A 576,716-nucleotide genomic window follows, 5' to 3' on the forward strand; every position below is an offset into this window, starting at 1 on the left:
TTCACTGTGGCTCACATCACAGTACATGTTGCTGGAGCATGGGCTACCTGATGTGAGTAGGCTTGCTTAGTCATTGTAGGCCATGAGCAGGGTAGTAGGTTAGTCAGCAGATGGATACAAAAGTGTGGAGTTATGTCCCTTTACTTATTGCCATGTGTGCTTTACACTTGTGGTGTGTTGATAAATGTTTGCTTTGTGTTTCTGACGCATGCAACACAATCATTTTGGCCAAAATGTGTGATTATAATCGCTTGATTTGTCTCTTGCATCCATACAGGTAAACGGCTATCAGAAGAAAGAGATATGGTGAGCCATCGTCTGGAAGGTGCGGACCCTGGGGGTCCACAGTCGGCGAAGCGTCCACTGTCGTAAGAGGTGGATGAACCTGGTACCCGGCAGATCGCAGAGGTCCAGCTGGGGGTGTCCTCCCAACGTGGGCTGGGTGCAAGTTGGACCATGACTCCCCTAAAGGCCCACATTCTGGCAGTGGCATACCCAGACCTTGATGGCCGTTTGACAGGGACACAGCAGCTACAAGGGGGTGAGTGCAGGGCATATAGCTGCCTGTCACATATCCAAGTTTATGTGTTAGTTTCTGACATCTCACCCTGATGATTGGGGATGATCCATGTGTGACACAGTCGATGAGTAACTGTTTGTGTAGACAGTAAGTAATGCATATTGATGTGCCTTACCTATTGGCCCAGGGACCTAGGACACAACTGTGTGCACTCCAAAAACAATTTGCTCTCCAGAGACAACACATTGTTGCGTACATTGATCAATCAAGTAATGTTTGTTGTTGTTGTGGGTGTCAATTCTATGCTACAGACCACTACTCATCAATGTTACAGGTTAAAGAAAAAGAAGTGATGGGTCATTGTCTTCAGCCATGTGTCTGGTCAAGTGAGTAAATTGGCATCTGCTCCCCAGAGGCCACTTGTCTTCAGTGTGTGACAAATGCTGGTGGCTCACTACTGTCAGTCATGTGAGGGTGGCCATTATACATGTGACAGAGCATACATTGTTCTTTGGGTCAGCTCCAGATCAGAACTTTCCCCTGGTACATGGGTAATGTTCATTGACATGATTTATGTGCCATCACTGTTGCCAATATTCCTTGTGCCTACATGTTAGCATGCGTCCCTTACTTATTTGACAAAATGTGTGCACTGCTGTTTCATGCATGGTCTACCTGTGTTCATGGGATAATTTCTGTATTCCCTCACATATATGTGCATGCCCACCTGTGTTTGGAATAGGACATTTACAATGGGGCTACATTTCATGTGGTGCCACAGACATGAGTGTGTCACCATTGATTGTTGGCTTGCACATATCATCACCCATCATAGCATGTTATTTGACCTGTACAACTGCAGTAGCAATAAGGGACATGATGATTAGGATTAGAGTTTATACCCACAATGTGCATGTCAATGCCATTGATGTGGCATCATGTGGAAAATTGCACTGCACACATGTAATGGGGAAGGTTTGTTACTTGACTGTTTTGCATGCATCATGGAGTGACTTGCAGTCATGTTGGAATCATATGTGGTTGGGTACAACCATTCATCTACAGACATCTGGGTTTGCAGGACCAAAATGGAAACAGTGATGTAGCTTTCCATTAGCAAAACATGTTAAGGGCCTTTTACAAGTACTTCCACATCTCTGGACCTCTCCAGCATATGAAGGACTAATGGCGTCTTCTGATGCAATCAGAGTATGTCATTGTAAGGGGTTCTAGACATCAATGGTTGATTTCCCTCGGGCTTGCTGATTCATTGTGTTGGGGACTTTAGAGATATCTTCCAGGCATTTTGCAAATTTTGTCTCCTGTGTACATTTCCATGCCAAATGCGTAGCATATCTGAGCAACATTAGTACTACCTCCATGACTCCATTAGGACAGATTTCACATGGTGAAATGTGCATTGTTGATATGTTTCCAGTGTGACATGAGTATCTACATGTTACCTTTCCCAGGCTACTGTACTGTTGTCAGCGACATGTCAGGTTTTAGGAGCATCATTTCTTATTATTGTGTTATTGTGTATGTGGCAAATAGATGTCTGCATGAACTTGTGTGGGATCTGTGGAAATGAAGTTGGCATTGGCCTACTATAGTATGACAACATGTAACTGAAGTATGCTCCATGAGGCAAAGCATTGAAGGCGAAGTGGTCTCCTACTTGTTCAATAGTTACTGTGATTGTACAACTTCAGACATGCAAGTGTAGTTGTCTGAGATCCTAATTTTCCTGTGGGCAACTGTTGACAGTTCAGATGGCATATTTAGAAGGCACTTTGGTGTATTTTGTAGCTGGGGCCCACTTCACGTCATGGTAATGTTTGCTAATCAAAGCTGCTGTTTGTATTTTCAGCATCAGCCCAGGCAAGCGAAGGAGATAGGGCGCAACCAAGTGGGGAAGAATCTGGCCACACTACCTACAGTCATGAGACCATCTTCACAGAGGGACCCAGTGGCCCATAGGTTGAAGGGAGTCCCACGGAGGAGACCGGCTCTAGATCATTATCAGATTCTACCTCCAGTGGCCACTCCCTAGTGGAGGTAGATCCATCAAGACCTACTCCTTTACCCTCCTTGTTTGCCATCCCCAGTTCTATCGCCACCCTCCCTGTTGCTCCCTACCCAGTTGGCTGTGCCCGCTCACCCAAGAGTGTGGGCGTCTCCTTTGCTGCAGGCAACTCCGCCTCAGCCCCTGTTACCCTTGTTGCCCTGAGTGAGAAAGCTATTGACCTCCTGAGGAGCATCTCTGTGGGTCAGACTGCCATTGTGAATGCCTCCCAGGGGTTGGCCAACCAACATCAGCATTCATAGTGCCATGTCTGGCCTACAGAGATCTTTTCAGGTTCTTGCCTCCCCAATGATGACAGCCAAGTCACCCCCCACATTCCGCCCCCTCCACATCCACCTTCACGTCCCTCTTCCTAATCCAAATCCCCTATTCCACTAGCTATCCCAAGCACACAGACATATCTGCATGCACCCACCTCAACACACACAAGGAGCATACATCAACACAAACATCACAAGACACACCAACATGCAGGCACTCAACATATACCCACAAACACAACATCAGCCACCACTTCACCAGACACCCCCATCGACCCACACACCAAATCAGGCATACCCACAGACACCACCACAACAGCCAGTGACACATCCACCATACCCGCAGACACCAGCACAACACCCACAGACACAGCCACCACATCCACCATAGCCACAGGCACCACCCCAACAGACACACAAACATCCACAACATCCAGCATATCCACAGAAACTTCCCCAACAGATGCACATACATCCACCAGTCCATCACCTAGCACCTCCACCTCCTAGCCCCCAAGACACGCATACGCTCACACTCACACACGCAACAGACACCACCCAAACAAAAGCATGCCTCACACATGCACACACCCAAGACATCTACCTACACACCTGACAACCACTCCCTCAACCTCCAAATCCCCAACCCCTTCTGCATACCGTCCCTGTGTTCCCAAGAAGAGTTACCTTTTCGAGCTTGCCCATTCCCCTGTTACCTCCAAACTCCCCCCAAACCCATGAGGTCCCCACCCACATCCCAACCCATTCCTTCCAAATCCAAGTCCTCCCCGTCACACCTGCCCTCTCCCCCCAAGAAGAAGCCCACCCCTCCAAAGAAGAAGACCTCTCCTCCCAAACCCAAACCCAAGCCCACCTATCCAAAATCCGACCCCACTCCACCCAAGGATGATCCCTGAGGTGCCTGTCTGCCCACTTGATGCTCCTTCCTGTGGAGGTTCTCTGGCAGAGACTGGAGTCAAGTGTTGGCACAACCATGTGCATGGACATTAATTGGACTGGCAATGGCCTTTGCTCTGATGCATTTTACAATAATAAACCCAAGTAGTTGGGTTTTATTCGGGGTATAGATTAGTTTTGCAATTCCTTTTCTACCTTTTATGTTGTTCCTGAGTAACTTGTGTTTTATGCCTACAGTCATGTGTGTTTCACCCTGATTACTTGTCCATTTGCTGTTGTTTGCAATATCTGACTTTGTGGGCAGTGCTGGTGTCACCCATCACAAGGGTAGATGTTGACTGTATGGATATGTGTTTGTTTATGCAATTGTGGTGTCATTGCATTGTGTTATGTTTTGTAAGGTAAGTATTCCATCTTGTGTTGCCCAATGTCAGCATGTATGGTGTTAGACTTGTCCCACTGATATGGATTGTACATTTGTCTCATAAGTGGAAGCTAGAGTTCTGTTTGTCCTCACATGGCGGGTGTTCAATTGTGATAGCTTCCTTTGCATTTGACTGTGCATGTGTCCGTTGTGATGTGTGTACCTTGCAGCTACTTCATCTAGATGTATGGCCTATGCTATTGAAGTTGTATGTGCTTTCTTGACTTGCACTTTCACATTCTGTAGATGGGCATGTCACTTGGCTCTACTATTTGTCCCAGAGATACCTGAAGGGCCAGTTACTGTGCAAATGTTGTTTTAGGGACATGTGCAAAGTGTAATGTGTCCCAGTGCAGCATCCTTTCCGGAGTGCACCTGATGCCCCCATCCATATTGTGCATGTATTGTTTGCCTAGTGAGCTTTGTATATTTGTCTCTCAAACTATTATGCATCCCCTTGTCCTTCCATTGTGCTGTATGTGGGTGATGTGTCGGTCCATTGCAGGGTGTTTGTGTTCTATAATACATCCATACATATGTGTGTTCAATCTGACGACAGTCCATGGCATGTGTGCAATGTGAGGGTGTCAGTTGTATTGGTAGATATGATGTTGCTGTGTTGTTGCTGTTGTGTGACACAGTTTTGTGTACACTTCACTGTCCCTGTGCCTGAAATGGGAAGACGTGTGTTTTTGTGTAGTGTTGCAGTGTAGTGACCTGCCCACAGAGGGTGTTAAATGGCTGTGAATATGTCACTTGTTGTGAATGACTCTGACTGTGTACACAATGACACGTGTACTTGGTGCCTGTAGCGTGAGCCCCGTATCATGTGAACAGCGGCGCGACCATCTGTTGGTGAGCGTAATGACACAAGTAGGTGCGTGTACTTATTGTCGGTTGCATCCATGGCGTTCTGGAATTGTCCATCTTCGATGAGCAACAGCAGAAGCAGGAATGTGTTGATAGGCTCCATGCCAGCAAAGGACGTGTAACGCTGCCTGCAGGTAAGTTGCTCCCTTTATACTCTCCGTTTCACCATGTTGAGATTTGGTGGTTGGACTGCCCTGGTCACATTGGCAGTGTGCGACCTCATAATGTGTCCAGCCGAAACACAGGCTTCACTGGCCTGTTTGTCCTGCCTCGTCACCATGGTGGGCTGCGCTCCCTGGTGGTGCTGGCAGAACCGCAGAAGTCTTTGCTGCATAGGCTGGCATGTATTGTAACACAGTGGTCCGACCCCCAAGCCAATGACGGTCGTACTGCCACCACCACCTGGACCGCCAAACTCGTAATGAGGCCCTAAGAGTTATTTCTGAATGTGTCAGAGAGTTCAAATGTTAATACAAAACTAAATTGGCACCAGTGCAATCTATGTAGTCTGAAAATATGAAGAAAAACGAAATTGTTACTAATTTCTTAGATGCAGTTTGAAAATGTTCATGCCGACCTGTAATGGTACACTGCAAGAGTACTCAAAATGGTAGCAGTTGACGTCCCATTTTACACTGTTGACAAGTACCTTTTTATCACCTAATGTTTATGATTATGCACGAACATCACTTTGTATTTTAAGAACATAAACTGTCAGATTCATAGAGCATTAGATCACACCATGAGCAGTTTGTGTTTTGTGTGAGCTGGAGTAGACCCAGACAGTGAGAGAATGAAAGCACTCTCATACAGAATTTAGAAATTAATTGCTTTATTAGGTATATCACAGTTAATCAGGGTAGGAATGTTATTAAAATCAACGCTGCGTTGCTATTTCATAAATCTACCTATTGCTAATAGAAAGTACATATTTACTATGCATTAGTTGAAAGACTGTTGAGTGAGTATTTGTAGCTTGAGTAAATCTACGGGGCCTATTTACAAACTGAATTCTGTAGTATGCTTAGAAGTACTTCAATGGTGCTATTAATTTACTACAAAATGCTATTCATTAATCTAAATGTGGAGTTCTACACCTCTATCTCTCCTATTTATTATGTGCAGGACCTCCACCCTGACTGCTGAAATCTCCACACACATAAGCATAGGTTTTAGTAGGAAATATGGGAGGGATGAAGGAGTGGCTGAAAATTGGAAATATTTATGACTAACTGGGAAGGTTTATGGAGGAATAAGGAGGTGTAAAGGGGGGCTAGGGAGAGGTTTAGGGAGGGTCATTAATCCACCCAAAAAAAACAAGTAAGCCCATTGCTATTCACAAACTGCATGTCTGTAGTTACTACAGCTGCAAAAGTCCCAAAACAGTTGTATATGTACTCCAATGCAGAGCTGGAGTAAATCCAGGTCCATTCATTCCCACTCTCTGGTACAACAATACAATTCCCTAGAAAATAATGGAGCAAGGGATTTAAAATGAAAACGCATAGGAAATAAAGTTACAATATTTTAATGAATTTTAACTTTTTAAAAATGTATGTAAATATAATAAATCAGGCTACTGGTTGAAGTGGGTAAAACCCTTCTCAAGCAGCAACCCCAATTCTCAGGGTGAAGTCACAAGCAAGCCCTAACTTAACCTGTGCTCAACCTTCGGGTAGCTGGCACAGAGCAGTCAGATGTAACTCAGAGGCAGTGTGTAAAGTGGTTGTGCAACACTTCAAACAGTAACACAGCAAAAACACACCACAAAAGGATCCCACACTAGATTATAAAAATAGAGTAATTTTAATAAATAAAACAAGACCAGAATTAAGTTTAATGATTTCAGTGAAAATAGCACCAAAAAGCACAAAGCACCAACTGTGGATATCTAGTTGCGCCAGACCGGGACAAAGTCACAAGTTAAAAATACCTTAAATCCTGGTTTGTGGAGCATTGCGCTAGTCAGTGCTGAAGATGCCTTTTGCAACTGAAGCAATGCATCGGTTCAGAAGGGCAGCAAGGCTGCGGTGGGAAGGTCTGCATCATTGCTGAGGATCCAGTTGATGGGAGATTGCAATGTGAAGTCTGGCGGCAAAGATTTGGTGAGCAGTCGGGTGATGCATTGATTATGATGAGCTGTGAGGCTGCTTTCTAAATTCATGTTTGTCACATGATGCTCCCTTTAGTACTGAGCTTGTGCAAAATGGACCAACTTGTGCACTTTCCCACAGTTTCTGAAAAACTTACCTGATTGACATTTCCTCAACAGGAACATTATGATTCTGCCTTAGCATTCTTTAAGACTGATTTATGCTCAGAAAACCGTTCAGCTTCTCATACAAAGCAGCTTGTGAGCCATTACAATGTGTATTCATCATTCTTCATGTTGACTCAGTTACTGCCGAGGTGCCTCCAGCTGTGACACAAGCTGAGTAAAGAGCATCTCAGTGTGTGTGCTTCAGGATCAGGTAGGGCACACCCTTGCACAGCCCCTCCTATCCTCTGAAGTCCAGGACCGCACATGTACATCTTGCTTCTGGCTAGAGGCTCTCCAGCCATGTCTGAGACAAAAAAGGAGGCCATGGTCTCTGCCTTGTCTCTGACTTCACAAATTTCCATCTTGTTACTGGCTGGGATGAGGTAATTGAGGTTTGCTTACTCCTCCTGAACCCAGTTAAGGCAGAAAAGTGTGGAGTCAGATGAGGAGACTACAACCCCACTCTTTTCGTGATTCTCTATGAGCACAATTGAGTGGGTAGTTATTTTGTAAAAGAGGAATACAATTCATCCATTAGCTCTATTTCAGGGCAGTGCTTTCAAAGGGGAGATGATGACATAACTAGTGTGTTCTGTACATTGCCTTTGAGACTTTTTTTTGTCCTAAATATAGCCATATACTGACAAGATCAACCACATCAAATTCAGAACCAGGGTCTCGGCCTGGTGGACCACCTGGGCTCAGACAGCAAAAGGCCCCTATCAGCCTTAGAGGGGGAGGGCAGAGCTAATCCGCCCCCAACTTCCAGGTTATTGGATCTTAAAGGGTTAATCATTGGACTCATACAAAAACAAAAACTCAAGCCTTCCGAGATGGTTCTATAAAAAACAAAAAATGGCTCCCTAGTTCTAAGGGACCTGTCTGAGCTGTTACTACAGTCTAAATCAGAGATTCTCTTAACTGACAACAACCAATCCCTATGAGTGGGGGGGGAGACTAGCGATCCACTTGATACATATTTCCCGCCGGGCTATCAGAACCAAATAGAAAAAAAGATGCATCAAGGGCCTATCACACAAACTCCTCTCCGCGGTTTCAAATAACCTAAATACCACCATTGGAAGAGTTATCTCAATACGCCTATTTATAATAGATGAAACTGAGTAACCCACTTGTTCCCAAAAAGTATGAATCCCTGGGCACTGCCACCAAAGATGTATATCATCTGCCCCCTCTAAATCACACTTTGGGCAGCCGCTCTTACCTTGGGAAGTTATTTTAGCAAACACTTTAGGGGTCCAGTAGGCCCGATACATGGTGAACAAGTGGTTCCGCCGCAAAGGGGCAGATTTAACCACAGACCAGAGAATCTTCATAGAAGTCCACCAGAGATAAGGGAGATCAAGTGCAGGAAACGCCAAGTCCCATCCCTTTGCAGAGGGTGGGCAAGATGCCTCTTCGGCTTGTATAAGTGCCCAATACCACTTGGAAACCTATTTCTTTTGGCTTAATAGACCGGTAATTTCCTTCTCCCATCCTGTAGAACACCGAGTCTCAGGTTCTCCTGGCAACCATCCTTTAATTTGCAGGTATTTAAACCTAGATAATTTAGCGTTAGTTACTTCAGATAGGGATTCCCAAGAGCTAACCAAGCCCCCACTGACTAATTGTCCCCACTGCACAATTCCTCCCTCTATCAGAGGTTTAGCTAGTACATCCTGGAGACACATGGGAGTACCAGGAGAATTCCAGATTGGGACCAACTCACTGTAATATGGGATACCCAATGTTCTTCTTACTACATACCAGATACTACAAGCATTAACAAGAGTTTTAAGTCTAACTTTCTTGTAATACTTGGGAAGCCGGTTTGGAATACTGGGGGGATCTTATACAGGATGCGGTGCTACTCTCCTGGGAAGAACTGAGAGATATGACAGGAGGCACTTTGTCCAGATTTAAATATTTCCAACTGGCAGCCTGGGCACAGTCTACTCGACGAAGCCGGTTGGGGGAAAATCCCCTATCAGAAGACCTTTTTATTGGCTCCCCCAATGGCAGTAAGGTTGCAAAGTGGAATTGGGAGATTCTGGAGTTGATCGATGGTGATTTTAAGTTGCCGGAGCAGTTGTGGCAGGGCACTATGATGAAAGAAATAGCCCAGTCGGGGTGGCAAAAATCCATGAAAATGTGTTTTGAGGTAGTTAAGGCTGCCCCGCTGAGGAAGAACCACCTGCACCCCAGCAAAACTTATGAAAATAAAGAAAGGGGAAGTGGTGGATTGTGTTAAATGTGGAGCTCCAAACACCTCAGACGTTCATATGTTTATGGAGTGCCCAGGAGTCATCTCTTTTTGGTCGGAGGTGGTGGGAATGTTGTCGCAGATTAATGGGAAGGAATTGACTGTAAATCTCCCTCTTATTATTTTCAGCAAACCCGATGACTCGGTGGGGTGGTCGAGAAATAGTAGGAACTTGTTGTTTTTTGCTATTTTATTAGCCAGAAGGGAGATTTGTTTGAAGTGGGTGATGGCAGCCCCCCCTTGTATAGGAGCTGGCTGGATATGTTTGTGAATACAGCCACATTAGATCTTAAGGTGGGTGGCCCTGAACAGAGGTGGAAAAAAAGGAAACTATGGGCTCCGCTCCTGAAATGGGCCCCTTCCTAGGGGTATATTGTCCAATAATTAAAATAAAAAAACTCTTACATCTGTGCCAGCCACAGGGGGCGACCCCAGGCAGGCTGAGCAGGTGATACGGGGTCCTCCTTGGGTGGAATGTCCATTTTTGTTTCTGAAACAGAAGTGAGAACCAGGTGGAAATAAGGTGTGACTTACCTGTGAGGTGTATGAGGACAAAAAAATAATAATACTTGGGATGACCAAATTTATAAAGAAACTGCGTACCCTGGTCTCGGAAGCATCTTATCAAAGCCTGGAATCGGGGGGGAGAGGTGTTCCTTATAAAGAAGTGATCTAACATTTTTCAGCTGGAATGCCCAGTAGTAGAGTTGAAAATCCATAAGTGCAATTCCCCCATCAAGCTTTTTCTTTCTCAGTTTTTTCCATGCTATTCTGGGGTTTTTATAGGACCAAATGAAGCTAACATCCCCTGCAATCGCCTTAGCCATTCCTTTTTGAAAGACAGAGGGATAGCATTAAAGATAAAAGTGAATTTTGGTAGTATCACCCTCTTTATTAAGTTAGTTCTGCCTAGGATAGAGAGACGTAGATGAGACCATTGAAGGAGTAGCTTCTTTGTTTCCCTTAAATGATGCTGAAAGTTCACCCGGGCCATCTCTGCTAAATTCTTGACCACTTTGACCCCTAGATATCTAATTTCGTCTTTTTCCAATGGATTGTCCAAAGGGCCATTCCAAGTCGTTACTTCAGATTTATCTGCGTTAATTAAGTAACCTGAAATTTCTCCAAAGCTGGCAATGATTTCCAAGAGTGCTGGGAGAGCACATTGGGGGTTTTGTGTGTATATCAGAAGATCCTCCGCATAGAGAGCTTCCTTCAGGACCCAGCCGTGATAATGAAAAGGTGCAATTCTCTGGTATGCCCTGATTCTCCTGGCCAGAGGCTCAATATAAAGATTAAAGAGAAGAGGGGAGAGAGGGCAACCCTGTTGTGCCCCCTGTTCGATCTTAAAGTGTGGGGATAAGATACCATTAACCAGAACCCGAGCTGAAGGGGCCTTATATATATTTTTAATTGCATTAAGAAAATTGTCACCCAGGTTATTACGGTCCATAACCGCCTGCAAAAAGAGCCAGTTCACTCAGTCAAAAGCCTTGGCAGCATCGATTGTGGAGATGGTTAAAGGCATATTATAGGTGGATGCAATGTCAATTGCAGCAACTAGATCATGGGTCACATCCCCTAAATGTCAATTTCTCATAAAGCCCTTCTGATTAACATAGACTAGATCACTGATCACTTTATCTAACCTCCTTGCCAACAGTTGCACAAAAATGTTATAATCCTTATTATGGAGAGAAATAGGTCGGTAGGACTCACATTTCCTAGTATCTTTCTGTGGCTTTAGTATTAAAGTTATAATAGCTTCATTCAAGGAGGACGGAACCAGTGAAGAATCTATAAAAATCGAGTTCATTAGCTGAATCAGGACTGGCGCAAGCTCATCTTTCAGGAGTTTATATACTTCAGCAGGTATTCCATCTTGACCGGGAGCCTTCCCATTTTTCAAACCAGCCATAACACTGTCTATCTCACAAGGAAGAAAGCATTGATTGAGGCTCAGCTTCTTAAGTGAATCTAGCTTGGGAAGTGTGTCTCCCTTCAACCATTCTTCAATCGCCTCTGCTGAAATCACTGAGTCGTCTTTATATAGTTGAGAAAACAACTTGACAAATTCTCCTATAATGTCTTGGTCTTCTGAGGAGGGTCTGCCAGTTTCGCCTAGTATCAATCCTTTAATCCTATTCCTAATGTTATCAGACCTAGTCTTCCAAGCTAATAACTTGCCACAGGCTTCGCCATACTCAAAATGTGCCAGCTTGCTAGCTTCCCATCTACTCTTCACAATTGATTCTAGCAAGACCTCGAGTGAATTTTGGGCTTCCTGGATCTGATACTGTACATCTGCCTGCGTTGTTGGGTCCTGAGGGGATAGCCTTTGGGCTTGCAGAGTGTGAAATTTATCCTTAAGAGTCTTTATTGTTATTCTGGCTCTCTTGGCTCTAAAAGCAGCAAAGCAAATCAGTTTTCCACGGATAAAGGCCTTATATGTTTCCCAAACCGTGGCTATTGGAGCAGAGCCTAAGTTGATCTAAAAAAAATCCTTGGAGTCCCTTTTCAACTTTAAAACAATATCTTCTTCTCTCAAAAGGGAGTGATCTAGTGTCCATCTAGTACAAGTACGAGAGACGGATAGACTTATAGTCAGCTGAACAGCAGAGTGGTCCGAGAGATGGCTTGGCTGGTGTGAGACTGCCATTAGGTTTTTTCAAAGCTTAATGTCTATCAGAAAGAAGTCGATTTTGGAAGCATGCCCAAGCTTCTTATTCCAGAAAAGTGAACTCCTTGGTTTGACCCACTCTGCTTCGCCAAGGGTCAATCAGGCCAAAATTTTCAATCATATTGTGTAAGCAAGCTCTCATGCTAGGTGTACTAAAAGCCGGCGTAGACCTATCTAGGACAGGATTAAGCAAAACAGTAAAGTCTCCGCCAGTAATTATTATGTTCTGCGCTCTTCCAGTCAATTGCTCGTAAAGATCCCTAAGTGGGCCTGGATCATCCACGTTGGGACCATAATAGGATATTAAAGTGTATTGAAGCCCTCTTAGCTTAATATTTGCTAAGACCCATCTCCCCCTAGAATCAGCACTGATGTTTGTCAGTTGACTTCCAATGCTATTCTTTACTATAATCGCAACCTCTTTCATATTGCAAGATTGATTAGTACAAGCAAAGTGGGCGATCCTCTTTGTGACTTAAGAATCCTCATCCACTCCTCATATCTTAAATGGGTCTCCTGCAGGAGAATGATCTGGCTATCGGACAATCTTAGGAATTCCAAAATTCTCCTTCTTCTACTTCTCACTCTAAGGCCATTCACTTTCCAGGTCAAAATTTTGAGTTTAACTAAATCACCAGGGTGCACCATCATGTCTTACCCAGTTAATAAAAATAAAAAATGTGTCTGACCTCAACAGTTATACAATTGTGCAAGGACTCAATTTCTTTTCCTTTTTTCCCCATCAGATCCCCACCCATTCTGACCTAAATCGAATCATTACGGCAAATAGTGCGCTGCCCTTCCCCAAACCCTCCCTGGGGAACCCTCCTTGAAACCTTATTGGGTGTGTCGTACTACCCTTAGGCCCCAACCCTCCGCAAACCGCTATCTCTCTCTTTTATCTGATCAATCAGAACCTTAGCTTCTTGGGGATCACAAAAATTATAAATTTAGTTTTTCCACATTACCCTCAAGGTGGCAGGAAACCTTAATTGTGGAGTAGCACCCAAAGACTTAAACTCCTGCATAGCCTCCCCCAGCTCCCAGCGTCAATCTGACTTTGCCCTAGACATATTGGATCTTATTAGGAATGACCAGCCCTCATGCCAAAAACCCTGGACTATGAGAGCTTCTGCCAGAATCAGTTATTTTATTCGGTATGAGGCAAAATTAACCAGGACCTTTCTAGGTTTCTCCTTATTAGGGTTCCTCTTGAAAGGGTCTCGGAGGACTCTCGGAATTTCCGAGGCCAGATCGTGGGTGGACACCGCCAGGATATGGTCTTTAATAAAGGATATTATAAAGTCTTTAATGTTGTAGAGCTTCTGCCAAGTTAGACATACTTGCAGGTTTGTTTACCAAAGAGGTGGGTGTTGTCTGAGAAGCACAGGACTGGTCTAATATTTTAAAGAAAGACCCAAGGGAGGAGGTAACTTTTTGCCGGCCGGAAACAAACTTGCAGTGATTTTAGCCAAAGGGGCTTGAGAGTCTAAAAAAGCCCCCCCTCCCTCGATTCGCAAGTCTGAAGGTATAGAAATGTTAGAAGGTTTACCTTTTGCCACATGTTTACTTCTTGCCCCCGTTCCCAAAAGGTGTAGTGCTGATGGGACTGCAGAGGGAGCTGGGGGGTCCAAACCAGCCTTCAAGAGGGGCAACGTCTGCCCTCATAGCCGTGTTCTGGCCCCGGGCCCAGATGGGCGCCTGGGGGTCATGCAGGATGGCTGGTAGGGAGAGGCCTGAGACGAGGGCAGTTCCCAGACGCCGAAATCACCAAAAAGTGCTGCTCCGGGGCTGGCTTGCATCCTGGATCCTGATGCAAGCAGGGCAGATCCGGAAGCAAGCCTGTGCTGGCTCTGCCTCTGCTACCCTGGAAATGTAATCTGGCCGCCGCCCCTCTATACTTGTGGAGGGACCAGGCTGTCCGAATCCAGAGTGGGCACAACTGTAGATCTGCCCCAATGCAAGGAGCGCCCATCCGCCGTACTTCAGGTAGGTATGAGGGAGAAAAAATAAATGCGACCGAGGCTCGTTCCCTGCAGCGGGAGAGCCGGCGGCGTGTAGAGCAGAGGGCGGGGACCACGGACGGCACTCTAGCGATCTGCCATGTTCCCCACTCCCAGCACAGTTGGATTATGCCTTTGAGACTTTTGTGCATTGCCTAGGCATGCACCCATTTCTGAGTCTTCAGTGCACAAAAATAACTGTTGTTTTCATAGAAGTGCAACACTGATATGAATTATGTGATGGCTCTACGATCAGCTTTCCTTCTAATACTTGGTCTAAGTTGTGGAATGGGGTACTTCACGCAGACAGTTCTGCTCACAAATGTGTTTGTTTGTCATCTCCCCCCACAACTATGAGTGTTCATGCAGCTCAAATAGTGCACACACTCCTGGAGCTCTTACACTTACCCTCTGAAAGGTGAGGGGGCACTAGCTGTGTGGGTTGGGTCTGCTTGTTTGACTGCTAGTTTAAGTGTTCATTGTTAATTTAGTAAATCTGCAATCATCTAAAATGTGTGGTGCTCTGTTTTTCCTGCTTCTGTCAACAAATATGTATAGGTTTAATATGTATACCAAGTTCATATTTTGTAAAATAAAATACGATAAATTAAAAGAAAGTAAGTGTAAGGTCCAAAGAATTCTTAGGTGCCCACCACTGACGCGGCTGGATTGCCTGGGCTGCCCAACTCCTTGACTCTGCCTTTTTATGTCTCTGCCTTACACTTCTTGTGTCTTTGTGTTAATGCTGCAGATTCTTTCTCATCCCGCTTTCTGACATTCTCACTATTTTCTTTTCTTTCTCTGCCCCATTCTTTTCCCTTTTGCTGCCTTTCTCTCTCTTGCTCAGAGTCAAAATTTTCTGATGAAAGGTAAGTCCTGGCCCATTAAAATGAGTGCTGAAGCCCAGCACGTGCAAACACTGACCTAAATTAAACACTGGGCAGTATAAAATGAGCTGAGCTCCCTTTACAGGATTGCACTTATGTAGAACTCACATTGAGTAGACATGTTTTGTAACAGGAATGTCCACTGCATATGAAAACGGTGCCCACCACTGCCCTGAGTAATCCAAAGTATGTGAAACTGGTATGCTGAATTTTGTTGTCAGCCTAGTCAACACACTAATCTAGCATGCACACTGTAGCCTTGGCATATGCCTGATGTTTCCAAGTCTATCCTGTTTCCAAGTCTATCCTTTTCTGACATGGGACTACCGTCCATGTCCTGAGTTCTTGAAATGAAGGATGGTGGCAGCATATTTAGATTTTTCTGAAGTGATAAAACTGAAAAGACCTTTTTCTGTTTCAGGAGGAGTGCAGCCTACTGACCCCACTCATGTAAAATTCTGCTCAAGTGGGACACCTGTTTTCTTGCAATGACATTCCATGCGTGTGTTGGGTGCATGTGTATTCAGTGTGAATGGTAGTAGGCCTTTGTGTTGTGCTGACAGAGTGATTGCCGGGATCAGTGGGATCTATTTTGGATGGCTCCTGGTTTGAATAACACAAAATGGATGAAGCGATACAGTTTCTCAGACAGTGTACGTGCATTGCCTGTGCTTCTGAAGCAGCGAGAGACAGACAATAAAGTGAGGGAGGAATGAGACATGGTTATCCTCAGATATTCTATGGGGATTATTAAGGAATTGGTGATTAGTCTTTCCTGTGCAGTACTATTTGTGGATGTTGGTGAGCCAGCAGATTCTGTTGTTAAGGATGGAGAAGTTTCTAGACAGGGCCTGCCCTTTTGTTTTTACCTGGCTCGTATTTTAGGAAGGCTGATGAAAGCCAGGTTCAAAGTCTTCATACTTCTCCATGTCTTGGAATACTCTTTCTTGGAACCAGCATCATCACTACCTGCTGTGAGAGACATCAAGTTGCAGCCATAAAATTACATTTCTAATTAAACTACCTGTTCTAGGGCATTAAACATTGGATCCATATCCCCTGTCTTGAAAATGAGTAGATGGGTGGGATCCAAACCTTCCCACTTTGTTACAGTACCAAGTTCTTCTTGTCCAAGAAAGGAAGCGCTCTGCCAAGTACTGAAAAAGCTTCTGAAACATAGAGCTTGTGTCCGCATGACAGCCAGTCTCCCAGAGAAGAGTGGACATCATCTGAAACCTGAACTAGTCGAGTTAGAAGATGTAAAGCTGCCTTATACATAGAGGCCTGCCTGCAAGCCTGCTCACGGAGGAAAGGAGAGCTATCAGGAGCGGAAACTGAGATGTGTTCCCAGTGCATGGACACCCAAATCAAGCCTGCTTGTGTTTAGGATTGTGCCTAGCACTCACCCAAGGCGAGAGCACCTGGCCTCCCCTGCCGGGTTCATGTAGTGAACTGTGTGAAGTAACAACTACCCCAAAAGTACCATTGTGCCATCCGTCAATTACACTGTGGGGACCTGTTCTGCGACTGCCAACAAAGCTGAAACTTTTTCACGGCCATAATAGAAGGACCCCACCAGCTTGGAGGCCACACCTGCAGAAGATGGACAGCCGCTGAACCAGGTCTGCCATGCTAATTTCTTCAGTGACATGATCCGAGTGGTGGGAACACCACCGCAACCCTGCTCTCATTCACAGGGACACCCTGAGTCTATGAAGGGTGCACCTGGATCAGCGCAACACTCAAAACTAACACACAAGTTCATGTGAGAGACTGAGGGATTGTGTCTTGTGTTAGAACTGTTTATTGAAAGGCATAACAAATGCCAAATCAAACTTCGTGTCAAGATACAAACTGAACTGACCTACCAATCCCTATATTGGGAGATTGCCACATAAAACCAAATAACGAAGTCTCATTCGAGCCAATTCGAGCCTTAAAATTCCCTGCATTACTTGGACATTGAACGAGGCCAGGAGCTGCAGCTACTGCACTAGACTAATGTAGCATAGTGGGAACTGCCACAGCTGAACCAGGAAGCTTCGGATGGGCCTTTAAGTACTGTTTTTTTCCTTTAGTGTTGTAGAATCCTGTAGTTAATCCATATTACTATGTAGCATTTCATGTTTAACAATATTAAAATACTTTTCCAAAGACAAATACTGGGCCAGACATTATGGTTTTGTGCGTTTTGGTTGAATTTTGAGTTCTGAAATCCTATTCCCACACTACATCCCTGAGAAGCATTTCACTGTTCAACTTCACTAACCTAAAAGTCAAGTGTGAGAGGGTTTACTCGGCCCAGTTTGCAGAACCATTGTAGAACAAATTCAGGGCCACCAGAACAGCCAACCTCAATCATCATGGTTGTGGCCCAATAGTCCGCCTGCCCTCTGGCCTCCCACATGGGATGTGACAGCAAGGAAATGTACCCTCGTGGAAACTTTTCCCAGAGAAACCACTCAGACAATCCATGAATGATCTGATTTGTGGAGCCTAGTCCTTCGTCAGACTCTAGTAGCTAGTCCATAAATTACAAAGTGCGGGTGCACCAAGGATCAAAAGAACACACATTGCAAGTGGCAGAAGAATTGTTATAATGGAATCGTGGTTATCAAGAGGTCACGGTACCCTACACTTCCTCCTTTCAGCATGACAACATCAGTCAGCAAAATACATTGAGGTGTCTTGCAATATAAAACACTGATTAGGCACTTAAATTATATGTAATAATGCAGCCACCGGGACGTCCGATTGTTGTGGCACACCAAATCTGCGCTGGCACATAACTAAATAAAAAAATTAACACAATTGTCGTTTTTAAGGTCAGAAAATGTCACACAAGGCACATTTACTATATCATTTTATCCTAATTCGCGCATGACGTATTTTGCTCTCTACCTATTCCTTGTCTCCAGGATTTTAAAACAACTTTGCTGGCCATCAGGGTATTTTCATCTATAATAAGCGTGCACTTGCAGTGCACTCTTACCATCACAGATAAAGTGTGCCCTAGGGTTGGCTGTCACGGTCTGGGGAGCATTCGGTAACCTGAATACCGTCCCAACAAGCATGTGAGCTGCAAGTGATATGGAACGCAGGATTCATTAATGCCTTGAGCGTCTGCTTTTTTGTATTACTTTGAAGTGTGTTGTCTAGTTTTCGATTGATTGTAGACCATAAATGAGCTGAAGCTATTAGAATATTTAATGAGAGAACTTTGAGAACTGCCTGTAAAACCTGTAGCTATTCAGCGCAGTTATATAAAAATATACTTAAAAATGCACCATTTGGTCCAATTTTTTCCATAATTGTATTGGCAGGAAATAACCCCAAACCTCACTAGGGTGAAGTTGTGTCTTTCTAGCTTTGCTTGTGCGCTGCAAGTCAGAGTGGCTATTCCCGTCCCATCGTTTTCATAGACCAGAAACTGCCACTGACTTACAACTAATCCACTAGAGTGACAGTTTGGTGCCTGGCTAAATGTGGAAAGTACTTTCTCATATACTTGTAAGTAGCGAAAAATGTGCTATTTTGTTGGTATTTGCTTAATTTATGTTGTATTCTCTAGCCCCTCGCAGAGCCGAAGTATTTTTTTGATTTATGTGTAAAGTATGCATGCAGATATTAAGACTTTCCCAAAGTGTATTTTGAGTTATGTCTGGCAATAGCTTTGTGAACAGGCCTTAGTCCGTCTGCATGCACCCCCACAGCAGGCAACCCGTGCAATATTCTGTAATGCTGATGTCAGATGTTACTCCGCAATCCTTTACCCCACTCATTCTTTTCTTCGTAGTTTTTATTCTACATAGTTTTACTCTGCAGTTGCATTTAAAATTATAGTGAATGAATGGCTCTACTCTGCAAGTTTTTACTCTGTGTTTTTAGTCAAAAATTTTCTCCTAATATGTATGATGGTATGATGTGCGAAATATGTTTATAATAACTTAAATATTAAATACATATTTCAAATAATTGTTGTTGTCAATTTTTATTAAAGTGTTCACCCGAAGATTGTGGGCATTAAACACATCATATGTACAGTTGAGCTTCACATTTATTTTTTTACATTTGAAAATAATTATAGGTTCAGTCACTTATCACTGTTATACACGACACAGATTCTAACAGTGATTATGGGAAAATTAAAGTTAAGATGTCAAAAATCTATAAAAGAAACTCTCCCCCATTTTGTGGACACTGGTGTGTGCTTCAGAGGTAAACAGAGGTACTACATGGAGCACAGAGTACAGAGCCATCTGCTTGACTGGAAAAGACAAGACCAATCAAATAAAACACGTAGATAAACATACATACTGCAGCATTTAATACCTAGCAGTATTTTTAAACATATGTTTTTGCTTTCCAGATATTTAACTAGTAATAAGTTAAAAAAAAATAGGTGTTTTTGTCTTCAATTCAAAAACAACATTCAGGAGTTAATGTCTTGCTAATTAAGTTAACTAAGAACTTGTTCTTAGTTCCTAAGATAAATATTATTTTGAATTACATTTTCTAAATAATAACACAATAATCAAATTTTCTTCAAACAATGGGTACAATGCAATAATAAAACAAATAACTGATCAAGGGTCAGATAATACAAATAAAGTGCATGAACCGTGTTATTTCAACTGGATAACTTTCCTTTTTTACTTCCAACAACTAAACTAACATTTCATAGTATCTTCTGCAGATTATATGAAAAACAAGTTTTGAAATAACTCAAATAAATATTTCTTAAACTATTATTTTCCTCAGATTACAAGACACCAGCCATCTCAGCTTCAAAACAACTGAATTAAAACACAAAACAAGAAAGAAAATAATCATACTTCGACACCAAACAAAGTAAATATTTTAATAAACACAGTAAACAATAGAAGCCCATCACATTTACAACATTTTTCAGGGAATAATATTCTTTTTCTTTTTCAAATCTAACTTAAAAAAAAAAATGCATCCTTTTTTAGAGGAATCGGCAAACATACAGATTTTACATTTTTTTTTAACTATGCATTAATATCTTTTCATTTCTTTGTTTACTCCAATAGTTTGAATCACTTCAGAACTACAGAGAACATGCCTTAAAGCAACGTTATCTCAACACTTGGAAAAATTATAATAAAAAGTAACAAATATGTTTTTTGTAAGGACAGGAATACTGAAACAAGGACTCAAGTGAGGTGTGTAAATTGCTACTCAACCTTTTACTGAGACAGATTTATTACACTAGTTGATCAAATTGAACAATATACAGAAAAGAATCACTCTGCCTTTGCAGCAGAGTTAGAAGTAAGGAACACCGTTCAGCAAATAAAATCATTAGCTAGCACCTCCAGTAAGCCCTCTGGTTCTTGTTAGGTTTCAACAAACATTCCTACGGATCACTGACATAATATCGGAATGCAAAACCAAAATAAAATGATAGACCGAGTGTTGAAACTTTTCAAACACTCCTCACAGATCTGGGTTTAATCCATTGTAATTTTGCTCGCCACATAATCCTAGTTTGGACCCAGGCATATGCAAATCAGTCTTCACCCTGCTCCCCACGGGAACAGTCCAGCCCGAACTGCCAAGCCAGGTCCTCCCTGGACTGGATACAGGCATCCTGGGACCAGTTTCGGGGTATCTGCCTCAACTATTATTTCTTAATAATGTTAAAGCTTAATATTAAAATTACTTATTTTAAAATACCAGAGTATTGAAATATGTCTCACCTATTTCCCATATAAACCTAGCACCCTGTTCCTTAAAATTATATTTCTATAGTATTCCTCCTTTTATATTGCGCGTTTAAACCCCCATAACGCCCTTTTAATATAATGATTTTTAAATTAATTTGTATTTTTATAAATTAAAATACCCAAATATGAAAATACTTCTCACCTATTTCCCATATAGCCCTGGCATTCCATTCCTTAAAATTATATTTCTATTGTGTTTTTCCTTTATATGATGGCGTAAACTCCCCATTTATTAATTAATATTTATGAATAACATTAATTCTAAATATTACAATTAATTGTTAAAAAAGCCCACTCATCCCCCCTTAACCATAGCACCCCAGTCTTTAAAATTATAGTTCTATTGTATTTTCACTTTTTATATTGGGGTAAACCTCCCAAAGCCCACTTTTTATACATTAATTTGAAAATTAACTACATGTTATTTTTTAATGCAAAATCTGCAAGTATTAAAATACTTCTCACCCAATTCCCCTATAAACATAGCACTTTGGTACTTAAAATTCAATTTAAATATTAATATTCCTTTTTATAATGAAGGGTAAACCCCCAAAATCTCCCTTTTTAAAATAAAGTTAATAATAAATATTAAAATAATTTAATTTAAAATACCATAGTATTAAAATATACCCCACCCATTTTCCCCACAACCCTAGAATGCCGTTCCTTTGAATTCAATTTATATAGTATTTTTTATTTTTACCTTTTTACATCATCTCCCCATATATATGTAACCCTTACATACCATTCCTAATTTTTATCTTTTTATTTACATTCTAAATATTTAAAATACTGGTCAATGTGTATCAATAAGTGCAATACAATAACTCTTACAAATATATCCCATGCACCAACATTCGGGGTAAAGTTTTTCAGGGTAAATGTGTGTGTGGTAAACGATTGTGCGGTGTAAAGGCTGCAGAGTAAAGACAATGCTGGATTAAAGCTGCAGAGTAAAAGTAACATACCTTACTTCTTTCTGCTGATTCACAGCATGGTGATATTGCAGTCTATGTAAAGTTGTCGTTGCTGCACATACTGTGTTTACTGTGTTGTTGGGCTACCATAAAAACACACATTGGAAAAGCTAATAGGTCCTGCTTTGGATCAAGTGCATTTTTTTAATTCACTTTTGTGCAAACTTGTAAAATTATCACAACAAAAGAGTGGCCCAGCAGTCCAGGCAATGCAGCCCTGGCCCACAGCACTGTTAAAAGAGGCTTGAAGACACGTTAGTGGGTTGTACTATGGTACAGGGGTCCACAGGTAAGCAAAGACCCTGCCCATTAGAGTCTATGCATAGTGCAGTGGATCTTGAATCTAACCCTTTCCTTTACTAGGAGCCAGTGAGTCAGACCTGGAGATCAACAAAGCAAAGCAGTCACTTCCACCTGCTTCCCCACTCTTTGCATTCGCTGTAAAATCTCCAAAAGGCGCCCTTTCAACACCAGACGAATCGTCACTCAATCCCTAGTCACCAGCCGCCTAGATTATAGCAACGCACTCTATGTAGGAATCAGCACGCACCTCCTAAAGAGAGTACATACCATACAGAATTCAGTCGCCAAACTCATCCTCGACCTCCACAGATGGACTCACACCACCCACCACCTTAAGGAGCTCCACTGGCTTCCCATTCAGAAAGATGTCAATTTAAGATGCTGATCTACACCTACAAAGCCCTTCACAATAAAGGACCAGACTACATCAACCACTGCCTGAACTTCCACCAACCCTCCAGACACCTGCGCTCTGCTTCTGTCTCCCTCGCACACACAGTTCTGGAAAGGAGTCAAGACCTGGCTGTTCAACTGAACCCCCATACCAGCAAGATTCTCCGCACCTTAATACTCTTGTGTGATGATCTGCACTCTATCAATCCTGATTGATTGATTGAAAGGGAACCGTTTACCTTCTCTAGTACAAACGTGGATTACAGGGTTGGTGGTGGAAGAGACTAGGAATGTACCTGCATGGGGCACATCCCAACACGAAAGCTCTAGAAAGGACAAATTCTTGTGTTTAAAACCCACCAGAAGATGAAATCCAAGAAGAGTGTTTTTCATAATGGAAGAAGATTCATTTTGGATAGGTCCCATCCATTTTTGCCTAAACTTGAAAAAGGTCATTAGGGATGAACACCACATTTTTGGGTATGTGTGCTGATGGCATCCCCGCCTTTTTCCCTTTCTCCAACAGCAGTTCTATTCCAGTCTGTATGTTTTTCTTTTTAGACCAGTAGGATTGCGCCAGGAAACTCTTACGAGTAGCTGTGCTCGCTATAAGTTGCTCCATCATCATTATCAGTCTTGCAAGAAAGAAACACAGTATAGAGTTGTTAAACTCATTTAGTAATGCGAGGAATCATAAAGTAGCAAGGCATTTAGGCAGGACTGTGTTAGATTCAAAGCTGCAAGGTTTGATTTCTTAGAGAAATAGTCATAAAACCAGGAAATCTCTGACATGGATTTCTAGGAGGAGGTATCCTTAGCCTAACCATAAGTCAAATGGATCGTCTGCTGCTTGACAATTTGCCAGTATAAGGTTCTGGATCCCTACACTCCCATTAAGTATAGGGATTTCCATCTTCTATCCCACTTTGAAAGCAATTTCCAAGTCTTCTCATAGTGGGAAACTGTTAATATCCGACTTTGTGGCTTTTTTCTTGACCACTCATTTGATATTTCCCTACTCTCCCCAGTTCTCACCCCTAACTATTACTTCCTATGGTAGGATTAGGAAACATGATTTTGGAGAGGATCTGGTTTCGGGGTGGAAGAAGTTGAGGAGAGGGAGTATAGAGAGAAAGAGAGAGAGGAAATAATGATATTACTATGGAAAAGTGAGATTAAAGGGATGTCTATCTTGGCAAACCTATCAGGAGTCTGCCTAGCAAGCTCCCAGCTTTTGATAGATGAGGATCTGTTTCTATTGGATTGCAGTATTTTCAGGTGTGATCATAGCAATACAATTAAATACAAGGAGGTAAGATGGAGTTGCAACTGTCGTTCATAATTAGCTTGAAATATTTTCATTCATAATGTGCATGGAATTAGCAATAAGGTCTACTAATTCCAGGGGCCTGGGCTGCTACTCTTAGAACTATGAAATAAAGAAGACTTAATTGGTTGCATTTTATTATATCGAGTATCAACAGCAAGTTACCATTTTTAGGTCTTGGCTAGAGACAGCTTTAGAGGTCGGTAGGCCAGACCTGTTGTTTACAACACACAAAGAGTGCTGGGGACAGCCCACTGCTCATGAGTGGATGGCTTTGTTGTCTTTCCCACTTCCCTACTTCTGATTTGATGACTTTTCTCGCTATACTTGTGTTTGTCCTACCCAGGAACACTTTGATCTCAGAGAGTTCTGATTGGTTGCACTGGATCCTTCCACTGAAGATGTTGCTTACATTCAGGGAACTTCTTTTTCTTCCAGCACTCCATGAGTGTGCATGTGTTTTCTTGCTATCTCCATCATGTGCTTCTTTCCTTTTCACTTCCCCACTCCCTTGCTCCATGTTGCATCGTCTTCTACTCCCCATTTTGCTTGCCTTTTTTTACACCCCTTCTGGCATTTGCACCCACTCCCATTGCTGTTTGGCACCCTTTTCCTCCTTTTTTCTCCCTCCCTCAGTGCCTCTCTCCCATTTCATACTGACTGGCACAATTGGCTTTGGCAATGTTGGATGCTTTTAAAATGAGTCCAGATTGGCCAGCCAGTGTTGGTGACTGTGTCATTCTAAAAGTATAGGAACTAATGCAGAGGCCGTCTGACAAGTATATAAAAAATGTATTGTCAGCGCCGGACTGGGAAACCAAAAGTGGCTCTAGCAAAAATCCTCAAACTAGTGCACTACCTTTCTCTCCTCATTCTCTCTCCCCATTCAACATTTTCTCTCTCTTGTCTAACTCTTCCTTCTTGTTCGCTTGCTGTTCATCCCTTGGTTCCCTCCACCTCTCTTTAAGCTCCTAAGTACCAGCTGTAATTAATCTTGGTGAGCTCGGGAAAACGACAGAGCACCAACATAAGCCCTTGGCTTTCTAAACCGGCCTCCAATGGCTCCATCCAAGTTCAGCCCTGTTTGTTATGTTCTGTACTTCAAAGATGTCTGCCAACGTGACAACGTGATGCTACTTTGCATAAAACAAACACATTAGTCATTTTAAAAATAAGGAATTTTTACTTTTAGGGTGGGGGGCAGATGCTCTTCTCCAGCCTGGCTACCTGCTTCCACTCAGGAGTCGTCAGCAGGATGACAGACAAACAGTGAGCACCAATGGGATTGCAGACAAGGACATGCTATGCCCACTCTGCTGGGTACTGAGAACTTATTATAAATTCATTCTCGGCACCCCTCCAAAAAACGTAAGACTGTGCAGAGAGCTTACGTTGCTCATGCCAGTGTAAGTGGTTCAAACAGCTGATGGTCTTGCTTTAATCTTGGTTGTTCTGTTGATTTTTCAAAACATAAAACCATGACTACAACTACCAGAATGAAAATCAAATGTAGAGCTCGTCTCACCTGGCAGAGGGCAAGTTGATGTATCTGAAGCCTACTCTTTGCAGTATGGGATATATATATATATTTGTGCCTTCTTGTTTATTCACCCGTTTTGTTACCAGCTGCTCTAATTGCCCGAATGCATTTTTGAAAAGCATTTCCTGAGTAAAGTATTTTATATTGGTCAGATTTCTAGCCTTGTGTTAGAGATTCACCATATTTTAATGCACATGGAGTGATTCCTCCCTGACATCTGCGAATATGTGTAGGCCCATATTACATATGCAACATCTCCCACCTATCATATTGTATACATTTTAGTTCACTTTTGTTATTGTGGTATTTTCTTATTACAAAGTAGGTGCTTTATAGCATACAGCATTTCAACCTGTGATTATTTATTTATTATTGACAATTTTAAAGTTTTGGCTGATGCTCAAGCTTTGACTGTTATCCAAGCACGTACTCTCCTCGAATTTCAGCAGATTGTGTAAGGACCCTTGCGTATGGCAAGATATACTCTAGATTTCATTTTCAGCATGTATCAAAGTATTGTGTTCTCACAGACTTTAGAATAGTCGTGGACATATTATTTCTCAATATATTTGTTATTATGATGAAACGCAGAGGATCATAGGCCTCTTCATTTATTTACAGTTGCTGTCGCTAGTTTACATATGGCCTACCTATAAGGAGCTAACCTCCTCAATTCTATGTTAGGACCGGAGGCAAGTCTTTCATTTCTGTCTTCACCCTTTATTATAACAGCCAGTTCAATGTTCAACAATAAACGTAAAAAACGACAACACCCATGAGTCCAACATATCTCCATGGTAACCAGTATCCAATCCTTTCCCTTTCCGACTGTCCATACATATATCTTCCATTGCCATGGTCCTTCCTCTTTCTTTATTGCTTGAGCGTCAGTTAAGTCAAATTTGCCCTTACTGCCTCTTAGAGATTGTTGAACGTGTAAAGTGCTTATTGCCTGCCTATTTGTATTTTTTTACAGTGTGCTTCTGTCACCCAATGATCGTGCAGCAGGCTTTTCAGTCCGAGTGCAGATTCGTTACTCAGTGATGCGTCGTGTCCACTAGAGAAGGCTCTTTTGCGCTGCTGTTGTGATCCGGAGCGCATCCCTTAGGCGGTTTGAGTCACCGTGGGTGCTTGATCGTAGTGGGGACTGCGATGCAGGGGATTGAGCCTGTGGCTCACTGACAACCCCTCCAACCTCTGCGGAACACCGCTCGGCAGTAAGGACAACCCCCTGCTGGGGCTCATAGCGCGGACAGCGTGAAGCGCTAGCAAAGGCCATTGGCCTTCATTTTTGACAGGAGCACAGGGGGCTGCCCTTAGAACTAACAAGGTGTTTTCCTGTCACTGTTTTTGCCTACTGTAACCGCTCTGGTGCCAATGCAGTCCCTGCAGGACCATGATTTTTTCCCTTGCCTGTCCCCAGGGGAAGGCCCCTCCCATCGCTATTTACCCCCTGAGGTGGATGCTTTGCTGTCTCAGGCCACAGCCAAGGCCTGGACCTCTCTAAAGGACAGCGTGGCCAAACTGTCAGAGCAAGTATCTAAGGGGACAGGCATGTTTGGGGGGACAGGAGCAGGCCAAAGTGTTACCGCGGTGACAGGTCCCAAGACAACCTGCAAGCGTGGCGCAGGGCACCTGGAGGGCATCAAACGCCTCACCGAAGCCTTCATAACAGTGTGTGCGTGCTAAAGTGAGCACCCTTCCTGGAGGAGATATGGCCCGGCGAGATTGGTGAAGAGGATCAACCCATATTCAACCCTGAAATGGGGTCACCCATACTGGCAGAGGGCGACACAGAGGGAGAGTCTTCCTCCGGCGAGGAACATGACTCCGGTCGACCATGGCATCCGGCCGTGATACGCCAGATCCAGAGGAAGGGTACTCGTCCACTTCGGACATGTTTGACCCTGGTGGTATATACCATCCCAGATTCTCGGAGTGGTGACTGGAGCAGAGGTTGCTGACTATGTAGGCAGCAAAATCCAGCGACCCCCGGATAAGGAGATTCGCGTCAGGTTGAAGGCTGAATGTCCAGACCCTACGTTAGCGGGCAAAGTAGGGGCCACGCTTGACATAGACCCCAAACTGTGTACCTTCTTTGCGAAGTACACAAAAGACCCTAAAAAGGGCATCACCGTTCCTGGAGGGCATGCCAGGATAAATTATTAGACGTGTTAGGACCCCTAACACAGATCATCCAACTGACCTAGCAGACAAGGCACTCAGGCACTCTCCTGCCAACAAACATCGTGGCAGGATGGGCCCAGAGGGCAGTTTGTCCTCTGGGAAATGCCAACTGCACCATCTCCGCGGAGAGATGCTGCCCATTACTAATAAAGATAGACTCCAAACTGGGGGAACTTTCTGGGTCAGAGGCAAGGGTGGTCACCCAGGGACACCTGTTTGGTGATCCATGCATTAAGGAATTGGGCAAGTTTGTGGGCACGTTTTCGGCGCTTGCCAAGCCACAAACCTCCATCAAACAAATTTTCCCTGGAAAGGTTTTTGGCAGGGCCAGAAGAGGCATAGGTCGCTCCTCTGGCCGCTTTACCCAGCAAGGCCCCAGCAACTACGCCAATAGGAACAATGGATGGTGAGACGGCCGTTAAGGCACCTTCCCGTATCAGGGAAGAGGGAAGAACAGACCCGGGAAAGGTGCCCGCGGTGGAGCAAATGCCTGATGAGGCCCTAACGGTAAGAATTATCCCTTCTTTCCCTTGAGCCCTCGGTGGGAGACTGCAGAGGTTTGCACACAGGTGGGCACACATAACCTCAGATGCTTGGGTCTTGCAGACAGTCATAGGGTTCCACATAGAATTCTGGGGAACCCCGGTCCAGGAATCCCTCCTAAGACCTTTGATTTTCTCAGACGCGGACACGGCGGGGATCGACTCAGAGGTTCAGGATCTTTTGCTGAAGGACGCTATCCACAGTTCAGTTCTCCATCCCAGGGGTTTCTTAAGCAATATATTCTTGGTGGAAAAGAAGGACAAAGGGTTCCGCTTGGTTATCCACCTCAGAGCCTTCAACGAATGGTTGGTATACAGACACTTCAAGATGGAGGGTATCCACATGCTCAGGGACTTCCTCTTGCAAGGGGACTGGATGATTCAATTGGACCTCAAGGATAGCTACTTGATGGTCCTGATTTTTCCTCCACATCACAGGTTTCTACAATTTCTATGGAGGGAACAAGTGATCAAATTCACTTCTCTCCGATTCGGTCTATCATCGGCACTGTGGTGCTTCACGAAACTGCTCAAACCAGTGGTGGTGCATCTCAGGTCTCGGGGTGTGCCTGATAATTTATCCAGACGATATCCTCCTGATGGATCAGTCCTGCTCATAACTACTTTCCAATGCAACCTTGACTATTGCGCTACTCCAGGACTTGGGGCTCGTAATAAATCAACAGAAGTCAGAGCTTCCTCCTTCACAATCTATGACCTTTCTGGGGTTTATCATAGATTCCAACACAGCTTCCCTCAGCCTTCCAATCTCAAAGGTGACGAAGATCAAGAAAGAACTGAAGAAGGTCATGAGATGGGACAGGATCTCCCTCCGGCAGTTGGCCAGAATTGTGGGACTGCTTTCATCCTCAAATTACGTCATCTTCCCGGGGCCCCTACACTACAGAGCACTTCAACATCTGAAAGCGCACCATCTCAGATGAGGTGTGACTCACTCAGAATTGATAGCCCTCTCTCCAGAGGCAAGGACGGAGCTCCAGTGGTAGCTGGACCACATGGAGGCTTGGAACGGCAGGGCGATCTTTGGATCAGTGCCGGATCTGATAAATGGATCAGACGCCAGCCGGCACGGCTGGGGTGCCAGATGTGGGGAACTCTCGATGGGGAGACGTTGGATTCCACAGGAGCTCAATCTCCACATCAACTGCTTGGAACTGTTGGCGGGATCTTTCGCGATCAGGTCCCTGACAAGAGACAGGATCTCTTGCTGTGCCCTTCTGAGGATGGACAATGTGTCCGCAGTACAGTTCATAAATCGCCTAGGAGGCACTCGCTTGAAAGCCCTAGCAGAGCTAGCAAAAGATTTCTGGCACTTTTGCCTTCAACATCACATATAGGTGACAGCAGATTACCTCCTGTGGAAATACATTTGACAGTTCTTAGGTATGCTATGCCTGGTGGCCCCTGTGATACACAATGACAATCTCTGCACAGCCTATCATTAATTAAAGAGGCCTACAAATGTAATTCGCTACTGCTAGGAACGCATTATGTTGCAAGGCTTGCTCTCTGAACAGCCATCATGAAATATCATCGTCATTGCATGCTAGCTGAAGCAATCTCCCTTCTGGAAAGTACCAGTCTGAGTACGTGATGTTCTCTAGTTCTGTCACAAGATGGACCATGTGATATTAGGCACGTAGGCCACCTTGTGTAAAATCCTTTTCTATGCTTTTTATTACTATATATGGTGTGATAGGAAAAACTACCTTCAGCCATAATGGAGAAATAGTCATACGTCAATCATACGTCAATGCCAAAGAACCAATAGAACGTTGAATTATGTTTGTGGTTTAATACTATAAAAGATCGTGTATTACTTCCTTGTATCGGGCTGTTCGTGTACAACTAGTACCGAGCATCCTCCATGTACATGTCTTTCTATCTCTAATAAATTCTTTATGTTTACCTAAAAGAGCTGGCTAACGGTCGTTTGTATCCTGGATGGGTGCTGAATAATTAGGCTTCTACATTTGATGAAGAATGCGGTCTCGTTCAGCAGATGACTCCCTTCAGCCCAGCTCCTGCTTCGGTCGGGCCTACTACTGAACAATCAATTGGACAAGGCCCCTCCTGTGATGCAGGCTTGGGCTGTCGTGAGTATCTATTGCTGCCTCGTGATCCTGCTCTCGCTGTTTGCTTTCTTGTATATTAAGTGTAAATATCACGAGACAGGAAGGTAACTGAGTTGTTTCGTTAATGTGTTTCCTGCATAGTGTTGGTGATGGATTTATGGTTAATATATATATATACCGTACCCCTTAGCCTGCTCTTCTTTCTCATAGCATTTGTTCTCTGTCTCCAGTGGCATTCCAAGGGCATTTCTTCCTCTATTGCGGGCGCCTCTAATACACCTCGTGAAAACATTCAGATGGTTAACTATAGCCGTCCGCCGGCTGCTGGCATTCTGTGTTAATTCAGTCCTTCCATTGTATTACACCATTTCCTTCCTCCCTGGGCTGCAGCTGTATACTTAGATTAGCTTCCTGTATTTCATGTAGCTTGTTACTGTTAAAAACGAAGTCCGAGGAATAGAGGCAACTAGCGGTGTTGCTTCAGAACACAGCACAAGTCGCTGTTTGCAGTCCCCAGCCGGAGGGGCTGGGGCGGATAACTCTGGCCAGAGAGGGTGTTGTAGGCGCCAAGCCAACCCCAGGTTAAAAGGGCGTTGCCCAGATGTGGAATGGAATGGCTGGCTGAATTGTGGCATGAATGCAGACCGGCTTCCTGCTTTTACTAATAAATGATTGTTGTTGGCAGAGAGAGGCTCCTTGCGTGAATGCACCCATTGTTATCCCTTCTGTGTCACGGGGTATGAGCGGTGTAAAGAACACACCAACATCCTACTGTTTTCTGGAGCGATTGTAATTGTCTTCGTGTTATGTAACAAAAGGCTAGGGTAAGACAGTCATGGGGAACCCTCTCAGTAAAGACAAACTGGAGACACAGCAACCAAGCCCCCCTAAGGACAGTCCAGCATATCAAGTAGCTACTAAGGAAGGCTTACATGCACTATTGTTCTTATAAAAATGGCATAAATTGACAGCTAAAAGACCGGACTTGCAGTTTCCTATTACTGGCACCTATGACATGAATAAAATAACATACCTGAGACAGATGTTGACTTTCAAGGGACGTAAGATAAGGGGTTTAGAATGGGACGCTTTTTTCGCATGGACCTCCTATTTAAAAGAATTACGGATGACCAGCGATGTGAAAAATAAAGTACATAAAACAATGTTGGAATGGAAGAATGAGGGATGTGAGAAGAGTAAGAGGAGTGAAAAAAGGGAAGAGTGGAGAGAGAAAAGAATGGAGGTGTTGGGTACATTCCCGTGTGTTCCTGTGGTAAGTGCACAACCACAGGAAGAAAGGGAAAAGGGAATGACAGAGGAGGAGGTTGAAGACCCACTCATTGAAGACCTCCTAACAGGGAGACTAAGTAGAACGGAAGCGCGGGCGGAGGAGCCAGCGCAGGCAGCAACAAAAATAACAGTAACACAACCCCAGGAGCTATCACTGGAACAGAAAAAGGCACAGACAAATGAAGCACGCCAAGTGGCACTGAGGTTGATAAGAGAGGAAATGAAAAAAGTAGAATTAGATGGGTTAAATGAGCATGAAATGTTGGAGGAAGTGAAAAATGAAGTGGTACATATGGCATTAAAATTGGATAAAGAAAATGAAAAACTAAAGGAAAAAGTAGAAAAGAGAAATAAAAAGATTAATTTACTGAAGACACAATGGAAACAGCAGTTTCAGGATACAACGCTAGATGAGGTTAGAAGCGTAACAGACCTGCAGGAAATAATATGGGATATATGTGTTTTCACTCACAAAACCAAACACAACTCCATAATGTTAGAAGCAGCGCAAAATGAGGATACAAATGGAGGAAGGAGAAGAAATAGCTTATCAGGAAACATGTCACAAGGAGGGACGCCTAGTAGCTCCCCCAGCATGTCAAGAAAAACACCCAGTAGCTCCCCTGGTATGCAAAGAAAAGATTTTTTTTTTAAATCAGATGGGAAATTGTGTAAGTCTTTAATGAAAGACCTGGTAGAAGGGAGGCAAAAGTTGGTGGACTTAAAGGACGAACTGACTAGTGCATACAGGGAAGAACTGGTTACCTTAGCACGCACAGAATTAATGACCAGGGGCCCACAAGTACACCAGAAATATACACAACAAATGGCAAAAGACCTGCCCGCAGAACACCATTGGGACACCTCGCGAATGAGCTTTACTAATGAGGAACTTCAAGGGTGGGAGGATGAAAAATTGTACGAAACATTACAAACTGCTATACTAAAGTTACAAAATTGGGACACACTGCTACAAGGGCTAAATACAGCGCAGATACTACAAGAATTAAAGGGAACAGAAAAAGATAGTGATGCCTCTGAGAGAGGTGCCCACAGCCACAATAGGGGAGGAAGGCCACGTAACAACATACGTCTACGTACCATGGCTTCGCAGTGACCTGTATGCCTTCACCAAGGACTACCCAAAACTACGTGAAGAGCCACAGAAATGGTACACAGAGTTGAACAGGATAGTGGCAATGGGGGAATTTTTGTGGAAGGATTTAAACATGCTGTTCAGCATAATAATACCACGGGATCTCTGGGAGGATTGTAAGAAAGTGGTACAATGGCCAACAGAGGAACCAGAAAGGGGTAAAGGAGGGGCACCAGGAAAAGCAGTGGAGAAAGCAAGAGAGAGGGTAATTAAATACATCAAAGAAAAGGTACCAGAGGAAAAGACAGACTGGTCAAAAATAATACATACAAAACAAGAAAAGAATGAAAGTGTAACAAGTTACTATGACCGGTTACTCCAGGTGTACCAACAGAGCAGTGGGATGAAGAACCCACTAGGAGAGGCGATGCCAGCATTTGTAACTAACTTTGTGTATGGATTACAGCAACCCATACAGAGTCACTTACAAACTTCACATATGTGCTGGCAACAAGAACCAATTGACAAAGTGTTAGCAGCAGCTAGGTACTGCGCTGATTACCAGGAAAACATGCAAAAAAACAGAGGAAGAAAAGGTAAAAAAGGATAAGGTGAAACTTATGGTGGCACAGGAAAGGTTTTACAACAACAGCCAGGGAAGGGGTAGAGGAAGATGAAGGGGCAGGGGACGAGGGGAAAGGGTACCTTTCACGCCCCCGCCAGGCACTACCTGTTTCCATTGCAACCAACAAGGACACTGGAAGGCAGATTGCCCACGGCTAGCTGTAGGACAGGGGGGCAGAGGGCAACAGAGGCAGCAGCAGGAAATAGCACTACCACCCCCACCCTACACCAACAACGCATACGATGCCTACCCCTATGAACAGGCATGCGCTGGGTGGGGCACGCATCAAGACACACCACAAGCACCACAAAGAGGACACGGATTCCTCCTCCTCCCCCAGAGGCAAACTTCATGGGACCGGTATTATCAGTAGATCAAGCCGGCCCCTACGTGGAGGGTACGGTGATGAGCAAAACAGTGCCATTCCTAGTAGATACTGGGGCCACTAGATCAATGCTGAGAGCCTCCGATATACCAAATGCACCACTTTCAGAAGTACAAATTACAGCGGTGGGGATGACAGGGCAACCCATGGACGAATTCCTTACACAGCCATTAACACTCACGGTAGGTCCTATCACCGTTAACCACCAATTCATCTTCACTAGATACTGTCCTGTAAATTTGCTAGGTAGGGACCTCCTATGCAAGCTACAGTGTACCATTAGATGCTCACCGGAAGGCATCTTCCTGGAAAGTAAGGAGAATGGGATAACATTACAGGCATTCACCCATTGCACCACAGTCAAGCAGGAACAGTCACACACTCTTCCCCCTGAACTACAAGAAGTGGTCCCCAATGAGGTATGGGCGAAGGGACCAAATGATGTAGGAAGAATTCTGGACTACCCACCAGTAAAAGTGTTGCTGCGCCCTGGTGCAAAGTTACCACAGGTACCACAATACAAATTGGCCAAGGAAGGAGAGGAGGGTATAGCTCCAGTAATAGAAGATCTCTTGAGACAAGGAATATTGCGGGAAACTAGAAGTAGCCCATGCAACACTCTGATAATCCCTGTGAAAAAGGCAGCAACAGGGCCCAATGGAGCCCCGATATACAGGTTTACTCAGGACCTTAGAGAACTTAACAAGGCAGTAGTACCATCATTCCCAGTAGTTCCAAACCCAGCAACCATATTGTCAAATATTCCAAGTACAGCCACCCACTTCACCGTCCTAGATCTCAGCAATGCGTTCTTCTCAGTGCCTCTACACGAGGATTCCCAAGATCTTTTTGCGTTCTCATTCAGATCGAGAAGACTCAAGTGGACACGGTTGCCTCAAGGCTTCTGTGATTCCCCTTCAGTCTTCTCGGACGCTCTGAGGTCAGACCTTGCATCACTACATCTACCGGGAGGATCTACCCTGATACAGTACATTGATGACTTGTTATTGGCCTCACCATCACGGACGGCTTGCGTCCAAGACACGGTGGCTCTACTGTGCCACCTAGCAAGGAAAGGACATAAGGTCTCCCAAAAGAAGTTGCAGGTCTGTCAAACAAAAGTGAAGTACCTGGGACACGAGCTATCCCAGGGAGTTAGGAAATTGCTGCCTGATAGGATAGCCACCATAACACAACACCCAAGACCAAAGACACAAACAGAGGTTCGTGCATTCCTGGGGGTGGCAGGCTACTGTAGACACTGGATACCAAACTTCTCCCTGATTGCAAGACCACTGTTAAACTTAACTCACAAAGATGTGCCAGACAAGGTACCCTGGCCGGAACAATGTGAGGAGGCCTTCCAAGAGTTGAAGAAAGAATTGTGTGCCGCACCAGCACTAGGTCTCCCTGACTACACCAAGGACTTTCACTTATTCTGTCATGAAAAGGGGGGCTGCTCACTATGGGTCCTAGCACAGAAACACAGTACCTACTACCGCCGGTGGCTTACTATTCAGCCACCCTAGATCCAGTGGAAGCAGGCCTTCCTCCATGTTTAAGAGCAGTAGCAGCAGCGGCCCTCGCAGTAGAACAATCAGAGAACATTGTCTTAGCACACACATTAATATTACACGTTCCCCATGCAGTGGACACGTTACTTACCACCACCAAGACGTAGCACCTGACAAATGCCCGCCTCTCACGCTATGAGCTAACACTGCTTGCGCCACATATTAAAATAAAGAGGTGCACTACTCTGAACCCCTCCTGCCTGCTACCAACTGAAAGAGATCACGATGACCCAACAATAGACAATTCCTTCCATGATTGTGTTGCAGCAACAGAGAGACATACCAAAGTTAGGCCAGATTTGAGAGACACCCCATTCCCCGAGGCAGAAGGCGATCTATTTGTCGATGGTTCATGCATCAGAGACCACACTGGAACAGTCAGGCCGCCTATGCTGTAGGAATGGCTAGGAGGTTACTAAAAGGAGGGAGGTTACCATCAGTAACAAGCGCTCAAGCGGCAGAACTGATAGCACTGACTAGAGCATGCAGATTGGCAGCGGGACGGACATCAAACATCTACACAGACAGTCAAGATGCATCTGGTGTCACACATGACTTTGGTCAGCTATGGGCAATGAGGGGGTTCCTCACCTCAGCAGGCCAATGGATACAACATGCATCACTGATAGTTGACTTGCTACAAGCTTTACTGATGCCCAAGAAAGTGGCGATTGTAAAATGCACAGCACACACCTCAGCAAAGGATTACGTTTCAATGGGAAACGCATTTATTGACAAGGAAGTACGGAAAATTGCACTTAGTGGGTGTGAATACGAAATGGTTCAGGTAACACCTGACATAAGAAGTAAAGAGGAAAACACACACTTTGACCCAAAAAGCGTACAGCTACAGGCACAAGGAAAGAAATGTGAAGAATGGGAGGGGGCAGCTTGTAAGAAAAATGAAGACGGCATTTGGGTGGGACCAAACGGGAAGATATGCTTGCCCTCCCTGTTCCTGACCTCCATGGCACGGCTCTTCCATGACCCCTCACATGTGGGAAGGGATGGAATCATACGACTGTTTTCACAGTGCTGGTTCAACCAAAAATTCAGACAATGTGCAGAACAGTTATGTAAAAGGTGTACCGTGTGTGCACAATATAATACAGGAAAGGGCACCCCAACAGCACCAGGCCACTTTCCACCACCACACGGACCCTTTGAAAGTCTCCAAATGGATTTCATTGAAATGCCTCCGGTGAATAAAATAAGATATGTTCTGGTAATAGTGTGCATGTTCAGCAAATGGGTGGAGGCATACCCAACAAAAAATTGTGATGCACAAACTGTTGCATAGTGTTTATTAAAAGAACTGGTACCGCGTTTTGGGGTGCCGACTCTTTTAAGTTCTGACAATGGACCAGGATTCATCTGGCAGGTTATTCAGGGCCTTTGCAAAGGCCTGGGAATAACTAAAAAGTTACATTGTGCTTATCACCCACCGGCAGCGGGAGCTGTGGAAAGAAGGAACGGGGTACTGAAGAATAAGATAGGGAAGATATGCGCAGTGACAGAGTTATCATGGATAGACGCACTCCCATTGGCACTCCTTTCCATGAGGAGCACACCTGACCGCATCACAAAACTGAGCCCCCATGAAATGATTTTTGGTCGCCCCATGAACATACCAGGACACATGTCAGTTGCCCCATTGGCTATAACTGAGGATCTCTTGTTACAATACTGTAAAAAAATAACTGAGACACTCCGTTATCTTCACCGCCAGGTGTTGCAGGCCTTACCAGAAGAAGGTAACCCACCAGAACACGGACTGCATCCTGGAGACTGGGTGTGGGTAAAGGCCCACACCAGATGTCACTGCCTTCAAACACGGTGGACGGGGACCACACCAAGTCCTGTTGACAACAGCCACAGCAGTAAAGTGTGAGGGCATCACATCCTGGGTCCATACCTCACACACCAAGAAGGCCGCTGGACCAAAAGACGACCAGCTGGCAACAAAGTTGCAGACGAGAGTAATGCCACCTTCACCACAGCGGTACAACCTTCGTTCAACAAGCGCCACAAGCCAACACTGACGGAACTGCTCGTGCTACACTCCCCCAGGAGTCGGAGAGTGTAAGCGGGTTCCCCAGTACACCAGAACATTGTTTTTGGACTGCTCGTGCTGCAACCCCACAGGAGTCGGAGGGTGCAAGCGGGTCCTTCAAGACACCAGGATATTCTTTCAGAACTGCTCGTGCTACTCTCCACAGGAGTCAGAGAGTCAAGCAAGCCCACTTAAGTATTAAAGACATCAGGATATAAACGAACAGAATACTAAAAGTCTGCAAGAAAAATGTGCACCAAGAGGTACAGATCCCAGTCCTACGGAAGCGGCCGGTCACTAGGATTGGTGCGGCTTGTAGGCCCATTGGGAGGTGCCTCTTCCAATTAGGAATACAGCAAAAATAGGACAAAAGGGCCATCCCTCGGGTCAGTGGACTATCGCACCCAACTCCCTTAGAACTGGACATTGGGATTCATCCCTTTATACTCTGCATAACTACAAGTGTCAAATAGCATTCGACGTCACCCCTAAAATATACCGAAGGAATAGACTACTCGTGTGGCACTCCTACAGGAATAAGGAGGTACCAAAGGTTACATACCAATAGAACTGGTTTCAAGTGTTAGCCACATCCAACCACACCCTATAAGACGACATGGATTTCAGATTACAACGTAAGAAAAAGGAGCAGAAGAAGTGGCCCGTGGTGGTCACAGCATTACTCACAACGGTAGCAGCTATAGTACTAACAACAATCCTGATAGTATATAAAGACGACATACATAGTCCATGGCTCGACAAGGAACACTACATCCCCAAAAGTGGCCAAGGTGAAGGAGCAACCGGAGGTGAGAACAACAATAACTTAAAACAACATGAGAGGGTGGAGGATAAAACAAAATGGCTGAAATATACAAAATGGAAAGAAGATAGAGAAGATTATAAGGACAATACATTTGTGCAAATGGTATCAATGTACAAAGAACTAGCAAATGTGTCTGATTGTTATATATGTACCCACCTACCGACCACTAGCCAGGAGAAAATAAATTACACTCAGATGCCCCTCACAGCATTCGTGGCATGTAACATATTAGATAATATGTTGGGGGGAAATTTAAAAGAAATGAGAACAAGGAAAAGGGAAAAGGAGAGAATAAGAGAAAATATAAACATAGGAGAAATGAGGAGAAAAAGGGATGACTATGGTTTGGAAGACGAACCTTATGTAGGAAATATGCAAGAACAATTGGTAGAAAGAGTGTCAAATAAATTGAAGGAAGAAGATAGAAGGAGAAGAAAGAAGTGTAGGAGATTAGATCCGAAGAAAGGAGAAGAGAATTTATGGAATGCATTTACAACAGAAAGAGGGAAGGGTTACACTGAAAGGGATTATGGCTCAGAACAACGAATACCATGCCTGGCCATAGATGCAGAAATAAAGGCACCATCGTGTTTCAAATACTCAAGAGGTAACGCAGACACTAGCAAAAACGGAATTGATGTGGGACATAGTATTTGCAATACAACATTGAGCCTGGACTACAAAAGAAATGACACAACAGGCTTGTCCATAGGCCTGACACCTCCCAAAGGAATATTTATTATATGTGGGACATCGGCATTTTTTAAATTGCCAGCAGGATGGCAAGGTACCTGCTACCTAGCATTCGTGCTACCAAAAATGGCGTATAGAACAGAATTACAGAAGGGGGAAAAGAGAACACTTGGCGGGGTGCGCAGAAAGAGGACACCAACATGGGTGAATGAGGTAATAGCAATAGAGGGGATCATAGTGATGCCATTAGGGATAGCACACTCACAATATGAAATTCACAGATTGGCCGAATTAGTGGAAGGGCTGGCAAGCAACACCGCAGCAGCCTTAGGGAACATCACTGGGGAACTCACAGACATGAGGGCAGTTGTAATCCAGAATAGGCTTGCACTAGACACCATCCTGGCAAAAGAATGAGGGGTCTGTGCTGTGATCCATCAGGAATGCTGCGTGTATATACCGGATAACAGTGGGAATATAAGAAAGGAAATAGAGGACATAAAGAAGGTAGAAGAAGGAGCTGGGAAAGTGGCAGATGGGACAGACGTTGGAGGAATGCTGGATGGAATAGCAGCATGGTTCAGGGGTTGGGGTACCTGGTTGGTAGAGGTACTAGTGATAGGGATCGTGGCACTGATAACGCTATGTGTGCTTATACCAGTTTGTCCATCCTTCCTGGCCCTACTCTTGAAAAAAACCTGTCACCAGAAACACACACATTACCGAAGAAAAAGATATAAGGATGACAACAGGGACGAGCAAGAGGTAGAAATGAGAGCAATACACCATGACCCTTAGATTTGTCATTGAGTATCAGAGGGCGGAATGTGGAATCACATTTTACAGTTCTTAGGTATGCTATGCCTGGTGGCCCCTGTGATACACAATGACAATCTCTGCACAGGCCTATCATTAAGTAAAGAGGTCTACAAATGTAATTCGCTACTGCTAGGAATGCATTATGTTGCAAGGCTTGCTCTCTGAACAGTCATCATGAAATATCATCGTCATTGCATGCTAGCTGAAGCAATCTCCCTTCTGGAAAGTACCAGTCTGAGTACGTGATGTTGTCTAGTTATGTCACAAGATGGACCATGTGATATTAGGCACGTAGGCCACCTTGTGTAAAATCCTTTTCTATGCTTTTTATTACTATATATGGTGTGATAGGAAAAACTACCTTCAGCCATAATGGAGAAATAGTCATACGTCAATCATACGTCAATGCCAAAGAACCAATAGAACGTTGAATTATGTTTGTGGTTTAATACTATAAAAGATCGTGTATTACTTCCTTGTATCGGGCTGTTCGTGTACAACTAGTACCGAGCATCCTCCATGTACATGTCTTTCTATCTCTATTAAATTCTTTATGTTTACCTAGAAGAGGTGGCTAACGGTCGTTTGTATCCTGGATGGGTGCTGAATAATTAGGCTTCTACATTCCTCCCAGGCTCCCAGAATGTGTTAGCAGACTGGAACTCCAGATATCTGGAGGACACCTGCGATTGGCAACTAGACAGAGGACTTTTCTCTGCACTGATGGAACGCTGGGAACCGTGTTCAGTGGATCTCTTTGCATTCAGACTAAATGCCCAACTGATGAGGTACTTCAGCTTGTGCCCGGATGTAGGAGGCTGGACTGGCTTGTAGTGAGTACCAAGGGGTACTTGCACCTTGCACCAGGCCCAGTTATCCCTTATTAGTGTATAGGGTGTCTAGCAGCTTAGGCTGATAGAGAATGGTAGCTTAGCAGAGCAGCTTAGGCTGAACTAGGAGACGTGTGAAGCTACTACAGTACCACTTAGTGCCATATGCACAATATCATAAGAAAACACAATACACAGTTATACTAAAAATAAAGGTACTTTATTTTTATGACAATATGCCAAAGTATCTTAGAGTGTACCCTCAGTGAGAGGATAGGAAATATACACAAGATATATACACACAATAGCAAAAATATGCAGTATAGTCTTAGAAAACAGTGCAAACAATGTATAGTTACAATAGGATACAATGGGGAAACATAGGGATAGGGGCAACACAAACCATATACTCCAAAAGTGGAATGCGAACCACGAATGGACCCCAAACCTATGTGACCTTGTAGAGGGTCGCTGGGACTATTAGAAAATAGTGAGAGTTAGAAAAATAACCCTCCCCAAGACCCTGAAAAGTGAGTGCAAAGTGCACTAAAGTTCCCCTAAGGACAAAAGAGTCGTGTTAGAGGAATAATGCAGGAAAGACACAAACCAGCAATGCAACAACTGTGGATTTCCAATCTAGGGTACCTGTGGAACAAGGGGACCAAGTCCAAAAGTCACAAGCAAGTCGGAGATGGGCAGATGCCCAGGAAATGCCAGCTGCGGGTGCAAAGAAGCTTCGACTGGACAGAAGAAGCTGAGGTTTCTGCAGGAACGAAAAGGGCTAGAGACTTCCCCTTTGGTGGACAGATCCCTCTTGCCGTGGAGAGTCGTGCAGAAGTGTTTTCCCGCTGAAGGAACGCCAACAAGCCTTGCTAGTTGCAAATCGTGCGTTTAACGTTTTTGGACGCTGCTGGGGCCCAGGAGGCACCAGGAGGTCGCAAATTGGACCTGAAGAGAGAGGGGACGTCGATCAAGACAAAGAGCCCTCACTGAAGCAGGTAGCACCCGGAGAAGTGCCAGAAAAAGGCACTACAAGGATGCGTGAAACGGTGCTTGCCGAAGTTGCACAAAGGAGTCCCACGTCGCCGGAGACCAACTTAGAAAGTCGTGCAATGCAGGTTAGAGTGCCGTGGACCCAGGCTTGGCTGTGCACGAAGGATTTCCTCCGGAAGTGCACAGGGGCCGGAGTAGCTGCAAAGTCGCGGTTCCCAGCAATGCAGCCCAGCGAGGTGAGGCAAGGACTTACCTCCACCAAACTTGGGCTGAAGAGTCACTGGACTGTGGGGGTCACTTGGACAGAGTCGCTGGATTCGAGGGACCTCGCCCATCATGCTGAGAGGAGACCCAAGGGACCGGTAATGCAGCTTTTTGGTGCGTGCGGTTGCAGGGGGAAGATTCCGTCGACCCACGGGAGTTTTCTTCGGAGCTTCTGGTGCAGAGAGGAGGCAGGCTACCCCCACAGCATGCACAAGCAGGAAAACAGTCGAGAAGGCGGCAGGATCATCGTTACAGAGTTGCAGTAGTCGTCTTTGCTACTATGTTGCAGGTTTGCAGGCTTCCAGCGCGGTCAGCAGTCGTTTCCTTATCAGAAGGTGAAGAGGGAGATGCAGAGGAACTCGGATGAGCTCTTGCATTCGTTATCTAAAGTTTCCCCAGAGACAGAGACCTTAAATAGCCAGAAAAGAGGGTTTGGCTACCTAGGAGAGAGGATAGGCTACTAACACCTGAAGGAGCCTATCAGCAGGAGTCTCTGACGTCACCTGGTGGCACTGGCCACTCAGAGCAGTCCAGTGTGCCAGCAGCACCTCTGTTTCCAAGATGGCAGAGGTCTGGAGCACACTGGAGGAGCTCTGGACACCTCCCAGGGGAGGTGCAGGTCAGGGGAGTGGTCACTCCCCTTTCCTTTGTCCAGTTTCGCGCCAGAGCAGGGGCTAAGGGGTCCCTGAACCGGTGTAGACTGGCTTATGCAGAATTGGGCACCTCTGTGCCCAACAAAGCATTTCCAGAGGCTGGGGGAGGCTACTCCTCCCCTGCCTTCACACCATTTTCCAAAGGGAGAGGGTGTCACACCCTCTCTCAGAGGAAGTTCTTTGTTCTGCCATCCTGGGCCAGGCCTGGCTGGACCCCAGGAGGGCAGCTGCCTGTCTGAGGGGTTGGCAGCAGCAGCAGCTGCAGTGAAACCCCAGGAAGGGCAGTTTGGCAGTACCAGGGTCTGTGCTACAGACCACTGGGATCATGGGATTGTGCCAACTATGCCAGGATGGTATAGAGGGGGCAATTCCATGATCATAGACATGTTACATGGCCATATTCGGAGTTACCATGGTGAAGCTACATATAGGTAGTGACCTATATGTAGTGCACGCGTGTAATGGTGTCCCCGCACTCACAAAGTTCAGGGAATTGGCTCTGAACAATGTGGGGGCACCTTGGCTAGTGCCAGGGTGCCCTCACACTAAGTAACTTTGCACCTAACCTTTACCAGGTAAAGGTTAGACATATAGGTGACTTATAAGTTACTTAAGTGCAGTGTAAAATGGCTGTGAAATAACGTGGACGTTATTTCACTCAGGCTGCAGTGGCAGGCCTGTGTAAGAATTGTCAGAGCTCCCTATGGGTGGCAAAAGAAATGCTGCAGCCCATAGGGATCTCCTGGAACCCCAATACCCTGGGTACCTCAGTCCCATATACTAGGGAATTATAAGGGTGTTCCAGTAAGCCAATGTAAATTGGTAAAAATGGTCACTAGCCTGTTAGTGACAATTTGGAAAGAAATGAGAGAGCATAACCACTGAGGTTCTGATTAGCAGAGCCTCAGTGAGACAGTTAGTCACTACACAGGTAACACATTCAGGCACACTTATGAGCACTAGGGCCCTGGGTTACCAGGGTCCCAGTGACACATACAACTAAAACAACATATATACAGTGAAAAATGGGGGTAACATGCTAGGCAAGATGGTACTTTCCTACACCGGACCTGGGGGCGTCAGCAGTGGATGGGTTTTTACAAGATTGGGAGCAGGATCAAGTTTACACTTTTACTCCCTTCCTTTTGATTCCGAGAGTGTCTGCTCAAGTGCGTCGTCAAGGGGCTTCAGTGGTGTTAGTAATCCCGCTGTGGTGTGGTTCCTGACTCTGCTGGAACTCTCGTACAACTACACGCTCCTTCTTCTGAATTTCCCATAGATACTGTTGGACCCTTCAGGCCACCCTCATCCTATGGTTCTCCGGGGCCATCTAAACCTTATGGCGGGGATGATTTAAGGAGCCGCTGGGAAGACAGCAGTCTTTCAAATGAGGCTGAGAGACTTATCTGCCAGGCTAGGGCACCGGGCACACGTAAGAGATACAGGTCTGCCTGTAACCGCTGGGTTAATTGGTGTGTGGAAAGACACCTCGATCCCATGGGGGCCCAAATTTCAGATATCATAAATTTCCTGGAAGAATATGTTTATCGTATTCCTCGATCAATTCTTTCAGATCGGCAATCTCAACGGGGCATCCCCAACTGAACAATCGCCCTGTGGGGGAGCATCGCTGGGTGTGCAAATTGCTCAAAGGTATCAGGATATCAAATCCCCCGGAACCTAGATATTCAGAACTGTGAGACATCAAAGAAGTTCTGCGCCTTTTGTCTTCTTGGCAGGATAACCAATATCTCTAGAGAAAAGAGTTGTCAGCAAAGCCCGCTATGTTGTTCTGCCTTATATCTTCAAAGAGGGTTTCGGATGTGAGAGCCCTCAACATATAGGCTTGCACCTTCTCACCTGAGGGGGTAACTTTCACTGTATCCAGAAGGACAAAATGTAATACCAGGTCGATAACCTATCCAGCTTTTGAACATACCCCCAAGCTGTGTGTGGTCAGATGCCTGAAGGAGATGACGGCTGAACACAGATCCCTGAGGGAGAGACAGTTAATGATTTCTATAAAGAAACCTTTTAAAGCAGTATCTTCCCGATCGATTGCTAGATGGGTGAAATGGATTATGATGGAAGTGGGCATTAATGTGAAGGAATTTGGGGCACACTCTGCTAGGGGTGCCATGGCCTCCAAAGCCATCCAGGTAGGTGGTAGGTTGGAAGACATCATAAACGCCATAGACTGGTTGTTAGAAATGGGGTCCTTGGTTGACAGTCAGGTTACCCCCTGTTCAAGCAAGGACCCTCACTCTAGTTAGGATAAAAGAGAATCACCCTCAGCTAACCCCTGCTTACCCCCTTGGTAGCTTGGCAGAGCAGTAGGCTTAACCTCAGAGTGCTGGGCGTAAAGTATTTGTACCAACACACACAGCAACTTAATGAAAACACTACAAAATGACACAACACCAGTTTAGAAAAATAGGAAATATTTATCTAGACAAAACAAGACCAAAACGACAAAAATCCAACATACACAAGTCAAGTTATGATTTTTTTAAAGGTTTAAAATAAAAAGAGTCTTTAGGTAGTTGTAACACCACACTAGCGCTGCTAGCGTGAAAATGTACCTGGTTTGCGGCAAAAATAACCCCGCACGGGCGGTGTGCGTCGAAAATAACCCTGCACGGGTATATGCGTCGAAAACAGCTCGGCTCGGCGAGGCGCGTCGAAAAAGCCAGCCACGCGACGGTCCGAAGTCCCGCGGCGCTGGTTGCGATCTCTCAGCCTTCGTCAGCGATGCTGCGCGTCGTTTCTCCTGCTCCGGGCGTCGATTCTCCGGTCGCGTTTCCAGCGGCGTCGTTTCTCAGCTGCGGAGTCGGCGTCGCGTCGTTTTCTCAGCCGCGATCGGATTCGCGTCGATCTTTTCTCCGCACGGTGCTCAGTGCGTGTATTTTTGTCCTTAGGCTGCCAGCCTCTCCTTTCAGGGTCCCAGGAACTGGAAGGGCACCACAGAGCAGAGTAGGGGTCTCTCCAGAGACTCCAGGTGCTGGCAGGAAGAAGTCTTTGCTATCCCTGAGACTTCAACAACAGGAGGCAAGCTCTACATCAAGCCCTTGGAGATTTCTTCTTCAAGATGGAAGGCACACAAAGTCCAGTCTTTGCCCTCTTACTCTGGCAGAAGCAGCACTGCAGGAAAGCTCCACAAAGCACAGTCACAGGCAGGGCAGCACTTGTTCCTCAGCGATCAGCTCTTCTCCAGGCAGAGGTTCCCCTTGATTCCAGAAGTGTTTCTGAAGTTTGTAAGTTTGGGTGCCCTTCTTATACCCATTTTAGTCTTTGAAGTCACCTTTCTTCAAAGGGGACTCACACCCTCTTGTGAAATCCTGCCTTGCCCAGGCAAGGCCTCAGACACACACCAGGGGGCTGGAGACAGCATTGTCAGAGGCAGGCACAGTCCTTTCAGATGAGAGTGACCACTCCACCCCTCCCTCCTAGCAGAGATGGCTAATCAGGAAATGCAGATCACACCCCAGCTCCCTTTGTGTCACTGTCTGGTGTGAGGTGAAAAACAACCCAACTGTCAAACTGACCCAGACAGGGAATCCACAAACAAGGCAGAGTCACAGAATGGTTTAAGCAAGAAAATGCTCACTTTCTAAAAGTGGCATTTTCAAACGCACAATCTCAAAATCAACTTTACTAAAAGATGTATTTTTAAATTGTGAGTTCAGGGATCCCAAACTCCACCTGTCCATCTACTCTCTAGGGGAATCTACACTTTAATCATATTTAAAGGTAGCCCCCATATTATCCTATGAGAGAGAGACAGACCTTGCAACAGTGAAAACGAAATTGGCAGTATTTCACTGTCAGGACATATAAACCACATTACTATATGTCCTACCTTATCCATACACTGCACCCTGCCCTTGGGGCTACCTAGGGCATACCTTAGGGGTGCCTTACATGTAAGGAAAGGGAAGGTTTAGGCGTGGCAAGTGGGTACACTTGCCAAGTCGAATTTACAGTGTAAAAATACACACACAGACACTGCAGTGGCAGGTCTGAGACATGATTACAGAACTACTTATGTGGGTGGCACAACCAGTGCTGCAGGCCCACTAGTAGTATTTGATTTACAGGCCCTGGCACCTCTAGTGCACATTACTAGGGACTTACTAGTAATTCAAATATGCCAATCATGGATGAACCACTTACATATAATTTAAACAGGAGAGCATATGCACTTTAGCACTGGTTAGCAGTGGTAAAGTGCTCAGAGTTGAAAAGCCAACAGCAACATGTCAGAAAAATATAGGAGGCAGGAGGCCAAAAAGTCTGGGGATGACCCTGCAAAAGCAAAAGTCCAACACGACCCCCTACCAGCCTAAAGCCAGGGGAGAACAATCAATACCTTGATGTACTTCCCTGATTGGGGCGATAGAACAGGGACCCAGGCCCACAACAGCAGGGGCATGCTCCAGTTCTACGCCTTCCTGACTCCAGTTGGATCCCTCTGTCCATACTCTCAGGGCCCACTAAGCTAACCCATGGGGAACCCTTCTCCACATCTACAGACACCATCTGTGCAACACCTAACTTTACTTTGCTCACAGATGTATTGCAATGGGCAGATATTACCACCAGGGCCAACACAGTGGTGTTGCCCACTCCACCCCTGGGGTGTGACTCTCGTCCTTCCCCCCCCAGGGGCAACTCTGTCCACCAGGACAGCAAGCCACAGTGGCCCCAGACAACTGTCAGGGATGAGAGCCCGACCTCAGGCCTCTCTAACCACTGTGACTGTGGAGAGTGGGGGGTGGTAGCCCCAGGTGCCTGGCACCCTTTGACCACTCTCTCTTCCACCAGGTCAGGGATGACAACCTGACCCTGGTCCTCCCCTCTGGGGCTCTGTACCCTCCCTGCAGAAGCGGCACCCCCAGAGTCAAAAACTGTCAGGGTGCTTGTAGAAGCAGTCCTGCACAATTCTTCCATCAGTGCAGGGATGTTAACCTGCAACTGATCCTCCAACCTGGGGTCTGTACCTTCAGGTTGGGCCAGGGCCAGGGGTGAGGCTTCCCTCCCCCTGCCCTCTCTTCTGGGGTCCTGAACCACCCAACTAGGAGTGGCCCCCCCAGAAGACAACATGGCAGGGGCACTGTTAGCAGTAGCCCCTTCCTCCAGGTCAGGGGGGACACCCTTAACCTGGCCTCCCAATCCAGGGTCTGTACCCACAGACTGGATCACTGCCTGGCAAACCAGGACTTCTTGGGGGGCATACCTACCCCCTACCAGGTCAGAGTTTACCCTCTGAACCTGGTCATCCAACCCAGGGTCACCACCCTGCGGTTGAACCACTGCCTGGCACACCAGGACTTCCTGGGGAGCACACTTACCCCCCATCAGGTCAGAGTTTATCCCCTGAACCTGATTATTCAACCCAGAGTCACCACCCTGCGGTTGAACCACTGCCTGGCACACCAGGACTTCCTTGGGAGCACACTTACCCCCCATCAGGTCAGAGTTTACCCCCTGAACCTGATCATTCAACCCAGGGTCACCACCCTGCGGTTGAACCATTGCCTGGCACACCAGGACTTCCAGGGGGGCACACTTACCCCCCTCAAGGGACACACTGTCCCGAAGGGCCACACAAGAGTCTGGCTGGCGCAGGTCTCCTGACCTCTGCCCATCTGACAGAGTCTGGATTCCCCCCAACCCAGAAATGGTCTCACCAAGGTCATTCATGGGGGGCTCTGCTCTCAGAGCTGACCCCTGACCCTCCAGGTTCTCCACTGGGGTCCGCAACCCCCTCTCAACCCTCTGTCTGGACTTCTGCACCCCCTCACTAGGAGTGGTACTGCCAGACACCAGAACTGGTGGGACGCTGGCTACAGCCGCCCCCCCAAGTTCTCCTGACACTGTGGGGTCTCCCTCAACAGATGGCCCTATGGTACAGGCTAGGCTCCCCTCCTGGTGTTCCCGCAGGGAACCCTCCAGGACCTGGGACCGGATCTCGGGCACCTTGGGCCTCAACCCATCCCCATTCCCTCTCCTCTGAGACTGGACATGGGGTCCCTCACCCATCCCACTACACTGGGACCTACCTGGGACACTACAATCCTTCCCTACCTCACCTGGTTGGGAACTACCTAGACCACTCCTCTCAGGAGCACCCCCAAATGCCTCTTCAGACTCTCTGGTACTCACCCAGAAGTCTGCCTCCATTGTAAGCTCCCTGGGGTCAGAGAACTCACACTCCACCTGGTGTTGGCATAGCTCTGGAAAATAAGGACTAGACATATGCTCTCCAGCAATTACATCACTCAGCCCCTCACATGAATTAACCAAAGTACCCTTCACCCAACCATCCAGTGACTCTGCTTTGACAAAGCACCCCACATCACCCTCCTGAGACTGGTGAGACAGTACCTGACTGTCCCTGACACTCAACCCACACTCTTCTGGGATGTCTTCACACTCCATAACCAGGACTTCTACCTGGGGGGAACCCCTCTCCCTGTCACTCTCAACTAGAGTCAGTAGAGTGTCCCTCCCACCAGTAGGAATATGATTCCCCATGCCAGTTCCCCAATCCACCTCAGGGACCCTGTGCATCACTGGAGCTACCTCATACCCCTGAACCTCCTGGCGTGTGTTAACTCCCTCCTTCAAGTAGGGCACCACCTCTCTGGGCATGTGTACTTCTGCAGCATCACTGGATATACAATTGTTGCTGCCACCATTCCAGCTGGACTCAGCCCTCATGACTTCCAGCTCTTTCAATTTAAGCTCGTAAGCATAAATCATTTTTTTAATCTCTAAGTCCCTCCTCCTTTCTGCCAGGACTAAGGCCCTCTTCTCCTCGGCCCTCTTAAGCTCTTCCAGACTCCGGATTCGAGCTAGGAGCCTATCATCTCTTTCTGTTCCCTCCTCAGGGCCACTGCCCTCCTCTTTGGAGTAGTCCTCCTCCTCAGAGTAGTTATCCTCCTCAGACTCATTTGGTGGTGTTGCCTGACAACGTTTCAATTCATCCTGAAACAGGGCTGACTCAAGATCCTCCCTTCTGGATTCCTTGTTCACAGCCAGTCCCCTTTCCATGCAGAATGCTTTAAGCTGCCACTTTTTATACATAGATAGGTGCCAGAAATTGACTTCCATTTCTGCAAAGGCTTCACAACCAAAAAACAAAGTCCAAAAATATCATCAATACTTCCAGGAGGACATCAGAGAACAAAAAGCAGAATCACAAGACAAGTAGTATGTGGTCACGTAGTGGTCTGAGATCAAAACAGTAGTGTACACTTAATTACTGTATGTCAAGTACAAATACAAGTCCAAATCCCGACAGCTGGTCACCAATGTTAGAAATGGGGTCCTTGGTTGACAGTCAGGTTACCCCCTGTTCAAGCAAGGACCCTCACTCTAGTTAGGATAAAAGAGAATCACCCTCAGCTAACCCCTGCTTACCCCCTTGGTAGCTTGGCAGAGCAGTAGGCTTAACCTCAGAGTGCTGGGCGTAAAGTATTTGTACCAACACACACAGCAACTTAATGAAAACACTACAAAATGACACAACACCAGTTTAGAAAAATAGGAAATATTTATCTAGACAAAACAAGACCAAAACGACAAAAATCCAACATACACAAGTCAAGTTATGATTTTTTTAAAGGTTTAAAATAAAAAGAGTCTTTAGGTAGTTGTAACACCACACTAGCGCTGCTAGCGTGAAAATGTACCTGGTTTGCGGCAAAAATAACCCCGCACGGGCGGTGTGCGTCGAAAATAACCCTGCACGGGTATATGCGTCGAAAACAGCTCGGCTCGGCGAGGCGCGTCGAAAAAGCCAGCCACGCGACGGTCCGAAGTCCCGCGGCGCTGGTTGCGATCTCTCAGCCTTCGTCAGCGATGCTGCGCGTCGTTTCTCCTGCTCCGGGCGTCGATTCTCCGGTCGCGTTTCCAGCGGCGTCGTTTCTCAGCTGCGGAGTCGGCGTCGCGTCGTTTTCTCAGCCGCGATCGGATTCGCGTCGATCTTTTCTCCGCACGGTGCTCGGTGCGTGTATTTTTGTCCTTAGGCTGCCAGCCTCTCCTTTCAGGGTCCCAGGAACTGGAAGGGCACCACAGAGCAGAGTAGGGGTCTCTCCAGAGACTCCAGGTGCTGGCAGGAAGAAGTCTTTGCTATCCCTGAGACTTCAACAACAGGAGGCAAGCTCTACATCAAGCCCTTGGAGATTTCTTCTTCAAGATGGAAGGCACACAAAGTCCAGTCTTTGCCCTCTTACTCTGGCAGAAGCAGCACTGCAGGAAAGCTCCACAAAGCACAGTCACAGGCAGGGCAGCACTTGTTCCTCAGCGATCAGCTCTTCTCCAGGCAGAGGTTCCCCTTGATTCCAGAAGTGTTTCTGAAGTTTGTAAGTTTGGGTGCCCTTCTTATACCCATTTTAGTCTTTGAAGTCACCTTTCTTCAAAGGGGACTCACACCCTCTTGTGAAATCCTGCCTTGCCCAGGCAAGGCCTCAGACACACACCAGGGGGCTGGAGACAGCATTGTCAGAGGCAGGCACAGTCCTTTCAGATGAGAGTGACCACTCCACCCCTCCCTCCTAGCAGAGATGGCTAATCAGGAAATGCAGATCACACCCCAGCTCCCTTTGTGTCACTGTCTGGTGTGAGGTGAAAAACAACCCAACTGTCAAACTGACCCAGACAGGGAATCCACAAACAAGGCAGAGTCACAGAATGGTTTAAGCAAGAAAATGCTCACTTTCTAAAAGTGGCATTTTCAAACGCACAATCTCAAAATCAACTTTACTAAAAGATGTATTTTTAAATTGTGAGTTCAGGGATCCCAAACTCCACCTGTCCATCTACTCTCTAGGGGAATCTACACTTTAATCATATTTAAAGGTAGCCCCCATATTATCCTATGAGAGAGAGACAGACCTTGCAACAGTGAAAACGAAATTGGCAGTATTTCACTGTCAGGACATATAAACCACATTACTATATGTCCTACCTTATCCATACACTGCACCCTGCCCTTGGGGCTACCTAGGGCATACCTTAGGGGTGCCTTACATGTAAGGAAAGGGAAGGTTTAGGCGTGGCAAGTGGGTACACTTGCCAAGTCGAATTTACAGTGTAAAAATACACACACAGACACTGCAGTGGCAGGTCTGAGACATGATTACAGAACTACTTATGTGGGTGGCACAACCAGTGCTGCAGGCCCACTAGTAGTATTTGATTTACAGGCCCTGGCACCTCTAGTGCACATTACTAGGGACTTACTAGTAATTCAAATATGCCAATCATGGATGAACCACTTACATATAATTTAAACAGGAGAGCATATGCACTTTAGCACTGGTTAGCAGTGGTAAAGTGCTCAGAGTTGAAAAGCCAACAGCAACATGTCAGAAAAATATAGGAGGCAGGAGGCCAAAAAGTCTGGGGATGACCCTGCAAAAGCAAAAGTCCAACACTGGTCATCTGAATCCACTTTCAAAAAGTTTTATTTTAAACCAATTCATGAGGCGGCCTCGCTGGAGGTAAGTAAGCTTTAAACATGCATAATCCTCGCCTCCGGACCTGACATAGAATGAGGAATTTCAGTTCTATTAAGGACACAGAGATGAGGATTATCTCTCCTGACACAAGGAGTGCGTCTCCCACCTGAAAGGTTATTGGACACAGGATCATTTTGAGGTGGTATCTGTTTTCTTACAGTTCAGAAATTATTAATTCTTTTGGTTTAGTTTGTATAATGTGTTATTGCGCATTTACTGCTTATAAAATGTTTGCTATCCTAGGCCATGTGATTATTGAGGATTGATTTTTCTACTTAAAAAGGAGAAAATGGTTATAATTTCTCACATGTGTTACATTAATCTCTTCGAATCTGATGCATCTACAACTTGTGGATGCCTTAACTTCGAGTCGCAGTGAAGTTGAGGAAGGACCATGGCAACGGAAGATATATGTATGGGCAGTCAGAGAGGGAAAGGATTGGATACTGGTTACCATGGAGATGTGATGGACTCATGGGTGTTGTAGTTTTTTGCATTTATTGTTAAACTTTGAACTGGCTGTTATAATAAAGGGTGAAGATAGAAATGCATAATCCTTGCCTCCGGTCCTAACATAGAATTGAGGAGGTTAGCTCCTTATAGGTAGGCCATATCCTCGCCTCTGTGTCCTTAATAGAATTGAAACTTTCCTTCTCCATAGCTAGGAAATTTCTCATCTCGGCTCATCGTGTTCCTCTTGCCCACTCCAGTGGCTCTTTGTCTTTCCTGTAAGGCCAGGAAGTTCCAGTTAGTTGGTTAGTAGCTAGACTGCTGCCACGCTTTATCTTCAGCTCTTTATGGCGAACATTACATCTCCCCTTCCAACTGTTCTTTCATGCTTCTTTCTTTTGCTCCCCCTCTAATAACATATTCCATTTCTTTGATGGGTCGTTTGGGCTTCTTAGTTATTCTTTTCGACACACGGATGCAGGGGATGACATTGGTTGCCTTGTATGGCATGCCTGCAATCTCGTCTTCACTCATCTCCCACTCCACATCTGCTCTGTGATCATCGTCCTGTTCTTCTGTACTACTCGAAGGAGATAGGGGTCGAATTTCATGTCTGTTTTCTTGGTTTGTCTCACCAGTACCAAATCTCTGATGTAAATGTAAGTTTCTTTTGCTGCCCTCCGCCCATCCGCCTTTTCTTTCATTTTCTTTTTTTTGCTTTTGTGTCTCTGGCTGGTATCTCAGCATGTTCTTGGTGTGTGCGCTCTTCATTTAGGCTGCTATTCTAGTTTTAAGTTCCCGGCCATGCATCAGTGTGGTTGGACATTGCCTGTGGAAATATGTAGGGTGTAGCAGTAAGCTCTGAGAACTGTGCTGGGGGTTTGTTATTGTGATGCCTCATCTTGGTCAGCTTGTTGCCTTGATTTTTTTTAACATTCTCATGAAACCCTCCACCCCATTAGCTTGTGGCCAGATGAGCGTGATCTTTTGGTGCTTAAAGCCTAGATGTGCCTCAAATTCAGCAAAGTCCTTTCCATTAAATGTAGGCCTGTTATTGGTTTTCACCGTTTACGGAATGCCGCATTCTGCAAGTATCTTATCTAATTTTGGGATCACTGATTTTGAGCTGATAGATGAGATTTATTTGGAAATGGGAAATTTTGAAATTTCATCGATCATAACCAGGATGTATTTCCCCAAAACTAGTGGTCCAAAAAAATCCATGGCAACGGTGTGCCATACTTCTTCTTGTAGGGTTGTAGGGTCTGAAGTGGTGCATGTCTTGATATTTCATTTGACACAAATGGCATGCCTTGAGTGTGCCTTCAACTGATTGATCAATTCCTGGAAACCATACCCGATATTGTTGTGCTCTCTTTGTTGCCATTTTCCTGTGTCCTTCGTGCTCAAGGTCTATGACCCTTGAATACAGTTACCAGGGCACCACTATCCTATCGTCTCCTAGGATTATTCCTAGATGAGTCACCATCAGGTCCTGGTGTACCTACCGAAAGGCAGATAAATATTTCATGTTTGTTTTCCTTCCAGGGATTTCTCTTCTAGGTGTTTCTGTTGTTGGATCCATGGTTTCAATTCTTTCAGGGTTGTGCCAGTGTACATGGCTTCCGCTATCATGTTTAGCAACAGTGCCAGTGGAACTGCATGATTCATTCTGAAGTTCAGATACTCTTTTGTAGGGGTTGACATATTTTTCTTTCTCTGAAGGGGTTGATGTGAAATGTAATCTGCAGCATTGTTTTCTGTACATTGTCAGTGTCGGATTGATGGAGTATTCTTGTACAGGGATCCCCTAGTGCTCTGTTCTCTGAAGCATTCTTGCTCGAGTGTTGCAGGCGATTGTCACAAGTGCTTGATGATCTGTGATTATATCAAACTGTTTCCGACAATGAAGATGTGATAATGTTCACATGCCCAGACTACTGCCAGCCTTTCTTTTTCTTCTTGAGGTATACTAGTTCGACATCTGATAGACCATGGCTGGCGTATAATACTAAGCACCTCTTCTCATCTTGTCCATGTTGTGCAAAGATTGCTCCCTGACCCACTGAACTGGCATTCACTGTGAGCGCTGTATACAAGGTGGGGTCAAAGTACACCATGTTGGTAATGTTAATTACTCTTCTCATGATTTCTTGAAGTGCCTTTTCACATTCCGGGGTAATGTTGAACTTTTCCTTGTCAGCTGTCTCGAGGCGGCGCTGATCATCGCATAATCCTTGATGTACCAAGCACAGTGCTTGTCATCTATAGGAATGACCTGACATCACCCAGATCATTGGGAGCTGGTGTTTCATTTGGTGCCTTGATTTTATCAGGGCCAGGCTTCATGCCAGGGCTGAAAAGGATGTGTCAATAGAATTTCAGGTGAGTTATATGGAACTTGCACTTGGCTGGGTTTAGCGTCAAGTTGGCTTTGTGAAGTGCTCCGCATTCTTGTTCCAGGGCTCATCCATGGTATTCTGTGGTCATTCCGAATATTAGGATGCCATCACTCCAGAACAGTGCATTCACGAGCTACTATTAAGAGATAAGCATCACTTTCAAAGGAAATTGATGATGATGCTGAACTTTTTGTTGACAACCTAAATGTTGATTGTTTTGTCAGTGTCATTTTCCATGAGGTGCTTGACCTACTGCTGCTAGTGTCTTAAACTGCACATTTATGGCTTTGTGATGTTGTCAGTGCCCTTTCGACGTTTTCTTTGATCCTTTGGACATTTTTTTCAAAGTGGTTTGCCTTTCCAAATTTGTGGCTTTTTTCCCCGTGGTGGTATGGCGTTCCACTGTGATAACATTTGTTCTTTCTTTACTTGTTGTGGTGTCTGTCCTTTCTTATGTTGCTCTCTTGATGCAGTGTTTTGTGACTGTTTTTTAGGTGATTTTCTTCTTGACTGGCTTTGCACCCTGAATGCCCGTTCTCGGTTTTCTGCATTGCTGTCTTCAATTCTTTCAACTTGTGCTTGATTGTTTAGTCAGGTCAGTTCTTCAGTTACCTCTACGGTGTAACTGTTCATCAGTAGTCAACGTCTAAGTGATTTGGACTGACATTCGTCAACGATCCGTGGACTTGTCACTTGACATGAGTGGCATGCCTTGACTGTGTCTTTAACTGATTGATTCAAACCTGGGAACCATACCCAGTCTTGTAGTGCCCCCTTTGTTGCCACTATTCCTGTGTCCTTTCTGCGCAAGGTCTATGACCTTTCATTGGAGTGACTAGGGATCCACTATTCCAGTGTTGCTTAGGATTATTCCTGGAGGAGTCATCATCAGTTCCACATGCACCTGCTGAAAGACAGGTAAATCTTTAATGTTTGTTTCTCTTTCCACAGAATTCTGTTGCGGGAGTTGCCATATCCCTTATTGGATAATTGGTTTACTTCTTTCAGGGTTATGTCAGCTTGAGTGGCTTCCTCTTTCATGTTTAAGGACAATGCCTGTGGTACTGCATCATTGAATTTGTTAAATTCACGGTGTTTAACCAGCTTGCACAGTCTTGGATAAAATCACTCATTCATTCTCCTTTTTATTGTCATACAAGGTAGAAGGTGTATCACTCATTCTCAATGGTTTGTTGGGCACTTTGCATCTAGCAATACTGATGTGTAGGTCTGTGACTGCGTGGGTTGTAATTCCCAAATAATTGTATGTGTCTCCTTTCCAATGAGAAACTTCATCATGGTTAAGATTGTCTTCTCATCCTTTTCCCCAGAGACTTCTATGAATTCATCAAAGTCAATGAACAACTCCTTCCTTTTTGGGTACCATGGTGTTTCCTGGTGAGAGTGGTTGCTGGTCTCAATTCGGAGATACAGGGCTGGTCCTCTTCTTGGTATTGTCTCTGCCAAAATTGTTCCTTCAGCTTCCCTTTTTTTTCTTGGTTCTGCGGTGTGAGTTCACCTCTTATGGCACTGTTTGCATTTTTCTCTTGCTTCCGTTGGTCCTCGTTGAACAGTGCACCTTTTCTGTAGAATTTTGTTTGTTTTTGCGAAGTACCTGACTTGTCACTGTCAAAAGTTTATTGCATGATTAATCAAAATCTTTACAAAGGGAAATCATCCTCAATCAAAGAACATTTACAATAGTTCATACATTTCTGATAGAATAAAAACAAACCAAAAAATCAATGAAATAACAAACATTATGATTTTACAACTAAAAGGATAAAAACAATGGCAGAGAATTACAATACAAAGCATCAGATTTTGATTATGATCCAGTACAAGAAAAAGCAAATACAAATGGTTCAGATCAGATGTGCACATCAAATGCTTTAGAGCTACCTGTACATAACCTCTATTCTAGCCACTGCTCTATAATCAGTTAACTGTTCTAGAAAGACCATCCTATGAATGAAAGTGAATTATAAAAGTGAAACCTGGCCAGTCACCCATCAGTTTTTAGAAAGTGGGAAATCTAATCAATCTTAATGCTTTCATTCAGCAGCTTTTGTAATTGACGGGTAAACTTTCCAAATTTGGCCAGGTCAGATGTTTCTTTTAGAGTAAAGACAAAGGGGCATATGTATACTCCATTTGCACCGAATTTGCGTCTTTTTTTTTTTACGCAAATTTAGCGCAAAACTAACTCCATATTTACATTTTGACGTTAGACCTGTCTAATGTCAAAATATTGGAGTTTGCACAATTTTTAGATGCGTGAACCTACCTTGCATCAATGAGATGCAAGGTAGGCGTTCCCATCTAAAAAATGGTGCTAACCCCGTAGCCCCATATTTATCCCCCGTGCTAAAATGACACACAAGTGGGAGGAGGGGCTAAATAATGGTGCAAAGCTTGCTTTACACCATTATTTAACACCTGGGTCAGACCAGGCGTGAGGGGGACCTTTGGACCCATGTCCATGGTTAAACACTATGGAATGGGCCCACAGGTGTCCTACTCAAGACCCAGGAACACCCCCACCCACACCAGAGGGACACTAGAGGATGGGGGACCCCATCTCAGGTAAGTAGAGTAAGTATAGGTACGTTTTTAGTTTTTTAATTAAAGTGCCTTTGGGGGCCCAACTTGGGGCCCCCTGCATGGCACAGGGTGCAGTGGCCATGCCCAGGAGACACTGGTCCCCTGTGCTGGCCATTGGGGTTGTGGGCATGACTCATTTCTTCTGTAAAACAGGAGTCATATGGTATGGATGGTTTTGCGTCAGAAAATGACGTTCAGCTGGTTAGAGCCAGCCTAATGTCATTTTTTGGTGCAAAACCCCTACCCCATACCGTCACCCTCACCCAGCTAACGTAATTTTCTTTTTTTACTCTAGCTCACCCTTTTGTGCAAGCTTGCGACATTCTATAAATTTGGCACCCGTCTGGCGCCCTGGAATGATGCAAGCCGGTGCTATACTTTTTGACGCAAAACTACGTTTGCGCAGTTTTGCCTCAAAAAGTATAAATATGGGCCCAAGTTCCTGGCCTCGTTGCAAGTGTTTGCGCCATAGAACTGGAGGTTTTAGCAAAGTGCAGCGTGCATTCCTTAGTCTTAAGGGCCATCAGCCCTGCAGCCATGATTTGTGACAAGCAAGCTCTCCCAATCGCACACTTTAGATACGGCTGCACAGATAAAGGATACCAGCATTAATCATAAGACAATGCCACAGCCACTACCACCAGTGTACTGTTCAATTTTGCCAGGTTGATTGCCACAGAAAGTGATGGGGTCATGGGGGAGCCTCAAGTACCCCGTGGTCCCAGCTGGTTCCCAGTCTCCTGTGGGATCCGGTATTGCTATTGCACACAGGGAGCTGCTAAACAGGAAGAACCCTGTGTGCAAGAGCAATCGTTTCATCCCTTTCCCTGCTTGCATCACTACGGGCAGGGAAAGAGATTAAACCTCCGCTTCCAGTGGACAGTAGCACTTTGACAGATCTCGCCCGCTGGAACCAGAGATTTTGCTTTTGCTTGGTGGAAGCTGTCAGAGCTGGAGGTGGTGGTACTCCGGGCTGCGTGTGCCATCCCACATTAATTTCTTATTTTGCCCCAGCGAGGTGGGGGTCCTCAGGGCTACAGAGGACACTGTACGGGCCCCCCTGTTCAAAATAAGTAGCTTGGCAGGAAGCTAGATTCTGTTTTCCAGATTGTGATTTTTGTGACATGGTATAAATCTGTTCAGTAGTTTTTGAGATATTAGAGTTAAAAAATATAGATATCTAGGCATGTGGATAATTTGCAGATCCAAGCGTACCCGTGCTGATATCTGATTGGCTGGCAACACTTCAACAAGGAAATGTTGCCAGCCATCTTGGGGCTCGGCCTCAGCTAAGTCCCACAAAAGAAGATTTAAAAAAAGAAAAAGGGCCAGGATATGATCACCCTGATCCCCTAGCCTTGGTCTAGGGGTCCCCCACGGACCTTGCAAGGGCTAAAAAGCATTTTTTTGACAAATAAATCTCTGAAAAATCTGCAGATGGATCCACAGATTTTTCTGAGATTTCTTTTTTTAAAAGGGCAGTCTCCCGCCCTTTTCTTTTATTTTGCCCCTGGGATGGCCAGGTCCAGAGGACATTGGGGGCTTTAAAAAGGAGGGGTGCACAGGGCTCCCTTCCTAAGGCTTGTATCAGCCATGAGAACATCCATCTGTCTGGGGCGATCACAGACAAATGTGAAGTGGGGCCACCCAGCCCTTCCTGCACCCCAGTGACCACCACTTCCCCAGGCCGAAGCAATAATTTGAAAAGGGGGAGGCCTGTATGGCCTCCTGCAGAGCCCTAGGGACTGCCACCTCCCCAGGGATAAATGTAATATGAATGTGGGGGGCCCATACAGCCCCCCACGCAGCCTCAGGGACTGGCACCTCCCCATGGCAATTTGCCCTAATGAATGGGAGGCCACATGGACACCCCCCCTGACCCGGGGACCGTCACCTCCCCGAGTCTGAAAAGAAAGATAATAAAGGGGGTCCATTGTGGACCCCAGAGGACCACTACCTCCTCAGGGCTTTTTAGCTTTGGGGGGCCCTCATGGAGCCAATAGTGCCCCACCCCCCAAAGCCGGCTCCTGCTTTGCCCCTGGGTGCCCACCCCAGGACATAGCTGTTTGATCTGACTTGGAGGGATCTCTGACAGCTCCTGCTAAGTCAGAGCAAACACTCTGCTTCCAGCGGGCGAGAGCTGTCAAAGTACTTTCGCCCGCTGGAAGCAGAGGTTCCAAAATGATTACTTTTGCAGACAATGAGATGCATGTTTAGCAGCTTCCTGTGTGAAAAGCAAGCCGGATCCCGCAGGAGGTGGGCAGCTGGCTGGGACAGCAGGGACCTTCAGGCTCCCCCCACAGTCTCACTGCACATTGGGTGCCTTGTGGGGAACCCAGGACAGATGGCAGGGCCTAGGGTATGGGGCCTTCGGGGTCAAAATCGGCCCGGGGAGGGGTGCTGCGTGGCCCCCCTTCTTCATTTAATTAAGGCCGGGCCATGGGAGATGGGCTCTCTGGGCCCAAGATTGGCCTGGGGAAGGGGACTGCATAGTGCCCCTCTCAATTGAATAGCAGTGGGCCCAGGAGAATGGGGTCCCCGGAGCTGAAATTGGCCTGGGGAGGGTGGCCATTGGGCCTCCTCACCCCCATGGTTCTCTCTTTAAATTGTTCAGAGTATGCAAATATGCAATTCACCTGGAAGCTGTGCCCACTTGGCTGCCAACACTTCTTGTTTGAAGTGTTGGCAGCCAATCAGATTTTCATCTCTCTGGATCCGCGGCCCTAGATATACAAATTTCCTTTCCCTTTATTATCTCAAAAACTACTGAATGGATTTACGCCAAATAAAAATCAGGGTGATCTGCGGACCAAAAGCTACTCTTTTGTCACATTTGGTGTAATTCTGGACAGTGGTTCAGTCTGCATCCGTGTCTAAAAGGTTTTTGGGAATTAACATGGGAAACACACTTTTTTTACCGCCTCTTTTTCTTGGCCCCTGCTTGACGGATCATCCTGAAATTTTCCATGCACAACAAGACCCAGCTTGACAATTTTTTGGGAAACATTTTGTGAAGATTCTTCAAGCGGTGCCAAAGATATAGGTGTCAAAAAACGTTTTTTCTCTGGCTACTAGGTCCTAACTGTAACTACCTACTGGTGACCGCCCCACACACACACACACACACATATACAAATATGAGAATAGAGACTACAACCCTTTGTAGCATATGTTCAAAATTTGTAGGGGGATAAATGATGCTTTGCAAGAAATTTTGTTCAACTCACATTATTTAGTTCATTGTGTATTTTTAAGAGATGTCTGCTGTGGCCCATATTTATGAAGCCTGCGTGTTGCTGTTGCGTCATGCAAACTGACACAAGGACAACATAATGGTGTCAGTAATATTTATAAAGCCACACAAGGCCTGATTTGGGTGGCCTTGTGTTGCTTTGTAAAGAAGTGTAACACAAGGCAGCTGCTTATATTGCATTACGTTACATTTCAACTTTGGAGGTGTTCCATTGGGGTAGCATGAGCATTCCCATGCATCCATCCATAGATTTTGGCTCATTACAAGATTTATAAAGACGTGTAACCCCGGGAATGTGTCAAATGCTACACCCTCCCAAGTGAAGTGTACCAAGTATAAATATCTCTGATTCTCCTTGTTAATTTCACCTCTCCATGTGTGATGCATTCTGCAAGAAAGAAGAAAATTCTTCTTAAGATGGTTTGGTGGAAGAAGGTGTCCCTTCCAGCAATAAAACTATCATGCCTTTAACGCAGGCACACGTGCACTATGGTGCAAGGGTGCCTGCGTTTGAGTTAGGCAGCACACAATGCTGCTGCACAAGTAGAGAAAATAAATGCTCTTGCTTGCTGCCCTGAGTTGCGTGAAAGATTAGTAAATGTGCCCCGAAGTATATTGCATCCCTTCCAGCTATTGGAGTGTATGAACTTGTATGATCACAAGTCATAGCATTTTGCAAAATAAAGGAGTTCTGCCCTGGTGGGCGATCATCTCCAACATTTAATGTTTGTAGATTGTGAAACTTATGAACCCATTTAATTTTGGTCCAAGTCGGAAGTGTGCAATTCATAATGCTTTGGAACATCTATGAAAAGTTTGGATCCATGTAAATATACTAATCCAATCACTCTGTAGTGAAACAAGTGAGGAAAAGCAATTACAGATAAATGTTGGAAGATGCTTTCTTCATTTTTTTAGTTCAAAGGAACAGTTACTTCTTTGTCAAGGTTCAGACTTGTAGTGAGTTTACTTTTGACAGAAATTATGTGTTCAGACTCTAGTATTCTCAGTTAGAGCTCTTGAGTGGTGTGGAAATATTACTATGAATATAGATTTGGCTGTGTACGAGAAGCACAATTATAGCCTTAAATAAGGAGGAAAGGTTGGCTGCAGCAGCAGCACTGCTTGATGCCAATGCAGAAATTGAAACTGCATTTTGGGATTTTCTTTTTGAAAATAAAAATAATAAACCTGTTTCATGCATCGTTGGTCAGGCTGAACAAAACAGCAAAGACAGGGAGCTCCGTGTTGGCCATTTCTTAAATGACCACCAGCTTGGTGGCCATATATAAATTAGGTGGGCCGTCCCTATCTCATGAGGATGAATTAGTTTACTCCATCCTCACGGTGAAACAGCCTGCCATCCACCTATATATAGATCAGGCTTTTAGTTATGAGAGGCCAAACCCACAGAAGACTGTGTGGAAAGTACCACCACATTTTCACTTCAATTCTGGTCAAATTGTTATAGGCTGAGAAGCCATTTTTACAATAATTACAAAACTAATTAAGTAACGTAAGAAGGAATCTGATCAGGAAACCATTAAAACAAATGTGAATAGAAAAGAAGACTCCATTGAGAAAATATGAATCACACACACACACGATTAATTGACAGAGTCTATTTTCACCAACCAATTTTAACTTCTAAGGAAGAAAATGTCCATAGATTGCACACAAAAAAGCAGGAAGCCATCTCATCCGGAATAAGCGCCGAAGAAGGCGCTGAATCGGATATATTGGATCTGGGTGAATCATCAAGTGGAGAAACAGAATGTCGAAAGGATATTTTTAAGACAAATTTTGTCTTGTGAAGAAAGTTCAACACACATGCCAGAGAAGGAAAAAAACAAGCAAAAAACACATTTTTCGAAAGCAAGTTCGAGGAGAAAGACATGCTGCAGAAGCGACAACAAAACAAGGAAAATGTAAGAATCATAATAAGAAGAACCAATAATACTCAAAGATTTGATCTCGAAAGACAAAACAAAAAATCTTTTCAGACAACGAACTGAAAGCAACAGAGGAAGAAGTATTAAAACTAGGTCTAAACATCTGTCCTAAGAAACAATGTAATTACTTGAAAACTGAGGCCCATAATTATCAAAGTGTTGCATCGCTCTTGTGCCACGCAAGGGCATGCAAGCGCGACACAAAACCTAAATGAGATTTAACAAGTCACACAAGGCCACCTTGTGTGGCCCTGCGTGGCTTGATAAATCTCGAGTAACACAAGGCAGCGCAAATCACTGCCTTGCATTACTCTGTGGCTGGGAGGCGGGCCATGGGTGGATGAATGGGTGTTCCCACGCAGCCACCCATTCATTCTGGCACATTCCAAGATTTTTTTAAAGATAGCATATCATGCACTCCTGATTATTAAACAATGTTCAAAGGTTTTACAAGTTTTCCAAGATACTGCATGCTACATGGGAACATGCACTGCCAAACACACAAACTAAATATGAAAATAAACGTCTGAACCACCAACTTGACTTGGACCCAGTGTGCATAGCAAAAATAGAGTGTTCACAATTTTGCCACGGTTATGAAGAAAACATCAATAAGTAGATTCAGATAATGATATATTGACAATGACACAATACTGTGAAATATACAAAGATGCTGAAATATACAAAGATATGCAGAAATATCTACAAATACTGTTTCATCAACAACAAGAAATGTGATTTCCTTGGATGTTCAATGATGACTATTGCAGATGTTTCTGCAGATGTGGAAAATCAATAGTAAATGATGATACTCATTGCATTTCAGGACAAAATGTCCCTTTGGAAGTTTATTTACATTCCAAGATTTACCATCACTGGAAGACCTGGGAATACGTCAGAATTGTAAGCCTCCCACCAGAAGCAAAATGAGGAGAAATATCATTGCACAATGCTACACACATAGAAATAGGAAAATGCCTAGGAGGATTGTTTTTCTGCAGGAAAGTCTCCCTTTCTGCGCAAAAAAACAATCCTGCCTACAATGTACGTACCCTTGCATTGGAGCTAGGAAGCAGTTTGCGCACCACAACAGGCAGAGGGCAAGAAAAGTATATTGAGGTATGTTTGTGGTGTGATTGTGGCAAGTATGAGGATGTATGAGTGATAGAGAATGAGATTTTATTTGAGAATAATATTTTTGAATTGAGATTTGGTATAAAGTTTTGATACCATGATATGTTTATTATATGCAGCATTATGAGAAATAAAGAAAAAATTAGGAAGACACATGATTTTGTCTGAGCCCTGACTATATGCATAATATTAAACAGAGTAAGTTAAATTTGGTGTCCTGTGGGGTCTTTCCTAGAATATGTAATCTTTGTATATTTAGAGAGCAGGAATGTGCCATATTAATGTTAAATACAGCACATTCATGTCCTCTCCCTTTCATGCAATGCAGCAAAGTGCCTTGCTGTGTGGAGTGAAATATTGATAAATACGGGCCTAAATTTACTCAGAAGCTGAAACAAACCAGACAGTAGTTACAAATGTTAGAAAAATTAGAGGGACAGGGAGAGATTTGTAAACTGGTCCAGTGCACATCCTCCCAAATTTAAGTATAAATAAGTCTGCCCACTGACTAGAAGAGTAGATTCCCTTGATCTTGAACCAATAGGGAAGTGGATACTTAAAAAACTAACTAACTGCAATACTCACAACTGCATCTATATGATTATATGCCTGTGTAACTTACGCTACCTAGGGATGACCACTAGCCCAGTGCAGCCTAGGATCAATGAACACTGTAGCAATATCAGGTGTGTACGATCCACAACCAAATTGAGTGTACATTTTATTGGAAAGAAAACACACTCCAGATGACCTGTGGTGGGTGATTCTTGAGGCACCCTATTACCTGGCAACTAGCCCAAAAGCTTTTCAGAGAGGGAACAACTTTAGGTGTTTAAGCTTAAGTCTCATATTATTGGACTAAATGATGATATACAATGGATGAACTTCCAGCCCTGAAGAACTAAATAATATGTGGGATTGTCACTGCACCTAGTGTTTCATCATAATCAGATCTTTTATTCCCCTTACCATGCCTGTTTTGACAAAATGTAATCATCACTTTCTTTTTTCAAAATGGAGCAACTCAGTGATCATTGCTTACACTTCAACATCATGTGCAGCCTATCACTTTTAGGAATATGTCCCTATATTATTGACGACAACATCTTATTCCATAAGTAATCGTTGTATCTCCCATTTTCATTTGGACACAAACCAGAATTATCATTTGAGCGTCACCAATCAATCCTCTACAACAATCATATCATCTTTTTTGCGGACATTTTTAAGTTGCCCTGCACATTTTTACTCCCCTCTCCCTCCTCTAATCACGAGCATAGGGTCTGGTTAGTTGCCGCACCAGCAGCAAATTACTTTTGTAGTCCTATGTCTGTGTTTTTCTATAGGCGGCTGTATATTTTTTCCACCCTTGGCCAGATGAGCAATTTCCGATTCCCGATTGGCTGCCTAGTCCATGATTCACCTTTATACCCAGCGGCTCTCATGAACCCGTTACTTCTGGGTTTGCAGCGCTGGGTAGGTCTTGGGGTTTGGACTCATCGGGTAGACATGAGTACACTGTTTGCTGCTTTTATTTATCTATTATTACCCCGCTAGCGGGACCTGTTTTGCTGGGCCTGTATACGCATATTATAACCACACTCATTCCGGAGCGGTTTATCTTTGATGTGTTTGAACCTCCTTCATTGCACCTCGCCCTGAGACTAGCACTTTCATTTTAGGTTGCTTGCACATGGTGATATCCGTGACCCGTTCTCCTTCAGGTGTGCGGTCGCCCCGACTCCACGAAGTGTCAAAACGGTAACCAACTCGGTTATCTATTTTTTGCTCTCCCCGGGTTCACTGCCTTTGAGCATCTGCCCCTGTGTCAGCCCCCCTTCTGAATGTATTCACACTTACAGTGGCCCATACGTTTCTTTTCTAACATGATTTTTCAGCCCCTGGGTATCCGTTCCCTGAGGCCAATGTGCTGGCCATTCAGTTCCCTTTCCTCCTCCTGATCCACAGTGGATTCCTCCTCCCACATACCTACCCTATGGGTTTGATGACAATTTTTAATTAACTACTCTTTTGACACTCTATAAAGGTACTGACCACCCTCACACCGACCTGTCCACCTAGTTGATCTGCCCATTCTATTTTGATCATAGTGACTTATTTACCTATTACATCTGATATAATGAGGTTACTTACCTCTTATACATAAGCCACTGCGGCTCCCTCACTTGGATGGCAGTTGCTGTTCCATTTATTATATATTTAGGGAGGTAACTTCCATCTCCTCACGCCTTGTGTTTTAATTCAACTTAGCCACATTAACATACATTGTTTCATGTATTAGTGTTTGTCTATTTGCAAGGCCCGGTAGTCCCACGGCTCGCATTTTTCCAAGGGGCCCTTTCCCTGATATAGGAGGGTAAGAAATCAAGTTTTATTATCTTGAGGTACTCATGGTGATTCACGTACGGAGTTGGCGGGTTCATGCCGAGTCAGGACACATTTTGTTCTGACCCTTAGCAGGTATGCATGCAACCACAAGTGTCTGCACTATTTGTATGTTGATGCAGTGACATTAGTAACTGTGCATATATTTATTTTCCCCCTCTTTTCCACAGGTACCTATATGGTTTTTCTATGTAGCTCTTTATGTAAGTTGTATTCTTTTCACATATCCCTTACTTATTTTGAGTTGTTTAGTGAAGCTTAGGAGTTCTTTTTTGTTTTTGGTCCTGAAGAAACACCAATTGATCCGTTATAGACCACATAGGCGTGAAACATGTCCACCATCATTTAGGGTTGTAGGTTCAATTTTCCTTTTCCCTATTTATTCTTTTTCCTGGTAGAGTGGAAGACCATTATCCCCCTTATCACCCCCTGTCTTTTTAACCATGACCTAGACCTGTTATGAGGAATAAGCCAATTTTAATCCCCCGTCTCCAGCTTTTCACTTCTCATCGTAGGTCTGAAGCTACCTCTACGTATTACCATGGCACATATTTAAAAAAGATGTCTGGCAAAGAGCACCTTTGAAGGGCCCATCGGACATTGCAGTGCAAGCCCGATGAGGAGCAGGCCCTATGATGAAGCATGATAGCCATTGGGGGTGTGAGGACCCTGACTTCTACTTTTAATAGTGCCCTCTCAACCTGCGGTTTCCTTGTGGAACACCGTACCTCACTTATTTATAGTAGTTACAAATGCCCAGAAATGAGATTCACAAGGAGAATACAATTCAAGTTGACTCTTGCTTGGCAGTGTCAGATGTTGAAAATGTCTAGACGCTAGTAGAATTGGAAGATGATGGTGAAGAGCTCTCCAGTGTTGGCATATCTCATAGTTTAACTGGCATATATCTAGTGGTGCCTGACCCTAGATGTCTAAAGAAGAAAGATATATGTTGAAAATAACAATCGAAGCAATAGACATATTTCTTGATTTGATGGTATTAGATTAAAAAAAATACGAAGAAGAAAAAAACTGTTTTGAAAAGAGAAAAGGAACAACAGATGGTGATTAGAAGAATGAAAGAATATGAATATCTTATCATAAAACCTTTCTACAAGCGAGGTAATGTAGTGTTGTTGTCCACAACTCTTTACTTGGAACAAGCTGTGTTTCAATTATAAGGCAGAGAATGCTCTGTTCTGTACATTATCACTGAATACAAACGTTCTATGAAAATATACCTTTGTGAATGACTGACAGATTTTGAGGGGCGTCAATATTTGAAGAAAGAATGCCCATAGGTTCCCACGTTTTGCTTAAAATGTATAAACACTCCACTATACCACCAGGCTGCCTCCTAGATGTTTTCACTGCTTATACAGGTGATATCTGTTTTCTCTACATGAAACAAGCTTGCACTGTACTGCTGATGTCCACGCATTTCTGAGGAAAACTTGAAATGCTCACACCCGTTTGAACCTGGTTGTGAGGAAAGCATGCCCTGCTGCTGCCCTATGATGTACCTGCTCCATAAGTGTAAAGGAACAGCTTGTACTTCTCCCTTGCACCATACACTGCTCCCCTTTTAACACCACGCGTTGTCCACCGCATAACATGTGCTAGTCCCATTTGCACCCATTGCTGTGCCACCTTTCACTGCTCCCACTTTGTACCCTGAGCTACTCCCCACTTGCTGCCAACGCTTGCACACTGCACTCCTTCTTAGCATCCTGCATTTCGTTACCCTTAGACGTCCTCTGCTGCTGCCCTCCTTGCACCCTGAGCTATCTCCCTATACCGCTCCTCCTTGGCCTTCTACAGTAACCCTGGAGGAAATTAGATTGTGAAACTGGGGGAGACAGAAGCTTCAAGTCTTGTGAGCTGTATCTGAGCACTACCACAGTTAAAACAATCTAGCATCTAGAAGTAAACAATGGTTTATCTGAGGGATTCTGGGTTTACCCCAGATAAATTGGCAATGAAAAAGCAGCAAGACCTTCTTTGGAGAAAATGAATGTGACATATATGAGCATCAGTACCGAAACCAATACTAAAGTCAAAAAATTATTTAAAATTACCAAACAAATTTAATAAAGAAAAAAATACAATTTATTGAGTAATAGGAAACCAAATGTACACAACTTGGTTCAGGGGACCAGGAATTTGAAATCTCATCCAGTAGTAATCTATATAGGGCCAAATCCTATGTTAACCAATGGCATTTTGTTGACCTTGTTCTATGCATCCTCTGTGGCTGGCCACTGATGAAGCAGGGTTTCACGCAGGCTTCTGGCTTCCACAGGTCAAGTTTTATGGAGTACTGGCATAGGCAGTTTTGTGGCTCACCTGTACAGGTCGATTAATGGTTAGCAGTGGTGCCAGTAAACAGGTTTACATTTGTGTTTAAAAACGTTTTTGGATTTAAAAATCCTTCATGGAAACAAGGTTGGAAGATGCAGCCGAGCAGGGCTCCACAAGATTAGATGCCTTCTTTCAGAGATCCAATGACTCCACTCGTCATGCCTAAATGTTCCATACAGAACAAACCTGAAAATGTATGCTCATGTATGTATCTTTTTTGGATGGGCTTGAAACATTGTCCTGGTCCTCCAGAGCTAGAAGGTTTCTAAAACCCAATGTCAGAAAAAGTTTAATATCTTCTTTCCACGATGCTATACGTAAAGTGGAGATATTGATTGAAACAATAAAAGACAAAATAAAGAGTTAGAGATAAAAAGAGAAATGTAAAAAGAAAATTAAATTAAAGGGTTTGTAGAAGAGAAATAGTTAAGGTGGGAGCAAAACAGAGACACACAGGGAAAGAAAGGGCTAGGGAAAGAGGAAGATAGCAATACGTAGACCAGAGGAAGTCAGTGAGAGAGGGGGTAAAAGATAGAAACATATAGAAAAAGACAAACTGGGTGAAAAAGACAAAAGGATAAAGACAGTGAGAAAGGATGAGAGAGAGGGACAGATATAGTGAGAGTGCAAGATAGAGAAAACTTTTAAGAGTGAGTGTTTTTTTACAATTCGCAACTCTTTTCTGGATCACGATTGGCACTTCATTCAAGTATTGTTTTTTAGTATTGGCCTTCCCATTTGGCACAAGTCACGACTCATTGGTCTTCTGGCTCTTGTGGTTCGCAACTCTTTAGATAACACAAACGCAGATTTTCTTTCGTTTTTTTGCTACCTTAATTATTTTATGTTCTTTTTCTCTCACTACCCTCCTTTCCTACACAATCATACTTGTAATGTGAGTTTGTGCTAAAAGAGGACGTGCAACCGTGTGCACAATTGCACTAAGACAAGCTCTTTACATCATATGTGTTGGCTCTTTCTGTGTTTTCCTCTTTCTCTCAGGGGTTCTTCTCAACCCTTCCCTCGCAATTTCTTGCTCTCCCAGTTTTTCACTCTGTGTGTCTGTCTCTGTGTCTCCTGTCTGCCTCCTCATGTCTGTGTCTCCCCCTCGAGCTCTCTTTCTGCCTGTGCGCCTGTCTATGTGTCTCTCTGACTTTCTCTCTCTGTCTCTCTTCATCTTTGTATATCTCTCTGTGACTCCCTCTATCCGGGCGCTCTGTCTTTCTGACTTTCTCTGTCTCTGTAACACGTTAACTTGCTTTCTCTCTTCTTCTCCCTAACCCTCTCTCTTTCTCTATCTCTCGCCCTCTCTCTCTTTGAATGTTTGTGTGTTTCTCTCTCTTCCTCTCTCTTATTTGCACTGCCTCTTTCTCTCTCCCCCACTTCCATGACTGCCTTTCTCTCTGTCTGGCCGAGTCTCTCTCACTCTCTTTCACGTTCTCTCTCTGTCTTACTCTCTCAATCTCTGTCTGTCTGCTTGTGTCTTTGTCCTTCTCTGCCTGATTCTTTCTCTCTGTGTGTATCTCTCTCTTTATCGCTATTTCAGTCTCTATCTCTAGGTCGTTTTCCCTTTCTCTGTCTCTCTGACACTGTCTCTCTGTATCTCTCACTCTCTCGTTTTCTCTCTCTGCCAGTCTCTGACTCTCTTTCTCTCTGTTTCTGTCTCTCTCTGTCTCTTCTCACCCTCTCACTATTTCTCTCTCATACTCTCTATCGATGTCTGTGTATCTCTCACTTTCTTGCTTTCTTTCTTTTTTCTAAGCCGTTCAAAAAGTTGTGATTTGAGTTTGAATTGCTACTTTTTCAAAAAATGTCTGGCAGTCCTACTAATCAAAATGGTTGCTTAATGTTGTGGTCGAATTTGAGTCACAAATCACATGCAGTTTGATCCACTTTTTTCTGCCCCGTTCCTCGAGTTATCCATGCATCTAAGTCGCCCCTACCACTCCTCGGGGTTCAGACACTTGTTATAAAGCCTCCCCTCTCCTGTGGAATTTTTATTTTAAAAAAACAAAAGTGGCGATCAGGAATCGAGTTGCGATTTTCAAAATGAAGAGAAAACAAGGTTCTACTAATGCAATGACAATCCAATAGCATTTGTGAAAAATGCAAATGTGATTGATAGGAATTACGAATCACGAATTGCAACTATAAAAAGCAGAGATACATTAAAGTATTGACTCTTTCTAGGTGACCAGCACTTGTTCAAATGTTTTTTCTCAAACAACGACTAAGTTAATTTACACTACAGCAACAGAAGCACGCTTTCTTGGTAAAGTGTTACATTTGTGCCAGGTGCGGTGTATGCCTGTTCAATGGGTTTTGTGTAGACACAAGGAACATTTCCCTTTGGGATCTATAATAAGAGAACACATCTTTTTCCAGCCCTTAACATGTTTACCCCTGCACATAACTTCATGCAATTTGGAATGCCAGACAATATCTGCATATGGTAAGCTAGTGCCAAATTTGGTGCAGATCCATCTAAGGGGTCGACATTTATAGGCAAATCCAACAATACCTTTTCTATGTAAAGTATGATCAAACTCTAACTTCACAACAGCAGATATCTATCTGTCTAGCTATTAAGCTAGATATCTTTCTACTGGACTTGACCCATTATGCAGGATCATCCCCAAACGTATTGCCTTCACCCTCCTGTTTTCTGAACCCATGTTGTTAGCTTTAAGGACCCTTCACACTTTATCACTGCTAACCGGGGCTAAAGTGCTTGCCCTCTCATCTCTAAACATGGTAAAATTGGCTTACACCCAATTAGCACATTTTAATTTACTTGGAAGTCCCTAGTAAAGTGGTCATGTCTGTACCCAGGGCATGCACATTAAATGCTACAAGTGGGCCTGCAGCAGTAATTGTGCCACCTACTTACATAGCGCTTTTAATCATGTCTCAGGCCTACCATTGCAGTCAGTGTGTGCACTTTTAAACTGACATTTTGACCTGGCAAAAAAACACCTTTAGCCAGTGTTAAACCTTAATTTGTAATTTATATAATTCACTGTATGGTAGACCCTAAACAGCCAATAGGGCATGGTGCAGTGTATTTAAAATGTTGGATATGTACTTTTAAGTTGTACATGCCCTCATAGAGAAAAACTTCTAAGTTTGCTTTAACTACTGGAAGACCCACCTCACCCATAGGATAACAGTAGGCTACATTATTACATTTAAAGGCTGATAACTTTCAATTGGGAGCGAGTAGGAATGTCGAGGTAGGTGTCCAAAGAATTGTGAAATTTCAAGCCATCTTTATTAGTAAAGTCAGATTTTAAGACACAGTTCTGAAAATGCCTGTTTCAGAAAGATGTAACTTTTTGCCTTGACCAGTCGATACCTGCAGCTTGTACCCTGGGTCACAAGACTAGGTGTAGCAGGCAGTTGGTCTTTGTGTATTGCTCCCAGTCAGTAAGACAAAGAGAGAAAAGGTGTCGGCAGGATGGGCCATCTTTGACTTGATGGGGGGGAGTTGTCACTTACCACACTTCCACACCACAAAGACTCTGCCTCAGCACACTCAAAAAGGGTTTCACTCCAGGTTACTATGCCCCCAAACAAGCTGGGACCAAAGCAGGGAGGCATGAAATTCTAAATACCCTTGGGGTGGAAACCTCTAAAAACGTCTCCTACTTCAAAGCTGGCACCATGTGTAAATTTTGGACGTTCAGGACCAACTCCTCAGTGCACTCCTGGACCAGCGGATACTACAGAGGAAGGACACCCTGCTATACTGATGCTTGAGGCCTGCCCTGCTTGCTGAGAAGGAACACTGGACCTGCACCTTTCAGCCCAGACTGAAGTAACTCCATGGGCCTGCTGACTGACTGTGCTGACCTACAGGAACATAACACGCTCCAGAGGCCTCTCTGCAACTGCCTAGCTGACCTGCAACCCGGTCCTGCAACTGGACCTACCTGAGCCCTGCTGGCATCTGCTGGATTGAGTTTCTGAGCCCCAAGATGTGCCAACCAGGTCCTCGACCTTTGGTGTGGCATCATTTGAGCTCCCGCCCCAAAAGAAGGAAAAATCTAGATGTTTGGGCTCTTAGCAACTGCCAACATGAAGCTCCGGTGAATTTGACTCTTTATGCTACAGCGACTGCCAGCAACAACTGACAATGCGTGATGTTCACTTCATGCTACAGCATAGACAGCAGGTGATGGCTGGCAATGCAAAATTCCAGCAGCGATTGTCCACAACACCCAAAAGGAACTTTGCACTGCAGCGAAGACCGACCACGATGCCCAACCTGCTGTTCGTGCTACAGTGACAACCATCCATATTGCTCCTCGTTGCCCAATTCACGGTGAACTGGACTCTTTGCACTAGACTTACGAAGGTAACTCATTTAATGGGGCTAAACTGGTCCCTGAGTTTGGCCTGTGCTCCATGGTGGTCGGCCTAAACTTGTGACTTTTACCCGGTCTTGGGCAACCAGATGGCCATGAATACTGCTTTGTGAGTTTAGGACCTACACTTACCTTGAATCTTTGAAATTGCATATCTCAGGTTCTACTGATTGGATGCTAGTTGTCTTGGTCTCAAATATTTTAATAAATTTGACCTTATTTTTCTGAAATGGTGTGGGATTTTTTTTGAGTTGTGTTTTCACTGTATTACTGTTTTCAAGTGCTGCACAAATACTTTACATATTGCGTTTAAGTTAAGCGTGACTGCTTTGTGCCAAGCTACCTGATGGTTGAGCACAGGTTAATTTGGAGTTTGCTTGTGTTTCAACCTGACAGAAATTGTGGTTGCTGCTTGAGTGGGTTTCACCTTCCTCAACCAGTAACCCAAATTCCTACACTATCTATCTATCATAAGTGGTGATAACGCCTGTGTAATTATAGTTAGGTCAGAGTGAAAAGGCATTTATTGTTTTGCTAGTAACTCTGGCAAAGTTTGATGATTTACGAATGTGCACAAAACTTTCCAAAACAAGTTTATCCAATTTTAGTTCTTCATGGCAAATTTTGTATGAAGTAATCAATCAGGGTCAAAGAAGGAGGGTGGTCACAAACATGACATTTCCTATTTAACTCCCATATGATTATTTGCCCCTTGATACATACAAATCAGCTTAATAGAATTACACCAGACTTAGCATAAAAATAGAACTTCACTGACGGACATAACTTTGCTTGGTTTGGTGTAATCCCATTCTTTAGTTTTCAAAAACATTCCATTTAAAAGTGATCATTTCTGGGCATTTGAAAACTGAATTTCCAAGATATCTGGACCGCAAACTTGCAGAGTTTTGCTATATGGTTTTCTGTACTTTTGAGAGTCCAAAAATGCAAAAAATACTCAAATCCGACAGGGCGAGGACATTTTCTCTCTAGTTATCCTTCTGAGTTCTGAAAAACCTAAGTTGGGTTCGCTCAACCGAAGCCCTCTGATTGGCTGTCCACAACAACAGAAAAAATGCTGCAGGTGGCATGACAGGATGTGGGGACTTGGTCCCTGAGTCCAGAAACAAAAGGCACAAAAGCAGATTTTGGGGCACTGTTTGTGGCCTTAGGATGGCCAGGGAGATCTTTGAATCCTGACTTGGGCCCCCAAACCATTTATTTTTTAAAGTGCCATAGGGGCCCTGAAATGGGCCCCCCTACATGGCACTGGGTGCAATGGCCATGCCCAGGGGACCCTGGTCCCCGGTGCTGACCATTGGGATGGTTGGCATGACTCCTGTCTTTTCTACCACAGGAGTCATGTGGTATGGATGGTTTTGCATCAGAAAATGACTCTAGGCAGGTTAGAGTCATTTTTTTTCTACTCTAACCTGCCTAACGTCATTTTTTGTTGCAAACCCCCTTCTTCCATAGCGCCAGACCCACCCGACTAACGTCATTTTTTTTTTTTATGCTAAGCCACCCTTTGCACCGGCTTGCACCATTCTATAAATATGGTGCCTGGCTGGTTCACAGAAATGGTGCAAGCCGGTGCTAAACTTTTTGGTGCAAAACTGCAATAGTGCAGTTTTGCACCAAAAAGTAAAAATCAGGGCGAAAGATTGTTAAGGATAGTTCCTACCTAGGCTATATTAGAGCACTGCATGTTAAGATCTAATTCTGCCCTTCAGGATCCCCCTGGGAAGCCACCATCCCTCATACCTGAGCAAAAGGCCTGTAGTCAACATAAGCAGCTACAGCAAAGTACTCAGCAATCAGCATACAGAGGTGGTCATCTGGCTGGAATCTCCCTCTAACGTATATGGGTCAAAGTAGTGATTTTAAAATAAAACAGCTGATGTTCCAAGAAAGGATCCCTACATAAGAGTGTGTATGTTTCTGTGTAATTGAAGACAAAGTGTACCACTTTTGCAGGCAACCTATCTTGCTGCAGTCTTGAGAATGCACAGAGTGAAAGAAATGTCTTGTTTAAGAAAGCAGTGTTGACCTAGGCGAAGAACAGCTAGATAGAGAAAATAAAACAAGACAAAAAATGTGGCTACTGTTAAAATAATGTAACGAAGCTGAAATAAAACATATCTAGGTAAAAGTGCACAGCAGCAGGCCTAGTTTGCTAAAATAACATGGATAAAATGATAGCTAAAATGGCTACACAACAGGATGACGTCACTGACGGCATCATTAGTTACATCACTGATGATATCATTGATAACAACATTTATGTTATTGTTGTTGACTTTAGACTGTGAACTGAGAAAAAAAAAAAAAAAAAAAAGGGACCTATGGCAGTAAACAGTGAAGGTTAATTGCAGAGGAGTGGAAGTATGCCCGGTTTACTTGCATAGTGTTAACGGATAATCGAGGCACATTGGCCCTGCACACTCGCCCACAATACCAGTTACCCTTCTGACATGCAGGTTACAAAATAAAGCAATACGAAGTGAGGAGTATGGATGCCATAAAGAATTGCATACAAAACAGAATTCACAAATATTGTCAAATACGTTCAATTGCAATTACTTATATTCGCAAGAATCTTGAGAATCAAAAAAAACTTGAAACATGTTGCGATATACACCATTGTATTTGTTTCAAAGTCATCACTGAACATAGACATCACTGCGAATGCTTCAAAAACATCTTAATACACATGTAAATCCAGAGAAAAGTATTTTAACTTCCATTCCTATTATGTTTATACAGGTGATATACCAACTGCTTGCAACAATATACGTGGCAAGTCAGGCCTGCATGTATCACAAAGCTGCAAATGCCTGCTGGTGACGTGTTTTATGGTTATTCTGCCACTTCTTCAGGGCTAACTTCAGTCCAATCTCACTTTTTTAACACAACACAAATACCATCTGCATGTTGCGTATTAATAGATGCATGGACTTCCACACAAAAGCTCCGTTCCTTTGATAGACGCTGCACATCATAAACCTCAACGTAACTTTTTATGTCAGTACTAGCGCCCAATTCCGTTCTCCAATTTCTAAAACACAAGTCACATCTAAGAAGATACCAACACATGTAACTCAGCTGCAGCTTGTGTTACGACTCTGTCGTCCCATTTCTAGGGGGCGCTGTAATGGGACTGTCGGTAGCCTGGGAATCACCTTGAACACTTAACTAGAGCCCCTTGTTGACTCCCGTTTGTTTCTCTTTTCGCTATGGTACGCTTTTGTAGAATTACATTTGCTTCCTGGGACTGCAAATCCCATAATGCACAGCCTGGTAGTCAGGAAAGCCTGGATTCTGTTACATATTGTTTTCTATGGGAGAAGTCCAGTTGCTCCTTTTCACCGGATCCTCTCCTTCAGAACTTGCGAGTGTCTGAAACTACACACACCTGAGACCTCTCCTGTGCAGCCCAGTCACGTGATTCCACCTTGGGTTTACTGCAGCATGGAACTGCTTATAAGCAACCATTTCCTCAAGATCCTCATCGTGTATTGGAGTCTAATTCCTTTGTGTTACAGACCCCTTATCGGATGGTGTTCCAGTCTTGTTACTGTTCTGTTTCAGCTTGAACCTGTGACCTGTTTCTCTGTCCTGTTCCGGATTGTTCCAGCCAGAATCTGCTCCCTATCTCTTAGCCTTGTACCTGTTTGTTTCTTCCAGAGCCTACGCCCTGTTTCTCAGTCCTGTTCCTGCTCTCTGTTTTCCAGTCCTGTTTACTGCTTATTCCTTCTCCCTGTATTCCAGCCCTGTCCTTGCTTGTTCCAGCCAGTGCCTGCTCCCTGTTTCCCATTCCTGTTTCAGTTTGTTCCAGCCAGAAGCTTGCGCTCTGTTTTCCAGTCCTATTCCCGCCTTAGCTTCATCCTGAGCCTGTTCCCAGTTCCTGCCCCTGCCCCTGCCTCCTAGTTTGTTCCTTCTGTTTCTGTTTTCTTTTGGGTATTTGCGTCTGGTAAGTGTTCTATCAGTCTTCACTAGTGTATTAGTTTTCCTTTGTTCTGGGGTTGGCTCCTGGGTTCCAGGAGGCAATTCCAGCCCCCATCCTTTGTTGAGTGTTATACGTAGTCTTTAGTGCCTAACAGTGACAGTGTGCTATTGCTGTTTTTCCAGGAATTTCCACTGTGTTTCCATCTGGACCCACAAGAGCTTGTCTTGTGTATATAAGTACTATCCTTGTTTGTGCTCTAAGGGTCCAGAGACAGAAACACTTCTGCTGCCTCCTTTCTATGGGGCTTGCGGGGTTACTATCTGTAACAGCAAACTGCACAGAGGCATTGACATTCCCTGTTGCTGTGGGAGGTTCTGAGCCATACCCTGTGTACAGCCTTAGTAGTAACCCAAGTGTGTTTGTCCATTAGTAATCTGTTTCCTATTTGTTCACACTAAGGTTGCTCTGCGTTTACGTTCCTGTTTCCTGTGCCTATCCATAGCTGTCCTTTCCCCTTTATGTCTTTAGCTGCTCTTCTGCTCCAGTACACTACCTCTTTGAGATATTCTGTGACCTAAAGGGGTGCCCCAACCAGAGTCCTGATCAGACCCGCCTGAAACCGTGACAGCTTCTGCCTTCCATCATCAGTACCGAAAAGACCAGTAAGTATGACCTGGACTACTGCCAGGCCATGTAGTTGACCTTTACTGTGCACGGCTGAAGGTTGTATGCATAGAGTTGGCTCCCTGTAAATGTTTGACAGCTAAGCTCTGTGGCTAACCCCCATTTTGCAGGGCTGAAGGCCATGTGCAGTGGCGTTGCCCCCTCATAAATGTTTGGGTGTAGTTCTTGGCTCAAAGCCAGGCACCATAGCCGACATCCAACACTGCACACAGAGAAAGACTTGCACAACAAAGATCACCCACCCATGGATAGGGGGGTGCATGGTCTGGCCATAGATCAGACCCTGCGACCAACCTTTATTGCACGCAGCAGAAGGCCATTCAAAGTTACATTTGGCCACCTGCTAATGGTTAAGTGGAGGGCCTACGGTCAACAATTACTGAGCTTGGTGAAAGCCATGGAGGGTTGGGTTTTGGGCCTGGCTGTGGATCAGCCCTTGCAGTCAGCTCCTGTTGTGCAATGCTGAAGCCCATGTTCGGGGGGAGCTGGCTGTTGGGTCTAGCCAAAGGCCAGGAGCTACTGCCAAAACCTTCTAGCCACAGCCGAAAGCCACACAATGGGTTGGTGGTTCTTGGCATTCAGTCTTCAGTTGCAATCTGGTTCTTACTTTTCCTGTGACAGCAAGCTATTGCTAACACAGGGGTTGCCCAGTTCCCCTGAGCAACCCCCCCCCCCTCCCTCCCAGGCCCCCGAACCCTCCTTGAAAACTGGTGGAGAAAGTTTATACAGTGCCCATTAACTCATGTTCTTTGCCTACATTCTAAGACTATATGGATTAGGGGAACGTTTTAAGCGGCGACATCAAGCAGAAAGAAAAGTGAGCATGTGTATCTGAGCTATGGATTTATTTGCGATTCGATATAGCGCATGCAAGACTGAGCAAGCATCAGAGCGTTTTACTGAGAATCAGAAATGGCATAAATTCAAATAAACAAATATCAAAATCTTTGGAAGATAATTTACAGGTAAACAAAGCAACACTATTAAGGAAGTGTTTATAAGGTAACCAGCTGTCAATGAGTATCAAAACAATAAATCAACAACTATTACATCTGTGTCCTGATTCACTCTCTATACTCAGTCAAGACAATATTGTTATCGTATTGCAGCTAGTACTCACTGAGAAAGAATGATATTGTCAGAACAGAAGATGATGTTTGTAATAAAAGAGTGTTCAGATTTTTATAGAATGCCGTAGCAGTGAGAAAATGTAGGAGGAAGCACCAAATGTGAGATGCCCCGAGACCCCCTTCCCGCCTCCCCGTCAAGAAGGGCGGTGACTGGGTACACTGTTCTTCGAGGTTCCACCATCTCGAAAAGGTGGAAAATCGAGTCGAACGCCCCTCAGTACCAGAAGGTGGGGGCTTAAGTGCAAATTGCCTTTTTGCTCACATTTTGTGAGGCACTAACAACTGTTGATGACGCGCCCCCTCCTCTCACATCATTCATTTTGGCTTGGGTTCATTAGAGCACAGAGGGCAATTAATGGGTTTTGATCCCTGGAAACATCCCTAAAGTGCGATCACTGAAGCAATTGTATTGCTGTTGCGTTTTGTACATTACTGAGCATATTCTAGGGGCATTGATACGAAGGTGCAAATCTTAGAACTGTTTTCATAATCAGACAAACACCACAGACAAATAACAGTTTGGTGTCTGGTGAAATAAATATCATGTTGAGTTGTGTGAACAAACCTTTAACAAAATAATAGGTTTTAATATTTCACTCGACAGGCCCATGGGAATAGGGGTGCTTGCTGATCAAAGGCCATGGTGACCACATAAACTTTAAGGGATGAAAAACGTAAGGTCTCTCTAAGGGGCGTGGTCCCTGTAATTAGGGCGTGGCTTAAAAACACAAAAGCAAAAAATCTGTGCATAGCATAAAGTGCTTCTCGACTGATATTTTGCTACTTCTTCCTGTCCTTGTATAATTGCCTCAGTTCTGGAATGATGAGAGTGAAAGAACTGTAAGGTGCCTCTTGAAGTTACATCAAAGTCATTAAGGTTGGTAGTGCTGCCGAGTTAAGATTTTTTCTTTTCACCCCGAGTGTGAGAGGGTCCCGACTCGGCACCTGTTCGATAGAGGACCGGCAGGACCCAGGCCTGTTAAAACCCTGCGGGACATAATTCACCTTCCGGTCCCTCTCAAACGCTAAACTCCGGGAACCAATGCGACCGTGGCCTGAAGGTCCCGCCATTTGGTTATATACTGAGGACTTCTATGTAACGTCTTCTTTGCCTCCTTCTGTTCTTTGACCCCGAGGCTGCGCGTCTGAAGTTCCTGACATTATTTGGTGCCACGTCTTCACCCTAGTGAACCCCCCCCCCCCCACATGAACTCACACCTGACTCATCCATAATCAATTTCGTTACTGGTCTGAGGTCTAGCACTAACTGAAACAAATGTTGCAAATTACGCACTGCCTCCCAGGCCTTCCGAAAATCAGCGGTTTTCCTTTCCAATTAACAAGAAATACGCTCACTGAGCCCTAAGTTTTGGTATTTATCGGATATCCACTTAACATCGATTGGTGCTGTCTGGAAAAGTGGCTCCATGAATCTAAACAATCCCTGTTTGCCCGGGCCTGGTTGTTGGCTCACCAGACACGAGCTCTCGCTCCATCACAGGAAACTGTGGTGCACGCGTTGGGCTGGTATTTTTCAAGGAGCTGCCAATAGAAGGTCTGGAACATACGACACATTCTAAGAAAGTAATCAATACGTATAACGTAGCACCCCTCCAAGGGAACACTCCAGTCTTCACTCAAAAACTTGGAGATGCATCTCAAATCCCAGTTGGCCAGCACTATGGATTCTCCATTCCACGCTTATTGAAGCCTGGAATAAAAATCCGTGCTGATTTGATGGATAAGGTCAGAGCTGGCGTGTGTGAGGAGGCGTTTGCTGAGTGGTCCCCATCCTACCGGACGCACTGGGCTACAAATGAGGGCGCCCCCTCATTCCGGCCCATCAGAGGCACGCGTCTCGCGCCCCTGCCTGCAGGAGTTAAGAGGCGAGAGCGCATAAAACGTCCCTCTCCAGCAGGCGGGAAACAGACTCCGAGAAACATGACAGGGCAGCAGCCGCCGCGCTCCGAGCTCCGCCTCTTCCTCGCCCTCTTCTGCCTGTGCGCACTGCAGTCCGTCTCAGGTAGGAGTGAAGACCCTCGCCTCTCACAGCCCCGGGGGACTAGCTGCAAACCCCCGCATGCCCTCTCCCACACACTGAAGGCCAGTGAAAACAACTTTGAAGGGACTTTTCTCCAAAGTGCACGCGAGAAACAGGCGCGTAGCTATTAAAAATGCATCAGGTGCAGTGGCACCGGGGCTCGATTCACCTAGATCATGAGTCTTCTAACTGGGCCGGCGGGCCCCCCTAGTGGGGCCTCAGGTGATCCCAAGGGGTCCACCAGGCTTTGGCCAAAAGAAACATGCTGATAACAGTGCTTTGTTTTTAACAGAAAAGAATGAGCAGCAGTAAACTGTTCTGTAATGGGTCATCACTAACATGTTTTGTCATTTATATCCTGACTGGGGAAGGGACTTCAAATATTCTCCAAAACCTTAACCCCCCCCCCCTATTTTCTAATAATCACACTGTGAATACTGTTAGTAATGCCCGCTGACTAGAATAGTGTTTGGCAACCATGTATTTGATAGCATTTTTTAAAATGGTAACAGAACCTAACTGCAATGTTGAAATAAGTCTCTATATATTTAAACATTGCCAATGTAATAGGCTAATTGAGAAAATTCTGCGCATGGGCTTTGGGGGGGGGGGCGGGGGTTCCAGTGGGGGCAAACGGTTTGAAGACCACTGTCCTAGAGTAAAGCTATTCTTACTACAGACCAGGGGATGGGGCTCATTCTTGTTGCTTGCATTAGGACCCTTGGCACACTTGCTGTGACGTTGGCGATATGTCTGGGACAGCCCTTAGGTGGAGTGGAATCCGAAAGGGAATTTTAAAGTGGTGGACAACACTGATCTGTGCACCGCAGGGTCCACTACATTCACATACAGTATAGACAGAGAAAACACCGATGGACGAATGCAAAAATTCCAGCCTAGAGTATATAATATGGTTTCACAGTCCGCAAATTGATCTATGCCAAATTACACGCATTTGTCTATGGTGGAAAAACTGCAGATTTTGCTCTCTTCCAGCACGTGCGAGAGGAATGGGCCGATCCGGGTTTATTGTAGTCTGCATTACATATTTACACCGGAACAAAAACATGGAAGAACTTTTATTTTTGCTTTTCTTTCGCGATAAAGAATTGAACAAACAGTCGTCTCCATCTAAACTGTAGGAGAAAACTTAATTTGGGACAAACCCGGTTGCTTCCTTTTCTGTTAAGAATGCAACACAATGAACGCAAAGTCAGTTTGCTTTTTTTAAAACAAGGGTTATTTACCGAAGAGGTTTTTTTCTGTTAGACAGTGTATTTTACATATGTAGGAGCAGGTACATCGCAAAATATACGGAATCTTTCGCATGTTGGTTTTGCTGTAATCCGGGCACGAGCAAACCAGTATTTTATCCTACCTATTTGGGTAGCATTGTAGAATGATACTACACTTGTTACTTACAGTGCTTTGAAATGGCAAATGCTACATACAGTAGCAATTATTAATATTGTTATTTAAAAAATGTTTCCACGTGTTTGCGACGTCGGTATTTCGCTTGCGTTTTTGGAGTTAAATGTATCCTAATTTCATTTATTCTTGCTAGTAGTAGTATGTAACAAGCGATCACACGAGCGGAAAATATATTGTCGTGTACTTTAAAAATGTAGTCTCAAACTAGGTAAAATATGTTTAGTCTTAATTCATTGATTAGAAAGTGTTATTTGCTACATCCACGTTCAGTACATACTCAGGACTTTGAAATACCTTTGAGCTGCAGGTTACCCTTTCCAGTAGGGTTGAATTTGGGGTCTTCGGGTACACTTTTCATACTGAGTTCGGGCGCCTGTTAATATTTACAAATACCACACATTTTAGGGACCTGTCAAAGTTCATCAAGCCGAACTCCAGGGAACCAGTTCAAAAACGTTTCAGGGGGCTCCAGGGAGGCACCGGTGCTCTCTGCGGACACCCCGGGGTTATATTGTGAAAGTCCTTCTGTCCGGGACCTATTAACCTTGTGCCTATGCGCTCATGACTTTTGCCTTTGAGTGTGTGGCCTGCTGAACTGGACCTCATGCCACAGTGCCTTGGAGCTCATGATTCTGCTTCTTTGAGTGAAAGGGCCGCTGTCACTGAAATAATGCCAAGTGTTTTCAAGGGCATGTCCTGTCCTGGAGTTAGTACCTCCGTGCCTTTGGGATTATGACTCTTGGTGAGTATGTTCTTCTATCCTGGGGCTAAGGCCTCTGCGCCTTCGGGCTCATAACCTCTGTCTTTTAGTTAAATAAAGCACTTCTGTCCTGGAGCTGATACATTTATGCATTGGGGTCATGACCCCTCATCTTTAGGCGCATGTTTTTCTGTCCAGGAGCTAATACTTGTACATGGACACACGACCGAAGTCTTTGAGGGTAAATTCACCTGTTCTGGAGCTAACCTATATGTCATTGTGGCCCGTGACTCCGTGCCTTTGAGTGTAGGTCCTTTGGTCTTGGAGGTAACGATCCTGTACCTTCCAACTCATGTCCATATGCCTTTGCGTGAAAGTCCTTTTATCTTAAAGGCAATGTCATATGCCTTAGGTCAGACGATGCCTCTGTGTTATGTCGTTTCCCCTGTGTACAGAAGGTGCCCTTATGTTCTAGAGCTGGACCCCCTTGTGTCCTAGTTCTGCTGATCCAGCTGTTTGGTGGAGTTCATCCTGTGTCTGCGAGTCCCCCCTGTGTCAGGGAGTTCTTCCCCAGTCTAGGAGCTACCCTTGTTTCAGGGAGTATATCCTGTGTCTGGAAGTTACCCCTGTGTCAGGGAGTTCTTCCTGTGTCTGGGAGTTTTTCCTGTATTTGGGACTTCCCCCTGTTTCAGGGAGTTTATCCTGTGCCTAGGAGTTCCCTTTTCCAGGGAGTTTGTCCTGTGCCTGGGAGTTCTCCATGTGTCATGAAGTTCTTCCTGTGCCTGAGAGCTCCCCGTGTCTTACAGCTGAAGGCCCTCTGTCCTGGTTCTGTAGTCCTGCTGTGCCCTCTAGCTGAAGTTGTGTCCTGGCGCTGTTAATGTTCCTGTGTGCAAGAGCGGCCCCTCTGCCCTGATTCTGTTGCTAACCATGTGTCATGGAGTTCTCACTGTATACGGTAGTTCCCCTGCATCATAGAGCCAAAGCTATTGTATCCTAGTTTTCTCGATACTCCAGGGTCAGGCCGTTTCATGTGTCTTCGTTCTGCTGATACTTCTCTGTCACGTCGCTCCACCCGGGTTCATGAGTTACCCCTGTGTCCTAGAGCTGCAGCCTCGCTCGATGTCCTGGCGCTGCTTAGGCTCCTGTGTCTGGGAGATCCAATGTATCCTTTAGTTGCCCCATCTTCTGCCCCATCTTCTGCAGTTCCCTTGATCGTCCTTAGAGTTGTCCCTATGTCTTGCAGAGGCAGCCCCTCTGTCCTGATGATGGTGATGCCCATGTGACAGGGAATCCCCCGTGTCCTGGTTCTCTTGATGCTCCCGTGTCAGGGAGTTCCCCCGTGTCCTGGTTCTCTTGATGCTCCCGTGTCAGGGAGTTCCCCCGTGTCCTGGTTCAGATGATACATGTGTGCCAAGGAGATCTTGGTAGCTAACCCTGTGTCCTAGAGCTGAAGCGCCTTTGTCCTGGTTCTGCTGCCGCCCCTGTGACCCTCAGCCGACGCCCCTGTCCATGGTGCTGAAGCCCCACCCAGCTTCCCTAGAGCACGAGTGCGATCCGAGACTGATGTGTCCTCTGAGTCATCGCCTACCGTGGTCAGTGGTAACTCCGGAATGAGACTGTCACCTCTCAGGGCCACGCTCTCTCCCTCGTCCTGCGGCGGGCACCTGGAGTCAGGAGGTCCCTGGCCACTTCCTGGGAGACCAGCATCTCTCTGCGCTCGATGGAGACAACGCGCGCTGTCCGGGATCTGAAGTAACTTTAACCGCATGCAGGAGCCGCGCCAGCAGCTTGAGGTACCAACTTATTTTACTCACGCTTTAGCGCCGCGGGTTGACCTGTAACAATTAACAACCGTTACCGAATAATTCAGGCGCTTTCATCGAGATTCTTCTGTTGAGGCTGCCTCAATATAATCGCACCCTTACGAGGTTAGCTAGGAGCCCCTGCTCACAGGTAACGCGTAAAACCATACAATATATGAAGATACACAAGTGGATACTTAAATATATACAGTGATTGTTTGACCGAAAAAGAACCTCCAAAAGATGACAGGATGAATGCTTGAAAATTGTTTAACCAGTGGCAATTTCTTGGGGTAGCATTCCAACCCATTGTGTTTTGCCCACTGTGGCACTTTCGACTGAGACCCCCCCAATGAAAATCATTTCTGACCCTATTCCTGTGGAAACAGTCCACCAAGAACATAGCCCATCTCTCCCCTCCACTCTGCGGCCCACTATTTTTGTAGATGAGAATTTTGAAATTCAACCCCCACACCCCCGAATCTCGGTGACAAAGTTGCGCCACTAGACCCATGCACCTTCTATAACTCACCACATATTATTTTGTTATTTGCACAACCATAAATTCCAAAATTAAATAAACTTGCAAATACACATGTATGTAGAATGTCCACACGTTCATGCTCCTATCAGGCGTTCCGAAAATACACAGATAAGTAAGAGTCACTTCCTTAGGTTAGGCTTATGTATCCTGGTCACATACACCCACATCTATCTGTCTATCTATCTATCTATCTATCTATCTATCTATCTATCTATCTATCTATCTATCTATCTATCATAATATATATATACAATACATAACAGATAACTGTGTCATGTGGGCCTATGTTACCGTAAAGGGTTTGTGGTGAGATTTACATTTTATAAATGCACCTGAAACCTGAGATGGCAATATAGGACCACATTACACAGAGCACTACCCTATGTGTTTTTTCTGTTACATAATATATTATTGATTTTAGTACTCCCTAGAAAGATTTTGCGCATTTGAGAGTGATCCATTTAATGTTCATTGTTGGCCTCAGACTCAAGTTTTGATAAATGTGTGATTTTGTTGAGGATAATGTGCTAATATTTAAAATATGTTTTATGCAGCAATGTGTACTATTATTAATCAAAATGTAAACACAATGCACATTGTAAGGAAATTACATCCTTAAGCGTGCGTTCTATTTGTAGTGCATTGATGCTGTAGAGTAGATTTGACAAGGCATATACAAAAAAAGAAAATAAAGTGGAAACTGGCACTGTCAAACTCCTTGCTTTCAGGATTGTGCTTTTATAATGTTTATTTTCCGACACTGGGGAAGATTCATTGGTAGATGTTTGAGTCAAGGCTGGGCCTGCAAGGGTGACTTTGTCAGGTGTGCTGATTAATGTTACAACAGCAACTTGGTCATTGTGAAAGTGATTTTTTTGCCAGCACCGGAGGAAATAAAAAATGCGTTGTTTAACGTTTGTATTTATTTAGGGAAACCAAATCTCCTGCAGATTCATTCAGCCCCATTAATTATTTCCCTTAATTCACAGTTAGACTGCTTTTTGTGAAGTATGATCTTTTAAACCATTGACAAACAACCAATAAAAGGCATAATCATGTACTATATTTATTAGATGTGAAATGTAATATATATTTTACATATATTACATATTTGTGTGCTTTTATTGCACATAATGCACTGACATAAACACATATGTCACAGGGAATTTTGAAATATGGATTATATCATCATAATGACATCCCCCAGAACACTCTGTAGAAATGTACCTTTGTCAGGATTATGCAGAAGGGGGACCAAATAATGTGTCAAAATATGAAGTATCGATGAGTCCTGGTGATATCATAAACTATGAGGTGGACGAGAGATTAGAAGTACTATTGTTTTCTATTTGAGACAGAAACAGTATTTTTGTGACATCTGTAAACAATGGAACAAATTATATGACAAATAGAGGACGGATACAGATAAGACTATTGACAATCCTTGGGGAAGCTTTGCAGTTCGAGTTATTTCATGGAGTGTCACTAGTTTTGCAAACACATTTGGTTTTAAGGACTGGCTAAACTGTAGTAATACAGCCCCGGTCATGTGCTTACAAGAGACATGGCTGGTACACAAGTTTGATGAGGATGGATTGCAATCCTTTTGTACCATTGCATCCCCATCCAGTTGGAGAGGGCAAAGGGAAAGGGTGGTCTTCTTGTTCTCGTATCAATTATATTTGTATTAAAAGTGATACAATTGTTCTTAGCTTCACCATCTTATCAATTCGTACCACTACCCATGATATTCGAATAATCAATTATTATAATAATACATTTGACATATCACAAGTGGGTGTAGTTGATGCACTGGAGAAAGATTTGAACTCTTTTCTTCAGAGTAGAGCAAGTGTCATTTTTCTAGTCTGGTCTGGGGATTTTAACATTACTAGATGCCTCCTCTCCTCCAAAGTGATGTGGGAACTGAGATGCACAGCGAGCAAGTTGATATTTTTCATCATAATCCTTACGGCGAAGTCCTGAATAACTTGATGATTGAGTATAACCTAACTAAGGCTGACATTTGTCACACTGGTAGAGACAAGCTGCTACCCACCTTTATCGGATAAGGCACTATGAGTACCATTGTCAATATACTGGTATCAGTTAATTTGAAGATTCCTCTTTTTAATTTTGAAGTTGAAGAAAATTGTATACGTGACCATTATCCCTTAGTGCTTATAGTATTAATGCATATACAGCAGCACATGGAGCTTTCAAGAAAAATAAACATTACAGTAGAAAGGCAGAATCAGGTAAACAGAAAGTGGTCTGGAGTGGATTAATCTAACTTTATACTTTTAACTTTTAGTCTCTAATTACTACTAATAGTCATCATTTTATGACCTGCCTAGAGCAGGAAGCAAAAATTGCTTGCATTATTAAGGCTTGTGAAGAAATTTCAAACTCAATTAATCGTTTCCCATTAAAGAAAGCTAAGGGTGCCAATCAATTAGGAAAGGGATAGTTTGCTAAAAGGTGTACTAGCACACATGAACAACTAATTAAAACCCTTTCTTGGCATCCCTGGAACAGATTTTCTATCCAGATGTGTAAAGATAGATATAAAAAGGTCTTACATGAAAAATGGGATAATGGAGGAGCCATGGGTCAAGACTAGGGACATGTCTCTTTTCTTTAAAACTGTAAACATGCCCTTCCAAGAACAGATTGCTCAGTTGCAGCTTATGATTGAATGGATCCATTCATATCTATTTTCAACCCCTCAAGGAGCCACAATTCTGAACTTGAGGATGATTTAGATTTCCAGCTGGCTCCCATGTTGTTTAGTTTAGAGAAAGTTACTAGAGCCCTAGAGAAAAGATCAAAGCGAAAGGCTCCAGGTCCTGACAGAGTTCCCTTAGATACATACAAATATTTACCATCTCTGTGGGCCTCTCTGCTCACCAGGGTACTAAAATGCGGATGGTGCTGGACACATACCCTGTACTTGGTTGGAAACAATTATTGTTCCCATTTTAAGAAGGGACTTGTAAGAGATCTGAAATGCTATCGAGCCATAGGCGTTTTAGATTAATTGGCAAAATCTAGAATCTAGAGAGACTGGAATAGTGTGTGAAAGATAAGGCAATTTTGACCAACGCCCAATATGGATTCAGGAAAGGATTGGGCACAGTAGAGCCATGCTTAAATCTGAATCTCCTGGTGGGAGATTGTTCTATGTTTTATGGATTTAAGCAGTGCCTTTGTTCTAGTAAATCATAATAATTTATGGCACTGTATATAGTTTCTAAGTGCGCCAGTGGATATAATCTCTCTATTGGACCATATGTACAAAAGCTGAACTGCTAGGGTGCATTTTGGGCTTTTGGGGAGTTAGCACAGTCCTTAGAAAGAGAGAGAGGTGTCAGGCACGGGTATCTGTTAGTTCCTTTCCTTTTTTCCTTGTATATAAATGGTGTAAATGAAAAGCTGCAATCCCTCTATATCGATGCTGTGAAAGTTGGTTCATACCATTTTATTATATGCAGATGGCAGTATTATTATCTCAAACCTCAATAGTCTTGTAACAACACATAGGGCCAGATGTATCAAGCTCCCGGTTTGCATTTCTTAAATAGAAAATTTTAAGAAATCGCTATTTTAGAAATGCAAAATGGGGTGTATGAAAATTGCGAGTCTGTAATAGCGATTTCTTAAAATGCGCAATCGCAATTTGCGAGTTGCAAATACCAAATCGCAAAAAATAGCGAATCAGTATTTTCAAATCGTAAATTGCAAAAACGGCAACCTGGAACAGCCTGATGACATCACAATCAGGATGTGAGTCAGCCCATGCTGTTTCCAGAAGCCTCACTCACAGGAGCAGGCAGAGAGACCCAGCCAAGCACCAGGGAGGCAGCCTTGAGAGCCAGCCAGGACCAAACAGGATTATGGCTACTGATGGGAATGTGAAGGAGAAAGGAAACAGGAATTGCAAGCTCAAATTCAGTAAGCAGGAATTGGAGGTGCTCACTGAGGAGGTGATCAGGAACCACAACAAACGTTTTTGAAAAAACTCACTACAGGTACCTGAAAGTAAGAAGAGGAAACTGTGGTCAGACATCCAGACCAAAATATGCGCAGTGGGTGTTGCGCAGCGCTTTGTCGAGGAGATACGCAAGCGCTGGTACGACTTGCGTTCACGTGCCAAAGAGAGGGTAGCTAGCAGGCTGAAGGAGGCAAGGAGCACTGGAGGAGGACCACCCACCCAGACACCGTCTACACCAATGGAAGACATGGTGGAGTCCACCCTGCTTCCTGAAGCTGTCAGTGGTGTCACTGACATTGACACCTCAGGCACACCCAGCACCAGCAAAGGTAAGGGCAGTAATGATGTGTTTCCCCATATGTGCATGTACAAATGCCCGTTAGAAAATAGCTATGGCACTATGCAGTGTGATAAGTAGTCCATGCCTCATCTTACACACAACAATGCCTTATGGGAGTGGTAGTCCATACCCCTAAAGTGCAAATACCACATAAATAGAAATATAGTGTAAAACCAAATAGAGAAACAACACAAAAGACTGTCAGTGATACTATGCCAGTGTACATTTAATACTATTACGAAATTATTTGTGTACTAATCAAAAATGAAATGCTGCACATTTTTGTTGCAGATAATCCGGGCCCTGACGCAGCATAAGGTGGAAATGTGGGGGATAGTGAAACTCAGCCACAGTCCGACTCAAACACCAGTGACTCCTTCATACATGCACTAACTAGACGCAGGGCAAGAGTGCTACATCTCCCTGAGTACAACCTGGACTCTGATGTAATGCTGGATGAAGTACCCACACCACCCCCAGACGCTGGAAGCACTGACAGACAGCAGTCCCTGTCCCAGCGTCAGTCCACTCCCCTCCGGAGGTGTCGGGAAGCAGGAAGACAGTGCACAGAGGAATGTGACGGCCCATCACTGTTTGGTGGCCTTGAGGCTTCCATGCTGAAAGTGCAGCGCCTGCTATGTAAACATATGAGGTCAATGCACAGGCAGTTCGGCCCATATTTATACTTTTTTAGTGCTGCATTTGCATAATTTTTTGACGCAAAAGTGGCACAAACATACAAAATACATTTGTATTTTGTAATTTTGCGCTGAGTTTGTGTCAAAAAACGATGCAAATGCAGCGCTAAAAAGTGTAAATATAGGCCTTGGTGTCAATCGATCATAACATGGGCGCAATGCACAGGCAGTTTGAGTCTCACAATGACAACATGGGATCAATGCACAAGCAGTTGGATGCACTCAATGAATACATGGGATCAATGCACAAGCAGTTCGAGTCTCTTAATGAAAACATGTGCAAGCGGCATGAGGGACAGCAAACAGCACTAGAAAATACAAAGGAGATGAAAAACACCATTAGGGAACTCTGCACTGTGATGCAGCAGGAGCATGTCAGCCACCGTAGGCGCCATTACCAATTGATGGGCAGGTTGGCTGGGTTCTGCAGATCTGTCAATCGGCTCATGACCACAACTGCTTTGGTATCACGACGTGCTGTGGGCATACAAGTGTAGATGGCACATTGCATTCGGGACGTTGCACAAGGATAGGTGCAAATAACCAATGTTTTGGAGACAATGCAGACAGCACGGAGTGCTACAAACAGCAAACTTGGTGGTGGGGATAGTGAGGAGCTCTCTAGCCTCAGCAGTCTCACAGCCCCTGTGATGGATCCTAGGCATCGCAGTACCAGACACAGTACTGTCTTTGAACCCGCTACAAGAGGTGCCACCGAGGCCACTGAGCACTCAAGTGGAGTGCGTGGATGTAGGAAGTAATGTTGAGGGATACAGGGAACTTGCCTAACGTAGCAGAGTAGTCATACTATGATGCTAATAGTGTGACACTGTTACTCGCACCTGTTTGTGTATAGTGCATACCTATGTCTTAATCACACATATATTAGCTGAAGTCAAGGCAATAAAGATGCTTCCTACAGCAATAAATAAAATAGACATGGTATTGTCATTACTTACATCAGAAATAGTTGCGTGTGATCTCAGCACGTCTTTGTCTGCCCTTTGCTGCACTGCTTCTGTCTGCTGGCTGAAGGGGTGGCAAGGGATCGTCATCCTCATCTGAGTCCGGCTCGGTGGGTTCCAAAGGTATGCCCCTCATTTTTGCAATGTTGTGCAACATGGCACAAGTAGCCACAGTTTTGCATGTAGTTTCAGGGCTGTATTGTAGTGCACCACCACTCTTGTGTAGGCATCTGAAATGGCTCTTCAGCAGGCCAAAGGTCCGCTCAACAACGCTGCGGGTTGTCCTGTGAGCAGCATTTTACCTCCTTTCGGCTGGCATTGCAGGATTCAGATAGCGCGTCAGTATGAGTGATTGCACAGCATCGGCACTGTCTCCTAGAACGACAGGAGAGTAAAACGAGTAATTGTTATCTGTGACATCACATATACATCAAGGCGACATTGTCAACTATAACATTACCAAGTAGGTATCCTTCGCCAAACTCCCCAGCAAGTAGTCTTGTGTTTGTTCCACTGTGCCAAAAGATGTAGGAGTCATGTGTGCTACCTGGGTATCTGGCCACCAGATCAGTTATAATGTTGGAGGCATTGCTAATTACTTGTATGTTCATACAATGTGTACTTTTACGGTTCCGATAAACATACTCTGTGGCCAATGGTGGACACATAGCTACATGTGTCACATCAATGGCGCCTATTACATGTGGGAATTGGGCAATCTGATAGAAATTGAATTTTGTTTGTAGTAATTCCTGTGGGGTGTTGGGGAATCTTATGTGCTGTTGAATTTTGCTCAGAATGGCATTGAGAAATGCATTGAAAAAGCGTGAGAGAGCATTCTGAGACCCCTCCAGCTGCTGCTATGACCCCTTGATAGCTCCCAGAGGCTAATAGGTGCAGGCAGCATAATACCTGCACATAGGTGGGTATGCTATTGGTCCTGTGTGTGTTTCGCTGCAGTAGGGGTTGTAGATCAGCTATCAGGTCAAGTATCATGGGTGAGCTTAACCTGTACTTATCATATATCTCCTCCTCTGTCTGGTCAAAAAGGGTAATGCACACTCTAAAAATGCGCTCCTGTCTCCTCCTCCCTCTCCTCAAACCTGCCAGGATCCTCATTCTCCTCGCCACCATGTAGGGTGCAGCCATTGTGGAAAAGAGGCTGAGTCATTCTGGGCCTCACTTTATAGGTTGCACCTGTTTACCGCCTGATTTCACTTTGTGGTAAATTTCATGTGTAAAAGGCCATTCTGCAAATATTCACAATTTGCGATTTGTTGATGCATTGCATTGTGATATGGAATTCGCGATTCGCAGAACAGATCGCTATTTGCGATTCGCAGAATGCGAATCGCAATTTCATGTCACTATTTGCGATTCGCAGACTGCGACCCTGCAAATTCATGTCGCAGTTGCAAGGAATCGCTATTTTATCAATTCCTTATATTTGCACTGCGAATGCCTTTCTTACATCGTGAAAGGCGATTTTGCATTTGCAAACAGTGGTATTTACCGATTCGCACTATTTGCAAATGCAAAATCCTTTGATACATCTGGCCCATAAATTCTTTTATTGTTAATATGGAGGAGTGAGATTTGAAGAATAACCTAAAAAATCCTTTTGCAAAAAGTTGTGGGAAGGAGAGGTACAAAAGCTGTCCTAATTACACCAAGGAAAAAGGCATTTTAAATGTCCAAAATGTAACCGGTATACAGTTCTCTTCACAAGCTAATTGGAAAAGTCAAATAGAGCTAGTTGTGGTAATTTGATGAGAAGTATCAAAGGTGTGTACCAGTTCACAATTAAATTGGGCACTGAGCCTGTTAAAGAAATGTTGACTCTCTATAACACCAAATGTAGTATGGCAGCATCTTATGCAGCTGGTGTGCGGGGCTTTGGTAGTAGCACTCTGGTACAAAGACAAGAAAATACATTTGTAAGGCAATTACTCGCTGTCCCACAGTCACCTAGGTGTCCATTATTCAGAAAGAGGTCGGTCTCCCTCATATTGAGGATACATTATACATAAAACTGATGCTTTTAAGGAATTGGATCTGAAGCAATCGTGAGACCTCTTTTACCAAGGCAATCGTTAAAGTCTGCCTTGCCTTGGATTAGCTTTTAAAATTTCTTGGCTCTTACACATCAGAGATACTTTAAGGGAGATTAGTGACCTGGATGATGACTATTTAGAGTCCCTTAAGAGTATTGCTTATTTTTCAGGAACAAAACTAAAAGAACAATTTAGTGGCATTAGGGAACATAAAGGAGCACAAATAGATTCAGGTAAAGTTACAGTTAAGAACTATTTGTTAACTCAAGAGCAAAAGGGGGCGCAATTATGCTTGACCATTGTTGCTAACACATGCCACATACATAATTTGACCTACTTTTGCTTAGAAGTTGTTCATCACTTAGTTGCTTTCCCGAAAATGGGATACTGGGACTCAGATATATCGACAGGCCCATGTGATGGGAAGTCAGTTCAGTCTACACTGTACTTGCTTCTTTTCTGCACATATACAAAAGACACAATTTTGAAACCAACATTTGTAAATAAGAATCTTAATTGCAAAAATGCTTCTATGTACTTGTCTAAATTAGACAATGCTATCATGTTTAATGAAGTTGTGGTATTTATAGCTCAATTCATAAGTAAAAGGAAAGATTTATCTTATTTAGAACTCAGACATGCCGATTTGGTATACGTTTTTATGGGTTGGATATTTATTGTTTGTTTTTAATTTATTTTCTAATGTATATCTCTGTATTTTAAGAAGGTTCTTTTTTATGCTTCCTCTGTATATAAACTGAATAAAGACTTGTTGATTGATTGATACATGGTATATGTGATAAATCTATAATTGTGCGTTAACCACTGCAATAACAGAATCACATACATTTATTGGCACTCACCATTCTCCTTTGTTTTATCACTAAATTATTCATGAAAGGTAAACAAAACCAAACATTCTAATTCCAATCAGTGGGCATTGTTAGCTACACTTTGAAGAAAAAAGCTTTTTCAATCTAAGTACTTCAAAATAAACATGGTATATATAAAAAATAACAGTTAACATGTAATATGGTGCTATACTGCTTTCTTGGGGCTCTGGTGATATTTACAAACCACATGGCCTTTGGACTTGTGATTTATTATGCTGTTACCAGGAAGTTTCAATGGGAATATTACAGAGGTAGCCATTATAGTGGTTGCCAGTAGGTAGTTATAGTTGGGACCTAGTTTCCTGAGAAAAAGTGTATAGATCTTTGGCACCGTTTGATGAATCTTCCCAAAATTACCCAAAAAAGTACCCTCTAGGGTTTTGTTGTGCCAGGAAAGTTTTGGGATGATCCATCAAGCGGGGGCAGAGAAAAAGGGTGGGGGTTTAAAAATGTGTTTCCCATCTTAATTCCCATAGACTGTTTAGACGCCTGCAGCCCAAACTGCTGAATTACACAAAATTTGTCAGAAAGGTCATTTTTGGTGTGCAGATCACACTTTTTCTTATTTGGTGTAAATCCTTTTGGTAATTGTGTAGAGGCTCAAGGAGAAGCCTTTTAGTAAGCTGCCCACCACCCAGGAAAAAGGCAGGAAGACCTTGCATACAATAATGAATATTGGGTGGGGCCAAACGGGCGGGACTTCTAGGCCACTTACATGCTTGTAGTATCACTACATAAGATATTGCGCTCAAAAGAGCAAGGCTGCAAACACCTCCATCAAGGATTAAAGATAACTTTTCAAAATGGAACTGCAGAGAAAATTCACTTGATCACATTCTTGTGCATCAAGAACGCATCTCCAAAATCAGCGGGAAATGTGCTCAGGGGGCCTTTTAGTAAGCTGTCCATCACCCTGGAAAAAGGGCGGGAAGACATTGTGTCCCACTAATCTATATGGGGGTCTTCTGTGCCATTTTACATGGTTGTAGTATCACTACATAAGCTATTGCACTCAAAAGAGCAAGGATGCAAACACCTCCATTGAGGATTACAGATAGTTTTTAAAGGCGGCACTGCAGAGATACCACACATGCTTTGTCTTGGCCCTGCGCAAGATGTTAGGATGATTTGTAATTTACAGAAGTAAGGGCCAGATGTACGAACACATTTTCCCATAGACACAGAATGGGTAAAACCCTTTGCTACATCTGGCCCTAAGTCCTTCTTTGTTTGATGGAGATGTGATCATATTTCTGTGCATCAAGAACGCATCTCCAAAATTGTCGGGAAGTGCGCTTGGGTGGACCTTTTAGTAAGCTGTCCATCACCCTGGGAAAAGTGAGGGAAGATGTTGCATACCACTAATGTATATGGACGGGAGTTCTGGGCCATTTTACATGCTCGTAATATCACTACATAAGATATTGCGCTGCAAAGATCAAGGATGCAAACACCTCCATCGAAGACAACAGATAACTTTTCAAAGTGGAACTGCAGAGAAAACACACTTGCTTTGCCTTGGCCATGTGCAAGACGTTAGGATCATTTGTACTTTACAGAAGTAAGCCCTTCTTTGTTTGGTGGAGATGTGATCATATTTGTGTGCATCAAGAATGCGTCTCCTGAATCGGAAGGAAATGTGCTCAGGATGCCTTTTAGTAAACTGTGCATCACCATGAAAAAAGGGCGGGAAGACATTGCGTACCACTAATCTATATGGGGGGGCTTCTGTGCCATTTTACATGCTTGTAGTATCACTACCTAAGCTTTTGCACTCGAAAGAGCAAGGATGCAAACACCTCCATCCAGGATTACAGGTAACTTTTCAAGGAGGAACTGCAGAGATACCACTTGCCTTGGCCATGCGCAAGACTATAGGATGATTTGTACTTCATAGAAGTAAGTGCTTCTTTGTTTGGAGGAGGTGTAATCATATTTCTGCGCATCAAGAGTGCATCTCCAAATTGGTGGGAAGCTCGCTTGGGGGTCCTTTTGGTAAGCTGTCCATCACCCTGGAAAAAGTGCAGGAAGACGTTGCATACCACTAATGTGTATGGGGCGGGGCTTCTGGATCATTTCACATGCTCGTAGTATCACTACATAAGATATTGCGTTTGAAAGATCAAGGATGCAAGCACCTCCATCGACGATTACAGATAACTTTTCAAGAGAAAACATATTTGATTTGCCTTGGCCATGCGCAAGACATTAGGATGATATATACTTTATTAAGTGCTTCTTTGTTTGGTGGAGATGTGATCATATTCCTGTGCATCAAAAATGTGTCTCCAAAATCAGTCGGAAACACGCGGGGGTGTGGGCTTTTAATGAGCTGTTCATCACCCTTGAACAAGGCAGGAAGACCTTTTACACACAGATGGAGACCAGAGGGAGCCTCAAGACCCTGCGGAACCAGTGGGTCCCCGATTCTACGGGAGCCGTTATTGCTCCAGCATACAGGGAGCTGCTAAATATGCAGCTTCCTGTGTGCGAGAGCAATCTTTCATCTGTTTCCCTGCCTGCATGACAGTGGGCAAGGAAACAGATGAAAACTCTGCTCCCAGCAAGCAGAAGCATTTTGACAGCTCCTGCCTTCTGGGAGCGGAGTTAGTTTGATCTCACTTGGTGGGAGCTGTCACAACTCCCACCAAACAAAAGCAAACAGCTATCTCCAGAGGGTGGACGCCTTGGGAGGTAGCAGGAGCTGGCCCTAGAGGGTGGCAATCCCCAGGGCCATTAATGGCTCTTTGAGAGGGGCTACACGGCCCCCCTCCTTTAATTATCACAGGCTGGCCCCTGGAAGGTGGTGGTCCCCATGGCAGTATATGCCTTGTGGCTTCCCTCCCTTTTTAAAATATTTTAATTGGCCCTGGGGAGGTGGCCGTCCCCAGGGGTCCACAAAGCCCCCTTTGTTTGTTTAGCCCTGGGGGGGTGGTCCCTGGGGAATAACAAAGCCCTAGGAGGGGGGTCTGCATGACCACCTCCTTTTATTTAGAAAAGCCCCTGGGAGGTGCTGGCCCTCAGGGCTCAATAAGCCTAAATGGAGTGGGATTTGCCTGCTCCTCCTCCCATAGCTAAATTAAGCCCCAGAGAGGTGGTGGTCCTCGGGTCCAAAAACAGCCTTAAGAGGGGGCCCGTGTGCTCTTCTCCTTTTTTGGAATTTCCACATGCCCCCAGAACCTGGCCACCCGGGGGCTACATTGAGAACAAGCACAGAAGACAGCACTAGTTTTTTTTTTTTATTTCAGCAGATTCACGGGTTCCTCAGCTAAATTTGCAGACTTAAAAAAAAAAAATGCTTTCTTGCCCAGGCACGGTCCCAGGGGGACCCCCAGCACCAAGGTTAGGGGGTTACGGTATTCCTACCTTGCACCCCCTTTTTATTTGTTTGTTGTTTGGGACTCGGCTGAAGCCAAGGCCTGAAATGGCTGCCAACACTTTCTGGTTGAACTGATGGCAGCCAATCAGACCTCAGCATGAGATCTCTGAGATCTGCAGAGCCTCCACGTTCCTAGATATGTATATTTATTTTTCCTTTAATATATCTGACACTACTGAACGGATTTACACAAAATCACAAAAAGCAGGATCTGTGCACCAAGATCTAGCTTCCTGCCAAATTTGATGTAATTCTGTTCAGCGGTTTGGGCCGTAGTTGTGTCATAGACCCTATGCGAAAATGCCTGGGAAAACATGCTTGGGGACCCCGTTTTTCTTGGCCCCCGCCTGATGAATCACCCCCAAAACTTTCAAGGTAGCAGCTGAACTAACTGCCATATTAGTTTTGAAAATTTTGCAAAGATTCATCAAACAGCACCTGGGTAATTAGCAACACAAAAAAGGTGCTTCCTGTGGGAATACCCTCCTAACTTTAAGTACCGAGTGACGACTACCTCTGGGTAATATATACGTGTGTGCCCTAGACACAGTAGTTTCCCTGCCCGCGTCAGCGCAGGCAGGTAAACATATATTTGCTTCATCCTGGTGGGAGCATTTTAAAATATTCTGCTGGGTGGTAGCAAACATGCCTTCCCTCATAAGCAGAGAAGGTAAGTCTGCTCCAACTTGGCAGGAGATTAAAAAATGCTCCTGCTGGGTGGGAGCACACTTGTGTTTCCCTGCCATCCCTTCTGCAGGCAGGGAAACACAGATTACTCCTGCACGGCTGGAGCATGCAGAAATAGCTGCTCCCACCTGGCAATGCTGGCTCCTGCAGTATGCGTGGAACCAGCTGGGGCTGCGGGGCCCTGGGACTCTCCCATAGCCCCCAAATTGCTACTTCGTGGGTGCTCTGGGAGGGCACCGGGTATCCAGCTATAATTAAGACAGGCCCTGAGGGATGGTGTCCCCAGGACCACAATAAATGTGGATAGGGGGCTGTGTGCCCCGTCCCCCTTTCTGTGGCAGTGGGCCCCCGGGGATGGGGTCCTCAAGTCTAATAAGACTTGGTGAGGGGTGCTGCATGGCCCCCCTCCCCTTTATTATTGCATTTGGCGATGGGGAATCAGGTCCTTGGGGCCTATTAAAGCTTGGCAAGGAAGGCTGTGTGCCCCTCCTCCAATGTATTATGGTATATGGCCTCAGGGAATTGGATCCCTGGGGCCTAATAAGGCTCAGAGAGAGGAGCTGTATGCCCCCCATTATGGCAATGGGCCCTGGCGGATGGGATCCCAGGAACTTTTTAAGCTTGGGAAGGAGGTTGTGTGCCTCCCTCTCCTATATCTACAAATTGGCCCAGGGATGTTGCCCCTGGCTCAGGGAGGGGGACTGTGCATCCCAATCCTCTAAAAGGCTGTGGAATTTGGGGACCCCGGGCCCATGGTGATTTGGGGAGGGGGCATGCACAGCCTCCCCATTACAAATATGTTTTGATCCTGGTAATGGGGAATCCTGGGCCCAAAGTGGCTTGGGGAGTGGGGCATTGCGCCTCTCTGCTTTTAAAAAAACAGACTTCTGGGATGGAGTCCCTCGGGACTGAAGTGACTTGGGAGTGGGCCAAAGGCCGTGCGCAGCATGGAATTGTCTGCCTGCAGGGGTTGGATGCAGGCCATGTCATCCCCATGTCACAAACAACTGAAAGCGGTGCGCAGCGTTGGGTTGGCTGCCTGTGGTGGGGTGGGGTTGGATGCGGGGCCTGACTGCAGGCCTTATCCTGTGGTCAGCTGCACACCATGCCCATCTGAAGCTGTGGACGGTATGGGGCTGGCTGCCTGTGGAAGGTTGGACAATGCAGCCAACCTTCTGTTGCGCATGGTTGAAACCCATACCCAGTTGGCAGGTTGGCTTTACGTATGGTACATTTGCATAGGAATTATTCATAAGAAAATTGTGCATGGCAGAGGCGCAAGTTATAGTTACCTTAGGGCACGAGATAACTGGTGAATTTCTGTGGTCTGTACATTTAAAACGTTACGTTGTCACTGAATCTCATACGTAACTATAAAGTTGCTTTAACTTTTGTACTTTTTCTTTTTTCTCTCCAAAAATTATATATATATAATTCCAGCAGAAGGCGTTCTGCCGAAACGCGTTGACATCGCATTTCAGGACGCTGTGTCACCTGTATTAAGAAATAAAATTATCAACTGAATTCGAGCCTGTTGGATGCGAGTTTACTTTACCATTAAAAATTCACTGACGGGATCGGTGCAGCCGTCAGATGGCTAATTGTCCATCTGTTGAAGAATTATATATATATATATATATATATAAAAAACTCAGTGCCAGCCACCACAGGGTAGTTATACTTCCTTAAACTATTTTCCCCATTCACTTTTCCATAGGATCTTTAGGCACAGCTACAGCCCAAACACACCGCTGAACAGATTTACACCAAATATTTACAAGCCGCCTTCACCACTGGTGCGTCACTTTTTATATAGGAAAAAGTGATGCACTGGCGGCGCAAGGGGCTTGTAAATAAGCCCTTTTGTCTCTTTCTAGCTTGATGTGGGTGGCACAGTGCTAATCTTATGCTTAAAAACTTTGCTAGTAAAACAGTCATTTGAGGTGAGCAAATCTAGAGTGTCACTGGTGTTGCAGGGTGCTCCTTACTGGAGCTGCTCTCCACCTAAACTCCACCTAAACTTGGGAACTATCAAGAGTTTTCTCTTCTTTTTTGCATAATATATGCGTTACTGTAACCCTGTATACTGGGTGCTCCCTTGTGTCTGGACAAAGCTAAACCTCTCTGATGAGCTATAATGATAGCAGAACACGTCATGGGTTGCTTTTGCTCATTCAAGGTTGGCTTGATTGGTATTTTACCATTTAAATCTGTAATACTGTGCCTGGAGTGGTGAAAGGCTTTTGCCATTTCACAGCTTGGCGAGGTTGGCAGTGTGCCAATCCTATGCTTAAAGATTTTGCTGTACAAATGGCAAAATACTCTGTCCCTTTCTAGCTCGGCATGGATGGCACTGTGCTAATCCTGTGCTTAAAAACTTTGCTAGAAAAACAGATATTTGGGGTGAGCAAATCGAGAGTGTTGTTGGTTTTGCAGGGTGCTCCTTACTGGAGTGCTGTCCTCCTAAACTTGGGAACTACCCAGCTAGATCTTCCTTTAGAAACAGTGCTTTTTATGATTTGATGTAAATCCAACCAGTAGGTTTTCAGCAGTTCTCAAAATGTTTGTATGTATCACACAGCAGAGGATCCACAGGGCTGACAGATGTCATGGTCACATCTTATTGGCTGACAGCACATCAATGAAATGTGGTGGCTGCCATATTAGGACTCATTCCACAGTCCTAGGAAAAAGTAAACAAAAAACATTAGGTGGGAGATACCCTGATCCACTGGGCCTGATGGTGGTGCCAAAGGTATTTTTTTTAATTGCCACAAATTCTCCCACTCATAAAGTACATAGGCCCTGGGGGGTGAGATCACCGGGTCCACCATAGGTTAGGGGAGGGGGGCTGTGCACCCCCTCCCAATTCAGTTAAGTGAAGCCCCAGGCAATGGGGTCCCTGGGGCCTAATAAGGCTAGGGGAGGGGACTGCATACTTCCCTGTCATTTCGCCTGGCTGCCTGCAGGGGATTGGCCTAAAAAACCATGGAAATTCCATTAAAAAAAAATGTTTTAAATGTACAAAACCACTGAAGTTCACCAGTCATGGTTACCTCAAGTAACTATAACTCATGCCCTAAGATAACTAACTGTGTGCTTTAGGGTAATTTTAACATTTTCCTTTGATTAGTCCCACAACATCCCCAAAGGTTTTAGGGACATTAAGATGGTATTACCACAACAATATTCTGCAAAATTGTGCTTAGAATCTAAATTAAGAGGCTTTGGACACGTTCTCCTGTTAGAGACTCCAAAAAGCTGTGGATTTAATCAGGGCCCCGCCCAAGTCCATATATCTGAAATGGCTTTACGAACAAGCCTAATGATGAAGCTTACCACACAGGTCGGTAGGAGCTCAGTGCCCTTTTTTTAAATGACAATGCTGGTTCTCCTCAGAAGGTATAAGCTCCAACAGTTAACAAGCAATTGTCAATAGCAGTAATACTAATACTGCAGGGATACTGTTCCTGCTTTACTTGTATCCCACTATGTCTACTCTAGGTATGAATGCATAACGCCCATTAAATAGTCTTGAGAAGAACCAGCCACCGGTTCTGAAATACACCAAAGGTCTTGGTTGGAAAGTTTCAAAAGAGTCTGTTCTCAACTATAAATACAACAAATAGAAGGGAAGAGTCTTCAGTATTCCACTCTAAACCATGGAAATCAAATTCTGTCAGCAATAATCACTACCACTTCTGCCAGCCATATGGGAAAGAAACCATCCTTGTTAAACCTGACAGCCTTAGGGTGGTCACCCCCAACTTTTTTGCCTGCCTCTCTCCACTTTTTGACACTGTTTTTGCTGGTTTTAGGACTCTGCACACTTTACAACTGCTAACCAGTGCTAAAGTGCATATGCTCTCTCCCTTAAAACATGGTGGCATTGGCTCATAACCAATTGACATATTTAATTTACTTGTAAGTCCCTAGTAAAGTGCATTACATGTGCCCAGGGCCTGTAAATTAAATGCTACTAGTGGGCCTTCTGTACTGGTTGTGCCACCTACATAAGTAGCCCCTTAACCATGTCTCAGGCCTGCCATTGCAAGGCCTGCGTGTGCAGTTTCCATGCCACTTTGACTTGGCATTTAAAAGTACTTGCCAAGCTTTGAACTCCCCTTTTTCTACATATAAGTCACCCTAAGGTAGTCCCTAGGTAACCCATGGGGCAGGGTGTTGTGTAGGTAAAAGGCAGGACATATACCTGTGTGTTTTATATGTCCTGGTAGTGGAAAACTCCAAAATTCGTTTTACAGTGCTGTGAGGCCTGCTCCTTTCATAGGCTAATCTTCGGGCTACCCTCATATATTGTTTGTGTGGTAGATTCTGATCAGAAAGGGGTAGACAGGTCATATTTAGTATGGCCAGAATGGTAATACAAAATCCTGCTGATGGGTGAGGTTGGATTTTATATTACTATTTTAGAAATGTCACTTTTAGAAAGTGAGCATTTCTCTGCACTTAAAATCCTTCTGTGCCTTACAGCCTGTCTCCAATCCACGTCTGGGCTGGGCTGGTTGACAGCTCTCTTGTGCATTTCACCCAGAAAGCCACAAACACAGGATGCTCAGTCACACCTGCACACATCTGCATACTGAATGGGTCTTCCTAGGGTGAAAGGGTGGAGGGTGCATGCTGGGTAGTGTGTTATGTGTAAAAAACAAGGACAGGGAGGGCTGGACTGTGACTGAAAATAGTCCCGGGCACCAAAATAAAAGTGGCCCTCATTAGTGAATCAGATAGCAAAACAAGTGGCCCATGTTTGCAAATTGGGTCGGTTTTGAACTTGTAAAGACACACTGTATATGTGTTTTGCAAGTTATGGAGGGCTGCATGGATTTGTCCAATCCACGTCTGGGCTAGGTTGGTTGACAGCTCCCTTGTGCATTTTACCCAGACAACCACAAACACAGGATGCTCAGTCACACCTGCACACATCTGCATACTGAATGGGTCTTCCGGGGTTGGAAGGGTGGAGGGCCTAACACTTACATTTCAAAGGACAGTGGCCTGCCCTCACACAATGGACTGCCAAACCCCCTACCGGGACCCTGGCAGACAGGATTGTACTGAAAGGGGACTGTGTGCACTTCTAAGCCACTCTTTGAAGTCTTCCCCACTTCAAAGGCACATTTGGATATATAAACTGGGTCCCTGACCCTACCAAACTAGATACTTCTTGGGACAGACGTCCTGCACCAGAACCTGCAGCCTGCCAAGAGAAGCTGCCTGGCTGCCCAAAGGACTCACCTTTACTGCTCTGCTGTATAGGACTACTGCCTTGCTGTTGCCCGGCTGCCTTGCTGGCCTCTGGCTCTGCTGAGAAGTGCTCTCCAAGGGCTTGGATTGAGCTTACCTCTTGTTTCCTGAAGTCTCAGGGCCAAAAAGACTTCATCTCTGCAAAGAAACTCCTTGTGCAGCGAAAATCGACACACAGCCTGCACAGTGCTGAGAAAATCACTGCATCGCTGAACCAGAACGAGTAGCCCAGCTCCCAGAGTGGAGATTGACACAGTGCCAGCACGGAACGATGTAGCCTGACTCCCTGTGCGAGGAATCGATGCAGCACCAGCCGTGTGACAGAAACTTCCCCACATCAACCACTGGATTGACACACCACCTGTGACTTCGTCCAGCACGCCCAGGATTTCCATGCATCGTCCCTGGGCGTCAAAAGACCCCGCATGGCAAAGAGGATTCAAGCCGGCTTGCCAGAATTCGACGCAAAGCCCTTGCCGCATAGAAAGGAATCAACCCATTGTCTGTGTGCGTCCAGAAATCTGATGCATACCCTTCGTTTCCCACGCATCTCCTCCTCTGCGGTCTTCGTGCATGTAATTTTGACACAAACCATGTACTTTGTGCTTGCAAGAGACCATTGTTGCTTTTTAGAACTAAAGAATCTTTTTATCATTTCAAATGTGATATTTCAACGTGTACTCAAATCTTGATCGTTTTGACCTGCATTTAATCTGATAAATATCTTATATTTTTCCAAACCTGTGTGGTGTACTTCGGTGGTGTTGTCACTGTGTTATTGCATGATTTATTGTACAAATGCTTTACACATTGCCTTCTAAGTTAAGCCTGATTGCTCAGTGCCAAGCTACCAGAGGGTGGGCACAGGATGATTTGGATTGTGTGTGACTTACCCTGACTAGGACTGTGATCCCTATTTGGACCAAGGTGTATACCTCTGCCAAATAGAGACCCTATTTCTAACATTGGTGGCAGCGGTGGGATAGGACTTTGTAGCAGTAACATTCAATAGCTACGTGTACACTAACTACCCACAGTTGAAGGTCATCTTGATTTTTATTCTCTTTTCTGCACTTTTTGTTTTTCTTCTTACCAGTTTGATCAAATCCTCATACAACATGCTTCTGGCTGGGTCTTAAGCAGGAGCTGGAGAGTTTGACCTAGCCAAGCTGGAGACATACATTGTTAGACAGCTGAAGGGGTTCTGCAAGGTGATTGGAGTACCTACTCCGGTGCCTCCAGAAAGGAGGAGTATCAAAAGGCACTGAGGGCCTGGGCAGAAGCCCGTTCACAAGATGATGTTGAGGTGGAGGAGCCAGAGGATGGCCCCTCAGAGGATTTGCCACCAGCAGTGGGGGATGTTACCTCTGGAATTGTGCCCTCTGCTAAACCAGGGAGCAGTATCTCTAATCATGGTCTGACCACAGAGGAAAGGAGGTATGAGAAAGAATTTCAACTGAAAATGGCAAGGTTAAACTAGGGGGCAGAAGAGAGGAAGGCTGAGAGAGAAGCTGTGAGAGCTTTGGCTGAGAAGAAACTTCTGTTGGCTCATGAACTGAGTCTCAAAGAGCTGGATATCAAGGCTAGGCAGTCTGAGTCCATCAGTGATGGTGGCAGCATACATGTAGGACCTGCTGGGGACAAGAAGGTTCGTATACCCAAAAATGTGGTGCCAAGTTATGTGGTGGGAGATGACATTGATAAGTGGTAGGCTGCTTATGAAGTTGCACTAAGGGCTCATGAGGTTCTTGAAGAGCAATGGGGGTCAGGCTTTTGGGGGTATGTACTAGTTGTGGGGAGGGACACACTCCTTACATTGGATCCAAGGAATCAAAAAGCATACATGCCCATGAAAACCGCTTTACTTGCCAAGTTTGGGCTGACCCCGGGAAATACCGTCAGAGGTTCAGAGGTTCAGGGACAGCACCAAACTCTCCACACAGACTTGGGTGGACTTTTTTGATTTCTCAAGAAAAGGCACTGAATGTATGAGTGCGGGGCAGTAAAGTAGATGACTATGTGGGGTTGTATAATCTAATCCTGAGAGAGCATATGCTCAGTGTTTGCTTTACAAAGTTGCACCAGCACCTAGTTGACAGTAAGTTGACTGATCCTAGAAAGCTTGCTGAGGAGGCGAACCTCTGGGCTATCACCAGAGTGTCCAAAAAGGTATCTGGGGGGACTCCCACAAAGGTGGCCAGGGTTCCAACCAGAAGAAAGAGGGGAGAAAATTAAAAAAACAAGGGGTTCTCAAAAGGCCCCCAAAACAATTCGGGGGGGGGGAGGGGGTTGTAACCCATCCCGCCTGAAGCTGAGAAGAGCACAGGGTACTTTGATAAAAAGAAAGGGAAGTTTATACCCAAATGCTTAGAGTGCTTCAAGCATGGACACTCCAAGGGCGACTCCCAGTGTCCAAAGAGAGCACAGCCCCCCACTGGAGGGCAGACACCTGGGTTGGCTAGTGTAGCGCTTGGGGAGGAGGTAGTCCCAGTTAGGTTTGGAGAACAGATAGAGGTGTCCCTGAGAGATGAGGAAATGGTGCCAAAAGCCCACATGCTTGCTAATACTTCCAAGTATAGGCAGTGGGTCACCATTAATGGGCAAAGGATGGAGGCTCTGCGTGACAAAGGAGCCAGTATGTCTACTGTCAAGGGTCAGCTGGTGTCAGCAGAGCAGGCCATCCCTAATGCATTCCACCAGGTCATAGTCGCTGACAATCGTGAGAGCCACCTACTGGTAGCTCTGGCTCCCTTTGAGTGGGAGGGGGTCTCTGGTACTATAAAAGTAGCTGTGAGTCCTGCCATGCCTGTAGATTGTCGGCTAGGCAACAACCTTGGGCATACTACCTGGAAGGAGGTGGAGCTCAGGTCTCACCTGGAGATGTTAGGTTTGCCTGAATGGGTCTGCATGACCACCAGGTTCATGGCTGCTCGGGAAGGGAGTCAAGGGTGTCTGGAGCCTGGAACAATGGTCCAGATAGCTGCACAGAGGAAGGGCAAGGGACGTGGGAAACCGGTCCAAGAAATTCCTGTGGTGATCGACGGGGTCCCAGAGGAGGGGGCCACTGAGCCAACTCGGGAGGAGATTGTCGCCCTGGGTAACCTGCCTGAGCTTGCTGGCTGGCGAGATGAAGGTGGACTGTTAGACTTTTCATCCTTGGCATGGTCTCCCTTAACTTTTTGTCTCTGTTCCCCAGGTTGTTGATGTGTGCTGGACTCAGATTTTGCTGTTTTTGTTACTCTGGGCACTTTACCACTGCTAACCAGTGCTAAAGTGCAAGTGCTCCTGTACAAAATGTGTATGTAATTGGCTTATCCATGATTGGCATATTTGATTTATTAGTAAATCCCTAGTACAGTGCACTAGAGGTGCCCAGGGCCTGAAAATCAAATACTACTAGTGGGCCTGCAGCACTGGTTGTGCCACCCACGTAAGTAGCTCTGTAATCATGTCTCCGACCTGCCACTGCAGTGTCTGTGTGCGCAGTTTTAACTGTAAATTTGACTTGTCAACTGGCCTAAACCTTCCCTTTTCTTACATGTCAGACACCCCTAAGGGTAGGCCCTAGGTAGCCCCTAAGGGCAGGGTGTATTATATGGTTAAGGTAGGACATATAGTAAGGTGTTTTATATGTCCTGACATTGAAATATTGCTAAATTCGTTTTTCACTGCTGCAAGGCCTGTCCCTTTCATAGGTTGACATGAAGGCTACCTTTAAATCTGATAAAGTGTAGATTCCCTTTGGGAGTGGATGGACATGTGGAGTTTGGGGTCTCTGAGCTCACAATTTAAAAATACATCTTTTAGTAAAGTTGATTTTAAGATTGTGTGTTTCAAAATGCCACTTTTAGAAAGTGAGCATTTTTCTTGCTTATACCGTTTCTGTGACTCTGCCTGTTTGTGGATTCCCTGCCTGGGTCAGTTTGACAGGTTGGGCTGGTTGCACCTCACACTAGACAGTGACACAAAGGGAGCTGGGGTGTAGCCTGCATATCCTGATGAGCCATCTGTGCTAGGAGGGAGGGGAGGAGTGGTCACTTACACCTGAAAGGGCTGTGCCTGCCCTCACACAATGCAGTCTCCAACCCCCTGGGGAGTGTCTGGGGCCTGGCCTGGGCAAGGCAGGATTTCACATTCAGAAGAGATTTTACTTTGAAGACTTTAGAAACCCTCCTGGAAACAAGAGGAACCTCTGCCTGGAGAAGAGCTGAAGAGCTGAGGAAGAAGAGATGCCCTGTCTGTGACTGTGCTTTGTGGAGCTATCCTGCAGTTGCTGCTTCTGCCAGAGTAAGAGGGCAAAGACTGGACTTTGTGTGCCTTCCATCTTGAGAAGAAATCCCCAAGGGCTTGATTTAGAGCTTGCCTCCTGTTGTTTGAAGTCTCAGGGACAGCAAAGACTTCTCTCTGCCAGCACCTGGAGTCTCTGGAGAGACTCCTATTCTGCCCTGTGGTGCCCATCCAGTTCCTGGGACCCTGAAAGGAGAAGCTGGCAGCCTCAAGACAAGGAAATCCAAGCACAGAGTGCTGTGCGGGAAAAAGATCAACGCAACTCAGATCTGCGGCTGAAGAAACAACACGCCGCCGGCACCGCAGTTGAAAAACGACGCTCGCACAAAACGAGACCGGAGAATCGGCGCACGGAGCAGGAGAAACAATGCGCAGCATCGCTGACGGAGGCTGGAGATCACAACCTGCGCTGCGGGGTTTTCGGATCATCGTGCGGCTGGATTTCCAACTCAAGTACTGCTGTGCATGGAAAAACAACACAAGGCCTGCCCAGACCCGAGAATGCTGACGGGATCGACCACCGCTCTCCTGCAGAGAGAAGAAAGGACGTGCCTGACCCGGCGAAAGGAGAAACAACGCATGGTCCCGCTCATGAGTGGTATCAACGCCTCGCAAGCCCTTTTTGACGCGCACTCGTCTGTGCTGGGTTATTTTTGACGCTCCCAAGATACTTTTTCACGCTGACAGCGTTAGTGTGTGTTTAAAACTACTTAAAGACTCTTTTTGCATTTTTACTGATAACTTGACTTGTCTATTGTGGATTTTTGTCATTTTGGTCTTGTTTTGTTTAGATAAATATTTCCTATTTTTCTAAATCTGTGTTGTGTCATTTTGTAGTGTTTTCATTAAGTTACTGTGTGTATTGGTACAAATACTTTACACCTAGCACCCTGAAGTTAAGCCTACTGCCCTGCCAAGCTACCAAGGGGGTAAGCAGGGGTTAGCTGAGGGTGATTCTCTTTTACCCTGACTAGAGTGAAGGTCCTTGCTTGAACAGGGGGTAACCTGACTGTCAACCAAAGACCCCATTCCTAACATGGACCAACCAGGATGGAATTCTACAAGGCGCAGAAAGAGTGCCCCACTCATGAGGGTCTGAGGCAATAGACCTCAGCTCAAGCAGCAGGTGAAGCCTCTGGCGAGCACCACATATATTGAGAGAATGATCTCCTCTACAGTGAGCCGAAGGTAATGGCAGCTGCGGCAGCACGTGTGCTGGTGGTCTCCCAGTACTACTGGGCCTTCCTACTGGACCTGGCTCACAACATCCCCCTGGCGGGATATTTGGGCAAGACAAGACCTTTGCCAGGCTTGTCACCCACTTCTATTGGTCCCGAATGGAGGTAGCCTCAGACGCTTTCTGTAAGTCCTGCCCAACCTGCCAGGCTAGTGGGAATACAGGGAAAAAGCTCAAGGCCCCCCTGATCCCACTCCCTGTCGTTGTCCCCCCCCCCTTTGAAAGGGTGGGCATCGACTACATTGGTCCTTTGGAACCCAAAACGGCCCTAGGCAACAGGTTTATCCTGGTTTTGGTGTACCATGCCACCCGCTATCCAGAGGCGATCCCTCTAGGGATAGTGACTGCACCGATGGTGACCAGAGCTGTGATATTTACCCGTGTGGGGTTCCCAAAGGAGGTTGTGTCTGACAGAAGCACAAACTTCATGTCAGCGTGCGTGAAGTCCATGGGGGATCAGTGTGGGGTAACCTACTGGTTCACCACCCCTTACCATCCTCAATCCAATGGGCTTGTAGAAAGAATCAACAAGTTCCTAAAAGGCATGATCACATGGACGGGACGTCCTCTTGCCATGCCTTCTCTTTGCTTATAGAGAGGTGCCCCAGAAAGGGGTGGGGTTCAGCCCCTTTAAACTTCTCTATGGGTACCCTGTCAGGGGACCCCTAAGCATAGTAAAAGAGGGGTGGGAAAAAGCTCCCAGGAAACCCCACCCAGGATTTGGTCAGTTACATGCTGGCCCTCCGCAACCAGATGCAATGCTTCTGGTAACAGGCCAAGAGCAACCTCGAGGCCAGTCAAGAGGTGATGAAGCAATGTTATGACCAGAAGGCCACCCTGGTAGAATTCTCACCTGAAGACAAAGTATGGGTAATGGAGCCAGTAGAGCCTAGAGCTCTCCATGACCGCGGAACTGGCCCATTTGAAATCAAGGAGCGGAAGGGGGAGGACATTCACTTAGTGGACCTCAAGTCCCTTAGAAACCCCCTATGGGTGCACCATCAAAACAGACTGAAGCCTCGTTTTGAGAGGTCTGAAGTCAGAATGCTTCTGGTGACAGATAAGGGTATGGAAGAGGAGAGTGAGCCTCTCCCAGACCTCCTCTCTGCCAAAGAAGGTGATGGGTCAGTGGAGGGTGTCAATCTCTCTGACTCCCTGACCCTAGATCAGAGAAGAGACTGCTATGAGTTATTGGAGCACTTCTCTTCCCTGTTTTACCTCACCCCTGGGCTCACACACTTGTGTGTCCATGATATTGACACAGGAGACAGCCCCCTTGTAAAGAATAACATTTACAGAGTGTTGGATATGGTGAGGTGCAGCATCAAGAAGGAAGTTGCCAAGATGCTGGCTCCTGGGGTGATAGAGAAGTCCAGCAGTCTCTGGTCCAGCCCAGTGGTGTTCCAAGGCTGCTGCTCCCAGTGCCATGTCAGAGCTTAGGTTCTGTGTGGACTACCGGGGTCTCACCTCTGTCACAAAGACAGTTGCTCACCCCATCCCCCCAGCTGATGAACTTGTAGACAGGGTAGGCGCTACCAAGTTCCTTAGTACCTTTGACCTCACGTCAGGGTACTGGCATATCGCCTTAACTGAAGGGGCAAAAGAGAGGTCAGCTTTTTCTACTCCTGAGGGTCATGACCAGTTCCGCGTCATGCCCTCTGGACTGAAAAATGCCCACGCTACCTTCCAATGGTTGGTTAACGGGGTCCTGGCTGGCAAGGATGCCTTCTGTGCAGCGTGTCTAGACGACATCGCCGTCTATAGTTTAAGCTGAGAGGAACACCTGCTCCACCTCAAGGAGGTGCTTCAGGCTGTGCAGCAGGAAGGCCTGACCATCAAGGCCAGTAAGTGCCAGATTGGGCTTGGCAACCACCTAGAACCCAGACAGAGGTGAGAGCCTTCTTAGGTCTCACCCGATACTACAGAAGATTTGTTAAGGGTTATGGCACCATAGTGGCCCCCATAACAGAACTCAGATCCAAGAAACAACCTAGGTTGGTGAAGTGGACAGAGGCTTGTCAGAAAGCCTTTGACTCCCTGAAGGAAGTCATGTGCACGGCACCCATGCTCAAGGTCCCTGACTACTCCAGAGAATTCATCATGCAGACAGATGCTTCAGAGCATGGCATAGGGGCGGTCCTAGCACAGCTGAATGAGGAGGGCCTAGACCAACCAGGAGTCTTTATTAGAAGACTATTACTGTGGGAACAGAGGTGGAGTGCTATTGAAAGAGAAGCATTTGCTGTGGTCTGGGCACTGAAGAAGCTGAGACCATACCTGTTTGGGACTCACTTCCGGGTTCAGACAGACCACATGCCCCTCAGATGGCTCATGCAGACGAGGGGTGAAAATCCTAAACTCTTGAGGTGGTCCATTTCCCTACAGGGGAGGGACTTAATGGTGGAGCATCGCCCAGGGATTGACTATGCCAATGCTGATGGTCTCTCTAGATACTCCTGCCTTAGCGATGAGAGCTCCCAGGGGGTTGGGTAGCTCTCCCCACTTTCAGCTGGGGGGGGACACATGTTAGACCTGACAGCCTTAGGGTGGTCACCCCCAACTTTTTTGCCTGCCTCCCTCCACTTTATGACACTGTTTTGCTGATGTTAGGACTCTGCGCACTTTACAACTGCTAACCAGTGCTAAAGTGCATATGCTCTCTCCCTTAAAACATGGTGACATTGGCTCATACCCAACTGGCATATTTAATTTACTTGTAAGTCCCTATTAAAGTGCACTACATGTGCCCAGGACCTGTAAATTAAATGCTACTAGTGGGCCTGCAGCACTGGTTGTGCCACCCACATAAGTAGCCCCTTAACCATGTCTCAGGCCTGCCATTGCAAGGCCTGTGCGTGTAGTTTCACTGGCACTTCGACTTAGCATTTAAAAGTACTTGCCAAGCCTTGAACTCCCCTTTTTATACATATAAGTCACCCCTAAGGTAGGCCCTAGGTAACCCATGGGGCAGGGTGCTGTGTAGGTAAAAGGCAGGACAGATACCTGTATGTTTAATATGTCCTGGTCCTAAATTCATTTTCCACTGCTGTGAGGCCTGCTCCTTTCAAAGGCTAACATTAGGGCTACCCTCATATATTGTTTTAGTGGTAGATTCTGATCAGAAAGGGGTAGACAGGTCATATTTAGTATGGCCAGAATGGTATTACAAAATCCTGTTGACTGGTGAGTTTGGATTATATATTACTATTTTAGAAATGCCACTTTTAGAAAGTGAGCATTTCTCTGCACTTAAAATCCTTCTGTGCCTTACAGCCTGTCTCAAATCCACGTCTGGGCTGGGCTGGTTGACAGCTCTCTTGTGCATTTCACCCAGACAACCACAAACACAGGATGCTCAGTCACACCTGCACACATCTACATATTGAATGGGTTTTCCTAGGGTGAAAGGGTGGAGGGTGCATGCTGGCTAGTGTGTTATGTGTAAAAAAAAAAGGACAGGGAGGGCTGGACTGGGACTGAAAATAGTCCCGGGCACCAAAATAAAAGTGGCCCTCATTAGTGAATCAGATAGCAAAACAAGTGGCCCATATTTGCAAACTGGGTCGGTTTTGAACTTGTAAAGACACACTGTATATGTGTTTTGCAAGTTATGGGGGGCTGCATGGATTTGTGTTTGCTGCAGGCAATGTTTATATTAAAGCAAGGAAATTAAACAGGCCTACAAACAGCAAAAATAGCCCACCGACTGATCTTTCAGAGCAGCCCAACAAGCACTGCCAGATTGCCCTGTAGGCCATTACGACCCTGTGAGTGTGTGATGTTCTGTGATATGTTGCATTTGTTACGCCACCCATGGTAGTTAAACCTACATCCACTAAAACTTTTGGGGGGGTCTTTATGTACAAATAATAACGTACATGTTTTAAATGTACAGGTTGTGAATAATACACTACCATAGGGGAAGGAGGGAAAGCGGAAAGTTTATCTGTATGCGGCACAGAGAGAAACTGGTATACAAGGCATGATCCTACTGGTCGAGTTCTACCAAGATCTGACTCAGGCCCTGATTTATACTTTTTGATGCTAGCGTTAGCGCAGTTTAGCGTCAAAGAGTATACCGCCAGCTAGCGCCATCCCAAGACACCGGCCGGGCGACATATTTATGGTATGACAGTAACCAGCGGTAAGGCCCGGCTAGCGTTATAAAAAAGGACGCTAGCCGGGTGGGGGAGGCGTAGGGAGAACAAGGGGTTTAGCGTCAAAGGATGACGCTAATAGGGGCAGAGGCATAAAAATGCCTCTAACCAGACTAGTGTAATTTTCTGACATTAAAACACCATGGACATGACTTATGTCTTAGTTAAGCCAGGAGTCATGCCCACCACCCCAATGGCCAAGCCCAGGGGACATATGTCCCCTGGGCATGGCCACTGGGCCCAGTGCCATGAAGGTGGGCCCAAGTTAGGCCCCTCCATGGCTCTACAAAAAAATAGAAAATAATGCTTACCTCTACTTACCTATACTTACCTGGGATAGGGTCCCCCATCCTCTGCTGTCCCTCTGGTGTGGGTGGGGGAGTCCCTGGGGCTAGGGAATGGTACCTGTGGGCTCTTTCCATGGTCTCTGACAATGGAAAAAGGTCCACAGGTCCCCTAACGCCTGCCCTGAACCACGCATTAAAGACCCATTATTTAAGGTCCCCCATCCCCCGTGCTTGATTTTAGCTCGGGGGGATAAATATGGCGCTAAGGCCATATCGTCATTTTTTGCCCAGGAACGCCTACCTTGCATCTCATTGACGCAAGTTAGTTTTCCGCAGGCGAAAAATGACTTTAACTCCAATATTTTGGCACTAGACAAAATATGAATATGGAGTTAAGTTTGCGCTAAATTAGCGTTTAAAAAATGACGCTAATTCAGCGCAAACAGAGTATAAATATGCCACTGAATATCTGTAACAGCGTGTGTGTTTCTAGAGGGTTTGTACTAAGATTGGGTAACCAGGCTAATTGATTCTCAAGCATGGCAGCCATGTGGTGTTGTTCAGAAAGAGGAATTGCAAATGTGCATGCTCCTCACATACATCAAGAGTGTTGAGCAGTGGGCAGCTCTTAGGACTGACTCCTGTGGCAATATGTTTAGTGGGGAAGAACACATATAACAGTCAGGGGCGTCGCTTCATGGGGGAGGGCGTGGGGTGGTTCACCCCCTGATATATGAATTTTCTAATAAATATTTGGGTACAGATGCTTTCAGTCGGATATCGGGAGATTTCACCAGGAATGTTCACATTCATTCAGACAAAAACACGCACACACTCTGTTTTTAAAGTCATTGGTAGTTTTACAAAATATTGTGCTTTCCCTCTCTTAGTACCCTTACCAATCCGCATTCCTCTCCCTTTCCACTGCCCCTTAGGCCCCTCAAAATGCATCCTGCTTGTGTACAATGTATTTTTACATTATACGCCAGTCTGCTCATCGGAAAATCTGAAGCTCACTCACCCAATCTTACTGACCAAGCAACGCCGCTGATAATAGTCATCCAGGATACTAACTATTAGAACATTGGAATTTTGGCAGCTCCATTGAAAACAATGGAGTGCTCCGGGCTTTTACTGGCCGGTAAAAGCCCGCAGCGCCAACATTTCAATCTTCTTTGTTCACAGCAGCAGCTGTGAACAAAGCCTTACAGAGCCTGAGGGGATTGTAATCTCCTCCGGTTCCGTGAAGCCTTTGTTTTATTTAGGAGAACATTCTGCCCTCTAATGGCAGAATGTTCTAATAGCCTTAGAACCCGCCGTAGCGGGCTCTACTGGCTATTAAAGGCCCTCTCCCTTGTTAAAGGCCCTTTAACGTGGGAGCGGGCCTTTAATAGCCGGTAGAGCCCGCTACGGCGGGTTCTAAGGCTATAGTAGAGCTCGATCTGCGTTAAGTCTACCCAATAGGAAACCCCAAAAGACGCAACAAAACAGTAGAGAGCCGGGGTGAAGCCGAGCATAACTGTTGCTGCTGTAGTAAAAGAAATTGTGGATAGGTGTTTACTAGTTAACTTGTTACAAAAACCCTGTGGTATTAGGTCACATTTATTTTTACTGGCAGAGCCTAAATATGCAATGTATTTATTTTTGTGTGTGTTGTACATCACTGATGAGACCCTGTGGTGTCAGAGTGCTTTATAGAATTAAAAGATAGCTTAAAATTATCATACAAAATTAAAAAAAATTGATTCTCATATTTATATACTGAGCGACATCTGTAGAGCAATTAACACAGAGAATCAGAGTAATATTAGTTCATGAATTGAAAACTGTAATGAGCAGATGTAAATTCACCAAAGGAGACTATTTACAAACTCATCACAGAGTTACTTTTGTAATAGGCTTACCCTGTTATCTCCAGGACCACAGCCCAGAAACAGAAATCAACTGCCCACCCATTGTTTCTAAACAATACACACCGGAGATAATCCTTTAGGCGGCATCAGCGGTTTTCTAACTAATGATGATTAAGGCAGTTGTTCTTACAAAGTATACACTAAGCATCAAACTACACAAATCGAGCACGTTCACTCTGCTGCAAACGTGTTGCACTGCACAACTCTTGGATACTGGGCAGTAGCTACACTAGTTCCCAAATCAGACACGCAGCTTGTGAAAAATCGACTACAAAAACATATTTTGCAAAAACAAAGACTCCAGAGGACAGATTACTACAGTGTCGACTTTACAAAAATATCGTCATACAAAAAGATCAACCTTTACCTAATTTCACATTCAAGGCTTTGCCCCCAAATATTTCAGGACTGGAGTAAAAAAAGTAAATTAACCCAGTCCTGCAATATACGCAACGGAGCTCGACTGGATTTAAGAATTTAATACAGGTGAGCATTAGTGAAGGTAGATATAGATATAGGCCCTCATTCTAAACCCGGCGGTCTCAGACTGCCGGGGCCAGGGTCGGCGGGAGCACCGCCGACAGACTGGCGGTGCCCCGCAGGGCATTCTGACCGCGGCGGTTTGGCCGCGGTCAGAAAGGGTAAACCGGCGGTCTCCCGCCGGTTTACCGCTGCCCTTAGAATCCCCCATGGGGGATTCTGACACCCCCTACCGCCATCCTGTTCCTGGCGGTTCGCCCGCCAGGAACAGGATGGCGGTAGGGGGTGCCGCGGGGCCCCTGGGGGCCCCTGCCGTGCCCATGCCAATGGCATGGGCACGGCAGGGGCCCCCGTAAGAGGGCCCCACAAAGTATTTCAGTGTCTGCCTAGCAGACACTGAAATACGCGACGGGTGCAACTGCACCCGTCGCACCTTCCCACTCCGCCGGCTCAATTCTGAGCCGGCATCTTAGTGGGAAGGTTGATTTGCCCTGGGATGGCGGGCGGCCTTTTGGCGGCCGCCCGCCAGCCCAGGGCAAATCCCAAAATACCCTCAGCGGTCTTTCGACCGCGGAGCGGTATTTTGGTGGGGGAACTTCGGCGGGCGGCCTCCGCCGCCCGCCGAAGTTAGAATCACCCCCATAATGTTGAGGTTATGTCAGTCTTTATATCTGCATTTTTGCAAAGATGCTTCCTGTGTATGTTTTCAAGTAAAGCCATAGAAACACTTTGCAACACATACCTAAAGAATAAGTTAATACGGTTGCCACCTTTCCCATATAAAAATACTGTCTATTTGTTCACGTTTTAAAATCCTGCAAAGGCCCGGACATAATGCTTAAACGCAACTTTAGATGAAATCGTATACATTCATTTTTAACATGGCTTTGCGGTCGTTACTTTAATTATCAGTCACAGGCCATTAAGTCAGCTCTCGAGCAAACATTTTAAGCGATTTTTGCTTATGTTAAAATTTAAAGTATGTTCTCATAAGAGGAAAAATTCTTGCTGTAGGTGACTTTCCTAATTTTTGTACCGGCATAACATTAAAATAAAGATCATGGCGATGAAATGGCCAGGTGGTAACCCTACAAAGCACTACTGCTCCTACACTGTTCAGCCCATCAGCCTCCATCTTCTTTCTATAAAGACACATAAATCAACACAGCTATTCAGTTTACCAGACAATGCACAATTTGTCTTACACTGGACTCACCACAAAGAAACAGACGCCTAGCAGTTTCCTGTGATCTCCAAAATGTAGGTTATACTCTGCATATGATTTTACTACAATAATATGCTTCTTTGGGACATAAAGTGCACGAACCACCTGTAAGAGCACACCCTTGGTCACGGAGGTGCTTCCAATATATTTCCTTGTAAAACAGGATGCCTACTACTCAGAAAATGTTTTTTATTACTGAATACAGTGAAAGGCGCAGACTCTTCTTTTAATGTACCATGGCCCGTATTTATACTTTTTGACGCTAAACTGCGCTAACGCAGTTTAGCGTAAAAAAATGTTGCGCCGGCTAACGCCATTCTGAAGCCCCATGCGGGCGCCGTATTTATTGAATGGCGTTATCCGGCACAAGCAGACCGGCGCTGCCTGGTGTGCGTGGAAAAAAAACACGTACACCAGGCAGCGCCGGCGTTGGGAAAAATGGCGCTAGGGCGTCTTAAAAATGGTGCAAGTCAGGTTGACGCAAAAAATCGCCTCCACCCGATTTGCGCCATTTTTAACGACGCCCAGACGCCATTTACATGACTCCTGTCTTAGTAAAGACAGGAGTCATGCCCCCTTGCCCAATGGCCATGCCCAGGGGACTTATGTCCCCTGGGCATGGTCATTGGGCATTGAGGCATGTAGGGGGGCACAAATCAGGCCCCCCTATGCCAAAAAAAAAAAAAAATTATACTTACCTGAACTCCTGAACTTACCTGAATGTCCCTGGGGTGGGTCCCTCCATCCTTGGGTGTCCTCCTGGGGTGGGCAAGGGTGGCAGGGGGGGTCCCTGGGGCATGGGAGGGCAGCTGTGGGCTCATTTTGAGCCCACAGGTCCCTTAATGCCTGCCCTGACCCAGGCGCTAAAATCTTGCGCAAATGCGGGGTTTTTTGCCCCGCCCACTCCCGGGCGTGATTTTTGCCCGGGAGTATAAATACGACGCATTTGCGGCGCAGTCATTTTTTTAGACGGGAACGCCAACTTGCATCTCATTAACGCAAGGAAGGCGTTCACGCCAAAAAATGACGCTCTTTCCTCATACTTTGGCGCTAGACGCGTCTAACGCCAAAGTATAAATATGGCGTTAGTTTTGCACCGAATTTGCGTCGAAAAAAACGACGCTAATTTGGCGCAAACGGAGTATAAATATGCCCCCATGTATCTCTCTATAGAGCACTGGTGCAAATGTTTACTCCTTGTAAAACAGCATTAGAAAGGAAAATAAATGCAGAAAGTGGTAGAAAGATTTGTAAAAAAAAAAAAAAACAATTTAATCGCAGCCGTTTCGAATGGATGTCTAACAAGGTTCATCCTGCTGCAGGCAGAGAATCCGCTTTAGTAGTGCGTTCAGATAGACTTCGGGTTTATGCAAGCATTCACCTTTTTCTGTCTTTAGGAAGCGCCTAGTTTCTGCAGGAGGGACTTCAGGCTCCAGTAATTGTTTTACCATTAACACACAACAGTCTCATTACTAGAAATGAATTTCCAGAGGCGTGGGTCGTGTGGGGGGGGGGGGTCACACAAGGTGTCACAGGAAAAATAGTAGGGCCACCGATAATGGGCATGAAGTGCGTGTGCACGTGTGCGTGCGTGCGTGTGTATGTGTGTGTGGTATAACTAGCACAGCATTCCCTTCAACTAAGCACTCAGATCTCAGTTACAAGCAGATGCGTAAAATGGTGGGCCCCCTTGCAGAATGTGGCGAGACCTGGGTAAATAGATGTCCAAGTCCAGAATCTTCCACTTACATTCTACATCTCCATGTCTTCTGCAGCATCATAGACCATACTTAGACCATCATTGTGAGTGGCCTAGAGCAGTGGTTCCCAACCTTTTGAATTCTGTGGACCCCCACTTTATCATTATTGGAACCCAGGGACCCCCTCTGAGTCATTACTGAAACCTGGGGACCTAATCTGTTAATATTCTTTAATTTTCTCAGTAGTCACGGACCCCCTGAGGAGGCTTCGAGGACCCCCAGGGGTCCCCAGACCACAGGTTTGGAACCACTGGCCTAGAGTATTATCCCTATGTGGGACATCACTCGGACCATCCTGAGAAACCTAATCCTGTGATTACTTTGTACAAAATACAGGGCCTGATATTTCCAGGCCAAGAATCACTAGACCGAGCATCAAACAGCTACTGCCCCAGGCCACCACTCGCTGTCCTTCTGCACAACCGGGGAGCTGCAAGTGCTCCCACAGCTCTTTCCTCAGTGATCCAATGACTGGTTGTATTGTGGGCCAATAGAAAGCCCCGGCATCCATCTGCCATCCGCTCCAAGGGCCATATTTATGCTTTTTGATGCAAAACTGCACCGAGGCAGTTTTGCGCCAAAAAGTTTACCACCAGGCAACGCCATTTCTTTGCGCCGTGTGGGCGTCAAATTTATACTTTGATGCACGGCGGCGCAAACCACAGGTGTGAGTCATTTTTTTTTACTCAAACCAATGCGTCACGTCGTAAAGAAAAACTACTTTAGCGCGGTGAAAATGACTGAGCCGGTTTACGATGTCGCAAACCGGAAACACGCCGTTTTTTGACGCAGCACAAACACAGCAAAATGTGCTAAGGAGAGCCAAAATGGATCCCATATGCTTGCACAGACCCCAAGAAGATGACAACAGACCAGGAACCAGCCAGGAGAACCCACACAAGACCCAGGATAGGGAGAAGAAGAAAAGAAAGTGTCGCTTCAGTGCAGAAGAGCAGGAAGTTCTTGCGAAAGAGGTGACGGAACACCAGCACCAACTGTTTGTCACCTCAAAGTTGCCAATTAGTAGGAGAGAAGCAATATGGCAACACATTGTTGACATGATAAACAGTGTGGCAGAAGTACGGAGAACAGTCATCGAGTGCAAGAAACGCTGGCATGACTGCAAGCGCAGGACCAAGGAAAAGATGGCCAGGAACAGGAAGGCAGCACTGCCGACTGGAGGTGGGAGTCCAGCACCGCAGGAGGCCCTGGACCACATTGAGGAGATGGTGGCAGCCGGCATCCCTGAGGAGATCGTCACAGGGATTCAAGGACAGGACAGCGCAGACTACCAGGAGACAACACAGATGCAGGGTAAGTTGCATGGGGAACTAAAATGCCTAATTGTTAACTGCAACCGGGGGGGGGACATACCTACTACCCAATGCATGAAAGTCATGATATTCAGGGAGTGGCATTGTTAAAGGAGCACGGTACAGGGGCATGGCCCGCTCAGAGGAAACCTGGGGCACAATACTACCCTACACCAACAACCTTTGCATGGGGGTATGCTGCCATGCCAAGGATGTTGAAAAGGTAAAGCCAGGCCAGGAGGGTAGGGTACAACTTAAAACTGGCATGCTGTCACACGTCAGCCAGTGTTCTCCCTACATGAACTAGGGCCCAATTAACAACCTCTGGCCATATCTGCAAGTGGAATTTAACATTGACAATAGTTGCCATTGCCACCTCTGCTGTGTGGGCATGTCAAATAGCTAATGGCAGTAACGTCCCCATGGATCAAACACACCCAAATTAGAGGGTTCAGGATGACAACGTTATTAATCCCCTGAAATCAATACAAATGTTCCAATCCTGTCAAATGTGATTGTCCATAGTTGCTACAAACATCAGCCATTGTCATAAACATTATGAGGTACACAGCACTAATGTCATACCCATGCTGCATATGTCAGGGTCCACCCTATGCCTGGGTCACAATAGCTCCAATAACATCATGCAACATCCCAAATGTCATACTGCTCAGACAACAGCATTGAGGGGGAGGACATATGTAACTGGTTACAGAAATACACCTGCACAGTCAGAGGAGGAAATGGAACCATCAGTGCAATCCAATGTAGCACATTTCCCAACATCAGCAGAAGACACTACGAATGCTGACATCCGTATCGTGCCATACCAATGCAATACATAGTATATGCAAGATCTCAGCAACATATAGGTGGATGTGAAATATCAGAGACTGGGGCAGTTCCAGAATGTTAAGTGTGGTGCAAGTGCCATCAGAACACCCACAGCCAGTGAAAGGCCTCACCATGAGAATGGAAGTAGACAGAGGGTTGAGTAGGACAAGAAGGTGGCAATTCATGATTTGGCCAGAACCAACACCTAGACGATGTGATGCTGGCAAGTCCACAAACTGACCACATAACATGTGACATGCAGGTGGGGCATAGGCCTGGGAGAATGCTAATATGAAAGACAGGAACAATGAACAGGAACCAAGATCACAATGTGAAAATAATAGGAAGGCAGGCACGTCACATTACAAGTCCCACAACACAGACACACTAATTGTATCATATCTCATTGCAGAGGACGATGGCTCTCCTGCGGATATGCCTGTCCAGGACTACCCTGATGACATGGATGACGAGCTGACAAACATCAGCCAGCAGACCCTCCAAGATGTCCTTGGAACCCTCCAGAACTCACCTTCAGTCACAAGGAGGAGTCAGAACTAGCAGCCATCACAGAGGACCCACCCACCACCCCAATTGTACGACCTTCCAGTTCCAACCCAGCTGAGGTCTCTGACGACACTGGCACCAGCTTTGAGAGAACTGTAGTTGGAGTACAGCGGGAGCTGGCCAAGGAGGTGCGGATGGGGATGGAATTGATGGCAGCCAGCCTAGGGAGGGTGCGTACGTGCATGATGTCAACTGCAGAACAGGCAGCAGCCATCCAAGGGCGAACAACAATCTTGCAGGAACTTGAAAAAAGGTTGAAGGAAATCAGCACAGCTGTAAGAGAGTTGACCCAACACCTACAACAACAATCCTGTCAACACGTGCACGAATGCAATATTGAACCCCGCAGGGCCGACCTGGTTGCCTACCACAGTGATGTGGCTGCTATTCTTAAGCACCAGCAGCTCCTCCTTGCTGCAGTACTGCCCTTAATAGCCCCACAGTTGGCAGCTACCGGGATATCTGACTCCACGTCTTCAAACACTGAGGTGTGTGTTGCCCCTCCACAACCACCACCACCAAAGGCAGAGGAGACAACACACACATCAGAAGATGAAGACGTGGAACAGATCACCTTCACCTGTAAGAGTACCCGGTAGCACTAGTCCCTGCCACATGGCCACTTATTGCCAAGGTCTTGTGCTTTGTAACATGCCAGTCTTGCAACAACTGTACTCCAGCACTTTTCTTTAGCCCACTGTTTATCTTGTCACCCTGCCCTGTGATTGTCTCTCACTAACTCATTGGCAAATCTTGTCCCTCTGCACTGTCTGACACTTGTGTAGGCTCACAATGGAAGGTGTCACACTAATGGACTCACAATCAAGGACAATGTACGTATAGCACTACAGCACTTTAAAATAAATAGCACTTACACAACAACTTTGTCTCTGTGTAATGTCACACATCAACCGTGAGGTAGATCAGTGATGTTTACCTCAGGTCAATAATGATAGATTGTCAATACACCTGACCTGAAAGAATGTTGGCTGATAACTATGCACAGTGGTCTGGATTGTACCATCATCTGCCCTTCCTGAGGGTTATTTCTGAGGAAAATAGAAACTATACACCATAATGCTGTGTGGGACAGAATAACACTTCCTAAAGGGATGTCTAAGCCACAAATTATTGCCTTAAAATTTTTCTTCAAGCCAAAACTTACGTATGTGACATTTGACCCAAATTGTACCTAACACACACCATCCTGCATGAATGGATGTGTATGAGTTTACATACAAATATGTAACCAGGCTGAACACTGTAACAAATGATAGGTGTGAGTTATGTATACCATACTACATGAGAGCATACTACCACTCACCTTATAAGGATTCGCTTGGACATCAGGCTGCAGGCAGACTTAACACAGTGTCCTCAATACCAATTCTGGTAGCAAAGTATGTGACATTGAAAACATACATCAAAAATTAACAACACTTTGGGATCCATAGTAACCGTGAGTGGTGGGTGCAATGGGTGGCAGAATCTTAGCAAAGTAGCTTTGGTGTAGCTGCCAATGTAACAGCTCATTTGGGACTTGGTTGCAGCATGGGACAGAAAATCTAATACAAAAGAGACACTGTTCACTCATGCCAAGGCCCTTATCCCCAAGCATGTGACACATACTGTAAAGGGTTACCTAAATATTTATTAAACAGTCAAAACAGAAGCTAAAAGCAGGGAAAACTCCTTACCTAACCTAACCTATCCTAACTACACATTACCCACAACTGGCCCTAACTAACCTAAGCTAAACTTACTTATCACATTTAACTAAATGATCTAAACATCAACCCCCCACCCCCTTATAAGACAGGACACACGGAGGACAACATATACTAACCTAAACACATACCATATTATACTAAACAAATATATATATTTTTTTGTTTTTATATATATATATATATATATATTTATTTTTTCACCAAAACCCCAACATCATCGACACACAAAATGAAAAAAAACAGATATTAAAAGTATCATACCCCCACCCCCACCCACTACTACTAACTAAACTAACAGCCTATACTAACCTAACACTAAGCCCCCTAAACCCACTAATTAAAAGAACCAGGAAAGAGGAGGGAGGGGAGGGAATCATGGCTGAGGGTATAATGTCTACAAGTTTGCCCTCCGCAGGGTCTTTTTTATGGCACACACCCTCCGATTTACTTGTGCCACCTCCTGCTGCAGCCTGGTCATTTTCCGCAACATACGGTCTAAGTTCCGTTGCATCTGTTGAAAAGCTGCTGGGTCAATGACTGCAGCAGGGGTGGTCTGGGTGCCAGTTGAGGAAGTTTGCCCCCTTGTCGGTGCCATGCCTGTAGGAGGAGGTGCAGGTGGTGCTGTGACAGGTCCTGCAGCAGTGGAGGTTGACGGTCCAGCAAAGGTGCCTGCTAAGGCTGGTGCCACCTAGGTGGTAGTGGTGGTGCTGGTGGTGGCGGCTGTGGTGGACACGGAAGGGCCCCCTTGGGCAAATGCCCTCCACACTCCAGAGGCTCTTTCATGGCGATAAGGCCTTGCCATGTTGCGGAACCCCGACTCCACATCCAGAATGTGGCCGTAACGCATCGCCCTGCGCTGAAACTCCTGAATCTGGATGGGATTCATGTTGGCGGCTGTTAAAACAAATAGAAAACCAAACATTAGGTACTTCATTGTGTGATATGGCTCCAGAAGTAAATCAGACAATACATCTAATGTACCAGAAACAGGCCATATCATCATACAGATCACTGATTGTCCCTGAGGAAGTACATGCCAATGCAGCCTACACATGTCCTATCAAACAGCACAGCAATACTCTAAAAGATGGGTAACAACTTGAATGACTTATGCATCATTGTTCAGCCATTTGTCAGGTAACAAAAATGCTGCAAGTCCTCCACCAACTGACAGGCCAACTAATGACTATCTTCTTGATGACATGCAAGGGCCACAAGATCTGCGAGTTGTAAATGGAATTGCCAGGATAGAATGCAGTTGCTAATCATGAGTGGGTATCCTAGGTTTGGACAAGTCACTTACAGATTTACATGTCTGTGTACTAAACTTGGATCATCAGTCCTAGGTACACTTTTCACAACTCTACGCCTGTGCCTGAAGGGGAGGGGGCAGGCAACAAATACTTTCAAACAACAAGGACACCCAGGAAGCTTTGGACAGCTGTACATGGGTTTAGGCAGGCCACCACAGGTAAGGAGGAAGTCCAACTAGGATACAGCCAAACCTTGGACAATCCCGTCCACACTTATGTTTGGAAATGCAGACAATTGTCAACATAATTTCCTACCAGTAACACATGACTTACAACAAGAAGATAGATGCAAGCACACATCTGGCCATGAGCTGCATGCACACCTAGGCTATTGTACTCAAGTGCCTCATACTCGTAGCACAACATGTGGAGCTACATGCTGCTAGGAAGTCAAACATACAGTCAAACATGTTCATTAGTGAATAGGGAAGCAGAAGTCTGTGGGTAAGACTTTGGCATCCCTATTCTGTGAGAATCAGGGTCTGACTTGCTGACTAAATCACAAATATGGTCCTCTGCTACATTTTCTGATTTAAAGTTTTATCCACAAAAGTAATCCCTATTCACATGGCCGTGCCTACAGGACTGACTTACAATCCCAAATTATGACAACACGCTAATGATGGGAAAAAATGATACTCCACTCAAGGAACATATCCGATCATTGACCAGTGCATCACACCTTGCTATGTGTCCAAGACACAGGAGTCAATCACACAACAGCAGCAAACACAACACAGAACAGAAATATCAACACTTACTGGAGATGTCTGGGTCCGCAAATCGAGCCACCTCTCCGGTAGTGTAGGGGGCAGGTCCACCTGTAAGGCATGGAAGGGAGAAATGTGAGTGATACACACATATCTGCACACATGCAGTGGCCCTAACTATCATGTGGTGGCAAACATGCTCCATAATTAGTTAGCAGACTAATTCATGGAGTGTATTCCTTTCATCATGTGTATCCATGAGAGACATGCAAGGACACTTTCCTGGAGGACTGCTATACCAGTCACCCAGCTATTGTGACTAAGACCAGTTTAAAACACTCAGGTACAATTTACAGAGGGTCAGGGACAGTTGTTAGCCCTCAATTTGTATCATTTGACATGTACAATTTGTATCATGTGCCACAGCTATGGTAAGTTGCACCAACCATAGAGATATGAACCCGTGTGCATAACTTTTGGCATCCATCCCTCATTTAATTGTGGCACTACAAAGTCCAAATATCAGTCTAAGATGTTACCTGAGGTCAGCTATAACTTGTTACGTATGTGTCAGAATCCAGTTCAGACATGTATCCGAAAAAATTAAGGGACACAATATTTCTTGAAAATATCTGGATTTAAAACATGTGTATCCTGGTACACTCACAGACCATGCATGAAACATATGCTAAAGCCACATTTGCATCATCTATTAACGTGAAGGCAGCACTAATTTACAGGCTCCTGCTGTGTTTTGTAAGTTAGTGCAGCTGTTGCGTCAACAAATGACGGTAATGTGTAGGAATTATTGTATAACTCACAGGCAACTGTATGTTTAACTTGCATTCCACATGTCCAAAAACATTGCCTGCAGCATATGAACAAATCTGCTACTGTCACTAAGGAGTATTTAAATGTGCACATTACTCTGATTTGTACTCACCAACAGGGCCATCAATCACAGTCCTCAGTTAGTCCAGCAGGTCTTGCTCCCGGGCAACCATGTCAGCCCAACGATGTTTCAGCTGGTGGTCGTTGCGCGGTGTGTTGTAGATTCGCTTTAGATGGTACAGGACTTTTGCCCACCGGAGCCTCCTTGCCTCTGTGTGATGCCCCTGTATCACACGCCCACCTGCTTCGATCATTAAGGGTAGGAAGTGGCACACCAGCCACATAAAGCCACCCAGCTCCTCCTCTCCCATCCTGCCAAGACGAGGCCTACCCAACATGCTTGCACAAAAAAAGGGAATAAAGGGGTACAGAGGAGAATGGAGGGAAAGTAGGAGAGGGAAATGCAAAAAAATTAACAGAACACAGTCCAACTATCCCCAAACTAACACTACCCACAACAGACTCCCAACAGTTAAAAGACAAATTTAGACACCAGAAATGACCAAAAAAACACTTACACAGGATACCACAGACACTTAGGAAACACAAAAAGACAATTTAAGAAGCACACAGGAGACAAATTCACAAAATGCACAGAGAGACAAGTCAAAACACAGCCACACAGTCAGGAAATATCACAGACTGCAAAGTGAAAGTGAAAGTACACCCACTGTACCAGTTCTGTAAACAGGATATCCTATTACATCACTTCCTGCTTCAAATGCGGTGCGTTTTTAATCTTCTGCATCAAAGTATTATAACGCTTACAGTCTGTGCGTCATTTTTTTTTTACGCACATGCATAGAAATAACCCTGTAACCATATTTTGAAATATGTTTCATACTTAACCAATTTCAGGGGTTACAGTGTGGGAATTACCACTCAGGGCCAATGGATGTTTCATGGCAATGATCTTCATTTTTCGACGCATATGCGTCATTTTTTGACGTATGTGTGTCTTTTTTGACGCATATGCATCAAAATTTCTGTCTTTGACTGGGTTTGGGTCATTTCTCATTTGTAATAGTACATGGCAGGTATGACAATACAGAGATAGGCTGATTGCACCAACATTGTGCATTCCGGTGTATGGGCACATGTGACAGATCATACTACTGCGGACCATGATCCTCTACTTGTTGTACTGGATTTGCACTCTTCACTGATGCAATAGATGGCCAAACGTGTGGAATACAATTAGGTATTACCCAGTTTGGGCATGCTTTGCGTCAAGAGAGGATAGCAAGGCTACGCAACTCACTACAGTAACTCAATGCCTATGTGCCAATGTGTGTGATTTGGCTCTTACTATTGTTGTTGTCCCACTGTGTGAACATCACAAAACGCATTTTCGCAAATCTGCTTGTATACATGTGGAGTCAATGTGTCCAACCATCAGATGCTATTCATTGTGAAAATAAGAGAGGAAATGTGTTTGTCATACACGTAGCAAGAAATGCTGTGTGCACTTCCTAGGTTTTTTGGAACATAAGCACCACCAATGACAAAGCATGCACCGGATAGATAGCAGACGGTTGATCATGTCAATGTTCCAAAACTAAGCCATCACATGTCCTGGAATGTTGGATACTACTTCCTAGGTACTTGTTGGTTTACTACCCATGAGTCAGGCATGGGATAATTCTATGTGGGTACGGTGTTTGTGACACCGAGTCCCAAATACAATCCACAAATCTCATGTCACGCCACAGTTGGAGTTATATAAATGAGCCATGTCTCTCCTGTGGCAGTAGAGGACCAGCAAACCAAGCAGCACATGTTCACATATTTCCAGTGGTAAAATGCACAAAGGTGTCCTGTTCAATTGTGTGGGCCAATGTTTAGCCTGTATCATTATTGGGGTCCATGTTGTCACAGTTACGTGCAGGTCTAGTCATGAGTCTGTAGAGACATTTCCTGCATCTACAAATTATCCTTCACAGCTGAATTGAAGGAAAGCCAATGAGGAATTGAGAACACACATGGGGATAGTCCAGCTATTGCACTGCAGACGTGTTATGAGACTGACAACAGGGCAACCTTGGTGTGCTGAGTTAACGGATCAGGAATTTTAAACCGGCAGGTTTCCTCATAACATTTGTACACATGTTTGCCTCTAAAATTCCCACTGCATCCGGGAACATCATTTCCTCTGTGCTGATTAATCTCACAGCTATTCACCATGCAAGCCCCATAAATATGTTGGGGACAATATGAATCAGCGTGTGGACTGTCAGGGTCCTAACATGTGTTGACATTTCATGCACATTATCTGACGTTGTTTGTTGTGCTGGAGGCACCATACCCAATCCATGCATACAGCCATGGTACACTGTCACTATTTTTCACTCATGCATACATGAAACCCAGACAAGGGATGGGCCCTGATTAGGCTATTTGGAGACAAGTTCCACCACATGGTACGATAAGTAAACTGATTATGCCATACAATTTATTTGAGTATTCATTGTAGACCCACCTGACACAATACCCCATGAGGAAAGTGAGGGCTGGGAAAGCAACTATGAGACAAATGTAGCCACAGGGAACCTTTATGGTTATGCAAAGACAGGAACCAGTCAGGCTAACAGGATAGAGGGTCAATCAGGATCAAAATATTTAACAAGGCAAATACACAGTGAGCAGACTGAGACTGGTCAAATGTGTAACAACACTGTGAAAAATGAAAACTGTGTTTGTCCTGTATGTTGGAACGTAACACAATAACCCAAGAGCTGTGTTACACAAGTGATTTATACGACAATGCTTAACAGTGTTATACATAAAATGGCAGCTTCTATGCTGTTCCAGGCAGCTGCAAGGGCAGTGCATGTTCAAATGGCTGGTCTGCATGGAGGTGCTCACATGTGTGTGCAGCTTCAGTCTCTCACAAGTCCTGTTGGCGAGAATCAAGTTCAAAGGGCCAATAGTACCTTTCACATGGGAAGCAATGTACAGGTGAGTACAGGTCCTACGACTACAAGGCAGTCCATTATTCAACCAGACGTCCATGCAGACAGAAGTACAATGACTGTGGCATACCATACTAAAGAAGGAAGCACACTGGATTCAGCATGTGAGTCTGGGTGTTTGTAGTGGAGGGATTATCTAGGTACACATATTCCCTTTCCAGGGACCTCTGAAGAAGGGTGGGGTTAGACAGGGACCATGGGTGTGGCAGGACTTAAGACCTGGGCTGCCATGTGCAGGGGATGTCTTGTGAGCAATGCTAGTCATACCTGGGGCACTTGTGCTATCCATTTGCTGCTTATATGGAATTCTTGTCACACATAGTCCTTGCAAAGAGAGCTGATGTAACACTTACTGATGTCAATGGTCTGGTCATACCTGGTCATACCTTCTTGTCACCAATGCAATAGCACATCCACTGCCTCATGTATGAGGCATTTTGTTCCCTTATTGACTGATGGTGTCTTAGTTGTGTGCCATATGCTGCAATGAACCATCTTGCCAACATGTATGTGTGAAATAGCTGTGGTCCTCTGCTATTGCCCTTCAAATGTGAAATGTACAGGTTATATGTCATTTACAGTGTGTGTGAATTTGGCTGTACATTCATACACATCAAATTTGATGTGGATTTTTCTGTATCCTAATCTGTATTTCTGCAATGCTCCATGAGGCTACACTCTGATTCTGATAGTTAGGGATAATGTTATGCAAAAATGATTAGCCAGACCATGATATAGTAATTAGAATAGGCGTTTATTGACATATGGTAAGACAGTGGTGATGGATGAGTAGAGTTAAAAGAAATGTTGGACAATATGTTGTCTCCGACGCGATCCTGCAGCTGTGTTTGGATGGTCAACCTCATGTTGATGGACAGCATCCTCCTCTTCCTCCTCTTCAGGCATTTGTGGGTCGGGTTCATATAGGGGAATGTTCCTTCTTACACATATGTTGTGCAGGATGGCACAGGTCAAAATTATTTTGCACACCATTTCAGGTGAGCATAGTAGGATGCCTCTGGTGATGTCGAGGCACCTGAATCTTGACTTCAGGATGCCAAAGGTCCTCTCGCCTATGGTGCGTGTCCTCCGATGTGCCTCATTATAGGCACGCTCTGCTCCAGTCCTTGGGTTTGCAAATGGGGTCATGATCCATGGCTGGATCCCACACCCCTGATCGGCTGAAAGAGAAAATGAGTGAGAACATCATGATGTAGCTTGCACCATGATTATCACTTAACATAGCAGGTGTTCTCTTGTGTTGTCTGTGATCATCTGTGTTTGTGTTATTGTGTGGAATCCTAGGCTTCTAGGATGTACCATCAGCATTGGGTTGTTTCCTTATCTGAATGGGTGTTTGGCTGATTGACTGGATGTTAGCAGTTCTTTTGTAGAGTTGCAGTACATTGTGTACTCCCTTGCATTATGTACTGTGAAAGAGGTGTCCATGTGTCTTAACTGGGGGTGACATGATACTTCCATACACAGAATCAATTCCACAGTGGAGATAACATGGTTGCATCTATATACCCTGGACATTCCATCCAATTTCACATTTGCAATAGAATTATTTAAACATCAGTGAGACCCTTAGATTTGGCAAGGTGACAATGTACAACACATCTCCATACGTTGTCAGCACTGACGTGTTGACATTTGACTAGGCACAAATTTCACATGTGTGACAAATTCTCTGCAGACCTATTTATCTGCCCTTGCCAAGTCAACTCAGGTTGTAACGTGTACCTATACTACTGAACATGTTCTTGTTCAGATGGCTAACTTGGTTGTGAGGTTGTCATTTTGAGTGTCAGACGGTCCGGATGCCTATACATCTGTTGTGTGTGTGTGTGAAATTGTCTCAATCCGTATGTGTAGGAATGTGCACTTTCAATATTGTCACATCAATATGTGTTCTTCGCACAGTCCACTTGCTTATTGGTAGTGAGCAGGGGTGATGTGAGATATTGGTACAGCCTCAATGATTCCATGTCACCTTCATTGTAGTCATCATCATGTTATGTGTGTCATGGTGTTTGAACTGCAGCATAACACATTACACACCCCTTACACAGTACGTATTGGTTGGAAGGGTGTTTGATTGAGTGTTATTGAGTGTTATTGATGTGATATTGAAAGATTAATCTTCCAAGTTGTACTGCCAGTTGAGGCCATGTGATTGTCATTGTGTTGTTTTAAATTGTTCGCTTGTGTCTGTGGAGTGGCATCTGTTGTTATTTGGTTCTGTCATTTGTCCATAGGTGTATATCCAAATGGGTCAGGATATCACATATGCCTAGCAATGTCACAACCTCATTCTCTTCCTGGCCACGTGTCGATGTCGTGGTGTATGTGTTGTGTGTCCTAGAGGGTTGCTGTGCTGTGTGTATATAAGTAGATTTCTGTACTTACCAACAAGTAGGCCATTTCCATGTTGTCCATCCTGGAAGTGTTGATTGATGGGGCAGTGACGGAAGATGAATGAATCATGTACACTCAGAGGATACTTTGCCACGATGTTGGTGATCAAACCCCGGTGATCGACAATGGCCTGCACATTGATGGAGTGTGGTTGCTTCCTGTTGCAGTATAGATGTTCGGTTGCAACAGGTGGCACAATGCGTACATGTGTGCAGTCAATGGCACCAAGGAAGTGTGGTAAGCCGTTGATTTGGTAGAAGCCCTGTTTTGTCTCCTGCTGCTTCTGCTGTGTGTTGGGGAAGCTAATGTGGCGGGGTGTGAGGGAGATGATGGCATCCAGTACCTTGGGTAGGAAGGCGGAGAATGAGGTCTGTGAGATCCTGGCAACTAGGGCACCAGTGGTTTGAAAGGAGCCACTTGCCAACATGTGGAGTACAGCTAGCAGCTTGGTTTCTGGTGGAATGGTGCAGGGTGTCGGCAAGCTGGGTGCCAACTGTGGCTCAATGTTGAGCAGCAGCTGCTGAATGGCTTGCCAGTTGAGCCTGTACCTCTGGATGATGTGTTGTTGGCGGAGTCCCAGAATGATTGTCCTGGTGCAGAATATCCTCTCCTTCCTTCTGCGTTGTCTTTGGGGTCCCTGCTGGTGTTGTAGAAGCTGCTGTTGTTGGTCCTGTGCTCTGCGTCTGCGTGCATGCTGGATGAAAAGCACCTCAATGTCTTCCTTTTAGAGCTCTGCTGTTGCTTCGGTGTGTTTTCATTAAGTACTGGTGTGTTTGCCCCATTTTAACGCCTGCCCTGACCCAGGTGTTATTTTTTGATGCAAATCGGGCTGTGCGTCATTTTCAGACTCCACCTCGCGGCCGTGCAGGATTTTTGCGCGATTGGATAAATAAGGCACACAGGGGTTTAAGTCATTTTTTGGACGGGAACACCTACCTTGCATGTCATTAATGCAAGGCGGTTTCCTGCTTCCAGAAAATGCCACACGCGGCAGAATTTTGGCATTCGCAGGCTCGGGGGTCAAAGTTTAAATATGGTGCACGGTTTGCGCCGAATGTGCATCAAAAGTTTTGACGCACATTCTGCGCAAACAGAGTATAAATGTGCCCCCAAGTATGATGTGGATTTTGGCCCATTCTTTAGGATGGAAAAAACACAAAGATTTGGACCTCCTATTCCTGTATCTGTGTGTTATTCCCCATTCCAGGGGAAATAACTCATAATACTCAGAATTGGGTGAAGGGATACAGGTGGAATTGGAAATTCTGGCTCTGCAGTATCCCTTCTTAATTCTAGGAAAACTCATACTGGGGGCCCTAGTTTCCACTTCTGTCTTTGATTCTGGTGCTTTGAAACTGTCAGTGTACATAGTGCCTAATACAACACCAATGTAGGAAGTTGGCTCTGTATGTGCTATTTCAAAGTAAGGAATAGCATGCACAGAGTCCAAGGGTTCCCCTTAGAGGTAAAATAGTGGTAAAAATAGATAATACTAATGCTCTATTTTGTGGTAGTGTGGTCGAGCAGTAGGCTTATCCAAGGAGTAGTGTTAAGCATTTGTTGTACATACACATAGACAATAAATGAGGTACACACACTCAGAGACAAATCCAGCCAATAGGTTTTGTTATAGAAAAATATATTTTCTTAGTTTATTTTAAGAACCACAGGTTCAAATTTAACATGTAATATCTTGTTTGAAAGGTATTGCAGGTAAGTACATTAGGAACTTTGAATCATTTCAATTGCATGTATACTTTTCAAGTTATTGGCAAATAGCTACTTTAAAAGTGGACACAGTGCAATTTTCACAGTTCCTGGGGGAGGTAAGTTTTTGTTAGTTTTACCAGGTAAGTAAGGCACTTACAGGGTTCAGTTCTTGGTCCAAGGTAGCCCACCGTTGGGGGTTCAGAGCAACCCCAAAGTCACCACACCAGCAGCTCAGGGCCGGTCAGGTGCAGAGTTCAAAGTGGTGCCCAAAACGCATAGGCTAGAATGGAGAGAAGGGGGTGCCCCGGTTCCGGTCTGCTTGCAGGTAAGTACCCGCGTCTTCGGAGGGCAGACCAGGGGGGTTTTGTAGGGCACCGGGGGGGACACAAGCCCACACAGAAATTTCACCCTCAGCAGCGCGGGGACGGCCGGGTGCAGTGTAGAAACAAGCGTCAGGTTTGCAATGTTAGTCTATGAGAGATCAACGGATCTCTTCAGCGCTGCAGGCAGGCAAGGGGGGGCTTCCTCGGGGAAACCTCCACTTGGGCACGGGAGAGGGACTCCTGGGGGTCACTTCTCCAGTGAAAGTCCGGTCCTTCAGGTCCTGGGGGCTGCGGGTGCAGGGTCTTGTCCAGGCGTCGGGACTTAGGTTTCAGAGAGTCGCGGTCCGGGGAAGCCTCGGGATTCCCTCTGCAGGCGGCGCTGTGGGGGCTCAGGGGGGACAGGTTTTGGTACTCACAGTCGTAGAGTAGTCCGGGGGTCCTCCCTGAGGTGTTGGTTCTCCACCAGCCGAGTCGGGGTCGCCGGGTGCAGTGTTGCAAGTCTCACGCTTCTTGCGGGGAGATTGCAGGGTCTTTAAAGCTGCTCCTTGAAACAAAGTTGCAGTCTTTTTGGAGCAGGTCCGCTGTCCTCGGGAGTTTCTTGTCTTTTTCGAAGCAGGGCAGTCCTCAGAGGATTCAGAGGTCGCTGGTCCCTTGGAAGGCGTCGCTGGAGCAGAGTTCTTTGGAAGGCAGGAGACAGGCCGGTGAGTTTCTGGAGCCAAGGCAGTTGTCGTCTTCTGGTCTTCCTCTGCAGGGGTTTTCAGCTAGGCAGTCCTTCTTCTTGTAGTTGCAGGAATCTAATTTTCTAGGGTTCAGGGTAGCCCTTAAATACTAAATTTAAGGGTGTGTTTAGGTCTGGGGGGTTAGTAGCCAATGGCTACTAGCCCTGAGGGTGGGTACACCCTCTTTGTGCCTCCTCCCAAGGGGAGGGGGTCACAATCCTAACCCTATTGGGGGAATCCTCCATCTGCAAGATGGAGGATTTCTAAAAGTTAGAGTCACCTCAGCTCAGGACACCTTAGGGGCTGTCCTGACTGGCCAGTGACTCCTCCTTGTTATTCTCATTATTTTCTCCGGCCTTGCCGCCAAAAGTGGGGGCCGGGCCGGAGGGGGCGGGCAACTCCACTAGCTGGAGTGTCCTGCGGTGCTGTGACAAAGGGGTGAGCCTTTGAGGCTCACCGCCAGGTGTTACAGCTCCTGCCTGGGGGAGGTGTTAGCATCTCAACCCAGTGCAGGCTTTGTTACTGGCCTCAGAGTGACAAAGGCACTCTCTCCATGGGGCCAGCAACATGTCTCTAGTGTGGCAGGCTGCTGGAACTAGTCAGCCTACACAGATAGTCGGTTAAGTTTCAGGGGGCACCTCTAAGGTGCCCTCTGGGGTGTATTTTGCAATAAAATGTACACTGGCATCAGTGTGCATTTATTGTGCTGAGAAGTTTGATACCAAACTTCCCAGTTTTCAGTGTAGCCATTATGGTGCTGTGGAGTTCGTGTTTGACAAACTCCCAGACCATATACTCTTATGGCTACCCTGCACTTACAATGTCTAAGGTTTTGTTTAGACACTGTAGGGGTACCATGCTCATGCATTGGTACCCTCACCTATGGTATAGTGCACCCTGCCTTAGGGCTGTAAGGCCTGCTAGAGGGGTGACTGACCTATACTTGCATAGGCAGTGAGAGGCTGGCATGGCACCCTGAGGGGAGTGCCATGTCGACTTACTCGTTTTGTTCTCACTAGCACACACAAGCTGGCAAGCAGTGTGTCTGTGCTGAGTGAGAGGTCTCCAGGGTGGCATAAGACATGCTGCAGCCCTTAGAGACCTTCCTTGGCATCAGGGCCCTTGGTACTAGGAGTACCAGTTACAAGGGACTTATCTGGATGCCAGGGTCTGCCAATTGTGGATACAAAAGTACAGGTTAGGGAAAGAACACCGGTGCTGGGGCCTGGTTAGCAGGCCTCAGCACACTTTCAATTGTAAACATAGCATCAGCAAAGGCAAAAAGTCAGGGGGCAACCATGCCAAGGAGGCATTTCCTTACAACCAATAAATGATCAGCATGCTTCGTGAGAGAGCGGGCAAGCTGAACACAGATTAGAGATGTCAGGTTGAAGTCAGGTGGAGGGAAATGCGCAGCAACCCCACTACTCTTAAATTAAATTCCATACATAGTGAAATTTAAAATTGGTGGTCGGGAATAAACTCCTGCCCCGATTTGTACACAGCTAGCGAGTGAACCCATCTTTTCCAAGGATGGGTTTGGAGTGTACTTTACTGGGTGAAATGTTTGAGAGGCCAAAATAGTGCATTTTACAGCGCTTTTACTAAATAATATGATAAAATGCTGTACCTTTAAAAGGCAGTACTTAATAGGTACTTCTTACTTATTCAAATACTAACAAGTGTGTTCCCTATTTATTGTACCCAGCAGAAATAATGTAAGCACCTCAAATATCACCTTAAAGAAATAGACATTTCAATAATGAAAGGTGCATTTATGACCAGAATTTATATTCATGATAAAAGACTAAGGGCTTGATTTAGATCATGCGGATGGAATATTCTGTCACAAACATGACAGATATACCGACCACCATATTACCCCTGCACCTGTGCTGACATGTCCCTCTCTGAGCTTCACCCTTCAAAATCCACCTCCAGTGCTGACACCTGCCAATAAGTGAGAGCAGGCTGATTCTCAGAACTCTTCTTCACATGGGTATGAATGATTGTATGCCTGGCTACTCATTCTCATTTGCACTACAGAAGCGTACAACCAAAATTTATACTTTGAAAAACTGTTATCCAAAACATTGATGTTCAGTCCGTCGACCTCGAATGAAAGGCTTACCGTACAACTCAAACCCAAAATTATTTTTATTCTGGCTCACTATTCCAAGAACAGAGCTCTCACCAACCTGCCCTCCTTGGGTCTGGTGCTGCCACAAGACACTGAAACTCCTCCCAAGACAGCACACATACATCCTCCCACTGTCTATGATGCCTTGAGTATGACGGACTAGGAGGAGTGGAGGAAAGGTAGTGCATGAGCTAGATGCTGCTGGCAGTGGGAGAAAGGGGTAACGGGGTGAGGCGTGGGCTGAGCCAGGGGCCACCCTCAGGAGAGAGGATGGGACCAGAGCCTCGGCAGTGGATTAGATATAACAGGGGTGCTCTAAGCTGGGCCTCCCTTATCAGACCTACTCAACTACTGCCTCGCGGCCTTAAATACTGCACAGCTGTCTTTATTTGACCTTCAGTGATGTCAGGTGAAATTAGGAATAGGGCAGGAATCTGGAGTTCTTGACTGACTTGGGCTAGACTCCTGTTCTTTTGGGTGACAGCTTTGGGAAACATGATTCATTTTTCAGGCAAAACCCCAATGTTTCAGCATTGACTGATCCCACCTCCTAGCCCTTTCCCAACAGAGGCACACAGCACTAACAGTTCTTGGAGCTGTGCTTGTCCAGCACTAACTGCAGCTGCCGGCAGAAGTGCAGTGCCTGGCTCCAATCAACGCCAAACATTCATTCAATTTAAAATTTTAAAAAACATTATACATTTTGTTTAAAAATCATATATTCAAACTAAGAATTTACATATCAATAAGGGACACTATTAAACCCTTTGCAATGTGTTTAAGTGAATTCTTTTTTTTTTTAAAAGGAAACATTGACTTAATGGGAATGAGGCAAGAACAAATCTTCAAAAAGCAGCACTATTAGACCTTGAGCTCATGGTATACATGGTATGTCTCTACAGTGATCAACACACTGCTTCCATTGTGCCTATGGTGGCGCACGTACAACAATCTTTTTTGGTGACCCCCCCAATGACCTCCTTCTCCATGGATTCCTTCGCTACCACCCTCCAACAGTGTCCATCTCTCAGTTACCCCTCTCTCACACATCTTTTACTTGTTACATAGCACTACTGATACCAGTGTAGTGAGTCAGAGCATTTTACACCACACACACACACATTATACAGAGACAATGAGTCATACATGTGTAAATCGGTCTATTGGAAATGTTAAATAAGAAAATGAGGAGTACAAGATATAGGAGTCACATATCATCAATACTATTAGGCAGTATATTTTAAGAGTTTTTGGTATGGAGATGCACAAACTCAGAATTTAAAAGGTACCCAAGTGGCTGGGGTTAGCTTTACTAATAAGACTTTATTTCCACCAAAACTAACCCTTTTTAGCAACACCAGGCTAATGAAAGACTGGGATAAAAAATAAAGTTCGAACCTATACCATACAGTTTGCAAGAAGCTCTTTGAAAAGAATTCATAGGTCTTTGTGCTATATTAGGATTGTAACTCATGAATTGCAAGTAACTAAAGGATCTCTGTGACAAAAGCAGTAACCCACTGAACTATCCACATAAACACAGTTCTGTGATGTGCATGGTACACATTCTTTGCAGCGGGCACATTAACCACCTGTGCTACCTTAGACGAGTCAAAACTGTCACTAGACAAAGATCCATCTCTCTCCAGTAGGAACATTAATCACTATCTGATTCACATTTTTTGTTGCCTTAAAACTGTTGAACACACAGCACAACCCTAAAACCAGCCCTGCTCCATAGGTATCCTGTACTCACGTATTTGAAGGAGCTGCTGTATGCAATAACAAAAGAGAGGCTTGGTAAAAAAATGTATTTGCCAAGTCTTTAAACAAAATAATCCAGTTCAACAAGTTTATTTCACACTGCCTCAGATCGGCCTCCTGAAATGCTCCATTCTTAAAGTAAGCAGCAGCCCCTTTGTCTTTGGTACTTGTCCTGTGCCTCCTGTAGTGCAGCCTGCCACACATGAAAAAGTTTTTTTCACACCTGCTAATAGAGGAGTTTTCACACTAGCCACATAGAGTCAGCAAAATGTCCTTTTATTATCCCTTTTGGTCACAGAAGTAGCCAGGTTGCTACCAGAGACAGTCTGGGCGCAGGAAGAACCAAGGCTGTGCACGCACACACATGCAGCCCAAAGGAAACATGTACACCTCCAAAAGGCTAGCCACACCTCTAGGGTGGTCTACATAGTCTGTACAGTCGAGGATTGGTTTTGCCATCTTGAAAAGTGGCAAAAAAGAGGGTTCTTGGTAGGAAAGGTGACTCACCCCCCCCCCCAATGTTGTCACCTCAAGGCCAAATTAGCCACACAGAAATTTAGCCCATTGTCCACTTGTCCCCACACCCACGACACCCCTAAATCTAGAATTTAAGGGGCACTCTGACACCAGAACCTCAGATCTGTTCTGTAGTGTGACCAGAGAACAAGGAGAGACCCATGTCTGCACCGCCAGAACTCCACAAATAAAAAGGTGTGAAACTCTGTATCTGTGGCAGCCACCCTGCACCTGCATAACTATGACTTATCCCGGACCAGAGAACAGTTCCAAAAGGGAAAGGAACCCCTCTGCAACCGAAAGGCATCATCAAAACTCCCTTGGGTAGTGGTACTAGTTCCCTGCAGCCCACAGGTAGGAACTTCGCTCCCACAACCAAGAAAGTACTGGCCATCGGGCTCTCCTATAGATCACCTAAAAGTAAATGATTGGGTGCCTTCTGAGAAAGGTAGTCCTGACCTCCAGCAAGTTTCAGCTGACTGCCCCTTCCCATGGACCCCGGGACATCGAAGTATCCAAGTAATGTGTTTGCCACTGCCAAAGTTTGTTGGTGGCCAGTCTGGCTACTGACACCTTTGTTCGACACTACAAAATGAGATTACATCCCTGCAACCTCAACCATCCACCTCAGTGGCTCCATTGTTGACTGTCTGCATCCATTTCTACTCCAGCACCGTCTCAGTCATAAAAACAGCTCCCTCAGCTGCCATTCAGCACCAAGGATAGCTGACCACAACTCTGCACCCGAGGTGCCCGAGCAAGCTAGAGTTGTTCTGCCTGGTGAATCCTAGTCTAGGGGCCCACGCAAGCTTAACCTCCAGTGGTCTCCCCGAACTCGACCTGCAAGTGACCGAATGCCACAAGTTTGATTTTTCAGCACCTGTGGCTCACGTGTTCAGCACCAATGACAGCCAGGACACCTCTGCACCCGGCCTCACAAGCCAGGTAAAATTGGTCTGACTGTTGAAGCTTGTCCTGGGACCCTCATCACCTTAACTTCAAGTGGGTTCCCCTGAACTCACCCTACAAGTCTGGGTGTCACTAGTGATTTTCTCTATTGACCGCAATGGTAAGGTTTGACAGCTTGTATAGCACTGATTTATTTTTCACTCTAAAATTAATAACTCTGGTAATATGTATCTGATTTACTTCATTTTGGTGTCTAAATTAATATATAAAACTGCTCTATTTTTGTAAATTGGTGTTGGATTTCTTTTTAGTTGTGTTAATTCCTTATATTCCATGTTGGTATTCTGAAATTCTTGACACGTATCTTCATTAAAGCCTGACTGCTCTTTTCCACGCTAACAGGATTGAGCTAGGGATTCATTATTGTGAATCCAAGGACCTTCTTTGGAGTATTGTGAGTGTATTACATAGTGATGCCTAATCAGCATCACTGCATAATACCTCACTTGCCTACGCTGCATCACTTCACTCTACATCACTCTACTACACACCATTCCTCTCTACACCATTCTACTCCACACCACTACAATCTGCAACACTCTACTCTGCAATACTGCATTCTCCACTACTGAACTCTATGCCACTCTTCTCTGCACCACTGCACTCTGTGCCACTGCACTCTACTCTGTGCCACTCTACTCTTCGTCATTCTACTGCACTCAGTGCCAATGCACTCTACCCAATGCGCTGTACACCACTCTAATCTACTGTGCACCATTGTACTCTATGACACTGAACTCTACATAACTTCACTCTATGCCCCTCCACTCTGCACCACTCCACTCTGCACAAATACTCTATGCCAATACACTCTACCCTGCACCGCTCTACTCTATTCTGCAGCACTTCACTCTATGCCACTTCACTCTACTCTGAAACAATCTACTCTGCGCCACTGCTCTTGCACCTCTCTACTGTCCTCTGCACATCGCTACACCACTGCGCTGTACACCACTACTCTATGCCACTTCGCTCTACCCTGCACCACTTCATTCAACCTTCCACCACTCCACTCTATGTCACTTTACTCTACTCTGAAATAATATACTCTATGCCACTGCGCTCTATGCCACTCTACTCCACTGTGTGACACTCCACTCTAAGCCACTGCACTCTACATTGCACCACTCTATGCCACTCTACTCTACTCTACACCACTCTACTCTGCACCATTCTACTCTAAACCATTGCACTCTATGCAGATATGCTCATCAAATGTTTACTCAAAACCAATGCACGTTACAGCACTATACTGTACACCCACTACTCCGAACCTCTGCACTCTATGCTACTGTACTCTACTCTGCAACATCACTGCACACTCTGCCACTTTACACCATCACACCCTGTCACTGCATTCTATGACACTCTGTTATATTCTGCACCACTCCATGCCACTTTACTCCACTCTATTTTACAACATACTACTCCATTCTACTCCAGTCCACTACTCCACTCCACACCACTCTACCCCTCTCTATGACACCCTATGTCACTCCACTTTACTCTCCACCTCTTGACTCTACAACACTACTCTAATCTATGCCATTCCACTCTCCTGCAATATTTCACTCGATGCCACTCCACTTTACGACAATCTACTCTGCTCTACACCACTCTATTCTACAACACACAACACCACTCTGCCCAGCAGCCTCTATGCCACTCCACTCTGATCTACGCCACTCCACAACACTCTATGCCTCTCCACTCTACAACACTCTACTCCACTCTGATATACTACTCTACTCTGTGCCACCCAACTCTGCTCCATTTTACGCCACACAACTCTACTCCCTCCATGACAGTCCACAACACTTTATGCCACTCCATGGCATTCCACTTCACTCCATGACACTCAACTCTACCCTACACCGCTGTACACCACCTCATAACACCCCACTCTACTCAACCGGTGACCAGTAGCCAGCCTGGTCTCTGTCACTCAGTTCTGCTCTTTCACACACGTGGCTGTCAGCAAACACAAAGAGACAGTATATGACAGCTGCTAATTACAAATCCTTGCTATTGGATGTCCATCTTTGAAACTTCAGGTAGGAGAATCAGAGTTCACATTTCCAAAGTTGGGAACATAATAAGTTGCTGATAGTGGGAACATTCACATGGTCGTAAAGCAGCATTTTTTGTACAGTTTTTTAGAACAAAGTGTCAGCTTTGCCCTTCAGAATTCGTGAAGTTAACGAAAAGTCCTACAATGTTGGGAAATGTTTAACTTCGCAGCTTTGCACAGTTCAAACCTATTGTCATATTAGGTTTCAGTGAGGGTTCAGCATTTGTACAGTATGAGTTGTGACAGACAGCAATGTAAATATTTGCTATGGTATACTACCACTATAAAGTATGTGATAAATATTGCTTACACTACACCAATTGCTACATCACAAAGTAAGTGGAGGTAAGAATAATAATTATACATTTAAATTGATTCTGTAGTAGCAGGAGATATAGTATATGTTGTTTATTTAATAGATGTTTGCTGTTCATACTGCAGAGAGACACATTTCATGTCAGTTAGCAGAGTCCCTGTAATTTTCTGCATCATGAAATATTTCATTTTCTAATTCCCAAGCTGCTGTGCAGTTCCCTATTCTGCCACTGTTTACCTGCTGGAGGGTAACTGCAGTCATCCAAACTACCCTGGACATACCTGGTTATTGTCTGGCTTTCAGCGCAGCTGTCGACAGACAATTATGCAACACTCACTAGCAGAGGGGCTTTTGCTCAACCCACATGTTCACAGCCAGGAGTACATGTTTTGATTGGGCAGAAGGTGTGTACTTCCACAAAAAGTGCTTGCCCTCCACACAGCTGTGATCATTTTGTTTATTTATCCAGCAGGCCTGAGCTTGAACTTTAAGGGACACACGCAAGGCATTGTAAAGCTATTAGAGTGTCTTAGGTAACTAGATAATTTATGTTGTGTTCCCTGGCAGCAACTGAGGTGGGAGGTGGGCAGTTATTAACCTAAGTGGACTTTTAGGTCTGGCTTGACAGTGCAACTTTCACCTGACCTTCAAACCTACACCAATATTATTCTACAGTAATTTGCTTCCACACAAATACATAACAATTACCAGGCTATCTACTTGTAATGCTTCACATTTTAAAGCCAGACCTATTGGCACTGCAAATGCTTGTTTTCCATAATGCAGTTGATGCAGAGGGGATTCGCTACCCTCCTAGGCCTAACATCCACAGGAAGGACCAGTTATAGGGCGCTTCTGTTATCCAACAGGTCAGCGGCATCCGTCTCTGCACTGTGCCAATCCTCTGATTTACATCATACAACACAAGAGGCTACAACATGTTTTTTTAACATAACTATAGTTATGGATGGGGGCTATTGTTCATCCACAGTTTGAAACACATCATGAGCATCAATTTCTACTCTGTAAGTACTAATCCAAAGAAGATTGCTTAGGAGAATAGCAGCATATTAAAAATTAATTACATGGGTCATTGCCAGGACAGCCAAGATGGTGGTCGCTCTTTACTGAGCTCCGGCTCTGCTCCCGACCTATGCATGCTGTGTGGGAGTGTTGGCATGTTGCTCACCCCCATGCCAGCTCCTCTGACCACCCTGGCCCCCTAGGGAGTTGGGTGTGCTTTGGCAGTGCAACCGGGTGACCAGGGGCTGCAGTGATCAATGGCGGCCACAGCATCTGGCTGATCACACGGCCTCAGCTGCATGTCACAGAATGCTGGCAGGGAGAAGAGGCCGCACCCTCCCCTGGCCTGGACAGCATTTGGCTCCCACAACCGATGACCCAGGTGGGAGCACCAGCTCAGTTGCTCCAGGACAAAGATGCAGGCTCACCAGCATCGGTAGCCATGAAGGAAACAGCAGTGTGGGCCCTCAGTAATATACAAACTGGTGTCATGTGCCATATGAGCCCAACCAGCAGTACACTCGCTGGGGCCCACTTGACTTGAGATACAATCTGTGGCTCCTGGTGGATTTTGTAACCATGACAGACTAAGGAAGGGCCATGAGCTCACTGATGACTCATGTTGACAGAGGAGGCTGCCTGGACCCCTACAAGGTAGGGTTGCTCTGCGACTGTGGCAGGGACTGGGTGCAACCAGCCCTAGCCTGCCACCTATTGGTTCTGGCTGCTTGTGTCTTGCTTGGTGCAGGGCACGTTGGTTGGCCGGAGCCGATTGCCTTGACCACACAGGAGGGCAAACTGTGGATTTCATCGCGCCCCATAGAGCATCCTGGGCCATGACAAACCCAAGCAACATTGTCACAAGCTAAAATCAACAAATTTACTGCCCCTATGAGCAGCTACAAAGAGGGCCATGGAGGTACTCAGGCTGTCCAAGCATCAGGAGGGGGATGATAGCACGGTCATCCTTCAGCTATTCAGGACTCCCTCACAGCACTTGAACCCTGAGATAGGAGAGGTGCACACAGATGTGGCTTTTCTGTGCCAGGATCTCCACAATACTATAGCTTGAGTCCCCAAAGCAAAGGGGTGTATCTCCAAACTGGAAGATGCAGTCCAGGAACTGAAAACTGAACTGTCCCATCTCACTTCAACATCTAAGATCCTCATGGCTCAGATGGCGGACCCCGAAAATTGGAGCCAAAGAAATAACCTTTGTTTTTTGGATTTTACGAAGGGGCTGAGGGGTCCACATCTGCTGAGTTCTTGGAACAGTGGATCTCATCCTAGAGCGACTCTACCTGATTGTCACCATGTTTCCGTGTTGAACGCGACCATAGATTCTTGGTTCAAAAATACCTTCTGAGAGCCTCACCTCGGCCACTGATTGGTAGAATCCTGAATTATCTGAACAGGGAAACGATTTTAAGAAAAGCAAGGATCAAAGGCCAACATCAATATCAAGCTGGACGCATGATGGTGTTTCCAGACTACACCAGACAGGTGTAGGCCCAACACAAATTATATGCCCAGCTAAAACAGAAACTTAGGGCCATGACACTGCAACACACACTTCTCTTTCTGGAACACCTATGTTTGTGTCCTGGAGGGCAAAACCTACTTCTTTGAAAACCCGGATGAAACCTGGACTTGGTTGAATGAACAGCAGTCATTGCAGCCGAGACTGTTGCCCCCTGGCGGGGTCGTCCTGGTCGCCGCTCTCACTATGATCTAGATGCCAGGTGTGGTGACTATTGGCACAGGACACAGGGTCTGCTGTGTTCACTAAGGCTGGAGCCTCAAGACGGAATTCTTGGACTGCATTTTCTCCACAACCCACTTGAAGTAGGAATAGTTCTTGGGCAACAGATGATTCAGTTGGGGGTAGGTATAGGAAGGGGGAAGTTGGGGCAATCATTTTTACTATTGGGTTTTGTTCTTAAGGTTAACAATATATGTACTGGCCAATGTACATGGCACACATACCCTGCAACATGGTTCATCCTAGGGAGGGTCCACACCACATACTGGAACTTCCTGGAGGTCCCAGAGACCCCGGACACATCGTACATCTTTCTACTGGGATTTACTCATGATTCTATTTGACCCATCATTTGGGCATTCACAGCTCTGACATGGAATGTTAACGGCCTGTTGAGCTCCATTAAAAGGGGCTCAGTGCTATGGTTCCTCCAAGAACGTGGTTCCAAATACTGTTATTGCAAGAAACACATCTCTTGGGTATGAAGTGTTCTCTCCCAACTAGATACTGTACTCTAGAGTTTACCATGCAGGACATAGCCCTAGCTCTAGGGATGTGGCAAATCTCCTGCATAACTCCCTGCTGATGGCAGTGCCCTGTGACACACATGATGCCCTTGGGCAATATGTATTGGTGATTGGCTCCATAGATGGTACTCTTTACAATCTCCTTAGTGTATATATCCCTCCCCAGCTGGCTGCCTCTTCACTGTCATCTATAAAGGACATGCTGCTTTCCCTCCCTTTTAGCAGGCTACTTATGGGTGGTGACTTCAATGACATTATGAGTCCTGTCTATTCTCTTCAGTGCTCCGATGCAACACTCAGAGTAGGGAGGGGTCTCACGAGCCGGGCAGCAGGCCTGGGGCTCTGTGACGCCTGGCGAGTATGGAAGCCAATGGCACACTAATGCACTCATGCATCAGCGACCCACGGATCCCTCCCCTACATAGATTTCTTTTTGATGCTGGCAATGGACCTTTTATACACAGATTTCCGATGTCCTTGTCCAAGGACTCCCGGATCATGCACTTGATAGCCTACATGTTTGGGACTCTGGGAGGAAGGAAGACTGGCCAATATGGTGTCTTAATGCCTGGTTCCTAACCGATCAGCAGTTTGTCCAAGCTCTGGAAACAGACCTAGAAATATTTCTTGATACTAAACAGGGTTAACGTTAGTCCCTAGGGATTCTGTGGGGTGCTTGTAAGACCACCATAATGGACACACCCACTCTCTTATGAGGGGCCTTGTCGGCAAGGCACAATCCTGCATAGCACACTTGGGGGTCTTGATTCAACAACTCGAATCCCAGGGCAGGATTGATTTGCTGGAGCTCCTGAGCCACCGCTTGATGGTAGAGCCTGCAGATCTGCACCAGCTTTATTTGGATGAGACCAGCAGGTGGTGGGAAGCTTTGGCCAGCAGGGTATATGAATTAGGTGACTAACTGGGCTACCTGTTGCATTGGCTGGCCACCAGGGATGGGCATTAAGGGTGATACCCTGTATCATAGGCTCGGACAATATCTGGGTCACGTCTAGGTTGGACATAGCTGCCAGATTCCCAAACTACTTTGGAAACCACCACGCATCAAGAGCACGTCCCCCAGACGAGGAGGCGAGTCCGCTTATTGGCGACATCCCCCTACTGTTTTTTACTCCAGCTAAATGAGAGGCCCTTGAACAACTCCTGTCAGTAAAAGAGCTCAGCAGTGCCCTTACAGATCTTAACACAGGCAAAACTCTGGGCCCGTACAGGTGCCCTAAGGAATATTGTCATAAGCTATGCACTCTCCTCCTGCCCCCTCTCTCAGACATACTCCTTGAGGCAACTGAGAGGGTCACCTCCCGTCGGACTTTGACTTAGCTACCACTGTGGTCCTGTTGAACAGTAATCAGAAGGAAGAATGGAGCACACTATTATTGTTTTACTTCCAATAATGATTGAAACCCTGAGTCCTTTGGTTCTATTTAAACTTCAATAGACTACCATGGTACAGTTCAAATGTATAATAAATTCTACATATTGGCTACACTATTTGAAATTCACATTTAATACAAATAGAAACACACCTATACAAATAAAACTAATAATTCAAAATAACAACAGAAAATTAAAGAAATAAATATCACAAATTTGACACAACTCGTCTAGAAAGTCCATATCATTGAACTCCAGAGACTTAAAAGTCAAAAGACACCCAAGTCCAAAAAGTCTGTGACAAGGGTGTATGTTATCCCATATGTTGACTTGAAGCAATGCAGTTTCTTAGTATCCAATGCGAAACAGTTCGCTGCAGAATCCGAACCAAATTCAGCCGACACGTGTTTCGTCCCTAAAGGGACTTTCTCAAGGCTGACAAAATAAATTGTAAAGGTACTTACTGCAACTTAGTGTCCTATTCAAATACCAATCATTACCTAAAAAGCATGCTATTAAACCAAGTATCATAAAAATCACCGCAAGCGTGTCAAAAATAAAAATTATGAATCATGTAAACATCAAGCCATTACACCAAAATAACACAAACATCAAAAATAATCTGTGTAGCCTGAGTAAATGTGGAGACCAGCCTAATTTAAACCCAGTGATATCTCTAATATTCACCTTTGAGGGAAATGAATTTGATTTAGGTTATCATGCAAGTGATAGACATGCATCAATTGTTTTTATGCGGATTAGTACTGAGTATATCACCAAAATGATGTAAAAATGCATGAACCCATAATTGGTTGGAATAATCAAGATATTTATTAGTACCATCTGTGGTCGTATTCCATTTATTGCCCCTTTGTGAGGAAGATATTTCAAAATTTTGTACCTCGTCCCTTCGCATTTGGTATAAACTTTTCAAAATCTGTTTGTCCAGTAGGGTACAGGGATGCTACACATCTATACTTATTTCATTTCCAGTGGAGAGAATCCCGATGAGCCGTAATTTTCTAACCTGGCAAGAGATGACATGTGTTCTAAAAAGGTCGCTCTGAAATCCAAACACTTTTTGCTCTGTAACACATTTAAAAATGAGGAGGGGTTTAATAATCGCGATGGCATTAAATTACTGCTTTTCATGAAGCGAAAGAGATAACCTCTGGAGAAAGCGCCAACTGTTATCAAATATCCCTGTGAGTCCCAATTGACTCATACGTTTAGTGTATCATGGACTCATCCATGCAGTTAATCTTCACATTCTATTGACCGCATATGCGGTCGAGTCCTACCTTACTGCAGGCAGTCCCGTCGGGGAAAAGCATCTTCTCGTGCCGAAACCGCAAAACCAATTGCCTCCAATGCTCGTACAGATAAGTTCTGTTTGCCGAGGGAAAAGAGAGGTAGGACTCATCCCTACGAGACTCACTGCCGGTCTCGTGACTCTTCCAAAATGTTAGTGCACCGTGTTGTTAACGCTGTCCGCCATCTTTAAATTGTATGGTGTCCCGTTCCGAAATGCCGATTAAATGAATACTTAAAACTACATGGAAAAATTGACGCTATATAGCGTCCCAATAAAGATTCGATCCTTACATTCATAACAATGTTTTATATATATTTTATAATTGGGAGACAAATGTCTCCGATGAACTCATTAACTTAATCTGAAAGCCAAGGTAAAGGAAAATTTTAAGCTCATCCCTCCACATTGAATTTCTATCTCGTGACTACTTCGAAATGTTAATTAACCATAGCGTTGACGGCGTATGTCATCCTTGAATTCCATGTGTCTCATTCAAAGAACACCAATAGAAAGAAAACCCACTACCACACGGCCTAATTCCCATTCTGTTGTATCCTTAAAAAGGACTTAGTCTTTTCTTTGATGGCATTGTTTTATATTTGCTTTATGATCAAGATATAATTTGACGTTGTGAATCATAACCACGTTGTAAGTACAAGTTGTATGTGGTTCCAGACATTTAATTATTGGAACCCAATGTGTATTAAAAACTACACTGAACATTCAGAATTCAATGAAAAACACCCTTACCTAATTACCCAAGTATTCTGATGGAACAATTTTGATTTTGAATGGATAACCGACTGTTATACCACATGTGCCACGAGCACCATTTAGAGAAGGTTGTCTGCCTGTTTTACTGTAGTGGAAAACTGAGTATATTTGACTATTTTTGTTTATTACATCTTCTAGGCTTGGTCTTAGGATAAAAAAAAAAATTCATCTTATCACCAATGGACTTAATGTGAAGTGATGTTAGTACCTAGCGTTTTTCAGTAACAAGTATGTTATTTAGTGGGTACGAGCATATAGCATGCAAACCATTGGTGTATCATGCTTTGTTATGTTGGTAGTTGACTCAGATTCCTGCTTAGCTGAAATAATGATGACATTAAATACCAGTGCATAGTATCAACAGTTCTTATAACCTATTAAGGCAGCAAGTGGAATCATAAAAAGTAATGCATTTCATGATCTAAGTTCATGCCCAGTTGTATACTTCTCAATCTCAGTATCCATTTTGACTCATTTCTTCTGAGCTCTAGCTCACGATTGCCCCCTCTCGGATGTGCTCTTGTCTGGCTGATGCCCATAAATTTTAGCATCAGGACCTCTGTTGTCGAATGTTCCTTCATCATGTGACGTACTACTGGAGAAAATGAATCATTATTTCTCAGGGCCCGTACATGTTCCTGAATTCTTTCCTTCAGTGGCCGAATAGTGCTTCCTACATAGATCTTGGTACATTCACATATCAACACATAAACCACATATCTGGTATTGCAGTTAATGAAATCTTGGATCTTATATACTTTGCTGCCATTGAACTGAAAAGAGAAGGTCTTATGTAACGCCAATTGGCATATATTACATCTACTGCAATTAAAAAAGCCCATAGGTTTTTCAGGTAACCAAATTAATGATTTTTCTTTTAGCGGAGGTAAAAAGCTTTTGCATACTAAATTCTTAATGGTGGTACCTTTTTTGTGTATCATATGAGGCTTAATGGGTAATATGTGTTTTAGAGTGTTGTCAGTATGTAGGACATTCCAATGTTTGAACAAGATCTTGTAAATATCTTGGCTGTTTTGACTAAAAGAGGTACAAAAGGATAACAGTCTTGTGGATGGGGTATTCTTTTTTCCCTTATTTATCAACAGTGATGATCTCGGCAACTTGTTTACTTTTTTTCTTGCACTCTTCAAGACTTGATTAGAGTAACCTCTCTGAATGAATCTATTTTCTAGTTTGTCCAATTCTACCTCACAAAGCCTGTTATCGCTACAATTTCTCTTCACTCGAACCATTTCCCCAAAAGGAATGGCATTAATCTGTGTAGTGGGATGGGAACTATTAGCATGTAGCAAGGCATTACAAGCAGTTGATTTCCGATGTAAATTCGAATGTACGCAATTATTCTCTACAAATATTTCCAAATCTAGGAAGGTGATTCGATCCTTATTGTATTCATGTGTCATTTGTATATTGAAATCATTATTATTAATATGGTGAATAAGTCTCATCAGTTGTGGTTCATCACCAGTCCAGATCATGAGTACATCATCAATGTACCTTCCCCAAAAAAATATATGCTCCGTTAAGTCAGATGGACCATTTAGCCACAGATGTGTTTTTTCAAAAAGTCCCATGTATAGGTTTGCATAGGAGGGCGAGAAACGTGAACCCATCGCCACTCCCTGTGCCTGCCTATACCATTTCCCTTCATGAATGAACACATTATTTTCGAGTATAAACCGAATCATGTCCACTATCATGTTGGTATGTTCCAAATAAGAGGCCGATCTGTTCGCCAAAAAGTGACAAATAGCTTCTAGACCCTTATTTTTCGGTATACAGGTATAGAGGGAACTCACATCCAAGGTTACCCAAGACATTTCTGGAGACCATATGATGTCTTCCAATTTAGTCAGAACATCATGTGTGTCCTGCAGATATGAGGGGAGATTCTTGACAAAAGGTTGTAAAAAGCTGTCAATGTACTTGGATAATGTCTCAGTAGGCGAGCCTAAACCAGATATGATGGGTCTTCCTGGTGGTGCCGTCTTATGTTTATGAATTTTGGGAAGTGTGTAAATGCAGGGTGCCTTTGGATAAGCATTAAAGATATATTTAAATTCTGCATCAGAGATTAAGCATTGTTCTACCCAGTTGTGTAGTAAAGTCTCTAAATCTTGCACAATTTTAGACAAGGGATTAGTTTTTAATTCTATATATGAAGACTTGTCAGTCAGTTGTCGATTTATTTCATTAATATAGTCCACTCTATTGAGGATGACTATATTACCTCCCTTGTCTGCTTCCTTCACTATTATGTCCTGGTTGTCACTTAAATTTTTTAAGGCCATTTTCTCATTTTTACTCATATTGAAGGAGATATGTGATCCACCCCCATCGATCTTTTTTTCAAATCCTCCACAACCAACCTTTGGAAGATGTCAATGGCATTATCACTAGCCAATAAAGGTGTAAAAATAGATTTTGGTTTGAACCCACTACTCAGTGTCAAATCTTGTCTGATGTTCAAGTCACTTAGGACTTGTTGTGTATCCCTAGTCTCATTATCCATATTGTTAAGTGAGAGTAAAACTTGAATGTCCTCAATGTCCTTTATGGTATATGTACTGGGTGATGTCTCTGGTCCTCCTTGATATACATTCTTGTCTTTTTCTGCAAAGTATTTTTTCAGCTTCAATTGCCTGGAAAATTTATATAAGTCAATCTGTACTTGTGTCATATTGCAATGACTGGTCAGACAAAATCCTAGACCTTTGCTTAATACTTTTATTTGATCACTAGATAGAACATGATTGGACAAATTAACAATTGAAATGTCACCATTACATGCACTGTTACCCTCTCCATATCCATCTTGAGAGTGTGATTGGTCTAAGTATGTGGGTGTCTGTTCTTGGAGGCTCTGGTTTGCATTCCCATTCCCTTGTTGAACCCTACCGCTCCTCTTTCTTTTCCCTCTTCGGGTTCTTTTATATTTGGTTGTACCGTTGGAGAAAACTTTCTCCTGTTGCCTAGTCTGTACCTCTTGGCCTCCTGTAAAAAACCAGACGGGACACTGATACTAGTATCTGAGGCTAGACTTGAGCTATCACTTGGTGTTTCCCTTTCCTGATCTGTAGATGTTATTGAAACCTCAGACTCACTCTCTGAGACTTGTCTATTCAAATTTGTCTCATTTGTTGATGATTTAATTGAGATGCCATCAAATCTCCTAGCAAAAGTGTAAATGCGTCCTTCCTTATAGTCTCTCTCATCTCTTTTTATTTTAGTCATCTTTCTATCTCTAATATATGCTTGATGTTTGTCCAGGACCTCTTTTAATATCTTATCATTCTTTTCCTTTGCTTCGGGAAGATTCAAATTGCTTATCTCTATTTCCAATTCTTGTATTTCCTTTAATAACTTTTCTCTTTTTTGTTCGGCATGTTGGATCAATATATTCATCATGCCTTTTGATGCTTCAAATAGCAATTGTTCCCATTCCTGTAGATGTTGAAATGATAGATCATCAAAAGAAGGAAAGATGACAATTCTCAGCCCTCGTGGAACTTTTTTGTCGTTAATATATTTTTTTAAAACTGTAGCGTCCCACCACCGGGATAATTCTTGTTTTCGAAGTTTTTCTAGCCTGATATATTTCTTTTTCATTCCCTCTGATTGTTTGTTTTTGTTTTCTATATTTGGGACTGGTTCCATCCGTCCTGAAAACATTGTAGAGAAAATCTGTTCTCTATCATCCCTGAACTGATCCATTTTTCAAAATTATATTGTTAACCATAAACGAACCTTCAAATAGTAAATATTTTGACCTCTATTTAGGAAGTGCTGGCCGGTTTATGAAACCTATTTCATTAGACCAAAACAATTGACAACAGAAAACCCTACAGAGAGGCCGCACTTTCCTTTGATATAGAGTGTAAACACAGGTGCTCAGTACATCCTAAACATGTCCGTTGTCCAACATGTATTAAGGGGCAAGAAACTTGCACCAACAAACTGTAATCAGAAGGAAGAATGGAGCACACTATTATTGATTTACTTCCAATAATGATTGAAACCCTGAGTCCTTTGGTTCTATTTAAACTTCAATAGACTACCATGGTACAGTTCAAATGTATAATAAATTCTACATATTGGCTACACTATTTGAAATTCACATTTAATACAAATAGAAACACACCTATACAAATAAAACTAATAATTCAAAATAACAACAGAAAATTAAAGAAATAAATATCACAAATTTGACACAACTCGTCTAGAAAGTCCATATCATTGAACTCCAGAGACTTAAAAGTCAAAAGACACCCAAGTCCAAAAAGTCCGTGACAAGGGTGTATGTTATCCCATATGTTGACTTGAAGCAATGCAGTTTCTTAGTATCCAATGCGAAACAGTTCGCTGCAGAATCCGAACCAAATTCAGCCGACACGTGTTTCGTCCCTAAAGGGACTTTCTCAAGGCTGACAAAATAAATTGTAAAGGTACTTACTGCAACTTAGTGTCCTATTCAAATACCAATCATTACCTAAAAAGCATGCTATTAAACCAAGTATCATAAAAATCACCGCAAGCGTGTCAAAAATAAAAATTATGAATCATGTAAACATCAAGCCATTACACCAAAATAACACAAACATCAAAAATAATCTGTGTAGCCTGAGTAAATGTGGAGACCAGCCTAATTTAAACCCAGTGATATCTCTAATATTCACCTTTGAGGGAAATGAATTTGATTTAGGTTATCATGCAAGTGATAGACATGCATCAATTGTTTTTATGCGGATTAGTACTGAGTATATCACCAAAATGATGTAAAAATGCATGAACCCATAATTGGTTGGAATAATCAAGATATTTATTAGTACCATCTGTGGTCGTATTCCATTTATTGCCCCTTTGTGAGGAAGATATTTCAAAATTTTGTACCTCGTCCCTTCGCATTTGGTATAAACTTTTCAAAATCTGTTTGTCCAGTAGGGTACAGGGATGCTACACATCTATACTTATTTCATTTCCAGTGGAGAGAATCCCGATGAGCCGTAATTTTCTAACCTGGCAAGAGATGACATGTGTTCTAAAAAGGTCGCTCTGAAATCCAAACACTTTTTGCTCTGTAACACATTTAAAAATGAGGAGGGGTTTAATAATCGCGATGGCATTAAATTACTGCTTTTCATGAAGTGAAAGAGATAACCTCTGGAGAAAGCGCCAACTGTTATCAAATATCCCTGTGAGTCCCAATTGACTCATACGTTTAGTGTATCATGGACTCATCCATGCAGTTAATCTTCACATTCTATTGACCGCATATGCGGTCGAGTCCTACCTTACTGCAGGCAGTCCCGTCGGGGAAAAGCATCTTCTCGTGCCGAAACCGCAAAACCAATTGCCTCCAATGCTCGTACGGATAAGTTCTGTTTGCCGAGGGAAAAGAGAGGTAGGACTCATCCCTACGAGACTCACTGCCGGTCTTGTGACTCTTCCAAAATGTTAGTGCACCGTGTTGTTAACGCTGTCCGCCATCTTTAAATTGTATGTTATCCCGTTCCGAAATGCCGATTAAATGAAAACTTAAAACTACATGGAAAAATTGACGCTATATAGCGTCCCAATAAAGATTCGATCCTTACATTCATAACAATGTTTTATATATATTTTATAATTGGGAGACAAATGTCTCCGATGAACTCATTAACTTAATCTGAAAGCCAAGGTAAAGGAAAATTTTAAGCTCATCCCTCCACATTGAATTTCTATCTCGTGACTACTTCGAAATGTTAATTAACCATAGCGTTGACGGCGTATGTCATCCTTGAATTCCATGTGTCTCATTCAAAGAACACCAATAGAAAGAAAACCCACTACCACACGGCCTAATTCCCATTCTGTTGTATCCTTAAAAAGGACTTAGTCTTTTCTTTGATGGCATTGTTTTATATTTGCTTTATGATCAAGATATAATTTGACGTTGTGAATCATAACCACGTTGTAAGTACAAGTTGTATGTGGTTCCAGACATTTAATTATTGGAACCCAATGTGTATTAAAAACTACACTGAACATTCAGAATTCAATGAAAAACACCCTTACCTAATTACCCAAGTATTCTGATGGAACAATTTTGATTTTGAATGGATAACCGACTGTTATACCACATGTGCCACGAGCACCATTTAGAGAAGGTTGTCTGCCTGTTTTACTGTAGTGGAAAACTGAGTATATTTGACTATTTTTGTTTATTACATCTTCTAGGCTTGGTCTTAGGATAAAAAAAAAAAATCATCCTATCACCAATGGACTTAATGTGAAGTGATGTTAGTACCTAGCGTTTTTCAGTAACAAGTATGTTATTTAGTGGGTACGAGCATATAGCATGCAAACCATTGGTGTATCATGCTTTGTTATGTTGTTAGTTGACTCAGATTCCTGCTTAGCTGAAATAATGATGACATTAAATACCAGTGCATAGTATCAACAGTTCTTATAACCTATTAAGGCAGCAAGTGGAATCATAAAAAGTAATGCATTTCATGATCTAAGTTCATGCCCAGTTGTATACTTCTCAATCTCAGTATCCATTTTGACTCATTTCTTCTGAGCTCTAGCTCACGATTGCCCCCTCTCGGATGTGCTCTTGTCTGGCTGATGCCCATAAATTTTAGCATCGGGACCTCTGTTGTCGAATGTTCCTTCATCATGTGACGTACTACTGGAGAAAATGAATCATTATTTCTCAGGGCCCGTACATGTTCCTGAATTCTTTCCTTCAGTGGCCGAATAGTGCTTCCTACATAGATCTTGGTACATTCACATATCAACACATAAACCACATATCTGGTATTGCAGTTAATGAAATCTTGGATCTTATATACTTTGCTGCCATTGAACTGAAAAGAGAAGGTCTTATGTAACGCCAATTGGCATATATTACATCTACTGCAATTAAAAAAGCCCATAGGTTTTTCAGGTAACCAAATTAATGATTTTTCTTTTAGCGGAGGTAAAAAGCTTTTGCATACTAAATTCTTAATGGTGGTACCTTTTTTGTGTATCATATGAGGCTTAATGGGTAATATGTGTTTTAGAGTGTTGTCAGTATGTAGGACATTCCAATGTTTGAACAAGATCTTGTAAATATCTTGGCTGTTTTGACTAAAAGAGGTACAAAAGGATAACAGTCTTGTGGATGGGGTATTCTTTTTTCCCTTATTTATCAACAGTGATGATCTCGGCAACTTGTTTACTTTTTTTCTTGCACTCTTCAAGACTTGATTAGAGTAACCTCTCTGAATGAATCTATTTTCTAGTTTGTCCAATTCTACCTCACAAAGCCTGTTATCGCTACAATTTCTCTTCACTCGAACCATTTCCCCAAAAGGAATGGCATTAATCTGTGTAGTGGGATGGGAACTATTAGCATGTAGCAAGGCATTACAAGCAGTTGATTTCCGATGTAAATTCGAATGTACGCAATTATTCTCTACAAATATTTCCAAATCTAGGAAGGTGATTCGATCCTTATTGTATTCATGTGTCATTTGTATATTGAAATCATTATTATTAATATGGTGAATAAGTCTCATCAGTTGTGGTTCATCACCAGTCCAGATCATGAGTACATCATCAATGTACCTTCCCCAAAAAAATATATGCTCCGTTAAGTCAGATGGACCATTTAGCCACAGATGTGTTTTTTCAAAAAGTCCCATGTATAGGTTTGCATAGTAGGGATAGAAACGTGAACCCATCGCCACTCCCTGTGCCTGCCTATACCATTTCCCTTCATGAATGAACACATTATTTTCGAGTATAAACCGAATCATGTCCACTATCATGTTGGTATGTTCCAAATAAGAGGCCGATCTGTTCGCCAAAAAGTGACAAATAGCTTCCAGACCCTTATTTTTCGGTATACAGGTATAGAGGGAACTCACATCCAAGGTTACCCAAGACATTTCTGGAGACCATATGATGTCTTCCAATTTAGTCAGAACATCACGTGTGTCCTGCAGATATGAGGGGAGATTCTTGACAAAAGGTTGTAAAAAGCTGTCAATGTACTTGGATAATGTCTCAGTAGGCGAGCCTAAACCAGATATGATGGGTCTTCCTGGTGGTGCCGTCTTATGTTTATGAATTTTGGGAAGTGTGTAAATGCAGGGTGCCTTTGGATAAGCATTAAAGATATATTTAAATTCTGCATCAGAGATTAAGCATTGTTCTACCCAGTTGTGTAGTAAAGTCTCTAAATCTTGCACAATTTTAGACAAGGGATTAGTTTTTAATTCTATATATGAAGACTTGTCAGTCAGTTGTCGATTTATTTCATTAATATAGTCCACTCTATTGAGGATGACTATATTACCTCCCTTGTCTGCTTCCTTCACTATTATGTCCTGGTTGTCACTTAAATTTTTTAAGGCCATTTTCTCATTTTTACTCATATTGAAGGAGATATGTGATCCACCCCCATCGATCTTTTTTTCAAGTTTATTCAAATCCTCCACAACCAACCTTTGGAAGATGTCAATGGCATTATCACTAGCCAATAAAGGTGTAAAAATAGATTTTGGTTTGAACCCACTACTCAGTGTCAAATCTTGTCTGATGTTCAAGTCACTTAGGACTTGTTGTGTATCCCTAGTCTCTACTTTGGAAACCACCACGCATCAAGAGCACGTCCCCCAGACGAGGAGGCGAGTCCGCTTATTGGCGACATCCCCCTACTGTTTTTTACTCCAGCTAAATGAGAGGCCCTTGAACAACTCCTGTCAGTAAAAGAGCTCAGCAGTGCCCTTACAGATCTTAACACAGGCAAAACTCTGGGCCCGTACAGGTGCCCTAAGGAATATTGTCATAAGCTATGCACTCTCCTCCTGCCCCCTCTCTCAGACATACTCCTTGAGGCAACTGAGAGGGTCACCTCCCGTCGGACTTTGACTTAGCTACCACTGTGGTCCTGTTGAAGCCGAGCAAGCCCCTGAAAATCTGCTTCTCGGGGCCCATTTCACTTATCAATGCCGAAGTTACAATATCTACCAAACTTTTGGCGTGATGCCTGACCCCCGTGTTGGGTCGCCTGGTCCACCCGGACCAATGTGTCTTTTTTCCCTGCTGCGGCACCAGACATTACTTTTGTAAGGTCCATCTTGCCCTATCCAAATTCCAGAAACTACTCTGCACCAAGGAGCTGATGCTATTGGACTTCAAGAAAACATTTAACTTTCTAAAATTGGCCTTTCTCCAAGAGGTGCTGATCAAAATGGGTCTGGGACCCAGATTCCAAGGCTATATTCACACCCTGTATGCACGGTTGCAGGCATGGGTGTGTATGAATGGTGTGCTCTCCCCCAGATTCACCATTAGCCGAGGACCTAGACAGAGATGTCCTCAATCGCCCCTCCTGTTCACCCTTGCCATAGAATCCTTAGCCTTGTGCATATGATGGGATGCCCAGCATGGGGGTTTAACTGTGGGGTGGCACTGGATGACATAATAGCTGTATATTGCGATAACATAGGGCCATATGTATGAACACATTTTCCCATAGACACAGAATGGGTAAAAACCCTTTGATACATCTGGCCCATAGTTCTATTTATGGCCCGTCTGGCTGAAATGAGAACTCGCCTCTTTACTATCCTTGATGCATCGTGCCTCATGGTGAAATGGCCTAAATCCTTGCTGATTCCTTTTAAGAGAGACAAGGCTGATGAGAGTTGGCATCCAACCCTGCAGATCTGGTGCTTAAGTCGCCGGTACTTTGAGTCGTGGGACCCAGACCTGGCCTGGAGCCTCAATCTTAGTCCCCTTACCTAGGCTGTCCAGGTAGACCTCGACTGATGGACCAAAGTTCAGCTTATCATGCTTGTTAGAGTGATCCTGTATGAAATGATGGTCCTTCCATGCCTCGTTTATGTACTCCAGAATCTCTCCTTCACTGTGCCTAGCCAGTAGTTTCCTGCCATGACCTCCTGAGCGAGGAAGTTTATCTGGGACAATAAACCCGCTAGGATCTCCTTCAACAACTGTCTGCTCCACATACAAGGGCAGCCTGGCAATGGCTGATATTCCTCTCTAATATTGGGTGGTGCTCACCATTGTAGTGAATGGTTGGATGAGTGGGGGTTAGATGGAACCAGCCTTTCGGCTTCAGATCTCCTTGATAGGGTTTGATAATCTCATGGGCATACTCCATGGCACTCTGATTCCACACTCGCTCCCAGAGAGCACAAAAGTGGTATTTAGGACCTGAAGGGCTGCACTGCACTGGAGGGTGACCCTGGAGATCCCACTGTGGACCAGCAGATGGGTGGACCATGTAACACAGCTGGCGGGGTTCAAGGGATGGGATACTATCAGTATTTCTCACTTAGGAGATGTCTGGGAGAGCAACCACATGAAGTCCTTCCATGACCTGCAAATATCATTCTCCCTCCATAAGTCTCAATTTTTGTCACTTCCATCTCCGAAATACAGTCTCTGCATGGGATGCGCCACTGATCGATCCCCCCAGAATAGAATCCCTTGGAAGTTAGGTTCCTTGGAGGCCCATTAGTTAAAGGGTATTTCCCAGGTCTACAGGGCCTTGGTTAACCACTCAAACTGTACACTAGCAGCTCAGAGAGTTCTGGGAGGGATGGCTGGGCCCGCTGGAGGAGGAAGAGTGGAGAGAGGCATGCATGCCCCTCTGTGCCTCAGCCATTTCTGCCCGGTTACGCCTTGTCCAGTTAAAATTCCTCCATTGTGCCTCCTTCACATCCAGGCGCCTGTGAAGGGCATGAAGGCTCCCTGACCCCTCCAGCACTAGATGTGGGAGGGAATCAAGAGATTTCTACCATATGGGCTGGAAATGCCCCTTCATCTACAATTACTGGATATCTATTTTTGCAACTCTGAGGTATTGGGCCAGAACCTCGAGGTGTCCCCTTAGGGTTGCGTGGTTGGGTCTAGTGGATGGCCTGGGGGACCTTAGAGGGGATTGTACATTTGAAAAGCTGGGTACATTACTGGGGAAATGGAACATGGCCAGATGTTGGAGAGTTACCCTTGCCCCAAAGCTGAAGGATTAGAGAGCTAGAATGGACCGATCAGCAAAGCTGATAGAGAAGCCAATATACTGGTCCAGTGGATGTCCCAAGAAATATCCCAAGACATCGGGGACAATTGTGGTCATATTATGGACTATCTGCCAGGACCTCATGTTCCTTGGGGCATGGGGAGGGTTGAAAATGGGTGATGGCCGTGAATGTATATGTGATCCTGTGGGTGGATCAGCAGTGAGTGTGTTGTTCTGTCTTAATAAAAGCAATGAAATGTTGTTATAAAAAAATCAGTTAAATGTAAATTTTGAAAAGGTTAACCTTGTGGTTTTTAATCCCTGCAAAAATATATTTGGTCATATTGCCACTGCCCTCCTGGCAAGAAGGATCACCATTATGACAGGAATGGCTACTGTTTTGCCGTTGTTGAAGCCAATCTGCCAAGACTGTCTTTTGATGGCACTGGTGGTTACAGAAGCAAGGGATTCGCGCCAAAGAGGGACACTACACTGGTAGATCAACAGACTTGCACACACACCTGAGCAGATGAATGTGCACAAAGACCTGAGCACACACATAACTGTATGTCTGCACACCTCACACCCATCTCTGTGCAGGTAGTAATTAATGTAACTGTGTCTACTCCTGCTCCCACTCCTAATCTCCTCGGCTGCTGGACTGCTTGGTATCCTGATTACACACTTTCACCCTGACTCACATAGTTCTCCAATCAAACTGCTCCACTGTGGCTACTACTGGGTGGCTACTACTGCCATTTTCTTTCAAAACTATGTCCTCATCCACAGAATTTGAGTGGCAACACAGGGCCAGCAACATGGCCGACCACAATGCAGTTTTTTGACGTGATTGGTTGTTTTGCCAGTCTGGTGCTGCCAGACCGTATATGTGTTTGGCACTGCAGCTCTGGAGTCAAGTTGGTCTGTGAAGCTGCACATAAGGCAGTGCTGCTAGGCTCCGAACTCTCTTAGTGGCATGTTAGGCCAAGGTCTGCGTATAAGATCTACTTTCTGGCAGCTGGCAAGCTGCTGGTAGCTCCCACTCTAGAGACTGGAGACTCCTCACCTAGGAACATCCTTCTTTGGGCCTTCAGTGATACACCCAAACAGCAGAACCAGTTTCCGATAAGATTCTAGATTTTTGGAATGACAAAAAGACTAAGCAAGTTTATTGTAAGTTTTGGATAGAGAATCCATCTCTGATCTGCATAGGTCTCCTTTATGGAAACCTTTTTTATCTGTCACCTATGTATTTGAGACAACCATTTTGCCATGGGCCTTGTCTGCAAGAAGTAATTCCTGTAAATTCCGTCAACGATCAATCTCTTGAATCCAAGATATCCGAGGTATGAGCTGATTTGGACTTGGAGGGCGCAAACAAGTAATTAAATGCACCAATGACATCTGAAAATTCTTCTTCTTGAATTACCTATACTCCACAAAGTTTCAATTCAGAGTGTTTTTCAGATTTTTTGTAGTACTGTAGCTTCACACTATATATCCCAATCAGGAAGGACAGAGAGAGGTTACGGTCCAGCACACAATCTCAATGGACACATAATCAAACAAAAATGTTTGCTGTTTAGGGGTGAAGGTCCAAGCTACGATACAATTTACCTTGGCCTCGAATGGGCATGTAGGGCATTTTCTCATCACAGCACCAGCCATCACCCACTCAAAGGTGGCATGCTTCATCATCGGTCTGTGTTCCTCACTTGGTTGGTGATGGAATACCCAACAAGCCTTTCGGGGGGCTCTCCATCAGAGGTCTTTTGATCTTACCTTGAGGTTTACAGTGAAAAGACTCACTCACCTCCCAAATGTATGGAAATAGAGAGGCGGTTCTGTAATGTGAAAAAGGCAAATTGGTACAGAGGGAGACAGTTAAAATTAACTATATGTCCCCTACCCATTAAGTTTATTCTAGGGGCCGATGGTACTAGTTAAAAGCGTAGGTTATATATAAGATAATCATGTTCCTTATAGTCAAAAAAACTGGCCAACAGTTTTCTTGCCCTTAAATTCCTAACCAGGATCAGTGTCAATCCATCAGGACCTTCAAGTCTACCTAATTTCCTAAGCATTTGTTTCTTCTTCTATGTATTTGTGTGCTCCCACGTTATTGTGATGTGCATTCAGTGTTAGGAAATTTATTTTAAAACGTGCATCCCAGGAGTACGGTTTCTTAAATGCATATGACCGAATTCCCATGGTAATAGGGCCCCCGAGGACTGGTGGGACCCAGACTACCACGTGGGTGTTCGCCCTTTACGTAGTCTCGGTTCATTAGCCTACCCTCTCCACGGTCCCGAAGATAAGAAAAGGCTTTGCATGACTATTTGAGGCCCGGGTACCTAAAATAGTAGCCTGGACCATTACCCCGGAACAGCACATTTTGTTGCTGATATTGTAGCTTTATACATTTTTGTTACTTTTTAATTGATGCCACTGTTCTTCCACTATTCGGTTTCTCAAAAGTCTAAGTTGGATATTTTATTTAGTTTATTTCGTTTTCCCTTTTACTCTCTAATACAAAGCCCTGTTCTTAGCCATCTGGAGATATTCTGAGTCTTGGTGACTTTAAGTAGCCTTTATTGCACAGCAATATTGAAACTTGATTGTGGGTGCAGCATATCTACTTCCCTCCCCACCCACGTGTTAAGTGGGGTTGAGTACTGTCCTAAGTGCAGAACTGATTTGAGCATTCTTTGTATCAGCATAAGATGTCACAACATCATGGAAAGATTGGAAATCCCCACAAACTCCCGTGATTTTGGTGATTTTGTGCATTGACAAATTTGTTTCAGACCTATTCTCAAATTGTGAATGGTCCGAGATTTACTCCTGACAATAAAGGCAGGATTAAATTATTTTCCAGTGCGTAAATGATTTTATAAGTCTCCCAACATCGGTGGGGGTGTAGTGGAAGGGCATTTTGGGGGGTAAAATATTTTACGTGTAGAGAAAAAAATCTCCCTGTGGAGAAAAAATAAAAAAAACAAAAACAGAGCAACAAAAACACACGGTTGTCATGTGAAATGGCTTAACCCCCTTTACCTAACTAGCGATGTTCTTCTGCACCAGGCATCTGAGCCTGCAGGGTGCACAGTAGATACATGTGTGATATTTATCAATGTCAGGTCGTTATTTCACTTGTTTAGGTTCTCCAATATTGCTTGCTTCATTCTGTTTGACAGGAAACCTTTATCACTCGGATATTGGAGCCTTCGCCGCTTTTGTCGCGTGAAATTCATGTCACGTTTTAAAACAGTCTTGGACCTGGCAGCTGAGAGAAAGACTAGGTTGCCTCTTGTTTTATTCTTGTGCTTTTATTTGCTATTTCCTGTTTAGCATTCAATATCATGAAATGTCAATGTAGGTGACTTAGAAAAGAATTAGAAGGCAGAAAAAACATGTGGAGCTTGTCATCGAAATGTCAGTAGCCACTCTCTTGTAGCATCCTACAAAGGAAGTCCCACTGAAATTAAGTTTCTGGGAGGCAAGCCTGGAATATATTAATGTGAATTAATATGCTACCTAATTAAAAACGAGTGTGTAGCAGTGATCATTATAGTTTGATCGTGCAAACTGATGTTAATAGGGAAGTTGCGTCAAAGATAGGCAAAACAATTATAGAAGCGCGATCCCGGTCTTTTTGTGCTAAAACCGGGACTTAAATTTTGGAAGAGTCTGAAATACTGCTGCTGTTTTAAAGGGCCGTGGTTGAATGGGGTGGTATCAATTACCGGGGTGGGTAGCTTCCATCGGCGCATCAGGTGCAGTCAGTGGCACTGGGAACCAGAGGCCTGAGGTGCCCACTGAACCCTGATTATTGGTGTATTTTATAATTCCAGCAGCATCCCATCCTTCCTGTGCACTTGGCCTCTGACACACTGGCTACGCTTTTGTCAATTACTAATGCCGAAATCCCGCTGCAGCAGCGGCTTTTCCACATTTGTGCGTAATACCTGAAAGAGTACCTGTGGACACTTTAATGGCAATATCAAAGGAGTGTTGAGAAAAATACAATGTAATTGAGGTGAACACCCCTAGATCTTCCAGGTTCGGCATAAAGCAGAGACTTTGCAGCGTTATTAAAATAGTAAAGCATACTATCCTGTCTGTAGGTACCGAGGGGCATACTCTGTTTGAACCGAATTAGCGTCATTTTTTTTTTTACTCTAATTCGGTGCAAAACTAACTCCATATTGCCAGATTTATGGAGTTAAAGTCATTTTTGGGACATGGAAACCTACCTTGCCTTAATGAGATGCAAGGTAGGCGTTCCAGTGCAAAAAATGACTCTATGGCCTTAACGCCATATTTATACTCCTGTGAAAAATGGTGCACAGGCGGGAGGAGGGGTGAAGCTTGCTTTGCCCCATTTTTCAATGTCTGGGCCAGGGCCGGTGTTAGGGGAACAGCGTTTCCGCCTGCCGGACCTGCGGTGAACAGGGCCTTAACATTAACGTCGGCTTGAAATCGAGCTGGCAGCAATGTGGCAGGTGCAGCAGCACCTGTCACGCTTTCCACTGAAAGTGCAATGGGGCTGTCCATGGGGGCCCCCAGCACCCTCTTTCTGCCAGCCTTTGCATGTCAGGGCTACGGCCATGCAAAGGCTGCAGGAAAGGGGACTCATGACCTCCAGGGCAGCGCTGCCCTGGTGGATTGAGACAGCCAAGACGTGTCAGCGGTCCAACCGTGGCAGATCCACTACGGTCGTAATGTGGCGGTCCGACTGCCACCGCATGGCGGCCCGACCGCTTCTGCGAGTCTACCGGTCTGAAGACTGCCAGACCCGGAATGAGGGCCTTCAGTGTGGGATTGGTAATGATGGACTTATACTAATAGCCTCCGGTTCTTTACCACAAAGAAAACATGTTTCAGGATTCTTTCAACATTATGCCTGATTTAATAATAGCATACACTTATTAAATAAAGACTTATATTGACTCCGGACTTTAATATGCGCAAACATCCATAGAGTACCATTTGATAATCACCTGCTTTTCCTCGTTCAGCCAAATAACAATTCAGGCTACTATCATATGCACAAATTGAGAAGACTACTTCAGACCGAACTACCTCTATCAGAACAGCTTTCTTATTATCAGTAATCAGGCTTAGCCTCGATTCCTGCTAAGAAAATTAGTTTGGTCTCCCAGAAAATGGCTTAAAAAGTATAGAACCAGGAAATAGATATGTCACCAGGATCAAGGGCAAACTAAAGATCTGACTAGTTCTTTCAGCCTTGCATTACGTTACATTCAAACAAAGGATCTAATTCAAGGAGCAACTTGCAACGCATCATTAGTAGGGGTATTGGAGGCAAAACTTGGAATGCTTCTGATAAATATTCAAATATTACTGCATGGCTCAGTCACTAATGTTCAAAGTCCAGAACAAACTCATATCACCTAAACCCCCCAAAAAGACCAAGGAAGAATAACCACTTGCAGGGTAAAGCCTGGAACAGTCCACCACTAGGACCAAGGAAGAAAGAGGACCACTAAAGCTCTGGAAGTGATTCTTTAAGAAATAAGACTCACATCAAAAAAGCCAGCATTCAAAGTAGCGTAGGCAGTGGAAGTGCTAGCAGCGCTAACATATTTGTAAATCAGGGGGCTGGATATTCATCGATATTTATATGTGATGCACATGATGGACATGCTGCTTCCCTTAGGAATATTTCAGGGTAGATCAATACATAAAATTGATCTCTTGCTATTGAAAATCAAACGTATATGACCATCAGACATATGTTATGTTATGTTATTTTATGAAGTGCCAATACACTAGCTTTTTGGTACTGTAGAAATAGCAGATGGAGCTAGAGAACAGTAACACAAAGGAGGCTTCAGAAGAAAAACAATTCTGCTCCTTAAACCAAGTTCAACCCCTTACTGAACTTCAGTAGATTCAATTCGGATTTTAGTGTGAGAGGCAAAACGCTTCAGATTCTTGCTGTAAGAAATGAAAAAGATCAATCTCTTTGAGTCACCGATCTGAATTTGGGGACTACAAGAAAAAGTTGAATAGAGGAATACAGGTCCAGCTTCTACACGTACCACTGGAACTTGGATGCACTAATTCAGAGGCTCAGGCAAAGATAGCTTTATGCAAAATTCTTGTAGACTTTGGTCACTTTAAGCCCCAAACTAGAGCCTGTAAATATGCCTAGATTACAAACTGAGTTTGCCATGCACCTTGCTGCGCTGCACTGCATGACAGGGGAAAGGCAGAAATGCGCTGTATTTAAGTCAATATGGTACATTCCTGCCTTTTCCCATGTGTTTGTGCCCTTTTGGCAGCCTAGTGCCAACGCAGGCATCCTTGCACAATGGTGCAAGGGTGCCTGCATTGCATGCAGTATTGTTTTTGTGCAGGAAGGGGCACCTTCCGGCACAAAAACAATCCTGCGAGGCATGTTCCTCTATCTATGTGTGCTGTAGAATGCAGCAATCATAGAAAGAGAAAGTAACAAAAAGAGATAAAGATATTTCTCTGCGTTACACCTCCCCTTGGAAAGTGTAGCATTTTGGTGCATTCCTAGTGTAAGAAATGGAGTCTCTAGGTGGCAGTGGTTTGCACTCTGTTCAAGTAGGAACCCTCACTTTAGTCAAGGTAAGGGAGCCACACAGCTAAGATAACCCCTGCTCACCCCCTTGGTAGCTTGGTACGAGCAGTCAGGCTTATCTCAGAGGCAATGTGTAAAGTATTTGTATACACACACACACATACACACACACAGTAACACAGTGAAAACACCACAAAATTACTCCACAGCAGTTTAGAACAATAGCCAATATTTATCTGATAACCAAGACCAAAACGACAAAAATCCAAAATACACAAGTAAAGATATAACATTTTAAAGGTTTGAATGAGTCTTAGTCCATATGAATCAATGATTGTATGTTTTTAGCAAAAAGTTGCTGGGATGCGTCAAATACAAAGACGATACAGGCCGCAAGGGAGGTGAGGCCCCCAAATGTAAAGCAATGGGTCAGTTCCTTACTGCGCAGGGAAGGTGATGCGTTGATTCTTTCCTCGCAGGAGAGACGATGCGTCAGTTCTTTACTGGCAGGGAAGGTGATGCGTCAATTCTTTTCTTGCAGGAAATGTGATGCATTGATTTCCAGACACACAACCTCAGTTCTTTGCTGCAATGCAGGGTCTATGAGAAACTGACGCCCAGGAGATCTTGTGTGGAAAATCCAGACACGCTCTGTGTCAATTCTGCAGCTGCGAGACAGGCACTGCGTTGATTATCCAGCCATGGGACAGGCGCTGCATCAATTTGTCGGCCTTGGCACGTCGGTCCGTGGACTTTCTCCTTCAGTTCACCAAGTTACACTTCCAAGGGCCCAGGGACTGGAGTTGGCACCACTTGGCAAGTCAGGACTCTCATCAGAAGAGCCCAGGCACTGGCAGATGAAGTTGTTCATCTCCCTGAGATTTCATAACAGGAGGCAAGCTCAGTTCAAACCCTTGGAGAACCTTGGAAAGCCAAATGTAGAAAGCAAAGTCAAGTCCTTTCACTCCCTGGACAGAAGCAGCAAGCACCAAGCCAGAAAGAGAAAGCAATAGGCAAAGTGACAGTCCTTCCTACATCATTCAGCTCTTCTTCCTGGCAGAATATCCTCAGTCCAAAAGTGTTCTAACTTTGTGATGTAAGAGCTCCAGTACATCTACCCATTTCTGTCTCTGAAGTAGCAAGCTTAAAAGAGCAGTCTTTGTAGTGCACAAGACCCTGCCTTTTCTGCCATGGTCCCAGACACACTCCAGGGGGTAGGAGACTGCTTTCTGTAAGGGCAAATATCATCTCCCTCCACCACTTTAGCTCAGGAAGACCCATCAGGATATGCAGGGAACACCTCAGCTCCCTTTGTGTGACTGTCTAGAGTTAATTCACAAACAGCCCAACTGTCATCCTGATCCAGACATCTAGTCCACAGACAGGCAGAGGTACAGAATTGTTAAGCAAGAAATTGCTGACTTTCTAAAAGTGGCATTTTCAAACTTACAATTGAAAAACCAACTTCACCAAAAGATGTATTTTTAAATTGTGAGTTCAGAGACCACAAACTCCAAATGCCTATCTATTCTCAATGGGCAATTACACTTAAAAGATATTTCAAATCAATCCCCATGTTACTTTATGGGAGAGATAGTCCTTGCAATAGTGAAAAACAAATTTAGCAGTATTTCACTATCAGGATACGTAAAGCACACCAGTACATGTCCTACCTTTTAAATACACTGCACCCTGCCCATGGGGCTCCCTTGGACATAATTTAGGGGTGACTTACATGTTGTAAAAGGAAAGGTGTGGGGCTGGCAAGTGGGTGCACTTGCTAGGTCAAAATGGCAGTTTAAAACTGCTCACACAGACACTGCAGTGTCAGGTCGGAGACATATTTACAGGCCTACTCATGTGGGTGGCACAATCAGTGCTGCAGGCCCACTAGTAGCATTTGTTTAACGTGCTCTGGGCACACATGGTGCACTGTACTGGGGACGTACTAGTAAATTAAATATGCCAATCGTGGATAAACCAATCACCAATACAATTTAGACAGAACGTATATGCACTTCAGTACTGGTTAGCAGTGGTAAAGTGCCCAGAGTCCTAAAGCCAAAAAAACAGGTCAGAAAAAATAGGAGAGAGAAGGCAAAAAGGCTGAGGATAACCCTGCAAAAAAGCGCCAGGTCCAACACCCAGGTTTATCAGGTCTGGTAAAACTGGGAATGCATCAAAATCCATGGGAGGTGTGTGGGAACACCAATGCAGTGCCCATGGAATGCCTTCCTAGGGTGGAGTAAGGCAATGCAGCGATTTGCAGTGTGTTGCCTTACTCCACATTAATGGAGCCACTCCATACCAAACAAGGTGGCCTTGCATGGCTTCAGAAATAGCATTTAAGGTTTGCATCATACATGTATCACATTGCATGGTGCAAATGTGATGCAAACTGGCCCATAAATATGCCTCTTAGTTGTCAGATTGATGGGCAAGTTCCTAACAAGTGACCACACAACTTTGTTCTAACTGGTAGCACCAAGAGTGGTCAGCATAATTTCTATCTTTAATAGATTTAAATTGCTAGACATTCTCCACCTGGTCAGGTGTTAGGCCAAACTTACGCTTATATAGATTGGTAAGTAGGGGAGATAACATGCACCACTGCAGAACCTTCAGGAGGAAAGGTACCTACTTGTTTCCTTCCTGCAAGAAATGATTTTATCCACTTTATCACGATGCTAGTGAAACTGGCATCTTGTAGGCTCCCATTATGAGTTGTCTCAATTACCATGGGCAGTTGTGTGACAAAGTAATGGGACCCCCTTGCAAAATGTGAAGAGAGACCCCATATCTCAGGTATTCATTGAGGTGGAATAGGTCCCCCATTAAGGATTTGGGGGCTCCTGAAGAATTGTGGGCCCCGAATGCCCCAGGGGCTGCATGGGCCTATGTTACACTCCTGGCACTGGGCACTGGGCACTAACAACAGTTAAGGCCCCATCATAATTATGACATTTGTAGCAGAGGGCCTTTGTGTTAGGATTAAGATATCATAGTCAATGGTGTTGAAGGTAGCAGAGAGATTTAAACATATTAGTGTTCCACCACAACCATTGTTGGATATAGGGCAGCAGGACCAGATTCAGGGCAGTTTTTCAGACTAACCATTGACTATGCAAATCTTGGTAGATCATTTCCATTTAAATTAATTGTCTGCAAATTTAGCCTGAAAACACAATATGGAACAAAGGTTGGCTCTGAAAATGTACTCATCATTAGATCCCACTATCTGTGTGCAAATCCATTTTGTGAATTTAGAGCAATTGTATTGTTCATGCTCCTGCTCACGTGAAATTCTGCTTGGATGTTCTATTTATAATTTTGTGCACCCTCATGGTTTACAAGTTGAATGTGCCATACGATGTTAAAAGGCACAATATTGGACAATTTGGGCACTCACACTTCATGCATTGCCCATACAAATAATCTCACATAAAGATAATTTTTTTAGTTTAATATTTATTTTTAGTTGAAAATACAAGTATAAAAGCAGCAACATTACCCTTCCATGGGAGTAATATATTATCATATGATAAAAAAAACCTATGAAAACAATGGAAACATAAATGCAATCATTGAAAAGGGAATATGGAAGTTAGTTAGAGAAGAGAGGAGGAAAGAACAGAAAAAAAAGAAAAAGAAGGAGGGGGGAGAACTAGAAAAAGGTACTGTCATAAGTAATATCTAAAGAATACAATGTATCATAGAAATACAACAATATATATCAAAGGCAAAAAATTGCAGTGCAACTGTGATTTAACATAGAAGAACAATTGATAAAAATCAAACAGTTTGCAGTGTTAGAGAGGTAAGCAGTGAGAGGTGACAGTAAATTCTTAACTAAATTTATTTTAACAGACATTAGAAGAGTATGTAAATTATATCTGTCCAGTTTATAATTGTGACAAACTGAATTCCACCACTGTTTAAGTTGAGATTGTCTGTAGATTTCCAGTTATATGTAACCACTTATAAACCAATTGCTAATAAAAGATCAATGAGTTTACCAACCATTTAGTTGTTTTACCATAAGGAATGCAACCCACCACAAAATATTTTATCTAAGGGAAATGACTGACAAATTCCAGTAATGGCAAAAATTCTATTCCAAACTTGCATCCTGAACTTGGAAATTATTTGACAATGAAAAAACATATGAACATAGGTGCCAGGATAATAATTGATTCCCCAACAGGTAACCTGTTCAAGAAGTTTAAGTTTAAACCTGTGAGCACGAGTATAAAATAATGTATTATAAAAATAGTATAGTCTTTGTGTTAAATTAGGTGGACGTTCTGTTGAGTGTATTCTAGTCCAGATTTTATCCCGTAAGGAAAGAGGCCAACTATATTGTAATTCAGCTTTCCAAAATGGATTCTGCTTTGATTTAGGTTGATCTTGAATAGGCGCAATACCTTTTTTGTAAATTAGGGAAGCAGTGAAACTTCTGTGTGGGAATCAAATAATGGGAATTGTTCATCTTCTAAGTGTATATTTACAGTTGGACATGTTTAGGTTTTGTTTTAGATTGTTGCCAGCCTAAAAGATGAACTTATAACTAAACATAAGTGGCCCATCACTTCAAGCGTTCATTTTCTAAAATGTGCTGAAAATCTCAGGATGTGGCCGAATGGAGTAGGCAGAGGAAACTGAGCTCTGGCCGCCAAGACCCCATCCAGTGCCATCCTGTATACATAGGGTGACCCAACAAGCATGAGCTAAGAAAAAAGGTGGCTATGCTTACAGGTTCGCATTTCCTACATGTGTGTATAATTTATTGAGGAAGTGGTGTTAAGAAGTCACAGATAGTAATCAGAGGGTGCCCTACTGGTACAGCACCCAACCACCTCTGGTGCAGTTGTGCTGATTGAAGGATCAATCAACACTGAGAAGTTTATTACTGAATTACCAAGGCACACCATAATAGTCCATAGAGTCCATTCCTTAGTAGAGTGCATCAATCAAAGTTCCGAATAAGTGTCTATAAACAATGGGAATTTTATTAATCCAAGGCACCATGAATGAAGGCTTTCTCAAGGCAGCAAGATGGATATGCAAAAAAAGTAAACGTAAGATAAAATGACGTTAACAAGGAATCTGATTGTTGCTCTGCTTTACACCACAACCCTTGTACAGTTTGCAATCATGTGAGCAAAATTAGAAAAGAAAGAAAAAAGAACGAGGGGGAAAATACACACGTCCCTTGAAGATGTTGGTATTATAATCATAGGAAAAAGACGGCACTTAGTTGTTGTGTCATGTTTGTGCAAAGTGACGAGTCCTGCATGTGCATGAAAACACTGAATAAAAGATTATACAACCTGTGTGCATGAAAAATAAGTAAAAGTGACCAGAATCTGTAAGACCATAAAATCCATATATCACCGAAAAGCAAGCAAAAGCGATGTTGGTCATAAGCAAAAACACGCACCATCCCTAAGTAGTGAGTGTGAAGTCTTAATATAACCCGGTGAAGTCAAGTCAGAGGAAGTGTTATGTATGGAATAAAGGGACATACCATAGGATCGTAAGAGCAGTATCCCAAAAGTAAGGCGAAGTACATCACAGCAAGATGATATTAAATGGTAGGCTGTCTTGCCAAATACTGAAGGATTAACAGGCGTTCCAAGCAGACATGGCTATGATAAGCCTAAGTAAAGCAAAATATCCACAGTAAAAGGGGCGAATGTAGTTGCAAAGATGTAATACATCCCTTGTCACAGAAGAAAAACAATATCTGGCGCTTCCCCCGGAAAAAGGACACATAATTTGGAGTGTCCTCAACAGAAAGGTATGGCAAAATTAGTCATTCATGCCTACTAAAGAGAGCCCATAAGTTACTGTCCCCAGTACATCCAATCATATCAGTCATAAATGAGTCCTAGCATTATAGGTGTAACCAAAACACATATGTCATAATAAGAACGTCTAGTATAGGCCCATAGTACGGAAATATAGTGAAACATAAATGAGCCCAAAATTTAGGACATTCCCCCATGAGTATCTCACACATATAGTTTTAAAGATGCCAGTTTGTCAAAATCCGACTCGCAGGTAACATGGCGCTAGTTGAACAAAAACATTTGGCGGGGTAAAGGTATTATACTGTTTGATTGAAGGTTGCCGGTAATGCTAAACAGGGAGAGAAGGGCAACCGTAATAAAAAAAAAACCAGGAAGGAGGAAAAAATTAGTCAGTAGATATCAAGTTATCACGTAAATTGTATGAAAAGTCATCAGCAAAGTAAAAACGTGAGAACAAAAGGACTGAGGACTAGCTGCAGATAGTAGGTGCCGTGTAGTGAGAAGAAATGTGATAGTAACCATTGTTGCCTGTCAAAGGGGGTTACTGTCATGGAGAGACACTTGGCAGAGGTACCCCCGCACTAACATCAGCAAATGATTACTGACTGATTAATGCCTGACTACTATGGAATTCAGGACCACACACTCGAACTAAGGGTGGAGGATGCTGAAAACCGCTCTCACCGGAACAATATAAGGGTGTTAGGCATGCCCTAGAATGTTTGCAACACTGAATATTTGGCCAGCACAGTCTCTGACCGCAAACCTCTACTTCTGCACCTGGGGTGGACCCACCCAAACCACGTACCCCGAAGTGGAGACTGATACTGGAATTACTGGAGGATCAGGCATTTACAGAATCAATCCAGGAGTAAATAGGGCAATACTTTGTGGAGAATGGGGGAGCAGACACCTCTCTCCAAGCAGAATGGGATGCCTTTTATGTGGTAATATGGGGCTACTGCAGAGCTGAGTCCACAGGGGTACGAGAAATGTTGCTGAGGGAGGTGATGGCTGCAGAAAGGGAGCTGCACAAGGTAGAGATTTGTAGACCAGGACACCCAGAAGCACAACATACTCTCTGGGACATCAAGGAGAAGATGGTGATTCAGACAGAGAGACTTAGTTGCTTTGATTATTATCGCTATATGGAATGATAATATGCGAAACAGCATCGCGCCGGGTCCCTGCTAGAATGGTTAGCTGACCTAACAAAGTGGGGGTCACCTATAATTAAAATTGGAACTGATGACGGTTGCCGAGCCTATAGTCTGGAGGAGAGTAATTGCCTCTTTACATAATATTACTCAGAGTTGTATCGAAGTACCATGCCCATTATGCGGAGACCACTCAGGCATCCTGGAGGCAACACCGCTGCCATACCTCACCGGGGCAGAAGCTGATCGATTGGGTGGTGACATTACCCTGCAGAAGGTAAAAGAGGTCATTAAAGGACTGGCGCGCTGTAAGACGCCAGGTACGGATGGACTCCCAGCTGAGTTTTATGCACTTATTCTGAGGAATTGACCCCTAGGCTAGTGTTGCCCTATGGAGCAGCCAGTGAAACTGGGAGCCTCCCTGACACTGCCAGAGAGGCATTGATAATTGTGATTCTGAAACCAGGCAAACCTGCAACTGATCACAAAGCTTACCGGCCACTGTTGATGCTGAACATTGACTACAAAATCCTGAGCAGGATATTAGCAACAAGACTCCTTCCATTTATGATCAAACTAATACATCTTGACCAAGCAGGATTTATCCTAAGCTGCAACACTGCGCCCAACATCAGGTGCCTTTTGGTGATAGTGGAGGCCGACAGTTACTATCGTGAGACTGCACTGGTATTCATGGTAGATATAGGAAAGGCTTTTGATAGCCTTGAATTGGGATATTTATATGTGTTGATGCAGCATATGCGGCTAGGGCAAGCATTCTTAGACTGGACAAAACTGATCTATAAAAACCCACTGATTAGAGTCCAAACAGGTAGAACTATCTCTAAGGGCTATGTGGTGGGCCGCGGGACACAGCAGGGGTGCCCCCTCTCACCTTTACTCTTTGCCCTGGCCATGGACCCTTTGGACGGTCACTCCAGAGCAGGGGACTGCTACTAGGGACTGCAGATTGGTGGCCAATTTCACTTCATAGCTTTAAATGTGGATGACTTATTGGTCTTCCTTAAAGATACCTCGGAGGACCTAGACGGGGCTAGGTCTATATTGGAGCAGTTTGGCTCCTTATCAGGAGAAAGTCTCACCTCTTCCCGGCGACACCACCCCGAGATCCCCTGGAGTGTTTCGAACACTTGCAGTGAGAACTGCAATACTTACCTTATCTGCGAGTCAAGATTTACCATGACCATGCAGACCTTCTGGAAGGGAATGTGGGACAGGCAGTCAGGTCGCTTCAGTTAAGCATCGACTTCTGGAGGAAGCTCCCAATGTCGGTGGCGGGACGTGTTTCCTTGTTGAAGATAGTGGCCCTCCTGTAGGAAAGTACCAGCTTGCCTGGCATGTTACCCCCATATTTCACTGTACATATGTTGTTTTAGTGTATGTGTCACTGGGACCCTGCCAGCCAGGGCCCCAGTGCTCATAAGTGTGCCCTGTATGTGTTCCCTGTGTGATGACTAACTGTCTCACTGAGACACCAGAACCAGAACCTCAGTGGTTATGCTCTCTCTGCTTTCCAAATTGTCACTAACAGGCTAGTGACCAATTTCACCAATTCACATTGGCATACTGGAACACCCTTATAATTCCCTAGTATATGGTACCCAGAGTATTGGGGTTCCAGGAGATCCCTATGGGCTGCAGCATTTCTTTTGCCACCCATAGGGAGATCTGACAAATCTTACACAGGCCTGCCACTGCAGCCTGAGTGAAATAATGCCCACGTTATTTCACAGCCATTTACCACTGCACTTAAGTAACTTATAAGTCACCTATATGTCTAACCTTCACCTGGTGAAGGTTGGGTGCAAAGTTACTTAGTGTGAGGGCACCCTGGCACTAGCCAAGGTGCCCCCACATCGTTCAGGGCAAATTCCCCGGACTTTGTGAGTGCGGGGACACCATTACACGCGTGCACTGTACATAGGTCTCTACCTATGTACAGCGTCACAATGGTAACTCCGAACATGGCCATGTAATATGTCTAGGATCATGGAATTGTCACCCAATGACATTCTGGCATTGGGGGGACAATTCCATGATCCCCCAGGTCTCTAGCACAGAACCCGGGTACTGCCAAACTGCCTTTCCCGGGGTTTCACTGCAGCTGCTGCCAACCCCTCAGACAGGTTTCTGCCCTCCTGGGGTCCAGCCAGGCCTGGCCCAGGAAGGCAGAACAAAGGACTTCCTCAGAGAGATGGTGTTACACCCTCTCTCTTTGGTAATAGGTGTCAGAGCTGGGGAGGAGTAGCCTCCCCCAGCCTCTGGAAATGCTTTGATGGGCACAGATGGTGCCCATCTCTGCATAAGCCAGTCTACACCGGTTCAGGGATCCCCCAGCCCTGCTCTGGCGCGAAACTGGACAAAGGAAAGGGGAGTGACCACTCCCCTGACCTGCACCTCCCAGGGAAGGTGCCCAGAGCTCCTCCAGCGTGCCCCAGACCTCTGCCATCTTGGATTCAAAGGTGTGCTGGCACACTGGACTGCTCTGAGTGGCCAGGGCCAGCAGGTGACGTCAGAGACTCCTTCTGATAGGCTCTTACCTGTGTTACTAGCCTATCCTCCTCCCTAGGTGGCCAAACCTCCTTTTCTGGCTATTTAGGGTCTCTGCTTTGGGAAATTCTTCAGATACTGAATGCACGAGCTCACCAGAGTTCCTCTGCACTTCTCTCTTCACCTTCTGCCAAAGGGTCGACCGCTGACTGCTCAGGACGCCTGCAAAACCGCAACAAAGTAGCCAAGACGACTACTGCAACCTTGTATCGCTTCATCCTGCCGACTTTCTCGTCTGTTTCCTGGTGGTGCATGCTCTGGGGGTAGCCTGCCTCCTTCTTGCACCAGGAGCTCGGAAGAAATCTCCCATGGGTCGACGGAATCTTCCCCTTGCAACCGCAGGCAACAAAAGACTGCATCACCGGTCCTCTGGGTCCCCTCTCAGCACGACGAGCGTGGTCCCTGGAACTCAGCAACTCTGTCCAAGTGACTCCCACAGTCCAGTGACTCTTCAGTCCAAGTTTGGTGGAGGTAAGTCCTTGCCTCCCCACGCTAGACTGCATTGCTGGGTACCGCGTGATTTGCAGCTGCTCCGGCTCCTGTTCACTCTTCCAGGATTTCCTTCATGCACAGCCAACACTCTAACCTGCAGTGCACAACCTTCTGAGTTGTCCTCCGGAGTCGTGTGACTCCCTTTTCTGACTTCGGGTGGACTCCATTTCACTCCTCTACCAAGTGCCTGTTCCAGTACTTCTGCGGGTGCTGCCTGCTTCTGTGAGGGCTCCCTGACTTGCTGGGCGTCCCCTCTGTCTCCTCATCCAAGTGGCGACATCCTGGTCCCTCCTGGGCCACAGCAGCATCCAAAAACCCTAACCAGGACCCTTACAGCTAGCAAGGCTTGTTTGCGGTCTTTCTGCGTGGGAACACCTCTGCAAGCTTCTTCACGACGTGGGACATCCATCCTCCAAAGGGGAAGTTCCTAGCCCTCTTCGTTCTTGCAGAAACCACAGCTTCTACCACCCGGTGACAGCTTCTTTGCACCCTCAGCTGGCATTTCCTGGGCATCTGCCCTCTCTCGACATTGTCGCGACTCTTGGACTTGGTCCCCTTGTTTCACAGGTACTCAGGTCCGGAAATCCACTGTTGTTGCATTGCTGGTTTTGGTCTTCCTTCCAGAATTCCCCTATCACGACTTCTGTGCTCTCTGGGGAATATAGGTGCACTTTACACCTACTTTTCAGGGTCTTGGGGTGGGCTATTTTTCTAACCTTCACTGTTTTCTTACAGTCCCAGCGACCCTCTACAAGCTCACATAGGTTTGGGGTCCATTCGTGGTTCGCATTCCACTTTTGGAGTATATGGTTTGTGTTGCCCCTATACCTATGTGCTCCTATTGCAATCTACTGTAACTTTACATTGCTTGCATTACTTCCTTTTGCTATTACTGCATATTTTTGGTATTGTGTACATATATCTTGTGTATATTTGGCATCCTCATACTGAGGGTACTCACTGAGATACTTTTGGCATATTGTCATAAAAATAAAGTACCTTTATTTTTAGTATATCTGTGTATTGTGTTTTCTTATGATATTGTGCATATGACACCAGTGGTATAGTAGGAGCTTTGCATGTCTCCTAGTTCAGCCTAAGCTGCTCTGCTATAGCTACCTTCTATCAGTCTAAGCTGCTAGAAACACCTCTTCTACACTAATAAGGGATAGCTGGACCTGGCACAGAGTGTAAGTACCCCTTGGTACCCACTACAAGCCAGGCCAGCCTCCTACATTGGTTGTGCAGCGGTGGGATAAGTACTTGCAACTACTTACCACTTTGTCGTTGTGTACTTTTCATAAGAGAATAATATACAAAACAAGTTCAGTGTATGTACACCTAACCAAAAAGTTTTGCTTTTCTTCTCTTACACTATCTGCTAAGTGCTGAAAAGTACCTCTAAACTTTCTAAAAGTTTCAAAAAGTTTGAAAAAGTTTTTTTCCTGTTCCTTAAAAAGTCCTGAAACTTTTTCTATCTTTTATCTGTCTCTAAACCTTGTTCTATCATTTCTGATGTAGGAACTCCTCTTAATTTGGTCAATACAGCTTATGACCACCCTAACTTTAAGAGCCTAAAGAGTCTCTGCATTGATAGAGGTTTAGTGGTAGGAAAGAACCCCTCTAGAGAACTATTGTCTAACATGCTTATTGAAAATGATAAGGCCTTAGCTGTCAGTTCAATTGAGAAGTTAGGAGATAGCTCCCACTCTGACTCAGGGGAGCCCCCAGTAAGAGTGTTAGAGGGTTCCCTTCCTAATCTGCCCCTTAGCAGACCACCTAGCAATGCTGGTAGTAATAGAAGCTCCCATCATAGTAGGGATGTTTTTGTTCCTGGAGGCCAGGTTGTTAGGGTGCCAACTGTTAGGGACAGGTCTCCCTCTGTTCATTCAAATCTTTCATCTGTGTCAAAACATTCCCAACCCACCCACCCTGATGACAAAATGTTGGAAAGGGAGCTCAATAAGTTGAGAGTGGAAGAGATCAGGCTGAAGCTTAAACAGCAACAGCTGGCTCTAGACAGGGAATCCCTAGACTTAGAAAAAGAGAGACAGAGGTTGGGGTTTGGACCCCATGGTGGCAGCAGCAGTATTCCTGATAGTAATCCTGTTAGAGAGCATGATTCTAGGAATCTGCATAAGATAGTTCCCCCTTACAAGGAGGGGGATGACATTAACAAGTGGTTTGCTGCACTTGAGAGGGCCTGTATGGTACAGGGGGTCCCTCAAAGGCAGTGGGCTGCTATCATATGGCTATCTTTCAGTGGAAAGGGTAGGGATAGGCTCCTTACTGTGAAGGAAAGTGATGCCAATAATGTTACAGTTTTGAAGAATGCACTCTTGGATGGATTTGGCTTAACCACTGAACAATACAGGATTAAGTTCAGAGAAACCAGAAAAGAGTCCTCACAAAACTGGGTAGACTTTGTTGACTATTCAGTGAAGGCCTTGGAGGGGTGGTTACATGGCAGTAAAGTTTCTGACTATGAAAGCCTGTATAATCTGATCCTGAGAGAGCATATTCTGAATAACTGTGTGTCTGATTTGTTACACCAATATCTAGTGGACTCAGATCTGACCTCTCCCCAAGAATTGGGAAAGAAGGCAGACAAATGGGTCAGAACAAGAGTGAACAGAAAAGTTCATACAGGGGGTGACAAGGATGGCAAGAAGAAGGATGGTAAGTCTTCAGACAAGGGTGGGGACAAATCTAAAAATGAGTCTTCATCTGGCCCTCAAAAACACCCCGGGTTGGGGTGGTGGGTCCAAATCCTCTTCTAATCAAGTAAAAAAACTTGGTGCTATTTATGTAAAGTAAAAGGCCATTGGACAACCGATGCCAGTTGTCCAAAGAAAAGCACCAAGCCCCCCACTACCACAACCCCTACTGCAACCTCTAGTGCCCCTAGTAATAGCAGTGGTGGTGGGAACAAACCTACTAATGGCCAATCCAAGGGAGTAGCTGGGCTCACTTTTGGTAATTTAGTTGGGGTTGGTCTTGTTAGGGAGACCACAGAGGCTGTGCTAGTCTCTGAAGGTGCCATTGATTTGGCCACCTGGGTTGCTTGTCCCCTTAATATGGATAAGTACAAGCAACTTCCCCAAATAAATGGTGTTGAGGTTCAGGCCTACAGGGACACAGGTGCCAGTGTTACAATGGTAATAGAGAAACTGGTACACCCTGAACCACACCTACTTGGTCACCAGTACCAAGTGACAGACGCTCATAACAACACTCTTAGCCACCCCATGGCTGTTGTGAATCTCAAATGGGGGGGTGGGGTTACTGGTCCAAAGAAAGTTGTGGTTGCTTCAGATTTACCTGTAGACTGTCTACTAGGAAATGATTTAGAGACATCAGCTTGGGCAGAAGTGGAGTTGGAGGCTCATGCAGCAATGCGGCATTCCTGGGCATATGTTTGCTTTGACAAGGGCTCAGGCCAAAAAGCTAAAAGGACAGGGTGACTTGGATCCTGGAACAATGGACCAAGTGCTCCCTAAAGCTAGGTTTAGTAAGGGTAAATCCCTACCCACTATCCCTCCCTCTACAGATGATTCAACTTCTGACGAAGAAGAATTTCCCCACCGTGCAGAACCTTCACCAGAGGAGCTGGCAGCAGACACTGATGAGCTTTTGGGTGGAGGGGGGCCTGCCAGGGAGGAGCTGAGTGTGGCACAGCAAACCTGTCCCACATTAGAGGGTCTAAGACAGCAAGCTGTCAAACAGCAAAATGGGGATGTCAGTGACTCACATAGAGTTTACTGGGAGGACAACCTCTTGTACACAGAGGTAAGGGATCCAAAACCTGGAGCAGCCAGGAGATTGGTCATTCCCCTGCAGTACAGAGAGTTCCTCCTAACTCTGGCACATGACATTCCTTTGGCTGGACATTTGGGTCAGATTAAAACATGGGAAAGGCTTGTCCCCCTGTTTCACTGGCTTAGGATGTCGGAGGACACAAAATACTTTTGTAAGTCCTGCGTGACCTGCCAAGCCAGTGGCAAGACTGGTGGCACCCCAAAGGCTCCCCTTATTCCACTGCCTGTGGTTGGGGTTCCATTTGAAAGGGTAGGGGTTGACATAGTTGCCCCCCTTGACCCTCCTACTGCTTCAGGCAATAGGTTTATCTTGGTGGTAGTGGCCCATGCCACAAGATATCCTGAAGCTATTCATCTAAGGACCACTACAGCTCCTGCAGTGGCAAAAGCCCTCCTGGGAATCTTTTCCAGGGTGGGTTTCCCAAAAGAGGTTGTATCAGACAGGAGTAGCAACTTCATGTCTGCATACTTGAAGGCCATGTGGAAGGAATGTGGTGTAACATACAAATTCACCACACCTTATCATCCACAAACAAATGGACTGGTAGAGAGGTTTAATAAAACTCTCAAAGGTATGATAATGGGACTCCCTGAAACACTCAGGAGGAGATGGGATGTCCTGTTACCTTGCCTCCTTTTTCCTTACAAGGAGGTACCCCAGAAAGGAGTGGGCTTCAGCCCATTTGAACCCTGTAAGAGGTCCCCTAACACTTGTAAAGGAGGGTTAGGAACAACCTTTAAAAGCTCCTAAGCAAGACATAGTGGACTATGTACTCGGCCTACGTTCCAGAATGGCTGAGTACATGAAAAAGGCCAGTAAAAACCTTCAGGTCAGCCAAGAGCTCCAAAAGCAATGGCATGACCAGAAGGCTGTTCTGATTCAGTACCAACCAGGACAGAATGTGTGGGTATTGGAGCCTGTGGCCCCAAGAGCACTCGAAGACAAATGGAGTGGACCCCATCTCATTGTTAAAAAGAAGGGCGAGGTCACCTACTTGGTTGACCTGGGCACTGCCAGGAGTCCCCTTAGGGTGCTCCATGTCAGTCGCCTGAAACCCTACTATGACAGTGCTGATCTCACCCTGCTCATGGCAACAGATGAGGGACAGGAAGAAGAGAGTGACCCTCTCCCTGATCTCTTCTCTTCCACAGAAGAGGATGCTCTAGTGGAAGGGGTAGTTTTGGCAGACTGTCTTACTGCTGAGCAGAAAGACAACTGCATAAATCTCCTAGGTCAGTTTTCTGAACTCTTTTCAACTGTGCCAGGCACCACATCTTGGTGTGAACACACAATTGATACTGGAGACAGTTTGCCTGTCAAAAGTAAAATCTATAGGCAGCCTGACCATGTCAGAGACTGCATAAAGCAAGAAGTTCAGAAAATGCTTGAACTAGGAGTGGTTGACCACTCTGAAAGCCCATGGTCCTCTCCTGTGGTGCTTGTACCAAAGCCTCACTCAAAAGATGGAAAAGGGGAGATGAGGTTTTGTGTAGACTACAGAGGTCTCAACCAAGTAACAAAAACTGATGCTCACCTTATACCCAGGGCAGATGAGCTCATAGATACACTGGCATCTGCCAAGTATCTAAGCACCTTTGATTTGACTGCAGGGTATTGGCAGATCAAGTTATCAGAGGAGGCTAAAGCAAAAACTGATTTTTCGACTATTGGAGGGCACTACCAATTCACAGTAATGCCCTTTGGTTTGAAAAATGCACCTGACACTTTTCAGAGGTTGGTGAATACAGTCCTGCAAGGGTTGGAGGCTTTCAGTGCAGCATATCTGGATGATATAGCTGTCTTTAGCTCCACCTGGGATGATCATCTGGTCCACCTGTGGAAAGTTTTAGAGGCCCTGCAAAAGGCAGGCCTCACTATCACGGTTTCAAAGTGCCAGATAGGGCAGGGGAAAGTGGTTTATCTGGGACATCTGGTAGGTGGAGAACAGATTGCACCACTTCAGGGGGAAATCCAAACTGTCATAGATTGGGTTCCCCCTACAACTCAGACCCAGGTGAGAGCCTTCTTAGGCCTCACTGGGTATTACAGGAGGTTCATTAAGAACTATGGCTCCATAGCAGCCCCACTTAATGACCTCACTTCCAAGAAAATGCCTAAAAAGGTATTGTGGACAGCTAGCTGTCAGAAAGCTTTTGAGGAGCTGAAACAGGCCGTGTGCACTGCACCTGTCCTAAAAAGCCCATGTTACTCCAAGAAATTCATTGTTCAAACTGATGCATCTGAATTAGGGGTAGGGGCAGTCTTATCACAACTCAATTCTGAGGGCCAGGATCAACCTGTTGCTTTTATCAGCAGGAGGTTGACCCCTAGAGAAAAGCGTTGGTCTGCCATAGAGAGGGAGGGCTTTGCTGTGGTCTGGGCACTGAAGAAGTTGAGGCCATACCTGTTTGGCACTCTCTTCATTGTTCACTATACAGTGGAACATAGACCTGGGAGTACCCACTCCAATGCAGATGGACTCTCCAGATATTTCCACTTAGACAATGAAGACTCATCCGGTCTTGGCTAGTCTTATTGTCCTTCGTTTGGGGGGGGTTGTGTAGGAAAGTACCATCTTGCCTGGCATGTTACCCCCATATTTCACTGTATATATGTTGTTTTAGTGTATGTGTCACTGGGACCCTGCCAGCCAGGGCCCCAGTGCTCATAAGTGTGCCCTGTATGTGTTCCCTGTGTGATGACTAACTGTCTCACTGAGGCTCTGCTAACCAGAACCTCAGTGGTTATGCTCTCTCTGGTTTCCAAATTGTCACTAACAGGCTAGTGACCAATATCACCAATTCACATTGGCATACTGGGACACCCTTATAATTCCCTAGTATATGGTACTGAGGTACCCAGGGTATTGGGGTTCCAGGAGATCCCTATGGGCTGCAGCATTTCTTTTGCCACCCTTAGGGAGATCTGACGAATCTTACACAGGCCTGCCACTGCAGCCTGAGTGAAATAATGCCCACGTTATTTCACAGCCATTTACCACTGCACTTAAGTAACTTATAAGTCACCTATATGTCTAACCTTCACCTGGTGAAGGTTGGGTGCAAAGTTACTTAGTGTGAGGGCACCCTGGCACTAGCCAAGGTGCCCCCACATCGTTCAGGGCAAATTCCCCGGACTTTGTGAGTGCGGGGACACCATTACACGTGTGCACTGTACATAGGTCTCTACCTATGTACAGCGTCACAATGGTAACTCCGAACATGGCCATGTAATATGTCTAGGATCATGGAATTGTCACCCCAATGCCATTCTGGCATTGGGGGACAATTCCATGATCCCCCGGGTCTCTAGCACAGAACCCGGGTACTGCCAAACTGCCTTTCCTGGGGTTTCACTGCAGCTGCTGCTGCTGCCAACCCCTCAGACAGGTTTCTGCCCTCCTGGGGTCCAGCCAGGCCTGGCCCAGGAAGGCAGAACAAGGGACTTCCTCAGAGAGAGGGTGTTACACCCTCTCCCTTTGGTAATAGGTGTCAGGTCTGGGGAGGAGTAGCCTCCCCCAGCCTCTGGAAATGCTTTGATGGGCACAGATGGTGCCCATCTCGGCATAAGCCAGTCTACACCGGTTCAGGGATCCCCCAGCCCTGCTCTGGCGCGAAACTGGACAAAGGAAAGGGGAGTGACCCAGACCTCCTCCAGCGTGCCCCAGACCTCTGCCATCTTGGATTCAAAGGTGTGCTGACACACTGGACTGCTCTGAGTGGCCAGGGCCAGCAGGTGACGTCAGAGACTCCTTCTGATAGGCTCTTACCTGTGTTACTAGCCTATCCTCCTTCCTAGGGAGCCAAATCTCCTTTTCTGGCTATTTAGGGTCTCTGCTTTGGGGAATTCTTCAGATACTGAATGCACGAGCTCACCAGAGTTCCTCTGCACTTCTCTCTTCACCTTCTGCCAAAGGATCGACCGCTGACTGCTCAGGACGCCTGCAAAACTGCAACAAAGTAGCCAAGATGACTATTGCAACCTTGTATCGCTTCATCCTGCCGGCTTTCTCGCCTGTTTCCTGGTGGTGTATGCTCTGGGGGTAGCCTGCCTCCTTCTTGCACCAGGAGCTCTGAAGAAATCTCCCGTGGGTCGACGGAATCTTCCCCCTGCAACCGCAGGCAACAAAAGACTGCATCACCGATCCTCTGGGTCCCCTCTCAGCACGACGAGCATGGTCCCTGGAACTCAGCAACTCTGTCCAAGTGACTCCCACAGTCCAGTGACTCTTCAGTCCAAGTTTGGTGGAGGTAAGTCCTTGCCTCCCCACGCTAGACTGCATTGCTGGGTACCACGTCATTTGCAGGTGCTCTGGCTCCTGTGCACTCTTCCAGGATTTCCTTCGTGCACAGCCAAGCCTGGGTCTCCGACACTCTAACCTGCAGTGCACAACCTTCTGAGTTGGCCTCCGGCGTCGTGGGACTCCCTTTTCTGACTTTGGGTGGACTCCGGTTCACTCCTCTTCCAAGTGCCTCTTCCGAAACTTCTGCGGGTGCTGCCTGCTTCTGTGAGGGCTCCCTGACTTGCTGGGTGCCCCCTCTGTCTTGTCATCCAACTGCGACATCCTGGTCCCTCCTGGGCCACAGCAGCATTCAAAAACCCTAACCGCGACCCTTGCAGCTAGCAAGGCTTGTTTGCAGTCTTTCTGCGTCGGAACACCTCTGCAAGCTTCTTCACGACATGGGACATCCATCCTCCAAAGGGGAAGTTCCTAGCCCTCTTCGTTCTTGCAGAAAACACAGCTTCTACCACCGGGTGGCAGCTTCTTTGCTCCCTCAGCTGGCATTTCCTGGGCATATGCCCTCTCTCGACATTGTCGCGACTCTTGGACTTGGTCCCCTTGTTTCACAGGTACTCAGGTCCGGAAATCCACTGTTGTTGCATTGCTGGTGTTGGTCTTCCTTGCAGAATTCCCCTATCACGACTTATTTGCTCTCTGGGGAATATAGGTGCACTTTACACCTACTTTTCAGGGTCTTGGGGTGGGCTATTTTTCTAACCCTCACTGTTTTCTTACAGTCCCAGCGACCCTCTACAAGCTCACATAGGTTTGGGGTCCATTCGTGGTTCGCATTCCACTTTTGGAGTATATGGTTTGTGTGCCCCTATACCTATGTGCTCCAATTGCAATCTACTGTAACTTTACATTGCTTGCATTACTTCCTTTTGCTATTACTGCATATTTTTGGTATTGTGTACATATATCTTGTGTATATTTGGCATCCTCATACTGAGGGTACTCACTGAGATACTTTTGGCATATTGTCATAAAAATAAAGTACCTTTATTTTTAGTATATCTGTGTATTGTGTTTTCTTATGATATTGTGCATATGACACCAGTGGTATAGTAGGAGCTTTGCATGTCTCCTAGTTCAGCCTAAGCTGCTCTGCTATAGCTACCTTCTATCAGCCTAAGCTGCTAGAAACACCTCTTCTACACTAATAAGGGATAACTGGACCTGGCACAGAGTGTAAGTACCCCTTGGTACCCACTACAGTCCCTATTTGCGCCCCTCGCAGTGTGTTCCAAGACTTGGATTCCTTGCTTGTTGCATTTCAATGGGGACCAGGTTGCAGAAGAGTGGTGCTTTCCATCTTAAAACAACCGACAGCAGGGGGAATGGCAGACCCCGGCTTTAAAATTTATTATATTGTAGCCCAACTACAGTGGATGGTACAATGGATAGCAGATAGGTGGACTCCAGACAGAGCATAGAGACCCTTTGTGCCAGGGCTCTTGAGTTTGTCTAGAGTGCTGTTGAGGGTGAAAAGCACTTTGGCTCTAGATTTCCAGGAATTACAGGTGATCTCTAAATACTGGACCATATACTTACAAAACCTGATTATGAAAATGTCCTACTTACCCTATCTGTTCGTTACGATGCTTAGAGACTCCCACATGAGTGGGGGAGACTTGACTGGACTGCACCCAGGGCCACCCTTATGGAGAACCTTTATAGAACACCCGAGTTGCCCCCATTTGAAAATTTCTGATCAGACTTTGACCTCCCACAGGGTCACTTCTTCTCGCATAGAGTGATCAGCACACCATTTCGCAGACACTGAAATACCGGTGCCTCTGAGCCCACGTCAAGTGTTGTCAATACATAGCTCTTTCAGCAGGTACCATTAAGGCAGTTTCAAACCGCTAAAGAGTGATCTGGGAGGACCTGCATAGCCCGCTGGAGAGTCTGCAGGCAAGATGGGAAGAGGACCTGGGCAACCACATACCAGAGGGTGATTGAGTAGCTATCCTAGACAGGACTCCCAAGATATCCAGGAACGCCCGGTTTGAACTGATCAACTATTGCGTTCTCCAACTGGCATACCTTACCCTGGAGTGCACTAGCAGGTACTTCAATGTGCCGAAGGAGGCGTGTCCTAGATGTGGGGCGGTGCTACCTTTCCACACATGCTCTGAGCTTGCCTCCACTACTGACCTTCTGGATGAGGTGGTTAGAACTGTGGTGGGCATAATCGAGAAAGACATCCCCTTCACATCTAGTCACTGTCTTCTCAGTTGGTTCCCACATACTTCCTGAAGCAAAATCACAAGCAAATTCCAAGTCCTGGCGTTCATCTTAGTGAAGAGGGAAATTACCAGGAACTGGAAATCTGCTGGGGGGTCGTACATCCCTGCATGGTGTAGAGGGCTGGAAAATGGGTGGACTGCGAGGTGAGGGTGCTACTCCAGGAGTAGAGAAGAGGCATTGGCATGATGGATGGGCTCAAGCATGGGAGGCACTGATGGATAGCCTCAACAATCCTGAACGAGACCCCCCAATAGACTCACCGGGAAGGTAACTGGGGTCACTCACATGCTAGCGCTTTGAACTTTGTAGCGAAAGGTGCTCAGATCCACTTCCATCACTGGAGACATGAAGGCACTGGTGATTGTTCTTAGTACACCACTTGTGTAACTTGCAACCGATTAATGAGCGGGTGGGGAGGGTTGTTAATGTTGTTGATGTTGCTGAATTACATCCACTTGACAAGTGATGGTATTACAACGAGCACCGATTGAACAGCTGTACTTGTATGTCTCCACTGGAGTACTTACCAATGTTCACATGAGCAATTGTTGTAAAACCAATAAAATCTGTTTAAAAAAATGTGATGATAATCTCATATGCAGTCTAGGAATTACCATTTTAATACTGTGTTTATGTGATCCAGTGTACTGTGTAATGAGCCACGCAACTCTTGGTGGCATGGCCTCTTGTTTGTTAAATGCCCCAATACACATATTGCACATCGTATGGCCAGGCATGGCCAGAGGCTATGAATAACTGGGGCAACGACTGCACTAGTTCTTCCACCCTCATGGTATAAGAGCAGAGAGAACAGACACCCCGTGACCCCATCCCTGGACAGAACACACAGGAACACCAGCATAACAACCATCCTAATACCCAGGAAGATGTAAGCTGCTCCTGTCACCAGCAGTATGGTCTCCGACCCAATCCACCACCAAGTCAGAGTCTGAGGGACTTTGGGGCATATTTATACTCTGATTGCGCCAAATTTGCGTCATATTTTTTTTCCCACAAATTCGGTGCAAACCTAACTCCATATTTAGATTTTTACGTTAGACGCGCCTAAAGTCAAAATATAGGAGTTTGCACCATTTTTTGGATGCATGCACCTACACTACATCAATGAGATGCAAGGTAGGCGTTCCCATCTAAAAAACAGTGCTGTCTCCATAGCCCCATAGTTATCCCCCTGTGCTAAAATGACACATGACTTGTTTTGCACCATTATTTAACGCCTGGGTCAGACCAGGCGTTAGGGGACCCGTGGACCCATTTCCATGGCTAAACACCATGGAATGGATCCACAGGTGCCCTCCCCAAGCCCCAGGAACACCCCACCCGCACCAGAGGGACACCAGAGGATGGGGTACCCCATCCCAGGTAAGCAGGGTAAGTATGTTTTTTTTTTTTTTTTTTTAAGTGCCATCGGGGGCCCTATCTTGGGGCCTCCTGCATGGCATAAGGTGCAATGACCATGCCCAGGGGACACTTGTCCCCTGTGCTGGCCATTAGGGTGGTGGGCATGACTCCTGTCTTTCCTAAGACAGGAGTCGTGTTTTTTGTGGTTGTGGGTTTTTCCTCTAACCAGGCTAGCATAATTTACCTGCACACAACCCCCTCCTTCCCTACCGCCACCCCCACCTGGCTAGCATCTTCTTCTAAGATGCTAGCCCAAGTTTAGCGCTGGCTTCTACCATTCAATAAATACGGTGCCCAGCTGACGTTGTTAAATGATGCAAGCCGGCGTTAAACTTTTTGCCGCAAAACTGAAATATGAGCCTTGGCCTCTTGTTGCCCGATGCCAAAAATGACTAGCTCATGCATCACTTTTTTCGTTGGCTATAGAAAGCTTTAGTCATCTGCCAGAACTCGTGTTGATGAGTTGTCTGTCGCTATTACAAACGGAATGTGAGATTTATTAGGTTCTCATTGACAGTTTCACAGAGAAATGCAGCCGTTAGGTGGATGAATGGAGTTTATCCACTGCATCATTAGCATACACTATAGTCATTTAGTTGGTGCTGTGCATTAAAGAAGATTGTATTCTTGACCTCGCCATACGTGACAACCTCTCCAAATTGGGTGGGAGATTCACAAACATGGATGATAATTGGAGGTTCCTGGTCACCTTACTGCCTTATAAACCCTGTGTCTGACTAGGTGAAAACAGTACCTGCCAGTGAAAGGGTGACAGGCCCACCCAGGAAGCAGGTCTCACTGCCCACTCAGGAAGCAGGTCTCACTGCTCACCGGAAGTGATCACCGTTCTCCCAGGTGCTGCCACTCCAAGTTGTGTACTGCTGCATTATTTCCTTGCATGCTGTAGTTCACGTGCTACCTGTAGCCATTTGAAATTCCGCAGTTTGACTTTTCACCAGAAGGTCAACATAAAGGCAGAAGAGTGAAGCTTTCAGAAGCGTCCCAGCATGATCTTGTGAGCGCGGCAGTGAGGACACAGACATTGAATCGGTACTGAGGAGTGTTTTTGCGGTCCACGTTTGAAAGGAGTGTGTTTGCAGTAGGACGTGTGGGTCATGGTGCCGGAAGCAGTGCGACGGGACTCTGGCAGGCGCTCCTTCATCAGCCTGTGATATGTTAGGGGGTGGCACTGTGATGCTGTCCGGTTGATGTCCAGTGTGGCCCAGCATGGGCCCAGCAGTGGTATGAGGGTTGTCGGGAGTCAGAATGACACACGGAACATGTTAAATGAGAGGAGCCACAGCTAAGGAATTGGCAAGACTTTCACAGTGACTGTTAGGTAAGAGGTTGTGTCAGGGTTAGGCTCACACAACAGCATATGAGTTACAAGAAGATAGTACACTGATCAATCTTTCAATGTCTGGGTCAAGTTATGGGGCGAAGCTAAAATGAAAGGCCCGTGGACAAGCAAAAAGGGCATAATCTATATTTATTCCACAGCCATGCATTAAGACATCGGCCGGAGGGTTTTCCTTGAGCATTGGAGGAGTCTGTGTTGAGAGATAGGTGCAGGTGGTCTGTGGTAGGTACAATCATAGACTGTGGCACGAGGCAGGAACTGAAAGGAAAATCACTCATCCACCCACCCATGCACTCACTCTTCAGTCCATTCATCCATCATTGCACTCACTCGTCCATTCACTCATCCTCAACTAATTTGCCCATTCACCCATTTGTACATTAACGCATTGACCCATTCATACATCTATGAACTCACTCTTATCCTCACTTAACACTAACCAATCCATGCACTCACTTCCCCATAAACCTATGACCTCAATAGCTCATTCTTCTAGCCTTGTACCCAGTAACTCATTCACAGTACCATGCATCTGTCAGTGGACTTGCTCATCCACCCATCTGCGATCCAGCCCACCTACCCTGTGACTCATTTTCAGAGCCGCCCCTCTCACCCATTCACACAACCACAAGCATGCCAACCAATGAAGCAGGTCTAGTCACAAATCCATGGACATGTTAGTTTGAGAACATGTTCACACAGCACACTTAAATACTGAAGCCAGTTTGCCAGTTAGTGAGTAGAGCATTGGTGCTTCTGGGGAGACTGGTTTGTCTCTGGGCTTAAGGAAGAAAAGGAAGCACGTCTCCTTGTCCACCGAAGACAAAGGAAACGTGTGACAGGAGGCCACACCAACGCAGTGCTATCAAGTGACTTATTCATAATTATTACTCACACCCTTCTGGAGCCAGTGCTTGGATGGGTTCCTCTGAGAATATCAGGAGAACCAACAGGACTGGTAAGATGACTTCACACTCTGAGCTGAGGCTACATATTGTAGTGTGTAAAGTTGCAGCTGACTTAGAGGTAGGTGTAATGTAAAATCTGCCTACTCTCAGTGGATACTGCAAATCAACATTGCAGACGCGAGGAACATGGACACTTTACAACTTCTCTGTTGCAGATCCATGGTGTTGTTCTCATACTAGTTCTACACTGCCTCACACAACCATCCTCCATCCATTACCACCTGCTGTGACAGACTTCATTGATCTGTACCCCTTTACCAGACCATTCTCATCATGGCATAAGAGCTGTGCAACAATATCATTATGATATCATATGCCAGTAGCATGCATTCTAGGCAAGGGATCGAGTAGAACTGAATGGTTTCCATTGGCACTTCCCATATTCTGCCCGCTCTTCAATTGACTGCCAGAGAGCAAAGCAATGCAAGACAATGTTCGTGCTAGAACTGTCAATAAAGTGGACATTGCCACAAGAGGTGCATGGTCAGGGTGTCAATGGCAGAGGAGCAAAGGGGATGCTCGGTATTGCTAAGTCATTGCCATGTAAGCTTCGGCAGGGGATGGGCAGAGAGGAGTCGTAACTGACTCAGCTGTGGAGGGATTGTGCCTGGGGACATGATGTGCAGTGAAAAGCCATGGTAGAGTAGGGCATGATGAGTGCACAGATACTGAAGTCAGGCGGGTTTACCAGAGGAGACTAGTACGTGTGGCAATGCAGATGTCGACTATGTTGTTCCAGTTGGAGATGGAGGTGAATATAGTAAAAAAAGATGAAAATCAGCATGACACACTGGAAGAAAGTGGGCAGTAGATGGAGGGGGTCTTCCAGTGCACCATTGTAGTCTTGGAGGAAATGCACAAAGCTATTTCTGTACTATGTTGGGGTCCGGGCACAGAAGGTAGATACATATATGAGTTACTATCCCATGGATAGTAATTGTGTGATAACTAGCATTGGTATGTTTAATTGTAGGTCTGTCCTGCCCCTATCTGACACTGTTTGCATGAACCTCTCTGATGTGCAAGGCTTCTCAGCTGCAAGCTCCACCTTCCCCATCAAGGCATTTGCTACACTGTCTGTCCCTGGTGGACTAAACACTCAGGTATGCATTACACAAACCCCACTGCACAATTTGTTAACCGGAGCCAATCTCCTCTGCTGGGCAGCTACATCAGGAGAGGGCTGAGGCAGTGGTTGTCTGAGTAGCTGTGGCATTGGCACAGGCAAGTACTCACTCAGTATGGGAAAGCCAATTGCAGACAATACACCATTTGAAGATGTTGGCAGATTCATTGTAAATCTGTTAACCTTGTACAAGAGATTAGTAATTTTAGAAATTGAAGACCCAGGGTATGGAGGGATTAAGCAGGGAAATGTTTAAACAAACCCTGATAATGTGAACTGAAGGGCTTACATTGTATTCAAGTGTAACCTGTTTAATACGATTACATCAGATATAATCTATTGTCAAGGATTGAATGCTGAGAAGGTCTGTTAAGCCTTCTTGATTACCTAAGGAAACTATGACTTTTCCAGTAGACTGGGTGCCACCGTGCTAAGAATATTGTAAGTGAAGGTATCAAGGGGTTTATTTACAAGCCCTTTGTGCTGCCGTAGCATCAAGTTTTTGTGACGCTGCAGTGGTGCAAGCAGTCCCCTACACTGCACCACATTTACAAACTGGCGCAATGGGATCGTTGTGCCAGTTTGTAAAGCTCTGCGCCACATTATACCTTCACCAGGCATAATGTATGCAGGAGGGGCTTTCCAACGTTAAAAGCCATGCAGAACTGGTGCAGTGAAATTGACATTTTGCTGCGGTATTCTGTGCCTTCACCACGTCTCTTTTTTAATGCCTGCTCAGAGCAAACATTAAAGTGATACTGATTTTTTTAATATGAGACCCTCCTCGCATTGCTGGAGTAGCGTCAGATTGCTGACGCAACTCCAGCAATGTGCTACTTTTGTGCCAACAGATGCACCGGAATTTCTGCTGCATCTGTGAAATTGTACACCATAGAGTGCTATATCATAAATACAGTACTACCATGGCATTGTAAGGGGGTCTGGGTCTGGTGCTAGAAAACTGGTGCATCGATGCTGATGTGCCAGTTTTTAGTAAATGAAGCCCCTAGCATCTGTTGAAGAGGGGCAAGTTGGAAGGTAAAACAACATAAAGGGCAAAAAACCTCCTTAGCAACATTGCAGTTCTTGATTAAAGATGGAGATTGAAATTGGGCAAATCAGCGAGGCACCAAACTGCACCTGACATCAGTAAGGAGAAACAAACTAATCAGAGACCAGAGCATAGATTCCAGAAAAAGATCAGAGCAGCTAGAAGCAAAAATCAAGGGTTAGAAAGTAGCAAAGGCAATAAACATGTTAAAAATAAGGGAGCAAATGTATTGCGATGTATCCAGAAACTGCAAAAACCTCCTTTTATATTGAATTAACGTTTACTGGCATCTCAGAAAAAAACCCTGCCCCACATTAAATTTAAAACTTCTGTTAACATTCTATGAGCAATTCAAATTCTTGATGAGGGCTGCTTATATGGCTTCACTATCCACCCTTTATAGAAACCATGTCATGCACCTGGTAGACTACGAAGAAATCTGTACAAGTTTGACATCTCTTGACCAGCTCTCCATTTTATGGTCTTACCACCCCCATCCATGTCCGGTGCTCAACTAGCTTGCAGAGGCTAAAAAAACAGATGGTGGATGGAATGCTGAACAATGCAAACATTCACCCCAGCCACAAAGATCTGGGTTTAATCCATCATTGTTTTGCCCACCACGCCACCCCAGTTTGGACCCAGCCATATGCAAATCAGTCTTGACCCTGCTCACCAAGGGAACAGCCCATCCCGAACTGCCAGGCCAGGTCCACTCTGGACCAGAAATAAGCATCCTGGGACCTGTTTCAGGGTATCACTCCTCATCATCCATGCTAGCTTGGATCCAGTAGCTCAGTGAGCACGGGACCCACATCTAGGCATACCCTTCCAACTTAGGAAGACAAAGGCAAAAGGAACAGATGATGGACGGAATGTTGAACTAACTTGCAGAGCACCACTCCAGGCATCCATAGGTGCACAGACTTCAGGAATGTTTAGGTTGTGTGGCCACTCGGCAGCAATCTCAGATTTCAATGCAGATCATGCTGCTTCCTTGTCTGCTCATGCAGGGCCTCTGGTAAGTTCCTGTTCTTGGCACAGTTACAAAAGTATGCTCATCTCTTGAAGCTCCAGGTTTATGAATGCACTGATGAAAGAAATAGTGGACTGACAATGGAACAGGAATTGAAAATGCATCTTCCCAGGAACGCCCCCAGGAAGATAATCTTTCTAGTGAATCAGGATTTGAAGATAACACCGAAATGTCCAAGAATCTTAAATGTTTTTGAACCTCATATTTTGGTTGCCCTCTTCCCAAAACTAGTGGAAGTTTCAACTGAAGTTGATGGTATTGACAAGAACATATGACTTCAATTCATATGAATGGAAAATAGATTAAATCTTCCAAGCATGAGTTAATTTCAATGTAAAGGTACAGCATTGATGTGGTGAGTTCTCAAAAAAGAACCCCCAAATTATGGTTGGATGTTAAATGGCAAGGTATGTAGAGGCACAAAACAAGAAGGCAACCAAACTTTCTTTGAAGGAGCTTAAGAATCAGGATTTGATCTTTGCCTACCAGCATACTCTTTAATCCTGACCTTTGGATGTTTAAACTCTGGAACAAGTTGTGAGTGCTTCTGTAATTGAGTCAAATAATCAGCAGTCACTAGAAACAAAGCATTGAAAATATATAAGGAGATTATGGGAAAACTCGTGAAACACTAAAAGGGTGAAACCTTAATAGCATTCTGAGTTGCAGTACTGTATTAAAAATCTGGAATTGACAAATGGGAAGACCAATTATCTTGAGTTGCATTACAGTAGCATCATATATATATTTCCACACTCTCATGTATTTACTCAGGTTGCCCATTAGAATGGAGATGATAACCATAAGACCAGGATTGTAAAACTCACAAAGTTTTTAGACAACGTTCTCCAAAAACATGAAAATATTTGAGTACCTGTGTCTGTACTAAAAGCGTGGGGCAAATAATGAAGACGAAAAAAATCAATAAAAAACATTGGGCCATTTCTTCAGCTGCTGATAATTTGAGTAAAGGCAAAAAGTTGGGAAGGTTTGACCAAGTATTAACAGCAATTATTACCCTATGATTTTCCTCTGAACATAGAAGATCGTTACAATAGCTGTGGAAATTGTATGCCAATATTCTGGAGCCACTGGCAAGTTGTGCAGATAGCTAACTGGCTTAAAATGTATGGATCTATGCTGAACACACACTGGAACGTCAAGGGCATGTTCCTGGATGTCAGAATGCAGATGTTGGCCACTAAAAAATCAGAAATTTAAATCCAAAGTAGTCTTCATTCTATCACCAGAGTTCGCAGAATTATGATGCATTTTCATAACTTCCAACTGCAATTTGTAAGTGGGAACAGAAATCGCTTTTTGGCTCAAATACAATTCATTTTGTCAAGGAGTCTGTAAGAGAAGATATTAGCCTTTCTTTTAATGCATCTGTTTTTTAGCCATCCTGAATTTGACTAAGAATGACTGACCTATCCTAGCCTGATCATAGGTGAATGATAATTCTGGGTAGTGAAGGGCTAGGGCATCCACCAGTAAGTTCTTTGAACCAGCAATATAATTAATAGTGACCTTGTAATAGGAAAAGTAAAATGTTCACCTAGCTTGATGACTGTTTCTTCACTGAAGGTTTCATGAACATGAAAATTCTGATGATCATTTCAAATCGCAAACAGTTCTCTAATATTCATTAACAGATGTCTCAACATTCTCATATCATGGCTAAAAGTTATCTTTCAAGCATTGACTATTCTTGCAACACAACTGTCCCAACAGCTTTGTCAAAGACGTTTGTTTACACAAGAAACATATTTGAAGTATCTGGCTAACATAATATTGGTACTTAGGTAAAAATCCGTTTAAGCACACAAAAAGCATTCTCAGCTTATTTATTCCAGCAAAAGCCCTTCTTCATGGTTGTAGGATGGAACCATGCATGCTGGAACCACGCATATCTTAACAACGCAGTCAGAACCAGAACCACAACCACGTTGTTTCCATGCATGCCTTTACCACGCAGGCCTTTACAACTAATTTTCATTGTAAAAAGCATGCCTATTAAAGGCATGTGTGGAAACAGCATGCAAAACGGCATGTATAGTTCTATCATACCACCCCATCTGCCCTAAGGCCCAAAACTACCCCCACCCCTAATACCTAAACTTCCCCAACCCCACCGCCTGCCCTAAAACAAAATCCACAAACCCCCACCCCTGCCCCTTAAAACTAAAGCTAAAGTACCCACCCTAAGTCCTAAATCCACCCCAGGGCTTAAAACTACCCACCAACCCTGCCTCAACTCCACTTACCTCACAGCATCCTCTCCTGATCCTTCCTCCTCTTCTCTCTTCCCTCCCTTCCTTAAACCTTTCCTGACCCCTTAAAAAAACGACCCCTTCCCCACCCTAAATAAAAAATATACCCGCCCCTAAAAAAATAGCCTGACACCTCACCTAAGCCCTTAAAAAAAATAACCAAACCCCCACTGCCACTCCTTAAAAAAAAAAAACCCGCACTCAGCCCCCCCCACCCTCTCCGATCGCTTAATCAATCTCCCACCCCTGCCTCAGCCCCACTTACCTCACTGCGTCCTCTCCCGAACAAAGCATGGCTTTTTCTGTGCCTTAACTATGCATATGCGAAGTTCAGCACATGCGTGGTTAAGGCACAGAAAAAGCCATTGCTTGTTTAGGCAAGCATGGTTACACTTGCATGGGAAACGTCCTTTTAGAAAGATGACTTTTCCTGACTATGTCCAACTTTGAGGGCGAAGTTTAATATTGTGGGTATTTGATATAATTTGTGCAAACAGAAACCAGTTTGTATTTGCTCATTTTTTCAACACTTTAAATGCCATTTTGAATGGGTCCGCACAAGAACTACCTGCCAGTTGATAGGTTATTGGTTACTTTAAAAAAAATTACAATGTGCAGAGACACACACAAATAAAAATTCTCATACTTATGTTTTTCTGCCCTGTGTCAACAAGAGCTATTGGGTGTTTACAAGCTAAAGAGTTTTCTGCTGTGTCAACTGAGTAACAGAAACCAAATACACCCACAGACAAATCAGCCATGTTATTACCCCTGAGCCTACCACCAAAGCTTTTTAATCAAATGGCCTGCTCCAAAAGCCTAACATTCACACAGCAAGAGGAGATCTCATGCTAAGACAAATGATGGACAAAGTAGGGGTTTAGGAAGATTTGGAAACCGAATTATGTATGATTCTTGTGTTGTTGTTTAGTCCACCTTTTACGCTCAGGCAGCCATTAAAAAGTGCCAGAGAAGATGCTAAATGTTTTTTTCCAGGAGCTTCACTTTTATCCTCTTCCGACAGGGAGGTATTTACACCTATTGTTTCTGTTGCAAATATCAACAATTTTGTAAACATACTTTGATTGTTTGCTTACCCCGGTCTAAATTTCTTTCAGTCTTAGTACCACCCATATAAACACAGATGATTCTGATCTCTAATATGCGACATTACTCAGTAGAAAGGAAATAATGTTCTTTGATTACACCTGCCATAACTCCAGCCTCCCTCTAGATGGACTGAGGGTATTACATAAGTGCAATCAGCGCTAGGAGTTTAGATGCCAGTAGGGAAAAACCCAGAACTGACATAGGCCCAGTTGACCTTTATTATGGGTTCTGCCCCCAGCTGATCCAAGAATCATATTTTTGGGTTCATTGCATTTGAATAGTATTCACGTTTTCAGTTGGCTGCTTCACATAGCATAGTGAGTTATAGATTACAGCAGAGACATTGAAAGTGTAAGTAACAGAGGCCCAGATTTATACTTTTTGATGCATAACTGCGCAAACGCAGTATTGCTTCAAAAAGTATAGCGCCGGCTTCCGCCATTCCAGAACGCCAGCCAGGCACCAAATTTATGGAATGGCGCAATCCGGCACAAACGGTGGGCTAACGCATGGAAAATGACGTTAGCCAGGTGGGGGTGGCGGTATGGGGGAAGGGTGTTTTGCACCAAAAAATGACTTTAGGCTGGTTAGAGTAAAAAAGATGACTTTAACCAGCCTAGCGTCCTTTCTTGACGCAAAACCATCCATACCACATGACGCCTGTCTTATAAAAGACAGGAGTCATGCCCACCAACCCAGTGGCCAACACAGGGGACAAGAGTTCCCTGGGCATGGCCATTGGACCCAGTGCCATGTAGGGGGGGCAATTTCAGGGCCCCCAAAGGCACTTAATTTTTTTTAAAATACTTACCTATATTTACCTGGAATGGGGTCCCCCATCCAGTGGTGTTGCTCCCGTGCGGGTGGGGGTGTTCCTTGGGCTTGGAGAGAGCACCTGTGTGCTCTTTCCATGGTGTTTGACCATGGAAATGGGTCCACAGGTCCCCTAAAGTGTGCCCAGACCCAGGCGTTAAATAATGGTGCTGAGCAGGCTTAGCGCCATTATTTAGGCCTACCTCCCTCCCATGCAGCATTTTTGCACAGGAGGATAAATATGGCGCCAGGGCCTTAGAGTCATTTTTTGAATGGGAGCTTCTCATTGACGCAAGGTAGGTTCACTCATCCAAAAAATGACTTTAACTCCAATATTTTGGTACTAGACTTGTCTAGCGCCAAAATATAAATATGGAGTTAAGTTTGCGCTGAATTAGCGTTAAAAAAAAATGACGCTAATTCAGTACAAATAGAGCATAAACTGGGCCAAAGTCTAGTAGGCAGCCCTGACTGAGTCTAGCCTGTAAGCTTTGTGGAAGAGGTAGGTGTTCAGATCTTCCCAAGCTCTCCGAAGTTAGCCACCAGTGAAAAAAGTTGGAAATGACATAGGGTAATGCCTTACAAATGTACGTAGCTTTTCCCCACAAAATTGTATTGCATTGGATATATAGCAACATCTGTTTTAGAAATACCCCTTGAGGTGTATGGCCTTGCAGCAGTTTTGTAAAGTATCACGGTCACGATTATTGCAGCATTTCACCGACCAAGTAGGGATTTGTAAATGTATCTTGTGGGTAATCAGTGGCAAATGAGAGGCCTCAGTGGTGGTGTGATGCTGGTAGGTTTCAGGTCCAAACTGCTGATCAGGAATGAATGAAGTAATTATCTGGGAGGCGAGGGGCGGCACAGAAATCCTGTAAAGAAGCTTTTATCCAAGTGAAACATTAACGATAAAAGCAACTGTATCTTCTTCAAGAATGTTTTACACCATATGATGTTTTATTTGAGCTATTGTAATGCACCAGTTAATAGCTCATACAAATTCCAGATTGAAAGAAGGACAAATGGCTTTCTTACTATTACACAACAGCAAAACAAAATTCCCATTTGTGTATACACAGAATGAATGTGATAAATCTATGTTTCCAAAGGATGACGTGTTTTTACCAGACCGCACAGCAATAAAGGACTAACAGTAGTGGATGTAGCCCTCGAACACTTCTCAAGATCCATGCAGTCAAATTATTTTCGGTACTGTAACTCAAAATGTTTCTGATTGCCAGATAAATAGTCAAAACGGAGCTGGTTCCTTATGCAATGACTATACAGACGTCAGCAGAAACCCAGCATGTGGATTATTAACAGTGATTGAATAAAGAATATCAGCATGTGCTTTATACTCCTAGGCACTTTTTCGAATCCATAAAGGTGTGAAAGCAAACACAACTAAAACGGACTAAGGGCCTGAATTAGAATTTAGTGGAAGGATAGTCCTGTCACAAACGTGACAGACATCTAGCCTGCCTTATTAAAAGAACCATTGGATGTAATGCACTTATAGTAACAAGCATTTGCAATGCAATGGGTCCCGCGTTTGCTCGAGTTAAAGCTACTAACGTTGTAAACACCGAACCGGACTTTTCTTGCTACAAAAACTGAAAAGTAAAAGTAAAACAGTCTCGCCTAACTAAACGGACTTTTCTTGCCACATAAATGGAAAATGAAAAGTAAAACAGTTACACATAAGCGAGCCGACGGCCGCCATGAGGGCAAAGCAGACACACAAAAGAAAACAGAAGTTCGCTTACAGGGAAACGTGTTGGCAAAAGTGCATTTATCCATGAAACTGCAAAAATGCAACTATCCATGTAATAGGGTCGATATCATGCAAAGCGCTCGACTACTGCCCAGCGAGATCATGCTGCCTACGAAATAAAAAGAAAAAGTAGTCCAGAAACCATACGGAAAACATGGAGCCTCGTATGTTGTAAGTAGTTGGCTGGTGCTCTCTAGACGGGCTAAACATCGGAAAAGGCATGACGTATGCATGCCAATCACTAATTAAATCAAGCTAATTTTAAAAGGCAAGCCCACAAACCAACCAAACTGATGGGCATGACATGGTCAAAAACCCACAGAGAGATTACATCAGGGACAGAGCGCTTTGCGCTCGACCCTAAAAAGGATGCAATATCCCTCACATTTGAGACGGAATAACCTGACTGGGAATCTCTGAATCAGGCCATGTTCTTTGAAAATGGCAAAATGTTGTTTCAGCTTTGTTGTGAATGTGGGGTAATGCAGTTTTGTGGAAATTAAGACTGTTTATTGATTTCTAGACAGAGGACATCTATCCATATTTTGAAACTCTTGGCATGTGGCTTTAGATTTGGATTGGACTGTTTAATGTTTTTCTACTGTTTGCGTTTTTTGTGGAGAAGGTTTATAGATTTATTTCACCTCCACATTATTTCCACTTTAATGACATTTTGTCAGAACCAGGGGTTACTGGCTATGCGTTAAATATGTTATGGTTAAAAGGAACTGTCTCATCAATGGCAATTTGGATTGCTTCATTCTCTTTTTGAATGTAGTGCTGATTTCTGTATGTCCTTTGATTTCCAGGCTAAGGAGGAGTCTATGATACAATTAAGTGCTCTTTCTAATGCTCTGTTAATGCATGTGGAGGATATTTTGGGCTTTTTGTGCAGATGTGTACTGACTGGCATGATATAGTGGTCTGGCCAGTACAGTGTAGTGTCATGATGGATACATAACGAGATAGCCCCTCCTTGTGATCAGTATGTCCATATCTCCATCACAGTTGTCACCGGTCAGGAGTGTTGGCCGCGGGCCATGAATCGGCTTGCGGCATGCCCCTCTCATTCTCACGCAGCCTGCTGGACCGCACTTGACCTGCAGTTGTCTCCATAGCGTCCGGTGTTGTACCTTGGGACACTTCTTTCACTCGCCTGTAGCCTGGGGGGCCATGTGGAGGGCTGCAGAGGGCCATTCTTGGTTTCCTGGGCGACTGACATGGAGGCAGCCTTATCCTTGGGGGCCATGTTCTTCTTCCTTGTAGTTCCTCCCAGAATCCTTCAGGAAGGGTTTTCTGACACCTATTCATCATGGAGGTGCTACCATGCTTTCTCTGTTGATGTTCCCTATCCAAAATGGCGTCTTAAACTTACTCTGTCATCATTTCCTGTCCTTGGGAATATAAGGGTCAGAACTGTCCTTTCTCTTTGCGTTGCAAAACTCTGCTCCTGCTGATGTGTCTTCGCTCTTTTGCTGGTTTCTTCGCAGACTCTTCATTCCTGTTGCCTCCATCCATTGGTGGCCTGATTCCTGTATTCTGTCCTGATCCTTTCTTGGGCCTTCCTTGTCTGCTATGCTTTAGTCCTGTTCTAGCCTTGGATTCCTCATCTGTTCCAGCCATCTTCTGCTTTCTGGAGTCACGAGCTAACATCCAAGGTTTTTTCCCCTGGGGTTTTTTCTTCTTGGGGACTCCTTCGGGAAGGCACTGTCTGCTTAGGCGTTCCGTTGTCAGCAGCACCATGGCTACCAGAAAGGGTCACCCCTACATCGGACAGATATGAATCATCATGATCCGGAACCGTGAACCTTCTCTTCGCACCAAGACCAAGACCACGAAAAAAAATCTGTTCATGGAAGAACCTGATGGATTGAAACCCCCAATTTCCGGTTTGGATCACAGAGGCATGGATGTCCCTCAAGCATTATCTCAAGGAGACCAAGTAGATCCAGCACAAACCCTAGTCCAGACTATGCAACGACAAACCCAAGATTTGCAACAGTTGCGGAATGAAAATTTGGCCTTAAGTCAAGCACTTACAACCAGAGCATCTGATGTTCCATGTATAACTTCAACAACTTGTTTCTCTGTTCTTCACCTTCTAACTGCTCAGTTTACTGTGGATAGAACTAAGGTGGGGTATCTGATCAATGCCTTGTCTGGGCCAGCATTTGCATGGGCGACGCCTTTGGTAGCCAAAGAAGATCTGTGTCTTAATAAATATGCCACCTTTCTTACTGCCTTCAAACAGATGTTTGAAAAGAGAGGTCTGGAAACTTCTGCGGAAGAAGCACTGTGTGACATTTAGCAGGGTAATCAAGATGTACTGCTGTGCATAACCCGCTTATGCCAGTTAACAGCTGAGACTCCGTGAGTGAAATGTACATGGTCACCCTTTTCCACCAGGGCCTTCATGAGGAAATAAAGGATGAATTGGTACACTCACCTGCATAGATACCGTGGCAGCATTAATGGATCTTTACCTGTCTATTGAACACCCTCTCAGTGAATGCAGATTTGAACGACGTACGTCTCATGCTCAGCAACACCCATGAATGACTCATCTAATTACCTGTAAGGCTGATACATCAAAATCTGAGAGTCCTTCCTCTTCAGGAGAAGAGCCTTTGCAAATCGGGCTAGCCCAGGTAAGACTGTTAGAGGTCGAGCAAGAGCAAGAAAAAGATACTGCGGTTCTTCTTGGCATCTGATTCATAGTTGTCCTACATGTCCGCAGAAGCTTCAGAGAAATGTCAGATCCTGTCCTCTGTGAGAAGAGTGAGGATGCGATGGTCTGGGAATCCTTCTGTTTGTTCATGAAAAGAATTGTCAACTTCTCTATTTTTCTTGCCCATGCATCTGGAGTTGTCCAATAGAAAGGATGAGACGGTGTTAGCCTTTTTAGATTGTGGGGCAAGTAGAATATACCTGTATGAAGGGTGGGCTCAAGAGAAACAACTACTCAAAGTACAAAAGGCCTCCCCTGAACAGGTTCACAAAGTTAACAGGATCGCATTGGTGTTTTGACCGGTGAAAGAGATGACCACTTCATTATGGTTATCCTTTGGACGACATCAAGAGTTCTTATAATTTGACCTTATTGCCTCTCATAATCATATTCTAACACTGGGAATCCCTAGGCTGGTTAGACATAGTCCATACATCAGTTGGGAGACAAGAACAATATCCTTGTACTCTCATTTTTGTGAGCAGTTTTGTTATGCTACAGAAGAATATTGGACACCTAAGGAAAAATTCATAGCCAAGAAAACTGAATCTGTTAACATAAATATAATACAGGGGGTTCCAGATCACTACTAGATGTATGCAGATATATTCCAAAAGCCTAAAGAAGCAACCTTACCCCCTCACCGAGAATCTGATAGTTCTATTCTCCTTGAACCTGGTGCCACAGTACCATTTGGCAGAGTAAATTCACCTTCTGAAAAAGAAACACTAAGGCAGTATCTTCAGGAAAATCTACCGAATGGTCTGATCACACGGTCCTCATCTTCTACTGGGGTCTCTCTCTTTTTTGTACCTAAGAAGACTAAACCTACGGCCATGTATAGACTTCGGAGGATTGAATAAAGTGACCATAAAAGACTGATATCCCCTTCCTCATATCAAGGACATTTGAGAGTCAGTCAGAGGAGCGCACATTTTTACCAAACTGGATCTTTGGGGTGCCTACCACCTCCTTCGCATCAAAGAAGGAGATGAGTGGAAGGCCGCCTTCAGGACCCTCCTATGGCACTTCGAATATTGTGCTATGCACTTTGGGTTGAGTAATGCTCCATCCATCTTTCAGAGATTTATGGCTAACCTTTTCAAAGACCTATTAAACCAAACTGAGGTGGCATATTTGGGCAATGTGCTTGTTTATTCTTCTGATCCTGCTTTCCATCACATCCATGTCAATCAAATTATTGATAGACTACATCTACATAGTTTGTTCTGTAATCCTGAAAAATGTGAGTTTGATCAGCCCAAAGTAGAATATTTGGGATACCGACTAAATAAGACAGGAATTACCATGCACCCGCAGAAAGTATCAGACATTCTTGAGTGGCCTTCTACTTCTTCAGTTAAAGAAACCCAATGTTTCATTGGTTTTGTGAATTTTTATTGCCAGTTTATCACAACTTTTGCCTGTCAGACTAGTTTAATCTCTCCTACTCTCAAGAAAGAGAGTCTTTGATATGGATTCCAGTGGACAGAAGCCGCTGAAAAAGCTTTAAAAAATGTAAAGACAGCCTTTGCTCAGGCTCCCATTCTATGACATCCCAACATCTCAAGAAAATTCATAGTCGAAACAGACGTCTCTGATAGGGCAGAGGGAACCATCTTGCTTCAAGAACAAGAGGATGATAGATTGGAACCTCCAGTTTTTCATCTATCACACATCCTATCCAATTTCTAAAGGAATTACTCCGTCCTTGAATGACAACTGTTGGATATGAAACTAGCTTGTGGTGAATAGAGGCATTTTCTAATGGGATCCAAGGAACCGTTTGAAATCTGAACTGACCATTGGAATCTAGAAAGCGTGCATAACCTGCAATGCCAGTAAGTTGTCCGGCAAGGTGGGCCTACTGTTTTAATCAATATGATTTCATCATAACCTATATACTAGGTTCCCAGAACATTCTGGTGGATACCCTTTCCTGGAAGTATCCTTAGAGTCCAAATCCTCTACAGCAGAACATTCTAGAACCCCAACACATAATAGGAACAACTTAGTCCTTTCTAGATAGAGCCCAGCCTGGATAAAAGTCCCTAACAAAGGAAGACTGAAATGGCTTGAGCAGTAAGCTCTATACACAAGACAAACATTAGTATAGGGAAAAAGCCCTATTTCTTCCAAACAAAGAGGTACAGTTGGAGGTCTTCAGATGTGCCAGAACTCACCCTCAGCCGACTATCGACGCATTAAAACCACACTAGAACTAGCCCTTCATTCTTTCTGGTGGCCATCAGTACGTCAGGATACTGAAGTATATGCAACTTTTTGTCCATCTGTGCCCAAGCTAAAATGTCTCATATACAACCTTACAGCGTCTACCCATTCCCCATGCACCTTAGCACAGGATGTCCACAGATTTAGTTTCTGATTTGCCACCATTACTAGGCAAATGAGTCATAATGGTGACTGTAGACTTGTTTTCCAAATTGGCACATTGTACACCTCTAATGAAATTACCTACTGCTAAAGAGTTAGGAAAGATCTTCATGCATGAAATATATTCCGTATTCATGGTTTGCCACAAACCATTATTTCTGATAGGGGTCCTCAGTACATATCCCATTTCTGGAAACATTTCTGCTAGTCCATACATGTTGACTAGGTAGCCCTGTCTTCTGGATTCCATCCATAAACCAATGGACAGACCAAATGCTTAAAGCAAAGTCTTGAGCAATACTTACATCGCTTTCTGCAATTCTACCCAAAGTGATTGCTCCACAAATACATCTCTGAGTGAATTTTCCTGCAAAAATGCAATCCATAGTGCCTTAAAAACAACACCTTTATTTTGCCTTCATGGTTACCACCCCGGAGCCTATCTTTCTGCCCTGCAACATTCTGTTACTGTTCTAGCGGTTGCCTCTTTCACACATCATCTATGAGTTGTATGACAAAGAATCATCTCCTATTTACAAGCAGCCTAACAGAAAATGGAAGTGTCTCCTAATGCCTTCCAATGACAGTCTCCTTACTATCAAGTGAATGATAAGGTGTGGCTTTCTTCGAAATACTTTCCAATTCGTCTGTCCATCAATAAATTCAAGCCTTGTTTTTCTGGGGTAAATTCCATAGCCTTCTGTCTCCAATTGCCTCATTCTTGGAGGATACACCATGTCTTTCATACTTCTCAGTTGAAACCCTGTGTTCCTGATTCCCACCACTGTGTGTTTTCTCGCCCACCTCCTGTTTGGGTGGACGATGTTCCTGAATATGATGTCCAGGAAATTTGTGACTTTCAGTTCTTTTGGAACCGTTTGCAGTTCCTGATTCATTGGTACGGGTGTCTCCCTAGCGACAAGTCTTGGGAGGTTGCTGACTCTTCCTACACCTGTCCTGGTCACTGATTTTTTCAGCTGTTTCCTGACAAGCCTGGGTTCTCAGTGGGGGACCTACTGTTACACTGCTGGCCCTTAATTGGCCGGCGGCTTGCCCCTCTCATTCCCGTGCAGTCTGTGGGGCTGCGCGGCAACCTGTGATTGTCTCCATAGCGTCCAACGTCATACTGTGGGGTACTCCTTTCACTCTCCTGCAGCCTGGGGGTCATGTTTTTTTTGGGCTTCGAGACATTCTTCTCCTTGGGGGCCATGCTCCTCCCAGATTTACACAGAAAGGGTTTTCTTACACCTATCCATCATGGAGATGCTACCATGCTTTCTCTGAGGCTCTTCCCTATCCAAAATGGGGGCTTATACTTCCTCTGCCATCATTTCCTGTCACTGGGTATATAAGGGTCAGAACTGTCCTTTCGCTTTGCATTGCAACACTCTCTGCTACTGCTGGTGTGTCTTCACTCTTTTGATGGTTTGTTCACTTACTCACTGATACTTGCCTCTGCCCATTGGTTGTTCCGATTCCTGTGTCCTGGAGACACTTTCAATAAATAGGCCCAGGAGCACAAACCCAGGGCCAGCTGAGTAACCAGTATACATGGTGCCTGTATTTTCATTCATTCAGCATGTCGGCATAGGACCCACAACACCACATTGGTGATGAGACAGAATGGACCCACCCTGCCACCCCTTCTTGAGCATGAAGGAGTTTCCTTTGCACTACTGCACTGTGAGGGGTGAAGAACTCTGTCCTAGCCTGGTTGTCTCCTACACCCTAGAGCTCTAGCCATTATGCACCTGTAGAGCGCACAGTACAAGACAGCTGAGCCAAGACAGTACAAGACAGCTGAGTCTGCAGGCAGTGCTGCATGGTGAGGTGGAAAGGAGTGGTGCCAGGCTGAGAGGCCCCGATGGAGGCGAGGCATCGGGGATCTTCATGGTCGTGCAGGAAGGCATTTGAGGAAGGGTGCAGATTACACCTGCTCTGGGGACCTGCCGTCCAGGATGGAGTAATAAGAGAAGGCCATGAGATGCCTTGTAAGGAAGACTGCTCCTGTAATGCAGTGTTGGTGTCACACCACCAGAGAGTGCCATAGTGCAGGAACCTCTTGACAAGGCCTCATAACTTAAATTCCGAACTGTGGGAGCTGCGGCCCCATGATTGGGCACTTCTGAGCCATCTGTCACCTGGTGGCACAGAGGGAACACGGATCAGTTGTCCTTGCTGTGAATCCCTCTGCTGCACCTCTCATCCCAAGTGTGGAAGCAAAGCTGGTGTGATGCGAAGACAGTGCCAGAGAAGGTGAAGTATCGGCTGCAGCCTGCACAAAGCCTGAACGCAGGGAAGACTACCCACAAAAAAGGCTGATGAAAGTTACCATTTTTGTCACACAACGCAGCACGACACCTTGCTGCACTGTTTAAAAGGGAGAGGGTAGGAATGCACTATATCTATCAAGATATGGTGCATTCCTGCTCTCTCCACTCAGTTGTACTTTTAGCTGACTAGCGCCAATGCAGTTCCCCTTATACCATGGGAACTGCACCCTGCAGACAGGATTGTTTTTGTGCAGGAAGGGACAATTTTGTGTACAAAAACAATTCTCTGAGGGTTTTTCTCTTTCTATGTGTGCTGTAGAATGTGGCACACATAGAAAGAGGAAATAAATGAGGAGAAATAAACATTTTTCTCATCATTATACCTCCCCTGGGAATGCTTAGCATTTTGACGTATCCCTAGGTCTATTACTTATGATAAATCTGGGAATGATGCAGAAAAATGCCAGGTAGCAGCTAGTGCTGCCTTGCCTTACTCCAGATTTACCAAGCCACGCAAGGCCACAGAGGGCCTTGCATGGGTTGGGAAATCACATTATGGGTTTTGTGTTGCCCTGCGTCCCCTTGCGTGGTGCAAGGATGGCGCGAAGTCTTTGCTAAATCTGGACCACAGTGTGCAATTGATGGCCAAAAAAACTGCAGCAGGAAAAGCTGTTGCCACACCTCGCCCCAGCAGAACCTACAGACTATAAGAGTTCACCAGGGATCCTGTGCCAGCTGTACTGCCTATAATGAGGCCTTCCCAATGAAATCACAGACAGTCATGTTGCTCCCCTGCTTGTTGGTGGCAGTACTACACCAGTGCATCAGAAAATAGAGAGAGATTCTGACCTCATGTACGTGAGCGTCAAATCTGGAAGAAGAGATCCTCCTGCAGAGCCCATCAGCTTCTAGGCAGGGCTGCAGGAGCGGGCCACAGCAGAAACCAAGGCCTCTAGGTGCAGCAAGCTACCATGCAGAGACCTCACCGAAGCAGGCAGAGTGGGAGTATAGGCTATTGCATTGGTAGCAGTGGATATAAGGTACCCACACAATCTCCAGATGAATGTGGAGATGGCACTACCAAGATATCAAATATTCAGTCTACATAGTCCAAGAATGTCAGCATCCACAAACATAACCACATGGTAATGGAGTAACAATCAGAAACTGGGCCATCTCCATTTGAAACAAACAATCAATGCAGGGATTTCTCTTCACGTATTTTGATGATTTCTGTCTCTGTGGGTGATCAGATCAAATGGAGACTCCTTATCTTCAGTTTGACAGTATCTTATAGCGTGAACCTGCTATTAGCCCTAAAGAAATCAATTTGATGAAACATGTGTTGGCTGTATCTTCTATATTCATCTTGTGTGGCTGTATCTACTGTGCCTATGTTATTTCTGCATGATCAAGTTGAACCTGTACCGCAAACCTTGGAAGATCAGTATATTAAGGACACTTGATTTACATTCAGGAATACACACTGGCCTATTTCTATTGGACTAACTAAATTGTACATTTGGCTGTATTTTAACATATGGTCTACGGTATGTGTTAAAACTGTGAATACATTTTGTGAATACATTACATGTGATATACTGCCTACACAACATTGGCATGTGCTCCAGACAAGTTTGTTCTTTCGGAGTGGGAGCATAGGCATAGCTGCCACGGAACACAGCCAAGCACAACAAACAGGCAAGCCTTGCTGAGGAAAGCCCACCATGAAGCAAAGCCAGGAAACTGCCAAGGGGAGAGAGTAACATGCCTGAGGTAGTCACCCAGGGGACACAGGCGAAACAGTGACAAAGCCTGCAATGCCATCCAGCCGAAACCAAACAGCAGCTGTTGGCTTCAGAGACCTCCAAGAGCTGACATGCTGTAAAGAGAGACTGCTACTATATTGCGTGTAGCCTGAGCACCACCAGAGGGTGCACAGACTCAACCTGCAGTAAAACCAGAGGTCCTCAGTAAGGTAAAGAGAGGGTTGGGGGGACCAAATGAAAGCAGGAAGCCATCACAAAGGCTAACTCAAGCAGAGCTCCAAGAAGGTCCCTGATGAGGGAACATGCAGTGCGTGACTGGACACACACAGCATTAGAAAGAAGAGGAGATTCGGATGAGCGACTGCCCTGATCATCACCAAGCCAGAGCCCAGCATCCCCAGGCCAGTTGGCCTGTCTACTATGACCACTTTGACCACTGAGATGCCCTGCTGATCATTTCTAGAAGACAGTACACACTGGTGCACTCAGAAGAAAGGTGACTCAAGCAAGAGAAATGTCATTGGTGTAGTCATGAAAAAGGTGCATGCTGTAGCACAAAGAAGATTGAAAGTAAAGGCATGTGACTAGCTGTTTCCCACTGGGAAAACTGACGAATTACCAAGCCTGGAAGGAGAGAAGATCAGGTGGGAAGGAGAGAAGATCAGGTGGGTCCAGGCCTCAAAGCAGCCCCTGTAACTTACTTTTACCAATAACTGTGATTACGTCTACCAAAACAAGTGAGTCTCTGATATGGAGCAACAACGACCTTGCGAAGGCCCAGCAGGAGAACTGAGAATAAGCCACACGCAGGTGCAAACCAAGTCTCTACCCCAGGCACAGTCACCGGCTGCCTAGCAAACCATGGCATGTAGCCCAAGAGATACAGATGCCTCGCACAACAAGAAGAAATAAAGCACAGCAACTTGTGGAGGCATGAGGCTATGAAGGCCACCTGGTCACCATCACCTCCACTGTTGATGAACCGTGGAAGAATCCATGCAACCATGAAGGCAAGTCATCGACACCTGTTGTACAAGTTCACCCTATTGGCAACACCATCATGCCAGCCCCTGTTAAGGGCATCACTGCTATAATCTTTGGAGCATTTTACAATCTGAGTGGTGACTGACAACTTCGAAACATCAAAAGCCATGAAGTGCCCATGACACTGAAGGAGCCCTTAACGAGTGACTAACCACTCACTCAGTCTGTATCCTGGTCCTGTTGTCTGTAGCAGACCATGAGCATGAACCATCTACCTCTATAGTGGCATGAGTGACTAAGCAGTGGCTCCTCAGCGGTCTGGAAATGGCCCATACACATCCCACACAGCCCCAGCACAAACCACATGCAATCCCATTGGTGACAGGTCTAAAGGGCCTTCCCAAGCTAGAGATGGACTTGACACTGATCCACCAACAGACACCAGGAAGTCAGGGGACCTCAGAAGATTGTTGACATAGTCAAAGTCCCTACAAGATTGTCTTCAGAGAGCCAAATAACACCACCCAAGCAAGCTTCGCAACAGACTAAAATAAATGCTCCTGATGTCCCCATTTTAAACCTTTGACACTAACCACAGACTATCCTGAACGTCAGCAGGGTGGACCAACTCTGTACTGGAAAGGACACCAGCAGATATGCTGCAAGAAGATCTAAGTCTTATGTGTACCAATGTTTGTGTCCTGTCTAACACTGGGCTAAATTATGAATCAGAGCGGAGATGTCATGTTGCAGTCAGATTCATCAGTCCATTTGTCTACTCCTGTCCTCCTGATTGACTCTAGAGACTTATAGACTCTGTGGTATCCAATTTGCTTTGTTTTGTTTCCACAGTTTAGGCTAATTGTCCTTTATTTTGTGAGGAATGCAGTGTCCTGATGGACACGTAATGAGGTAGCCCCGACCTGTAGGCTGCATATAGACCCTTCCCACACCCATCCATCACAGACATCAACCAGTCAGTTGATCCTGTTAATGACTTGGCCAGGGAGCAAACGTCTGTGGCCACTTGAGTAACCAGGATAAATTGTGTCTATGTCTTCATTCATTTAGCATGCAGGTCCAGCATCCACAACACTACCTACACTACAAGAAATGTGAGATTTTCATTGTTGGTGAGGTTAGTGATGTAGAGTCAAATACTTTGAGTAGAGAATAGCTTTCAATCATTTTGTAATACCAATTTCATAAAGCAGCAGATGAGATTATTAGGAAGAATATATAAATGTGAGGTGACCATATCACCGTAAGATGTCTATCATATAAAAACAGCCCCTTCCATAGCACATGGGAAGTTCTCATGGCCTTGTGAGCTAATGATGGACAGCCTTAGTAAACAAGTGGCATGCATGGGGATATGATCACCTTCCCAATGTCTTGAACCTGAATACGGAAGCAATAGACTTGAAGAAGTTCTAAAACAAATAAACCATGGAACAGCAACTTAGACTTTTTCTGAAGAAGGGAAAATAAGCTGAGCTTCAAGAATGGATGAAACCATTTATCTACTGGGCCTTGTCTCAAAGTTCTCATTACCAATGCTTGCATGTGCACATGCACAACCAACACATATACATGCACACACTTCGCTCCTCTGAGTGCTAAGAACTGTCATCTGGCCTTAGGTTGATGCTTTTCCTCAGCCTCACTGAAAAATAACAGCCTCCACAATAGACTTAGACACTTTCTCTAGTCTTTGCCTCTCATTTATGACTGGATACTGACCACAAGTTTTCACTCCCGTGCCGCTAACTCAAGAGGAACTGACTCTACTGTGCAAAGATATACAAAGCACACAAATCAGGGATTGCCAGGAAGTCTGACCCATCAAACATCAAATCATCTCAGGTACAATAATTTACTTCAACTACTCAGGGAGCGTCACAAGTACTGGAAGCCAGTCCATTCAATCTTCACCCACAATTTGCGGATCAGATAGCATCATATACCTGACTTGCCATTACACACTCACACAAATAGTCTATGCTGGCAACTTGCATCCAGTTGAGGAGCTCACATATCTCTGACAGAATTAGCAACTGTACCTAACAATGTCCATTGACTTTCAAGTGCCACACCTCTGTCTAAGATAAAAAAATAAAAACACTGAAACATGATAGGAGTGTTACTCATATTTCAAGGAAAAAATGAAAGGTACACCCCCTCCACAGACACACCTTGACACATAAAATCACACACACTTTCTGCTCACTAACATCAGCCTTCTCAACTATTTCATCATTCTAAACGCTGTCTTGTAGATCATAATTTCTTCTGATTAGTGCTGCCATCATGTTTTTGATCCAATTCTCCTATTCATTTTTTCAAGATATTATTATGACATTTGTTAGAAATTGGGTTTCTGGTTGGCATGCATACTGTCCAAGCAGGAACCAGAATCCTTGTCAGGGTAAGTCACCAACACACTCTAAAGTAACTTGTGTTCACCTCTGGTAACTTGACACAGAGCAGTCAGGCTTAACATAAGAGGCAATGTGTTACATATTTGTGCAACACTTCAAACAGTAAAACAGTGCAAATACCGTACAAAAAGTTACCACACCTGTTTAAAACAAACCAAAACATCTTAATTTAATGAACAAACAAGACCAAAATGACAAACATCCAATACGTAGAAGTTGAGATATGAATTTTTAAAGAATAAACTTAGTTGTAGTGCTTAAAAGCATTAAGTGCAAGCCAGAGTCATCTGGTTGCACTAGACCAGGTCAAATTTGAAAGGTATGGCTGGCTGTGATGGAGCTTGGGTCAGATACAGGGACCAGCCTTCACCCACTGAAATAATACTTTGGTTTGGAGTTGGGTCGACATCAAGAACAAGATGTGAGGAGCAAAGGAGATGATGCACTGGCATTGATCCCAAAGATGTAGGTGATGTATCGGCTCCGAGCTGTGCAAAGTCATGGATACTTTTGGAATGGAGGTAATGTGTCGCACACTCGGCAATACAGTGTCCTCGATCCTCGCAGCAGCAGCAATGTGTCAGCATCGATGGAGATGCGTGGGTTCCCAGCAGCAAAACGGAGTTGATGCGTGGATTTTGACCTTGACCACTTCCACAGACCCATGGTGGAGAAACAAATGAGGGGGAAGACCACAACAGAGCTGCTGTGATACTCCGCAGACTGCACATTGTACAGAACTTCTTCACATAATCATCACGTAACTCACCTTGTAAATTATGTCAATAAACATCTCACTCATTCACACAATCTGGCTTTGGTGCCTCAATCTCTTAAACAAATACCTTAGGATTATGAGTCTAACCTCAGGGAGCATGTCATAAATACAAATCTGAACAGTGCTGTAGCAACATCACATGTGAAGCGTAAGAGTGAACTGCTACCATCACACACATCACAATTAGCCTTATCACTTGAATATGACAACTGAAGGACACATTTTATGGACGACAACATGTTAATAACATTACGTTGCCAACTTGTATAACAATAGCTCATCACACACAACAGCAACATGTCTAAAAATGACCTAAATAAGGGGCCCACACATGAGGCAGTGGATGCCAAAATATGGTGAGACTATAATGTTTGAACAGACCACTAACACAACTCAGTGTGAGAGTTGCAATGCCTGCATGGAGCATGTGTGACAAGGTGGGGACGTCAATGGTGACAATACTCAACATGATTAGCCCAGGTATGACAAGCAATGGGAGAAATTGAGCATGCACAGTAAATCCATAGAAATCACTCCTGCCACTACCATGGGGCGCAATCCTGTCACAGGGTACACATGACCTCACACTTTGCACGGACATGTCTATGGAATGCACATCAGAATCTATGAGAACATATGCAGCTAGGGCTGCAAGTCCACCACAAAGTAATTGTAATTACAAAGCAAAATGTTATGATTTTCAACTGTCCATTGTGTTCAATACATGATATGGTTGGAATGTAGGCAGAGTTTGTCAATCACAGTATGTAGCAAAGATGTACACATGTCAGACATATGTGTAGTCCACACACAAGTCATCCATATGCTCAAGGTCAACACATTGAGACATTTGCTGGGTAACATTTGCCAAATAGCACTCATCAGCCATCATTAACAATCCCTGAGCTGTGAATGTTGTATGAAATGTGATGCTCTGTAAGACAACTACACACAGCACATAAGTGAACACAAATCACAATCACATACCATGATGCTTGCATAGTACTGACTGCCATACATATGTGGATACACTGTTGTCACACATACAGATATATGCATGACGTGTATACATTTGCATGGGGTTGATTCTGTAACACACACATTGATGTAACAGACTAATCACATACAAATCACATTGTACAATGGACTACCACATGTGGCCATACACAAAATGTCATACTGCAGCCCAGCACATGCAATGTATATGTTGATACAGGGTGCACACATTAACAAATGTCAAAATCACAGAATCTGGATTAGAATTTAAAAAAAGACGCAAATGGTTAGAAAATATCTGCAAATGTAAAGTACATGGGCCCTTAGCGTGTTTTTCACCATCGCACTCATCGCAACGCTGGTTTACTGTTAAATCAATGGATAAGGGTAATGCGTCAATGTTAATAGATGCACGTAAATAATGCATCAGAAATACTCACGCAAATATCAGATGAGTCAAAAAACTACACGCATAACAAAAAACATGTTGCAAGGGCACAGAAGTGATATAATAGGATATTCTGTTTACAGGCATGGTACAGTGGGTGTACTGTCACTTTCTCTCTACAGTCTGTGCCTCTTTTGACTGTGTGGTTGTGTTTTGGAGTTGGTGGTGTCTTCTTGCTATTTAGTGTATCTTGTGCTGTCCCTTCTGTTGTGTTTACTGTTGTATTTGATTGTCATTTGTCCCAGTGTCTGTGAATTTGTGTGTCTAGTGTATTTTACCTTGTACTTGTGCTGTGGGGTGTCTGTCTAGGTTAGTTCTTTAGGTGGGTTAGTTGGGTAGTTAATTTTTGGGTGTTGTTTCCTTTCATTATTTCTGTTTCTCAATACTACTTTTAAAAAATTTTCAACCTGTACCCCAGTGCAATGTCTGACAGGGGGAGGCAGACCAGAATGGGGGAGGAGGAGCTGGGAGGCTTTATTTGGCTGGTAGCCCACTACCTCCCATTGATGCTAGAGATGGATGCCCGTGTGATCGAGGGCTACCGTATGGAGGCAAGGCAGCTGCAGTGGGGAAAGGTGCTCCAACACCTGAAGAGGGTTACCACAGCAGTCACAATGACCATCAGCTGAGGTATCACTGGGCTGATCTTATGGCCAGGGAGCAGGATCTTCTGGACCATCTTGGTGTGGTGATTGGTGGCCCTGTTGGTGAGTACCCCATTGGCTAACTAATTACTGTTCACTGCACTTGAATGACAGTAGCAGATGTGTTGGCGTGCTGCATGTAATGCTTGTGGACAGGTTGCATGCAACCAGAATGAAGTGTCACTGTGCCAGCATAGACATGGACTTCACATATCCTAACATTTTACTAAAGCAAGTCAGAAGTTAGGAGAGTCATGCACATCCATCACTAAGTCACACATTTCAGGGGCCATGGCAACATCTGTGCCCTAGCACTGTGTCATGTATGAAAAGCCAAGACACTGCCAGCATACCATTTGTAAGTGGATTGTGATAAGTAAGTACGACAATCCATGTATGATGCAATAATGTCAGATTTTCATATATATCATCCCTGCCATTATGATTACAAAGGGAGAATACCAGCCTTAGGGGGCACAGGCAATGGGCTATTTGATGCCATCACCCAACTGTGACACATCAATCATGGATTACTCAATGCATGAAAATTGCAGACTGACTATTCAGCTGCTTGACCTCCACAAAGTGCCTCTGTGTGCGGGGCAAGCCAGAATACATGAATCAGTTGTCTTGCAGAGCACAAGGGTCATGTCATTTATCTGTCACCCAACTTCCCTTCGTTCCGTGGAGTTCCATCTTCTACAGATTGGCCACACATGGTTGTTGCAGGGTGTAGCACTACATGAGTCTCAGGTGCAGAGTAAGAGTGCAGATGTATGGCTCTCATTCACCAGAGTGACAGTCTCATTGTGCGTTTGCAGTGGTGAAATAGTACATACTGCCATATGTTGTCCACTAGTAGTGACAGTGATGTGATAATAACCATGGTTTTCCATTCATATATTTCAGGTGGACCTCCCCCCTACACCATAGGTGAGGTAGCAAGATTTGAGGACCCAGATGTATCCAGTAAGTGTGATATTGTCTGTCCTGTGTAGTGTTAAAGTGTTTGGTGTGAGTGAGTCATGAGTTCAGCACCCAATGCTAGGAGTGATGAGCTGTAAAATTATCAGATTTCAAAGTAGGCTGGATGGTGACACTGTGTCACATTTAAGTGGTTCCCCATGCATGTGCAGAGTCATATCTTGTGAGGCTTCTGGCGCTCAATGGCCAGCATTGTGTAAACAAGGTGATGTCAAGCCAAATGTAGCTCCATATGTGGCTTAGATGTGCACCGTTGTGTATATAATGGCACTGGAACAAACTGTCATTCCAACAACACAGGGATGCACCATTTTGGACACAAATTGGTGCATCCCTGTATTGGAATGTACATGTAGGATTGTGTGGGCATTTGTCCCTCAGCATGCTGCTAATAATTTTGGAGTCCACTTACGTGACAATTATATGGAATGTAATAAGCGTGCATGCCGGTCAAGTCCAATCGCAACTGTCCAAGTCATCCAACAATGGACTATAATTTAGCTGATGACAAAAATGAAGCTGGTATCCATAGGTCTATCACTTTTACATTCATGTGTCCAGGTGTAGACACCCATGAATATCTGATCAGCCAATACCATTCCTTACACTATGATACATGAGTTTCAGCATGGTGACAGTACAGCTCATGTGACAAAAGCACATGGTTGAACCCAGGGATGGGAAACATGGGTAGGACATTTCTGCTGTGTACATCATTCTGTATGTGACAGTGCCTTATGGTAAATGTTTCAATGGACATTGCCAATTCAGAGGAGTTGTACTTCAATGCCGGAGGTAGGTTCATATTTCATGTGCATTAGTCCAAGGGACACCTGACTGCAACTGTGTAATTGTTCACCCCCTACAGCACAGTTGGTAGTGGCAACTGTTGTCAATGTGTAATGCCCCATAGGCCAACGGCATGGACATGGCAGGTTACCACAGCTGACAGACTGGCTATGGCATGTGTCCTGTGACACCAGACCAGTGACACGTTCAACACTACTCTCTAGGTATATTTCCAAATTTCCTCCAGCCTTTGCATGGCTGTGTAACCCCCATGAAATGGTTGTTGGTGAAGTTGTGTGGTGTGGCCCTGGGTGCTCCTGCATAGCCCATGCACTTGGCAGGGTTTCCCATACCTTGGCCCATTCCACTGCCTTATTTGCAGGGCTGAATGCAGTGTGTCCTGTAACACCCAATGCAGACCACAATTGGCACTGACTCTATTTGATCCATCTATAATGTATAGTAAGTGCCCCACAGAGCTCCCATGTGCAGACATATTACCAGCCGCCATCACAACGTGTGACTCATACTGCCAAGTGCAATGGGTACACTGCACTGGCAGTCTTACCAACACCTGGTTTGCCCATGCACCATCCCTCACCCGTTGATGTGGAATTAACTTCCATTATGTGACAGCCATACCCCATGGGTTGTATGTGTGTATTTATTTCCCCAGTCTAATGTGTCTGACATGGTTGTGTCCAAATAGTTGGTGGGTCAGCCTGTGACTGTTGTGACCTACTGTTTGCTATCTGTGGTACATATTTTCTGTAGTGGCACATTTCAGTTCAGCATCAAATTGTGTGGCTGAACACAGCTTCAGTTGTGTTGGTCTGGGTAGTGGCATGCTACCAATGATACTAGTCCAGCTTGCCATTCACCCAGCACCTGTTGAGTTAATTGTTCCATGCACCCAGGGAACACCCTGACTGCATGATGTAGGGATAGCTGCCTAATGTGTTGTCTAAGTGTGATGGTGCTACCAGCACATGCCTGGGTACTGTTGGGACAGTTGCAATGACTAGTGTGCTGTGAGATGCAGCACACATGTGTTTGGTCAATGAGGCAAGGCTGTTGCAAAATGTTACAGCAAGGGACACCACTATGTAGTTACCCTAGGAATTGTGTTGACTGACTACCTGGTCTCTGAGTTCTTGGTTGTGTTAGTGGTGTTGATGTGACTACATGCAAGGGATATTGTAATGTCACAACCAGTGGCACAGTGATTATACATGCCACATCCCATGTGCTGCATTTGTATATTTAGGCCTGGTGCACTTAATATGTCCAGGTTGTGTATGTTTAAATGGTGCATGGCCCTCCCAAGCTTACGTTGACATGGTGCAACTTGCTTAATGTGCATTGTATCCCTCTGTGCTCCTTTGACATACATTGTGTGAGTCCTATGTGCCTCCTCCTTCTTGCTCTTGACATTAATACATATATTTCCCCCATGAAACTTGCCCTGCATTTGTGGTGTTTCCTGGTATTCTGTGCTGTCCTGTCCTTGTATCCTTGTGACGATTTCTTCCGGGATGACCGCTGCAACTATCTCCTCCATCTCATCCTTATCCTCTTGCGGTGCTGGACTCCCACCTCCTGTTTGCAGTGCTGCCCTCCTGTTCTGTGCCGTTTTTCCTTGGTCCTTCTCTTGCAGTCATGCCAGTGTTTCTTGCACTCAGTCACAGTTCTCCTAACCTCTGCCACACTGTTGATCTTATCAACACTTTGCTGCCATATTGCCTCTCTCCTTCCAATTGGCAAATTAGGGTTGACGAAGAGTTGATTTTGCTGCTCCGTCACCTCTCTCACCAGTATTTCATGCTCCTCTGCGCTGTAACAACACTTCCTCTTTTTCTTCTCCCTCCCCTGGGTCTTGTCTGTGTCCTGCTGACTGGTTCCTGGCTGAATGAGGTCTCCCTGGGGTCTCTCTTGGCTTCTGGGATCCATTTTGAGGCTCCTTTGCAATGTTTGCTCTGTTGGCATCCGTTTTGCGACACGTTTACATGTCGTAAGCCAGATCATTTTTCCTCAGTTAACGCAATCTTGTCTTACGACAAGGCGCAATGGTTCACATGGGAAAAAATGACTCTAAACATTTTTTAGCACCACCCAGCATCAAAGTTAAATTTGATGCCCGAGTGGCGTTAAAAAATGGCACTAGTCAGTGCTAACCTTTTTGACACAAAGCTGCGTTAGCGCAGTTTTGCATCAAAAAGTATAAATCAGGGCCACAGTTGGCAGAGCCCAGGTGCTGCAGGTGATGAGTTGGAAGTGTTTTGAGTCCCTGAGACTTCAGAAGAACAGGAGGCAAGCCGGCAAGCCCTTGGAGTCACTCTGGTTTTGGGTTCAACTGTTGTGGGTCCAGTCCTTCTCACCCAGGCAAGGAGGGCAGCAGGTCAGCACAACAAGAAAGAAGTTCTTCCAGAGGAGCAGTCCAACAGAACAGCAGTCCTTGTAGCAACATAGCAGTCCTTCTTCCTGGCAGAGTATTCACAGGTCCAGAAGTGTACTGAGTGGGTAGGGTAAGAAGTCCAATTCTTATACCCAGTGGTACCTTTGAAGTGGGGGAGATTTCAAAGAAGGGCTTTGATGTGCACAGAGGTCTACCTTCCTGCAAGGGCTCTAGACTTACCACAGGGGGGTATGCAGTCCTTTGTGTGGGTTCAGGACACAGTCTATTGAGATGTAAGTTTGAAGCTGTGGCCAGGTCATCCTTCCCATCCGGCCCAAGATGGCCCATCAAGATGTTGATGGTCCATCAGTCACACCTAAGCTCTTTTTGTGTGTGGCTGTCTAGAGGGAATACACAAGCCCAGCTGTCATTGCACCCCAGACGTGTATTTGAAACAGGCTGCAACCACACAGGGCTAAGAGCAGAAAAATAATATGTTTGTACAAATGGCATTTTCAAAATTGAAACTATAAATCCCACTTTACCAATAAAGAGGATTTTTCAGTACAATTCAATAGGTACTAAACATGCAGGTCTACCCCTTCCAAATCAGGAATTACAACTTATTAAATATAATAATGAAGCGCCAATGTTATCCTATGCGAGAGGTAGGCCTCACATTATTGAGAAATTAATTGGAAAGTTTTTCACTGCCAGGATATGTAAAACGCAAGGGTACATTTCCTGCCTTTTAATTACATTGCACCCTGCCCTTTGGGCTACTTAGGGATGACTTATATGTATTAAATTGGAGTTTTAAGGCTTGGCAAGGGGGTTTAAATGCCAAGTCAACAAGGCAGTGTAACCCTCCTTTCAGGCTGCACTGGCAGGCCTGGGACATTTACTTAATTGGGTGGCACAAGCAGTGCTGCAGGCCTACTAGTAGCATTGAATTTACAGGCCCTGGAAACACATAGTGCAGTTTACTAGGGACTGATAAGTAAATTAAATATTCCAGTTAGGTATATACAAATCAAACCATGTATAGAGAGACAGCACATGCTCTTTAGCACAGGTTAGAAGACAAGGCCAACAAAACGAAATCAGCAAAAATGTGAGGCAAGCAGGCAAAACGTTTGGGAAAAGACCACCCTAAGGCTGTCGGGTCTAACACCATTATTACTTGATACATATAGGCCCTCATTACGACCTTGGCGGGAGGCCGGGCAGCTCCCATTGCGGCCGTACTCCCGCCGCGGCCATTAGGAGTGGGGAACTCAGCCGCAACACAGGAGCCAGCTCCAAATGGAGCCGGCGGTGTTGCGGCCGTGCGACGGGTGCAGTTGCACCCGTCGCGCTTTTCCCTGTCTGCATAGCAGACAGTGAAAAGCTGCACGGGCCCTGTCAGGGGGCCCCTGCACTGCCCATGCCAGTGGTTCAAACCGCCAGGAAAAGGCTGGCGGTAGGGGGACTCCTAATCCCCTGGGCAGCGCTGCTCTGGCGGATTAAAACCGCTGGGGCCATTGTGGCGAGAAACCACTGCCAGCCTGTTGGCGGTGCTTCCGTCACAACAGCCCTGGCGGTCTTTGACCGCCAAGGTTGGAATGACCCCCATAGTCTGTAAATAAAGAGCATTCACTGCAACATTAAGTACATTTGATTACATGCAAGATGATTAAGAAAAACTATTGGCATTGTATGTACTTGTGCATTTTTCTGTTTATTCTACTGCTGCTTATTGACAGTCCAACTGTTCCGATCGAGTGCAGTATTATATAGTCATTGTCTGGTACATTGGTTCAAACCGAGGGGGTCATGGCAGCAATTTGTCTCCCATCGGTAATTGAATTAGTAATGTATCCTAGTAGTGTACTGTTCCCATTACTGCCTAATGATCTCAATTTTGTCTTCTGTCCAGTGTTTTGTTCTGACATCTAGTCCTTAATGTTCGGAGGCCAGATTGCTTCACAAGGCAAGGAAGATATCTCTTAGCAATCAGGACAGCTGGATCGATGAATTTACAGTCTATCTTTAGTGATTCATGGCCTGGCATTAAGCCCAGTAGGCAGACTGAGAGCCTCTTTGTCCATAAGATCTGTCAGTGTCTCTGTGAGAACACACAACGTGGGGGAATTCAAAGCATTTATTCTGATATAGAGGAGCAGCTTAACACCCACCTAGCCAACTGTCACCACCAGCATATTTACCCCCTACCATTCCTGCTTTCCAACATTCTGTGTATATATATATATATATATATATATATATATATATATATATACATACATATGTGTATATATATATATATATATATACGCATATATATACATTTATATATACATATATATATATACATATATATGTATATATATATATATATACACATATATATACATTTATATATACATATATATATATATATATATATATATATATATATATATATATATATATATATATATATATAAAGCACCACACACCTTTCCCCTTTAAAAGCAAAAAATAAATAAGCACAAACTAAGCATAACAAAACTTTAGGATAAAATAAAAATAAAAGGAAATGCAAGAAAACAATTTGTATGATATACATAGTACTGAGTCATAATTGTACAACATCTCTCAATTTCATGGAAATATACTTTGCTTGTGTACTCTTACGAGTATGAAACTTATGTTTTTTGTCCCTTACTTTGTCACTGGGATGCAGAATAACACACATCACTTGTTACACCTTCCATTACATTGTCAATGGGAAGGAGGGTAACCTCCACTGAACTTGTTACATCTGTTCCATGAACCATACCTCTAGAACCTGCAGGCTCTTCACATACAATACGAGATTTATCTGAATTCCCATACCTTCCAAATGATTTTCTCTCAGAATTCACACTCAGATCAAAATAAGAACCTCTGGCATCCCCGTTCATCAATTCATGTCTCTTTATCAATACACTTTTGCACACAGAAACAATTCTGAAATTTCAAATTTTACCACCCTGTACTCTCACTACCTTGCTAAGGTTTCCACAGCTTCTACAAGGTCAGACCACTTGGCCAACTTCCTGTTAGACACACTACCCATTTTCACCCTTACTAAATCAGCAGCCTTCAACTTGGACCCAGCAGATGTTGCCTTGGGACCACCCTCACACATCATCTCAACATCACCCACATTCTTCTCTCTCAACCACCACAACATCAACTTCAATCCCAGTTTTCAAATGGAGACAAACCGGTAACCGAGTAAGGTGACATCCTGTATGTCACCTAATTCGCCTGAAAAGCTTTCCTCCAAGATAAACCTCTTTTTATAGAAAGTAGAACCAACTCTTTAATCACCCATTTGAAATGTTCTACTTGACCACTGGCTTGAGGGTGATAGTTTGACACCCTCTTATGTAAAACACCACATTTCCTTAAAAAAAAAAACCTGTCCATCTCCTTGCTTACAAATTGGGGTCCATTGTCTGATACAATTTTCTCAGGTGTACAAAAATGTCATCCAAAAACTCAATGACCTTGATGTAAGTAACCTTTTTTGCCATCTTCAACTCTAGCCATTTAGTAAAATAATTGATTACTACAATGACATATGCTTACTTGCTAGGTAACATTCCAAATGTACCCAAAATTACAACTCCCAACTTCCTTCAAGGTCCTTAAGCAAATTCAGTAGGTCTCACACCTACCGCCAACACCTTTGCTGATTTGTCGCTACTCACACACAGTTTGCATTCTCTCACCCAATTATCAACCATACTATTGACTCCAGGCCACTAGTAAAATTCATGTGTTTTCCTCTTCGTTGTAGACATTCCCATGTGGCCTTTGTGTGCTAACAAGAAAACAGATTTCCTTAAATTCTGTGGTGGAACAATCTTATCCTCTATCATGAATATCAAATCCATCAACTCCTTTACTTTAAAAAACAATGCTACTTCACCACTGAGCTTCCTCTCCTCTGGCCAGCCTTTACTCAAGTAACTATGAAAACAATACCATCTCCAATAACCACTTCCGAGTAAGACTTCAATTTATGGCATGTGTTAACATGTGCATGAATCCAGCATCCTGTGCTTTACATCTGAGACAAGTATCTTGCACGACTGGATATATCTTATGTAGGCATCTAGGTTTTATCTGTGTTTGATGGACACAATTAAATTAAATATCTTTTAAAGTGGCATTTGTGGACCCTTTTGCCAGGAAGCCTCTTGCTCTGGTACATGCCTCATCAGAAAGCTACATTTTAGGTCGCCCCCTCTCCAGTGGGAATTAGGTTCCCTCAAGAAGTGTAGGAATGTCTGCTCAGAGCACAGATCCCACAGCCTGTAGTGTCTGCAATGCTCTATCTGTGAATTGGATATCTGATTCACAGCACCATATTACTTTTATTTTGTGTTCAAGCCAACCAAATGACTGACATTTCCCTGCTTCCAATTATTGTCCTTTAGTGTTAATATCCACTGCAGACCAGTGAGAATGGGTTGCCCCTTGCAATCCCATAAAATCCAGGAGAAAACACAGCTGTAGCTCGAGGGCATACACAAACTCAAAACCTATTTTTTTTCCCTTGGATGGTCTTTATCCCTGTACAGCCATTCCTATAGCTAAAGGTGATATTGCCCTTTATGTATAGATTACCTCAGCCATAGTCAGAATTGTCGGTCGTCTTGCCACCCAGTGCAGCTGTATTATATAGAAAACGGGGATCGTGAGGATAAATAATTTAAGACAACAATCTTGCAAAACACAACATATTTGTTTGCGTGACATCCAATAACATCAGCATAACTCAAATAGACTATTCTCCACACATCTTAATATAACCAATGGTATGTATTTATAAAATAGTATATCACATTACAGAAAACATATAAATATATCAATGTGCATTGTTCCATTATTCATCAAAACACAAGACAAACAGTAACCATTCTTGCATCCGGACATTCCAAAAAACTAAAATAAAGAACATAGACATATCAAAGGAATTGAACAAAAAACATGAATACAATAGCAGAATTAAATAGGTTGTTTCTTGCCAGTCCTGGCCATTTTATAAGCAACAGATGGTGTGTTTAACTACTTGAAGTCCATCATCCACCTAGAAGTAGCCCGTGTAAAGGCAGCTTTAAGACAAAATATACGTTTTCCACTGGAGCTGGGCTGCCAGAATTAATTCTCCAGGTCCTGTAGTAGCAAAAAACCTTCCATTAAGGGGTCATTTCAATTTAGAAAAGAAGTACTTTCCTCTCAATCCTTAATATCATTTCCAAAAGTATGTAATCCTGGAAAATCGTTTGGGGCAATGCCACCGGAATGCTACTAAGTAATGAAGAAGCCTAGGTAGAACAATGATTTTGAGAATCCTTCCAGAGATTGGGAGGTACCTTAATAACTGCTTTTCCGTGTCGTGCAGCTAATGTCCTTTTGTGGTTTTACACAGCCACCTTTTTTGCTGCGTTAGCTCCTTACCTTCTTACCACTTGATGTATTCACTTAACTATCAACGTCGGAGATAGCAAACCATTCTAGGCCAACTGTGCAAAACTTTTGAGGATGGGAAACTGAAAACACTAGGGCTGACCCGTTTTCCAACGGCATCCTAGAAGTAGCAACGAAAAACATAAATAATGATTCCCAAGGAAAATGTTAGTAAAGTCAAAGGAAATTTATCCAACCTTGTAAATTTACCCTTGGCAACAGAGCGTAAATAAAGTAATAGTAAGATTACTGAATTGTTAGCAATTCAAAATAGTGACCGAAAGAGACTCAAAAGTATCAGAATTTGTTGCGCCACTTCATAAGTATTTATTCATCAATCATAGAAACAGGTACTGAAACAGAGGTGAAGTCGCTGATGGCTCAGTGCGCGGTGATAGGGCGAGTGAAAGAATTGTCTGCAGTGGAGCAGAGAAATACAGGTGGTATCAATGGCTTATTTGAGCTGGGATCAGTCACTGTCCTATTAAAAGGCTTGTTTCAACTTCCCCAGATAAGTTTGCTAAATTCAAAGTTGATATTTCGACCCATAGTGGTGTGAGCTCGATGATCTCATCAGGACAAAGATGAAAAGCGTCTGTCTGTCTATCACACAAGAGTAAATCCTCAATATACAGACCGCACAGTCTGTACAATCTTGTTAATACCAGATACTATACATCCTGTAGGGCGTAATGCTGGATGAAAACAGCATTTCTTAGAACTTTATGACCCATATTTATACTTTTTGACGCAAACCAGTGCCAGTGCTGATTTGCATCAAAAATGTTACCACCGGCTAACGCCATTCCAAAGCACCAGGCGGCGCCTTATTTATGGATTGATGTTAGCCAGCACTGCGGCCTGGTTAAGGTAAAAAAAAATGACTCTAATTGGGCAACGTAGGCTTAGGGAAGAATGGGGGTTGTGCGTAAAAAAATGGTGCAAGTCAGGTTAGAGTAAAAAATCATGGCTCTAACTGGACTTGCGGCATTTTTTGACGCACAACCTCCATTGAAATGACTCCTGTCTTAGGAAAGACAGGAGTCATGCCCCCCTGCCCAATGGCCATGCCCAGGGGACTTATGTCCCCTGGGCATGGTCATTGGGCAGAGTGGCATGTAGGGGGGCCCAAGTTAGCCCCCCCATGCCACTTTAAAAAAAAAATACTTACCTCTACTTACCTGCACTTACCTGGGATGGGTCCCCCCATCTATGGGTGTCCTCCAGGGGTGGGCGAGGGCGGCAGGGGGTGTCCCTGGGGGCAGGGAAGGGCAGAGACCATGGAAATGAGCCCACAGGTCCCTAAACACCTGCCCTCACCCAGGCGTTAAAAAACAGCACAAATCAGGCTGTGCGCCATTTTTTAAGGCTCGTCCCCTCCTGTGCGTCAAAATGACGCCAGAGTATAAATAAGGCGCACATGCCTTAAACTCATTTTTTGGACGGGAACGCCTACCTTGCATGTCATTAACGCACGGCGGTTTCACGCATCCAGAAAATGACACACACTGCTGAATTTTGACGTTCGCGGGGTCGGGCGTCAAAGTATAAATATGGTGTTAGGTTTGCGCTGAATTTGCGTCAAAAATTTTGATGCAAATTCTGCGCAAACAGAGTATAAATATGCCCCTATATTTTATATATATTCGCTGTCACTTATGTGGGCTAGTAGTTATTGTGCATAAGAGTAAGGCTTCTGTTAGCAAATAAACGGCATGCACCAAAAGCACATGCATCTCTATATATTTTTAAGCAGCATTTGGTCGCACACAGTAGCGTTCCTTAACAGGAAGAAGAACAAGCATCTGCAATGCAATAGGTCTCTCAATAGCGACAGTTAGAGCTGTTGGCAATCTAAATGATAATGACAATCTTGCCTTTAGGGCCTTATAAATATTTAGCCATGTAGCACATTAAACCTTCATCAGAAATAAACTCTGGCCCATATTTAAAGGAAAATGACAGAGCGCAACGCTGCGCCAAAATTGGCAGCTCCACGCTCTGTCATTTTCACAACGCAGGGATGTGCCGTATTTAATTGAATGTGGCGCACCCCTGTGTTGTCCATTGTGCTGGCTCTAAATTTAGCTGCCAGTGCCAACACAGGCATCCTTGCACCATCATGCAAGGATGTCTGCATTGAGGAGTGTGATTGTGTGTGGAAAGGTGACCCTGCACATAAGCAATCACTAATGGCGATTTGGCACTTCTGTCTGTGCTGCAGAAGTGCCAAAGCGTCATTTAGAAATGATTGTTTATGTGAGGGAAGGGACACCTTCCCACACATAAACAGTCATGTCTGGCATTTTGCTCTATCTATGCATGCTGCAGAATGTAGCACACATACAAAAAGCAATAAGTGAGGAAGAATAAAAGTATACCTCCTCATTGCGCCTTGTTAACGCCACCCCCGGAGCGGTGTTAGATTTTGGTGCTGCTTCAGGTTTAATCAGGTTTTATCTGGGGCAGTGTCAAAATGCAATGGGTGTTGCTGTGGCACACCCACAACAACACCCATTGCACGCCCCTTCCACGCAAAGGGCTGTGTGTGAAGGGGCCGTATTTACAAGGTGGCGTTAAGCCACAAAATGTGGCTTAACGCCACCTTGTAAATATGGCACAGGGCATAGCGCCACCGGAGAGTCACATAAAGTTGCACTCTGGTGGCGATAGGGGCTCATAAATATGACCCTGTGTTTGTGCATTCCTTCATACACTTGGCATTAGACTGTAATGGTCCGAACAACCCCTACAGAGCACCACAATAAAAATAGCATTTGGAAGAAACATAGTCATGTAACCATATAGTCAGACCTAGAGGGCATACTCACATAAAAAGTATGACATAGAACATTGCAGTGTAACCGTATAATCAGCCTCTTAAGGGCATAGTGTATTACACATTTTCAGGCTTAGCAGGCCTTTTGTATAGTATCTAACTGTGGAGTCTGCTGCACAAGGGTGCAGTGCCACAGGTCATTACTAGATGTCCCTGTAGAGTCAATAGCAGAAGGAGCAGGACAACTGGTCCTGGCTAGATGTCCCTGAAGAGTCAACAGCAGAAAGTGCAGTACCACTGGTCAAGGCTAGATGTCCCTGTAGAGTCAACAGCAGAAGGTGCAGTACCACTGGTCGTGGCTAGAATTCCCTGTAGAGTCAACAGACAACAGCACAAGATGCAGTACCACTGGCCATGGCTAGATGTCCCTGTGAAGCCAAAAGGACTCAAAGTACAGTGTCAAAGAACACTGACAGAACTTCTTCTGACATCAGAAGCTCAGAACATCCCCCAAACCCAGAAACAGCTGGAGAACTACCAGGTCCTCAGTGTAATGGCTAAAATATTTAGCCATGCCGCAAACTAAACCTTTATCAGAAATAAACTCTAGCCCATATTTATACTTTTTTAGCGCTGCATTTGCGTCATTTTTTGACGCGAAAGCGGCACAAACTAACAAAATACTTAGGGGCATATTTATACTCCGTTTGCGCCGAATTTGCGTCGTTTTTTTCGACGCAAATTCGACGCAAAACTAACTCCATATTTATACTTTGGCGTTAGACGCGTCTAGCGCCAAAGTTCATGGAGTTAGCGTCATTTTTTGGCGTGAACACCTTCCTTGCGTTAATGAGATGCAAGATAGGCGTTCCCGTCTTAAAAAATGACTCCCAGGCATGTGCGTGGTATTTATACTCCCGGGCAAAAATGACGCCCGGGAGTGGGCGGGGCAAAAAACCCCGCATTTGCACCTCTTTTTAACGCCTGGGTCAGGACAGGCGTTAAGGGACCTGTGGGCTCAGAATGAGCCCAGAGGTGCCCTCCCCTGCCCCCAGGGACACCCCCTGCCACCCTTGCCCACCCCAGGAGGACACCCAAGGATGGAGGGACCCATCCCTGGGAAGAAAAGGTAAGTTGTGGTAAGTAATTTTTAAATAAAAAAATTTGTGGCATAGGGGGGCCTGATTTGTGCCCCCCTACATGCCACTATGCCCAATGACCATGCCCAGGGGACAGAAGTCCCCTGGGCATGGCCATTGGGCAAGGGGGCATGACTCCTGTCTTTGCTAAGACAGGAGTCATGTTAATGGCGTCTGGGCGCCCAAAAAAATGGCGCAAATCGGGTTAAGACGATTTTTTTGCCTCAGCCTGACTTGCCCCATTTTTGGACGCCCAAACGCCATTTTTCCCTACGCCGGCGCTGCCTGGTGTACGTCGTTTTTTTTCACGCACACCAGGCAGCGCCGGTCGGCTAACGCCGGCTAACGCCATTCAATAAATACGGCGCCCGCATGGCGCTTCAGAATGGCGTTAGACGGCGCTAAATCTTTTGACGCAAAACTGCGTTAGCGCAGTTTTGCGTCGAAAAGTATAAATATGACCCTTAAGTTCTTAAGTTTGCACCACTTTTGCATTAAAAAGTGACGCAAAGGCGGCACTAAAAAAGTATAAATATGGGCCTGTGCTTGTCCGAACATCCCCTACAGAGCACCACATTAAAAATAGCATTTGGAAGAAACATGGTCATGTAACCATATAGTCAACTCCTAGAGGGCATAATCACATAAAAAAGAATGACAGAGAACATTGCAGTGTCAACATATAATCAGCCCCTTGAGGGTACACTGTATCACACATTTTCAGGACTTTTAGGCCTTTTAAATATTTAACTGTGCAGTCAGTGGCACAAAGGTGCAGTGCTGCAAGTCGTAACTAGATGTCCCTGTAGAGTCAATAGCAGAAGGTGCAGTACCACTGGTGGTGGCTGATGTTCCTCTAGAGTCAACAGCAGAAGGTGCAGTACCACTGGTGGTGGTTAGATGTCCCTGTAGAGTCAACAGCAGATGGTGTAGTACCACTGGCTGTGGCTAGATGTCCCTGTAGAGTCAATAACAGAAGGTGCAGTACCACTGGTTGTGGGTAGGTGCCCCTGTAGAGCCACAATCACTCAGAGTACAGTGTCACAGAACACTACCAGAACTTCTTCTGACGTCAGAAGCTCAGAATGTCCCCCAAATCCAGAAACGGCTGGAGAAGTACCAGGTCCTCTGTGAAATGGCTGAAATATTTAGTCATGCTATACATGAAACCTTTATCAGAAACAAACTGTGTTTGTGCATACATTAAACTTTTATCAGAAATAAACAGTATTTGTGTTTTAGGAGAAGGTGCAATACCACTGGTCATGGCTAGATGTCCCTGTGGAGCCAACTGAATTAGTAGTGCCCTGGGGTAATTATCATCCTTCAGAGAACATAATGCATTATAGCAGGCCAAGTAAGACTATCAGAATATTATTACAAACAAAATCCTTATAGCACAAACTCCTCTCAGCTATAAAAACAAAAGCTCCAGCTATAAGAGACTTTGGCCCATATTTATACTTTTTGACGCAAAACTGCGCAGACGCAGTTTTGCGTCAAAAATATTACAACGGCTAACGCCATTTCTGTGCGCCATACAGGCGTCAAATTTATACTTTGATGCATGGCGGCGCAAACCACAAGTGTGAGTCATTTTTTTTTATGCACACCGCAGCGTCACGTCGTAAAGGAAAACAACATTAACGCAGTGGAAATGACTGTGAGCTGATTTACAACACCGCAAACCGGATATGCGGCGTTTTTGACACAATAGAGATCGTCACAGGGATTCAGGGACAGCGCAGACTACCAGGAGACAACGCACATGCAGGGTAAGTCGCATGGGAAACTGAAATGCACTAATGTTAACTGCAACCGGGGGGGGGGGAATACCTACTACACAATGCATGTAAGTCATCATATACATGGAGTGGCATGGGTAAAGGGGTACGGCACGGGGGCATGGCCCGTTCAGAGAAAAGCTGGGGCACATAATAACACAACACCAACAACCTTTCCATGGGGGTATGCTGCCATGCCAACGATGTTGCAAAGGTAAAGCCATGCCAGTAGGGAAGGGCACAACGTCAAACTGACATCCCGTCACACGTCAGCCACTATACCCTCCACATTAACTAGGGCCCGATTAACAACCTCTAGCCATACCGACAACTGGAATGTAACATTGACAACAGTTGCCACTACCACCTCCGCTGTGTGTGCTGGTCAAGTAGCTAATGGCATTAACGTCCCCATGGATCATACACACCCAAATTAGAGGGTTTAGGATGACAACATTAACAATCCCCTGAAACAAGACAAATGTTCCAGTCCTGTCACATGTGAATGCCCATAGTTGCCGCAAACATCAGCCAATGTCATCAACATTAGGAGGTACACAACACTAATGTCATACCCATGCTGCATGTGTCAGGGTCCACCCTGTGCCTGGGTCACAATGCAACATCCCAAATGTCATACTGCTCAAACAACAGCATTGAAGGGGAGGACACATGTAACTGGTCACTGAAATACACCTGCACAGTCAGAGGAGGAAATAGGACACTGCTACGACAATCAGGGCAATCCAATGTACCACACATTCCCCAACATCAGCTGTACACATTACTAATGCTGACATCCATATCGTGCCATAACAATGCTATGCACATTATACTCAACATTTCAACTACATATAGGAGGATGTGAAAGATCAGAGACGGGCAGGTCCGGATTGTTAAGTGTGCTGCTAGTTCCATCATAGCACTCACCATGAGAATGGAAGTAGGGGGAGGGTTGAGTAGGACAAGAAGGTGGCAATTCACAATTTGGCCAAAACCAACACCTAGAGGATGTGATGCTGACAAGTCCACTAACTGACCACAATACATGTGACATGCAGGTGTGGCATAGGCCTGGGAGAATGCCCATCTGAAAGACTGGATCAATGAACAGGAACCAAGATCACAATGTGAAATCATCACAAGGCAGGCATTTCACATCACAAATGCCACAACACAGACACACTAATTGTACCCTATTTCATTGCAGAGGACGATGGATCTCCTGTAGATATGCCTGTCCAGGACTACCCTGATGACATGGATGACGAGCTGACAAACATCAGTCAGCAGACCCTCCCAGATGTCCTTGGAACCCTCCAGACCCCACCTTCACTCACAAGGAGGAGCACAGAACAAGCAGCCATCACAGAGGATCCACCCACCACCCCAATTGTACAACCTGCCAGCTCCAATGCAGCTGAGGACTCTGACGACACAGGCACCAGCTTTGAGAGAACTGTAGTGCGAGTACAGCGGGAGCTGGCCAAGGAGGTGTGGGTGGGGATGCAAAATATGGCAGCGAGCCTTGAGGGGATGCGTTTGTGCATGATGCCATCTGCAGATCAGGCAGCAGCCATGCAAGCGCTAACATCCATCCTGCAAGGACTACAACAAACTGTAAAGGAATTCACCACTGCAGTAAGGGAGTTGCCACAACACCTCGCACCCCAAACCTTCCACTTCATGCACGAATGCAATCATGACCCCCTCAGGGCCGACCTGTCTGCCAACCATCGTGATGTGGCTGCTATTATTAAGAACCAGCAGATCCTCCTTGCAGCAGTACTGCCCTTAAGACCCCCACAGGTAGCAGCTAGCGGGATGTCTGACTCCACGTCTACACACACTGAGGTGTGTGTTGCCCCTTCACAACCACCAACAACAAGGGCAGAGGAGGCAACACACACATCAGAAGATGAAAACCAGGAACAGATGACCTTCACACGTAAAAGTACCCGGAAGCACTAGTCCGTGCCACACGGCCACCTATTACCAAGGTCCTGTGCTTTGTAACATGCCAGTCTTGCAACAACTGTACTCAAGCGCTGTTCTGCAAACCACTGTCTATCTTGTCAGCCTGCCCTGTGATTGTGTCTCACTAACTCATTGGCAAATCCTGTCCCTCTGCACTGTCTGACACTTCACCCCAGCATGTCCAGTGAAATGTCCTTTTACACTTGTGTATGATCACAATGGAAGATGTCACTATAATGGTCTCCCAATCATGGACAATGTACATATAGCACTACAGCACTTTTCAATAAATAGCAATTACACAATCACTTTGTCTCTGTGTATTGTGACACTTCAACTGTGCAGTAGATCACTGAATTTTGCCTCCTGTCAAATATCATAGCTTGTCAATACAACTGTCCTGAAATAATGTAGGCTGATAACTATGCACAGTGGCCTGGATTCTACCATACTCTGCCCTTCCTGAGGGTAATATCTGAGGAAAAGATAAACTATACACCATAATGCTGTGTTGGACAGATCAACTCTTCCGCAAGGGATATCTAAACCATAAAAGGTGCCTACAAAATGTTGCTTCAATGCAAAACTAACACATGTAACATTGCTCACAAATATAAGCGAACAGTCACCAAACTGCATGAATGGAGGTGTATGAGTTTACATCCAAATAAGTAATCATGCTGAACAGTGTAACAAATGATCTATGTGAGTTATGTACACTATACTACAAGAGAGCTTACTACCACTCACCTTATAAGGGTTTCCTTGGACATGAGACTGCAGTCAGACATAACACAGTGTCCCCAATCATAAATCTGTAAGCACTGTATGTGACATTGAAAATATACATTATGAAAAAAAAACACTTTGGGATCCATAGTAACTGTGATTGGTGGTTGCAATGAATGGCCTAATCTTTGCAAGGTAGCTTTGGGGTAGCTGCCAATGTTACAGCTCAGTTGGGATTTGTTAGCAGCATAGGACACAAAATGTAATACAAAAGAAACACTGTACACTCATGCCAAGGCCCTGATCTACAAGCATGTCACACATACTGTAAAGGGTTACCTACATATTTATTAAACAGTAAAAACAGAAGTGAAAACTCAGGGAAAAGCCTTACCTACCCTAATCTACTCTAACTACTCATTACCCACAACTGTCCCTAACTAACCTAAGCTAAACTTAGTTATCACATTTAACGAAATGTTCTAAACATCAACCCCCCACCCCCTTTATGAGACGGGACACATGGAGGACAACAGATACTAACCTAAACACATACTATCCTATACTAAACAAATCTATATATTTTTTTTTTTTTTTTTTTAATATAAAAAAAAAATGTTACTTTTTTTAACCCCTTTGATGCGGGCGTTGGCCACTGGCTGATGCCCACACTACCTCCCTGGTGCGGGTCACGACCAGTGGCCGACACCAGAGAGGATTTTCTTTTTTTTGCCCCCGGGAGACACGGAAGAGCTTCTGTGTCTCCCCTCGCCCCCCACCCGCCCCTTTGTGACGTCACAGTGTTGTTTTCCCCATCGGAGCAGGATGCGGCCATAGGGCCGCTTCCTGCTCCGATGGGGAAAACGCCCCCAAACGACCTTCCCCACACTCGGGAAGGCCTCGTATGAAAGGGGAGACTCTCCCATTTCATACGAGACCTTCATAAACGCGTTTCCTGGCCCCCGATCGCAGCACAGCTGCGATCGGGGCCAGGAAACGCCACTAGATGCCAGGGATTTCACTTGGGGGGGTTGGCCCCCCTGAGAAAACGGGCTGAACCCCTCCGCCCCCCCCGGGCCATATTTAAAAAATGTTATGTTGGGGCCACCCCCAGGGGCTAATTTTTTTAAAAAAATAAGGACATTGACAGGGAGTCGCCTGTAGGCAGGGCGACCCCCTGTGGAGCCATATTTTTAAATTTTGATGTTGGGGCCCCCTGGGGGGGGGGGGGGGGGTGCGATCGCGCCACCCCCAGGGGCTAATTTAAAAAAAAAAAAAAAAAAAAATCAGTAGTTGTAGGGTTTCCCTGGGGGACATTTTGGCCCCAAGGAAACCCCACAACTCAGTGGCCAATGTAAATAGCATGAAGTTATGAATTAGAATAGAATGAAATAGCACAATATAGGAGAACACACGTAACAAGTACTATATCATGAGAAAGGGATTTTTATAAGCACTATTTTATTTTTATTTTTATTTTTATTGTTAGTATTTGTATTTAAATTTAGAAAAAGATATAAATGTTTTTTAATTGGAAACTACATTATCCAGAATGCATTGTAAATAATGAAGCACTATGGGGTATTAATAGTAAAAGGGAAAAGGGACTCATTCACTGTGAACAAGACTCCTTGGGGAGTTGAAACGCGTTGGTGATTGTTACTTTGGAATAAATATGCACTATTGAGACTTCATGGAGTGCAGTGAATACTTTTGTTGATTTATATATATATATATATATATATATCACTTTTGTCAGTGCATGTGTGGTTTCCCTGGGGGCTGCACTCGGCGCCCCGGAAAACCAGACCCACATATAAAAGTGATCTATATATATATTTTATATCTATATATATATATATTTGCCACCAGTTGTCTTGCAGTTGCAGCTTGCGTCTTCAAAGCAGTGCACATACTTCAACTGACGCATTTCAACTGTAGCTTTTAGGCAGCAATAAAGAATTCAAATAAGCCTTGTGATTATGTTTCTGCTACAAAAGGATCAGACTTTTGTCTAGTGGCAGTTTTAGTGCCATAAAGAAACGCAGAAGGTTTATATGACTACTGCAAACAGCAAATCTGTATTTTAAGTAAATAGCTGAGTACGTTAGTAAAGTCAGCCACTACCTGCGCTGTAATACAAATGAAATGAATGTGCGGGGTGGCTATGGAGAGATGAAGAGCACGTTTGCTGGGTGGTAATGAGGGAATCCGAAGAGGAGGACATGGGAGTGGGAGCACCAATAATGATTGTTGGACTGGGCGCAGGAGGTGCTAAAGACTGTGACGAACGGTATGTGACAAGGTGTTTGAGTGTCTTGAAAGAACGTGCTGATTGAGGAAAGAAGCGCAGGTAAGGTGGCCTCTACTGTTGTACGTATCACACACACACACCAGCAATTATGTGACTGTCTATGTAGGCTAGTGTTTTAGAGCAACAGATTAGCCAATAGCAAAGATGGCATCTTGATGGATGACTGATGCTGACGTCACTCTGGTTATAGAGGACAGCTCTGACATAGGATCAGAGACTGAGACAGCAGATACTGAGACAGCATCTGAGGGATAGGACAATGGCGCAGACTCTGGGAGTGATTTTTCAGTTGGAGGAGTCCCATTGGATAACTCCTTCCAGTAAATTGTGAGGGAGGTGATGAGGGCAGTCCTGTTGTCCCTTCGCAAGCACAGTCTGTGCAACAGGGCAATAGTTGGTTAACCCAACCCAGAGAGCAGGTGAATGCAGGGGCAAGCACAGAGAGGGTGCTCTCTTGGGAGCTCCCCAATTTAGTTCAGCCCCGAATTCCACTGCCCAAATTGTATTGTGGAGACATCAAAATTAGCTATCACAAAACAAACTGGTTTTGTAAGGCAGGCACCTGTGTTTTTTTGCTCCTGGGTTCGGCGGCTATATAGGGAAACATACTAAACCCAAACATTTCTGGAAACTAGACATCCGGGGGAGTCCACGGAGGTGTGACTTCTGTGTATTCCCCAAAGTTTTCTTACCAAGAATACCCTGCAAAGCTGAAATGTTGAATAAAAACTATTTTTCTTGCATTTCTGTCACACAAATTACAGGAATATGCTGCAATCCACAAAATTCCTACCACCGAGTGATTCCTCACCTGTCCTGATTAAAACACTACCCCACTTGAGTGCCTATACCTAGTGCCTGCGTAAGGAATGGATCACCCCAGGGTCAACAGTTGCCTCATGTAAGTACCAACATTGACCGTTGTGTGATCTATTCCTGTCGCGGGCACTAGGCCTACCCACACAAGTGAGGTACCATTTTTATCGGGAGACTTGGGGAAATGCTGGGTGGAAGGAAATTTGTGGCTCCTCTCAGATTTCAGAACCTTCTGTCACCGAAATGTGAGGAAAAAGTGTTTTTTGGCCACATTTTGAGGTTTGCAAAGGATTCTGGGTAACAGAACCTGATCAGAGCCCCACAAGTCATCCCATCTTGGATTCCCCTAGGTGTATAGTTTTCAAAACTGTGCAGCTTTGCTAGGTTTCCCTTGGTGCCTGCTGAGCTAGAGGCCAAAATCCACAGCTAGGCACTTTGCAAAAAACAGCTCTGTTTTCTTTGTCAAAATGTGATGTGTCCATGTTGTGTTTTGGGGCATTTCCTGTCGCGGGCACTAGGCCTACCCCCGCAAGTGAGGTATCATTTGTATCGGGAGACTTGGGGGAACGCTGGACGGAAGGAAATTTGTGGCTCCACTGAGATTCCACAACTTTCTGTCACCAAAATGTGAGGAAAAAGTGTTTTTTTGGCCACATTTTGAGGTTTGCAAAGGATTCTGGGTAACAGAACCTGATCGGAGCCCCACAAGTCACCCCATCTTGGATTCCCCTAGGTGTCTAGTTTTCAAAACTGTGCAACTTTGCTAGATTTCCCTAGGTGCCTGCTGAGCTACAGGCCAAAATCCACAGCTAGGCACTTTGCAAAAAACAGCTCTGTTTTCTTTGTCAAAATGTGATGTGTCCATGTTGTGTTTTGGGGCATTTCCTGTTGTGGGCACTTGGCCTACCCCCACAAGTGAGGTATCATTTTTATCAGGAGACTTGGGGAAACGCTGGGTGGAAGGAAATTTGTGGCTCCTCTCAGATTCCAGAACCTTCTGTCACCGAAATGTGAGGAAAAAGTGTTTTTTGGCCACATTTTGAGGTTTGCAAAGGATTCTGGGTAACAGAACCTGATCAGAGCCCCACAAGTCAGCCCATCCTGGATTTCCCTAGGTGTCTCGTTTTAAAAAATGTGCAGGTTTTGTAGGTTTCCCTAGGTGCCGGCTGAGCTAGAGGCCAAAATCTACAGCTAGGCACTTTGCAAAAAACACATCACATTTCAATGTAAAAATGTGATGTGTCCATGTTGCCTTTCCTGTCGCGTGCATTACCCCTACCCAAGCAAGTGAGGTACCATTTGAATCGGGAGACTTGGGGGAACACAGAATAGCACAACAAGTGTTATTGCACCTTGCCTTTCTCTACATTTTTTCCTTCCAAATGTAAGACAGTGTGTAAAAAAGACATCTATTTGAGAAATGGCCTGTAATTCACATGCTAGTATGGGTACCCCGGAATTCAGAGATGGGCAAATAACCACTGCTACTCAATACCTTATCTTATGCCCATTTTGGAAATACAAAGGCCCATATTTATACTTTTTTGGAGTTGCATTTGCGCCACTTTTTGTCGCAAAAACGGCGGAAACTTACAAAATACAATTGTATTTTGAACGTTTGCACCGTTTTTGCATTAAAAAGGGCTAAAAAGGTATAAATATGGCCCAAAGTTTTTCTTGATACCTATTTTTCACTCTTTATATTTCAACAAATGAATTGCTGTATACCCGGTATAGAGTGAAAACCCATTGCAAGGTGCAGCTCATTTATTGGCTCTGGGTACCTAGGGATCTTGATGAACCTACAAGCCCTATATATCCCTGCAAGCAGAAGAGTCCAGCACATCTAACGGTATATTGCTTTAAAAAATCTGACATTGCAGAAAAAAGTTACAGAGTAAAACGCTGAGAAAAATCGCTCTTTTTTTCAGCTCAATTTCAATATTTAAATTTTTCAGCTGTTATTTTCTGTAGGAAAACCTTGTAGGATCAACACAAATGACCCCTTGCTGAATTCAGAATTGTGTCTACTTTTCAGAAATGCTTAGTTTTCTGGGATCCAGTATTGGTTTCACACCCGTTCCTGTCACTAACTGGAAGGAGGCTGAAAGCACCAAAAATAGTAAAAATGGGGTATCTCCCAGTAAAATGCCAAAATTGTGTTGAAAAATGTGGTTTTCTGATGCAAGTCTGCCTGTTCCTGAAAGCTGGGAAGATGGTGATTTTAGCACCACAAACCTTTTGTTGATGCCATTTTCAGGGGAAAAAACACAAGCCTTCTTCTGCAGCCCTTTTTTTCCCATTTTAAAAAAAACATTTCTTGGTCTCCTCCAGAGGACCGCAGAACTCTGGGTACCTTTAGAATCCCTAGGATGTTGGAAAAAAAGTATGCAAATTTGGCGTGTATAGCTTATGTGGACAAAAAGTTATGAAGGCCTAAGCGCGAACTACCCCAAATAGCCAAAAAAGGGCTCAGCACTGGGGGGAGGGGGGAAGGCCCAGCAGCTAAGAGGTTAAACACACAGAACCCCAACATTGCCCAACACACTTAAAAATAAACAGTAGAAATATTCAGGACCCCCCAACCACTAACACTAACTAAACTAACATCCTATACTAACCTAACACTAAGCCCCCGAAACCCACAAAGTATAAGAACCAGGAAAGAGGAGGGAGGGGAGGGAATGATGTCCGTCTAATCTGCTACAGGTTGGCCCTCCGGAGGGTCCTCTTGATTGACCGCACCCGTCGGTTGACATGTTGCACCTGCTGCCGCAGTCGACTCATCTTCCGCAGGACACGGTCCAATTTACGCTGCATATGTCCAAAAGCAGCAGGGCCAATGGCTGCAGCTAGGGTGGTCTGGGTGCCAGCCGAGGAAGTGTGGGGCCGTGTAGTGTCCATGGCTGTGGGCTGCCCTGCAGGTGGTGCTGTGCTTGAGCCTGGAGCACTTGCTGAGGATGTTCCTGCAACGGTCCCAGCTGCTGGTGGTGCCACCTGGGTGGTAGTGGTGGTGGTGCTGGTAGTGGTTGTGGTGAGCAAAGAAGGGCCGCCTTGTGGAAATGCCCTCCAGGCTCCGGAGGCCCGTTCATGCCAATATCTGCGGGACATTTTTCGGTACCCAGACTCGACTTGAAGTATGTGTTGATACCTTATTGCTTGCCGCTGAAACTCCCTGACCTGGATGGGTGTCATATTTGCAGCTGTGAAGACAAATAGAAAATCTAACATTAGATACTGCATTGTGTGAAATGGCACAAGAAGTAAATCAGACAATACATCTATTGTACTTGTACTTGTAACAGCTCATATCATCATACAGATCACTGATTGTCCCTGAGGAAGAACATGGCAAGCCAGCCTACAAAGGTCCTATCACACATAGCACATCCAAACCCTACAAGATGGGTAACAACTGGAATGATTTTGGCATCTATGTTCTGCCAGTTGTCAGCTAACAATCATGCTGCACATCCTACACCACTGCCAGGGCTACAAATGTCATTGTACGGGATGGAAATCTAGGGCCACATGATCTACAAGTTGTAAATGGACTTGCTAGTATAGTACTCATGTGCGAAACATGAGTGTATATACTAGGTTCAGACAAAAGATTCACTGATTTACATGTCTGTGTACCAAACTTGTATTATCAGTCCTAGGTACACTATTCACAAACCTATGCATGTGTTTGAGGGTTGGGGTGGAATAACAACTAACAATTTCAAACAACAAGGACACCCAGGAAGCTTAGGAAAGCTGGACATGTGTTTGGCTCAACACACACACCACAGGTAAGGAGGATCTCCAAATAGGAGACTGCAAACCCTTGACCAATCTCAGTGCCACTCATGTTTGGAAATGCAGACCTTTGTCCACATCATTTACTACCAGTAAGCCATGACTTACAACAAACACAGAAAAATGCAATAACACCCCTGGCCATGAGTTGCATGCACACCTAGGCCATTGGACTCAAGTGCCACATACTCGTAGCACTACATGTGAAGCTACATTCTGCCAGGAAGTTCAACCTACAGTTTAATAAGTACATTAGTGAATTGGGAAGCATTTGGCAGCCCCTTTCTAGGAGAATTTTGGTCTGACTGGCTGACTAAATCACAAATTAGGTCCAGTGCGACTCTTTCTGATTCAAGTGTTATCCACATGACTCATCCCTATTCACATTGCGGGCCTACAGGACTGACCTAGAATCCCTAAATAAGACAATAGGATAAGGATTGGCCAACTCAAAGATGGTGATAAAATGATATTCCACTCATGAAACAAAACAAAAGATTGGCCAGCTCATCACACCTTGCTATGTGTCCAACACACAGGAGTCCATCACACATCACCAGCAAACACAACACATAACAGACATATCAACACTTCCTGGAGTTGTCTGGGTCCTCGAATCGAGTCACCTCGCCAACAGTGTAGGGTGCCGGTCCACCTGTAAGGCATGGAAGGGAGAAATGTGCTCAATGTCTGTGCACTGTACAACAATTCCAAAGACAAATACTATGTGGAAAATTACTTAAGAAAGTAAAGCCTCTCAGACATGATGATACTGCATCCGATATAGGACGGCTAACATGTACATACCATGGTTCTCCAGTGAGTGTTACACACATATTTGCACACATGCAGTGGCCCTAACTATCATGTGGTGGCAAACATGCTCCTTCATTACTGAGCAGACATAATAATGGAGTGTATTTGTCTCATCATGTGTATCCAAGAGAGACTTCCAAAGCCACTTTCCGTGAGGACTGCATTACCAGTCAACCAGCCATTGTGACCATGACAAATTTATGACACACAGGTACAATGTTCAGAGGGCCAGGGACGGTTGTTAGCCCTCATGTTGTTACAGTTTCTTCATTTGATGTGGCCCAGCTATGATGAGTTGCACCAAACATAGAGCTATGAACCCATGTGCATACCTTTGGCCAGCCATCCCTAAACGAAATGTGGCACTACAAATACCAAATACCAGTCTAAGATGTTAGCTGAGCGCAGCTAGAACTTGTTCCCTATGTGTCCAAATCCACATCAGACATGTATCCGAAATGAAGGAGGGGCACAATAATCCCTACGATTTTTGGAATTTCCGTGATCGGTTTCCTTACACACTCACCAGACACACATGAGACATATGTTTGGGCCACATTGCTATCATCAATTGACGTGAAGCCTGCACTCATTTTCAGCCTCATGTAGTGTTTCAAAAGTCAGCCTAGCTGTTGTGTCAACAAATGTTGGTAATTATTTGGAAATTTCTATACCTCACAGGCAACTGTGGCCTATATCTATACATAATTGGCTCCAGATTTTTGTTGCTGTTTGACACAGAGGCGGCACTAACCTACATAATGCAAAAGTATTCAGTAAGTTTGCGGAGATCTTGATTCCTAACATCTAGCAATTGTGGTCCTTAACAAAGTAGATATATGACCCTGTATGATAAAAGTAGCATTCCACACACTCAACAACATTGCTGGCAGGTATTGTAAAAATCATCTGATGTCACTACAGAGCATTTAAACGTGCACATTTACATGATTTATACTCACCAACAGGACCACCAATCACAATCCCCAGGTGGTCCAGCAGATCTTGCTCCCTGGAGATAAGGTCAGCCCAGCAGTGCTTCAGCTGGCGGTCGTTCCTTGGTGTCCGATAAATCTGTTGCAGATGATGCAACACCTTTGCCCATCTGAGCCTCCGTGCCTCAGTGTGATACCCCTGTATCACCCGCCCACCTGCCTCAATCATTAGGGGTAGGAAATGGCACACCAGCTATATAAATCCACCCAGCTCCTCCTCACCCATCTTGCCAAGACGAGGCCTACCCAACATCTTTGCAGCAACAGAGAAATAGGGGATAAAGGGGAACAAAGGAGAATAGGGGGAAAGTATAACAGGAAATACTTAAACTAAACAACTAACGCAGCCCAACTATACCCAAACTAACACTACCCTAACAGACTCCCAACAAAACAAAGACAATACTTTCCAACACAAATGTACACAAAAAACACTCAGACAGGATACAACAACAAGTTTTTATTCACAAAAAGACAATAAATAGACCACACAGGAGACAAAAGCACAATTTGACCAGACAAAACTCTCAACACAGCCACACAGTCAGGAAGTATCACAGACTGCAAAGTGAAAGTGAAAGTACACCCACTGTACATAATCTGTAAACAGGATATCCAATTACATCACTTCCTGCCTAAAATGGCGGGCGTTTTTATTGCTATGCGTCAAAATATTTTGAAGCATACAGTCTGCACGTCATTTTTTTCGAAGCACAGGAGTAGAATTGAGCCTGCATCCATATGTTTGGAAATAGTTTTACACTTAACCAATTTTCTGAGGTACAGTGTGGAAGATAAAGCTCAGGGGCAATGGTTATTTCAGGGCATTATGCGTCGTTTTTCAGGCATAAGCGTCATTTTTTGACGCTTGTGCGTCAATTTTTTACGCATATGTGTCAAATTTTCTGGCATTAACTGGGTTTGGGTAATTTTACCATTTTAATGTTATATTACATTTGTGACAAAACTGAGATAAGCTGATTGCGCCCACTTTAGTCAAGACGGTGTATGGGCACATGTGAGACATCATACTACTGCGGACCATGATCCGCTACTTCATGTACAGGATTTTCACTCTTGACTGATGCACTAGATGGCCAAACGTGTGGCCTACATATTTGTATTGCACAAATTGGGCATGTTTGGCGTCAGGAGAGGATAGCAAGGTGACGCACATAAGTACAATACCTCAATGCCTATGGTTCAAGGTGTATGCATTGGCTACTAATGTAGTTGTTGACCCACTGTGTGAGCATACAAGATGCATCATTGCAAATATGCTTGTATGAATGTGAAGTCAATGTGTCCAACCCTCAGATGCAAGTCAGTGTGGAAATGAGAGAGGACATGTGTTAGACATACATATAGCAACATCTGTTGTGTGCACTTCCTAGTTTTTGGGTAACGTAAACACCACAAATGAAAACTATGCACCGGATAGATAGCAGACGCTTGTTCATGTCAATGGTCCAAAACTTGCCCATCACATGTCCTGGAAATTTGGATACTGCTTCCTAGGCACTTGTTGGTGAACCCACCATGAGTCAGACACATGTACAGACTAAGTGGGTACCATTTTATTGACACGGAAAGCCAAAGGTGAACCACAAATGTAATATCACGCCACAATTGTGGTCATATGACTGAGCCACAAATCTCCTGTGGTAGTGGTGGACCAGCAGACGAAGCAGCACGTGGCCACATATTTCCAGTGATCAATTGCACAGAGGTGTATGGTTCATGTGTGTGGTCCAATGTTGATCCTGTATATTTTTAGGAGTCTATGTTGTCACAGTTACGTCCAGGTCTCATCATGAGTCAGTGGCGGCTATTCCTGTATCTACTGAGTATCCTTCGGAGATCAATGGAAGTAAAGCCAATGAGGATATAAGAACCTACATGGGGATGGTCCCACCCTGTCACTGCAGACGTGTTATGAGACTGTCAACAGGGCAACCTTGGTGTGCTCAGTGAGATCATATCTCAGGAGTCTTGTTCTGGCAGGTGTCATTACAACATTTGTACACAGGTTGGCCTGTAAAGTTCCCACTGCATCTGGGAACATCATAGCCTCTGTGTTGATTAATCTTGCAGCTATTCAGCACGCACAGCCCATCAATATGTTGTGAGCTATGTGATTCAGCGTGTGAACTGTCAGGGTCCTAACATGTGTGGACTTTTCATGCACATTATCTGACGTTGCTGGTTCTGCTGGAGGCACCATACTCAATCCCTGCATACGGCCATGGTACACTGTCACACTTTGTCGCTCATGCAAACATGAGACCCAGACAAGGGATAGGCCATGATTTGGGTATTTGGAGACAAGTTCCCAATTAGGGTACGATAAATAAGCAGATTAAGCTATACAATGTATTTGAGTATGCATTGTGGGGATTGGGAAAGCAAGTATGATACATATGTAGCCACAAGGAACCTTTAGGGTAACGCACAGGTGCCAGTCAGGCTGACAGGATGCAGGGTCAATCAGGATCCAGCAATTAGACAAGGTACATACTCAGTGCTCTGACTAAGACTGGTCGGAGGAAGAACAAGACAGTTGACATGGAAAACTGTGTTTGTCCTGTGTTTTGGAAGGTGACACATAAACCCAAGGGCTGTGTTACACAGGTTATTTTTCTAGCAATGCATGACAGTGTAATCAAAAAAATGGCAGCTTCTATGCTGTTACAAGCATCTGCAAGGGCAGTGCATGTTCAAATGGCTGGTCTGCATGGAGGTGCTCACAGGTGTGTGCTGCATCAGTTTCTCACAAGTCCTGTAGATGAGATTTGCGTTCAAATGACCAACAGTACCTTTCACATGGGAAGCAAACTACAGGTGAGAACAGGGCTTAGAGACTACAAGCCAATGCATAATTTAACCTGACGTCCATGCAGACAGATGTACAATGACTATGGCATACCATACTAAAGGGTGAAGCATACTGGATTACTATTGTTAGTCTGTGTGTGTGTGTGTAGAGGAGGGAATATCTGGGTACACATATTACCATTCCAGGGACCTCTGAAGACAGGTGGGGTGAGACCAGGAGCATTGGTGTGTCAGGAGTTAGGACATCGGCTGACATGTACATGGAATGTCATGTGCGCAATGCTTGTCATATATGTGGCACTTGTGCTGTCTATGTTCTGCTTCTGTGGAGCTCTAGTCACAGATAGTCCTTGCAAAGATAGGTGCTGTACGACTTACTGCTGTCAAGGGTCTGGTCATACATTCCTGTTACCAATGCAATAGCACATCCACTGCCTCATGTATGAGGCTTTTTTTTCCCTTATTGACTTGACTGCGGTGTAGATGTTCAGTTGCAGCAGGTGGCACAAGGTGTACATGTGTGCAGTCAATGGCATCAAGGACGTGTGGGAATCCATTAAGTAGGTAAAACCCCTGTTTTGTCTCCTGCTGCTTCTGCTCTGTGTTTGGGAAGCAGATGTGGCGGGGTGTGAGTCTGATGATGGCATCCAGTACCTTGGGTAGGAAAGCGGAGAATGATGGTTGTGAGATCCCAGCAACCAGGGCGCCAGTGGTTTGAAAGGAGCCACTTGCCAACATGTGTAGTACAGCTAGCAGCTTGGTTTCTGTTGGGATGGTGCGGGGTGTCAGCAAGCTAGGTGCCAACTGAGGCTCAATGTTGCGCAGCAGCTGCTGACTGGCTTGCCAGTTCAACCTGTACCTCTGGATGATGTCATGTTCCCTGAGGCCATGAAGGGTTGTCCTGGTGCGGAATATCCTTTCCTGCCTTCTGCGTTGCCTTTGGGGTCCCTGCTGGTGTTGTGGAAGCTGCTGTTGTTGTTGCTGTGCTCTGCGTCTGCGTGCACGCTGGATGAGAAGCACCTCCATGTCTTCCTTTCGCTGCTCTGCTGTTGCTTCTGTGTGTTCTGATTAAATACAGGTGTGTTTGCCCCATTTTAACGCCTGCCCTGAACCAGGCGATAATTTTTTACGCAAATCGGCCTGTGTGTCATTATCCGCCTCCTGGCCGTGCAGGATTTTTGCCCGGTAGCAAAAATACGATGCACAGGCGTTTAGGTCATTTTTTGGCACAGGCGGAGTATAAATATGCCCCTTTAAATATTGAACGGTGGAAAAGGTTTTGAGTTGTGGAACCCCCTAACCTAGTGAGACCCACACAATGGCCTGCAAAGACAGAGCGCATTGTTCTGAATATTTTGGTGGTGGTCCGATTGCCATAGTACCGCCACAAGCTGAGTTAAGGCCAAAAATATGTTGTAATAAGAATGCCTGCAAAGCATTATGGGGTGAGTTGCTGTGCATACATTAAACCTTTATCAGAAATAAACTGTGTTCCTGCATTAGCAAAAGATACAATACAGGTAGCAGATAGATGTCTTGTGAAACCAGCTGAGTTAGTAATGCCTTGGTAAAATTATTACCTTTCAGCCCTTGGAGAATATAGGGCCAGATGTCTCCAGCAGGCCACCATCCCCGTGAGTGCCTAGACTCGCTATGGGGTAGCAAGTCGCAGAAGGTGTCTGAGACACCTTTCTGCATTCCCGACACCTTTCTGCATTCCCTTTTGCGAGTTGCAAATTGCGAGTCGCTGGGGCTCGCAATTTGCAACTCGCAAAAGGGAACCTTCCTACATCTGACCCATAGTGCATTACACAATTACAGGCCAGCATAGCTGTCAGAATATTAACACAAACTCCTCTTAGCTGTAAAACAAAAACTCCAGTTATAGAAAAGTTTAAATAGGCATTGAATGGTGGAAGAGGTTATGATTTTGGGCCCCCTCTAACCTATTGTGACCTGTAAGATAGCAAGGACAGAAACAGCACATTGTTCCGAATGTTTTGGTGGTGATCCCATTGCCATAGGACTGCCACAGGCTGAGTTATGGCCAAAAATGTGTTGTAAAAGGAACACCTGCAAAGCATTATCAGGTGAGTTTCCATGCATACATTAAAACTTTATCAGAAATAGGGGCCCATATTTATACTCGATTTGCGCTGAATTAGCGTCATTTTTGTTTTACGCTAATTCAGCGCAAACCTAACTCCATATTTATACTTTGGTGCTAGACACGTCTAGCGCCAAAGTTATCGAGTTAACGTCATTTTCTGAACGTGAAAACCTACCTTGTGTCAATGAGATGCAAGGCAGGCGTTCCCGTCCAGAAAAGGACAATATGGCCTTTGCGCCATATTTATCCCCTCATGCTAAAATCCAGCACGGGGAATGGATGCCTTAAATAATGGCGCTAAGCGTGCTTAGCGCCATTATTTAACGTCTGGGTATGAGCAGGTGTTAGGGGACCTGTAGGTATATTTCCATGGTCAGAGACCATAGAAAGTGCCCACAGGTGCCCTTCCCTGGCCCCAGGGACACCCCCACTCACCCCCACCCACACCAGAGGGACACCACAGGATGGGGGACCCATCCCAGATAAGTCCTGGTAAGTATATATTTTTTTTCTATTACCCCACTCGGGGGCCCTGACTTGGGGCTCCCTACACAGCACTGGCCTCAATGGCCATGCCCAGGGGATATTCGTCCCTTGGGCATGGCCATTGGGGTGGTGGGCATTGCTCCTGTCATTACTAAGACAGGAGCCATGTCCATGGGGGTTGTGCGCCAGAATATGGCGCTACACTGCTTAGAGGCAAATTTTCTTCCTCTAACCAGTGTAGCGCCATAATTCGGTGCACAAGCCCCGGTTTCCCCTACGCCTCCTCTGCACTGTTAGCGTTCTTTCCAAGGACGCTAACAGGGCATTAGCGTCGGCTAGCGCCATTCCATAAATATGGCGCACAGTCGGTGTCGTGGAATGGCACTAGCCGGCGCTATACTTTTTCTTGCAAAACTGCGCTAATGCAGTTTTACATGAAAAAGTATAAATCTGGCCCAAACTGTGTTTGTGTATTAGCAGAAGGTGCAATACCACAGGTCGTGGCTAGATGTCCCTGAGGAGCCAACTGAGTTAGAAGTGCCTTGGGGAAATTATCATCCTTCAGCGCTTGGAGAGCATAGTGCATTACACATTTGCAGGCTGAGCATGGCTGTCAGAATATTATTACAGACAAGGCCCTTATAAAGAAAATAGCACATAATTCTGAATGTTATGGTGGTGGTCCCATTGTCCTATGACCACCACAGGCTGAGTTATGGGCAAATATGTGCTGTAAAAGGAATGCCTGCAAAGCATTATGGGGTGAGTTTCCCCGAGTGCAGTGAATATTGTAGTATCGGCTCTCCCACTGTGCAGGGAGGGCTGCTGTTGAGGATTCATTTCTGGGTCGATTTCATGCTATATAAGACCACAAATTTTTTTAGAAAACACACGCACTACACAACTACTTGTAATTACTGATTATGTAAAATAAGGACTAAGTGAAGGGCAAATGCGGAAAATGAACCGCGGGCGTGTTTACTGACAAACACGAGTGGCAGGAAACAAAGAAAAATAATCCATCCAAACGACAGAAAAACACTCCAGGCGTAATTAACCTGTACTTGGCTGGTGCTCCTCAGCCAAGTACAGGAAGTGACGTCATGGCTGCCAAACCAGTTAAACAAAACAAGAGCAACAGTGCCTTCAAACTATGGTAAATGGCAGGAGGGAGCAAAGTCCTATACTCTATCCAACAGGTCTTGCAGACAGCGCAAGTGTGCTGTCTAGGCTCGACCTAAGATTGATGTGAGTCTACATAGACTACAGCACACCAGAGCCATTCAAAATTTCCAGAGTTTATGACAAACTACGTTGTTGAGCAGGAAGTATTTGTTTTTCTGTTTTCCACCTAAGATATGAACATGAGCAGATTTTCATGTGTCCATCAACCTGAAGAGAAGATTACATTCAGTTATCCTCTTGGATTCAATTAATTCAATTAAAGGTACCAGGGAAAAGCTGGCATGTGAGGAACCTCAGGGCCATGCCAAAATATTTTCGAAACATTGTTGGAGACATGATTTTTTTGGAAGTGCAAGTGTATCTTGATGCTATCAAAATATCTGAAAGATCTATAGTGGAACACAACAGATTACTGAATTTGGGAGACAGACTAAAAATGCAAGGATTAAGGCTATCTTTAGGTTAATGTCAATTTTGAACAAGCAGTGCCAAGTATACTGGACACATATTCTCAGGAGAATGAATTGTCGTTAATCACATCAATGTGGAAGCCCTTAAAGTATTATCAACACCAACAGCTATAATGGAAATATTTTGGGAGTTTTGTGTCCAAGGATGATGCCATGGGAAAAACTGAAAGGAGTCAGCCAGTGAAGGACCAGGAAAATTAGGGACATTTTGCCTACATCCCACCTAAGAACGGTACACTGAAAACATTATAAATTTTAATATGGACAGTGAAATGAGACCACATAAAAAGATAGCCCATATTTACAAGAAAATGAAGCAGTGTGGTGCCACAAGTGAGCTTGCTACTCTGAGCCATTAGGAAAGTACAGATATGCATCATATTTACAGCAGTACAACACAACCCTGTACTTTCCTCTGCACTGGCACACAATTGGCTGCCTAGCACCAAAGCAGACACCCTTGCACCATGGTGCAAGGGTGCCTGCGTTGCAGGGATGATTGTTTACGTGCAGGAAGGGACACCTTCCTGCACATAATCAGTTGGTAATGACATTTCCCTCCTTCTATGTGTGCTGCATAGCAGAATATGAGGAAAGATAAAGGTCAGATTCCATGGATGTAGCATGGGAACACCTACAGCAACACCTTTGGAACGCCCCTTTCACTCAGAGTTATGCATGAAAGGGTGCCATATGTACAAGGCCCTGAAAAGACATGCAAGGTGGCTTTACATGGCCTTGTAAATAGCTGGTGCCACATTGCGCTGTTGGAGCGTCAGAAAAGTGATGCTCCAGCGGCAGTATTGGGCCACAGGGGCATTTTAAATATGCCTCAGTATTTTTAATTCACACCAACATTTCGGGTACTAAAACAAGCAAACACTGAAGAGGGTTGCAAGACCTGATGTATTTTCACGTTGTATATTTCTGTGTGCCGGGGAGAGAGAATATGAGACCCTCTACAAATAAAATAGAGAAGCATGTCACAAAGGGTTGGCCATATCACATCACAGCGAAGACAACAATTATATAAGAAAGTACATCATTTTGGAGTCACTCCCCCCCTTCCCCTTTTCCTATTTGTGTTTTGCTTGTTTAAGAATCTGTGCACTATGACACTGCTAAACAGTGTCACTGTGCATGTGATGTTCACCTCCATGTGTCCTTTAAATTGGTTCTACCCAATTTGCATTTTTAACTTTCCAGGATGGTCATGGTAAGTTGGCATAGGAAATGCATGAGTGCCATGGAAGTTAAAAATCCTACATTAGATTATGTTATATGTCACTAGAATAGTGCACAGCTACTACTAGTGTGGCATTAGTGCACTCTTATTGTCCATGTTTGATTGTAGCAGTATGTGAGTGTAGTATGGGATATGTGGGAAGAGGTGGGTGAGGTACATGAGTCACAATACCTGGACGAATCATTTCAATGTGATGCGACTCATTTGAGTGCTCATATTTAAATGCTATGAGAGAGAGAGAGAGTTCTTGTCTGTAACAACCATTGGCATTTTTTGTGCATCACTAGTTTTGTGGTTGACAGGTGTTTTTTGTAGTTGGTTAGGTTTCACTTAGGGGATAAAAATGCATAGAGCCATGTTTTACAGCCTTCTGCAAAACAAGTTGCTTTCTAGGTTTGGTGCTGCTGTGTGTATTTACATCACCCACATAAAGGACTAAAGTGTATGGCTCCAGAGAACACTATTGTACTCTGACTGTTCTACAGTGACCTATGGCAAGGTAACATAGTTTTAATTGTAAGAAACCTTATTTATATATTGGATAGGTCACTGCTAAGTGTGCCTCTTGAAGATGCGCAGGATAGGGCTCTTATGATATGAAAATGCAACATACTAAATATTGCGCACATGTATTTCTTCACAAATACAGTTGTCAGAAGCCATTTCCCACTGTGTAGATGAAGCTACATTTTTCCACGAGCAAGTCTAATTATGAATGAAAGCCTAATTTTGTGACTTCACCTGGGAAAATACTAAGAACTGCATTCCAAGTTACTCTTCCTCTTTTATTAAAATTAATTTCAATGGTGAAATTAAATTTTTGACAAGTGCAATGGAAAATCAACTATGAAAAAGTGTATTTTGTGCTATCTGAGAGCAAACTTGTTAGATAAGAGTTAATGCTACCAGAATCTGATGTTATCCAAATTCTCCCATCTAAGGTCAGAATTAGTATCTGTATTTGTAATGCGACATAATCTTTTGTTAAAAGAAATAAAAGATATATTTAAAAAAAAAAAAAAAATCTAAGGTCAGATCCCTGTCTGGGTTGAAACCACATTGCATGAATAGATCCTGAGGGGCAAAAGGATAGGGGAAGAGAAAGAGAGAACACAGTGGCCCCCATTGTCCATCCAGACTGCGCAAACCATCTAATAAGAGTTTCAGCAGTATTACAAGCTGTGGAGATATATGAACACACTATATGAACACAGTAATATGTAGATTACTGGCTCCTGGATGGAGCAAGCTGTAACAAATCCCTAGGATGACCTGGACACCAAACCAGGAACTGAAAATAGAGTCTGGTAAAGCCTGCAAAATAATGGACATAGAAGGGAGAGCACAAAAATCCAAAAACATTAAATAGCTACAGAAATGGAAGGAAAACCTTGCCTAAAGGGACTGGAAAGGGTGGAGAAAAAAAGCTGGAGGTGGATGCAAACTGGGAAAGGCAGCAAAATATATTAGCTAATTTTTTCAGACGCCAAGTTATATGTGGTAGGAAAATTGACATTTATCCCTGGTGACCCAGAGGTCCAAGTGTGACCTCTGAATTTTTTCTGTCTACACCCACCCTTCTCCTGTGCCACTGTCCAGCCTGCCACTTTCTCAAATCCTGCAGTGTTTGGTGTTGTGTGTTGCTCTGGGTTTTGTTTCAGGTGTCTTATATACCTTTTTTCTTGGTGAACACATGTGTGTTCAAGTGTTCCTGACAAAAATGAATTAAAACATGTTTGCCTGATAGCCACACTCCAGAGACTGTAATTAAATATCCCAGAATGCGTATCAATGGCTGTCCTCCTGGAGAACAGAAGGAGCTGCCTTTGGGAACAGGAAGTCAGATGTGGTGTCAAGAGTGACCACCTGACAGGAATGGATCATCTAGGAGGGGGCAGGAACAGATCGCAATACAAAGGTCTGTCTTAACAACTCATACTGTGAAGTGGAGATTTCAAATGGGGGTATCAGGAATTGAAACCATTAATTCCCAGAGCTCATCTAGACTCTCTGTTTGTGTTTCCAACTGGAGGGAAAACCATTGCAGCGCTGAGAAATGAGGTGTTTATCTCCATATGGGAGCAGGTGGAAAGAGCACCAGGGTATTGCAGAGGGTGGAAGGCTAAGGCCATGGAAGAGGGACTCTGCAAAGATTTGCAGTAATTGTGGAAAGGAACAGCTGTGAAAGGAAATGTGGTTTCCATGGGAAAATTGCCACAATTGAGTGTACAGAATTTTCCATTTACTAGCAAGGTTACAGAAACCACATTACCTCTGTCTCGGACATTTGTGGACCTGAGAAGACCTGAATAGAAAGCAGACTTCTAGGAGAAGAAGACTGAAGGACTACTTATGGCACTGAAGGATGGACACTCCTTTCTAATGGTCAAATGTTTGGCTTCCTGCTACTGCCACAAAGGCACATACAGCAGAAGGGATCAGTGCTGTGAAGAAGACCTGGCTGACCATTTGTGCCTGGTCCCCACGAGAGCCCTCGCGAAAGAGGGAACTGGTGCCTCTCAGAAGCCGAAGTAGAAGTAGTAGAAGAGATCAGAAATATGTCCAGCATCAAGAACGTTTTTAGTATTTATCCATTTTTGTCAACCTTTGGGTGGCTAGTGCAAAGTGCTCAAGCTAGCCCAGGGAGGGACACCATCTATGGGTACCATTTCCCATTTTGTCCCACTCTGAGCTCTTTGTTGAGAAGAAAAAGGCATCAGCAGACTTCATGGAGACGGTGTCGCATCTGAATAATGCCCGGCAGCCTACAGCTTCCAGGCTTGTATACAGGTTTATAATAGTTCTTTAGTGTGAACGTAGCAAAAAAGTAGTTGCTGTATCTGGTCATAGACATCCATTAAGTCAATGAGTAAGAGGAGAGAAAGCTGGGTTGTGGATGGTTAATGCATTGTGATGTAGTGTTTATTAATCAAACAGGCGAGCCTTCAACTCTTTTCTAAACGGGTTGAGAGAGAGAGAGTTAATACCAGGCCATCTTTGTAGTTTTTTGTTCCTTGAGGATGAGATTGGTGTTGAAGTTGAATCCATGTGCTATAGGCAGGGACGGCTTTAGGGCAGTGTGAGCGGTGCGGCCACACCTGGTGCTGACCTGGTTTGGGGGTGCTGACCACAGGGCAGTGCTATGTTTAGCAATAACTTATGAAACTTGCGATTTAAATGCATCTGCTGAAAAGTTCCTTGTGCGCCAAGCCTTCAGGAAACAATTAAAACGTCAAGATTTCTCTTGTGATCAACATTCCTGCTAGGGAAAGAGATGGGAGTTTTGTAGTGTAGAGGGTTAGTATGCCTGCTGTAGAGAGCTGAGTGGATTAATAAAGCCAGCCTTTACAAGCGCTTTAAAACAAATGAATGTATGTGAAAGGGGGGGCTATGGAGAGAAGATGGGCACATTTGCCAGGTGATAGTGAGTAAATCCGAGGCGGTGGTCATGGGTGGGAGTGCCAAAAAAGACTATCGCACAGGGCGCCACCAGTGCTACAGCCTGCCATGGCTATAGGTGAAGGTGGAGTTCGAAGCAGTCAATGTTAATGTCATCGAGCCAGGCTTGTACTATATCCTGTTTATTTTTCTTGGCAAATAAATGAATTATTCTATTTTAGTTGGGTTGGGCTTCAGATAAGTCTTGGACAAGCCTTGCTTTGCTGGATGATTTCAAGAACCCAAAAAAGTGAATAAATATGAATATAATGTGGGACCAGAGAGAGGTGGCAAATACAACCCACTGCAAAGTGACCTCTGTGGCTGTGAAATACTCATGTGTTTGATTCAGCGCTTTGGGTGCCAAAACTCAAAACTTTAGCGGGAATAAGTGACTTTAAGGGACCCTCATGGGCTTCATCATCTTGTATTGCCCGATTGGTAGAACTAAAAGAATAAGGATTTCCTAGGTAAAAGCTTTGAATAGTGTGACTGACTCAGCCTACCTGACCATCGTCCCACTGCGGACAGTTGAAATCACTCCTAAATACCAATCTTCTGTAAAAGTTGACTTTCAATTGCTGTTTTTAGTTTTCATGGGTCGTTGTGTGGTAAAATGTTAAACACGCACATCTCTGGTTCCCCTTATTGCTTATTATTTTTTTCTTGATATTTCTAAAATGGTTTGGAAAATGTTTCATGCTGTGTTGTTAACTTTGAATTGTTTATTGCTGCTTGAACTTAAAACTCAGTTCTCTGGGGAATTGCCTGCTGCATGTTCCCCAGCACTAGGGGTTAAGCAGAGATTCTCATTGAATTGTATTGTGACCCAACCAGATTGTGTTTATTAGGTTGGCAGGGGTAACCTTTCCTCGAACCCCCAATTAATAAATTGACCAAACAGTTCTGGTCGCTGAGGCTCTCCTTATAACAAAGGTTGAGAATCTTCTTTCCAGGGAAACAACAAAAGTCTTGAAGTGCATTGCCTAAATCTGACATAAAAGAAACTAGGAAAAGTAATACTACCCAATTGGAAACCAGGAAACCCAGGTGCAGGAGAACATCAGGTGACCTGAGTAGAGAATAAGAGAGAAACAGAGGAAGATAGATAGCGAATGATGAGAGAAAAAAGGGTAGGAGCAGGACTTAATTGCAGCCGTTAGTTGTACCTGGGGCCGACTATGGCCCGGGTCTGGGACTTATATTGATCATGAGACTGGTTACCCAGAGCAAGAGAGAAAAAAGCATCAAAGTGAGAAAAAGGAGTATGTGAACGAGGAAAAACGGTTGCAAAGAGAGAGAGCAGGGATGAAAAGGAGTCTACAGGAGTGCAATATGTGGTCAGAGAGGGTAAATTAATGGATGAAAGAAACATGATGTGGAATACAGTTCAGACAGCTTTAGTTTTTTGCAACTCTGACATTTAAATCCTGGAAAAATATGAGCCCAGGCACTTACTCTTTTACAAACTAGGTAGAAAAAGAGAGACAGAACAAGCAATGGGGAGGGAGAAACAAGAAGAGAGTGAACGGGAAAAGAGAGACAGGGAAAGAAGGCTGGAGTGAAAGAGAGAGAGGGATGGGAAACAGGGAGGTGGCGAAAGAGAGAGAAATGGTAAGAGAGACAGGTGGATAAACAGCTGGGGAGATGGAGGTAGGAAGCTCAGAGAACGAGAAGGAAAACAAGAGGGAACGAAAATGAAACGACGGAGAGAAACAAAACAAAGCCAGGAAGAAAGAAAGAAAATGGGAAGAGGCACTTTCCAAAAAAAGAAAAATAAATACATATTGATTTCAGGCCTTCTAATGACAACGGGTTTCGAATGGAGCTCGGTTTGCAGTAAATCTGTTGGATTCGCTCGAATATGGTGTCATGACATATTATTGATTCGTTTATCTAATAAGGATTGCAGCGATTCCATTCTGAAGGTGAATATTTTCAAACGCTGTTCATAGAACTATCAAGGGAATACTTGCCCCGGCAGGAGGCCGTGCGCCTGGATGCGTCACTCTGGCTCCTGTGAATCACCAGACCTAAACGCTAGAACTCAAATCTAGCGGCTGTAAAGAGTCCTGGTGACGGGGCGCGCAAATGCCCTTCCACCCCATGTGCGAACTAGCGATGATATATAACTTTCATTTGTCTGTTTATTGGTCCTTTTTGCACTTGCTTCTTCATAAATATTGTATTTCTTTCTCTGAGAGGGATGTGTGTGCTTCACCTTGAAATCGAGGTTAGGGTGGAACTCCAGAGATTATTTGGTGTAGGCTGCTAAATGACACCTTAATCCCACGAGTTGATGAAACATTAATGAAACTTCAGCCATGAGATGGTGTGATGCTTATTATTCGCCTACAGTGAATCAAAAGTGTCTTTTGTGGAAAAAAAATAAATACGCGGCATAAGAGTCAAGCAATTCACCTCAGCAGCAACAAATGCTTAGCAACAGGAAAAATCTAGCCTTACAAGAAACGAGACCCTGACCAATAATAGCCAGTGCTTAATTTGTAAATAAAAATGTGCGGTGCTCAAAGCTCTCCTCTGAAATACGTGGCTGCTGCAATTAAGGGATATTTAAAAGCCCCTTGCGCCATCGGAGCATCACTTTACGGGACGCTCCGGTGGCGCTATGCCTTGTGCCGTATTTACAAGGCCCCTTCACATGCAGTACTTTGCGTGGGAGGGGCGTGCAACTGGTGTTGTGGTGGGCGTGCCACAGCAACACCCATTGCATTTTGACACTGCCCTAGATTTACGAGTTTTCGGAAATTTGAGGCAGTGCCAAAATCTAACGTAACCCCAGGGGGAGAGTTAGAGTGGCACAACTAGGAGAAATACTTTTATTTCTCCTCGTTTTTTGCTCTTTCTGTGTGTGCCGCATCCTGCAGCACACATAGAAAGGGCAATTCGCCATTGAAGATTGTTTTTGTTTAGAAAGGTGTCTCTTCCTGCACATAAACAATCTCCTTCTCAATGCAGCCATCCTTGCACCATGGTGCAAGGGTGGCTGCGTTGGCACTCTGCAACAATTTTAGCGCTGGCGAAGGGGACAACACAGGTGTGCGCCGTATTCTATTAAATACGGTGCATCCCTGCATTGTGAAAATGACGCAGCACGGCATTGTCAATTTTGTTGCGCAACAAAATCTGGGTCTAAATGCGCAAACATTTAGAGGCAGCGTAATCCTGAAGCCATCTCGGGCCTCTTTAATTCATGTACAGCCACTGCCTGCCCCTTCAGCTCACTCTTGCAGCTTTCCGTTTTCTCCCTTTGTGACGCTTTTTCGTTTTTCTCTTCCTCCGTGTTTCCCATGTGTATCTTTTGCTCGCAGGAAATACTTGAGGCAGAAAAATAAGTGCATGCCCTCAGCAATAAGTGCGGTGCCCCACACCTGCTCAAATTAAGCACTGATACTAGCACTACTGATCTAGGTACTCAAAATAGGCCTGATAGATGTTTTTATTACAGGCCCCAAAGTAAGTAAGCATAGCAAGTGAGCACGCAAGCGGCTGGCTAGTCTTCGCCCTAGAGTCTTGCTGTTGTTCTGTCATAAAGAAAACGTGTGCAGCACAACTAAGCCTTTGAGAGTAGAGTTTTCAAAATACGCTGGCTACAAAGCAATATCTTTTGCAGGCACAGAGGGGGCAGCCAATGAAACATTACTTAATATGAAGTGGTGTACATTCTGGGATTGGGGGGGTGTTGGGTGCGACATCGCCAAATAACTGCATTCTTGGCTTGGTAGTTAGGTCTGGGGCCATTGAGTTTTAGGTTTGCTATCTCTCTGTCAATTTTCTAGTTGTGAGCCAAGAATGAAAGACAAAACATTGATCTTTGAGGGCGAGGGGGTTGGGGAGGAGAAGGGAGGGGAGAGACACCTCTGATGTCTGAATTTTAAATTGTGGAATTAATAATCATGTGATCCTAGGGAAATATTTCATTTCACAGTGCCTTCCTTATCTTTATTATCTCATAAGAGCATACTTTTCAATACTTGAGTTTAGGATATGCACTGTTCCAGCACCTGTTATATTTGAATTAGTAGACTTCAATGTTGCTACATCAATAATAAGAATCTAGGGCATATTTAGGGTTTACACAACTAGTGACACAGTTTAGTTAATTAATGGCATTGTTGTGGGGGGTGAACAATGAATGTTTTGAAAAACTATCACTTTTAATAAATGTCTGTCTATGGAGTGATTTAACTCTAATGTACTAAGGTGAAGCTTCCGCACACTAAATAACTATACAATTTTTTTATTCCAAAGAGATTGTATCATATTTTTACATTATGTTTGTTTCACAATAGCTATGCCAAACTTTATCATGACTCAACTTGTGCATGAACCCTCAGAGCCACGCAAGATCCATGGCTCGCAGCAGCAGCTGCCGTAAATGTCAAGGAGAGGGGGATGGGGAAAAAACAATAAAAAAAAAAAAGAAATACAAAACTTATCTTTATCCACCATTCGCTCTGACTCCTGCGGCCTCCATCATCTTCCGGTGTCCCAGCAATCCTGGCGCTGCTTTCATGCTAAAGCTAGCATGAAAGCAGCATTAGGATTGGTCTGAGCAGCTTGAACTGCTGCTCAAGCAGAGCCTTGGGGTCTGTGCAGTTTCTGCAGCCAGGCTCTTAAACACAGCCGGGCTGGAGAAACCTAAGACGGCCAGCCAAACACACATGCTCACTTAGGTGCACTCCCTCCTCCTCCTTCCTCCCTCCTCTCCCCTCCCATGGCCCAGCCCCACACTTCCCTGCACTGCTGGCTGAGCCAGCAGATGAAAAATAAAATGATAGTGTCACTATTGTTTTATTTTTCATCTCTTGGCCGGGGGGCAGCGCTCTTCCGCCATTATGCGATTCGGACTTAGTACATGGGGCTGTCATTTACTTGACAAAATGATTTGTAAAAAGCGAGGATGAGGAACATGGAGCCCTGCCCACATGCACTGATTTCACACATATACCCTTCAAGGCTTCTTGTAGCAGAGATGAAGAAGAGTGAGTGCCGTAACAATACATTTAAAATAAGTTATTCCAGGTTAGGGATTCCAGGTCGTTGTGTTTGACATAACCATAGTCATGAGCTCCCAAGGAAAGGAAAACTACAAGGTCAAGGTGGGGCAGGCAGGGGCTATGCTTCTGCAGACGTTTTGGGGGTGTGAAATCCCTCAAATGCATTCTTGACTTGGTAGCTGGGTGTCTTGAGTTGTGTCTGCTATGTCTGTGTAGTTTTGTCTCGCTGTTCTCTTTTCACTAAGAAGTTTTAACTTGTTCATTTTGTGGATTGGGATCTTAATTGTATAAAGTGATCGTTTTACCAAACAAGTAGTAAATCTGCACCCATAGAAATTCTCCTTGAATGGGTGGAAATGTTTGGAATTCACAAACCTTGGCAATAGTAGGCTTGGAAAGCTGCACCAGACTCAAGTTTCCAAGCATACTACTGGCAATCAAACTCACAAAAGGTCACAGGATGAATGCTTATAAACAGTCTAATTAGATGCAGTCGTTCGGGGTAGCATTCCAACCCACTGTTTTATGCTGACTGTGCTCTCTAGACAGAGGTCAACTTAATGCAAATAAGTATTGACCCTGTTTCTAATGGAAACAGTCTATCCCGAATCTTGATCATCTCACCTCTCTACCATTCAGCCCACTTCTTTTTAAGTTGGGAAAAGTGAGATTCACACCCCGAATCTCCCTGCCTAAACTACACCCTTGTAAATATGTCATGGTGTTCAAGACAAGTCTGATTTTGTCCAGGGTGCTGAATGGCTCAATCCCCAAGAAAACCTCAGTGGTTACGAAGGGATTGGGATTAGAGCCTGGCCTCTGACTTGAGCCTTAGCTGGCTCACCAAACCTCTACCTGATAGGCTATGGAGGATAAACAGTACATTATTCCTTTCAATTTTCCTAATAAATGTATAAAAAGCCACAGGTTTCACAGTCATTTCAAATTTTGAGACTATACTATTTAAAACAACTTCTAAATATATTTTAACACGTATATATCATATTTACTCACTTCTGCCTTCTTCATAAACCCAACTTGTTCCTTCCAACTAGATTGCCAGTCTCATTATATTTGAGAATTTAATTGAAAAGAAATGGGTTGAAAACTAAAAATTACACAGCTTTCAATCTAAGTTAGCAGACAACAGAGCTATCCATCTAGTTACACTGAACTCACAAGATCAAACGCTGGGGTTACGATTCGGGTAACACAGACATTACCGGTTTAAACAGCCAGTATATTGTTATGCCCATCTTATTGACTCTACTGGCTGCAGTGGTGATAAAAATGTAAAAAATGCTATTGGTAAACTTGACAAAAATAATTGATTATTCAGCAATACATTTCCTACTAAATTAGGAAAATATAGTCATTCAGTATATTACCTATAAGCAGTACTTTGGGCCAGATGTATGATTCTGGCCCATTGCGATTCGGTAATTGCGATTTTTAAGAAATCGCAATTACCGACTCGCAAAGGGCCTTGTATCACATTTGCGATTCGGTAATTGCGATTTCTTAAAAATCGCAAATGCAATTACCGAATCCCAAATTGCGATACTGGCCCCATTCGCAGCTATGGGCCTGTTGGCCCATAGCTGCGAATTTTTTGCATTTTCTAAATTGCGATTTCTGAACCAGAAATCGCAATTTGGGAAATGCAAAAGGCCAGGGTGCTGGGGGCCTAAGGCCCCGTCTCCTGCACCCCAAATTAATATTTTTTACCATGTAAAGTACACACGTGCCAAAAGGGCATGTGTGCTTTACATATTAAATTTAAAAATGCAGTTTTACTGCATTTTAAAATTTTGCACCAGGTTACCACCTGGTTGCAGACAATGGTATTTTGCATGTGCAAAATACCATTCTGCGAAAAATCGCAATTTGCGATTTTTTGCAGAATTGCCTTGCGACCTGGATTTTGCGAATCGCAAATTGCGATTCGCAAAATCCAGGTCGCAACGCAAAAAATCGCAATTTTTGCGATTTATATTTTGTGGTCTGCGAATGCCTTTGATGCATTGCAGACCACGATTTTGCACTCGCAAACGGCCGATTTCGCTGTTTGCGAGTGCAAAATATTTTGATACATCTGGCCCATAGTTCCTAACCATCAGTTTGGCTTTTTCTGAAACTCGACACATTTTCATTTTGCATGTAAATATATGCAGTACCACCCCCAAAACAAGTATTTTCAACAATACATTTGATGCCCTCCCAAATACTGGATTTATGATATTAAGGGCCTGATCTAGAGTTTGGCAGATGGGGGTACTCTGTCACAAATGTGATGGATATACCGTCCGCCATGTTACTATCCCATTATAGCTAATGGTGATTGTAATACGGCAGACGGGATATCGTTAACCCCTGTGATGGAGTATCCCATCCATCAAACTCTACATCAGGCCCTAAGTCTCTTTAAAGCCAGACCTTCAACAGGTGAGTGAAGAAGAACAACAGATCAGGAGAAGACACTAGGTGCCCAGCCTCATCTGCTTCCTCCAGTTCAGAATTTTTAGGCTCACAAACCCTTAAGATGCAAGCTTCCACCACAGCTCTCTTGGCCTCATGGTGAAGCCACTTTGAGACAACCATTGCTACAACAAGCCGAGCACTAGGAAAACAAACCATGAGTTGCCTTTTATGACCCAGGCCATCCTCGCAGTAACTTCACTTGTGAAAGTGTACATCTAGCAGCCCCTCAGCACGACAATACCATCTACCTATGGTTATTTCATAACTTCCCTTGGTCCTGTAGTCCTTGCAAGAAAGATATTCAGCCATAACACCCACTGTGGATAATACCATGTGAATAAAAACATTTATCAGGTGTGGTGCCATGTACCGTGGCACAGTGTGCACTGGCACTGTCTCAGGCATGGTACAGAAAGCACCCACACAGTGGTATCACTGCATCAGGCACAGTTCAATGTGCAATCAGATTTCAATCAGCGTTGGGATCGTTGGTGTTGGCAATGCACTGTGAGTAGTCCTGGACACACTGGCATAGTCTGTGTTTTGCAATAGCATCAGGCATAGATCTTTCTGCACAAGCACTCCCTGTGCCTGCGTTGCACCATGCTTGGTGTGGTCCGAAGGGACACAAATATTATTTTTACAGCAGCAGTCATTGGTCAGTTTGCATTACCAGGAACTGTCTTTGCTGAACCTGCAATTTCACTGGCTATGCTGCCTTAAGACAATGCATTGTTTTGATTATTGGTACTAAGCATTTTTGGAATCAATTCATTGGCACACACATGCTGGCACTGCACCTCTCTTGGAAATGTCTACTCGGGCAAGGCAGTCTGTGACATCAAAAGACAGTGCACATCTTATTTTGTTCTGGTATTATTAACTGTGCTGGCAAGGCTCTTTACACAGCTATATATCTGCCCTTGCATCAGTCGGTCTCAGCATTGAAGACAACATCCCATTTTGTCTAGGATAGATTAGAGCTCTCCTTCAGTCACTCCAAACTGTCATGTGCATCTACAGACCTTGCCAACTCACAGATACCACTGTATGTGTGTCACACAACATCTGCTCCCTTCCCACGATCACCCAGGAGTGAGCCAATATCACATGGCGTCAGCAACATCAGAGACAGAGGGAATTTCCAGCTAGTCTTTAGAGATTTTAAACAACCAATGTCCACTAAGGGGTGTGAAAAAATACAGGACATCAGCACCAGCCCCAACAAGCTTTTTTCTTGGCCAACGGGGTAGAAGTGTATTTCAGGTAGAGTGATGCCCTAAGTGGGAAGGTTATGCCCAGACGTGTGTCCCGTGCATACTGTGTCACTGGAACCAATCTATACCTGACTGATGAGACCCAGTAAGACTCAATCAGGGCGATACTGGTCTTGGGTTGCTTGTGTTCGGGCTCAGGAGGGCCTGGCAGTTTGTGCTGGTAGTTCCTATTAGTGTACGGTCAAGCCTAATTTGCATATGGCTGGGTCCAAACGAACGAGTTACTTACCTTCGGTAACGACTTTTCTGGTGGATACATTAGCTACCTGTGGATTCCTCACCTCATGAATACTCCCATGGCGCCAGCATTCGACGGAAATCTTCTTACTAGTCTCTGCACGTCGACGAGGACGTCACTGTCTCGCACGCGACGCCGTCTGACGTCATACAGGCAATAAGAGGTCCTCGACGACGTGCGGACGTCAGTACCAATCATTTTTTACGTGCATGAGAACAACCAGGCAATGCAATGAAAGAACAAAGCAACATCCATTATATTGTAAAAATACACCACATTGTATGAATAACTGTAAATCTTTTTATGTACATATATATATATATATATATATATATAAAACTCTCTCTTTTAAAATATATACACACACCAAGTATATACATAAAGATATATACACATATACCTACATATATATAAATATATTATATATATACATCTATTGCACCCTCAAAGACCAAGAGGAGCGCACTCAAGGATTACTTGGCAAGACCATAAAGGTAACGGGGAGGCGGGTGGGACCGTGAGGAATCCACAGGTAGCTAATGTATCCACCAGAAAAGTCGTTACCGAAGGTAAGTAACTCGTTCTTCTGATGGATACAACTACCTGTGGATTCCTCACCTCATGAATAGAGTCCCAAAGCAGTACCACGCCCGGCGGTGGGTGCCTAAATGGTCAAACCAAGAAATCCTGCAGCACTGACCGTGCAAAATGGCCGTCCCTTCTAACCTCAGAATCTAAACAGTAATGTTTTGCAAAAGTGTGAAGGGACGACCAAGTTGCGGCCTTGCAGATGTCGACCACAGGAACACCTCTGGCCAAGGCCGAAGTGGCCGACTTAGCTCTGGTGGAATGAGCTCTAATGCCCTCAGGAGGATCCTTCTTTGCCAAAGAGTAACATATTTTAATGCAAAGAACAACCCACCTGGATAGTGTTCTCTTGTGGACTGCCTTTCCTCTCCTCTTGCCCACGTATCCAATAAACAGCTGATCCTCCAGCCTGAAATCCTTTGTTCTATCGATAAAGAAGCTCAACGCTCTCTTTGGGTCCAGACGGTGCAGTCTTTCTTCCTCTTTGGAAGGATGAGGCGGAGGATAGAACGTGGACAAAGTAATTGCCTGAGCCAAATGGAAGGGTGAAACAACCTTCGGGAGGAAAGCAGCCTTGGTCCTCAACACCACCTTATCCCCATAAAAAGTTGTATAAGGGGGTTTTACTGATAAGGCCTGCAACTCACTCACTCTCCTTGCTGATGTTATAGCTATCAGGAAGACTGTTTTTAAAACCAAATACCTCAAGGGGCAAGAATGCATAGGTTCAAAAGGGGACCCCATAAGGAAAGTCAGGACTAAGGACAAATCCCATTGCGGCATAACGAATGGCTTTGGAGGATATTGATTTAGAAGACCTTTCAAGAATCTGATAACAATAGGGGATTTAAATAAAGATGGTTGGTCTGGAAGACATATGAAGGCTGACAAGGCCGATAAATAACCTTTAATGGTAGCCACTGCACAACCTTTTTGCGCCAGAGATAGAGCAAAAGACAAAACGTCCGATAGATGAGCATGTAAAGGATCAATCTGCCTCTCTCCACACCACGCAACAAATTTAGACCACCTATTAGCGTAGATAGATTTAGTGGAGTGTCGCCTGGCCGCTAATATAACATCCACTACCTCAGGCGGGAGAGAGAAGGAACTCAGGTTGCCCCGTTCAATCTCCAGGCATGTAGGTGCAGACTCTGGAGGTTGGGGTGTAGAACCTGCCCCTGCGACTGTGAGAGGAGGTCTGCCCTGAAAGGGAGACGGAGCGGTGGGCACGTTGAGAGTTGGAGAAGGTCGGAGTACCACACCCTCCTTGGCCAATCCGGAGCTATTAAGATTACTAGAGCCCGGTCTTGGCGAATCTTCCTCAATACTCGAGGAATCAAGGGTATGGGAGGAAACGCGTAAAGCAACTGGCCGCACCAGGTCATTTGAAACGCGTCCCCCAACGCTTCCTGCATCGGATACTGAAGGCTGCAGAACAACGGACAATGCGCGTTCTCTCGAGTGGCGAACAGATCTACCCGAGGAAACCCCCACTTCTGGAAGATTAAACGGACTTGATCTGGATGGAGACGCCACTCGTGGTCTGCCGAGAAGTGGCGACTGAGACTGTCCGCACGCACGTTCAAGACTCCGGCCAGATGGTTTGCTATCAAGCAAATCCGATGGTCCTTTGCCCAGGACCATAGTCGAAGAGCTTCTCTGCAGAGAAGGTACGACCCCACTCCTCCCTGCTTGTTTATGTACCACATCGTGGTAGTATTGTCCGTTAGGACCTGTACCGACTGATCACGAAGGGAAGGGAGGAAGGCCTTGAGAGCCAGACGTACAGCCCGTAACTCTAACAGATTGATGTGAAAAATCTGTTCCTCTGGAGACCTAAGACCTTTGATCTCCAGATCCCCCAGATGAGCTCCCCACCCTAGAGTGGAAGCATCCGTTATGACTGTGGCCACTGGTGGCGACTGCTGGAACGGCTTTCCTTGTGAAAGATTGTTGCTTGCAATCCACCACTTCAAATCCACAGCAGCATCTCTGGAGATCTTGACAGTACCCTCTAGATCCCCTCTGTGTTGAGACCACTGCCTTCGGAGGCACCACTGAAGAGCCCTCATGTGCCAGCGAGCATGCGTGACCAACAGAATGCAGGAGGCAAAAAGACTGAGCAGACGAAGGACCTTGAGGACTGGAACTACCGCTCCATTTCGAAACATTGGAACCAAATCCTGAATATCTTGAATCCGCTGAGGCGGAGGAAAGGCCCGACCCAATGTTGTATCCAGTACTGCCCCTATGAACAGGAGGCGCTGAGAGGGCTCTAGGTGAGATTTGGGCTCGTTCACCGAAAAGCCCAGGTCGAACAACAACTGGGTTGTTGACTGCAGATGACGCAACACAAGCTCCGGGGACTTGGCTTTGATCAACCAATCGTCCAAGTAAGGGAATACTGCTATCCCCTTCCTTCTGAGCTCTGCCGCAACCACCGACATCACCTTCGTGAAGACTCGAGGTGCTGAAGTAAGACCAAACGGAAGGACCGCAAACTGGTAGTGTTGCGATCCCACCACAAACCGGAGATACTTCCTGTGTGACTTGAGTATCGGGATATGAAAGTAAGCATCCTGCAAGTCGACAGACACCATCCAGTCTTCCATGTTCAACGCCAAAAGCACCTGTGCTAGGGTCAGCATCTTTAACTTTTCCTGCTTGAGGAACCAATTCAAGATCCTCAGGTCCAGAATTGGTCTCAAACGACCATCCTTCTTGGGAATCAGGAAATACCTTGAGTAAACTCCTTGACCCCTTTCCTGCTCCGGGACCAACTCCACCGCGCCCTTTAAAAGGAGGACTTCTACCTCCTGTTCTAGCAACAGGAGGTGTTCTTGTGAACAATACGAAGGGCGGGGCGGGATGAGGGGCGGAAACTCCCGAAAGGGAAGGGTGTAGCCTTTTCCCACAACACTGAGAACCCAAGTGTCCGACGTAACAGTCTCCCATTTGGTGAGAAAATGCTGTAATCTTCCCCCTACAGGAGAGGAGTGAGTGGGAAATGGTGGAAGCCTAAGGCTGCTTCCCCTGCTGCACCCCGCCAGAGGATGAGGAAGAGGCAGAGTGCTGCTGAGAGGCTCCCCTGGTGCGGACCCTACCCCTCCCCCTAAAAGATCTATAGGGATGGGAAGAGGCAGGTTGCTGATATCTTCCCCGAAAGGAAGAGGAGGAAGAGCCACGCCCAAATCCACAAAACCTCCTGAAGAATCTGGAAGAGGCCGTGGAAGAAGGAGCTTGGAGTCCCAACGACTTAGCCGTGGCCCTGCTCTCCTTAAAACGTTCCAAGGCCGAATCAGCCTTAGCCCCAAACAGTTTGTCCCCATCAAACGGGAGATCCAACAATGTGGACTGTACATCTGCCGAAAAGCCCGAGTTACGGAGCCAGGCCTGTCTCCGTTCCACCACAGTTGTGCCCATTGCTCTGGCTACCGAGTCGGTGGTATCCAGTCCCGTCTGGATAATTTGGGTCGCAGCAGCCTGGGCATCAGAGACAAGATCCAAAAGACCCTGGGGAAGCTCTGTAAACGAAGAGGAGATGTCATCCATCAGAGCATGAATATACCTCCCCAGGATACATGTCGCATTAGTGGCTTTTAACGCCAGACTGCAGGACGAAAAAATCTTCTTCGACTGCGCCTCTAGCTTTTTTGAGTCTCTGTCCCCAGGCACCGTCGGGAAAGAACCAGGCGCTGACTTGGACGAACAGGAGGCCTGCACTACCAAGCTCTCCGGCGTAGGGTGCCTAGATAGGAAACCAGGATCAGTTGGAGCCGTCCGATACCTCCTGGCCACGGCTCTGTGAACTGCTGGGGAAGATGCCGGCCTCTTCCACACCTCTAAAACCGGATCCAGCAGAGCGTCATTAAAAGGTAACAGAGGCTCCGCCGCGGCTGAGGCCGGATGCAACACCTCCGTCAAAAGGTTTTGCTTCGCCTCCACCACCGGCAAAGGCAGGTCCAAAAAACTAGCTGCCTTCCATACCACTGTATGAAAGGAAGCAGCTTCCTCAGTATATTCCCCCGGGGACGAAAGGTCCCACTCAGGGGAAGTGTCCAGCCCACTGGCCGACTCCAGTCCACGCAGCCCATCACCCGAGTCCTCTAGCTCTCCTTCCTCTAGGGCTCGTTGGTACTCCTGCTCTTCTAGTACCCGGAGAGCACGCCTCCTTGAATGCAGTCGTTGCTCAATCCGCGGAGTCGACAATGCCTCCGCCGAAGTCGGAGATCGGCGCCGATCTTCCGAAGCCACCGACGCCGCATCCGGCGCCACGGGTAACTTCGGCGCCGACTGAAGAGCAGCTGAAACAGATGGACCCACCGGAGTCACAGGCCGAAATCTCGACGTCGACGGGATGGAAATCCCTGGGGCCAATCCCTCCGAAGACACCGGAGCGGCCACCGGCGCCGACACTGGCGCCGAGCCCACGTTCCCAAACGGGAGAAAGGGCATAAAGGGTGCCGGCCGAAGAGGCGCAGGATCACCCAAAGAAAAGGCCAAAGGCCCAGCCGGAGCACCCCCTGGAGCCATCTGTTGGAAGATGGCATACATCGCATTCAAGAATGCGGAACTATCGGCTCCAGGGGTGGGAAAAGCCGGATACTGGGGTGCCTGTCTCGGAGGCGACCCCGACGCCGGCCTCGGCGTCTGCGCCGGAGAAAACACTTGAGGCTCCAATACCTCAATCACCGACGCCTGTCCAGGCGAAGTTGGTGACGCCGGAGAGGGCAACGGCGTCGAAGGATGCGGCGTCACCGTGGGGCTGACCTCCCATGTCTTTCGGCGCCGATCCGGAGACCTGGAACGAGCCTCCCTTGAATGACGCCGAGATTCTCTACGGCGCCGGGAGTCTCGATGACGCCGATGTCTTGGAGAAGACTTCTTGTGATGCTTCTCCTTTGACTTGGCCATAAACAGCTTCGCCTCACGTTCTTTAAGGGCCTTCGGATTCATGTGCTGACATGAATCACAAGTCGAGACGTCGTGGTCGGAGCTCAAACACCAAAGGCAATCGGAATGAGGATCCGTCACCGACATCTTGCCTCCGCACTCACGACAAGGCTTAAATCCAGACTTTCTCTGCGACATTATTTCCACAGAGAAAGAGTACGCAGCAAGATATACACTGTAACCGCAAGAGTAACAGTTGCTCCCTCGAAGATAACCGTTTCGAATGCACGGAAAAAAGGGAACTGACGTCCGCACGTCGTCGAGGACCTCTTATTGCCTGTATGACGTCAGACGGCGTCGCGTGCGAGACAGTGACGTCCTCGTCGACGTGCAGAGACTAGTAAGAAGATTTCCGTCGAATGCTGGCGCCATGGGAGTATTCATGAGGTGAGGAATCCACAGGTAGTTGTATCCATCAGAATGAGGTGGCTTGGTGTGCAAAATAATGATGGATTGAGATGCTGCCCTGAGTAATTACCAGCAGCTGAGATCAACTGAAGCATTCCATCCATCCCTTTTTTGTACAGTTTTTTTATTATAGCAGCTGCCATGGGCCACAGTGTGCCAAAATATTTTGTTGTCATTGCCGCTTGCAGTTTCCCACTCTCTCTTTGCTGACACATGTTTATTTGTATATATTTTAGCAAATCTGGCAGTGTCCCTGTTTTGACTCTTAATTGCTGTATAACAGCACTTTCAGTCTCCTTATCATCGCTATTAAACCATGAAGGTTGTTTACTTTTTGATGCAATAGATTTTGTTTCACTATGGAAATATTCCCTTGAAGTTGCAAATAATGTTGTATGCAAATTATCAATCAGATGGAAACTGGAATCGGTAACAGCGGCCTGTATCAATAACTTGATCTCATCTGCAGCTTCTCTACAAATTAGCTCGAGTTACTGTTGTATGTGTACCCACTTTATTTCGCATTTCGTATTAGAAACGACCAATTGCCTTTGTGGTAGAAAATTGGTTGTACCCACTTAGGGGTTCATAATTCCTTTCATGATAAGATGGAAAGTATTATGGTCGCTATCTTTTCAATCAGTTATTACCATGTCTTCCATAGCTGTCCCTAATTGTAAGTCTAACATAATGTAGTCTATTCTGCTTGTTTGATTAGTTCGAGCGATTAATGCCTGATCACGTATGACCATTGCATGACCTGAGTCCCATTTTCATAGTTAGGGATGTCATCTGGATCGCTGCAGGTGTAGAGTTTTTAATAGGTGGTAACGTTAATCTTGGAATAACCTACTTCATGTGCCTCTGAGATGGAATAATTCTCAGAGGCATTCAGAGGTTCGCATGTTACATTAAAATGCCCTGCTACAATTAAGAGACCAGCATGAGTATTTAGTTCCATATAGGGCTAAATATAACACAGTTGTTCTGATTCCCTATTTCTCCTATTTCTTGGAATTCTGTGATTAACATCGGACTCTACTGTTGAACTCTAGGGCCTACGTTTGTCCTGTGTAAAAAGGAATATATCAGCACCAGTGTTTTAGGCTCTTCTAAATCTGTGAAGGGCATAGAGTAAGAATTTGGATACCCTTGCATTGACATGGATGGATATTAAAAGAGATATATGTATTTTTTTCTACAGTAACCTAAGGTTCTAAGGTGTTTGCTACAGTGCAAGGCAGAGAGCTTATTCTTTCCACCATTGCTGAATTCTTCAACCATTAGGCCACATGGGTCCTTGGTAGTATTATTTGTTTCTGTGCAGTTCTAATTAAATAGACAGGTCGGGCTTGGCATTATGGGAATTCTAGTTCATTATTCATTGCAGTCTTTTGTCATATTATAGCATGCATTCATGTTACTTACTCTTTGTAATCATTACTAAATGTTAATCTGACCATGACTTGATCCTACCCAAAATGAATTGGCCAGGTAGGTTTCCTGGCCTGTCACCAAGCTAATAAAATGGAGCAGGCCAGTCGAGCATATTTACAACTTCCCACCAGGCAAATGGCGATTTGTTACCAAAAGTGCTTTATCTCATACAACAGAAGCCCTTTTATTGAATTGCCCAATGACAATCAAAACAGGTTATTATATCTCCATACTGGAGTATTATTTGTGTTTCCAAAAACAAACCCCTAAAGTGGGCATTTGTTTTTGAAAAAAAAAAAAAGTTTCTGATGCACTAAGAGTTTCTCCCCAGCATATCAAAGACATTGTTCTATTTCTCAACCCTGGGACCACAATGAGTTAGGGTTCTACTGGAACTGACCCATTGCCAAGATGTTTTTGGCTCAGCCACTAAAAACTTAGAAATTATCCCACCTCTAAATGAGGTGGACAACCATGAGGACCAAGGCATAATTTTCCACCACATTTTGTCTGATGTGCTGATACTGCCCTCCTCTTCAAAACAGTGGCTTTGTGTGACAATTGTAAAAAGTAGGCAGAGGAAGATGAGGATTTGACGTCTTCATTGTTTAATTTTAATCAACCCATTAACATGGCATGACTTTGACATTACCTTTTTCTGAAATGGAAATGAAAGGTCTACTACACTTTTTCCTGGGAAGCAGTTGGCCCAACTCTAATTAAGTCCATTTAAAAAGTACCATTTGAGGTTAATCTAACCTTGAAAGCCAACCGGAAATACAATAAAAGAAATCCATGATCAAGTGAATGCGAGATACAATTTTATGGAAATTCCTCACATCATTGAAGGCCCTGATTATAACTGCTGCCTTTAGTGTCACGAAAGCAACCTTAATTTCCATAGTTATGTGATCCAGGAGGCAATAAATTCACAAGAAGAAACATGATTGGGCTTCTATTGATTCCAGCTAACTCAAGGACAATAAAAGGTGTCAAGAAAGTATAGTCTGCAAAGTGGGCATCTCTTGTTTCAAGCCAACCAAAGGTGTGTCAAGAAAGTATATGCTGCTAAGTATTATTATGGCCCGGAATCGCTGCAGAAAATAATCATTTTTCTTTGCTGTTAGAGACTTTGAGCTACCTAATCCACCGTAATGGTACCAACAATAGGCATACACCAATGGAATATACTTGTAAAAAATTGCAAATGTTTGTTGCAGGAACTGCCTCTTACATTAAAGATATAGGGCCTCAATACAACCCTGGCAGTCGGTGATAAAGCGGCTGTAACATCGCCAACAGGCTGGTGGTAAAAAAATGGAATTATGACCTAGGTGGAAACCGCTCACATAGACAGCCATGTTAACACACCGACCGCCATGGCGGTAGCAACAAGCACCACGGTGGTAACCGCCAACAGCCAGGAGGAAGACAATGTACCGCCCACACTTTTACAACAGGCCTATCCGCCACCTTTTCCGGGGCGGTACCAACGACATCAAAAGCACGGTGGAAACAGTGCACAGAAGGGAAACAACTCACCTCTGGACACTCAAGGAAGAACCACGCCGCCATGGAGCCCGAGTTGCAGGTGTTCCCTATGCTCGTCTATCTCCTTCTTCACTATGAATACCAACGCCGGTGAAGACGACCACAGTGAGTACGGCCGCCTAGCACACAAGGGAGGAAGAAGGAAAAAGAAAGTGACTCACACACGCGACACGCAATCCCCCCACCCCCAACACCATACACACAAACAGATGCACAAACATTACATATCCACCCTGTACCCCTCAGGAATAATGCAAGGACAAAAGGAATTGATTAAAGTGAGTGTAATAAGATAAAATACTATAAATACGTAATCAAAATCAAAACAGTATATACATATTTACAAATGGAGGGACACTGCCCAGTCCACAATGTCCGTGGGCCACAGGGCCACATCACATAGGCCAAGGCCCCACTTGTCTTCTGCATCAACACGGAGAGAACACTGCAGGGGCATCAGGTTGAAAATACACAGCCACCTCAGGGGGATGGGGAATGGGGGGGCACCTCAGCTGGAAGATGGAACAACACCACTGTTCCTGGAGGGGGCTTCATGCCCATCACACTGCCCTGGGGAGTGCAAAGCCACAGCCTCTCAAGTGGATGGTCTGCCCACAGCTTGGTCCTGGGGAGTGCAAAGCCGCAGTCTCTCTAGTGGGTGGTCTGCCCACTGCTTGGTCCTGGGGAGTGCAAAGCCACAGTCTCTCTAGTGGGTGGTTTGCCCACTGGTTCTGGAGGGAGCTTTGTGCCCAGTGTGCTTCATCCGGTGGAGGATGGGGTGAGTGGATGGCTTCTTCCACTGGTTCTGGGGGGTGCTTTGTGCCCAGTGTGCTTCATCCTGGTAAGGAGGGGGTGTGTGGATGGCTTTTTCCACTGGTTCTGGAGGGGGTTTTGTGCCCAGTGTGCTTCATACTGTGGAGGGTGGGGTGAGTGGGTGGCTTCTTTCCCTGGTTCTGGAGGTGGATGTGTGCCCAGTGTGCTTCATCCTGTCAAGGATGGAGTGAGTGGATGGTTTCTTCCACTGGTTCTGGAGAGGGCTTTGTGCCCAGTGTGCTTCATCCTGGCAAGGAGAGGGTGAGTAATTGGCTTCTTCCACTGGTTTTGGAGGGGGCTTTGTGCTCAGTGTGCTTCATCCTGACAAGGAGGGGGTGAGTGGATGGCTTCTTCCACTGGTTCTGGAAGGGGCTTTGTGGCCAGTGTGCTTCATCCTGGCAAGGATGCAGTAAGTGGATGGCTTCTTCTACTGGTTCTGGAAGGGGCTTTGTGCCCTCAATGCAGCACATGGGGAGTGCAAGATCACAGTCTCTCACCTGGGTGTCACACCCATAGGATTTGCAGGAGCCAGGACACACTACAGTCCATGGAGGCAGACTACACACTGCCCGCTGGCGGCGACGGCTGCTCAGTGGTGGCAGTGGCGGGGCTGGTGTCGGGGATGCCAGTGGTGGGGGGAGGCTCCTGCCCGTCCCCTGCAGCCTCGGACATCTGCCCACTGAGGCTGCTGGCAGTGCTGGCAGTGGTGGGGGGAGGCTCCTGCCTGTCCCCTGCAGCCTTGGACGGCTGCCCACTGGGGCCGCTACTGCTGGCACTGTGGCAGGCAGTGATGCTGGTGGCGATGCTGGTGTCGGGAATGTGGTGGGGGGAGGCTCCAGCCCTTACCCTGCAGCCTCGGACAGCTGAACCGCCATGGATGGTGGTCGGGGCTCAGATTCTGTCCCTGCACCAGTCCTCCTGACCATCCTGCCTGCAGGGGCAGGCCCCTTGCCCTTGCCCTTCCCAGCTTGTGGTACCTCTTTGACCTTCACCTTGGCAGCCAGTGGTGCCTCCTTGGCCTTGTCCTTCACAGCTGGTGGTGCCTCCTTGCCCTTCACAGCTGGTGGTGCCTCCTTGTCCTTCACAACTGGTGGTGCCTCCTTGCCCTTGTCGTTCACTTCTGGTGGTGCTTCCTTGCCCTTCACAACTGGTGGTGCCTCCTTGCCCTCCACATCTGGTGGTGCCTCCTTGCCCTTCCCTTTGACAGTTGGTGCAGGCACACTGTCAGTGATTATGGCTGGTTCCCTGGAGCCTCTCCCCCCTGCAGGAGCTGCAGACACTACTGTGGCCGTGGACTGGGTGGCTGCGGTGCTAGCCTGGGTTCTGACCATCCTGGCCCGATGTGACGGACGGAGGTGGGAGGGGTAGGGAAGAGATCAACGGCGGGGAGGAAAAGCTTCTTAGGGACACTGGGGTGGGAAGAGGGTGAAGGTCTAGAGTGGAGGAAGAGAGAGTGGTTGCAGGAAGTGTCAGTCTGCTGTGTTTGTATGAGGGTGCATGGGCTGGATGCTGTTGTGAGGTGGATGGCTGTTGGGTGTCTGAGTGCTTGCGTTTGTGTACTTTGGGAGGAGGGGGCACAGACACAGTGGGAGAAGACACAGGGGACATGTGCATGGATGTGGGGGTGGTGACTGCCAATGAGGGGTGTGTAGTGATAGATGTGATGATGATGGGGTTAGTGGATGAGGATGTAGTGCATGCAGGTGTGAGTGGAGACGTTACTGGGAGGGTGGTGGACGACGAGGAGGGGGACACAGTGGAGGCAGTGGATGTTGGTGTGTCTGATTCTGGATGGTGTTTATGTGAGTGCCTGTGGGATGATGTGTGGTGCTTGTGTTTGCCTGAGCCACTCCTGTGTGTTGTCTTGGGTGCATGTTGGTCTGAATGTGTGCTTGGGATAGGTTGGCGTTCAGGGGAATGGGACTGGGTAGAGGAAGTTGGAGGGGGGAGGCTAGAGACAGGGACAATGGCTGCCATCAGGAAGGAGGCCAGAGCCTGGATTGATCTCTGTTGGGCTGCCATGCCAGAGTGAATGCCCTCCAGGAATGCCTTTGTTTGTTGCAAATGGCCTGCCAGCCCTGGATGGCATTCACGATGGTTGATTGCCCAGCAGAGATGGGTCGCAGGAGGTCAATAGCCTCCTCCCTCAGGGCAGCAGGGCTAACTGGGGCAGGGCCCGAGGTGCCTGGGGCGAAGGAGATGCCCACCCTCCTGGGTGAGCGGGCACGGGAAACTCGCTGAAGGGCTGTTGGGAGGGATGTGCTGGTATGGGTGGTGGCGGCTGTGCCTGTAGTTGGGGTGGGCACAGATGTATCTGCCACCACCAGGGAGCTTCCATTGGAGGAGGTATCACTATTAGAACTGTCCCCTCCTGTCTCCGCCGTGGTGCTCCCCTCGCCCTCTGTCCCACTGGTGCCCTCAGCGTTGGTGGATTCGGCCTCCTGGGCATTGTGGAATGCAGCTCCCTCCATCGCCGATGCCTCTACTCCTCTGCCAGATGATGCTAATGCACACAAGGGCAGGGTAACAAAACAAAAAGGGGGGATACAAAGGATACAATTGGTCAATGGCTGCACCAACACCACCTCTGGCGTACACAGCACACTCACACAGGGAACAGGCCTATGCACTATGCAATGCACTACAAGTCACAATGCTAGTCACCAGCCCTAGGACAGGCATACCTAAGGCCAATAGCAGCATACCTGAAAACCCACCGACCCCTGCCCATTAGTAAAGGCCTACTAGCTTGGCTGGAGGAATTTCACATCAGAAACCTGCCCAACATGGGACCTACCATGCAATGTCCTGCCTAGCCTAGGAGCACCCACAGGCCCACATCCCCCACCCGGAGACCACCCCACCACGCGCAAGTGGTATTTTGGGAAACTGTGCTCACCCCCTTGTGGCTGCTGTGATGCCCTCACGTGCCCATCCAGCTCCGGATAGGCCACCGCCAGTATGCAGAACATCAGGGGGGTCAGGGTTCGACGGGCACCCCTTCCTGGTTGGGAGGCCATCCCCAGCTGGGCCTCCGCCGTCTTCTATGCCCAGCATCTCAGGTCCTCCTACCGTTTGCGACAGTGGGTGCTCTGCCTGCTGTAGACCCCCAGGGTCCGCACGTTCTTGGTGATGGCATGCCATATACCCTTTTTCTGATGGGCGCTGACCTGCAGAGAAATAAACATAGAAAAAGGTATCAGCCATTGCGTCTGGCCTATTACACTCATGGCCCACCATATCCCTTACATCCCCTTACGTACAGACCTTGCCCACCATACATGCAGCACACTGCCCAGGACCCTTCCACCCCCCCTTTACACGAGGCCCTCACACACAGCACTCCATGCATTCATGCTGCATGCATCGTGCACCCAGTGTACTCACCCGTCTGGAGGCCAATACAGCATTCGGTACCTGGGTAGGACCCCATCCACCAGTCTCTCCAACTCCGCAGCGGTGAAGGCAGGGGCCCTTTCCCTAGTGACTCGAGCCATGGTCGGTTCCAGACACAGGTCACAGCAGCACTTGCAGTGTAGGTCCTCTCCTGTTGAAGGTCAGGTAGCAAGTGAGAGAACAGATTGAAAATGGCGGTCACGTCCACAGCGGTATGTATCGTCACCGCCGGTGTACATCACCATTGGCCATTGTAACCCATAGGGCCCATATACAGCCAAAGAGGTGTTGCACAGCAGTACTCGACTGCCTCCCGCAACGGCACACAATGTCAGCAGCACTACCTCATTTCCACCTGTCCCTCCACACAGGACAGACGGACGCCATTTCAGGAGGAGGGCAGGTCATGGCACCTAACTGTACACGCACCATTTGGGCCTATCCAACAACATACTCAGTCACAACATGCAAGGCAGTGTACATTTTGGAAATGTGGAATACTGCCCAGATGCTCATCATTTTGCCCCTAGATTGCAACTGCTGCAGATGAATAGGAGATGGAGACATCCCCGATGTGTACAGACCACTGGTGGACTTGGCAACAATGGAGGACAGGCACATTATCCTCACCTACACACTTGACAGGGCCACAATCCAAGAGCTGTGTCCCCAATTGGAGCCAGACCTGACATCTGCTACCCATCACCCCACTGGGATCCCCCCTCTTGTGCAGGTGCTATGTTTGCTCTATTTCTTGGCAACTGGTTCTTTCCAAGTGACAGTGAGCTTGGCAGCAGGAATGTCACAGCCAATGTTCTCAATATAGTGCTAACAAGAGTGTTGTTGGCCCTGATGAAACACATGTGCAGCTATATTGTTTTCCCCCAGGTGGAGGATTTGGCCACAGTGAAATCTGACTTCTATGCAATGGGACATATCACCAACTTTATTGGGGCAATTGATGGTACACATATTGCATTTGTCCCCCCCCCAGAGAAATGAACAGGTGTTAAGAAATCGAAAGAGCTTTCATTCGATGAATGTTCAGATAGTGTGCCTGGCGGACCAGTACATCTCCCATGTCAATGCAAAGTATCCTGGGTCTGTGCATGATGCCTTTATCCTAAGGAATAGCAGCATCCCATATGTGATGCCTCAACTCCAGAGGCAACGGGTGAGTCTAATAGGAGAGCCCATGGTTCCCACCCAGTATATGTTGGTGTATGGGTATGGGGTTGGCCCTAAGGGTTAGTGTTTGGCTAAAAGGTATCCTTCAATATTTGCAGGTGACTCTGGCTGACCCAACCTCTCATGGCTACTGACCTCAGTGAGGAATCCCAGGACAAGGGCAGAGGAACGTTACAGTGGAGCACAAGGGCAAACCAGAAGAATAATAGAAAGGACATTTGGCCTCCTGAAGGCCAGGTTTCGGTGCCTCCATCTAACAGGTGGTTCCCTGTGCTAGTCACCCAAGAAAGTCTGCCAGAGCCTTACGTCGCCAGGTGCCTTTTCTGCAGGAGGTTGGAGGTGGGCGTGTGGCATTGCTCTGGTTATAGCAATAGAAGCTTTGTAGGAGGCATTTGCCCCCTACCTCACCCCCTTCCTCTCCCCGGATGAGGGAAAATCCTTGGGATTAATTGAGACCTGAGGCAGGATGCCACTGCTGGCATATACTGCCACATGATTCTTACGTGGCAGGAGTTTGGCAAACCACTGGCGATGGATGCCCTCTTTGATTGACATGTAACTGAGTGTTTGATCCAATTTACAGTACATTAGTTTATGGATAGTAAGTAAGTGTGTGCTTAAAGCAGCAGGGTGGAGCAAAGATGCATGCACTTCGTTTACAAGTTTGGACAACATGATTAAAATGAATCCAACAATGTCAATTTTAAAACCTGGAGAGGCTAAAAAGAGAAGAGGAACTGGAAATAGTGGCAAAAAATACTCTAATTTTGACCTGCAATTGATAGTAATGATGGAAGTCAAAGGGAGTGCAATATTTTATTATTTATTGAAGGAATATGCCACAAAATAAAAAAAGTAGAAAAAAGACAACATGCAGCCTAAACATTGTGGCCATATGCTTTCCATATGCTTGCAAGTAATCAAAATAAGAAATAACAATTACATATGATTTGTATAAAATATGAGTGTTTTGTGTACTTAGGATAGGTGTAGAAATACCTAACACAGGAAAACATAATTTTTATTGGTGTGAAGAAAATGTAGTATTTGCTTTGAATTATTATGACTAGGAGATATAGTTCAGCATAGAAAAAAAAAGAAAAAAGAATAGAAAGAGGAAACCATTAAAGTACTGGCACTGAAGTGCACTTTGTTTTTGGCAGATATGCACCTGTGATCAGACTAATGCCATAACTCACAGTGCAAATGGCAGACGTGGGGCGATTCGTTGCTTCCTGCTAAATACTGTTGGGGGTTGAAGAAAGACAGGTCATATAGGAAAAAATACATCAAAAGAGCAGAATGTTATGGAAAATCCAACCTTGTATAGAATTCTTACGGTGCATGGTGTCTAGTCTTTTGTTATGCTTTCATTAGTCAACAATTCTTTTAAGGTTTGGCTTGTCTGTTAAAGGTTGGGCCTAGCACTTTATATTTGAGACAAACACGTATGTATGTTACTGCATTGCATGTATATGTCATTTTATGTTTATTACTTTCATAGGAATAGTTAGATGATGGGTATGGTCATAATGCAAATGTTGAATCTATGTCAGTACTTGGTGCAAACAGTTGCAAACCATCATTTTATTGGATGCAATTCAATGTTTTTTTAACTTAATCTTTTGAATACTAAGGCTAGTGCAAGTGGGAAAATGAGTGTTGGTGGGTGTGAGAAATTGGGTTGTTGGTTGACTGGGGTGTGAGCCCTGGCCAAACAACAGCCACAGTCCCTTGCAGGGGGAACACAAAAAGCCACTAAGTAAACCGGTGTTTAAACCTGGGTAGCTTGGCACAAAAAAGCAATCAGGCTAAACTTAGAGGCAGTGTGTTAAGTATTTAGGCAGTACACAAACAGCACCACAGTGAAAACACAACACAATAAAACTCCTAAATCGATTCAAAAAGAGAACATTTAAATAAATTATTTGACACCAAAACCATCAAAATCCAATTCATAGAACCAAAGTTATGATTTCTTAAAATTGAAGGTTCAAAATAGCAAGTCAGCAGTTTTAGAAAATGGTCACACTGGCACCTTTAGCACCACAACCAAGTGTCCAGGAGTGGATGGAGACATATAGGTGTGTTGAAAACTCACTCAGGCCGGGTCAAGGTGTTGGTTCAAGATGGTGGGAGCCTGATATGTCACTGTGGCTCTGAACAGGAGACCAGCAAAACTAGCCCTTGTAGTCGCTTCTGGAAGTTCTGGGTATGGCCAAAGAGCCTCTGAAGGTTCAAGGTAGGCTCCAGAGAGCAAAGCAGTCCTACCAGGTACAGCAGCAGGAAAGTAGAGTGCACAGCAGGTCACAGCAGCAGGCAGTCTTCTGAGAGTCCTTCCGCAGGTCCAGTAGTGAACTGAGCAGCAGGTCTGAGAGCTCTATTTTTATACCCTGGTGCCCTGCTCATAGAAGTAAGGAGAAGTTTCCAGAAGGGTTCTCTGAATTTCCAGGAATTTTCTGCCTCCTCTGTCCTGGCTCCTAGCTGGTTGCACTGACAATACTGGGTCAGTAACCCTATTGTGTGGTGGCAGAGTCCAGCCTATTCATGTGTAAGTGGGGCTGTGATTAGCTCCACTCCATTAAGTCAGTTAATGGCCCATTCAAGCTTTGCTAATCCCACTATTGTGTGACTGTCTGGGGCGAGTTCACAAAGTCTCAACTGTCAGTTACACCCAATCATGTGACCTAAGCAGGCTGCAGAAACAGAAGGCTAAGGACACGAAAATACCAACTTTCTTCAAGCAGCATTTTCAAACTTGTAATGATACATCCATCTTTACCATTAAAAAGGGTTTATCATTACAAGTTCACAGATACCAAACATGAGATATCTACCACCTCTGTCTTAGGAATTACAGCTGATTAAATCTAATAAGGAATCCCAATGTTATTCTATGGGAGGAGTATGCCTCACAGTAGTGAAAAAAATGAATTTCAGAGTTTTTCACTACCAGGTCACGTAAAACTAAAAAGTGCACGTCCTACCTTTTAATTACACAGCACCCTGCCCTATGGGCTACCTAGGGCCTAACTTACGGACAACTTATATGTAATAAAAGGTGAGTTTAAGGCTTGGCAAGGGGTTTTAAATGCCAAGTCTGCATGGCAGTGGGACACTGCCTTCAGACTGCAATGGCAGGCCTGGGACATATGTTAAGGTGCTACTTAAGTGGGTGACACAATAAGTGCTGCATGCCCTCTGCTAGCATTCAATTTACAGGCCCTGGGTATATGGTATACCACTTTACAAGGGACTTACATGTAAATTAAATCATCCAATCAGGTATATGCCAATCCAACCATGTTTAAGGGTCGTGAGCACAAACACATTGGCACTGGTTAGCAGTGGTAAAGGGCACAGAGGTCTAACACCAACAGAGCAAAGATCCAGCAAACAATAAGAGGAGGAAGGCAAAAGGTTTAGGGGTGACCCTATAGAGAGGGCCATTTCCAATAGTTGGCAACTCTTGTAAACCAATGCATAGAGGGAATAACGATTATGTAAAATGGAGTGAATAAGAAATGACAGTGAAAGGCTTAGCTGAACTTTAGAATGTTAGTAGAAAATTAGTAGGTATTACTACTATATATAGTAATTAAGCTGTGGATAATTGTATTGTTGCCCTTACATATTCAATCTCTGCTTGTATTTTGTACCACTTCCTGAATTGATATTGAGTAACAATGTATTAATGAGGATAAGCACCATCAATATAGAAGAGACACTACTGTTTTATAAGAACTCTGGAATTGATCATCTTAATAATTTAAATATATGGATGAAGCAAACCCAAGAATAGATAAAGACATTAAGAAGGCACATGAAAAATGAGGTGAGTGTAAATGCTGGAGCAGAAAATAACCAATTTGTAGAGGGACTGAATGAGATTGAAGAGAAGAGGCAAGTCCTTGGTCCACAGCTATTAGAGAAATCTGCCCCCACATCTGATCAAGTGTCAAAATTCTCAAAGTAAAGAAAGGGATTAGTAAGAGTATAACTTTATTGGAAGAAGAACTAAGGGCCAGATGTAGGTAGGCCTTTTGCGCCTCGTAAATGGCGAAAAACGCCGTTTGCGAGGCGCAAAAGCCCTCACGCTATGCAGAAACACATCTTGCGAGTCGGAACCGACTCGCAAAATGTGTTTACGACTCGCAAATAGGAAGGGGTGTTCCCTTCCTATTTGCGACTCGCACAGCAATGTAAGTTGATTTGTGACAGCGAAAGCGGTCGCAAATCAACTCGCAGTTACCATCCACTTGAAGTGGATGGTAACTCATTCGCAAATGGGAAGGGACCCCTTCCCCTTTGTGAATGCTCACAAAATTATTTTTTCAGAGCAGGCAGTGTGAAAAAAACCGAAACAAAAGGTTTTGGTATTTTTTTCTATTTGCAGCTCGTTTTCCTTTAAGGAAAACGGGCTGCAAAGAGAAAAAAAAACTGCTTTATTTAAATATTTCCCTGTGAAACTATAGCGACCCCATAGCGAGTCACAGAAGGTGTCTGAGACACCTTTCTGCATAGCAATTTGCGAGTTGCAAATTGCGAGTCGGAAGGACTCGCAATTTGCAACTCGCAAATTGGTTTCTTCCTACATCTGGCCCTATATGACTTATTTCTAAGCATTGTGAATAAAGGCTGTGGCACGCCTTGTGTATACTGAACATTCATGGTTCAGCCCCATGTCTGTTTGCTGGCTTGGGTTTTAAATGCACATTAAAAATACCTGGACATTTTAAAGAGTTTTTCTGGATTTTATTATGACTAGACCCCACCAAACATTGTACAAAAATATCATCCCATTGGGTGTAGATTTTCTATTATCAACTGTAATGGAGCAATATTTTCTAAACAAAATTTAGGACAGAATACTGTCAAAAACGATTTGGGTCATGATATTCTGCCAAGATACCTGCATGAATATTACTTAAAAATACAATATATGTGCTCAATCAAAGAAGGCAGAGTTCCTGGTACTCATAAAAAGAACATAAACACGTATCATTTGCCACTACTGGAGAAGTTCAGTTCAACGTGGATTTTAGGTGAGACTTCATTGGGATAGTATCAAACCATTTGTGTTTGTTTTTCCTGTTGGAGCAGTGGCCTATATATCACTGAGTCATGGGTTACTTGTAGTTTCTAGTTATCCTGTTTCAAAGAATACCACCCCTCTAGACCTTGAATTCGAATAGTTTGGCATGTGATTTTTAAAATGCAACTGAGATGTAGTATGACGGGAAATAAAGAAGGAAAACCAATTTTAACAATCAATATAATTTTTAAAAGGTTGTATGTTTTAGGTGGGGTGATAGCTAATATAAATGTTAGGTTAGGAATGGGTTATCGTGGTATTCAAAAGAAGGATAACAATCTTTTAGATAATGCTCCAAAATTATAAAATTAGAAAGTATGTAATGTGTTTTGTTGTGATTGGTTCAAGGACATAATTAAAAGTTGGAGTTGACATCCACTAAACATACTTCCTTTTTTCACCTTTCATCGTACTTGGTGATTATTGTGTAGGCATTCTGCACTTTATTCCACAAAGTGCAGTCAGTAGTGATCATTTTATATATCTAGAACAAGATTTATTACATACTTGCATCATAGATGTGTAAATTGCAAACAGTATGCATGGGGGAAAGCAGAGCATACTCAAGAAGTGTTATATAAAGCATTGATCTGACTAAATGGAGGTGGATTTGCAGACATGGTGAGGGCGGCTATTAAAACTTTCCAGCACCTGTTTTTCCCCAACTGAAAATCTGTTTTGGAATATCTGAATTATGCAGCTACCCGTGTCAAAGTCTTCAACCACAGATCTCTACATAACTCTATCCAGTCGAGTCTCACTTTAGAGCTCACTTTCTTACTTTTTCACTAAAACAAAAAAAATCGAAGTTTCTGAAAATAGGGTCATTATTGATTCCCTGGTACAAATCTATGTACATAACAAATAAATCTATGTGATATTTGTGTCCTACTGGCTATTTTGCTGGTGCTCCCACTGCATAGGAGAGATTCACTTCCCATCAATTCAAAGCACAACCACAATGGTGGCTAACCAGTGCTGTGTTTATTCTCTGCAAAAGGTCTTGTGTTCAAGGAATGTGTATGCTTTAGGGAGTTTTTTGTTTAATCATATGACAAATTACTTGAGCTGTGCCCAGACAAAACTGTATGTCCAATTAGACCATGCAATATGAATCCTAAATCTACAATCTCATCTATTTTCTACCTATTCCAACTTCATGCTTGCCACACTTTAAAAAGGAAAAACATTTTTTGAACATGCTTGCAAGTAAATCATTTCTTGACTAATGTCATAGTAACCATGTATTATGCTTCTTCAAAATAGGATTTCCTCAACCTCTGCTCAAACAAATGGATGGCCCAGATATTCCAAAGATTGAGGTGAGTACACTTTTAAAAATACAAAACAAAACCCAATCAAGAGCATTAGTAAACTGCCTTGTTTTGAGGACTGTGATTTATAATCTGTGTACTTTTGTATTGAATTCTACAGCAACATTTCCTAGCTTTACATCTTAGGCATTTTAAGTTTTGGGAAGATCAATATACATCCATGGCACTTTATTGACTGTCTATGAGAGCAACAGGTTGCCCCTACATCTTTGCCATGGGAAGGAAACTACAAAAATACACTTTACCTGGTGCACCAAACATCTGTGCACCACAGTACTCATTATAGTTGCCCTACATCTATTTCATTTGGTACAGAAGTAAACTAAAATGTCTGCTTTCATGCACTGCTTTTACCATAATGCATCTGGGAGAACATATGTGCTAGGATGCCACGTAGTGTGCTCCCCTCCCCCTTGCAGTATGCAGTCACGGCTCAGGTGACACTGAAGGGGCGGGGCGGCACGTGGGGGGATTACCTGTGCCGCCGCCTTCACCCCCGCGCTGCTCCTCTCCTCTTCTCTTCCTGCAGGCACCGGCCCCTAGCCTGCCCTGCGCCAATCCTGATGCTGCTGAGAGCAGCGTCAGGATTGGCTGGAAGTGCCCAGCCAGGGCACTCCCAGGTAGACTGGGAGCCTGTGCAGGCTCTCTCCAGCCCAGTAACTGTGTTGCTGGGCTGGAGAGAGCCCTGAGCCCAAGACAGCCGGCCAAACATACATGCGATCTGAAGGGGACTGCTGAGCTCTCCCCCTCACACTCGTCACCCCCGAGGCCCTGCCCATTTTCCACAAAAACGATAATAAACAAAGTTTATTATCGTTTTTTTTGGAAAAGGATTACAGCTGACGCTGCTGGCGGGGTGGCGACGCTCCTCTGCCCATATGGAGGAGCTGCCCCCGTGCGTATGGTATGTTGTCTAGGTATAAGGGCTGAAAAGCAGATTGGGTGAGTGCTAAGCAGTTTTGAGCTGATAAATAGCTGATCTAGAGTAAAGAGGTCCATTTCTGTAACACAATTGTCAGGGTCTGTTCTATGTCTATGAAGCCGTTGAAACATACCTGCTTTCTCAGGATGCTCTAACAGTAAATTAATAATTTTTTCGATATGTATACTATGTTCAATCAATGTGAATCTTTCACGTACTTTAGAAGCAAAACTAATGAGTGGGGTAAAGATAAACTTACATCTGTCAACAAAGTCAAGCCTGTATTTAGAACAAAACCTTAGTCGTGGAAACTGAACACAAACTAAAGCTAGTCTGAGCATGAAGTGAAAGAAAAGACTATCCTAGTGAATGCCATATAAAGGCAGTTGCAAGGCAACAGCCTTATCATGACGCAACAGCATTACGTCTTTTTAAAGCTACGCTTGGCCATTTTTGCAAACTTTGCTCGGAATATCTAAGTAACGTCTACATCAAAATCTCCAGTTTCACTAACCATCTTCTCTCTGGTACTTGTTCCTCTTTTCTCATTTGTTTCTTTGATATTATTTTTTCGGGTTATTCTTCGCACTACGCTGCATGGACAACATTTATGTGGATGCAGAAAAGATTAAAAACTAAAAATAAGTTAAATGTAATTAAATGTGAATAAATATTAAAAGGATGTCAAAAACTGATACTCAGACTTTTATATGAATAAATAAGTCATGATGATCACAAAACAACTGCACAACAGCTTTTGCTGTGAGTTTATTTTACTATAATGCAAGAATAACGTAATAGGCATGTATTCTAACTCTTTGCTTTTACCTTTAGAGGCTGGCACTTTGTTTCAGTCAGTGGACGGCACTCTCAAATAGACCCCAGGTAAAATTTCTATAAGGTGCATGCAATTTACAGCGCCTATATGATTTTATTAACTATTTGACTATTACAGTGCTTGCAGATATCACTATATAATGCATGCTAACTGCGGCACCAGTGAAGATGGACAGTTGGAAGGCACGGTTGTGGTCTCCAGGAGACCCCAGAACACACTCTAGCCATGGATGCATTTGTGTCGGGTAGATCAGCACTTCATTTCAGTTGTGTGCACCATCTGTAGTATTAGTTGGATCTGTGTGTCAAACACAAACGTGTTGGGGACAATTTTGCGAGAGATGAGGATGATTTAAAGGGTAAATAGGACCAGTGGTAAGCAGCAGCCGCCACTGCAAATCTCAAGGGGAGGGGTGGGGGAAGGGGCGGAGACCAAGAGAGGAAAAATAATAATAATAATAATAATAATAAAATAAAATTACCTTACCACTGTGTCTGTCCGTGGCTGCCTCGCCCTCCTCTAACCTGCATGTGCCAGCACATACTCCCCAGCAATCCTGGCGCTGCCTTCATGCCAAACATAGCAATGCCCTGGCCTCTGTGCAATTTCTCCGGCTTGGTTGTTAAACACAGCTGGGCTGAAGAAACCTAAGTGCGCATGTGTGTTTGGACGGCCTCAGGTGGCCAGTCCAACACACATTCGCACTTAGGTGCACTCTCCCTTCCTAACCCCTCCCACCTCCCAAGGCCCAGCCCTGCCCCTCCCTATACTGCTGGCTCAGCCAGCAGATAAAAAATAAAATGATAGTGCAACTATTGTTTTATTTTTCATCTCCTGGCTCTTGGCCAGGGGGGTGACGCTCCTTTGCCATAGTGAGGGAGCCGCCCCTGGTAGTAAGGCAATCCTGGTGCTACCCAATATAATATGAAAGGATGTTGGAAAGGGAGAACTGTAGTTTTGCATCATCGGAAAGTCATAAGCGATGCCATTAAGGAAAAATAACCACACTTTTTATGTTTATAATATTCATTGTCATATTAGAACTTACTGCCACCCAACATGATCACTTTTCACGCCAAGCCATACTTGTTGATATTGTATTGTAATCGTATTTATATAGCGCTTACTACCCCTGACGAGGTGTTGAAGCGCTTTTCGATGAGTAGCACGCTACTCCGGAACCCAACAAGAATTAGTGATGGATTAGTATCGTTAAATAATGAGTACAGTTTTAGTATTATTATGAGTTAATTTGAGCCGCGGATATGAGAGTTTGTTAGTTAGAATGGAGTAATGGAGGGGTGGAGGAGGAAATAAATCCAGAGGTTTTAATTGGTAGTATATCCTTCATTTACTCAACCCAAAGGCTTGGGATGAGTAAAGGGGGGTGGAGGGGGAAGAGTATGTGGAAGGGTTAGGGAGAGCATAGTAGCAGGGTGAGATGAATGCAGGAGAATTTAGTAGGGTTGTGTGGGAGGTCACAGAGGTAGAGTGAGGTTTGGTGAGTTAGATGTGGAGGGAAGAGCTTAGGCAGAGATATTTAGGAGATGAAAGTGGTAGAAGAGATTTGGGATGAGTCAGAGTGAGAATGGAGGATAGTTTGATAGAGACATGACATAAGAGTGATGAGTAGATAAGTGTGATAAGATGAGAGCAGGAATTCAATGATCCACGAACATGCCAAGCACAGAAACAACATATACACATACACATATATATATATATATATACATATGTATGTATATATATATATATATATACACACACACACACACATATGCACATACAATACATAATTAGAAACATGGGTAAAAAATACTTAGTCAGTCAGGTTTAAAGAGTGTGTGTGTATTTTATTGTTATGACATAGTAGCAATACATATTTTCCAAAGAAGCTATAAATAAATAGAAATATACGTATAATCTGAAAAAATATTTATCCACATAGGCATATGCAGTTCATAGTTTTTTTAAAAAGGTGGTTATGAAGGAAAGAGTCAAACTCTTGAGTAGTTTTCTGAAGACAAGAAAGTTATCTGTGGCTCTTATAGTTGGGGGTAATGAATTCCATAGTTTGGCTGCTTGGACGGAGAAGGATGTACCACCTATAGTCTTTTTCTTGTATGGTGGTGTTCTAAGGCGGGGTGCCAGTCTTGAGCGGAGCGTTCTTTGTTGGATGTATTTGGTCATTTTCTTTCTGATAAAAAGCGGTCCTGTTCCATGTATAGCTTTGTGGGTGATACAAAGCAGCTTGAAAGTGCATCTTCTGGCAACAGGTAACCAGTGTAGTGCTCTCAAGGCAGGGGAGATGTGGGCTTGCGGCTTTATATGTAGTAGTAGCCTGGCTGTGGAATTCTGGATACGTTGTAGTTTTTTCATAACAGATAGAGATGATCAATGGTAGAGGCTATTGGCATAATCCAGTTTGGATAGTACAAGTGAGATGGTAGCTTGCACCTTGTGTGGAAATCCGAGGTGGGGGAAGATGCGTCGTAAAGTCTTTAAGGTGATGAAGCTTGTGCGTGTTAATTTGTCTACTTGGGCATTCATAGTTAACTTGGACTCCATGGTGATTCCTAGGTTTTTAACTTCCTTGGATAATTGAGGAGGTGGTCCGAGATCGTCAGGCCAGACGCACAGAGGGTCATAATTTTTCCAGTCACCACATATGAGTATTTCTGTTTTGGAGGTATTTAGTTTGAGATGGCTCCAGGTCATCCACTGATCATCGGCTCTGAGGCAACTGAAGATTTGTGAGTTTTCAATGTTTTTGGGGTCTTCTAATTTAAGTAGTATTTGTGTGTCATCTGCATAGTTGTAGCATGTGAGATGGAAATCATTGATCAGTTCTGGTAAAGATATCATGTAGATGTTGAAAAGCAAAGGTGAGATGATTGACCCTTGGGGGACCACTGCTTTTGTGAGGTAGGGTTCGGACGAGAAGGGGGGCGAGAGGATGATATTTGCTCTTTTTTAAAGATAGGAAGTAATCCAGTCGAGAGCAATCCCTTGTATGCCGGCTTCATGGAGTCTTTGAGTTAGGGCGTCATGGTCAACCGTATCAAAGGCAGCCTGTATTAATATTAATTTAACAAATTGTCTGAGTAAAATTGGTTTATGTAGAGCTTAACATCATTATGGGCCTGATTACAACTTTGGAGGACGGTGTTAATCCGTCCCAAATGTGACGGATATCCTGCCCACCGTATTACGAGTTCCATAGGATATAATGGACTCGTAATACGGTAGGTGGTATATCCGTCTCATTTGGGACGGATTAACACCATCCTCCAAAGTTGTAATCAGGCCCTATATGTCTATGATTCAAAGGTAAGCCAACAGATGTTACGTTTGTTACGATACCCTGAGCTGAGTTTACATAAAGGTACTCAGCTATCAATAATGAATAATAACTTATCATATAATACTAAATACCACAGTACTGACATTTCTGAGAGCTAAATAACAGATGTTGCTACTAGACAATTTATGGCACTGAATTAACCCACCTCAGAAGTCTGGCTTGCTGGGTCTGTGCTGCCAGTATTCTATCAATGGAGAATATTGAGTTTACTGAGCTATCCTCCTGGCAGTAGAGTTGAAATAAAATTTACAATGAATAGCCAACATCAAAAACTCTATTGGTGATCATCAGCAAAAGAGGCACACTGCTGTCTAGAGCTTTACTAGCACAATTCTCAAGTATCTCATTATCATGCATGAGTAGCTCATCCAGGCCAGTTTTTTTTAGCTGCCTGCTGTGATCTGTAGTCTCCTGCATAACCCATTATAAATATTTGAACATAAAAGGAAAAATAAGAAATTTTGGGTAGGGTCAGTGGCTCCTTCCAAGACACATATAACAACAGATTAAGCTCTGGGATACTGAAGAAAAGTTTATTTTTTCCTGATACTGTGCATTAGGTCATTGCTCATGGTGTTGTCCCCACAGAGGTTCCTTAAAAAGATCAGATTTCCTTCTGATCTTGACCTAGCATGCATCTGTTATTGGTGGGCTAAGGAAGAGGTCTTGGAGCAGGAAATGTGTGCTGATACTGTTCATGTCCCACAATATGTATCCATCCAAAGGTTTTAATTGATTTTGGAGCATATCAATGCATTGTCTGTTGTCTGAATGTCATCTACATGTGCCCTAGGTCACTTATCCTGTTACATGGACATATTATAGGAGAGTCCTTCTAGCTCTAGTCCCTCCTCTAATTATATTATACCCTGACATTGTATGTAGAAAGAACATATAAAAAGGGGTGCACACTCATGCACTTTTTAGGTTTCGCATGCATGCAGGCTTGCATGTTGCTTGTGAAATCTATATTGAATCAAAAAAAAATTAAAAGGGGCTGAGAACCAGCCTCTTGCTTACCTGAACTTACCATTGGTGTATTCCAATGTCTCTTGAGTTTCCTTGCTTCTGATTGGCCAGTACCTGGTCTGCTTTCACTTCCTGCTCTCTGCTGCTTGCTGCATTAGCGTCACCAGGATAGCCCGAAGGAAAGGTGCTCTGGGGGGACCTCAGTCGTCACCCCGGAAGAGGAACTCCCTGGAAACCTGGAAGTCCGGGTTTCCCTCAACATAAAAGAGGGACTACCGATGCGCGCCGCGTCAGGAGGGAAAGAAGAAGAGCCGAAGGAGGACCGGGAGAGAGGAGACACAGGACTTCCCCAACGCGAGCCAGGGGCATCCAGCGACGCGGGCTACAGAAGCCCCGGGAGGCACACAGACCACCATGTCCCTGGAGGGGCGTGGCTAAGGCAGGTACGTTTGTGCCTGCAGACTGGGTATCGGGCCCTTTGGGGAAGGGAGGAGAGAGCGGGAGGAGGAAAGGAGTAAAGAAGGGACGACCCCACGAGGAGTAGAGGGATAATACTGAAAGAAGCTGTCCATATATATTTACAAGAGTGTTCTTTCAGTAGTTTTCTATTTTTTCTTTTCATTTTCTCCCTTTCAGTCTTCCTTATTTCTACCTCATTTTTCCGCACTGATTTAAGTGACAGAGCCAAAGGAGATATAAAAGAAAATTGTGGGCACCACCCCGTTAACCCACTGCACTCTGAAGGGGGGGGGGGGACTGTGAAAACAACAGCCCCAGCCCCTTTCAACAACCGGTTACAATTTCTTCATTTATGTATTTTGTTTTCTTTTTATCTTTCTTCTTGTTTGTTGGACCGGGGGACAATCTCTGGCAAAATAGGGAAATATTCTGAATCAAGGGGGAGCACAACCTGGACAGATAAAGAGCACATAGGACTGGTGTACCCAAGACCCCTCCCACCTCACCGCTCCCTTCCCTTTGTAACCACAACCCAAGTTCCCTAATCCCGAGACTTACCTTTCCTTTTCTTTTCCCCGTTTCCTACGCCGGCTGTCCATTACCACCGATCCTTCACCCGAGCGGAGACGCCAGAGGCTTGCACCCGGAGGGACACCTGAGAAGAAGAACAGAGAAGACCTTAAAGATAAGAACTGTTGGGACTTGGACATAATAAACAGCATAAAAAAGGAAGTCTTCAGGAAAATATAGAATAAAATCACCTTAAATCACTAGTCCCACGACTATTCTGTCCGCGCCCAGGAACCAACAATGGATGCACTGACTGGAGTGTTGATGGATACAAACATTTTATCTGACGAGCCTGATGATGGAAACAGGAGAAGAGGAGCCAATCATCTACATGTGAAAGACAGTTCAGTTATATCATAGATTTGGGGTTTAATCCTTATTGGACTAATTGTAAACATCAGATTTTCTGACCAATGGCAATGTGGGAAGTTCTTTAGGTGATTTTAACTTAGCCCCACTGCACAGAGGGAGGAGAAGCTTATTCTATTCTGCTTGAGGAGCTGAACAGTCCCTGATGACTTTGTTCCTATCTTTAACTTTATTCCTTAGATTTCCATGCTGAAAGCTGATTCCTTAGACATTGCTTCTTAAATGGTTCCGATAGTTAAAGTCCCTGTGTCTGAACCAACCCCTTTCACTGCCCGTTCCTGAGGCTGACCGAACAGATGTCCAACTGACGAAGATAATCGCAGCTTGCCGATCCATACTGAGGAGAGGTATAACAAAAAGCTGTTGTTCTTGTTGTAGGCTATGCTCATTGTTTCTAGGTTCCAACCGCTATTTTGATAGAGCCATAGTTAGATGTTTTCCAAATTCACTTAGACTAAAAGTGTTTTTGCGTGAAGTCCAAACATTCTATTCTAATCAGAAGGTTAGCTATGGAGACCCAGAGAATGCTAACAAATTATTAATAACAACTGATGTTGCTCAATTGCTGAGCCCAGATGTATGCTATTTCTAATGCGCAGTTGTTCTTGCTATTGATTTGTACTGACTCTTGAATGTTTAGTGATCAATACATTAGCTAAATTGAGATTCTTTAGAAGATTTGGTAAACAGATGTTTTTCTTATATGTTTTTCAGTTGGTTTTGAGATTAATTTATGTGATATTAACATTGTTAATATAGAGAAATAAACTTTCTAACTTTTACTAAAGGTGTGGTTATTCATGAACATATGGGTCATAGAGTGTAAAGATTACTGACTCCAAAGGATAGTTGATGAAGTTTATTGATTATGATGTTAAAATTGGAGTGAATTGGAGACTTATGGTGGAATCACTCTAAGCGTAGTCAAAAGGTCTATCGAACCTCTAACGCGTCCCCTTATAAATTAATTAATAAAAGACCAAATAAGGACAGGCGCAGTCACAGAAATGGTAGCAGATTAGGATGGTTTGTCTCCTTAAGAACCCATCATAAGATCTTTTGATGGTTGGTCCCCTTAAGAGGCCACCATAAAGTTCCCCTCATGAAAGGTAAAAGAGTGGATGGATGGTATGTCTCTTTTAGAGGCCACCATAAAATTTAGAAAGGGTAGAAGAGTAGCATGAGTAGTCTCCTTAAGAGATCAAATAATCATAGATTTGGCATAGAAATTGGTAAAGGTTAAAGATTTCAGATTTGATGATACAAAAAGGAGAGAAAATGTCTCCCTAAGAATTTACTGTGACTTTCCCAAAACCTTGAAATTTGCCAATGCCTGTTTGAGGATGCTCCCAGCGTTCTGGTGACAGTGTGAATGAAATAGGTCTTGCACTTGCACAGCTTAAGCAAATCGCAGGTGAATTGTGATGTTTGAGAGTGTTTTGGGGAGTTTGCGTACTCCAAATGAAGTTGTTGAGGGAGTTTGCATACTCCGAAGTGTGAGAGTAGGGAAGTCGTCGAACTTCACATGTGTGTGGCGCTTTGTGCTAAAAAATTGTCCACATGGTTGTTGGTATACGGACCCTGCGTGGTATAAGACTCCAGAGTATTGAATAAGTGTATGAGACACTTGATTTATGTTGTAATTTGTCTGTTTAATAGGTCAATCGGGTGTGGTTGACAAACTCAAGAGTGCATGTTAAAATGAGTGATAGGTTTTAGACTGAGATTTGGAGAGTCCTATGTGTACCAGGATAGACCCAATGATCAGTTGAAAGTGAAATTTGCTGGTCGAATTTTGTGTGCAAGACAGGAAAACTGAGATACAAGGAGTATCTGTTAGAGAGTGAAATTTCACAGTGAAAAATCACTAAGGTTTCTGAAGCAATTGTGTTACCTACCTGTAGTAAAACAGACAAATTGGGTTTTGATTTTGTTTAGTGCTCGCAATATTTGCATTTAGGTTTGTGTGAATTTGAGTTGAGGAAGACAAGCCGAAATACTTTGTCAGCTGCTGTACGTGTGAGTGTGACATCATTGGAACCGTGCTGGGATAGGTCGGTTAGTGAGAAAAGGCGTGAATGGATTGGTGGACAACAGTGAAGCGTAATTGGTTAAGAAGGCCAGCGAAAAGGATTTTGGGATTGAAAGTCACTTCCTGATTTGAATGAAAGTAGCGTACATTACCGAACTGAAATTTTTCAAAGCTTTAAAGAGTGCCCTAAGGGGAGATACGTATATTCCAACTAGAATACGAAAATTATACCGCCAGGAGGTACACCCGCTTATATTGTATTTGAAGAACAGGGTGCTGTGCCATGTCTTTGGCTGAAACAATGGTGCAAAGAAACAGAGAGAGATGGGAGCTTGGCGTTCCTTGCCCATTCAACTTGAGGATTTTAGAATATATGAGGAGAGTACCGTATGATTTGAAACCTCCTCCGAGACCTGCACAATTTGAGGCACTAGTTATTTGGGAACTAGTAGCTAGACAGCAATAGCAACTGAAAGTTGAAAGGAGAATGAGGAAAGCCGAGAAGACACTAGCAGAGGCTACATGGGATAGTGAGCAGAAATTTTGGAGAACTGAGACTTTACAGGGAATTAAGTTGTTTACTGCAATTACCCAAGAGAACGGGAATGAGACCAAAAAGAGTACTAAGAAGTGGGATTCTTATCCTTCAGATGACAGAGAACAGAAATCCATAGAGTCTAGGAAATCTTTGACACGTGATGAAGAGTCAGATGATGATGAGTTTATTTTACAGTCACTGAGAAATCGTCCCCCACCATATACAGTACATGAGAGAAGCTCAAGCACCAGTGTAGACCCGACAGCTCCGATACCAATTGAATCCACACAGAGTCAGATTCAGGTAAGTCATAATATTTCAGCTACTTCAGCGATTTAAACGCCTAAGCCACAGATGGATATTCCCAGAATATATCCAGATGTACCTATTGTAGATTCTGCAACAAACTTATTAGTGCCAAATGGACAGGCTTACCAGAAGCTGACACTGGTCCAGATAGAATCTACCCTGAATTTGATGTCCCCGATACAGACACAGACAGTTCCAAGATACACCCCCATAACAGGATCACAGTCAGAGATGTCCGCGTTGATGAATCAGAATGCAGGACTTATGTACCCAAGAGAGTCAAATACCAGATCCAGTCCCAATGTAATGTCAGTACCAGTTACCATAGGTCCAGTCATACCGTTGTTTGCCCAGGGAAATCACAGGGGCAATGAGCAGAAAATCCTGAATCTGAGTGTAGAAAGGGAGAGGTTTCATGAAAATGCACAAGTGATGACTCCCATGAGACCGAAATTTGATGGAACAGGTCCGTTAATTGACTTGGGTTCTTTTAGAACTCCTCCGAGTAGTCAGGGAAGATTCGAGACATGTCCGAATCCAAGCATGGTGACACCAGAGACCCCAAGCCTAACGCTACAGCAAGTGCCCGGTGTAAATAATAACAACATTTCGTTACAAGGTTTGACGGCTCAGTAGTTAACTAAATGGTTAGAGAAACTTTGTGGGACATAAGGTGATTCCAGTGCAGGAAGTGCCCTGAATTTGACCAGGCTTAGATTAGAAGCAGAAGACTTGATTGAAGGAATTATGGGTTCAGACAGAATTGACATATTCAGAGAAGATGAGTTTCGTTACTTGTGCACATTGATTTACCAATAAAGCAGGAATAGTACATCAGAAATTGGCAGACCTAGCAGGAAAAATGACGTAGAAATTGAGAAAACCAAACATTTAAAGAGGAGTTACAGATTAGATTTTGACTCAAAGGATTTTGACAATATGCTAGTCCCGGGAATGAAAATTCACATTAGAGAACTCGTTCAGAATATTAAAAAATGGGGAGCATTAGATAAATGGGAAGGCAGATGGGCAAAGAAAAGAGACAAGAGGAAAAGGTATTCAGGATCCAGCAACAGGTGCACCATCTTCTGATGTAATGAAATGTTACTATAAAGTGATTACATTTTTGAAAAAGGGCATTTCACCCAAGAATATTGATTGGCAGAGGATAGACATGACAGCTCAGGAAGCGAGAGTCAATACATGCACATTATGAGATATTGCTACAGGCGTTCAAAAATTACAGTGGCAGAGAAACGACTGAGCCGAAAGACATGATTCATTTTGTGTTCAGATTTGTTGAAGGCGTAAGACCTGAAATTAGCCAGATGATTAAGAGTCATTTGATTTGTTGCAAGCAAAGCTAATTGATGAAGTATTGCAGTATGCAAAGTACTGTAGTGACGAGATTGAATTGAAGCAGAGAAAGCTGAAGGAGAAGGCAATTGTGATGCAGATTAAAGCGACACAAACAGGGATGCAGGGGCATTTTCCACAGCAGCAAGGAAACGTGGTTGCAGAACCAGGCGAAAGGTAGAGGTGGAATTGAAAATGTGAATCGTGGTCCAGATCTGAATACAGTGGTTGTTCAGAATAATGTGCAAGGAATGAAGAGATTGTTACCATGTCATGCTTGCGGAGATTGGAAAACAAGGATGAGAGGTCAAAATCCAAATTTTCAAAATAATGTGACCCTGATGCAAACTTTTCAGCCCATGCAACAAGTACAAATGCCACGTTTGTGGATGCCCCAGTCATAGCAACTGCAACCTCAAGTGCAAATGGTACCTACACAACAATTTGAATACCTCAAGCCACAATGGAGCAGCAGCAAGTGATGCAACACAGTACACCAATTCCCACTACACAGTGAGGATGAAGTGAATGATGATTGGGTGAGTGAGAGTTTGGATGAGGAGGAATGAGTGTTAGCAGCTTCATTAGAAGAAGATCAGAAAGGTCCCTATGTGAAGGGAAAAGTGATGGGTCACAAAGTCCCATTCTAGTTGACGCAGGAGCTACACGCTCTACAGTGAGAACAGAAGAAGTTCCAAACCTGCCTCTTTCAGGGAAAACAGTCCAGATTGTAGGAGTTGCAAACCAATATTTGACAAACCCGATCACAGAACCAGTTCAGGTTAAAATTGGCAATTTCAAAAGATTACACACATTTTTTGTTTGTGACTCGAGTCCAGTATCCTTACTAGGAAGGGACTTGTTATGTAAAACAAGATGTTCAATTACTTGCTCCAACAATGGAATTGCCATTCAGACAAACAGTGATAATGAAGATGACATGTCCCCAGAAACAGATTGTGACACAGTAAATGAGGAATACCCCTTGGTTAGTTTCTTTCCAGTTTTCACAGGGAGAGATCTTCCTTCTGGCTTACAGGGAAAAGTTAAAATGAAAGTGTGGGATTTTACAGGAAAAGATATTGGTCTTATAAAAGAAGTTGAGACAGTTAAGGTCCCAGTCAAGCCAAATGTGATTTTCCCTCAGATTCCTCAATACCACATGACTCAGGATGCAATTGAAGGGATTGTGCCCATAATTGCGGAATTCGTAAAGCACGGTGTTTTAAAAGATCCAATAAGCAGCCCATGCAATTCGCTGATAATGGGACTGCGAAAGCCATGTGGAAAATTCTGAATTGTTCAGGATTTGCAAAAAGTAAATGATATTGTGATTGAATGTTGTCCCGTGGTGCCAAATCCAGCAGTGATATTGTTTCTGAGCCCATGCAATGCTGAATGGTTCACCATAATAGACCTGTCACAAGCATTCTTATCTGTACCTCTTCATGAGGATAGTCAATTTATTTTCTGTTTTTCATTTTTGGATTGAGTCTATTGTTGGTGTAGGATTCCTCAAGGGTTTTTAGAGTTACTGTCCATTTTCAATCAGGTCCTGAAGAAGAACCTGGAGTCATTGGAAATGCCTTTCCAATCGATGTAAGTCCAGTACATTGATGATTTGTTAATTGCTTCAAAGACAAGAGAGGCATGCAAGTATGATACTATTGCCTTCTTGAGTCACTTAGGGAAGAATGGTCATAAAGTGTCCCCAGAAAAATTACAGTACTGTCAGAAAGAGGTTAAATATTTGGGACACCACATTGAGGAGAGATTTAGGAAAATCTCCAGAGAAAGGGTCACGGCCATATTGCAGATGAATCCCCCAGTTACACAGAGAGATGTCAGAATGTTCCTGGGAACGGTGAATTATTGTCATAAGTGGATTCCCAACTGTTCAGTTATCTCAAAGCCATTGCAGAAGCTGACTCCTAAAGAAGTTACTGATCCCTTAGTGTTAGACCAGGCCTGTATGAAAGCCTTTATTGAGTTGGAGAGTCTGTGCAAAGCCTCAGCTTTAGGAATGCCTGACTGCACAAAACCCTTCATATTGTTTTGTCATGAGCATGATGCTTAGTTTTTTGTCCGTTTTGACTTAAGTCCATGGTGGTGTAAATCGCCTAGTAGCATATTTTTCAGCCACCTTGGACCCAGTTGACGAAGCCTTGCCAGGCTGTTTACGTACAGTTGCAGCGGTTCGACTGAGTCTCACTCTGAGTGAGAGCATTGTGATGGGACATCTTTTAACTGTCATGGTCCCTAACACCATTGAAGTTTAACTCACCAGAACCAAGATTCAGCATTTAACTAATGCCAGGTTGACACGCTATGAGACTGTCATCCTGGGGTAACCAAATGTGTCATTGAAAAGGTGTACAGTGCTTAACCCAGCAACTTTACTTCCAAACAAGAACATTGAGGTTGACAAATTGAAAGAAGTTGAAGATGACTGTCTGGAGGTTACTGATTTGTGCACAAAACCGAGTCCTGATATTCAAGATACCCGATTGGAGGAAAATGGCCACATTATTTTTGTTGATGGTTCCTGTTTAAGAGATAACATGGGAACATTGAGAGCAAGATATGCTTTGTGCACAATTTCTGGTATACTCGAGGCATCCTGGCTCAGAGGAGTGTTTTCTGCACTAGTGGCTGAGTTTGTAGGCCTTACAAGAGCATGTCATGTCTCTGCACAGCTTAAAGTTACTATTTATACAGACTGCCAATACGGATTTGGAATAGTCCATGACTTTGGCCAGCTATGGTCGCAGAGAGGTTTCCTGACCTCTTCTGGTTCACTAGTTAGAAATGGTGAAAGAATCCATGACTTGTTACAAGCTATTCAAATGCCTGAATGGACTGCTGTGGTGAAATGCAGTGCACACCTGAAATCACAAGATTTTGTTTCAATGGGAAACGGATATGCAGATCAAGTCGCAAGGTTTTGCGCATTGAACTATATATCGTTCAAAGATAAATGGGAATTGTTACCTAAAGAAGAAATGTGCCCAAATAATGCATTACATGTTATAGATACCTTGGAAGAATTGAAAGCGCTTCAGGATAATGTTGACAAAGATGAAAAAAAGAATTGGATAAAGTTAAACTGTGTTCAGCGTGAGGATGAAGTATGGGTATCAGGAAAGGGACAAGTGGTTCTGTCTAATAGTTTGCTGACTCAAATGGCTAGAAATTAACATGGTCAAGCACATGTTGGAGGGATGCCATGATTCGAACTTTCAAGCAATTCTGGTTCAATCCAAAGTTTAGACAGGTTGCCGAAGTAATTCGCCATTGAAGCGTCATCTGTCAGCAGATTGACGTGGGTAAAGATACTGTGGTAAACATGAGCCACATTGGAAGAGCAGGAGGTCCATTCAGCAGAATGCAGATGGATTTCATTGAGATGCCTGTGTGTGGAGGATCGAGATATGTATTGGTGATTGTTTGTATCTTTAGCCACTGGATCAAAGCTTACCCTACACGAAGAAATGACAGCCTTACAGTAGCAAAGTTACTGCTTATTGAACTTATACCTTGTTTGGTTTTCCAGTCTCTTTAGAATCAGATAGAGGAAGTCACTTCAACAATGAAGTGATTAAATTACTATGTTCAGCTTTAAACATTGAGCAGAAGTTGCATTCTAGCTACCGCCCTGCTGAAGCCTCTGGACTTGTTGAGCAGATGAATGGTACCTTGAAGTCAAGAACTGCAAAGATGTGCGTGTCCACGAATCTGACATGGCCCGACGCACAGCCATTAGTTCTGATGAGTATAAGAAACACACCGACAGGAATACTGGACTGTCACTGCATGAAATCCTCATGGGCAGAGCGATGAGGTTGCCAGTGGTTCCTGCCAATGCTCTTGTGAACATGACAGATGATATGGTGTTGGATTACTGCAAAGGTCTGGCTGGGGTGGTTCGCTCTTTCTCTCATCAGGTTGAAGCCACCAAACTGCAAATGTCTCAAGATCAAAGCCACAACCTGAGAGCAGCAGATTGGATTGTGATCAGAAAACACATGAGGAAGATTTGTTTGGAGCCTCAGTGGAAAGGCCCTTACCAAGTAGTACTGGTTACTACTACAGCTGTAAAGTGCGTTGGAGTTCCAAACTGGAATCATGCCAGCCATATGAAGAAAGTACCCTGTCCTTCAGATGAAGAAAAAGAGTTGTTGAGAGTACCAACAACTTCCAGCTCCGAGAAGGAAACAGGAGAATTGGAGACTGAATCTGAGCAGACTGAAACCAGTGGAAGACCTACAGGAGAGTGACAGCGAACCAACCTCAAATGAGGTAACAGGAGAGTCTAGACAGAGGAGGGCTCTCCCCCAAAACAGACGGTCTTAAAAGGCAAACAGAGCAAACTACAGACCCCGAGGTGGAAGGAGTTGAGGTGGGTCAATGCCAAAACTATCTGGCTCCTCCTGAACCAGTTGCAGGTACATCAAGAGAAAATCCTGCAGAACAAGGAGATGTTACAAGCCCAGCACTGAAAAGAGCATTGACAAAAGGTCCACTAAAAGGAGATAAGTGGCCGAACTCACAAGCAAGGAGAAAAGAAGCAATACAATTACAACAATTGAAGAAGAAATAGACACAAGAAGAGAAGATTTAGGTGATGGAGAGTTGAATGGAGATTGAAGATTGAAAAGAAAGAGAATTGCAAATAGAAAGCACGTAGGTCGTGAATGGGTGTCTGCAATGATAAATTAATGGCAGAGTGAATTTTTGTCCTTTTGTTTTGATCGAGAAATCCCAGGTCAAATCTTTGGCACGTGAAGAAGATCAATGAACTGAACTTTTTAAAACTGTGGATCTAAGGAAAGTGCAAAAGAGACTATTGAAAGTAACCGGAAGAGACCTAATAACATGATTTGACAAGCTGCTAAACTGATTTTGACAAAGCTACCTATGTTTGACAAAGGGTCCTGGAAGAATGACTGAAAGCTGTAAATAACTGCTAAAGAAGATTGAAGATTTTTGTTTTTGTTTTACCTCATAGCTGTAAATGTTTCTCTTCTACTTTCTGATTCTTTACAGATCATGAATAACTATATCCAACAGGTTAGGTATTAGTTTGGTGATTGTATGCATGATATTGTGTTTGGTGTTGATTGTGAGCAAGACTCTTCTTGATAAGGTTGCGGCCAACCATACCACTGCTTTAGAGACAACTACTGCCCTCACAGAAGTAGATAAGTTTAGGATAGATGAGAAGTATTTACGCAAAAACAGTACCCAAGGAGAACTTTCTTCTAATGTTTTCTATTGCTTACTGTGTGAGTATGTTGAGACGATGGATGCAAGAGATTGTTAAGTCTGTGCACAAATTCCTTCATCAGTGGAGGAAGGAGTTACTTACCATAGTTTGCACCTTACTTATGGAATAAGTTGTAGTCTTCTATTAACAAGATTTTATAAACAGGAGTACATTCAGTACTTCTATTCGAACCATGATGTAGTATTTTTGTTTGCTCCCATGATTAAGTATTAGAGTAGAATGACTAAGGAAAACACCATAGAGTTAGTAAGAGGGTTCTTTGAACCTGCATTGACATGTGGCACAGCTTCCGCCCACCGCAGCAATTTGACATGCTTGCTTACCCCTGTAGAAAAGAGTTTCCTAGATCATACAGATGATAGGAGAAAAGCATTGAAGGCAAAATTAGAAAAGGGCTTAGAGAAAAGGACAATTAAAAATGATCATGCATTTAGTGACATAAAGACACAAGGAAGGTTAGCTTTAGATGCACTACACATAGGAAAGCTTTGTGTATATAGGTCTAAATCTAGAACTGACAGATTGGCCCATATTTATACTTTTTTTGGGCCGCATTTGCATCACTTTTTGACTCAAAAGCAGCGCAAACTTACAAGATACAATTTGGAGCAATAATTCCTTCAGTGGGAGTTATTCTGAATTCTTTGAAAATTCGAAAGTTGTCTACTAATGTGGATAACATGCTGGCAAATGTTTCAGGAGTTCTGATCCTAATGGATACAGAAATGGCTGCGGTAAGGTCTATGACTCTTCAGAAATCCTTTTAGCAAAAGAGGGCAGAGTTTGTCAAATGCCGAACTCGCAAAATTGTTGCTCATATATACCTAACAACAGTGAAGAAATTAGAAGCCTTATTAACAATTTGCCTAATGATAGTGCTGATTTCAAAGATCTGAAAGAACCAGGAGTTTGGGAAAATGTTGGCAAAGGTTTTGCTTCTGTGGGAAATTGGCTAGGGAAAGGGATAATATTGAAGATAATACAGATAATAGTGATTATTGTGATTTGTATAATTGGAACATGGAGAATGTATAAATTTTATCATGTGATTAAATTGAGGAAATTATAAAATGATCAGAGGAGGGAGGAAATTAAAATGGAAAAATTGTTTAGGGAAAATACGAAAAGGGATAGAAGAAATAAAAGTTATGGGGAGAGCAAATTTCAGATGAACAAAAATTTGGATGATGTAAAGTGTGATGACATATTTAGTCATTAGAAGAGGGATTGTGAAAGCTGAATTTATTACTGATTAATTTAAATACTATGAGTTATGAAGTTGCATAAAACTAGGTTAACATAGAAAAAAATGTGCCCACTTTAGTGGCCGTCACAAAATACGTTAATGCTTTTGTGATGCATATTAATTATTATTAAAAATGTATGTGTAGAGAAATGATAGTAATATGTTATGTTAATGATTTTATGTTATGTATTTGCTTATTCGTTGTAGGCCTTAAGTTAGCAAGGTTTGGGTCTAGTTTGCACCGTCACATATTAAGCTGCACTGTTTAATAAATTGTGGGAATGTATGTCCAGAGAAATTCATTCATGTATTGTTCATACCACTTTGACCAAACGGTAGCAGATGTCTTTAACTTTCTCATGAGAAGTGCTTGCTAGAATATTCTGTATTAGTAGTTGGTACACTGTATAGTTTGATGCATGTGACAGCGATGTTCCCAGGAACCAACAGTGGATGCACTGACTGGAGTGTGGATGGATGCAAAAATGTTACCTGTCGAGCCTGACGATGGGAACAGGAGAAGAGGAGCCAATCTTCACCATGTGAAAGACAGTTCAGTTATATCTTAGACTGGGGGTTTAATTATTATTAGACTAATTGCAAACGTACAGTTTTTGACCAATAGCAAAGTTCTTTAGGTGATTTTAACTCAGCCTGACTGTACAGAGGGAGGAGAAGCTTATTCTACCCTGCTTGAGGAGCTGAACAGTTCCTGATGACTTTGTTCCTATCTTTAACTTTATTGCTTAGATTTCCAATGCTGAATGCTGATCCCTTAGACATTGTTTGTTAAATGGTTCAGATAGCTAGAGTCCCTGTGCCTGAACCACCCCCTTTCACTGCCCGTTGCTGATGCTGACTGAGCAGATGTCCAACTGACAAAGGTAATCGCAGCTTGCCGATCCATATTGAGGAGAGTTATAACACAAAGCTATTGTTCTTTTTGTAGACTATGTTCTTTGTTTCTAGGTATCAACCGTTATTTTGATAGAGCCATAGTTAGATGTTTTCTAAATTAACTTCAACTAAAAGTGTTTTGTGTGAAGTCCAAACATGCTATTCTACTCAGAAGTTTAGCTAGGGAGACCCGGAGAATGCTAACAAATTATTAATAACAATTGATGTTGATCAATTGCTGAACCTAGTTGTGTGCTATTTCTATGTACAGTTGATATTGCTATTGATTTGCACTGTGACTCTCGAATGTTTAATGATCAAAGCATTAGCTAAATTGAGATTCTTTAGAAGATTTGGTCAACCAGTGTTGTTCTTATATGTTTATCAGTTGGTTTTGAGATTAATTTACGTGATATTAGCATTGTTAATATAGGGAAATAAACTTTCTAACTTTTACTAAAGGTGTGGTTATTCATGTCCAGATGGGTCATGGTGTGTAAAGATTAATGACTCCAAAGAGTATTTGATGATTTTTATTGATTATGATGTTGAAATTGTAGCAAATTGGAGACTTATGGTGGAATCACTCTAGGCGTAGTCAAAAGGGCTATCGAACCTCCAACGCGTCCCCTTTTAAATGAATTAATAGAAGACCAAATAAGGACAGACGGGTTCCCACTCTCTCGCTTTTACCCATTGCAGCTGTCCCCACAGCATGCTGCATACATGCCAAGAGACCAGACTCAGGTTGGAGGTGTTATTTTTGCCATCACCCGCCTAAAATTCCCTCATTGTCATTGGTATTTAGTGACAAAACTTAATACCCCGTTTTTTTCAATATCTCCCTCTTTCTTGTTTCGAAATGTTGGCATCTATGCAATGGTCATATCCCCAGAGGTTGACAATAATAGGAGATTATTACAAAAAGAAATCATATAAATCAAACGTTTGAATACTCTTCTACCAGTGGGGTTAAACGATAGACTTAAAATGTCATGCTTTCTTTAAACATTTTTTGGGATGCTAAAAAGTAGCTTGATTATTGACTTTATTTTTCAATGGGAATGTTGTTTTTGTGATACTTACTTCATTGAGTAATCCCTGATCATGCTACACATTCTTTGTTTTGCCACTTTTCTTGCTGAGCAAGTACCGCACTTCTCCATTAAGGTGTGTTTGTCTTAACCTATTTTTTCCCTGCCTGTTGATATTTGAAGCTGCCTTTTGTTTGCATTTTATTTGTTTTTCCGGTTTGCATACATTTCAAGCACCATCAGACAGCGAGATTCGAACCCGGTTCCACAGCTCCAAGGATAGTGGGTTAGGCCATTACACCACATTCTCCATCCTTCCCCTCTTCTTCTAATATTCAACCCAGCTGAACCTCTGTCACTTCAGCTGTATGTGAAAACCACGTCCTACTGAGCTGTTTTAAGAGACACGCTCCCCACCCTCGTGATCGTAAAATGATATGGGCCTAGACACTGTATTATGAATGAGAGTAATTCTCAACAGTGGCCTTCTGTCTAGCACCCAGCGAGTGATCTCCAGCACTTTTGATCACTTGTTTGCAAGGAACGGAGCTTTGAGTGTATCGCGTTCATAAGAAAACTTTCTGCCTCTGGCAGGTTGTTAACAACCAGACTTCTAACAGTGAAAAGTGGATCCGCAGCATAGGATTTGTCAGATTCTGCTCCGGACCAGACTGCTTCCCTTTTAATGCTCCCATTGTTTATGGTTAATCCGTGCGTCTGGATACAATCCCAGCCATAACCTTATGTTTGCCCGTTTATTCATCCACAAGAGGGTCCTTCTTTCTTAGAGCTTGCTCTGCCATCTCTACATGACTTATTTTCATGTACACATTGGTTACATGCCTGTACACACGTATTTTCTTTTCTGTGGTTGTCCTGCTCGTTAGCATTCCATTAGCGACTCATTCATAGCAGCGCTCTCTCCACTGTTGTTATGCATAAGTAATTTAACGAGGTAGCACGCACCTATTGCTCATGCTGAGAAGCTATCTTAGAGTGCACGTTTGGGAAAAGAACAGAGTTTGCTTTTGTGCAACACTCCAACTTGGGACCCGACCCAGGCACAAAATATTGACAAATAAATACATTGCTAAATAAAATTAGGATAATCTAGGGAATGTCCTCCGTGGAATGTATTTATTGTGCAATCTACCCATATCTTAATCTTTAGATAGCGGCTGGTGTAAAGTAAAATATATTGGCTAAGGATGCACAAATAACATGCGTCTTCATATATTTGTATGTACATGGCGTTTGCACAGTGTAAACTGGCCATATGACAAAGGTAAAAACTCTACTCTGATGAGGCTCAGTTATGTGACCCAAGTGAACCAATCATTGGCAAAGCTAATCGGTTTCGCCTTTGTTTTTTCTTTTGCATTCTATTTTACCATCTAACCAGATTATAAATATTAGAAAAAATGTTTATTAATTCAACATGCATAACAACATAAACTACTATTAATGGTTTCTCAAGTTGAAAACAAACATTGTTATAACACTTTTCTAATATTTAAAATCCAGTTACATAGTCAAATAGAATGCAAAAGAAAAAACAAAGGCAAAACCTATTGGCTTTGCCAATGCTTTTTTAAAGATGTTCCTAGAGAAGGCTAACCACCCTGCTCTGGTTCCAGCATCCAATGGTGGAGAAGGGACACATACATTCAATATAAACAAATAGTGATCGCTTATGGCCGAAAACAGCTATTGTTTAATTTGCTCCAAATTACTTGTGCCCTGTCCACTTTCTAAAGTATGACTCTTTAGCAGGGCATGTATTACTCGTGCTTAAAAAGTGAATTATATTGCTTTTCTACCGTGTTACTGCCTTTTCTGAAAAAGCTTCACTGAGTGACAAAGGCAGAGTAAAGATTGAGACTACAATATACAAATTACGTATTCACCATCTTTGCCAGCATGGTTTGCAGTAACATTGGTTTAGTGAGTTTTGGGTGAGAATTCTTTCTAATATGTCCCCTGCTTTGCTGAGAAATGTTCTTGGAAACAATGGGCCTGATTCTAACTTTGGAGGACGGTGTTAAACCGTCCCAAAAGTGGCGGATATACCACCTACCGTATTACGAGTCCATTATATCCTATGGAACTCGTAATACGGTAGGTGGTATATCCGCCACTTTTGGGACGGTTTAACACCGTCCTCCAAAGTTAGAATCAGGCCCCATATCACGAGGAATGACAACATGTGCAGTACCGAGAAAAGAACACAATTTTACCTCAGTATCCTAGTTCCTATTGTGTAGTGATAACCAATTATAAAAGCAGAACTACAAGTCCCAGAATTCAAAGTAATTACGGGTAATGGATGGGCTACAACGCATGGCTCTGGGAAAAGTGAGAGCGCTGTACTAAGCCAAGCCAATGATAAGCCCATATTCTCATGTATGATAATAGGTATTTATTGCATGATATTCACTCCTAACCATTACCACTTGTGAGAGGACAGTTCTACCACACAGAGGTACCACTACGGCTTACACACATCCTTATCGGTGAGTGAGGAGAAAGACATAACCTAGACAGAAATGGAAACAGTCAATAACACAGTACAACTTCATTGATATGGAATGTAAACATAGTTATTATTTAAAATTGTACAGCATACTCTCAAAAACATCAGACTGAAAAAGAGCATCCAGGAGTACACAGCTGCTCAAAATAAATTGTTATTTATACCCATATGTTACACTACATTTGTCATTTGCCGAGCAACAGTTGCAAGGAAATCCGATTTACCACAGGCAAGCAAGCCTCATATTGCCTCACGTGTCTCTGTTCCCAGCACGTTATAGGAAATCAGACATTCAAGAAAAAACTATATGCCCTCTGCAAGGGGAAATCATTAATGATTCCTCCTCGCAGTCGACACCATTGATGGCACTTGCCCGATGCAAAGAAATACATGCAGGAAATGTATCTGACTGAATGAGAAATACAGTACCTGTCTTCTCACACACAACACGTTGTTCGCCCTTGCCACCAACAGCCACAACTCGCTGGGCCTTTCACAACAGGTGACAGTGGATATCCACAGCAGACTTTCATAATAGTTGGTGATGTTCTACAACCACAAGGGAACTAAGGTGGTACACCACTGCACACATACGGACATGATGTGCCACTGAGAAGACCATTGTGGTGTTTAAACAATGATTTGAGTGTCTGCATCTAGTTATTTGTAGTGGGCAAGTACAATAATTCGATGTAGATGATCTGTGGTAGATCATGCGCCAAACCAATATGTGGCCATTACCAGATCACTGTCAGACTTGGAAGGACCTCCAGACATCGTTATCTGCAACCAACATCATTCATACTGGGCTACGAAGCAGTCACATACGTTTCACAGCAGCTCAGCTGAACACGTGCTCATTACTTCACCTGGGCAAAACTAACTCGGCAAAAGTGTCCCAGACCACATACTCACAAAAGCTGACATTCACCTATGATTGCCGGCATCAAAGTAAAGAACACGGAGCTCATTGCAAATGTCGTGGCTATTGCCATCACATAGCTGCACCACTGTTCACTTAACATCGGGGTAAGGTCCTCAAGTCCAGCGGATCTCATGTGGGACGAGAAGAGATTGCAACATCACGTGGTCTGCCGAGAGATCTGAACACAACTAGTGCAAAAATGACGATGGGTGGAAGGTCAGGCAAATGTTATAAGGGTTGGGTGTGATTGGTCCTCCTCCTTTGGGTGGTGTACCCCCAGCCTGCACAAACCTGCCAGAACTGGATCTGGTGTATCCGTGGACTCATGCATCTAGTGCCTGACACCGTAGTCAGAGGTGTCTGTTGTGAATCCCCTTAGCCTTTCAGACTCCTGAGGTAGATAAAACGATTACCATTGGGTTGGGTAAGATTAAACATCTGTTATTCACTGCCAAGATGCCCAATCGTCAGAACGTGAAGTGTATTTACAAATAAACGTCACGTTCTAACGATTGTGAGCAAATTTGAATCTAGAGAAGCAGCTTAAGAGGAGAACAGGTCTGAATTAATCACAGGAGACCCTGGCAGTTTGATCTCCTCAGTGCTGTGAAAGTGAACAGTTAGTCCACTGTCAGGCAAATATGATTGTGACACTGGTACCCAAACCCCTGTATTCCAGTGATGCAAGGCATCTTTCATCTCCCACAATACCTTTGGCACGTTCAAATATAACTGATGCGTTGTGAGAAACTGCATAGCTCATCAGTTTTACATGTCTTTATATTAAGTTCTAATATGCCTTCAATGCTGCTAATCTTTTTGTGTTGTGACTTCCTATGACTCATACATGCCTTTTTGTTTTTTGTATGCTCTGAGCATCTTTTCTACATGCGTGACAATGGATACACTACTGTTTGTATCACGGACAGCAGTTACTTATCTATGCTGACCAGGGACTGCTCCTTCACTATGGCGAAGGAGCATCACCCCCTGGCTAAGAGCCAGGAGATGAAAAATAAAACGATAGTTGCACTATTGTTTTATTTTTCATCTGCTGGCTTAAGCCAGCAGTACAGAGAGGGGTGGGGCTAGGCGTCTGGAGGTGGGAGGGGGAAGGAGGGAAGAGTGCACCTAAGTGTGCATGTCTGTTTGGTCGGCTGCACTTAGGTTTCTCCAGCCCAGCTGAGTTTAACAGCTGGGCTGGAGAAACTGCACAGAGCCCAGGGCACTGTCTGAGCAGTAGTGACTGCTGCTCAGACCAGTCCTGATGTGCTTTCATGCTATGTTTGGCATGAAAGCAGAGCCAGGATTGCTGGGGATCCTGTGCTGGTGTCCCTGTGAATGCTAGGACACCACATGGAGAGAAGAGGAGCACGAGGCGACAGGAGACAGTGGTGATGGTAAGGTAATTTTTTTTTCCCCCCTCTGTCTCTGTCCCCTCCCACCCTCCCCTTGAGATTTTCAGTGGCCGCCACTGCTGTTGACTGCCTCTGTCCATGCCCTGCTGTCACCTATACTTTCCTGCATGTTACCTGACATCTTTGCTTTCTTTGCAAACCCTCTGTGATGGGAAGTATCTGGTTTCCCTTAGCTGCTTGAGAGTTAAAAGCTCCTGCTGCTGATGTTCCTGTTGATGTTCCTTTTGCAATGTGCTACTTTATTTGAGACACTGCTATCCCACCCTTTTAAGTGATATAATTCTCAATACTGTCACTCTGCACATGATAATGCAGAGAGGCTATCATCACAGAATGCGAATGATTGTCAATAGACTGTGCTGTGTCAGATTGGTATAGTCTAGCTTGCAGGGCAAACACTGTATGCCCATGAATCTTGGTCGAGGTGACAATTTTCTTATGCGAAACACATAGGGTCCGGGATCTACAATTATTAATTCCTAAATCAACTTGCACTAATAGCAGCAATTGACCAGATTTCCAAGGCATTTAAAGAGTTGCAAATGCTCCAGTTTAGTGTTTAATGGTTATCGAGGCAGTATCTGGAAAGTGGTTTTGTAGGCGTCCCTTTCAAAATATCAATGATTTGCGACCAAATATACATGGCAAAACATTGAAATTTACCACAACCTCAACAAAGGTGTTAATCCATTTGTAAAAAAGGGAAGGATTCCCCTGGGTGCCTCTTCCTCTTGATGAATGTAAAAAACATACATTTGCTGAAGACAAGACAATGGTTCAGGAGACCACTGCCAACACTTAGACAAACTTTAAAAAAACAATGATGCAGTACTGTATTGTTTAAGGAAAATGGCCTGCATTTTTTTAATTGTATCCTGCTGACCCTTGCAGGCCACCATCCTCAAGCTGAGTCACAAATTGTGGCCTACCTAATGAATATAATTTAGATCAATAGAATTGTGACTTGATCCGATTCTCTTTTTTGTGAAGCAACCAAAAGGCACCAAGGTCAGTACTTGAAAATATTTAGTTGTCCAGTGTGGCCAGTATTTTGCAACCAGTAAATGGTACATCTGGACATTATTTTCTAAATTAGAAAACTCCTACACAAAAAAGGTTTAAAATAAAATATATATTTTACACAAATGTTGGTTTAACATTCAATGTAATGTAACAAAGTGTGACATTGAAAGTAATACGATTTGGGGTCAAACACTTAAATATAATATAATTTTATGGCTCTAAATATCAACCATATAATTATAATCAACCAATTAATTTTACTGACTATATGAGTCGAACCCCAGTGCTTTTATGGGGAGGACAGAATGAATAAAAGCTAAAGAGAAACTTCAAACAAAATGGAAACAATGTACAAAAAACAACCTCAGTGATGTAATTATTTCATGGAATCAAACATATTTATATGAATGAATCACCACATGTGTGATTCCCAATAATTCGGAAGTTCATATTGTTACGTACACAATTGTCTATATGCTTAAGAATAGCTCTGTTACCTCACAAACCCCAAAACAGATCCACAAAGCCACTAGCAAATTGGTGGGGGCTTCAAACAATACATACAATTCATAATCAAGGGTGATAAATCTGGAATAGAGCAAAGATTTGGTTTGGGCACATACCAGACATTGCACAAATACAGTTCTGTGGCCTGAAATGGTCAATGTTACCTTTAGCCGAAGATACATATATTGGCTTTCCAGAAAATGATGACAAGATCACATTTAGTTAGATATACAGAGAAGTATGTAAAATGGGGAGAAAGGTTATACTTTCTCTTTATGTGAAAATAAATGGACATTAAGAAAATATTACCTAGGTAGTTCCTTGATTGCAGACATTCCAAGGTTCCTAGAAGGGGCAGGGGCACCACCAACCATTTTGTTGTTGTTGTGGAGGGCTGCAGTGAGCGCAGCAGTACCCCATCAACATTAAAAAAACATAGCTGGTCTCCTGGGTCATTGAATCAGTGACCCTTGGGAAGATTACCTCAGTTTTAAAGCATTCACTTGACAGTGATGTAGGAAGCTGGCCTGGTGTGTGGTGGGTACCTAGGGTGCTTACACCTCATACCAGGTTCAGGTATAAGTATAGTGTATAGTATCAGTGTAGTGTAGGAGGTGTCTAGAAGCCTGGCTCTCTAGAGGTAGCTGTGGATGAGCAGCCAAGGCTTATCTAGGAGACATGCAAAGCACAAGCAATACCATTGTCGTCACACAGCACTTACACACATGAAAGAAAACATGAACGAACATGAAAGAAAACACTCAGTGTTACAAAAATAAAGGTACTTTATTTTAGTGACACAATACCAAAAAGTACTAGAGAGGCAACCCTCCAATAGGAGGTAAGTAACACACTAAATATGTACACTAGTTATCATCAATAGGTATAGAACATTTTAGAAAACAGTGTAATTGTCATGACGGGGCCACTCACCTGAAAAGCAGGATGTTTGCAGGGGTGATGGTATACCCGACCTCCTGGAATACCTCTTGGCACTGCTTGGTGGACACAGAAGCCCTGGCAGATGTCCCAAAAGGAAAGGGGAAGTGGAAGAGAAAGAGACAAACACTGCCATGTCTTGCTGCCCCGTCCAGCCAGGCACCCTGTATCTTCGGGGGGGGGCAGGTTGTTGTTGACAGAATGATAGTAGAGTTAGTGCACTCAACTTCCTTGAAACTGAATCTCTCTTTCTGATATGGGCACAGGAGCATTAGAAGAACTCCAGGATGCTCTAGCACTTTTCTTGGACAATAATAACTGTTGGCACAATTACTAATACTGCATTACCAAAAACCCAAACTGAGTACCATAACACTAAGTACTGCGTCGCTAGGGCTGACGTCACAGAGATTCACTGTTGCACACTACAATTAGAACTGTGGTTGCACTTATTATGTAAAAGAAAGACAAATAAGGGCATTCATTATATCACACATAACTTTCCTGCATGATTGGATTAAACTAAAAGGAACAAAAACAATCCAAGAAATACAGATGTCCACTCTGGGTTCAAACAGTTAGGGTGGCACAGTTTGGGTTGGTTTCACTGTGTGTGAAAAACCCTTCAAAAGGCAAATTCCCCAAATTGAAAACACAGGCATAAATGACACAATTTAAATTCAAGAATTATGCTATTAGAGAAAGAAAAGTCAGGTAACTGCTCTTATAAAATTGCACTCTCACTTTCTGTAGTACTTGAGCTCAAGCACCATTTTCTAAAGCACATTTAGGCAAGTAACTAAATAGACAATAGTGACCATAGGGGGAGCCCAAACCATATACTAAAATAAATGGAATGCAAACACAGGACCCCTACCTAGGTAAATGGAATGTGTTGAGTGGAGCTGGGGGCATAAGGAAACACCAAAGGTAAATACCACAATAAGTATCAGGAAGAAAGAAGTAAGTTATTGGATTTTCCCTAAACCACCCAAAAGGAAAGGAAAGAAGAAGATGCAACACCCAGTTAAGAATACAAGAAACCAGTGGTGGATTCCTAAAGAGGGAGACCTGTGGAAGAAGTGAACTAAGTCCAGAAGTCACAGAAGAGTCCAGGAGGAGTATGATCTACTACCTACCCACTTGTGGATGCAGGAGTTGGTCGACAGTAGGACGAAGACGGCCCGGAATGCAGCCCTGGATCAGGTGAAGATTTTCTGGAGGATCCAGTTGATGTCCCACGCTAGATAGATGGTTGCAGTCGGTCAGTGGTATCGAAAAGCCACCAACAAGCCTTGGCAAAGGCAGAAGTCGTGGTGAAGCAAAAGTGGAGCTGCCAGGGACCAGCAAGGTCCAGGAGGACTCAACCCACGGGAGAGTCCAAGGGGAACCATCAGCAAGGTATAGAGTCCAAAGAAGAAGAGGCAGCCCCCATAGGAGACCCACTGGACAAGAAACCAGGAGTCACAAAGGAGCCAACACAACTGGAAAAGGGCCCCACACTGCAGGAAAAGGATGCAGAGGACTGTGCTTCGCAGGAAGAAGTGCTGGGGTCTGGGGCTACATGGAGCCTAAAGATCCTGTGGAGGAGATGCAAATAAGCCTTGGCAGCTGCAAGAGATGCAGTGCATGAGGGTACTGTCCTGCGTGGGAAGGCGAGGGCTAACCTCCAGCAAAGTGGGACAGCTGGCAGAGAAGATCAAGAGGACTACTCCAGACCACCACCTGTGATGCAGGATCAACGCAGCTCAGGATGAGAGGAGATCCACGCGGCCGGTCGTCATTGCAGTTGGTGCCTGCGGATGGAGGGGAGTGACTCCTTCACTCCAAGGGAGATTCCTTCTTCCTTCTCATGCACATTTAAGACTTGCCCCCCTCAGAGGATGCACAGCTGGGGAAATGTTTCAGAAGCTGGAAGGAGCCGTGGAAACAATGTTGCAAGCAGAGTCTTCATCATGGATGCAGATTGTCAGTTCCTGGAGGGTCCAGTTGCTGTTCCAGTGGCTAGAAGTCGAAGCAAGGTTGCAGAGGGTTCCTGCTTGAATCTTGCAAGCAAAATCTGAGGATCCTCCCAAGAGAGAGACCCTAAATGGCCCTGAAAGGGGGCAGGGAACTCTGATGTCACCTGCCTGACCTGGCCACTCAGATGCTCCCAGGGGTCCCTGCCAACCTTGGATTCAAGATGGCAGACCCCAGGGACCCTCTGACCCTCTGGAGGAGCTCTGTGCACCACCCCTAGGGTGGTGATGGACAGGGTAGTGGTCGCTCCCCTTCCCATTGTCCAGTTTCGCACCAGTGCAGGAAATGGAGGTCCCTGAACCAGCGTAGACTGGTTTATGCACAGAGGACACCAAATGTGCCCTTCAAATCATACCAGTGGCTTCTGGAGGCTACCCCTCCCAAACCATGTAATACCTATTTCCAAAGGGAGCGGGTGTTACCCCCCCATTCCCAAAGGAAATCCTTTGTTCCGCCTTCCTAGGCTTGAGCTGTTCAAGCAGCAGGAGGGCAGAAACCTGTCTGAGGGGTGGCAGCAGCTTGGACTGCCTGGAAAACCCCAGAAGGCTGATATGAGCAATGCGGGGGTTCCTCTAAGGAGACTTCAGAGTGCATGGAATCATACTTCCAATACTGGTAAAAGTATTGGGCTATGATTCCAAAATGTTTGATCTCAAACATGCCTAGGTTCGGAGTTAAAATTATGTAGCTGGACATAGGTAGTGGGTCAATAGCATGGACATAGTTTAAGCCCTGACAGCTAGTGTAAATGTGCATTTTAAAAGTCATATGGTGCACTGTTTACAAATCAGTAAAGTTTGGGGTGGAAAAAGTGCTCCATGTTAAACAATGTAAAGGCTGAGCGCACCTGGTGTGAGTTGCAGAGGTGTGTTTGAAAATAGGTTGCGGCTTAAAGCCAAAGTCTGTTTTGAAAAATCTGCCAGAAAGGCCAAAGCTGCTATTGATAATACAATAACTACCAGTGGATATCTAGGCATGCACCTGTCAGAGTTATGACAGTCTTCCCCTAAACGTTTTGCTTTAACCTTCCTATTTTGCTTAATTTATTTTTGTTGGCCTTAGGATTCTGTGGGTGTTAGCACTGCTAAAGTGCTTGTGCTCACTCCATAAAACATGGAAACCTTTGGAAATGGCATATTTAATTTACTTACAAGTCAAAACTAAAGTGGTATAATATTTACCGAGGAATTTTAAATAGTATGCTACTAGTGGGCCTGCAGCACTTATTGTGCCATCCTCCTAAGTAACCTTTTAAAACATGTTCCAGGTCTGCCGGTGCAGCCTGAATGTAGTTCTAAATTGTCAATCAGACTTGGCAAAATACCTAAGGTTACCAGGCCTTAAAATCCTTTTTGTTTTTACATATATGACACCCATAGGGTAGACCCTAGATAGCCCATAGGGTAGGGTAAATGGGCTGAAAAGGTTGGGCATGGCCTTTTAATTTTTACATATCCTGGTACTGAACAACTCACAGGTTTGCTTTTCACTACAGAATAACATTGGGCTGCCTTATTTCATTTAATAGGTGCTAACATTTGATTGGGAGCAGGTAAGAACTTCCTGGTTGGTGGCTGAAAAACTGTCATTCAAAATCCTCTCTAATGGTAAATTTAGTTTGTAAGTTACAGTTTTGAAAATGCCATTTTTGGAAAGTTGGCATTTTCCTGCCTTAACCATGTGATGACTGCAGCCTATTCCCAGGTCACATGACTGGGTATAGCTGGCAGTTGGACTTTGTTTATTCCTCCCAGACAGCCACACAATAGATGGATTAAGTGTGCCTGGATGGGTGGGGGAGTGCGTTGCTGGGTAGAGCCCCAATTGTAAATCAAGGGGCTGTGCCCTGCCTCCACACAAAGGGCTTGTCACCAATTCATTGTTCGTACGGCAAGCCTGTAGCAAGGGCAGAGGAGGCAGAAAACTCCAAACACTTCAAAAAGAATTCTCTAGAAACCTCTCCTACTTCAAAGAAGGCACCAGGTATAAAAAAGGACCTTCAGGTAAACTCTTCAGTTCACTTTCTGGACCAGCAGAAAAGACTGTCAGAGGACTGCCTGCTGCTGTGGCTTGCTGTATACTCTAGAAGGCTTCTTTTCTGCACCTTTAAGTACTTCCTTGCTGCCTCAAGCCTGTCTTGAACCCTCAGAGGCCTGCCTTGCTGCTTAAGCCCATTTCCACTTCTCGAACCCAGGACTTCCAGAGTGACTCCAAGGGATAATTCGCTGGCCTCATGATCAGAGCCTCAGGGACAGAAAAAGCTCCAACCATCTTGAACCTGCACCTGAACCCCACCTGAGTGAGTCGTAGCCCACTAAGTGGTGCCCCACCAGTCCTTGACCCCTGGTGGTGATGTTAAAGGTGCCCAGATAGCCAAAATCTAAAACTTGGGCCTTAGAAAATGTTTGCCTTTAAACTACTCTGAGAACTGGGAGGAGACTGGCACCTACCTGCTCGTCTATCCACCCAAGCTACATTGCCAGTCATTCTGTGTAGCTCCCTCTACGTTCTTCTCCGCAGCAGCAAATCCTGTTTAGCACGCCTTCGCAGAAGGGGTATCCAGCCTCATGCAGCCCTCATCAGCTACAGCATCTAGCTTCGTCCAGGAAATCGAACATGGAAATCTTCACCACATCTTCGTCCAGTGGCTCCCTCATGACGATGACGGCTCCTCCTCAGACACCACCTGCAGCCTTGCCCTGCTGAACTTCCACATTTTCAAAAGCTTTTTGCTTTAATTGATTCTAAGTTTGAAGGTAAGTGCCGATCAGGCACATTCCACTTTTTGTATCTGACTCAAGATCCATCAAGGTCAGACATATTTTTTGACTCTGTCTCGCTCTTGTGTGACTTGATGTCCATGGTTGGCACTTTGATCTTATAGGCACTAGTTTTTAGGTTAAACTTAAAAATTCATAACTCCGATTATGCTTGTTGGATTTTATGTTTGTTTTAGTGTCAAATAATTTATTAACATTTAGTCCATTTCTCTTAATTGGTGTGGGATTCTTCTTGTGTTGTGTTGTCACATTATTACAATTTGTATGCTGCATAAATTCTTTCCACATTGCCTCTAAGTTAAGCCTGACTGACGTTGCGCTAAGCTACCAGAGCTTTAAGCACAGGTTATTTTATTGACTTCTGTGGTTCACCCTGACAGGGATTGTGACAGTTGCTTGAGCAGGGTTAACACCCCACTCAACCAACAACCCAATTCCTCACAGCGTCATTGTTAAATAGTTGTAATACTATGGTGCAAACAAATTCAATAAGCTGTTCATGTTTATTCACAGAACTTCTTTAAATATGTTGATATATTGCAGATTATTGCATAATGTAGAATGTAGGTGTGTCCCACATAAAGGTTTGCGTAATACCAGTGGTGTAAGCATGGATCTAAAGTACTATGCTATTATGTCCATCTAGTCTATTTTACTAAACTACAGAGTCTTGTCCATAGGAATGAAAGAAGGCGTCTTTTCATTGGCAAATATATGCCTGTCAACCTCATGACTTATAATTGTGAATCATTTGATATCTTTAAGAAAGTAATCTCATTAAGGTGAACAGAAAAATATCCACAAATGTAGAAAGTTAAATCCACAAATCCTAGATGAAAGTGTCATAATTATTCTAAGATATCATCAGTGATGTCATCAGTGATTTCATTTGAGATGTCATCAAAGATGTCATTAATTATGTCAACGTGCACCAGACCCAACAAGGAAATCATGATTTATGTTTTTGAGTCCGGTGCAAATAGGGAATGTATTCTGTGTTGCATGAAAGAGCATGAAGCTGCTTGTGCTGCTAAAGTGACCGGGATTTTCACATCAGAGGCTGATTTACAAAATAATTCATGAGTACAGGAAGTAGCATTGCTGAGGTACTCTTTACATACTCTTACATGACTTTAAAACCTTTGTGCACGGGCCCTCAAATATCAACCCCCTATTAGTAGAAGTGTAAAAAGTGTGCATTCCTTTCTATTTCATTAATTGTAAATTAACGTTCCCTGAATATTTCTATTTTATTCCCATTTTAGATGCCTTGGGGCTAACTCACAAAGCCATGTAAACGTACCTAAAAGAGTACTACAGGAGGACTGCTTTATGTACCCCAAATGCCTTTGTCGCTAAGCCCCTTGGACATTTGCTGCACTTCTCCTGCTTGGACATTTAGCACAATTTCTTTGAAATGGTCCTAAAAGGACCTCTCTCGATAAGCATATTTACTAGACACAAGATGTGGTCAGTTGTAGAGCTGAAGTACTGCATCTCAAAGATGATTACCGTGCACACTTTATGACTCGTATGATGTTTAATAAGCATATCAACATAATAAAAATGATTTATCTTCCAGATCTCCAATTTTGTCATGAATCGGTGTAGCTCAATATTTAATAGCATGCAAGTAAATGAGGTAAGCTTTAAAGCCTTTTTTGGCGCCTTGGTTTGTACCTTAGCTCCGTATGCTCCAGGAACAATGCATAATCAAATGTCCTCTTATTTTCACTAGCAAAATAACCAGGAAATATACAAACGAGTAAGTATTCTTTGAGCTACCAGTGTTTTAGCATGAGCTCCTCTGACATCTGTAAGAAGCTAAAATATTTGGTTTGTTTCCACACAGTTTTTATTTCACTACTCCAGGGCTCAGGAGCCAACATATCCACTTAAAACGGGGGTCAGTATCCTGATATCATTATCATGCGTTTCATAATATAGTTGCTATAAATAAGGTGTTTAACTGTCATGCATCTTCCATGTTACACTTTTTATTATTAAAAGAGTTAGGTGTTTCTAACCTTATTACATCGCAGTGGATATAGGAGCACATATTGAAATAATAGTACCCTTGGAAAATTGAAAAAATGTTTTGCATACTAAGCAAAAAAATGAGTAAAATAAAAGTTTGAGTTAACTTCCTGCAATTTGTTCACATGTCTTATTAAAAAAGCTTTGCTAATTAAAATTAAGCAAAATACATGCCCAATCCATTTCCTAAATATTTACAAGCTGTTTAGTTTTACTGAAACCATCTTCATGCAATGGAAGGTGCGTCGGTAATAATTTCTAGCTTTAAACATCCGGGTGACAATTAAACAGATTGTTTAAATGCAATGATGCGAAGGGGACCTCTGAATAATCTTTTTTTTTATACTATCTTTATTGATTTTATATTGAGTAAAACATACAGTAGTCACATGATAATACACTCTAAAGCATTCACAGGACACATATGCAAGACGGAGCGGCATGGGGCCAATATACAGGAAGGAGACATTCTCATGCAATGTGGGACAAAATGAGCCATACCAATGGCCCCACCCCGAAGCACGCTCGTGCTTGCAGGGTCATCCCGGGGCCTCGTACACATCCCTTTCTTGCTGCACGCACAATCCACCCCATGTCCTTTGAAATATTGTAGGAGGAGTGGGAGCTTTCCATCTGGCTGTTTTGTCTCTTTTTACCACCATTATACCTGTGCCCAGCAGCACCCAATTATCCCGCGACCCTCCCAGGCCCCTCCAACACACCCAGTAGCAGTACCAGGGGTGAAAGAGGCACCTCCCAGCCCAGCATGGCTGATAATTCCCTTACCACCGCTGTACATGTGAATCAGCGGGCATTGCTACACCATATGGTAGAAGTCGGCTGGGGCACCTGAGCACTGGGTACAAGTAGGGGAGGGGAGGAGGCCAGCACAGGGCAGCTGAGTGAGAGTAAGATAGGCCCCATATAAATAGTAGGTTTGGATGCGGCAAAGCCTGGAAGAAATTGTTATGACTCAGGGAGCCATAATAGCATCTTGCTAATCGTCATCTTCAAGGGGGCCTAGCCATCCCTCCCGCTAGGCCCTAAGATGATCTAGGGGAGCTGAGAACAAGAGTATGATAAATCTGGCAAACACCACCCCCACCTACTGCCCCCATTAGGAGCTTGACCTTCAAAGGACTGAATTCAGGGGGGTGGGTGTCTCGTGGCACAGAAAGAGCATGTCATAGTTGATGGAAATTATAAAACTGCGAGGGGGTGAGGGTATAGGTGTCCTGGAGATCCTGGAAAGAACGCATATTGGTCCGCAACCCTCCAGGCAAGGAAAACCATCTTGATCACCACACGAATAGAGGTGCTAACGGGAGAGCCATACATTATGGTTATAACTCCGGGAGGCCAACTCCAGCCCATAGGCAGGGTCCGACCATCCTCCACTAAACCAATCATTGATCACCAGAAGCTGAAGAGCTAAATAGTAAGGGTAAAGGTTGGCCATCCCAAGTTATCCATCGTACGGAGTACGTTGACAGTGGAAGAAGGCTAAACGAGGCCTGAAGTTATACCAAAGAAATGAGGCAGACAGTTTGTATAGTTCACGGAACCAGCGTTGAGTCAGGAATATTGAGAGATTCTGGAAGATATATAGGAACCTCTGCAGCACTGTCATCCTGTACAGGACAATCCTTCCCATCCCGTTCAATTTGAGGGACCACCAACTTCCAAGGTCTTAGCGACTAGGTAAGTTCAGGATCAAGAGCTACCATGTGCATATTGTAGAGGTCAATTAATCAATCACTCAGGTGTTATCTGTATAACACAACTTGTCTCCCTAATGGGCATCCAGGCGCTTACTGCAGTTGTGGGTCAGTGAGGGTGCAGTGCGGAGGTGGAGGGCATTCCAAGCTTTGGTGGTGAGGTAGAAGAAGGAGTGTCCTCCAGTGTGGCAACAGTGTATGGGTGATATCCTTGTGACATTAATGTGTGCCGAGCAGAGAGTCCTGGTTGGTTGATGGAGGTGAAGGTGGTGGTTCATTTAGGTGGGTCATTGGGTATGGAGGGCTTTGTAGATGTGGGTCAGAAGCTTTAAGTGCCATCTTTTCTGGAGCAGGAGCCAATGGAGTTGCTGGGTGATGTGGGTTCTCTGGGGCAGGTTGTGGATCAGTCTGGCAGCTGCATTCTGGATCATCTGGAGTCTTTGCATGACTTGGGTGGTGATGTCTGTATAGAGTGTGTTGCTGTAGTCCAGTTGGCTGGTGATGAGGGCCTGCGTCACTGTCTTAATGTGCTGATGGGGAGCCACTTAAAGATCTTGCAGAGCATGTGGAAGTAGGCTGTGGAAACAGCGTTGACCTGGCGTTTCATGGAGAGTTTGCTGTTTTGAATGGGGCTGGGGTTGGGGGCATGATCTTTCGGTGTGGAGGTAGGTTCAAGCTCTGCTGGCCATCAGGAGTCGTTCCAGAGGGTTGAGTGTCTGCCAAAGATCAGAAAAGGTGATCTCTTTTTGCGTATGTTGAAAAGCAATATTTCCAAGGTGTAGTGAAGAAGGTGTAGCAGTGGTGTGTACCTATGTGTAGTGTAGAACAGAAGTGCAGAACTAAGCAAACAAACCCCACACTTTTAAGCACAAACCAACACCATTTCTCAGACCTTCCACCGTCCCTTCACCCCATACTTCCACTCCAGAAGCATCTGTTGCCTCCAAACTGAAAACAAAAACACAACCCAGTTTAGTATAGGGAACGGAGTGGTAGACCCCTCCATAGTAATGGATCATATACTGCCATCAGGAAGGAAGATGAATATCAGGTGACACAGGACAAGTCTGGGCCCTTCAAAGGTTAGGAACCATTATGTCATATCTTTGGGCTCTGTGAGAGATCGGTGTCAACCCCCCCAGTTTGCGGGGGAACTGGGTGCCTCCCCACCAGGCCCTTCATGATTCAGTGAGGATTCTAGTGTAGCGGTAGGTTGGGACGAGCTGGAGGTGGCTGTCGTTAGTCCCTGCGCATCAGGAGATGGTGAAGGTGAATTAAATTTCCATGTTCCATGGCGCCTGTGGGAGCAAGTGCGATGTCTCCTCTGTCTCTGGACTGCCAGTACCTTTATCTTCTCGGGAGGCCCAGACTCAGAAAGGGAGTAACCACCCGGTTGTTGAAGAGGCCGTCCTTCAGTAAGCCAAGTCCAGGCTGCCTCCAGATTATTGAAGAAATGAGTCTTCTGTACTCTTCTTTTCCCCGTCTTCTCTCTTCTTCTCTTCTTCCTCATCTTCTTCTGTGGTCTTCTGCCTACTGTTCTTCGTTTTCTGTATCTTCTTCTGTGTTCTTCTGTGTTCTACTGTGTTCTTCTGTGTTCTTCTGTTCTTCTGTTCTCCTGCTCTTCTGTTCTTCCGGTCTTCCTTTCTTCTGTTCTTCCGGTCTTCTGTTCTTCTGTTCTTCCGGTCTTCTGTTCTTCTGTTCTTCCGGTCTTCTGCTCTTCTGTCTTCTGTCTTCTGCCTTCGGATCTTCTGCCTCCTCCGTCTTCTTCTCCCCGCGCCTGCCCTCCTGCTGCTGCCTCATCCCCCTCCCTCACTCGCCTCCCCCCTCTCTATCACCCCTATCTAACCCGTTCGCTATCTACCTCCCTCACTCCTCCTATCTACCTATCTCTCTATCTCTCTATCCCACTATCTAACTCCCTCACTCTCCACCTCCTCCTATCTACCTATCTCTCTATCTATCTATTTCTCTATCTATTCATTTCTCTATCTATCTATTTTCTCTATCTATTTCTCTATCTCTCCCCCCCTTCCCGCCACCCCCTCTATTACCTATCTTCCTATCCTCTCACTCTACCTCTCACCCTCACCCACCTCTACAACCCCCCTCCCCTATCTTCACAACGCTACTCCTATCTTTCTCCCTAATCTCCTAAACCTCCTAACACTCACCCTCCTCCACCCTTAAACCCTCCTCCCCCAGCTCTTCTCACTCTACCTGTCCCCCTCCTCCCTCGCGCTTTCCCGCGGCGACCTCCTGCACGCCCCCCAGCTCCCATTCGCCCCCAGCTGACCCCCCCCTCCTACCTCATATGGCGGCCGCTGCGCGCCGGAGGCGCACCAGAATCAAGCCCGTCTGTGCCCGTCCGCGCCTGGCCCGTGCCCAGCGCCACGACCCCTGGTCCCCAGCTCTCCCAAGCCCCGCTGATCCGCTACGACCCCACCACCCTCCACGCCCTCAACCCAGGACGCTCCAACACCTGCTTCCAAGCTCACCCCAAACGCACCCATGGACCCTTCGCCTGCAACTCCTGCAAACGCATCTTCCACCACGCAACTACCACGACCACAAGCCCACGCGCCATCAACCACCTCAAGTGCATCCTGGTCAACGCTCGTTTCGTCCACAAGCACGCCGTTGAACTCTGGGACCTCCTGGACTCCACAGTCCCGGACGTCGCCTTCATCACGGAGACCTGGATGAACGCCTCCTCTGCTCCAGACATCGCCACCGCCATCCCCGAAGGCTACAAGATCTCCAGAAAAGACCGCACCAACCAAGTAGGAGGAGGTATCGCCATCGTCTTCAAAGACTCCATCAGCGTCACCACCTCCACCGAAGACACCCCTCTCGCCGCTGAACACCTGCATTTTCAGATTCGCACCGACCCGAGGACCACCCTCAGAGGATTCCTCGTCTACCGTCCTCCCGGACCGCGCGCCCCATTCAGTGACGCCATCGCCGACTTCATCTCCCCGCATGCCCTCGCCTCACCGGACTACATCCTCCTAGGCAACCTCAACTTTCATCTGGAACAAAACAACGACCCCAACACCACCACCCTGCTCGACAACCTCGGCCTCAAACAACTGGTGAACACCGCCACCCACATCGCCGGACACAAGCTCGACCCTATCTTCTCCGCCAGCAAACACATCTTCTTCAGCCACACCTCCGCTCTACACTGGACCGACCACAGCTGTGTCCACTTCACATTCGGACGCGAGACCCGCCACCTCCGCACTCAACCCATCCCTCGTCGACAGTGGAACAAGATCCCCGAAGAGCAACTCTTCTCCACACTCGCCGCCAACCAACCCACCCTCACCACCGACCCCAACGACGCAGCCCTCAGCCTCACAAACTGGATCTCCAACTGCGCAGACAACCTTGCTCCCCTCAAACGCACGCATCGACAGACCAACACCAAAAAACCTCTCTGGTTCTCTGACACCCTCAAAGAATCAAAGAAAACTTGTCGCGCTCTCGACCACACCGCAAGGACCACACCGCTGACAACATGACAGCCCTCAAGAACGCTACCCGCGAACACCACCACCTGATCCGCGCTGCTAAAAGGAACTTTTTCACCGACAGACTGGACAAAAACAGCCAAAACAGCAGAGAACTCTTCAGCATCGTCAAGGAGTTCTCCAACCCCAACGCCAACGCCGTCACGCCCTCACAGGATTTGTGCGAATCCCTCACCACCTTCTTCCACCGCAAGATCAGCGACCTCCACGACAGCTTCGGACACCAGACCCAACCAAACACCACCGAACCCGCACCCCCGACCATCACCCTCAACAACTGGACCCACATCAACACTGAAGAAACCAAATCCACCATTAACTCTATCCACTCCGGCACCCCTTCGGACCCCTGCCCTCACTTCATCTTTAACAAAGCTGACGACATCATCGCCCCGCACCTCCAGGCCGTCATCAACTCTTCTTTTTCTTCTGCTACCTTCCCCGAATGCTGGAAACACGCCGAAGTCAACGCCCTACTAAAGAAACCTACGGCTGACCCGAGCGACCTGAAAAACTTCCGCCCCATCTCTCTCCTGCCTTTCCCAGCCAAGGTAATAGAGAAGACCGTCAACAAACAGCTGACCACCTTGCTGGAAAACAACAACCTGCTCGACCCTTCACAAACCGGATTCCGAACCAACCACAGCACGGAAACCGCCCTCATCTCAGTCACAGACGACATCAGAACCCTGATGGACAACGGTGAAACAGTCGCCCTCATTCTCCTCGACCTTTCGGCTGCCTTCGACACCGTCTGTCACCGCACCCTAATCACCCGCCTCCGCTCCACCGGGATCCAAGGCCAGGCCCTGGACTGGATCGCCTCCTTCCTCTCAAACCGTTCCCAAAGAGTTTACCTCCCTCCGTTTCGCTCAGTACCCACCGAGATCATCTGCGGCGTACCTCAAGGCTCATCACTCAGCCCGACACTCTTCAATGTCTACATGAGCCCCCTCGCCAACATCGTACGCAAGCACGACATCATCATCACCTCCTACGCCGACGACACCCAACTTATACTCTCCCTCACTAAGGACCCCGCCAGCGCCAAGACCAACCTACAAGAGGGTATGAAGGACGTCGTAGATTGGATGAGGCTCAGCCGCCTAAAGCTGAACTCTGAAAAAACGGAAGTCCTCATCCTCGGCAACACCCCGTCTGCCTGGGACGACTCCTGGTGGCCCACGGCCCTCGGCACCGCACCGGCCCCCGCAGACCACGCCTGCAACCTCGGCTTCATCTTGGACCCTCTTCTCACCATGACCATGCAAGTCAACGCCGTGTCCTCCGCCTGCTTCCTCATCCTCCGCATGCTCCACAAGATCTTCCGCTGGATCCCCGCCGACACTAGAAAAACCATGACCCACGCCCTCGTCACGAGCCGCCTGGACTACGGCAACACCCTCTACGATGGGACCACAGCCAAACTCCAAAATCGCCTGCAACGCATTCAAAACGCCTCGGCCCGCCTCATCCTCGACGTACCCCGCAACAGCCACATCTCCGCACACCTGAGACACCTGCATTGGCTCTCAGTCAGCAAAAGGATCACCTTTCGACTTCTCACCCACGCACACAAAGCCCTCCACGACAAGGGACCGGAATACCTCAACCGACGCCTCAGCTTCTACGTCCCCACCCACCTCCTCCGTTCCTCTGGCCTCGCACTCGCTTCCGTCCCTCGCATCCGCCGCTCCACGGCGGGTGGGAGATCTTTCTCCTTCCTGGCGGCCAGGACCTGGAACTCCCTCCCCACCAGCCTCAGGACCACCCAGGACCACTCCGCTTTCCGGAGACTCCTAAAGACCTGGCTTTTCGAGCAGCAGTAACCCTCTCTTTCCCCTAGCGCCTTGAGACCCGCACGGGTGAGTAGCGCGCTTTATAAATGTTAATGATTTGATTTGATTTGATGATGTCAGTAAGCGAATGCGCGCTGACCTCATCAGAGGCCACCTCCCATTGCGCTGGAAGCAAAGCTTCCAGCGCGATTGTAAGAGAAATGCCCTCAGCTTCCAGTGCGATCGGAAGAGAAATGCGAATCATTTGATGGGGGCCTGAGAGACTTCAAAGGGAAGGAAAGGAATTTCCTTCCCTTTGAAGTCTCTCAGAGCATTTCAGCAGCCGGATTGTGAAGCGATCTGGCTGCTGAAATGCCCACTGGACACCAGAGATTATTTCCAAAAAAGGAAAGTGGCATAAGGGGAGTGACCCCTTAGGCAAGGGTCACTCCCCTGAGGAGCAACTTGTATTTAGACCATTTCTGCCTCCCTTGGGGGCAGATCGGCCTATTTTTGTTAGGCCAATCTGTCCCCACGGGGGCAGAAACTACTAGACAACAGGGATTTTTATTTTTTTGCACCATTTTCACGCAAGGGGAGTGACCCCTTAGGCAAAGGTTGTTTCCCTGGGGGGCTGTAGGGAAAGTACCATCTTGCCTGGCATGTTACCCCCATATTTCACTGTATATATGTTGTTTTAGGTGTATGTGTCACTGGGACCCTGCCAGCCAGGGCCCCAGTGCTCATAATTGTGCCCTGTATGTGTTAGCTGTGTGATGACTAACTGTCTCACTGAGGCTCTGCTAACCAGAACCTCAGTGGTTATGCTCTCTCATTTCTTTCCAAATTGTCACTAACAGGCTAGTGACCAATTTCACCAATTTACATTGGCATACTGGAACACCCTTATAATTCCCTAGTATATGGTATTGGGGTTACAGGAGATCCCTATGGGCTGCAGCATTTCTTTTGCCACCCATACGGAGCTCTGACAATTCTTACACAGGCCTGCCACTGCAGCCTGAGTGAAATAACGTCCACGTTATTTCACAGCCATTTACCACTGCACTTAAGTAACTTATAAGTCACCTATATGTCTAACCTTTACCTGGTAAAGGTTGAGTGCTAAGTTACTTAGTGTGTGGGCACCATGGCACTAGCCAAGGTGCCCCCACATTGTTCAGAGCAAATTCCCCGGACTTTGTGAGTGCGGGGACACCATTACATGCGTGCACTATACATATGTCACTACATATCTATAGCGTCACAATGGTAACTCCGAACATGGCCATGTAACATGTCTAAGATCATGGAATTGTGATCCCCCGAGTCTTTAACACCTTTAACATAGATCCGGGTACTGCCAAACTACCTTTCCCGGAGTTTCACTGCAGCTGCTGCTGCTGCCAACCCCTCAGACAGATTTCTGCCCTCCTGGGGTCCAGCCAGGCCTGGCCCAGGAAGGCAAAACAAAGGACTTCCTCAGAGAGAGGGTGTTACACCCTCTCCCTTTGGAAAAAGGTGTCAGGGCTGGGGAGGAGTAGCCTCCCCCAGCCTCTGGAAAGGCTTTGATGGCACAGATGGTGCCCATCTCTGCATAAGCCAGTCTACACTGGTTCAGGGATCCCCCAGCCCTGCTCTGGCGTGAAACTGGACAAAGGAAAGGGGAGTGACGACTCCCCTGACCTGCACCTCCCCTGGGAGGTGCCCAGAGCTCCTCCAGTGTGCTCCAGACCTCTGCCATCTTGGAAACAGAGGTGCTGCTGGCACACTGGACTGCTCTGAGTGGCCAGGGCCAGCAGGTGACGTCAGAGACTCCTTCTGATAGGCTCTTACCTGTGTTGCTAGCCTATCCTCCTTCCTAAGTAGCCAAACCTCCTTTTCTGGCTATTTAGGGTCTCTGCTTTGGGGAATTCTGTGGATAACGAATGCAAGAGCTCATCAGAGCTCCTCTGCATTTCTCTCTTCACCTTCTGCCAAGGAATCGACCGCTGACTGCTCTGGACGCCTGCAAAACCGCAACAAAGTAGCAAAGACGACTACTGCAACCTTGTATCGCTGATCCTGCGGCCTTCTCGACTGTTTTCCTGGTGGTGCATGCTGTGGGGGTAGTCTGCCTCCTCTCTGCACTAGAAGCTCCGAAGAAATCTCCCGTGGGTTGACGGAATCTTCCCCCTGCAACCGCAGGCACCAAAAGACTGCATCACCGGTCCTCTGGGTCCCCTCTCAGCACAACGAGCGTGGTCCCTGGAACTCAGCAACTCTGTCCACGTGACTCTCACAGTCCAGTGACTCTTCAGTCCAAGTTTGGTGGAGGTAAGTCCTTGCCTCCCCACGCTAGACTGCGTTGCTGGGTACCGCGTGATTTGCAGCTGCTCCGGCTCCTGTGCACTCTTCCAGGATTTCCTTTGTGCACAGCTAAGCCTGGGTCCCCGACACTCTAACCTGCAGTGCACGACCTCCTGAGTTGTCCTCCGGCGTCGTGGGACCTTCTTTTGTGACTTTGGGTGAGCTCTGGTTCACTCTTCTTCGTAGTGCCTGTTCCAGCACTTCTGCGGGTGCTGCTTGCTTCTGAGTGGGCTCTTTGTCTTGCTGGACGCCCCTTCTGTCTCCTCACACAATTGGCGACATCCTGGTCCCTCCTGGGCCACAGCAGCATCCAAAAACCCTAACCGCAACCCTTGCAGCTAGCAAGGCTTGTTTGCGGTCTTTCTGCACAGAAACACCTCTGCAAGCTTTTTCACGATGTGGGACATCCATCCTCCAAAGGGGAAGTTCCTAGTCCTCTTTGTTCTTGCAGAATCTACAGCTTCTACCATCTGGTGGCAGCTTCTTTGCACCCACAGCTGGCATTTCCTGGGCATCTGCCCACTCCCGACTTGAGTGTGACTCTTGGACTTGGTCCCCTTGCTCCACAGGTACTCTTGTCTGGAAATCCATCGTTGTTGCATTGCTGGTGTTGGTCTTCCTTGCAAAATTCCCCTATCACGACTTCTGTGCTCTCTGGGGAACTTAGGTGCACTTTGCACCCACTTTTCAGGGTCTTGGGGTGGGCTATTTTTCTAACCCTCACTGTTTTCTTACAGTCCCAGTGACCCTCTACAAGCTCACATAGGTTTGGGGTCCATTCGTGGTTCACATTCCACTTCTAGAGTATATGGTTTGTGTTGCCCCTATACCTATGTGCTCCCATTGCAATCTATTGTGACTGTACATTGCTTGCACTGTTTTCTATTGCTATTACTTCATAATGTTGGTATTGTGTACATATATCTTGTGTATATTTGCTGTCCTCATACTGAGGGTACTCACTGAGATACTTTTGGCATATTGTTAGTATATCTGTGTATTGTGTTTTCTTATGATATTGTGCATATGACACCAGTGGTATAGTAGGAGCTTCACACGTCTCCTAGTTCAGCCTAAGCTGCTCTGCTAAGCTACCCTTTTCTATCAGCCTAAGCTGCTAGACACCTCCTCTACACTAATAAGGGATAACTGGACCTGGTGCAGAGTGTAAGTACCCCTTGGTACTCACTACAAACCAGGCCAGCCTCCTACATTGGAAGCAGCGGTGGGATAAATACTTGCAACTACTTACCACTTTGTCATTTTGTACTTTTCATAAGAGAAAAATATACAAAACAAGTTCAGTGTATGTACACCTAACCAAAACGTTTTGTTTTTCTTCTCTTACTCTTTTTACTAAGTGCTGAAAAGTACCTCTAAACTTTCAAAAAGTTTCTTAAAAGTTGAAAAAGTTTTTTTTTCTGTTCCTTAAAAAGTTCTGAAACTTTTTCTTTGTTTTCTGTCCCTTAAACCTTTTTCTATCATGTCTGGTACAGGTCAAACTCTGGATCTGACCAGCACTGCTTATGACCACCTTAGCTGGAAAGGTGCAAGGAGTCTCTGCATTGATAGAGGTTTAGGAGTAGGGAAGAATCCCTCTAGAGAATTGTTAGTTAATATGCTCATTGAGAATGATAATGCCATAGCTGGCACATCAGGTGACAGATTAGCTGATGGTTCACACTCTGACTCTGGGGTAGCCCCAGTAAAAGTGTTAGATGGGAAACTTCCCAACCTGCCCCTTAGCAGGCCACCTAGCAGGGCTGGTACTAATGTAAGCTCTCATCACAGTAGGAATATCACTCCTTTAGGCCAGATTGTTACAGTGCCATCTGTTAGGGATAGGTCTCCCTCTGTCCATTCACACCATTCTTCTCTGTCTAAGCATGCCCAACCCACCCAACCTGATGACAGAGTGTTAGAAAGATAACTCAGTAGATTGAGATTGGAAGAGTCCAGGCTGAAGCTTAAAAAGCAACAGCTGGATCTAGACAGGGAAGCATTTGACTTAGAAAAAGAAAGGCAGAGGTTGGGGTTTGGACCCCATGGTGGCAGCAGCAGTATTACAGATAGTAATCCTGTAAAAGAGCATGATTCTAGGAATCTGCACAAGATAGTTCCCCCTTACAAGGAGGGGGATGACATTAAAAAGTGGTTTGCTGCACTTGAGAGGGCCTGTGTTGTACAGGGGGGTCCCTCAAAGGCAGTGGGCTGTTATCCTATGGGTATCTTTCAGTGGAAAGGGTAGGGATAGGCTCCTTACTGTGAAGGAAAGTGATTCCAATAATTTTACAGTTCTTAAGAATGCACTCCTAGATGGTTATGGCTTAACCACTGAACAGTACAGGATCAAGTTCAGAGAAACCAAAAAGGAGTCTTCACAAGACTGGGTAGACTGTGTTGACCATTCAGTGAAGGCCTTGGAGGGGTGGTTACATGGCAGTAAAGTTTCTGACTATCAAAGCCTGTATAACTTAATCCTGAGAGAGCATATTCTTAATAATTGTGTGTCTGATTTGTTGCACCAGTATCTAGTGGACTCAGATCTGACCTCTCCCCAAGAATTGGGAAAGAAGGCAGACAAATGGGTCAGAACAAGAGTGAACAGAAAAGTTCATACAGGGGGTGACAAGGATGGCAAGAAGAAGGATGGTAAGTCTTCAGACAAGGGTGGGGACAAATCTAAAAATGAGTCTTTATCAGGCCCACAAAAACACTTCCCAAATCCTCTTCAAATCAAGTAAAGAAACCATGGTGCTATTTATGTAAAGTAAAAGGCCATTGGACAACTGATCCCAGTTGTCCAAAGAAAAGCACCAAGCCTCCCACTACCACAACCCCTACTGCTACACCTAGTGCCCCTCGTAATAGCAGTGGTGGTGGGAGCAAACCTACTAATAGCCAATGCAAGGGAGTAGTTGGGCTCACTTTTGGTAATTTAGTTGGGGTTGGTCTTGTTAGGGAGACCACAGAGGCTGTGTTAGTCTCTGAAGGTGCCATTGATTTGGCCACCTTGGTTGCTTGTCCCCTTAATATGGATAAGTACAAGCAACTTCCCCTAATAAATGGTGTTGAGGTTCAGGCCTACAGGGACACAGGTGCCAGTGTTACCATGGTAATAGAGAAACCGGTCCACCCTGAACAACACCTACTTGGTCACCAGTACCAAGTGACTGATGCTCATAACAACACTCTTAGCCACCCCATGGCTGTTGTGAATCTCAACTGGGGGGGGTGGGGTTACTGGTCCAAAGAAAGTTGTGGTTGCCTCAGATTTACCTGTAGACTGTCTACTAGGGAACGATTTAGAGACATCAGCTTGGGCAGAAGTGGAGTTGGAGGCTCATGCAGCAATGCTGGGCATTCCTGGGCATATTTTTGCTTTGACATGGGCTCAGGCCAAAAAGCAAAAAGGACAGGGTGACTTGGATCCTGGAACAATGGACCAAGTGCTCCCTAAAGCTAGGGTTAGTAAAGGTAAAACACTACCTACTATCCCTCCCTCTACAGTGGATTCAACTTCTGAGGAAGAAGAATTTCCACCCTGTGCAGAACCTACACCAGAGGAGCTGGAAGCAGACACTGCTGAGCTTTTGGGTGGAGGGGGGCCTGCCAGGGAGGAGCTGAATGTGGCACAGCAGACGTGTCCCACACTAGAGGGTCTAAGACAGCAAGCTGTCAAACAGCAAAATGGGGATGTCAGTGACTCTCACAGAGTGTACTGGGAGGACAACCTCTTGTATACTGAGGCAAGGGACCCTAAACCTGGAGCAGCCAGGAGATTGGCCATTCCCTTGCAATACAGAGAGTTCCTCCTAACTCTAGCCCATGACATTCCCTTGGCTGGACATTTGGGACAAATGAAAACATGGGACAGGTTTGTTCCCTTGTTTCATTGGCCTAGAATGTCAGAGGACACAAAGGAATTTTGTAAGTCCTGTGTCACCTGTCAAGCCAGTGGCAAAACAGGTGGCACCCCAAAGGCACCCCTTATTCCACTGCCTGTGGTTGGGGTTCCCTTTGAAAGGTTAGGGGTTGACATAGTTGGCCCCCTTGACCCTCCTACTGCTTCAGGCAATAGGTTTATTTTGGTGGTAGTGGACCATGCTACCAGATATACTGAAGCAATTCCTCTAAGGATCACTACAGCTCCTGCAGTGGCAAAGGCCCTCCTGGGAATCTTTTCCAGGGTGGGCTTCCCAAAAGAGGTGGTATCAGACAGGGGTAGCAACTTCATGTCTGCTTACTTAAAGGCCATGTGGAAGGAATGTGGTGTGACATACAAGTTCACTACACCCTATCATCCACAAACAAATGGACTGGTTGAGAGGTTTAATAAAACTCTCAAAGGAATGATAATGGGACTCCCTGAAAAACTCCGGAGGAGATGGGATGTCCTGTTACCTTGCCTCCTTTTTGCTTACAGGGAGGTACTTCAAAAAGGAGTGGGCTTCAGCCCCTTTGAACTCCTATTTGGACACCCTGTAAGAGGTCCTCTAACACTTGTGAAGGAGGGTTGGGAACAACCTTTAAAAGCTCCTAAGCAAGACATAGTGGACTATGTACTTGGCCTAAGATCCAGAATGGCTGAGTATATGAAAAAGGCCAGTAAAAACCTTCAGGCCAGCCAAGAGCTCCAAAAGCAATGGCATGACCAGAAGGCTGTTCTGATTCAGTACCAACCAGGGCAGAAAGTGTGGGTCTTGGAGCCTGTGGCCCCAAGAGCACTCCAAGACAAATGGAGTGGACCCCACAATATTGTTGAGAAAAAGGGAGAAGTCACCTACTGGGTTGACTTGGGCACTGCCAGGAGTCCCCTTAGGGTGCTCCATGTCAATCGCCTGAAACCCTACTATGACAGGGCTGATCTCACCCTGCTCATGGCAACAGATGAAGGACAGGAAGAAGAGAGTGACCCTCTCCCTGATCTCTTCTCTTCCACAGAAGAAGATGCTCTAGTGGAAGGCGTAGTTTTGGCAGATTGTCTTACTGCTGAGCAGTAAGACCACTGCATAAATCTCCTGGGTCAGTTTTCTGAACTCTTTTCTACTGTGCCAGGCACCACTTCTTGGTGTGAGCACACTATAGATACTGGAGACAGCTTGCCTGTCAAAAGTAAAATCTATAGGCAGCCTGACCATGTCAGGGACTGCATAAAACAAGAGGTTCAGAAAATGCTTGAACTGGAAGTGGTTGAGAACTCTGAAAGTCCCTGGGCCTCTCCTGTGGTACTTGTACCAAAGCCTCATTCCAAAAATGGGAAAAGGGAAATGAGATTTTGTGTAGACTACAGAGGTCTCAACCAGGTAACTAAAACTGATGCTGACCCTATACACAGGGCAGATGAGCTAATAGATACACTGGCATCTGCCAAGTATCTAAGCACCTTTGATTTAACTGCAGGGTATTGGCAGATCAAGTTATCAGAGGATGCTAAAGCAAAAACTGCATTTTCAACCATTGGAGGGCACTACCAATTCACAGTAATGCCTTTTGGGTTGAAAAATGCACCTGCCACTTTTCAGAGGTTGGTGAATACAGTCCTACAAGGGCTGGAGGCTTTTAGTGCAGCATATCTAGATGATATAGCTGTCTTTAGCCCCAGCTGGGATGATCACCTGGTCCACCTATGGAAAGTTTTGGAGGCCCTGCAAAAGGCAGGGCTCACTATCAAGGCTTCAAAGTGCCAGATAGGGCAGGGGAAAGTGGTTTATCTGGGACACCTGGTAGGCGGAGAACAGATTGCACCACTTCAGGGGAAAATCCAAACTATTATAGATTGGGTTCCCCCTACAACTCAGACTCAGGTGAGAGCCTTCTTAGGCCTCACTGGGTACTACAGGAGGTTCATAAAGAACTATGGCTCCATAGTAGCCCCTCTTAATGACCTCACTTCAAAGAAAATGCCTAAAAAGGTATTGTGGACAGCTAACTGTCAGACAGCTTTTGAGGAGCTGAAGCAGGCCATGTGCTCTGCACCTGTCCTGAAAAGCCCCTGTTACTCCAAAAAATCCATTGTCCAAACTGATGCATCTGAATTAGGGGTAGGGGCAGCCTTATCACAACTTAATTCTGAGGGCCAGGATCAACCTGTTGCTTTTATCAGCAGGAGGTTGACCCCTAGAGAAAAGCGTTGGTCTGCCATAGAGAGGGAGGCCTTTGCTGTGGTCTGGGCACTGAAGAAGTTGAGGCCATACCTGTTTGGCACTCACTTCATTGTTCAGACAGACCGCAAACCTCTACTTTGGCTAAAACAAGTGAAAGGTGAACACCCTAAATTGTTGAGGTGGTCCATATCTCTACAGGGAATGGACTATACAGTGGAACATAGACCTGGGAGTACCCACTCCAATGCAGCTGGACTCTCCAGATATTTCCACTTAGACAATGAAGACTCATCAGGTCATGGCTAGTCTTATTGTCCTTCGTTTGGGGGGGCAGGGGTTGTGTAGGAAAGTACCATCTTGCCTGGCATGTTACCCCCATATTTCACTGTATATATGTTGTTTTAGTTTTATGTGTCACTGGGACCCTGCCAGCCAGGGCCCCAGTGCTCATAAGTGTGCCCTGTATGTGTTACCTGTGTGATGACTAACTGTCTCACTGAGGCTCTGCTAACCAGAACCTCAGTGGTTATGCTCTCTCATTTCTTTCCAAATTGTCACTAACAGGCTAGTGACCAATTTCACCAATTTACATTGGCATACTGGAACACCCTTATAATTCCCTAGTATATGGTACTGAGGTACCCAGGGTAGTGGGGTTCCAGGAGATCCCTGTGGGCTGCAGCATTTCTTTTGCCACCCATAGGGAGCTCTGACAATTCTTACATAGGCCTGCCACTGCAGCCTGAGTGAAATAACGTCTATGTTATTTCACAGCCATTTACCACTGCACTTAAGTAACTTATAAGTCACCTATATGTCTAACCTTTACCTGGTAAAGGTTGGGTGCTAAGTTACTTAGTGTGTGGGCACCCTGGCAGTAGCAAAGGTGCCCCCACAATGTTCAGGGCAAATTCCCCAGACTTTGTGAGTGCGGGGACACCATTACACGCGTGCACTATACATATGTCACTACATATGTATAGCGTCACAATGGTAACTCCGAACATGGCCATGTAACATGTCTAAGATCATGGAATTGTCACCCCAATGCCATTCTGGCATTGGGGAGACAATTCCATGATCCCCCGAGTCTCTAGCACAGATCCGGGTACTGCCAAACTACCTTTCCCAGGGTTTCACTGCAGCTGCTGCTGCTGCCAACCCCTAAGACAGGTTTCTGCCCTCCTGGGGTCCAGCCAGGCCTGGCCCAGGAAGGCAGAACAAAGGACTTCCTCAGAGAGAGGGTGTTACACCCTCTCCCTTTGGAAAAAGGTGTCAGGGCTGGGGAGGAGTAGCCTCCCCTAGCCTTTGGAAAGGCTTTGATGGGCACAGATGGTGCCCATCTCTGCATAAGCCAGTCTACACCGGTTCAGGGATCCCCCAGCCCTGCTCTGGCGCGAAACTGGACGAAGGAAAAGGGAGTGACCACTCCCCTGACCTACACCTCCCCTGGGAGGTGCCCAGAGCTCCTCCAGTGTGCTCCAGACCTCTGCCATCTTGGAAACAGAGGTGCTGCTGGCACACTGGACTGCTCTGAGTGGCCAGGGCCAGCAGGTGACGTCAGAGACTCCTTCTGATAGGCTCTTACCTGTGTTGCTAACCTATCCTCCTTCCTAGGTAGCCAACCTCCTTTTCTGGCTATTTAGGGTCTCTGCTTTGGGGAATTCTGTGGATAACGAATGCAAGAGCTCATCAGAGTTCCTCTGCATCTCTCTCTTCACCTTCTGCCAAGGAATCGACCGCTGACTGCTCTGGACGCCTGCAAAACCGCAACAAAGTAGCAAAGACGACTACTGCAACCTTGTATCGCTGATCCTGCGGCCTTCTCTACTGTTTTCCTGGTGGTGCATGCTGTGGGGGTAGTCTGCCTCCTCTCTGCACTAGAAGCTCTGAAGAAATCTCCTGTGGGTCGACGGAATCTTCCCACTGCAACCGCAGGCACCAAAAGACTGCATCACCGGTCCTCTGGGTCCCCTCTCAGCACGACGAGCGTGGTCCCTGGAACTCAGCAACTCTGTCCAAGTGACTCCCACAGTCCAGTGACTCTTCAGTCCAAGTTTAGTGGAGGTAAGTCCTTGCCTCCCCACGCTAGACTGCATTGCTGGGTACCGCGTGATTTGCAGCTGCTCCGGCTCCTGTGCACTCTTCCAGGATTTCCTTTGTGCACAGCCAAGCCTGGGTCCCCGACACTCTAACCTGCAGTGTACGACCTCCTGAGTTGTCCTCCGGCGTCGTGGGACCTTCTTTTGTGACTTCGGGTGAGCCTCGGTTCACTCTTCTTCGTAATGCCTGTTCCGGCACTTCTGCTGGTGCTGCTTGCTTCTGAGTGGGCTCTTTGTCTTGCTGGATGCCCCCTCTGCCTCCTCACGCAATTGGCGACATCCTGGTCCCTCCTGGGCCACAGCAGCATCCAAAAACCCTAACCGCGACCCTTGCAGATAGCAAGGCTTGTTTGCGGTCTTTCTGCGCGGAAACACCTCTGCAAGCTTCTTCACGACGTGGGACATCCATCCTCCATAGGGGAAGTTCCTAGTCCTCTTCGTTCTTGCAGAATCCACAGCTTCTACCATCCGGTGCCAGCTTCTTTGCACCCACAGCTGGCATTTCCTGGGCATCTGCCCACTCCCGACTTGAGTGTGAGTCTTGGACTTGGTCCCCTTGCTCCACAGGTACTCTCGTCTGGAAATCCATCATCGTTGCATTGCTGGTGTTGGTCTTCCTTGCAGAATTCCCCTATCACGACTTCTGTGCTCTCTGGGGAACTTAGGTGCTCTTTCCACCCACTTTTCAGGGTCTTGGGGTGGGCTATTTTTCTAACCCTCACTGTTTTCTTACAGTCCCAGCGACCCTCTACAAGCTCACATAGGTTTGGGGTCCGTTTGTGGTTCGCATTCCACTTCTAGAGTATATGGTTTGTTTGCCCCTATACCTATGTGCTCCCATTGCAATCTATTGTGACTGTATATTGCTTGCACTGTTTTCTATTGCTATTACTGCATAATTGTGGTATTGTGTACATATATCTTGTGTATATTTGCTATCCTCATACTGAGGGTACTCACTGAGATACTTTTGGCATATTGTCATAAAAATAAAGTACCATTATTTTTAGTATATCTGTGTATTGTGTTTTCTCATGATATTGTGCATATGACACCAGTGGTATAGTAGGAGCTTCACACGTCTCCTAGTTCAGCCTAAGCTGCTCTGGTAAGCTGCTAGAAACCTCCTCTACACTAATAAGGGATAACTGGACCTGGTGCAGAGTGTAAGTACCCCTTGGTACTCACTACAAACCAGGCCAGCCTCCTACAGGGGCAAATTTATTTTAGGCCATTTCTGCCCCTTTGGGGGCAGATCAGCCCATTTTTATTAGGAAAGGGTCACTCCCCTGGGGGGGGGGGGGAATTTATTTTAGGCCATTTATGCTCCCCTTGCGGCAAGTTCGGCCTGTTTATATTAGGTCTATCTGCCCCTCGGGGGGGGCATTCGTGTGTGTGTGCGTTTTGTTTGGGGGGGTAGCTTCCCATTGGGACACATTACTGTTGCCCATATCTGCCCCCCTTGGGGGAAGATTGGCCTATTTTCATTAGGCCAATCTGCCCCCAAGGGGGGGCAGAAAGCCCACCAGACACCAGGAAAGATTGTTTTTTCAAAATAAGAGGGTGGGGGTATGGCCGTACCCCCACCCCAAATAAATGGGGCCAAAGTTGTTCTGCCCACCAGTGGGCAGATGGGGCAGATACCCCGGATCCACACCCCGTGGGGGCTGAAAGTCTACTAGATGCCAGAGAATTATTTTGTCTGATTTCTTTACGCCATTTGTTTGGCCCTCCCTAACGGGGGAATGCCAACTTTGCATACATTATGCCTGGCGCAGGCATAAAGTAGCGCACAGGGATACAAAGTGGCGCAATGCATGCATTGCGCCACTTTGTAAATATGGCACTGCGTTTTGGGCCTTCTAATGCCACATTAGCGACTACAAAATTATGTTAATGTGGCGTTAGAATGGCACTAGGGGCTCCTAAATATACCCCTATATTTTATGTGGCCAGCTGAGTGAATTAGTAAAGCCAGCATTTACAAGTGCTTTAAAACACATGAATGTATGTGAAAGGGGAGCGACTTTGAGATGAGGGGCACATATGCAGGGTGGTAGTGAGTGAAACCGAGGAGGAAGTCATGGGGTGGGGAGCGTCACAATAAACTGTCGCACAGGGTGCCACTAGTCCTAAAGCCGGCCCTGCCCAGTTCTACGCATCCCCGCAGGAGATCAAATCCAGGCTTAGGCAGGTGAAAGATTTGGTGCCCTCAGGAGCAACAGGTAAGTAGGTGAGGAGCTGAGCATACTTTATTCGTATGGCAGTAGGAAATAGGTCTTGCAGAATCACCCACTATTAAAACCAGGTCCGATGGCACTGGGGGCAAGTCCGTGGCAGGCTTAACTCTTTCCAAATTCACTCCAGTTGCAAGGACAGGTGGGCCCAGTTCATATGGCCTTCACTGTCAGCCTCACGGGGTAAGAGTGGGACCTGGGTGGGGGTATCCTTCTTCCGAGGCATCAATAACATTAGGAAGGTGCTTCTCTTGACGAACACCGTTAATACATGCTCTTTACAGGGGCAGGAGCCCCACTCCCCTCACCGATGTATCTTGAGGCCTAAAGGCAGGCAGCCTCTTCAGTTCCTGCCTGGATGGGCAGGGTGCCTCTCAGACTTCTGATTAATCTTTATCATGATTTATGCCTCACACGTTGGCAATTTTCTCTGGGCACACAAGACAGTGTCACTATATCACTGTAGCTGTGGCTGTTTGCACTGGAACTTTCCAGTGCATTGGCAGGAGTAAACAATTGAGCATGAGTCTATGGCACAGTATTACATGTCTTATGTGCTGCTGAACGCATCTTGGAATACATTTTCTTGATGTTTGAGAATATTATTATGTGTATGCCTTAGAATCTTTCCTAGCACTCACTGTGTAACGGAAAGAGCTGGTTAGAGTCACTACCTAGGGAGTGAGGAGTACAAAAACATATTGGATGGTATGAAGGAAATGTATCCGTTTCCTTTTCCCATCAGGTTGGATCTTGGAACTATTAGTTGGTTTTGGCCCTTTAGAGCACACACATTTTATTAAAAAACATTCAGAAGGAAGCTTACATTTTTGTTGTCAGAAGGAAATGTGGCCACTATGGCACAAGTCATAGTGGACTACTGCTTGGATTACTACTGCTCTAATTTTTGTGGAAGATGCTAAAAGATTGGGATGTCTAGAGAAAGTTCCAAGTTCAGATGAGGCGGTGTTTGCAGGTGTTTTTCACCTCAAACATTTCAGCCCTTGAATATGTAGACTCCACTGGTTTATGATCACCTGCTGGGTGAAGTTTCGAGCACTAGTGACGGTCCCTCAAATGTAAATATCAGTGATTTCGTCCTTTAGAGAACTAGACCATATTTAACAGGAGGGGCCCTGAGATCGTAAGCAAGATCATGGCGGTTGATTCCACGGTTCGAGAGGAAATCTTTGCGGGTCGGATGGTGCAGTTTCAAGGACGTAAGTGGTGGAATGAACACCTGCAAGATTTAGGACTGTTTTGTATTGTATTTGAACTATGATACACATACCCCTACCTACATCTCAAAGTCATCAGGGACCATTAGTTGTATACAGCAATGATATTAACAGCATTGCACAAGGTGATGTCCCCTAAAACATTGCTCAGATGAATAATAGAGAGTGAGGTGCAAAACTATAGAAAGTAACAAAACAAAAAACACACACATCTTCCCAACCTACCTACCTACCCACCCCAGAGAACTCCTCTCCCTTCACTAGTGCACATTAAATGTTGCAACGCACATCACAAAGGTCTCGTAGTGGGGCAGTGTAGATAAACACTAATCCTGATCATGATGGGCTTTATGTGACATTGGTGTAATATGTAGTACCCCAAGTGTTTGGGGCATATAACCTCCATGAACTCTGTGGACAGTGTGCTCAGGCAAGCGTACCTAAAGGACTCAAAGCTGTCTCCTCTGTCAACTAGCCCCATGGATATCTTTTCCATTCTAAGCATGTCCTAAACTCTGTATAACCATATTCTGTACATAGGGACATCATCTCTGCCCCATGTAACCCAAAATAGCTTCTTTAGCCTCACCTAGGAGTAGAGTGGTCCGGCAGCCATTGTGTGATGTCAGGAATAGGAAAATCAATCTGCCACATCCAAAATTATGTATTTTGGGAATCTCAGCAATTCAGCTCCCCACATACGATAAGTTCCATCCAGGCTTTCCTCCCAATACTTCTGGAGCTTGGGACAGTGACACAACAAATGAAGGAGAGACCCAGAGTTGCCACAGTGCCTCCAGAAAGGACCACTCCTATTCGGATTGCACCTGTGTATCCTGCTAGGGGTTTAGTATCAATAGGCCACAATCTTAGTGAGCATCTTTCTCATCTGCGTGCTAGAGGCACCTAACCAAGACCTTGCAAATATTTCTGTCCATTCTTTCTATTATACCTCCCAGTGTCTACCGACCACCTTAACTGTACCACTCTTTTAGCCCTGGAGAGGTCAGTATTGAGGGCTTTGTAAATTTAAGAAATAAATCTCCTATTGTCAGGTATAAGGAAGATAGACTTTTCAAAGAGGTCATAGGCCTAAAATACCCAGGTTTCACCTCCCTGTACACCCAATGATGCACTTGGGCATAGTGCATTCTCTCAGATTCCAGGTGGCTGTAATCCCTTTTGACCTGATCAAACAGTTTCATGCCTTGAAAGTCAAACAGATCACCTACCCATTTACAATTAGCCTTCTGCCATTCTGCAAACTGAGTGAGTCCCTATTATAGGGGTGAGAGGGATGGATACCAGGAGCGTCACTTATAGAGACTCACCGCATCCCAAAGGGAAAGTGTGGACCCTGTGATGGGAACAGTAAAGCCTCAATGAGAGGGATCTCTTAAGTAGCCAGTGGATCTTCCATATATGGTAAACCATGATAATTTGGTACATAAATCACCAGGCTTTTTCTGTGGCTGGCCTCTCCCATTCTACCATATACCTAAGCTCGGTGTCGTGGTAATAGTGTGCTATGTGCAAAACAATACGCCCACCCTCAGAGAAGGGTGATACATCGTGCTGTTAGAAAGCCGAGCTCTCCCACCCCCCCAGATATGTTTTAAAGTCTCAATCAGAGGTTTCAAAGGAAGAAATTGGGCCAGGTAGAGAAACCTAGGTAGAGCCAACATTTTGACTGTGGCTATATGGCCGAACCACGAAGGCCCCCATTGTGCCACCTTTGGAGTTCAGTATGGAGAATATTCAGAGAATTGGTATAATTTACTCAGCTCTGTCTTGCCCCATTATGAGATAATCGTACAATTCAGTGTCCCCCACGTGCTCTGGCATGTATAAGTTTTATAGAAATCATGAAACTCCTTGCATATTTCTCTATACTCAGTATGTAAGGGCCCTGCACCTGACCTGATAGCCGAGATCCCCTCTTGCTGGATCCTGGATCTCAGTTTGGGGGTGAGTAGTTTCCCAGCCTTATCCCCCCCACTCTAGTATGTTTTTATACCCAGAATAGTGAGTATTCTATCCGGTCCATATCCTGTAATTTGAGCTGGGTCCATGCTTTCTATAGCTGTCATAGGACCCATCTCCCCCTGATTCTCTTGTGCACTTCGTCCAACACTGCATAATGACCCTGCAGATCGGCTCTCATCTCCCTTCTGTTGCTATTCTTTTTGGCTGCCATTGAGATAAAATGGATTTGAATATAGGCCTTTAGGATGTCCCTCAGAGTATGTATCCCCACATCCTCCTCATCGTTATGCCCTTCAAAAACACCCTCAGTGCATTGGCGGACTGTTTGTGATATTGTTTGTTATGTAGCAGGGAACCCTGTAGTCTCTATCTACGACACCGACCCCGAAGGCGGGGAACATCAGGCTGATATCGATCTAGTCCCCATACAAGTTTCAACTACTTGACTCCTGTGAGAATAGCCCAGAAAATGGCTGAGCTAGGCATATGCATGATGTATGGCAGAACAGAATGTAAAGTTCTTTTCTTTGGGGTGCATAACCCTCCAGATGTCCCTCAGGCCGATATCTGCCAGCCAAGCCCTAGCTTTCCCAGATAGCTCATCTGAGTGGCCTGCTCTTGACACCAATTTGTATACTGTGTTATTGATGAAGACATTAAGGTTGCCACCAATTATTAATTCTCTATCCGAGGTCTGTAATACTAAGGAAATGGTAAGTTTAAGGAATCTCTGATGCTTATCGTAGGGTGCATAGATGGAGGCCTCAGGAAAAGTGTAGTCCCCAACTGAGAGTCTGATTCCCAAAGCTCTCCCAGCCAGGTCCACTATTGTCTCTCCTCTTTTCCTCAGAAATGAATCTGAGACTAGGATAGCTACTCCAGAAGAGTGATCAGAGGAGTAGTATTGATAAGGAAACCATTTAGATTGCATGCAGTGTCAGTCGGCCCTTAGCAGGTGTGTCTCCAGTACAAGACAGATCAGTGCCTCCGAATCCTTCAAGAGGAGAAAGCAACAAAAAGTGAAAATGTCCTTTGGCGTCCACTTACAGTTAGATCACTGACTGGTACTGATGTGCAAACGTAGAAGGAGAAAGTACTGTATCGAAAATGGCCGACATGGGGCACATTACAAGTAAGGATGCCATGAAATGTGAAGAGGAGTTCTCTGCGATCCTACCCACCATGTACCCTAAAGGCAAAAAACAAACCGTTAATGAACAAAGTTTGAAACAACACCTCACATGTGGGACAAGCCAACATTTGTCTGTGATGCACCCCACTACTCACAAACAACCTGTCACACAAATGCCCTCTGAAGCAACTCGCCTCCTCTTCCCAGGCCCAAAAGTTCTTGTAAGTTATTGATGAAACCATGAATCTTGTGAACAGTCACTCAGAATATGGCATCTCCAGCTTGTATATACCCACAGTTATTGTGTCCTTCAAGTCTCAAGAATGGGATTTGGAGCTGAGATAGGACCACTTCCCTCCTAGAAGCAGTAACTGCGGCAGACAGATTGATTCTATTGCACCACTGCTGTACCACATGCAGTTCATATTTGTCTCTGCGTGCTCCTTAATGAACAGGGATCTCCAATGTAGAGCCTGCCCCTTCCTCCCCCAATTCCACCCAAGAATCTCCCGGCCCCACAGTAGGGGAAAGTACCTGGTGCTAGTGCCCTTTTCATTGGAAAATGAGTCCGAACTGGTGGCCCCAGTGATATTTACTGCCTTTGGGTTACAGGTATGATGTAATGGGTTGAAAGGAGCATCTCCTCTGTAGGGTAATTACTGATATGTCTTGGTAGATGTGAATAGTGGCTTCCTTTCTCAAGCCATGCTATGGGACAAGGCAGTTGCAATCAACCAATCTCACCACAGGCTATCTGACCATACTCGAGTGTGCACAGTGGCTCTTCTGCAGTCCTAGCAGCTCTGCAGCAACAGCTAAGCTGGCCGCCTAAAGTCTCTTATCAGTGATGCCCTATGGAGGAACCTCAGTGCCTCACCAGCCCTTCCATTTGTTGTGTCGAGGTAACCATGCTAGGAGGGTCCTCCAGACCCAACAGCAGGTGTGATTTTGCCCACAGTCTCTCCTTGCACTTCCCTGCCTATGTGGGGGGGGGGGGCTCATATGCTTGATCATGGTCCATCTTGTTGGCCTTCTAAGTGGGGGGGGCTTGCTTGTGCACTACTGGGTCCACCATGGGCAGGAATCGCTCCACTTGCTGGATGACTGCACTGCCCTGCCTCAAATTTTGCATTATGTCGGACCCCCTCTTGTCGTCCCTGGCACACACTGCAGGACCATTTTGATCACTGTCAAGCAAAGACATCTGTCTCTGCGGGAGGTGCAGGAAGCTCTGACAGCGGGTGTCCAATCCCCTTGCCCACAACATGCTCGCTATCTTGTCTTGGAGCTGAGGAACTTGCTCATTGACAGCCGCAATCACAGGCATCAGGAAGCACACAATCGGACCATCTGCTAGCTCATTGAGACCCCACAGGGTTCGGGGACCCCTCCAAGCGCAGCCTGGCTCCAGTCAACTCCAGAGACTGCTAGAATAATCCTGGCTGTAGTAAAGAAACGGGAGTCTTCTACTCCTCCTCCATCTTGGCTTGAAACCGAACAATTTAAGCATTCAAATACCCTGGACAAGTTTGGGAAAGCTTCCTTTATCAGGACTGGGTGTCAGAGTTTGCTGGCCTTGTGACACAAGGATACCTATGGGCATATAGCACCCTATAAGCTTTATGACTTTATGAACTATATAAATTGCGAAACACTGGCCTGCTACATTACACATATTCAGTGTTACAGATTCTATTTAGTGCCCGTTTCCATAGTATATTTCCTTATTGCGCCTGAAAAAATAAATAGTTTAATACCTGCATAAAACATGTTTTACTTCATTAGGTCTCGCCTGCAAAAGCCTTGCGCTGTGCTTGTGAAATCTATTTATTTAATAGAAATCTGAAAAGGGGCTTACATTCCGCCATTAGTTTTCATTGGTTCATGTGCTTGCCACTTATTTTTCCTCGGTTTCTATTGGATGTAGCATACCATTTTCTTTTGATCTTTGTGTGCCCTTCTTATCAGTGTCCCATAGCCAAGTACTCCTTTTAATCTGCTTTGAACTTCTTTATTATTTTAATTACAAGGGAGCATGCCATCTGCACTCCCGTCCTTCTCCCACTCTCTGCTCTGTGACTGCTGTGTCCTGAGATAATCAGCAACATGCTACGGCAATCAGAGGCCAGTGGAAAAATCTAGTAAACCTAAATGGGGCAATATGTCTATCATGTTCTGCTGCTAGCCCACCAGAAATCACATTTTATATCATAAATGCCGCCCCTGACTTGCACTCTTGTGATGACAGCCATCTTGATGGTTCTTATGTCATTACCTTAGGCCTAGTTTTCTTTTGTTTTCCATTGCCATATTTTGTCAATTTGCCTGTGGTATATAGCACAAACTTGAGCGCTTCACAAGAGCACCATTTTTTGTTTTGTGTCCAATCAGCTTTTATTTTATTTTATTTTATTTTTTCTTTCAGTATTGCAATTTGAAGAGTCTGTTGACGCTTGCTGTTCTCTCATAGCTGCTTGTTTTAGCGGTATGCTGTGTACCATGTTTACAGTGACCCACTGCTAAGAGTATGCCGTTATTCTACACTTTTGCTTGACATATGTGGAACTAGTAAAAAGGGCGAATCTTTATGAAAAAAGCCGCAAGGACGGATTTCTGGGGTACAGGTTTTCTGGGGAAGTGTGTGTTCGTGACAGAAGCATTACTGAATCCAGCACCATTATAAAAGCTTTGTATTGACACTAATTTGAAACAAAATATCCCAAATAGATCACAACACTGCCCTCATCGAAAAACATGATTGGTTAATAAGCATTAAACAGATGCCACCTTACTTTTCACTAGACAGTGGCAGTACCTAACTGTTTCACTTCCGACTATGCTGAAAACACACAAGAAATATGCCTGACCTTCGAGCAGTGTAACGTAAACTTTTGTATGTGTTGAATTTGAATGATTATTGTTTTTTGTGTGGGTGGATTAGTGGCATGTGTAAAGGGGGTAGTGCTGCATGTCACATTACTATTCCACTTACATAGTACCGCAGATTAATGTGCCTGCTGCTGAGGTCCTTGAGTAAGCGAGGCTTCATAGGTTCCAAAGTGTGTGAGATAGCCTAGCTGGTTCACCTCCTGCTGCAATTTGGAATAAGCTGCACGTCACATACTCCAAACCCAGAAAGACCAACTTAATATGTTATGCTTTCTCAGTTTATAAAAACATTACCGTTGGGTTTGTTAATAAAAGTATTGGAAATATCCATTTGTACTATGTGATCACCACAATATTTGGCTTTTTCTGCACTTCTTTCATATCTGCCTTGAGCTCTGAGACTGGTATTTTTGCCTTCACTATTAAGTGCTTTTGCTTCAACCAACTATAAACCACACTGATAATAAGAGTGGGATCTAAAACAGGACTAGACTTTTAGGATATGTTAGGCTGCCCAGGAACAGCATGTAGAGTAAAGAATTCAAGATAGTCACTTTATTAGAGGCACAGCAGATAGAATAGGCACAGACCCAGCTGTCCAACGCCTAACTGAAACTGACAGCTGTGCCACTACTAAATTCATTCCATATTCTCAAACAGATGCAATCACCCCTTCAAAATGCAATGTCTATTTTGGAAACACAATTTACAGCATCTTAGCTAAATGAAAAATCACAATATGGATAAGGACAATGACTCTTCTGAAGTATAATCCTTAAATCTTGTTGGATGACTAGTTAAATGACCTCTTAAACTATTGAGACATTTGCTTCCTCTGATTGATTCAGAACTTAAGGAAAAATTTAGCTCAGTACAATCTGATCATTCGATTGATTTTCACCTCTTTCTACATTCTCTGTTTGTTCTACCACAATTTGACACTCTTGCCAAATTATTTCCTCACCTGCAACAAACAACCATTCACTAACTTCTCCAGAAATATTTTGTAGTCACTCGTCTTTTTCACTATCCACCCAGTCCTCTCATACTTATCTAAATGATTTAAATGCAACACACGACTGTCACTCAGTCTTGCAGACTTCTTTAAACAATCTAAAACTTGTACGTGTTCCACTGGTGATACCAGGTAAAAAGGCATTCTTACAAATTGGAAGCAACCAACATTGGTTATAAAGGATGTCAATCCTTCCCTCGTTTGATGAAGGGGAACTTGGGGTATTCAGCTGATCAATCAATGGGTGAAAACCATTGTTTTTCTTTTGTCTTGGTAAACAACTCTGTGATAATCAATCGGAAATACCAGGTGTGTAAATAAAGCTTGTTTATTTAATAAGCCCAGAATAAGTCACTGCCGCTCAAATCCACAGTAACTGAGCTCAACTGCTGATCTTACATCATGTTCATTGTTCCCTTGAGCTCCAATTCCTTGAGCGCAGACCCCTTAATATTACAACATTAATTATTTTTTAAAATGTGGCCTAGCATAATAAACAAAACAAAACATTCAGTGTTAAAAACAACAAAATCTATCACTAAACAAACATCAACCCATGGGAAAATGATTTTGTCAACAAATACAATTAATTAGAATAACAATAGAGTCAAATGGACAGCATCAAATGACAATAACTCAAACTTACCTATATCTCCACTGTAAATATGTGGTACGGGACAATCTCCACAGTGTTCTCTCAAGAAAGAGATCCTGAACTCCTACATCATCATTATCAGTATGTTCTTTCTCACTCAACTCAGTTTTCACAACCTTCACAACATTTCAGCACTGGCTCCCTTGAACTCTGACTGCATTACGACAAATTTTACTATCTACAACAGGCACACCGTAACTTTCTTCCACTCTTTTAGGTTTCGCCTGAAAAGCGCTTGCTCTCTGCTTGTGAAATCTATTGTATTGAAAAAAAATCTTGAAAGGGAATTAGAGCCCGCCTGTTACTTACCTCCACTTACCACTGACTGGCTCCCACATAGCTCCCATGCCCCTTTACTTACCCTTGGCTGGCTCCCACATGGATTTCAATTCCTTGCTTCCTATTGGTCAGAAACCCCTCCTGGTCTCTGGCTATCTCCTACTTTTCAGATTCTTTGTCCATGCAGTAGACCTTGGACCAAGTACTGCTTTTGGTGGCAGTGTCCTCTCACTGGCCATCAGGTAGTCTCTTTTTATTTACTTTTGCACGTGCACCGAGATGGCTGCGTCTGCAGTCTCTCATAAAGCTGTTGTTTAAGCAATATGACAAAGGTGTCTGTCTAGTTCCTTACTTCCCCAGTGCATCACCACCGTCAGTAATAGTGAACATACCCCATATAATTCTATTTAAAATCCTCAGTGCATAGCACAAGAAACTTGCAGTGCATTTTAGATTGCTTTTTGTTCTGTTTACGAGTTCAAACATCTTTTAATAAAACAAACTGTACTACCATTTTAGGACAGTCAATCCATCGTTTAGTCTGAAAACAATATAATTAACTTCTTACATTTTTGCTCAGATGTAGATGAATGCTGCTGTAAAGAACACATCACTGCTCTACATGAAGCATCAGAGAGATTTGCCTCCTTGTAAGCACAACAGACACCAAGCATTGACAAAGCCAGTAGGTTGCACCTATGCAAAATATATTGGTTTTTGCCACTGTTTTTTTACATGTTGCACAACAGTTGAGCTTTTGTGCAACATGGCTAAAAGTCAAAAAACAAAAAGCACTATGACGTGGCCAACATTGACTGCATCATAGCGCATTTCTTTTTTTTACTTTAAGCTGTGTTGCACAAAAGCTCAACTACTGTGCAACATGTTAAAAACATTGACGAAGCTAATAAATTTTGCATAGGCGAGACCTATGACTTTGCCAATGCTTGTTTTTATTCTGGTGGCTCTACCAATGGCCAAGTCAGCTAAAAACTAAAGCTCAAAGGCTGGCAGAAGGCGTTTCAAAAATATGCAACTAAAAGGCAAATCAGACCAAAATAGTTAAAGATTTATTTCAAAACAACTTTGTAATATTGCCAAACAGGTTGGGAAACTTACTCAGTCACACTTTTACAGATCAAATTTTGTTGAGAGCATAGACCATAGCAAATGAGAATCCGTAACTGGCACATCCTGGTTATATAATTGTACTGAGATGGGACATACACGAGCAAAGTAAATAAGAGCCATTTAACAAATGTTTAAACTTAGCTGAACATTACCTTTGTGTATAGAAATTTTTTCTGCAGCCACTCGACCCTGATTTACAAAGATCAAGGCAGCATCGTTCACTTACTTTTCCATTTCTATCTGCTAATCTCCTTCAGAATCAACACACATACACATAGCAGCGTTACCAATCTACGTTAGTGGTGCTCAAATAAAGCCACAGTTTACAATGATACCTGACAAAACTACGGAAACTCATCATCCCTACTCTCAGTATAAAGCCCCCTTGCACTCGTCAGCCATCTCAATACACGAGTGACAGAGTACCTAACCTAGCCCCACTAATGCAGCCGGACCCTGAACCTTAAGACTTTATCCATTGTCCCTTTTGCAGTTTCTCAGCCCTTGTGTATTTATGATACATTAGTGCCAAGCAGAGTTGCTTATCCTAAGCGCCTTTAAGTTGGCTTTCAACATGTTTAATTGGTCTTTCTGCCTCTCCCTTAAGTGCACCGTTAGTTTTTATGATTTGTTTTGGGCATTAGTGGAATTGGTGTCTCGAGGTCAATAACTATGTCTCTCCTGCAAGTCATCAGCAACCTCAAGCCCCACTGACTCATGGCTGAAGCTGCTCAGTGTTCCACTGCTGCAATCTGACCCTAAGGGCCAGATTTAAGAAAAGTGGCACTGCACCCAGTGCAGCACCATTTTTGTTATGCCCCCTAGCGCCCCCCCGAATACCACCATGTGTGTGCCGAATCTAAGATACCGTGCACCGTGGTGGTATTTAGGGAACTAGCGTCCATTTTTATCGCTAATCCTGCAAAGCCCATTGAGGCCCATTATGAATAATGGTCTGCCTCCTCTTAATGCCTGCTCTGAGCAGGCATTCAAAGTGCTGAAAAAATGGGGCAAAGGAATCTAAGAGATTTCTTTGTGCCATTTTTTCAGCCCCCCTAATGGAGGAATGCCCCCTTTGCATACATTATACATGGCACGTGTGTGATGTAGCACCAAGGGTTACAAAGTGGCCCACTGCATGCATTGGCAACTTGGTAAATCTGGTGCGGTGTTTTTGGCCATCTAATGCCATATTAGCATTAAAAAAATGAAGCTAATGTGTCATTAGATGGCTCGAGGGGTTCTTTCATCTGCCCTTAAATCTTTAAAAACGTTTATCCCTTGTTCTTGAGAGTGTTTTCTGAGCCCTTTGGTATACTTAACACATTACATCAAGGCAGCTATGCCTATATTAGGTTTGTTTGTGTTTGCTTTCAGCATGCTTAAATTGGATTTTTGTTTTTGATCCTCAAGTATGTCTTTAGTTTTTGTGAGTGCTGTGGGACTTGATGGGATCCACCTCTCTTTGGTCACTGACTAGCCCCATCAGCCCCCACCCATGCACATAGCAGTCAATTTAATATAGCACCACTATCCTCAATAGGGTAACTCTGGATCACCCTCCTAAATCTGGGTCAAAAAGGATGGTGGGGACAACATGATGTGCGTCTATCGCTCACCTTCACTCCACAAGTGAATGTTCTGTCATGTTTTGAGTGACACAATAGGCGCTGCAACTGCCATACATGAACAGCACTAAAACGATTCCCACAGAGGCCACATTCCATTTACATCCCCTTCTTCCACACATTAGTGCATTAGAAGCTTAAGTATTCGATCTCTCGTTCCTTTCATGTCACTACACACCGAAGATGAAGCATCATATAGGTTACTTACTAGCACTGTGATGTATTAGTGTCATGACTACCAGTGTTGTCCGGTACCTCTCACAGATAGCATCTGATTGGGCCCAAGGTATTCCATTGTCCAGATCTGATTGGTTGCAGCGTATATCCCTACTGTTTTGTTGCACATGGCAGCATTCTTAAACCAATCTTATAATGTCAACGGACTCAGCGGGATCCTTTCACACGTCTTCCATAGTCTTTGCCTCACTAGTAATAGGAGAAGCACAGTTAGTCTCCTAACCTGGCTTGGAAACTTGACACCTTAGCCAAGTAGCATAGTAGTCATGGAAGAGCCCCATTAATCTCAGCTTGTGTGGTCAGTGATAACCCAGACTCTGCCTGAATCTCCACCATCGGGGACCCTCGAACATTTGGCGATGCCAACCAGTCCAATAGTCTCCCTGCCTTATCTCCATTCATGTGGGTTTTTATCAAATATTTTCGGTAGTCATGACAGCAGAGTCGTTCCACCAGTTTTGCCACTTGCTCTTTGGCCTGTAGTAGAGCCTCCTTATCAGCTTGTCTCCCCACAGTTTCAACCTCAATCTGTTTCAGCATTGCATCTGCAGTCTGAATTTCCCAAAGGAGGGTTTGTTGCACTCCCACTGATTCTGCTATGCAGCGACCCCTTAGGACCGTCTTAAAGGCAGCCCATTCCAAGCCTCTGGAGTCAGTAGACTGTTCGTTCTCTCAGAAGTATTGTGTGAATCATGTACCTACTTGTCCCCTAAATGGGGGATCCAGCAGTGCCTCTGGCCTAAGCTTCCATGTGGGTATGGGGGGAGGGTCTATACCCCAGTGAAATATAGTAGTACCAGGCTATGATCTGACTCTAGTAAGATACTCTATGTTGTGTATTTTCTGGTACAGCGGCGGTCAACTTAGAAATTTTTCTAACCTTACATGTAAATTGTACATGGGTGAAAAGTATGAATAGTCCTGCCCTTGTGGGTATAACGCATGCCATGTATCAATCAGATTCCTATTCTCTCCCGAGTCCTTAAATGTGTGAGCGAGCTTATGTATCAATGTCCCATCTAGCGAGGGGGCGGGTCCTATCCATGTCAGGATCACTGACACAATTGAAGTTACCTCCCACTAGGACTTCTCCTATCATGTATGGTGCTAATTGATGGGAAAGTTCACCAAAGAAACCAGCCTGGTTGACATTGGGGGTGTAAATATTAATGATAGTGATGTCTTTCCTGTGCCGTGGGGACCCTGGAGTGCCACAAAACACCCTTCAGGGTCCCACTTATGAGCAGTGTATTGAAACGGGACCCTAGGATTAACACAAATTAGTACACCCCTAGCATATGCAGAATAGCTTGTATAGTACAGTTCACCCCTCCACCTCAGTTGTAAAGCTTGCCCCTCTTTCTGTTGTAGTTGTGTTTCCTGTAGCAATGCCAGTTGAGCTCCCCTGTGGGTCAAGTAGGAAAAAACGTTATATTTTTTATTAAGGAGTGGATTCCACTCACATTCCAGTAGATTATGTTATAGTGTGCGGGAACCGGCATATTGCAAGGTAGCATTAATGGTTTGGTCCCAACCGGGTCAGCATTAGTTGTGTAAGGGAGCGCTGGGGCCAGGCATACGTGACTCTTAGCTAGAATTCACCCATTTCATTGAATACTGCGCTTTTCCCCAACAATCTAAACAACAACATAACAACCCAACTCCCCTTCCCCAGGACAAAAAACTTTCCTGTCCAAACTGTAACCACAGACACCAACAGTATGGTATCTTCCACCTCTCCGGTTAAGGGGTGGCTCGGGACCAGGTGCCGGTGCAGCCGTTAGACCAGCCGTCAGTGCAGAATTTTGGCCGCCCGGAAATAGCATAGCTTCCTTTATGGCGACTCTAATCATTGGGGTTTGGACCTCCCCCATTATGGCCAACGTTGCTTCTCCTCCAGGTCTTGCATCAAGCATGTTGCCTCATTGCCCAAGATTCTTCCGCTCTTATGTTAACCAATTGTGGCACATTTTTAGTCCTTTTGTCTGTGGATGTCAGAGGAGATCATCTGCCATCTGGGCATGACTAAGGTTAGTTCCAAATCAGAATCTGACAGGTCCGAAGGGTCAGACTGTGTTGTTACAAGGCAATTTCATTTTTTTCTTCTCCTTCTATCAGGCTCTCTCCTCAAGGAGTAGGGCTGGCCTGACCTCCCTTTCCAAAGACCACTATATTTGCAAGCACCCAGCGCTGGGCGTGCTTCGCCTCCTCAGTGGGGGTGCTTCATTGTGGTTTCCTCTTCTTCTGTTTTGTGAGCCTCGCGCGCAGGGACTGCCAGGTATGGGTGACTGCCAGGTCTGGGCGACTGCCAGGTCTGGGCTTCCTGTAACTGCACTGGCTGCATTTCAATCCAGGACCATACCTCTTGCGGTGTATTGAAGAAGAAGGTGGCTCCCTGTGATAGAACTTGTAGTCGGGCCGGGTAGATCATAGCATAGGTCAGGCCCATTTGTCTCAGCTTCCAATTTGCAGCAAGGAACGTCTTCCTACGGGTTTGGACTTCCTTCGAGGAGTCAGAGAATATCATAATCCTATTGTTGCCCAACATTATTTCTCCTGTGCTTGGGCCAATATTGTGTCCCTGTCTTTATTGTGCAGGAGTCGTGCTATTATTGCTCTAGGTGGGGGCAGTGGTGGCTGCGGAGGGACTCTGTGCACTCTCTCTAGCGCTAAAAACGCTGAGAGCCCAGTTGGTGCTATTTTGGCTTTGAGACATGTTTCAAGGAAGGTAAACATGTCCCGACCCTCTGATTTTTCTGGAACTCCTAGAATTAGTATATTATTTCACCTATAATGATTCTCCGCGTCGTCTGCCTTCTGCTCCAGGACTCTGACTTTGTCCTCAAACTCCGATAGTCACGATGCACCCTTGTCATGGTGGCAGGGACATCAGCAAAATCTCTTTCCCTTGTTGTAACCCTCTCGGCCAATCAACGGTGATCATCCTTTAGTAGTCCAAACTCAGCTCCCAGAGTGTCAGTATTCATTTCCAATGCTTCACGGGTGGCTGTTATCGCCTGCAGTGTGTCCCCAAGTGTTGCAGCCGGCAGAGACTCTCTAACTGCTCCTCAGTCACAGTCCCTGACAGCAGGTCAGTGCTGTCAACTCCCGCCTCTCTTTTCTTACTCGCCTTCCCCATGTCACTGGGTACTCGATATTGATAGCGCTCTTTTCAGGCTCACTCCCAGTGCACAGCGAGTCCCCCCTCTCTGTCCTTATTTGGGGCTCACCCTGATGTCATTGGGGCCCTGGCGATTACAGACTGTACCTCTCTCCTTCCCAAATCCGGTGCCGTTGCGGTCTCGGTCCACCGTAGTTATTTATAGGAGGGTCTCTTCCACTGCTATTTCAGCGTTAGTCTGCTCTGGCTTCTAGTGCTGGCAGGATTCCTACAACCTCGACAGTAGCGGCTCCGCCCTGTCACTGGGGCTCCTTCCGTGCCATTACCCCTCCAGGGGTTGGGGGGATATCCTCCATGCCCCTCTATGTTGCAGGCCATCCTCTGTGCTCACCTGCCCCGCCCGGCCCCTCGCCAGTCCTCCTGTCGGCAGGGAGTGAAATAAGAAGACGGTGGGATGTGCAGCGGGGGGAGGCCCCTAATCCTCTCCCTTTCACCAGTTCCTCCTGTATGTCTTCTGCATGAGGAGGGGGAGAGCTTATTGAACTGTTCACCTCACCCCTCTGTCCCCCAGACTCGCCCACACGTTGGTGTCACCTGACGGGCCCCCGCCTCTACTGGCCCGTCGTACGTCATATCTCTGGTGGACTTCCCCCTGGTAATTCCCTGCCGGGGGGTCAGTTTGTTAGACCTCTGTCAGGCTCCACTCCGGCACCTCTAGGTCCCACCCAAATCTCCAGGTTCCCAATGCGGGGCCAGGTGAGTTGCTGGCAAGCTGGAGGATTAGTCAGCCCCCCTCACCTTCCAGTGGGGTTAGTCAGTCAGGCCCCGCTGGCCTCGCCGCGCATCCAGCCCCACTGTACTTCTCATTGGGCTGTGGCACGCCAGGGCTCTTCACTCCATGCCAAGGCCTGTCTCCACACGCTCCCTGAGCCCCCAGGGCTCCTCCACTGGTTGGCCCTCTGCAGACAGTGGCAAACGGGGGGAGCACCATCATCTGGCCCCCAGGAAGCTTTGGGCCTTACCTGGGGCAGGGAGGTAGGCTTAAGTCAAGCTTCGCTCTGGCACCCCCAGGCCCTGTCCGGTCCCTCAGGCCTCTGGCGCAGTTGGGGGGCAGGTAGGCCTCCGGTAGGCCGGGGAAGTAATCGATTATCCTCCTCTACAAGTGAGGGGGTGAGTCAGCCAAGCCCCGCCAGCTCCGTCGCGCACCCAGCTGCTCGTACCTCTCACTGGGCAGCGACTTGCCCGGGCCCTCTGCTCCACACCACGTCCCGTCTCTGCACGGTGTACCAGTGCTGAACTGCCGTCCACTCCAGCTCCCGGGCTCTGCCGCCGGTCAGCTGTCTGCAAGGGGGAGCGGGAGGGGGCAATGGGGGTGCAGACGGGGGGGGCACCATCACCCAGCCCTCAGGAAACCACGGGTCGTACCCATTTCCACAATCCTCAAGGCTCAACTCCAGACTGGCGGTCGCCCACAGCAGGTCCTCCACGTCACCGGTCACCTCCGACCGCCGATGCAGTGTCCCCACCGACTTTATACGTCTGCTCTCGCCGCCATCTTGGCCACGCCCCCTAATTACACAAATACTTAATAATTTCTTTCGCCATTGAAGTGGGAACTCCAGGTCTGGTTTTATGGTGCCATCTGTAAGAGGGAGCATCTCTGACTTCGACTAGTTTATTTGGATTCCCAAGTAACCTCATAAGCACATTATTTCCTAGTTGTATTCTCTCTGTTAGTCTCAGTGTTTTAGTAAATATTAGGATGCCATTCGTGTTTAGGGATAGGAGGAAGCCCTTTGTGGGAAATGTAATACTTCTGTCTAAGTGAACTTCGCTTAACCAGGAGGTCAGTGCTCAGTTGTAATGACTGAGGGCAACCCTGCCGAATATTTCATCAAGAGGGAATGAGTCAGGTGTAGTGATTTGTATGTACTCTAGCTCCAGGTTCTGTGTAGAGCCTGGGTCTCCTACTTTTTTTGTAATAAGAGGTACTTATGTTCAATGAAAATCATCGTGAGCTACTAATAGTAATAGTTTTGTAGTAGTGACCACATCAGGCAAGATTACATTAGTGGGAGCCGTATGCAATTTTACCAGCAGTGGTCACCTCACTGCATCAGGTGCGGTTGCCAGCAGTAATGTAAAAAAAAAAGCTGTCAAGTACCTCTTAATTCTCTGAGTTGTTTTTCAATAGGGTCCTGAGAACAAATGAGTTCCGAGTTGTATATATTCATGTAATTAGAGTTCAATATGTAGAATAGTCAGTCATGCTTGTGTGCGCTCAGAAGTTTGGTTGCAGTAGGCGATACCAGCATGTCCTGTAATTGTGTTCCTTACTACATGAGTGACTCTATATTCATTCTACATCACCCATCAGACTTGTGGTCTCCGCTGTAGGGTGTTTAGTCTTCTGGTGATTGTTATAATGCTTTTTGGTCTTATCTTTCACAAATTTCAAGGCCTTCAAAGGGCATTTGAGGAATTTTGTGAGGCTGTTACACTACAGGCATACTTTTGCCAAATTGAGAAATAGGCATTCAAGCATCTGAGTAGGATGTGACTTTGGCGAGGGGTCACCTGGCTTTCTGGATAGCAGCTGTGAAGCCAGTGTTCGACAAAATGACTGATCGCTGCTATTTTAGTCACCCTTTCTCTTTACCTAGTCTCAGGGCACAGTACAGTATTTATAATATAAGAGGCGGGTGTTCATTAATCTGTGGCCGCACCTGGTGGGCCTAGGTCTAAGGGCTGTGTGTGCCCTTTCCACTATGAGCAGCTCTGAAAAAATGTAATCTTCTTAATTTCTCCCCTGGATTGAGCCACGTGAGGAGGTGATCCATTTTGCCGTCAACAATCTCTAGACTCGACCTCATTTCGAGCAGAATTTCTTTATGGTATGGTTCTATATCCTGGGTGTTTTTTTTTCGCCCAGGCGAAATTTAAATTACCTAAATATAATCTCGCGTAATTTTTTGCTATGTAACGTTCAAAGCAATAATCTTTTGGCAAACGCATGGAACAATGCAAACAACCAGAATCAAGTGGCTGCAGTTTGTGGCACTTGCAAATTTTCCATTATTTATTTTGCGTGAAATGTATCTTCATTTCCAATATGGACGTGAGGATGCATTTCACGCTAAAATGTAAGCAAAGTGCCAGTTTTGTATTTTGTGTAATTAGATGTACTTGTGTGTAAATAGGCAAAAGCAAACTATGCAAATTGCGCCAGTTGAGGGAGATCATTGTCATTGCCGTAGGTTCTGGACCCTTTCACTATTGGGGTCCGTCTTCCCCATTGTTTTCTTATGTATCCCAGTCACCAGTTTCGAAGATTGTTAACTTAAGCTGGCAGTATCAGCCTGAGTGGACTATAGCATGGGTACTGGCAAACATTTTCCCAGGGGCCAAAAAGTTTGGTCTGTGACGTGCATGGGGGCCGCATTGATGCCAGGGCAGTGACGCTCGGGTGGGTTGGCTGGGGTGATTGGTGGCAAGGTAGGTGTAGGAGAAGCAAATTATTACATCTAGTGGCTGAAATAAACAATGGGAAACCAGAAAACCTAGAACTAATCCCGGCTTACCCACTTTTCCAAATTGTGTGATCCTTGGCAATTGTTTAGTCTCACGTTCCCTCCTTTTTCTGCATTATCACATTTAAGGTGACCTCGAAATACGTGATTCATGGTGTGTGCTGCACAAAACCTGCTTCTATGTTTGATTTATTAAAGTGTAATGTTGTTCATGTATGATAGGAACCCAGGCCACCCATAAAGCGCACATACCAAGTGACTTGTCTCTTTAATTTACTATTGGTGGTGTTCTCAGGGTAAGGGAAATAATTAATGTTTCCAAATTTATGTTTCCAAATTTATGTTTGAAAACTATCACTTTTAAATGGACACATCTCAATGCACTGATAAAATAAATTGTACTAAGGCGAAAAGGTTCTGCATGTTAATTAAATACACTTTTTTAATTTTGAAGAGGCTTAGTCTTACACTTGTGTTGCAAGATGTCTTCAAAAATGAAGGTTTTTCTAAAGTTAAGTGCAGGAGTCCCTAGTTACTTCCTTTCTTTAACACCAATTGAGCTTGAAATAAATGATTGTGCGTGTATTTAATATTTTTATTGTTAGTGCAGAGTCGAGCAAACAGCTGCCCAGTGCTCCTGTTGCTCGAAGGGCCGCATGTAAAGGTCAGAGGGGCCGCATGAGGCCCGCGGGCGTACTTTGAGTATCCATGGACTATAGTGTAATTCTTGCCCTGCAGAAGCGGTAGTGTCAAGGATGCATCAGATAATTCATGTCTGGGACTTTATTTTAAGCGTTGCTGGCCCGCTAAGGATCCTCCTCCTATCACATTTCTTCCTGTACCTCTCCTCAGCTCCAAGGGCCCAGCCACAGTCACTCGCTTGTGTGCATATTTGTTTTCTTTCCCATAGACCTTTTTTAGGTCGAGTGCACAAGCGCTCTGATGTGTTGTAATCTATCATTGGGCCTTTAACCACGCCTTTCAAAAATCCTTTTTCATAATTGGTAAATGCTTTACGTTTGTCCCTCCTTGCGGCAGTCGTGCAGTCACATTGGCCATTAACCTGTTACATGGATAATTGCACGTTTGCCGAAACATTTAACTACGAGCGAACTCCTTTTTCCCTTAGTATATCTCCTTCACGCTCACGTTCATGGTGGCCGTGGCGCTTTGAATTGGCTGGCTTATGTCATCTGTTTTGCTGTTCATTTTCAATTTACGTGGCAAGAAAAATCCATTTAGGAATTTACAACGATAATAGCGCTAACTCCCACAGACTGGTGACCCATTGCATTGTAAATGCTTGTTGTTAAGGCTATTACCTGCAGTGTCCTGGCAAAGCATGTTCATAGTGTGGGGGAGGCCATGTATCTTCCCTGCCCGCTCATGCCAGTGGTATGTAAGCATGAGACCTGGCTAAATTGCTGTAAGGTTTAACGTGTAACTGGTAATAACTTTGTGGGTGGATGCTCAAGTCCACTGTAGCGTAAACGTCATGGGTCTTGTCATAGGTTCAATACCCTGAGGGGTTGCTTACTGTATTTTTCCAGTGTGCCCCCTTCAGCGTAGCAGTGCTCGCCTCACAAGTTTGGCTGCTTCACAGGAGTGTAGACCCAGATCCAGGGTCCCACAACTCACTGCAGATACACCAGGATCTGCACTCGCAACGTCCCGCTTCAGGTATCACTGGTGAATGCCTGTCTCATGTCTTTCACCTTTGAGCAGTCCACTGTGACAGAAGTTAGCCTGAGGTGGCCCAAATCTCGGCTTTGGTCAGGCAGGCCTCACCTGCAGGTCAGGACCACCTCTCTTTAGGTCTTAGCCTGTTTTGATGGTTTTTCAGGTGGCTCATGACCTCCTCGCCTTTGCACTGTTCATCTGTAGGCGGTATGCAGATTGAGTCCTGTGGGTCAAGATGTTTATGGATTTTGTGAATCCTGGGATGAGAATTTTGCTCTTGAATGACCATCTTGGATGGTAATTGGCCACCCCCTGACTCCCTTCCTCAATGGAGCTTCCAGGGAATGTGTCTGCCATTTGCCAAGGCATACAAAGAAGACTTTCTCAAATCCCAAACAAAGCAAGTTTTGTTTTTTGACAATTAATATAATTTGAAGCAACCTAATGTCTTTTCGTATCTATGCAGTAATTATTTGGTGTATGTCTATTTTAATGGTCTGATTTAAAATCCATTTACTCAACTTCTCACAGGTATCAAACATTGCATATTTTTACACGCTGCTAAACTGTCCTGTTAACATTGTAAAAAATGTTTTTTGATTCTTAATTATGGATGGAATTTTAGATTCGATTCTCTGTCAAATAACTTTTTGCACCCAAGGTAATATGCCATAAAAGCCTTGCAGCTGAATGCAAATACAGTAGTGCCTGTGTTATGAATGATGGTTTCTGATGTAAACATTTTCAGCTAGCATGAACTCATTATTCAGTTTAAGTTTAGGTGCTCAAAATAGCCATGAATAGCCCTTCGTTGATACATTTTCAAGCATTGGGAAGTACTATAAAGTGCACAAATATAGGTGTAAAAACTACCTGTTTAGTAAATCGAACAACAGTTCACAAATACAGGAAATGGGTCTCATTCTGGAGCATAAACTGGGCAAAGAGATGCCTAATAAGTAATTGTATTTCTGGTCAATCATTGCAGCTTTATGTTAAGTACAAACTGTACCCTTAATGGACTGTAATTTGAGACACAGAGAGACTAAGCCACATCCATCCTAAATTCATCATGTTATTCCAGGATATTTTTGGTTCTGAAAGTTCTGTTTCTTGAAGGTCTTAAACATGGCTGGATCCATAAATCTTCGTGTGAAATTAACCTCTTTACTTTGGCTGAAAGTCTGTTCTCCTGAAATCCTGTTTTAATACTTTTTTTTAACACAGCTGCTTCTATAAATGTTCACACCAAAATTTAGCTATATTAGAACATTTTATTTCTACTTTTGGGTTTTTTAATATCCAATTTAGTCAAATGCAAAGTCCCAGCGTGCCTCACTTCAAAGGGTTTTCGAAATTTCACTATAATTTAGTGCTCTGAATTTGATCAAAAAATCTTAAATGGGATGGATGTTGCTTACTAGTATTGTAATGTAATGTACATTCAGTTGACTTATGATCAACATTAACCTCTGTTCAGTGTCATTGTTTGATTGCTTTTTGTTTGATGACATAACTAGTACCTACTAGTGTTCACAATGTCTCTTTGTTGTAGTCTTCCCCTGTGCATCCTTTAATGCGCCTAGCTCCAAAGCTCTCAGACAGAAGAATGAAAAGGTTCCTTGATCCAGTATGCGCTTGTTTCTTCCACCCTATTTTACAACACTAAATTTTCATAATTTTTCTTGTTTTATATAGAATTTTTCTGAATGAGCATGACTGTTTAATTTAAAGTAAAAGTACATATGCATGCTTTTTACATCCCAGACAGTGACACATTTTTTACACATTTCAAAACATCTTTTTAAATCTCAACAATATTTTTCTGCAATCACTGTTCCTTGAACTACCTTATTGTGATTGTTCTTACTTTATTTAAATTCTCGCTTTCATTCAAATGGACTGGAGCAATCTGCCTAAAGAGTTCTTTAGGATTAGTCTGAGAAAAGAGACGGCGAGAGAGAGGGAGTGCCTCACGACAGATGCATACTCTGAAATTAATGTACGCTATCACCTTGCAGGAATCACACATTGCTACTGCTGAATTTACGAAGAAGGTAAGTAAGTAAATGCTATAAAATGTTTTGAGCATGCTCAAGAGTAAGATTGTGTTGAAGGAAGCTTGGAAAAGAAGCACTGCTATGTTTGTCAATCAAATTTGGTGGATTTTACATTTTCACGGCCTTTGGAACAGATAAAAAAAAACAATGAGCACAAACATAGCTGAATATTGAAATGTGTGTATTATTAGATCATCCAGTTATAACTTCCACTCCCACTAACATGTTTCTACTGCCCCCCTTATTGGTGTATAACACCAAGGCAAGAAACGTTACCTAGACCTAATACTCCCTATGGTAGTTAAATGTCCTTTCAATTAGCCAGTCAAAGAAATATACCTATGATATCCCTTAGATTTTTACCAATTGATTATAAATAACCAAACTCCAAGCAAAATATATCAGACATTTAGGTTCCAATATCGGTCTGCCTAAAAATAATATACATTTGGGCAGAAATGGTCCAGATAGGACCCAAAAAGTGTGGTCAAGAAAAGGTGTAAACCCTATATGTTATAAATGTGCCCCAAAATAACTCTCCACTTAGTCTGACACTGTATTGTTCTTCAGCCTTTTTTTCTTTTTTGTGTTAGGTATGAAAAGTTCCCCTTTGGCTTGCAGAATTCGTTGAAGTGGAAATAAGAGTACATTTCTAATGAGCTTCCATTTTTGTGCAGAAGCTTGACTATGGACACATGCTGTGTTATGTGAAAAGTATTTTTACATCGCATAGCCTTACAAGCTTCAGAACTAGCATTGTGAATGCATGAGGTCAGTCAGAGATCTGGTAGTGACTTACTTTCATTGAATTCTAAGTTAATGATTTAAAAATGGATGAGCAATCGTGCCCTCAGCACTGGCCACCACAGGGGTAGAGCAGTTGGCAGTGCCTCTTATGTCTGAATGCTAGAGGTTATTTTCTGCTGCTTTTTTAAATACATATGTTTTAATTAAGATGAAGAATAAAATGCTTGCTCTGCTGAAATTATCTTTAAATTTGCCTGTTGTACTTGAGTGATCAACATCTTTGCAAGAGTAACCTTGGTAGCCACAGCAAGAACCTTGCCCTCAAGGAGGATGTCTTTGCTTGTGGCAGAAAGTATTGGATGAACTCATGCTGATGCATGGCGGGATGTATTTGAATATAGAGGTGCTGAAGAATTAGGTTACAACTTGTCTTTCGAAGGGTGGCCTCATATTTCTTTTACCAGGCAAGAACAAGCCATAATGCCCTTCATCAGGCTGCAGGGAAGGTAGATGGTTTGAAAAAACAAAGGTTAAACAACAGTCTGTCTACAGAAAACAGAGAGGGTATGGCACCTGAATACCATAGTTAAAATATTGTCAGAAGTAAATATTGAGTTTTAAATATCATTTACAAAAATATTGTCACTTTGGAGTAGTGAATCAGCACCCAGTGAGGTAATATATTTCTAAATGTAGGACACAATATTTATTTCTGATGATATTTTGACATACGTGCGACAGGGTCTGAATACTGGCTGTCACTACTAAAAGATATGTCTGGAACTGATAACATTTACCATATTCATGTCAAAAAGACCTTCTGAGAGGGAAAAAGATGCAGGTGAACTACCACAAATAACAATGCACCAGTTGAGTGAGTATCAAACAGTGGCACTTCCATTAACCCATGTGACGGCATAACATGATTTGGAGACTGACTGAGGAGCAGGAGCTACAGCAGAATATTAAACGGGCAAAATGTTTAAGATGCAAGGTCTGACAAGGAATATATGTGGTAAAATAGTAAGCATAGCGGATGTCCTTATCCTGATGGTCACTCCCCAGTCAACACCCTGCCACAATCAACTTCTGCAGCGTAAGGGTTTTCAACAATCTACCAACAAGTATCCTATATTGTTATCCATATTAACGGTAGTGATTTGCGGCATGAATGAAAATTCCTAATCCTTAAATTCCTAACATTAATGCTTGGCTGGTAAAGGAACCAGTGTAAGATAAAAAGTGTCTCAGTTTCTAGTTTTTGAGGGAGCCCAACAAAGATTACCCTTTTCTTATTTGAGAACCTGCAACATATCCAGTTTTGCAAGCAGCGAATGAGGTGTTGGCTTCCAGTAGGAGTTTCATGCTTGCTTGTTTAATGGAAAACAGATGTAGTGAGCTATTTTTGAAACAAGGATAAAACTACATTGATAGCTGTCTCTGTTGCCTTTTGTTTATTCAAGGGATCCTCCATTTCATTACTGCTTCAAATTTCATGGGCTGATGTACTTGAGTGCTATCCAGGTTTCATACTCAAGTGAGATATTGGCCTAGACTGTTGTCTTTATTGATAAAAATGTGAGCCATAATTTTACATGTTTCCTGAAATGAGAGCATTATGGAGAGAGGTTAGGTGGAGTTAGTAATGACTCAGCAGTTACTGTTTGCCCTGTTCTGTGCGTCCACTGCTTTGCAAAAGTGCTCTTTAAGAAGTATGCATGACCTGGTGGTGAATTTACGTTTTGAGTTGGAGGCAGCCCTGTTGTATTGTTTGAGTACTTTCACCATTTTGCTTCCATTTGTAACCCCTTAGGGTTCATATTCTTTAACTCTGCAGTAAACAATGTAATTTTGTGATATTGAGATGTGTTTTTTGTGAGGTCTGCCCTGTTAGCAGGTTATTTAATATAATGGGCACCATTATTAGGGGGCAGTTTTTGAATTTAGCCTATGAAGTTTTACAAAGTTTACACGCATCACAATTGACGAAGGTTGTAACGTTCTATACACTGAACAAACCTGTGTGTGTGTAAATTTTCTTTTAAAATAGTGGACTTTGAAGATCTTTTCCCCCTGAATAACATTTTTGAGCTAAAAGCGTTTTTGACACAAAACCAAATTTTCGGGCAAATGATTTGACTGTGTAGATCAGCACAATAAACTCTTAGGAAAAAGGCTAAAGCAGGCATGTATTTAGCTTCAAGAACATTGATCTACATATTTCTCTCCTCATCTCTTCATCTGGAATCCAGAATAATACGTTTTGGCTCCAAGGCACACCAGCCCTAAACACAGGTCGACAAGGAGACTAGTGAGATAATACACTTGCCCTGGAGCCACTTTAGGAAATGTAATTCTTCAGCTCTGGTGAGCAGTATCGCTCAAGGGAGAATGCTTCTGTAAGCAAGAACAGTTCCTTGCTTCTTGGTCAATGGAATCAGAAACATCTTAGATCAAATCTGATACAATGTGGGCAATGCTTGGCATTTTATAAGGAAAGAGATAAACGTATTGGTGTAATTCTTAGACAGCAAGACAAGAATCCTAGCCTTTCTCCTAACTGACATGGACCTCCTTTTCAACAGAAAACACATCCACATACAGAGAGGTTTGGTTTGAGGCCTCTAAAGTGATTTAGTTATTCGAGAGAGGCAACATGAAACCTAGCGTAAAACAGTAAATTATCACTAACATCTCTTGGTGGAATGGACACCATGTTTACTGTACCTTTGGTGCAACACATGCTAGCATGCTTCAAGAGTAAACACCACTGGCTGTGCCAAGATTAGGAGCTGACTGTGTCAGATATGTTGGCCTGCCATCTAACTAATTTATAGTCACTGGTCTGCACCAATGGCTGGAAGAGGGATTGGTAGCAGACAAGGGTAAGCATAGTGTCCCAAACATGATGATAAACACCCTCAGATTGTTAGAGAGGTAAACAAATGGGTGATAACAACATACCCGCTTGGATGGGATTTACCAATGACCAGTTTGGAACTGGAAAATCCACTAGTATTGATCTACATCCTCCCATTACCGAAGCTGTAACTATTTTGAGAACCCTCCACGGCATTGGCAAACAAATCTGTATGTGGCAGATTTTCAACTACCAGCCTTGGCAAAGCTTGTATGTCCTTCAACATGGCAATTGAAACTTCTCAGACCAAACTCTAAATCTAGGTAAAAATTACCTCCCACTTTCAATTTCGTTTGGGTTTTCTAATTGCCCAAGTTCCCAAGTCATCAGTGAGTCAGAGTAGTGGGAGGTGACCACCCACTGGTCATGATCTTTGACGTGGTCCATGGATACTAACTGATACAGATACCACTCGTTCTTTTTGTCGCTCTTATTGTTTTTTCCGAATTTCTCCTGTATGTAACATTTCAGTCAGAGTGTTACCAGGCACAGCCATTAACGATTAAATAGCACTACAGATCGCAGTCTCAAACAAGGAAAGGTATAATCATATTTGAAAACCGCTGGAAAAGCAATAATGGGCAACAAGCAGCTGCACAGGTGTTAGTGCTTAGAGTGTAAGGATACAACACTCTCTCTCCTAATGGTCCTGTTCCTCAGAGACCATATACCCAATACCAAAACCCATACATGAAAGGAAGTGCCAAGGTGGTCCAAAGAAACTTCCTTGAATTCAGTAATACTAGTGCATTTCTTATAAGTCTGATCATATAAAAATTCAGTGTTTCCTAAAAATCCAATGAAGCAGGAGCTAAGATATTGTGTTTCAATCTAAAATCCTTTCTTTATTAATTTAATGATCATTCAACATCAGCCCAGCCAACACATTTCATCCCTTAGATGGGACTCCATCAGGGTATTTTATTCATTTTTTTTTTACTGTTTTTCTGATGATTCTTCTTCCATAGCACATGTCAAACAACGCTGATGTTTCCTTTTCTGCAGTTGGCCCCATGCACTTTGCAAAGAAAGACATGATATCTCCTCTCCGCGGAGCCTCCCCTGTAATCATATTGGAACACTGAAATGCTTATTCTACTGCTACCAGAAAGGACTGACGTTGTCTTGCAAGTGTTTATATCCAGCATAAACTACTGCAAAAGAATATTTTAATGCTGAACAGACAAAAGCTTCAGAGAGGACACAACCATGTTACACATGTCATGCTCAGTCCAATGCCCTGAGATTACATATTTTCCCTGAGACCACATCTTTGCAAAATCAAGCAACACATTGAATTAAAAGGATTATGTCTCATGCACCTTTCCAATCGACTGACACCCTTCACGCTGACAAGACACGTACGGCCTGCCTTGCAAAACACATTTATTGCCTTTCTGATGAGATATGAACATTTAGATTGTAGATCTCTCCTAGACTCTGATTTTGGACTCAGTTCTACTAACCCTTTCCTTCAAATCAGATGGTTGGAGATCCAGGAACCCCCTGAAGAGGCATTTTTTTCATCAGGTTTCTGGCATTCCCCCTTAAGGAACCAGAAGGTTATGATAAATGATTTCACATCTGGATGGTGATAACACCCTGCTCCATGGCCTTCTAGACTCTACTCTGGAACCCCTTAAGGGCCTTCTATCGTTCACAGGACATCTCATCCAGGATATGAAGAAATATGAGCCTCATTATTGGAAATGGTCCTTCCTGCAGGGTAACCTCCAAAATGTTGTCCTTTTCCCTCCACTTTTTGCTAAACCTGATTTTTTTGGCCTTGGGACATAGGCCAACCAGTGCTAAAGTGCTTGTGCTCTCTGCTCGAAACATGGTAATATTGGCCTATACCCAACTGGTATATTTAATTTACCTATAAAACCCTACCAAAGTGGAAGTACACATCCCCATAGCCTACAAATTAAATGCTACTAATAGGTCTGCAGCACTGATTGTGCCACTCACTTAAATGGCCCTTTAAACATGTCTCAGCCATGCAATTGTGTGTGGAGGTTAACCTGCCATATTGACCTGCAACATAAACCTTTTGCCAAGCCCAAAACCTCCTTTTAAATACATATAAGTCCTCCTTAAGGTAGGCCTTTGACAGCCCCAAGACTAGAGCGCAGTATATTTAAAAAGCTGAACATGTACTTTTAGGTTTTACATGTCCTGGTAGTGAAAAACTCTTGAATTTGTGTTGCCCTATTATATATTTAGAAGTGTATTTTCCAAATGAGAAGAGATAACTGGTTCATGTTTGGAGTGTCTGGAATCACAATTTCAAAACCTAACTTATGGTGAAGATGGTTTTTAAAATGCTATTCTGAAAATGGCACTTTTAGAAAGTTGGCATTTTCCTGCCTTAACCATTTGGTTCCTTCAGCCTGTATCTAATCAAATGACAGGGTCTAGTTGTCAGTTGAGCTTTGTGTATTCCTCCTAGACAGCCACACACAATGGAAGGTTAGGAGTGACTGGATGGGCCGTCATTGACAAGATAAGAGGGAGAAGCCTCACTTACACCTGAGTAGGCTGTGTCCCTGTCTCCACACAAGGGGTTTAACAACCCTGCATTGTCACTTCAGCCAGTGTGGAGCCAGGGCAGATGAGGAAGGGAATTCCATGCACTTCAAAGGCACAGTCTAGAAGCTTCCCCCACCTTTCTGAACCAGGGAACCAGTGCATAAAAGAAAAGAAGGACATCGGACACCACTACTTCGGTACACTTCTGGACCTGCGGATATTCTGCCAGAAAGGAGGGCTGCTGTGTTGCTACAAGACTGCTGGACAGCTACACTGAAGGACCTGTTGCCTTGCTGTGCTGACCTGCTGCATGCTGCCCTCTTGCCTGGGGAGGTAAAACTGGACCTGGATCCCATCTTGAACACAGAACCCCCAAAGTGTCTCAAATAGCTAGTCTGCTGGCCTCCTGTTTAGAAACCCAGGGACATACCAGGCTCACCACAGCTCCTCGACCCATCTTCAATAAGTTCCTGACCCCCCAAGAGGTGCCTCTCATGTCCTGGGCCCGTGGTGTGGCTCTCAAGCTCCTAAAGTCATTCTTTAGGGCTCTTCGCAAGAGTAAACGTGTCTGTTTGCACTGGAACTGTGCTGCTTGCACCGAAAATCAGCACAAGCTGCCACAAGCCCATCTCTCATACAGCAAACATCGTTCACCTGAGTAGACCACCAACACAAAGCCAGGACTGCTCTTTGTGACCCTCCATTCAGCTAGACTAATCTGGGACTGTATCCCACTCGTGGTCCATCATGGTTAGCTTGAACATTTGACTTCGATCCCAACCAGAATCAAATTGCCCCAGATGGCACTTTATGCTTTTAGATGCCACATTGCAGTTTATTCTTTAAAACATAATAACTCCGATTCTACTGATTAGATTTTTGTAGTTCTGGTCTTGATTTATTTAGTACATTTTGGTCCATTTTTCTAGTCTGGTGTGGGATCTTTTGTGAGGTATTTGCACTGTTTTACTGTTTGAAGTGCTGCACAAATACTTTATACAGTGCCTCTAAGTTAAGCTGGACTGCTATGTGCCAAGCTACCAGGGGGTTGAACACAGGTTAATTTGGGGTTTGCTTGTGCCTCACCATGACAAGGATTGTGGTTGCTACATGACCAGGGCTCACATCCCAGTCAGCCGTTTACCTAATTTCTAATACTCATCTTCATACTGTTGGAACCCCACCGGCTCCCCTTGTCAGCCCCTACTATTTTCAAAACCAGCTGCATTATTTACAAGTCCATCACAGCCAACACCCCTACTTATCTTGCAGATAAGTTCACCATCTCAGGTGACTCTTGGCCTCCGCAACCAGGGCCCCATTAGACTGGAAACTAAGAAGTGTAAGAAAAGGAAAATGTCAGCAGGCCTTTTTCATCTATGGACCCAGGATTGGTTAACATCATCCTTGTATCCACTAGGAATGCTCCAACACTGCTCCAAGTTAGGAAACCATTTAAGATGCACTCCTTTAAACAACACTGCATCATGATGCAGTAACAGTGCACTTCTCCTAGAACCCAGCTATCTCTTCTATCACTTGTTGACTATACCCTTGCCGTTGATCCTGTACAACAGTGTTCTCACTTTTGGCTAGTGTTTGTGCTATACAAATACCACATACCACGTGCCAGGTGTGACATCATTCTAGATTTGATATCTCTTATAATTTATCCCTGCATTATGCTTTGAAACTGCTACTGTCATTTTCAATGTAATGCAAAAAAATACAATGACATTCATAATATTAACTTTTGGAATACAGTTTCATTGATCTCATTCCAGATCCATATGCTTTAGAGAAAAATACACCTTCCACATTTGTTGAATGTAGGTGCTACTACAGTTCTGTTTTTAAAAGTAATACAAGGTACCCAGGGGGCTTAGTTAGGAGGTGAGCAAGATGGCAGCTCACCTCTGACACTTCATAAGCTGGGCTGAGTTCCAGGCATGTGAGGATGGGCAGGAATGGTGACAGAACTTTAGGAGCATGGCAGAGGAGGTAGAGTCCTCCAGAGGACGAGGAAGTGGACTCAGATAGAGGAGCTCCTGCGACGACCATAACTGGAGGCAGCGGGAAGTCTGGGGACTGCAAGGGCTCAACCATGGTAGTCGGGCGGACAATTTGAGACTCTCATAGGGTGGGTGGTCTTGGGTCTCATCCACAAAGATACCAGAGACAATATAAGGCATCCAGGCCCGATCTGAAGGCAAGGCAAGGAAGGGGCCTGGAGAGGGGGAGCAATCATTATTCGTTGAACAGGGGAAAAGCCACTTAGTGACGGTTGTAGACAAGGGCAAAATCGACAGTAAAGGGACCCAAAGGTCAAAGAATGACTTTTCCAGTGTAGTTGGCAAATCCACCATGGTCGTGGAGACAGCAACATACTCGCTGGAACACAGGTGGATAGTTTGGAATCCAGACTGGCAAATATGGAGGAGTCTGCAAACAACTTTGAGGGCTTTAGGGCACAGCGGCACAGTAGTAGAGGCAATGTGCTTATAACAAATGTGAAATAAGAGAGAATAGCAGGAGAGCTGCCAACGTTTGTGTGCTGGGCTTTCCGTTCATTGCCTCTGAGACACTTGCTGGAAGTGATACAGGCTTCTTCAAAGACATCTTGGCCCTCCCGGAGGAGAAAGAAGAGGTCTTCTGCAGAGAGCAGCCTCCATTTGAGAGGCTCTTAAAAATATAAGATATTGTATTTTTTGCTCCACGCAGGGGTATAATAGAGGCTTCTGTAGCCTTTATTTTCCCCATTATTTAGACATTATCTAAACTTGGGCGAGCAGAAAGTTATAGGAGTTTTTAAATGTCTGTAACTGGGCTCAGGGGATTGATTCCACACTTCCTGCACCCCCTCGTTATTTAACTTTATTTACCTTTGTATTTATTCTCTTTTTTCCCGTACAAACTCAATCCCTGCTTGCCCCTTTTTCTTTCGTTTCCTTTCTTTAGTCTTTGCCAGTAATTTTCATACTGTGTTTTAAGTACTTGAAATAAGGGTACCGAGGTGGTGGTTTTGCAGATTCTTGAGGTTTTTGTTAATTCTTTGTATTGTTTCTATGCCCTGAAAAGATTTAAACCTAAAATGAATAACAGTGATAGTCAAACGTTTCTGTTGACAAGCACTACGTGACATTAACTCATTAACGAGACAGATTTAAGGCCTCATCCATTTTACCAGTTTAGTCTTTACTGTTATGAAAGGTTTAACCTTTCAGACTAATCTGATTCCACGTTCAAGTGTTTTAGTTAGAAATACATACTGTCTCTACAGAAACTTATTCAAATTAATTTGTAGGTTTAAATACAATGGAGGCAATGGTGTGTAGGGCTAATAATTTGGGGCCGATTCACAAATGGTCTCCAAAGTTGTGGCAGAGGCTCCGCAGTCGTAGTGAAGTCTCCGCATTCGTGAGTGAATCTCTGCAGTGGAGTTTCTCATTGGTGGTTTCTGCCATCAGTGCGGAGTCTCTGACACGACCTCAGAGTCTCCGTCATGTCTGAGGAGAGTTTTTTGTGAATCAGGCCCATTGTACTTTGCCAACTGTCTATTGCACTAGTTCTATCTGTCACATTTTAACAGAATATCAAGTCTGCCAAACTCTAAACAAGTCCCTAAGGGCCAGATGTACAATCCTTTTTGTTGTCGCAAAGTTGCCAATTTACAGAATGGAGCCATTGGTACCTGACAAAGGGCCTTTTCTGATGTGCAGAACTAAATTGTGATTTGGTAGCATTTTACCGAATCACAAGTTAGGTTTGCAACCAAATACCGAATCGGTATTTGGAACGGGCGTGTTTAATGCACCCCTTCCGAACACCAAATCAGATTGGCATGTCTTAATGTTTTGCAACTGACTTCCGGTCACAAAGCATTAAACCTTTACCTCAAAGAAGGTGGTAAGCCATTCGAAAACGAGGAACCCTTTACAAAAAACGAAACATAAACTTTTTTTTTTTTTTTTCAACTGCATCCCATTTTCCTTTAAGGAAACTGGGTTACATTGAAATAATGCTTTATTTAAAAGCATTCACAGACATGGTGGTCGGCTGACCTCAGCAGGCCGCCATCCCTTTGTTGGTCTCAGTTCCTATTGGGTCACACATTGTGACCTACCTTACTATTCATGAGGTAGGTCGAATTGCGACAAACCAGGAATCTGTACTTTGCTAGTCGACCTATGAGTACAGATGTCAGTTTGCAAATCACCACACTGGTTGCAAAAATACTGGTTGCAAATTGCTCCTAGTATTTTGTGACCACTTCTTAGCACATCAGGCCATAAGCTCCTCGAGCTGGCTCTGACTGCAAGGAGCTTGGTTCAGGCTGGGAGATGTCATTAGGAAGATCCACTGATATTAAGCAAGGGAATTCTTCATTTCGCTAAAGAAGAAGCCAACATAACCCTTAATGGCAAAAGTGTAGATTTGTTTTCATAATATGCACAGTTCTCATCACAAAATTCCTTGGGCACAATAAACTAAAATAAAAGTCCTTATTTAAATTCAGCCTGTTTTTTTATTGAGAAGAATAAGACATACCAAGTTACCCAGTTAGAAGAAGCGGTCAGAATCCTGGGTATTCAGACAGTGGCAGGGCAAAGGAATGCAAGAAAGACACAGTGGTGGAAATAATCTTACAAGGGAGGGACTGCACTCCTCGATAGGAAACAGATATGTTATGCAGGAACAGAGGATCTTGCTAGTTAACTGTACTGGTATGGTATATCCTGGACTTTAACCTAACTTTTGCTGCTGTATATTGGTGATTGTTGGCAGGTGGGTGAACAGTATGCAGTTCTGTAGTGGGTTTTGTGTTCTTCTTACTCTGAAAGATCATGTGGGTTCTCGTGGAAGTGTTCAGAAGCATCATTGGATGTTTTTAGGTTAATGATGGATTGGAGGGGGTGAACATATCTGTTAGTTGTGGCTTGACACTGGCATTGAGCACAAGTTGTACAGTACTGCTGTGTTGGAAACGCAGCACCTGTGAATACAGAGTAGGAGCACCATGCTTATATTATGCAATTAAACTTCTGGCAATGGAGAATAACTGTACAGGCTCAGAATCGCTGGGCGGAATGCCACACAGTATCCCTTATTCTGCTCTGAGCATGCAGAAAATGTGTGTGGGAGGCTGCTATAAGGCATGAGGAAGGGGTGGCTGGGAAAATTAGAAAGAGGAAAGAGGGATTGGAAAGATAAGGGAGTGTCATGGCAGAAGAAGTATTGCTTTTCTGTAGAATGAGGTAGGACAGGGGCATGGGACAATATCTAGTTGCTATTGTAGCCGAAGGCTAAAGCAATTTTACTGGGTGTTTTTAACAGCCAGTAAAATTGGGTCTGGTGTTTCCACATCTGAGAAAACCAGGTACAGAAACTTGTGGCAAGTTGTGATCGGCAGAATACCATCCCACATGGTTAGTTTGCAGTGACGGCTGCTGTGAAATAAAATTGAGGGGAGGAGTGCAGGTGGCAGCATGGGAAAAAAAGAAGAAAAAAATAAAACAGCACTTACCTGGCGGCCGCTGATTCAGTGCTTTTCTGTTCCCTTGCTCCACTCAACTCCCGGCATGAGAGAAGTGGTGGGATTGGTCTGAGGGGTCTCGTTTGATACTCAGTCAGGATCTGGGAGCTGTGCCTGCTCTCCACACTGCTCTGCAGCACAGCTCGGGTGGAGAGATCTAAGTGCACATGTCAGTTTGGCCTTCATAAGACGGCCGGCCAAACCGACATGCGGACTTGCAGCAGTGCCCACCACTCCTCCTCTATGCTGCTGTCCATTAGGATGGCCTGCTCCACCCTGGTCTAGATTCGGCCAGCGAGGAAAACAAAATGATAACAAGCTGTTTTATCATGATTTTATTTTCCATCTTTTCACTGCTGAGAGAGCAGTGGGCGACACTCCTCTGCTTTAAATCTGGGCCTTTTTCTATTTACCTAGGATGCCTGACTTTTATTTCCTCAAATCTGTTAGCCCAGTGAAGGCAATGTACCTTGTAGTAGAGAAAGCAAGTGGGTGTAGGGAATGGGGATTCCAGAGATTTAACTGCCTTTGGGCACTAGTGTACTAGGAGGGAGCGAGGTAACGGTTAACACTACTTGTAACATCAGGGAAGTGGTGAAGATACATTTTTTATTTTCATTAAGTGTCATTACATTGACAAAAAAGCAGGTGCATGTATGTGAACTTCTACTGGGCAAAGGGGTGAATCTGCAGAAAGGGAAGATAGTAATAAGAAAATGGAAAGAAGCTATCAGCACCTATTGGGGAGATTTTAAAAAGTGAAGGTCAAACTATGCAATTAATAACTAACAGGGTTTAGTGAAAGAAAAGGGAATGAAGGAACAAACATTTTATTAAAGAGAAAGTGATTTCCACCTATAACATTATCAATAGAGACATGGCTGTGCACATTTTTTTGTTAAATCTTTTTATTTGTTTTTATCCATTTATCATAACTCCAGTTTATACTGTACAGAATTAGCTGGCATTGATACTGGTTAGATACAGGTGGTATTATCACAGCATATACATTTACACTTCTTAAGGAGGAAGCAATTAAATTTGGTCGTTATAATAAAGTAATAGTGGTAAGAACCATTTGCATAGCTGTATTAAAATGACAAAAAAACTAAGGGTGCACTGGAAGATAGCATCATGTGAAAAGCGGCTACACACAGGTTATGAACCCCTGCTGGGGAATTCAGTGGCACCGCAACTCAGGTACAATCGAGGCCCAAGGCACAGGTAGCCAGCAACGCAATTGTAGATTCAACAATAATAAGAAAAACATTACATAAAACTAGTGCAACTGACAACAAAATTTAGAGCCCGTTCCCCTCCCCTCACGACCCTGAAGCCCAGGGGCCCCCCATCCCAGCAGTGTCCTAGTGCCACCACTCGCACTCAAGGCACCGCAGGACACTGGACCAGATTCAAGCAAACTGAAACGTCCGGAGCCCAAGAGAGAAAGCATGCCAATAAGCGATCAGGTGATAGACGCAGCATAGATTATAATCAAGCTGGTACTAGCTCGGTGTCGGCGGTGCCGCATCATCAACATCACTGTCTTGTTCCGCCCCACACAAGTGTGTCAACATTTCATCCCAACAAGCAGATGGGGGTACCTACGCATGCCTACAGCATCTTCGCTTCGCAGTGCAACCCCCTCCGCTTCCGCCCATATCATGAAGGAGCACCTCCAAGCCAGTACTGATGGGGGTTCGGTGGCTTTCCACCTTTTAGTAATGAGACGCTTGTCAGTAGTCCTAAGTCCAAAAACCTTGTAGATGCTTTTTGCTTTTGTGTTCTCAGGAAGAGGCCCAAGAGACAGGAGCCGCAATCTAGCAGCGGTGGACATGACGTGTATTTGGATAGGGATGATGTAACTCCACGCCAGTAAGTGCTTAAGGAAGGACAAGACCAGAACATATGGAGAAAATCCACTCCAACTAAATTGCAGCGGTGGCAAGCAGCAGGAACACAATTAACATATTTATTAATGCGGGCTGGCGTGAGATAAGCTCTGTGAAATAAGTAAAATTGAATTAGACGGAATCTGGCATTACGGGGGATACTAGTATGGCTGGAGAGTGCTCCTGACCAGGTGGCGTCAGTAAAAGGACTCGCTAGATCACCCTTCCAAGCAGTACACAAAGGAGTGGGAGAATGCAACGTAAGTGCCCGAAGCGCATTAGTGAACCACCATATCAGGTGCCTACCTTGCCCCATAACTTGTAAGTAAGTATTGTACCAGCAGGTGCGTGGGGCTCAGAGGTCATATCCCCCATCTGCACTATACCGCCCTCAGCAAGGAATTGTACAAAAGGAACTACTGTCCTGAGGGTAGCCCCGTCTCCGTACAGAGCTCACCAAACCGCATCAGGACACCCTCGTTATAAAGATCTCCCAGAGTGTGCAGGTCAGCTGCGTGCCAAGGACCCAATTCAGCTGTAGTTGTGAGATTTGCACCGCGCTGCATACCCAGCAAGGCCAATGCTGGTGCATAGGGAACAACGTCACTGGTAAGGTGCAGAGACCTACGGTAATAGCGATGAGCCACGTTTAATAGCAGCTCCGCAGGGGGCCTCTACATGGTAAGGGGGTGAAAGAGATGCAATATCCGAGTTAGTGACCAAGGCGGGATATTAGTTGCGGTGTCGTTTAGTTGAAGGCCTGCCAGCCAGCGCACCACCCATTAAAGGAAAAAGGCAGGATTTTGCCCATTTAATACGTAGTCCAGAGAGTGTGGCGAAACGATGCAGGATGACTGCAATATCGGGAGGAACGCTGTCCACATCTCAGATATGCAAACAAAGGTCATCTGCATATAGAGATATAATGTGTAGTCCATCACTCAATGGCATGCCCCAAGTCTGTCTGGCTCTACGAAATTCCACAGCCAAAGGCTCCATCGCTAGAGAAAAAAGCAAGGGGGAGAGGGGCAGCCCTGCCTAGTACCTCTGCCCACCTCTATCAGGTCAGATATGAGAGTGCCAGTTTGAACCCTAGATCAGGCCGGGTATACAACAGCTGGATCATGCACAGGAAATGTGGGCCGATCCCGAATCAGTGCAGCGACTCAAACAGGTAAGACCATTCCATAGAGTCAAAGGCCTTCTTCAGGTCAAGCACTAGACATCCTGCTCGAGGCCAATCCCGCGCTGAATAGCGCATGACTCTGAACAGGCGTCGGATATTATGCAAGGTGTTCTGCGCTGGTACGAATCCATTTTGATCTGAGTGCACCAACTGCGGAACCAAGGGCGCCAAACAAACAGCCAGGATCTTGGCCAGGATTTTGTAGTCAGTGTTGAGCATTGCTAGTGGCCTGTAGAAGCCCAGGTCAGATGGATCTTTGCCTGGCTTAGGGAGTGACACCAGCAGAGCCTCGTGCTGCGAAGCAGGTAAAACTGCCTCCTGCAGAGCCTGCTCATAAAGGCAGAGAAGGCGGGGTGCAAGTGTCGCAGAGAAGGAGTTATAAAACTCAGACGGGAGACCGTCCGGACCAGATGTTTTGCCTGCTGATAGTGCTCGTATACCTTCACACACCTCAGGCAATGTCAGGGACGCCTACAGCTCCGCATGCTAGTGATCCGACAGTCTGGGTAAGGCAAGTGCTGAAAAGAAATCCACTCCTACCTCTAGGTCTGCTGTCACCATAGAACGGTAAAGCGACTGATAATGTTCAGTAAACTCAGAGAGAAAATACTGAGGAGTATGGAGGGTATTCTCGGTTGCCGAACGGATTGCCATAATAGGACTCCGATCTTGATCCCGGCGAATAAGCCAGGCCACGAGTCTGCCACAAGCGGTCTGCCATCGCATGTGTGCGAGCCGAGTGAGCTGCATAGTTTAAACAGCGCAGTCTCTCTAATAAGGAGATGCGTTCTGCTCTGGCCTTTGCTAGTTGTTGCGAGGCCAGTGTGAGTTGGGACTGTCTACGTTCATATCTCATCAGGGACTTCTCCACCCTGGTTAAGTCGCTCTTAAGAGACCTACGCAAGTTCAAATGTGTGCCCATGCAATGACCTCTGATAAAGACCTTGAATGCCTCCCATTCCCATAGTTCAGAGGATGCTGTGCCTGTATTATGTTCAAAGTATTCGTGGATTGCCTTTTCTAACGAGGCCCTAAATGGTGCATCCTCAAGGAGCTCCAGGCGGAGTCACCAGAGGGGGATGCTGGGGCGTGATGTGTCCAATCCCAATCGCAGAAGCTGTGGATTGTGATCTGAGTGCGTGCGGCCTATGTAGTTGGACCACTGTACTGCAGAATACAAGTTAGTAGTACATACATTCCTGTCAAGACGAACATGCAATTGGTATGGTGCACAGAAGAACGAATAGACCATAGTGGTAGGGTAACGCTGTTGCCACACATCTACCATCTGCCAGTATTGAAGCCAGTTGCGCAGCGCCTGCGCAGCAGTAACTGTAGGAGCAGTGGGCAGTGGCAGGAAAGAACGGTCCAGTGAGGGGTCTAGGACACAATTAAAGTCTCCTCCCAACAACCAGGGGAGGTCGCTCCAGCGAGACAAAAGGTTGGAAAGCCTGTGTAAGAAAGAGGCCTGGTCTGCATTCGGAGCATAAATGGACCCCAACATTACAGCTCGGCCAGCAAGGCGTCCGCGCACCAGCACATAACACCGCTGTTCATCCACCATGTGGACCTCAGCCACACAGGGGGTGCCCGGCTTTATCCAGATAAGTGCCCCCCTGGCATAAGAGGAGAAGCCTGTCGCAGAAAGCTGTCCTCGCCAGCGCCACTGCAGTCTAGCCACCTCAGGTCACGGAAGATGAGTCTCCTGCAGGAACGCCACTTGTATTAAATGCCTTTTAAGATATGAATATATGGAAACTCTGCGCGCTGGTTTGTGTATGCCGCGCACATTCCATGTAAGGAGATTGAAGGGATTCATGGCGGATCAGTGATTCAACAGTGTTCTGGCGGCCTAATACCAGGGACAGGGAATCTCAACGGGCCAGCAGCTGGGCCCCAAGGAGGGAGCGGGCAGGGCAAACATAGGCTCCATACATAAAGTAACAGAAACAACTGAGGATCAGCAACAGATCCAATAGTAACGGGAATAAATACCTTTAGAGCAGAGGGACAACTGGTTTCTGCCCAAACTAAAAAGTGCACTTATGCAGCGCAAACAGTTCTAGGTAAAAAGGACCCCTCTAGCAGGAGTGTGGGGTAGACAAGGTGCTGAGCATGCAGTAATAGCCGGGCGTAACCCCTAGCCCAGCACGATCGCAAGGGGTCAACAGCAGTAGAGCACAGCATGTAGGGTAGGGGACATACGCGGGCGCGACGCCCAGCGGCCCGCGGTCCGCCAATCATAAGAGCAAGTTCAGCAGCGCCAAACGCACACTCGGTTACATGCAAAATTAAGATATGTGGTGTATCAGTGACAATGATTTGAGTAATACAGTTAACATGTAACTTAACCACCAACTGCTAGACAGCAAATTGCGTAATGGTTAGGTCCTCTTCTCCGGGGCTACTGAAAGGACACTTATGGCTGCAGCGGTTTGCAACGCACAGCGGCGTTCCTGCATAATTTGTTCCAGGTCGGGAGCGTGTCGCACCTCCCCCAAAGTAGCCACACGCCTCTTGTGACTCTTACTTCGAGGGTTTTAGGCCCTGAGTCACCAGCTTGGGTGTGTCAGGGTCACGCCTACCGGCCAACCCCGAAGATTCCAACCAGTCCTATGTCGCCTCCGGTGTGCTGAAAAGGTGCGTTTTATCACCTGCCACTACACGCAATTTGCCGGAAATGACAGTTTGAGGGAGCGGATTCTGCACTTGACTGATATAAAGGATGCACACTCCGTTTGTACGGCCATTTTGTAGTCCGGGAAAATCATAACCAGGTTATTGTGCACTTGGATTGGAGGTAGCATTCTCACCACTTATAGTATATTATCCCTGTCTGCATAATGTAAAAGCCGGAGGAGGAATGGTCGTGGTCCAGCGCCCAGCGGGTTGGCCCTGGTAGGGACTCTGTGTGCTCGTTCAACCGAGAGAAAGGGCGTCAACGAGCCCTCCAGTAGCAGCTCCCGAAGCCAGGATTCAGCGAAGGCGTCTGCGCCTGGGTTCTCCGTGCCTTCCGGTAGGCCTATAATTCTGAGGTTATTACGTCTGGTACGACCCTCTGCACCTTCATCTTGGTGTTCCAGTGTCCTTATCCGATCCAACGTGCCTTGCAGCGAAGCCTCCAGTAGATCCGTCTTAGGCGTTAGGTCCTGAATCTGGTCCTCTAGCGTGCCGGTTCTGTCCGCTAGCTTGTGGTGGTCTGCATGTAGAAGGGTGAGATCACTGGCCACCCAATCAATTTTGCCCTCCAACGAGGTTCGAGCTTGCTCCAAAGAGGCACCTATACCTTCCACCGCTTCCAGCACCACATCCAGCTTATTGTCATCAAGGGATTAAGACTCTGATCGCGGTGTTTGCAGCCTGGTCCCGGTTCCAGAACGGAGGTGACCCGCTCCCGCCATATTGTCTTTTTGGAGGGGGCTCTGCGCCACTACACAGGACACACGGACGGGATCTCTTGTGATATCCTCCATATAGGGGGCCCGCTTGCATGCGCAGCATTGCTATCCAGATGCAGCAGCACGAGCAGGCCCCCTTACCCCCAGTGCCCAGCTGCACAGGAGTCCCACCAGCTCGCCAGTACCCCACGTCAATTGCAGCAATGCCCGTCAGCCCCGGCCGGCCAGTCGATAAAGGGCAGGGCGGGAGGGCCAGTCAAACAGAGCAGTATCTACTCGCTTCAGCCCACAGCCCCGGGCCCCGCTGCAGGCACTGTCCCCATCACTCTCACCACCCCGTCGCTGGGGCATGGTAAACTGGACTTCTGCAGGCTTCCACTATCCGGGTGGGGCCAGGGCCCCACTGTGTTTCGCCCTCCATTCAGGTGCCGCCCCTGGATCTGGCCTAGCGCCCGGGGCATCCGATTGCAGCAGGTCCCGCACCCCAAACCTCTGCAGCGCTGTCGGGCCCAGCCACGTCCGGCCGTGCCCACGCTGCCAGTCGGAGCAGCCACCCACCTTGATCAGACGACCTCGGCTCCTCCGCACACAGCCCAATACAGCAGTCAGCACCGCGTTGGGGCCCCCACTGTCTCCGGCCTCATCGTCTCCTCAGGCTCGGGGAATCCTCCTCAGTCTCTTCCTGTCCAGGTGGTGTGACGTCCCCAGGGCAGGCCACGCCCCTTGTCCCCTTGCATGGGCCGGCTGCCCTGATTGCAATCCAGGCGAACCGGCCACTCTTCCAGATCGCTCCCCCTATTCCTGGGGGGCTCAGCAGTCGGATGGGTGCCAATTCGAGCTCTGATCGCCCCCTAAATCCGTGTAACTGACGGATAAATGGGGTAACGCCTCAGAGCACACTCAGCTCGCGCCCGCCATCTTAGCCGGCAAGCCACGCCCCCGAGACATGGCTGTGCTCATGCTACTTACTGGCCTTGTTAACTGCCTTCATCTCACTCAACCTTAAGATAATAATTCATAGAATAAGCAAAGTGATGGTGGTTTTGAAGATGGCTATTACTGGTTTCAATCCTTCCGGAATAAAAGACAAGCATGCCTAATTTGTGCTGGTGTTTTCCAATACTTTGATAGTCTACCATATGGTGGCGATATCTGATTACTGTCGATATGAGCACATCACCAGAGTATTTTAGAATTTATTACATTTTAAAAAAGTACTGGTGCATTCAGGTCATTTTTACAGCTTCGGATGACCTGTAATAATCCAAACTTCACATTTGTAGGTGGGTGATAGTTAGTGGATAGCACTGGTACTGGCATTTGGCACCTCTTGGAGGGACAGTGGGTGGTGCAAGGTGCAATGGCCTCCTGAGAAATATGTAGGTCCCTGGTAGATATTTTTTTACAAAAGAAGCACTGCAGTCAAACAAAGACATGTTTGGGAAAGCAGGTATATTTTATCTCAAAAGCCATGTATTCAGACTTGAAGCTCATGTTTGTCACTGATCCTGTTCAAATTATTTTTTAAATCTATGCATGACTTTTAGGGTGAAGTTTCACAGGTAAGACAGTGACGCTCATGCGGGGTTAACTACGAACGGTTCAAAGAATTATAACACTGAAGGAGGTATTCAGAAGAATACAAGAGTGAATGAAACCAACCTATTGTGTGGACCCAACTTATAATAGCCTTAATATGGACAAAGTAGAGTTCCCTGTTATCAGAACAGACCCGTCTATGCATGAAAGAATGAAGGCAAACTTCCGCTGCTTCAACATGGGTAAAAAAAGGATATTCAAAAAAATAAAATACTTCTCACTTCAAACTACATGGCTGAGACTAAGGCTCATATTTATGAAAAAAAGTGGCACAGCTCAGCGTCACCCTGCTGCACTGCATCACTGGGAAAGGGCAGAATGCACACATAGAAAAGAGGAAAAAACTAAGATAAATAAAGATATTTCTCCTCATTACACCTCACCTGGGGAGGCATAGATCTTTGGTGCATTCCAAGATCTACCACTTCTGGTAAACCTGGGAATGCACCAAAATCCCTGGGTGTTGCGTGGGAGCACCCACACTCACACAACACCCATGGAGATGCCTCCCTGGTATAGAGTAATGCAAAGCAGCGATTTGAGCTGTGTTGCATTACTTGAGATTTATGAAGCCACTCAAGTTCATGCAACGTGGTCCCATGTGGCTTCATAAATCTCACTAAAGCTTTGCTTCGGGCATGCACCACCTTGCGTGGTGCAAACGTGATGCAAACTGAGCCATAAAGCGAATGAGCGAGTCTTGTAATTTCGTCCTTTTAAAGAGAATTCTCTGGGAATTGTTTCCCAGAGAAAACTCTCTTCCTTCCTTTTTCCTTTCCATTTATTTTCCTTCTTTGATTTTTTCTTTGGGTCCTTAGAACCTTCTCTTTCCTTTATTGCATTCTTCTTTCCTCCCTTCACTTGCGCTCTCATTTCATTTGCCTTTCTTTCATTCTTTGCATTTTTGTTTCCTCCTTTCTTTCGCTCCTTGTGCCTCTCACCTACATTTTTGTTCTGATTTTGATTATTCCTCTTTCTCTCTGTAACTATGTTTGGTTCTTTTCTCACCCCTTAGTCCCACCGTGCAACCATGTCATGGTATCTACTGCTATTTAGGCGCTTAGATGGAAACTGTTTTTTGTAACATCTATTAAATCTATTTAACATTAGGAAACTTTAAGTTCTCAAGGACCGTACAGCCAGTGTAGTCAGATATAAACCCTAAGGAACTCACATTTCAAAGCGAAAAGCTTTTGCTGAGCTAAGAAAATAATACAATTAAAACTATTAACCTTAGATCACAAAGCTGTTCAAGGAAGAGCAGCTAAATATTTGAAATAGAGGTTTATATTCCTCTCATTTATCCGAGGTCAAGAGGCAAAATGTGATTAAAATTAAATTAAAAAAAAACACAAACAATAAAGAGTTGAGCTTTCTCCACAAAGCAACATTTCCCTGGCAAGCATTTGGCTGAAGCGTTACAATTATGCCCTAATCTGTACCCTCTCGGTAGAGCACTGGAAACCATCTTTTTTTACTGTGGAAGGCCACCCTGACCAGCACGTGGCCACCAAAGTATAAGTGCTATATAAACACCATAATAAAGCAGATTATGATGAATTGGCCTAAAGGATTCAGACTGTCTGGTAAAGAGAAGAAGCCAAGAAACATGTTTTGGCACAACTAAGAGGTCTGGCTTTAAGTGCTAACGCCAGATGTGTACCTGTTGTTCCACAACAACATCCAGATCTTCTGGATTTATCAGTGCCTGTTCTTTTGATTTAAAGATATTTTATGAGTTAACATAAAGGAAGGATCTTGTGTATGTGCAATACACATATATTTCAGTAAACTAACCGAACTATAACACAGAAACATCAAGTGCAACAAGAAATAAAAGGAAGTTTCAGCTCAGATTGCATGTATATATTATATGCCTCAATGCATAATAAACACGTTTTTGCCTTTTTAAGAAATATGACTACTAAGCATGCTATTTATAACATATAATATAATGCAAAAGGCGGAAAGGAGGAACCTCTTTTCATTTTCTTGTATTTATATAATGAATAAATATGTTTTACATGTTTTACTTGAGTGGTTTATACTCATGACGACAAAGCAGCACGCATAACTTACACATCCTCAGAGTCAACGAGCGGAGCACAGATGCATAAAGCTGGTAACCGTTTCAATGCAATTATACATGTCTATGAACAGAGAGTGGGCAGCATGGCTGCCTTGGACGTACTGGGAAGAGGTGAGTTAGGAGGAGGGTGGAGAAGGAACAGTGATAGGGTTCCCCAGAACATGGAAAGGGCGGGTCCTGAAGGGGGCAGAAGATGGAATATCGAATGAAAAGTTGTGGCGAAGCAGATAAAAGAAGGAACATTGATAGAAGAGCATCACGGAAGCAGGTAGTAGAAGGGGCAAGTTAGTGGACAAATGTCTTACACTGCTAGTTAGGGTCAGACTGGCCTACTCAGCAGTCAGGTAGCACCCTTTGAGCTAGCCTCACTGATCAGGTCTTTTTGGGCAGGTTGTCTGGCTTCTACTGTTGATTTTCTTGATATAACCACAAACCTTGCCTACAGCAAACACAAATTCATGCAGAGCCCATACCTTGCGGAATAACCATAGAGTGTGTCTTTACAAGTTCAGAACTGGCCAAATTTGCAAACGTGGGTCATATTTTTAGCTATCAGGTTTGCTAATGGTGGCCTCTTTTATTTTCGAGCCCGGGCCTATTTTTTGTCTCTCTTCCAACTGTAAGAAACTGGGTAACTGGTTGAGAAGGTTGGGCTCTACTCAAGCAGCCACCACAATCGTTGCCAAAGTAAAGTCACAAGAAAACCCCAAATTAATGTCTGCTCAACCCCCTGGTATGTAGGCACAGAACAGTCAGGCTTAATTTAGAGGTGATGTGTAAAGTATTTATGGTACCTTTCAAATAGTAGCAAAGTGAAAACACAACACAAGAAAATCCCATACCAACTAAGAACAATAAAGTAAAATGTAATAAATTGATTGACACAAAAATCCAATTAGTAGAACTGGAGATATGCAATTTTGAAGATTTAAGTGTCTTTGAAACGCTTGCTAACGACCAGTGCGCTGGGAGAAGCTGGCGACAATGACATTAACACATCAGATTTTGATATTATTTTTACACAGAAGGCAAGTGGAGTGCACAGTTACCTTTGACCGAAGGGCTTGTTGCCTAAAATGCATTGGATATATGTCACTCCGGTTAGGCCAGGATGAAATGTGAATTTCAACATGCTGTGGAATAAAGCATGGACAATCATTTCTCTAGCATTTCAAGGTTGGATTCATGTTGCCTCTGTACGAACTTTGAAACCTCTGCAGATAATGGAGTAAATCTGATTACTTAGGATTACTAGGTTTAAATTGAATTAATGTTGCCTGGCTGTGTGTCTTGGGACTGGTGCGTTTCACGCAACACCCAGTTCATGTATAAAAAGTTTATATTGCCAGGTTGAAATGACAGTTTAAAACCTCACACACAGGCTGCAATGGCACACCTGAGACATGTTTAACAGGCTACTTACGAGGGGGGCACAATCAGTACTGCAGGCCGACTTGCAGCATTTAATTTACAGGTCCTGGGTACACGTACTACAACATTATCAGGGGCTTCTAAGTAAATTAAACATGTCAATTAGGGATAAGCTGATATTACCATGTTGTAAAGGGTAAGCACACACGTTAGTTAGCACTTGTTAGCAGTGGTAAAGTGCACAGAGTCTTAAGACCTAAAAAAACGAGGTCAGAAAAATATGGAGGATTAAGGCAAAGGTTTGGAGGAACCCAGCCCGAAGGCTTATAAATCTAACATGACACTGCTGCTAGGCGCTAACTGCTATGAGCACCACAGCAGTCACAAGTGTGCAACAACCTCACTCCACCCCTGCTTCTACTTTGCAGCCCCTACTGGCTGCAGTGTGTTCTCTGTCTTCCCTTTCCCATGTTTGTGCAATCCTTATTTCCAGACACACAGCAATCCCATCACAATCTCCACCGATCTATTCTATTTGATGGCCATGACAAAATGGTGCTGTTTTTTGACATGGCTATGGAAATGGCCAAAGAAAGTAGTAAGGGCAAACAATTGCCCTAAACTTCATTAAAAACACTGACTCTTGTTGGCACTGAAATCATATCACCATGATAGCAGCTTTGAGAAGATGCTGCTTCTGCATGGATCACTTTTTTTCTTCTGAACATCATACTGTCACTCTACCACAAGTCCTAAAAACAGAAATGGGAGGTCTAACCAAGTTAGGCAGTATGCAAGTGACATCATGATGTGTGACAGAGCGCTTGACATCGCACATGGCAACACAGGATGTGACATGATAGGAAATCGCATCACAACACATGACCTCACAGGAAGTGACGTCACAAGAAGTGACATCAGTTCTTTGGGCCGCACAAATATGTTTAGCAGGTCTGTACATTTAAGTGCATTACAAGTTTTAAGAAATTATATTTTGCATTGGGTGGTGCCAAATAAGTATTATAACCCTGATGCAAAGTCTGGGACTCAACATATGCATCTGTTATTTTTGAAATCACTGCCACAAAGAAATTAGCAACAAGAAGAAACGTGCAGAATATCTGTTTGGTTTAATTGGTTGCAAACTTTGCATTTTAAAATATCTTATGGGGTTAAGTTGTCTTCTGCAGAGGTCTTCATGCGCCCAGAAAATCTCAGGAAAGAATATTAATGGTGCGAAAGCTCTGGAGGTTAACACATTTGCTGGAGAGATCTCTGTTTTGTCTAGCACCAGTTCGAACAAAGGGCCATATGTACGAATACATTTTCCCATTGGCACTGAATGGGAAAAACCCTTTGCTACATCTGGCCCAAAGTGGCATGGAGGGTTAATGTGTCTCCTGCAAAGCACATCATGTAAAATGCAGATGACAGATGTTTATTTTATGTAGATTGGTAAGTGAGTTACTGCTTTTAACACAGATCTTTTTGTTAGTTGCAGTTCATAAATTATAAGCCTTCTAATGTAGCACAGTGAGCTATGAAGGACATGTGCCTTCTACACCTTGTAACCCTCACTGTCTAATGTAACACATCCTGTACATAGATTTACTCACATATGATTTATTGTCAACGTATAATGTGTATGTGTGATGTAAAGCACTCTGTCACCCTGCATTGAGATGAGTAGTGTTATGTAAGAAATAAAACAAAATAGTGGTATTTAAATTATTTGTCTAAAAACCGGGACAGACCAACACATCTGACATTCTTACAGTGCCTGCATAACTCTTACATTCAAGGTCTGAATAAAGTCAAAACTATGACGCTCTTTAGTACTTGTGAAGTAATGTAAAGCTGAGTACCTCTGTTTCTCCTCCATTACATTTGCATCTTGGTTTGATGCGCCAGAAACTCTCAGCTAGGATACTCAAACAAAAGGAGGGCTGTGGGCACCTTAAGTGCGGCCTTTGTTTTGGGCCCAGCTGGAATTTAGAATAACAAAGCCCTCTCGCCGCCTGCATGTTGCTGCTCAGAACAAATGGAGACAATATGCAAGCACTGCTGGGTGTGTCCAGATGTCTGAAAAGTACACCAGATGAGTTCAGAATATTTCATGGGGCGCAGCTTCTTGACAAGATGAACAGCGCCCGTAGTTTATGCCCTTTTGGTTTCTACTTTTGTGGTTGAGGGACAATTAAACAGTTAACATACCCGGTCTCACACAATTTTAGATTAGGGTTTCCTTCAGTAACTTTACTGTACTGTGGTTAAGAGCCACTCTTTACACCTACATAGGATTTAGCTGGGTACACAGTAGTGGAAAGGAAAGCATGGTATTTAAAATACAACAAAGAAAATACCTTTCTTATACTCACACCTTACAGAGCCTCCTAATACACTACACTAACCCAAGTGGACGTAATTTTCCACATAGCACAGGAGTGAACACAAACATGATCCGTGCCACACTTTGTGGGTAGGATTTGACATTTACTCAAATTAGATAGCAGTTACTCGGTTTTTAGGTCTCACCAGATAGAGCACATGCTCAGTACTTGTGAGACATTGTTAACATAAAGTGAGCCTGGAGGACACCTATTGCTTACCTCAAGGTGGCTTCATTTTCACTCTTATTTGCTGCCTCGTGGTTGGTCAGCGCATGCCAGTTTCACTTTCTCTTTGTTTGATATTCCTTTTTGTGAAGCATGGCCATGTACTATTTGCTTTGTATTTTTGATTAGTGTCCTTCTGTTGCTCATGCTGGGATTGAGATACTTTTTAAATCTTCTTCCCCCTCCCTCCTCCAGTGTCACTGCCCATTGTTACCTGCCCCCTGCCCCCACCTGTGTTGTTGCCTGCCCGTCGGGGCTGCTTCCTCCTTGCACTTTTTTGCTTGCTTGTTGTTTTTACTTTCCCCGTGCCCCTCCCAATTCGTTGCTTGCCCCTTCTTTACTTGTTGCTCCATGTCCCCCCTTCACTGCTGCTGCCCTACGCAAGAGTTATTTGGCTTCATCATTGTGTTTTTAGCAGTGTTGTACAGCAGTGCAGCTGCTATGCAGCATGGCTGAAAATAGTACAAAAGTGCTGACTCGGCCAGCGCTGACCTCATCATATTGCTTTTTCTGTACCCATGGTGCACAGCAGCGGTGCTACTTTACACATGGCTAAAAGAAAACATTGGCAAAGGCAATAGATCTCGCATAGGCGAGACCTATTGCCTTTGCCAATACATGTTTCATACACAGGTGCTCCTTCATAGTGTGACAGGCCCAGGGGAATGTTGGTTTTTGCAATGTGCAATGGGTTGGGAAGGGGGTCTTGCCTTTTTTCTGCCCTGTGTAAGCATACGATGAATGTGCAAATTAATGAGGAGCACAGTAGCTGCACCAAGATCTATTAGGTTTCTTCCAAGTATACTTTCATTCAGGGAGTCGGCTTCATGTGAAAAACGGTAATGGACTGATGCTGTTGTGTGAGGATATGCAGCCTAGATGGATGGTGGATAACTGTATAATTAGGAGTGTGTTAGATGCCAGTGTGAACTGCAAACTGTAGTGATGAGGATTACATGCAATAATGCAATGAATTTTGGTCTTTTCATAAGCCATATTTCAAGGCCACAAGAAAGCATATTTGTGGGCAGGAATAATAAAAATTCGAACACCAACTTTCTTTAGGGACTGCACCGATGAGCTAATGGAGAACTTTGGCTCATCCACGGAACTATGTCAGCAATTAAAAGATACATTTCTTCCCTGTAAATATTTCTGTTCAAATATACAGTTTGAAATGATATAGTGATTTAAAAGTGACAATTGTGTCTAGCGTTTAACTCAAGTGCTTTTAAAATATAATACTGGCAAAAGGCGTCATTTAGCCCCAAAATGGCAATGGCCCTGGTTTTAGGCCAAAATGTATTAGCCATAACAAAGGTTTTGGTAAGAAAAAACAGAAAAGATGCCAGGGAAAGAATCGTCAGTAGAAAACAGATAAGATAGTGAGGTTATTTAATCAGTGAGTGAACTCACGTAATATTAACACATACTGATTTAAAACATCTGTGAGGCGACACCCTGAGCAAGTGATTCTGTCTAAATCGCTCTTTCACTCATGGGGCCCCTCCGTTAAAAAAAAAAAAAAAAAAATTAGAAAGCTTTGTGAACCAGCAATTCTGAAAAGTCAGGCAAGCATAGCATAAAGGTACAGAAAAGATGGCATCTGTAAGCTATACAGAAAAACATGATCATGAACAGAGATCTCAAGCAGCAGCTAATTAACTAAGCCTACATACAGTTGGTTTAGCAATGGAAAGGGTCGTGTGCCTGCACCTCCCTAGTTTAATATATGCATTATAACTTATGAAAAGGTCGAAGAGAAGGAAGATTTCCACCATTTGGGAAGCAAACCAACCTCTGCCATCTTTTCTTGCGACTGATATGATTCTTTAGGAGATGCAGCAAGGAATAATTCAGTTAAGCGAAAATGCCTTGAATAATTGTCTTGCTGGTAGAATGAACAAGCATTGACAAAGCCAATGAGACCGGCATTGGCTACCAGCCTTTGTGTTTGTCAATGCTTGTTTTGTTTTGCCATGGATTTTTGCAAAACGTTACTGTTGGTGATGCGGCTGGGCCCTTGTTAGTGTGTAACAAAAAGTGTCTGAAAGCAAAAATATTTTTTGGGTCTCAAAAACATTGACTAAGTAGTCCCTGGCACTGAGCTACTTTGTGTGTGGATTTGTTCCTTGTGGAAGACAGAATAACATCACTCACAGAAAAGCTAACAAATGACTGAAGAGTGAGTTTACCCGTTGCTCCATGATGATTGCTGTAGTAGGCGGAAGAAAAGTGTAAAAGACACAACAACAGACCACTGGAGAAAAAGATACGGTAGTATGTTACATATATATATATATATACATTTAGTAAAGTCAAATGTCTTGGCCCATTACTGTGCCTAAAAGGCCACAAGTGTTGTGTGTTTGGGCGATCCCGGCCATTAATAGTTGGAACCCTAACTCAGGTTGGCTTTAGGGTATCATTATCTGGCTCTATTGGTTGATCATAAATTGATAAGGCAGACAATTCTACAGTCAACAAAAAGGCCGCAGCGGGTGTACCAGTGCCTAAACTGTTCAACATGAGATATGAAGACCTCTCCATTCTGATGTGAAGAAAAACTTTTGGCATTGATCCTGCTTTTACTAATGCACAGCTGTCTCTCTGCTCTGGGTTTAATGTACGCTATCTCATATGAGGTGACGAAACTCGAGATGTAATTAAAATCAGCATGGGGCAAGGTTCTCTCCATCTGCATCCTCTGGTAATTTCAACCAGAGCAGGCCCCATTAGCACCTTGCGCGCTCTCATTACAGAAGAACAAGCACGTAGAAGAGCTCGGCACGAGGGAAGACCTCTGTGCAACTTCAAATACAAAACTGCAGTGCAAGTCACTTGGAAGATGTAGACTTTCTTCTTTTGCAAGATGTGCAGTGTGTGAGGCCTTTAATTAGGAGCCGTCTTTTACACCATTATGCATTTTTTACACCATTTGTCAAACACAGAGATGCAGAGACACTGGTCGCATAATTTATTTTTTCAAACACTTACTAGGAAGAGAGAGGGATTCAAGAGCGAACCACCAGTACTGTCTCCTATACACTACCTGATTCATTTAGCAAAAAGAATGGGGGCTCTCTTGCACAATTCGGGGGGGGGGGGGTTGTTATTTTCAGTTTTGTCTATTCCTGTCTGATATTGGCAATAGATTTTAAGGGAGCTTCTTTCACCCGCTTACTGGTTTCCGTATTTAAAAAAGAATGGTACCCCTCACACTAGACTTCACGCGTCATCATAGGGGGCTCCTACAGCAGGACATTACAAGAACGTAGTCCTTAACAAATCTTATGTAATAATAGTAGTATGTTTTGAAATTGTGTTAGGGCAGGAGATTGTAACCAAATGTATTAATGGTACCTGTCTTATAAAACTTGTGAAGGACAGGTAGCATTTATAAAGTTGTATCGCATAGACAGTGGCCCCTACACACATGCAGAATTATAGATAATGTAGCCAAATAATGAGGTTATTTATATAGAAATAAAAACACTTTTTTACAATAATCATAAATGACAGCGCAATGGGTGTAGGTGAAAATCGTACTCGGTGCGCTTTCGTGGGTGATACATACATGTGACAATAGTGATCAGAGTGTGTATCTAAAACAATAATACCACGCCCGTTTAATGTTTGTAATCAATGTGGACAGGGTCTGCAGTAAAGCTGACGTTTCGATCCCAAACCCAATTCTGGGATCATCATCAAAATTAATTTGTGTATAAATAAAAGTATTATTTGGCTAAATTACCCACAATTCTGCATGTGTGTGTGGGTCACTGTCTATGAGATATAGGGGCAGATTTATGAAAAATGGCACTGCACCAAGTGCAGCACATCTGTTCTTGCACCCTTTGCGCGACCCTAACGCCACCATGTGTGCACCGTATTTAAAATACGGTGCACCATGGTGCTAGTTAGGGAGACTAGCGTCATCATTTTTTATGCTAGTCTGGCGCTTTGCAGGATTAGCGTCAAAAATATTGACGCTAATCCTGCAAAGCACCCAGAGGTCTATTGAAAACAATGGGAGCCTCTTTTTAACGCCTGCTCTTAGCAGGCACAAAAAATTCCGATAAAGATGACGCAAGGAAATCTCTTGGATTTTCTTGCACCATTGTTTCAGCCCCTCTAGCGGCGGAACACCCCTCTTGCATACATTATGCCTGGCACACTCATAATGTGGAGAAAGGGGTTACAAAGTGGCGCAATGCAAGCAATGCACCATTTTCTAAATATGGCCTTCCAACTCCACATTAGCATGAAAAAATGACACTAATGTGACGTTCGAATGACGCTAGGCCCTCATAAATCTGGCCCATAATGTCTACCCGAGGTCTGTGATGATTCTTGGGTTCCCTTGTAATTTGAAACATTAATGAAGGTAGTAACAAGAAAAGTAGAGAAGGTTGAAAACCGTGGTACAAATCATCATTTGCAAAAAAGAGATTGAAATAAATAAACAATAACACATCTCAATGAAGGACATTCGTCACCAGTACACAACTGACTAAACTCAAAAGGATTGTTGCAAGGTTTTCGCACAAATCAACATATTCATAGGTGAAATAGAAACACTTTACCAGTCCCTACTATTATGATAGGAAAGGCAACAAGAAGAGACCTGGAAACTGTACTTTGAAATCCAGGCATGACAGTACTGGTGACGAAGGTCCATGCAGGAAAACACACTGGGATTATAATTACTGCCCTTCATGTGCTCTCTTCCACCCCAATGTCATCCCCAATGAATCTTTTTAGGAAGGATTATCGGAGAATGAAGGGCAAGAGGCCCTCGAAACTGGAGAAGCGATACCTGCAAGGACACCCTGAAGTACGAGGACCCCCCCTCAAGAAAATACATTAGAGTTGCTTAACTAGCTCAAATACTGCCCACGAACTACCACCACTGATTATACCATCAACATTAGACTAAAGTATCAGGTTATTCCACCATTTCATATTATTCCTGACAAACTGAGAACTTTGGGCAAACTGTCTTTGCATGCCTGCAAAGAATTGAAATTGAATAAAGGAGGCAGTTAGTTCAATAACCTCACAGGTGAAAAAGAAGGGCACTACCAGAACTATATAAAATATATTATTATCATAAACCCAGCTGGCAGAGGTGGAGTTTTAGTGGTACAGTACAAGGCATCTTCCCAGCAAGAATGGGAACGATTACTTTCTAACACCAGTAATTACACACAGTTGCCAGTCAGATGATCATCAATGATGTCATCAATGTTGTAATTTTACATGTCACGAATGATGTAATATGTGAGGTCATACGTGGTGCATGGCGAGAGCAAAAGTTATAGTTAGGTCAAGAAACCATAACTGGTGAATGTCAGTGTTTTTCCATTTTTTAAACTCTAGTTTTGCTCTTATTTCAACACCTATCTATAGCATCATTTTGAGCTGTGTATTGTTTTCAGTGAATATATATATATATATATATATATATATATATATATATATATATATATATATATATATATAAACACACACACACACACACATATATATCTATATATACACATATATATGTGTATATATTTAAATGTATGTGCATATACATATAAATATCAATGTATGAGTGTGTGTGTGTGTGTATATATAGATATATATATATATATATATATATATATATTTTCTTTGTTTTGAGTCAGCAGTGTCGGCGCGCTCTTGACCGCCAGTAGGTACTCCGCAAAGCGTGACTGCCTGCACACTGTTAATTACTCCAGGCGTTCCCTCGTACGGGTAAACGAAGCGGCACTCACAGTACACCAGAGGTCTGCAACAATCTTAATTTATTTCGGCATTCCGTCTAGATAAACTACGTTTGTTTCAGACCTCTGGTGTACTGTGAGTGCCGCTTTGTTTACCCATATGAGGGAACGCTTGGAGTGATATATATATATATATATATATATATGTATGTATATATATATACATACATATATATATATATACATATATATATACACACACACACATATATATATTTAAATATACAAATATATATATATATATATACACTATATATATATATATATATATATATATATATATATATATATATATATATATCTTTTAACAAAGATGGTCTAAACGTTGCTGGGTGGTGCACTCTACTGCCGGTGCCAGTGACGGAGAGGACCAGTCTCGAAAATAAGATTCACCAAAAGTATTCACGGCACCACATGAGGTTCAATTGTGCATATTTATTCCAAGATAACAACCACCAACGCGTTTCGACTCCACAAGGAGTCTTGTTCACAGTGAATGAGTCCCTTTTCCCTTTTACTATTTTTACCCCTTGGTGCTACATCATACCCAGTGCATTATGGATAATGTAGTTTCCAATTAAAACTCAATTCTCTATTTTTCTATGTAAAAGAAAACGAATAATAAAAAATAAAAAAAATACAGACTACAAAAAAGATCCCTTTCTCAACATATAGTACTGATCATGTGTGTTCTCCTATATTGTGCTATATCATCCTAATTCATAGTTCTATAATTTTGTAATTCTATACTATTTACAATAGCTACTGATTAATTTATACTTTACATTTATCCGCGCTGTGCACATATGACACAATTTGCCCTTTGACATCCATTACATTTTTCACATTCATATTAAGGCAATTGAAGTCACTCTGGTGTTTCAGCATTATTGACTAAAGCATTCCTGTATGTCAGTAATGATCTTGAGAGATTTGATAAATTCAATCAATATTGTGATTTTATCAATTTTTTCACTTATTTCATTCTGCTCTTTCATTCTGGATATACACATATGTGTTTTCTCCCACTTAATAACTTTCATTATTCAACTAAAATGTTAAGTATTTATAATGATGTTTTGTCAATAGCCTCCCCGCATATACACCAATATTGTCATATATTTGACCATAATCCAAAATTACAAATGTACATGTAGTTCTTCATCCATGATCAATCCATAAGGCATCTTAGTGCGGAGCTGGATGATAAGCTTGCTCTCCATTTGTCTTAGCTTTCGAGTTCTATCTCCTCCGCTCTCACTTTTTTTCATTTGTGCTATGCCTACAAATCGTAGTGATCTCCAATCATTGGTATGTGAATTCGCAAAGTGTTTTGCCATTGTGTAGTACATATCTTTATTGGTTATGGCTCTTGTATGTTCCAAAATCCTTTTCTTCAATGGACAAATTGTGCTGCCAATGTATCTCAAACCACATTCACATTCAAGCATATAAACTACATATTGACTGTCACAAGTAATTCTTTGTAGAATGTGTGTGGCCTTGCCATTATAGTCCATGTAGGTTTTTGTGTTTCTTGCAATTTGACATACTTTGCATTTGTTGCATTTATAAAAGCCAGTTGTTTCACTCTTCAACCAATTCCTTGTAGTTGGTGCTTCATAGTGGCTTTTTACCAACATGTCTTTTAATGAGCGTGACTTCCTATATGATATTTGTGGAATGCCACCTATTCTTTTTGCCAGATCTTAATCACTCCTCACTGTTTTCCAATGTTTTCTGAATATTGATTCTATGTCTTTACTTTCTTTACTGTAAGTGAGAATTAGACGGGGACACATTTCCTCCTTAACATTCCCTCTTTTTGCTCCTTTTCTCACTTAGTTCAATGTCTGTTCTTAAATATCCACGACGCATGAAGCGTTTTCGTACCATATTGAATTGATTCTCCATTTCTTTGTCATTAGAACAATTTCGTCTCATTCTTAGGAATTCGCCAAAAGGGATGCTCTTTATCAATGATTTGGGATGAAAGCTACACCCATGTAGCACACTGTTGGTGGAGGTCACTTTCCTAAATACAGTTGTATTGATTTCATCATTGTCTATATATACTCTAATATCCAGAAAATCAATTTGCTTGTCATTGATGTCATAAGTGAAGCTCAAACCATACTCAATTTCATTCAGGATTTTGAAATATGTTGCAAATTCCTCTTTGGTACCATTCCAGATCAGAAAAAGATCATCTATATAGCGTAGTCAAAGTACTACCTTCTCCAGATGTTCCGAGTATCCGTCCTACCATGCTATTTCCCTCTCCCACCAACCCAGGGTTAGGTTGGCGTAGCTCGGAGAGAGAGAGATACCCATGGTAGTTCCGCGCACTTGTTTGTAGATGTTCTTATCAAATAAGAAAATGTTGTTATTTAAACATAACTCCACCATCTCCACTAGCATCTCCGAGTGCCTTTTTTCTTCAATTTTCCTTTGTCGTAGGAAAAACTTTAATGCATTCAATCCAACTTCATGTCTGATTGATGTGTATAGTGACACTGCATCCACTGTCACTAACATGTAGCCTGATTGCCATTGAATGTTGTCGATTGTTCGCAAAAAATCTCCCGTATCTTTAATATATGAACTGAGAGAGGAGACTAATGGAGCAATGTAGTGGTCGACATATCTAGATATATTTTCAAACATTGACCCACACCCAGAAATAATGGGTCTTGCTGGAGGGTTAATTAGTGTCTTTGAATCTTAGGAAGAAAGTAAATAGTAGACAATATTGGATAGCTTGGATTTAGATATTTGAATTCTTCCTGATTGATTAAACATTCGTTGCACTATTTTTCCAATTTATTTGTGATCAACTCCTGTATATGATCTGTAGGGTCATTTCTCAATTTTTCATAACTATCTTTGTCATTTATTTGTCTCATTGCTTCTCTAACACAGTCCTTTTGGTTGAGGATCACAATATTTCCTCCCTTATCTGCAGGTTTGATAATGATATTTTGATTATCTGCCAATTGTTGTAGAACTTTCCGTTCAGAGATAGTTAGGTTTTCACCTCTTTTAGAGGATTTGGCATATTCTAGTCTTTCCAAATCATTGATGACCAATTCATAGAATAAATCCACTTTGTTTCCTGGATTTAGAACAGGACAAAAGTTTGAGACTGTTTTAAAATGGCTGTATTCATGAATGTTTGTTGGTACTCCAATTGTTTCCAATATCTGAGTTGATGTCATCTCATTGTCTTCTGTTATTCATTAAATCATAGCAAACGTTCACATCTCCTATTTGATCAATTGTTAGACCCACATCATTCTGTATGTTTTGTTTGTCTCTAGGTCTTGGTTGATGTTTGCTAAAATGTTAAGCTAGCTTGATTTTTCTGATGAACTTGTACGGGTCTATTTTGGTTTCCACCCTGTCCATATGATATTCAGGACAGAATGACAGGCCTTTGTTTAATACATTCTCTTCTTCCTTTGTTAATGTATGATTAGATAGATTTATCACCAGTCTTTCCTCTTCAAACTTTTCCAAGTCCTCTATTACTTCCTCTGTCTGTTGCGCAGAGGGTAATTCCTTCTTTCCTTTTCCTCTTCTGATTTTCCTATGTCTGATTGTATGTTTTTTGGGGGCCTCTGCCCACACTGCGTCCTTGGCCCCTGCCTTTTGATGTTTGTTGATCCATACATATGATCTGCATTTCTTCTAACAGCGTAGTTCTAATATTTGTATTGCCAGATTCTTCTCCTTCACTAATTTCAATATCAGATTCACTTATTGTTTCCGACATTGCTGGAATTTTTGATTTAATGCCCTTGGAATGTTGTTCCTTGATACGTTCAAATCTCTTCGCAAAAGTCAGCACAGTACAATTTTAGTAATCTAGTTCTTCCCGATGAAATTTTCTTTGTTTCCGTAGTTCTATTTCGGATTCATATTTGTTGAGTCTGTCCTCCATTTTCTTTCTACATCTAGTTAGTTCTTCTTGATTACTCATATCTTTAATTTTTTCTTCCAATATTTGTGCTTCCTTAATTGCTTCCGCCGCATCTATTTTGGCATACTTGATTAGAATCAACATCATTTTGCGTGAACAGATTATATTGTTTTCACCCCATTCTGATAGTAACTCAGGTCTCATATCTAGATGGTTGGGAAGTGTAAAGATCCTCAAACCTCTTGGTACTCTGCCAACCTCTATGTATTTCTCGAGAGCAATAATTTCCCAACTTTTATTTATCTTCTTACGGTACAATTTTTCCAATTTGAAAAATGTATCTTGTATGGTCATAGCATTATCTGTGGGTTTTGCAACCTCTTTCGAACTCTCAGTCCCTTGTGCTGTTGAGAATAATGTGGCGGCTTTGAGAGCGCGTTTTGCTGCTCTCTCTTCCATTTTTTTATATTGTTGTGTATATGCCTCCACTCTATGTAAAATGTAGAAAAGGTATAAACATAGAGGAAGAATAGCACAAATGAAAAAAAGTGAGAGAGGAGGAGATAGAACTCGAAAGCTAAGACAAATGGAGAGCAAGCTTATCATCCAGCTCCGCACTAAAATGTCTTATGGATTGAACATGGATGAAGAACTACATGTACATTTGTAATTTTGGATTATGGTCAAATATATGACAATATTGGTGTATATGCAGGGAGGCTATTGACAAAACATCATTATAAATATTTAACATTTTAGTTGAATAATGAAAGTTATTAAGTGGGAGAAAACACATATGTGTATATCCAGAATGAAAGAGCAGAATGAAATAAGTGAAAAAATTGATAAAATCACAATATTGATTGAATTTATCAAATCTCTCAAGATCATTACTGACATACAGGAATGCTTTAGTCAATAATGCTGAAACACCAGAGTGACTTCAATTGCCTTAATATGTATATGAAAAATGCAATGGATGTCAAAGGGCAAATTGTGTCATATGTGCACAGCGTGGATAATTGTAAAGTATTAATTAATCAGTAGCTATTGTAAATAGTATAGAATTACAAAATTATAGAACTATGAATTAGGATGATATAGCACAATATAGGAGAACACACATAATCAGTACTATTAGTTGAGAAATTGATCTTTTTTGTAGTCTGTATTTTTTTTATTAGTTTCATTATTAGTTTTCTTTTACATAGAAAAATAGAGAATTGAGTTTTAATTGGAAACTACATTATCCATAATGCACTGGGTATGATGTAGCACCAAGGGGTATAAATAGTAAAAGGGAAAAGGGACTCATTCACTGTAAACAAGACTCCTTGTGGAGTCAAAACGCATTGGTGGTTGTTATCTTGGAATAAATATGCACAATTGAACCTCATGGAGTGCAGTGAGTACTTTTGATGAATCATATATATATATATATATATATATGGAAAGCACTCCATAGGAGAAACCTTGACTACGAGATCCAGAATGCTTCGGGTCTCTAAAAGGTATTTAATGGTGACATGGAAGTAGGACAAACAGTCGTGAACAAGACTGTGGAGGTTAAAACACGTTGACTGTTTATAACTGCAATAAACAGTAATTCTGCTGTGGAGTGCTTTCCTTCTTTGTTTTAGATATTATTGGAGTTGGTCTGACCTCCCGAAAGTGCCAGCAAAAAGGGTGTTACCTTGCAGACCATTTTGGTAATATATGTATATATATATATATATAAGCTCTGTAAAAGGCATCTCTGCCACTCTTTCCTGACACATACCAAAACCAACTCATATAATTGGACTGGCATACTATCTGAAAGGAAGGGAATCTAGGAATGTTATAAATAATGGAGTAATGGATATTACCAATAAATAATCAAAGAACGAAATAAAAATCATTTTTCATTTATTGCTGGAGAATTGCCTGTGAAACCTGTGGTTATTCTTGTATAAGAGAGCTGTATACATTGTTCCTCCCACTGGGGTACTAATGGTCATCAATAAGGGCCAGCCAGACGTACCCCGTCTCTTAATGCACTCTGCACATAAATGTTGTGTAGTTGCTGACATGTGAAATGTATTTCTAATTGACACGAAAGAGGCAACCATCAGTTCAAAAACCGAGTTGTACATGCAGTGCCTGACGATTTGAAATAATAATAATTCACAAAAGAACAACAACCACAAAATAATGTTGTGTGTGCTATTTAAGTGTACATTGTTTAATAAAATGTCTTTTCTTTTCTTACAGGATAGCTCTGGTACTATGGGGAGGCCATTCTTTCTTTTCAGGGTACATCACTTTATCTGTAACTTAAATATATCCAAAATGCATTATGTTTGCAAGCACTCAGGTGTTAAAAGACACTTTCCAGTTGTTTTCCATTATTTTGCTAACCATGTAATCACTGATGCTCCCGATGTACCCATTAAACTCATTATCTATTACGGTCCTTATTACCGATAAGATGCACTGTCCCACTCTTTGCTGCAATACACACTTAACTGGTTGTATAAGGCGCAGCCAGAGAAGTTGCTCCCTCTTTGGGTCAATGCACTGTTAAGAGCGCAGACACCAACTTGCTCTCACACTGTGAACAGTGAATTAGTTACAGTCAAACTGGCTGTTTGAAGCTGCCAGTCTGCCTTTCGCCGCAGGCAGGTTTCAGTTTGAAAGCGGGGCATGGATCCCGCTCCCGGCAAGCAACTGCAGTGAATGACTGCATCCGTCTTCAGGGGGAAGCCCAGAAGGTCCTTGGAACCCACTACTCTCCTTTCAAGGTGCGTCATCATGGTGCTCACTGGCTGGGTGCCACTTCTATGTGGCTCACAATCAGTGCATCTTCTGACAGCTTCTTGTTATTGTGCCCGCCTCAATAAAATGCACAGGTGTGATTGCTATGAGTTCCCTCATTTGCATGGAACCACATGCCCCGTGCAAATGATGAAATGTACTCAAGTGATCACAATGGCACACATTTTACTGCCACCTGATCCATATTACAGAAGGGGCCACACAAGCATCCACGGCCTCTTCTATAATACCAATGTGCCCCAGGGGCACAAACAACTTGAGCAGATGTCTGTTGTACCCTAGATAAAAAAAATTATAACATGGCCTGTTAGTGTTTTTGGGAACTGTGTCTACAAGTGAACTACACCAACACTGCTCAAAGGTGGACAACATGAGCATTAAATTGCCTGACGGCTTATAAAATGCCACATCTTTATTTGGGCTTTGCCTATGCTGCTGTTAAGCCCGCTGCCTAGTCTTTTAATTTTCTGATGGGCTCGAGAAGTCACAGCCACCAGAGATTTCAAAATTACTGTGTGATTTTGGGAATCGGTATCTTTCAGTGGGTTACGCCTATGTCACTCCTAGTGGGAAAAGCAAAAAGATATGGTGAAATGCTTGAACTAATCTCAGATGCTGGTCATTTCTTGGGGCCTTGCATTCCAGTGCATTGTGTTTTACCCACTACGCCAATGCAGGTTGAAACTATCCATATGTAATATGCTCCAATAGACACAGTCCAGCCCCTACTCCCAAGCCAGCTCCCCTTAAAGGTAGCTCAAGTAACCCCAGACTGGTTTCAGCCTGTTATGGGCTCAAAAGTGAGGCATACATTTTTTTCCTAAGACACAGTAAGCAAGGGACCCATGTCTGGGTATACCCACTGCATTTACGGCATTACATTGGGGGAAACAAAACAGTAAAGGATTGGAAGGCTTGAAATAATCACAGTTACTGGTTATTAATCAGAGTATATTCCAGCCAGGCGTGTCCCGTCCTTTAGTGCGGAGGCGCCACGCCCCCCCCCCCACCTTTTGCCCCTCATGAAGAGTGTCTGTCAGGCTGAACAAAGGTCAGCCTGACCGACACTTCATGTTCAGGTCAGGCAGCCAGGAGCAGACATGCGCGATTTGCGCAGACCCCTGGCTGTCTGAGCTGAACTTTGCTGGGCTGAGGAGGTCACAGGTCCTATGGGCATGATCTCCTCAGCTCAGCAAAGGTGCCTCGAGGCGCTCCCCTGGGTGACGAGGAAAGCGTCACCCATTGACTTCGACCTGGCCGCCTCAGGTTTAAGCCCTGAAGCGCCCAGGGCGAGTGTCAATCAGTGACACTTCGTCACAGAGTAGGGTGGGGTCAGCAGTCTCATTGACCGCATCGCACTCTGTGACAAGGCTGGGACTGCTGCCTTCCCTCATTGGTTGACCTAAGGTCAGCCATGAGGGAAGGCAACAGTCCCAATCCTCCTGGGACCTCCGAGGCTGAAGGTAAGTGTGTGTGTGTGTGTGTGATCTTTTAAAATGAATGTTTGGTGCGTTCGTGCATGCATGTTTGAATGTTATGAGTGTTGTTAATGGATGTGCGTGCATGTGTGTGTGTGTGAAAGAATGAGTGTGTGTGTGATCTTTTAAAATGAATGTTTGGTGCGTGCGTGCATGTTTGAATGTTATGAGTGTTGTTAATGGATGTGCGTGCGTGCGTGTGTGTGTGTGAAAGAATGAGTGTGTGTGTGTGTGTGATCTTTTAAAATGAATGTTTGGTGCGTGCGTGTATGTTTGAATGTTATGAGTGTTGTTAATTGATGTGCGTGCGTTTGTATGAAAGAATGACTGTGTGTGTGCTTCCCGCCTGCCCCCCTCCCTCCTAAAGCTGATGTCCGCCACTGATTCCAGCCCCCCATTTTCAGCAACTATGCCACTTCAAGACACATGCCATAGTCGCTTAATGTCAGACGTTTTTCAGAAATGGTTGAAAGTCACAAAATTGTTAGCAGAAATATTGTATGACAGAACTGTCTTGTTTTAAATAAAATTTACAAAAATATTGTTTTGTTCGGTGTGATTTTTCCAGTATTCATTCAAATGGGGAAATATTTTCGTAAACAATATTTAGGACATAACATTTGTGTGGGATGATATTTTGGTTATGATATTCTAGTACAATACCTCCTTCAATACCTGCTAGCACCTGTCATCTCTCTTCGCTTACTAAACACTCCTAATTCACTTTCTTTCGTAACTCAGGCAAACTTCTATGGTCTTTAGTTCATTTCTTGCAGCCAACAAACGTGCCTCACGGCTATAACACATTTCCTACATCTCATCATCTACTGTTCTTTCATTGCTACTATTAACGTGTCCCTTTATGATAATTTATTACACATCAGGACTCGTTTTAGGCCAACAAATCTTTTGACCCAGTTGAGAGACACCTTAGGACGAGATAACTAATCAATATGTCAATCAATATGTCTATAATGTCATCAATATTTATCACGACAATACACCTCATTTTAGTCAAAGTCATTAATCAATTCAAGACGCTACCATGACTTTTCAGCCATGAATAATCACACCAGTTTAGTAGAATTTTATGAGTTTTATTCCCTATTAGTTACAATCTAAGAGCAAATGCGTCAACCTCAAAACCAAGAAACATAATAGCATAGTCACGATATGGCAACTTTGATAAGCTTTCATTAAAGCGAAAATCATAAACATCAGAACATAACACGGCGTGAACACAGATCAATTTAGCAGAGTGTCAATAACGCGTCAGTTCAACAAAGCATAATCTCGGTCATTTGTCTATTTGCGTCAGCTTGATGAACACCTGTCCTAACCACTGATTAGCATTTGCATGTTGGGCTTCATGCAAAACAATTTAGAACACCAATTTGGCAAACATCTAGCTAAGGCCTCTGTCAAAACCAGCAGTTGGTACCTAGAAAGGAAAAGCAAACAGACAAATTACAATTGCATTGTCATAATTACCCTCCAAAGTTGTAGGTCAGCGCACAGGTTCAGTCTTGGTCCTCAGGACTTCAATCAAATCGCCATCAGTCAGGACTCAGCTCCGGGGCAAAAGGGCACTTCCCTCATAAGGAGGAAAAGTGTAAATGGACAAAACTAGGGTGAGGATGGTTTAATAAAATATCAAGTCACCAAACAGAGTGACAGAGTTTCTGGATAAAATCAATAGCATTCCCTACCTAATTCACCTTGACTCCCTGTGACATGGGTTTTTATCCCTTTTTCGTTGTACATTCCCCTAAAATTCTATTGGACATTTGTTATACCCCAATATCTTTAACCTATCATAGAACACATTAGGTAATCCTACTTTTCACCCCATATTATTTTACAAGTCTTTGATTGGTCTTCGTAATTGACATCTTCAGAGGTGGTACGTCCGGTGTGATTTCATCCTTCTGTAATTCTTTGCACATCTTTTGGTCAGCAGTTCCATTGTCTTCACTGGTTTGAATGACCTTGTACATTAGATTATCCTACATTGTTTCAATTTACTTTTAACATTTAGTCTGTGGACGAGGGGAGATGGTGAGAACGGATCTAACATGGTTACATTCATCTTCCAAATCGAAGAAAAAGAATAAACAGGGTCATGGCCCCTTGTGAGTCAGCACACTGGAAAATAGAAAAATGCATTTAATATGAGAGCCAGGCAGGTAAGCTCCGGCTCATGCTAACTTAAGGCCTATGAGGTTTTCAGTACAGATTTAATAACGCAAATGTTAGTGTAAACTTATTTAAACATAATATAATCACTTTGGTCATTATTATTAGTCTATGTATACATTGGTGGCCAATCATCGTGGTCACTATTCAAACGCACGTCTAAGCAAAATTACTATTATTATAGTTTCTATGCGGTATCATCACACATTGATTCATAAACATTTCATGTTAATATAGATTATATAAGCTACGCTCTCTCACTACTCCCTTTTCTCTCAGTTAACCACTGCTTCCCTCAACCCCTCATTCAGTAACCTCTCACTGGATAATCTCCTTCCTGATCAATGCATTATCAGCTGAAAGTGAGAGAAACCATGGTCTCTTGATGGACAATCAAATTTGAGATACGAGCGGCCTTCTTTTCCTGGATGGTGCCTGTGGTCTTGGACTGTGAGAGCGCAAGGCCCCTGGGACATGGGAGGAGTCAGAGACCACAGCAAACTTGTGTGATTCACTGTGAGGCCAGAGGCGGTGAAGTGTCTGATTAAAATGTGGGTGGGTAGGGTGTGCAGACATAGTTTTCCTGCTCTGAACCCGCATCCCCCTCATCCTGCCTCTCTCCTCGAGGAGCACTGTGAGCAGGCAGTTGAAATGCAACTAGACCAGGGATCAGGTGCCTACGCAGGCTTTGAGCTGGTTGGGTTGTATTAGTGATGCTGCCAGCCGATGAAAACCTGACGCTGAATCCTCACTCCATATAGGATCGAAAAAAGCTATTTTGGAGACTGTTCCTGTAAAGTCTTCACCCTCTTCTCAAGTGGGGCAAGGGTCTTTCATTTTCAAAAAAGGGAAGGCACAATTAGCGGGTGAGCTTGGAGCACAGGACCTATTGAAACAAAGGCTCGATTGTGGTTGATGTTTTTTTCAGAAGCACACCTACTCTGCATGTGGTTGACTTAAAACTGAGGAAGACAACCAATCCCGCATAAATGAAGGAGTACAGATAACTGCTGACATTCACTGGCAAGATACATAATCAGCTGGTCATAATGGAACAAAAACTGCCATTTTATTAGATGAATTGGAGCACCCTGAATAATTACGTTCTTCCCCAGAGAGAAAAATATAGAAGCTGGAATTAGACCTCTTTACTTTCTCCCCTTCTTTTTGTTTGCCATTCATGGTCTCACCTTATTTATGGACCAAGTAGGAAATGACATCACAAGAAAAAAGAAAAGCTCCATTTTGCAATTGGAACGTCAGACAATAGGAATTAGAAATGCAACAGTCTTGGATGGGATTAGATTTAAGGTTATCTGCACCTTTTTTAGGAGATGGTGCCTTGAAGACCTAAGAAGAACCCCTTATTTTACATCGGTCCTCTTTTACACACACATTCCTTGCTCGAGCACTCTTCCTGCCGCTGTCTGAGACTGTCACCCAACCGGCCTGTGGAACAGCCCCTTACTCACTGTGGCCATGGAAACACCAACACTGACAGTGCGGAGAAGGTGAAGAAGCCACACCTTGTTCTGAGCATGAGAACTAGGACATGGACTTCTGCGATCATGCTGCTGTGTCCAGTAAGTCTCCTGCGCATATTTAACCCCATGACAGCTGCTGACTGATCTCCAATGGTGTCCATTTATTAGAGAATTTGGAGATATACAAAACTACTGAAACATGTGAGGAAAGTTATTACTGGACAAAACACCCTTTTAAAATTGAAGTGGGGTTTGAAAATTCTATGGACCAAAACTATACTGAAATGAAACGTACTCTGTATCTGGAGTTTAGAATCAGTATTTTTCCTATTAGCGAGTACTTAGTGAGATGCCGTAGCCTTGAAAAAGGGGATTAATATTGTGACTGTTCTCTTAGTGGAAAAGTATTACTTTGCACACAATTGGCTAGAGCCTGTAAACATTGGCTATTTCCTCTGTTTAGGTTTTAAAACAGTAGATCGAGACTGGATGTATCATTTTGTTTTAAGAACAATGATGAAGTCATTTTAGCTCTGTGTCCTCCTAGATATGGGCAGTGTGGCTAGTTGTCAAAAATGGAGATGGGTTAAAGTATATCATATTCTAGGGAGGTCAGTGCGTTTTAAGCTGTGAGCCTCATAATTGTTATGTGGAATTTATTGATATATGTAATGTATCTTTGGTGAGGAAGCGAGCACTGCGCACTTTTGCTTCTGGAAATGTGCAATTGGCATGTGCAATCATTTTGTGGCGATAGTAAACATACTTCTGATGAGAAAGCAAACAATACACGTTTGCAGTTTTTGCTAGTTTAGTATATTGGGTGCTCATTCAAGTGTGTCATAGGATCTCGTATTTTTATTGTGTGATTGTTATGATCTTATTATAAAATGTACAATTATGCTATGTATGAAAGACTTTATGTAAATATATTTTATATTGTATGACATATTGTTGCTAACAATAAATGTACATACTACTAGATGGTTCCGTTACAACTATAGCGCAGCCTTGCAACCCGCTCTGTGCTTTGTACTAGGTCTGTGAACATTTTGAAGTATATGAAAGAACAGAATTGTATTGCATCCTGTTGTGGGTTTTGACCTTGGCATATTTTATGTTGGTGTTTTCTACAATTATGCTAGTATGGTCATCAATTCTACTCTTCATAATACATCCACAATCCAATTTTTGTTTACGTCTCCTTTTGTTATTGTCTTTGTGTGTTATCTTGGTGTTCACAATGAAAGCAAACCAGACTCTTATCTCAAGAAGAAGGGAGGTAGGAGGAAGATCCTATCTTTTGTTTAGTGAATGCAACGTGTGAGACCCATCCACTGGAATGTGCTGGGAGCAATCCACGAAGTATTACTAGCAGTACACAGGAATCCTCCGAGAAGAATAATGTTACCACATTTTAGCTGAAAATGAGTTATTTTGATGCACTGAGCTTTAGAACCACCAGGCTGTGGTGTGGTAAGATGCAACTCCTCAGGGTACCTATTAAAACCATGAACAATTCTCCATTTATCAAAAAAGCAGCATGTGCACCACCAAAATCAGGAAAGATTAACCACCAAGGTGAGCTCTTTTCATTGTGAATGCAACCACTTTACCTCCAACTTCTGTCTCTGTAGCTGATTAAGCTGTTCTTCGGTCTAGAGATTGATAAGGAGATCATTGGCATTTGTGACTGCAGGCCCTGGCTGAATCAATTGCTAGAGATGATTGCTCTCTAACAGTAGGAAGGCAATTATTCAAGCCCATCTAAGCAATCCTAGAGATGCGGTCTATCTCTGTGATGGTTTCCTTACACAAGTTTGGTTGGTTCAAGTCTTCCGCTGATATGTGCAGCATATGTACTCTCTACAGCTTGGGGGAGAAACAACCTGGAAACTGCGTGCAGTTTTCTCCATTCACAACCACTAACCTTTAATTATCCATCCCAACATTTATTCTTCAACATCACCAGACTTTCATCTTCTGTTTGTTTTGCCTATGCTTCTTAACCATCCATGTCCATATTTACAAGTCCAAATCAATAAGGAGTAGTAAGGGCTTGATTCACAAACTGCACTTTTTAGTACGTTTTGTAGTACTACAAAACGTGCTACAATTTGCAACTCCCAAACTACATGCAGAATTTTACACCTCTGCATTACCTATACTTATTTGTGCAGAGTTCTTTACCTGACAGTGGAGTCTCTGCACAAACAAGTAAACATTTTAGTAGTAAATGTCAGTGTGTTTGGAAGGAGTGAATGGAAAAAGGAGCAGACTTTCTACAAAAGTGGAAGGTATTAGGGAGGAGTAAAAGTTGTTTAGGGAAGGTGAGGGAGAGGCCTAGGGCTGGGCATTATTGACCCACTCAAGAATATTCAAACTGCATTATGCTGAGGTTGTAGACATGTAACTTACACTTTTGTACTAAGTTTTCCCTTGGGGTTTGTGAATATCGAATGTAGTAAACTTACTCCAAAATGGTAATCTGTTTTGTTAAAAAAAACAAAGTTGATCTTGACTGTTATATTTTATTATTAAACCAGGAAACAAATACTCTGTACCCAAACGTTATCAAAAGTAACCACTGAAACTTCCCGTGGTTTCTTCGGTCTTTAATTATCAAAACAACAAATACCAACACTCATCAATATGCAAATTAGTTAGTCAACCCAGAAGATGTAAACAAAGTACCATTTTAACTCATAATTAGCTAATCATATCTATAATGTATAAAGGTACAAAAGATTGATTAATTCGAATACATATACCAAGAAAGTAAATATCAAAACACCCATAAGGAAACAAAGAAGGAACCTAAAAGGAAATCAATAAAACTGTCCCATGAAATGAAGAACATGGTACTAAAGTAGAGAATTGGTCTTCAAATGAAGACAGAAGTCAGTCAATCACAACTTTACTTGTCTTAAAGCCAAGACGCTATTGACCAATAAAAATGTTGAAGCACATTTTGGTGGGTAACAACAGACTTCAATACACCTTCATCAGGACTTGAAAACGATGACCTTGAATACTATTGGACATTCCAAATTATTGGTGATATCAAGGGTCTGAAAAAAACACCCAACATGTAATTAGTGGGAAATCAACAAAAACAACAATAATATCTCAAAGGCCAAGCCTGCTTACATAAGTGTCTGAAGGGTACCAATAATTGAGAGTATATCAGACAATAAGTATTAGTAGCACAAACTATAAAAAGCATTCACTTCACCGAAAACAAATGCAAGAGGTCAAAGAAAAATTTTGTGTAGTTAAGTAAAGTCATTACGTCTTCAGTTCTCAGATTACATATATCTCTCTTAAAAAGCTCCTTGGGCAATAAACGATCAATTGTCAAAACATGGTCTAATTAAGGTGGATTGATGATCTGTTGTTACCACTGAAACATGCACTGATATTTCCATTTGTTCTTGGTGGCTTCGCTTTAAGATGAGTGAAGTTGTGATTGACTGACTTCTGTCTGTTCGATTACCAATACTCTGCCACTAGCATCGTTCTCTTCATTTTGTGGGATTATTTTTGTATTTCCTTTTAAGTTCCTTCTTTGTTTCCTTATGGGATTCTTGGTGTGTACTTGCATGGTGTATGCATTTGAATTAATCAGTCTTTTTACCTTTATACATAATGTATATGATTTGCTTATTATGAATTAAAATTATATTTTGTTTACACCTTCTGGGTTGACTAAATAATTTGCAAACTGGTGAATGTTGATATTTATCATTTTGGTAATTTTATACCGATGAAACCATTTGATGTTTCTGTGGTTACCTTTGAAATGTTTTGGGTATAGAGTTGTTTCTTGGTTTATGCGTAATGGGTACTCTATTGTCATAATAAGATGTTCCCTGCCCTATGGTGTTTATTTTAAGTTTCATTATTAAAACACAAACTCTTGAGTTATCACATGGATACTGTCTTAGATTCATGCACAAAAACATAACATAATATTTGTGCACATGAACAATCATATTTGGATTTAGAGATACTTGTCTAACTTTTTACACAGAGTGATAGATAAAATGTTATATCTTACAGGCTAGAAATGGAAGAGGAGTGGAAGAAGATCAATAATGACTCACTATAAAAGGTAACTTTATCTTTACAAATGCCTTTCAGAATTTGCATAAAAGTGAAAGAAGAATGTGATACTGTAACATATGATGTACAATTATGTCTCACTTTCAATGCAAGAGGGTGCCTGTATAAGAAATCAGAAAATGTAAGCAATCTTCATAGAAAGTTGTCCTAGTCTCTAATTCTCATTGGTAGGTCAACAAACGAACAAGCATATTCACATTACACAAACACTTGTAACACAATTTCACAAGACTTAGTAGGTAAATATCTATTATGATCCTGCCAATCAACCTGCCTTCCTGAAGAATAAAACCTGCCAAAATCACCAGAAAACAAACCAGGTAACTGGTTGAAACATTTACTGAAGTTCTCTCCACGCGATTCAAATATTTCTCCTTGCATCAACATGCCCAGGCATGACATGACAAGGAACAGCATCCTTGTTCCATGGGCCCATGCTTACAAGATTTAAGCCTTTGCGGAGGTGCCCTATGAACATGCCAGGTTGCCTACTACAAAGAAAGGATATAGTTAGTGTGAGGTAAAGGACCCAACAAGGAAATGGGGTTGAAGTAAGAGTAACTTGATTGATAAATATAGCATAACATATAAAAATATAGATGGGTAACAAGGAAGTATGGGGATGTTTTTCACCGAGGGGTTCTGAGTGACATCAAGTAGACAAAGAGAGTGACGCTTTAGTTGTTTGTGATGCCACTCAGAATGCTTAGCTGAAAAACATGTTGTGTATGACCCCTAAAATCATCTGCCACTGCTTTCAACTACAACACAAGTGCAAAGGAGTAAGGGGAGATCTGTACGTAGCATGGCCTCTTCTTTCTGACCCAAATGTGAAACAAAAAACCTTGCATGCCATCCATAAACAATCCCCACCAGCCTTCCTTCCCCTTCCTGAAGCTGTGCTTTCTGGTTTCAATCAAAGCAGACAAGCAGGACTGTACTGACAGGCTCTCAGAGAGTGCTGTCAGCCTGGCCTGGAAGGCTTTTATGACATACCAACAGTGGGTAAAGATTTTGTTATCAACTGTTGCTACATAATAGCAGTGAGTCACAATATTTAGAAACTAGTATAAGTGAAAGAGGCTTCCTGTAGAATCCATGCACAACAAGGCAATGGGAGATGAGAGAAAAAGGTAATGTCGAAGAGGTAATGGCTGAAGATGTAAAGGTGGATATCTAGATCAGTACTAAACATTACTGACCTCAAATGAGGAAACTCTTACATGTAAAGATTCATGTTACCAACTTAGAATGATAACCTAAATTGAAGATAAAAGGAGTCAAATCAAGAAATCTAAAGCCTTTGTACCCATCATCCCTGATGTTAGAAGACAACAAAAACCTTCCTTTATCAAACTCGCCTGCGTGGAAGACTCAAAATACCTGTTTTTTATCCACCTGGAAATGTAGATATCCCAAAGTAATATGTAGTTCCATCGCCAACCTCCACAGAGCACAATTGATCCATACAGACCTCTCAACAATAGAAGTATGTCATCCAGATAAAATATTGGATACAGAACTCTTTCCTTGATATATTAAGAAATTTACCACAACACCATTGTGAAACACCAATAGCCCAAAGAGAGTGCGGTCAGGAAACATTTCAACAGATAATGCCTGCCTTTCTGCTTGACATGAAGAACTCTTTTACGCAACTCAGCAATTGATAACAGAAAATTAAATTCCAAAGCAAATCATGCCAAATCACAATATGCATCCCTCTTGACTTGACATACTTGTATAAAACAAATGTGTCTAGCTCTCACAAATCTATCACAGATAATCAAACATTGTTCTTTTCTGCCAAAAAGGGAGTAATAAAAAATAAAGCACTCCTTGCAATCTGTATTATCATCCTTTTTTAAATAATCCACACCACTCATCTTATCAAAATGTTCTACTTCAAAATACTTTAAAAACTTTTAGAGACTTGGAATGACATGGTAACCCAGGGGGGATTTATTGTTGACTTTCAATTATGAACAAGACTCTGCAATCTCCTTTCAACAGTTAATGGGATAAGAAAGAATTGGATACTGCACTTACAAGTGACTGTCGCTGGAGATACCTGCATACATCCCTTGTTCTATATGTCTATGGCCATCCTTCCATTTTGCAGGAAACCCCAGCTCAAGAACAGAAGCTCTGAAATGACTATGATTATGAAACCACTGAAATCTTTGCAAGAAAATTATTTCTTTCTTCCACTGCAGTCAAAGTCACTTTGTACACCAGACACTCTTTAGAACAGGGACTGAGTCTTATCAAGGGTGCTGAAAGTGGGCACAGCTTTTTCCAAACTCTTTACCAACTTTTCTTGAAGAGCAACCTTTCAGCTCCAGCTTCTAATCACGTATGGCAATATCACACATTTTAGGGCTAGTGTTCATCAATAAAGCATTTCTCCTTTCAACTGGTAGAGTTAAATTAGTGGTTCAGTTAAGGCAGACAGAGTACTGGGCTGAGCCCAGCGGTAGAGCCGGAATTACCTGGACCAGCTCTGCACGATCCAGCTTAGCCATATCACATGTGGTTACCAATACCATTAATATGACAAGCACTGTTTCCTGAAATTGCTTCAAAGACCTATCAAAACCATTACATAGATCACACCAAGCAAAAAATAATGAAATCCGAGTCCATCTTTGTGGTCAGAGCGATGGCATCATCAAAGTGTAGTTGCAAACATTCTCTTCATTCAATGCTCCCTGACTATTAGATGAATAGTGTGTGTTACCCATTGTTAAATCCATTTACAGCATGATATTGGCAGTCAATCCAGAATTTCATGGTGATGAATGAAAAAATTGAATAACATTTCACTTCCCCTGAGGACTAATTGACATATTAATATTAGACGACCTTTGTTCGTCCTTCATCTTTACCCCAAAACCTAGCCTAGTCACTACTTTCCCCTCAAATATAACACTATGGGGGTCATAACGACCTCGGCGGTCTTTAAAAAAGACCGCCGAGGCCACGGGAGCCAGAATACCGCCATTGCCGGCTGCCGGCTCGTAATAGAGCCGGCGGCAATGCTGATGTGCAGCGGGTGCAGTAGCACCCGTCGCGCATTTCACTGCCCGAAATTCGGGCAGTGAAATGCGCTACAGGGCTATGCCTGGGGTCCCCTGCACTGCCCATGCCAAGTGCATGGGCAGTGCAGGGGCCCCCAGGGGCACCCCAAGTCCCCTTTCCGCCAGCCTTTCAATGGCGGTGTTTACCGCCACGGACAGGCTGGCAGTCGGGGACTCATAATCCCCAGGGCAGCGGTGCTTGCACTGGGGATTATGACCGCCAGGCGGAATCCTGGCGGTCAATTGGAGGGGCCGGCGGTATGGCCGTGGCAATTCCGCCACGGTCATAATTGCTGGCGGAACACCGCCGGCCTGTTGGCGGTGTTACCGCCACATTACCGCCGGCTGCCAGGGTCGTAATGACCCCCTATATAATTAACATCATTTTCCTTTACTCCATTCATTTGGCAAGAAGTACTCTCAATTCTGGATACTAGGTGTACACAACAAACCCCTTGATCACATATGTGCCACTAGGGAAAACCATACACTGCATGCTGCAGTGGATAAGGTCTCCATGTGTGCAGTGCAGAATGTCCCATCTGGGGTCCAAACACCTTATACCCTGTTCTGGGTACCCTATATGTGCCTCTTAAGAACAGTTCCCTTTATGGTATTTCTTACGGATGCTTGAATTTCTTTATGGTGGAAGGGCTGCAAGTGTCTCTGAATAGAAGTCTTGGAGAAAAGGAATATCTGACTCAGCCTATCCCTCTATTATCAGTAGGCTCTTATGTCCAAAATACCTCGGCAGAATTATCCAAAATGCAAAGGTTTCCAATAGTCAGTGCAGGGGCAGCCCCTACGCTATGGTGGAGGTGCATCGCCATGCTGCTGGAAGGCAGCAGAAAAATAAAATGATGATACAGCTATCGAATTATCATTTTATTTTTTGCTTCCTCCTCATAGGGCAGTGGGGGATGGGCGATCGTCGTCAGCGGGGTGAGGAGTAGTAGTGTGCACTCTAAGTGCGCATGTCGGTTTGGCTGGCCGTCCAAGGCCAGCCAAACTGTCATGAACACTTAGAACTCTCCACCTGGGCTGTGTATAACAGCCTGGGTGAAGAATCAGTGCAGGCTCCCATTCCCCAGCTGAGCGACATTTCAGGCTGCTCAGACCAATCCAGGTGCTTCTTTCATGCTGGGTAACAGCATCAGAGAAGCGTCTGTATTGAGTGGTGAGAGAAGTTGCAGAGAAGCACAGAGGCGGCGAGGAACTCCGAAGCATCATCCTTCAGGTTAGTGTTTTTTTTTTTTTTTTTTTTTTACCATCCCCACTGCATGAACACCCCTCCCATGTGACCCCTCCGCCCACTCCACCAAGTATTATTAAAAGCAGCTGAGTCAGTGAGAAATGGTTCTAATCCCATTGTTGAGCAAGATCAAGAAAAGGACGACAGTGACGTCCTTGCACGGAGTGCTCTTCAATTTAAGCAAAATATGACCCTATCCAACATGGTGCCTAATTCACCTGAGATTTGTAAAAATGTCACAATGAGCCTCCAAGAATAGTGCATCCAATGCTAGAGAGACGTAAGCTGTCATTATGAGTGACCCAAATTTAGGGCTGTTATCAGTAATACTGAGTCTCAATTCAATTCAAATTTTATTTATGTTTAGGATCTCAAAATGAGATCCACATATAAAACAATGGGATAAAATATATACATAGACTGTCAAATACTTTACCCCTCCGCCAATAAAAACACAAAAATAATCATGGGTAAAAAAGGTACTCACAAACTGTACCCAACGACTCATAAAGTGCATTATAATAAAGTGCCTCAAAATGAAAACCACATGTAAAAGACCAAAGGTTAAATATGAGCAAGGACCGTCAAGTGCCTTGCTCATCCACGCATAAAAACACACAGTTAAATATATAGAAGAGCACACAAATACCTTACCAAACCACCTATGAAATATAGGTATAATAAAGTGTGTCATATTAGGAGATCCACCTAATTATATTGGTTCATACAGCACCCCTAACCCAGTTTCCATGGAAACCAATGTACCTACTTTATGATGCATATACGTAGAATAAATATGGAAAACATTTTTAAAAATTTTAAATTCTGAAGCAAAACAGTTAATTGGAAGAATCATACAAGACTCGGAGAAACTCAGGTGAAGACAGCTGAGAGAGCTGAAGACAAATAGGCTTTAACCATTTACACGGGAATGAGACAAGGGATGGACAGACAAATAAAACATGGTTTAAATCTTAGGTTTTAGCAAGACAAAAATGACACTCTTTAGCTGAGCTATGCCATTTCGCAAAAAGCGCATTCAAGGGAAGCAATCCCTGGCGAAGCAGCATCTAAAAACACCTAACTCTGTGTGGGATAGTCAATGAAATATAGGGTTGTGCTTTTTTACTATTAAAGAATTTGGTAAATTAAAAAAATAACTATTTTTTGCACAATTCTCAGCGTCCAGCCGAAAACGTAATGACCACGTTGCCTGCTTCAGTCCAATTTTCAATTTTAAGGGTGTACTTGACGTCATTATTATCTAAAAAGATTTCTTTCTTTAACACAGACCTTAGAGTATTTTCCTCGCTTGTCATAAGCAAAGCGGCCCAACGTATGACCCCTGCTAATCCCTGGACATACACACTTCTTAGACCCATTTCCAGCCTTAAGGCCGCCACAGAGACTGCTGTATTAACAGACAAAGGTTTTCTAAGGATTTTACCTTCCAACTGATTCAAGAACCCCCATTTAGAGGTATCAATAAATTCCAAACCATAGAGAAGGGATGCAGGAATTTTAGCTCTCTATAGAGATAACAGGTACGAAAAATGCCTTTTTCCTACATCTATATACAGGGCCCCTAGACCTCTTGCTTGACAATCGGCTTTTGATTTATTGGAGGAAATATGAGCTGCATCACTAAGATTCCCGCAAACTATTTTACCTAAGAAGGGATACGATTTCACAGTTTCCACTTTTAGCTTTCCTAATGACCAGTGGAAATTATGAAAGTTCATCTTTTTATTGCCATGGAAGCAGAGAACCTTACTTTTTGAGGCATTAATCTTTAAAAAGTGGGACTAAGAGTACTTTGACAGAAACTGGAGACGATTCTGTAGACCTTTAGTGGTTACGTCGAAGATTATAATGTTGTCAGCATATAATAACCAACAAACAGAGTACCCACCTATTTGTGGGGGAAAGCCCTTGCTCTGAGATAGGAAAAAAACTGATATATATAGGGAAAAAAGCAAGGGTGCCAATAGACATCCTTGCTTTAGTCCATTCACAGTGGATATCTATTGGGACAAGCCTTTATCACCGACTAGGAGAATTCTACACCACGTAGTTGAGTGACGTGCTATTACTAACTCTAGAAGAATCAAAGGCATACCCAAACTGGACAACTTTCTCCATAACAAATCTCTGTCCACTTTATAAAATGCCGTTGAAAAGTTAATGAAAGCAGCATAGACAACTCTACCTCTTAGTTTCTCATACTTTTCAGTAATAACTTCTAGCACTGCAATATTATCCAGGGTACTATGATTGCGCCTAAACACCGATTGATCCAGGGGAATAATGTTATTCTCCTCCTCCCAAGTGGTAAGTCTGGAAAGCAGACATTTAGTAAAGATTTTACCAACTGCATCCAAAACGGCGATCTGCTGATAGTTGGCAGGACAAGTACGATCACTCTTTTTTTTTATAAAGGTACAATAATACTACCAACTCAGGAGAGGGGAATGCTTCTGGAGAGGAAGCAACTTCTGAAGACCACAAATAAGATCTTACTCCACGAGAAGATATCTTCTTTTATTACAGAAATGGGAAGTCCGTCAGGCCCCATTGTGGCAGAAAAACGTATAGAGTGAATGGCCAGTTCTATCTCCTTACTGAGGGAGAGGTGAAGGAATGTGTCCCATTACTTTCGGGAGGCCGAAATGGTTCTACCCCATTTGAAGCATACAGGGAGGCAATGAATTCAGACCAGCGGACTTCAGCTATCGCAACAGGGGTCGATCGAACTCTAGACCCACAGCTTTCTCTCACCAGGGCCCAAAAACACCATGCCTGTTACAAGTTCAAACCCCATCAACAGACCCCAATACTAGCCCTCCACACAGTAACTATATTTTGTCAACACTGAAGTGTGCAACCCAGCACCTACTCTGGAAACCACAGCATCCACACCCTTGAAACACTCAGCATGGTGGAAGAGCTAAGTTAAGAAGGACTGCAGCACTCATGCTGAGGCCCAACAGGGTAACTAGAGTATTGTGTTCTGATGTTGCCTGTCAGGCAGTGTGCTTGCATATGGCCTTGCCTGCACTGCTTGGCCCCTGCCCTGGTAACGAGGACAGCCCTGATGTACCCTCATCCATCTTGCCTGAGGCCAGCTCACATAACACTCTGCAAGAAGGCCAGCAGCAGCTGGGTGGCATTTTTACCATACATGAGGGTGGTTTGCCTACTTCTGCTGGTGAAATACTACCTGAAGAAAGTACCACTACTGAAACACAGCGCCAAAAGAGAACCAGACAACTTATACATTATGATCTCTGTGAACGACTAGTCAGAAGCTCGAGAGCTGCATTGGCTTAAAGTCGACAGCATCCCAGGTGTGTGATCGCGCACATAATATACCGCAATGAGCGGCAGATTGAAGGCATAGATGAGCCACAACATCAAGAATAATTTATCTCGGGCAGGGTGGGATCCTACAATGCAAGCAGCTGGCAGAGTGCTCATAATTAGCTACTGGCAAGTCATCCTTATGCTGGGACATGGACATAGCTAGGCCACTAAGAAAGCAGTCCTGCATATTAAGCACTAATATTCACCATACACTGTTCTCAGGAAAAGGGAAACTTCTGCCTGTCCAGCATGTCACCTTATCCGCTTACAGTGTAAAGTGTCATCTCTTGGGAATGGGGGTAATGTGCCACCCTAGTACGATGATGAGTGACAGTGGCCAAGATAAAAACTCCAACCCAGCAGCCAGTACTTCACAAACAACCAGCAACTAAAAGGGCTAACGGGATTACCTGATCTACCCACAGGGATTGGACCATAGACACATTAACAAAGAAGCGCACCCTTGGGGGTCTTGATCTAAAATAGCTTTGTGTCATAGCCTTTTTACTACACAGCTTACTATAAATAAAAAATTAAGGGTAAATGAGAATACTAATACATATAAATATATATACACACATACATACACACATACATACATTTTTTTTTTTTATTATTCATTTGTTTGCAAAAGGCAGTGCAAGACAGGCTGCAACAAATCATACAGTAAACATAAACACATATTGCCTACATACCTCATTTGAAAACATCACAGGACACTTTTACACATCTCATAGAAAATGAGGATGCTGAAGAAAGTTTATATAATTTGGTCCAATCAAATGATGAAATGTCAACAAAGGGAAGATTCCTGTTTAATTCGCCAACTGATTAGAACTGGAAACATCGGATGTGAGTCCCCATACCAAGATTTAGTATGCCGTGCTAGAAGATAACTGTTGAGATTACGAATGAGTGTTTCTTCGTGGCTATAGGCCTACATATTGAGTATTTTCCGTGCTTGGCTGTTTGTTTATATTTTTAGGTATTTGAATTAGATGATTTTCGACTGGCGTTTGTTTTTGCACAGTTAATATGGCACCATCTTTTGACTTACTCCATGTACTATGCAACTGTGTTTTTGCTTAGCTCAATCACGGGGGTATTTATTGATTTATTTCTTTACTTACTTTTTTTTGACAGATGCTTGAGTACTTACTGTTGCTTTAAATTCTGTCTTTTTTAATTGAGGCATTCACTATAATACGAAACTCCCATTGCGCAATGCAATAAGATGCTATGATTGTTGCTCCACTAAATATGGCAACTGTTATGCCAATTGAAAGTAAATATACTGCGGTCTAGACTTCACATTGCATGCTTTCAGAAGCTGGAGTATCTTCATAGGCCGTGAGCAGCGCAAAGCCAGCAATGACCATAGCAGAACAAATTGGGGGTATTGCAGTGGTGAGGCAGAACCCTCTGCTATTTACCCTCACACAAAGGAAAATCAAGTCTGAACTTTAGCAGGCTGAATCACTTTGCACATGTGTGAGGAACAGGGTGCTGTTGAAAACTTTCATAGATGAGAGTGACCTCACCAAAGACACTACATGCAGTAATTTGTAAATCCTAGGAATGAGCCCCAACCTGGTCAGGAATCTCTTTTGTTTAGGATCTTAAAGATGAAGAGGAAGACATATTTTTCAGATCCTTTGTTGACAGGATAACAAATAGAAGCCCACAACCCAAGTGCAGAATTTCAATACAGGGGGCTGACACTCACTGCCCTAATTGACTCTGGGAAGTCAGTCACTTTAATGGACAAGGACCAGTACCTTCAGTTGAAACCTATGTCAAAACTAATATCAAGAAAAACCTGGAGATATGCATAGGGTGGCACAACATCACTTACACTTCCGGGCATATTTTTCTCCACAGACAATTGCTCTCATAAAAAGACAAAGGGCTTCATTACGAGTTTGGCGGAGGGGATTACTCCTTCACAAACATGACGGATATCCCGTCTGTCATTTTACAAATTCCATTATAGCCTATTAAACTTGTATTACAGCTGACGGGATATCCATCACGTTTGTGATGGAGTAATCCCCTCCGCCAAACTCGTAGAGGCCCAAACTCTTTGTGAAAAATAGACACATTACTTATTTGTGTAGCAACTGAAGACGTAGGGCTCATACTCCTCACTGATAGTGTCAACAACTGTGAGATAGAAAACCTAGTTCATGAATTCCACTACCTCAAATTAAGACTTAAGTTATACACTGGCACCACTGGAAAACTAACAGTGCTAACGTATCAGAGGATATCATTCCAGATGAGACCTGTCATAGAAGCAGAACTCTGAAAGCTAAAAAGACCTGTCTTACTATAAAAGGTATCTGAAGCAATGCTGTGAGTGTCACCCATGATTGTCACATATGCCCAAGCATCTTGGAGCCGTAATAATATATCTGATATAGACTAAGAGACAAGAGGGATCAAAATGGAGCAACATCTAACACCTATTTCATATTGGCCGACCTCAGTAGAGAAAACTGAACTTACACTTCAGATACCACCAATCACTCATTGACGAACCATGAAGTTCAACCACTACTTTTGATGCTCTAAGGTGTTACAAGGGGCTGAACTTTGAGATATCCTTGTCAGCAGATACCGTACAGAATGTCATTTGTGAAGGAAGCTCTGTCAAAAACGGAAAGAGTCATCAGTGTCAGTGACAATATTAAAATATACGCTAAAACCATCACACATCATCACCATTGACTTAGGACCGGATGTATGAACGGAAACTGCATTTCTTAAAGGACCGAATCACAATGTCGGTCCATTAAGAAATGGAATATCGCCTTTCCACATGTACAAGGGCCTAAATGTGGTCAAAAAATGGTATTTTTACTCAGTAGAAATCGAATTTTGCAATTACTTAAATAGGAAATCGCAAATAGGAATTTCCTATTTGCAATTTCCTAAGTACATGTAAACAGCATTTACTTAATGTGAATTGGGCATTTAGGAAATGCTATTAGCATTGGATCCAATACAATGGTTACCACGTGCAACTTAAAAATAAAATCACTTTTTTAGAGTACAATAGAGTGCAAACTTGCCCTTAGTGCATTTGTGCACTTTACATGTGCACCACTTTTTTGGGAGTGCATCAAGGGGGGCTTTAGGCCCATAGGCACCTTTCAATTTGCATTTCCAAATTTGCGATGTTCCAATAGCGAATCCTACTCTATAGGAATTGCTATTAGGAAGTCCCTAATTTTGTACATTCTAAATTACATTTCCTAAACAGTGATTTCTTACAATATGCTTTTTAGGAAATGCAAAAACGTGTACATTTGGCCTGAAAATTCTGTTCTGCGAATGCATGTTTTGAAATTGGGAAAAGCACTGAACATATGGCCCAGAATTATTTTCTACGGATACATGCTTTGGCATTGGGGTAAGCACTGACCTTCAGAACGTGAAGGAAATAAAGAATGCTCTGCCCACTCAAAATGCACTTGAAGTCGAGAACCCCATGGGCATAGCCATGAACTGTGGGTGGTTCATCCTGAACCAGGCTACTACAACTGATCAAATCCACCAACTGAAGAAGGCTTGATCCCCGTGAACCTGGACAAAAGCACACCAGACGTCATTTCCAACCATTAAAAAATGATGTTCCTCAAGGGCACAATGAAATAATCTGGCCCTTAGCAGAAGACCAAGCTAAACATAGATGGCAGACTTGTTGGCTCCGAGGTAGTGTTACTACAACAGTCACAATGGGACATCTGAGCACCGGTATAGTTTGTGGGCAGTTCTCTGATAGACATTGAGACAAGATATTCCCATATTAAATGTGAAGCCCTTGACATAAAGTGTGGCTGTATCCCATTTCACCTGTACTTGCATGGGGACAAGTTCTTTGTATTTTTGGACCACAAGCCATTGCTTCATTCATTCCAGGGAACCTCAACACACCCTGCAGTGAAATTGGGAACTGGGCTATACAGTTGCAAAAGTCTGGTTCTCTGTGGTAAGAAGAATATGTAGCGATTACCCTGCTGGCTATCTGAACTGATGTTGCCACTTTACACTCTTGAGACACCAAAGAGCAGGTGACCTTCGTTGCGCGTGTCTGAACGTTTTGTCACAGAAAGAAATGGCTGACAGCACAGCCAGCAGTGAAAACCTCCAACAGGCAATGGAATATGCCAGAAGCAACTCAGGAAAACATTTCTAGAAGAACGGAAGACCTAAGATGATGATAGCCAAAATATTAGCCAAAACACATTGTCAGCATTGTGGAGTGTCCAATATTAACTTTTTGCAACAGGTTAAGAACTCGTTCTACCAAACTGCATGATCATCATCTCATGCAGCTTGCGGGACAAGGTAGTTAATTTGGCTCACCACGACCACCAAGGAACAGAAAAATTGGAAGCCAGATTGCTCAAGAAGGTCCGGTTCCCCAGCATGAATCAGCTCATGGAACGAGTACAGGCTGTGCAGACTGCACCAAGCCAAGTGGAGGGGATCACCCTGCACCAGTAATCAGTAATCATCAAAGAAGCATGCACAGTTCCCTGGGCAAAGGTTTCTTCTATATGTCTATATGATGAGTGACGGTCTGATATGAAGGCATTCTGGCTGGTACATTTTTATCAAGTATGGAATGGGCTGTGGAAGGAAATGAGAAGGTAATGCCTTTACTTTACTTATTTACTTTTGGTAATCTTCATTACTCCAATTATTCCTCCCTCATCTTAATACTTATGACCCTCCCTCTTTCCCTTCCTATGAAGCCTTATTTACCATTCTGAATACAGACTTTAAAGGATTTTCAGGAAGTGGTTTGGATGGGAGGTGGTTTTATAGACGTTGCCCTTGGTAACCTTCATGAAATGTTGTTTGGTATTTGAGTGGTCCTAGCAAATTCATAAGGGAATTTACTCATTATGTAATTATTAGGAAGAGAGAGAAATAATTGGAGTAAAGCAGATTACCAGTAGTAACCAACGCATTAAATAATTAATGAAGAGGAAGATTAATTATATGCTATTGTGGATTCATCAATACAATAGATTTATATAAACACAGCTATAATGTTTTTACTTAGTTTTTTTTTTCATTGTTTGATATATTTGTATTACTAAAATTCTCTGTATGACTCCTGTTTGGAATATCAACAGTTGCAAATGAGCACAGTTTGAAACACATCCATTGCTTATCTTTTTGTCAATGTTGCTGTGGGCATGTGTTAGACCTGTCAGTCTTAGGATGTTGTTCCCCCAGATTTTGTACCTTCATCCTCCTATTTTTGCTGATCTCATTTTTGTTGGCCTTGGGATTCTGCATACTTTACCACTGCTAACCAGTGCTAAGATGCTTGTGATCTATCCTTTAAACATGGTGGAATTAGCTTACAGCCAATTGGTACAGTTAATTTACTTGTACGTCCCTAGTAAAGTGGTGCTGTATGTACCAGGGCCTGTAAATTAAATGCTACTAGTGGGCCTGCAACATTCATTGTGCCACCCACTTAAGTAGCCCTTTAAACATATTTCAGGCCTGCCATTGCAGCCTGTGTGTGCAGTTGTAAACTGCCATTTCAACCTGGCCAAACAAACCTTTTGCTAGGCCTAAACTTTCCTTTTTAATGGTAGGCCCTAAACAGACCACAGGACATGGGCAGTGTATTTTAAAATATTGGACATGTGCCTTTAACTTTTATTTCTCGGGGTAGAAAAAAACTCTTAAATTTGTTATACATTCATGTAAGGCCTGCTTCTCCTAAAGGATGTCATTGGGTTACCATATTACATTTAATAAGTGATAACGTCCAATTGGGAGCAAGTAGGAAAGTTCAGTTTGGTCTAGAAAGATTTGTAGTTTAAAAAGATTTTTAATGGTAAAATTGTATTTTAAGTCACAGTTCTGAAAATGCCACTTTTAGAACTTTGGCATTTTCTTGTCCTTACCATTTGGTGCCTGCAACCTGTACCCTGAGTCACATGACTAGGTGCAGTTGGCAGTTGTTCCTTGTGTTTCAGTCCCAGGCAGTGAGGCAAAACAGGAATAGGTGTTGGCAGGATGGGACATCTCTGATCTGATAGTGGTGGAGCTATCATCTACTATGCTTGCACATCACAAATTCTCTGCCTCAGCAGTCACAAAGGGTTTCACACTAATCTTCATTTGTGCCCCCAGACAAGCTGGGTGAGAGCAGGGAGGCAGGGAATTCCAGACACCTCCTTAGGGCAAGCACTGTAGATGCTTCTCCCACTGGGCACCAGGTAAAAACAATGGACCCTCAGACCCAACTCATCAGAACACCTCTGGACCTGTGGGAGACTCAGAAGACGGACTGATGTACTGTTGTGCTCTGCTGCCAGAAGGACTGCTCAGCTACTTTGCTGCTCTGCTTTCCTGTTGTCTGAGTGAGAAGGACTGGATCTTCATCCTGAACCCAGAACCACCAGACTGCTTCCAAGGGCTAGTTGTTGGCCTCCTGATCAGAGCCTCAGGGACAGAAAAGGCTCCAGACATCTTGGACCTTGCACCTGGGTGGTGCCTGCTGTGAGTCCCAACCCCACAAGTGGTGCCCCTTCAGTCCTGGATCCTTGGAATCGGGGCTAACGGTGCTTTGGCAGCCCCGCTGTGGTCTCCTAGGACAAAACACCATCAAAAACATCATATTGTAAATTTTACTAATGTAACTCATCAACCCTATACTCAAGAAAAACAAAAAGTTGATCAGAGTTACCTTAGTAAAATCTAAAATGTGATGTAATGCTTTCACTGTTTATTCTGTCAGTGTTATTTGCACTATGGAAAAGTATGTGCTTTAAGTAAAGCATATATTAGGAAATTAGCTGTAGCTAATATGAATAGAAGCTACTTCTGGGGTAAATAGGATTCAGTATGATAGCCTTGAAAATCAGCTTAGATGTTTTTAAATCAATGTTTTTAATGGTGTTGTTTTGTCATTAGCAGTGTGTATGTTTTTGAACTGTGGCTGTGTTGCTTATTTGTGCACTATATGTTATAATTTTGCCTAGATTAATGTTTTGGTACATAGCGCAATTTTTGTTGTGTATGTTTTTAACAGCCCTAAAGAAGTCCTGCTGTTATGGAGCGAAATGAGTTGGCTGTGCCCTTCACTTTTTAAATTGTTGATCAAAAAATAAAGAATGACCAATTGGATTGGATTCGCCTGAATGTATGTACAAGAAACATATAGGGTATTTTGTAACTCTGTAAACAATCCTATGGGGAGTGAACATTATTCCCAGCTCTATTTTATAATTTAGCTTGGACTGCCAATGAGAGTGTGTCTCCCTAACTTGTGTTGTTCGTGTTTTGGGATTTTTTGTGTGGAGTGGAGCGCCTCCTATAGGAAACTGTACGAAGCACGGCAAATAATACCATAACCCTTCCAGGGTTCGATTTGTAAATTGACTCACAAAAAACGTTGTTTTCTACAAGGTAGTACTGCAGGAGGAACACTCTCAATATTGTCACTGCTATGACATTGAACATTCCTATTTCTTCATAGCGCCATTTATATATCCGGTTGCCTCACAAGACTGCAATGAAGTGTGATTGGGTCACTTCTAAATTTCCTTCTTCTACACTGCCTTGGGGTGCCTCAAGTACATGTTTTTGTCACACAACACTTTCCATGATAATAATACATGCCAGAGTACGCATGCTGCTAAATCTTCGCTGCTTTTTGAAGGCTACTGTGTCTGTTGTGTTCAGTCTTGTGGATGGCGCAAATCCAGGTGACCCAGCAGATATGAGGTTTCTAGGCTCATTCCTGGTTTGTTACTGGCCACAATGGTATTGAAGGTGGCAAGATGCAGCTATTCGTATGCTTGCACAAAAAATTTAAATCTTGAATATGTGCTGGGGAATCATGTGTGAGCAAAAAATGACGAGAACAAGGCGTTTTGCATGAGCTGCAGTGTGAATCTGTGTGGTGCTGCCACAGGTTGGTACGTTGCACTGGCACCTTGTTGGAGATTTGAGAGGGTGGACACAGGAAAAGTGCTTTGATGCACTACTGCCACCTGAACTTGAGGGGAATTTGGTATGTGCTGCTTAGAGTATTTTTTTTCTTTTCCACCCATCCCTCTTGGTCATTGTCTCTGATGGACCTTGTGCCAGTGGTGGTGTTGAAAAACTCTCCTTGGGTTCTCCTAAGAGGAGGGCGAGAAATGTACTCCATGTCCTCCTGGTCACCAACATCTTTCACAAGATCAATCTGTAAGGTGCTGAAATGCCATGAAACACTATGCTCTTCTACAGCTGCTGATACATCATCCTTGGGTGGAGCCGAGTGATGGCACATCAGAAATGGTGCCTACTTCTTCTTCTAAAGCAATGGTGCTTTCTCCCAATTTCATAGTCCAGTCAAAGTGAGAAAAATATATAGGGCCTTATTACGACCTTGGCAGATGGGATACTCCCTCACAAACGCGACAGATATCTCGTCCGCCGTATTTCAAATTCCATTATATTCTAAGGGACTTGTAAAACGGCGAGCGGGATATCCCTCAGGTTTGTGACTGAGTATCCATTCCGCCAAGGTTGTAATCAGGCCCATAGTGCTGTGAAGCACCCGGGCAAGCAAGAGCAAGATACAGGCAAAGTAATTCAAATCTGTCATAAATCGTCTTCTGAAAGATTAAACATCTCTGATGTGAGTGTTTTTCTGTGAAACAGAGATAAAAGATCTCTCAGTAAAAGAAGTAATATGCAGTTTCCCTGGTAGGCCTCTGTGAAACATGCGCCTTGAAATCACTGTCATAGCTTCTCCCCTTCATTTGCTATAAATAACAGTAAACGCCTTTGCGTTCTGTTCTTCTCTGCAAGCTCACTTCACCGAGACATAGCGCCAGCGATTTAAAGGAAGGGTTCATCGTATTTGTATAAGAAATTGACATGTATTAGGTTGACTTGTCTAAACTATTGCATAATTGATACATAGTGTAAAAGATGAATCAAATTATTACATACTTTATATACATCTGCCATTGTATATTAGCATATGAAGGTTCTTTCATTAGTATGACAGTAAAGCAACAAGTCAAGAACAATGTAGCGGGCAGATAAAGGTGTCAGCAGGAAGGGCTCTAAAATGCATGTGCACTAGATTGTGCTTTCAGTAATATTTGCAGGCACGAAGAATTGGTGCTAAGTGTTGGTGCCGCAGACGCTCGAGGAAAACTGAGATGAAGAGGTTAACCCTTTGGGTTGGATATGCCGGCGAACTAATAGGACACTTAACTAAACAGTGGCTATAAATTGCCCTCCCTGTAGCTGAGGGCCCGAGTTAATGGTGCAAAACAAGGGAGGGTAATTAACAGCCGTCATTTCCCTGTATGTGAGGGCAATAAGGCTATTGGCACCCCCTAGCCGCCCTAAACCAAATATGGAGCGTTGTGGGAGCAGGAGAAGTCTCTCCCCTGAATATGTGGGTGAAACAGCTTGAGTCTTCATGGGACGTGCCCTCATCCTGTTCTGTGGCAGCTTCTGGGTCACACACAGCGGACTGGACTCTTCCCCCTGCCTTTAGTGGAGGGGAAGCACAATCACCCGGAGAAAAGTAGCAAAACTTTGTTTATGTGTTTCTAAGTTTCTTTCACTGGTCCCTCCCACCAAAAGTAAGGGGAGGGGCCCGACCAGCCTTGACGGAGATGCTAATGAAGCTGCAAAAGAATATAGCGATTTTTTCCCAAACATTCAGATGAGTCTGTTCATGTTCTCTCACTGCCCTCATTACACAAGAGAGGCACTGGCAGCAGGCCATCCCTCCCCAGGCCTGTAAAGTTGAATATAGCTAGCAAAAGGAATATTTTGACAAGTTCCCAACGTGCTTATTGAAGTTATTACATTTATAATTAACACATAATAATGAGGCACATGGAGTTTCTGCAATCTTTATGGACTCTACCTTTTCAACTCCTGTTTCTGGATCGTGTGTGACAGCCACTAGGGACAAAGGAGCGCAGGGTCGGGCTGTTATATTCAAGATATAGTAGATAATCTGATGCTATGAGAGGAATGATAACTTTCAACCAAACCCATTGTGTCTGATTTGAGAAGGCAATGCAGTAAAGTGTGGCGGTTATCATCAGGGCATCAACTGGTCCATCACTATTGCTGGCCCTTTTATGTCTGCAGATTCTTTCAAGCTTTAGATGTCTTTAAGAGTTGGGTAAGAAAATCAGCATTGGCATTACAAAGACTTTTATTGGTCTCGCCCTTGTGTCAAAGAAATTTGGGGGAAGAGGCAGCTCAGCTTGAGACTGGACAAGGGATTTGTGAACACTACATGAGCTTCACTCCTAGGGTCGCTGAAGCCACATCACACAGTGACTCACCTGACAATCTCTAAAAAAAGAGAAATTAACTAGAACATCTAATGCTTAATTTGTTGAAATATAGGTACCATGGCTCAAGGTATTTCTCAATAGGCCACCCTAGTTGGCACTACCCGTTGTCCCTGCCAGCACTGTCAAATACTAAGCATCACACAATACAAGTTTGATGTTTTGGACTGTTCCAGGCCACCTCAAGCTGAAAGGATGGCCTGTAACTGCTGGTTTTATTGTGTGTTTTGAACTATGGTGTACACGGTAGTGATGAGGACTGCTCAAACATACACAGACAGCACCACCATATGGTAGACTGTCTTAAATAAGTGCTGGTGTTTAAAAATAAATGCTGGTGCCAAGCACTGGCATACATCGACACAATATTAGCACTGGGAACATGACTTACATATTCCTAAGAGCCATTTAGGGATACTCCTGAGGTTGGTTGATTAGAAGTCCTGTGTAGCCGCTTTCTCTATTAATCACAATGAAATTCAAAATAGAGGCACCTTGCTCTGTGAGCTACTTCAAAGCTTTTCACTCACTATCAAGAAAAGGGGAGGGTAAATGTTTTGGCCATCTGTTTGGTAAATATCCTATAGTTCTATATTTTATAAATACCTTCTCGGTTCAGATCTCAGTAGCCTAGTTTCTGACTCTCTTGCTTTTTTTCCCACACAAGTGTTGAAAAATTATGTCTTTTTCTATGACAATTATCATTGTTACTGATTCGAGTGGACGTTTGGGAGTGACGTTTTTCACCCAAATTGATTTTTGGCAGTTGGGCCAATTTACACAAAGGCAATAGAGTAAATTTCTCCATTGCCCTGGCGGAGGACCTGACCACCAAATTTAGAAATGTCTGTCGAGGTGACGGACATTTCTTATATTCACAGGAACCACCGTGAAGCTGAATGCACTAGAACTTTGCCACAGGGCTCTGTCAAACATGACGGACCAGTACAGCAAAGTTTCCAAAGTTTTTGTTTATTTTCAAATACAAAAACCCAAAGTGGGTTTTTGTGTGTGAAAATAAAGAAAGAAAAACAATGCCTCTTCGCCATAGGAATAATCTCCCATAGCAATGGGGGCATTTTTTGTTTTTGAGTGCCCTTTTCCACCAGGGATTGCCTGGCAGTGACAGTCAGTAAAAAACGATTATATGTCCACCTATTCTAATTTAGCTCACAGACATATCGTCAATTCGCCAAATGCTCTTAATCCGCTGGGCCATTGGGAAAGTTTACCCACAGCAGAGACAGTGTAGTCTCCACCCCATTCAAACTATGGTCCGCCCGCTTTTAGACTTGGAACGCAGACCATCATGCTGGCTGTAATCCTGGAGTATGTCTATCGCCAACATTCAAATTGGGCCCTTTGATTCATAGTTTCTTCTCCATGCCCTTCCCATGATATAATTACAGAGTAAGGGTTCGGTGAGTGGATAACATTCCATCCACAGATCGTGCAACATAGAATAGGAGTAACAGACTGAATAAATCAGCATAGTAAGCACCCATATTTATACTTTTTTAGCGCCGCATTTGCATAATTTTGTTACGCAAAAGCGGCGCAAACGTACAAAATACAATTGTATTTTGTAAGTTTGTGCCGCTTTTGCGTAAAAAAACGGCGCAAATTCGGCGCTAAAAACGTATAAATACGTGCCTGCATGTCGTGTTGTGTATTGGACCTTTATAACCATTTATATCGTCATATAAATGCACAGACCCTGAGGATGTCACTTGTCTCTCCAAGCATCAGATCATAAACATCATTTAAGGGTCACCAGGGGTCGCAGCTGCAACCCTGGCTTGCCCATTGTGACCCCTGGTACTGCCTTTGCAATCTGCCTACAAAGGTAGCAAAATCAGTGCCAGGGATCCAGGGATGGTTCTGCATTTTTTATTTTCTGCCAGCTTTCACTATACTAATAGTAAATAATTTTACATTATTCACTACTATTGTAATAAAAAATAAAACACACTTTGTTAGAACGGTACCTTTGGTGGCAGCTGTGGTAAGTAAAAATGGTTTTAAATGTTTGTTTTGTGAGGACTTGTGGGTGAGAATGTGCATGTGAGATAGAGTGTGTGTATGTGTGAGTATCTGTGTCTGTATCTGCAAGCATGTGTGTGAGGTGAACATAAGTGAGCGTCAGTAACAGGAAGTGAGTGAGATAAGGCCCAGTTTGACTGTTTTTTGATGCAAGGCAATGCTTCACCAAAGTTGCTGCACTGCTGGGTGTCAAAGGGAGAGAGAAAAAATGTGTTATGTCTGCTAAGATATGGTACATTCTTTCTCTCCCTCTTCTCTGCGCACTTCTAGCAGCCATGCGCCAATGCACACACACTTGCACCTTAGCTCAAAGGTGTGTTCATTCTCTGTAGCATAGATTCTGTACTGGAAGAAGTCCCTTCTGGTACAAAAAACATGCTTTAAGGCTTTCCCTATTTTTTGTGTGTGCTGTACAATACAGCACATATGCAGAGTTCAAAAAATAAAGAGAGATTAAAACGTTTCACCTCATTATGCCTGCTGTGAAAGAGCGTAAGATTTTGGTACAAATTCTTGTCTATGAATGTTTGTAGATAATAATTTGCATCAAAACCCACGGGTGGTTGCATGGGAACGTTTGTCCACCATATATGGAACTCCCCATTGACGCAAAGCAATGCAACTCTGCGTAATTGTAGGATACTATTCAATGCAAATCTTGATTTGCACTAGATAGTAAGTACCACCCTAACATTTTGCATCAGGTTTGTGCCACAAAAGTGATGCAAACCTGGTGTAAAGCATCATTAAACCTGGGCCTGAGAATGAGTGTGATTAAGAATGAATGCAAGTGAGTGAGTGACAAAGAATTAAATTGAGTGTAGAGGTGCAGGAGATTGACCATGTGTGTGAGTGAGAATGAGTGTGAGTGAATATGAGCCAGAATGTGATGTGATGCTTGCAAGATTGTCATGGGGCCTGGCACACTGAAAGTAATTAATTTTTTACAGAGACATAGAGCAAAATACTGGCTCTGGCATTCTTGCAGCAATTCTTAGCATAACAGACACTTTTGACAAAATACTACACAACCAAGGAGTACAAGGACCAGGATAGCTGAGTATCAGTGAATCCTAAGCAGGAAGAGTCAGATTAGACTCTATGACTCTTGTGGGCCGGGCAGGACAAGCAGGTCAAGGTGCCAGAGTGGCAGTAGACAAAGAGCATGTGGGGGGTTGAGGCCACTATTCTGTTCCTACGAATATTCTCTCACCCACCTGCTGCTCACCAGGAGTCAGTGGGGCCAAGATGGGCTCAGGACTGACAAATTTTCCTATGTTTATGTGTGGCTTTTTCATGTTTACGCTCTGCTTTACTTGTGATATGCAAACTAAATATATGTAAAAAAAGCAACTTACAGAATCATAAAGCTTCAGTAGGGCAAGAATGTTTTTCCATTTAATTTCCCAGCTTGCAAAACATACATATTTTGGTATATTTCTTGAAAGAAAACTGGGCTCTATGAAGATGCCCCCATACTTTTGGCCCCCATTTCAACCCCTACATCTGTTTTTTTCAGTTCTGATAGTGCACTGAGGCTAGCTAACCAGGCCCCAGTGTATGTGTTCTTTCCCTAAATTAATTGTCGACATGGTGAACTCCTGATTGGCAGGCTTACCCCTTCATAAGATCCTAGTACATGGTCCTAGGGTGCCCAGGGCATGGGTGGTAAAGGGGTCCCCAGGGCTGCAGAACAAGGTTGTGCCACCTTAGGTGACCCAGGCAAATTACTAATGGTACGCCAGCCATTGCAGACTGCCAAAGTGGTGCAAACTGCTTGAGTTTCACCATGAGTGGCACAGTGCCATGCACTGCCTCACATATATGTCAGGCACCCCTAAAGAAGGCCTCTGCTGCCGAGGGTCAGGGGGCAGTATATCTGAGGTGCAATCATGTAGGCATGAGCTCATATGTCTCTATAGGGTCCTTTCCATTAGGGCAGTGGTTCCCAACCTTTTGATTTCTGTGGACCCCCACTTTTACATTAATGGAACCCAGGGACCCCCACTGAATCATCATGGGAATCCGGCGACCCCCGCCTGAGTCATTACTGGAAGCTGGGGACCTAATTTGTCAATATTTGTTAATATTTTTTCACTTTCTAGGCTCTCGCGGACCCCCTGAGAAGGCTTCGCGGACCCCCAGGGGTCCCCGGACCACAGGTTGGGAACCACTGCATTAGGGTACAGGCTAGACCTTAGGATAACATGGGACTTAAACCCCGGTTAACCAGGACTGCTAGCTACATTATGGTACTGCCTAGATATGTTGAGTTTGGTTTAAAAAAAACTGACTTCTCTTCCCCAACACCAATCTCGTGTCGAGGAACAGCTGGCATGCACCCAGATGGTGCATCAAAGGTTGCCCACCTGTTTGCCAGCCTCCTTTGTGCTCTGGCCGAGCAGCACACACTTTTCCCTGCACCTGCTGCACCTCCTGCCAGGCAGCCTGGGTGCTCTAAGAGGTCAGAAACAAAAGGCCGAGGCAGGTAGGAGGTCACAGGTCCCACCCAGCCAGGCTAGTGAATAGATCCATCAGGGCTGTGAGATTCAGAGGCTTCTCTGCCCCTGATAACCATTTGAGCTGTCATCCCATGAGGAAACAGCCCTTCCTCTGCCCCCAGGCACATATGGTTGAGGACAGGCAGGAAATTAGGTATGCAGGACTGTGCACACCCCTAGCAGACTGACCACACCTCTAGGGTGAGCAGCCCAGTCTGTGCACTAAATTTAGATTTCTGCCATCTTTTGAGTGGCAGAATAGAGGGTTCTGGGTAGCTAAAGGTGACATTTCCCCACAGATGTGGCTACCTCAGGGGCGGATCAGCTGTAGGACCTAGCTGCCCTTTCGCTACTAGTCTCCACACCCCTAAATCCCCTAAATCCAGGATTTAAGGGACATCCCTGACACCAGAACCTTAGATTTGATGGACTAGCTTCAAAGCAGGACACAGAGAAGCTCTGCATCACCGACAACCGGACTCTGCCCACTGTTCCAAAGCAACGGAGTGAAACTCTGTCCCTGAGGCAACAGACTTGGAACTGCATGATCGACCTTTGTCCTTAGGTGAAACTCGCCACTCCTGACCACAGGGAGCCCTGTGGAAGTAAGAAGCACCCTCAGTCTCCCTTGGACTGGTGGCATCGGTCCCCTGCAAACTGCAGATAAAAGGGCACTTTGGAAACAAAGAACCTCAAGACATTGGGCCCGCTGAGGGATATACTGGATCCAGGTGGTGAAGTGCATTGAGAAAGTCATAGTCTGGCCTTCCACGATGTTACTGGCTGCTACCACACTGCCCTGGACCTCCAGACATCTCCAAAGCATTCTGCTGTGCTTACTGCTACCAAGGCTTGTTAGTCACCAGCCAGGTATCTAACCCCTTAACGTGATGCTGCAAGAGGAGAGCACTGCCCATCACAGCACCTGTGACCAGCATCGACCCCATAGCTGAGTTTTTGCATCCCCTTGGTCGCAGCACTGTGTGCATGGTAAAATCAGCATCAGTGCGACCACTGTTCAACACCAGGAACAGCCAGGACAATTCTGCACCTGGACCCCATGGACCAGGTAGAAGTGAACTAACTGTTATGGCCTAGTCCCAGGGCCTCCACTACCTTAACCCTGCAAGGGTTCCCCACAACGTGATTGCCAAGTGGTCGTTTGTCACCAGTGGTATCCCTGCCATTGACTTCAACGTGAGTCCTGTTCAGCACCACGGACAGCCAGGACAACTTTGCACCCGGATGCCACAGGTCGGGTAAAACTGCTTTGTCTGGGCCGCCCTAAGGGTTCCTTGTAAGTCACCTTTTAAGAGCATATCGTACATACAATTTGATTTAAAATCAAGATTTCCTGGTCAGAAGGCAGTCCTGAAGCATTATCCCACCCCACTGTTCATGTATCTTCTGTCGAGGGAAGTTATCTGCACCTCACATTGGGAGGGTCTGAGAGGACGGTGCTGTTCAAAACTTAAGACAGTGTGTAATTACAATTGAAACAAAACATTTGTATATACTTAAGACAGACCCCTCATATAGAATGTACTTGTGTGATGGAATAATAGTCCACAAAGTAAAGAGTACTAAAAGCAAATTTGGTTGTAAGCACTGGTGAAATACAGTCCTGTTTTTTCCGCTGCAAAAGTGGAAACACTGATAATCACTGATTTTTACAAGGTTTGAAACAGAGATTGTAACTCCCTCCTTCATTCACAGCAAATGGAAACTGAAAACAGGAAGGCCTACCTATGACCTTCAGGATGCAATTTACACCCGACACACACTATGGAAAGCAGAGTCTAACTGAAATCTACGCCTACTCTATTTACTTTTCATTTTCTTCTTAACTTGACTTTTCATCAATGGAATCTTGGTATTTCCAAAACCTAAAAATGTGATCTTAATACAATACAGTGCGGTAGGTGTTACTGGCCAAATGTTCGAATTGAGTACTGTGACATAGGATGAGGTTTTGACTTTGGTTCATAGAATTGAAAAGCACATTGTATACTACTGACTTTTACAGAGAAATATGCTTCTGGATTGAGCTTCTAGTTCAAATCTCACTGCTATTGTTATTAACAGAGGACTTTATTTTCTATGATTGTCTTGCAGCTTTTAAAGGCAGATGTGTTTCGTGGACTGAATTATCAACTCGGCGAATCTTTCGGCAACATACAATGAACTGTTTGTTAACTAAATATGTGTGTTTTAGATAGTAATATTCGTTAAGTATAACAATAAAATTGCAGCCAATAAATATTTTTGTAATTGTTTACATTTTGTCAGTATATTATAAAATATATAAAAGTATTTTGCTGTTAACTTAAAAGAAAATGACAATTTCTCTGAATTGTTCATGTTCCATTTCTCAATCTGTGTCCAATATGTATTTTATATTAAATTCACTGGAATAAATTGTGCATATCTCCATACAACTCAATATGGGTATAGGCATTGGTACTTGTATATTATGTGAACCGTGGTAAGGAGTAACTCAGGCCCCTGCAGCCATTTCATGGAGAACCCATTCAGCCCAAGGCCATAGAACATCTGTGAGATCTGAGAGAATCAATCAGTGGGTCCTCGTCACATTCTGCAGGGTGGAGGGGGCATCATTTTGCGTTACACCACTGGGAGCAACAGAGAAGACTTGAACAAAAGAGAACACTTACAAAATTAATATGTAGGGAAAGATTCAAAATTGCAAACAAGATGCTTACCACCTGTGTACATCCTATTCTTGCTTACCAACAACCGAATCCATCTCAATGGTGGGTGTAAAATAAGAATGATTATGTGTGTTCTGATTGCACATTAATGTTAGTGGGTCAGAAAGCCAAGACTGTTCAGTGTTACTCAACAAAGCTATAGGCAACCACATTAGGGGCCACATGTAGCAACATTCAGATTTGCGACCCGCAAATTGTGAGTCAGAGCGACTCGTAATTTGTGAGTCGCAAATCCGAATGTTGGATGGTGTCCCTGACACCATCTGCGATTCGCAAGGGGGTTGCAAATGCCCACCTCATGAATAATCATGAGGTGGGTCGCAATTTGTGACCCCCTTGCGAATGGCGGCCCTCATAGGGATGGTGGCCTTCTGCGGACAGAAGACCACCATGTCTGTGACTAATTTTCAATAAAGCAATTCTTTTTTTTTGTAATGCAACCATTTTCCTTAAAGGAAAACGAGATGCATTACAAAAACGAAAATTTAAACGTTTTCGTTTCATTTTTTCAGAGCAGGCAGTGGTCAGCAGTACCACTGCCTGCTCTGAAAAATGTTTACAGTGCCATTCACAACAGGAAGGGGTCCCATGGGGACCCCTTCCCTTTTGCAAATGGGTTACAACCCATTTGTATTGGGTGCAACAAGCGTTTAGTTTGCGACCGCGTTCGCGGTCACAATCCAATCCTACACTGCACTGCGACTCGCAATTGCGAGTCGCAAACCCGTTTTGCGATTTGGTAGCCAGGTTACCCAATCGCAAAATGGGGTCTGTGCATTGCGAATTGCTTTTTGCATGTCGCAAACAGCGAAATTCGCTGTTTGCGACGTGCAAAAAGCTTGCTACATGTGGCCCTAGATTCCTACAGAGACTGACATGTTTGCCACATGAGTGCTAACATCGTCACATGGGGTGGTCATTTCCTTTTGCTGCCATAGGCTGGTAAAATCACTCATGAACCCTTCAGTACATTTTTTACATTCTTATCTAAAGATTTTCCAAAGTAAATCCTCCTCTAATTAATCATTTCACAGATATTGTGTACCTAGGCCTGTAAAATATCCGTCCCTAAAATATACTAAAAATACTGATGTCTGCATACCAAGTAATGTGTACAATAGGGTGCGAGTTAGAAAAGATGAGTCACAAATGCAATAACAGTATAGTTGTAAAGTGCTCGTTCAACCTGAAGGGTGTTTTTGCTCCGAAATAATAGATGTTTACTGCTACCCAACTCAGTGGTAATCTTTCAACTTATGCAAATGCAATGATCACAGCTAAGGCAGTACTCTCCAGCATGGTGAATGTTTTGCGAGATGGAATTCCTGCTTTAACCAGCTAACAAGCACGCACAAATGATGTAATGCAAGCTCCATCGTAGCTGCTTCTTCCTTTGATGTTTGGTAATGTTTTAGTACATTTCAGAGTAGGATAAAACAATACCATGATGTGCGGGAGGGGAGGTGGCTCACTGAAGCTCTCATATTGGCGTGCCTTATAAATACATACAAATATATTTTTCGCTTCCAGGCTACTGGGGCATCAATTAAACCAGATTCCTTCTTTTTAAATAGATGCGTCCCTGGCGCATCATTGTTGCAACTCCTAACCATAGTTTACATTCCCATGCAGTTCCTCACCAAGAACAGCTCCTTTCAACTCGCCTGCACCTCTTCTCGGGACCCTTTCACCAAGCTCTTCCTCGCTCAGTCATTCCTTCAAATGCTGTACCTTCGTTTACAGTGGCCTTTTTTTTGTTCAGTTATATGGAGAATGAACTTGGCTCAGGAACATTGGAGCGCTTGGCATGAGCACCAGAATGTACTACACAAGGTCAGATTCATTTTTTTAGCTAGAGGGAAATTAAGTAATTTTCCCGGAATGACTGGATGTTGAGCTGAAACTCAAACCTGCTTCCCTCGTTCAATAGTCAGCAGGTCTGATATTTAGGCCACACCTCATCTTCCATCCCATGAAGCATACTTCTAGCCAACAGCCCATTCATACCTTGACTTTGTTTACCTTCCCACACGCCTCTTCATTTTAAGTGGCACTAGGTCTTCAAGCTTACTGCAGGTTTCTGTTTTCTCATTTTGGCAGTCGTTTCACCCATACTTGCACTCCCATGGACCACCGAGCAATTTGAAGTTGAGTTTATAATTGTTCGCCGCTAACAGGGACACTGTGCAACCAATCTGTGATGGAAAGTTGGCCCTCAAAGCACCCTTGACTCTGAATAGTTTAGATGAGCAGTCCAAACCTAACTTGAAGGATGAGACTGAATAGACTACATCACAATTATTACAGTTGGAATAAGGATGGCATGTTCAGCCAGAGTTGTAATTTTGTATAAAACAGTAACACTTAAAAACTTTTAGATATCCTCTCCATTCTTCAGAAAGCAACCATAAAGAAGCAAGCACTTCAGAATCAACATAGAATTTATTATCCTTCAGAAGTTATTGTTTCTTTGTATTGAACTCGGAGAGAGGGTAACAATTGTAAGCAGGATCCTACACCCCGGAGCAAGCACCCACAACACTACAAATCACATAAATCAAGTAAACAATACAGCAGAATGAAATGCAGCTGCAGCACCAGGCACCCAACTTAATTTATGTTTATGTTGCTAATGAATCACAAACACCAGAAATCCTTCAGCAACACTGAATATAAATGGTACAACATTTGTGGAGGAAATCAAAATTGCACCACAGGGGAATCAAATGCCTCATTGTTTACCGTCAATATTTATAGGACTGGGAAATCTGGTAGTCTAATGGTTAAGGTTTAAAGTTGGTCACTAAGTACACCAATACAGGGAGTGCAGAATTATTAGGCAAATGAGTATTTTGACCACATCATCCTCTTTATGCATGTTGTCTTACTCCAAGCTGTATAGGCTCGAAAGCCTACTACCAATTAAGCATATTAGGTGATGTGCATCTCTGTAGAGAAGGGGTGTGGTCTAATGACATCAACACCCTATATCAGGTGTGCATAATTATTAGGCAACTTCCTTTCCTTTGGCAAAATGGGTCAAAAGAAGGACTTGACAGGCTCAGAATAGTCAAAAATAGTGAGATATCATGCAGAGGAATGCAGCACTCTTAAAATTGCAAAGCTTCTGAAGCGTGATCATCGAACAATCAAGCGTTTCATTCAAAATAGTCAACAGGGTCGCAAGAAGCGTGTGGAAAAACCAAGGCGCAAAATAACTGCCCATGAACTGAGAAAAGTCAAGCGTGCAGCTGCCACGATGCCACTTGCCACCAGTTTGGCCATATTTCAGAGCTGCAACATCACTGGAGTGCCCAAAAGCACAAGGTGTGCAATACTCAGAGACATGGCCAAGGTAAGAAAGGCTGAAAGACGACCACCACTGAACAAGACACACAAGCTGAAACGTCAAGACTGGGCCAAGAAATATCTCAAGACTGATTTTTCTAAGGTTTTATGGACTGATGAAATGAGAGTGAGTCTTGATGGGCCAGATGGATGGGCCCGTGGCTGGATTGGTAAAGGGCAGAGAGCTCCAGTCCGACTCAGACGCCAGCAAGGTGGAGGTGGAGTACTGGTTTGGGCTGGTATCATCAAAGATGAGCTTGTGGGGCCTTTTCGGGTTGAGGATGGAGTCAAGCTCAACTCCCAGTCCTACTGCCAGTTCCTGGAAGACACCTTCTTCAAGCAGTGGTACAGGAAGAAGTCTGCATCCTTCAAGAAAAACATGATTTTCATGCTCCATCACACGCGTCCAAGTACTCCACAGCGTGGCTGGCAAGAAAGGGTATAAAAGAAGGAAATCTAATGACATGGCCTCCTTGTTCACCTGATCTGAACCCCATTGAGAACCTGTGGTCCATCATCAAATGTAAGATTTACAAGGAGGGAAAACAGTACACCTCTCTGAACAGTGTCTGGGAGGCTGTGGTTGCTGCTGCACGCAATGTTGATGGTGAACAGATCAAAACACTGACAGAATCCATGGATGGCAGGCTTTTGAGTGTCCTTGCAAAGAAAGGTGGCTATATTGGTCACTGATTTGTTTTTGTTTTGTTTTTGAATGTCAGAATTGTATATTTGTGAATGTTGAGATGTTATATTGGTTTCACTGGTAATAATAAATAATTGAAATGGGTATATATTGTTTTTTGTTAAGTTGCCTAATAATTATGCACAGTGATAGTCACCTGCACACACAGATATCCCCCTAACATAGCTAAAACTAAAAACAAACTAAAAACTACTTCCAAAAATATTCAGCTTTGATATTAATGAGTTTTTTGGGTTCATTGAGAACATGGTTGTTGTTCAATAATAAAATTAATCCTCAAAAATACAACTTGCCTAATAATTCTGCACTATCTCGCCACATGGGCATTCTACTGACTGCAGGGCAATTGCTCTGTGCCCAAGGGCTGTGGACTGTGATACAAAATGGGGGGAACCACAGTCTGGCATTTGGGATAGTGCCACTTAACTCACTTGCTCTGGCAGATGGATGATTCTTTTCAGACCCCCCACAGTCCCTTGCGAGGGGTAATGCACATAGGCCTGAGGCAATACAGCTCTTCAACAAGCTGGAGTGGAAATACTGGTGATGTACATGGTCTTTGGCAGAAGGGAAGCAGCCCACTGTAAATTGATGCTGATGTATCCTATAAGTCTAAAATCCCATCCAACGTCATTGAGGAAAATTTTCCCGCCACAGAAGAGATGCTGATCAGAGTTTTCCTTCCACAGCTCCTAGAATGTTTTATATGGGTTGATAGCTACACAATATCTCACCGGTTTCATTGCCAGGGACCTGCTCTAATCGGAAACCTTCTGCATTCCCATCAGGTAGGAATTTGAGAGAAAGGAGGCTTAGAAAACAATAAGAAATTGGACCTGGGGCTGCCTTTGTCATACCCCAATCGCAGTAGCCATCCTCCAGTTTTTACTCACTATTTTATGCCCTGACAGGTGTGCCAAAGGTATTTCCAATTCTTCTGATATCGATGTTAATTATTGCAAAAATAAATACATATAAGGTTTGTGATCATTCTCATTCATACAAAAACATAAAATTCCCTCCAACAAGGATATAGGGACTAAATGTAATAGAGAGGTCTGCAGGCATCACCCCCGGATGCTCCCTCAAAAATATAGAATGTTCCCCCCAGCTAAAATCCCGCCAGGTAAACTCAGTCACCTTCTCCTGCTGGCACACACTGCAAACTTCAGAAGATCATCAGATGGATCCCAGCAGACTGTTGCAGGACAGTCACCCATGCCTTAGTCACAAGCAAGCTCGACAAGAGCAATGCCCTTTACGCTGGCACCTCAACCAGAAACATAATAAAACGACAACTCATCCAGAACGCCACTGCCAGACACATCCTGGACGTCCCACACTGAGAAAACATCTCCCAACCCCTGAGGACCCTCCACTGGCTCCCGGTCAAGAAACTAATCACCTTCAAGCGACTCACCCACACATACAAGTCCATACACAACGCCAGACCAGCCTACCAGAACAACTGCGTCTCCTTCCACAGCCCGCCAGATCCCTCCTCTCCACCCAGATGGCCCTTGCCACCATCCCTTGCATCCGCAAAACCACCACAGAGGATGATCCTTCACCTACATCACAGCAACGAGCTGGAACAACCTCCTCCTGCACCTCAGACAAAGCCCGTCGCTCACCATGTTCAGGAAGAACTTCAAGATGTGGCTCTTCAGATGAGGCCTCTTCCCTCCTCCCCAGCGCCTTGAGACCCTAACGGGTGAGTAGCCGCACTTTACAAAAACTAATTGATTGAAGGGGACCACATCCTCAAGACTAGAGGGTATAGAGAGCATGTTAGGGTCTCCCTAAGCTTAAAGATACAAAAAAAACCATACTGAGCATTAGATTTGCAGTTGATGGATCACATCACTTTGAATTCTGGGCCACTCAAAGATGGAAAGGGATAATTACACAGAAGGGGTGAGTTTGACACACACATGCACCCACACATACCCACACACAATCTCTCTCTTTCATGATCATCCTCTAAGCCATTAACTTAGCTCTGTGTGGTGATGTGAGAGAGAATGCTGGTGCGTAGAGTGGAATCCACTGACTGGCAACGGGCTGGGGATTCCACACTACGCCAACGGGTGTTGGTGCTGATGGTTTTCTCTGTGCCTCCTATTACGATGTAACTTGCTTACTGTTGTGGACTAACATTAAACTACCTGGAAAAGAAGAACGCTTGTCTCTCGTGGTGTTCCCCACATTTTTGGCGACGAGGGGGAACGAATCAGTCAAGGAGCCGTTTCATCTTCGTCTCAGCTGTTTCAGTTGTAGAATCGGCTGAAGGTTTTGCCTCTCCGTGTCCACTGGAACTTCATTGTTTCCGTTCCTGCTGGTAGCTGCGCCATCGGTGGCCGAGTCCTTGAAGTGGAGGCTGTAAGGAAGCGGTTCGGAAGCCCTAGGGCTTTGTTGTGTTTGTAGCGCTTTGGGGGCACAGTGTGAGTTTTTTTGGTCTCTCTTACTCATTTTCTTTTATCTTCTTTCAATTTTCTTTTGCCAATGGTCACGAGCGTTTTTAACCGTCAACGCTCGTGCCATATTGTTGTCTTTCTGCGTGTGTGCACAGGCTGCTCTTGACTCGCGCATATCATCGCTGGACTTGGTTGCACCGGAAGCTTTGAACTCTTCAGAAATAAAAGAAGGACATAATTTTTTTTTTCCTAGTCTTTTTGTTTCCTATTGAAGTAAAGGAAGGACTAATTTTTGTTTTTCTGTAACTCATTGGTTCGGCCATCTTTCTTTGGGACATTTTATTGACTTAATCTTATATTACACTTGTAAAGATGCAGAATGTTATGCCACCTGCTCCTTTTTCACAAGACCCCGGCGAACCCTCTTTGGAATGGAAATTGTGGTTTCGTTCTTTTAAAGCCTTTTTAGGTGCCATTGACGGTCATACGTTTAGGCCAGAAAGGAAAAAGAGTTTAATGTATTATTATCTGGGGGTGGAAGGTCAAAACATTTTTGATCATCTACCAGTTTATGAGTTACGTGACGATGAAGAATTAGATGAATTCGAAATGGCTGTAGCACAATTAGATAAGCATTTTATTAAATCAAAAAATATAGTGGTACATAGGTATAAGTTTTTCCCGAGATCACAGAATCCCAATGAGAGTATAGATTCATTTATAACAGCGTTAAGAGTTCTGGCTGCTAAATGCGAATTTGAAAATTTTACTTCTCAACTCATACGTGACCAATTAATTGCAAGGTGTCATTCTAAGAGAATCCAGGAAAAACTGTTAACATGCAAAGACCCATCTCTGGATAAGGCTATTGACATAGCAAAGAGTATTGAATGTTCGCAGGAGGATGCAAAACAATTGGAGATGTTGTTGTCAAACATTTCTATTTCTGGTGCAGTTGTAAATTCACAAAACAATGACAACAAGAAATCAACTCATGTGGAAAGGAAACAAGAAATCTTCTCATCCTCCAGGAATGTTTTTTCTTCCAAGGGCAACCACAGATCCACGTGTTTTAGATGTGGTTCTGCAAATCATATTTCCTCCTTTAAAAACTGTCCTGCGGTCAATCAACAGTGTAGGAGCTGTAATAAACTTGGACACTTCTCACGAGTTTGCAGAAGCATTAAAAAGGGAAATGTTAATTGTGTATTAGAGGAAGACAAGGAGATCTATCGTGAAGATAACAACAATGAATTTGTTTTAGTGGTCAGAGACACTTCTACAGTCAATAAGTTAGTGGTGGACCCTGACATTGATGTGCTGATTGGAGGAGTTAAGATTAATTTATTGGTTGATACAGGAGCTCGCATCACAATTATTTCACTAGAGAGATTCAATGAGTTTTGGGGGGAGAAAACTCTTTCTCCTCCTGATGTTGCCACATTGGCCTTTGAAGGCCGTAAAATTGATTTAATTGGATATTTTTGGACCTCATTATCTGTCTTTAGTGAAACCATTCAAGGTAAAGTTTATGTAGCCAGGAAGGGTATCAATGTTTTAGGGCTTATACACCAAGCTGAATTTAAATTAGTCATCAAGCCAGGAAGAATGAAACTGTTGAAAGTAATGTTACTAACTGTATTCAAACTGTTTCTCACACTGCTGATTTTTGGCAACAGAAATTCCACAAATTGTTTCAAGACAAATTAGGGAAAATTACAAATTTTGCACACACAATAAAGATAAAACAAGCTGCAGTACCCATAAAACATAAATTGAGAAATGTTCCACTTAGTGTAAGATCGGATTTGTCCAAGTTGCTCAAAGACATGTGTGAACAGGGTATTATAGAGAAAGTGGAAGCTACACTTTGGCTGTCTCCCATAGTTCTGGCTAAGAAAAGTTCTGGAGAGTTGAGGATGTGTGTGGATTTGAGGAGTTTGAATGAGGTGATCTGGGTTGACAGTTTTCCATTCCCACGCATTGATGATCTTATTTCGAAAGTTGGCCCTGCGTGTTGGTTCACGAAATTAGACATAAGATCGGCTTATCATCAAGTAGAATTAGATGTTAATTCGAGACACCTGACAGCCTTTGTTACTCCGGATGGAACCTTCCAATTTTGCAGGTTGCCATTTGGTCTAGCTTCTGCTGCTGCCGTATTCCAAAGACCGATGACTGACATATTTTCTAACAATTCTAATGTGGTGGTATTTCAAGATGACATACTGGTTTTTGCTGACACAGACAGTGCTCATGATAGCGTTTTGGAAGAGGTCCTGAAGACCTTGGAGGAAAGGGGGGTGACCCTAAGGAAGGACAAGTGCATTTTTAAGACTAGGGAAATTGAGTATTTAGGTCATGTTCTTTCTGACAAGGGGGTTAAACCCAAGCCAGGCTTAGTAAAGAGTATTCTTGAGGCTCCAGCACCGGAGACCAAAGAGCAATTACTATCATTTTTGGGGTTGTGCGAATTTTACGCAAAATTTTTGAAGGATTTTGCCAAGACCACAGATTGTCTCAGGTCACTACTTAGGAATAAACAGACTTTTGTTTGGTCTAAAGAATGTAATGAAGCATTTGAGCAGATTAAACAAAGTATTATTAAATCTCCAGCATTGCAACCTTTTTCAGAAGATCGTAAAACCATAGTTACAGTAGATGCGTGTGAGTATGGTTTAGGAGCAGTTTTAACGCAAATTTCTGATAGTGACTTCGGCAAAGAAAATACTGTCGGCTTTGCTTCAAGAACTTTACGAGAGGTAGAACGGAAATACTCCGTAATTGAAAAAGAACTGTTAGCTTGTGTATGGAGTGTGGAGAAGTTTAGACAGTATCTTTGGGGTAGACATTTTATTTTAAGAACAGATCATCGGCCCCTGGTGGATATTTTATCGGGTAAAAAAGTTAGACACTCCACTGCTCGCATAGCCCGACTTTCAGCTAAGTTATTGGAGTTCAATTTCTCGTTGAATATATTCCAGGAGGGAAGAACAGTAGGGCAGATTGTCTTTCTCGTTTGCCCATCAGAGAGGATGACGAGTTAGAATGGGAAACTGAGATTGAAGAGTGTTTCATAGCATCCATCTCTGACTTTGATGGTATTTCAGATGAAGGGTGCTGGATTGAATCATTGAAAAAGGATAATTTACTATGTGATGTTATGCGCATGGTTAAGGTTGGCTGGCCGAAGGAGAAGAGGTTGTCTTTAGATTTGCAGCCCTTTTGGAAAGTGTCAGACGAATTGTCTATTGAAGGGGACAAACTTATTAGAGGTGATAAACTTGTTCCTCCTGAACGTTTTAGAAATGATTTGATAATCAAAGCACATTCTGGTCATTTAGGTTCCACAATCACCAAAAGGAAACTAAGATCAAACTTTTGGTGGCCTAAGATGGACAAGGAAATTGAAGAATTTGTGAGAAATTGTACTAGGTGCTGCTCTAGCGACAAGGTACACAACACTCAGGTGGCGGGAGATTCTTTTGTTCCATCCCCAGCTAGAGCTTGGCAGAAAATTGGGTTAGATTTTCTAGGGCCTTATTACATATTACCACCGGATATGAGGTACTTCGTTGTAATTGTAGATCATCTTTCAAGATGGATGGAAGTTCTACTAGTTAGATATCCAACTACACAAAGTGTTATCAATTGCTTGAGAGATGTTTTTGGTCGGGAGGGTTTCCCAGAACAGATATTGACGGACAATGGTGTTCAATTTGTTTCTGGTGAAATGTGTGAATTTTTAGGCAAATGTGGAATTAAACACATAAGGGCCCCATTGTATCATCCTCAGAGTAATGGCATTGTGGAACGTTTTAATCGTGTGCTAGTGGAGTGCATTCAGGCTGCTCTCAGGAGCAACTTATCAGTGGTTCAGGCAATTAAGAAATTGATTTGGTCCCATCGTACAACACCTCATGTCGCCACTGGTAGAAGTCCTTTTGAATTAATGAGAGGCAGAGTTGCTACAACGGAATTGTGCCCTTTCTGGATGATTGAGCTTTTTCATGATGGTAGCAACTTGAAGGAAATTTGGAACACTGCAAAACATAATTCAGATTTTAGTGGCAGGAAAAGGCTGGTTGTGTTTAGGGATAACAATACCCTGCAAGTGGGTGACTGGGTGAGAGTTAAAGATCCCTTAGTGGTTAGGAAAGGCTTGTCAAAGTTCCGAGAGTCTAAACAAATTCTTGAGGTACGTAAAAATGCAGCAAAACTTACTGATGGTAGTTGGTGGAGCATCACTAGACTGGCGTTGGATCCCAGTGTCCGAGATGGAGTTGCGGAGGGTAAGAAGTATGAGCACAAATCTTTGGGTCAAGCTAAACAAGCAGGGAATAAAGTTATTTCTGAACAATCAGATATGGGAATTAGAAGGAGTGTGAGGAAATGTCACAGGCCTACTAAATTCCAAGACTATGTTTTGCCTAGAGGAAATATATTATAGTGTTGAAGAAGAATTTTAATTTTATAGTGTTTAAGCTTCTGTGTGATCATTTTAGTACTTGTATTTTATTACTTGTTTCTCTTAGATTAGTTTCTCTTTAGTCATTTAATTTGTGTTTTAATGTTGCATTTTTGTAAAGGGGGGAGAAGTGTGGTGATATAAGAGAGAATGCTGGTGCGTAGAGTGGAATCCACTGACCGGCAATGGGCTGGGGATTCCACACTACGCCAACGGGTGTCGGTGCTGATGGTTTTCTCTGTGCCTCCTATTACGATGTAACTTGCTTACTGTTGTGGACTAACATTAAACTACCTGGAAAAGAAGAACGCTTGTCTCTCGTGGTGTTCCCCACACTCTGTTTGAAGCTGTTCTCAATTTTATTTCTGCTATCCCTCTTCATGAACTTATCATTTTGTCAACTACCTGCAATCAGTGTGTATCTCATCAATCAATCAGGATTTATAAAGCGTGGCTAATCACCCGTTTGGGTGTCTAGGCGCTTGCAGGTCCCTGAGGCTTATTCGAACAGACAGGTCTTGAGGGCCCTTCCGAATTCCGGAAGTGAGGTGATGGTCCGAAGGTGTGTGGGGAAGCTGTTCCAGGTTTTTGCTGCAATGTGAGAGAAGGAGAATCCTCCACTTCTGCTTTGGTAGATGTAGGGAGTATAGGCAAGTGAAAGGGAGGCAGAGTGTAGTCTTCTCGATGATTGGTGGAAGTTCAGGTGGTGGTTAATGTACGCGGGTCCTTAGTTGTGTAGATAGTTGTGTGCGTGGGTCAGCAGCTTGGATTGGCATCTCTTCTATATGGGCAGCCAGTGTAGTTGCCTGAGGTGGGGTGTGGTGTGGGTTTGTTGGGGAAGGCTGAGAATGAGTCCGGCTGCAGTGTTCTGGATGGTCTAAAGTCTCTGTAGGAGGTGCACAGTGATTCCTAATAGAGAGCATTGCCATAGTCCAGTTGGCTGGTGATGAGGGCCTGTGTCACGGTGCGTCTCGAGTGTAGAGGTAGCCACTTGAAGATCTTACGTAGCATGCCTGAAGTGAGGAAGCAGGTGGAGGAGACTCCGTGGATCTGTGATTTCTTGATGAGCTTGTTGTCAATGATGATTCAAAGCTTTTTGGTGTGGTTGGAAGGAGTGGGTGTAGGTCCTAGGTCTGATGGCCACCAGGAGTCATTCCATGTGTTGCTGCTTTTGCCAACGATCAGTACTTCCATCTTGTCTGTGTTCAGCTGCAGGCAGTTGTTCTTCATCCAATCAGCAATGCTTGTCATGCATCTGTGGAAGCTGGTTCTGGTGGTGGATGGGTCATCAGTGAGTGAGAGGATGAGTTGGGTGTCACCTGCGTAGGAAATGATGTTGAGACTGTGCCAGCAGGGTCATATATGCATTGACGAGCTTGGGGCTGAGGGATGGGCTCTGGGGGACACAGCAGGTGATCTCCTTTGGCTTAGAGATGAAAGGTGAGAGGTAGATCTTCTGGATCCTCTGGTGAGGAAGGAGATGATCCATCTGAGAGCATCCCCTTGGATACCGATGTAGTAGAGTCTTTCAATCCGCATGATTTGGGTTACTGTGTCGAAGGCTGCCGAGAGGTCAAGGAGAATCAAAGGTGCTGTTTGTCCTTGGTTGAGGAGGGTTCGGATGTCGTTGGTAGCTGCGATCAGGGCAGGTTCAGTGCTCTGATTGCTGAGGAAGCCAGATTGGGAGGATTCAAGCAATTGGTTCTGCTCCAGGTATGTCATGAGTTGCTTGTTGATGATCTTTTCCAGTACCTTCGCTGGGAATGAGAGCAGGGAGATTGGCCAGTAGTTTTTGGGTTCACTGGGATTGGCAGAGGGTTTTTAAGTAGTGGTCTGACTTCAGCGTGTTTCCATGCATCGGGAAATGTTGCAGTGTTGAAAGAGGTGGTGAACAGGGTGGTGAGTTCATGGCAGATCCTTTGTTTTCCAAGGTTGAACATGTAGTGCGGGCATGGGTCTGTGGGAGCTCCTGAATGGATGGATTTCATGGTGGATGTGATGTCTTGAGTGGAGAGGATGTTCCAGGTGGTCAGCATGTGGTTTTTGTCAATTGTTGTGGTGGCCTGTCTGTCGAGGAAGTCTGTAGGTGTGGGTTGGGGGTTCAAAGTTTTTGTATATGGTTGTGATCTTGTCATGGAAGAACTGGGCAAGGTTGTCACACAGCTCCTGCGGGTGTGATGTTGATTTTTCTGGCTGCCTGGTTGGAGAATTTTTTTATAGATGTTGAAAAGTTCCTTGGTGTTGTTGACGCTGGTTTCGATGCATGGGAAAAGGGAAAGGGTTTTGATGCATAGTGATGCTGGTTTTGATGCATGCTGTGTTGCCCTCAGCAGGTGGTGGTAAAGGTTGAGGAAGGTCTTGAAGGCTGCTCTGTTGGCAGTGTCCTTGCTGATGCGCCATCTCCTCTCTAGCTGTTTGCTGCCTTGTTTCACTGTTTTGAGTTCTTGGGTCTACCAACTGGACTTTTTGGAGAATTTTCTATGGATGTTGCTCTTGATGGGGACGATGCAGTCGTCGCAATTGGTGATACAGGCATTGAAGATTTTCTCTCCCTGTTCGAGTTTGGTGTCAGTAGTGGGGTTGGAGGTGATGAGGACGTCCGCCCAGCTGGTCGATGAGATTTTGTTCCACCTCCGGTGGGGGGGCGCTGGTCATATTGGGGGTGGAGGTTTGGGGGCTAGAGGTGTTGAAGTGGACAATAGAGTGATCAGTCAATGTGAGTTCTTTAACATGGCTGTATTTGACGCAGTTGCTAGAGGTGAAAATGGGATCCAGTGTGTGTCCTGTGGTGTGTGTAGGGTCATGGATGATCTAGACCAATCCAAGGCTGCTCATACTGCCGAGGAGGTGTGCAGTTGGGGTCATTGTTGTACACATTTAGGTAATCCAGGAAGTTCTTGGAGTCTAAGGCTAGGGGTGCAATGAAGTCTGTGATGGTGTTGCAGAAGCTGGAGCGTGGGCCTCAGGGTTCGTATGCGAGGGTGTATCTGACGGTTGTTTTTTCATCCGTATGAAGCTTTAAGTTGAGATGTTCCATGGGGGTGGTGGGTGTTTGTTGTCAGTGGAGATGGTGCACTGTATGGTGTATTTGTGGATGATGGCTCTTCCTCCTCCTGGCGTGTTGGTGCGATCCTGGTGAGTGATTTTATATCCTTCGGGGAGCGCTGTGTCAATATCTGGGGTGGCTGTGGGGTTGAGCCATGTGTTGGTGAGGAAGACGATGTCAGGTGTGAGGGTGGTGATGAGGTTCCATAATTGGGTGGAATGCTTTCATAGTGAGCATGTGTTGAGAAGGCCACATGCAAGTTGGTGTTTTTGTTCTGGTGGTGTCTGTGGTGTGTTCAGGGTGGGGCTGGTCAGTGGGCTGGTGAGTATGATGTGGCAGGTGAAATTGCAGTGTGTGCAGCTAAAGGGTCCTAATGTGGAGCACAGTGGCAGTGTTTCTTGCTGCACCCGGGATCGAGGGTTTAGAGCTCAGCGATGGTGTATATTCGGGGGAGGGAGGGCAAGGGGTCATGGGCCCGATCCAGGCAATTGGGCTTGCCTTTGGCGAGCCTTTGGCACACCAGGGGCACTATTCTGCTGCGGCCTGCATTAAGTGGGTCCTGGGGTTGGTGGGGCTTCTGTTAGAAGGAAGAACAGTGAATGGGAAAACCCAGTTGGGACAACCCAGCGGAAAAACCCAGGTACCTGTGGTGCCACTAGATCAGTCTGGAAAAACAGGAACTAGAAGCCACAGGCAAGTGGCAGGCTTGGTGTTCAGATGCCTACTATTGTGGTCGTACTGCGGCCTGCATTAAGTAAGTCCTGGTGTGGGCCGGGCCTGCATTGGCAGGAAGAACGGTGAGTGTGAAAACCTGGTAGGTAAAACCCAAGTGGGAAAACCCTGGCAGTTGCGGTGTCACTGGATCAGTCTTGAAAAGCATGAACTGGAAGCCACAGGCAAATGGCATGCTAGGGGGCATATTTATACTCCATTTGCGCCGGATTTGCGTCGTTTTTTTTAATGCAAATTCGACGCAAAACTAACTCCATATTTATACTCTGGCGTTAGACGCGTCTAGCGCCAAAGTCCATGGAGTTTGCGTCACTTTTTAGCGTGGACACCTACTTTGCGTTAATGATATGCAAGGTAGGCGTTCCCGTCTAAAAAATTGACTCCGAGGCATGTGCCCCGTATTTACACTCCTGGGCAAAAATCACGCCCGGGAGTGGGCGGGTCAAAAAAAATTACGTCCAGCCGCTTTTGCGTCGTTTTTTAGCGCCTGGTTAGGGCAGGCGTTAAGGGACCTGTGGGCTCGGAAGGAGCCCAGAGGTGCCCTCCCATGCCCCCAGGGACACCCCCTGTCACCCTTGCCCACCCCAGGAGGACGCCTAAGGATGAAGGGACCCATCCCAGGGAACATAAGGTAAGTTCCGGTAAGTAATTTTTTTTTTTTTTTTTGTGGCATAGGGGGGCCTGATTTGTGCCCCCCTACATGCCACTATGCCCAATGACGATGCCCAGGGGACAGAAGTCCCCTGGGCATGGCCCTTGGGCAAGGGGGCATGACTCCTGTCTTTGCTAAGACAGGAGTCATTTCAATGGGGGTTGGGAGTTAAAAAAAAATGGCGCAAATCGGGTTGAGGCGAACATTTTGCCTTAGCCTGACTTGCCCCATTTTTTGGCACCCAAGCTCCATATTCCCCTACGCCGGCGCTGCCTGGTGTACGTCATTTTTTTTCACGCACACCAGGCAGCTCCGCCGGCTAACGCCAGCTAATGTCATTGAACAAATACGGGGCCCGCATGGCGCTTCAGAATGGCGTTAGCCGGTGTTAGATTTTTTTGACGCACAACTGCGTTGGCGCAGTTGTGCGTCAAAAAGTATAAATATGGTCCTAGGTGTCCAGGTGCCTACTCATGGGCCCAATATAACTTGTTAAGTTCTTAAAATTGTATTTTTAAACCATATGAAAATGAACCCTTATTATAGTGCTGTGACACTTTATGTGTAGGATTTTAATTTCCCTATACAAAGGACTATATTAACAAACATTGGCAAAGCCAATAGGTTTTGCCTCTGCAAGATCTATTGGCTTTGTCAATGTTTTATAGACATGTTGCAACATAACCTAAAGTCTAGTAAAAAAACAAGCAGTATGGCGCAGCCAGCACTGACCCTGTCATAGCACTTTTTTTCTCTACTGTACGCTTTGTTGCTCAGCAGTGTGGGCTGCTGTGCAACAAGGCTTAACATAATGGAACAAAAGCTCTAAGACACTGACAGCGTTGATCATGTCATAGCACTTTTTTTAGAAATCAAGCATGTGGTGGGGGCAAGCCACAGGAGGGAGGTGCAGGGGATAAGGGAAGGAGCAACAACAACGGTCAGCATGAGGGGGGAATCAACACAAGGCCCGAGGGAAGAGGATGGGAGCAGCAAGAGCAGAAGCAGAGGGTGAAGCTTACTTTATCTCCCCATACCAAAATAAATAATGTACCTTTGTGTAATGTAACTGGTTCTCATGTAAAGCGCTCCAATGCCTTCGGGTTCAGTTTGCTCTATGTAAAACTGCAAAAAAAACAAAAAACAAAAAAACAAAAGCAACACAAGGGAGATGTAGCAAAGGAGAGATGAAGCAGCAACGCAAGGGACAGCTGGAGGAGGGCAGGGGAACAAACAACATGAAGAGGAGTCGGTAAAATGACTGCAGACATGCACTCTTCAAGAGTATATATCCAAAAGATTAAAAAAGTATCTTGTGGTGGGTGCGGCCAGTGGAAGTACAATGGATGCAGAAAAGAAGCTCTACAAGGTCCAGGTTTCAGAGCAGGGACCAACACTTCAAGTGCTGGAAGAAAGCAGGAAGGTGCAGGAGCCGCTGACCAATCAGATGCAAGGTAACACGAGTGATCTGGAAGCCAACTACTGCTAAGTAATGGTAAGTAATAGTGGGCGAGTTCTAAGTCAATTTTTAGCCTTTTTTTTTTGTTATCAAAAGATTTGGCTGACAGCGCATACACGCTGTTCAGGTGAAACCAAAAAAGTACAGCCTTGTCAGTACCACTGCTATCGTTTCTGCAGGAAGGAAATTAATTTCCTCTTGTGTCTCAGCTCTTTCAGCCAAGCCACGGGTCTTTTGACCTTTTCTACAATTGATGCAGTGATAGTGAATTCATCAATGTGATCTAATTTATGTGTGGCTAAGACTATTTGCTTAGTCCAAGGGCAGTGAGCTTTATTGTATTTTTATTGGATGTCTGATTAAACAATTCTTGGAGATAAGTAGTTCTATCGAAACGACCCTTATTTGTTTTTATCAGGCAATTATGTCTTTTTTTATTCACAGAAAAAAGCTACTGTTTTGATGATGATATAACCAGTCAAATGCTCCATCATTTGATTATAGAAATCCCAATAGCATTCAAATCAAATTCAAAGAGGCATCTTTGTCGACAGCCTTCATGTTTGAATGATTTATTCTGATTTACGTCAAATACTATAAAAGGCAAATAACACATCCTTTATCGTATCCATTTTATATAACGATTTTTGTTCGATTTTGAGCCATATACAAAACTTTCCGTATAAACAAAAAAAAACTTTTTTCACAATTATCAAGCATATCTCTTCTGACAGGTACATGGGACATAGGAACACAGTGCGCATATTAAATACACCCAGTAAGTCCATCTGCATAAGCCTTCCAAACCTTCCAGATCTTTTCTCGGGGCAGCCAAAGGACTTATATAGAGATATTTCTGCCTTGACACAATAGTTCAGTCCATGTATCCATTCAGTTATTGGCGGTGCTTGCATAGAGCACCAATGCCGTGCAATGCCCCTCTTTGTAATAAGGAAGCCTGTTGAGACAAAGGCCCTGATTTCTTAAAAAGTGGTGCAGCGCGGTGCTGTGCCAAGAATAGCAGTGCCGTCCTGTGCCACTTTTGAAATGCAGGGATTCACCGTATTTAGAGGAATATGGTGCACCCCCTGCGTTTCCCCCTGCGCCGATGCTCACTTAAGCTGCCTGCGCAAAAGCAAAAAACGAGGAGGAATGCCTCTGGGGTGGCGTTAGTTTTTGGTGCTGCCACAGGTTTACGATTCCTCATAAATCTTGGCCAGCGTCAAAAGCAATGGGTGTTGCAGTAAAACGCCCACAGCAACACCCATTGCACGCTCCTCCGATGCACAAAACTGCGTTGGAGGGTCCCATATGTACAAAGAGGTGTAACGCCACAAAAAGTGGAGTTAGACCTCCTGGTAAATATGGAGCAGTGGTTAGCACCACCGGAGCATCACAAAAAGTGACGCTCCAGTGGCGCTAGGAGCTCTTAAATCTGCCCCAAAAAGTTTTGTGTACCGACTCCACCCCATTTGTCCGTTAACCCAAGTAGGATCAGCTTTGAGTCTGGGGTTACTGACCTGCACACCACCTGTAATAGTGTGGAACAGACTGTCCACCAGTACATCTATATGACAGGACATTCCCATATGGTGTGGAAAAAGGTGCCCAAGGAACTGTAGCATCTCAAACACTGTGGGACTAGAATGTTCTTCATTTTATGGAGCCTTGTGGGGCTAAAATAGACATGGTGCAGATATTTTACCTGGTCAGGCATAATTTCATAGAAATCATCAGCGTCCTAAGGGCCATTTTAGCATCCACCCAGTCCTCCTCTTCCAGGGGCCCTATGTCACGCAGAAAATGTTCCTCCAAAATCCTCATATGGTCTGGGGCATTAGTCACCAGCATGCAGTATAAAATGGAGACGCTTTTCCTGCCGATCTGTGACTCTCTGATACGTGTCTCCATGGGGTTGCATTGGGGGAGGGTTTGTGTAGGATCGAGGGAGGCCTCAAGCGCATTATGCAGTTGTAGACATAAGAAAACTGTGTCTTGTGCATTTCATAAGTGTCTGTGAGATACTGAAATGTGCACATAGTTATGCCCTGCCAGACATCTCCCAGCTTGGATACACCAATCCTTCATTGTGTCCTTGAGCCTATCCTTGAGTATTATAGAACTTAGATTTTTTAAAAATTACATACCCAGTATGTCCATATCTTAAAAATAGTTTTAACATATGCCTTACACCATACATCCCCTTGCAAATATGAGAATACATCAGTGCACATTTAGACCCTCAATACGACTTTGTCGGTCTTTTTCAAAGACCGCCAAAGCCACTGCAACCAACAGACTGCCAGTGCTGGCAGACTGCTGAGCGCCATATTAGGAGTCGTTGGATCACTTCAGCCCTGTCTGACTCCAGCCTGGCGGGTGCATCGCCAGCACCGTCACGCCAGCAAGACTCCACCCACTGTATTATGAGCTGTAATACAGCTTTGCGGAGTCTAGCTGGTGTGGTGGCACTGGTGATGAAAAACTGCCAGGACCCATTCCCTCCCAGACAACCAGCTCACCGGAAAAGATAAGGTGATCGCCCGAAAGGGGGGAGGGAGGGATGGTAAGAGTTAGGTGCATGTGTGTGGTGTGCGTGTATGTGTACAAATGTGGGTGTCAGAGTGCGTGTATGTGTGTGCAAATGGGGGTGTCTTAGTGCGTGTATGTGCGTGCGAATGGGGGTGTCTGACTGCGTGTATGTGTGCGAATTGGGATGTCTGAGTTTGTGTATGTGTGCGAATGGGGGTGTATGAGTGCATGTTTGTGAGCGAGTGAGTGGGGGTGCCTGTGTGCAAGTCTGCGAATGAGTGGGAGTGCATGCGTGCAAGTGCGTGGATGGGGGTGTGTAAGTGTGCGCATGCGGAAGGGGTAATGTGTTAATGTATGCATTCATGGAGGGGGTGGGGGTCTGCATGAATGCGGAGGGGGGGTGAATGATTGTGGATGGGGGTGCATGTGTGAGCCATTGTTTGTGGATGGGGGTGGGAGTGAGTGAGTGTGAATGGGGCTTGGGGGGTGTTTGTGGGTGCTTGTGTGTGTGTGTGTGTATGTGTTTATGTAAGTGGAGGGGGAGAGGGGTGCGTGTTTGAGTGAATGGAGAGAGCAGGTGAGTGTATGTATGCGGTGTGGGGGTGGAGGTGTGAATGTTTGCGGAGGGGGTTTGTATGTGTGAGTGGGGGTGTGTGTATGTCCTTATAAGAATGGGTGGGGGTGTTTGGATGGATGTGTACAGTTGGGGGGGTGTTTGGAAATGTGAGGACGGGTGGGGAGGGTGTTTGTAAGTGTGTGGATGGGTGGTGGGGGTGCATGGAGTTGTGGGGACATGTGTGCATGTATGTGCCTGTGACAGGAATGAGTATTCCTGTCGCCGGGTGCGTTACCACCAGTGTTTTTGTGGGAGGTGACAGCCACGGAAAGCCTGGTGGTCTGCAGCCTTGTAATTCGGTGGGCTGGAGGTGCTCATAGCCGGCCTCATAGGTGCAACCGCACAGGCGGGCAAGGCGGTGTTGTGGTAGTTTGGCTTCTGCCAAACCCCACAACTTGTAATGAGACAGTCTTTACTGCCGGGTCTGCGTTCATGAGACTGCCACAGTGAGGTTGGCGGTCTGATGATCGCAAACCTCGAGATGAGGGCCTGAGTGTCGGCCCAATATATATTGCAGAAGTGGAAGTGCAAGTGTCTGCAGCCCCTTCTCAATAACTAAAGAGTGGGCACAAACACCTTTTGCACCCCAGAGGCACTCTGTATAATATGGCCCATGGTCTTTCTCAAATGGTTCCTCGGGAGACCTGGCTAAAATGGTGATCCTGTGTTAGTTTGCAGAACACTTTCAAAATGATGACAATTCTATCTCTCTTTTTAAAAATTAAGGCTCTCAGTGGACAAGTGGACGCAGATATTAATTTGTGTAGTTGTTGCAACCCTAGCAATAATTGCACAGTGCCGGTTTCAAGCAGGATTGGAGTTTTCTCATGGTCAAAAGCATGAGGCGATGACATAGTTGTAATTGCCTTCGTACACATCATCTATTCTCTCCCTATCTGTGCTAAATTCAGGTTTTCCATCACACGGATTTCACCTGGCATCAGGAATAGCATTACATGTCCTCACAAAGATGTCTTCATAAATTCTAATTCAGAAACTCTGCTCTAGTGAAGGGAAAGAGCTGCAGCCTTAAACAAGCATTGGCAATGCCACTTGCTTTGGGTTTTAGGTCTCGCCTGCCGCTCTTTGTTACAAAAGAACTTTTATGGGCTATACCAAAAACTTACATTGGATTTAGACTCCACCCAGTGTTTTCATTGGGTGCCTTGTTGTCATTATCATGTGCTTGCTTTTTATTGAATGCCTTTCCTTCTGCTTGCTGTGGAAGTCCCTGAAGCACAGCCTTGTTACCTTTCTTCTTTTGTTTGCCCGACTTGTATCCTTCAGCTGCTCACATTTAGAGAACTACTTTGTTCTTTTCTGTTAAGCACTCCCTCGGAGTCCATGTTTTTTAGCTTTTCTCTTGTGTGTTTCTTTTCTGCTGAATACCTTTTCTCCACCCCCCCCCTCCATTTCATCTTGCTCTGTCCCTTGTGTGCAGCTCCATCTCTCATGTGCTTCTCTGTCAGTCAAATCTCCCATGCTTCATGTTGCTTTTCCTTTCTTCCTCCCACAACTTTATTTTTATTGTATCTCCCCCCACGCATCCCACACCCATCACGGGCAATTACATTTTCTTCAAGTTGCATTTTTAGGAGGGCCCAGTAGCTGCAATTTGCTGCTGGACATTCCGCTACAAGTAGGCACATTAGTGCACTTATTTTATCTACCAATTCAAGTGGTGTCCACCATCTTACATTAGTCAAAGAATGATGCAACTAGCAGCAACAACTGCGTCATTGTACCTTTTGGTCTTTGTTTCTCTTTTCTTTTCCGTTTCTTAGTCAATGCTGCTCAGCATTGGTCAAAATCAGTGGCACAGCGAATAGGTCTATAAAGAGAGACCTATTGGCTTTGCCAATTCTTGTTCTATATTGAAAACATGTTAGTAATCATTAGTAATAAATGTGGTAATTAGTACCCGGAAAGCAAAAGGGATTGCACATTTCACATATTTCACACACAAGGATTATTATTTATTGCGCTGTTGCTGTACAAGAAATACCTATTCAGCATCAGTAAGGCGTCATACAAGGCTGATAGCTCTCATTGACTGTTATTTGTGTTCTTGCAGCTTATTGCTGCGTAGGGTGTACCTGTGCTGTATGTTAGTAAATGTTGGTGATCACCCTTTAACTAGACATAAATGACAATGATTGGCACTAATAAAGGGTGAATGCAGATTGAAAGGGGATACAGGTTGAAAGAGGGAGCAAAGGGTGCAAAAGAGGGGTGCAAGGTACAAGGGTGAGCATACTGGGCAAGGGATGGCCAAAGGAGAAGCACGGGATGTGCAGTCTGAAAGTGGGGAACTCCACCTGCAAAAAGTGGATATAAAGGTACAAGGGAGAGTGTCGGGAGTTTCGAGTAGGGGTGCAGAGTGGAAGGTGAAAAGTAAGCTACAAAAGCATAATACAGGATGTAAAGGGGGAGCACAGGCTGAGATGAGAGTGTATATTCGGCAGGAGGGTACATGATTTCCCTTCACATGGAATAGGTACAGCACAAGCAGAAGCCGTTTGTTTGTCCAGTATCAACACACAGTAAACAGTTTTCACGCAGACATCAGCGGTACAAGGACCCCCTGCACACACAAAGAACATGTTTTACAGAGAGCTACAGAGCAAATTTCCTCTGCACCCACAGAAAACAAGTGCCACTTAGACATCAGGTGTGCAAGCTTTTTCTCACATATACAGAGCAGTTACCATGCGGGATAACCAGTGCAAGCCTCCCTTGCACACACACAACTCGTACAACATGGGCATTGAAAGGGCAATATTCCCTTGTAACTCGAGACTCAGAGACTGGCCGGTGGCAGTGCAGACTTCCCCCTTCACACACACACAGTAGCAGGTGTTCTGGAGTGGCGGTGCCTGCTTACCCCAGAGAGTCTTGGGCGACCCATCTCAACCGGACTCATTCTAACTCACCGTACTCCCTGCAGCCCACGGTGGTGGGGCTGGAAAAATCTGAGGTTTTAAAAGGAGGTAAGTGACCACCCAGCGAGTAATTGGTCAGAGCTGTGGAGTCAAGGAACACTGCTTCAAGGGACGCAGCCGAAGGGCTAGGACAGGTTGGAAGAGCTGCAGGAACCGCCATGCAGTCATTGGGAGCAATAACACAGAAGGACAAAGAGGGCACAGGAAGAGATGTGCTGCTGAGCCAGCAACGATTGTTTCCCAGCGTAATCTCCACACAGAACCTGCTACGGGTACGGGCAGAATCCAGCGATACTGAGCCTGAATTGGGGAGAAACTGCCCACCAGGACTGATCCCACTCACTTCACTCACTGGGGGGAGCAATTTACAAACCGCATTTTGTAGTATTTTTAGCAGTACTACAATAGTACTGCTAAAAAACTACAAAATGTTATTCAAAAACCTACAAGTGTAAACCTCCACCCTAACCTCTCCTATTCTTTCTATGGGGAGATCCTCACACATGCAAGTTTACTACTTAGTAGTAAATGTGGTAGGGACCATGATGAGTGGCTGGAAAAAGGGGCACACTTACTGCAACATGGGAAAGGTTTAGGGAGGCGTAAATAGGAGTTTAGGGAGTGTTAGGTAGAGGTTAAATGATAGACATTCACCCAAAAAGACTATGCAAGGCCATTGCTATTCACAAACTGCACTTCTATAGTTATTATTACCAATTAGAGATCCAAAACAGATGTAAATCTCTTTAGCTCAGAGCTGCAATATGCCTAACACCACACATGGCCAACCACTGGCACGCAGCATCATTCCATAGCAAATAGTAGAGGAAGGGGCTTTGAATAAAACTCGGTAGGAAATAATGCTCTATTACAGTAAATTATTTGCAGTAGGTAAAAATATAAATAACAATAATTTAATGTTAAAAAATTCAAAAAGATAACATAGTTGTTATTTAAGTTTAAAGTATTTAGCAACCTTTTTGAATTTATAAAATAATGTATCATTTTAATAAAGTATATCATATTTGATTTACTTTAGCTAGGAATATATTTTTAAATTTAAACGGCAGAACAATATTTGTTATTTAATTTACATTAATGATTTAATTCTAATTAAGTAAATAGTGCTGTAGCATTTTTATTTTGTCCTACACTTAAAATAAAAATATAAAATAAAATTAACATTAATATGTAACATTCAAATTTTTGTGTTTGTTTTTGCGTTAAAAACACTTTTTAACAAAGGTCACCAATTGTATGTAAATAACTTCTACACTGGTGTACAGTTGTTTAGGGAATTGCTCAGAGTAGACACTGTTGCTTGTGGCACAATCCGCTCTAAGCAGAAAGGCTATCCAAGGGAGCTTGCCTGTAAAAAACTTGAGAGGGGACAATGCAGTGCCTTGCGTAATGAGGAGCTGCTTGCTGTGAAATGTGCAAATAGGAGGGATGTCTACATGCTGACTACCATCTATGATGAAAGTACTCCACCTGTGGCTGTTCGGGGTCAGGTTGCTGAAGTGAGCAAACCTGTGTGCATTTTAAACTACAATAAGCACATGGGTGGTGTTGATAGAGTAGATCAGAGGTTGGAACCTTACACTGCTGTTCGTAAGGCTTACGTTTGGTATAAGAAATGAGCAATTCATCTTTTCCATTAGGAAACTGATAATGCTTTTGTTGTGTTCAAGAATAGTTCTCCAGAGTCAAGGATGAGATTTGTGAAATTTCAAGAGTCTGTCATAGCGAGCCTTGTTGTGGTGGAACAGGCAAGAGTTCCTAGAGAAGCAGTAGTGGAGGATGTGGCTAGATTGAAAGATCACTACTTTCCTGAGCACATTCCTCCCATGCCCAAAAAATACTTTCCTACTAAGAAATGTAGAGTCTGTTGCCGAAGAGGTATCCGGAGGGAGACTTGTATTTACTGCCCTGATTGTCCTTCAAAGCCTGGGCTCTATGTGGGTGGCTGTTTCAGGAGTTACCACACCCAAAAAATGTATTGGGAACTACAATGAGCATAAACTGTCTGTTTTATATTTCCATATGTTCTGTTTCACTGTTGAAATTACTGTCATGTATTTAGTTAGAGCTTTTATGTTTGTAGTTTTGTACTTCTTTACAATTAGTTAGTGTTTTTTTTTGTTGTTTAAAAAACAAAGTGATGCCGGTGTGCGTGGTGTGGCATTTGGCTGGTGGTGTGCGTGGAGTGGCGCTTGGCTGGTGATGTGCGTGGAGTGGCGCTTGGCTGGTGGTGTGTGTGGAATGGGGCTTAGCTGGCGGTGTGCATAGAGTGGTGCTTGGCTGGCTGTGTGCGTGGAGTGGCGCTTGGCTGGCAGTGTAAAAAGTGACTTGGTATTGGGCACTACACCACACTGCTAGCCAAACGCCAGTCCACAGACTCTCATCAGCTGGTTTGATTGCTGTATCAGGCATGTGGGCGTAAGAAAGTGATGGGCCCTTGAATGGCGCTGTCTGTTGATGTGAGTGTTGTAATGTGCTGGGCCCGTGGCTGGCGGTGTGAATGGTCTTATGCACATCACGTATGAAAGGTGTGTGAATGGACTGTAAATTGGTTGGTGCCTTGACACGGCTTTACAGCTCACGAGCTGTGAGTCATTGATTCTGTTTTTTGGCCTTTCAGTTATTAATAGTACATTTTATTTTTGTGAAATCTCTTGTTAATAAAATTTTATCTACTGAGCCATCAGTCACCCTCATGCCAAATCCAACCAGTATGTGTGGGGAAAATGAAAAAGCCTGCTCCGCTGCAAACAGGCGTTGAAGCCTACCCATGACATGCTAAGTGTCTCGGGTGGAACCCCAATGATGAAGCATGCCACCAACTAGGTTGGTGGGTGAGGGGTCTTTTAAACATATCTGAGTGTGTTTCTTTTCACAATTTTAGTGTTTGGATCATCACAGAAATAAGAGTCTTGGTAGTGTGCTTGCTTATTCCTTGGGAAAAAAGTACCAACTCTAGATTAGTTTGAAAACTGGACACCTGATGGAGTCCAGAGAGCTGTGGCTTGTGTGGATCCCCCAACATTTTCTTGGCCAGACTCCTCTGCAAACCTCAAAATTTGCTTAAAGAAACACATTTTGTTCACTTTTATTTGTAGGATCACCCTGCCGGCACACATTTCCTACCACCCAGCGTTTCCCTCAGTCTCCCAAGTAAAATGATACATCACTTGTGTGGGTCCCCAAAGCAGAGTCAGCCTAAAAATGTGTAATAAAAAAATTGTGCTTATCAACTTGCCCCAATCGAAATGTGAGGAAAAAGTATTTTTTTGGTAAATTTTGAGGTTTGCAAAGCATTCTGGGTAATAGAACCTGGTGAGAGCCCCACAAGTCACCCCTTCCTAGATTCCTCTAGGTGTCTAATTTCCAAAAATATACAGGTTTGAGAGGTTTCCCTAGGTGCCAGCCGAGCTAGAGACCAAAATCCACAGCTAGGCACTTTGCCAAAAAATGACACTTTTCTTTGGGAAAATGGGATTTGTCCATGTTGTGTTTTGGGGCATTTCTTGCTGCGGACACTAGGCCTACCCACACCAGTGAGGTACCATTTTTATTGGTAAACCTGGGGAAATGCTGGGTAGAAGAACGTTTGTGGCTCCCCTCAGATTCCAGAACTTTCCATCACCCAAATGTGAGGAAAAAGTATTTTATTTTTGCTAAATTTTGAGGTTTGCAAAGGATTCTGGGTAGTAGAACCTGGTGAGAGTCCCACAAGTCACCCCATCCTAGATACGTCTAGGTGTCTAATTTCCAAAAATATAAAGGGTTGAGAGGTTTCCCTAGGTGCTGGCCGAACTAGAGGCCAAAATCCACAGCTAGGCACTTTGCAAAAAACATGTCAGTTTTCTTTGGGAAAATGTAATGTGTCCACGTTGTGTTTTGGCGCATTTCCTGCTGGGGACACTAAGCCTACACACACAAGTGAGGTACCATTTTTATTGGTAGACCTGGGGGAACGTTGGGTAGAAGAGAGTTTGTGGCTTCTCTCAGATTCCAGAAGTTTCCATCACCGAAATGTGAGGAAAAAGTGTTTGTTTCCCAAATTATGAGGTGTGAAGGGAATCTGGGTAATAGAACCTGGTGAGCGCCCCACGAATCACCCCATTCTGGATTCCCCTAGGTGTCTAGTTTTCAAAAAGATATAGGTTTGCTAGGATTCCCTAGGTGCCGGCTGAGCCAGAGGCCAAAATCCACTGCTAGGCACTTTGCAAAAAAACATGTCTGTTTTCTTTGGGAAAATGTGATGTATCCAGATTGTGTTTTGGGACATTTCCTGTCATACGCACTAGGACTACCCACACAAGTGAGGTACCAATTTTGTTCGGGAGACTTGGGGAAACACTGGGTGTAAGGATGTTTGTGGATCCCCTCACATTCCAGATCTTTCCATCACCCAAATGTGACACAAAGTGTTTCTTTTGCCAACTTATGAGGTTGGCAAAGGATTTTGGCCAATAGAACCTGGTGAGAGTCCCATAAGTCACCCTATCCTGGATTCCCCTAGGTGTCTAGTTTCCACAATTATACAGGTTTGCTAGGTTTGCCTAGGTGCCGGTTGAGCTAGAGGCTAGAATCCACAGCTAGGCACTTTGCAAAAAACATGTCCGTTTTATTTGGGAAAATCTGATGTGTCCAGTTTGTGTTTTGGGGCATTTCCTGTCCCGGGCACTAGGCCTACCCACACAAGTGAGGTGCCAATTTTATCAGGAGACCTCCCAGAACACTGGGTAGATGGAAATTTGGGGCTCCCTTCAGATTACAGATCTTTCCATCACCAAAATGTGAGGAAAAAGTGTTTTTTTGCTACATTTTGAGATTTGAAAAGGATTCTGGGTAACAGACCCTGGTGAGAGCCCCACAAGTCACCCCATCCTGAATTCCCCTAGGTGTCAAGTTTCAGAAAATGTATAGGTTTGCTAGGTTTCCCTAGGTGCCGTCTGATCTAGAAGCCAAGATCTACAGTTAGGCACTTTGCAAAAAACAGGTACGTTTTCTTTGGGAAAATGTGAAGTGTCCACATTGTTTTTTGGGGAATTACCTGTCTCAGGCACCAGGCATACCCACACAAGTGAGGTACTGATTTTATTGGGAGACCTGGGGAAACGCTGGGTAGACAGAAGTTTGTGTCTCCCCTCAGATTCCAGAACTTTCCATCACGAAATGTGAGGAAAAAGTGTTTTTTTTGCCAAAGCTTGAGGTTTGCAAAGAATTCTGGGTAACAGACCAAGTTGAGAGCCCCACAAGTCACCCCATCCTGAATTCCCCTAGGTGTCAAGTTTCCAAAAATGTATAAGTTTGCTAGGTTTCCATAGGTGCCGCCTAGCTAGAAGCCAAAATCCACAACTAGACACTTTGCAAAAAACATGTCTGCTTTCTTTGGGGAAATGTGATGTGTCCATGTTGTGTTTTGGGACATTTCCTGTCAGGGGCACTAGGCCTACCCACTCAAGTGAGGTACCATTTTTAACTGGAGACTTGGGGAAACGCTGGGTAGAAGGAGTTGTGTGTCTCCCCTTAAATTCTAGATCTTTCCATCACCGAAATGTAAGGGAAAAGTGTTTATTTTGCCAAATTTTGAGGTTTACAAAGGATTCTCGGTAAAAGATCTGGTGAGAGCCCCACAAGTCACCCCATCCTGGATTTTCCTAGCTGTTGAGTTTCTAAAATTATACAGCTTTGCTAGGTTTCCCTTGGTGCTGGCTGAGCTAGAGGCCAAAATCTATAGCTAGGCACTTTGCAAAAAACAAGTCCGGTTTCTTTGGGAAAATGTGAAGTGTCCACTCAGTGTTTTGGGGAATTTCCTGTCGTGGAGACTAGACCTTCCCACACAAGTGAGGTACCATTTTTATTGGGAGACCTGCAGGAATGCTGGGTAGAAGGAAGTTTGTGGTTCCCCTCAGATTCTAAAACTTTCCATCAACGAAATGTGAGGAAAAAGTGTTTTTGGGCCAAATCCTGAGGTTTGCAAAGGATTCTGGGTAACAGAACCTGGTGAGAGCCCCACAAGTCACCCCAATCTGAATTCCCCTGGGTGCTTACTTTCCAAAACTACATATAGGTTTGCTAGGTTTCCCCAGGTGCCGGCTGAGCTAGAGGCCAAAATCCACATCTAGGCACTTTGCAAAAAACTGGTCAATTTTCTTTGAGAAAATGTGATGTGTCCATGTTGTGTTTTGGGGCATTTCCTGTAGCGGGCAGTAGGCCTACCCACACAAGTGAGGTACCATTTTTATTGGGACACTTGTGGACATGCTGGGTGGAAGGAAGTTTGTGCCTTCTCTCAGATTCCAGAGCTTTCCATCACCAAAATGTGAGGAAAAAGTGTTTATTTTGCAAATGTTGATGTTTGTAAAGGATTCCGGGTAACAGAACCTGGTGAGAGCCCCACAAGTCACCCCATCCTGAATTCCCCTAGGTGTCAAGTTTCCAAAAATGTGTAGGTTTGCTAAGTTTCCCTAGGTGCCGTCTGAGCTAGAAGCCAAAATCCACAACTAGGCACTTTGCAAAAAACATGTCTGCTTTCTTTGGGAAAATGTGATGTGTCCATGTTGTGTTTTGGGACATTTCCTGTCAGGGGCACTAGGCCTACCCACCCAAGTGAGGTACCATTTTTAACTGGAGACTTGGGGAAACGTTGGGTAGAAAGAAATGTGTGGCTCCCCTCAAATTCTAGATCTTTCCATTACTGAAATGGAAGGAAAAAGAGTTTATTTTGCCAAATTTTGAGGTTTGCAAAGGATTGTCGGTAAAAGATCTGGTGAGAGCCCCACAAGTCACCCCACCCTGGATTTTCCTAGCTGTTGAGTTTCCAAAATTATACAGCTTTGCTAGGTTTCCCTTGGTGCTGGCTGAGCAAGAGACCACAATCTATAGCTAGGCACTTTGCAAAAAAAAAGTCTGGTTTCTTTGGGAAAATGTGATGTGTCCACACAGTATTTTGAGGAATTTCCTGTCGTGGGGACTAGACCTGCCCACACAAGTGAGGTACCATTTTTATTGGGAAACCTGCAGGAATGCTGGGTAGAAGGAAGTTTGTGGTTCCCCTCAGATTACAAAACTTTTCATCAACGAAATGTGAGGAAAAAGTGTTTTTTTGGCCAAATCTTGAGGTTTGCAAAGGATTCTGGGTAACAGAATCTGGTGAGAGCCCCACAAGTCACCCCAGATTGAATTCCCCTGGGTGCCTACTTTCCAAAACTACATATAGGTTTGCTAGGTTTCCCTAGGTGCCGGCTGAGCTAGAGGCCAAAATCCACATCTAGACACTTGCAAAAAACTGGTCAATTTTCTTTGAGAAAATGTGATGTGTCCATGTTGTGTTTTGGGGCATTTCCTGTAACGGGCAGTAGGCCTACCCACACAAGTGAGATACCATTTTTATCGGAACACTTGTGGGAATGCTGGCTGGAAGGACGTTTGTGCCTTCTCTCAGATTCCAGAACTTTCCATCACCATGAGGAAAAAGTATTTTTTTTGCAGCAAATGTTGATGTTTGTAAAGGATTCTGGGTAACAGAACCTGGTGAGAGCCCCACAAGTCTCATCATCCTTGACTCCCCTAGGTGTCTAGTTTCCAAAAATATACTGGTTTGCTAGGTTTCCCTAGGTGCTAGCTGCTAGGTGCTAGCTGAGCTAGAGGCCAAAGTCCGCTCTAGGTACTTTCCAAAAAACATGTCAGTTTCTTTGAGAAAATGCGATGTGTCCACGTTGTGTTTTGGAGCATTTCCTGTGGCTGGCACTAGGATTACCCAGACAAGTGAGGTAACAATGTTATTGGGAGACCTGGGGGAACACGGGGTAGATGGAAGTTTGGGCTCCCCTCAGATTCTAGAACTTTGCAGCACCAAAATGTGGGGAAAAGGTGTTTTGTTGGCCAAATCTTGAGGTTTGCAAAGGATTCTCGGTAACAGAACCTGGTGAAACCCCCACAAGTCACCCCAATCTGACTTCCCCTAAGTGTCTAGTTTCCAAAAATGTATAGGTTTGCTAGGTTTCCCTAGGTGCCGGCTGAGCTAGAGGCCAAAATTCACAGCTAGGAACATTACAAAAAACAGGTACGTTTTCTTTGAGAAAATTGATTTCTCCACATTGTATTTTGGGGCATTTCCTTTTGTGGGCACTAGGCCTACCGAACAACTGAGGTACCATTTTTATCGGGAGACTTGGGAAAATTTCTTCTGCCAAATTATGAGGTTTGCAAAGGATTCTGGGTATTAGAACCTGGTTAGAGCCCCACAAGTCACCCCATTCTTAATTCCCCTAAGTGTCTTGTTTACAAAAATGTATAGGTTTGCTAGGTTTCCCTAGGTGCCGGCTGAGCTAGAGGCAAAACTCTATAGCTGGGCACTTTCCAAAAAACATGTCAGTTTCTTTGGGAAAATGTAATGTGTCCATCTTGTGTTTTGGGGCATTTCCTGTCGTGGGCACTAGGCTTACCCACACAAGTGAGGTACCAATTTTATTGGGAGACCTAGGGGAACTCTGGGTAGATGGAAGTTTGTGGCTCCCCTCTCGGATTCTCGGTAACAGAACCTGGTGAGAGCCCCACAAGTCACCCCAATCTGAATTCTAATGGGTGTCTACTTTCCAAACTACATATAGGTTTGCTATGTTTCCCTAGGTGCCGGCTGAGCTAGAGGCCAAAATCCACAGCTAGGCACTCTGCAAAAAACGGGTCAATTTTCTTTGGGAAAATGTGATGTATCCATGTTCTGTTTTGGGGCATTTCCTGTAGCGGGCACTAGGCCTACCCATACAAGTGAGGTACCATTTTTTTTGGGAGACTTGTGGGTATGCTGGGTGGAAATTTGTGGCTTCTCTCAGATTCCAGAACTTTCCATCACCGAAATGTGATGAAAAAGTGTTTTTTTGCAAATTGTGATGTTTGTAAAGGAGTCTGGGTAACATAACTTGATGAGAGCCCCACAAGTCGCCCCATTCTGAATTTCCCTAAGTGTCTAGTTTCAAAAAATGTATAGGTTTGCTAGGTTTCCCTAGGTGACGGCTGAGCTAGAGGCCAAAATCCACAGCTAGGCACTTTGCAAAAAACAGGTCAGTTTTCTTTGGGAAAATTTGGTGTCTCCACATTGTGTTTTGGGGGCATTTCCTTTTGTGGGCACTAGGCCTACCCACACAAGTGAGGTACCATTTTTATCGGGAGACTTGGGAAAATGCTGGGTAGAAAGACGTTTGTGGCTCTCCTCAGATTCCAGAATTTCCCATCACTGAAATGTACAGAAAAAGTGTTTCTTCTGCCAATTTATGAGGTTTGCAAAGGATTCTGGGTAACAGAACCTAGTGAGATCCCCACAAATTTCCCCATCCTGGATTCCCCTAGGTGTGTAGTTTCCAAAAATATACAGGTTTGAGGCCAAAATCCACAGCTAGGCAGTTTGCAAAAAACAGGTAAGTCTTCTTTAGGAAAATATGATGTGTCCACTTTGTGTTTTGGGGCATTTCCTGTTTTGGGCAGTAGGCCTACCCACAAGAGTGAGGTACCAATTTTATTGGGAGACCAGGAGGAATGACGGGTTGATGGAAGTTTGTGGCTCCCCTCAGATTCCAGAACTTTGCAGCACCGAATTGTGAGGAAAAATAGTTTTTTTGCCACATTTTGAGGTTTGCTAAGGATTCTGGGTAACAGAACCTGGTGAGAGCACCACAGATTTCCATATCCTGGATTCCCCTAGGTGTGTAGTTTCCAAAAATATACAGGTTTGCTAGGTTTCCCTAGGTGCCGGCAGAGCTAGAAGCCAAAATCCACAGCTGGGCAGTTTGCAAAAAACAGGTAAGTTTTCTTTGGGAAAATGTGATGTGTCCATGTTGTGTTCTGGGGCATTTCCTGTCACAGAAACTAGGCCTACCCACACATGTGAGGTACTATTTTTATTGGGAGACCTGGGGAAACGCTGGGTAGAAGGAAGTTTGTGGTTCGCTTCAGATTCCAGAACTTTCCATCCCCAAATGTGAGGAAAAAGTGTTTTTTTGTTTGCCATATTTTAAGGTTTTCAAAGGATTCTGGGTAACAGAACTGGGTGGGAGGTCCACAAGTCACCCAATCATGGATTCCCCTAGGTGTCTAGTTTCCAAAAATATATAGGTTTGGTAGGTTTCCCCAGGTGGTGCTGAGCTAGAGGCCAAAATCCACAGCTAGGCGCTTTCCAAAAAACATGTCAGATTTCAATGTAAAAATGTGATATGTCAATGTTGCATTTCCTGTCGTGGGCATTAGGCCTACCTACACAAGTGAGGTACTATTTTTATCAGGAGACTTGGGGGAAGAGAGAATAGAAGTGAAGTGTTATTGCCCCTTGTCTTTCTCTACATTTTTCCTTCCAAATGTAAGACAGTGTGCAAAAAAGACGTCTTTTTGAGAAATACCCTGTAATTCACATGCTAGTATGGGGACCCCAAAATTCAGAGATGTGCAAATAACCCCTGCTTCTCAAAACCTTATCTTGTGCCCATTTTGGAAATATAAAGGTTTCCATTGATACCTATTTTTCACTCTTTATAGTTCACCAAATAAATTGCTGTGTACCTGGTATACAATAAAAACCCATTGCAAGGTGCAGCTCCTGTATTGGCTCTGGGTACCTAGGGTTCTTGATGAACCTACAAGCCCTATATATCCCCGCAACTAGAAGAGTCCAGCAGAATTAATGGTATATTGCTTTCAAAAATCTGCCATAGCTGGAAGAAGTTTAGAAGAAAACGTGGACAGAAATGGCTCTTTTTTCACCTCAATTTCAATTTTGTTTTTATTTTAGCAGTTACTTTCTGTAGGAAAACCTTGAAGGATCTACACAAATGAACCCTTGCTGAATTCAAAATTGTATCTAATTTTCAGAAATGTTTAGCTGTCCAGGATCCAGCATTGGTTTCACATCCATTTCTGTTACTAACTGGAAGGAGGCTGAAAGCACAAATAATTGTGAAAATGCGGTATGTCCCACTAAAATGCAAAAATGTTGATGAAAAATGTGGTTTTCTGATTCAAGTCTGCCTGTTCATGAAAGCTGGAAAGATGGTAATTTTAGCACTGCAAATCCTTTGTTGATGCAATTTTCAGGGGAAAAAACACAAGCTTTCTTCTGAAGCCCTGTTTTCCCATTTAAAAAAAAAACTAAATTCTAGGTGTATTTGGCTAATTTCTTGGTCTCCTCCATGGGAACCCACAAACGTTGGGTACCGCTAGAATCCCTACGAGGTTGGAAAAAAAGGATGCAAATTTGACGTGGGTAGTTTATGTGGACAAAAAGGTATGAGGGCCCAAGAATGAACTGCCCTAAATAGCCAAAAAAAGGCTTGGCACAGGAGGGGGAAAAGGCCTGGCAGCGAAGGGGTTAAAAGACCATTTACATGACTGTGTGATCTGGTTAATAAGGCTTTGTTTGTTTTTTCACTGGTTCCAGTACCCCTGGGGCCCCACTCTACCTAAATACAATACCAGCCATTTGTTGTTGTTTAAAGAGTCTGCAAAGGCTTGGACATGATGCTTAACAGGACTGTAAACAAAACTGCTTCTATTCATTTGTAACATGACTTTTCTACCTTTGTTTATTTTAATTATTAGTCATAAATCATTAATGCAGCCTTAGAACATATTCAAAGATACTTTTAATTTATATTTGCTGTGTGAAGTATGCACATATGAGGCTAAAAATACCGGCTCTATGTGATTTTGCTTGTTTTTGTACTGATGAGACATCAAAATACCATTGGTCTGGTCAGCTAATATTGTGCCTTTGTGCAATGCATCAGAGGTCCCTCACTTGGTCCAAATGGAGGATAAATTTTGAATTTTTGCCAGAGCTGATTAAAGTTACCAGTCCGGCCCTGTTGATCACTGGCAACCAGTAAAAGAACTTTAGCATTGCTGGGCACCTGACAGGAGCCTATTTGTTGTATTCTTCAGCCTTTGCAGTCAATCCTTGAGAGCTCAAAAGGACATCAGACCATCAACTCTTTTAGTATGCGTTAGTGGAAGTTGTTCTTTGGGTGCCATGTTTGGTGAAAACAAGTTTTGTTACCACTGCAATTTAGGGTCCCAATGACAATTCACTCTTAAAGAGCACACTCAGTTTCTTACATTTGTGAGTTCAAGTGGAACGCATGCCCTCCATGGATGGCCATTGGGATGGAGACCACGCATTGTTTTGGCGGGCCACTACCAATTCTTCCATTTTGCAAGGATTCAATATAAATCCATTTGATTGCATCAAGCTATTCATGGTCTACCTGCAGACACTGAGGGCCAGATCCACTAAGGTACACCTGCACTTTTAGGTAAGTTTACTATTTTTTTGCTATTCACAAACTATATGTTTAATTTTACTAATTGTAGTTTTAAACTGTGAAGACTCCCGCTCAGGCTTGTCCTACCTTGTTATGTGCAAAGTGCCTACTCCAACTGCAGAGTCTCTGCAGTCGTAACATTGTTATTAGTAAAATTAAATTCGTACTTTGTGAATACCAAAAAATAGTAAGATAGTAAATTTACACAAAAGTGTAAGTTTATTTTTTTTAATTTAAAAAAATATATTTTTATTAGTTTCAGATAACATAGGGTTACAAGTCAGTATCATTGTACTCGTGTATGGCAGGGAACCACATGATAACAGTAGGTTACAGTTTTAAAACAATAGCAGGAGAGATGCTATCTGACATCTATGCGACTGTGATACTACTTTCAACTGTTTCGCTTGTATAATTTGGTAGGGTGTAGGGTTTACAATTTATTTGAGGCATACATTGCCGCCTATCAGGTGGGTCCGGCCTTACTCCAGTGTATCCAGTCTTATTATATTTGTTCACCATGCAGTCGGCGGTTTCATCTGGATCAGGCCCTTATGTAGGTAGTCTGGGGCGGGGGAGCCCAACTGTGTGGTGAAACAGGGAGAACGGGAACTATAATATTTAAGGAACTTTAAGTCATGCTTGGCGATTGTAGGGTAGATCAGACGGTATCCCCATCTAATTTTCGGTGGGATTGCATTTCCTATGTCTGGGGGTGTTCATCTGGGGTCGGGGGGGAGGAGGAGAGAAGGACAGATGATTCACAGTTTACATTTAGATATTGGTCTCAGTGTGTAATTACTATAGGCATGTCGGATCTCCGGGTACCAGTGTCGTGGTGCGATCCCCAGATGTCACCTGAGACCTCCATGTGACATTATTTGATGTCCAGATGGTGGGAGTTGGGATTGAACGGGGTGCCTATATATAATTAACAGCAGGAGTCTACTATTCGATGGTAGTAGATGTGGTGGGCGTATCTAGTGTTGGTTGGGAGTTTTGTACTACTCGGTACTTCCGGCTTTTTGTGAGGACAAATTATCTTCCAGTTTCTCTATGTAGGTGTCCCATAGTGTTACCTCTCCCCCTCCGCCCTGAGTATATCTATCTTGTTCCATTGTCGTAGCCCAACGAAGTACCTCTCGTAGCCACTTTTGAATATCGGGAGGGTCGGGTGCCTTCCATGACATAGCCATTTGGCGTTTAAACAGCGCTAAGGCGAGGTCTACAAATCTCATGTGGCATATGGTCCGTTTGTTTCTCTTGGTTACCCCCAACAGGCAAAGGAGTGGGTCCAATGGGAGATGTACATCTATGATATCCGATACATGCTGGGTAATATGAGTCCAGGAGCTGCGTATTTCTGGGCATTCCCATGTCATGTGCAGAAAGTTGGCATCTTCCTGGCCAGATCTGGGGCATGTCGGGGAGGTGTGTGGGAATATATTATGTAGACGGTGGGGGGTCAAGTATGTTTGGTGGATATAGTTGAGTTGCGTATATTTCAGCCCGGTGTTGTGCGATACATATCTCACCTGTTCTAGCGCCATTTTCCATTGGTGGTTTGTTAAATCAGTTCCTAACCCAGTTTCCCATTGAGCATTACTGCAGGGATGCGGCATGCCCTGTGTCTCCATTAATAGTACATACAAGTTAGAGACTGCCCTCTTTTCCTGTCCCCTTGTTAGGATGTAATGAAAACTATGGTGTGTTGTAGGTTCTAGGGGGCCTGTCCGCCAAATTCTACCCACGACCATACGTAGGGCCGCGTGAGCAAGAAACTGTCCGGGGTCTAGTTTAAATGTTGTGCTTAGGTCTGTGAATGAGCGCAGGCGCCCCTCCACGTATAGTTCACCGGTGTGTAGCATCCGCCCTCTCTCTATGTTTGAAAGTCATGTATTTGGGCAAGATCTCGTATTTGAGGTATTTCCCATAGCGGGAGTTTGGGAGAGTAGGGTGGTGGCTGCCGCCTGCGATGGATATATCGAGTCCACGTTACCTCTGCTGTACGCAATAGCAGTCTGGAGTCTTCCTTGTGTCTATCTTGTGTAAGAAGCCATCTGAGTGCCCCCCCTTCCCCTGTTGCATGTTGTATCATAGGTCCTTCTATTGTCTGGTTCTCAGTTAGCCAAGACATAATCCATTGCAGTTGTGCAGCCACATAATATCACTCCATGTCCGGGACTGCCTACGTCTAGAGATATCCTCTTTGCGTCTTGAGCCCCATATAAACGCTATCAGTATACTACGGGCGGTCTGGAAGAAGGTCTTTCCAGGTGGAATCGGCAATGCTACAAACAAATATAACAATCTAGGGAGTATCAGCATTTTGATAATAGCTACTCCACCCTCTAGGGGAGAGAGGCAATCGCGTCCAAAAGGGCGTCGACTTACATATTGAAGCCAATACTCTGTTATAGTTGCCTTCTACTAAATCTATCTCTGAGCGATACACGTCTATCCCTAAGTAACTGGAAGGTTCCTGTGGTCCAAACCAAGCGCCCACCACCAATTGACCGGTTTAATATGTCACTGGTCTCACATAGGGGGAATGCGCAGAACTTACCCCAATTTACTTTGGGTTCCCAGAGATAGACTAATACGTCATCTGCATAGAGAGACACAACATGCCACCGTCCGTCTACCCGCAATCCCCAATCCAGGTCCCTCGTCCGAAGGCACGCCGCCAGAGGCTCCATGGCCAAGGCAAAAAGTACCGGGGACAGTGAGCAGCCCTGTCACGTCTCCCTTTGGATGGGGAAAGCGCTAGATATTTGATGACCAGTACGGACTCTCGCTTGGGGGGCAGCATAGAGCAGCTGTATCCACTGCAGAAATCGGGTGCCTAGCCCAAAGCGTCTTAGTGTCCACATAAAATAAGCCCAACCCACCGTATCAAATGCTTTTTCAAAGTCCAAGGACCCTGCTAATGGGTGCCCTTTGCCTTTAGAGACTGCATCTATAATGTGACATAGTCGTCTGGTGTTGTAATAGGTGGCTCTGTTCGGTATGAAACCACTTTGGTCAGGGTGAATCAAGCTAGGGAGCAGTGGTAGTAGTCTATTTGCAAGTATTTTACTAAGGATCTTATAATCTATATTAAGCATTGATAGTGGTCGATATGAGCCCACCTCCAGAGGGTCCTTACCAGGTTTAGGAAGGACCACGATAAGAGCTTCATTTAGCGAGGGCAGAAGTTCCCCTCGCCAAAATGATTCTTTATACATTTCTAGTAACCTGAGCACTAGGGTGGTCCTGTATGTAGCATAAAACTCAACCGGTAATCCATCGAGGCCCGGGGTCTTCCCTCTGGTCATCTGCTGTATAGCTAGTTTCATTTCCTCTAGTTGTATTGGGTGTTCCAACTCTTGTTTCTGTTGTGCCAGGGTGGGGAGGGGAAGGTCATGTAGTATTGGGTGCCCGTGAAAAGCAGCAAGGCTTGGTGGCATCTTATACAACCTTTTATAGTATTGTGCAAAGGCGTCATTGATTGCTTCTTGTGTATTGACCACTTCCGCCTTATCATTCCTGATCGCTCCCACAACCGTGCATGGTATTTCTGATCGCAGTAGCCAGGCCAACGTTCGTCCCTGCTTGTCTCCTTCCCTATGTTGTTGAGCCAGGTATGCTTTATAGTCCACTTTCCCTAGTCTACTCAATTCTTCTCGATATTGAAAGCGTTGAGCTGCCAACAGTCTCCATGCTGGAGTGTCGGATTTAGCTTCCTTTTCCAGTTGACGTATCCCCTGCTCGAGAGTTAAGACACTGTGTGTGAGGGTCGATTTCACTCCCTATGAAGTGGACATACATCGGAATTGTATAACCACTTTCATCGCGTCCCACTCTACTCTAGGGTCTCCTACCAATCCCTCGTTGTGTTGGAAATATTCTGTAATGGCGTTGCCTAACTTAGTTCTATATGCAATGTACTGCAGAGCTTCAGCCCTTAGTCTCCACGTTGGGATTATCGGTTTGGATTGGCCCCACTCAAACTCGACTTTAAGAGGATTGTGGTCAGATAAGGTCATACCCAAGTATTCAGACCCCTGAGTAGCGGGCCACATGAGTGAGCCACAGAAAATATAATCTAATCTTGTGTGTATTTGATAGCCTGGAGCATAGTAAGAGTATTCCCTATCTATGGGGTGTTGTAGTCTCCAGATGTCATGAAGGTGCATAGTTTGCGGCCACTGTTGAAATTGTCTAGTGGTTTGTAAGCCTGGGGTGTTCGGTAGGGGGGGGATCAATCGATCTAGTGTGGTATTTTGAATCCAGTTAAAGTCTCCACCCCACAGACTAGAAGCGTGTTTGCCTTGAAGTAGTGTCAGGGATAGCTTGTTTACGAAGGGTCCTTGGGCAGTGTTGGGGCCATATATTGAAGCTAGTGTGATGGGGCGACCATTTAATTGGCCTTCTACGAGTACGTACCTCCCTTCGTGGTCAATATGTGTCCTACCTTTAACGAACGGTACTACTGGCGCTATCCAAATCAATGTACCCCTGGCGTAAGCTGAGTAACCTGTGCCAAAGATTTGGCCCCTCCAGCGATGGCCTAATTTAATTAGTTCCCCCTGAGTGAGGTGTGTCTCTTGTAGGCAGGCAAAGTGTGTCCGCCGTCTCCTAAGATAGGAATATACCCTGTATTGCTTAATAGGATTACCCATGCCTCGGATATTCCAAGTTAACATATTATATTCTGTAGCCATTAATTATGAGTAGCCGTGTCCTCCTTCTGTGTCCTCCCTCTCGCCCCCCCATTTGTCCATATCCCTCCCAGTCACCAAGCATACAAAAACAATAGGAACATGTGGAACAACTCCCTGAACCCAGGCTTGATCTATACTAAGTATCATGCCAAAATACCCTAAGTATATAACTGGTTTACAAAAAAAATCTGCAGTGGTTACTTATCTGTTCGGTTAAGGCACTGTGCCTACAACCCCTATGTCCAAGGGGGGGGGGGCGACAAGCGTTGTGTTCCAAGCAGATATCACTTTGTGGACCCCGGGGTGATATACTGTAGAGTTCACCTTCTAGATCCAATGAGGTTGTGTGACTTTGAAGCTGTATAACCTCTTGCTACGGGGATCCGGCATTTCCGGTAATCATATTAGTTCATAGACTATCAATGTCTCAAAGGTTGTCTGCCATGCGTGGAGTCAGTCTCGGGCCTTCTTCCTGGAGTGAGCCCCGAGAAGGCGGCGAGTCTCCTGTGTCTGTATCGGAGGCGATCAAGGGATTGTCTGTTAAGGCGAAGAAGGGGTTGCTGATCAACTGTGACGTTTCTTTTATCGCCTTTTCCTGTTCCCGGGCTGCATGGGCTCGAGATGGTCTTGCTCTGCTGGATTTGCGCCTGCGTCGTTTAGTTTGTGGAGTCAGCCAAGTTGCTTCTTCTGTGGATTCCGAAGTTGGGTGTATTAGGCCTTTTGCGTGCCACCAGGTCCATACATCTTCTGGCGAGTTGAACATTCGTGTTGCTTCACCATCTATCACTCGTAACTTTGCAGGAAATAGTAATGCGTATGTATAGTTCAATTCTCTTCATCGTTGTTTCGCCTTGAATTGCGTTGTTTTTGTACTTTGGCTGTAAAGTCTGGATAGGCTGAGATCTCTGCATTGTCATGTCGCCATGGGCCATGCGAGCGGAAGAGCTGCAGAATGGCATCTCGATCTCTGAAATTTAACAGTCGGCGATTATGGGTCGTGGGGGTGCGCCCGGGAGTGGTGGTTTGCAAGGTAACCTGGGGGCTCCCAGTACATTATCGATCAGCCATTTTTCCACAAAGAGTTCGGTATTGGGGGCTTCAGCTTGTTCAAGGAATCCAATCAGTCTAATGTTGTTGCAGCGGGATCTCCCTTCGGCATCCTCAGCCCATCTGTGTAGGGCGGTTACATCCAGTTGTACCTGTTTTATTTGGGTTTGTAGTTCCTGTATTGTGGGGCAGAGAGTTGAGAGTGAGGACTCCACTTCTTCTACTCGCTCCGTTAGGTTGTGGTGATCTGCTCGGAGTAAGATAACCTCTGTGGCTATCGTGCCAATCCTAGTTTCCAGTGACGTTTTGGTGTCTAGGATAGCTTGAAGGGCTTTGTCAAATTTAGTGGAGTGTAATTTAAGCGTGGCATCTAATTGCGCTAGGGTTTCCAGTGCTCCTCCCTCTTTCGAAGATTGGTCAGGGCCAGCATTTTTAGAGTCTGTAATTTTGCCCATCATTTCTGGGTTCTAGAGCTCTGCGTCTCACCGCGGTAGTGACAAGAGGGCCTTCGGAAGGTGCCCTGCGATGTTTGTTAGGTGGCGTAAATCATTAATCAAGATATTTCACTGTCAATTTAGGTTTCCGTTTGTTTTCTCTTCTACATGTTAGGTCCTACTGGTAAGTATTTCTTCGTGGTTGGGTTCATGTACCTAGGGGAGTCTCTAGTTTGTATCTTTAATTTGTTGGGGGGGGTTATCCAGTATACTTCGCCCAACTTATGTGTAGTGTCACAAGTTCTCTTTTGGAGGGGTGTGTTTGGTGCCGTTCAATATTGGTACGTATCTATGAATGGTTCCCATGTCATCCACCACAGACTGTGCTATGGGCCGTCGATCGCAGTTCCCGGTTACGAGTCAGTATAGCCAGGTGAGCACCCACCTCTTCATTTCGGATCTCGTCACCTCCAGTGCTCACTTCCGTCAATCTGATGGCTTATGAGGGAAGCTCGTTCTCTAAGGCCTCTTGGGTCTCCGTCACTTTTCCTTCTCTGTCCCTGTGGATGTGGTTGTCTCTCGGCACCGGAGCTCCCCGCTGAGCTACGCTCCGATCACCAAATCAGCCCGCGGAGTGTCCCGGTCGCCAGGTCTACCACTACTACCAGAGGCCGACCCGGCCATCCAGTTCGTGCTCCATGTCTTGTGCCCAGAGTAAGCGTCTGTTTCACCGCCGCTGGCCCGGCAACAGCCAACTCTCAGTTCTTGGTATGCCCGCCCATGCGTTTACCTCTACCATCGGTTTGGCATGCTCTGGGGTCGTAGCCGCGGTCCTCCCCTCTCCGCTGCTCCGGGCACGGCTGCCGACCGCAGAGACTCCAGGCAACCCCCTTTGGTAGTTCCCCTGGGGTGTCCTCGCGTCTCGGGACCCGGCTGTTCTTATGTTAGAGTGTGATCCTTTGGGGCTCCCGCGGGTCTTCCCACCCCCAGATCCACTGATGCTGTCCGAGGCCAACTCGGTCCCTTGAGTCGCACTCTGGTCTCGGAGCCCAAGATGAGTTTCCGGTTTACTGCCGCTGACTCCCAGGTCTGGGCGTGGTACCTGCGCCACTGTTTCCTGCCTGGTTACCTCGCCGGTCCCTTGTTCTCGGTGCCATTGCTCGTGCAGTCGCTTCTCTTTTCAATCTGGCGTGCTCTAAGGGATCTCAGCCTCAGCGCCCCCCAAGCCCTAGCAGTGGCTCTCTCACCTTTGCTGTCCGAAGCTGATGCGGTTCTCCAAGCCGCGTTCTGTGTTTGGGTCCCAAGGCAGGCGTCCGTTTTGCTATCGTCGGCACCCCGGTCTGGGCGCGCTCTCCTGTGCCACTGCTGCAGATTTAGGGACTCCTCCGGCACCCTTTTTTCAGAGCCATCGCTCGAGTCATCGCCTCCTTCTCCAATCTGACGTGCTCCGAGGGGCCCGGTCTTCAGAGCTGCTCAGGCCCCAATAGTGGCTTTTCTGTCTCCGTTGTCCCGATTGTAGCTGTCGAGTGCGGAGGTATCAGCCTCACCCTGCAGAGTTTTTTGGGTGTTTTCTGTGTCTCGGGTCTTGGCTTTCGTTATTTTAGGATGTTTTTCCCCCGAGGCCTCTGTGGAGCTCCGGTTTGAGCGTCCGCTTTGGCTGCCATCTTGACTCCGCCCGACAAAAGTGTAGGTTTACAATTGTGAATCAGGCCCTGAGTTTTGCAGAACAAGTAGAAAAGGAAAAGTTAAGGTAACCTATTTGTTTATGTACTTTGTGCTAAAACAGAGGTTTTGGTTTTCGGCACCAAGGAATCTGTTTGGTCCAACATCTAAAATGTGGACCTCTTTCCACACCGGCCAAATCAGCCAAAGACCTGGGCGTTGTATTTGACAAAACCCTGATCTTTGACACTCAGGTCAGCTGTATGATTAATTTGTACTTTCTTATTATCAGGACCTTAAAGAAGATATTTCTCTATATTCCAGAGAATTTATGCCAGGCAGTCACCATATCACTCATCACATTGTGACTGGACTATTGCAATTCTCTTTACCTTAACAGCAATGCGTCTGGGTCAATAAACTCCAAGTTGTTCAGAATGCAGCTGCTCGTCTCATTTTGAATATTACAAGGCATATATCTGTCAAACACGGTGTAAGTTCCCTCCACTGGCTTCAAGTCAACGGAAGGATTATATGCAAGGCTCCTTGTATGGTTTTCTGCCCTTGCATCAAAAAAGCTTGAATTATCTAAACTCCTCATTTCACTGGTACCCCTGTGGTAGGCTGCTTAGAACCTCCTCTCATAAACTGGTGCAGGTGTGAGCATGTCTGGCCTTATTGGGTCTTTTATAACTAGTTGATAAGGGGATGCGTTAGAGTTTTGATGTACCTTTTGACTACCCTTAGAGGAATCTCACCACCTAAGCCAAAACACTATGCATGATAAGGTCAACATCATCACAATATACTCAACATCATTCTGTTATCAGAGGCTTGAGTCAGTAATCTTCATTCAATATGACCCATTTGGCCATAAATAACCACACCTTTTGGTAAAGTTAGAACGTTTATTTGCCTATATTACCAAAGCTAACAAAATGTAAATTAGTCTCAATACCAATTGATAAACATAAATGAATAACACTGGCTGACCAAATATTCTAAAGAATCTTAATTTACCTAAAGCATTAATAATTAAGCCTTCAAGAGTTACAGTACAAATCAATAGTAACAATAACTGTGCAATAAGAATGACATACATCTGGTCTCAGCAGGTGAACAAGATACATTCTCAATTCAGCAACATTTGTTAGCATTTGGATTTCTCACTAACCCTCTGATTAGAATAGCATGTTTGGACTTCATGCAAAACAATTTGGCATGTTAATTTGGAAAACATCTGACTATGGCTCTATCAAAATAGCAGTTGATACATAGAAAGCAAAGAGCAAAAATCTACAACAAAGATAAAAACATTTTGTTATACCTCTCCTCAAATGGATTGGTAAGCTGCGATTTTCTTTGTTAGTTGGACATCTGTCTGGTCAGCATCAACAAGGGGACAGTAAAAGGAATGGCTCAGCCACGGTGGGGCTCTAAGTTAGCCAAACCAATTTACAGGCATTAAACTAAGGAATCAGCATTTCGGAATCAGAGAAATACATGGAACATGTGGTGCTCCACAAAGGGACTCTAACAGGAATGGGAAGGATGGGACTCGAAAGAATCGGGTTAAGAACTCGAAGACATCAGGAAAGGGGGGGTACTGACTCACCTGAAAGAGATCAGCGTAAGTTAAACTTGCATAAAATATCTTCTTACAGTGCAATTGGTCAGAGAATCATATGTTTACAGTTAGTCCAATGGAAATCAACGTCTAAATCTAAAATATAGCTAAACGGTCTTTCAAACGTTGATGATTGCCTCCTCTTCTTCTGTTCCCATCGTCAGGCCCGTCAGGTATCTTCTTTGTTGCAATTCATACTCTAGTCAGTGCGCCAGTTGTTGAATCTTGGGAACATCACTGTCTCACACTTCAAGTTAACATTTGCATCCTTTCTAGTACAACATGATTCTACACACAGTTCTCATGGGAAGGTAAAAGACATCTGCAAATTGTTTGGTCAGCAGAGTGAGAGCAATAAAGTTAATAATTCTTTGGTCATTCATTTACCACCATTTTATTAAACATGGCAGTTTGACATTATGCCTCACAGAGTAGGCCCAAACTTCGTCAACTTACGGCCTACAGTTAACAAATCAACTACGTACATAAATCTGTTAATGTGACACTCTACTAAATTTTTCTCTACCTATGCAGCATAAATAATAATAATAATATGCGTTCACTAGAAACATTAACATATTGATGACGTCCACTCAAGTGGGCACATTTTCCAAGTCGCACATTATTTTCTGTTAGCATAATTCCATGCAAATTCTTAACACAAAATAAATTAAAATCATTAGTAGTTAATTCAGCTCTCACACAAGTTTCTAGATTCTGCAAGTCCAGGTGGGGGGAAAGGCCTTCTGGGAGGCTGCTGCCAAGCTTTGGAACACTCTGCCTGCCTACATTTCAGAAATTGACTCTTTTACAGCATTAAAAAAACAGCTGAAAACATGTCTCTTTAGCCCGCACCTTCCCTAAGTTCTGTGTCTCTATCCTTTTGCTTGCTTAGGAACCAGGTACTTTCCACTAGTGCTTGACACCACATGGTATAGTGCGCTCTACAAGTTTCAAATACATACAAACATATGTAATTTGTGTTGTAATACATGCTCATGCCAATCGTTCTATTCGGTAGAACAGAAGAGGAGGGCATATGCTGCAAAATATATGGACCGTGTTAACCCCTAAGGGACACCACACTTTAATGGGAAACAGAAGGATCTTTACAGGGACAAATTGATAGCTAGCATGCATTTCATTAAAAAGGAATTACACCAATCTAATACTCCACCTCCACTCCCACAATTGCAAGGCACTAGATAGTACAGAGTGTCACTACAAAGGCGTCTGTTATGTACTAGGGTGATGAAGTTCTCTTCTCTATGGGAGTAATTATTAATACATATCAATGATGCTCCCAGGAGCTGATGCCTGTTGCTTAAAGAGTTTTTCAGGAGTAAGAGTGGCCATGCAGCAGGGCCACTAGAGGTTATCTCTGCCAGCTCCTTGATATGTGCTCTCACAATGGAAAAATAATCTCCTTAACTAATAAGTACTCAGCCCCTAACAACAATGTGCTTACATGAAGCAAAATTGAATTCGATAATCAGGAAAAAAGAGGTTGTATCACTGAGTTAAGCTAATAGTTGCCTGAGGAAGGCCCAGGCAGATCTACTTGACCGCATGGCAGAGTGCTGACCACATTGGAGGAAGTACACATGTCTGAGGAGATGTTCTTGGCTTCTTGCAGTCTAGTGGAGTGAAGAACCATACCAGTGCCATGGGGATACGGAGAAGACAGATGGTGGCCGTAATGTGTTCCAGGTGCCCTAGATCTAGTAGCAGAGGAGCCAATCCAACTATCCATAGACTAAGGGGCAGAATTATGGCTTTTTGGTGCAGGGCAGCACAGCAAGTCATCTTCCTGCACCTCCCTGTCAAAGGGAAAGAGCAGGAATGTGCCATATCTATTTAATACAGCGCATTCCTGTCCTTTTCTACTGTGCTGGGAATGTTTTGGCTGCCTAGCCCCATCGCCGGCACCCTTGCACAAAGGAGTCTGTGTTGCAGGCAGGATTGTTTTTGTGCAGGAGGGGGAACCTTTGTGCACAAAAACAACCGGGAGGCTTTTTCCCCTGTCTATGTGTGCTGTAGAATGAAGTACACATAGAAAGAGGAAGAACTGGGAGAAATAAGGATATTTCTCTGCCTTGCACATCCCCTGGGGACGAGTAAGGTTTTAGTGCATCCCCAAATTTACTTGGCCTTGTACATCTGAAGATGCCTCAACATCCATGGGTGTTGTGTGAAAACACACAAGGCAACGCCCATGGAATGCCTCCCTCACACAGAGTAAGGCAACGCAGCTACTTGTGCTGCCTTTACTTACTCCATATCTATGAGGCCATTCAAAGCCACGCAAAGTGACTTTGCGAGGCCTCATAGATTTGGTTGTAAGGTTTGCGCCTCCATTGCGTAAGTAAAAGTGAAGCAATGGCGGGCAAGCCTCTCATAAATATGTCCCTAATTATGCATGGGGTGTGGAATGCCTATGCAGCCATCGTGGTTCAGGTGGGATCTGTACAAGTGAAAAGCAATGAAAACAGCTGCACCCTCCTGCTGAAAAACATCAAATTTTGCTGCACCCCGTATCAGCCATATTGGAGAGTACATCTGCAGGACACTTTGTAGACAAGGCACTTCTGTAACGTAGGACACAACATCTCCCAATTCTTCCTATTAAATAGCTCAACACCTGAAACATTGAACAATGGAAACATGGAGGCTTGGATTGCGGGGTTTCAAGGATAGGAACTGAGAGCGCTTAAATACTACTCGAAAGCTATTTGTCAATTTTGAAATGAGAGGTCCCTTTACGGAGAGGGTCTAGGATAATCAAATTACAGAAAATGTCTGTAGTGGAATTCTTGGGATTTGCAAATACTGGGGTATTATGAACCCAGTGGCCAATACAATAGGAAAGAGTTTCACATTGTGAACTCTCTAAAATATTCCATAGGAAGGGAATTTACATAGTGAACTCCTTGCCAATCACTACGAAAATGGGGTTTACAATTGTGAACCCTCTAACAAATGAATACAATAGGAAGGAGTTTTACACTGTGAAGTCTTTGACAAGAGAAATAGGAGGGAGGTTTACATTGTGAAGCCTCTGTAAAATAAAGCAGGATGAGTTTTATCTGGTTTATCCCAAGGCAAACACCAAAAGAACGGGCTTTATATTTTTAAACTAAAGGCCAAATACAAAAATAAGGTGATTTACATTATGAATACTCTGATAAATGCAATAACATGGGGTATTATGTATTTGTCCCTTCTCTTGGTCTGGCACCTGAAAAAGCTTGATATCTCTGGAGTCAGATTAAAGGTCCATGTCAATGTGTACCTTGAGTCTTACTAAAATTGTTGATGGGTCTTTCTCAGCTGCTGGGCCTCAGCCATGGGAGTTGGGGCCATTTGCCTACGATGTCCCAAGGCCCATCCTGCTGTGGCTCTGAAAAACTGGGCCAAGTTTATCTTCTTCTGCACTTGATTCTCAGTGCTAACAATGGAGAGTAGTCACAGGTTCCTTAGGGAGTCGGTGTGCGTAAGATCATATCTTAACCAAGGAGGGCATGGCCAAGATGAAGACCCGAGCAGTTGCCTAGACAAGAGCTCCAGCCTGGCCCACAGATAATGCTGAATCATCCTGCGTGGGATGACACCCAAGGCTCCTGTAGGGGCTGTGTGACCCCACCTCGAGGGCCCCTGCTGATTCCAAGTGCAGGGGAGACTCTGCGTGCAACACAGAGTGCAGCTGGAGCCAGAGTCTCCAATCGTCCTCGACAACATGGCAGTGCCTTCGAATGCCGAGTGACACCCCAAGCAACCAATGGCTGCTGGCAGAGGAGCCCCCTGGCACAGTAACACTTATCAGCTTTGATGTGAGACATCCCCTCCCCCCACCGTGATGGTGGGGGGTGGCGAGTGACCATTGTGACTGGTTATGAAGGGTGTGGCCATGGGGAGGAAGGGCAGCAAGATGGCAGGCCCTTAGTTGAGGATGCATCAATACGATTGTGCCTGCAGGAGAAAGAGAAAAAGGCCTTCCAACAGTGTGGCCTTGCAGGAGGTATCCAGTGATCAGTGGACTGTGTTACAGTGGATGCAGGGCCTCCTACAGAGGGAACCCTTGATTCTCCATGCTAGCTCCTGGACTCCTAACTTCCTCAAAGAGGTCTTAGCCAGGCGACGCTCATTGAGAGAATTGCATTCGCACCGGGCAAGCACAAGGGCCACAGCGGAGACTCCAACATAAAAAAGACTTTCTGGTCATGTCCTGAGCTTGTGGGGCTCACATCAGAGACCAGCTGTGGCACTGGCAATCGGAATCAGTCACAGTCTGGGTCCGAAGACGTATGTTTGCTGGACCTGTGAAACACCATGAGGTGGGACCACAGTAGGAGCCCCAACACATTACTATCTATCTCAGCCTGAATTGGGTACATGGGGCTCACGGAGAGGGTCAGCTGCGGAGTTGGTGTACCCTCTTGGTCACAGCTCTGGTCCAGTGGCAGCCAATTGATTGAATAAGTGTTACTATGTGCAGTGTGCCATGCTGCAAGGGCACTAATTTTGTGGATGAAGGGGTTGCAGGAGGGGGAGCCTTGGTACACCTACCTGTTAGGGGTCTTGAGGATGGCACATCTGTCTCACACCTAATGTTGAGGCTTAAGCACTCAGGTAGGGGCATGACGTTTGCTGCTTGAGGTGCAGTAGTGAGCTGGGCCTGGTGTATTCATGGTGCTGGGGAGCACGGGTGAGTGCCAAATAATACCCTGCCCCACTGTGAGTGATGATGATGACACATCAAATGGAAGCCATACTGTAGAAACATTCAGGACAATGTGAAAAGACATTGCAAGCCATATTGGATGCTAAGAGCTTCCTGGATTTGTCAGGTGGACACTGTGGGGCTGATTCTAATTCTGGCGGGCGGCAGAGGCCGCCCGCCAGAATTCCGCCCCCATAATACCGCTCCGCGGTCAGAAGACCGCGGAGGGTATTATGAGTTTTTCCCTGGGCTGGCGGGCGGTCTCCAAAAGACCGCCCGCCAGCCCAGGGAAAAACTCCCTTCCCACGAGGATGCCGGCTCGTAATCGAGCCGGCGGAGTGGGAAGGTGCGACGGGTGCAGTAGCACCCGTCGCGTATTTCAGTGTCTGCAAGGCAGACACTGAAATACCTTGCGGGGCCCTCTTACGGGGGCCCCTGCCGTGCCCATGCCATTGGCATGGGCACGGCAGGGGCCCCCAGGGGCCCCGCGACCCCCCCTACCGCCATCCTGTTCATGGCGGCTTTCCCACCATGAACAGGATGGCGGTAGGGGGGGTCAGAATCCTCATGGCTGCGGAGCGCGCTCCGCAGCCATGGAGGATTCAAACGAGCAGCGGAAAGTCGGCGGGAGACCGCTGACTTTCCGCTTCTGACCGCGGCTGAACCGTCGTTGGAGCACCGCCAGCCTGTTGGCGGTGCTCCCGTGGTCGGTGACCCTGGCGGCCACCGGCCGCCAGGGTCAGAATGACCCCCTGTGTCTTTAGATATGATCTTGCTTTAAACTGACCACCAGAAGCTGGTCAAATGGTGGCTGATGAAGAATCCATTCTAAACTTGATGTGCCCCACAGTGCAGGAGCTACAGTCTCACCTACATGACATGCGTGTGGACACTACTGCTTTGTAGTGGAGGGATGAGGAGGCTGAAGGTTGGTCATGATAGAATAGCATCCACTTTCTGGGTCTCTCAAAGTGCACAGAGAGGCCCAGCACAGAACATTTTCTTGGGTATTGGTTGGAGTCCATGGTCCTAGCTGGCTAGGTGCCCAAATACTTCTCCATCGAGCGAGAGCACCACATACCGGGCTGCCATCTACACGCCACTCCCCATATGTGATGCTATTAATTGTGTTTGACCAATGACTTTGTGTTTCACCACTGCGCATATTAGTTGGTCAATGTTCACCAGTAGCACATTATATGTTGTGTTCAGTTTAGCTGCCTATTGGCTTTAACGTGGAGTTAGCCATTACATTCTGTATTCAGTTTAGCTGCATATTGGCTTTGACATGACATTAGACATTACATTTGATATTCAGGTTAGCTGCCTATTGGCTTTGACATGACATTAGACATGACATTTGATATTTAGGTTAGCTGCCTATTGGCTTTAGCGTGGGGTTAGACATTGCAGTTGAGACATTGCAGATGAGCTGTATTTTTCCAAGCTGTGTTTTTCCACAAGATGGACCAAGCTGTTTTCTTCACACCAGACCTTAGCTGATAAGAGCACGTAGATTTTGTGTTTACCTCACAATCACCTATATTTGCTGTGTACATTGTAACTGAGATATATTTTGCTTTCATTGCTGCGACTACTTTTGAACGTGTGCTTCCAATCTACTAATTTCGTCTCTCAGGAACTTGTGGGTGGGGAATTAACAACAATAAATGTCTTCTTTAAACTCAGAAGTGCATTCCAGATAGGTTCTGTAAGCTCGGTTATGAGATAAGAGGCAAAGCAGAACATTATGGCATAATCAGCAGTTTTGGGAGTCAAATTGGAGATTTCTTAGTGCACAATTTAAAAGTGTAATTGTTTTTTGTTGTTTAGAGAATTACAGAAGCACGGCAGACCATGTTTGAAGATGCATGTGAAGTTAAACTGCCTGATGGTGCTGTGAGAAGCATGTTTTTTTGCTGTAATAAAGAATATTTAGAAAATGTGCCTTTTGAAAGCAATGATGTTCCTTTTGTTTTTGACAGAAGGGTTTGGATACTTTTGTCTGCTTACAGAAAAATGCAGGAGAGATGTAGGCAGTTAGAACATGAAAATAAGAATTTACGTGAGCAAATTAGCCAGAACACATTAATGCAAGATAATGCTGGAATCTATAAAACTGCTGTTTTAGAAGAATCTGGCTTTTCCCATTCCAGTAATGAGGGGGTTAAGACAGCTGTGAGCCAGTCTGAGCCTCCGTGTGTACCGGGCATGAAACAAAATACCCCTCCGTTTTTGGCAGTTGAAGTGCATTCCTTAAGTGATAACACTGAGAACAGTGCTCAGAATGTTATTTACAGACCGCTTCTGCAAAGAAAAATTAATTACATGGCAGAGGTACCGTCGCAAAATGTGCAGTTCCTGGCACAAGTAAAACAAAAGATTTTAGAGTTTCTTACTGTTTGCACTAAGCAAGAGACACCGAGTTTTATTAGCTTGTTTGTTTTTTGGAAACAGGATAGCCCTCATCTGAGTGAAATCTTAACACTTTGGTATAAAGTCACTAGGAAAAAATCTAAGTAGCTGCGCGCTTTTAATTTGGCAAATGAAATAATTCAGACTTTAGGTTTCTGCGCAGTGCAAGAGGGAAACACTGATTTACATGTAAATCAGGAACAGGGGAAGAAAATAGTGCCCCTGCAAGACAGGGCTAGAGTCACTGCAGCCCTACATGAACAGGTGTCACAAGCCCCTTTTCAGGATGTGGAGAGGGTGCAGGGAGTACCACAGGTAAAAGAGTCACCAGTGAAATTGAGTGCACCATTTAAATTTGTGTCCCCTGAGGATAAAAAGCATGTTTGTTTGACTAATGATTAATTGACTGAAGAGTTGTTGTCTAGCACAGGAGAAGTAACAGATCTGTACAATGTGTGTCAGACTTTAAAGCAAGAGCTGTTTGAGATGTGTCATTTTTACACTGATTCTTGGTTCACTGCCAATGGTTTAGCCGTTTGGTTTTCCACATGGCTTGTACATAACTGGTTCAATTCCCTTGCAGATGTTAAAGAGAAAAATTCTGAGTCTGAAGTGTCCACCCAGAATTCTGACTTAGTGGGGATGGCTAAGTGGGTGCACCAGAAATGTGGACAGCTGGAAGAAAAAAGACACTTACAGGTGGGCAGAGATGAGAGGGATGCACATTCCCCTAAATTTGAAAAAAAAACTGTGCAGCACGCACAAGAGAGATCACAGAGCAGTTGGGGAGAGGAAAGTTACCAGGACAGATATGGCAAATTGATCAGGTTTTAGGGGGAATGATTGCTGCAGATTACCTAGGAGAAATCAAAATTATGCTGATAACTGGAAAAGAATCTGATTTATTCATACAAATTGGAGACAGAATGGCCCAACTTGTCAAAAGTGCAGTGAATGGAGGTTTGGTAAAGAATGAGTCTGCCCCAGCCCTTCTGACAGTGCAAGAAAAGGGAAGCTGTGGTGCAGCAGATAAAAACCTCAGTGCTGAGGTGTGGGTTGAAGCCCCAACTGACCCTCCAGAACCTGCAGAAATCATAACAAAGGCCCCAAAAACGTCCTGCTGATTATAAAACAAGGAAAGGAAGATGAAGGGCACATTTCAGATGACAAATGTTATTTGCAACAAAAGTCATACTTTTTTCTTTTTCAGATCCTACTACGTTTCGCCACTGACCCTGAGTGTGCTGTGTGGTCTCCCTTCGGGTGTGTGCGTGTGGGGTCGGGGAAGGGACCGAACCGCCAACCTGAACCTGATTGAGTAAAGTACAAGCACCATGGATCCATCTTACACAAATGGCGCCTTCCACTGGAACTAAGCACCCCTAACAGTTAACAGTATGTGTTTTTTCGTGTGGAACTCTGACTTTCGCCAGCAAACCTTTCAGGTGGACCCTGCACCTTTACATGAGTAGAACACTACATTTGATATTCAGCTTACCTGCCTATTGGCTTTGACATGACATTAGACATTACATTTGATATTTAGGTTAGCTGCCTATTGGCTTTAGCGTGGGGTTAGACATTGCAGTTGAGACATTGCAGATGAGCTGTGTTTTTCCAAGCTGTGTTTTTCCACAAGATGGACCAGGCTGATTTCTTCACACCAGACCTAAGCTGATAAGAGCACGTAGATTTTGTGTTTACCTCGCAATCCAGTCTGAGTGCGAGTGAGCTCAGGAGAATTGGCTCCTCTCCAAGGTTCTTCAGCTCTCACACTGAGTTTGCTTTTAAGGATGACTCTGGGCTACAGTGAATTAGATTTAAATCTGCTTGACTTCAGACAGGAACTAGACTTCAGTTGTCTGTCTCCCGTTTGGGTAGAGAATCTCTTTCTCGCAGTTGACCGGAGTCATCAACTTGCAGACCCCAGAAAGATGAAGCTGAGTATAGGCCCTACCGCCTTGCCCATACGGTGATGAATTTTGACTTTTATGCTTTGCTTTGAAGTTATGATATGATATAATCACATCTATTTGCTGTGTACATTGCAACTGAGAAGTACTTGATATATTTTGCTTTCATTGCTGCGACTACTTTTGAACGAGTGCTTCCAATCTACTAATTTAATCTCTCAGGAACTTGTGGGTGGGGAATTAACAACAATAAATGTCTTCTTTAAACTCAGAAGTGCATTCCAGAGAGGTTCTGTAAGCTCGGTTATGAGAGAAGAGGGAAAGCAGAACACCATAATAACACACCTCATGAACTTTAGAGACTGAAATTTGATCCTTCAGCTTTGCCAATCTAAGGGCCCTTGGCAGTTTTAGGGCACTGCCATTACTGCCTACCCGGACTTCGCCATGGAGGTGAAAGGACACTGTAACACCTATGACTCGTTAAATGACAACTCTGTAACCTTAGACTGAAATACACACTTCTATTTCCGGCAAGGCTCAAAGTCATCAAGGGTGAGAACACTAAATTTTTATTATCCTCTAAGGATGCCTGCACATGGCTGCATGCGAAAGGGATGACAATGCAACCACTGGAGTCTCTGCCATCGGAGGGCTGACTACCCCGTGATCCAACCATCAATGCTCTGGGAGACAGTGGAATTACCCTTCCACCAACCAGGCCACCAGGGAGCGAGCTCAGGTGGTACCGGAGATGTTACACCAGAACGGTACCCCATTTGCTGTGCTGCAAGTGGATCGCACCTTCACCACTGGCTCGGATATGAATGAAACAGCAAATTTCTCCAGAGTACAGCACCCTGGGCCAGATCTTACAACTTGCATAGCAGATGACCTGCTCTGAGAACTCTGCACTTTAGGACTGGGGATCACGTAAGGCCTGCTGACTGAGTATTTGTGGGACTTTACTTGCCACGCTCCCCAGAGTACCATAGTGGACTTGCTTTGACACATTGCTTTTTATTGGTTGGCTGTGGATATGATAAATATTTGTTGTCTGTACACTGTTTGGAGTCTGAAGAGACAGGGAGGGAAGGTGTGGGGAAGGGATTGTTTTCATGGGTTTTCTATTGTTAAGATATACACGCATGCACCATAATGGTTAAGTCTGATAACGCAGCGTGCGCACCCCTCTGGCACATTAGGCATGGGACCGCCCAACAGTAATATCTGACATGATTGCATCCCCACAGAGTTTGACTCTGCAATGTAATCTGCTAACGTGGAATGTAAGGGGCCTGGCCACTCCTTCAAAGTGGCACTGAGTTCATTCCTGTCTCATACAGCGCTACATACATATAGGCCCTCATTACAATCCTGGCGGTCGGTGATAATGTGGCGGTAATACCGCCAAGAGGCGGTTAGATCTCCGAAAGACAATGTACCACACCGACTGCTAGGGCGGAAATAACAATCCCCACCTCGGTAGCTGCCTACAGCCAGGCGGAAGACAAAGTTCCGCCCAACATATTATGAGAACACAATCCGCCACCTCTTCCGGGGCGGTACCAACCCCATCAAAAGCCTGGTGGAAACACATTACAGAAGTGAAAGGACTCACCATTGGAGACACAGGGAAGAACCACGCTGCCTTGGAACCCGAACTGCAAGTATTTCTGATGATCTTCTACATTACGGAGGTGGCTCCACCATGAACACCAACGCTGGCGAAGACGACTACTGTGAGTACATCCGCCTAGCACACAAGGGAGGGGGGGCAGAAAGCGAGAGTGACACACACACGCACAACACACAAGCCATACACACACACCATACACACAACCAGCTGCACAAGAAACAATTTATCCCCGTAAATTGTCTGAATAATGCAAGGACAACAGGAATTGACTAAAGTAATTGTAATGAGATCAACACAAAATTAATAATATGTTTTGCCAATGCAACAGATATGTACAAATGTACAAAAAGAGACCCTGCCCAGTCCTCAGTTCACACAGGCCATATGGCCACAGGGCAAAATCCAAGGCCCCACTCGTTACCTGCACCAATATGGAGAGAACACTGCAGCAACATCAGTTGGCAAATAGGCAGGCACCTCAGGGGAGCAGGGGGCACCTCAGCCAGAGGCGGAAACAAGACCATTGGTTCTGGAGGGGGCAACATGTCCTGTGCTTGGTCCTGGGGAGTGCAAGGCCACAGTCTCTCAAGAAGGTGTCTCCCACACTGGTTCTGGAGGGGGCAACATGCCCTGTGCTTGGTCCTGGGGAGTGCAAGGCCACAGTCTTTCAAGTGGGTGTCTCCCACACTGGTTCTGGAGGGGGCAATATGCCCTGTGCTTTGTCCTGGGGAGTGCAAGGCCACAGTCTCTCAAGTGGGTGACTCCCACACTGGTTCTGGAGGGGGCAGCATGCCCTGTGCTTGGTCCTGGGGAGTGCAAGGCCACAGTCTCTCAAGTGGGTGTCTCCCACACCGGTTCTGGAGGGGGCAACATGCCCTGTGCTTTGTCCTGGAGTGCAAGACCACAGTCTCTCAAGTGGGTGACTTGTCCACTGGTTCTGGATGAGGCACCATGCCCTGTGCTTGGTCCTGGGGAGTGCAAGCCCACAGTCTCTCAAGTGGGCGACTTGCCCACTGGTTCTGGAGGGGGCAACATGCCCTGTGCTTGGTCCTGGGGACTGATGGGCCACAGTTTCTGGAGTGGGTGATTTCCCCACTGGTTCTGGAAGGGGCAACATGCCCTGTGCTTGATCCTGGGGAGTGCAAGGCCACTGTCTCTCAAGTGGGTGACTTGCCCACTGGTTCTGGAGGGGACAGGCCGCACAGCAGCCGATGATGGCTGGATCACATGACGTCCGACGGCGAAGACGGCTGCACTGTGGTGGTGGTGGTAGTAGTGGGTGGCTCCTGCTCAGCCTCTGCACCCTGCGATGGCTGCACTGTGGTGGTGGTGGTAGTAGTGGGAGGCTCCTGCTCAGCCCCTGCACCCTGCGATGGCTGCACTGTGGTGGTGGTGGTAGTAGTGGGAGGCTCCTGCTCAGCCCCTGGACCCTGCCGTGGCTGTGCTGTGGTGGTGCTGGTAGCAGTGGGAGGCTCCTGCTCATCCCCTGCACCCACTGATGGCTGCACAACCAATGCTGGAGGTGGGGGCTCTGTGACAGCTGCCGGTGCAGACCCCTCCCCCTTTTTGCTTGCTGGTGCAGGCTCCTTCCCCTTCTTGCTGGCTGGTGCAGGCACTTTCCCCTTTTTGCTTGCTGGTGCAGGCTCCTTCCCCTTCTTGCTGGCTGGTTCAGGCTCCTTCCCCTTTCTGCTGGCTGGGGCAGGCTTCTCCCCCTTCTTGCTGGCTGGTGCAGGCTCCTTCCCCTTCTTGCTGACTGGTTCAGGCTCTTTCCGCTTTCTGCTGGCTGGTGCAGGCTCCTTCCCCTTTATGATGACTGGTGCAGGCTCCTTCCCCTTCAGTATTTGTGGCCTGAAATCCTTTCCACCCGAGTAGGTGCTGATGGAACTGGGCCCGTTGACTGTTTGGCTGAGGTGCTTGGCTGGGTTCTTGATACCCTGGCCATACGTGCAGGACGGGGGAGGGGTAGGGAAGAGGTCAATGGTGGAAAGGAAAAGCTTTTTACGGACATTGGGCCGGGAAGAGGGAGAAGTAATGGGAGTGGAGGAAGAGGGAGTGGTGTTGAAGGTGTTTGTCTGCTGTATTTGGGTGCGGGTGCATGTGTTGTATGCTGTTGTGAGGTGGATGGCTGTTGGGTGTCTGAGTACTTACGTTTGTGTACCTTAGGAGGGGGGGACAGACATGGTGGGAGAGGACACAGGGGACGTGTGCATGGATGTTGTGGAGGTGTCTGTCAGCGAGGTGTGTATTCTGTTTGGTGTGCTGATGATGCAGGTAGTGGATGATGATGTAGTGCATCCAGGTGTGAGTGTTGACGTAACTGGGTTGGAGGTGGAGGAGGAGGAGGAGGGGGAGACAATGGACATAGTGGATGTTGTTGTGTCTGCAACTGGATGGTGTTTGTGTGAGTGCCTGTAGGATTTAGAAGTGGTGCGTGTGTTTGCCTGTGACACTCTTTGGTGTTGTTCTGTGTGCATGCTCGTCTGGCTGTGTGCTTGGGATGGGTTGGGGTTGAGGAGAATGGGACTGGGAAGTGGAAGTTGTAGGGGAAACAGTTGAAACAGGGACAATGACTGCCATCAGAGAGGAGGCCAGAGCCTGAATCGATCTCTGTTGGGCTGCCAGTCCAGTGGGAATGCCCTCCAGGAATGCATTAGATTGTTGCATCTGGGCTGCCAACCCCTGGATGACATTCACAATGGTTGATTGCCCTACAGAGATGGATCTCAGGCGGTCAATAGCCTCCTCACGCAGGGCAGCAGGGCTCACTGGGGCAGGGCCTGAGGTGCCTGGGGTGAAGGAGGCGCCCACCCTCCTGGGTGAGCGGGCACGGGCAACTCGCTGAGGGGCTGCTGGGAGTGAGGTGCTGGTACGGGGGTGGCAGCTGTACCTGAAGCTGGAGTGGTCACAGAGGTGTACGCCACCACCAGGGAGCTCCCATCGGAGGAGGTATCTGAGTCTGTATTGTCCCCTCCAGTCTCTGCCGTGGTGCTCCCCTCACCCTCCGCCCCACTGGTGCCCTCAGCATTGGTGGACTCTGCCTCCAGGGCCCTGTGGGATGCAGCTCCCTCCGTCGCCAGTGCCTCTGCTCCTCTGCCAGATGATGCTAATGCACATAAGGACAGGATGACAAAACAAGACAGGGGGAGAGCGAGACAAAGGTTACACTGGGTCAATGACTGCACCGACACCACTGTTGGCATACACAGCACCCTCACACACAGGGTGCAGGCCTACGCACTATGCATTGCACTACCAATGACATTCCTAGCCACTAAGGCATGAGGAGGAACACACACCGCCAACTGCAGCACACCTGGGACCCACGCAGCCCTGGCCAGTAGTGGATGTCAACAAGCTAGGTAGGCAGTATTTCCCCTTCAGACCCTTAGCCACCAGAGGACCTACGCTGCTATGTCTGGCCTGGCCTAGGGGCACCCACTGACACAGAACCACCACCCGGATACCACCCCACCAGGAGTAAGTTGCAATGATAGACACTGTACTCACCCCCTTGTGGCTGCTGTGTTGCCCTCAAGTGCCGATACAGCTCTGGATAGGCCACTGCCAGTATGTGGGCCATCAGGAAGGTCAGGGTTCAACGGGCACCCCTTCCTCATTGGGAGGCCATCCACAGCTGGGCCTCCGCGTCTTCTGTGCCCAGCGTCTCATGTCCTCCCACTGTTTGCGACAGTGGGTGCTCCACCTGCCATAGACCCCCAGGCTCCGCACCTCCTTGGCGATGGCACGCCATATACCCTTCTTTTGATGGGCGCTGACCTGCAGAGGCAATACAGACAGGAGAACATCATTAGACAAACAGGCCAGCCAGATAGACAAATGGCCCACCATGCCCGTTTACAGCACTATCGGCACACACATAGCCCAGCACTCAATGTGTACTACAGGAGGACATCCCACCCCCCTTACACACACCTTCATACATGCATGCCACATGCATTGTGCACACAGTGTATTTACCTGTTGGTCTGGAGGCCCATACAGCAGTCCGTACTGGGGTAGGACACCATCCACCAGTCACTCCAATTCCTCTGAAGTGAAGGCTGGGGCCATTTCCCCGGTCACACGGGGCATGGTAGGTTCCAGACAAAGGTCACAGCAGCACATGCAGTGTAGGTCCTCTCTTATTGAAGGTCTGGAAACAAGTGAGGAATCAGATAGAAAATGGCTGTCACATCCACAGCAGTGCATACTGTCACCGCCGGAGTAGATCACCTTTGGAAACCATACCCCATAGGGCTCAATTTTAACCAATGAGGAATTTCATGGCAGTTCCCGACCACCTACCGCCACGGCGCACAACGTCAGCGGCATTACCTCACTTCCACCTGTCCCGACAAACAGGACAGGTGGATAACATTTCACGGTGGGGGAACAGGCCTATGGAATAATGCTGCGTCACAGGAGAAATAGGCACATTCTGTACAGATCACACTGACCCATTTCATGTAAACAGATTGCAAACTCCTGTTGTGGCTCCGTTGTTCAGTTTGTGACAGGCTCCTCACTCTTTTGTCCCTTAGATTCCTACCACTGCGAATGAATAGGAGATGGAGACATACCCCTGTGTGCAGACCCCTGGTCAACTTGGCTACACTGGAGGATAGGCACATACTACTCATCTATAGACTGGACAGGGCCACAATCACAGAGCTGTGTGCCCAATTGGAGACTGACCTGGTATGTGCTATACGTCACCCCACTGGGATCCCCCTCTTGTGCAAGTCCTATCAGTGCTCCATTTCCTGGCAACTGGTTCTTTCCAAGTGACAGTGGGCTTGGCAGCTGGAATGTCACAGCCAATGTTCTCAATAGTGCTGATAAGAGTATTGTATGCCCTGATAAAACACATGTGCAGCTACATTGCATTCCCCCAGGTTGAGGATTTGGCCACTGTGAAGGCAGTTTTTATGCAATGGGACATATCCCCAATATAATTGGGGCGATTAACGGAACACCTATTGCATTTGTCCCCCCCCCCCGCCGGAACGAACAGGTGTTCAGGAATCATAAGAGTTTCCACTCTATGAATGTGCAGATGGTGTGCTTGGCAGACCAGTACTTCTCCCATGTCGATGCTAAATATCCTGGGTCGGTGCATGATGCCTTTGTCCTGAGGATTAGCAACATCCCAAATGTGATGGCCCAACTACAGAGGCACAGGGTGTGGCTAATAGGTGATCCCTGTTTCCCACCCAGTATATGTTGGTGTAAGGATATGGTGTAAGCCATATCGGATAGTGGGTGGCTAAATGTTGTCCCTCTGTATTTGCAGGTGACTCTGGTTACCCAAACCGATCATGGCTGCTGACCCCTATGAGGAATACCAGAACAAGGGCAGAAGAACATTATAATGAGGCACATGGGTGAACCAGAAGGATAATTGAGAGAACCTTCGGCCTCCTGAAGGCCAGGTTCCGGTGCCTCCATCTAACAGGTGGATCCCTGTGCCACTCACCCAAGAAGGTCTGCCAGATAGTAGTGGCATGCTGCATGTTGCACAACCTGGCCCTCAGACACCATGTCCCTTTTCTGCAGGATGAGGAGACTGGAGATGCCCCTGGGGCAGCAGTTGACCCTGTGGCGGTGAGGATGAGAAGGCAGAGGATGAGGACAACAGAACAACTGTAATCCTTCAGTACTTCCAATGACACATAGGTGAGACAGTGTAACTTTACATTTCAATGACTTTGGTTTTATTGTGTGTGGCATTGGCATGCTGATATTTTCCAATTCTATGCCCACTTACTGTTCCCTCTGGCTATTCATTTTGTAGATGTTGGTGATATGACAAATACTCATGCTATGATCACAACAGCCGCTGCAGGTAATTAATTCTATGCTCATTCTATTTACAGTTCATTTGCAATGGTTGTACCTGTTTCAATCAATACATATTTGAAATACATGATATACTCGGACTCGATTTTTATCAAAGAGTGTTTATTGAAGTGCTAACATATAGGGGGAGAGTGCAATGGGATGGGGTGATGATGGAGGAAAGTCCAGGGTATTGTTCCAGTCTGTTTGTAGCACAGGTGCATTGTCCACAGGAACATAGGAAGGGAAGCCATGGCAGTTCAAGATGGACAGGGTGACTGTGTGGGACAGAAGGGGGGCAATCAGGAGAGTCTCATTTCCTGGCGGAGGTACTGGCAAGTGTCTCTGGCTTCTGTCTGGTTTGCAGGGAACGTTTGCAGAGTGGTTCACCTTCTGCAGGGGAAGGGGTGCTGGTGGCCTGTTGGTCCTGGCGGCAGCAGAAGTGGAAGGCTGTTCAGATGACTGGCTAGTGGCAGGGGCCCACTGGTGTGCTATTGCCTCCCTCATGATGTTTGCCATGTCTGCCAGCACCCCTGCTATGGAGATCAGGGTGTTGTTGATGGCCTACAAGTCCTCCCTGATCCCCTGGTACTGTCCCTCCTGCAGCCACCTGTCCTCCTGCACGTTTTCCAGGATCTGGCCCATCGTGTCCTGGGAACGTTGATAGGCTCCCAGGATCTCTGAGAGTGCCTCCTGGAGAGTCGGTTCCCTGGTCCTGTCCTCCCCGGCGCACAGCAGTCCTCCCAGTGTCCCTGTTGGCCTGTGCCTCTGTCCCCTGAACAGTGGGCCCACTGCCACTGACCCCAGGTCCCTGATGTCTTGGGTGCGAAGTTAGCCTGGGGTTCCTGTACAGGTGGGCACACTGCTGACTGACGTGTCCTGGGGACTGAGGTGTGGGTATGCTGGGTGGGTGCTGTGGTGTTGTTTCCTAATGGGGGAGGCTCTGTGGTGGTCTGTGACTAGGCTTGGGTAACCAGCTGTCCAGTGGTCCCTGATGGGCCAGGTAGATTGTCCAGATCCTGAAGACCAGAGTTACTGTCATCACTGTGGGCCTCTTCAGTTGGGGGCCTGGATAGTGATAGCACCTCCTCTCCGGTGACACTGGCTGGGGTACCTGTGGGGATGTAAATGATGTGTTATGGTTAATGTGTATGACATATTGTACATCCCTGGCTTCCCCTCTATGATTGCTGTTGCCCTGCCAGCTTTTCCTTGTGTATGTTGGTGTATGGTGGGATTGTTAGTTCTCTCTGCTATGCATGCTTTAGTGAAGTGTGTCCATGCAGTGCTATGAGGGGTGTCCATGCATTGGTACAGCATGCAGGGCATTGGCATTGGAATCGAAGAGATGTGATGGTGGAGTGTGTGGTATGGAGTGGAGTGATGGGAGTGAGGGTATGTGATGGCATGTACATATGGAGGGTGATAATTGTTAAAAGTTGACTTACCAGAGTCCAGTCCTCCTCCGACTCCGGCCAGGCCCTCAGGATGCAGTATTGCCAAGACTTGCTCCTCCCATGCTGTGAGTTGTGGGGGAGGAGGTGGGGGTCCACCGCCAGTCCTCTCAGTAGCGAGCTGGTGCCTTGCTGGTATGGGACGTACCTTCCCCCGCAGGTCGTTCCACTTCTCCCTGATGTCATCCCCTGTTCTTGGGTGTTGTCCCACGGCATTGACCCTGTCCATGATTCTTCGCCATAGCTCTATCTTCCTTGCAATGGATATCTGCTGCACCTGTGCTCCAAATAGCTGTGGCTCTACCCTGACAATTTCCTCCACCATGACCATTAACTCCTCCTCTGTGAAATGGGGGTGTCTTTGTGGTGCCATGGGCGTTATGCAAGGTGTGTTGGTGAGGTTGTGTTGGGTGATGTTTTGGGGTGTGTGATGTGGAGTGCGTGAATGGTGTATGTGTGTGAGTGGTGTGTGACTCTAGTTGGCTAGGTGGTCTTGATGTCAGTCTTGTGGCAATGAATTGTAATCATAAAGGGTTGCAGGTAATGTGGGTGTGTGTTTTATAGTGGTGTGGGTGTGGTGTGTGTATGGGTGTCAGGTGTATGTAGTTTGAATTGTCCAATGTTGTGTTGTTTTGCCTGTAAGTGTCCATTGTGAGCGCAGCGGTATGTACCGCCAATGGTTTACCGCCGTTGAATGTCCGCCGTGGTGATTCGTGGGGCATAATGTGGTGGGCGTTGTTCTGTTGGCGTTACGGTTTATCACTGACCTTTGGGCTGGCGGATTTGTGTATGTGGCTGAATTTTGTCAGATTGGTGTGTGTGTGTCATAATATGGTGAACGGATATCTGCCGCCGCCACAGTAAGTTGGCAGCCGGCAGCGTGGCGATAAGTGGAATTTACTGCCAATGTCATAATGAGGGCCATAGTGTACTTACTAGAAACCCACATGACGGCATCAGAACTTCGTGCTAGGTGGAGAGGCCAGGTATACAGGACGACGACATTGACATGTGGGCTGGGGCGTTTGATTTGGAGTGCGCTGGGAGGTCCTGTTAGAGTTGTTGATGCATACGATGGACCTGGAGGGCTGATACGTGGTGGTGGAGGTCTACCTGGATGGCGCACCCCTTGGGCTGCTTGTCATTTACTCTCCGAATGCCAGTCACTCAGTGTTCCTGAAGGGCCTCACCCCAGCTCTCCTTCAGGACCCTCACATTCCTGCATTTTGAGGGGGGTTAACTGTGTCTAGCATTTCACGTAGGATCACACCACCCTCCTGTTAGTGGTGGCGGGCTGTCACACAGTGACCCAGCGACTCCGGGGATGGCTAAATAATGGTAGATTGTATGACATATGGTGCCTACATCACCCGGATAGCAACAAGTACTCTTTTTACTCCCTCACAATGGTGCTCCCCAAGCTGGGCTGGGACAACATGGATATACGGTCATACCGACCTCTGTTGTTCTTTAACCTTGACTATAAGCTAATGGGTAAGGTGCTGGAGAGCCAGCTGCTGCTTATCATTGGGCACCTTCTGCACACATACCAAAACGGGTTAATCCCTGGCTCCTATACCTTTTTGAATATTTATTGCCTCCTCTACCTGGTGGGCACCACTCAGACGTGTCTCAGTGGCAGTTTCATTGGACATCGAGACGACTTTTGATACCCTGTGATGGGGATATCTGTTCGCAACCCTGGATGGGTCACATTTCGTCCTGGAGTACTTGAGGTGGCTTCGAGCATTGTATAGCCACCCGGTAGCGTGGGTCAAGAAGGGACAGCTGATATCTGCCAGTTTCGACATACAAAGGGGCAGTCGCCAAGGACGCCCTTTATCGCCAATGATTTTTACTTCTACCATAGAGCCCCTGGCCTTTGCATTGCATCTGCGAGAGCAGTCATGGGACTTAGAGATGCAGAGGGTGCACCACGTGATCTCCCTTTACACCAATGATGCCCTCGTACAACTGTGCGACATTGGGGCTTTGCTCCTGGACCTTGTGGACATTCTAACCGTATCTGGCCTTTGAGTGAATTAACCCAAATCTTGTCTGTTTCCTTTACACCAAATCTCAGACCAAGACAGAGGAGGATTGGCAATTCACCACATTTAAATACTTGGGCATACAGGTGTAACACATTGATGGTGATGTCCTCAATAGGAATTTGGGCAGTGCTTTGTCCTCCATACGGTGGCCCATGCCCTTCTGGACATCGCTACCTTTGTCCCCTGTGAGTAGAGTGGTGATCTCCAAGAAGCTTCTTCTCCCTCGCCTACTGTATTTGTTTGCAGCGCTTCCTATACTGCCTATTAGGCTTCCCTCTCACCTTTTTGCGAACCTTGACAAGCTCCTTGTGGAGCTGATTTGGGGTTCCGGTAAGCGCTGGGTGGCGCTCTCTCGGCTTTTCAGAGCCACGCATTAGGGGGTCTCGGGCCCTCTAATTATGAGCTCTATCACACTGAGGCACAGCAGTGGCCGGTTCATTGATTGTGAACGGCCCCTTGTTCGGGGCAGGCGGCAATAGGCAAAATGTTGGACGGGGCACCAATTTATAACTGTCTCTCCTCCTCTGGACATCGGCCCCTTTACCCGCAGCATCAGATGCAGGTTGCACATTCTTGTTGACTGCGGTATGTTAATAGCAAAGCGACCTTGTAAGCATACTCCCCATTAATCCCTTTATGGCAGATGGTGGCAATTTAGAGGGCCATCCGTAATCATGAGGGTAGGAAACAGGTTTATTTCTCTCAATTCAGGGCCTCGGGGATACCTGGGGCATTGCCTCTGGACACTTTCTGACATATCATGCGCTACCCAGGGCAGTAGCATTACACTGGGTGCAGGGTTGGGCAGAGCCTCCCACGACCCCCTCCCATTACACATGGCCCTCACACACGGGGTTGCACGCAAGCTTACAACAGCCCCCTACACAGCCTTACTAACTTATAGCTGTCCGCCAGACATTAGGGCGCATGAATGCTGGTCCCACAAGCTACAAATGCTAATGATACACAATGGGATCATTCCCTGCACCAAGTTCGAGATGTGATAGCGCGTCCAGTCTTTGTAAATTACTTATACTTGGACACGCCGAAGGTCGGTGAACCTTTTGACCGGGTTGAGTTCTCCTCATCCAAAGAAATTGTCTGATCCCTCAAATCAGTGATCAATAATCAATTATAATCAATAACCAATACTCAATTAGTAATCGATCAACAAATTTGGAATCAATAGAAATCAGCAATTAGACACACCATGACCTTTCAGTCATGAATAACCACACCTGTTTATTAAAAGTTAATTAGTTTATTTCCCTATATTAACAAAGCTAACAGAATGGAAGTAAGTCTCAAAATCAAATGATATACATATACGAGCATTACTGGCTGTCCATAGCGATGGAAGAAGCGCAACCTACGTAAAACTAGAATAATCACACACTCTGATATAGCTATGCAAATCACTAATAAAAGTAACTGAAATTGACTAATTGCATACATCGGTCAGCATAACAAAATTTCAATTCAGCATAGTGCATCAAATGAATACCTCAACTAACTTCTGATTAGCCTTGGCATGTGGGGCTTCATGCAAAACGAATTTAATCAACATAAATTTAGAAAACTTCTAGCTTAGTCTCTGTCAAAATAAGGAGTTGTTACCTAAGTAGGAAAACACAATGAATAGTACATTTTATCCTTTTATAATTACCAAATACAATCAGCATTCAGGTTAAGTCTTCGTCCCTCAGGTACCGGTTCGATCAGCATGGAGCAGACTTCAAGGGGGCCAAAGTTTAAGTCAAGTTTTCCTTGCAGCAGCAAGGAAAAGGGGGGCAAAAAGTTATTGAATGGGTAAGGCAAAGTAAAGTTAAAGTTAAAGTCTCTAGGGTGAGAATTCTTTAAAGTCCCTCTCTCTGGGATAGAGAAAAAACATAAAAGTGTCATCAAAATGGCTTCTCAAATCTGGCTTCAAAATGGCATCAAAGAAAAATGGCTGTCTTCTCTTCGTCCGGTGGGATTAAGTAAGAAAAGTTCCAAATTCTTCAGGTTCTTCCATTGGAGGGTCCATGGGGTGATTTCTCTTTGACCAATGAATAGTGTCTTTTCTCTTAATACTCATCTACGCATAAGGTGTCCTTGGAGTTTTGGAACATAAGTAGCAACAAAGTTGCCAAGTAATTCTGCATCAGTGTCTTCATTGTCTGCACCTGCAGAAACTGACCTTGAGCTTCAAAGGGGATGAAAGTTGCCTAGCACGCAACTTTGAGATAAGTGTATTAGTCATTCTACTGTAAAAATACAGCTTTTAAAGATTCAAAACACGTCTTTGTTAATACAAGTGAAAACTACGCAGTTAAAATTGAGACCAGGCAACTAGGCCAAAGCCACTGTTAAATTTAAGCTAAGCATATAACAGTTTTAACGAGAAAATCATAGAATATAGCTTCAATTATGACATATTAGTATATTTGTCGGTTTTCATGATTAATTAAGCTTGTTTATACTAATGGCGACCTACTTCGTGGGCACATTTTTCTACATTCATTATTTTTCTTTGCTAAAATCACATTGTCTTATACGATTGTGTTACATGATATATAAATGTTTGTTAGTCTTTCTTATTCTGCTTCATCAATCCCTCCTCTGATGACTAATTATGTCATCACATTAAATCTTCCTTCACAAATTTTATTTCATTTAAAATTCTGTTTTAATAATTTTGCATTTCAATCATTTCCCTTTTCCGTTTTACTCCCTTTGATTTTTCCCTGTATAATTTTACCATTTCTTTTTGTTCTTTCTTTTCAATTCTTCTGTTGTTTCTTGATTTCAATATTTTAATAGCTTTCCATATTCCCCAAATACCTATTAAGCAAATTAGTATTATTAATATTCCTTTTACTATTTTCAGTAATATTCTGTTCCAAATGTTGCTGAGCGAATTTCACACGGAAGCAAATCCTTTTCCAACTTTTTCCCATACTCCTGGTTCTTTCAATTCTTTCACATCTGTACTATCATTAGTTAAATTTGTAAGCATATTTCCAATTTGTTTACTGTTGTCTGGTATATATGAGCAACAGTGACGTATACTAAGCATTTTGCAAACGCCGCCATTCTTTTCTAAAAGAATGTCTAAAGCAAGCCAGTTTTGAAGAGTCATAGCTCTTTCTGCAGCAAGTTCAGTATCTATCAGGATCATTGCTCCTGAGAAATTTGTCAGCACGTTATCCACAATAGTAGACAACTTTCGTATTTTGATTGAATTCAATATAACTCCTACTGAAGGAATTATTGCTGCAAATATATCTCCTACCACACCAGAAGCTGTCTCCCTTTTCTGAATACGATGTAATTCAGACAGCTTTGGAAATTTCATTAAGTCTTCTATTTGATAAATCTTTGGAAATACTGTTCCCAAATACCATCTCCCATACCATCCTTTTGGAAGACGATAATAGGCATTAAGTCCGCAAATATACAATACCCCTGGAGTAGCTGGATCTAGTCCATTTAACATGAACATCCATTTACTCTGGAATAAAATCACATGTTTACATTCACTCGTTCCTACAAAGATTGTGTCATAATATGATTTAGGTCTATATATACTTAGTTTCCCTATGTGTAATGCATCTAAAGCTAGTTTCCCTTGTGTCTTTATTACGGCAAAAGCATAGTTATCTTCAAATGTCCTTTTATGTAATTATTTTTCTAATTTTCCCTTTATCATTTTCCTTCTATCTTCAGTGTGATCTAAAAAACTTTTTCTACGGGTGAAAGTAAGCATGTAAGGTTGTCTCTATGAGCGTGAACTGTGGAAAAAGGTGATAATGGTTCAAAGAAACCTCTAACTAATTTTATATAATAATCTCTTGCTGTTTTACTCAAATACTCAATTATGGGGACATATGAAAATACGACATCATGATTGGAATAAAAGTATTGAATGTACTCCTGGCCTTAAAATCTGGTTAGTAACAAACTACATGTTATTCCATACATAAGGAGCATGCTATGATATGTCACCCCTTCTATTACTGATGTAGGGATTTGTGTACATATATAACAATCTTTCGCATTCATTGTCTCAACATACTCACTCAGCAAGCGATAGAAGACATTAGATGAGAGTTCTTTCTTGTCGTTAGTATAGTCATGTAAATATTTTTCGTCTCGTTCGAGTTTCTTCAAAGGAGTTAATTCAGTAGTAGTTTTAAAAATAGAAGCATCATTCGTGTCTCTTTCATTCCCTCTATGCATTCCAAGAATTATTGCCATAATTATTAGTACACATGCAATTATTAGACCTATACACATGTATTTACAATATTTCATCTTATGTCCTTGTGTAGTACTGTCCGTCATGATCTATAGAGAATCAGAAAGTTGAAGATAGTTTATCAAATCAAATTTGCAGATATATATATATATATATATATAGGATCAACGAGGTCAAAGTTCACACGGTTTTCTTTAGCAGCTTAGTCTCTTATCGGTTTTAGCAGCTTTGTCTCAAAATCGGTTTCAAAAGTCAATCAGGTTATCAATGTCTTGTCTGGAAATGCTCATGAAATTCACTCTTCAAGTACCAAAGTGTTGTTCTGCTTCTTCATTTTCAAGGCTAAGAGATAGAAATTCGTCTGACCAATCGTTAGTGGCTGTGTATGCCCATTCTGGACCAGAATATCTTCTGTTCGCTATTCTTTTTCTTTTCAATTTAGCATCTCCTTTTGATTCCCCTTCGCTTATGTCTTGTTCTTTGGCTGTGTCTTTTTCTTCATTCAATGTGGTTATGATAGACACTTCTTTTATTTTCTCTTTCAATTCTGGCCATTTGTTTTCGTTTAATGTTTCTTTAGTCTTTGATTTCATTGGTGATATGCTTTGCCTTCGTTTCGTGTTGTTTTCACCTGATGGACCTGCAACCGGTTCTGGAAGAATTGGAACAATTTGACTTTGCTCTGTCTTGTTTCCTTCACCTGGGAGGACGATCAGTTTTTCTCCTTGTTTTCCTGTAGCGTCTGCTTCTGGGAAAGCCCTTCTCTTATTAGGCTCTCCTGCTTCTTTACCTGAGATAGGATCTTTGTCACCTCCTGAGGCTTCTTCTCTGTTGTCCTCAAAAGGATTGACTGTGTCTTCCTCAGTGAATATTTCTTCTGTCTCAATTTCTTCTTGTTCGCTTTCAGGCTCTCTTCGTTCTGTCTCAGTGCCTGGTACTTTCCTGTTAGTTGTTGGTAATTTCAGTGCTTCAATTTCCTCTTCTGTGGGACACGTCACCTTTTTCGTGTGACTGGTGTGAATCCAGTTGGGAACTCCCGCACACTTCACAGCGGTGGTAGTTGTCAGAATCACTTGAAAAGATCCTTTCCAACGGGATTCCAAGCACGACTTCCTCACTTGCTTCTTTATCACAACCCAGTCACCTGCTTTCAGGGAGTGTCCTGGACCTTGGATCTGTGGCAAGGTGGTTGCCTCTACCTGGTGAGAAAAAGAGCGGACCACATCAGCCAGACCTTTGCAGTAGTCTAATATCATATCATCTGTAATATTTACAAGGGCATTCACAGGAACTGCTGGAACTGCTGGCTCTGCCCATGAGGATTTCATGTGGTGATAGCCCAGTTTTTCTATCAGGTGTGTTTCTCATTAACACCAAAGGCAACGCATCAGGCCATTTCAAGTTTGTGGATGCGCATATTTTTGCCATTCTTGACTTCAGCGTGCCATTCATTTGTTCCATTAGTCCTGATGCTTCAGGGCGGTAGCTACAATGCAACTTTTGTTAAATGTTCAGTGCTGCACATAGTAATTTGATTACTTCGTTATTGAAATTACTTCCCCTATCTGATTCTAAAGAGATCGGAAATCCGAAACGTGGTATTAGTTCTCTCAAGAGTAGTTTTGCAACTGTGAGACTGTCATTTCTACGTGTAGGGTATGCTTCAATCCAGTGACAAAAAATACACACAATCACCAACACATATTTCAAGCCTGCATGCATAGGCATCTCAATGAAATACATTTGCATCCTGCTAAACGGCCCACCTGCTCTTCCAATGTGGCTCAAATTTACTACGGTTCCCTTCCCTGCGTTCATTTGTTGGCAAATGACGCAACAATGGCAAACTGCTTCAGCAACTTGGCGAAATTTGGGATTAAACCACTCAATTTTGAATAATCTAATCATAGCATCTCTTCCAATGTGTGCTTGTCCGTGATATAGCCTAGCTATTTGCGTCAAACAACTGTCTGGCAAAACTAATCTCCCTTCACTTGAAACCCACAAATCATCTGTTTTTTTTTACGCATTGCAATTTATTCCATGAGTGTTTTTCATCTTTACTAACATTGTTTTGTAGAAATTTTAATTCTTCTAGTGTGTCTACATCTTTTAGAGCAAAGGATTCATTTGGTTTAAGTTCTGGCTCACTTATCAAATTCCATTGGTCTCTGAGCAATATGCAGTTCAATGCGCAAAACCTTGCGACTTGATCTGCATATCCATTTCCCAAAGAAACAAAGTCTTGTGATTTCGAGTGTGCACTGCATTTTACCACTGCTACTTCTCCTGGCAACTGGATAGCATGTAACAACTCTCTTATTCTTTCACCATTTTTCACTGGTGATCCAGAAGAGGTCATAAAGCCTCTTTGGGACCACAATTGTCCAAAGTCATGCACTATTCCGAATCCGTACTGACTGTCAGTGTAAATGGTGACTTTCCTTAATGCGGAAAGTTGGCAAGCTCTAGTAAGGGCTACTAGTTCCGCTATTTGTGCAGAGTAAATTCCTTGAAGCCAAGATGCTTCTAGAACACCAGTTATTGTACATACATCATATCCTGCTTTCAATATTCCTAGTGCATCTCTTAAACATGAACCATCAACAAAAATAATCTGATCATTTTCTTCCAATCGAGTATCTTTGATATCAGGTCTTGGTTTAGTACAAAATTCAGTCACTTGAAGACAGTCATGTTCTATGTCTTCTGCATTTTAAATTTCAACATTTTCACTAGGAAACAAAGTTGCTGGATTTAATGTAGTGCATCTTTTTAACTGCACATTAGGTGATCCCAAAATTATTGTCTCATACCTTGTAAGCCTAGCACCAGTCATGTGCTGTGTTCGGGAACGTGTCAAAAGTATTTCGACTGAGTGAGGGACCATAACTGTTAAAGGATGTCCCATCACTATTCCTTCACTTTGATTCAGGCTCATACCAACTGCTGCTACAGCACGCAAGCATCCTGGTAAGGCTGCTGCGACTGGATCCAAAGTAGCTGAAAAATATGCTACTAGTCTGTTTACGCCACCATGGGCTTGAGTCAAGACAGACAAGGAACATGCATCACGTTCATGACAAAACAATGTGAAAGGCTTTGTGTAATCAGGCATACCTAAAGCTGGAGCTCTGCACATGCATTCCTTTAATTCAATAAAGGCATCCATTTCATCACTTTTCAACATTATTTCATCCTGCACATCTTTCTGGGTCAGTTTCAGTAAAGGTTTGGCTAGAGTTGAGAAATTGGGAATCCATTGGCGACAGTAGCCCACCATTCCCAAACATTTTCTCACCTCTTTTCTTGTTTGGGTGAACTCATTTGAAGTACAGTCGTTATTCTTTCTTTCATGATTTTTCTCGACCCTTTTTCTATTTGGTGACCCAAATATTTCACTTTCTTTTGACAATATTGCAATTTCGAAGGAGACATTTCGTGTCCATTCCTTCCCAAATGATTCAGTAGGGCAATAGTGTCAACTGTACAGTCATTTTCTGTTTTGGATGCAATCAGTAAATCGTCAATATACTGTACTAAGGTTGATTCAAAAGGTAATTCCAATGATTCCAGATTTTTCTTTAGAATCTGATTGAAAATTGATGGTGACTCTGAAAACCCTTGAGGAATTCGACACCAACTGTAGACTCTATCCAGAAATTTGAAGCAAAAGAGAAATTGGCTGTCCTCATCAAGAAGCACAGAAAAGAATGCTTGTGACAAATCGACGACTGTGAACCACTCAGCATCACAGGGAATTTGAAACATTATTACAGCTGGATTTGGTACTACAGGACAACATTTGACTATTATGTCATTTATTTTTCTCAAATCTTGAACAATTCGGACCTTTCCACTTGGTTTTATTAGTCCCATGATTGGTGAATTACATGGACTACTTAGTACTTCTTTCAGTACTCCCTGTTTCACAAATTCGTCAATGAGTTGGGCGACTTTCATGAGAGTATCTTGTGGCATATGGTATTGTGGAGTCTGAGGAAATTTGACATTAGGTTTTACAGTCACTTTCACTGGTTCTGCTCCTTTCATCAATCCTACTTCTTTCCCTGTCATATCCCACACTTCCTTTTCAACAGTTTCTTGTAAATCAGCTGGAATATCTGCTTCAGGGAGCATAGGATAAAGAGTAATCAGGGGATACTCTTCATCAACATTTTCCATTTCTTCTTCTTCTAAACTGTCCTCTTCTTCCTCATCACTGTTTGTCTGAATTTTAATTTCATTATGTGAGCACATAATTGAACATCCTAGTTTGCATAACAAATCTCTTCCTAATAGGGATATTGGACTTGAGTCACACACCACAAATTTATGTAACCCTTGAAAGTTACCAATTTTGACTTGCACTGGATCTGTAATTGGGTTTGTCAGATACCGATTTGCTAGTCCCACTACTTGAACTGTTCTCCCTGAAAGTGGCAAATTTGGTACTTCAATACTTCTGACTGTAGAGCGTGTAGCTCCTGTGTCAACCAAAAATGAAACATTGTGACCCATAACTCTCCCTTCCACATATGGTCCCTTTTGATCAACTTCCAAAGATGCTGCAAGCATACAATTTTCCTCCTCATCTGAACTTTCACTCTCCCATTCATTGTTTATTCCATTCTCACTGTGTAACGGGAATTGGTGTACTGTGTTACTTTGATTCATTCCTTGACCTGTAACCTGTTGAGGAAGCATTACTTGTTGCTGATTCATTGGTGCTAAGGGTACAAACTGCTGTTGCATTGGCTGTGATTGTACCATTTGTACACGGGGCATTTGCACCTGCTGTTGTTATATAGGTTGTAGACCTTGCATCTGATTTACATTATTTGGGAAATTTGGGTTTGGACCTCTCAATTTTGGTCCTCTCATATTCTGAAATGTATTGACATCATTGTTTTGCTGACCTACACCTTCCTGCACCAACATTGGGCACTCCCGTTTCCAATGTCCGACGATTCCGCACGTGTGCATTACTTTCTTCATTGCCTGTATACCATTAGGAATCACGACAGTATTTAAATCAAGACCATTATTCACAAAACCTCCTCGGCATCTGTCTCTCATCTGTGGCTGAAGCATTTCCCTGCTGTTGCTGCTGCGAAAACTGTTGTTGGAAACCTTGCAAACCTGTCTGAGCTACTCTAATCTGCATCACCATCACTTTTTCTTTCAACCTTTTCTGCTTTTTCTCAATCTCATCACTGCAGTATTTTGCATAGTTCAACACTTCATCAATCGATTTTGACTGCCAACAAATCAAATGCATTTTAATCATCTGGCTAATTTCGGGTCTCAATCCTTCCACAAATCTGAATACAAAATGGAGCATTTCCTTTGCCTCAATCGTTTCCGTGCCACTGTAATGTTTAAATGCTTTCAACAATCTTTCATAGTATGCATGTCTCGACTCTTTAACTTCCTGTGCTGTTCTGTCAAATACTCAATCACTTTATAGTATAAGCTCATTACCCTAGGCGATGGTGCACCTCTGTCCTTATCTCTTTCCGGTTCACTTGTTGGCCAATCTACAGCCCTTTTACAATCATCCCACAAATCTGCCGGAACTACAATTTCGAATAAAGTATTCAGGTCTTCCCAAAGACATTTTGCAAGTTTCACAAATCTATCGGTTTGTTGATACCATTCGATCGGTTTCTCTCTTAACTTAGGGTAATCATCCGTAAAAGATTGAATATCACACCTGTGCCATGGTACAAGGATAAGTTTTCCTCCTGCTGTTTCTCTCATTGGTAACATGGTTATAAGATCACCATTCTGTTGTATTTTATCATTCTGATCTGGGGTACTTTCTTTCTTCTTATCCTTTTTCTTAACCCACCTACTCTCCCACTTGTCTAAACATCTCCAATCCTGTGCGCTTTGCAATATTTCTTTAAGGTGTGTTTTCATTCCTGCAGACCTCATGTGTTCAAAATCTTTTGCCTCAAAGTCTAACCTGTAACTTCTGCTCAAGTGGTTGGTTTTATTTATGTCTATTTTGTGTCTATCTGCAATTTTTTTGTAACCTCTTATGTATGCTGCTTACTTCTCTTGTAATTCTAGGGCAAATGTATCTCAGCTCTTCTTCTGTGTATGATTCTAACCTGTTCAGACCCATCGTTCTATCTACGAATTCACCAGCTTCCATGCCCAATCTTATTTGATTCAAATATTCTTCTCCTTTCCCCTTGGGTGTACTCTGTGGGGAATTTAGACTGTTCAACCATTGTGTTAACTGTTGTGCGTTTAGTCCCATTAATGTAGCATCTATGTCTACTGCTACTGATGGTTTCTGTAATATTTCTGTTTTTGAAGTTTGCGGTATTATTAGTGGTGGATTTGACCTTACCACAGTTGATGGAACACATATTGGAATTGGACTAAATTCCAACAAAAACCCAGATCTATTTGACAGTGTTCCTACGGGAGTAATTTTTGGGGTATTTTCTATATATCTTCTTCCTGTCTCATTCTGTGTCATTACACTTTGATCGCATACACTTGGCTTTGCTTGTATATATAATGGTACTGGAGGACCTACAGTGATAGGCAAAGATATTGCATCCGGATTCTGTCTGTTACCCAAATTCTGTGGCATGTTAATTCCCACATTATGGTTCATCATTGCTGACATGTCTAACTGTGTTTCTGCTGTTTGAATGTACTTTGGCATTTCTTGCATCTGCTTTTGAGGCATCAAAATTTGTGTTGGTTCTGTTTGAATCAATGTCGGTCTTTGGTAATTTTCTGTCCTCTTTGCACCATTAAATTAGAAGTTATTTCCAAATTATGCTCATCATAACAGCGTCTTTGGACCCATGGCTAATAATCATTAACAGGTTCCAGTTTAGTCATGTCAGGATATATTCTCTGAACTTGTGGTATTTCTTGTGTAAAAAGCATATTAGGACTATTTTGAATCTGCAATTTTCTCAAATTCGGTGTTACAGTACCCTTTATTGGTTCTGGAGGGGCAGTACTAGTGCTTGGGCCATTTTCGTTTTCCACATATGGTGGTGGACGGTCATTTAGCAATTGCAGAATTAATTCCTCACCATCCGATTCGTCTGACCTTTTCGAGTTTCTCTTATTTTCTCTATCTTTAGACTGACTCCTGTTTGTTTTATGGGTAGCTTTCTTTCCTTCCATCTCTGCTTCTTCAGTGATTGCTGGAAACAATTTAATTCCCTGCAATGTATCTGATCTCCAAACCCTTTGAGCACTATCCCATCTAGCATCCGCTAGTGTCTTTTCTACTTTTCTCACTCTTGTCTCAAATTTCTTTTGTAGTTGCCTTCTAGCTATTTGTTCCCAAATTGCGAATGCTTCAAACTGTGCCGGTCTTGGAGGTATTTTATGTCATATAGCACAAATCTTAAATTCTCCAAAACTCTTAGATTAAACGTCCCATGGATAGGAAACGCTACACTTCCATGCTTTTCTGTTAATTTACACCATTGTTTTAACCAAAGACATGGTGCGACACCCTTTTCTTTAATTACGATGTAAGCTGGTGTACCCTCGGGCGGTGTTTCTTCTCCTATATTTGCTTTAATATATACATCTCCCCTCAAGGCACTCTTAAATGCTTTGAAAAATTTCATCTTTCCGTCTTTTATTTTCTCAAAATGTAATCAATAAGTGACTTTAATTCCCAGAATACTCTTCGCTTGCCTTTCCCCACCAATTGCGCTTCACGGACTGCGTCCAATCTGTACGTGACCCTTCTCACCAACCAACCTATCCCAGCACGGCTCCTAGTGGCGTCACACTCACACACTGCGGCTGACAAAGTCTTGCGGCTTGTCCTCCTTCATTCAGCTTCACTCAAAACTAATTTTCTGCAATTTATAGCGAGCACTAATCAAAAGAAGAAAACAAATCTGTTGGTTTACTACAGGAAGGGTAATACAATCGCTTCAGAAACCTTAGGGATTTTTCACTAGCCTCTGCAGTTATTCCATCTTTCTCGGTTTCCCACTTTCGCAAGCAAAATTTAACCTGCAAACTTTACTATCAACTGATCAATGAACTATTCTAGTGCACCTTAGAATTAGTCAAATCTCAAAGTCGAAAATGTTCTTTTATTCCTCAATATTCATACTGACTCGTTGACCACGCCCGATCAACCTATTAAACCGAACAAATTACAACATCAATCAAGTGTCTCATACACTTTTCAACATACTCCGGAGTCTCTTGACCTCACAGGGCCCGTCTCAACATCAACAACCACGTGGACAATTTTTCCTGCACAAAGCGCCACACACATATGAAGTTCGACGACTTCCCTACTTTCACACTTTGGAGTACCACTCCTCTAAAATTTTAATTGGAGTTTGTAACCCCCTAAAAATCCTCGCAAACTTCACAATTCATCAGCGGCATAAGCTATACAAGCGCGAAACCCTAACTTCACTCATACTGTCACTAGAAACGCCGAAAATATTCTCACACCTCCATTTCCTCCATTCACAAGCTCCGAGATTCCAGGAAAGTCATTGGGGATTTAGGGCATCATCATCTCTCCAACTTGTTTTATTAAAGAAAATTCTAACTTGAATCCGCCTATTGTTCGGATGGGGTCCCAAAGGGCCAAACCATCCTCTGCTACCATCTACTGATAGCGCATCCAGTCTTTGTAAATTACTTATACTTGGACACGCCGGAGGTCGGTGAACCTTTTGACTGGGTTGAGTTCTCCTCATCCAAAGAAATTGTCAGATCCCTCAAATCAGTGATCAATAATCAATTATAATCAATAACCAATACTCAATTAGTAATCGATCAACAAATTAGGAATCAATAGAAATCAGCAATTAGACACACCATGACCTTTCAGTCATGAATAACCACACCTGTTTATTAAAAGTTAATACGTTTATTTCCCTATATTAACAAAGCTAACAGAATGTAAGTAAGTCTCAAAATCAAATGATATACATATACGAACATTACTGGCTGTCCATAGCGACGGAAGAAACGCAACCTACATAAAACTAGAATAATCACACACTCTGATATAGCTATGCAAATCACTAATAAAAGTAACTGAAATTGACTAATTGCATACATCGGTCAGCATAACAAAATTTCAATTCTGCATGGTGCATCAAATGAATACCTCAGCTAACTTCTGATTAGCATTGGCATGTGGGGCTTCATGCAAAATGAATTTAATCAACATAAATTTAGAAAACTTCTAGCTTAGGCTCTGTCAAAATAAGCAGTTGGTACCTAAGTAGGAAAACACAGTGAATAGTACATTTTGTCCTTTTATAATTACCAATTACAATCAGCATTCAAGTTAAGTCTTCGTCCTTCAGGTACCGGTTTGATCAGCATGGGGCAGACTTCAAGAGGGCCAAAGTTTAAGTCAAGTTTTCCTTGCAGCAGCAAGGAAAAGGGGGGCAAAAATGTATTGAATGGGTAAGGCAAAGTAAAGTTAAAGTTAAAGTCTCTAGGGTGAGAATTCTTTAAAGTCTCTCTCTCTGGGATAGAGAAAAAACATCAAAGTGTCATCAAAATGGCTTCTCAAATCTGGCTTCAAAATGGCATCAAAGAAAAATGGCTGTCTTCTCTTCGTCCGGAGGGATTAAGTAAGAAAAGTTCCAAATTCTTCAGGTTCTTCCATTGGAGGGTCCATGGGGTGATTTCTCTTTGACCAATGAATAGTGTCTTTTCTCTTAATACTCATCTACGCATAAGGTGTCCTTGGAGTTTTGGAACAGTAGCAACAAAGTTGCCAATTAATTCTGCATCAGTGTCTTCATTGTCTGCACCTGCAGAAACTGACCTTGAGCTTCAAAGGGGATGAAAGTTGCCTAGCACGCAACTTTGAGATTAGTGTATTAGTCATTCTACTGTAAAAATACAGCTTTTAAAGATTCAAAACACGTCTTTGTTAATACAAGTGAAAACTACGCAGTTAAAATTGAGACCAGGCAACTAGGCCAGAGCCTCTGTTAAATTTAAGCTAAGCATATAAGAGTTTTAACGAGAAAATCATAGAATATAGCTTCAATTATGACAGATTAGTATATTTGTCAGTTTTCATGATTAATTAAGCTTGTTTATACTAATGGCGACCTACTTCGTAGGCACATTTTTCTACATTCATTATTTTTCTTTGCTAAAATCACATTGTCTTATACGATTGTGTTACATGATATATAAATGTTTTTTAGTCTTTCTTTTTCTGCTTCATCAGATGTGTCGCGCAATCCGTGCTTTCACACAATTCAGTCATGTGCACCAGACATCTCACTCCCGACTGATAGCATACATGTTCCCAGCTGCTTTGTCGGCTTGCCCAAGATGTGGGAGGATGGATGCTGGCTTCATCCACATGGTGTGTGAGCGCCTGGTGTTAGCGAGTACCAGGGCAGAGATAGTTGCGGTAACATCCACATTGGTGACATGGAGCTCCTGATCACACCTAAGTCTTATTTACTGGGACAAAAGCTAAAGGGGACAACTATTTACACAAATCTGTTGATTTGATATTTGTATTGTTTAAACAATTAATTGCTATGTTCTGGAAAAGCAAAGGCCTCGCCGGAAAAGTTGTGCTGGTTACATGTGCTGCTTAATTGGGCTAATGCGGAAATGGATGCCCTTGTGGAAGGTCAAAGTCAAGGGAGTGATGTGAAAGGGGGCATAATCTGGAACACATACGTCCGAAACTTGCAGACCAGGTATGACCTACACCCTCCATGATAACATATCCTACAGATACTTGACTAAATATGTAGACACATATTTATTTCTGATGCTGTATTACTGCGCTTTTCTGATCGTATCATGCGGTCTGCGGTCTGTGGAAGGGAATTCTGTGTTGATGCCTACCCATGTAACTTTACAGTGTTTATATCATAGCCCGAGATGGGCTCAACAGCTTATTTCGTACTTGTAGCTCACTTTGTGTTATCGTTTGATTTGTTCTCTTTATACCTACAATAAAAATCTGTAAAAAAATAAACCATAACTTAACCATCACCCAGCAGGTTAGCCAATCCACTGCTTTACTTTGGTAAAAAAAAAGGGATTTTAATATACATGTAAAAGGTAATACTTCACACAACAGGCAAAGGGTACGATTACTTTACTGGCACTTGGGGTACTGCGGCCTTAGGTCATGGTCCATCCTTGTGTAATTGGCCATTTTTCCCTTTTAGGTTCAAGTTTTTTAGGGCATGTATCCAGGATCAGGTGCAGATTACTTCTTTGAATAACTCATGCACTGAGCTGTCTCAAACATTCTCCATCTTACACTTCTCTCTACAACGCTCCTGTGGCAGGTAGGAACCTACAACAAATGTCATTCTCACTTCCTCTTCCAGGAGGAGACAAGGGCAGGTGGTTCTTCAGCATTCAGGCACAGGACACAAAGGATAGCAGCAGAGGCTTTGTGGCATGCAGGGTTTCGGCACTGGTGGAGGACTCGGGTGTGATATTGATCAATTGGGACAGAGATCCCAGCAGCACTGCCTTCCTCAGGTGCAGTCTTTGATGTGGTGCAATCGACCTTGGGCACAATTCTTTACTGCAGTGTCACATTCTGTTTGAGCACAATTCTTCAATGCAGCGGCACAATCCTCTTAGGCACAGATTCTTGTTGTGGTTCCCACCTAGGTCAGTTTTTACAGAGAGACTGCACATAGACTCCTCAGGGCACAGAGATGGCTCTCCCAGTCCCGCTGCTCTGACAGCCCCACACACCACCAGAGTGCAAACTGCTTATGGCTCTTCCTGGAAAGTCACACCTTGTGCAGGGTTGGTAGGCTTCTTCCCTCTCCTAGGAGGCACAATTGCATAACATAAAATAATAGGCCTCGTTGCAGGATCTGTTGAGGGGATCCCATGACTTCCATGTGTCACTGATATTCATAGTCTTGATGCTGAATGGATATGTTAAGCTCCTGATCAAGTAGACTAGATTCTTAGGAACTTCAGAAGAATAGCTTCTTCCTTACATGCACTATTTCAGATGACATTCCCTCACTCTTTATTTTTCAGGCAGAGACCAATGAAGTTTGAACAGCAGTCCTCTGGGTACTCTATGGAGCACTCCTTTCCTTGGTCAAAGTGAGCTTGGAACTGGTACAACAAGTGAGTTAGTGACTCCCACATTCATACAGTCAAAGCAGATAGGTGTTATAGATTCTCTGTCTGCACTTTCAGAACCGGTTTGGGGTGGTTATTCTTTCAATTGTCCTTTCCAGGCTGCTTTCCAGGCACAGATTTTGTTCTGAGCGATGCTCCTCGCAGCCGGATAGTCTCCAGCCATGAGCACCCAAAACAGAGATACAAAGAGTTGTGAGCTTTCTGCACCTGGCTATCCATAATCACAGTGAGAAGTGATCAGGGAAGAGACAAAAGGCTAACCTCCCTTAAAGATGCCTCTTTCACCTTATAAAACAGAGATCGCAGTCCCACCCTTCACCCTCACCATCTATTAAATGGCATTCCTACGGGAAGACTAATCAATAGCTCATCTGCCCTGGAACACAATCTCATCTCCATCTTGTACACAAAAATATGCCTGCGACATCCAAAATTGAAGCCATAAGCCTCTATTAATCTGGCTCAGTCATACAGACACTGCATCTACCACAAAGGCCACATACACGCCACGCAAAACATGCATTTGGGATGTTAGTGCTACGATGAGGGGTAGCACATAGAAGCATAAACTTTACACAAGTGGGCCAGTAGTCCTCCGATCCAGTAACACAGGTAATAATGTCTGGTCACAACCATAGGTTCATGAAATATGCCATTACCACTCTACAAGCTAAACCCACAAAAGGGACAATATCCGACTGTCAGTAAATTAGGGCATACTTGGTGCAGCCTCTACTGTCACAGCACAGGGCCAGGACCTGACTCATGTCAAACGAGAGGCCTAGGCCTCTTCACTCACACTAGATTAGTGTGAGGCCAGGGTGAAAAGTCAAACACCAGGACACCAGAAACTTGCAGTTGGGCATAACTGTCAGGTGAACACTTCTGTATACTGTGCAAGGGACAGTCACATCCCAAAAGTCTGTTTTTTAATTTTTCATGTTAAAAGCACCAGAATCTCTTTCTTCATTATTAAATGTTGTGACAATGGCTATAGGCATCTTATTTAACATTGTGAAAGATTTTACAAAGTCTGTAGACTTAACCCTTTTCATTGTGAAAGCCTCATGTTTCAAACAGACCCATATATGAGTGTTGCAGGTTTTTAGAAGTTTAGCCTGCTGGTGTGCAAGTTGCAGCATGGTACCTCAAGACAGCAGGAGCTGTCTAAATTTAGTGGGTTAGTTGCACTCTGTGATAAATCTAGGAGGCTCCAAAAGGGCGGGTTCCAGATTGAATTTCCACCTGAAATTCCACCTGAAATCGTGTAAATATTTGTTGTTTTGAGTACAGTATTTAGTGGCGTGCCCAAAGGATGTCAGACCCTGTTTGGTGGTCACATTGTAGGCAGGGGCTGCTTGTCCTGGGTTGTGGTGGTTGAGGTTGTTTGACACTGGTGTCCTTGGGTTCATCCTACTATGGATCTGTAAACTAGGCAAAGTACTAACCCTTCCATATTTGTCTCTCAGGTAGTTAGGATGAGCATTCATCGGCTTCTCATGGTGTTGGTGTGCAGTGCAAGAGCTCAGGACACAGTAGTCAACCTACTGACACAATAACATAATATTCACACTGGTGCCTATCTTTCATGTAAAAAGAAAGGACTTTAATCACACAGCAACAACAAATACTCCACAATTCAATGGAAATGACATATGTGGTTGCAAGGTTTGTTGCATTAAGCAATGAGGCTCTATACATATCTACACACCGCAACCTACCATGTGGTTAGGCAGGATAAGGCGCAGGTCAGGATGACTTTAGTAGCCTCTCAGGTCAAATGTGCAACTTGGTTCAATGTCTCTTTACTCCCCTTGCAAAACGTCTCAGTGGCAGACCTGTCCGTATGCATTTAATTACTTTTCCCCGGTGCAGGCTAAGCTCTACATTTAACCTGCTGGTTACTGTAGCAGTCCAGGCTGTGTAGCAGATGTGGTCAGGCATAAGCCCTTGCTGTAGCATTGCCTCCCCTATGGGTGCTGCATGGGTAACCTTGTTTAGAACCTTGCTCAGTGAAGTCAACCTGTGCAGCACAAATCGTCTATGGCGGCAGTTGCCCTTAAGCCCAGTCCTCCAAACCAAATCCCTTGTGAAGGTGTCTTTCTGGCCACTGCAGCCTCTGGGCTGATCAGGGTTTCCCTCATTGGCAGACATGGCTTTACACACAGTGTTGGCCCCAACAGCACCAGTCCTTAAGGCTGCAGCAAACAGCGAAGCGAGAAGGGACACTTATTCTTTTGCAGTCTCAAGCAGCTCAAATGGAATCCGCACGTAGTGACCGGGGAAGGGGCTGGCTTTGTTCATAGGCAAGTCAGCTTTCTTCAGGTGCTCCTCACACAAGGAATATTCTAGGTTTCTTCTTCTGGGCAGTATCTTTACATGGAAAGAGCCAGGTGGCTTGCCTCTCTTTAATGTAGAGGAAAAAGTCTGGTCACACTATAGATTAAGAGAACATTGTAAGCAGCCACCACTACTCTATGTGATGCACTCAGTGCATGAGCAATATCCAATTTCCACTAAGAGGTCACGCTTGGTGCATCCCTCTAAGTAATACACCAGGTTCTGGGCCTCACTCTACCAGAGACATGCTTTAATTAGTCCTGTTGGCTTTACTTTTTCTACTACATTGTTAATATTCAATTCTTTGAATGGCTGCAAACGTTTTTGAATTTGAATGCTGATAAAACAGAGGTGTTAGTTCTAGAAAATAATCTTTAGATCTGAACCTCTGTTTAGTAGTCACTGGATCTTGGCCCAGGACAGTCACTACTATGACCAAAAATGTTGGTTTTGCTATCAATGCTGATGTTATCTTCTGTTCACATGTTAACAAGATTGGTGGTATATATTATTCCCTTTTGAGGAGACTGAAGAACATTATTTCTTGCCTTTGAGAGGAAGGGATAAGGTTTGTGATCCAGGCACCAATCTCATCATGTTTGGATTATAGGAATGCAGTCTTGCTTGGTTTACCTAAATATTTCTGCTGTCACCTTCACATTGTTAAAAAAGCAGCTGCTATGTCTGTTACTTTACCTCAGTGAACTTCTGATAAATTGCAGTTGGGCTTTCTTTGAAGGTTACAGTGAATAAACAGATCTTGTTTAAGATACTTTCAATGGTGCACACAGCACTTGCTGACACTTGTCCATTGTATCACAGTTGTTAGTTTCAGCCCTATGTACCTTCTCACGTGCTTTGTTCCTCTTCTCATCCATTCTTTCTCTTGGTTCTCTCTCTATTCCCAGTACACTGGAGAATAAATAATCTGTTTTATTTGAGTGCAGGGTGAGTAGTGTGCCTATAAGAGAAAAGGATACAGAAAATTAAAGACAGACATTGCTAATGCTTTATGTTATCGCTTTTTTAAACAGACACTCTGAAGGTAGTCTAATATCTATAGATTGAAGTCCTAAGCACTGGATATGATGCTGATTGTTTTGAAGTAGCCCACTAAGGGTACTGCGGCTCAACTTCTTCACATAAACATTCATTTCTTCAACCTACCAAGTTTGTGGAGAAATTGCTCAGGTTATCTAGGAATAATATCTGGCCGCAGGCAAACTTGGGAAGACCCTTTGTTTTTGTAAAACAAGTATGTTTTAGGAAACCGCTATTTACAAACACACAAAACAGAGGTTTCGTGGTAAGGGGAGGTGAAACGATAGGCGGGGTTGTTAGACGGAAGGAGCAACAAGAAACATGCTAACATATCAGGAAGTTGCTTCGAAATTCAAAAAAGTGCATTCTTTAATATGAAAATGAGTTTCAGTACTTCAGATTATATCGTTGCATTGAGAAGTGTTTATTAAAATGATACATTTTAAACATAAACTTTCAAAGCAATCCTGCCTCCCCCTCCTGACAATGTCATTGTGAAATGAGGCAAGTCCGTTGTCGTGTACCATATAGACGTGGTGTAGATTTTTATTTGCAGCAGAGTAACATTACAGCCTATTAAACAAAAACAAAAGATTTTTGTGTGGGCACATCCTGAACTCACATATTTGAAGGTATCTCTTTCTCTCGTATCCGTTTTGCATCAAAGTTTACAATCAAATCTTTGTCTTAATTACTTGGCACATGACGCGATAGCCTGAACGAAGGTAGCGCCCAGATCAACGCTCGTCTCATTTTCGGCTCAAGGAGTAAAGAGGCCCTCGAGCTGAGACAGAGGCAGGCATTTGGCTCGAGCTTTTAGTGACTCGCCCAGCTCTAGCTATAGCTGAGGTCATTTCCTGATTTGATTATTTTACACTCTCGTAGGACGGTCAATGGTTTGACATGGTTTAGTGACAGAACAGGCAGGTAAAGAAAACACCTATAAAACTGGTGGTCTAAACTCCATGACTGGCAACATTGCCTCTAATGAAGAACAGAAAACGTCTTTTCCAAAACGTTTCCAGTATAGCAGCAGGCTTTATGAACGGGGAGCTGAAACATTAAGGGGCATATTTATACTCTGTTTGTGCCGAATTTGCGTTGTTTTTTTCGACGCAAATTTGGCGCAAAACTAACGCCATATTTATACTTTGGCGTTAGACGCGTCTAGCGCCAAAGTATGAGGAAAGAGCGTCATTTTTTTGCGTGAACTCCTTCCTTGCGTTAATGAGATGCAAGGTAGGCGTTCCCGTCTAAAAAAATGACTGCGACGCAAATGCGTCGTATTTATACTCCCGGGCAAAAATCACGCCCGGGAGTGGGCGGGGCAAAAAACCCCGCATTTGCGCCGGATTTTAGCGCCTGGGTCAGGGCAGGCGTTAAGGGACCTGTGGGCTCAAAATGAGCCCACAGCTGCCCTCCCATGCCCCCAGGGACCCCCCCTGCCACCCTTGCCCACCCCAGGAGGACACCCAAGGATGGAGGGACCCATCCCAGGGACATTCAGGTAAGTTCAGGTAAGTATAAATATTTTTTTTTTTAATATTTTTTTTGGGCATAGGGGGGCCTGATTTGTGCCCCCCTACATGCCTCAATGCCCAATGACCATGCCCAGGGGACATAAGTCCCCTGGGCATGGCCATTGGGCAAGGGGGCATGACTCCTGTCTTTACTAAGACAGGAGTCATGTAAATGGCGTCTGGGCGTCGTAAAAAATGGCGCAAATCGGGTGGAGGCGATTTTTTGGCGTCAACCTGACTTGCACCATTTTTAAGACGCCCTAACGCCATTTTTCCCTACGCCGGCGCTGCCTGGTGTACGTGGTTTTTTTCCACGCACACCAGGCAGCGCCGGTCTGCTAACGCCATTCAATAAATACGGCACCCGCATGGCGCTTCAGAATGGCGTTAGCCGGCGCTAAACTTTTTGACGCTAAACTGCGTTAGCGCAGTTTAGCGTCAAAAAGTATAAATACGGGCCTAAATGAGTGCAATCAGTGGTACAGGACACGCGTATAAAAGGTGTGAATTGTCATTATGAATCTTATGTTAATGTGCTAAGTGGTGCTCCTTTGTCAGCTACAAGCAAATGGCAATGCTGTCTCTTTTTCCGTGTTACATGGGAGCATATGTCCTAAGTCCATTGCAACACGAAATCCAAAACATAGTGTATTCCAAAAACAAGACCCTCCAAAAAAATGGGGAGTCATACGAGTAGTTAATGTGTATGCTGCACTGAAATGTGCATTGGGGAGCGGATCTACTGCCTTATAGGACGCTCATGCTTTGAGTATCGGGAAACCACACCTTTTCTGGGTGTTATCTACACGGATATCTATAGTACTCTGACAGCCATGTGATATTTTGTAACTAAGTGCCAAAAAGAAACAGAGTTATCTGTGAATTGCCAGATATGAGATATTTTGGGACAGACTACCAATAAGACACAGAGTTATCCGTGAAAAGGGCAAGCAGAGCGGTTTCAGGATTCAGATGTGACATGGACAAAGGTTTGCCAGAACCGCTCAAAGCCTGAAAGATGCTTGCACAGTCATGGGTCTGAGAAGGTGCACTTGTTATTTTGTTGTGTTGTTGCCTTTGATTGTTGGAGAATTATCGAAGACATTAAAGAGTGTTATGCAATATGTCCTACACATTTTTTGAAGAAGTCATAACTTGATTGACAATATTCCCAGTGTTTGAACATAGCAGATGAACCAACAGAAACATTGATGTCGAAGCCCTGGGGTAGGGATGTTATGTTCCCTTAAATGGTTTTTAGGGGAACCATGAACCAACAGTGTTGTTGTTTTTTTTAAATAATTTTGTTTATTGACATTTTCAAAAATATTACACCTCGTGCTTTATATTCACATGGTGTAGTCCTACTTTCACATATGTAATCAGTAGTACTGTCTCATGAAGGGCACTACAGTGGGGCCATGCTGGTAGCAGGTGAGGGTAGTGGTTCAGAGTCAGTCATTCAATATGTATATGCATGTACATCATATTATTAAGGATTACATATCAGATATCAAATGTACAATATTGTGCCAATTTAATGAAATAAACCTTAAACAGAACTCTAAACCTAGCACCTGTCTGTCATATCCTTTCAGGAGTTTTCACATGATATATCGAGTTGGGGAGGAGGCTTCCAGAGTGGGGAGCTAGCACTTCATTGCAGGGTAGTTCCAGGGTAGTGAGTATTCACGTTAGCTGAGTGCGGCGGGTGTTCAACCTCCGTGTGTGCAGCCATTACGCAAGGCAGCGACACGCGGCTGGTAGATACCATGCATCTATTATCGCTACCGGTCGTGAAAGTGTGTGTTTGTAGGGTATCAGTTTAGTTTGTCCCCTGCCTGGACTCTCATCTGCTCAGGATTCGAGCATGGCTCTATCTAGGGTAAGTGCACAATAGCATCGGTCTGTGTCTCGCCCCCTCGACTACCACACTTCCAGCACCTCAGAGCACAAAGGAGCGATGGGGTGAATGCGCAACCTGTCCCTCTTCCTTCCTCAAAGCACGTGCCTCTGCCTGTGCCCATTTCACCACATCCCGTCACCAGTCCTCTAGTATTGAGTCCACAGGGGACTTCCAGGTCATGGCTAGCCTGCGTCTGGCCAGATCTAGGAATCTGTTGCCAACCTTCTTAGAGGTTGGTCTAGGGAATAGGTCCAACAAACAGAGAGAGGGAGCGGCCGCCAGTGATTCATTGTGTCTCCTTTCATTCCCAGTACCCTGAGCCAGAGCAGTTGCAGATTGGGGCACTTCCGGGTCATGGGGTCAAATGGTAGGTCCAGAGCTTTGTATCTAGGGCACCCCCTTGGTAGGTCTCAGCAATCAGTTCTTCTAATGGGTAAGAGCACCAGACCGGAAACAATCCCCCAATGTCACCACTCCCACCTGCGTCCAGGGCTTCATCTGGTGGTGTGAAAAACTATACTAGTATACCATGAGGTATGCCCACCAATGGCAGCTCAAGCGTGTATGGGACCCCTACACCAGTGCGCTTTAGTCCCTTTCTCCAGCAGGTCAGGGCCACAGTCAGGAGGATGCCGGGGTCGGAATGGGAACTCCGGGGTCAAGCATTTTAGATAGTAGTAGGCCACTATTAATCTTCCCAGATATTGTGCCTAGGTCTGAGAGGTTTCTGCCTGCCAACCACTTCGCAAGCTACTGTAATTGGTCTGCCAGGTAGTATAATTCAAAGTTTGGCACCCCCAGTCCCTCTTTCCAAGGTCTCATTGTATGCCTTGTGTGTACTCAGCTGTCCTGCCGCGGCGCTCACCGCGGCGCTCGCCGCGGCCGCGGCGCTCGCCGCGGCCGCGGGCTCAGTTTGCCGCGGCACGCCAATCTCGCCGCGGCCGACGCCCCGGTAGCGAGGAGCGCCGCGGCCGGCGCTCGGTTCACAGAGCACACCGCGGCTGACGACTGGGTCGCGGGGAATACCGCGGCTCAGGCAGGAACCGTGGAGGCTCCTAGAAGCCGGTTTATGGGTTGCGGCACTCGCCGCTTACCTTATTTTAAGCTCTGCCATAAAGGCAGACGCTACTTGGCAACATACAGCGCATTATGCGCTTAACCATTTATTTACTTGCATGTTCACTTACCACCTACCGAGATCCTGGGAACAAACCCGAACCATTACACAAGGAGCACTTTATACTTTCCCTTTTTTCTTCCCAGCATGCTGACCTCTTCCTCTCTGCCCAGCATGCATTGTTAGACGCACGTTTCTGATTCACTATGGTTTTCTTTTCCCCAATCCAAGATGGTGGCATTCCTACTTCCTGTTTCCTGTTTCCTGTCCAGGGGTATATAAGGGGATTCCAACTGCCTGTTCATTGCGTTGCAACACTCCTTGGTGATAGTCACGCTCCTATTTGACATCCTTCTGCGAATCCTGTCTGTTCCTGATCTGCCTTGTTTTCCTGCCCTCCTGATCTACGGTCCTAATACCCTGGTGTCCTCCTTTTCGTTTCAGGGAGTTCCTGTGGAGGTTTTTTATCCTACTAGGGTTTTTCCTCTGGGACTCCTTCTGGAGGGCACAGACTGTAGTGGTTCACTCATACCAAACAGCACCGTGGCTACCGGAAGGGGTCGCCCCTACCTCGGCCAGAGCAGAACCCGTCGGAACAAGGACCGTTCCCCTACGCCTCTCAGCTGCGGGGGTAAGACCACTGAAAACCGCGACAGATTGCAACGCCAAAAATTCCAGTTGCAGTCCGGAACTATGGATAACCCAGTGGCAAACACGGAACCTACTAATCAGGACCTACTGGCGACGATACAACAACAGGCTCAAGAACTCCAGCAACTACGTACTGAGAATACTGTTTATCGACAAGCCTTTGCCTCCAGGACCACAGATGTCCCTGCAGTAGCCGCCTCTACACCTCGATTTTCCGGGGATCCCTCCACATTAAAAGAATTCCTGGATGCCTGAACGGTGTACTTTGCCTTTCGCCCCTCGCAATTTGTACAAGATAAGACCAAGGTGGGGTATTTGATTAGTGCCTTATCAGGACCAGCCTTGGCCTGGGCCACACCTCTAGTAACCAGAAACGATCCCTGTCTATCTAATTATTCCACCTTTATCCCTACTCTTAAACAGATGTTTGAACGCCCTGGACTCGAGGCGTCAGCAGAAGAGGATCTTTGCGAAGTCCAACAAGGGAGTCAAGATGTATTACAATACATCACCCGTTTCAGACAATTAGCTGCAGAAACAACCTGGGTGGAACGTACCCTGGTGACACTCTTCCGTAGAGGTCTAAGAGAGGACATCAAAGATGAACTAGTACATTCTGCCAGGATAGAAAACCTCAAAGGGTTGATGGACCAGGCACTGACAATAGAGTATCGGTTGAATGAACGAAGAATAGAGAAAAGGAAGAGTCGGTTGCCTTCTCACTCAGTACCATCTCGTCCCTTCGCCCATCGTTCCGAGGAAGTCCGCCCTGAATCCAAAGGTAATACTGAGGAAGAGCCCATGCAGATTGACACAGCTCGCGGACCTCTATCCGCCAGTGAAAGGGAACATAGACGGAGGAAGGGGCTTTGCCTATATTGTGGTGAAGCTGGTCACCTAATTCGCGCCTGCCCCATTCGTCCAACCAAGCCCTTGGGAAACGCCAACTCCCGTCCCCAGTAAGAAGGGTGAGGACGGGATATCGTGATATACCTTCTATTTGCTCTTCCAGGGAGGAAGGAACTGCTCTTTTTCTCTTACCAGTTACCCTCCATTTAACTGATGGCCGCGAAGTAAGAACTTTGGCTTTATTGGATTGCGGAGCCAGTGGCCTATATTTAGATGAAACCTGGGCCAAAGAACAACAGATAACACAAATACCCAAAGAATACCAGAACAGGTACATACTGTTGATGGGTCGCTCTTGGCCTCTGGACCTGTACAATACACCACCCCTACCTTCTGTTTACAGTTCGGTAAACATCAGGAAATTCTCTTGTTTGACTTAATCTCATCACCACACCATGTCATGATCCTGGGAATTCCATGGCTTACACAGCACAATCCTTACATCAACTGGGAAACAAAAACCATTTCGTTATCCTCCCATTTTTGTCAACACCACTGCTATCCGGCCGGGGATTATTGGTCCCCAAAAAGTCTTTCAACAGCACCTTCTCAGGTGGGAGGATCCATTAATGTCCTACAGGGAGTTCCCAGACAGTATCAGGACTATATCGATGTATTCCAGAAGCCAGAAAGACCTGAATTGCCACCCCACAGAGAATACGACTGTGCCATTTCTTTAGAGCCAGACACTGTAGTTCCTTTTGGGCGGATGTACTCCCTCACTGAACCAGAGAAACGAATTTTGAAGGAGTACCTAGATGAGAATCTACAAAGTGGGTTAATAACTCCCTCCTCTTCACCCGCCGGGGCTCCTCTTTTCTTTGTACCAAAGAAAACCAAAGATCTGCGTCCCTGTATCGATTTCAGAGGGTTAAACAGGATCACTATCAAAGACCGGTATCCGTTACCCCTCATCAAAGACATCTTAGAAGCAGTCAGAGGAGCCAAGAGATTCACCAAGCTGGATCTCCGAGGAGCCTATCATCTACTAAGAATCAGAGAAGGTGATGAGTGGAAGACCGCCTTTAGAACACCTTTTGGTCACTACGAATATAGAGTAATGCCATTCGGACTCACTAATGCCCCATCCATCTTTCAAAGATTCATGGATTCTATCTTCTCTGATCTTTTGCAACAAACAGTGGTGGTGTATCTTGACGATATCCTAATTTATTCGGTTCATCCAGAGGAACATTCCAAGCATGTTCGTCAAGTCTTACAGAGACTCCGACAACATCATTTGTTCTGTAAGCCTGAAAAATGCGAGTTTGATCAGGTAGAACTAAAATACTTGGGGTACTTTATAAACCAAACTGGAGTCGCCATGGACTCAGACAAGGTACAGGCTATATTGAATTGGCCATCTCCTTCTTCCATCAAGGAGACCCAGTGCTTTCTGGGTCTAGTCAACTTCTACCGACAGTTCATAGCAGACTTTGCCCAGAGAACCAGCTTCATCACTCAAACCCTCAAAAAGGAAAATCTAAATAAAGGTTTTTGTTGGACACCAGGCGCCGAGTCAGCCTTTCAAGACTTAAAGAAAGCCTTTATTCAAGCCCCTATTCTTCGACACCCAGACACCAGCAAACAATTCATAGTTGTCACAGACGCCTCAGAAAGAGCCATTGGGGCTGCCTTGTTACAAAGACAAGACGATGATGACCTAGAACACCCTGTATTTTATCTATCACACATTCTATCTGATTCTGAGCGAAACTATTCTGTGTTAGAACGCGAATTACTCGCCTTAAAGGTCGCGTGCACCGAATGGAGACACTGTTTGATGGGATCGAAGGAACCCTTTGAAGCCCGGACCAATCACAGAAATCTCCAGTGCTTAAGGAACTTCCAGTGTCAAAATAGCCGGCAGGCTCGATGGGCCTTCTTCTTCAGCCAATATGACTTCTATATCACCTACATCCCTGGTTCTCAGAACATACTGGCGGATGCCTTGTCCCGACGTTATCCTGAGTGCAGTGATTCCGCTGTTCAAAACTTATTTGACAACAATAAGATTATAGGGGTAGCACAGACTTTTTTAGATCACGTCAAGTCCGAATATGCCCGTCTTCACGAAACAGAACTAAAGAGGTTACGTCCACAACTGCACACAGATAATGATTATTATTATCATGACAAGGCCCTGTTTTTACCCACTAAAGCAGTACAAACCGAAGCTCTACACATGTGCCACGATTCCCCTATCGCAGGTCATCGAGGAATGAAAGCCACTCAAGATCTTTTGCTTCGCTCCTTCTGGTGGCCAACTCTCAAGGCTGACACTGAGGCATATGTGTTATCCTGTCCTATATATGCTCAAGCCAAGACACCCCGAACTAGACCTGCAGGATTACTTTGCCCATTACCTGTTCCCCCAGGCCCATGGCATACCATATCCACCGATTTTATGTGCGCCTTGCCCTCCTCAATGGGAAATCATGTCATAATGGTAACTGTGGACTCCTTCACCAAGATGGCCCACTTTACAGCTTTAAGAAAGTTACCAACGGCAAAGGAATTAGGTCAGATCTTTACTCAAGAAATCTTCAGACTACATGGGCTACCCCAAGTCATTATATCTGACAGGGGTCCTCAATACATCTCCCGATTCTGGAAACAATTCTGTAAGACTTTGGGGATTAAGGTGGCCTTATCATCTGGGTTCCACCCTCAAACTAATGGACAAACAGAACGACTCAATCAGGGTCTCGAACAGTACTTACGTAGCTTCTGCAATGCTACACAAAGCAATTGGGCCCCCTACTTACCGCTTGCAGAATTTTCCTATAATAATGCCTTACACAGTGCCTCAAAGGTCTCTCCTTTCTATGGCTCCTACGGTTTCCATCCCAGGGCTTTCCCAACTCCCCTGAGAGAGACCTCCAATCTACCTGCCATCTCCTCCTACGTCCGACAACTCCGAGGTATCCAACGAATTATCCATTTTAACCTTGTGGCCACCAAGTTCCGCATGAAGAAGATAGCAGATAGGAGGCGCTGTGCGGCTCCTCCATATCAGGTCCATGATAAGGTCTGGCTCTCCTCTAGATTCCTACCTCTCCGATTAACTCAAAACAAATTCAAACCCCGCTTTTATGGTCCCTTTTTGATTCTCAAGAAAATCAACCCAGTGTCTGTGCGTCTTCGCCTACCTCGGATATGGAAAATCCACCCGGTATTCCATGTATCACAATTGAAGCCTTATCGTCCTGATCCTTTTCATAGGCAGTTATCCTGTCCCCCTCCCCTGTTGGTTGATAATGTGCCTGAGTACGAGGTTCAGGAGATCTGTGACTCTCGGTTTTTCCATGGGCGCCTCCAATATCTTATTCATTGGAAGGGATACCCTATGAGCGAGTGTTCCTGGGAGGATGCCACTTCAGTTCATGCTCCTCTCTTGATCCGCCGCTTTTTTCGGCTCTTCCCTCACAAACCCGGGGCCTCGGGGGGGCATACTGTCATGCCGCGGCGCTCACCGCGGCGCTCAGTTTGCCGCGGCGCGGCACGCCAATCTCGCCGCGGCCGACGCCCCGGTAGCGAGGAGCGCCGCGGCCGGCGCTCGGTTCACAGAGCACACCGCGGCTGACGCCTGGGTCGCGGGGAATACCGCGGCTCAGGCAGGAACCGTGGAGGCTCCTAGAAGCCGGTTTACGGGTTGCGGCACTCGCCGCTTACCTTATTTTAAGCTCTGCCATAAAGGCAGACGCTACTTGGCAACATACAGCGCATTATGCGCTTAACCATTTATTTACTTGCATGTTCACTTACCACCTACCGAGATCCTGGGAACAAACCCGAACCATTACACAAGGAGCACTTTATACTTTCCCTTTTTTCTTCCCAGCATGCTGACCTCTTCCTCTCTGCCCAGCATGCATTGTTAGACACACGTTTCTGATTCACTATGGTTTTCTTTTCCCCAATCCAAGATGGTGGCATTCCTACTTCCTGTTTCCTGTTTCCTGTCCAGGGGTATATAAGGGGATTCCAACTGCCTGTTCATTGCGTTGCAACACTCCTTGGTGATAGTCACGCTCCTATTTGACATCCTTCTGCGAATCCTGTCTGTTCCTGATCTGCCTTGTTTTCCTGCCCTCCTGATCTACGGTCCTAATACCCTGGTGTCCTCCTTTTCGTTTCAGGGAGTTCCTGTGGAGGTTTTTTACCCTACTAGGGTTTTTCCTCTGGGACTCCTTCTGGAGGGCACGGACTGTAGTGGTTCACTCATACCAAACAGCACCGTGGCTACCGGAAGGGGTCGCCCCTACCTCGGCCAGAGCAGAACCCGTCGGAACAAGGACCGTTCCCCTACGCCTCTCAGCTGCGGGGGTAAGACCACTGAAAACCGCGACATCAGCAGCTGTTGCAGCGCCTCCTGGCTTGTGCCTTGTTCATTGTCTCTTTCATGAATCTCCAATGCTAGGCGGGTAAGATCGCGCTCGAGGGACCATCAAATACCTACAGTCTGGCCTATGCAGTGTTCCCACATCACTACTTTTAAAGTCTCCCATTCTGTACTCCAGGACGCAGTGTCCCATAGTTAATGGAGATGTGATCTGTTAAGTGTGTCCTGAGAGAGTCTCTGAAGCCACATCCTCCATGGTCACCGGGGGTAGCCAGCATGAAGGGATCGGGGGCCTATCGCTTGTGCAGCACCAAGTCAGCAACAATTTGGTCCGACAGGGTGTGTCCCAGGTAATCAGTATGCACGTCAGAGGTAGGAGATTTAGGGGCATATTTATACTCCGTTTGCGCCGAATTTGCGTTGTTTTTTTCGACGCAAAACTAACTCCATATTTATACTTTGGCGTTAGACGCGTCTAGCGCCAAAGTTCATGGAGTTAGCGTCATTTTTTTGCGTGAACACCTTCCTTGCGTTAATGATATGCAAGGTAGGCGTTCCCATCTTAAAAAATGACTCCGATGCATATGCGTCGTATTTATACTCCTGGGCAAAAATGACGCCCGGGAGTGGGCGGGTCTAAAAAACCCGCATTAGCGCCGGATTTTAGCGCCTGGGTCAGGGCAGGCGTTAAGGGACCTGTGGGCTCAGAATGAGCCCAGAGGTGCCCTCCCCTGCCCCCAGGGACACCCCCTGCCACCCTTGCCCACCCCAGGAGGACACCCAAGGATGGAGGGACCCACCCCAGGGAACTTAAGGTAAGTCCAGGTAAGTATTTTTTTTTTTTTTTTTTGTGGCATAGGGGGGCCTGATTTGTGCCCCCCTACATGCCACTATGCCCAATGACCATGCCCAGGGGACATAAGTCCCCTGGGCATGGCCATTGGGCAAGGGGGCATGACTCCTGTCTTTGCTAAGACAGGAGTTATTTCAATGGGGGATGGGCGTCGTAAAAAAATGGCGCAAATCGGGTTGAGGCGATTTTTTTGCCTCAGCCTGACTTGCACCATTTGTGGACGCCCATACGCCATTTTCCCCCTACGCCGGCGCTGCCTGGTGTACGTCGTTTTTTTCAACGCACACCAGACAGCGCCGGTGGCTAATGCCGGCTAACGTCATTCAATAAATACGGCGCCCGCATGGCGCTTCAGAATGGCGTTAGCCGGCGCTAATTTTTTTGGCGCAAAACTGCGTTAGCGCAGTTTGGCGTCAAAAAGTATAAATATGGCCCTTAGTGCACACAAAGTGATCTATTCTAGTCTGAAGGTGGTGGAGGCCTGAATAATAGGAGTAATCCCTGTCTTGGTGGTTCTGGGTTCGCCAGGTGTCCTCCATACCCCCATCTCAGTGTCAAGGGTACAATTAAAGTCTCCGCCCAGCAGCATTTGGCCTCCTGACAATCAAGCTATCCAGCCTGAAAGGACATGCAGAAAAAGGACCTGATCCTGGTTTGGTGCATAAATACAGCCCAGGGTCATATGCCTCTCATAAAATCTGCCCTCCACTAGCATATATTGGCCATCTTCATCTACATCCGTAGCAATGGCTTTGAAAGGGACCCCAGACCTCACCCATAAATTGTGCCCCATGAGAATGCAGAATATGTGGTGGTGTATAATTGGCCCTTCCACCAGCGCTGCAGTCCGTCGGCCTCACACGCAGTAATGTGTGTTTCTTGGAGTAGTGCTATGTGGACCCCTCTCCTCTTAAGATATGCCAAGATCTTATGGCATCTAGCAATGGTCCCCATTCCTCTGATGTTCCATGTCACTAGTTTGGTCAAACAGGGTGTTGAACCGTGGTTGGTGTGGGACATGTGTCCCTCAAACAGGAGATCCCCATCCTCAGCCAACCTTCTCCTGTTGCCCACCCAGATCCTCACTGATTCAACGATATTCAAACACACAGGCGCAAACTGATAAACCAACAACAGGTCCCAACTCCCGCACCCCAGGGCAAACCTGTGACTGCCAGATGCCCAAACCATAAAGGTTAAACTTAACAATTGAAAGAAGTCTTGTAGCAATCTCGTCATCAGCTAAATGTTGTGGCAAGAATTGTAAGGGGAGGTGCAGCTGTTTCAACCCGATGATTGTGGAAGGGTCCCCGTCCTGGGCCACATATGGAGTCTACAATGGTGGAGGCTGAATAACACTATTTAGTCCGCAGTTTGGGGTGTCACCACTGGGGCCTCATCTGTGGGCTGCGAGTCAGAGTCGGTGGAAGGTGCTCGCTGGTCAGCATCATCCCTGCTGGTTTCTTCTGTTAGTTTAATGCTCTGCAGTGTGCTGCCACTCTCCGGGCAGCCCTTCCGTCTGTCTCGTTCTGTGCTGGGGTATGCGTGGATCCCCGATGGGGCTGGGGTAGGTCGTGTGACCCGCGGTACCTTCTACGCCCTCGCCGGGTCTCTTTCTCGGTTCCTGGAGTAGCATCTGTTCCCGACTAGTACGTCTCCAGCCAGGCCCAGGCTCTCTCTAGTGTTTGATAGAAGTGTGAGTGGCCTTCTAACATCACCCTTAATCTGGCAGGAAATAGGAGCGAATATTGAATTCCTTTCTCTCGGAGTGCTTGCTTCACCTCTATATACGAGGCCTACTGGGTTTGAACCTTGGTGGTAAAGTCCAGAACAAGGTCATCTGACAATTGCCCACCTTGAAAGGTCCGGCCTCTCTCACGTGCTGCAGTGCAGCTGTTTTGCCGGATGGGGCAGATGTCCCAGAGCCGAGGGTCTAGCCGGCACTCAGTGCGCTCGTTCCAACGCAAAAAAGGAGTGAGCTGTGTCGGTGCTACTTCCGTCTTCAACCAGTGCTTCAGATAGGATACCATGTCGGTCCCTTTGGGACCTTCTATAAGGCCGATAATGTGCACATTATTTCGATGACTACTGCCTTCTGCATCCTCCGCCCTGCGCTCTAATCAGTCAATGGCGCTAGTTGAGCTTTCATGTCTTGGTGGGATGGGTTGAGGTCTGTTAATACAGCTTTGGTGTTCTGAACCGTATCGGATAATTTCTGGTGGTCGGCTCTCAGTAGGCCCAGGTCAATGGAGACTAGGCCAATTTCCCACTGGAGTGTCGTTTTAGCGTCTTCAATGGCCCCCCCAAATCTTATCCAGGGTTTTTGTAGGGTGGCATGTTGAGGATTCTCGATAGGGATTGGTTCCATCGTAACTGGCTGGTTCATCCTGCTCACCTGCCGCTGTCCTGGGGATTTGGCCCTTTGTCTACCATTGATAGTCATCTGTGGGGTAGCTAGAAGCCCCCAGAAGGCCCCCCAGTCCGTCTCTATTGGGTCAGTTAACGTCTCTCGGCCCTAAGGGCCTCCAGCCACAGGACATCAAAGCAGGGTGAGGCAGGTGTGCATGGTCCGCAGTCAAGGCCCCAGCAGGTCCATGTTTCTCCTCAATTACTGTCCCAGCTTGTAGCACCAAGTTCCGTACATAGTGTGGCTGGGCTCGATTGGGGGTAGTCTAGAAATTAGTGTGGCTGGGTTCCAGACCCCTGCTACTGATGTTCGCTACCTTTCCTATCAAGAAAGAAAGGGGGGGCGGCCACCTGTCACCAGTGTTGGCCGCCCCGTTTGCGGATGCACATTCACTTCACATGAGAGGGTGGGTGGGTAACCACTATGTCGGATGGCTCCTTGCAATTTCAAGGGTCCAATATCATATTTCTCCTGGCTCTTGTCTGACGCGGCTGTGTAGGGTAATGCACACCTGGTTATTCACCCTCTGCCAGTCCAAGCACTCCTGGCCTGGGAGGGGTTGGTACTGTTCCACCTCTCAGTCGACCGTCTTCTTGGCCCTCACCACCGCTGTGGTGTCGTGGTTCACTATCACCCACTCTGTAGCCGTCTCTCATCTGGAGATCGAGAGGTCTCCTGGCGCTGCTCGCCAATCCCCTCAGGTACTGGGCAGGTCCCTTGCTCCTTCACACCGCTGCTCTCAGCAGAAATGAGGGGGTAGACTCCTGCCTCCCCCCGATGCGTCTCTTCGGGACAGTTCCCAGATCACAGCCCCTCCGGACCCCAGCTAGGCCGCAGGGCTGCACACCTGGCCACACTGCTTCTGTGTCTCACCCCGCCTGCACTGGTTGGTGTCTGCGGTCGGGTGGTTAGCTGGGTCCCTCTGGCCACGCTCACACAACACGCTGGTTGCCTGCCCGACGTAGACCTCCACACCTGAGCCACCGCTTCTCTGCTGCTTTTGTTCGCTGGCTCGTTCCCCTGATTCACCTGGCCGGGTTCGTCTCCCCCACTACTCTGCTCTCCTCTGTGGCTGAGTAGGGACCAGGAGCAGGGCCCTGAAGGGGTGATGAATGCAGGATTTATGTCGGGACGATGCGTCCGTCATGACAGTTGGCCAGGCCATGCACCTCCAACAGTGTTGTTAATGTCAAAGCACAAAGGTTCTCTTCATGAGCTGCCCGGAACATGAGCTGGTATTTCCCTAGCCCTGGAGTTACCAATACTGGGCATAACTGTAACTCAGAGGGTGCAGAACATACAGTCCATTATGCATTAGATCCTTAGGGTCCTCTAAGAAATGTGAAATCACTGTAGGAATCGGTAATTCCAACTCATATTCCTCTGAGTAATTCCTCACTTCCCTGGACTTTAACACAAAGATTTCATCTGCTTTCACTTAGTGTTCCAGCGGATCTTATAATTCCAATGGGGCTGGTAATGTTGTTACTGGCCCTATTGGAAATAGAAGACCACTTGTAAATAGGCCATGAAAGAGACAGATCGGGTTCTTTGAAAGTTTCTTGGTGTAACATTCACCCGCATACCTATGGACACTGTGTCCTGCAACCAGAAATCTGGAAATTGGGCCCCTGACACACATGGCCTAAAACTAGATGAGAGAGACATGCAAAAGAGGAGAGACAGCAGGAATCTCCTGCACCAGATTGTCCCATTCGCCAAACCCTTTCCTCACCATCTTGGCCACACTACCCCCAATCAACCACAGGCAACGAAGAAGCAGTTCATCAATCTCTACCAGCCTGTCCCAGTCAGGCGTGCATCACTGAAACTTTGCTACATGGAACTACTCGCCAAGGAACGCAGAAGGAGTTCTTGCCCTGTGCACTGGAAACGTGTTTTCAATGTCAGCCCCTTTCCTGTGATTATCACGTCATGCCTTAACGTCCAGTACTAACATGTCAAGAACATATCTGTTGATGATTTCTACCTCTATAGCACCTTTGGTTTACACTCGCTGACCTGTCTTCCTTACTGCCATCGCAACATCTTTGCTTCCTCTGCCCTTTCTAGGCCACCTCTTGCTTTCTGTGAAGACTGAAGGCAAGTGATTTTGAAATTCATGCTCTGACCCCATGTTCTATGCTACTCCTTACTGCTGCTGGTAGGTTTTGTGGCACACATTATGCGCGCCTCACAGACAGCCACCATCTGCAGCATTATGCAGCATTATGCAGCATTATGCCTCATGAAATCAACACCATCATCCCAGCTTGAGGACAACGTGCAATGTGGTGGAGGGGAGCAAGCTGCACTGAGAAGAGCCACTTCGGACTTAGTCCAGTCTTGCATAGATTAGCATAGGGTGTGTGGTCCTCAAGGCACTAAACTTCAGCAGCATCACATATGCTTTGTAACCTTTATTTCACAGAAAGAAAATAAAACAGTCCTGCACCTAAAGCTAACATTAGAGTCATGAGGTTTTTTTGGATGTTAGTTAAGTTAATGAGGAATCGCCTGACAAGTTGCTTTTAATTATTAAGCCATGTTGATTTATTTACGGCCATTTTGTTTTTCGTTCAGTGCCCAAGTTATATGTGGCCTCTTCTGATCTCTTGTTTATGGCATATTCGGCCTTAATTTCATGCACGGCACTACAAATGACCAGCTCAGAGGCTGATAGTTCACATTTTGGTACCTTTCTCTGGGTGTTTTCTTGTTCTCACGAGAAAGCTGTGCACCTGCTAATTTGAGTTTTGTTTGCTGTCACACACCCTCTCCTTCATAGAAATATAAGAAGAAAGCCTATAACAGTTATGTAAATTGAGGGAGAGGTTAGCATTAGATGCTCCCCGCTAACAGAGGGCGCATGCTGATGCTTTGCATAGCAATATTACCTTTTGCCTATTTCGCCGAAAAAACATGTGCATACTTCGCGTAGGCATATGAAGGATCCACCCTATCTCCACATTGACATTTAAGGCTTCAAATTCCAAAAGGAATGTTAATAAAACAACATCATTTGATCAACTAGTGAACGCTCGAGGTCATTGATTCACAAGTTAAAAAGGAAAGTGGGTAGAACACAACTGATGAAGCAGAAAATGAAGGTTTCGATTTATTTACGCTTAAACGTAGTACTGCAATAATCATGTGTGACTTTAACCACATTAATAAAGATTGTACGGGGACATAATGTGCCCTCAGAGTAGTTTGCCAACATTTATAAGCGTGCTTTATATAACGTGATGTACTAGAATTGCACTAATCCGACATAATCATAAACGTGTGCTACGATTTGCTTGTTTGAAATACTTTAGCTTAGCATAACTTTAGCGGAGGCTTTGGCCTAGTTGCCTGGTCTCACGGTTTAGATGCTCGTATTTTTCCAATGTGCTATTAAACGTGTATTTTTGCTTGAAGCTGTACTTTTCCACTGAGATCGTTCACATGCTTATCTTAAAGTTTCGTGCCAGCTTGGCATTTTTCTCTTTACTCCAAGGTCGATCTGCAGGTGCGGACAATGGAGGCTCTGAAAGTGAGCTAATTGGTATAAAATGTTGCAACTTGGGTACCCATCTCCAAGGATAATGTATGCTTAAGTAAAAGCTTGAGAACTGTTGTTTTTGATTGGACAATTTGAAGCTAACCTATGAACCCTCCAATGGAAGACCCTACTGGATTTGAACTGTTGTCTATAAAAACCAGGTGCACGAGAAGAAAGTAGCCATTGCAGCCATTACTGGACATCCCGCCATTTTGCAGGACATTGCAGCTATTATGGCCCACTTTGCTGCGACGCCATTTTGAAAGAGACTTCGATGCTTTCTCTAATCGAGAGAAAGAGACTTTAAATGATTCTTACCCTAGAGACTTTAACTTTGACTTGTCCCCTTGCATGAAGTAGTAGTTTTACCTTGCCGCCGTGAGGCAATTGCCCCGTCCACCTTGCCCCTTTGCCCCGTCCCATGCCGGTCGAAACGGTACCCATGCTGATCGAGAAACTGTACCTGTGAGACGAAGACTCCCTTGTATGCTGATCGTAATTGGTAAATATGAAAGGAAATTGTACAATTGCATTGTGTTTCTTTTAGGTAACCAACTGCTGATTTTTGATAAGATCCCTAGCTAGGAGTTTTCCAAATTAATGTTGCTAAATTGTTTTTGCATGAAGTCCCACATGCCGATGCTAATTTGAGGTTAGACGAGGATTCCTTTTGTTGCACGATGCAATTTGAGACCTTGTTATGCTGACTAAATGTATGCAATTAGTTCATTACAGATTATCGTATTAGTGATTTGCATTGCCATTATCGAATGCCTTGTGATTCAAATGCTGCATAGATTGCACCTGTTCCGCCGTTATGGACAGCTATTAATGTTCATTTACGTATATCATTTGGTGTTGAGACACATTTATATTGTGCTAGCTTTGTTAATATAGGGAAATAAATTCACTAACTTTGAATAAACAGGTGTGGTTATTCCTGACTGAAAGGTCAGGGTTTGCCGAAATGTATTCTGGATTAATTGTTAAGTGTTATGTCGATCAAGGTATTGCTTATGTTCGTTATTGATTATTGATTTGATTAAAGTGACCGATTAGGAGTACGGAGAGTTCCACTTAGTCAAAAGATTCATCGGCCTAAAGAGCGTCCGAATACAGGTAAATTATTAGTACGGAACGCTCTATCAGTAGATGGTAGCAGAGGACGGTTTCGTCTTTTGGGACCCTGTACTCCTAGAGTACATGGTGTTGAATTAACGGGTACGCATTTTGAGACCCCACTCGAGAAGTTGAATTAGATTTTTCTTGGGTAAAACAGATTGACAGAATGATGGGCGAGGTCCACCGCGACTTTCCCGGGATCTCGGAGCTTGCGAATGAAGAGAATGGAGGTGTGAGATCAGCGTTGGCGGTACTAGTGATGGTTTGAGTGAAGTTAGGGTTTTGCGCTTGCACAGCTTATTGCCGCAGGGTGTGTGAAAAGGTTGCGAGGATTTTTTAAATTTTTTTAAAGGATAGCGGAGGTGCGACTCCGAGTGTAGAAGTAGAGAAGTCGTCGAACTTCATAGAAGATAGCGGAGGTGCGACTCCGAGTGTGAGAGTAGGGAAGTCGTCGAACTTCATGTGCGTGTGGCGCTTTGTGCATAAAAAGATCCACGTGGTTGTTGTTGAGACGGGCCCTGCGAGGTCAAGAGACTCCGGAGTATGTTGTTTTATGTTGTGGTCTGGGCGGTTTAGTAGGTTGATCGGGCGTGGTCAACGAGTCGGTACGTGTGTTAGGGAGTGAAAGAAACTTCGACTTCGGGCTTTGACAAGATTCTAAGTGCACTAGAATAGATCATTGACAAGTTGAGAGTAGGTCTGCGGGTCGGATTTGCTTGCGAAAGTGGGGACCGAGAAAGATGGAACCTGCCCTTATAGTTGTAAATATTCTCTATATTACAGCCACTCCCTGCTTACCATCCTACATTTACTACAGAAAGTATACTTATGCGAGCAGAGATCTCCACACATACAAGATAGGAGAATTTTCGGGCACCCTCATGGAAAAAGGATTGTGCTGGTGATTGGAGGCCACAGCTGGGTAGCATATATGTGGCAACCACAATCCTGAGTGGCAAGGGATGTAAGGGATGACCAACAATGCCCAGGACCAGAGGTGTATGGAAGTGGGAGCAAGCACATGTGGGAAGCCATGACAGAATTTCTGCAGTATTTGGGCCTAGGGTTGATCCGCACACTGGGGAACCTACCAACACTATACTTTTCTGAAAACTAGAGATTCAGGGGAATCCAAGTTAATAAGGTTGTATGATTCTTAAGACATTTTACTACTCAGAATCCTACAACTATCAAATGTGGCTAAAAAATGACATATTTTTTGCTTTGCATGACAGAAAACTCCAGAATGTTAGACAAATGGTGTGATGCTATTAATTGTGTTTGACCAATGACTTTGTGTTTCACCACTGCGCATATTAGTTGGTCAATGTTCACCAGTAGCACATTATATGTTTTGTTCAGTTTAGCTGCCTATTGGCTTTGACATGGCATTAGCCATTACATTCTGTATTCAGTTTAGCTGCCTATTGGCTTTGACATGGCATTAGACATTACATTCTGTATTCAGTTTAGCTGCCTATTGGCTTTGACATGACATTAGACATTACATTTGCTATTTAGGTTAGGTGCCTATTGGCTTTAACGTGGGCTTAGACATTGCAGTTGAGACATTGCAGACAAGCTGTGTTTTTCCACAAGATGGACTAAGCTGTTTTCTTCACACCAGACCTTAGCTGATAAGAGCACGTAGATTTTGTGTTTACCTCGCAATCCAGTCTGAGAACGGGGAGCTCAGGAGAAATGGCCTCTCTCCAAGGTTCTTCGGCTCTCACACTGAGTTTGCTTTTAAGGATGACTCTGGGCTACGGTGAGATAGATGAATCTGCTTGACTTCAGATTGGAACTAGACGTCAGTTGCCTGTCTCCCGTTTGGGTAGAGAATCTCTTTCTCGCAGTTGACCGGAGTCATCAACTTGCAGACCCCAGAAAGATGAAGCTGAATATAGGCCCTACCGCCTTGCCCATACGGTGATGAATTTTGACTTTTATGCTTTGCTTCGAAGTTATGATATGATATAATCACATCGATTTGCTGTGTACATTGCAACTGAGAAGTACTTTGATATATTTTGCTTTCATTGCTGCGACTACTTTTGAACGTGTGCTTCCAATCTACTAATTTCGTCTCTCAGGAACCTGTGGGTGGGGAATTAACAACAATAAATGTCTTCTTTAAACTCAGAAGTGCATTCCAGAGAGGTTCTGTAAGCTTGGTTACCAGATAAGAGGGAAAGCAGAACAAATGGCAACTGTTTTACGATCCTGTGTTACCAAACGTCTCTCAATACAAACTCCAAACAGCACCAGACTCCTTGCTGGGCTATAGGCCTGTGAGTCTGCACCCCAGCAAGAAGCCAGAAGCTGTATGGATATTTTCGTAGTCTTATTAAAACAAACAACGTCCAACTGTTTTCAGGAAAGGGTCAGATATTATTTGGATTTTTTATTATGCTAAAGAAAATCCAAACATGGTGTGGCTGCTCTCTTGGGCACAGACACACTGCCTTTCCTTCCACATTGCATCTCTTGTACAGAGAGCCTTGTGAAACTAAATCAGGAAATGGGGATTGAAAGGGACGGGGATGGGAACAATACTAGTCTATCTCCTTCCAATTTCCACTTCTTGGTTAGTTCCTTCTATTGGTGGGGTGGGAGGATTGGTGGAATCCTCCCACCCCACTGTGTGGAAACGTCAAGCTCCTTCTGCTCTCTCCCAACTCCCCCCCACCAACAGAAAAAAATGGTGGTCCTGGCTTTGGAAAAGTGGGGGGAAGTAATAGCTGTCTTATGCCCCCAATTAGCCGAGCCCACCAGATGAGTCCTTGGATGGACCAGGGAGGTTCTACGGAATCCCTCAGAGATACATCCAATATTTGTGTGACAACATTAATGATGTCAAATGCATATGAATGAGTCAGCCTGGAAGAGAGATTTGTGCTGTCTCACTGAGGACTTTACTGGTGCCCAGAAGTAATCAGGTACCAGCAACTATATTCTCACCACTTCGACAGTGGGGAGGTGCTTTTGACTTTATAGCGAGCTGAAAAAAAAATGCTGCTAAGCACATTTAACTCCTTGTCAGCCATAATGTATATCTACATATTTAGGGCATCCCAGAGACCTCTTCAATGAAGTATATATACGTAAGTCAATGGGACAGGCAATGGGTTACATTCCAATATAGATGGTGGTTCCTGTTTCAATACACATTGAAATGATGAGTATCGCAGTCATTCCTATAATCCCCCAATTAGCCCAGCCCACCAGATGAGTCCTTGGATGGACCAGGGATGTTCTACGGAATTCCTCAGAGATACATCCCATAGTTGTGTGACAACATTAATTATGTCAAATGCATATGAATGAGTCAGCCTGGAAGAGAGATTTGTGCTGTCTCACTGAGGAATTTACTGGTGCCCAGAAGTAATCAGGTACCAGCAACTATATTCTCCCCACTTCGACAATGGGGAGGTTCTTTGGATTTTATAGTGAGATGAAAAAAACTGCTGCCGGGCACATTTAACTCCTTGTCAGCCATAATGTAAATCTACATATTTAGGGCATCCCAGAGACCTCTTCAATGAAGTATACTGTATATACATAAGTCAATGGGAAAGGAAATGGGTTACATTCCAATATAGATGGTGGTTCCTGTTTCCATACACATTGAAATGATGAGTATTGCAGTCATTCCTATACTCTCCACAATTTTCCGCTACTAAATTTGATGGGCCAAAACTGCCAACTTTTAATGGAGAAAATGTCCACCAAACCAATACCAGCGGGTGAGCACCAAATTATGTATATGTCTCATATTCCATGCTGGGTTTATTAAAAATGTTGATCACATAAAAGATGGATCTTCCATAGTCAACTGGTCATGTGGTTTTGGTACAGAATAAAAGAAACAGGGACATCACGTGCCAGTGATGAGCTTGGAATTTGGGAATGTGTGTGTAAGAAGAAAAGAACTACAAGAGTCTATAAGAGAGGCCACGATGGCTAAAATGAATGAACCTACACAAGCTCCTCCACATCCTCCACCCCCATAAAGGGCCCACCCTGCTTCCAATGAGTAGCCAGTGTCATAGTTGCACCAAGCTAGTCAGTGTCGCTTGAGTTGCACAAACATGATGTGGTCAAACAAGGCACTCCTCAATGGTCATATCAGCTTGATGCAGACCGCAGCCAAGGACAACTAAACCTGCTGCTGTCACAGTGTCTTGTACCCTCTCCCACACTCGCATGTACATATGTGACCTATGTGTACATGCGCATAAAACCTGAAATCAGGTGCACTGTGGCCATTTACAACAGCACTATCCTAGATATGGGATTGGTGCGTCATAAATGTATTTGCATCGTCTAGAAATGATTACCCCAAAATCATCAATTACACATTATATAATTTTAAGTGGCCATTATAGCTAAACACAGCTTTAAATTATTAAAGCTTCTTCTAAAGATTGCCACGCCAGTGCAGTTTATAGTTTACAAGCATTTACTGCTGAGCATGGAGCAAGGAATGTTGCTTACTCTTACTGAATGCACAAGTTTTAAAGAGCTAATGCCTGCATGATGAATAATTGACCACCCACTCCAGGAACCAATAAACATTTATTAAACCCTACAGGTCCACTCACCGATACATCTGTCACTAAAAAAAGCTTTATTGACTGTCAAGCCTCGAAAGGATTAGCGATGGGTGTAAATTCAATTTCTTCCACGACAGCACAAATACAGACTGATGGTTGGGGGCTGCAGCACTTGTTGTGGGAGAAACAAGTTTGTGAAAGAAAACGCCCTTTCTTAATACGTTAAGGCCCATATTTATACTATTTTTCCGTCGCAGTTGCGTCATATTTTGACGCAAAAGCGACGCAAACTTACAAAATATAATTGTATTTTGTAAGTTTGCGCCGCTTTTGCATCAAAAAATGATGCAAATGCGTTACAAAAAAAGTATAAATATGGGCCTAAGTATTCTCCTTCTACACGTAAAGCACTGAAAGGCGTTGAAATATGTATCTGCTGACCAAACTGTGCATGAATGAAGCAGACAAGTATCTTAAACGCTTTTTGTGATTTCTAGTTCTTAACGTCACGATTACGGTTGGCCTGTGGTGATAATTACATTTGGAATTGGTGCTTTGTGCACGAAATTCCACACGGCTTGGGATTTACACCACAAGATGGACCTGTTGAATATTACTTGGTGAAAATTGTGGAGGCGGGGTAACTACTGCACATTTCGTAATTTCAGTCCCTATGCAAACTCTTGGCTGAGCAGGGATTGGAATTCAGCACATGCCTCAGGATCAGGGACGAAAAAAAAATAATTCGAGTTCCCGACACAATGGGCCCTCTACTGGTCTGCAGTGAAGAGAGTAGAGTTTAAGGGCATCTGTAGTGTCTGCATGGTCCTTAATGTGCTCTGCAATCCTTTAAAACGAATTTAAAGGAAATGGTATTGGGGAGAGGCCAAAGAGTACCTTTTGACCCACGTATTCTCAGTTTGGTTCCACTCGAGTTAGACTTGGCAGTGGCAAAAAGCACCTTGGTCTTAGGTAGGTTCCATGTCCTAAGTCACAAGTTTAGCTCACAGCATTTGAGGCAGTTGAGGTGGCTTTTAATGGTGAGCTGGTTATGTTCTCAGCATAGAAGTCTAGTCGAGTACAAGCAACAAGAGGTTTTTGGTCCTCAGTCCTCTAGTCTGACGGTGACTCTTAAATGAGGGAAGTTACAGTCTTCTGCCCCTGTTTTAATCCTCTGCTTTGTTATGATGAAATCAAAAGTTGATCTGCTTTAGCGGCTCAATGAGTCAGCTTATATCCAGAATTTGTGGCATCTATTGTCCAGAAGACTTTAAAATGATAACATACATCCCAAAATCTTGTCCATGAAGTCCTTCAACCAATTAGGAGCTGTTGCCAGCTTCAGCAAATCACCTAGAGTTGAATACAGGCTCATCGCTTTATTCAGATGTAGGTAAGCAGGTATACCTATAACACATTCTTTCTTGTTGAGATTGTTTTTTGTAGGCCATTCCTTAAACAAGTAGAATTACCAATAAATTACGTTTCTTAAACCCTGCCTATTTAGATCGTTCTTCTCAAATATTATGTCCCAAAGATAATACTTTCATTTTGAAGACGTACATTTCATGTTCTCTGGCATTTTCGTTGCATGGAAACAGATGTGCCAGTCTGATGATTTTGTCCCCAATTTTTGCTCCCATTTCCTACAACAGAAAGCCACTTTTTATTTGCACCCCTGGAAGGCAATATGCTTGGTTCTTCTCAATTTTGACTCAGGCTCGTGTTGGTGTCTTGCTTATCATTAGCGCTGGGCGAGTTCTGCCTGCCACATTGGTGCCAAACCCTGCATTACTCTTATAACATGGAGTTCTGGCCAAAGTCCACAAATCGACCCATGGTGGATTTTTTTCTTGTGTGCGCACAAAAACTGTAAGTTGGGATCCTCTAAGGCAATTTGTGGTTGCTAGGAGGACATCTGACAAGATATTTCCAATGCGGGCAGTTGGAAGGCTGCCGCTCTAACAGAATATCTACTCGAGAGGCAGAAAAATCAACTTGAGTAGCTGCACCCTCTGGTGCTCCGCATGGTGCGGTTCATATTAATTTTTCAGCACAAAATGCTCTCCTGGCGCATGGAGTTTTTTGTAACTGCACTGAATTCCGCTGAGTCAAGCTCCACAAGTTCCACCCACCCTTACTTATCATCTCTTATACCAGTAATCATCCACAATCAGGAACTACTAAGGTTGCCAAGGAGTTTTTTTTTTAGCCCTTTATGTTTTTTTTAATCCTAAATGAGACCTTCTTCAGGAAAATTGTGACACCTTTCATGTGTATAGATAAGTGCAGGGTGCCATGGTAGCTCCTTGGTCAGGCAAGAAGGGAAGCAGAATCCAAACTGTGACATCAGGGCCCAGATTGATGTTAAAGTGGTGCAGCGCGGTCCCGCGCCAAAAATAGCAGCACTGCGCCACTTTAGAAACACACTGGCACTGAATTAAGCTGCCTAGCACCAACGCAGGCATCCTTGCACCACAGTACAAGGGTGTCTGCGTTGAGGAATAGATTGTTTATGTGCAGGAAGGTATCCCTTCCTGCACATAAACAATCTATATTGGTGATTTGGCACTTCTGTGTGTGCTGCAAAATTCAGCACATATTCAAGTACCAAAGCGTCATTTTGAATGATTGTTTATGTGCAGGAAAGTGTCCCTTCCTGCACGTAAACAATCGTCCATGGCATTTTGCTTCTTCTATGTGTGCTGCATTTTGCAGCACACATAGGAAAAGCAAAAAAAGAGGAGGAATAAAAGCATTCCTACTTGTTTTGCCATGCTAACGTCACACCTGGGTGATGTTAGTTTTTGGGGCTGCCTCAGGTTTACAAGAACAAAGCAATGGGTGTTGCAGTGGAACGCCCACCGCAACACACATCTCACGCCTCTCTGACACAGAAAACTGAGCCGGAGGGGCCTATATATACAAGGAGGCGTAACACCACAAAAAGTGGCGTTAAACCTCCTTGTAAATATGGAGCAGTGCTTAGCGCCACCGGTGCATCACGAAAAGTGACACTCCGATGGCGCTAGGGGCTCTTAAATTTGCCCCAAATTTTAAAAAATAAAGCCTAGGAAAAAAAGTCAATCTTCCTCTACAGTTAAAGTGAGAAAACTACTATTCGAAAGCCCCTCTCACTGTTTGAAAGACTAAAGTAACTTTATACTTAAGTGAAACATTTTAAACTAAACAAACACTGAAATTCACAAGTTATAGTTAATTGGAGCAACCTAAGGTAGAGGGTTGGGCACCCATGGGGGATAGGGCACCTTTGGGTTGTTACATGGTAATGGACATCTGACTTTATATTTTTTTGAAAACAGAAATTCACTGAAAAAAAAGTTAAAGTGTGGCTGTTCTAGAAATTGAAAGATTATCTTACTTTACATTGAAAATCCCTTGAAAATCCCTACCAAAAACAAAGGTTAAAGGGATATCATAGTTAGATAAAAATGTCAGTGGGGAAAATCAGTGCTTTTTGTTTTTTAAACGTTTTACCTTTCTATACCGTCCCTTTAACCTTTGTTTTTTCAGTGAATTTCTAGGTTTTTTGTAACATTGTTATGCTTTACTACCACACGTAAAGGCAACCCCCGCTATGCATGGCCTTTGGCCATGCCCGGAGCCAGATTGCCAGGCTCTGCGGCCAGCTACTTGAAGCAAGCAACCTCACACAGCCATGGGACTTGCGCTGTGTGGGTTTGGCCGCAGTGCCTGGCCTGCACCCAGTGTCTGCATCCAACCCATTGCAAGCAGCCAACTGCACGCCATGGACTGTTTTCTGGCATGCTCCGTGTGCAGTTGTGTCACAGATCCTGACCACACTTAGGCAAACCTACTGAATTTGCCAAAGAGTCACACCACCAAAATATAAAAACTGAGCCTATTGGGTTTCTCAAGGTGTGAGCATGCCAATATATATAAAGCAGATCTATCATTTGTCTCCAAAAATTACCAATATTTTATTCAAATGTATATGTCAGTAATTCACACAAGGCAATGTTTAATAATAGAAAATGCCTAATACATTTTTAATTTAAAAATAAATCAACGTGTCAATGAGCCTTTCTTTTAACAGTGTTTTCATGATTCCATTTTGTGGGCTGAAAAATGTGAGAAGAAAGACTCAGACATACATTTCATAAACTAATGCAACCTATCGCTAAGTATTTCTTTTAACATTTTTCAGCCCACAAAATACAATCATAGAAACAACCACAGGAGAGCCTTGCACTCCTGCTGAAGAGCATAAAGTTCCGGTTAGGAGTGCTTTTACAAAATATGGTGAGTTCTCCTGTGGCCATGGATTTAATGACGCAGGAGACGTCCTGTTTTTTTAATGAAGCTGTAGGGCTGCTTCCTGCAGACCTCCCCCCCACACACACAACATTAACAAAATGCTTGGTGGTGCCCCTGCCATTTCTAGTGGCAGCACAAGCATTGAAATGCAGTATATTAAAACACTGTAGGGCATTATAGGGCTTTCTTTCCTAGAAGCAGTGAATAATAAATGAGTGTCTCCTGATGCTAATTTATTATTTATAACACCAAAGGAGAACAAACGACTGGGTTGAGCCCCCCAGCTGCCTCTAGTACAACACCCAAAACACAAGGTGCCCTATGATGACGTATGCCACATTATATGAATGAGCCCACCTCGTCCAGCTCTTGGAATTGCCAGGATTTAGAGTAGGAAAGTAGTAGTAGGAAGACAGAATATTCAGGGAAGCATTTACATATCTCTGAATGCTCCCAAACAGGCTACCACTTCGTGTTTTGGATGTTCATTTTTTATTCACTTTTGAAAATTTATTTTGGGTGACCTGGTGCCCACCTGGGACACCCTTATCCTATTTTTTTTTATAAGTGGAGGGGGGCAAACAGCCCCCCTTTCCTTAACCTTTGCAGGCCTCTGGAACCGAATGCCCCAGTCCATATTTTTTTTATTAAGGGGACCACCTCCCCAAGCCTTTGCAGGCCCCTGGGGACCTCATCCTCTGGGCCCACATGATTTTTATTAAGGGGAGGGGCAGTGGAGCCCACCTCCCTGAGCCACAACGGGCCCTATGGATCCCATCTGCTGGGGCCATTTTATTTATGAAGGGGAGGGGAGCATGCTGTCCCCTCCCTAAAAAAATAAGGCCTCGTGCATTCCATCCCCTGGGACTTTTTTTCAAATGGGGGAGGTGGCATATAGCCTCCCTCCCAAAGACATTACAGCCATGGGAACCCCATCCCCGGGTCCTCAGGTGATTGCCCCGGTACCCACCAGGGGCACCATAAAACACTATTTTGAGGGTTGTAGGCAGAATCCCAGGGAACCTGTAACCCCAGCTGACCCCCCAGCCAGCACAATACTGGGTGCTGGAGGGAGCAGGCACCTTTGGCACTGTCTGGGTGGGAGCAGCATTTTCTTACTGCTCCCACTGATCGAGAACAAAGTGGAGATCCCTTCCATGGAGAGTGCGGGCAGGGAATGCTTGCATTCTCCCAGAGGCGGTTGAAGGCTGTACACATCCAGGATTGGCTGCCCCTTGGCTGATTGGATGCAGGGCCTTCCCTCGCCCATGCACAGCTGGGGTTGGGTGCTCCTTGGGCGGTTGGCAGTCCCATGGCAGGTTGTATGCAGTGCCTGGCACAGGACAACTCTCGCTGTGAATTGCCAAAAGCCTTGCACAGCAGGGGTTGGCCCCTACATGGGGTATTTGGCACAGAGCTTGGCTACAGGCTAGGTGCTGCTATTAATATCTTCTGCACATTGCTGAATGCCATGCACAGCAGGGCTTGACTGTACCGTGGCAGGATGGCTGCTGCACCTAACCACAAGGTAGCCCTTCCCTGCTGTGTGTGGCTGAAGCTGTGCGCAGTAGGGTGGGCCTCTGGGTGGAGGGCATGTGCAGGCCATCCAGTTGTGCTCTGCTGCACACAACACAGGCTGTGAGCAGTGGTGGGTTGGTCACAGGGTCTAGCTCGCTGTACCATTGCCAGGTTCTGCACTACTGCGACACTTAAAAATGCACACATTTTAATAATAGCTACAAAAGTTATTTGGGCTTTTCAGCATCCTCTAGGATCATCCTTAAAAGAAAACTACCCCTTGAAAGTAAACTAAACTTTAAAAAAAAAAAAAAAAAAAAGAAGCTTCTGGACCTTACAGCATAGAGGTGACACAACATTCTGTTATTGGCTCTGGGGGTTCAGAGCAAGTACTGCGGTGCCAAGGGGAAACAAACAAAAAAAAAAGAAAGCAACCATCTGACTGGCCACTTAGGGTACACTACTGACAAAATAACAAAGTCTTTAGAAAACGACAAATTTCCTCAATAGCATTACCATACTGGTGTTTTGCAGATGGAGATTGCTGTGTAGACACTAAGGGCCAGATGTACCAAAGGATTTTACCCATTCTGTGTCTATGGGAAAAAGCTTTCGTACATATGGCCCTAAGTCCATCATGGCCTCAGCAAAAAATTCAGTGGCCACCAACCACACCATCCACTGTCCCTTCCACAGCTTGATCACTGCATAATAATGACATCATTGTGTTGCCATCCACATCCGGAGCAGCACATTTAACTAGATCCGAAAAGGAATCGGTGGTGTGGGGTGGTGTGAGAATTGTTTACGTTACTGCCTATCCAAAAAAACATGCGAAGAAGATGCATTCACATGTGCTAAGAGATGCTCTATATTGGTAAACCTAGCCAGTACTCCATGGGCAAGTGGCATGTGGAAGCACCTGCAGCTAATGAATCATATTCACAAAGCTCATGCAGAGTGTAACAGAACATAACAGGGAGCAGAAAAAGAAGAAACTGCACCCCTGAAAATACAGCACCTACAGCAAGAGAAGAACACTGATAACATGCATCATACTCTCTATCTAAAACCACCAAAGGATATTCTCACAATACCAAGATAATCTTCTGGCCCCACACACAGACCTTACAGTTAGCCCACTATTTCATAATAAATAAAATCAAAGCGCTTATAGTGTATATGATGCTCAATGTTGACAAATGTAACCACATTCATACTACAGCGAGGTGCTATTTTTTGAGTGACACCCATGATGAAGATCTTTTCAAGCCATTTCATGAAATCGTGGCAAATGGTTGTATTTTTCATTTGGGATCCAGTCATATCTTGTACACGGGCACATTCAACGTGACAACACGATCTTGACATTCTATCTGAGGTTTAAGTAACATCACAGTGAGTTGCACTCTATCACAGACTCCAAGTATCTCCTTTCACATTCTTAGAAATCAAACCAAATATGAGGCCCACCAAGCACCACCCCATAGGCTGATACTCAATATTGACATCCTTTTGATGAAGCCCACATGGAGCTATGACTTTTTGGCATGCATGTCATGATAGGGCCTGCATCACGTGATGCTGTCATACAACATTGCGCCACACACATCACATTTGGACTATAGCCAGGCCCCCTCCACCCGGAGTACATACCAGCACTAGATCTGTAACTAGTCACTTCTAGGGTGCAGTTCATTGGGTGGGCTCGCCACAATGCCTCTTCATTTTACAAGTAAGTGTCCACTGTGACTATAGAGTTAAGAACCTGTTTCCTAGGAAACAAGATTCTTGAATTCTTGAATTCTAAAAAATACATATCTATTTGCCAGTTTGCAAGCTAGAGAAGCAGCACTATGGCACTCTACCGAGCCCAACAACTTTTAGCAATGGTTGAGAATCCACACTTTGATTACAAATATGATTTTACTAGTTTTTGCAGTTGCAGTGAATATGCAGTTTCCATGCTTGGACACAAGTCTAAACAATTTCAGTACAATTTCAGCTCACTTTGTGTGTTCACATAAATATACGTTTGTTCATATACATTTTGGGGGTTATTCCAACTTTGGAGGAAGTGGTAATCCGTCCCAAAAGTGACGGTAAAGTGACGGATATACCACCAGCCGTATTACGAGTCCATTATATCCTATGGAACTTGTAATACGGCTGGTGGTAAATCCGTCACATTTGGGACGGATTACCACCTCCTCCAAAGTTGGAATAACCCCCTTTATGTTGTCTGTTAAATTATTCCCAACAGGTTGGACACATTCCTGATCCCCAATGAGAGATTTTCTTTGATTTACAGGGCATAGTAAATAAGGGCTTTTGACAACCCAAAGTCGAGTTTAATCCCGTTTCCCGATCTACCATTTCCCTCTCAGAGCTAGGCATAGGGCAAAACTCAACAATCTAATTCCTGAACAGTTTGAGTTCAAAAGATCTCCAGCAGATAGCATCATCGAAGGTGTTGCAGCACCGGCCTAGCTAGGAGCATGGCCTGATGATGAAGCATGCCCACTTCGGTGAGTCATATCAGTATTACCACCATCATTGACATGTTGCTTTACCTATGGAACAGCGCACTCACACAGATAATTGAGTAAAGGAAAGTGGAGATGAGTTCTGGATGGCGCAATTTCCCCTCACACCCCCCTCATCATCTTTGGAAGTAACAAATGGGAACCATGAATGGAGGAAAACAGGAAGGGATATTTAGTGAATTTAGGTTTAAAGGCAAAAATGATTAGGTGAAGGGGAAAAGAAAGAGGGACAAGGTGAAGAAAAGAAAGGAGAAAGAATGATAAATTGAAAAGAGTTTAGAAGATGAAGAGGATAGAAGTATGAATAGATCAACGAATAGCCAGAACAGGTAGGTTTTAAATTTTTTTGCACAACTGATGGAATGGGTGGCAATTAAGTGTAATCTGAACTTGTCTCCAGTCAGATAACCTTTCTGTTTATCTTTTTCTGAGATGTTTATGGCAGCTAAAATATTGGCTAGTTTCTCCAGGTGAATTTTATCATAGTTAGTATCCTTTCCCTCATCTTCCCTCCCTTGGCCAATTTCCATCCCCCACCCTAATCATAGTTGGTGTACTCTATGTGACAGTTGGAATGGAATGTTGGAAAGCTAGAGGTGTCAGGAGGAAGCTCGGTGGGGAAACCACTGAAGGCATTGTTGAGAAATAAATTCAGCTTCAAAACGTACCTGTTTTGATCACTTCTCTGGCAAGAAGAAAGTGTTGTGGTTCCGGTGGGAACAGCATTATGCCCCACACTTCTGTGTACTCTCTTGCCTAAGGGTAAAGGGCCTGATTTATACTTTTGTGGACGGTTGTATGTCTCTCAGGGTGAGGGAATAAAATACTACATCGCCCTGACAGACAAGCCACCAAAGTCAGAGATGTTCAACAATCCCCGTGGACATCTCTTAACACTGGCAAAAATGACAGTGATGGCAGTTCCTGTCAATGTTGTAAATGTTTGATGGACGGCTCCATCAAACATGATGGCCAGCTGTCAGAATTTTACAAAGTTTCATATTTTTCAAAAAACAAAACTCCAGAAATAGGAGTTTCTTATTGAATAATGTAAAACTGAAGGCTCCCACACAATGGGAGAAAGTTCTGATGATGTTGCAGTCATTTTTAAGGTCGAGCCTGTGAGTGCCTGTGCTAGCACATGAGTCTCACTTGCGAGACTCTGTTGTGTACAGCAAAGGGCTTGAAGCCCACCTGTCACTTACCATTTGTTGGCTTGTGTGACACTCTTATTTTCCGTCTCATAATTCGCCACTGTAGGCCTGGCATCATTTCCATTCCTCTGTGTGGAGCAGGAACCAAGCACTGATTGAATCAACGTAATCAATGGCGGTCCGCTACTCCAGACGTGATTGAGGTACTATTTTGTTCTTTTTAACTTCTTGTGTCCTGCAAACAGAGGCTTGTGACTGTCAGAAACGTGCCCAGCAGGACAAACAAAATTGCTAAATAGTATTTTTTTTATAGCTAACTTTTTTTTTGCCAAGTTGTATTTTATCACTTTGCACTCATGTTTTCTTTTGTTTTCACTCGTGGGCGCTATTCTTAAAAGCTGATGATTATCTTTTTAGAAATGTTGCAAAGAAACATTGTTTCTTTATTATGTGTAATTTCTGAAATGGTTCTTTAACACATAATTGTGCAGTACACTTGAATCCGCCCCAATCCACCCCATCTCATCCCAGACAATGCACCCCGCCCCAATCCACTCCAACCTACTCCACTTCAATCTTCCCAAATCACCCCAATCTGATCTGCCCTACTCCAGTTTGCCCCACTCCAGTCCAAAACAATCTGCACCACTCCAAAACAATCTGCACCACTCCAAAACAATCTGCCCCACTCCAATCCAAAACAATCTGCCCACGCCAATCCAAAACAATAAACACTGCTGCACTCCAAAACAATATGCCCCACTCCTATCTACCCTACTCCAATCTGCACCACTCCAATCCAAAACAATCTGCCCCACTCCAATCTGCCCCAATCCAAAACAATCTGCCCCACTGCAATCTGATGCCCTCCAATCCAAAACAATCTGACCCACTCCAGTCTGCCCCACTGCAATCCAAGGCAATCTGCCTCATTCCAATCCAAAACAATCTGCTGCATACTTAAATCCAAAACAATCTGCCTCACTCCACTCTGCCCCACTCCAATCTCAAACAATGTACCCCACTCCAACGCAATCTGCCCCATTCCAATCTGCCTTAATCAAAAACAATCTACTACTCTGCAATCTGCTGCACTTCAATCCAAAACAATCTACCCAACGCCAATCCTAAACAATCTGCCCCACTCTAGTCTGCCCCAATCCAAAACAATCTGCCCCACTGCAATCTGCCTTAATCAAAAACAATCTACCCCACTGCAATCTGATGCACTCCAATCCAAAACAATCTACCCCATGCTAATCTGCCCCACACCAATCCAAAACAATCTGCCCCACTCCAAAACAATCTGCCTGTAGTATCTGCTGCGCGTGTGAAACAAAACTACACGTGCGGCAAAGCCGCTTGCACGAGCCGTTTTCTCGGTGTTCCGGACGCGCGTGTGGGGGCGCGAGGGACCGAGGACGCAGAGAAAACGACAGTTGGTGGAGGAGAGGTCGAGCGATTTGCGGCGCGCTGCTGGGGTGATTATTTGGACATTCGAATTCATGTTGTGACCGAAGCAAGAAAATAAACAACGCTTTGTTCACTTACAAACCTGTTTTGGAAGCTGGTTTCTCGTATTCAGCATACTTTACTGCCCCACTCCAATCTGCCTTAATCAAAAACAATCTACCCCACTGCAATCCGATGCCCTCCAATCCAAAACAATCTGACCAACTCCAATCTCCCCCACTGCAATCCAAGGCAATCTGCATCACTCCAATCCAAAACAATCTGCAGCATACTTAATCCAAAACAATTTGCCCCACTCCAATCTCAAACAATCTGCCCCACACCAAAACAATCTGCCCCACTCCAGTATGCCTTCATCAAAAACAATCTACCCCACTGCAATCTGCTGCATTCCAATCAAAAACAATCTACCCCACACTAATCTGCACCACGCCAATCCAAAACAATCTCCCCCACTCAAAACTGCCCCTCAGCAATCCAAAACAATCTGCCCCACTTGAATTCAAGACAATCTGCCCCACTCTAATCGCTCCACTCCAATCTGCACTATTTGAATCCAAAACAATACACCCCACACCAATTCAATCCTCTGCACCCTAATACATTCCACCCCACTCCATCCCAATTCACCCCACTCCAGTCCAATCCACTCCACACAACCTAATCCACCCTACTTTAATCCACATGAATACAATCTACCTCACTCCAATCTGCTCAACTCTAATCCAAAACAATCTGCCCAATTCCAATCCATTTTAATCTGCCCACTCCAATCCATTTCAATCTGCCCCACTCCAACCTACCCCATGTTAGTCCAAAACAGCCTGGCCCAATCCAAGCTTCCCCACTCCAACCTGCCCCACTCCACCCTGCCCCACTCCAATCCAAAACAATCTTCCCCACTCCAATTCACCTCACTCCAGTCCACTTCACCCCAATCCAGTCCACCCCACTCCATCCCAATTCACCCCTCTCCAGTCCACCACAATGCACCATAATACAACCCCGTCCACCCCACACCAATCCAATCCACCCCACACCAATCTAATCCACTCAAATCCAGCACAGTCTGATCTGCCCCACTCCAATCCAATCCAACCCAATCCACCCACTCAAATCAAGTCCACTGCTACCCAATCCACCTCACTCCATTCCACCCACACCACCCCAATCCATACCACTCCAATACAATCCACTTTAATCCACCCACTCCAGTCTAATCCAGTTCAAATTAATCCACCCTACTCCAGTCCAATCCATCCCTCTCCAAACCATTTTAAACTATTGTACTCCAATCCAGGCGAATCCTTTCCAATTATTCCACCCCACACTAACCCAATCCACCCTGCCCCACCCCAATCCTATCCACCCCACTCCAATCTAATCCAACCCACTCGGTCCAATCCACCACAATCCACTCTACTCCAATCTTCTACATCCCACTTTAATCCACTCCACCCCAATCCAATCCAATCCACCCACCACAATCCAATCCAACACACTCAATCCAATCCACCCAACCCCAGTCCACCCCACCTTAATCTACCCCACTCAATCCAATCCACCACACTTAATCCACCCCCCACTCAGTTCACAATCCACTCAACCACCAATCCGATCCGATCCACTCCAATCTGATCAACACCAATCTGATCATCCCCACTCCAATGCACCCCAGTTGAGTCCACCCCACCACACCAATCCACTCTGCCTCACATCACTGCACTCCACCCCACTCCAATCCACCCCAAACCACCCCACCCAATTCCCAATCCAAACCACCCCAACCCAATCAAATCCACCACCTCCAGTCCACCCCACACCATTTCAGTCCAATCCACCCCACTGTACTCCAATCCACCCCACTCTACCCCAATCCACCCCACTCTACCCCAACTCACCCCACCCCATCCCAGATCAGTCTGCCACCCTCCAATCCAGTCCATCCAGCCTACCCAACTCCAATCCACCCCACTCAAATCAAATCCACCCCACTCCACTACACCCACCCCACTCCAATTCACCCAACTACAATCCACCCACCCAACTACAATCCACCCTACTCCATGCCACTGCAATTCATTCCAACACACCCCACTCCAATCCACCCCACCCCAATCAATCTATCCCACTGCATCCCACTATGCCCCAATTCAATCAACCACACCCCATTTCAATCCACCCCAATCTAATCCAATTCCCCCCATTCAAATCCAACAATCCACCACACTCTATTCCCATCCAATCCACCCCATCCAAATTCATTTTACCCTACTCCTATCCAATCCATCCAGCAAACCCCACTCCAATCCACCCCACTCTAATCCAATCCACCCCACCCCAATGCAGTCCACCCCACTCCAATCATTTCACCCCCAACCCACTCCAGTCCAGTGAATCCAATCCACTTCATTTCAATCCACTCCAAGCTAATCCACCCACCCCACTCCAATCCAATCCACCCTACTCCAGTCCACCCCAACCCAGCCCTATCAATCCAATCCAAACCACTCCTCCCAATCCACTCTAATCCACCCTATTCAAATCCACTCAATCCAATCCACCTCACCCCATTGAAACCCACCCCATTCCAATCCATTCCACCCCACACTAACCCACCACAGTCCACTCACTCCACCCAGTCTACCCCAATCCAGTCCACTCACTCTACTTCCATCCAATCCACTACACTATCTCAATCCACTCCAACCAACTCCACCATATTCCACCCCACTCCACAACACTCTCTGCCACTGAACCACTGACCTCTACTCAACTCTACAACACTCTACTTCCCCACTCCACTCAGACCCTCCATACCACTACCTTTTAGCCATGCTGAACCGCAGCTACATTGGTGTACAACACGGCAAAACATATTGCCAAAGCCAATAGCTCTTGTATAAGTGAGACCTATTGACTTTGCCAATGCTTGTTTTTACTGTCCCTCACTGCCAGATTTGACCTGTCAAAGATGGACTCCAGCAAAAAAAAGCCATCCCACCCTAACACTAATGGCTAACCTTTGACAGCCTGTATTTCGTCAGGCCATTGGATAAGTTGACAATCTTTTGGTCTGCCTGCTTCTGAATGAGTTAGGCAGACTGAGAGTTTGGTGGAGTGGGTACTCCATCACCATCAGGGCCTGACTGACCATACAGGGCATTGGGCTGGAAGGGTGGGGTCCAGTTTTGCAGCAATGGGGGCCGGTTTGGTTACTGAGGGCCAGTTTTGCAGCAGTGCTGTGAACTCAGGCCACAGTAACAAAAGCAGCAGTGCTTCGCACTTGCATACCCCTCCACAACCTCACCTGGGGGCTGGTCTGACAAAATTGCCAGGGCTGCTTTGGGTTCCCAGCCCGACCCTGATTACCACTGCAACAAATTCAAAGTTGTTCTGAAAGGAGGGCCCTTAAAATGTTCTGCCCAGGACCAAAATATCATTGAGTCGGTACTGCAGGGTCGAAAAAAGTCAGGCCATCCTGATCTTCAATAAAAGAAAGGACCATATGCTTGTTTCTCTCTCACTGGTATAACTTGCTAGATCTTCAACACGACACATAAACAGCAGCTCTACTAATAGCGGCGTGCTGAATTTCTGCTGGAATAGCTTTTCAACCTTATTTAGTCAAGGAATCGTTTTTTCCGCCAAATACATTTCATCCTTATCTCTATGAAGCAGACTGCTTGAAACTGCTAATAATTACAGTCATTAGGGTCTGAATTTTCAAGTGCCAAGGATCTTGATACAAAAAAAATGCCTGGGGTAAGGCAAGTGACTTTGTACACCTTCAACAACCTTTGAATTTGTTACAGTTTATCCCATCCTTAGCCCCTCATGAAGTTGCTCTTATTGGGCAGGAGGAAGGAAAAGGAGTGGACACTATAGAAAATAAAACAAGCACTAGCAAGTGGAGTAGATCTGGCCTTGACAAGCTGGTGTAATTGTTCATTTTTTAATACAATCAAATAACACAAAATACAAAATAGGATAAAGAAAACACTGCCGCCACCTTAACATGGCGGCCATATTCTTAAAACAGAAATGTTGAAAAATTAACCATTATGCATAATTTTATTAGACCAGTGTGGGTGCTTCCTTGCAAGTAGATGTTATTGAACAGGTATAGAAAACCTTGTTAGTTTTGCCACATATAAAAGGAAATTATGATTTGTAGTTGCACAAAGAAAACATACTATGAGTTTTGAATTACTGAGCATGGTTTCCACACACAATGATGGTTAAAAAACATGCAACATGGTAAAGAATGGTTAAAAGGCATTGATAAAGTAAAGCTTTGACCCACCAGGCCAGGCAGTGACATGTTCTTATTTTTAGGTGATATGTACAAATATTAAGGAAAAATACCATCACTCACAGTGCAAGAAAGCCAACATGTGAAATGGCCATACTTGTTTCCTCGTGCTGTATGCTTTGGTGAGTGAGAGCTACATGGAGAGATAAAAATCCTCTATGTATGGATGTGTTTTTGCATGCATTTTTGTTTATTTTTTCATTAGGTGAAACACCTAAAGCTGTTTCTAGGCAAGACTTAAAAAAGGGCCAGTTGATACGGTTGCCTCTAAATACCCCAAGAGTAGCGTGGGCAGTGTGTCAGTGCCAAGGGTAAGAAAGGTGAAACTAAGGGATATACTTAAGAGCCCCTAGCGCCTCCTTGCGCAACATTAGCGTAATATTTTCTGATACTAATGTGGCCCAACAAGGCCAAAATCCCTGTGCCATATTTACAAAGTGGTGCAACTTTGTAATCCCTTGCGCTAGACCATGCATAATGTATGCAAAAGGGGCGTTCCCCCGTGGGGGATGCAAAAAAATGGTGGAAGGAAATCTAACGGATTTCCTTGCACCATTTCTTTCAGCACTTTTAAAGTCTGCTTAGAGCAGGCGTTAAAAGGCCATTGTTAACAATGGGCCCCTATGTACTCGACAGGAGTAGCACCGAAATGTTGGCGCTACTCCTGCAGAGAACAAGAATAGTGTCATAAAAAATGACACTATTGCCCCCAACCCTTTGCCACGGTGCGCCATATTTTAAATACGGAGCACACTCACTAGCGGTAGGGTGCAAGAAAAGTGACGCTACACTGTGTGCAGCACCACTTTCCTTAAATATGCCCCTAAGTGTAGCAGCTGCTATGCCTAACTACCCAGGATATCCTATTTTCTCCTCCTCTCTAGCATTTTTTTAGCCAAACAAATCACTATTCTAAGGAATTTAGTCCTTTTTACAAATTGAAATAATATTGTTTCTCGGAAACACACATGCCTTTTGTGTCTTAATTATACCATGTCTGAATGTAAAGATGAGCAAGCAATATGTAAAGGGCTTTGGTTTATTTATTTTTATTCTACATAGGTGGTTTGTCAAGTTTCGAATTGCAATGAAAAGTTGTCTGACCTTTCCTTTGCCTAACTGCATGACCAGCTAATCAGTATTCGGCAGAAAAAAATGTGCTGTTCTCATAACAGCCCCTCAAACTAGAAGTAATAGCTGGTACACAGATGAACTAGAAATGTTTTGTTATGTTCTACACACACGTAGCTGAAACCCTCAGATGAATTAGAAATGTTTTGTTTTGTTCTACACATACTGAGTTGAAAACCTCAGCTTGTGGCATGAATTTGCTTTGACTGAGGCTTTAATTTGCTGTTGCCGCTAAACATTTGGGTCTGTAGAGAAAGATAAATGGTTGACGTGCTTTAGCAACCATACCAAAATGTCGAGTAAACAGATTATCCAGATGAAAGAGCTGATAGGGGAGCTAAATCGCTTAAAAGGGATGAGATGAGGCACGTTAGAGGGGATTACTTTGAATGGGAGGACAGATGCTAAATGTTTCCCTTATGGATGCAGCCTCGAGTGTTAGGAGCGCAGCCTGCTCCCTGTGCGCCGTCACCAGAGCCACAATAAAATAGTTCAATCTATATATTCTGTGTTCCAGGTTACACGAAGGCGTATTAAAAACAGCCAACATTGATCCTGACATATTTCTAGCAGTCACACCTTCTCTATGCCGTAGGTGATGCACATATCTTGACACTGCTGTGAGGGGTGAGGGACAGGATAAGTCAGCGTCGGGCCAGTATCCAAGCCATAGGCACTTTGTGATGGCATCTGGCAGACACACGGTGTGCATCAGTGTTGATAGAGCGTTCCGTACTAATAATTTACCTGTATTTGGACGCTCTTTAGGCCGATGAATCTTTTGGCTAAGTGGGACTCTCCTTACTCTATATCGGTCAATTTCATCAAAGCAATAATCAATAACGAACATAAGCAATACCCTGATCAACATAACACTTAACAATTAATCCAGAATACATTTCGGCGAACCCTGACCTTTCAGTCAGGAATAACCACACCAGTTTATTCAAAGTTAGTGAATTTATTTCCCTATATTAACAAAGCTAGCACAATATAGATGTGTCTCAACACCAAATGATAAACGTAAATGAACATTAATAGCTGTCCATAACGACGGAACAAGTGCAATCTATGCAGCATTTGAATAACAAGGCATTCGATAATAGCAATGCAAATCACTAAAACTATAATCTGTAATGAGCTAATTGCATACATTTAGTCAGCATAACAAGGTCTCAAATTGCGCAACAAAAGGAATCCTCATCTAACCTCAAATTAGCATCAGCATGTGGGACTTCATGCAAAAACAATTTAGCAACATTAATTTAGAAAAACTCCTAGCTAGGGATCTTATCAAAAATCAGCAGTTGGTTACCTAAAAGAAACACAATGCAATTGTACAATTTCCTTTCATATTTACCAATTACAATCAGCATTCAAGGAAGTCTTCGTCTCACAGGTACCGTTTCTCGATCAGCGTGGGTACCGTTTCGATCCGCATGGGACGGGGCAAAGGGGCAGGGGTGGACGGGGCAGTTGCCTCACGGCGGCAAAATAAGACTACTACTTCATGCAAAGGGATCAAAGTTAAAGTCTCTAGGGCAAGAATCATTAAAGTTTCTTTCTCTCGATTAGAGAAAGCATCAAAGTCTCTTTCAAAATGGCGTCGCAGCAAGGTGGGCCATAATAGCTGCAAAATGGCGCAATGGGTGCAATGTCGGGTAATGGCTACTTTTCTCTTGTGCACCTGGTTTAAATAGACAACAGTTCAAATCCAGTAGGGTCTTCCATTGGAGGGTTCATAGGTTAGCTTCAAATTGTCCAATCAAAAACGACAGTTCTCAAGCTTTTACTTAAGCATACATTATCCTTGGAGACGGGTACGCAAGTTGCAACATTTTATACCAATTAACTCACTTTCAGAGCTTCCATTGTCCGCACCTGCAGATTGACCTTGGAGTAAAGAGAAAATATGCCGGGCTGGCACGAAACCTTAAGATAAGCATGTGAACGATCTCAGTGGAAAAGTACAGCTTCAAGCAGAAATACACGTTTAATAGCACATTGGAAAAATACGAGCATCTAAACCGTGAGACCAGGCAACTAGGCCGAAGCCTGCACTAAAGTAATGCTAAGCTAAAACATTTCAAACAAGCAAATCATAGCACACGTTTACGATTATGTCGGATTAGTGCAATTCTAATACACCACGTTATATAAAGCACGCTTATAAATGTTGGCAAACTACTCTGAGGGCACATTTTGTCCCCGTACAATCTTTATTAGTTCGTTTAAAGTCACACATGATTATTTCAACACTACGTTTAAGCACTAATAAATGTAAAACCTTCATTTCAGCTTCATCAATCCCTCCTCTGATGACTACTTGTCATCACACCAAATCATGCCCACAAATTTTATTCCATTAAAATTCTGTCAGTTCTCTTTTCCTTTTAATTCCCCTAGTTTTTGCTTTGTATTCTTCTGCCATTCTTTTCATTATTTTCTCTTCCTTCTTTCTTCTAATTCTTTCCATTATCATTATTATTCCCCTTTTTATTCCCCAAATTCCAAAAATGCTAATTAGAACTATTAGAATTCCCTGTATTATTTTTAGCAATATTCCATTCCAAATGCCCCCAATCCAATTTCCCACTGAAGCAAGTCCTTTTCCAACCTTCTCCCACACTCCTGGTTCTTTCAGTTCCTTCAAATCTGCACTCTCTTTTGTTAGATTAACAAGCATAGTTTTAATCTTCACACTATTGTCTGGAATATACGTACAACAGTGTCGTGCACCAAGCATTTTGCAAACGCCGCCATCCTTTGCTAAAAGAATGTCTAAAGCAAGCCTATTTTGAAGAGTCATAGCTCTTTCCGCTGCAAGCTCAGCATCTATCAGGATTATAGCACCTGAAAACTTTGTCAACATGTTATCCACTATAGTAGACAATTTTCTTATTTTGATGGAATTCAACACAACTCCTAATGAAGGAATCATGGCTCCAAATATATCTCCTACCACAGCAGCTGTGGTCTCTCTTTTCTGGATACGATGGGATCCAGATGTCTTTGAAATCATCGATAGGTCATCCAGTTGATAAACCTTTGGGAACACTATACCCAAATAACATCTTCCCCACCATCCCTTTGGAAGACGATAATAGGCATTATACCCACAAATGTAATATACACCTGGTATGACAGGGTCAAGTCCGTTCATCATGAATGTCCATTTGGCCTTAAAGATAAACGTATGTTTACACTCACTCGCTCCTACAAAAATATTGTCATAATAAGATTCACCTCGATATATACAAAATTTCCCTACATGCCAAGCATCTAAAGCAATTCTCCCTTGTGTCTTTATTGCGGCAAAATCATAATTATCTACTGAAGTCCTCTTATGTAGCTCTTTTTCTAATTTCGCATTCATTTGTGCCCTTCTATCATCTGTGCGATCTAAAAAGCTTATTTCTACTGCAGAGAGCGAGCAGGTAAGGTTTTCCCTATGAGCGTGAGCCGTTTCAAAAGGTTGCATTGGCTCGAAAAATTCCCTCATTATTTTAGCATCCCAATCTTTAGCAATCTGGCTTAGCTGCGCTATTATAGGAACATATGCAAAGGTAACATCATAATTTGAGTAAAAATACTGTATGTTAGTCTGACCATAAAACCTAGACATTACTATACTACATGTAATCCCGTATGTAAGAGGCATGTGGTGATAAGTCACCCCTTCCTTTACTGATGTCGGTATCTGTGTACACACATAACAATCCTTCGCATCCATAGTCTCAACATATTCTGTTAGCAAGCGATAGAAAACATTATACGAAAGTTCTTTCTTATCATGCAAGAGTCTCTCATCTAATTCTAGTCTTTTCAATGCAGTTAGTTCAGTGACCGTAACAGGAGCAAAAGTAGAAGCGTCAATTTTCTCATTCTCACCCTTACCATGCATTCCAAGCACAACTGCCATTATTATTAGTACACATGTAATTACCAAGCCTATACACACATATTTACAATATTTCTTTCTACTGTTTTGTGTAGCGTACCCAGTCATGATCTGTATAGAATCAGAGAGCTGGAAGCACCTGTAAAACAAACTACTTAGCAATTCAGTTACAAAGCTGAGCGAGCGCAATTTTTCACACAGTTTTCTTCAAGAGGCCAGTCACTTATCGGTTAGCAGCATTTGTCTCAATTCGGCAATAACTCAGTCTTTTATCAGTTCAGCAAGTGTCTTATCCGGTTTAGCAATGTCTCAGCTGGTTGTTTCACGTTAGATTGTAGCAAGCAATATCATTTATCACCCTTTCAATCAACAGAGTCCATAAAACTTTTCTTTTCTATTGGTATCTCTTCTTCTTCGTTCTCGAGGCTAAGAGATACAAATTTGTCAGTCCAATCGTCATTGACTGCATATGCCCATTCTGGACCAGAATATCTCCTGTTTGGTATCCTTTTCCTTTTCAATTTTGCCTCTCTTTTCGATTCTGCCTCACTGGTACTTTCCTCTTTGGCCAAGTCTTTTCCTTCACTTGAGGATGGTACCACGACAGTCACTTCCTTTCTTTTCTCTTTCACTTTTGGCCTGTCTCCGTCGTTCAAACTTTCTTTAGTCCTTTGTTTTATTGGCGATATACTTAGTCTCCTTTTTGCACCGTGTCCATTTGATGGACCTGCAATCTTTTCTGTGGAAGCTTGAACTGTTTCGTTCTGTTCTGCCTTGTCCCCTCCTTCTGGGGACTCAATCACGTTCTCCTTCTCTTTTTCTCTATCGTCTGCTTCTGGGAGAGCCCTCCTCTGATCAGGCTCTCCTGCTTTTTCACCTTTCTCTAGCCCTTCGTCACCGTTACTTTCGTCAGGCTCTTTATCACTTTCAGCTGCTTCAGGTTCTTTGTCACCTTCAGCTGCTTCAGGCTCTTTGCTACCCTCAGCTGCTTCAGGCTCCTTGTCACCTTCAGCTGCTTCGTCGCTGTCTGAACTTTCTCCTTGGGCTCCCCCAAGCGAGTTGGTCTCTTCGTCCTCAGAGAATATCTCTCTCTCCTCCGTTCCTGCCTGTTCGCTTTCAGTTCGGTTTTGCTCTGTCTCAGCACTCAGCACTGTTTTATCAGACACTGGCAGTTTTAGCGCTTCAACTTCCTCATCTGTGGGACACAACACTTTCTTTGTGTGACTGGCGTGAATCCAGTTGGGAACCCCCGCGCACTTCACAGCGGTAGTTGTCGTCAGGATCACTTGGAAAGGGCCTTTCCAACGGGGTTCCAGACACGACTTTCTCACGTGCTTCTTTACCACGACCCACTCACCTGCTTTCAGTGCGTGCCCTGGACCTTGGATCGGTGGCAAGGTGGTTGCTTCCACCTGGTGAGAGAAAGAGCGAACCACGTCAGCCAGACCCTTGCAGTAGTCTAACACCATATCATCTGTAATATTCAAAAGCGCGTTTGCGGGAACTGCAGGAAGTCTCATAGCCCTGCCCATAAGAATTTCGTGCGGAGACAATCCAGTCTTTCTATCAGGGGTGTTTCTCATTGACATTAGCACTAAGGGCAATGCGTCAGGCCATTTCAAATTTGTCGATGCACTAATTTTCGCCATTCTTGATTTCAGTGTACCATTCATCTGCTCCACCAGTCCTGATGCTTCAGGGCGATAGCTACAATGTAGCTTTTGCTCAATGTTCAGCGCTTCGCAAAGTAATTTTATCACCTCGTTATTGAAGTGACTTCCCCTATCTGATTCTAAAGAGATCGGGAATCCGAAACGTGGTATTAACTCCCTCAACAATAGCTTTGCAACTGTAAGGCTGTCATTTCTATGTGTGGGGTATGCCTCAATCCAGTGACTAAAAATGCACACAATCACCAACACATACTTCAGACCTCCATGCACAGGCATCTCAATGAAGTCCATCTGCATTCGACTAAACGGGCCACTGGCTCTGCCAATGTGGCTCGCGTTCACAACTGTTCCCTTTCCTGGGTTCATCTGCTGGCAAATGACAAATCGATGGCAAACTGCTTCTGCAGCTTGACGAAATCTGGGGTTAAACCAATCAGTTTTGAACAATCTTATCATGGCATCTCTCCCTAGGTGAGCTTGCCCATGATAGAACCGCGCAAGCTGTGATAAGAGACTATTTGGCAAAACAAATTTCCCCTCATTTGAAACCCATAACTCGTCTGGTCTCTTTATACATTGTGATTTAATCCAGGAATCTCTTTCGTCCTCCCTGACGTTATTCTGTAATGCTTTTAATTAATCTATTGTATCTACGACCTTCAAGGCAAATGCTTCAGCTGGTTCGAGTTCTGGTTCACTAATCGAATTCCATTCATCTCTGAGTAATATACAATTCAAGGCACAAAATCTTGCGACTTGATCCGCATATGCATTTCCCAGAGAGACATAGGCCCTCATTCTGACCTTGGCGGGCGGCGGAGGCCGCCCGCCAAAGTCCCGCCGTCAGGTTACCGTTCCGCGGTCGAAAGACCGCGGCGGTAATTCTGACTTTCCCGCTGGGCTGGCGGGCGGTCGACTTCAGACCGCCCGCCAGCCCAGCGGGAAAGAGGCTTCCACGATGAAGCCGGCTCGGAATCGAGCTGGCGGAGTGGAAGCTGTGCGACGGGTGCAGTTGCACCCGTCGCGTATTTCACTGTCTGCGCAGCAGACAGTGAAATACATTTAGGGGCCCTCTTACGGGGGCCCCTGCAATGCCCATGCCAGTGGCATGGGCACTGCAGGGGCCCCCAGGGGCCCTGCGACCCCCCCTACCGCCATCCGGATCCCGGTGGTCGGACCGCCGGGATCTGGATGGCGGTAGGGGGGGTCGGAATCCCCTCGGCGGCGCAGCAAGCTGCGCCGCCTTGGAGGATTCAATGGGGCGGCGGTACACTGGCGGGAGCCCGCCAGTGGTGCTGGTCCGACCGCGGCTTTACCGCCGCGGTCGGAATCCCCATTGGAGCACCGCCGGCCTGTCGGCGGTGCTCCCGCGGTCCTCCGCCCTGGCGGTCTTTGACCGCCAGGGTCAGAATGACCGCCATAGTCCTGTCCTTTTGTATGTGCACTACACTTTACCACTGCAACTTCGGCTGGCATTTGTATGGCGTGTAACAATTCCCTTATTCTCTCCCCGTTTTTCACTGGGGATCCTGAAGAAGTCAGGAAACCTCTCTGTGACCATAGTTGTCCAAAGTCGTGCACAATCCCAAACCCGTACTGACTATCAGTGTAAATGGTGACTTTCATCAATGCAGACAGTTGACATGCTCTTGTAAGGGCTACAAGTTCTGCTACTTGTGCAGAATAGACTCCTTGAAGCCACCCCGCTTTTAAGACACCTGTTACAGTACATACAGCATATCCTGCTTTCAAAATTCCCATCCCATCTCTTAGACATGAACCATCAACGAAAACAATTTGGTCATTTTCATCAAGCTTAGTATCCTTAATGTCAGGTCGAGGTTTTGTGCAAAATTCAGTCACCTGAAGGCAGTCATGCTCGATGTCTTCAGTGTTCTCAACTTCAGCATTTTCACCGGGAAGCAAGGTTGCTGGATTCAACGTAGTGCACCTTTTCAGCTGCACATTCGGTGAGCCCAGAATTATCGTTTCATACCTTGTGAGTCTTGCTCCAGTCATGTGTTGCGTTCGGGAGCGGGTCAAAAGTATCTCAACTGAGTGAGGGACCATGACTGTTACTGGGTGTCCCATCACTATTCCTTCACTCTGAGTGAGGCTGATACCAACTGCTGCTACGGCGCGCAAACACCCTGGAAGTGCTGCTGCGACCGGATCCAAAGTAGCTGAAAAATACGCTACTGGTCTATTTATGCCACCATGGGCTTGAGTCAAGACAGACAAAGAACATGCATCACTTTCATGACAAAACAATGTGAAAGGCTTTGTGTAATCAGGCATACCTAAAGCTGGAGCCCTGCACATGCATTCTTTCAATTCAATAAAGGCATCCATCTCATCTCCTTTCAGCTCAATTTGGTCCAAGGCATCCTTCTGGGTCAGCTTCAGTAAAGGCTTTGCTAGAGTTGAGAAGTTGGGAATCCACTGGCGACAATAGCCCACCATTCCCCAAAACTTCCTCACCTCCCTCCTTGTCTTTGGTGGACTCATTTGAAGTACACTTGTTATTCTTTCCTTCATTATTCTCCGTGACCCTTTCTCTATTTGGTGACCCAAGTATTTCACTTTCTTCTGACAGAACTGCAATTTGGAAGGAGACACCTTGTGTCCATTCCTTCCCAAATGGTTCAACAGAGCAATGGTATCGGCTGTGCAGCCACTTTCTGTCTTTGATGCAATCAGTAAGTCATCGATGTACTGTACTAGGGTTGACTCGAATGGCAATTCTAATGCTTCCAAGTCTTTCTTTAGAATCTGATTGAATATTGACGGTGACTCAGAAAACCCCTGAGGAATTCGACACCAACTGTACACTCTGTCTAAGAATTTGAAACAAAAGAGAAATTGGCTGTCCTCATGAAGAGGCACCGAGAAGAACGCTTGTGACAAGTCGATGACTGAGAACCACTCGGCATCGCAAGGGACCTGGAACATTATCACAGCTGGGTTTGGTACGACAGGGCAGCATTTGACTATGATGTCATTTATTTTCCTCAAGTCCTGCACGAGTCGGACCTTTCCACTCGGCTTTATTAGTCCCATGATTGGTGAATTACATGGACTGCTTAACACTTCCTTCAGTACTCCCTGTTTTACAAATTCGTCTATGAGTTGGGCAACTTTCATGAGGGTGTCTTGTGCCATGTGGTATTGTGGGGTCTGGGGAAAGGTTGCATTGGGCTTTACAGTCACTTTCACTGGTTCCACTCCTTTCATCAATCCCACCTCTTTCCCTGTCATATCCCACACTTCCTTTCCGACTGTCTCCCGTAATTCAGCTGGAATATCTTCTTCAGTTATCATCGGGAACAGACAAATCAGAGGATAATCTTCATCGACAGTTTCCATCTCATCCCCCTCTACACTGTCCTCTTCTTCCCCATCACTGCTCGTCTGTATTTTTATTCCCTCGTTCGAACACATAATCGAACAACCCAATTTACACAATAGGTCTCTCCCTAACAGTGCTATCGGGCTTGAGTCACATACCACAAATTTGTGTAACCCTTGATAGTTACCAATGCTGACTGGTACCGGATCTGTAATTGGGTTTGTAAGGTGCCTGTTTGCTACTCCCACCACTTGAACTGTACTCCCTGAGAGTGGCAAATTTGGTACTTCAATGCTCTTAACAGTTGAACGTGTGGCTCCCGTGTCAACCAAGAATGAGACACGATGACCCATTACTCTTCCCTCCACGTACGGACCCTTTTGATCAACCTCCAAGGATGCTGCAAGCACACAATCTCCTTCCTCTCCTGAACTATCACTCTCCCATACATTGTTTATTCCACTCTCACTGTGTAATGGGAACTGTTGTACGGTGCCATTTGTATTCATTACCTGACCCGAGACCTGTGGAGGAACCATCACTTGCTGCTGACTCATTGGTGCCAAGGGTATTTGCATTTGCTGATTAGGTACCATGGGTAACTGCTGTTGCATTGGCTGCATTTGCGTCATCTGCATACGGGGCATCTGCATCTGCTGCGGCTGCATGGGCTGTAACCCCTGCAGCTGATTTACGGTCTGAAAATTTGGATTTGGACCTCTCATTTTCGGTCCCTTCATTGTCTGAAATGCATTGACATCATTGTTTTGCTGACCAACACCTGCACCTTCCTGCACCACCATCGGGCACTCGCGTTTCCAATGACCGACAATTCCGCACACGTGACACGGCATCACCTTCTTCATTGCCTGCACACCATTCACAACAGTGTTCAAATCCGGACCATTATTCACAAAACCCCCTCTGCCTCTGCCTCTCGCCTGTGGCTGAAACGCCATGTTTCCTTGCAACTGCGGCTGCGGTTGCGGTACCTGTTGTTGGAACCCTTGCAACACTTGCAGACCTTGCAAACCTGTCTGAGCTGCCTTAAGCTGCATCATCATCACTTTCTCATTCAACCTTTTCTGTTTCACTTCAATTTCGTCGCTACAGTATTTCGCATAATTCAACACTTCATCAATAGGTTTCGACTGCCAACAAATCAAATGCGACTTTATCATCTGACTTATCTCTGGTCTCAGCCCTTCCACGAATCTGAACACAAAATGAAGCATGTCCTTCGCCTCTATTGTTTCCGTGCCACTGTAGTTCTTGAACGCCTTCAACAACCTCTCATAGTAACTATGAATCGACTCTTTAGCTTCTTGGGCAGTTCGATCAATCTTCTGCCAATCCACATTTTTCGCGGCAACCTTCGTCTTCAAATGCTCAATCACCTTATAGTACAAGCTCATCACCATAGGTGATGGTGCACCCGTATCCCTGTCTCTTTCTGGTTCACTTGTCGGCCAACCTACAGCTCTTTTGCAATCCTCCCACAAATCTGCCGGAACCACAATCTCAAAGAGAGTGTTCAGGTCTTCCCAGAGACATTTTGCAAGCTTAACAAACCTGTCAGTCTGTTGATACCATTCAATCGGCTTCTCTTTCAGTTTGGGAAAATCGTCCGTAAAAGACTGAATGTCGCTTCTATGCCATGGTACATGTATTAATTTTCCCCCTGCTGTCTCCCTCATTGGTAACATGGTTACTGCATCACTACTCTGCGGTCTCTTCTCGTTGATCTCTGGGACACTGTCTTTCCTCTTTTCCTTTCTCTTTACCCATCTGCTTTCCCATTTGTCTAAGCACCTCCACACTTGTGCACTCTGCAACAATTCTCTAAGGTGCGCCTTCATGCCTGCTGACCTCATGTGTTCAAAATCTGTGGTCCCAAAATCCAACCTGTAGCTTCTGCTCAAGTGTTTTGTCTTGTCTATGTCAACCCCGTTTTTGTCAGCTATTTCCTGCAAGCTTTTATGTACCTTGTTCACTTCTCTCGTAATCCTGGGACATAGATACCTCAGCTCTTCTTCCGAGTAGGACTCTAACCTATTCACGCCCATAGTCCCTTCCACCAATTCTTGTGCTTCCATGTTCAACCTGACCCTATTCAGATAGTCTTCTCCCTTCCCACTGGCTGAGCTTTGTGTGGAATTCAGACTGTTGAACCACTGTGTCAGCTGTTGCGCATTCAACCCCATAAGTGTAGCATTTACATCGACTGCCATTGATGGTTGCGGCAACTTTTCAGTGTTCGATGTTAGAGGTATTATCAGTGGGGGACTCGACCTCACCACTGCCGACTGAGCACATATGGGACTAAACTCCATCAAGGACCCAGATCCGGTTGGCTGAGCCGCTATCGGAGTTATCCCTGGAGTGTTTTCTATGCACCTCCTTTCTGTCCCACTCTGCAGCATAGATCCCTGACCGCTCATTCCTAAGTTAGGCTGACTATACAAAGGTACCGGTGGACCTACAGTAATGGGTAGTGATATCGCGTCTGGGTTCTGTCCATTTCCCATGTTCTGAGACATGTTCATTCCCACACTATGGGTCATCATTGCCGGCATGCCCACCTGACTCCCCGTCATCTGAGCATGTGCTGTTCCCCCCTGCATCTGCTTTTGAGGCATCAAAAACTGGGTTGATTCAGCTTGTACCATGGTTGGGTTGTGACCATTCTGTCCTCCCATTGCGGCTGGGTCTAAAATCATTCCCGTACTGTTGTCACTGCTGTAGTACCTTGGGACCTGCGGCTGATAATTTTCTGCAGGTTTCAACATGGGCACATCTGGATATATTCTCCTAACCTGCGGTATCTGCGGGGTGAACAGTAAACTCGGGTCCTTAGATCCCGATGATGCTCCTGAACTCTGAGTTTCACTGTTCTGTACCGGTGCCGGAGGGGCAGAACTGGTACTTGGACCTTGTCCACTCTCTGCATAAGGTGGCGGACGGTCGTTCAGCAATTGCATTATTAACTCCTCATCCTCTAATTCCTCTTCTCTTCTCAACTTTTCCTCGTCCTCTCTATCCTTGGAACACCTCCTGTTTGTCTTACAGGTAGCTTTCTTACCTGTCTCCTCTTTTTCCTTAGTAATTGCGGGAAACAATTTTATCCCCTGCAATACATCTGACCTCCACACCTTCTGTGCATTATCCCACCTAGCGTCCGCTAGTGTCTTTTCTACCTTTCTTATCCTGGTCTCGAACTTATTTTGCTGTTGCTGTCTAGCCATTAGTTCCCAAATTGCTAGAGCCTCAAACTGTGCTGGCCTTGGAGGTACCTTCATGTCGTACATCGCGAATCTCAAATTCTCTAGTATCCTTATATTGAATGTCCCGTGGATCGGGAACGCTACGCTCCCATGTTTCTCTGTCAACTTGTGCCATTGCTTTAGCCAAAGGCACGGAGCTACCCCCTTTTCCTCCATTACAATGTAAGCTGGTGTGCCTTCGGGCGGCGTCTCCTCTCCTACGCTCGCTTTAATGTAAGACTCCCCCTTCATCGCACTCCTAAATGCTTTAAAAAATTTCATTTTCTCGTCTTTTTTTTTTTTTTTTTTTCACAAAATTTGTAATCAATAGGTGACAGATCTGTCGGTTTACTACAGGAAGGGTAACACAACCGCTTCAGGACCTTAGGGATTTTTCACTAGCCTCGGCAGTTATTCCATCTTTCTCGGTCCCCACGTTCGCAAGCAAATCTGACCCGCAGACCTACTCTCAACTTGTCAATGATCTATTCTAGTGCACTTAGAATTTTGTCAAAGCCCGAAGTCGAAGTTTCTTTCACTCCCTTAACACACGTACCGACTCGTTGACCACGCCCGATCAACCTACTAAACCGACCAGACCACAACATAAAACAACATACTCCGGAGTCTCTTGACCTCGCAGGGCCCGTCTCAACAACAACAACCACGTGGACCTTTTTATGAATGAAGCGCCACATGCACATGAAGTTCGACGACTTCCCTACTCTCACACTCGGAGTCGCACCTCCGCTATTTCTATGAAGTTCGACGACTTCCCTACTTCTACACTCGGAGTCGCACCTCCGCTATTCTCTAAAAAAAAAGAAAAAAAAAATCCTCGCAACCTTCTCACACAATCTGCGGCAATAAGCTGTGCAAGCGCAAAACCCTAACTTCACTCATACCGTCACTAGTACCACCAACGCTGATCTCACACCTCCATTCTCTTCATTCGCAAGCTCCGAGATCCCGGGAAAGTCGCGGTGGACTTAGCCCATCATCATTCTGTCAATCTGTTTTACCCAAGAAAAATCTCATTCAACTTCTCGAGTGTGGTCTCAAAAGGCGTAACCGTTAATTCAACACCATGTACTTTAAGAGTACGGGATCCCAAAAGACTAAACCGTCCTCTGCTACCATCTACTGATAGAGCGTTCCGTACTAATAATTTACCTGTATTTGGACGCTCTTTAGGCCGATGAATCTTTTGGCTAAGTGGGACTCTCCTTACTCTATATCGGTCAATTTAATCAAATCAATAATCAATAACGAACATAAGCAATACCCTGATCAACATAACACTTAACAATTAATCCAGAATACATTTCGGCGAACCCTGACCTTTCAGTCAGGAATAACCACACCAGTTTATTCAAAGTTAGTGAATTTATTTCCCTATATTAACAAAGCTAGCACAATATAGATGTGTCTCAACACCAAATGATAAACGTAAATGAACATTAATAGCTGTCCATAACGACGGAACAAGTGCAATCTATGCAGCATTTGAATAACAAGGCATTCGATAATAGCAATGCAAATCACTAAAACTATAATCTGTAATGAGCTAATTGCATACATTTAGTCAGCATAACAAGGTCTCAAATTGCATCGTGCAACAAAAGGAATCCTCATCTAACCTCAAATTAGCATCAGCATGTGGGACTTCATGCAAAAACAATTTAGCAACATTAATTTAGAAAAACTCCTAGCTAGGGATCTTATCAAAAATCAGCAGTTGGTTACCTAAAAGGAACACAATGCAATTGTACAATTTCCTTTCATATTTACCAATTACAATCAGCATTCAAGGAAGTCTTCGTCTCACAGGTACCGTTTCTCGATCAGCGTGGGTACCGTTTCGATCCGCATGGGACGGGGCAAAGGGGCAGGGGTGGACGGGGCAGTTGCCTCACGGCGGCAAAATAAGACTACTACTTCATGCAAAGGGATCAAAGTTAAAGTCTCTAGGGCAAGAATCATTAAAGTCTCTTTCTCTCGATTAGAGAAAGCATCAAAGTCTCTTTCAAAATGGCGTCGCAGCAAGGTAGGCCATAATAGCTGCAAAATGGCGCAATGGGTGCAATGTCGGGTAATGGCTACTTTTCTCTCGTGCACCTGGTTTAAATAGACAACAGTTCAAATCCAGTAGGGTCTTCCATTGGAGGGTTCATAGGTTAGCTTCAAATTGGCCAATCAAAAACGACAGTTCTCAAGCTTTTACTTAAGCATACATTATCCTTGGAGACGGGTACGCAAGTTGCAACATTTTATACCAATTAACTCACTTTCAGAGCTTCCATTGTCCGCACCTGCAGATTGACCTTGGAGTAAAGAGAAAATATGCCAGGCTGGCACGAAACCTTAAGATAAGCATGTGAACGATCTCAGTGGAAAAGTACAGCTTCAAGCAGAAATACACGTTTAATAGCACATTGGAAAAATACGAGCATCTAAACCGTGAGACCAGGCAACTAGGCCGAAGCCTGCACTAAAGTAATGCTAAGCTAAAACATTTCAAACAAGCAAATCATAGCACACGTTTACGATTATGTCGGATTAGTGCAATTCTAATACACCACGTTATATAAAGCACGCTAATAAATGTTGGCAAACTACTCTGAGGGCACATTTTGTCCCCGTACAATCTTTATTAGTTCGTTTAAAGTCACACATGATTATTTCAACACTACGTTTAAGCACTAATAAATGTAAAACCTTCATTTCAGCTTCATCAGTGTCCAAAGGAATGTCATGTGCCTGCTAAGGGAACACTCACTCAGTTGCTGCAGGGGATCATGTGTGGCAGCCTCCACCATCTACTTTGCTTTGGAGTGAGCATCAGGAGTTATGACTTTCCCTGATGTGTCTGCTAGTTTTTCTTTAGGTGAGTGTCCTCCTGGCTGGAGATGAAGTAGGCAGGTCTGAGGAGCCCATAGTAGGTAATGCTGACTTGGCAGAGGATGAAAATCTACAAATGTGGGGGTATGGGGGAGTGTCTCAGGTCATAGCACAACCAGGATGAAGAGCTGCGCACCCTGGACACAATAACCTTACATTTTGAGTCACTTGAAAATTGGGGCTATTGATCAGACAAACAACAGGAAGACCCAAAAACCCAGTAGATAGCAATAACTTACGATGCCTCAATAGGCATTCCTAACTAAAAAGCCAATTGTTAAAATAAATTTGAAAAGAAACAAGTGAGAGACACCAAATTATAAATTACTGTGGTTGTATTATCATTCCATAAACAAAAAAGAAGACAGCATCAGCAATATTTAAATGTTGTGTAATGTTTCTACAGTGGACACATAGGGCTCGTGCCAAAGGGAACGTCAAGGGCGCAAGTGAAACACCTGCGAGAAGTGCAAACTGATGCACACAGACATGGATAATGGTTTTAAATGATTTTAGGCATGAAGTATTTATTTATAGGCAACTTTCAAAAAATGATGCCCTAAGTAATTGGCCGCACAATCCACTGAGTTTATGTCAGGCCATTTCGACCCTAGTTATTTCAGGTTATCATCAGGGCAAGAACGCCCAAAACTTGCTGATTGCTGTAGGTTTTCAAGAATACATGCACAATGTCAGAGGCCTCGCACCAGAATCTAAACCCTGAACAGAATCCAAGCCCTGGTAGGACATGTAATGAAGACCGGTGAGTGCGCCACCCGAAAACAAGGAGGGATCAACACGAAGTGCGGCTGCCGATCACACTCTAGAACAAGGGATACCTCTTGGTAAAACTGTGCCAATGTTCACTGAAGGTGGAAACCTGATTCATGTAGAGCCATATGAGACCCAGCTAAAATACTTGTGTCTGAGTAAATACAAGAGGGGTGCCAGCCGGTCACACTGCAAAACCACACAAGGCCCGACAGCTCCTACTATGCAGGAAGGTCACTGGGAGCACGGACCCAGTGTGGTAGTCGCAGGTTTAAAAAAAAACGCTGGGAAGCAATAGTTCCTCCGAGCGGGGTGATCTAATGCAGTGGTTCCCAACCTTTTGATTTCTGTGGACCCCCACTTTAACATTAATGGAACCCAGGGACCCCCATTGAATCATCATGGGAATCCAGGGACCCCCGCCTGAGTCATTACTGGAATCTGGGGACCTAATTTGTCAATATTTGTTAATATTTTTTAATTTTCTAGGCTCTCGCGGACCCCCTGAAAAGGCTTCGCGGACCCCCAGGGGTCCCCAGACCACAGGTTGGGAACCACTGCTCTTATGGATTGGAAATCCATACGACTACAGTAATTTATAATTTGTTGCCTCTCGCCTGTTTCTTTTTTAATTTATTTTTCCTTTCAATTGATAGTTAACAACACCTGTTGAGACATTGTTGTATGTTATTGCAAATTGGGACAGCACATACATGTGAACTTAAACAGGGGCTTCACCTCAAATTTTACCACATTGGCCTTTGGACATGACAGTTGGGACACCAATAGATAAGGCTACACGTTTGTGTAACCCAATCAAGTTGCCTGAGTTCACGTATTTTATCTGTTTAGTGTGCATGTTCATTTGAGATTTACATTCAAGACAAAAGTATTTATATCCTCGACATTGTCGCTCATTACAAACAATAATTAGGGTAGTATGAATTATATATAAAAAATGTGTGTCACCTGCAAAATCATTTGGGTGTGCTAATGCCTGTTTTTCCTGAATGGCCGCCTTGCATGCTTACACAGTGGGAGCAGAGATCATGCTGGGGAAGAGCGATTTAGAGGCAGGTTATCTTCCATTGCAAGCAACTGACAGATTATTTTGGAGGCTGCACTGTCACTTTCAACAGTAATTGGGTTTCATTAGGAGTTTGTAAAAGGACCACAACAAGAGAGTCTCTTTTGGACGAGAAAGTTCAAATAAAGGAGCTTTCGGGGAAACATGTGTTTTAAGGCTCCTTGAGCAACCTGTTTCTGGTGGCAAAATGTACACTTTGGAGATATGTTCATTCATAAGTTTAAAGGAGCTAAATCATTGGCTGTTTCATTGCCATTTCAAGATGGAGGAAATTCATCTTGTTCATTACATTTTGAGACAGGGAGAATAGAAGGTGCTACTGGACCTCAAGAACATATATGTAGCAGAACCAGTCTGAAAACTTCACAGGAGCTCCCTGCATTTTAAATGGAATGGGCAGATTTAGCTTTTCATCCGACCCATGGTACTCTATTTTATTTTAAGCTTTATTTTCCATTGTAATGACAAATAAACATGACATATTAATCAAAACAACTGGCAATCAGGGAGACAATGCAACATACCGAAATGTCTCAGGAAGACAATTAACAGTATCAGTGACAGCATGCTGCTACAGTGGATGGATAAAATAGCACAAAGTACAGCGATAAACAGGGACATATAGCAATTCCCACCGTCCCAGGATGGGAGGCATGAGCCGTCATAGGGGCGGTCTTCAAACTCCCAAGATAGAAATTTTGTAGCTCTGTTATGAAACATCATCAACAGACTCTTGGGTTGAGGGTAGCCACATGTCCGAGGCTCAAAGTGTTTTTTACATAGTAAGGTGTAAGTCCCCTAACCTGCCCTAGAAGCAGATGTACGTAAGAAAGGGGTGCCACATGGACTCAAATTTGCCCTGTTTGCCCCTAAGTATTGCAGTGAATTTCACCATAGCATAAATGTTCCACACCTTATTCCACCACATGTTAGCGGTAGGGGCTTGAGGCTGTTTCCACTTCTGGGCTATACAGAGGCGTGTCGCTAATAAAACAAAATATATATATTTGCCTCTGGAAGTAGTAGTGGGGATAGCCCTCTCGGCCCCAGGGCCCCCTAAAAGGACTAGCAGTGGCTCACATGGCAAAGTAATGTTGGTGATATTGTATATGTCCTGCAGGATAATGTCCCAGAAAGATTGTATGGAGGGGCAAGCCCACCAAGAGTGTAAAAAAGTGCCCTGCTCCCCACATCCTTTCCAGCAGACATCAGGGCTCCCAAACATTTCGTGCAGACGAACAGGGGTCAGATACCAGCAGGTGATACATTTGTATGCATTTTCTCTATGTTTCTGACATATCGAAGAGCCAAGAGCCTTTTGCCATATTGAGTGTCATGCGGTTTCCGAGATTGCCATCCCCAGCTCCCTCTCCCACTGTGCTACGTAGGCGTGCTTCCTGGGAGGTGTAAGGGCCAAAATATAGTGGTAGAGTAATGAAATGCCTGTACACCGAGTGTTTGAGTGGAAAAGAGATTCAAGATCAGATCACGCTCCATAGCAGCTCAAGTTCTTGGGAGTCCTGCCCAGTGTAAAGCTTGGTCTAAGCAATATAAAGCAGCATGGGAAAGGCCAAACTGTTCCCAAAGAGAGCCACCTGCCTTCAGGGTACCCTCATTATAGAAGGCCCGCAACTGCACAGCCTCGTTGTCGCTCCAAGCGTATAAAACAGAATGGGTAGCCCCAAGTGGAAAGTCACGTTTAGGCACCAGAGGCATAAGATGGAAGGGGTAAGAGGACAACGTACGTCTAGACCATGTTTCCAACAAGTATGTTAATAAAAGTGAAGTCAGTGAGAGAAGAGAAGGACCCGTAGGGACTCTTGTGAGGAGAAGCCAGAGCAAGCCATCTAAGGGTACCCAGGAGTACGCCTGCTCGACCTGCACCCATGGTTTGTTGTCAGGATTATGACTGCAGTCGAGGGTGGGGCGCAGCTGCGCAGCGAGCGTATATGTACGTATGTCTGGAAACCCTAGGCCTCCATCAGATTTAACATGGCACATAGGCGGTCATTCTGACCCTGGCGGTCAAAGACCGCCAGGGCGGAGGACCGCGGGAGCACCGCCGACAGGCCGGCGGTGCTCCAATGGGGATTCCGACCGCGGCGGTAAAGCCGCGGTCGGACCGGCACCACTGGCGGTCTCCCGCCAGTGTACCGCCGCCCCATTGAATCCTCCAAGGCGGCGCAGCTTGGAGGGGATTCCGACCCCCCCTACCGCCATCCAGATCCCGGCGGTCCGACCGCCGGGAACCGGATGGCGGTAGGGGGGGTCGCGGGGCCCCTGGGGGCCCCTGCAGTGCCCATGCCACTGGCATGGGCATTGCAGGGGCCCCCGTAAGAGGGCCCCTAAATGTATTTCACTGTCTGCTGCGCAGACAGTGAAATACGCGACGGGTGCAACTGCACACGTCGCACAGCTTCCACTCCGCCGGCTCGATTCCGAGCCGGCTTCATCGTGGAAGCCTCTTTCCCGCTGGGCTGGCGGGCGGCCTGAAGGCGACCGCCCGCCAGCCCAG

General features: G+C 44.5%; 1 protein-coding gene across 5 annotated transcripts; it reads left to right on the top strand.

The window, feature by feature from the left end:
* Window positions 1-14,148: 14,148 nt before the first annotated feature.
* NMS (neuromedin S) lies at window positions 14,149-432,930 on the top strand. Of its 5 annotated transcripts, XM_069204401.1 has the most exons (11): window positions 14,160-14,270; window positions 77,321-77,454; window positions 283,510-283,565; window positions 285,334-285,384; window positions 317,494-317,553; window positions 317,650-317,676; window positions 317,764-317,817; window positions 360,315-360,350; window positions 398,206-398,247; window positions 407,990-408,041; window positions 432,765-432,930. In XM_069204401.1, exons 3-10 carry the CDS (start codon window positions 283,536-283,538, stop codon window positions 408,023-408,025), a joined length of 336 nt encoding a protein of 111 aa, XP_069060502.1. In that variant the 5' UTR covers window positions 14,160-14,270; window positions 77,321-77,454; window positions 283,510-283,535; the 3' UTR covers window positions 408,026-408,041; window positions 432,765-432,930. The 5 variants fall into 5 exon arrangements, with proteins under 5 accessions (XP_069060498.1, XP_069060502.1, XP_069060499.1 ...); XM_069204398.1 differs by lacking the exons at window positions 14,160-14,270; window positions 77,321-77,454 and adding an exon at window positions 80,540-80,629; XM_069204399.1 differs by lacking the exons at window positions 14,160-14,270; window positions 77,321-77,454; window positions 360,315-360,350 and adding an exon at window positions 80,540-80,629.
* The last annotated feature ends 143,786 nt before the right edge of the window (window positions 432,931-576,716 follow it).

The sequence above is a fragment of the Pleurodeles waltl genome, chromosome 8, assembly GCF_031143425.1.
Source record: "Pleurodeles waltl isolate 20211129_DDA chromosome 8, aPleWal1.hap1.20221129, whole genome shotgun sequence".
In the NCBI taxonomy this organism is placed as follows: Eukaryota; Metazoa; Chordata; class Amphibia; order Caudata; family Salamandridae; genus Pleurodeles; species Pleurodeles waltl.

Coding starts and splice junctions, on each gene's coding strand:
- NMS (XM_069204397.1), top strand. CDS start 37,926: ATGGATTTCAGATTACAACGTAAGAAAAAGGAGCAGAAGAAGTGGCCC.